The sequence below is a fragment of the Coccinella septempunctata genome, chromosome 2 (assembly GCF_907165205.1).
Source record: "Coccinella septempunctata chromosome 2, icCocSept1.1, whole genome shotgun sequence".
NCBI classification, from domain to species: Eukaryota; Metazoa; Arthropoda; class Insecta; order Coleoptera; family Coccinellidae; genus Coccinella; species Coccinella septempunctata.
The window spans coordinates 50,708,656-51,285,371 of NC_058190.1; the positions used below are offsets into that span (position 1 = coordinate 50,708,656).

The 576,716-nt window shown below is 38.1% G+C and overlaps 20 protein-coding genes and 2 long non-coding RNA genes across 47 annotated transcripts; 12 read left to right on the forward strand and 10 right to left on the reverse strand.

Moving 5' to 3' along the window:
- Positions 1-2,586: 2,586 nt before the first annotated feature.
- On the reverse strand, positions 2,587-91,938 carry LOC123306296 (probable nuclear hormone receptor HR3). Of its 12 annotated transcripts, none has more exons than XM_044888217.1 (11): positions 91,827-91,938; positions 86,982-87,279; positions 12,983-13,210; positions 12,311-12,479; positions 11,143-11,324; positions 10,040-10,342; positions 7,208-7,480; positions 6,908-7,132; positions 6,683-6,836; positions 5,124-5,290; positions 2,587-4,914 (listed from the first exon to the last, which is right to left on the reverse strand). In XM_044888217.1, exons 2-10 carry the CDS (start codon positions 86,998-87,000, stop codon positions 5,179-5,181), a joined length of 1,665 nt encoding a protein of 554 aa, XP_044744152.1. In that variant the 5' UTR covers positions 87,001-87,279; positions 91,827-91,938; the 3' UTR covers positions 2,587-4,914; positions 5,124-5,178. The 12 variants fall into 12 exon arrangements, with proteins under 12 accessions (XP_044744152.1, XP_044744151.1, XP_044744149.1 ...); XM_044888216.1 differs by having other exon boundaries at positions 91,767-91,898; XM_044888214.1 differs by lacking the exons at positions 86,982-87,279; positions 91,827-91,938 and adding exons at positions 43,066-43,479; positions 48,752-49,012.
- A 2,877-nt stretch (positions 91,939-94,815) lies between these two features.
- LOC123306293 (unconventional myosin-Va) lies at positions 94,816-111,696 on the forward strand. 4 transcript variants are annotated; one of them, XM_044888207.1, is made up of 20 exons: positions 94,816-95,027; positions 102,709-103,036; positions 103,831-104,084; positions 104,169-104,388; positions 104,465-104,703; positions 105,059-105,544; positions 105,660-105,883; positions 105,992-106,615; positions 106,672-107,133; positions 107,198-107,745; positions 107,807-108,232; positions 108,428-108,454; positions 108,755-108,998; positions 109,055-109,338; positions 109,453-109,657; positions 109,714-109,859; positions 109,922-110,115; positions 110,896-111,084; positions 111,139-111,375; positions 111,435-111,696. In XM_044888207.1, exons 1-20 carry the CDS (start codon positions 95,001-95,003, stop codon positions 111,555-111,557), a joined length of 5,487 nt encoding a protein of 1,828 aa, XP_044744142.1. In that variant the 5' UTR covers positions 94,816-95,000; the 3' UTR covers positions 111,558-111,696. The 4 variants fall into 4 exon arrangements, with proteins under 4 accessions (XP_044744142.1, XP_044744143.1, XP_044744140.1 ...); XM_044888205.1 differs by lacking the exon at positions 94,816-95,027 and adding an exon at positions 101,681-101,836; XM_044888208.1 differs by lacking the exon at positions 108,428-108,454.
- Positions 111,697-113,948: 2,252 nt separating this feature from the next.
- On the reverse strand, positions 113,949-118,239 carry LOC123307628 (cilia- and flagella-associated protein 45-like). The gene is made up of 10 exons (XM_044890013.1): positions 118,088-118,239; positions 117,813-118,008; positions 117,553-117,699; positions 117,343-117,495; positions 117,166-117,287; positions 116,862-117,111; positions 115,282-115,455; positions 115,038-115,190; positions 114,152-114,384; positions 113,949-114,088 (listed from the first exon to the last, which is right to left on the reverse strand). Exons 1-10 carry the CDS (start codon positions 118,159-118,161, stop codon positions 114,025-114,027), a joined length of 1,566 nt encoding a protein of 521 aa, XP_044745948.1. The 5' UTR covers positions 118,162-118,239; the 3' UTR covers positions 113,949-114,024.
- A 271-nt stretch (positions 118,240-118,510) lies between these two features.
- Positions 118,511-122,878, forward strand: LOC123307361 (ubiquitin carboxyl-terminal hydrolase 20). Its single transcript, XM_044889644.1, has 9 exons — positions 118,511-118,726; positions 119,013-119,102; positions 119,157-119,276; positions 119,536-119,746; positions 119,798-120,079; positions 120,129-120,488; positions 120,585-120,788; positions 120,877-121,100; positions 121,404-122,878. The coding sequence occupies exons 2-9, from the start codon at positions 119,022-119,024 to the stop codon at positions 122,709-122,711; spliced, it is 2,790 nt and encodes a 929-aa protein (XP_044745579.1). The 5' UTR covers positions 118,511-118,726; positions 119,013-119,021; the 3' UTR covers positions 122,712-122,878.
- Positions 122,879-125,991: 3,113 nt separating this feature from the next.
- Positions 125,992-131,150, forward strand: LOC123308664 (retinaldehyde-binding protein 1-like). 3 transcript variants are annotated; one of them, XM_044891428.1, is made up of 5 exons: positions 125,992-126,841; positions 128,739-128,915; positions 129,684-130,096; positions 130,246-130,362; positions 130,417-131,150. In XM_044891428.1, exons 1-5 carry the CDS (start codon positions 126,805-126,807, stop codon positions 130,669-130,671), a joined length of 999 nt encoding a protein of 332 aa, XP_044747363.1. In that variant the 5' UTR covers positions 125,992-126,804; the 3' UTR covers positions 130,672-131,150. The 3 variants fall into 3 exon arrangements, with proteins under 3 accessions (XP_044747363.1, XP_044747365.1, XP_044747364.1); XM_044891430.1 differs by having other exon boundaries at positions 125,995-126,457; XM_044891429.1 differs by lacking the exon at positions 125,992-126,841 and adding an exon at positions 128,518-128,667.
- A 671-nt stretch (positions 131,151-131,821) lies between these two features.
- LOC123308663 (far upstream element-binding protein 3) lies at positions 131,822-150,829 on the reverse strand. 5 transcript variants are annotated; one of them, XM_044891423.1, is made up of 13 exons: positions 150,641-150,829; positions 150,412-150,487; positions 150,095-150,286; positions 147,930-148,169; positions 143,925-144,337; positions 143,672-143,839; positions 141,903-142,149; positions 141,626-141,843; positions 141,322-141,570; positions 138,831-139,043; positions 137,431-137,536; positions 137,176-137,311; positions 131,822-133,495 (listed from the first exon to the last, which is right to left on the reverse strand). In XM_044891423.1, the coding sequence occupies exons 1-12, from the start codon at positions 150,725-150,727 to the stop codon at positions 137,187-137,189; spliced, it is 2,334 nt and encodes a 777-aa protein (XP_044747358.1). In that variant the 5' UTR covers positions 150,728-150,829; the 3' UTR covers positions 131,822-133,495; positions 137,176-137,186. The 5 variants fall into 5 exon arrangements, with proteins under 5 accessions (XP_044747358.1, XP_044747357.1, XP_044747360.1 ...); XM_044891422.1 differs by lacking the exon at positions 131,822-133,495 and adding an exon at positions 136,526-136,847; XM_044891425.1 differs by lacking the exon at positions 131,822-133,495 and adding an exon at positions 136,526-136,847 and having other exon boundaries at positions 150,563-150,705.
- Positions 150,830-151,494: 665 nt separating this feature from the next.
- On the forward strand, positions 151,495-223,680 carry LOC123307738 (E3 ubiquitin-protein ligase HACE1-like). Of its 3 annotated transcripts, XM_044890160.1 has the most exons (4): positions 151,495-151,904; positions 153,447-153,522; positions 220,221-220,582; positions 222,245-223,680. In XM_044890160.1, the coding sequence occupies exons 1-4, from the start codon at positions 151,898-151,900 to the stop codon at positions 223,429-223,431; spliced, it is 1,632 nt and encodes a 543-aa protein (XP_044746095.1). In that variant the 5' UTR covers positions 151,495-151,897; the 3' UTR covers positions 223,432-223,680. The 3 variants fall into 3 exon arrangements, with proteins under 3 accessions (XP_044746095.1, XP_044746094.1, XP_044746096.1); XM_044890159.1 differs by lacking the exon at positions 151,495-151,904 and having other exon boundaries at positions 153,348-153,522; XM_044890161.1 differs by lacking the exons at positions 151,495-151,904; positions 153,447-153,522 and adding an exon at positions 153,808-153,900.
- A 298-nt stretch (positions 223,681-223,978) lies between these two features.
- LOC123307741 (coatomer subunit zeta-1) lies at positions 223,979-225,116 on the forward strand. Its single transcript, XM_044890163.1, has 5 exons — positions 223,979-224,140; positions 224,194-224,439; positions 224,496-224,629; positions 224,689-224,779; positions 224,966-225,116. The coding sequence occupies exons 1-5, from the start codon at positions 224,123-224,125 to the stop codon at positions 225,011-225,013; spliced, it is 537 nt and encodes a 178-aa protein (XP_044746098.1). The 5' UTR covers positions 223,979-224,122; the 3' UTR covers positions 225,014-225,116.
- Positions 225,037-228,117, reverse strand: LOC123307740 (guanine nucleotide-binding protein G(f) subunit alpha). Its single transcript, XM_044890162.1, has 7 exons — positions 227,892-228,117; positions 226,590-226,761; positions 226,384-226,481; positions 226,102-226,303; positions 225,890-226,020; positions 225,585-225,771; positions 225,037-225,517 (listed from the first exon to the last, which is right to left on the reverse strand). The coding sequence occupies exons 1-7, from the start codon at positions 228,065-228,067 to the stop codon at positions 225,332-225,334; spliced, it is 1,152 nt and encodes a 383-aa protein (XP_044746097.1). The 5' UTR covers positions 228,068-228,117; the 3' UTR covers positions 225,037-225,331.
- Positions 228,118-228,606: 489 nt separating this feature from the next.
- On the reverse strand, positions 228,607-230,559 carry LOC123306486 (sulfide:quinone oxidoreductase, mitochondrial). Its single transcript, XM_044888516.1, has 6 exons — positions 230,370-230,559; positions 229,962-230,292; positions 229,689-229,886; positions 229,417-229,626; positions 229,149-229,335; positions 228,607-229,015 (listed from the first exon to the last, which is right to left on the reverse strand). The coding sequence occupies exons 1-6, from the start codon at positions 230,435-230,437 to the stop codon at positions 228,711-228,713; spliced, it is 1,299 nt and encodes a 432-aa protein (XP_044744451.1). The 5' UTR covers positions 230,438-230,559; the 3' UTR covers positions 228,607-228,710.
- A 59-nt stretch (positions 230,560-230,618) lies between these two features.
- On the forward strand, positions 230,619-241,267 carry LOC123306484 (zinc transporter foi-like). 2 transcript variants are annotated; one of them, XM_044888514.1, is made up of 8 exons: positions 230,619-230,629; positions 235,258-235,625; positions 238,060-238,384; positions 238,777-239,018; positions 239,074-239,206; positions 239,296-239,646; positions 239,741-239,944; positions 240,012-241,267. In XM_044888514.1, the coding sequence occupies exons 2-8, from the start codon at positions 235,488-235,490 to the stop codon at positions 240,236-240,238; spliced, it is 1,620 nt and encodes a 539-aa protein (XP_044744449.1). In that variant the 5' UTR covers positions 230,619-230,629; positions 235,258-235,487; the 3' UTR covers positions 240,239-241,267. The 2 variants fall into 2 exon arrangements, with proteins under 2 accessions (XP_044744449.1, XP_044744448.1); XM_044888513.1 differs by lacking the exon at positions 230,619-230,629 and adding an exon at positions 234,526-234,712 and having other exon boundaries at positions 235,121-235,625.
- On the reverse strand, positions 231,023-234,277 carry LOC123306485. The gene is made up of 6 exons (XM_044888515.1): positions 233,845-234,277; positions 233,604-233,779; positions 233,354-233,547; positions 233,066-233,299; positions 232,354-232,458; positions 231,023-232,150 (listed from the first exon to the last, which is right to left on the reverse strand). Exons 1-6 carry the CDS (start codon positions 234,078-234,080, stop codon positions 231,794-231,796), a joined length of 1,302 nt encoding a protein of 433 aa, XP_044744450.1. The 5' UTR covers positions 234,081-234,277; the 3' UTR covers positions 231,023-231,793.
- Positions 241,268-241,994: 727 nt separating the features above from the next.
- Positions 241,995-244,400, reverse strand: LOC123307449 (uncharacterized protein DDB_G0283697-like). Of its 2 annotated transcripts, none has more exons than XM_044889771.1 (4): positions 244,260-244,400; positions 243,672-244,198; positions 242,866-243,339; positions 241,995-242,438 (listed from the first exon to the last, which is right to left on the reverse strand). In XM_044889771.1, the coding sequence occupies exons 2-4, from the start codon at positions 244,179-244,181 to the stop codon at positions 242,229-242,231; spliced, it is 1,194 nt and encodes a 397-aa protein (XP_044745706.1). In that variant the 5' UTR covers positions 244,182-244,198; positions 244,260-244,400; the 3' UTR covers positions 241,995-242,228. The 2 variants fall into 2 exon arrangements, with proteins under 2 accessions (XP_044745706.1, XP_044745705.1); XM_044889770.1 differs by having other exon boundaries at positions 242,635-243,339.
- Positions 244,401-244,622: 222 nt separating this feature from the next.
- On the reverse strand, positions 244,623-246,270 carry LOC123307450. The gene is made up of 4 exons (XM_044889772.1): positions 246,027-246,270; positions 245,246-245,433; positions 244,915-245,099; positions 244,623-244,838 (listed from the first exon to the last, which is right to left on the reverse strand). Exons 1-4 carry the CDS (start codon positions 246,207-246,209, stop codon positions 244,741-244,743), a joined length of 654 nt encoding a protein of 217 aa, XP_044745707.1. The 5' UTR covers positions 246,210-246,270; the 3' UTR covers positions 244,623-244,740.
- Positions 246,271-247,444: 1,174 nt separating this feature from the next.
- Positions 247,445-248,868, forward strand: LOC123307183. Its single transcript, XM_044889400.1, has 2 exons — positions 247,445-248,782; positions 248,839-248,868. The coding sequence occupies exons 1-2, from the start codon at positions 247,445-247,447 to the stop codon at positions 248,866-248,868; spliced, it is 1,368 nt and encodes a 455-aa protein (XP_044745335.1).
- Positions 248,869-254,054: 5,186 nt separating this feature from the next.
- Positions 254,055-259,402, forward strand: LOC123307362 (NPC intracellular cholesterol transporter 2). The gene is made up of 4 exons (XM_044889645.1): positions 254,055-254,230; positions 257,123-257,230; positions 258,598-258,797; positions 259,209-259,402. Exons 1-4 carry the CDS (start codon positions 254,143-254,145, stop codon positions 259,293-259,295), a joined length of 483 nt encoding a protein of 160 aa, XP_044745580.1. The 5' UTR covers positions 254,055-254,142; the 3' UTR covers positions 259,296-259,402.
- Positions 259,403-260,090: 688 nt separating this feature from the next.
- LOC123307369 (mite group 2 allergen Lep d 2-like) lies at positions 260,091-261,872 on the forward strand. Its single transcript, XM_044889653.1, has 4 exons — positions 260,091-260,319; positions 260,463-260,570; positions 261,514-261,692; positions 261,771-261,872. Exons 1-4 carry the CDS (start codon positions 260,205-260,207, stop codon positions 261,858-261,860), a joined length of 492 nt encoding a protein of 163 aa, XP_044745588.1. The 5' UTR covers positions 260,091-260,204; the 3' UTR covers positions 261,861-261,872.
- Positions 261,873-262,013: 141 nt separating this feature from the next.
- LOC123307370 (neural cell adhesion molecule 2) lies at positions 262,014-408,285 on the reverse strand. The gene is made up of 12 exons (XM_044889654.1): positions 408,152-408,285; positions 337,021-337,229; positions 311,702-312,049; positions 308,170-308,315; positions 304,999-305,143; positions 297,286-297,416; positions 288,988-289,147; positions 278,243-278,542; positions 277,680-277,979; positions 266,692-266,949; positions 264,413-264,579; positions 262,014-264,263 (listed from the first exon to the last, which is right to left on the reverse strand). The coding sequence occupies exons 1-12, from the start codon at positions 408,274-408,276 to the stop codon at positions 264,081-264,083; spliced, it is 2,472 nt and encodes an 823-aa protein (XP_044745589.1). The 5' UTR covers positions 408,277-408,285; the 3' UTR covers positions 262,014-264,080.
- On the reverse strand, positions 376,454-376,886 carry LOC123307372. The gene is made up of 2 exons (XR_006536972.1): positions 376,639-376,886; positions 376,454-376,532 (listed from the first exon to the last, which is right to left on the reverse strand). It is a non-coding gene; the product is annotated as an uncharacterized LOC123307372 (long non-coding RNA).
- On the forward strand, positions 377,204-377,498 carry LOC123307371. The gene is made up of 2 exons (XR_006536971.1): positions 377,204-377,313; positions 377,420-377,498. It is a non-coding gene; the product is annotated as an uncharacterized LOC123307371 (long non-coding RNA).
- Positions 408,286-440,612: 32,327 nt separating the features above from the next.
- On the forward strand, positions 440,613-448,371 carry LOC123307999 (glucose dehydrogenase [FAD, quinone]-like). The gene is made up of 5 exons (XM_044890518.1): positions 440,613-441,020; positions 443,615-444,069; positions 446,492-446,928; positions 446,986-447,385; positions 447,523-448,371. The coding sequence occupies exons 1-5, from the start codon at positions 440,730-440,732 to the stop codon at positions 448,103-448,105; spliced, it is 2,166 nt and encodes a 721-aa protein (XP_044746453.1). The 5' UTR covers positions 440,613-440,729; the 3' UTR covers positions 448,106-448,371.
- A 28,585-nt stretch (positions 448,372-476,956) lies between these two features.
- LOC123308192 (ankyrin repeat and protein kinase domain-containing protein 1-like) lies at positions 476,957-480,260 on the forward strand. Of its 2 annotated transcripts, XM_044890764.1 has the most exons (3): positions 476,957-477,388; positions 478,802-479,297; positions 479,359-479,474. In XM_044890764.1, exons 1-3 carry the CDS (start codon positions 477,070-477,072, stop codon positions 479,435-479,437), a joined length of 894 nt encoding a protein of 297 aa, XP_044746699.1. In that variant the 5' UTR covers positions 476,957-477,069; the 3' UTR covers positions 479,438-479,474. The 2 variants fall into 2 exon arrangements, with proteins under 2 accessions (XP_044746699.1, XP_044746698.1); XM_044890763.1 differs by having other exon boundaries at positions 476,958-477,388; positions 478,802-480,260.
- Positions 480,261-576,716: the final 96,456 nt, after the last annotated feature.

A 576,716-nucleotide genomic window follows, 5' to 3' on the forward strand; every position in this document is an offset into this window, starting at 1 on the left:
AAACATTGATGAAAGATAGAAGAAACGTGTCAATTGTATGCTCATTTATTTGATAATTTTTTCTGATTTTTGTTTCAAGTAATTAATCAATTACCACCCAACAGAAAAGGTATGCTTTTGATAGCACTTTCAAAACATCAACCACTACCTTTATCATCATTGACCTAAGAATACATAAAAAAATCTAGGACCAAATTATTCTCAGCGACTAAAGGTCTATTCATTTATTCAAAAAACAACCACCCTCCACTCATAAAGGGAACATGATAAAGTCCTCAATTACGCATGAGGAGTAATTAAAAATTGACTTCTTCGAGCATTTTCCTACCACTAAAGGAAGTTGTATGCGTTACTTATTTCTCACTCTACATTCCGAATGTGAATCTCAAAAATTAGTAAATTTTCCAATAGGAAAACTTTTCTTTCGAAAATCAGTCCAAATACAATTTTTTTTTATAAAATGAGCAACTTTATTCTCTCTGTAAATGAAATTACACCTGTACGAAGAGAAAATTATAGTGTCCGGTGAAAAATTAACATCCTGAAACGCGCAGAAAATGAATATCCAGGTTTTTGACTTCTGAAAACAATGGTCCATACTTCCAAGAATGGAATTATGAACAAGTTCAACGTACACGAAAAAGAAACATTTTGATGCCTCCACACAAGGTTTTCTGTACGCTCCAGCAACTTCGCGGCAAGTTCACATGGATGCGATGTATGATACGTATTGCTGATACGATTTAATATTGGATAAAAGTAGGTCCTGTGGGAACCTTCAACCATTGTTCCGCGTTTTCAAATGAATACGAGAATAGAGTCGTATTGGTGCAGGATGGCGTTGACTCGCAATTCTTCGAAATTACACAGAAAAACTTGATTTGTTTACAGGTAGGCTCATTTGGAACCCCCACATGGGTCGTTTTACCTTGCAAAGGGGACCTTTTTTTTGGTTTATTGCATTTATGCCCCTGCTGGGTCAAGCGTGAAATAATTGTTGCCATAGAAGGAAAATTTACGGTATGCAGACATGAATTTCGTAAAAGTACACCTCCGGGTAGGACTCGAACCCGAGACCCTTTGATAACCGGTCAAGTGCTCTTACTCACCGAGCCACCAATTTTTATAATTACAGAAAAACTCCGTTGGTACTACCTACGAAATAAATTGAAAGCTTTTCTGCTTCAGAATACTGGGTTCAACAATTGATAGGGATCGCGTATACGTTTCTCTTTATTCGTGAGTGATTTTTATTGAGCCTTGATTTTTGTTGCATGGGATATTAAAGCAACAGACTCTTGGTTTTCGCGCCTTGACGGTTATCTCAGACAGATTTTTTTTTTCTGGTGAGATGAAATAATCATCTTTGAAAAATTTAAATTTCTCATTTAGATTAGATTTTCTGCTACAATTTGTATTTTTCTTCTTCATGAGTATCAGTATTTCAAATAGTACCTATACTTTTTCTCATAATCACTGGAAGAAGTGTTGTGATTTTTCACGTACTTACCTGCTACAATCTTTTTTTCGAAGTCTTCGAACTTGTATTCCCTATGTAATTGTCGACTCTCAATGATATCCTGTTTCTTCAACATCCTTTTCTTAATCATGATACTTACCCGTCATTACATACTGTACGTTGATAAAATAAACGTAATGATCTCTATCATCAAGAGTTTCATTCATAATATTTGACTTTGAGCATTACGAGATACCGAAAGAATAAAGTACAAATCGAGCTTTACCAGAGGCACTATTTCTAGAATTATCTGGAGGATTCAGGATGAAAATTTTCTCCTTTTCGTTACGAATTTTCAAGGTTTAGAAAATGAAATCACTGAAATCGTATTATTTTATAATTATTATTTTATTATTTCATTTTTCAAAGGATCTACCTGAATTAAATTATAATGATTTAGGATATCTTATGAATATCTATAAAATTCGGACAGAATAATATTTGGTCCTTCTTCTAATTTGGAAAATACACAGGTTGTGAAAGAAAAATTCAAGGATTGGTTCCTGGTAAAAAATTGTGGTTCACAGGAAAAGATCAACTTCCTTAGCAACGTTTCGACGGACCTCTGCCTCCTTCTTCAGGCTGTAAATATAATTTTTATTAAAATATCCTCTCACAAAAACATCGTCTTCTATACACACAATTGAAAGGATAAGACAGTTAATAATTTCTACAATTTTCTACATTTTTTTTTGTTGAGATGCATATCTCATTTTAAACTGTCTTCCTGTCATTTTGTGTATAAAAGACGATGTTTTTGTGAGGAAATATTTTAATAAAAATTATATTTACAGCCTGGAGAAGGACACAAAAGTGCCTCGAAACGTTTCTTTAGAATTTATACTCAATATTCTCTACTCAATATCATTAAAAAAGTTTTGGGATACTCACCGAAAAAAATTTAATAAAGCTCTCTGTTTTTTTTTTAAGGAAGTGGTTGAATCAAACTCTCATATTTCTAATATAGGTACTTTTTACTATTTTCGTGACCAACGAAGTTTCAAGTGAAAAATGATCATGACAATAAATCACATGATTTCGAAACAGAGATAACGAAAACATCGACATATCCGTAAAACTTTATAAAACCAACAGAAATAAAATATATAAACAAAATGTTAGTAACATCAAGCTTACACAATCTCCACCTGTAAAAAATCGTTCCTGAATTTTGCGAAACATTTTCCGAACGAAAAATTTGCATTTTGATGATCGAAACACTGAAACCATATACCATAAATCCCCAATTTTTACACATTCGCTATAATACACAATAAGGTGTTAACCCTTTGTTAACTTTTCGATAAATAAATAAAATTCAATGAAAAATAATTACTGACGATGAATAGAAATGCAATAAAAAACTGAGGAAATGGAACTAATTCTTTATTTAACAAAAAGTTAACAGTTTAAAGGCGTCTTCTGTAAGTTGTTATAATGTACATAACACAGCCATGTCGTTCAAACGAAATCCGTGTGTTCACCAACATGGTTTGCTAGATACGAAAATAACGTAATAGCCTCCTATCGTATAAGAAATCGACATCAACCAATGTTGAATTTTTTTCTGTTTATACAATAATTACTTCATAGAACTATAATCTAATAAATTATATAAAAATCTCTATACAAGCTATAACTCCATAATATCCATATTCATAATAATATATAAAAACACATGTGATGTTATTCTACAGCGGGGTACACACAACAAAAAGAAAATTATAAATAGTTTTACAACACTGGGGGGGAGTGGGGAGAGGGGGGGCAATATCATCAACATCTGTTCAACACTGGTCGAAGTCAACGAAAATATGCTGTGTTAAATCTAACTAAGATTAAAACTATCGTTTAATCTGGCATTTTCAAAAATTTGAAAATAAATATATCTACAGATAAATGTCTGTTCTCGGGAGATTATAGATGTGTTGATATTTGAACGCGAACTATTCAAGGATAAACTTCGGAAATGGACGTTCATTTGTTTTGAAGGGGGAGGGGGGTATGTATCATCGGGACGAACGTAAAAAAAATTTCGAAACGGTGAATCGTCTACCTTGCACGTACAGAACCATAATCGCGTAAAAATGTAAAAAAATCAGTTTAGTTCTATATCAATAATCATCTAGAATCTATTCATATACTTTATACATCTCTTTATATAATATAATCTTTATAAAACCATGTGTCACCAAGTAAAACTTAACTTAAATTAAGCACATCGAAAAACGGAGAAATACGAACTAGAAATTTTTATGCATACAATCTTATAACAAGCATTACAGTCTTTCAAGTATTTCAGGTATTATTCCTAAATTTTCTCACCCTTAAAAAATGGAAATGATACGGCGAGCCGATAAAAAGGGACACACTCATCACGACCTGCTCAACGAAATCTTCTTTTGTAAAAAACCCTATATGTCTATCAATCTTTCCGCTTGTCTCTTAAAATTACAGTCCTCGACATGACGCGGTGAACGTTCAAAATTGGAGTCGTCAATTTTGTCTCAATTTTGATATTGGCAGTCTTGGGAGATGAAAACATCTCGATTTATTCCCTTAATTATTCGCTCATATACTCATTCCATCGTTTTTCGACGTGGTTTCCTATATACAGGTGGTGACAAAGCGACCATAAATCAGTGCATTTTTTTTTTTCATGAAAGTTTTCGTTTTATTCCCAGGGAAGTGGTGAAAGTTGAGAGAACCCGTTTCGCATGATCGATTTTGTCAAGACCTGTATATCTATATGTCTAAACGTGTATATAATTTAAACTTACGTGTTTAGTGTTAAGTGTGGCAGATTACATAATTTATCATATTTGTTTAATCGTCGATCGTTCGAAAAACTGCAAATTTATACGTCGTAGTATCGAACGAGTCAGCACCTTGTAGGATTCAGAACTTTCATATTAACATGTTGTAGATATTGCACACCATTTCTGTTCCGATAAAACAATTTCGATACCGAAATACGTACTCATATTTCGGCAGACTCCTCAATTTTCAGCGGAAAAAGATATATCTCTCAAAAATTTCAACGAACTTTGAACAACAAACCACAAAAAATACAAAGTTGTACTTTTAAATCAGGGCCTGGATTATATACAGTAGTTCCCGATCGAATTATCAGACCTTCGGCCGTCTACCTCAGTGCGTTTTGAAAAGATCGAATTCGGTATATTTATTGGGGGGTGTTACTGCATATACTTATTTTTGTGAACACATCTTCACACGCGTTAATCAAAGCGATTGCAGTTGTTCGAACGATTTTCTTATAGAGATCTGCTTCTTTGAATTTCTATGTCACAACAATAAATTTTTATCTCATAATAACGAAATTAATCTTTATCATATTTATGTAGTTAAGGCCGATACATTCAGTTTCAAGGAATCTGCAAAAAAAATCTTGATGTGAGATGATTTCGGTGAAAATTTTCAAGGAAACATACACGAACGGTTTTTTCGGTCGTTAAATCCGTGGGTACCTTTACTTTATAGCAAGGAAGATTACTCGATTGCACGTCTGAAGAAACCCTTCGTGTATCGTTATCACTTTGAAATGTATAGGTGCTCTTTATTGAAGAGCGACGGATATACTTACAGTAGCTACACGATCCTGCTGCTACAGTTCAGAAGATGCTGCCGTCTACTCAAACTCAACTGTCGTTGTAGTCGCTGAAAAGTTCCCTGTGTAAAGCTGGGAATTCAGTTTGAGGATTTGCTCTCCTGAACTTCAACAGGGCGTCCATGTGGAGCGCGTTCAGTTCCCTGAAATTAACAGTCGATTTATTGTTTCAGAAATCATCTGAACTATCGATGACCAATTCAGTTGGATTGTTCTACCTTGATGGAAGGTAGATGGGATGCATTTAATCGTGATATCGAATACACGAATTCTGTTTCCTATAGATTTTCTAACATATATCATTAGGAGGGGTCTACACCGTTTCAGTTGTCAGTTCAAAAAGCGAAAAGGTATATTTTACGTCAGAAACCACCAATTTTTATGGAAAAAAAGGAAGTTATTTTCATCAAAGAAAATATGTTCATTCATGTTATTCACTTTCCGAGGTGAAATGATTTTTTCAATTAATTTCCACATAAAAAAATCGATCGAAAAGTCTTGCCATTGGCTACAATTCGAAACCTACTGAAATTGAAAAAATATAAGTGCTGCCATCTTTTCGACGAAAGTGGAAAATATTGTGATATTCGCAACTTCTACTGATCGTTCAAGTGTTCTGGTAACATTCCACATTCTGGTAGTCTTTACTCCCATACAGATGTCGAGAAAGACCCGTGGTATAAACCCCTCTTTATGTAAGAAATAGCAAGGAAGTTTCACTGTAACGATGGCCAGTATTTTGTAATTTCAGGTGAATAAAAATGAAAAATCTACAAATCTTACGACTCAAATCGAACTATCTAACCAGCACCACCGAGAGCATCAACTTTTTCGATGAAGAATTGATGGATTCTTCTTTCATGTAAATGATCGCTATATGTTTCAATAAACCCTAACGCCACCTGACAGGAGCTCGGGACGTTTCCACAGCTCCCTCAGGCGAAAGATGACAGAGAAAAGCGTTTCCTGCAAACGGAGAATTGTAGCACATTGATGAACGCTGCCATCTTCACTCTAGCGATTGAGAAGAAGAATAGGATCTCGTTTTCTGTCAGATGGCACTAGGAGTTATTCAAATACCATAGCGTCCGTTAACATCGAATAAACGTTCTCATTTTCGTCGTGGTGTGAGATGTGTTGCTTTGACGAATTCAAATAGGACAAAAATTGTGGTCAGTATCTACTGTTCTTTGATGGATAGAACTTTCTGTTGATGCTCCGAATGGTGTTGGTTAGTTAGGTCGATTAAGATCGTAACCTTTGTTGATTTTTATATCAATGGATGTTAAAAAATTCAAAAATAAATGGAGTTTGAACAAAATGTAACGTTCTTGTTCACATTTGTGAAAATCATTCTCTTGAAACTGCATTATCTTTTCATCCGAGCTTCAGCCAAATTAGGAAATGATAAATCAGGAATTGATAGAAAAAAAACCAAGTATAAATAAAACAACTCACTGTTCAATCGAGATTCACCAATTGATATCAAAAAATTCAATGCTGAATATCTTTGTAGAAAAGAGAGTTCAACTCACCTCAGTGCAGGTAGTTTCGTGCGCAGGTAGTCGAAAACGGTGATATCTCCCTTGATTGGCATGCAGTGGGAATTGTCCAACTCCGATTTTAAAGCTTTCATGATGGCGCAGTGCACTCTGGTGATCTCGGTGAGTCCCCGTAGACCGATCCGTTCTGGAAATACGGTAGGATTACAAACAATATGACGGCGAACCCATTCGAGAAGGGCCGGACATTTTCCTTACCTGGTGTTATGAGGACGCTCGCGGCGAAAAGTCCTAGCTCCTCGTCAGTCAGTTTCAGTTCGGCTATGCTCTTGGTCACCTCGAAGACCATGGTGACCAGCTTCAGTTCCGAGGTGTCTTGCGTGAAGAAGGCGTCTTGAGGAAGCATCGAGTCTCCTACTAAGACGGAGTTGGTAGAGAGGTCGATGTATCGCGACATCAGGCACAAGGCTACCTCAAAGGCTCCTGCAAGAAAATATACTTGATTAGTGTCTTCAAACTCTCTTATTTGCCTTGCTTGGGCTAGAGATGTCAACTTACCTGCTTTGAGGAGGACAATCTGGTCGTCCTGCGACAGTTTCATGAAACCGGGTAGCAGTTTAGCGAATTCGATTATCTGCTGAACGACTCCGGTAAGTCTCTGTGCGCACTCTACCCAAATCTCCTCGTGGGTCATGTTCTTGTAAAGGATGAGTCTGCAGTGGTCGACGGGTTTTCGGAACATCTCCTGGAGCTGTTCTTGCGTGTACTGACAGGATCGGGCGAAGGCGTCCCTTATGGACGATAGGATTAGTTCTCTCATTTGTGCCGGCTCTGGAAGAGGAGAAGAAATTGTTAGCTAGTATGTGGAGAATTGGATTAAGTATGTCGTGCATTTGGACGCTGGACCTTTCTGGGATCTTGAAATGATTCTAAAGGCAACGTAAAACGCCCTATTCAAGGCCGACCTCAAATAACTTCTTTCTGGGAAGCATTACGTTATTTCGACGTTGATTGGGCTTCTTTTCTCCTAGATTGTATGGATGGTTTCTCTGAATTCATGTTTAAGTATTTCCAAGTGCACATAGGGTCAAGAAAGGACCAGTTATTGATCAAGCGAAAGATTTTTTTCGTAATTATTTTTGTGACAGGGGTGACTCAAATGCCGTCTATACTCACATAGAGGTTTTAGATTTTTAGTTTGTTTACAGTGTTACAATGTTGAGTACATATGGTTAAAGTGAATGGACTTCATAAAAATGATAAGAGCATTGCGGTGAAAAAGGACCTCTTGTGAGCTTGTTCAAATTCATAACTGGGGTGGATGTCGTAACTCAGAAAACTGATTTTATCCATTAATTAAATATAGCTCAAAATTTTCAAATTCCTATCTCGGAAGAATTTTTCATCGAAGAACTGGACTGAGCAATACTAGCATGAAATTGGCTATTTTATAGAAAGAGAGAGAGGCCAATACCTGTCTCTTTTCTGTAGATCTGCAGCAAAGAAGCTGTGAACATGGAAGTGAGTCTACTTGAAGGTTGTGAAAGTGACTCTCTGTCACTTTTTCTGACCGTATTTCATGCACAGATGGAAAGGAAATGCTCAGTCCATTCCTCTGTGTCTATGTATTCGATAAAACTTCCATATCTAACATATCAAGTGTTGACACCGACTATAGTAGGAAATAGCTGAATTTTCAGCAAAAAATACTTCAAAACGATTTCTTCAGATACCATCAGAATTTTTTACAATTTTCCCCGATGATATTGATTCAACAAATTTAGGGTCTAAATCTAACTAACAAAGTGCCATCTCGCCGAAACGGAGTAGATGCTGACCATGGTTTCGATCTCATTCGACCTCGTTCAACACAACTCATACCCCAACAAAAATGGGATGACCGAAGATATTTTGAGTTTTGCACTTTATTCCAAAAGTAATTGCAATAATTTAAAATTCTGATTACCCTGAATTTGAGTTTTTCTTCAATTCAAAAACTTTACTGAGTTATATTTATAAATTTTATTTCTATTATCAAACTCCGATCATTTCTGACCATAAATCAAGCTGCACCACTTATTTCAAGGTCTTTTACGATGTCAGTAATTCTTGAAACGAGTACCTCTTCATATTTTCAACCCTAATACTCGCAATGCAGAAGATTTAGAGAAAGGATGCTGCGATTTTATACTTGATTCCTAAGAGCCCATACAGGAGTAGAGATATTCGCATTCACACAGTAACAGATACGCGGGAATAGAAGAGAAATCGCAAATATTTCTTGTTGCACCATGACGAATTCACCGAATTGCGAAATCGATCAAATATTTGCGCGACACTCGAGAGGCTGCGAAGAACAAAAATAAATAGTGCGCTGGCGCCAGCCAACTCCCTCCATATAACATTGCAAATATTGGTTTACAGTTGTCATAAAATATCGAACTGCACCATTTATCCGTACCAATGTCAAGGAATTCGAGCTGCGATAACGACAGAGCATTTCGCATATGCACATTCGCTGATGTATAATACTCTTTATCATTTTTAGTGTCAAGCATCATTTTCCAACGGATATTCCAATTCGAAAAGGAGACAAGTTGGAAAAGCATTCAGGAGAATTTTTATGGTGATGGGTTGAAGGTTAGAGAATTTAACTCATTGATTTACTCCTTTAAGCAGACACAGATTCTGCTGCCCATAAAACCAAACATTTCTGTTCAAAAGGATTTCTCCAGTAAGGATTCTGTTTCCGTCAAAAGAAAACTCAAAGAATAAGATTCAACATCTTCGCTTACTGCCCTCCAATATCGACAGGTTAATGTAAAATTCTCCTCTTGTAAGAGAATCTTTCCAAAAATATCTAAGTAATCCATTTCTGTGTCCTGATCAGAAAATGACAAATAAAAAATGACCAACAAAAAAACGTCGACAAAACGAATAGGGATTTAAAATCATCTAACAGATTGTTACGCTGTTCAGTACTCCTGAAATGAAAAAAAGGTGCACCGCCAAAAAGTCAACAATAAAGAACCAAACATGAATTAGCTCCTAATCCGTTGAAACATGTGACCTGCTCTACAGACTTTCAGAGGAATTCTAAAAACGATAAAAATCCAAAGAAGAAATAGAACTAATAACAGAGCTATGTATACAAAACAATAAAAAAAATGGGAGATTGAACGAGAACTAATACGTCGACTTACACTACCTTGCAAAAAAATAGGAATCAGATATGAATCGACCAAAAAAGGACATGCTTGAAAAATAAACTGATCATCTGCAAGACTAAGAACGAAAACTAAAGAATAATGCAAAACTGAGAAAACTATTTCTGTAGGACAAAAATGAAAAAAAAAAGAAGAAATATGAAAACACACATCGACCACTTACTAGGCAAGGATTCATCGATGGACTCGGACTCATCCTCCTCCATCATCTGCTGAATTCTAACAGACATCGGCAGCGCAGGCGCGGCAGAAGCACCTGCAGGAGAGTGCACGAACGTGGTGCTGTCCACATAAACGGACGGCACGAGGGCCTCCCCCTCCTGTTTGACATGATTCGACGCGTCCGATTGCGACGTCGCTCCTAGACGCTTGAAAGGACGGGACGACGACTCGGAGGGGGACAAGGACTCCGAGTGTTTCCCGTTGGAAGTGGCGCTACCACCGCTGGTGCTGGTATTAGTATTGCCTGGGAATTTTTAGAGGAGGTTAGTTGGTCCATTTAATCAACAACATTCATGAACATTTCACATTGCATTTTTCCAGAAAATGAGCATCTTTTAAACTTTCAGCATGAAAAAATTTGAAATATATTGAAAGATGAATAACAAAATAAAAAAATATTAGCAACAAAGGTTGTAGATAACTGGAATTAGGACTACCAAGTTGATGACAAATTTTAAACTATAGGTAAATTGAAAATATTTTCTATATACATAAAATAAAAGTCTCAGCCTAAACATGTAGATAATACAGAAGATATAAATGGAACTTTCAGTACCCTTCACTATAAATAAAAAATAGAATATTCCCCAATTGATTGCCTGAGTGAGGTGAGAGATTCAAACCATTAAACGAGCAATTATGCAGGTCAATGTTCAGCAAAATAACAACAAAATCAACAATGGAAATCTTGAAATAATACTCGAAGGAATCATTGGACCAAATAATTGAAAAAATAAAAAGAAGCTCATCAAGCAATATCAAAAAATCAAGAAAATGAACCACTCAAATAAAAGGAGTATAAATAAATACTGAATAACTGTAAAATGAAAACCTGAACACAGCAATCATTTCGTCATGATTTAAAGATAAGAAACTTGGGGTACAAAACACTGAAGGATTACCAAAACATTGTAAGATGAGTTCATTGACCGGCTTAAGAGAGAAGTAATAAAAATTTTTTTTTCAATGACAAACAACTAAAATGATGAAATTTCGAAAACACAACAAGATTATTTGGATAGAAGCATAACTCACTTAACTCACCTGTATTACCAAGAGCATGCATCAAACTGTTGGTATCTATCAGATCAAGGCGTGGACTAGGATCATAGGCTGTTGTGCTATCTACGTAATCAGCAGATATGTCATAGCCCATAGAAGTCTGGACTTGCGCAGCACCCGTATAGTACGATGTATAGTTGCTCACGTCATTACTGTAGCTATATCTGAAAAAAAATGAAAATCACCATATCACAGCAAAAACAACAACAAATATTACTCGGGTTCATCCGATTCATCCACCAGTCTGTAAGGAGGATCTAAATCGTCCCACACACGTCCAGAGGTGTAATCGTCTTTCATTTGATGACTAAACCGATGCAACAGTGACTACTTTCACCGGGCTGGCTAGTTTTAAGGACCAAATATGAGCGGCGCATGCCAGTTTCAAACGCAATCTACCAAAATTTATTTGTTCTGCGTGGCCAAGTGCGTAGGTCTTTGGCCGAAATGTCGACGAAACCGTTCATTGAACAGTTACGCATAAGCGCGTGTAGAAACAGTTATGCAACTCGAAAGAGTGACGACCTGTGTTGCAACAATTTCGTGAATGTTTAGAGAGTATTTTGGTGTTTGGCCCGGAGAGAGCTCCAACGCGATTAATTCAGTCTTTTCACCTCTCTGAGAAAGCGACCTGTATCATTGTCGAACAACAGGCTTTGGAAGTAACGTAGGAAAATTTCGAATCGAGCTTACACAAAGATTAATGCCCCTTGCTCTTTACTTCTTACGTGGGCATTTAATCTCCTACTCGCACTTCCGAATAACTGAAAATAAAACATTGTACAGATTTACAGATGTAGTTGAGGAAGAATGAAATGAAAGTTAAAGGTTCAAGCTGGGAAGGCGGAGAGAAAGGAGCTTAAATAACTTGAGTGCAGATATACAACTGTGAACCAAAAACATAGCGAGTAATTCTTTAAATTCTGAGAATACCGACGTGAAACAGAGTCACCATTCACGAAATTCACACTGTTTTCTCATTTCAGAATTGATATTGTGCCGCATGAACCTCAAAAGTGTTGCTAAGACCTTCAATGACCGAACTCAGTCGAAAAAATGTTTGCTAGTGGTATAAAGTCGCTGAAAACTCGAAGTGGTGGAGAACCCTTCTGAAGTTTTTTCAATTTTTTCAATATTTAAGTCAACTTACCCTCCATTGAAGCTATGGTGTAGCTGATCACTACTTGAAGGCGTTTGTTGTTCGAACACTGAACTGTCTGGCGCTGAGTCGCTCTGTGCTCGCATTTGGGCTCTGTGAAATCTGACCTCGTCTTCTACCTTCTCCCTCTGCTTTTTCGACATCCGACCAAATTTGACAGCTGCAAAGAATTAAAAAAATATGACAGATTCTCAAATTGAACCTATGTGCTTTCGTTCAGTTCATTCTCAATGAACGACGAAATTTTTTTTTCTAACGTGAATTCAAAAAATTCGACTTCAAGAAGCCTTAGGAATTCAAAAATCTGATCTTCTTCTATTACATTTTGTAATCATCTCAATACTTTTTCTGTATTGGGCCAACAAATCGAGTATGCTTTCTGAAAAGAGGTTGAACATTCTTGAATGTTCTTTGAGAATCCGTTCAGTAGGTCAGGAAGACTTACGGTAAAAATTACTTCACACAAAAGAATAACAGTTATTTGCAATTAATTCGCAGTGTATAGGCACTCTCGCAAAGTTAGGTGCATATTAATTGACGGCTTTCGTAGAAGATTGAATAACGATCTATATGCCAGTTTATAGGTTTAAAACAATAAAATTCTAGTTGCAGGTTTGAATATAAATTCGTACAGCCAAATTCATGATGATTTATTCCACTCACCATCTCTGCTCATACCAAGTCGGAGACATTTCTGTAACCTGCAGTACTGGCACCTATTCCTGTTCACCCTGTCGACAACACAGTTCTTATTTCTGGGACACTGATAATTCACCACTGAACTTTGAGATCTCCTGAAGAATCCCTTGCACCCCTCACACGTTATCACACCATAATGTACGCCACTGCTCTTGTCCCCGCAGACCTTGCAAGGTATTATCTCGATTTGTGCTGCAACAAAATAGATAAATCAGATTTCAGAATCGTACGAATAAACCTGTGCCTGTGCAGTAAATATCACGAGCATTTCACGAGTAATACGGCTAACATGAGTCGAATAAACGCTGACCAGTTCGAAAGAATTTTGAATCAATAGCTCAGGCGATAAATTATGTCAAAGTCAATTTTCAGGGGAAGCAGATGTTTGTGCCCATCAAAAGATGAACAGTCAAACCGCAAGAATATCTTTCTGAATATTAAATTGTCTTCAGATTCATGGAATCCCATTTCCAAAATCAAATAATCGATTGTAAGGTGATAATATAACTCTTTTTCATTCCGGATACGAATAGTTCAGGACAACAATACACAGATACATGAAAATTGTTTGCGAAACGTCCATCCATCTATCTCCATCATAATTCTTTGGTGTCCTGCACTCATTACGTTAATGCTGAACAAATCACTATCATAAAACCGAAAACGAACGAATTCTATGGAAAAGTGTGAAGACAAATTCTCAATTAGCAATCAGACTTCAATTTTAGTCCCTAATTCAGAATTTCCGAGCTGCTGGAACCGATTCAACGAAGAAATAGCGAGGAGACCCCAACAGTGGGTTAAGCGCGAAACCTGCAATTAGATCAGCGTGTAAACAATCGCGTGTATTGTTGGTTGTCTGATTCCGCCTACATTTAGGAACTCTTCTCGAGTGGTTCTACGTTTAATTAGTCATGATGAACCTACCTCGCCTCGAACTAACAGGTCCTTCGTCCTCGCTATCATCGATCTGCAAGCTCGCGAATTCTATCAACGTAGAATCCGTAAAATCGGTCGCCGCGACGCTCGACGACGAGGACCTTTCTCTCGGAAAATCGTCGATCTTTTTACCGCCAATTTCTCCGATCCGCAGAGCCGTCGCAACAAAATCCATGGACTCGAACGACAGACTGCAATTTACCGGAGTGAACCTACCTCGTATGGAATTGACAGATCTTCTTTCTTCCCTTTCTCCAATCCTCAAACCTTCGAAATCTCGCTCAGTCGATGTTATGGTCCCGGCGCCGGTTTGAACCGGCAAACTGTTATCGACGCTCGGCCACGTCGAGCCTGCGCCGCCACCCTGATGGTTGCCGGAAAACAGATATTTGTCCATCGCGGTCGGAACATACAGGATATAAAAAAGTTCTAAGTATTTTTTCACGGGGGAGGAGGTGCTCAGGAGTACCAAGGATCTTCCTGAATTTCGGGTGTCGCATTGCACGCCGCTGACTGGGCCGTTTCAACGAAGTCTTTTACACTGACACAGTAGGGAAAAACGACGTTTTTTCTAAATTGTCACAGTTATTGATTGGAGAGCTCTGTATGGCTGACATCTACCTCCATACCTCTCTAATCGAATTGTTAGTTAGATGACAGCGTTATCCAGAAAGGTTAGCTGTTCCTGAGAATTAGAGAACCCCTAAGAACACAAGATATTGCGTTCGATTTTCTGCACCAGAATGAAGGATTTAAGGTTTGATTGAACCCAATATCTTGTCTTAAAAGTTCTCTAGTAGGTATGGCATAGTTCTATAAATCTAACTTGTGTGGTTGAAATTTCAAAAAGACTCAATGATCCCTACAAGAGACCTCGTTGGTTTGTACTTATGTAGTTCGAATCAATGATAACAGAAGTCGACAATTTACGGGGAAATTCCTGATTTGATGAATTCATGAATGAATAATCTCTTTTAAGGCTGAATTCATAGTAAATCTTTTTATAGTTATTAACTCTCGATTCAGTGCTGATAAAATGAATGAACGAAAACGTCGCGAAACAATTATTCCTACTTCACTATCCAAAATTAACTCAATTAAAAAGAGTCCATAAATTATATTTCGTTTGGGCATTTTCTCCAATTTCTCGTTTCCAGGAACGGCCAAAACAAACGCCATCCGACAGGTCGCATTACCAAATAAAACCGGGCACTCAAAGCCACAAATAAAACTCCATCTGATCCCGCACTTGGACCAGATGTGAAAATATTCGCGCATTAAAAAGTGAATTAGCAGTAAAGAGCGAAATATTTCCGCCGAGCAAGATGTCGTAAATGTCAATTAGTCATGAAATGACATGTAATTTGTTCCTGCCTCGAAACATATGGCGTCGAGTATGGCGGAAAAAAAACTTTCAGCATCCATTAGACGAACGGCTGTATTTTTATTTCGACCAGACTTGAACTCGGATTTCTGAATAAATGAAAATATCCACTTCCAAAGAGGTAACCTTAGATGAGAGTCTCGTTTTCCCATCATTAAATATAAAAAACTGTGGGCGCATAAACAGAAAAGACAAAAAGTTGATGAATTGTACAAATTCAAAATCTTGTCCAATAAAAATCTAACCTCAAAATGAGATTCAATCTATAGACATAATCATGAAATTTGTAATTGCCCTGAGTGTTTTTCGAAACAGGAAAAATGGCAATACCTACAGTAACTTTATTTTAGACAGGTCGAAGAGTGAACTTTTATCTATCTGCGAATTGTTTCTAAGATTGCCCAAATGTAATTTACCATTCGAAATGAATGAACAACCTATGGAATTAAAAGAAGACGTTTATGTTATCGTATATCCAACATTGCCAAACTACAGCGACGATCTACGCATCAGTTGGTACAATAGGCAAATGAGAATTCTGATGGGGACCTCTTTCATTCTGAAAGAACGACGCAAATGGAGCCATGTCGAGATCGCGAATGTGAGACGAAAAGGATGAAAGGAAAGCATAAAAATTTAATCGTTTCCTCGACGAGCACAAACACCGAATAATTGCCAGTGTATTTTCTCCTTTTTCGAGCCATCGAAACGCCCAATTTGTCAATGACCCCACCGAAGTACAGTTCACTAGGCCGTTTATTGTAATCTAATTATCGTGGAATCCTCATAATTGAATTGCGGTTCTTTTCCTCTGACACCAAAACGACTCGAACGTGTCCGAATGAAGAGAATTCTCTTCGTATGGATATACTCAACGCCAAATTCCGAAAGGATGTTTTTTGCTTCATTTTTATGACCAACAAAGAATTCGGCAAGGGGCCACTCAGCTTTTTGCTCAGACAGCAGGTGGAAAAATTAGGGATGATTTTTTCTCTAAGGCTTATTGTTCTCAAGATCGAATTTGGAACATCCTGTACTAACGGCATTACTTGCAAGCCGAATGCATGTAAATTTGTGGAATCACAAACGATTCTGGCAGTGGCGTAGCTCGACAACGACAAGCATCGTCTACGGAGAGAAGTGAATCCGAGAATAAACGCTATCGTGAAGTCATTGTTTCGTAACAGTGTCGGGAAAACTTCGAACCCGCAATATCTAAATCTAAGTTCACGACATCATCGTCGTCGTATCGTAAGATCGCGGCTGAACACACTCGAAATCTCGCTGCCGATATTCGGCGGTTGTTAAACCCGCGAGAGTTCATTGCCTTCACCAATGGCCGCGCCTGCAAACAAACCGACACATCTCTCTGTGATGTGCGTGCGTTGGAAGGACGCGTATTGTCAAAATTCATCGGGCTCTCTACGTGAACTCGGAATTTTCCATCAGGTAGGTCGTGGAAGGCGATACCTTCGTCAAATAACGCTCTGCCTAGTCCGTATACAGCATTAACTTGGTTTATTCATCATTTCATCGCATCGAGAATTGTGTGGCTCTGACGAGTTCGCATAAGACCGAAACCATGATCCGCATCTACTCTTCCTCGGTGGAATATATTACAGAGTCAGATTGTCTATGATTACAGTTGACATTCCGAATGATGGAGCAATGGAGCCCACTGTGGAATGATTACATTAACTCTCGGTCCAACTGACTTTTCCGAAAACGACAGTTCGATAGTTTTTGGGACAAAATATGTTCAAATAAGGTCCTTCCTGTGAAATTCCGGGCGATTTCAAGCAAGTCTTGGCTTGTGTGTTTTCTACCCACTACCTCTTTCACAATATGCATCCCGACTTCATCCATTGCGTGCATTTGGAAGGCGGTAGTTGTGTAGCCGTGTCCAGTCAGTATACAGGTTTGGGATATGAGACGCCGGTCACGTTGAAGATTTCGGATATTGGACCGCATATTTTAGGAGCCTTCGGATGCGCGGAGTAGGAAAATTTTGTCTTCTAACGCACGTGTGTGCAGTGTCGTTGCACCTCTGGGAACCGATCAGGATTCCCAGGCAGGTTTGATTTGATTAGTCACTATTATGCAGTGGGCGCGTCCGAAAAGTCCTAGAATAAGTCTCGAAAATTCCTTTGCAGACGCCAAGAGAAATTGGGGGAACTTTTGTCGCACGAGACGAATGCTAATGTTTGAGAGCCGAAGAAACAAGGAAATATTCATATGAATTCTTCTCATCGAAGGTTTTGTTTTTACGCATCGTTTCATCGTTTGCCTTTTTTATTCGATTCAGACATGTCTCAGTCGAAAAGTGAAAAAATCAAAGGAATCAACGGCAGGATATTTTCCTCTCTGTTCTCTACCCAAAATAGAAAACATTCCATGATCTCTATAAAAAAGTGGATACATAATTTCCCAAAATAGTGAAATACTCTTGACTTTTATTTCACGGTTGTCATCTGTCGGTTTCATGAGCTTATCTCCAAATTTTATACTTGCGGTTTTAATTGACATTTACGACTTCGAATAACGTCGTCGTGACTCGCGAGATTTCCACAATAAAAAAATTATTTTCGTACGGATTGGAAATTAGATTATTTTTCGTCTTAAGTGCTAAAGGTTGGCGAACGCGAGAATAACTTGTAATCTTTAAGAAAGTAAGAATTAAATGGGCATTTATTATCGAAACTATCAGTTCAGCTTGTTCCTTCATTCTCAAGTAAGTCTACGTCAACTGACGTTCGAAAAAATAAGATGTAGTCATGGTCGTAAATATTTTATTCGTGTTGACTAGCAGGAGATGTTTTGGGTCCACCTTCCTACTCACGAACAGGAAAATCATTGTAAAGGAATAAAGAAGATTACATATATTACATCAAGCAATCTCCTTGTCTGGTCGTTCAATCCTCTCGACTCGTAAAAACATCTCAACGACTCACCAATCATAGGCGGCGATCCAAAATCCGAAATAAACAATCCGAAATGTGTAATCAATCTGACAGAATTGTCGTAATTGTCAACCGTAACGTCGTTTTAATGAATAATTGTATATAAGAGCGCCTGGTGACAATGCCCCGGGTATTTTTAAGCAGAGTGAACGACCGATTAGGTGTTGTCGACAACAAATAATACCTCGTTATCAGTTTGGCAACTTTTTAATTGTTTTATTGCTGGTCATACACTTGCTCTGGGCGGAGATCATCCGTGAAATTGGCGAATTTGCGATAACCCCTGCACAGAGATCATTTTCGATTCATTATTCTCATTTCGCTTCTCCCAACATATACAAGATTGTGCGGAAAAGAAGGAAGACGTACTTGGAGAGTCAATGTAAAGTAATACATAATAGGTCTGTTCGTTTGCATAAAAAGTGTAGCACTTTTCTACACTCGATTTGATTTACACCAGTGTAGAGGAAGTGTAGCTTATCTATACATAGTCAAAAGGACATGTAGTGTTGGACATGTGTAGATTCAAACAGCAAACGAATACTAAAATCGAGTGTAGAAAAGTACTACACTTTTTATGCAAACGAAAGGACCTAATACGTACATCAATTTTACCCAATAAACATAATTATGAATGAAGTTTGAAAAATCAGCAATATTCAAGAATATTCTTTCTATCTTTAGCTATTTTCTATATTTTCGATATATATTCACTTGTACATGGTGTTATACGAGCAGTGAACGGCGAATGAGGGTTTTCTAGGCCTTTCAGAAAAGTTGTTCGTTTTGTACTCGAAGGTCCTTAGTTTGAGAGATACAGGGTGAGTTATGGATTTCAGCTTGAATTTCCTATATCCATAACTTGAGAACGAGTGGTCCGATTTTGATGAGAATTTGTGGGCTCGTTTGCTTCCAATAGCCCTTCGAGATGACACTGCAATTCTCAGACTATCAGGACAGAACTGAAAATATCGAGATTTCAGTTGACAAATTTTTGTTTTCAGAATTTAACTACTGAAGACTGTCGTGATAATCTGGAAATAGCGTGTGTCATCTTGTAGAGTAATTGAAAGTCCTCATTGAAATAGGACCTCTTCTTCTCACGTTATAGATATCCAAAATTAAGGTCGAAATCCATAAATCACCCTGTATCTTTGAAACTAATGGCCTTTGGGTACAAAAGAAGCAATTTTTCTGAGAGGCCTAGATGAACTTCATTCAACACTAGCCTATGACCAACCACTCGTGAAACACCATGTAAAACTACTGAACGGCAATATGATTGACCATTTTTCGGGGTAAAATTTACAAAGGTTTGAGTAAAGATGTGTTTGCCAGAAATATTTCTTCCCGGCAACCAACCATGTCACATTCAAAGCAAATTTTCTGCAATATCTTGTAACACGAAATTCAAGAAATGTATTGTTATGACAACACCGATTGCGAGTGCAAAGGTCCAGCTTCAACACATATTTTTTGCTGCCCAGTTTTCAACCTCAAAAATAAGGAATTCGTAACAATTTAGGGCAGTTCTAGCAATGCCGGGATTCGAGAAATAGTGGAAAATGCCATTATTCATTTTTCTTGTCGATAATTTCCGGAAATCCTTTCTCTCCGGGATTGTCAGCCCAGCGTGGAATTTACGTAACATGTACAATGCGCCCGGCGATCATATCCTCTGATTTATGCATGTGGAGTCTCGTGGTTTGGAGTTTATGAACTCCAAACAATTCTTATCAGCGTAGCGTGAGTTCTACGTTCTCGTCAATCTGCCGTCAAACGGCGACATGGTAAATAAGGAAATCTAGACGATAATTTCAGCAGGTGCGAGAAGATCGATACATGTTTGTTTTAGATTTATCATAACAGAATTCTTCATTTTAATTAATGAACTTTCGTGATCGGGCAGAAAGATAAAAACCGAATTTTATTCACCTCGTCGATGATATTATCATGATGTTTTTCACACCTTTTATTTCTCAGAATTTCCTTGAGCTATTCAATGTGTAAACGTGACTCTTTGAACCTTTCATCGAGCGTCGATGTAAGGGGAAGAACTAAGTCTATCTCATCAAAAAAAAATCATAAATCGACCAAAGAAATACTCCATTCAGAATAAAGAAATTACGTGGATGCGTGAACGAAACATCCACTCGATAAACCCATTGAATTTTCGGTTATTATACGCCTTCAGCATGACGAAGAGAGGTGCTCTTCAGACTAGAACAAGCTCCAAAACCCACCATTAACTGTTTGACGTAATCGAAGATGATTGGTCCCAGCCAGAGGTGTTAATTGACGCTTTTTATGATTATATCCACTTTTGTTCGTGAAAGGTGTCAGTTACACTCTTCGGGTATCGTTAAAATAACGAATATTAGGTATGGAATGTTCGGAAAACTTGAAGGGGAATATCGATGCATCGAAAAATTGTTCCAAAACTTTTGGCTTTCATTTTTTTTTCCGTTAATTATGGATATTCCGTAAGAAATTGCTCAGTCTTTCGTTTTTGTAAAGGTGGTTGAACTCCGGTGCTTTGGAGTTGGTGTTAAACAAGATCAAAAATACAAGTCGAGTTAGTTCATCGACTTTATGAGTCAGAACTATCACCTTTGATAGAGGAAAGAATTTCTACGTACTGAAAAGGATGAATCAGTGAAGGATTTCACGGAATAGAAAATTATTTTCAAATAATGAATACCAAATCGTGGATGGTGGCTCTTTTACAATAGAAGGTGTTTTTTCAGAATACGCAGAGAAAGAATCATTTCATTTCAAGAGGGACATCTTCGAAGACTTCTTGAAGACATACAAAGACCTTCCTACGAATGGCCCCACAATAAAAAGTTCAGTGGTCTTAAATCTGCATATTTTTTGGGCCTTTCAATGGAATTCTTCGTACAAATAAAGAAGTAGCTTTGGTGTGCATTGAACGAATGGCGCCCAGACATCTTCTGGTTCGAAATCATTTTACCTACCTCTCAAAGAGATATTGTAACTGAATAATGTTAGCATGTGGTAAATAACACATTGATGGCCGTTTATTCATTGAATTTCTCTCGGAATTTCTATTAAATAAACGTGGTTCATTTTTTAATGAAATGATGTAAAAAGTTATTAGTGTAGTAGTTATGAAATATTGAACAACGCGAAATTTGAAATACCTCATCAATGTGGCAATTATTTCAGATTTTTTAGAAGGATTGAGGATATGACCTTGCATATTTGTATTCACGATCAATAGGTATCTCCCTTAAAATAAAATATGACTTGTCTCGACATATAAAGATTCCATGTGGATTTTTCCACCCTGTTCTATTTTTTATTCAAAGCTTATTCAAAACTTCACCAGCCCTAAAGCATCTTCATACATGTGAAGGTCTAACATTGGGTCTAATCCTCATATGTTATCAGATATTTTATTTCCTGTTAATAGGTTCATTCGTATGAATGTGACAGTTCAGTTCTCAAATGTCAAGAACATGAACTGTTGCAGAAATTAAACAAACAGCTCAGGGCAATTCAAAAATACGTCCTCTATCAAATTTGAGTCCGTAGGTTATGCAAAAGTTTCGATTTGCCTGTGATACTCAATATTTGGCTTACGTAAATCCACTGACAGCTGTGTCATTGTCAGAACTGGAGTGGGGCGAAATTCCTGATTCTCTCATAACATCACTACCTAAAGCACACATGAATTTTCCTTTCTGACTGATGTACAATTCAAAATTCGAGCATTTATCGATTGACTTTTGCCGAGGAAAATCATTGGAACAGCCTATGAATAAAATTAGAGAAATTCGAACCACACAAGCGGGAAAAAAGGGTGTCGGAAAGAAGAAAAAACGAGGAAGTGTAAACTTATCAATCGACAACCACCACAAGCGATTCATTGAACTCTCGTGTCATTCTCAGATTCATACGTGTGTGAGTGAGATTCCGCAGCTTGACGCACACAAATTCCTGTTGGGTTCCGTCGGTACTTCCGGATTCCACGAGTCACACTACCTACTCGAGCCGAACCGGGAACAGCACTGGATTGAAAACGGCGAAAAAATCGCGCGCGGCACTTTTCGGAAAAACAATTTTCCGGCGATCGCTCTATCGGCTATGAGCGCGTGACGTTTCAGAGACGCCGGCCCGAAAATCGTTCGGTATTTTGGACATTTTTAAGAAAGTGAACCCCCTGACGAATTGTCCGTATATCTGTGTAGTAATATGGGAATGTACTCGGGATAAAGACGGCCTCGACGTCTTCCTTTTCTGTCCAACGCGAGATCGAAGCTTTGAAGAAAACGGGCACGTAAGTCGAAGCTTCGGGGATGACGTAGGATCAAATCCCCACTTAAGGCGCGGGTTCGTTGACCCCCAACGTATACAACACGCTCGGTCGTTGTCTGCGACGTTGTCGGATCGTCTCGGTTTTCCCTCCCTCAATGACAGGAAAATTTTTTGGCTCCACCTCTTAGGATATGAATGGATATTGAGCCAGACAGTGCAACACGAATTCTCAGACTTCATGGAAGGTTTCACGAATTATTTGAATATGGAAAAAATTTGGATACCTAGATATTTTTTTGATTATTTAGATTTTTCCAGCTCTCATTACATATGTGCCTATAACATGGTGTAAATAAGAATAAAGAACTTAAGGACATGATTCCTCGATGAAAATTAGCAGGGGTAGTTCATATATTTTTTTTTCTAAATGGACCTCCCTTCCAAGGTACAGCCTTTGGAAGGCGTTGACGAGTTGACAGTTTTTTATTTTTTTACGGATTCCAAAAGACACTCAGTCGTGAAACTTCACCTGATATGAAGCCCTAAACATATATTGCTCACATAATTCTTTTCGATCCCATAACTTCATAATTAGGGGTTGAGAATAACAACCCCTTACGATTTTCCTTCAAAAATTGTCTTCGTGGGAAAGATTTTCGAAACTGGTTAGCAGCGCTTGTGAGTTTTGATTTATCCTGAGTAAAGCATCAACTGTATCGAAATTTTGCAAGACACTTTTTTGCCCAAAATAAAATGGGAATGGAAGAAGAATTTTTCTTCGAAAATCTTCCCCACGAAAACTATTATATAAAATCATGAGGGGCTGCTATTTTCAACCCCTAATTATTAATTTTTATGAGTTATTGTGTAGGCAATATCTACTTAGGGCTTCATATAATGTAGATTTTTATGACTCAGTGTTCTTCAGTACCCGTAGAAGAAATCATCATTTGACAATTTAGACTGTTCCATTTGCTGGATTTCATCCATCAACGAAAGTACGAAAGAAAGGAATCCATTGAAGTTTTTAATTGGGATCAATGCCTCTCGAACTGCTGTCGGCCAGTAAATCGCTCTCCACTCGAAAAAATTGATGTGATATCCATTCCTATCAGTAGAAGTATAATGGAATAAGCTAACTCATTAGATAACAATTTTGATTAATTAAACACTCCAGGAGTACTTTTTGAGTTCGTCATTCTCGAATGTATTTTTTGGCTGATGAAAACGAAGATTAAATTTTCACCACGCACAGAAGTTCCAAGAAATAAAGAATTTAATCTTGGTGTATACGTCCATTAGTTTTCGTTGAAAAAATAGTGTGATGCCCCTAAGTTAATGTATTGATTTCGAAACGCTGTAAAGTAACCCACCTGTAAGGGCCTAGATAGGGTGGATGTTATCATTCACCTCAACATCGATTTATTCGATAAGAAGGGATCATAGGGGCTCGATTTTCGTTCGTATCACGAATCCTACGGTCGTTTTGGCCATTATGCGGTCATAAATTGGGGCTCTAGCCGAAGAATTCCAATAAGATGACAATATAAAACACGTTTGCGTTATGTGGTATCTTGTAGGGGGGCCTAACCCCGCATATCGCAGAAAAGGAAATGGATAGATAACTTACTGGAAGGGTTAACTCCAGTCATGCATAAGGAACGCTTAGGCTTGTTACAATTTTTCTTTTCCTACAAAGCAAATGAAATGAAGTTTTATCTTGTATCATACAGAAATATGAAATAGATTTTTCGCACCAAACCTGTTATAAACTTCTGTATCTACTATAGTATCTAATTCGATGAAATTAGGAAAAGGTTTCAAAAACTTTTTCATTCTTGGTACCGAGCAATGTTGCCTAATATACACAAAATTCCGACACCCCATCTCGTCGAAGATATATCGACCGACTTAATCAAGCCATATTATGTAGTCGCAGTTAGTTCTTATCAATTTCAGGTCCCATCAACACTCTTTCCATGTGTGATCGTTCGGAGCGCCAAGAGGTATAATTTTCACCTTATCTCTTCGCATTCATTTTCCTCCCACGCCAGAATACTTCCGCAATCGCCGAGTCGCCGTGGAAATTCTTGCAAAAATGTGGCATCTAAACGCGTTTATTGACAAACATTACTAATTGAATTTGCGATAATCGAGGAGGCTATTGAATGTCAGGCGACGTTGCCGGACTTTCGGCGTCAGTCGGCCGAGGTATAATGTCAGGGTGTCAGGATGAAAATGGGGCGCCAACTTCCGCACTGGGGTGCCTGATGTTTCTCTGGCATTTTGGGGTTGTTCACGGTATGGGGCGTGAAAATTCTGAACGTGGATTTGAACGAAATGAAGCCATATGGGCTTCCTCTGCTGTGATCTGATTCTAATGGGAATTATTTAGAAAAAATTCTGGATTGCTCGTGTGCTTATTTTCATTGTCGAAGAAAAATATCCTTGTGGTGAATCATTCAGTTGAATGAGGGTTACTGAAGCTAGCAGGCGAAAAATTTCAACGAAACTAAGCAGAATGCATCAGAGTTTTTCATTCAAATTGTTATAATAAAATATGGATACCTATAAGCGAAAAACTTTTGGTTCAGAATTCGTAGGAAATTTTGCGCATTCGCCATTTTGTAATAAATATCTTGATAAAATTATGTTTTATATTTCATGTTTTGTTGAATCTTGACACCCAAATATTCGGATAGATATCTAATGTTTCATTTGGAAACATTGTAAGTAGCACCATGCTATATATGCGTTAAAAAAAAGGGGCATAAAGTACCTATTTCCAAGACAATATGAGATCTGTACTCAGAGCCGAAGAAGTTCATCTGAACTAATCGAAGATAAGGTAATTTGGAGAATCCGAAAAAGATTTGCTCTTTGATTCTATGGTCTCTACGGGACTTCTCTAGCATAATGCACAGAATGTATTCAGTTATCTTCCATCACATTCGACGCCATCGTTCACAATACAGCTTTGTGAAGCGATGAATTGAAGAACTATTTGTTTCCTTGAATACTCCTTCCTCTTCCAGGTACACCCAAAGCATTGTTCTCCCTCCTTACTCCTCCCACACAACGACAATGTCGCCATTTTGCCTGATAACGTACTCGTCAGCCTGAATAGGAGCTAACGAATATAGCGAATAACCACGCCTGTTTAGCAATATGAGCCAGAAGCCGACATTCTCCTAATTGAAATTTGAAATATTTCCCTCAGATCAGAGTGAAACTCATGATTTCATAGAAACGATATAACGGAAGTGGCCTTCTCATCAGCAGGTTTAGAGAAAAAAGTGACAGGACTAATATTTCGAAGGACCATGTAAATGAAATAATTTGGTGTTAATGATGAGGCTACGTAGATGCAGATGACGTAGTTTTATGAGAATTTCTACAGTGAAATATGTACACTGCGCAAAGAAATTAGCGCACATTATGGAAATCTCAAATTTATTCTACAACTGAAGGTGTTCTCAATGATAATTATTTTTATCAGAATTATGCATGCATATGTTATCCACTTTCAACGGTTTTCTTCAATACAGATGTTTTTTCCCAGCAGGAATAAAAAAAGATGATATTATCAGATTTTGAATGTATTGGCTCTATTCTAATTTATCAATTCGATCAATTCTAGTGATCAATAGTTTTTCTTTCGTTTGACTTTCTACACTCGATCGCTATGCAACGCGAAACACGCAATTTGACCCAAGAGGAATATGCCCAAGCGGTAGTTTTGACATACACAAGAATTGCAGAAAGGTTTGGAGTTTCCCATACAAGTGTGTCCAGAATGTTGCAGCGCCATTCAAGAACGTTACTTGAGAGTTTCTTCGTTGAGACAACGGTTTGCAACCGCTCGCCTCCTTCAAATTCAGCTTGAGCAAACTCATGAGGTGCAAATTAGCGCTCAGACAATAAGAAATCGCCTCAGAGAATATGATTTAAGGCCTCGTGTCGCGGCAAGAGGCCCAGCTCTTACCCCAGCCCATCGAAGGGCGCGTTTGGATTTTGCGAGAGACTATATCCATTGGGGAGAGGCCGATTGGGGAAGAGTTCTCTTCACAGATGAGTCTAGATTCTGCCTCTACCATTGTGATCGACATTCCCTTGTATACAGACGTCCACAGGAAAGATATGCTCTGTGCAATTTGAAATGAAGTATATTGGATTCAGTTCTATGCATAAATGTGTTTTTATCCATGAAAATGTGGTAAACCTTCACCCTCCTGAAATGCTTCTGTGATAGCAAAACACGTTTCGTGGTTTGAAAACTCATTTTGTGAAAATCGTATAATTCAATGTTCTGATTTCTTAGGATCATGTGGAATTATTTCGCACCGAATTTCGATCAAGTAATGATTGTCGTATCGAGATCGAAAATGCATAATTATGCGTGATTACGCAACCTATTATAGAATTGCATTCAATTTAACTGTAGAGCGTAACTTCGCATCGACACGACTAACAGATATATCGGCGGATAGTGATTTAAGCACTGTTAGAATCTCATCTACGATGAAGTGTGATTATTATCGGAGTTGATGAATAAATTCATGACTGTAAATGGTTTGGCGGCTGTCATTCAACGCTTGATTTATTTTCCCCCTATTTCGAGTGCCTGAGAGTCTGCTTCCATTATTGTTGTATACCGTATACCCCTCTCTCAGTTCACTTAGGACTTATAGCTCGCAAATTAACGCGACACGACTGTGGAAAACCAGTTTTCCAGAAGCCAGAATAGAGAATAGAAATTGTGAGCGATAATAGTCTCATTTTAGGGGTGATGATAACAACAGGTCCAGAAAAAATTGATATTTAATATAACGTTTGAAACGGAAGGAAAAAGTACAAATTGAGGGGTTCAGAGCTGAAGGGAACCAAGTCCATTCAGCCTAGTTTTGAGATGAATGGCTTAGAAGTTGTTTATCATCCAATTATTCAAAAGTGACTCCTTTAGATTTATAAAGGTTAGAATGTAAGCATATGCTTACATAAGAATAATATTAAATAAAGAAGTCACTTTTGCATTAATTAGTGATAAACAACATCTAAGCCATTCATCTCAAAACTAGGCTGAATGGACTTGGTTCACTCCAGCTCTGAACCCCTCAATTATCGAAAATTTTTCTTGAAGTGTCCATAGATAAGCAAGTTTTATGGTTAAGGAAAAAATCCTTACATAGCTTCCTCAATTGTAGTGGCTAAACGTTCAATGTCATTTAGCCAGAATGTAATTCAATCAATCGTTTTGGTGTACACAATTATTGCCAATTCCTCGCAAACAACAAAATGCTCGATGTATAACTAATTAATTGCAGTATGATGTCGTAATTACCAATTATTCCTCAAGGTAACACGTCGTAAAAACACAAAGTTTACTTTTCTGGAAAAATAAAAGCTTTGCAAGATCGAAAAGAAATTAGCACTAGACTGGTTCGTTTATTCAGGCACATATGGGTAAAAGGACTACCCTGGAGAAAAATTTTTCTAAATCAAAGCGTTTTGTGTAAATTCCAGGGATGAACAGTTTTTTCCATCGATTTCAAGGTTCATGTTTGGAAATGCCATCATCAAAAATCAACTACTTTTATAGTCAAATCCATCAATTCGTGTTATATCCGAACATGGAATCTTGCTAGACCAGCCAAAATAAATAGAGATCTCACCCCCTTCGTGATAGATAAACAGATGATAGAGCGGGAGATAACCTCATCAAGGGACGCCATTAATAGTGTTCGCAGGAGCAATAAAACGTCCTGCCAATATCCCAGCATTCGAACGCAACTTGCGTTTGGCCAGTGTTGATCACTACAAGTCCCATATGGTCGGTAAGTGGGTCACTGAGACCGCGAGTTCGGTCATTGCACCGACTAGGACGACGAACACGATGCCGACACAATCCCGCAGCGATGTCGGCTTTCGGCGTTTTTCATCGGAAGTCGGGAAAAGATTCCTGTTAAAGGAGAACTCTTCAACTTGGGAGTATTTCTTCTAGCTTTCGATCGAAAAATCGTCTCTCCATCATTTTCCAAGAACACTCTTACTCGCCAACTTCTTGAAAACATAAATTTTTTGAGCTCTATGTGAGAGTTATTATGAATCATTTTCAATTTCAACTGGCAGGGACACCATTCAAAAAAAGTACAATAAATAACACAAGTGTTCGAAATTCCGACAGAGAACTACTACTATCCGTGGGTCTCTTAGTGCGAAACTAAAAATTTAATTGTCAAGATATTGTCAATATACAGAGAGTTGGAAGTTTGGAGGTTGCTATTCTGGCTATTCTGTGCTACTCTCCTAGAACCTTCTTAGCTCCTCTAGTATAAAAATTATTTTATGGTTTTCTATCAGATAAGCTACGAATTGTCAATTTATCGTTTCGTATTTTGAGACAGTTCTCTAATCTAGATTTTTTTTCTCAAATAGCTAAACTAATTTTTACGTTAATGCCATCGACATATTCAGAATTTTTTCAATCATCGAATACTATGGTGGTTTGAGCTTACGGGCATAGAAGATAATCCTTATAACAATTATAATAACCTCCTTGACGATGAATATTCACGAAAGCACGAGTAAAATGAACGCTTTTGTGAATTTTGCAGTTTTATGGCACATTGCAATCTCCTTCTTGATATTACTGCAATAAAAAATTGCATTTTGCATATCAAGTATGGAGAAACAATCGTTCATCGATAGAAATCATTATTTATAACGCTGATTCCTAAAAACACTTTTCATTCATGCTAGTATTCTATTTTACCATCCATCAGTGAGATTAATCTCAGTTCATGAAATTGAAGAACGAAATCGGGAAAATCCAGTGAAAGAACCGGCAACGTCGCGGATCAATTAATAGAGCTACAACTTTGTTGGTCTCGAAGTCGCCAAAGAGCCGTGTTTGAAAACAACTATTGGTTTATTACAAAAGCGGGTGTTGCTTGGTGTGGACTGTGCAGATGCAGATGGAGATATTACTCGGTGTGATTACTTCGACAGCTTTGATTTACGTTCAGCTTCGGTTTTTTTTTGTTATTGAAGATATTCATTTGTTTTCCGAGGGATACCGTAAAGAGTGAAAGCTTTGGGACTTTTCTTATACCGATATGAAAATGTAAAAGGTTGAACTATTGCGCCTTCGCCATTTTGCAACGTTATTATAATTATGTAATAGATGTTAGTTCAACTTATCAATATATCTGTAGGATTAGGTATATTTAGGATACCTCACCAGTGTAATCTCCGGGTGGGAGGTCATCATTGATATGTATAATTACCTGAAAATAAATCAAAATTAGGAAAAGGCTCACTTGGAAGGTCTGAATTTTTACTAAAAAAGAATGATTGAGGACATTATTTATATAGCTATTCGAGTGTTGTATTTTCTAGGAATCTTCAACAAGCTATTCATAAAATTTGAAATTTATTCTCCAAGGGTTTGGATGAAGTGCATAGGTCCACAAACAATAAACAATTCAATACAGGGTGTTGAAATCAGACGGTGTTGAATACGAACTTCGGATCGAGATGCCAAACCAAAAGTTTCAGGAATTCTCTCTACCTCAAGAAGGATTCTGTACCTTTGGGAAAACGAAATTTCTTAGCGAATTTATCATGTTGACATTGTGTTATTTGATTATTTTTCTAAACCCCTCCGATGAAAGGGCATACCTTATTCAACCTTTTTTCTCCGGCCAATATCAGACATGATGATAAATATCTAGATTTTGACCCCAATATCCTGGTTCAAAGGGCCGATGTGCATTTGAATAAATTACGCGAACCTAAACATGATTAATTCGTCATGAAATTCTCGTTTTTGTCGGAAACATTGATCGAAGTCTCCAATGCAGATATACCTGATATTCGGGATCGAATACAGCGAAAAAAAAGCCGTTTCGCCCGAATGAACCGAACGTCATATCCAGCAAATAGCGGAACAATCCGAATTCACGAAACGTTTTCTAAATAACGGAGCGCCACCGTCTAATTTCTCCGAATTAACGAAAGTAGCGTTTCCGCTCACGGTTTTCTCATGTACATTCATAGGACGTGGTTTCGAAACACGCTCGTTATGTAATTTTTAATTGAAGGCGGTCGCTGAGCGCTATATGTGAAAATTCTGCTACCACGGCCGGGTCTACGCGCGACACTTTTTCGACAAATTTCGGCTATAATCGACGAGTTCATAAAATATAGATAGACATATATGGTCCATCCACTTTTATAAAAGCAGTCGGTTGGCCATGGTATTTTGTAGTTTAGTTGCTGAGTTGGAAATTATCTTTTTTGCCTAACATTGGTTTGCTGCCTGGGCTGCTGCCAAACTTATCGTAGCATCCCCTGTCAGGGCTAGATAGACAATGTAATTTCTCATGTGTTCGATTTAATGAAATAACTAAGATACAATGGTGGAAAAATTGAACCATTCAAATTCGTGTATGTACACTTAACCCACATACGACAGTTTCGCCTTGTTGCATCATTGCCTCAATCAATAATCAAAAAAGATAGTAATTGATACCTGCCATTTACAGTTATCCAACACTGAAGCGTTACGTCTAACGGTTCAAATCCGAAAAACCAGCCCGAGGCAAAATCCCAGCATGATGAGTTTCATAAAAAAGCCTTAAATCATATTTTATAATAACGAGTGATTGATTTTTTTCAGTATGCAAATCGATCGGTTCCCAAGTGTACTTCTGAGCCGATCGCTTAACAAAAATCGCTTGAACAAAATTGAAATTGTCGGTTTTGAATAGCGGGTATTGATGTATGTTTTCTTGTGTTTGTAACGTGGATATTCCTAAGAAGTGATCATATGGATTTATTACCCAGTTTCTGCCTGTTTTCATGTCACGGCGAACTGTTGCAGAAGGTTAATCTTAAATCTCATAACTAAGCGGAGAACGAAGGCATATTAATATTTGAGTTATTATTGTGGATGGAAATTTCTAAGGATCTGCTGTAACTTCGCTTCCCTCGATAATCATGGGAAACTAAATGATTCTTTATAGTAGAATTATTTTCAAATGTTGTGGATTTACTTTCCGTTTATTTGTATCACGTCTAATGATTCAATTGAAACCGTCATTGGAGTGAAATTTTTCTGAATGTTTTCAATGTGACAAAACGAGCTGCAACATACTTGACGTTGCTGTTCAAACAGTCCATTAAACTTTCGAATCCCGTACGAAGGTAGTTATTTCTGGAAATCGTCATCTAAATAATAACTAGCAACATTTAACACACTAACATTCGTTGTGTGGTATTTTAGTATTATGACCTGTTTGTAGGTCAGTCATCCAATCGTTATAGCTAGACGAACAAGACGGTGCTTAGGCAAGGTTCACATACGTTATACATACGTTACATACTGGTACTGGCCGACGTAGATGCTAGGAGAGTTATTTTGTGCATCTAAATTCTAATACGTCGCCTAGGGCTCTGTTGCGAAACGTTTTATGGCGGTATGATGATTGAGTCTGGCTGGATCGAGACCAATCGGTAATAATCAATCGATATAATGGCGGTTTATTATCTGCATTGAACTGTGTCGATCGTAAAAATTCGGTTGTGGGAGTGTAGCTCCTTGGTGTCTTCTACAAGAAAAGCCACGACTATATGCTAATGAATTGTGACGAGATTAATCGGTACAGATGACCCTGAGGTCTCATCATTTATATGGAGGCGCACATAAAAGAGTGTTAGTTCTTAAAGCTCCTCTACAATGCTTTCTGGATAGGGATATATATTTCAATCGTCAACTTATGGATGTAAGATTACTCTCACCAGGGAAGTAAAAAAAGGAAGCAAGTGGTACCTTCACTTGAAAAAATTTCATTTTGATTTTGTTCACATTGTCAAGCTCGTTTGCAACAGCCGAAAATTCTCTAGAGAATTCACTCGTGAATTAATGCACAATGAAATCTCTGCAGTTACATACGTACTTTCGGTAGAATTAACTGTTCAGTTGCATACAAAATAATTTCTGCTGTTTTTTGCCAAAATTCTGTAGAGAATTCTTCAGAGAATTTTCGGCTGCTACAAACAGGCTTTACAAATGAATCCAATTAGAGATTCATTTTTTTCATTGCTGTATCCCGTTACCGGAAATAAATCTACAAAAAGAAGAAGACAAAAAAAAAAAAATTCGAACAGACTTGTAACTTCTTAGTGCTAGTTGCGACTGTGTGCCCTCCCATGACTAAAGAGACCCAACCGTGACCTGCAGATCCTTCCACACTCAGGGCATGGATAGTCTCCAACCAGATCTGGCCGCCGCTGTATCCTTCTCGATTCTCCATTATAACTGTGGACCAAAGACCTCCACTGTGACCTGTCTAACGCTAGTTGTTCCCAGTTATGATTGGCATTAACTGATTTTAGGGATTGATGTAGTGTATCCTTAAACCGCTTATACTGGCCTCCTGGTTTCCGAGCTCCCTCAGTGAGTTCGCCGTATAGAGCTATTTTGGGGAGTCTTGTGTCTTGCATCCTCAGAATGTGGCCGCTCCATCTGAGTCGGGCCCTCGTTACTTGAGTCTCAATTGTAGTACAACTCGCGCGCTGCAAGACTTCTGCATTCGAAACTTTGTGGAACCATCTGATGTGCATTATCTGTCTTAGATGACGTTGCTGCGTCTGTTCAAGCTGTTTAATATGTCGCCTGTAGGGAGTCCAGCTTTCGCTTCCGTAAAGAAGCGTTGGGAGGACCACTGCTCTGTAAACAGCTGTCTTGGTCTTCAGATTGAGGTCGTGATTTTGGAACACTCTGTCCTTCAGCTTCCAGAATGCCCGTGATGCCGAATTGATACGGTTGTGTATTTCCGTGTCAAGGTTAGCCCTAGTATTTATGAAGCTTCCCAAGTATTTGAACTGCTCGACCTGTTCTAGAGTTTCATTGTCCAGGCTGATATCTGTTTGAAGGCTTTCTTGCGGACTTACCAGGATTTTGGTCTTGTCAATATTGAGTCTAAGGCCTAAAGCTTCGTATATATGTTTATAGGTGTCCATCATTATCTGTAGATCCTCTGAGCTGCTAGCGATGAGTGAACAGTCGTCTGCATATTGAAGTTCCGTGATAAACTTGGTACGGGTTTTTGCTCTGAGGCGCTTCAGGTTAAACAGGCCTCCATCAAATCTGAATCTTATCCCAACACCTCTTACGGGCATGCTCATGTCAGCAATTATCGATACAGCTATGGCGAAAATATTGAACAGTAAAGGCGCTAATACGCAGCCTTGTTTTATTCCAGAGTTGGTTGAGAAATGGTCGGTTGTAGAGCCATTATGCTGTATTCTAGCGGTGTTGTTGGTAAGAAGGCTTTCTTCATCTTTAGAGATGAATGAAAATTCAAAACCAAAAACTTTAAACATTCTACCTAATAGATTATAGGAAGGTGTAAAGTCCTGAAAGAAGGACACTTATTTGTCGTCATCAGATTCCAAAAGCACAACTTGAAATGTTTCCTTCCACGCCACTGGTCCGGCATTAAAAATAATTATGATCTTGCATAACGAGAAATTTGGAGGGAAACGCCCTCCCCATTTTTCCGTTTCGTATAGAACCGTTAACTTTCTTTTCGCATCCGAAAGAAAGCTGCCCGGCCAGTTCCAAATGATGGATGCTGCGGTTGAAAGATTACGAATTATTTTTATAAGACTATATTCGTGGCCCGTATCATGCGGAAATGAACGGTTGTTTGGGAATCGATGAATAATTATTCAGGCAAGATTGATGTCCGCGAATATATCAAAAGAGAATGTTATTCCTGAGCTCAATCAACACGCAGTATTTTTCGCTCAACGAGACATTTGGCTTTTTTCTTCATTCAGTCGGTTGTGCGACTAGTTTTGTGAGATTTGGTGTCTTAGTTGTGACAGGGACACCCTGTATTCAATAACCCCGCTGTGCAATCAACAATTTTTTCTCGTTTTAAACAGGGAAACCGCATCAGGTTCTGCGTTACTGTAATGGGTCCTTCAAGAATTATCAGGCTTCTCTTGCACGAGCTGTGCAAGAGTTATTGGCTTATAATCAAGATATCTATCTTATTTCATTTAACGAATGGGATTCCATTGTTCTTACTCGATCCAGTCACGCTAAGATATTATGAGATAATCGGCGAGACCTAATTGAAAACAGAGCCATTTGCATCCCATTATAATACGTTATGGACTGTTATCATAAGTAAGGGCATTGAAATTCGTGAGCAGTTTTCAAATATCTCCGGAACAATGAGACATTACGCCAGCACTATCGAGGTCTTACATATTTCATAAGAAGAAATATTTTTGTTTGGCGAATAAAATGGTATAAATAGGGGATCAAAAAATATGCAATCACGGTCCTAGGAGACACAAAAATCTGTAAATCCTGGGATCAAAAAATTTATAAGACAATTATTAAGAAATAGATTCATTTTTTGTGGAGGTATTGCATACTTCAGTTAAATTTAACACAAACAATCAAGATGTTTCGACAGTTGGAATAACACTGAGACGCCAGTTGTAATTCCTCTATATCAACCTGTCGACAAATCACCACAAGTGTATTACATTTGTCATTCCAACGTACTTGTACAATTCAGCATCGTTAATATACAATGAATTATTATCTAAACAAATAACGCGCTCCAAGAAAAAAAAAACCACTGTCGGTTTGGGAGAAAGTTAATTCGTTGGGCAACCGGTGTTGTGTCACTGAAACTGGCGGACCACGATAAATGTCTACAGTCGTAATCTGCTGGTTCTCGAACGCGCAAAAAAAAATACAGTTTTATAGGAAATATTTGACGGTGTAGAATTTTAATAAGTCTGAACTTCCGTAAATGGTGGTGTTTCGTAAACGCACCTCACTTTCCACATCGAAAAGATCTTATTGACGGAGATTGAGCTGAAAATTTTTATGGGCCACGCTACAGGGGCTACCCATTAAGTGCGTATGATGATAATCGAACATTTAAGGATGATTCGTATTCCTTACCGGTATATTTTTGTAGCGATTATACTTGATGACATCCTAGACAAGTTCAACCTGTATACCTATATTTGAAGGAGGTTTAATTTAGTTTCGCAACTGAGTTAATCACTTTATCAACAACTGGTTATATTATCAGATTAAAAGGCGGAAGTAACTCAAATCTCTCGTCGGAGAATGAGGACATTATTTTTTTCCTGAGCGCATAACGAGGCTGACATGTTTACACGTGATTGTGATGAATGTAGAACAAAAATGACTTCTGTCCTGAGGAGTTGAATGCAAAACGATCCCATGCATCTAAGAAAAATCTCGATTAGTATCATATATACAGTTGCAATAAACCTCGGAATGAACCAATAAAAGTTCAAAGAGCACGCTATCAAATGGGCCTAAACTAAATCACTAAAATGCCTTCCCTAAACATAAATTCGTGTCCCTCATAGACTCCACCTGGTTCAAAGTCAAAATTCCCGAGAATTTCTCCTTTTCGCGTCTCTTGCTTCGTCTCGTACATTGTTTCTCGAGTATCGAACTTACAATTGGGTTATCTCGATCTCATTGTATCCCTCCACGAACAACACACAATTCTGAATTAATTTTCTCAACGTTCCCCAGCTTCTTTCCGACCATTGCATCAACTTAATCTCCCAATTAACCGTTTTAACGAACGAAAGGAATATACTCTGATGAAGTGAAGATATTCCGCGTAATCAAGAAATTTCAATTTCAGCTTTTATCGAGGTATTATCGGGAAAAAATACGAATAAATTGTAGTGAGGTTTTATGGATTCAGCTGCTATTACTTTATTGTAGAAGATATTGAAATGAATGTTAGATTTTCCACTTCAGAGCATATTTCTTCCAACGAAAAAACTTCAATATTTTCAACGGCAATTATCCGCACATACAATCTCATACATTTTTTCATCCGTATTTCGTCAAACATAATAACACAATAATACCCAGCAAAGCGGGTTCACGGTAGGTCGTTTTCAATGATATTTATGCAATAGCATTTCACCTGATCGCTGCTACCAGTGGTACGCAACAATCGTTTCAATGAAATCATTTTAGACGATGTGATTCTTTCAGTTAACACCTACTTCAGAAAATCAACATTACAAGAACGTTCCGCTTTTCAATCTCATCGATTCTGAGTATTTTCATTCACTTTCGAATACTGTTTTACTGCTACAGTAAAAAAATTATAGTACATAACTGCGAGCATTACTGTTTGTGATTCGACAATGGATTTTTTTTTTCTGACTCCACCGTATCTGCTATTGAGTTTATATATCTGTCATGGAATAATGAAATTGCATACAAAGAGAACAAAACAAAATTGCGGCAGGATATCCATTTTATTCGACAATAGTTGTCATATTTAAGTTATGGTGAACAATAAGAATGCATACCTCAAACCCAGTTGTACACTTCAAGTTCAAGCTGAGTTAAAATTTGAAGCCAGCTCAACTTTGACAATTCCGAACACAAAGCCATAATGTATTTTTTGTGATTTTTGTAAAGAGTGAAAATGCAGAAATTTTCCCGAATTTTAAGATGGAGGAGGTACAGTTCACACTTCCAGAAATACACCTGCACCAGTCTACTCCCCAGACCTATTTCAATCCAAACTATTACGCAACCCAGATGAATTATTATGTTTACAAGATGTTGAACTCCGAAGGTTGGAATATTTCGGATACAAAGTATCGGAGTCGTTTGTGAAATTTTCTACTCGTTTCGCGTTGGTTACACAACCAACAATAATAACGTATGAAGGGGGAGCTGTATAGAAACCCGTATCAACTTTCACTTTTTTAGGTACGTATACTTCTCCTTTTTTTATCACTGATCCGCTAATAATCGGTATTGTTTATTGTTGCTACTCCTTATAAGAAAAAAAAGTGTGCATTGCTTGTCTGATCACTTTCAGGGAGTGCTTCCTTTCTGAAGAATTCGATACATTTTCATTTTAATAACTCAACACCTGTTATCACTTTCGTTTAAAGCTCAGTAAGTGGACTGAAACCAGTATTTATAGAGTTATCGATTCTTTAATATATTCTGCAGAAAAGGGGCAGATATATTAGGAATACAATCTTTTCTGTACACTAACCTCAGAAGTAAATGTGGGTATTGCGTAAAAATCAAGATGAACTTTCGTCATTCGTGAACCCAGCCTTATTTGGTTCAATGACGATGTTATAGTTCCAGAAAAATAAGCAAATTTTTATGCTTGATAGGTACTGCTCATGATGGGCAATTACTTTTTTTCCAAACCCGTTTTTATGAGTTCTGGGTCGATATATGGATATCAGAGTGCGTGCCATAATATAGCAACGTCTGAATTATTCATTTATGGACGAAACGTTAGCTTTATGGCTTCTTAGGTAATATGGGGGAAAACTATGTTTTAGTTTTCATGAATTTTGTTCGAGGTGAATGGACTCCTATGTAAATATATCCCCGAATTCACTAACAATTTCCAATAATAGAGAGCTCTTAAGCACTCGTGCTGAACAGGTGTAGAAGAAAACCTGGAAAATTGAATGAATTATACTGACATAGAAAACAGAATCATCTGTTGATGAATTTATCAGAAGTGCATTTAGCATCATGAAGGTTGAACAAATTCCTTTTTTCCCATAGTAGGATTTTATTCAAATTGTTTCACTTACCAAACCCCAAAACACATGTTAGTATGCGAAATTTTTCTCAATGAATTCCTCAATACTATATGCGAGACTAGGTGTTCTGTTTTCTATCGTTCAGTTGCAGGAAAGTTCATTGAAATTTAATACTGCATCAAAATGTTAATCTCCCATATTTTGCTTCAAAAATTACAGTTTTAAAATTTAATGGGACATCAAATCTTAAAGGACCCTTAATGGTCAGATTATAAGGAAAAAAATCGACCTTCATTTTCCAATGAAAAAATGCCTAAGGCATCACCAACTGGCGAAGTCGACGCGTGCTCTGAATGAAGCAGATGAATCAGTTAGCTACTAACAATCTCATCACCATCAATGAATATTTGAGTTATGCGAGTAATAATGCAGCAACTGTGCGTAGCTAATAACGTTCATTTATACATGAGCTTATTGAAGTGGATTCGTTTACAGCAAACGTTCCCGTTTGGAGTCACACGGGGGGAACACGAATCCGGGTGACAGGCGGCCATGCGGGGGAGGTGTATTCTGCGGTAACAGAAACCGCTACACAATGGCTTTGTCTTCTGTAAGCTGGCATCATTGAAACTCCAACGGAGGAGGCGAGTAGGTTCGCGTAAACACGTGTAGAAGAGGCATTAACAGTATATTCCATTCATCTATTGTATTAGACATGTGAACTTTCGGAGGAAATCCAACAATTGAGAGCGTTGCGAGATGGTTGAATATGAGGAGGAGCGGAGATTTAAACAGAATTGGTAACTACGGATTATCGTCTACATAACCATTGGGTACCTACTTTATAGCTCCTTCAGTTTTTTAGATCCTCTCCATTAATCCACAATGATATGGACAAATTCCTTGGGAGCCATGGCTTTTACCTGGTGATGATCCAGCACTGGGTTTCCCATATCTAGGGTTCGGGAGCCAGCCAGTTCTGGATACTTGCATACAGCTGTTCTATTTTCTGATATACAGAGCCTGCATTTTTCATCTTCTTTAGGCGATACAAAAGATATTTTTATCTACAGACCCGAAAGTTAGATCATGACAACTTCAGGAGCTTTTTGGTCTATGTCGATGAAGGCACCACGAATCTTATTGCCTGTGTAAGTCCAGGAGGGTTCCTCCAGAGGACTGTTTTCTTGTTAACCTCCTATTGTCGGACCGCAGCCTTAATATTTTTCTCAAATTCATCGGGTTTTCATAGGATAGTCATGTCATTTCCTCTGGCCAGTCGCTTGATAGTATTACTACATTTCAGTGCTAGCCAGAGAACCTTGGTTTTTCGCATCCAGGGCCCTAGCTAACCATTCTTATATTGATTTGCGTCTGTTTAAGGTTCTCTTTGAGATGGTCAAAGGTAGCTATCGCTGCTTGTGGTTGTCCAGTATCTCGTTGTGAAACAGAATGGAGGGAAGAACATGACGTAACAGCATATCCCGCTTATTACTTCGACCATAAGAATCTATTGTGACCCAAATTGGAGCTATTTTCGCCGCTATGTTGTCCACAGCTCGTCGTCCATTTACAGAGCTCTTACGAACTCCAGCATCTGGTTTGACTTCAAGGCTGTCACCTCCTAGCTCTTGTGAGTTGCTAGTCCAAAGCATTTTTGCGTTGGCTAGCAATGTCGAGGCATTCTGTGACCAGGTGATCTGGAGGGGAACACCTTTCCTGGCAAGTTTATTTACATATAACATCTATGTTATTGTCCTTTCCCTGCTACTAGACAATATTCTGGATTCGCCACTAAAGACATTTCTGGTTCTATTGTTCCATTCAGTTGTTGTCTGAACCACGACAGTCTTTGAAGTGAATATTCAGGAGGAATGAATAACGAAAAAGAGTCCAGTATGACAACTGTGCAAAGCTTTGTATCTGCAATGAAGGATACTCATAACAATGGTCCTGGCATATTCCAAGAACCAATGGTCGCTACTTGGTAAGAGTTTTGCCAAAGGACAATCCACATTGGCCTTTGATCATGTAGGTTATGGAGTCTTGACAGTAAACTTAACTGTTAACAGTAACTTCCCATCTCCAAGACAAGAGAGAGAGAATAAGAGTCTCTTTCACCTCATGAACTGATAAGGAAGATGTTTTTCGGAAAGTTTGGGTCGAATCAAACAACCTATCATCCTCGGAGGTGTCCCGTTACGTTACGTGTTACGCAGACAGCGTATGAGCGAATCCGCAAGTGAAAGGAACCGAAACGACCGACGGATAACCCCTCGCCCGAACCAAACGGCCTCCAAGGCCTCGGCTGGACATCGTCAGCTGACCAAATTGCAAAAATATTCCGCCGTAACCCATTAGAAATGCACCTCACTTACAGATTACGCATAATCGTTACCTCACGTTCAGAAACTCCAGTGTTTATATCGAGCGGTTTATAAATAAATCGTCATCGTTCCGCAGCCGTGGAATGGCGGTCCGAGGTTACCGGCGTACACAGACGAAAAGTAGGCCATAAGTTGAAAGACTTCCTACAAGGACACCGGCCTGCTACGCGCGCTCCACGCGACCAGCTGAATATTTCACAGAGATCCGCGCTACGGCCACTCTGTGGTTATATGGCCGCTACGTAGCGCGAATAGACGAGTACGTTTACTGGTTTTATTCGGCGAATAACTTGCCAATTGAGTAACACAGACACGACGATGAGAAAGTGGGAACTCCGTTATGCATTCTGGTCAATTTTTGGACGATGCCGCTCTAGGAGCGAAAAATAGCTCGATCTTCAGTGTTCGGGTATCTTCTTCTTCCTTTCTCCTTGATTACATCATCCCATAGCTGTAGCATCATCACTAGCCAAGGATGACTCATCTGGGCTCAGTGCCATAGGCTATGCAGCCAATTCCATGTGTGGTCTTGGTCGTTTGTCAAAGACTCCCTAGAAAGTGCAGGTATCTTGGACTAAACAATCCCTAAGCGTGTTATTATTAACTCTTAAACTTTTATTTTGAAGAATGTCGAACTCAAATTCACAGTACAAAGGTTAGAAGATGTCTATGGTCCGAGCTATGGTCCCTCCATAAGGGACCCGTTTCAAGGCCTATTGCTCTCCCATCAAGGCTGTTATCGAAGCTCCAATATCTGGGATGGCCTTGAGCAGGTTATATCCACTCTCCTCGACAAGCATTTTTGCAGTGGCAAGCCAGGTAGCCATATTATCTTCCTCCCCACAAAATCTCCTTCCAAATACTGATGTTAGACCTATTTATCACAAGTCCTTCCCGAGGAGATCTGGGCAAAATCCTTCCGAACTTTCATTCCATCGATTTGAAAACAATTACACCCTATTCCACTTCTATGTAAGTAAACCCACACACTTACATAACTCCCCGGAAAATAACAATACGCCTGTCGACCCAAAATCATGAAAAAATTCCACTGAACCCTCCGAACAAAAACCAACATTGTCTTACAACGCAACAACATGATAATGTTTGTACATACAATAATTAAAATGAAATAGTGTGTAAATATTGTCATTGTATTTCTTTTTTTTGTTTGGTGACTTCTTATCTTCGGTAGTTTATTGAACTCCCCAACATATAGGTCAGCTAGATAATGAGCGAGTAATGGAACCTCTCATTTTGCAATTGTTACATCCGAATAAGTGGAAAGTTGTTCGATTAGTCGACGTTTTAACGCTTTAAACTTGGTTTCCAGCAGCCGAGATTAGCAATCTTTCCACGTATCGATGGAAGACGAAGAAAACTACAGAATTTTATATGGGTGTTAGCTCTATCAAATTTGTTCCAGAAGGGTCCTATAATTGCCTACAATTGGCGTTTAATTCCTGGGAAAACTATCGTATCCTGACTGTAAACATGTCCGAAACACTGATTCTTGCTGCTTGAGTCTTCTATCCAAAATCAGCAAAACGTTTGTATTCGTTTCACGCCTTGTCCTGGTGAAATTTAGGAGGGAAATGTGACTGAAGACGGGATTACGAAGAGAATTAACCGAAGTATTACCATACATTTTCTCCGAAAACTAGCAGACGCCATGTAGCATTAAGAAGTTGCAAAACAGGGATTTGGCGAGAATTTCAATGAGAACATCTTCTGGCATCACCGATGGACCATATAAGGCGGTACGGTCTCATTTGTGCTGGAGGAAAGATAAACATCGAAACGACAAGACCAAGAAAAGAGTGCGATTATGCCACATCGAACCGACGTTTTAGATGGTTACAAATCAGATTTCCTTGTTGGGCAACTAAATTTGTTCGATAATCTCCGAAATCTAAAGAGGAATTTGAGCTTCATTAATCCAATACCAAATTCAATTGGTTTTTCCTGAACTACTTTCTCTCGTCTGAATCTCGGTCTGAATGCTATAGTTTGCACAAAAAGTCAAACGTATGTTCTCTTCTTTATTACGTTTGATCCGAGGTTTGATCACACATTTATTTGTTAAAATTTGCGCTTTTTTCGCGATATTTCTTACGGATTAGTGCATAATTCATCATTCCTATGTCTAAACACTATTCGCAGAGCAATAGTTCAAGTGCACTGTGAAAAATCAGCTTTTCAGGTAGCTATATGAGATTTCGCATATCATAGAACAAATGTGTACCAAATTCAGTGATTTCCGTATGACCGGATTCTGAGCTAAAAAGACACAATTTTCAGGGCGAAATTCAAGGGGCCTCTTGGTAAAATAAAACTAGGGGTCTCCTGATTTTCTCTCGAGAATCTGTGACCAAATTTTTCTACATTAATTTCGGGACACCCTGTATATTCGACCTAGTGAAGAAAAATAAGACCGAATCCGTCCCGAAAGAAATCTGAAAAAGAAAATACCTTTAATAGATCCACTGGAAGTATGAGGCTGCTGTAACTGCGTTTGCGTTTGCTGAATTTGCTCCAGTTTCGTACTAGCATTGTTCCAAATATCGAACATTTTGACGGGTAAAATTGCACAAAAGGGTTTGTTGCATGACACGCACAAATCACTTGAACCAAGTTTTCTTTACAGTTCACACACTTTCACTTCGATCACAAAAATTGTACGTAGATAACGTCGTCGAAAATAAAAAAATTAAAATAACGTGGAAATCAACCAAGACCTATGTGGCTGAAATGCCTTCGATCCATTATCGCCTTACTACGCCTGTGTTTCGTACGCTTTGTACAGTACATCCGCCATCTCTTCATGCTCTCAGCACTGATCCGGGAATTTTGCTGAGAAGCCCCATTTGATCGATCGCTGGTAACCTAGAATGGAGCACATTTTTTAAACGTGGGGATGCTCGAAAAGCTCCAGTTCGAACGCTTGGCTTGGCTTGGCTTGGCATTTGAATGACGAAATAACAAGAACTAAAAAAAAGCTTAAGCGAAATACTCGGCGAAATATTCATTATGGAAATTGAATGAGTTTCTTTATCAGATCCATCTGAATATTTCAAGATAAAATCCTTCGAAACTCAAGAGGATTAGTATTTTTCCAACACATCAAAAATTTCTAAAATATGATTTCTATTCTCCTCACTTTATTTTCATTACGAAAGCTTCGAACTTCATTCTAATCATTATCAAAGAAAATGAAAAAGGAGTAGTACTTCCCATTGGAAACGACGCCTCATCCACAGATTCCATCACGATAAATGACGAAATTATTCATCTTGAATTTCGCCCGCGTAGATTTCTCGATCACTTGCCGATGATGCGATTGTCGACCACAAATTCCGGCAACTAAAATCGAAACCCGAAGGGGAATTTCACTTATTATTTGTTTGCTTTCCGATAGAAATCATTTTTATTTCGCCGTCAACACATAATGCATTGTTTGCTCAAGTATAGTGCACATGTAAATACGAAATGAACGTTTCGCAACTTTCAGCGATGAGGGAGCCTTCGTGAATATTATAGAGGCGAAAATTCTGGGAAAATGTGAAATACGGGCGTGTCATCGTTGGATCCTTTCAAAAAAAGTTTCAGAAATCGAAATATTAGCGAAGTTACGTTACTTTATGTACACACGGTATACAAACTTACTGCAAATAGATGTAATAGTATCGAGGCTTCCATGAGTCTATTTAACAGTTGTAGTTGTCTGTATCCAAAGATCTAGATCTTCTGTGCATAGAACATTACCCCTACAAGGGTAGGTATTTGAAAAAAAGGCCGGTATATTTTTCCTGCTTTATCGAAATTTTGGTTCATTATTTTCTAGGGGTCTATTGAGAAAAAAATCATAGTTCCGGAATAAGATATTCGAGCAAGACTGATAGAATTGAAAATATGCAGTGCTATGATTCAAATGCATGGTTGGCTTCTGCTATATTAGTTTTCGAATAATCAAATATTGAATCTCCTATCTCGCTATTCATAATACATAGTTATTTACGCTGTACTTTCAAGTTAATCTAGCTCGTTGGTAGGTACATACCTCCATCACATGCACTGATGGAGTGTTGCTTGGTGTCCTGAATTTTGTTCGAGATTTTGTTTCAATTTACACAGCTTTTTCATCTTCTCAGAATTCCCGCCTCATTGAGTCTCTTTGGAATAAATATGTTATAGGACAAATATTTCACAGAATGTTTACGATAAGTACAGTAGTTACGATCATTTTGGGGTTAATATATGACAATATGACTAGTTCATTGTAAGGGACAAAAATTATATTGTATTTCGATGGTGGAGTGTAAATATTTTCCATAATTCCATACAGCTACCTTGGAATTTTCCGAATAAATCGTTGACAATAGGTCCCTTCGTTTGCATAAAAAGTGTAGCACTTTTCTACACTCGATTTGATTTACACCAGTGTAGAGGAGGTGTAGTCTACACTGGTGTAAATCAAATCGAGTGTAGAAAAGTGCTACACATTTTAAAAAACGAAAGGACCTAACATCATCTTCCTTATGTACATTATGAATGTAAAAAACTAGTATTTATTATAATTTCCAGTCACCCCTTCTCGAATCTCATTGTTTCTCGGTTGAAATCCAGATGTAAACGACTTCCCACCACTCTCAGCGAAGTATTGCGACAATACAGGTCTCCCTTTACCCCTTTCCTTTCTTTTTTTCCCGAGTATCCTTCTCTGCACCAGGTTATTGATTATCCAACATCTGATGACGACGTCCATCCGATCCAATGCACTCAGTGCAGCCGGTATTCGCTCGCAACTGAGATAACGCTTTCCACCCACTTTTCCACTGCAAGCAGATAAGGGGAAAATCTCGGCACAGAAATATGGGAAATCCTGGAAAATGAGGGCTCGAAACTCCTAACACTGGGCAGGTTTTATCAGGACTCATCTTCTCTTTTCTCTTCCATATTATGAAGCAATTCGTACAGAGAGGCCAAGAAAGATATTTCGAGGTTTTAACCTAGGTTCACATAATTTTTTACAGCCAATAATGAAGGAAAATGGTTTGAGCAAGTTTCGAAAAAAAAATAATAAATTTACTTTCGAATATTGAACCATTACGCAGCGAATTCTCTAGACTTATAAATTGATTCATAAATTACTGTATTTACTTTGTTCTCGAATTAATCTTTGGTTACACGTGTAGTGATGCATAATCTTCGTCGATTAACAAATTTCGGTGTTATCAACCTACGGTTGTTGAACTCGCGTTGCTCGCGCCAATGACAATCGACAATTGAGGTAAATACATATATGATTGTTTCTTTTAGTTTACCGAACAATTAGAAGACCGTCTTTTTCGATTCAATCGAGTATTCCCATTGAATAGAAATGGAAATTTGTATGACCTACTGAGAACTAATCACCACGTGAAGATATTCAAACTTAGATAGCGAACGAAAAAAAACCTCTCATACTGGGAAGTATTCCTAAGTTCTTACTCGTGCAAACTTTTAAACCACCCCTGAAAATTGCCCTCATAGCTTTTCGTCCGATTAGACCATTCTGAGTAGTGAAGAGTTAGGCGTGTTCAACTATTCGGAAGTGTTTAAGCTGGACTTTTATAGTCAACAAGGCTCGATACTTCTTAGAAATTTTCGAAGGTTTGCTTTTTAATTTTGGTCGATCAGATAAATGAAAGGCCACAACATGTAACGAACCACCATACGTCAAAACTGCTCATGGAAGGGGAGGAAAGAGTAGTAGGAAGGTTTGAGACTCGTCTGTATCAATTTTTTTTGCGATTTTAATGTCATTTTAAAAATAACGAATAACGAATTTCCATCGTTACTTATCCTGCAGATCAAATGTGTTTTAGAAGGTCCAGGTTCCGATTTCGCTTGACGATTATCGAAAGAAAATGACGTTGAAGGATAGAATCCGACGTCGTTCTGTTTCTTAACGAAATCAGATCCAATTAATCACAACAGAAAATCTCGGTAAGTCTCAATTCCCCACACGCAACGTACGCGGGCGGTTCATCCACCTCGATATAGAGCTGGCTGTGGAAATCATTATATTCATAACTCGTAATGGGGTCCTGAAACCGCTCCCCATATTCCCTATATTTCCAGTGCTCTAATGCCTTTCTTTCCCGGCCGCTAGTCAGTCGTTAGCCCGCGCATTAAGACATGATTTATCATGTTCGAGGAAATAATTCAAAGTTAAAACAAGATTTCATCTTGTTTTTTTTTTGCTGGGGGAGGGCTATAAAGACGGAGAGTGGAGTGGCTCGGTATTAATGCAGGAGACGTATATATGAGCTTGCGGAGTGCACTTTAATTTCCTCCACGTTCTGACCGACGTAACTGTGTTGTGGAAAACGAGATAATTGAATCGGACGGTTAGCGAGTTTTCCAAGAATCTCCGCCAAATTCACATACTTGCGTTGGTTGGTTCCCTTCGAGGGTCATTCAAATTCTCGGCCTCTTCGCCATGTTATTTCATGGGCGTCTACAGGGATGAGGGGTTTACTCCCCTTGGCCCCCTGGTACGCATCAAGAAAACTCCGGAAATTTACTTGATTCCCTTGGAAATATAACGAAATTATACTAATGACCAATATTTTATTGCCATTGGGTATTTCCAAATACTGGAGCTTTTGTTCTTGTCATAACTTATTATTTCTAGCGGTAAAATTATTCAATAACTGTAGTTATTTGTGGTCATCTCACATTTTCATCGAGAAAAATCAGCTGATTCAAATAAGCCCAACTCTAGGCACAGATTGAAAAGAACTTCGAAATCATCCTTGGATTCAACCCCCCTATTCATTAAGTCGATGACCGCGTTTGTTTGTTCTTCAATAACACCGTAATCAATACATTTTTCGATGCGATTTTTTGCATGGGGATGATGGAAGACACGGTTGAGTATTTTGAGGAACAATCAAACGTCTATGAGATGAAAAGAGAACTATGTCGGTAAGTTTCCAAAATTTCCAAACACTCAAATAATATTTCAATCTTCAAAAGGTCTAGTGCTTTCGACTCCGATTTTGACAACAAGAAAATGCTCCAATAGACGTTTTCGAATACTAAAGATAATTGCAAGGATCGGGAAAAAAATAATAGTCAAAAATTCAACTCAGTCAATGCACGAATTTCAATCCCTGGCTAACGCGATCGCGGGTTTAAACTGGATAAAACTCTGTGAGAAATATTTTGACGTTTCACACGAAAATATATTTGTGCCCCACACACAACGTCCAAGTACTAATTTATCCGTCCGGCTGTGAATGACCCACATCATAACCTTAACTCAATAAATTTCCCACTAAATCCGAATATTTTCGAAAATTATATATGAAAACCAGACGGTCGACAATAATATAACATTTCCGAAAATCTCATTTTCCACTTAACACTTCAACCAGCCGAATTAGAATCGTAATTGAACTGCTATCATCAGGTTGTGTTATTTCACTTCCTTTGATAAAAACGTTTTATCGGCCCTGGATGGTGAATAAGTCAAAAATTAGACGAAATAAATGATTACAAGGAAGTTTTGAGTCTCCGAGGTACTTTTGTAAGAAATTAGTGGGTAATCTTTCATAAGCGTCATCAATGAAATTTTTCGATTGCGGATAGAGAATTTCGTCGATCCATATTAAAATAGTGAGGGAATTGTTGACATACTGTTGGGAACGTGTGAGGAAGTAGGAAAGGTAACAATTGATAATTTTAATTTACGAATCTGATAAGGTTTGGATTCACCTTTTGAAATATTCAGTAAGATTGATAGCTACCAGCTGGAATAAGACGTTGAATCATCGCAAACAACAATTTTGTGGTTCTTGCCAAGTCTATTGGTTCTCGAAAATAAAACTCATTTCATTATGAAGTTATTCGGGAATGTAGTAAAAAAATCCCGGATAGTGCGATTATTTATCTGTAGTAGGGATATCTATCATTTTTTCCCTTATCAATATCAATACATATTTTGTGAAATATCTATTCCATAAGGAAAGTAGAAGGTGGTCGAATTATATCTCTTATTCAACCACGACTGTAAAATCATTCAAATCCATGCCAAGTAACCGAACATTCGAACTTTTACTTTCATTCGATGTAATAAACGGGGAATCGCCTTAGCGAAATTTTTACGCACCTTTTTCAAAATAAAATATAAAGTAATCCAAATTGGGGGTGTATACGTTATAATCCTACGAAGGCACAGTTCACAATTGTTCCTCACTTACGACAACGCATTTAATCGCGAATTTTCTCGGACAATCCATCGTGGAAAAAAGTCGGAAAAGTCCTTGGGGAAATTCGAAAATTCGCGCTGCTCTTCGAAAGTCGGTGGATGCGCGTGCGAACGCTCGAAAAGCTCGCTCGTGGAAACTAAGCTCAACCGTCCAACGACAAGACCGCAGTCGGTATACTAACAATAAGATAGAAAGTGGCTCCATTGCCCGTCATCATGCTGGCAGCGCGGGCGCATGCTTCGTTAACTGTACTTTTGTAGCTGGCTACAAGATGATGGCCCTCCAAAAATTTTTTACTTATATTTCATCTTCGACAAAAGGGGCTCTTCATCTCCATCCATCGATAACGGTACCCCGCGCCCTCGGTATCTTCGATTTTTTACCTCAGTCTCTTCTCCATTGTGGCGCTGATGGAATTTTTCGTTTGAATCCGATACCACCGGGGATCAGGTTACAGCTTCAGCTGGATTATTGCGAAATCTGAGATGATATCCCCGAAATGAAGGAATTATAATCTGGCAACTTCCTCCAATCAATGCTATCGGTCTCTGATTATTTCATAAGGGTGCGTGTGGGTGTAGAGTGAATTTTGCATGATTAATTTGGCCGTAGGCAAATTGATTTTTCAATTCTTATTGTCAGATACATACTTATGACTTCTGTACAGATTAAATCATTACGAAATATTTTCTGGCTTATACAGGGTGCTCCTCGAAGACATCCTAATATACAGGGTTCAAAAGAAGTGTTGCGAAAAAATTGGAAGGCTCAACATCCTGGTAAAAAAATATATGGTTTTTTTTTAACAACCCCTGCTTAGGTACATCCCCTAAGCTAGATTTCTGTACGAAAAAGTTCGAAATTTCTCTCGGTCTATCCAAGAGGATTCTTCTGAGAATTCATCGGCAAACCGTCTGCTTGTCGTATATCAGTAGAACTTGACCAACTTTATGGTAGCGGTTGACATCTCCGACCACCATTATTGGGTTATAAAACGAAGTCACCCTCAATATTCCAATAATAAGGGAACCGTAATACAGAAGTTGTAAAATATATTCAGGTAACCGAACCTGCCTTTTCAAAGTAAGGTTTAATTGTTCGAGAATATAATTTTTCAAATGATGCCCCTGTGGGATTAGCAGGTTGACCGGCATTATTGGGGCAAAATTGAGGGCTTAGTTATGATGGTAAGTTATTCATCAGATCAGCTCTACGCAGAATATGAATAGATCGAATTTTATGAATCGAAAATGGGTTTTAGTGCCTTCTGACAACTGTGTTTCCAGCTCCTGGCTCGATACACTTTAAAGTTTAATGTTCATACCGCAATGTTGCACAATATAAATGTTTTCAACTTATAACTTTTGCTCAATTTATTTTTGAGTACCTAATGGAAGTTGGAAATTGATAACCACTCAGGTCATAAACTTTTTGTATATATATTCCTTGAAGGAGAGATTTGGAACCGCCGAACCAATGTGTTGTTTTTATAGTACAAAAACATTTCGAGCATATAGCGTATTATTACAAAAATTCCTAGAAGGACTTTTAGTACGAATCCATATTATACCTATTATACTGTCATACGACATCATTTTATGATCCTAATGAATCATAAATGTACAGAGTGGGCAGAATACCCAATAAAAAACATTTATTATTCATTTTCTCACGGACGGGACGTTGCAGAATTTCGTTCGGAACGAAATATGAACAGTTATTCCTCCTCAATCTGAGTTTTATACGATTAACAGTATTTTTCTGAAATCATCTATGCGAATGTTCAACGGCGATGCTTTCCGCGCAACGGCAGGGTCAATACACTATCGAAACTGTTAAAATTGTTAAATTATTGATGAATGAGTAGGTTCGAACACATTGTTACCAGGCAATTAAGGAAGAATTCCCTGGCGGAATGATGGAAGGATCTAGGCATTAACTTGACGTTGCGGGATTTTCATCTCCCAATTTTCGCCAAGGGGTTCATGAAACTTATTCATTAATTTTTAATTACTTTGATTACACGAACAGATGTCATTGCTATCATGTTGCAAATACTAGTACAAAATTCTCAAGGGAAAACAACCGTTGGCCATACAATTACAAGACAACCTTTATAGTACCAAGAAAGTAGAGTCGTCTTTCATATAAAAAATTTTGCCCTACTTACATAGAACCAGAAAACTGACCAAATTTTCTTCTTGCCTTTTCGCTTTGATATAATTCAAATTTTTCTCAACCAATTTTCACCATCAACTAGTCAGTACCTACTTACTCGTATTATCACGTATATTTTTCTTTTTTGACCAAAATTAACTGCTTCAAATGGCTTTCTGCAAGGGCTCACCTGAAACAAATGAAAGTTAGGTCAGCAACTCTATAGTAACGTCTATTGAAATAAATGTACATCTAGGTTCGAGATGCTGTTTTGAATAATCTCATATATACATTTTTGGAGAACTATTATAAGATGAGGAATTCGAATGAAATGTAACTTTCAATTTCTAATCCCAACTGATTGAATAACAGCGGATTTCACAAACTCTAATTGCCCGATCAACGATTTGACAGTCACTCGATTTCCAGAATGCAATCACTGAAACCTTTTAATTCCTGAAGTAGCAATTTGGAATAATCAAATAGATGCATATTGGGTGAGTAAAAAGTAGAGCACAAAATTCATATCACAAGTCAATTTTCATTAAATTAGGCAAATTTTCATGTATAATTAAGGAGTTTTTTATACACCCTTTACGAAGGGTGGAGGGTTGTTAAATTTATTTATATGTGGACCTTAATTTTTGTGCCGAAAATGAATAGACTTCGATTTTATCATTTCAGTTTGAAAAGTGACAGTTTCATCGAGATGCCCCATATTTATAAATTAATCACAAACTTTCCTAGAAGGGAACACCGAAATCGAGTTCAGTAAATTAATGAACCGACAAATGGTCGGAATTTGACTTTGTAACATCTTCCATTGTCCAAAAACGATATCGCTGTTGAGGTTGACTCAAAGTGCCCACATACACACAACGTTCAAACTAGCAAGCTTATCAAATTCACTTTGTTGAAATAAGTTTACACGTGCGTATCCCCATCGAATGAATAACATGCTCGGAGTCGTCATTTTAATCAACTGTTATGTAAAAGTTTTCGCTCTTTGGTTTCCTGAAATAATAAACAGTAGAAAAGTTTAATTGTGGAAGGTTAATAAACTGCACACACTGAAACGTACAATAAACATCTCGTTTGGCTTCAGTAACGTGTGTATTGCTGTTTCATGGGCATGGCAGATGAGCGAGCGAAAGGTTAATTTCAAATTTCGAGGGTTTTCATACGAAAAATTTCATAGGGGGGCAATTTTTATTATAGTGAACATGAGAGCGACTAGCAAATAGCAAATCGACTCTGTTTTGTTGTTATATATTATTTTAACAGCGATAATCCTTGAATGCAGGGAGAAAAAGGATTGGCAAGTTTGGAATAACAACACAACGTTGTAATTTGCAATAAAAGGATATTAAAAAGGCAGATATTTCAAGCACAACTGAAGAAACTACTCGAAGATTACATGAGTATAGACATATCCATGAAGTTTTGTACAATTTAATAGTCAATAGTCCTAGCTTCAAAGAATATTGATGAGTGAAAATTAAGAAACGAAACATAAAAACGAGTAGAGTACGGGAAATAATGAACAGAAATGAAAAGGGGTAGTTGGAACATCGGAATTGAAAGACCAATGGGTGAAAATTGCAGCGTTTTTTCCTCACTAACAATCTGCACATATTCCCACGTTCGTAAACAATAGACGCCATCCGAAGAGATGACCAGATTGATCGGTCTAACAGGTGGTAGTCTACGGTATGAATAAAATTCAACCGGTCCCAAAGAGTTACCCTCGGGGGCGAAACAAAAAGTGGATGAAGCGCATATACAGGTAGCGGGCGTATGTGGTTGAGGAACCCGAACTTCCTTGTTTCCTTGTATACATTTCGGGAAATGTACAGTTATCCACGCCATATGGTCGTTGATCTGTTCCTTTGTAGGAATAGACGTGTGAAGATGCAGTTCAACCCCCGGTTCAAGGGGTATAAGTATACGGTGGGAACACCTTGAGAACGGAAGTTGCAATTTGATGAATTTAATGCAGGATTTGATTGAAATGGACAGTTGGGTGGAGGATGGTATAATGGGGATGCAAGGGTGTACGGTTGCAATTTCCTTCGAAGCTGCATTTTCGAGTTTTTATGCTGAGAATTTTAAAATTTGCTAGGATACCATTCTAAAGATTGTGAAGCTCATACTATACACACTGGAAAATAAGAGGAACCCTTTGGCTGATTTTAGCAATTTTTTTCAATTTTTCATTTATATTCAGAATTCAGAACTCCCCGTGGAGTGAATCGTTGGCAGACGAGAATGTTTACGAACACTCAGATGTTGCGTAATCTTTTCTGAACAATTCGTCTTTAATTCATTGCGATATCTCAATTTTGAGAGAAAAAACAGTAAAACCCAGAATCTTCGAAAACATCCCTCACCGAATGGAAAGGTTGGGACCGTTTGTATGAAGTCGTCAAGGTATCGGCAGTGGTCAATGTCAATAAAGCCATTCGTCATCTGTACACATAAATCAGTAAATATGCACTTCATCGCAGCTGCAAAGAAAAAACCCGCCTCGAAATTACCCCAGTCCCCCAAATCTGCACAACCACTTTCGCAGACATATTTCGACACCCTTTCAACAAAATATGCAGTCCTCGGTCTACCACAAAAATCTTCAGGCGGTATGCCGGAACGAAACGGAGGGAAGTAGCCTGACTGGCAGGGGGTTGTAAACATTTACCACTTATTGCCTTTGCGGCTTCGTGTCTGCCCAAGTCCCGTATTGTGTGGATAACAGGATTTGTATCAATGGGGCCGAAAAGTTGATAGGATGAGAATGGGACTTGTTGGGCATAAAACATCTCAATATGCCTGGTTTATTTACCCAGAACTGATGGGCCTTGGGAGGGGCGGGATGCATTTCGATCTGATCTCGGTGTTTCAATCCTTTATTTTATGGCCGTAGTAGAAGTATAAGGATTTGTGAATTAGGAATTTACTGAACTGATGCGTATTTTCCATTCACATTTATTTTAGCAGTCGGTTGGCCATGAAATAATTTTCTCAAGTTTTTGTAACTAGAACGGAGTGTGGTTGGCACTCATGAAATGTCGTTAATTTCATAACGCCGTTGCCACAACTTATATCAATTAATATTACGCAAATGCCGAAAGTGATTGAAAAAAGGGACAGGGTTTCAGGAAGTGCTATTTAGAATTCAGGTCCGCTCATTCAAATAGTCAATACCCTGATATTCTAAAATCCACAATACGTCAGACGGTAGCGAACATATTCAATGTAAGAGAATTTACCTAATGTTCCATTTGAATCTAAACGACTTATATTTCAGCTGAATATTTCCACAATCAGAAAGATTGTGAATGAAGAGGATAACAATGAATTTACTTCTATTGAGAGACCCAAAAAAGTGATGGCATGTGAGAATTTTATGTTTGAGTGATTTAATGCGAAAAGTTTACTGCAGGATTTTCGATGAATGTCATTGTAGAATAAGTTCCCGAAAATTGATTTTTCTATTTTTCATTTGACTTGTCCTATTCATTGTAAATGTCTTAAGGTACCAATAAATACCTAATTATTATTTTAATATCAATGTATTAAGATGGACAGCCACAAATACGCGCCAGTTGTCCTGTTAATTGTTTATTCATGTGAAATTTTTGTTCAAAGGTGAAGTTCATCTTAACTTGAAACTTTAATTCCTTCTACTTACATTGATGCAAGATGATTTTTGTTGAAGAATTTAACATTCTTGTAATTATTTAGTTAATTCCTTCGGGAGATACCCATTCCCAACCATTGCATCATATGCATTTCATCTTCAGGTTAATATTTTTGAAATATACAACTGATGTAACGTATTTAATCTTTAACCAAAGAAGATAACGAACAGTAACTCTCCTCAAGCTAGTGCATATTATGATATTATACTGATCTCTTGTATTTTCCATGCAAATAACTGGATTTGGTATGTCTTCAATCAGTTTGCATAAACTTCAATTATGTTCGTCACATATTTTGCGAAGAGATCCGACATTGTGATAAAATAAGTAATAACAGAAATTTTTACGTAGAACGGACAACATAGCGTTGGTTTAAAACCTAAAAATGTTTTGACAAGCGTCATAACCCCACATTTTCGTACTATAAAGAGTGAAATGTGTCAAATTTCAACCGAGTGCTAAAATAAAAGTGAATGGAGTATAAATAATTCTAAGTAAAAACGTCGACTTGATAGATTTTCGATTAATGAGTTCGATGCATTTGCCCAGGGCGGTGTTCTCGAATGAATCGCATTCAAAATGATCTTTCGAATAAGGAATGATATTTCGGTAAAATTTTCAATCCGAACATTTCCAAGAAAAAGAGTAGAAAACATCAAGACATTTCCAAACATTTTTAACAGAAATAATGAGAACTGTTGACTGACTTGGAGGAGTTGCTCAATATGGTTATTTTTCATGATTTAGCACCAGTGTCTGAATGATAAACAACAGATTTGACAGACATCACCGAAACAACATGACCCCCTCAGCCTGTCAGCATCGTCACGAACCTATATTGGAAAATACTAAATGTGCAAATCAAAGACGCACCTTGGAGCATAAACTCCAATATGTGTGCTTTCGTAAGGATACGAAGATACATTCCTTCGCATGCGGCATTTTCACCTCTAGAATCCATAAAGAACCACAAACACACCTTCGAATTTCTCGACTGCGGCGGTCTGGGTCCAACTGATTTATGAAAAATTATCGCCTCTCGACCATTTTCACCAGTCCCCAAGCTCGCAGAATATCCAAGATCCGCCGCCATAAACGTAAACATATAAAACGTTTCGGATAGCCGGCACGAAAATGGTCAGCGCGTAATAATTGCACAACCCAAGAACTTCTTATATGGCCATAATTTGATACCTACTTGAATTTATTTGATTAGAACGCGTTCCAATTCCGAGCGGTGTATTAAGCAGTCCTTAGCGGCTCTAATGATTATTTTTCAAGCGCGGCCGGTATAGATCATTATTCGATTTGCCATTTCGATTGTGTTCCGAGCTGGTTGCTAGATTGACTAGCGTCTAGAAATGGTAAGGATAGGTGAGATCGGGTTTTTTTCGCCGTTTTGTGCAATATTTGGGAAAGGTCTTCTTACGCTTCGGCTCTGTACCATCTCGTCCGTTCTTACCTAAGCATGAATGGAATTTTAGATCGCAAATCGAGCGTGAAAGCTTTTTTTGCTAGGTTAGTATAGTCTAGAAGACAATGAAAGAAAATAAAAACACGTTTTGTTCAAAATTAATCCACAAAATGCTTCATTACCATCATTTTTTGGAAATAGAACTTTTCAACAAACCAATTTGTAGCAGTTAGAAAAGTGTCGATGAAAAGTTCCTTTCTACGCTCTAAGAAACATGAACAGCAATGAAATCGATAAACGATCGATTCGAGGGAGCGGTTTGCTCAGTAAATTCGTGAGCAAATGCAACATTTTTTATGTGGGTCGCTAGAATTCCTACATGGTCCGCTGAACCGTTGTTGGGTTATTGAACTTGATGAATTTCGGTAGGTGTAGATAGATAAATTCGTCATGTACTAGAGAAAACATGGACATGCATCATTCGTAATAGTAATGAATGTGGGTTCTCATGGCGACTTTGATTGGTTGGCTAGTACTTGTAGCGGTAATTTTTATCGCCTGTGTTCTATGGAAACTTGTCGATTGACTGCGGGGCGATAAAGATTGGATAAAAATTTTCGTGATGCATTTTAGTTTAGGTAAATGCGGGTTTTTGTTTATTTTACAAGGCCAAAAACACTACTCGTCGAAACCCTTGACTTTTATCAAACTGACGTTAATTTGTATTTGTAAGAAGCCTTAGGCAGGATGAATTCTGTGATCATGGATTTGTTTACATTTGCTTATGGTTTACGTCAAAATAATTCAATTTTTTCGCTGCCTGCATCGTCAGTGTTTTCTATCGTTATATTTCCTATACCAACCCTCGTATCAACCAATGGTTGTTCCTACATGTAACAACGGTCCGGACAAAAAACTAACTGGTCCATCAAGTCAATAGATTGCTTTCCTAACGAACCCATTAATGCGAGATCAATTCCAATCTTCGGCCTTCTATTAACTGGCAATCCGCGTTGAGCTGCATTCACAATCAATTCGCGGGCCGAAGTGCACTTCGGCACGAAATTTACCATTCGCAATAATCTTGGTACCAAATACTCAAATGAATCAAAAATGTAACTGATCAAAACATAAGCATCAGCATCATCTATAGCCGGCACGAAATTGCTTGCCGAAGTGATAGTTTGCAACTTGCAAGAAATTTTGGCTTGAATTTCATTGTGAATGGAAACGGAGAACGCCATATGCTAAGCTTCCGTGCCGAAGTGCACTTCGGCCCGTGAATTGATTGTGAATGTAGCTTAACGCAACCGTCGAGTATTTCGGCGTCTTGGATTTTGTTAAAACGTCCATGTCACTTTCTCCCTCTGCAAATCGTATTCCGTCCGTAGATTTCTAGCTTTCTCCACGTGGAAATTTAACGGGCGCGAACAATAGAGATACGTACTTCGAAACTCCGGAGTGTGGATATCACATAAGAGACGTTTTGATTAGAAATTGAATTGACGGTTATTATAATTCTTAGATGCCGAATTACTAGCCACATAAGCTGAGATAATTAAAATGATACAGTCTGGACCTACTGCGACCTTGAGATCTTTTGTGCTTCTCCACTACAGGAGGTTTGATGAACAAATGAATTCCAGTATCTTGGATGGCTTCAAAGAGAGGACCTGGTTGCTCTTAAAAGTCTCTCGTCCAAAGTGTCTTCTGCGTAAGCTAGCTATATCTGTCACCAGGTGATCTAGAGTTTCATCCTCCTCCCCACAGAAACTGCACTAGTCAGTTTCTGCTAGACCCATTCTAATTAGGTGCTCCCTGAGCAGCAATGCCCTGTAATAAATCCATTGAGAAGGCGTAGCATATTCTTGCAAAAGTCCAGATATTTCTAAGATCTCGCAGTATTCAAGTTTCCGAGGAACTTCTTGAAGTGTGCCAGTCTCGAAAATACCTCCAGAGTGATTGTTTTTCGGTGTTTTCTTCTCCTGAAACTCTTTTTGTATGTACAGTCCCTGGCCATATTATTGCATTGATTCGATGCAAAATCTCAATATTGAATTATTAAATTGAATGTATATGTTACATATACTTCATCTGTAAATGGTTTTCACATATAATATATGATATTCAATAAAAAATATTGATTTATTGATGATTAAACATGAAATTCTAATATTTTGCTGAGCCACCCTGTGTAGCTATGAGAGCTGTGAGCATGAGAGCAGAATTGTTCGGTTTGCTGCGTTCGAAGATAATGATTTCATATGTGGATTATCGAAATAACGTCCGAACCTGCAGAATGCAAGACGTCCACTGGAATACATAGTACTGATTCATACTTAAGTACTAATACTACAACATCAAAAATAAATTCCAAATAGAGCAATTTAATGAGAGTCGTAGGTGAAACTAACATTCTGTGGAAATGAAATTCAAATATTCTGCTTTTTCCTCGAGCAATACCAGTAAATATAAAAAAAATCCTCAGTGCGTCTAATAAACTGGCCAGGGACTGTATATACATCTATCTGTACTACAGGAGAGTTCCTAGCCATAGGAAGGAGATTGTGCTCATATTCTTAGGATGCAATATGGACTAATCTGTCTTCACCACTCACCAGATGAAGAGGTGATTTGGAATGATCTCCAGTACCCTAATTAGGCACGTTCTTATAGTTCCAATGATGTTACCACAGGTTAGCTTTTGTATTCCATCGAGGGTTTGTTGTTCTAACATGCCTTGGCATGCCAAAATATTGCCTCATAGCTGATAACTGGTCACACGATCATGATGTAGGTACATCCATCCCAGTACTTTTGGGTAACATCCCAAATATCGATCAACAAACACTGTTGGAAAAATTCACGTTACCAGTATTAATAATATCAACAAATTCGGGTCATCTCGGTTACCCTAGCATCTAAAAACCATTCGCGAAACTGAAAAATGAAATATTTCTTAGTGTGTATCGATCTACAAGCGATTTTTCCATCTCCGTACCGCCCACAACCCCGGGACATCCGAATACATACATGGAGCCGGCAAGCCACATTCCAATTCCGAATTCCAGAAATTCCCAGTTGCCGGTAGTCGAGTCACGCAGCTAGCGCCCATCTACGTCATCCGTCAAAACATGGCGTTGCCAGTGACAACGACACTGGCGCCCAACCGGGGAGCTTCGACGCTTGGCGTCGGTCGTCTGCCGTACCGACCGACGCCGCTCGGATATCGAAAAGTGGAGGAGGATTATGCCGCAAGAGGCTCTCGTCCGCTGATGGAATTCCGACTGCAGGAACCGTTTTAATCTTGATTCGCAATGGCGGAACATCGCAATTAAGCACTTCTCCAGTTTTGAGTCAACTGGGGAAAAAAAGGGGAGATTAAACCGGTCCACCTCACATTTGATTGTGAGCGTGAAATTTTTCTGAATTATGGCAACGCAGCTTGGCAAATGAAGTTGGACTCTGCAAGACAAGATTGTGTGGCCTAATGTTCTCATTCTACCAACTTGGGCATACAGGATTTTCATAACGGGGTAATATTTGAAAGACCAAGTGACGAAGTGCTTGTGGGCAAAAACCTTGTACTTTAGATTTCTCAACGAAGTATTTTTGCAGGAACGTCGTGGACAATATATATCATCAAACAAGCTCGGTGGATATCTTCTCAAATAGGGAATTGTTCAGGCAAATCTAACCTAACCTTATGGTCAGCCAAACTGACTCCCAACTCCAATCTTCGCAGATACTGAAGCATCCTTTATGGCATAAACCAACAAAGGTTTACGTATGGGCAGAGAGCTTATACAGAAGTTGCTGGTCTTCCCTAAGTACTCGTAAAAGCTAAAATAGAGCCCATTTACGATTAATGTTATATAGAGAAGAAACAGAAGCACCTTATTGTGACGAGAATTCACGAAGGGAAGATATCTAAGAATTCAATTTAGAATCAGGGGAGTAGAAGGTTTTTTTTTTTGGTGTAGCAGGGGGAAAATCTGCAAGACAGACGAACCACCCTCATCTCCTGAGGGGGAACAGTGTGGGGTTTCTCACTCTCCTGAGCTCGAGACCCACTAAAAACCCTACTGCTTCTTGAATTTTGGTTCCGGGCATTTGTCTATAAACCGTTAATCTCTTGGTCGGTTTTCTTCTCGCACACTATCGTGCTAGGATTTGTGTGTTTATCCTCTATTGGATTAACACTTTATTGAATTTTTCAATAAGTTTCTGTTGTTATTTTAATCTCTTTTTAATTGATCTCTTGGTCTCCTTCGGTAAATTCGCATTCTCCTTTTGTCTTCCTCTGGGTCGTAGTCCACTAGTCTCCTGAGTTCTTGATTCGGATGATTTTTCGCTGCACATCGTAGCAGCTTGTTTTCAGTGGCCTGAATTCTTTTGATATGGCTCTTTGCCGCGAAACTCCAGGCAACTGATCCATAAGTCAGTTGAGGCCTAGCAACGGCTTTGATTAGCTTCAATTTTGTCTCTTTCGACATGTGGCCTATCAGAGGATAGAGTCTATTCATCGCTGCTTTCGTTTTGTCGATTGCTTGTTTGATATGACTTTTCCAGGTAAGTCCTTTGCTATGGTTTCTGTCTTATTTAGCCTCATCAGAGCAACGCCACTTCCACCAATAGGAATTGGTGAAGGCTTTATCCTTTCAACAATTCTGCACCTAGCTAGTTTTAATCTGCACGTTTCCCACCATAACCAGTTTAAATTTCGAGCAGTCAATTACTTTTGACCCTCGAACCTTGTCTTCGAAACATCCCGAATTTTGAACCGTGCCAATTGGAATTCGCAAAACAATAAGAATACGCATACGTGCCACCGGTGCACTGGCGAGAGGTCACCGTAAAACAATCGACAAACCCATTAACGCCCTACTGATAAAGACATTCAATATTGAAATCGCTCTCCTCCACTTGAATGGGCGCTGGGCGTAAAAACCGACTGATGTAATAATTGTAGTAACCACATTGTTAGAGTGGTCTTGGGATTGGAGGAGTGTACCACTTGCTTATGCAGAAATTTCAATGGCGTTCAAAATCGTGCTCGAGAATTGCATTGCAGTCATCCATCTCTCCAACCAACGACAAACGAGGGTCAAGAGCCGCCGTATAGCTGAAGGTGATTATATGAGGATTATTCAGTCGATTTCGTGGCTCCAGAACGGAGTAAGGATACGTGAAGGAACTAAGTTTAACTCCATTCCGTCAGGCAGGAGAGGGTTCTCTTGTCTTTCAACATATCGAGTGGAATCCACGATCATCTACAAAGGTTGTTGGTGAAACTCTCTGTCCGAGTCTTTCTTAGTGAAAAACTCAACTTTTATAATATATTCCATTTGCTTCCTCAATTTTGGACAACTGGACAACTTAGTATGAATGATGAAGTAAACATTGGTGGACATTTCCCTTCATCCAAAACATCTCATAGATGTAAATCCTTCCCTTACAATCCTTCCCTTACAGAAAGTATGACTGCTATATAGTTTATAGAGAGATAAATCAAAATTGGTAATAAACAAAGTGGAGACCGTCATCACTTACATACATAATGTGAAGTAGTGACATGAGATGACCTGAAATAATACAATAGTCTCTTAAGTATCAGCAGTTTTTGAAATTTATTCTCCTTCTCATTTATGGGAAATGAAGCCCAAGTATACAAGAATCTAGAGTAAAGAACCTCTTAGTTATCAGAAAGCAAAATTGTGAAAATCATTGACTTGGATGATGGAGGAATTTCCTAGAATAAACTGATTTTATATCGAAGGTACCTAAAGATTATTATACAGAGGATATTTTCAGTCGAAAAATTCATCCTGCAAAAGAACAACATCTCCGTCCAATACACTTTCAGTGGGTTACCTTTTGAGTGTTTATTTTCGTCTGAATTTTTATTTCGAGTATCTCCTCGTAATTAGTATCAGATTTGGATAACCTTTATGTGAAAATTGCAGCGTTTTTTCGCAGTAAACGACCTTATAGTTGAAGCGTATCGCCCGAGATCAGACAAGCAGCCGATAAGTGATCTACCTGAAATTGAATCGCACATATGAGCCTACAGAGACCATAGAGAAAGGAAACGACCGTATTGAAAAGAGTGGATGTCGTAACGTGCTGGTATATGCTCGCGGCTACTCGAAAAGAAAGTGATATGAGACTGCCTGTGTTATGTATTTGATGGTGGCGTTGCGAACTTTTCAGAAGCGGCGTTTTTGGGTGGAGACCGTTACTTGTTGGAAATCAAGTATCAATCCATGAGATACTTTCGATCGATTCAAACACGTGGCTGATCTTATGTTCCAAGTCTGTCAGAAAATGATTTCAGGGAAACTTTTTTGCATTTAGGTAGGGCCAAAAAATCAATGACTCAAAGACAAATATACTATGATTTTTTCCCAAATATTATTGAAAAAAAAGTTTTTTAAGAATGCCAGTGGATTCTACGTAAAACATAAAATACCTGTAGAAGGTACAAGTTTCAGACCACTTACATCAAAGACGAAAAAGTTATGTGATCTTTCCGAAATCCCAAATCAAAATCTAAATTTTTTCACAATTCTTTCTTTCTTTGTGGAAGAGCTCTGAAAAATGTCATATGTTTTGCTGTAGCTAATCTAGTTTTCAAAAGCACCTCATTGGACATCGAATTTGAGATACACTGGAGCCATTTTCTCCATATACAGGGTTGACCAAACTTTTCTTCCCTTAAAATAAGTCTCTTAGAGAAACCCTGTCACGACCACCGTCGAATACTACTCGATTTTGTACCAAATTTCATCGAGTCACCTCCTATAGTTTACGAGAAAAGTTCACGGAAAAGAAATTTTTTATAATTTTGTTATGCAACATACCTCGAAGTAAAACCTTCAAGGGGTTATAATTTTTTTCGTGAACGATCCAGATTCAAGATTCGATTCGACCAGTCTATTCTACAACTCTGATCATCGCCTAACGAAGAAAGAGAATTGTTCCGTCGTGTCGATTCTATATGGGTCAAAAGCTAAACTTATCGACACCACATCGGTTAACTACCTTTCGCTAATTATAACACAGATGATCCTATAAATACATCAGGTCGATCGTTATCTTATTTTAACTTGACGACTTACCAGGAACCACGGTGTTCTATATCCTTTCGAAACTGGGAATAGTTACGTTGTTTGCTCGGGAAAAATTCAGGAGAATGTGACGAACTTGAACTATTTGAGAGAGTCTTGAAGATGGTTTTGTTAGCGCTTGAATCAAGTACATTTCTGGAACGTTTTCAGATCCAGGAAGATTCGATGAGGTACATAGATTTTTACCAAGAACATATTTCTGCTTGATTTGCGTATTTAAAATGAATTCAGTCACATTCATTTGAGAGATTCGAGCCTTCAACATTTCTGGCAGTATCTCCAATTTTTCATAATTTGAGAGAACATCAAGACATATTGAAAAAATTCGAGATTTTCGACGTAATATTTCCTGATTTGTTTTAGCAGTCGTGATACGTTTATGGATATAACTTCACGGTATGAACTTTGTTGAGGTGACTCTTGGAAGTTTCTTCCTACTGGCAGTTTCACGTTTCACGCATCTACTTCACTTCAGTCACACAACAATTGTAAATGGTCGAATCTACTAGAGCAATTACCATACTCATTTAATTCCGTTCCATAAATTGGCTCGTCCGACGGTCCATCAACAACGCATCCCAAAGCGAACATCGTTTTGGTCCAGTTAAAAATAAGACTGTCATTTCTTCAAACTGACTCGATGCACTCTCTGTGTTCCGACTTCCTGAGAGTTTCAGCCCATTGCCAAATTGGAGTCTTTGATTGCCACCCGCGGTCTGTTTTGATTCATCTCAACTCACTCAATGGATTTGGATATTTCGGTATTTGACTCCCATTTTCAATCGTTTTTATGTGAAATGTCACCTTTCCAACGAGTATAGATTTAAAATTGTTCGATAGATACAACGAAATAATGAATATCTTGTCCCCCAACATACTCCTCTAGTGAGACCTTCCGAAAGTCCTCCAATCGCACCGCAAGGACGAACGAAGGACCTACGCAACATAATGTTGTAAGATACGCCGATTCCTCCGCTATGCCAAAGAATATCCTCACCTTGAACAGGCACTGTTGCAATGAGCCTTCCTTCGGTTTCTCAACGAAAACAAGGAGGCGTCAGAATCTCCGCGATATTGTGTTCGCTTACCTGCAAAAAAATACGTATTATTAGAGTTCGAGAGGATAGGTATCTTCTCCATTGTGTATAACGTTCCGATTTTTCATACGGACGGATGATGGAGCGATCGATGGTTTCGATAATGTTCGGTTAGAACGAGAACAAGACTCGTAATTATCGAATGAATCTTTTTTACCGTACGATTTCTTGTCGGTATCACCGTTGGCCATGTTACAAAACCGCGAAAGTGAGAATATGAAGCTGATAAACTGAGGTAGTTCGAGGAGATGGATACATTTCGTTCGATCAGGTTTTGTTCATCAGAAGGTTAACTGAAAGAACGTGCAAGCAGTCTCCACAGAAGCGGTATCTGTAATAAGCAGATCTGTATACTATACACAGAGTCGTAGAAAAAGTTATAAAAGAGAAAACTATAAAAATGTAATAAAAATATGATTTTTGTGCACAGAGGTTTTTGAGCCGTGTTTCTTTATGTGGATAGCATATTCATTTTTGAAACCATCTCCACAGACGTAGTGAAACACCCACTCTAGTGCAATGTCTCTCCCTGACTTATGTTCCCTCTAATCTACTGTCGTTTGCTCATCTACTATTTAGGGGTAGTTAACTGGACGGTGAATGAAATCCATCAGAAAAATGGAAATGGCAATAAGGATATTGAGAAGTGACACTCTTGAGAATGGTAGCTTATCATTGAATCAGGAGCCTTTTCATATAGGGAAAGCCTTGGAGAAGCTTAAAATATGCGACATATGTATGAACCGTAAAGGCCACTGTGAGGGCCTTTGATGGAGAACTGACCCAAGAATGTGTAAGTGGTTTTATAGTAAGTATATCTACCTATTTCTGGGGGTTTTCGAGAAGTTTTAACAATCCAGTCAAGACTTTTCCACGTAAAATTTGAGACTATTGAGTTAATATTCCAAGAACCTTGTGGTTGAGATACAGGGATGAAAATAAACCTTAGTTAAAATTTTATGGAGAATCTAAAAATGTAATTTGAAATAACAAAGCTTTGCTCAACCGAGAACAAAATTTCCTTTCGCTTCTCTAGATACTTATAGTTGACCCTTTGCTCGAAACACCCTGTATATACTGGGTTATATAATGAGTTTCGAGAATTGAGTGTGAGTATTTGTAACATACGAACCCTATTACATGATCAAAATCGAAGAAATCCAAACCGCCAATCATAGCCAAACCTTAAATCCAAACTGTAAAAAAAATGATATCAATCTATATGGACGGACTAATTAATTTTCGTCATCATTCACGACCCCATCGGGAGTTGCTTTCGACTGGATCGAAATCGAATAAAACCTGCATAATTCCAACAACCGAAGGCTTCGATAACTTTAATGATCCGTTCTCTCCTAGATCTCGGACTTATCTTTTATCTCTTTTGGATCGGTCAGAAATATCGATATATCACTCGAGACGAAAGAGCAATTAAATATTCGAAATTGCAAATTGCGTATATCGAAAAGAAAGTCACAATCGACATTTGAGCCGATTCTATTAACATATTGTTGTCCGGTTTTACTTTCGATATTTCATAATTTAGCCGAAGGCCTTATCAATTTAGCGAATTAATGAGGATCGGAGGGAACGAATTGAAAAGTATGAATGAAAGGTTTGGCATTATCACACGTAGGATCGAGATAACTGATCCTTCTCCTTCTTCCAGCTCGGAGATGATTATAGAAATCTGAACTTCTAGAAACATAGGCAACATAGCTATTCGGCTATTTCTTATAGTCCTTCTTAAAGTTCCTTCAAAACTAAGCATTGAAGGAGGACGAAATATTGCATCATAAAGGAGGGATCTGTAGCCTTCTATATACAGGGTGAGTCTTTGACCTCTACATGTATTTCAACAGAAGATTCCTGAGACCAAAACAAACACTTCTTCCTTTACCATTTTTCACAATTCGGCTCGGTTGAAAAGATACATGCAAAATCCACATTTATCTAGGAAAAAGTGTTCATTTTACATCAAGAATCTACACGTCAAAGATTCCCCTGTATACTCCAGAGAGGAGACGTAGACACACGAAAAGTGAGCCAAGAAACGACCGATGAATAAAATCTGAATGAACACCGCTAAATTTATGGCGACCATTGCCTCCAAATCTAATTATCGATTCATTGCGAGTTCACTGGCACTAGTTCAGTTCAATGGGTTACTCCGGTTCTCAAGACATCGATCGATATCGCACCATCTACATGACGTTCGGCGAACCAACAGACATCGATACGGCGCACAAGTCGCCACCACGCGGGCGGTAGAGGAACCGCGCGGGCAAAACACGCACGAGGCGCGTTGCGGCAACTCTCGACCTTTACAAGGCAGTTTATTGACCCGCGTGACGTATGCGGAAGACGGAGTGACGTCACACGGCATCGATTAGCGGACTGCCGGTTGGTGGCTTCCCAAGCGCTCCGCGGGTACATGGAAGTCGAGTCGATAGGATAGACGCGGAATTCCGATTCCGAGGAACCGAAGGGATTAGAGAATCGAGGTGTGGGTGTAATGGGAGAGAAACCATACGTAATGGAATGGAATACGGATTCGTGCGAGCGACTGGACTTGGTCACGAAGAGGTTGCGAGCAGAAATTGGTCGATATTTCAACGATTATATTTTCAGCTGGAAATCCGGCTCGGAGGACCAAAGATGTGTCGATAATGTCAAATGTGTTACTAGGGCACCAGGAGATTGTGAGACTGCTGAATTTCCAGATAATTAGTCAGGGCTTCCAGGACTGATTTTAGGGGGGCATCATGATTTCATATTTGAAATTCTGTAAGCTGTTGTTGATATGAAATAGATAAATCCTAATAAGTGTTATATAAGCTATTCGTTTGAAAGAAAACTACTTCGAAACTTATTCTTATTTGAAGGTGGAAATAAAATCAATTTTCAATGTTCGAAAAACTATTTCTCACGAGTTCCCAAGTGACAACTCTTCTAGTAATAAATATGAGAATTTCATCGATCTCGGCAGAACCGTTCGGTCTGGACGAATTTTTAACCGACTCCATTTTTCGGGAAATTTTCGAAGGTCAACTTTCAAGTCGTTTATCTTCTAGGAAAATCATCGCAGATCTTAATGTGACACATATTCTAAAACAACAACTCTTCTGCTTAATTAATCAAAAGAATTCTGAGAAGAATTGATAAGAGCAGATGAAAAAAGTACATGGAGAAGAATGTGGGAAATCTAATAGAATATGGGATTGTCTAGCTAGAAACAAAAAAGAATTAAACCGTCTCTCTACCCAAAAACCTATCTCGCGGATAATAATCGAAAAAGACATTTTCTCATCGTTCGAACGCCCAAAGACTTGAACCCTTCGCCTTAAATATTAAAGCCCATCAAATTCAGATGCTAATGATCCGAAAATTGGCTGGCACGTGCGAGTGACATTTACAACGTCACGAGCAAACCTTCAGTTACGTCACGCTCGGATGGGGACATTCACTTTTAAACAGAGTCGAATTCCGTGGACCGGATACTGTTCCGTTTTGAAGCGGAAAAAATGTGTATAAATATTTGGCCGGAAGTATCCGGAAATGCATAGAGAATATCTCTAGAAATGATAGAAAATGTGTCAAGTTCGTTTCGTAGCATAGAATCGTTATAGGAATACGAAGTACATAGTATAATTATATTAAATCATTAAAATTGAGGACCCAAATATAATTGTAATAGTGTATTGGATGTAATATGATACTATACTGTTTTCTTCTTCAAAACTCTAATAAAAAATTTGCCTTTTAATTTATCCATAGAAATTTCAAACTATATGCCTACTACGTATAGTTCAGTATAAAATGTTTCATTCAAAGGGAAATTTATTTCGAAATATGTTTCAAAACTTGAATAATGAGAATATATTGTTCACGTTTTTATGAGTTGGATTTTATGTATATTCGGGAATCGATTCAATAAAAAATAATTTATTTCATTTCGAAATATGCGTGATACCGTTGAAGATACGCCATGTAGCCACAGTCTGGAAATCCAAAAATAGCCTGAATTCCAATCCCAGTACGACTGATGTTAATTTCAAAATGAATAGAGTCACGTGTCTGGGATGAAAAAATATCAATATTGAACACGTTAACTGTCAACAAGCAGTTATGTATTAATATAATCTTTCAAGAGATAAATCTCCCGGTTATTGACTCCGGTTTTGCGGGTTCTTTCGTTACACACGTTTAAGATTGAACGGAAAGAACTCTATTTTGTGCTATGAATAATTATGGAAACAGAAATATTTCAATATTAGATTCTTGCCATTTTACGGTTTCATAATGAGCTATGCCACCCCTGGAAAAACAAAATTTCCTTCAGAATAACAAGCTAAATCTATGACACTTCACATCTGTGTTGCATTGAGCCAAAGTACCCAATTTTCCGAATTTCAGGGATATTTTTTATTTTTGAACATCAAATCGTTCGAAAACTGCGCAATATACGAGAGAATATGAAGAATACTTTTATTTTACAGAACGTTCAAATATTCATTAGTTAGCCTCCAACTTAGTTGAGGGTTCTTTAAATTTTTGATATTTTTATGGTACGTAAGGTCATAATGAAAAAACTGGAAGACGTGAGTGACATCTTGTGTTAGAATACGAGCCTATTCCCAACAAATGGTATGGGAAAAAAGTATTTCTTCCGATCACAAGAATCTACTGTTAGAGGTGTTGGTCTTCAATAGGTTTAAATATTGTCAATCTGAGGTCATGTGCTGGAACAAGCTAAGAACTACAGATTAGAGGCCATCAAAATTCCATAGTCTTTTAGGTTTTTTTTGATTATACATACATTATATGGGAGTGTCAATTCGTCAATTCCAAATTTATGTATCACTTGTATGAGTAAAAATTAGGAGTTTAACAATACCTCACAAAATATTCATTTCTTCGTATGATTCACATTTTTTCTCTCAAGAGATGATTACAATGAAAATTCCGTTTTTGTCCATTCAATAATATTCTACAAAAGGCATAGTGGAGATTTTTCCGAGAAATTTTCCAACGATAAATTTCCACTGTTTCCCGATGCTTCCATACGATATCGTTCGGAAATTTCCCCTATTACTATTCCCCTTTTTGAAGGGTTGTCTCCCGTCCGAACGGCATGAAAAATTAAGCGGACAGCACCACGTTGACAAATTGCCCATGCATGCCGTGAAATTTGTTCGTTTTCTGAAACTGATTGAGCATACATATACAATTCCGCGAATTGACGTACATCTCTCATCCCTCTTGTTAATTCGCCAGTTTTGAGCATGATTCAGTTGGCAAAGCGGAATCGTCGAACAAATCACGTTGTTTTATTCATTGGAAGTACTGTTTGAAATAGCGTTCACCGCGTTTACGCGCGAAGAAATGTATATTTGCTCGTGACATATCAGGCCGAAGAGTTATCACATGTCGCGTGGATATACATATCCGGATAAAGAAGATTTTAGGGGTAGTAGAACATTTTTTCTACTCCAATAATCTTCTAGTTGTTTATTGATATGAAGGGATCATAAAACCCTTTATCAATGAAAAAGTTGTAAAATTCTATTGTCCAAGAGTGGATTTGTGAATAAGGACCTCTTTTATATATCTAGAATAACGTATAGTACCTATGTGCAAATGAAATTTAGTCGAATGATTCACATTTTCAACGCAGGTTACCTATATGGATCCATCACGTATTTTTTAAGAAAAACAATAAAGGTTCGATATCGAAAATAATGCGTGACCTTCATTCGCCGAATTTCCTCCAGCATGTAACCAACGGGGTTAAATGTCTTTGTCGAACTCATTTCCGGGTTAATCGAACGTCCGATGGCTAATCAAACGAAAGATGCCATTAAGTTTACTGTCGACCGATTAGGCTGATAACAGCTTATGTGTGTCGTGATTCGGCACGATAAATCCCTCGTGCTTGGAACAACGGAAAATCGATCGATTTTCGCGTAGCGATGCGCACCGACGGCTATCGGCGTTTTTCGCCCGATTTTCCGAGTTTCCCTGATAGAGCGACGGCTGCGTTTCGATAATTCATGAGATAGGCGGGAAAGCTGAGATACGAGTGACGTCCAGTCTCATAGAGCAGGTCTAAACTATACCGTATAACGCACTTGAAAGACTTTTGAAAGTCCTCGTGGCAGCGAAACTCGTCAATTGCAATTACCACTGATTATGTAGTTTTAAATGTAATCGATGTTCTCGCTGAAATTAACGAAATTTATGAATTTCGATAACTCCACAGATATTAACTGTGGTGTTGTCCAAAGCCCGTTTACAACAGCCGAGAATTCACTCGAGAATTCACGCGCCGTGAATTCTTTACAGTTAAGCCCGTTTGTACCATCCGAGAATTCTTTGGAGAATTCTCTACCAAATTCTGGTAAGAAAACGGCAGAGATTATTTTGTATGCAACTGAACAGCGAATTCTACCGAAAGTGCGTACCTATGTAACGGTAAAGAATTCACGGCGCCTGAATTCTCGAGTAAATTTTCTAGAGAATTCTCGGCTTTTGCAAACGGGCTTTACATACGCACTTTCGGTAGAATTAACTGTTCAGTTGCATACAAAATAATCTCTGCCGCTTTCTCACCAATATTTGGTAGAGAATTCTCTAGAGAATTTACTCGAGAATTTATGCGCCGTGTATTCTTTACCGTTACATACGCACTTTCGGCAGAATTGTCTGTTCAGTTGCATACAAAAGAATCTTTGCCGTTTTCTTACCAAAATTTGGTAGAGAATTCTCCAGAGAGTATTGCAAACTTTGAAGACCGAACCATTCGCCATTTTGCAACATCCACTCAAAGCGAGCCACAGATGAACAACATCTGCGGTATATTATAATTTATAATCGTATTTTTTGTATTGAGATGTAGATAATAGGTAATAGGTACTTGTTCATACTCAAAAGTGCCAGATTTTCATACAGATGGTTAATCTCGGTGTTGCAGATATGCTGACCTATTAATCTGACACTAATCAGGGGGGTTTCTTAATATGATATTTTGAAAATGATAAAAATGCATTTTTTTAAAATATTTCCTTCCTGTACCTCTAATAGTTTTTGTAATAATTATGAAAGTTGTCGATAATAAAATTCAGTCTTCAGTCTTCGACCCAAAGGGCGATGAGCACGAGAGCTTAGCCATACATGCGAAAGGCCAAGGTCAAAGTAGAAACCCAGTCTAATGTACATTCATCGCTATATATCTAAAAAACGTTTGAACGTATTGGGTTGTTCGGAAAGTCATTTCGTTTTTTTTGGGGAACATGAAAGACAGTTTTCGTATAATGAATAAATATTTTATTAAATTATATATTGGCCATTCTGGTCCAACACCTTTTGCCATCTTTCTGGCAGTAACATAATTCCCCTCTCATAAAAGTTTTGGTCCTTGCTGGCAAAAAACTGGTTCAGGTGGTTTTTGACATCTTCATTTGAGGTAAAGGTTTTGCCATCCAAAAAATTTTGCAGGGACCGGAACAAATAGTAGTCGGAAGGCGCCAGATCTGGAGAATATGGTGGATGTTGCAGTACGTCCCATTCAAGCTGTAAAAGTTTTTGGCGAGTGACCAAACTTGTGTGAGGTCTCGCATTATCCTGGTGGAACACTACACCCTTCATGTTGATTAATTCGGGCCTCTTCTCTTTAAGTGAATCATTCAATTTGTCCAGCTGATGACAATAGACTTCTGAATTAATCGTTGTATTGTCCGGCAAAAGCTCAAAAAAAAAACGATTCCTTTGACATCCCACCAAACGGAGAGCATCACCTTTTTTTGGTGAATGTTGGCTTTTGACACGCTTTGAGCCGGTTCATCTTTTCTGCTCCATGACCTCTTGCGTTTAACATTGTGGTATACAACCCATTTTTCGTCCCCAGTAATAATCCGCTTCAAAAATGGATCATTTTCTTGACGTTTGAGGAGCGAATCACACGCGTCAACGCGACGACACAAATTTCGCTCCGTAAGGACATGGGGCACCCACACATCGAGCTTCGAGGTTAAGTTCATGCCTTTCAAATGGCCATAAACAGTTGAATTCGACAAATTTAATCTCTCACCGATCTCTCGTGTGGTTATTCGCCGATTTGCATCAACTAATGCCTTTATCGCATCTTTGTCAGCTTCGACCGGCCTTCCAGACCGTGGTGCATCTTCGACATCAAAATTGCCGGATCGAAATTTTGCAAACCAGTTCTGGCACTGGCGTACTGTTAACACGCCTTCTCCATACACATCCGTCAATTTTTTTCTCGCTTGGACAGCATTTTTACCTTTTCTGAAGTAAAAAAGTAAAATATGACGAAAATGCTGCTTATAGCTCTCCATATTTAAAAGGGCACCAACCAAAAACTACTGTGTAGAATTAATAGAACTTTTTCACACACAAGCCTTGCAATATCAGCTCTCAAGACATATAATGGTTATGCGGCTTAAGTGTGAAGTTAGTTTCGAAAAAACGTCATTAAGTCCTCTGACGGGAAAAAACGAAATGACTTTCCGAACAACCTAATAGAAAAAATTGCTTCGGACGAAATTTATAGAAAATATTACGCTCTACAACTTCAATAATGAATGCGAAAGCGATTTGAAGCCCAGGAGGGAAGATAATTCAAGAAAACTTATTTTTGTAACCCGAATTTCCCTCTTGGCTTCTCAACCATTTTTTCGATATTCTGGTGAACGTAAGTCACTGATCAACTATTGATCATTTAATCGAATGGATGTGGCCGTTATTTAACGATCATTTGTGGACGCTTGTGGAAAATGTCAAAAATATGACGAATTTTGCCCGTATGGTCCTTTTGCCTCACGCTTGTCGATCGGCTTAGATGATGTATCAATTCATGATTGAAAGGAATTTTCATAGATCTTGAATATACCCATTCACCCCACTGTGAATCTCACAGTTTCTTTCCAAGAGATGTGAGATACTAAATCCAGTCCTGTGCGAAGGGGGCTCGGTTCCAAACCGTGGCAAAAGTCAGGACAGGCGCTTTCTGAATACGGAACATCAACGGAAGAACCGACTAACGGATCGCAACCATGCAGATCCCGTTAGCGCTGGTAACCTAGTGCCAAGATTACGTACAAAACCCACTGCCGTTGCTTTCCGCTAAACATCACGCTATGTAGACGACGACGTGTTCGTCGTTGCCATCTGCAGTTTCCACCATGACTATGACTACGAGGTCTATGTCGGCTCGATAATAGAGGTATGATGTCAACTGTTGATGGCAACGTTATTACCGATACATGCCAATGTTAAATGGGCATTTGTCGTGGTATTTCTTTAACGCATCGCAGATATGGTAAAGGCAACAGTTACGCTTCTTTTTATTGATCGTCTTTGCCGGCTTTTTCTGGCCAACAAACGTACTTACAACCCTTCAGGATTAGATTTGCCGATGAAGAGGGTGAATCTCTGAGGGTATAAATGATGTTGCTCATTTCCAGTGGAACTCCAAACAATGATATAATAATAATCCGCATATTTCATCTATGGCTCAAAGAAGAGGTCATTTGGACAAGACAGGTTAATCTAGGTGCTGACAGTGAAAAAGAGTGAAGAATTTCGAAACTATTTGTCACTTGACGCACATACCGAAAAGATATACTATGAAGGATTCCAAGAGTAAGTTGGAAAGACAAGAAAAAGAATAAAATGGAAGTTTATTACACTACGACTTGAGGGAATCTTATAACGCAGTATAATAGGGTGGGACATTTTAAGAGCTGCATATTTATTTTAACTACTGCATCACCACAATTTCATCGAAGTTCAACCAATGAGTGAAAATCCACTGAGACAAAAACATTCCTTAGATTATGAAGTGAAAATAATCTGCGAAGGATATTATTCAATATCACTATAACACTACTCTCCTTTGGGGAGCATTTCACTATAATAATCCTTACAAATAGAAACCACAATCAAGATGAAGAAATCCCGTGAAAAAACTAGCGGATTAAAGTACCTGAAGACTACGCTTTTAATAAAATGAGGTAGTCTGAGCTTCCGTTCTATAAAAAAGGAGAATTTGCGTGTTTCAACATATTCAATTACTTATTTTCGAAATAATTTTCTCAGAACACGACATGCAATCCGAATTTAGATGCTGAGTAAGGGAGTAAAGTTTACCTGTCATCACAGTGTTGCTCGGCGGAGTGGAGGAAGCTGCTTGCTGAGTCTGCTGCGCTGGCTGCTGAGGCGGCTGAGGGGGCGGTTGACTCGTCTGTATAGCGTTCTGAACCGGCTGATTTTTTTCCGAATTACTGACTTCGACAACGGTGGCACCCGAGCTGTTCGCCTCCTCTGGGGGAGATCCTTGGACATCTTGCACTTCGTGAATTTCTAAAGTGATGATGTCCTGATCTGCCAGCTTAACGAGATACAGGGTGGTCTTCGTGGGGGTATACACTTTGACTTAGTTTATTTTCAACTCCTTCCCAAAAATACGGTTTAAAACGCGACGAACATCGATAAATCGATCGGAAAATCCAGTAGAAAACCTTATAAAATACGTACAAAATTGGGATTACAAAAACGTCAAAGAACACTTACGATTTTTCCAGAATAAAAGGATTACAATGAATTCAAAAGACGAAGATGACACCGAGTTAAATATTATAAAGAGAATTGCTCGATTGGTGTTAGATCAGTCGATTCAGATGGCTCAGTCGGGTAATCAGTCGGTAACAGTCTTTAAATTTCGAGATGATGTCAATGCGGATTTGGACAGGGACTTTTCATTTTGGAACTATTGCTTCAAAAATGCTGGATTCTCTCTGGAGAGAGGGTTTCAAACTGAGAATTCGATTGATAATATGGCTGGAATGGAGCATGAGAAAATATGCAGCATGTGGAAATTGGGTTATTGAAATGTTAAGAATAAAATACCAGATAATTCACTTTTTTCTGACACATCCTAGTAGCAAATGGGGGAACCTCAGTTCTCGTTCCATTTCCAATGCTCGGAATGTGTTACATGGAGAAATAGATCAATAATTTTTTCAATCGATACCGTCGAAAACAAGTCCCGAAAAGCTTCCTCGCACAAAAACGATATACGATCGTCTCCCGGTGGTCACGTTTGCGATTTTTCGAAGGGGTTGAAACCCCTGTACGAACCGATATGATGTGTTCACACACTGACGCAATTTCAGTTGACCCCGTTACCCGGAAATTTTCATGAGGAAACGCGTACAGAGTTTTCTCGGCCGATTGTATACATTCGGGGTGATAGTAGGGTAGTTTCGATACTACGCCGTGAGAGGGCTGGGGGTTGCGCAGGCAGTTTTACACTGGGGAAGATATCGACGATTTTTGGGACTGCGTATTATGACGATGATCTCCATCATCAGGAATTAGATCGAGAGCGCCTATTAAATTTTGAGTATTCCGCATCCCGAAGCTTTAATTGTTGACTACGTGAAAAGCTACAGGGTGTCCCGACATTACTGGTCACTAATTCTGTAAATTTAAATAATTTCTTTGGACGAAGCTACTTACAGCTCTCTACACTAAGATGGATTTCATTTATTTTCTCTGGAACAATAGCAATATTGTGTGTCAGCTAAGTCAGTTCGGCAGTTATAGCAAGCCTTTCAACATATTGCTTTTAACTTTTCGAAGTACACTGAGACAACTGAACCTTCTCCCAACAAAGATGGCAGCATGACGCCAATAGTGAACTCAAAAATTCTATGATCCAAAATATTTTTTTTTTGTCCAGCTGATGAAAACCATTCAAAACTCTTGGTGAAAAGAAACTTTTTTGGTTTGCTATTCCAATTGCTGAATTGTATGTCATGATTATCTAAGGTTTTCCATAACCAAAAACCGACTAATTAAATTCTACGAGCATAAAATATTGTCTGCCTTTCCCATATTGACGTGATACCAGCTACGCGATGTTATCAGAAGAAAAACATGAATGGTAATACCGTTAACATCTCGCATGAATATGCAAGTGTGGCTAATACCCCCCTTCAATGAAATTTCATCATTGCTCCCCTCAAAGTTACGTGAAGCGTTTTCAGCGGTGAATTTTCCTGTGTGAAACCGGCCGTCGGAGCACGCATGCCTGAGGAGGACCGAAAAGCAGCGCAAAACGTCGCCTTCGATCGGTAGCGCTTCTGTTCAAATTCGCGGATCAGGTGTGAGGAAGGAGGGGTGCTTACTTGGAAGGTCTGGGGTGCCGTCAAGATGCAATGCATCAAGAATGCTTTTAGGGTGCTCCGCAGAGTAATCGAAAGCTGGGAATTTTCAGTAGTAATGAAAAAAAAAAGCAATTCCCTCAAAACTTATAATGATCATTATAATTATGTATTGTATACCTAATATTATCTCTAGGTAGATACTGTATATTTGGCTCAAAAACTTTGGAAAAGTTGGATTCGTTTTTTTTTTTTCATTTTTAGAGCTTCTATGAATGGTCAGTTTTAGTATATGAATCTTTGGTTGTGGAATATTTGCACCAAGAGTCTTTAACAAGAAGTATACCCAAAAGACTCAAACAACCTGACCTGAATGCTATGGATTTCTCTTTTTCGGATATCTTAAATTTGAAGTTTATGCAAATGAACCAGATTTTCCAGTGCAGTTAAGAAAACTGACATGACTTACTCGAAAACATAATTACAAAATGTTAGATGGTCATCAAGTGCGCTCCAGAAATAATTGGCAATTTACAGCTACCATATTTAGAGTGTTGAGAACGAGAAAAAACAGAATACATTTACTAGTTATGATAGGATTTCTCTAAAACTTCCATTACTGACCAATTCAAAAAATACAGAGGTCGCAAAGAACCTGCGGTTCTTCGCTGAAATACGAGAGGTGCTGTCACAAGCCAATTGTTTGTTTTCTTATTTGCCTGTATTCGAAATTGACGACACGTCTCATTCGTTCACGATTTTTCAGCACCAACCCATAGAAAGGACAATCCTGTCCACTTATTATCCCGCCTTCACAGCAACAATAGCTCTTAATCTGAGCCATTGTTGAATACCTGGCTTATCCGATAATAACACAAGAAGGAAACAGTAGTGCAGGGTTCAAAGTACCGTGATTTGATCTTTCTCAAGGTGCCAATGAGCGGGTCAGTAGATCCTACTCATTTTTGTATGGTTTTAATAATTGTCTCCCACGCTCCTTCAGGTAGGGGAACTATATGCCGATGTATCGAATGACGCATGTGTTCGAACACCTTTGCATTCAAATTACATGCAACAGATGTGGGGGAGCTTACTTGGAGCGCATTTGGGCTTTACAGTTAGATCGATCGTTTGTGGAATTAACAGGTAGGTACAGGTAATTCAAGATGCAGTTTTCGACATCTGCCAGGTTCGATTTCCGAGTCCATTATTGTGGACTTTTCAGGCACAACGGCGTTTCATGATTGAAGTGTGTTCATCCATGAGGAATGAGATAAGAAACAAGGGACTACCTAATTTCTTATTGTCATTGTTGACAGGTTTCAAAGACAGCACACAACAAGAAAAAAAAAATGATTTCTGCTATGCGACAATTCTTATTTGATACCTATTTCTCGTTTTAATTTGCAGCGTTTTTCATCTCGAAAATTCTCTTAGCACAGAAGGATGAATGAAAAATTCTTGTTATCTTTTGTGATCGAAAAAAATTTCTCAGTTAATATTCTTTAAAGCAGACACTAAAGCCGTTAAAAGCCTGACTATTGTATTGGTATAAGCCACTTAATCGATCAAATTCTGAAACACTTAAGAAATAAAATATAAAACACTAAAACCAGAGAGGATACAAATTATACCATATGAGAAAAAGACGCCGATAATGCAGAGGTATGATTTGATTGACCAATTTCCTTTGTAACGAATGAACCGTTACCGAGACATAGCTGCGTATAAAATATCCAAAAAATAACGAGGTGGAACGATCACGATAATATTCAAGATATTAATTAATTCAACAGTTAGGTGTCAATCCGCGGGTTAGAAGCCATTTCGATTCCTTCCATACTGCCGGTTCTTCTGGTAATCTTTTATGAAGTAACGGTATCGCGTTCTGCGGCTTCTTGTGCGCCCTGTATCGATGTTTTCAATCGTGATCTGTTATGATGAAACAAATCGTCGATTATTGCCCATATTCGGCGTTGCGAGTCTTCTAGGAAGACTTTGGAACGGGAAACTTCAGATCTTATATGGCTGATTAGGCGGGGCCTGAAGAAACATGCAACGTTTTCTTCTTTATGGGTCATTTAATATTCATAATATTTAATCGTGTTTTTATAACTTTCCAATCTATTTCAGAAAAAATCTTAGTTCAGGTTTACCAGTGGTCTGTATATCTTTTAGAGGAGGTAGAATAGTACTTTTCATCGTACAAAAAAATCCAGAAAATGGCGAAAATGCATATTATCCCAAATGTGTCAAAAATATGCCTTGCCATATAACATAGAAGGTAGAAAATCTTACAGTTTCAACAAGCCGAAACAATAAAAATTGGCCATTGGTCGCGAAAATCAGTTTTTTTGAATTATCTCCTCTCCTGGGCTTCACATTGTTTTGGCATTCATTATAAAAGTTGTAGAGCATAAAATTTTCTACAAATTTTGTCTCAAGCATTTTTTTCTACGTTTGAACGTTCTTGAGATATATGGCGATTAATGTACATTAGACTGGGTTTCTACACTGACCTTGGTCTTTCGCATGTGTGACTAAGCTCCTCACCCTTATTACCCTCAAGCTCGAAAACGGTTAAGGATATGAAAAATTGCTTCAGACAAAAGTTGTATAGAATTTTATTATCTACAACTTTCATAATTAATACAGAAACGATTGGAGGTACAGAAAGGGAGATATTTTGAAAAAATGCATTTTTATCATCTTCAAACTGTCATATTAAGAAAGACCCCAATGATAAGTGTCAGATTAATGGGTTAACACGTCTGCAACACATATTTTCAAAGGACCGCTGTGATCTTGCTTCACGTCCGAATTTTTCTAGAAAAGTACCTTTCTTTGGGTCCAATTTACATATCTAAAGATCTGACAAGTTCTAATTTTTTTTTAATTCTCTAATAGAGATACGTAGGGCATATACAGTATCTTAATCTGACACGCTCGAGTATGTACACCTCACGATTTTTTTTACATCTTTGAAAACCTGCAGACGCCTCCCCCACCGCTGTAAGTGCCTACATCATAGAACCTTTTTTTCTTTGTACCAACTAATCTTCAAAATCCACTAGGTCTCCACGACGCTCGAGTAAATCCTGATTTAGCATCGTCTGCTCCCCAACTACATATAATGGAAATAAAAAAACCATTTGCTATAATGTTTGGTGTCAACATACAGTTAACATGCCTGATGAAATGGCAACAGTAGGCAAGACTGCATTAGATCGACAACATAGCAGAGAAATTAACAAAATTTGTGGAGTCTACAGGCTCAAAAAAGGTAATCGAGATATTCGGCATATTGTCAATGAGATTTTCGATGGAGCTTGACGAATGTTTGTCCATCAAAGCATCACATCGACATTTTTGGAAGAGGAGAGTTTAAAATTAGTCCAGCTAACGGTATTGTACAGAATTTGGCACGCCGAAAACGAGGAAACATCTCGAGGAATTAAAATTGCACTCCTCCTTTCAAGATCGCCCAACAAAAACACCTTGAACTCTCTCTCCGTTCTTCCCATTACGAAACACGGGGCGGGCGAGCTCGCGAGAACGATTCGTCGACTTTTTCCTTCGCGGTCAATCAGAAACACAATTTAGGCAGCGGCGTTAACCAGGAGGTCGTTCAACTCTATGGCAGGAATATTTTAGATAGAGAAACAGTTAGACCGTTTTTCGACAATGCGATATGCAAATAGAAATTCGGAGGTACAACGCCACGGGGCGTGTAATTTGGTGATGTCATATTGTGTTTTTATGCGATAAGCGTGTTGAATGTTGTATACCCGCTTTAATTTCTGGAACCACGACCGAATAGTTGCATTTCTCTGTTTTTAATTCGGTATGAAAAGTGGGGGAGCTGTCTAACTGAAGGATGTACGGAATTCACGATCAATTTATGAGAGGAAGTGTGACATATACACAGGGCGTCAGTCGCAATGGCGTGTAAGTGATATTGTAGGATATTCACAATCTTCTCAGGAGAGATTACCTGAATGATGGTGATGATTTTAGATTGTGCCTACTTGAGAGAACCACATGCAAGGCGCAATGTTTCTATAAACATAAATGGAATTTGCTCTATACGCACAAAGGGTGTCCTGGCACTACGCGACCCATTCTCAGGTGTGAATAAAGTATGAAAAAGACGATTCGAAAATGCTTTATTTTTTTTTCCTACGACAGATATGTGCCCACAAATGAAGAATGATACCTACCTCCCACAATTCAGTATTTTTGTAATAACTGTCGAATGACGCAACCGATTTTGGTAATTTTTCGAATTTGAGTCGATATATATGTAGTTTATTTCGAAAACCTTCCCCATAAGTCATCAGGACCACTAGCTACGGGCTGACCCTAGCTCTCAATGGTCCAATATGTTCTTTACTTGAAAATTTTTCAATTCTCCAATATTTTCAATTTGAGAGGCAAGCTCACATTCTGTCAACGTGACTTAACTAAACGAACTCATCCAAGAAGTCGCAAATTTGCGTCATATCATCTAACTATCATCGGCGTTAAGCAATGGAAACACTGGAAACAGAGTTTCTTGTCATAACTTTCCAATGTGGTCATGCTCTCGCCCTTACATAAAACTGATCGAGAGCGAAAACTGGGTTTTCGGAGCCCCATGCTGCACTTAACGCTCGATTTCACTCTTGCTTTTCGGTGTTAACCCAAATTTAACCCCAGCAATCGATATGCTCATCTTACTCATTCCAACTTGGGCGTTGATGCAGCATATGCATCAGGATCCGATCCGATAGATGTTACATCGATCCAAACAGGTTTTGTCATGCATGTGCATCTCATAATGTCGACAAAAAAAAAATGGGGGAGTTGATGCTTTATTCCCAAGGCGTCTCAACTCTAAAAAAGTCATAAAATCTATTCTCTATCCGGAATCCGATGAAGAAGAAATACAATCTCGTCCCATGTGAAAAATCCGGAGAAAATCGGAAAATTTCGAATCGCCATTACATCATCGCATTTTTCCGGCCACACGATCAACGTGGCGCCCTCTGTGCGATTTTCCCGAAACATTTTCGTCGGCGTGCTCGAAAAAGGAAACTTTCCGATAGGATTTTTGGCAGGGTCAGCGACCGGACGAGGCGAGAGCCAAAACTTCGGGCGCACGTTTCGAACCCACGAATATCCATCAACTGCTGGAGTCCAAACTCTACGCCTACGGCAGGAAGGAGATAAAAGGACGACCACTGCGTATGTGAAGGCATAAATTGAAGAGGAACAATTATGGGGGTCATAAAATTTCCCAATTGGGGGGCTTCGACTGCCATAAAGAATGACCATGGGAGTTTCGGATGATATTCAAAGGTATTGGTGATGGACCCACCTATAGACCCAGAGTATATATGCATGTTGGCTGCTAGTTGTACAGAAAAATCATTTTAATTTTGTTTGATTTCGATATTCTTTCCTCCTTCTCTGCTCATTACAGAACTGGTTTTGACAGAAATTTCCATTCATGATGGTCACATCACACAAGTCTAAAATGCAACTTCTTCACACTGGTGTGTGCATATTGAAATTAATATATTCACGTAATTATACTGTATCGATCCTTACGGAGAAGGTTTTGATCTAAATGTAATAGAAATTCAAAATTGACGATGTTACAATCATTTAAGGTTTATGTTTATACTGTATAATGTATAGAGCTTAATAATATTGTACCTACTCATTTTGATTCTAATTTCGATAGCCAAGGAAGAATGGAGCAATATTCTTGAAATCATTAAATGATAGTACTGATAGAAATATTCTCGAATACCTACACAAAAAAACGTTGAATGAGATTTTTCACGCAGCAACAATGTTAGAAAATCTCGAATTCAAACAAAAATAAATTGAATTTCCATAGCAAAGAAGAAGAAAGTTTTCACTTCATGAACTTTAGGCAAATTCTTTAGTTCATTCTTCGACATTTCAAAAGACTTGTTAGATGGAGTATTCTGTGAGGCATACGACATAGCCCATTCAAAAATTACCGTTAAAAATTAATCAAATTCCAATTATCGCTGCCTAAATCTATCTTTTTGGGCGTGTTCAGAAGAGAAATAATTATAGAAGATGACGTAATAACAACGTTTTTGGCGAAATTACTTGTGTGGTCTCACGAATAGGTTGGTCATGGAGATTGTTGAGGAAAATATGCGTTTTCGTTGGTTTATAGAGGAACGTATCACTTACATCAATACTATATTTTTGTATGTTCCTTGTAAATATAGGTTGTACCGAAATTCTATCATTTGTCTGCATAAAAAAACAAATTTGATTAATATATATGAATCTCTTAAAAAGTGTGTCAATATGGAAATAATCAACTTTAATATCTAGACCCCCATGCAAAATCAGAAGAAATATAAAAGGTGATAAACTTTGGTTTTTAGGGGAGCATTTTATACGGTTTGTTCCAATCAATTTCTATCAACCCTGTAAGCTAGATGACAGCAACCCCTAAAACCTAAAAGGGAAGAGAGTTTAAGTTATACCTTGTTTCAAACGTAATTGGATTGCCTCTTCAGGAATGCCGTAAAAATAAACGAGTAGAATAGTTACCATAGCAATGAAAAATTAAAATAATGATAAATTCCTCATTATAAAAAATTTTCAAAATGTTTTCCGCTATTTTGCAGACAAAATATAACCTATTTTCGACCCTTACGTTTTGGAAAACTTCAACAGATTATTTCCAAGAGAGACTGATAGGTAGAAGAGGGCCACTGCGCTCCCCAGACTTGAAACCTTCAGATTTTTTCCTCTGTTACATTCAGAAATTCCACATTTTCTGAAAAATTACTTCTTCACTCCTCTCCTCATCAGAAAGTGAAAAAAATGCAGCACATCTTCATCAGAAAAGAAGACACTTTCTTACGATGAACCATAGGAGGTTCCATATGCTAGAAACGACATCGAAAGAAGAAAAAGATAATTTAGTCGATCCGAGTGTAAATCAAGAAGGATTGATGTCCTGATTCATTGAAATCTACATCTTTCGAAATGGAAATCTAAGAAATTGCAGTTCTAGAAAATAACCATCAATATTGCATATGATGAAGCCAAAATAATACTCGAAAATACTAGAAACTATTTTCGTCCCATTTTCCACGTGAGCACATATATGATTTATGCCTTTGGTAGAACGCACAAGTCCCGAAACGTTGATACATTCCCCAACGGAATACTTCGAGATAGCAAAGACATACGTTCCTTATTTTAGGACCATGATTAAGCGCCTTCGACTTCTTCGTAAGACGCACAGGGGACCGAACGGCTGCCGAAAATATTTTTGTGGGAGTGTTACCAAACAGGTTGAATGTCCTCCGCCTCCTCGTTCCCTCCAAGAACTCGTTGTGGAAGATTCTCGGTATCTCTGTGATGATGGTGGAACAGCGGTGGTAGACACCACTGGTTTTATTGCCTTTTCGGTGGGATAGCATCTCGTCGTAAGTTGTTGCTTTCGATTGCCAGCCTCCTTGGAATGTAATTATCTTCTTGTGAAATTTCCGATGAATGAACAGTCATTTTCGATTCATTTATTCCAAGAATTGAATTTTGGGATCGAACTCGAAGAAAATTATCATGAATTTTTCACAATTTCTTATATGGAGAACGAACTAAGGCTGGTGCAGATACCCAAGTATTTTTCTACTTGTAACATATGTTTTAAGTGTTTCACAAGGTGAACTTTCTAGGGTCAAGTATGTCAAACCCAACTTCAGCCAAAATTTTTGAGACCACAAGTATGCACCATCACCTACGACCAATACTTTACACCAAAAATAAAAAAACTCACCCGTAATGAAGAGAATGATTTGATTTCCATGAAAGATTTCCTTTCCACAACATGAAAATTACGTTCAACTTTACTCTCACTTCACGAATCATCATGATTCTGGAGATTTCGATGTTGAACTACCTCTATGTTCATTTCGTTCTTTCATTAAACCACAGAATAGGCATCAATCATTTTTTATTGGAAGCATAGACTATGTCTATGATTGGAAGTGAATCGTTTGTCAGCATGCTTCTCCATAGAAGGATAAGAAAATTGGAATGCATCGAATACAAGCGAATTATTATCGATGTGTATATGTTTCAATCTGTGGCTCTTCAGGATATCTATGATCTACCGCTTGTCTTTTGACAAATAATATTATATTTTGCTTTCTATTGGGAGGGGTCATCCTTGCAAATTTTTTCGCAACCATTATTCCACTTCATGTAAGTATATGATTGTGTTCTTGGTTTCAATTTTTTCCTTCATCATTTTCAGTTGCGGTAAAGTTTCATACTATCAACTTATTGATTGTGTTCAACTTTAAAATGTCTGTTTCCTACGCACAACCTTCTGCCAATTGCGGTTAGTGCGAACAATGAACCCTTGTGAGGGTGATGTTGACCCCTGGTAAAATGACCCCATGCGAACTTTCTTACTTCCTGCGACTGCTATCTTCGATCGAAAATGCCCGAAATTTAAATCAGGATCCAAATGCCAGACCATTCCGAAACGCGATATTATAATGTGAAGAATAAGTGCGATGGACTTTTAATCTTGCAGAATATTAGTGGAGGGGGATGTTCGCATGAAAATAAGGAAGTCAGAACAATAACTCGCCCAAAATTATATAGCAGATACTTATTGCTCAAAATGTGTAGTATTTTCAGTGAGGTTTTTGTTCATTTTGGAAGGAAAAGACGTATCTTCCTTGAGATGCTATAACATGCGTCTCGAACATTATAGATGAAAATAGACAACACGTGTCTATCAACACATGTTACTATCTTTCTTCGAATTTTCATTATGATGAGTAGTCTTTATTCATGTTTTTAATCTTCATCTCATTGAGAGAAATGACCCGTAATCAGTTGCACCCCTGTCTCCTTGAGAAAAATTACACATATCTTCTTGCCTGATCACCAACATCTACACAAGATCCTCCCTACCAAAAACCACAGCATGGTCGTCAGCCTGCTGCCAATTTAAAACGCCATTCGCAAAGGCAAAACTCAATGGTAATGACAGGGGAAGGTCCGTAATCACAGACCAACAACAAAGATGGAATGACTCGATGGTTGTGGTTGCGGATACTCGATGGTTGAGTCTACGCTGCGCGATTTAACGGTACCAACTGAATAATAACAAATTATTGCGGGACTAGCGGCGTTGTTAGCGAAGATGTCACGCTTCAAGTTGTCATGTTGACCCAATTTCAGGTCTTGGCGGTAGATCATGACCTGTAATTTATTAGAGTTTATGGAATCATTCGCATAGATTATTCGCAACTCGAGTTTATGTTATTAAAACAGCTGGGATATGTTGGCTGCGTCTGTGGCGAAAATTTAGCCGTAGGTGCAGTAGGTGAGTAGGTGAGATGACCATATGATCGATAGGCTGAATACTGGAGGGACAGATCACCAATCAGTTTCGAGATTATTAGAGCCTTCATCACCTAAGGACAAGCAACTATAAGAAGTTGCAGGTATTAATAGACAACAAGCTTGATTTAGTTGTTTTTATTATGTAAGATATCGTTTATACCTCCATCAATAAAATAGAACCATCGGGGGTTCATTGCTCATTTGTTTGATTTTGCCTAACTCTATCAGGCCATTATGGTCATACCGCAACTACCACTGCTTGCCGTCTGGATAGTCTAGAAAACGACGAAGAGTGACTGCTATCCCAGAGAGATACCGAAAAATATTTCGAAGAAATAAAAATCAATGATGATGCAAATCCATATACATACCTACATATCACGTCATAACCGTCTTAGTGCATGACTAATTCACGTATTCAGGCATTATAATCACGAGATTCCTGAGTTATAAAAAATAACGGTTTCTATACTTCGGACAGTGGGAACCTTTAACTTTTTTTGGAGGCCCACGCTTATCAAAATTCTACTAGTGGCGGTTATTTAGAAGCTAGTGGTTGTAGACGATTGCACAATATTACGATATATTTTATACAGGCACAGTATTTCCATGTGAAGAAACTCTACAGGGTGAGTCTTTGACTCGTACAAATATTTTAACAGTAGGTTAGGTTAGGTTAGGTTAGGTTAGCTTAGCTTAACTCTACAGGGCGAGTCTTTGACTTGTGCAAATATTTTAACAGTAGGTTCTTGAGGTCAAAAGAAACACTCTTTTCCTCTACCATTTTTTCCGGATCGGCCCGTTTTGAAAGATACAGGCTCTTGAAAAACCATAAAAAAATGTTACATATTTTTAGTTCTATCTCACAAACGGTTTCATTGAAGGAAATGAATTTTGGAATACAACAAAATCTAGTGTTGAAATATTTGTACGAGTCAAAGACTCACCCTGTAAAGTAAAATAAAACATTCACATCGTTATGTTCCAACATCAATCAACGAATAAAATCAACGAATCGACTCTAAAGTAAAGACTCACCTCTTATAGTACTTGGCATCTTGAAATATCCTCATCTGCTGTTGTCCTTGAATGATGAAACGACTTTAGAAGACGGAAAACTACGAAAATTTTCACGCGCACTAAACGCTTGGTCCAAAATTAAAAAAATTAAAAATACCCCTATCGAAGCTTTTCTAACTACAATATCGGCGATGAAGGCCGAACTGATCACTCTGGGGTCAGAATTTTTTCTTCTTGAAAGTTCCAAACAACGCACGATTATTCATTGTTTTCGGGTTGTTTTCATTCAGGTGATGGTCATCGGTTTTTGCGTAACCTGAAAAGAAAAAGATGGTATGAGAACTTGTGAAGAGAAATCTTCGAATCCGATAAAGCGATAGGGAAGAAGACAGTTAACGATAAATGTTTTATGAGAGTTCGATTTGGATATTGGATGTTCATATCATCCGTGCATGTTGGGCATTGGATTGGAATTGTCCAAAATTCAAACGCCATATCTATCAGACATATTGTTAACGTTAAGACATCATGGCTGCTACTCGAATTTTATGAAACAGTTCACTTTCAAAAACCCATAAGTAATAATTGGAAAAGTATCTGATAGTTTAAGTAGTGGGAGTTTATCTTTTCCCTTCATAAAAAAATGCCGAACTGATAGAATTGTCCCACTGGAAAATGAAACGAAAATTTCACCAGATGAAACACAAATTCTACAAGAACCTTTGAAATGTTATTGTGACGCCACGTACCGGTTTTCAACTTCTAAGGAATGTCTGGTAGACAAGTAGGAAAAATCTCGACACCAACTGGCTATGCTTCACATCAACAGCAATACTGAGTGTTATAAAAAAAAGGTGTATTTGGTGGAATCAGCTTGGTATTGTGAATTATGAGCTCAATGAGCTGCCAGATGGCCAAACAGTGCGAAACCATTACTAAGGCTATCTAACGAATACAATTAATGAGTTTGAGCAGAGCTAACAGAAAAGCTTGCCTATAACTACTCCAGATATGACAAAATTATTCTCCCATACGGAAATACCCTATTCCAGTATTCCATACACCTAAAGACCCTCCATTCATAAACTGTTTTCGCCAGATATTGAGTTAATGACACTTGTATGTTTGCAACATATAAGTATAATACCAAAAAAGGGTTCTAGGACTAATTCTGAACTTGGTGAGTTTTAAAAATACGGCGAGAACTCTTTAGTTTGTGCTCAAAATATTATGCGTTCGATTTTTTTTAATCAAACGAAGATTTTTCAACCTTTAATCATTTAATAAGACTTTTTCGATCTGATTTCTTGTTATTTACCCAAATCTAATCAACAGGTTTTCCATTTTTATTCTATCTCTCTTTTCTGTGTGTCCGTTGTGTTTTCTAGATTGGCCAAACCAATTTTCCGGAGACTTTGATGTTGGAAATGGGATACTCCAAAGCTCCAAACCTTCCACCATAGAAAAAGTGTAAAATATAGTAGAGTAGGGTAGAGTAAAATACAGCAAAGTAGAATAGAATAGGGTAGAGTAGAATAGAGTGGAGTAGAGTTGGAGTAGAGTGGAGTAAAGCACACTAGAGTATAGAAGTGAAGTACTGTGAAATAGTAAGCCCGGGATTCATAAAGCTTGATCGGACAATCAACGCTTGATTGACGAATAGACGTCAATTTGTTTTTAATCGATAATTCAGTCATGATCATTCAGATTATCATTCTCGCATCAAATTAAGATGTTCCTACGTCCATTCAATTATTATCAATTGCAACTTCTTCGATATATTCAGAAATTAAAATGTTTCAGTGATTTCGTTTTAGAAATCGAGTAACTGTCCAATCGTTGATCGGACAATCAAAGTTTTATGAAAAAAATTTAAAGTAAATCAGTCCTGCGAAGCGACCATAGCTAGTACTCAAATAATCGACACTATCAGAAACATACCAGATTACGGAAAACTCAAGATTGCTATTCTTTTTGAACAAATCATTACCTCGATCAGCCAGAACACCATTACGGAGTTTTTCCCCACCTCGCGACAATCTCCGAAATTTGCTTGGGCCATTTCACACGTGCCTATAGGAAACCATCAGTGTCACGTCCTGTCTCCTTACGCGAAAGAAACTGAAAACGTGGAAAAGCCCACGGAAAACGGGGGTGGTGTATTATTGCGAACGCCAGCGTGATAGAGGAGACATTGAACTTGGAAAAGGCGTGCTGACCGGCGATTTTGCGCATAATAATTACGAGACAATGAGAACGAATTGGGAGTTTGGGGTAGAACTTTCCCTTTTTCGGGTTTCTGATACCACAGGATCAAGAGTCTTGCTTGACCTCCAGTCAGCTGATGTGAATGAGGAGAAAGAGGTGCAAATGCGATAGTGATCATTCTTAATCGAAGAAAAATATTTTCCCAAAATTTATTGAACCACAAAGTTTTTTCTGCATCTTGACTTATTATAAATTAAGAGACCTGGAATTTCCCATTATTAGCTGAACATATTGCGTATTTTTTGTCTATTGATTCAGCAAAATATGTATTATATCAACTTTTATTCTGTATTCTTCTTTTTTTCTGTTTAGAAACTTCTCCGTTTCACCCCATATACAGGTTGACCCAGAATAATTCACCAACGTATTCCCCTTGAGTATTGGGAAAAGTTCAAATGATATTTTTTCTAAAAATGTGTGTTCAATCAGTTGAGTGTCAGACTGAGTTCTTCAAGGATTAATTTCACAATAACTTTTTCGTACCCCAATCAACCTGGGGGCAACATCTTGAAAACCCAATGATTTGTACGTAAAATAATCGAAATTAACTGAGATGCATAACATCTTTCGGTAAAAATTAACTAAATCGAAGTGACCTACTGCCATTACTGGGACTATCAACAGAAGGACCATTCTGTCGAGGAAGAGTAGATGCTGACCATGATTTCGGTCTTATTTGACGTCATCAGAGCAACACAACTACCACCTCGGTAGAAATGGAACGAATTCTGGGACTGGTGATTGCCACAACTCGGATTATAGGACTATATAGACTCCAGATTTTTCATTACTTCGCACGGTTTTGTTTTTGGGATTATATTCTATATTCTACGTGAGCATTTGAAAATCTTTTCAGATTGCATGCCCATAAAACTGTGAGGAAGATAAATTCCAGTCTAAATTAGCAGAATCTAAAAGATGTATTGATTCCATTGCTATTCTTTGCGCTTTCTTATTATCAGTAAGCTTTCAACTGATCCCCTTGATCCCAAAGCTGACCCTCAACAGTTTGAATGGAAAATGGGGTGGGTTCGTCATTTGAAAGATCTTTTCTTTCTGATTATGGTTGCTCACTTTGATCTGTAGCAAAAACTGAAATGAAGAAATCATCGATCGGAATCTAATTGGAATTGGGAAATTATTCGTGGTAGTTTTCTGATCCGACTTCTTCCTTCTTCTTGAAATCTCGTCAGATTTAAAAAAAATGGACCAACTGATTTCGCCATTCCATGAACTGAACGCGAGCGAAGCTGAGGAAAAACGAGTTAAAGAGAAAGTAACAAAAATTAACATCTGACGACAATGCAGATAATCTTTTCGCAATTGGTCGAAGCTATAACCAGTCGAAATAATGTTTAATATATCGAATACACGAAGAACTTTGCACACGCCATTGTCAACCGAATGTTCGACCCAAAAATTTAGCAATACGTTTGCACTTTTCGCAATGGGCGAATTTAGACCGAGTTCATCATTGGCAAATCCAACCTATTTAGAAGACCCGTACTCATCCAGCAAATCAGCTATTTGCTGCCTCATATGTCTTTCATAATTAGTTTCCACGGATTACTGCCAAGGTCATTGACATCAAAACCTGCTTAGTTCGTTAACAGTTTGTTATTATTATGTATTTGTTGGCTCAATCACGCATAGGTTTTATTGTAGAATCACGAAATTTCGTTTGATTTGGCAAAGAAGTGAATAGCTCATTTTTCAGCATGGTAAACCGAGAGGTACACCCAAAAGAGGGTTTATTTTATCTGGAATTGGATTTGAGAAAATTGTTGAACTTTCATCCAAATTATCATCAATATTGTGTCCGATTTCTGGGTATCCCTCGTTCAATGGAGAAATTACATCTTTAATTTTTTAATTTTTTTTGCATAGAAAAATCTGAATTTTTTAATAATATTGTTCAGTTTGCGTACTGGGGACGTTTTGAATTAAACCCTCTTAGGTTCTTGGTTTCAATGGATCATTATCATTTCGTATAGTGCCAATGCCTCCACAAATATTTATAAAAGGAAATTCAAGGTGTTACATTTTAAACCAAGCCACAACATATCAAAGTTCTATATAGATGGTTCTCATTGATTGACGAAGGTTTGACAGAAAAGTCAGTTTTATGAACCTCGTGGAGAGTAGAATGAGATTTTTTCGCAACATACCCTGTATGATGAGAGTTCAAAAAAGTTAGCCAACTTTGACGACAAAGTTTTTTGGGGTACCAAATTGTTCTCGAAAAATACACACTTGGGTATAGACCAGCTCAAACTCAAAAGAAATAAACGAAAATGTATTTTGGAGGAGGTATTCATTGATCAATGAAGCTACAGGAATTCGATTTCACTCAAATGGAATATGAAATCATTATTTGTTTGCATAAATAATTTATTTCATCATACAAATAGAAAACGTTGTTGTTGATTCACCGAAATAGAATGAAAATGATGATGAATGATCGGGTTAGAACGCAGCGACAATCGAGGAAAGTTAGGTACTCACTATGAAAGAAAATATGTACAAAATAATTACTTTATCCCTTAACATACTATCCATGCACTGTCCACCAAACAAAAAACTCATCACACAAACCATAAACCAGCAGCAAGATGCGAAATCCTCACTGAAAATCACTGCGAGGTCCGACACGGAGGTGCGGGCGAAAAAACGCGGAATCGCGCGCGTGGTGTCAGCTCGGGTCGGCGTGACGGCACCGGCGAATTCGAATGGACCGCGCTACCAGTATAGGGGCCAATTGGAAAAGGGATGAGGATCGCAGCGTCCACCGAGTGGAGAAGAAGGCACCTGTTCTTGCGCGATGACGGCCAAGTGACTGAACGTAAACGACCAGGTGGAAGTCACGGGAGGTCAGTGACACAGTGTGAAGTTTACCGCTTGTGGATCCGTCGTTTGGCTAACGGTGCTCGAAGTGCACCGGCTCTATAGCGGTATCGAGGGCCGAGTCCCCGTGTACAGTTAGCTTACAACAGGATTGTGTGTGTGTGTGTTGGGGCCCAAGAGCTCATCTCTGGGTCTTTCTCACGAGAAGACCTGCCTGCTGATGATGCTGGGGAGGGTTCGGAGCCTGTACATACAGACTGTTCGGAGTCGAGGAGTGCCTTGAAGAATTGAAGATTTCGCTTTTAACCACATAGGAAATATATGCCTATATCTCATCATTTTTGGAGGAGTTTCAGAGAAAACAGTTTTCGATCACTAAATGCCTATTCAGCAATGGGAATATGCGCAGCTTTAAGATACATACAAGCTCAAACAACCAATTTCCTTTATATGAAACAACCAGTACTTCACAAAAAGAAAGTACATACATATTTCTGATAAAAATATCAAGCGACATAAAGCTTGAAATTCTCAGTTGATGAAGGGTTGAAAATACTGAGTAAAATATGGACCTCCTTCTAGTTTTGATGACATGTCATTGTATCTCGACCCAATGCCAATGCAAGCAAAAAATCTTCATTCCCATACGACTGTTGATTTTTCTCTGTGGGGGGTCTTGAATATCAGGATACCGAACATAAACTACTACCGATGTCCTGGCTTGAGTTAGTTGGATACTGGAAATGTAATAATTGAAGTTAACAAGATTAAACAATACAACCAATCCTCACTCCCTTGGGACAAATGTTACGCTCCAACTCCTTTGAATCTGGCTATTGAGCCAGTTTCTGCACGAACTTCTCATTCGCTCTAAAGATTGTTTTGAGTTTTGGATTGCAGGTGGCATTTCCACGTCTCTATGATCAGTAGGTCCTGATCGCGTTACGATGTTCAAAATCTATGATACTTAGTTTTTTTTCTGCTTCCCTATAATTGTTAACAATGAAAACAATCTTTGGATTTGCTGGTGGGACAATAGTTTGGCTTGGATTTGTCCACCTTTGGTAAAAAAATTTTACGTCAATATCACGAATTTAGTTCCCCAAATCTTGCATGATTGGTGATTTATGGATATCGATTTTGAACTTGACTTCAATGAAGATGTTCGTTGGGCTCTTTTCAGGTCAACAGAAGTCATGACTCCTTAGATGGGTAGATTTCAAAGGTAGATTTCTTCCACTGCGACCTTGAGATCTATTGAGCTCTCCATCAGAGCTTCTTTCGCCGCTATGTCTTCTAAAGGCTCTCCAGCAAATTTCTGATCCAAAGCATTTTTTGGGATGGCAATAGCTAGAGGTTTCCCGTCACCAGGTGATCGGGGGTTACATTCCTGAGGCGATAATGCTCAGGAAGGAGGTGTAGAGTATTACTTCTCAGATCTCCCCAAGGGAGATTTTGAAATGTTCCAATCCCGAAACTCTTTTCTTGCAGGCACATTTTCCAAAGTTCTCACCTTTATTCACATTGAAGTGGAAAGCAACGTCGATGGATGACCAAAGAGTAACAAAAAATAAAATAATCTGCACCGATACACATGAATTATACCTTATGTATCCTCAAATGGCTCATTTGAGATTCCTTGGCGCCACCACAGTCTCCTTAAGTACTCTAAAAGAGTTCTTTTAGAGTTCACTGTCTATAGATGATCTAGTCATAGCAGACGAGATGTCTTATATGAATGCGCCATCTAGGGGATTACTTTTAAAGTATTAAAGAAACAGAAACCCTTAAGAGGACAGCGCCATCTATTGATTTTTACCTCTATTTCATAATTTTAGTAGAGAGAATTCTGTAAGTGAGACACGAATTTCAAGTGCTTGATCATGGGTGGCGCATCCATTCTGCAGTTTTCTTTACAGATTCACACTTACTTCCTACTCTAATTCATAGAGGACGCATTTTCAAAGTGCATTTTCAAACTAGTTAGGCTAGTTCCGAAGAGATCTATATTTTGAAATTGGGACAAAATCTGGCAAACTCACAAAGACACCAATGCGAAACCTCCTCTGGAATGGAATAATTCTCAAACCTCCAAGACTGAGTTGATGAAACCTACAATCCATCGATTCGTTTCACGAATAGATGGCAGTTTCATATAATTATCGATCGGAATCCATAAAATTGGTCATGTCATTTACCAAGAACCAACGAGAATGCAATAAATGGGGCTACGTCTTACATCATCTGATGATAGTTGGTAGTTTTGCACGTCATAGCCAGTTGCAAGATATGTAATCCATGGATTTCACAGTCAAACTGAGATCGAAAAAAACTATCAAATGATTAGTTATGTTTGGATAAATATATGTACCGACTGAGGAGGTCCCTTTCTCACTAAATACGTTATCTGTATTTTTTCTTTACCCTCAATGAGATGAAGCTTAGCATTAAAAAATAACATTCAACTTAGTGAGTTTTTGAGTTCGGAATGTTTGAACTTCGTATTATGATTCTAGGTTCGAATTTCTCCAAGTCATAAAACTCTTTTACAGAACCTGATTTGCATGAGGTGAGGAATAAAAAATTTATTCCAAAATGAAAAAAAAAATAGTGGAATTTGCATCAGCATCAGGTAATAATAAACCAATTCGCATTACGATCTCGTTCAACTTATCGAGTCCCCCTTTTTCGATTGTGCTGGATCTAATCAATGGGTTCTTGCGCAAAGTACACTCCGTTGAAAGGACGGCTCCAGTCGCGATTCGAATGCGCCAGCTCGCGAGTGTCCACCGACGGAATTTGATTTTTTTCGCTGAAAAACGCGGACAGGCCGTGACAGCCTGACGAATGAACGATTTTCCGTATTTTCCGCGGTGAAAGTCACCGGAAAAACAAGTGCCATATAATCCGTGTCCATTGGAAATCATGTCAACTCTGGAATTATACACCAAGGTAACTGGATAAACTCACCCTTTCTGCGTGCGTAACTGACCTACGGAAAATTCATCAATTCCGGAAAGAAAACACCAAAATATTTTCGGTATATTTTGAACAGCACTCGTTTGTGTTTACTAACAATAAATATTCAATAAGCGTAGAAAAAATCCCAGAAATAAAATATGGAAACAGATTTTGACAGTATCGATGAACAGCTGATTATTGTAGTTTTTCAAATTCTTCGATTCTCGTTCTAGAAAATATTGAAAATTGAATGAAAAGAGATCCTGAACCCATTTTTAGTGCATAAGGGAACATTTTTTTCATGTATATTGACAGAACTAGCCAAAATATTCTGCATATCCCGAGAAGAATACATTATATTTCTTCAATCATAGCCTACGCTTCAAATTTTGCGTTCACATAAAAATGGAATGATCGAAAATCGTAAAAAAAAGAATAAAAATTCAATTTCGACAGAATGCATGTTTGTATTCATTTATCGGCTGCATTTCTAGCACAAAATTACAATTACATTGAAAATAGATCGAAATCCATTCGTCCACTTTACAAGAAATTTTTTTATTGATAATAATGAACGTTTAAAGTTGATTCCGATATATGTACACATTGTAAATAAATAGTTGCGAAAAAATTCGAGGGGTGATTCCTTGTTATGAAATAATGTGGGTCTGCTTACATCCTGGTTTCTTAGAAACCAGAAAACTGACAGAAGTGACACTGAGCAAACCTTCAAGGAGAGTGAGGAGACAAAAAAAAAAAAAATTGGTGCTGTTTCCCTATAATTGCAAGGGGTAGAAAAAGCCACCCCTAAAATTTGTTCCTTATTCATGTCATACCATATAAAAATTAGGTTTTGATAGCTTGATACATTTTGAACGAAAATAAGTTCTACTGTAACTTCCTAAATACATAAAAACAGTTTCAGATGAAAATTCATCAACTGAATTAATAAAATGCTCACTTTTATTTCTTCAACAATGGCAAAATATCGAATTCAATATCCCAGTGCTTAAGTTGTGATAAAAACAGGAAATGTTATTTTTTTAATAAACCATAACTGATCGTTTATTGATAATGGAAATCCAGAGATTACTTCAGTAATTTCAAGTAGGTCAGTAATGGATCTAACTGCAGCGCGTTGAAATTAACTCATTTTCCTGTGGCTTATTTTTTTTCGTTGAATGATAATTTTTTGTTGTCACCACCAATTTCAATCTCAATTCAGGTAAAACAATTAACGTATATTGCAAAAAAAATATTAGGTGAAATTTTTCACGTATTTTTCAAAGTCTAGTCAAGAAAATAACAAACGAAATGATCTTTTTTCACACGAGCTTCGATGAAACGAACACGACAACCTTCTCAAATGTAGGTATTCGATGTCCCCGTCAAAATTCCAGTCTATTTGGAAAACAATTTGTTTCGAACGTTTCGACCTTGCTAATATTTATCCATTCAAGAATATCACCAATATATTTAAATAGTTATGCAGTTCTGTTGTATATTAGTTCGTGCCACTAATGTCGCCAAGTCTAGGCACCTTTCTACACCGAGTTTTATGAGTCACATAATATGGCAGAAGATAACGATTTTGAAGGTGCTATAAAACTGTGGCAATATTTGCTCAATGGATGACGTATGAATTTCGATTCGAAAATCTGATGCGAGAACACTTAAAAGTGGAGGAGAGAGATAGGCAAATTCGTTTGTTATTGTGATGCAGAGTTCTGATGATCTTTGAAGAAAATGTTGATCCAAAAAATTGTCCAGAAGGAAAATAATTCAAATAGTTCTTTTTGTATTGTTTGATTTCCTCTACTGTTAAAATCGAAAAATTCTGTTCTCTTATGTTCCATCAAGAAACGATTCTGAATTGATGTGGACGATACTTGATGAATGATTTTCACAAACATGACTTGTTTAACTCAGACACATGTTTCGCTATCACAATGGCATCTTAAGTGAATGAAGGTAAACTGACTTTACCTACCAAAACATGACTTACAGACCGGATTTCCCCTAAATGGTTAAACAGAAAATAATTTCCTACCAATTCCACATTCTACACGAATACGAATCAAGAGAGCTAAAAAAATTATTAATCACATCTCAATCTTATCATATCAGGAATATCATAGTAAGCTCATAGTCAGAATGGATAATAAACTCATGATGATATATTTATTGCTATATTTGCTATAGTAGGGATGCTATAATTTTCTGAACGTCATTGTTAATTTCGAACTCATATTTTATTGAACTGAAACGTTGATTTGAAAGGTTATTGAACAATGAACAAGGAAATTTGAAAATTGAACCGATCTGAAATTGAGACATGTGTAGGGGAGACTAGGGAGCATTGATACATGGGGAGGCTTGATACAGGCTTATATCCGCGATCTGTAGCCGTTTTCAAAAGTATTATACTAGTGAACACTATTCTTTGGCAGAGGGCATTGCGTGACGTTAATATGTAAGGCTAACAGTAGTTTGTTTGTGAAATATTCAACGAAGAGTGTTTCGAGGTGAGAAATTGTAAGTTTTTACTCAAGTTACCTAAGGGTTTTATGATCATGCATTAATTCTTCGGCATAAACAAACATTTCACTGGGAAATATGCATAAAACTACTCAATTTACAGTTTTATTCGCTTTTCAAAATATATGGGTATAAGATGAAAACATAAATCACCTTAAAAATTGCTTTCAGGGAGGTTTGAGACATTTGTCGTGGGGAGGCCTGATACATGTATAATCTTCAAAAAATATTCCGTAGCTAGTTGGATAGGCCTACATGAAGGCGTCTTCACCATCCAACATATCAAAGGGATTTTCAAAAACCGTACAATCCCCATGTATTTAACGAGGCCGACTTTTCTTGTGTGGAAGTGACTAACTGACAATTTCCTGATTTTTCTACACCTATAGGACCAAAGCAAGCCAGTATCATTGCTGACCTACCTACTGAGCTGAATAATCCTCTCGATTACTCTCCCAGTACATCGTATCAATCCTCCCATATGTGGGGAGGCTTGAGACAGTTTGCATGTTTTTGTGTTTAACGTTCTGTACAGAATAAGATGTTTATGTTTTGCGACTTCTATATTTATTTTGTTGAACGATTAATTGAAGAATTATATAATATAAGAAAAGTCCTGCTTCTTCATATAATTCCGTTTCCAGAATAAAAATTCCAAAAAACGTATCAACCCTCCCCAGTCTCCCCTACAGTGTTTTATAACTCGTAATAATAATCAATATTCTTAACCGAATGTCCCATGTAATACAAAAAGTGTACTGAAGAAAAAAACGAAATAAAATAAAATAAATGTTAATTTTTTCCATTCAACTCTTCAGCAAGTGAATTTTAATCCTTGATATCCCCATTTCGCAAATCCTCTGATATATTTTCGGAACAATAAGTAGGTAGATTACCATTTGGAAGCTACAGTGTTCTACAAATTTTATCTGAATGCGATATCCTTATCAATAAACTGAGTGTACCAACGAACAAACCTTCTGACAAGGATATAAATGTATCTATTTACGTGTAGTGTAATTAGCACCTCCTGTACCTCCTGTACCTCTAGCATACCGCCTGAGTTCATTCGATACAAATTTGGGGTTTTCGTTTCTCTGCTTTACAAAAACGATTTATTACAGTCATTTAAGCTCAATACCGTTATCCTTTGAGTGTGGGAGGATTGTTGTTTATCGTACTTTCATTTTATTGGGGAATCACAACACGTACTCAGAGGTTGACATGTTAAATTGTGATATGATCAGCTACAGACAATTCGTTCACTGAATCTACAACAGCCAATAAAAGGATATTCGTTCCTAAACGAAACCAATCTAAACACGTGGATAAAATTGGAAAAAGAATTAAGACTTGACCTTGCAAGGGTGCACAATGTAAGTTTTTGAGGTAATTACCGATAAGAAATGTAGAAAGTTAATGCATTATCACACTAAAACTCATAAGCGTTTGAATGATCATTTCCCCTAATTATTTCATACCGTATGAGTTATTGTTTCGACAAAACAACAAACTTTTGGTTTCATTAACTTTCCAATTTGAATAATTGGAAATTATTTGGAATGGTGAACTAATAGAAATTAAATACGAGGTGTCCAAAAAAAATATGCGTTCGAACAAAACGCTGAAAATTTATTCATAAAAGCCCAGACAAAACATTTTGTCTAGAAAGCAATTCACAGATCTTAGGTATCTCCTGACTAAAATTGCGAGCTTTAAAGTTCACCTGATGCTTATCTCCCACATTCTAGATTCTCATTCCACCGAAATACGAAAGTGAATGCTTCCAGTGTTCCAGTGAAGCTGAAACTGGTTGTAAATATTGAAAGGCGCAGTATGAACCTTTAGATGGAGAAGGTTGGACAAAAACGTGTACTACGTTTGTGTCCTACTTCATCTCGCAAAGCATAACCTTTTAGATCGTCCAGCAGACTCAAGTAAGCGGTATGTGATGAATGGAAAAATGTTTGTTTTGATTTACGATGAACGACTTTCCTTTCAACAATGATACGTGTGGATTTTAACGATTCATTGTCCCAGAATTTCTCAGAATAAGACGCTCGAAATTTCATCATTATTTCCAAATTCATCGGAATAACCAACACTTTTCGAATCAATATTGAAAAAAAAGGCCCGAGCCTACTTTTTGTTGAACAAATGCAGTAAAAAATGTGTGCGTTCTCTTTATTGAGTAGATTTTGACAAGGAGCCTTGAAAACTGTGTGATTAAGTGGACACTGAAAATTCAATTTTTTGCTCGACTGCCAAGCTTCGTCATTGCAAACAATTCAACAATATCTGATTATTTTTGCATTCTACTTATATTTCAATCATTCCAAAGGATTCATTACCTCTGTTTGATCCAAATTTGTCCCCGCATCAAACAACTTCGTGAATCGTTTAAATGAATCTTCAATTTTCGTTTTAATGGCATAGTTAGACATTGATGGTTGGTAACCTCCATACGTAAATGAGGTAAAACTCATTTATAAAATCGATAATTAGGTTGAAATACATTTGCAACATCCATGCTGGTTCTACCATTCTATATATATGTAGATCAGGATGGTGACACAGTTTCAAGTTGAACAGGAAATTCGATGCCGTTGAGGTATATTTGAAAATCGATATTAAAGTATATGTGTTCTGGTTTGAGTACAAGGGAATAATCAATATCAGTTGGATGTAAAACGAAACATTGGCATTAGAAAGTGGGACAGAATAATTTGCTAATTTACGAGTATAATTGTAGATTGATTATTTCATTCTCGATTTATGTTCTAAGTGCGAAGATTACGGTTTTCTCTTAATATCAATATTATTCGGTTCTTCTGTGACTGACATGGAGGAAATAATGTCTGCATACTGTTACTCGATGAAATACAGACTAATTTTGTTTAATCATTTTTCCTGAGATTTTCAGTGCTTGCAATCGAATTTTAACAACAATGCTAATGCATGACCATCGTAGGGTTAAAAAGACGTTTGAAATGAGCTTTTCGTAACAATGGAAAGAGGGATATTACAAGAAGTAGAATAAGCCTTCCGCAAAGACACACAAGATGATTAACTTCAGACTGAAGACTGTAAAAAAACTATCAATCTCACGGCAATGAGCTACATATTATTCTTGGAACATCGGTGTCGGTCTGAAACCTGAGGCGAAATATAGCATGAAGAAACGATTCAGCATGCTCTTCGTGGTTTCGTATCTATCCCAAACCTGATTTAGGTACATATTGGCGGGAGTGTACTAACATCACGTGGGTTGATGAACTTGACTCGGAATTTGTCAATTAGTACCTTCAGATAATAATAAGAAATTCAAATTTACATACATTTCATTACATTTCTGTAGAAAATTAACTAATGAACCTTTTTTTTTTGGGAAGAATTACCTACAGGCTGTTCTACGAGCTCTATCTTTCAAACAAAATCGATAATATCTGGTAGTGATCATTTCAATTATTCGAATTACAACTCAACAGAATTCCCTTGCTCATGGAGAACAATAAGACGTTGAATTTCACACAACCGTTCATTCATAAAACAGAATATCCATACCAAACTTTCACTGAAAATTCATTTCATCACAATGTTGTGTAAAGAGACTTCCTAAATGCATGGGAAACAGATTCCGCCCGAAGCTATTGAGATAATAACTGAAAATTGGCTTTTTTGTTATGCCAGCCTATTGTTAGATTCGCATGGAATCTAGAGAGATTGATTGTATCTAGATCTGCGGACTGTTGAATAAGATCTCAAGGAAACGATCGAGAATGAGAGGAAACACAGAAAGAATCTGTAGATTGAAGAGGAACACATCAACATAACCTCTTAACAGTTCAATGAAAATATTACCTAATTATACTTTCCTATGAACACATTCAATGATACGCCATTGAGAATACATATGATTTTCAGCAGGAATTTCCTTCAGTCGGCAGGAAATATGCTCTGGATAAAATAAAAATTTTCCTATTGATTTGTGGTAGGGTTTTCTGATAACAGCAATTCGCGACATTTTGATCAGTTATATCGATTTAACTGTGCAACAAACGACCGAAAAGTGGTGATTTCATGAAATTTTCCGACGGAAAATGGAGGATGTTGGTTGAGAAATGGCCCTTTTAGACCTCGACCTAGAGTTTGAGATATATTTCGTTTATTTTCTTGTGTATTTAGTTTTCGTTCGTTTGGTGTGGTGGGAGGAAATCGACAGAAAAACAACGGAAATGACTAGAACTTTGCTACATAAATTGGTGAGCACCTCTAGTATGGTGGAAAAATCCTATTGAATTCCTGATTCTCAATGAATAATGTTCAGTTCAAAATATTACATTTCTTTTTTGTTCTGCCCTAATCATGTTCAAATTTGTGCGCCTTCTTATCAGAGACAAATATTCTTGGTTGTTCAAAATAGATACTTACCTTTATCACTGCGTTTTTATATCGGTACTGCGTCATTTCCATTGTTTTTTTACTCGTAATAGTTGGTAAGAAATTTCGAAATTGTAATTGTAATTAGTTAGCGGCCTGATCAAGCATATAGTGGATTTTAATTGGAGCATTTCTATCGAAGATTTAGTTTTGAAAACAACGAAGATCATTGAAGGATTGAATTATTGCTCATTACGGTTCACTGAATTTTTTTCTAGATTTTTCATCAATATTAACGAACCATATCTCTGAATTAAATGATAAATAATAGTTTAATACGCTTGCAAGTTAGATTTCTTTTGTAATTATTTTTGTTTTGATCAAATGGGATCATTTTTTTTTCGAAAAAATCTATTGGGCAACTAACTTCGACTCTTGTTCCTTTGAATACATTAATTGACATTTCCTGTAAGACGAGTGGTATTTTCTGAATTTTCAATTTACTATAACCGTCCAACGCACTGGTTAATTTTTTGTACACTGTCTGAATTTTTCTGAGAAAACGTAAGAAAGGTACAGAGCTCCCAAGGCAGCTGTTTGCCCATATCTAACACTCAATTAACAATGAAACAACAAATCTGTTTGCAATAAGAGCAATTTCCTCAGACTTTCATTCATGTTCTCGATGGTCTCATTACGCTCGATGTTTTCCACCCCAATTTTTCGAGACTTCCCAACCGGAATCAATTTGCAGGGCGCCCGAGTATGGATTCCCCATCCGGAAAACGTGTGGGAAACGGCCGAACTGAAGGAAAACTACTCATCGACCAAGAAGACCCTAGACGTAATCACATTGAACAACGAGACCAAGACGTTGAACGTAAAAGATGAAGAGGCACTACCGCACCTCCGCAACCCAGCTCTCTTGATAGGCGGAAACGATCTCACATCTCTGTCCTATCTGCACGAACCGGCGGTCCTCTACAATTTGCAAGTGAGATTCTGCGAGCAGAGAAACATCTACACGTACTGCGGCATCATTTTAGTGGCTATAAATCCCTACGATGATCTTCCCATTTACGGTGAGTAACAATTATGAACTCTGAAAGGCCAAATCGATCGAAACTTCAACAGAGAGATTATTCGTGGTTAAACCTTCAACTCTTGAAATGATCACCTGAATATTGTAGGTTTTAAGGGGGGTTGCGTTGCACTGGGACCTCAAGATCTATTGTATCCCCCATCACTACTGTTTTCACCGCTTTGTTGTCAAGTTTCTCGTCCAAAACATTTTATGCGTTGTCTTTTGGAATGGCGAGGCATTCTTTTACCAGGTGATTTGCAGTTTCCTCCTCCCACCCACAGAATCTGCTTTCTGAGATGTACTCCAAGGAACTCAGTAAGAAGGTGTAGCATATTCTTGCTGAAATCTAGATACTTCTCAGATCTCACACTGTTAAACTCCTCAGGGAACTTTTTGGAGTGACCTATCCTGGGAATATTCCGCCAAAATGTTTCTCAGATTCTTCCTTCTCCTGAGAGTCTTTCTTGTAGGTTCACCTTTTTATACCAGGCCTATGAAAGGCTCCATTCTTCTTTGCTACTTATAGCATCGTGTGAATGTTTTCTTTTTCATCTAAGTGAAAGAGGCCCAGTCTCTCTAATTCCTAGATATTCCTAGGGTGGCCTCATGGGCTGATCTATCAACCCCAGGATGAAGAGGTGTGCCCTATTCAGAGAGAGTTAAAAATCGTAGCAGGTTTCACTTTTGGAGTATCACTAACCAAAATATTTTCCAGCTAACAGGAAGTCAAAGTATTTCACCCTGATTTCCTTAAGAAAATCTGAAGAGATTTATTATTTCATAATTTTCCAGATATCGATACAGTTCAGGCCTACAGGGGTCACGCCATGGGCGACCTGGACCCACACATATTCGCCGTGGCCGAAGAGGCTTACACAAAGCTGGAACGAGAACAGAGAGACCAAAGCATCATCGTGTCCGGAGAGAGCGGTGCTGGAAAAACAGTATCAGCGAAATACATCATGAGGTATTTCGCCACAGTTGGAGGTAATGCGATAGAGACCCAGGTGGAAAAGAAGGTTTTGGCCAGCAGTCCCATCATGGAAGTGAGTATGTACTCCTCGGAATGTCACTTGACGGCTACGTAGTGAAGGTGAAGGCGATATATTTCACTTCACCACCTTTTCCAGGCAATGGGAAACGCAAAAACGACGAGGAATGACAACAGCTCCAGATTCGGCAAATTTATCGAGCTGCAATTCAACAATCAGCTGCTGATTTGCGGGGCTTCTATGAGGACGTATTTGCTGGAAAAATCCCGGGTAGTTTTCCAGTCCAGGGGTGAACGAAACTACCACATCTTCTACCAACTATGCGCTGCAAGAAATGAGTTACCAGATCTACGTTTAGGTAAGCTCACATTTCATGTGAAATAAATAAAACTAATTCCCTCATCTCGTAAACTCATTTATCTTGCTGATTTCAGATCATCAAGACAAATTCAACTACCTGAATCAGGGAGATAGTTCAATCATCGAGGGCGTAGATGATTACGAAACATTCCAGGAGATGGTTGGAGCTCTCAAAATTCTGGGATTTTCTGAGGAAGAAAAAATCGGGATGTTCAAGATCTTAGCAGCTTTATTACATCTGGGAAATCTCAAGTTCGAAGAGGCCATCGTAAAGATGGGGGACGAAGATGATATGGAGGGTTGTGCTATAGCGGTGAGTGAAAATAAATCATCAACAACTTCATGGGTGTGATTTGAAAACGCATAAAAAAGTACAAACGTTTCCAAAATGAAACTTATAGGGATGACCACATTATTTGATTTCTTCTGTGGATAAACAGCCATTGGAACTACTTGTTATTTGAACTATTCACCATTCCAACTACGGTTCATAAGAACTGTCATACACCAGAACTATCTCCCATAAGAACTACCAGAAATGCTAACCCAAGAGCTTTAGAAGTCTGCCAATCTACCGGCTGATTTTGAATATAGTTATAACATATTGAACTGCCCTAACAAATTAATACTTTCAGTATAGAAATGAATTAACAATGCCCTTTTCTCAGGAAGACCACCATTTCAAGGCATTAGCCGATCTTCTGGAGATCGACGCCGAGGAACTGAGGCAGTGGCTGTGCATCAGAAAGATAGTTTCGGTCCGCGAAGTCTTCCTCAAGCCAATGTCCGTCGAGAGCGCCAAGGCAGCCAGGGACGCCCTGGCCAAACACATCTACGCCGAACTCTTCAACTGGATCGTGCTGATCCTGAATTGCGGCCTGGAATCGAACATGCCAAGGCACAAGTTCATAGGCGTGCTAGACATCTACGGCTTCGAGACGTTCGAGCTGAATTCCTTCGAACAGTTCTGCATCAACTACGCGAACGAGAAGCTGCAGCAGCAGTTCAACCTGCACGTGTTCAAGTTGGAACAGGAAGAATACGTCAAGGAGGGGATCGAATGGAAGATGATCGACTTTTACGACAACCAGCCGTGTATTGACTTGATCGAAGTCAAGTTGGGGATCTTGGATTTACTCGACGAGGAATGTAGGGTAAGTTGAGTTCATTTTCATTTTCAGAGGTTGAAGGAAGCTTGGTTCGTTCTGCAATCGCAACTCAGCATTAGGAATTAGATATCTGCGAAATATTAACAGGATTCTTCCACAGATGCCCAGAGGGACAGATAGTTCATGGACGGAAAAATTGTACACGAAATGTGCAAAGTATTCTCACTTCGGAAAAGGAAAATTCGGTAGATCGGCCTTCACCATCAGTCATTTCGCCGGCAAGGTAGAATACGAAAGCAATGGATTCCTCGAAAAGAACAGAGACACAGTGATCGAGGAGCAAATCAACGTCATCAAGCAAAGCAAGAGTAAACTAGTCAGCAGGTGAGGATTATTAAAACTTTCATTAGTGAACCTTCTTATTTTTGATAGCATGATGATATTTTTTCTGCATCATCCTACCAATATCATTCATTGAAACTTACCCCTTAGGCTCTTCTGTTCAGACGCCCAAAAACAAGCCAATCCAGGCACTAAAGTCAAAATAATACCATCCAAGCCGAAACCCGGCGCGCAAAAGTCCCACAAGAAATCCGTCGGCTGCCAATTCAAAGATTCGTTGAGCAGACTCATGGATACTCTCAACTCCACGACACCTTACTACATAAGGTGCATCAAGCCCAATGACAACAAACATTCGTTCGAATTCAATCCGAAAAGAGCAGCGCAACAGCTGAGGGCCTGCGGAGTCTTGGAAACCATCAGACTGTCAGCGGCAGGGTTCCCAAGTAGATGGACCTACAACGAATTCTTCTGTCGCTACAGGGTACTGTGCAAATTTAAGGACGTCGATAAGAACAACATGGAAAAAACCTGCGAGAACATCATCCGACAGTACATCAAGAAATCCGACATGTATCAGTTCGGTAAAACCAAAATTTTCTTCAGAGCTTCACAAGTGGCTTACCTCGAAACTCTCAGAAGCGAAAAACTGAAGAGATGCTGTATTATTATGCAGAAAACGGTGAGAGCATTCATCGCTAAGAAGAAATACCTGAGGATCAAGCGATCCGTAATGTTATTGCAACGTTACGGAAGAGGATACCTTGCAAGAAGGTTTGCTAAAACGTTGTCGATAAAATTATAAATATAACTCATTCTAATTCTTTCAGGTTAGCGACAAGAATCCGAAGAGAACGAGCTGCAATTATGATACAAAAACACGTCAGAGGCTGGATACGAAGAATCCAGTATCAAAGGCTCAGAAAATCAGCTATTGGAATTCAAACATACTGTAGAGGTTACTTGGCAAGACTCAAATACTTGAAGCTCAAATATAACGCAAAGGCCACCATAATTCAGAAACACTGGAGGGGTTGGTTGGGAAGAAAGAGAGCAGATAGGATTAGGAATCATATCGTCATTTGCCAGGCCGCCATTAGAAGGTACTTGGCCAAGAAACAATACAAGAAACTCAAGATAGAAGCTAGGTCAATAGAACACGTCAAGGCTCTCAACAAAGGCTTGGAGAATAAGATCATAAGCCTACAGCAGAAGATTGACGAATTACATAAGCAGAATAACGCTTTAGAAAAGAATAACAACAACTTCACCAAAGAAATAAAAGATCTCAAGTAAGTTAAACCCCATATTATTATTAAGTTCGATTTTAATAAATTTTTCATATTTTTATTCCAGGAACAAAATGACAAGCTTCAAAGCCCTGGAGATAGAAGTTAAGAACCTAAACAACTTGGTCATAGATAAAAATAAAATTATAGATGAGCTGAAAAACAAGATAACGACGGAAACAGATGAAAAGATGGATCTTGTACTAGAACGTGAAAAATTGATAGAAGAAAAGAAACAGGAAGCCGAAGAAAGACTTAAACTTGTCAAAGAAATAGAAAGCTTGAAAGAACTAGCGAAAACCACCGAAAAGAATAGTGAATTACAGCTGGAGAATCGTTTGGAGGAAGAGAAAAATCTCATGATGGACGAAAGGGACAGCGACCGACAGGCTTACCAGAGGTTGCTACAGGATTATCATGAGCTTGAACAGCGTTATGAGGAGTTGGAGAGACAGCAGGAGAACAGGACAGTTTCGCACCAAAGGAATATAAGCGACGTCAGCAGCATCACTACTCTAGATATCCCTGAAGACCACGGTTATGGTTCAGTTAGATCGGCCAGTTCAGCGTCTACGAATAGGGAAAGGGTAGACAATATCGATTGGAAAATTGAAGGTAATTATTCTTTTTTAAGCATCCCTTCATGTCTATTGAGCGATTTCATTCTATTTTGCAGCATCGTCAGAGAGTAGAACTCCCAGCTCAAATGAGGAGACAAGGATCGACGTAGAGCAGAAACTCGACCTTGGCCTCGTGCTCAGACTCCAGCGTAAACTGGCTGAGGTAGAACGGGACAAGCTGAGAATGGAACAGCGTCTGGAAGAGCTCGATAATTCGCCCAAAGTAGCTGATGCTATGAACGCAGCCAGGGATTCTTTAAGGATATCGGAGCTGGAGATGCAAAACTCAACGCTCAAAACGCAGTTGCTCGAACTGCAAAACAGCATCAACGAAGGCACCGCCAAGGCTCAGCTTTTGGAGCAGCTGAAGCTGGCACAAAATGAGCTGGAAAGGAAGGCCGAGGAGATTATCCAGCTGAAATGTGTTCTTGCTAGTCAAACGAATAACATGAAGAGTATTGTCAATTCCAAATCTAGAATAGGTAAGGAATACTTTCATCGCCTTGGAACTACTATTCAAATCAATTATCTTCTTGAATCTCATTTAATTTTACCTTACATAAAAACACACAGAAGGTTGTGAAGATTTTTAGATCTAGGGTATCTGTTTGCAATAGTTGCTTTGAATAGTATTATCTTTTCGGCAATAAATCAACTAATTCGATCTCCCTTACCAGACACAGGTTTAATACATGACGAAGAGGGTGAGTTGCCTTCTGCATTGTCGTTATTGTTCTTAAAATTTTTATTTCTTCCCCGATTCTTCAGTTTCGTGCATCTGCATGTCATGGATATATTTTTTTAACCTCCCTCTTATAATATAGTGTCTAATTCGTTGTGTTTGTGTGAAGTCTCTTCAGACTATTTTGTGTGCCCTTTTTTTGTGAATACGAGAACTTTCAAGAGGGTTTTTCAGCTAATGGATTGCTGCATGAATGTTTATCTCGATTGGCAACTCAATCTTGTGAAATATCTGGTATCAATCATAATTTATCATTTCTCAGGTGAATATATTAATGAAGATGGTGAACTGGCTCTAGCCTATGAAACTCAAAAGACGATAAACAAACAACTAGAGTTAGAACTACAAGATGAAAAGGCCAAATACAAGGCTTACGAGAAAGAGTACAAATTAGAGATAGCTAGACTTCGGGAGGAAAACGAAGAACAACAAAAAATTCTGTCCGCAAACCTCGTCAATAATCAGCAAACCCAAAATGAGATATATTTGCAACATGAAATAACTAGGTGAGTACAATGGTAACATATCCATGAGCAAATGCTCTAGGAATATCATGTTCCAGGTTAACGAAGGAGAATTTGGACCTGCTCAACCAAAAAGATGCAATAAGCGAAAGCAACAAGAAGATGAAGAGACAACACAAGTACTTAACGAAGCGTTTCAAAGATGCTGGTATAGAGATAAACGATACACAGATAGATATCGAATCCACCGAAAAGAAAGATGCCGTTGTTAGTAAACCAATACGGAAGGTGTATGCCTTCAAAAGACAAGAGAGGGAATATCTTGGCATGTTTTCTTATCCAGCAGGCGAAGAGGCTAACATAATGAAAAATCTTGTCATACGTGAGTATCGCTCCAAATATCTGGTGTAAAAGCAAAGTGAGAACACCCAGTAATAGGTTGTGATGAAAGCCCATTTGTCATTCAAATCAATAAACACTTTTACTACATTTTCAGAGCTCAAACCAAGGACAGCTATCACGCTGCTGCCGTGCCTACCTGCTTATATAGTTTTCATGTGCATTCGCCATACAGATTTCATAAACGACGAAGAAAAAGTTAAGAGTTTCCTTTCGTGCTTTACCAACGCTGTCAAGAAGGTAGTGAAGAAAAGATACGAGGATTTCGAAACTACAGTGCTTTGGTTAGCGAACACCTTGAGGTAAAAAAAAAGGATTCGAACGATTTTCGTGATACTACACACATTTCTAATCGCAGATTGTTGCACAACATGAAGCAGTACAGCGGCGAAAAGGCGTTCCAGCATAAAAATACGCCGAAACAGAACGAAAAGTGCCTGAGGAACTTCGATCTTTCCGAATATAGACAGCTACTTTCGGATATTGCAGTTTGGATATGTCAAGGTTGAAAATATTGAATGAATCACTAGCAGGAAACTGGAGATAGTGACTGTTGTGGGTTTCAGGTTCGATAAAGAGTCTCAAGAAAACGGTGAAGGGCCTGATTGTGGGAGCCGTCCTTGAACACGAGGAAATACAAGGTATAAGTGGCAACATTCCGGGAGCGATGAGGGGCAGGATAGGAAGTGTCACAACTCCAGGATCTCCGACGCAAAAACCTATAACGCAACTGTTACAGGAACTAACAAACCATCATAAGGTGAGAAAACGAGCATGTGAATTTGAAATTATGTGATACTAATTCTGAGGGAGCAAATCTTCTAGTGACAATGGGGAATACTCCTCAATTTGGGTTATCACAGCATATGTTCTGTTTGAACTGAATAATTATGAGTTTCTTCCATGAATTTTTCAAATGCACCGCGGAAACTATTCAAAACCATTCTTCAAATATGAAGTTTTAAAATTTAGATCGCTTCGTTTCTAGTTTACTATTTGGCAACAGCGCCATAAAAAGATCAATGGCTTGTTTATAAAATAACAGCTGTTGATTTACAGCAGCATAAGGCACACTCTCTGGCAAGCTTCAACAGTCAGAGGCCATAAAAATCCCATAATATTTAACGACCTTCCTCCTTCGTCGCAGACTTCATAGACAGCCATCTTTGTCTATCTCATCAAGATAGTGTATTTGTTGTACTTTATTATTAACGCATACATCAGTCGATGTTGCCAACTTGTGCAATAGAAACGAATCACTTTAAATCTTTCATTTTTAAGTACTTAGGAGAATTTTTTTTGGAAAACGGTTGAAATAGTCATTTCAAAATGTGACGTTTCAAAGATATTTCATCGGGTTTGTTGTGACCGTTCGGTCTTGACGAATTTTTAACCGACCCCATTTTTTTGGGAATTTTTCGAAGGTCAACTTTCGAGTCGTTTATCGTCTTTGTCATGTATGTGCCTGTCAATGCTCCGCTACTTTGGTGGGCGCTCCCCCTAAGATACAATTTTATATAATACATGAACCTTTTTCCAGATTCTAACCTTTTATGGAGTAGACACCGAAGTCATCTCGCAGATCTTCAGACAGATATTCTATTTCTTGTGCGCCACCAGTCTGAACAACCTGCTTTTAAGGAAAGACTTGTGCCATTGGTCCAAAGGAATACAAATAAGACACAATCTGTCCCACTTCGAAATGTGGATCAGAGATAAGAACTTGGACGTGAGTTTATCGCGATTCTTCCCCGGCAAAAACTTAATCTCCAAATTTTTTCAGGAGACATGTGTGCATGCCCTCAAACCGATCATACAGGCTGCTCAACTTCTCCAGGCCAGGAAAGAGGAGGAGAAAGACGTACTCAGCATCTGCGACATGTGCAGCGACTTGACCGGTCACATGATATGTAAAATACTCAATCTCTACACGCCGGTCGACGAATACGAAAAGAGGATCTCCAAGAACTTCATTCAGAACGTCCAAGCGGAATTGAAGCGTAGGCACAAGCCGGAAGAGGTGAGACGAACGTGTTACACAAACCGATAGAAGGATCTAAAAATCTGCTTCTCTTACAGCCACGTCTGATGGAAGTCAATTTCCTCTATCCGCTGAAATTTCCGTTCAACCCATCCGACATTTGCTTCGAACGCATCGAAGTACCAGAAGTTCTGGATCTAGGTATTTTGGAGAAGGTTTAAATTCTTCCTCCAGCTGCGTATTAACCTATTATGCCATTTTTGCCTTTCGTTTCCGTTAAGATTGTTCGTTTTATCCGCGTATGGTTTTTATTATAGTTGTGAATGTATATTTTTAATATAAAAATCTGAATTTTCGAAATTCTTCCATTTATCTTCTTTGAATTAGCGATCATATCGAAGTATTTCCGCTGCTTGACTAGGTACAATCTTCATCCCTGATTGATGATTAGGAAAAGTTATTTTTCTAAGTAGCGAATACTTTTTAGATTAGATTGAGTACCTATACGAATATCCACTAGAAATTTCGGGTGAAATGGAAAGCAGTACAAGACGTTCGAAGTCATATAGAAATAATAGAAATATTATAAAATGAATAGGGCAAAGAAGTAAAAATATTTTCGAAGCTTTCATATCGAGTGAAAAGGCAATAAAATAATTACTCTTCCCTTATAATGTACAAAAGCGAGCAAAAACTCTGAAAGTTTTGAAATTTGTTTAATCTTTTAGAAGTATCCCAATGAAATCGGCGGTTTTCATGAAGATAATTCACGAATTCTAAAAAAATTCCATTCTCCTAATAATTTAGAGATCTTGCAGTTCACATATTGAGTTGAGAGGTTCTCTCCCTAACCTCTTAACTTAATTTTCTTATTTCAAAATGAGTATCGCAGCGAGAAAAATGATGAATATCATTTAGGCTATTCGGCTATGTACTTAATAGAGCTTTATCAAATGTAAATATAAAAGAGTTGATGGATTATTAGCGAATTAGGAAAATATCATTACTGAAAGGACGTTTTACAAAACGATCATTATTAAAGTTATTAAATTTGCCTGAAAAAATTCATCGACGGATGAATACTTACCAAATTGTATTTATAATCAAAGTATCCGTTGAAAATGTGGATAATATTGGTGAGATTGTAAAGAAGACTGGTTTATTTGCTGTGAAATGTGAAATGTATAGGAGTATTCTATTGACCTGTTGAGTCTGAAGAATTTTATTGTGTTAACCATTACCTGATGAAAATAAAGAATATTTATGAACCAATTTTGCAATTCTTATTACAGCTTAGTTCTTCTTGGCTTTTCATTTTACGTTCATTCGAAAAACCTGCTTTTACCCTCCTCACTCAGTCTCTTAATAGTATCGCTAGTGAAGAGGTTCTAGGATTCTCATACCCAACTCCCTGTGTGTGACTCATACACAGGGAATTGAAAACCTGAAGGCCATATACCACAATTTTTCCAAAAAATAATATGAGGAATCTGTGGTTTAGCTTGTTACCCTTAATTTTTTCAGAATTATAAATCGAAAAAAAAACTTTTCATTCAAAAAAAAATAAAAAAACTCACGTGAAGTCAGGATCTTTCGCGCTAGTTCAAGTTCATAAACAGAACGGTCTCCTATACAGCTACTGAGCACGCCCAACTCTGCTTGTCCCCAGAAAAAAATTATTTTATCAGAATGATGGATTTTTTAAATTTTTTGTAGTGACACGAATTCTACAAAATTCTTTGTAGCGACACTCCAAAACTAGTTACCGAGTTTCAACCCAATTAGAACGGTATTTTTTTAATTATCGAGGAACAAAATTGCAGATATCTACAGGGTGTTAGTGAATAAGTGCGACAAACTTCAGGAGGTGATACTGCATGAAAAAAAAATCATATGATGTGATATAACTCTTTTCCGCAAATGCTTCGTTTTCCGAGATACGTGGTGTTGAAGTATTTTTAAGAAAAAAATGGCACGCCACTGAATATTTCATTTTTGAATTCATTTTGAATTCTTAGTTCAGTTCGTGACAAAAAATCTCTCATGTCTTTATTTCGTATGGGGCGCCGTTTTTGTGCAAAAAAATAAAACATCTTAACGCGTATTTGTCGTTGCTTTAACACATTATGTAGTAGGGACGATGTTTTATTTTTTTGCATAAAAACGGCGCCCCATACGAAAAAAAAACATGAATGATTGTTAGTTTGAAATATCTAAGTGGCGTATACCACTTTCTTCTTGAAAAAAATCTGTAACACCCCGTATCTCTGAAAATAATAATAATTACATTATTTTTTCATGCAGAATCACCTCCTGAAGTTTGAGGCACTCATTCAGTATAACACCCTGTATAAAAACCAATTTGACGCACTCAAAAAAGAAACAAATAATATGATGAAAAAGGCCAAAGAATAATATTTCAGTACACAGCTAATAAAAACAGAAACAGACTAAAGGAAAATGTGTAAGGTACTGATGAATAATACAATAAACTTTAACAAACAAATCGTTTAAACATCAACAAATTGAACGGACAACAGATCATGAGATTGCAACCGCAACCCACCTGCACAAAAAGATACTGGCCCAACTGGACGATAAAGCATTTCTTCAAAAAAACCAATTTTATTAGCATAATAGGCAATAAAAAATATATATATGTACCTACAAAATTGTAGACCGCAGCGCTTATTCTCTCAATTTCAGCTGCCTCTCTATGTCTGTAATGTACCGTTCGGGTAGAGCTACTTGTCTGCAATAAATTTAAAAAATTATATATATATTCCACGAAGTGGAACAGAATCATCGGACTCACCTCAGCCTATTCACCTTCGTCTTGATGTATTCCGAAATTTGGGTATCGTGCACCTCCTGAGAAAGCCTGAACGCTTTGCCGTCTTCGAATTTCTCCTTTATCTGGTTTATCCTCTCCCGTTCCTTCTCGTTGATCTGTTTCAATATGTCCTTTCTGTGTTTGAAGTTCATGTCTTTCCGTTCGGCCCGCTTCTTCTGATCCTTCTCGAAAAGTTCCTGCTGAACCTTCGCCACCTGGGACGGAAAAATTCGGCGGTAGGGATAACTTATCGCTATTCGTGATTTTTTGTCAAAGAAAAATAGCGTTTAAGCCAATTACAAAATATTTTTCATCCTAGGAAAAGTATTTTTCGTCGACATCAACAGAAACCAACATTTTACGTACTAATTTCCGAAGGCAAGTATTTTTCGTCTGCAGATACTTTTCGTCCTCACACACTTTTCGTCCGCTGTTATCACTATGATACGGCACGTTAAGAAAACGGCGATTGAGTCATTTTCGAGAATCCACAATTTGATAAAAATATAAAAGTGTCGGTCTATAAGGATAGACCATTCTCAAATTAATTTTTTGGTTGAATATTAGGGTTCATAATAATCAACAATGTATTATAATGAATGCGATATGGATGACAGTAACACTTCTCCATAGCTGAGGAAATTGGCGTTTACGGCGACGTAGCCGAGGCTATCAAACAGGTGATTGCTTTCTTATGGTATGAAGAGTTGCATATGTGATATGCACCTCGGCGAAGAACTGTCTATCGTCTGACCTGATTTAATTCACAGGCTCGACTGTAACAGACAGTTTTCGTCTTTGGCACATAAATAACCTTAGTTCATTCGTTTTTCCATTGTATAATCTGAATGTGCTCTTGGACAATTACCTTGTGGAAAGCGGCCTCGTCTCGGGCTATCGCTATGGCTTGGGCTGTTCTGATATCCGATATCTGTCTACTCCTAGCCTCGTGCAGAGCCTGGATATCCTCGGCCTTCTTTATGGCTGCTTGTTTCTCCTTCTCTCTCCATGCCCTCTCCACCTATAGACGAAGATAATTTTGAATGAAAGGAGAGAATATCGAGAATATTCAAAATTCAAATGGAGGAGAACGATTGGATATTTCGAGTCACCTCCTCTTGTATCCGAATGGCCTGCATCTCGTCCATCAATGCTTGCTTATCCTGGGCCCTCTGCTGTTGCGCCCTCAACCTGGCTATTTCCTTCTCTTTGGCCGCCTTTATCATCGCCAGTTCGGCCTCTCTCGCCTCCTCCCTGGCGGCTTTTTGTCGCATGAATTCTTGTATCTTTAATTAAAAAAAAGATGCCAGGGTTTACATAAAATCAGGCGGTTTCGTATTTTCACTTTGGAAAATCTTCAAGTATCTCAAACATTCCAGTAATCTAGTGGAGTGCTTAGGTTTATACTTCTAGCTAACACATTAATGTATACAGTGTGACAATTTGAAAAGGTACCACCCTTAATATCTCGGCCTTCAATCAGAAAAAAATGCAAAATGGGGTACATTTTTGTTCGTTATGGGACTAAAGGAACATTTTCATACGGTTGGTTCCACTCAATTTGTATCAACCCTTGTGAGCGTGATGACATCAACCCCTAACACCTCAGAAGTTAAATGGGGTTGAGTGACACCTTGTTTCAAATGTAATTCGATAGCCTTTTCAGAAACGTCATACCCTTGACATTTTTTTCGTACATATACTTCGAAAAAAAGAGAGTAGAATAGTTAAAAACAAGAGTTGCAATGAAACAAGAAAATAATGAACATTTTTTTCACTATAAAAGCTGTTCAAAATGTTGTCCATTATTTTCTAGACAAAAATAGAGCCTTTTTTCAAATTCCGCCCTCACTCGACTCCAACTTGAATTTCTCTGCATGCTGTGATCTTACCTACAATTCTTCTAAGACTTTGAATGACCCCAGAGAAGAAAAACTAGTGTGAGTCTGGGAAGCGTGGTGGCCGTACAATCGGTCCTTTTCTATCAATCCGCCAATTCTCTTGGAAATGATCAGTGTATAGTGTATCCTTGCCTCACTCTGGAGTCAGTGGATGAAAGTAATGAGGTGAAGTTCTATTTGGAAGTGAATGATGTCTTGGGAAGCACAAAAACGGAAATTAATGATTTCAAATTTAAGCAATGGCTCAAAGATCATTTCCAAGAGGAATGGATTGGTAGAAGAGGACCGATTGAATGGCCACCAAGCTACTACAGATTTGACATCTTTAGATTTCTTTCTCTGGGGACCTTCAATGTCGTAGAAGAATTGAAAGTAAGAATACGCACAGCATGCCGAGAAATTGAAAGTTTCCAAAACGTAAGGGCTGAATTTGAATATAGGTTATGTTTTTTTCTACAAAATATCGGACAACATTTTGAAAATCTTTTTTAGTAAAAAATTCTTCAATATTTTTATGCCTTATTGCAACGCTTGCCATCGTACTATTCCACTCTTTTTTCTTCGGAAGTACTAATAAAAAAATGGTCAAGTGTATGGCATTTTTGAATAACCAATCGAAATACCTTTCAAACAAGGAGACAGTCAAAAAAAAGGGGCCCTTAGGCCCCTTTCACCCTGTATACCTAGGCTGTATATCGAAAATTAAAGCTACGATTTATTAAACCCGGAAACTTTTCAAGAACCTATAAGCACTCTACTCCCTCAAAAAAAATTTCCCTGATCGAACATACCCTGAGATCCGCGATTCTTTGCTCCTCCTTCTGGACCAGCTTGTATCTCTCCAGGTCCAAATTGGCCTGGTGCAACTCCTCCCTCACTCTCTTCTGGTTCTCTTTGTGTTCTCTCACTTTCTCTTCCTCTTCTTTCCTCATCGCTATCAGCGCCCTATTCAGCAATCTGCTCTCTTCCTCGATCTTCTCCGCTTCGAGCAGCTTCTCAACCTCGTTGTCCTTTATTTGCTGCTTGATTTCCTTCCCGTACCTAGATTCGTCAGTGATACAAGAACCCTCATTTCCTGCCACGTAAGAAATTTACCTTTTGTTCTTGTGTTCCTCAAGTTCAGCCTTTTTCTCGTCTTCCTTGAGCGCCTTTTGTCTGGCTTGCTCCATCATGTCGTCCAACCTCATTTCTTCCTGTTGCAGCTGCTTCTTGATTAGCTGGAAAAAAGTCTGAACTCGCAGAAAATTTGAATGTTTCCAATGGTATGCATACCTCTTTTTCTTTGATCTGTGCATTTCTAATTGCCCTACATTTTGTGGCGAGTATTATACAATTGGCAACCTTGACTCTATCGTCCTGCTCGTTGAGAAGTTCGTGTGATCTTTCAAGAAGGTACTCGCTCTTCTTTTGCGCCTCCATTTCAACCTGAGAAGAAGTCATCATAGATTTTATCTGGAGATTTCAAATAAAATCTGTGCTCACATTAGATAGTTTGCCACCCAAGTTCAAATCTTGATGCACTTGAGCCTTAGCCAAAGCCTCTTTTCTCATTTCGGAAGCTCGAAGTTCTTCTTGTTTCTTCTTTTCCATTTCCTCAATCATTGCCTTCTTTTCTTCAATCGTCATTACCTGCAAAAAATGAAACCGAACTTCGCGAGATGCTCGATAGAAATTTTAAGATGTATGACTTAATAATTAGAATCTTAGCTTTTTGTCGTATTCATTCAGAATGTGTCACTCACCCGGGACTGCTTCTGAAGTCTATTAAATTCACTCTTCGGCCATATTCCCGCCAAATCCGTAGGATTCCTTTCGGGAACAACCAGATCCCTCACTTGATCATTCTCATATACTTTCACCAACTCTTTGGATTCTTTAGGATTTTTATTTTTTTGGTGTATTAATCTGCTCTTTAGTCTGTGACCGCATTCTTTAGGACTGAAACAAAATTCCGAATCATCAAATATCCGAATATCTAAAAATAGATCTCGCTTTGTGCATTTTTTGAAAAACTCACTCGTGTTCGGCAGGATTTTTTGATTTCGGCTGTCGATTTCTAACCCTTGAAGGACACCTTCCCCAATTATTCATTTTTAAAGTAGAGTTTTAAAAAATCTTTTCCATCTATAGGTACATATAATGACATTCGCTGTTAAATTAGATCGATCAAACAGAATATTTGACTCTATAGCAACAAACTGCATTTTGAAATACCCGCCAGTCTATGCGCATATACGTTGTATAGGCTAATTAATATATGCCATATAAAAACATTTTCGAACGAAATCATGATTGTATAGCCATACTTATAAGTAGTTCAATCAATTGATTTTGTTTCTACAGATTATAACATTATTCAAACCATATATCGATTTTTTTCGATGGAAAAACTTGGCAACGTCGTCAGTTATCTGACGTTCGACGTTGACATTACAATTAAACTGTCGTTTTAATATTCTTTTAGGAAAAGATTGTCAGAAAACATGAAACGATGTTTTGAAAAACTGCTTTAAAATGAATAAAAAACTGACAAATATTTTTGATGTGATGTAGTAATCGTTTGTTATTTCTTCTGTAATGTTCTTGCTGTTTTAATACTGTCTCCAATTATAATCAATCCTAATTCATACTGAAATACCTATAGTTCACACAAATCGTAAGTTAAACAGTGTACTTTCCGGTTTCTATCTGATAAAATATCAATTTGCCGATTTTATCAGTTTCTTCAATAGTCTAAATACGCCATATCAAAGCAATCGTTCAATGTTAGCCTTCTGTGGACGTTTTCTCTAGACCTCCTTTGTGTAGTAATAGCTCTTTAATATTTAAAGTCGTTACTGGTTATGTTTGCACTTTGTTCCTTACCTTGCATTTTCAAGAATACATGCAAAAACTCAGTCACAGTGCAACCCTGTATCTAACCAATTCTATTACATTTTTAGTGAATCAAGATGAGTTACAAGAATTCTTGTAGTCATTTGGATCATGTCACCAACATTCCATTATTATTAAATTTTTTAAATTCCAAAAAGGTAATTACTACGATAAATGATTTATTTTTTGGCTCAAAAAATACGTTTTTCCAGAATTTGGTGTGCTCTGATTGTGACTATGCTGGGCAAAAGCTCTGGATATGCTTGAACGAAAATTGTTTGAAATTAGGATGCTCAGATCAACTCAGTGATCATAGCACCTTACATTTCACAGTGAGTATTCATAAAAACTTCATTGAAACATGCTGTTTCAAATTGATTAATTCATAGAGTTGTATTACAAAAAATTCATTTTTGAGTTTGAAGTAATAAAACCTTTAAATGTGGGTGATTCAGAGATAAATCCTAGTAAGTTAAAGTAAGTAAATCGCTCTCAAAAGCATTATGAAAATGATCAAGTTCAATTGACAACAATATTCAACCTGCATCATGTTTTGAAATAGATAGGCTAAAATTGGAATATTTTTTTCAGACTAACCCTTCACATTGTGTGCATATGAATTTGAAGTCCCAAAGGTTGTGGTGTTATGTCTGTAACAGAGAGGTTTTCATGGATACTTCATTAGATTCAAGCAAAGACGATGAATCTACAATTTGTTCTCCAGATACTACCTTGAAAAGTTGTGAGAGTTTAAATGCCAAAGGAGGAAACGTTCATCCTCCAGAAAAAAATGTTGGATCTGGTTAGTTTTTATAATGCTGAAATTCCAAAAACTAACAAATGTTTTTCACAGGGGGAGATTACACTGATTCTTCTGAAAGTGAAGACTCTGATAATCTAGGACTTGAGAAGCCTGCTGGGCTTGTTGGTTTACAAAACATTGGCAACACATGCTACATGAACGCAGCCTTACAGGCATTGAGCAATGCAACTCCCCTAACCAGGTTCTTTTTGGACTGTCCCCTAATTGTTCAAGCATTGTCTGAAGGCAAAAAGCCAGGACTTAGCAGAATTTATCAGTCTTTAATGCGCGATATATGGTTAAAGAAAAGTGGTGGTTTTGTTTCTGCTTCAGGTGAGTGAATTAAAATGCGATTAATCATTTCTAAATCTCATTTCCACAGGTATTCTTTATGGTATAAGAACGGTTCATCCAATGTTTAGAGGCTACCACCAACATGACACTCAGGAATTTCTAAGGAACTTCATGGACCAGTTACACGAAGAATTGAAGCAGCAGTGTGCAATAGAAAATACCCATCCCGACACCGAACACTACACTCTTGCTCTGGATGATCACGCTGTCAGTTCCAGCCATGATTCGAGCGAAGGTGAATATGAGACTTGCGACTCTGGAGTCAGCGAAAGATCCAGTCTGAGCGATGATAACGAGAGACCTAGCAGTACAAATAAAAGACGACTCAGCAATTCTACTAGTCCTGGTAGGAGGCTGAAGGCCAGGCATCTTAATTCTGGTGTGATAGGTGGGTGAACATTGAGTTGATGCTTTCACATACAGGGTGGTTCCATAGCCTACTTTAAAACGAATCTTGTTTATTGACATTCTCTTTTTATTTCAGATTGCCAACCAAGTACAAGTTCTTCATTACCTAATTCTGACAAACCACAAGTTAAATATCGATCTATAATATCAGATATTTTCGATGGCAAACTACTTTCAACGGTCCAATGCCTAACGTGTAATAGAATATCTAGTCGTGTAGAAACATTCCAAGATTTATCTTTGCCCATACCATCCAGAGACTACCTTGTTCTTTTACATGGTGAGAACCCAATTCATCAATACTCGATTTAATCTTCTTGGGTTCGGATAATCCTAATAATGTGGAAATATTTATTTTTGCCCTTTAGGAAGGAGTTTGCAACCTGGCTCTACTTGCTCAGAAGCTGTAATTCCAGTACAGGACGGTTGGATGGCCTGGATATTCAACTGGTTCAAATCATGGTTTTATGGACCCACAATCACTTTACACGATTGTCTGGCAGCATTCTTTAGCACTGATGAACTCAAAGGTGATAACATGTACAGCTGTGAAAAGTGTAATAAACTACGCAATGGTATTAAATTCAGCAAGGTGAGTGTACACAATTTCAACTTTGGGCACAACTCTTCCTGTCTTTAGGTTGAATAAAAGATCTGTGTAAAACTAATGCCACAAATTTCTTGATATATTTGCTTTGATATTCATCTCGAATATGTAATCATTTATTACGTTGTTTATTTCATTTTGTACAAGAGTTACCAGATTAAAACATAACGCATTCGACATTTTGTTTTTCATCTCATCCAGCACTTAAATATGTTGTATAAGTCAGATACTTCATTGAAAATTAGTGTTCCTAATGAGTTTTTCAAAGAAATCTTTTCGCCATTTCAGGTTCTCCTGCTACCCGAAGTACTTTGCATCCATTTAAAAAGGTTCAGACACGAGCTGATGTTCAGCAGTAAAATCTCCCTAGCTGTTAGTTTTCCACTCAGTGGCCTTGAAATGAAACCGTACCTGCATAGCGACTGTGTGTCAAAAGTTACATCCTACGAATTGTTTTCGGTGATATGTCATCATGGAACGGCCGGGGGAGGCCATTATATAAGTTACGCTCTCAACGACGGTCAGTGGTACGAATTCGACGATCAGTACGTTACCAGGGTATCGGCGGAAAAGGTAGAAAACTGCGAGGCCTACGTCTTGTTCTACAGGAAGTCCATGCATCAAGCTGACGAAATCAAGATGAGAGCTATAGAATTGTCCGACATGATCGATGATGTGGACAAGGAAGTGGCGTATGTGTCAAAACAGTGGATGAACCGATTCAACACTTGTGCCGAACCCGGGCCCATAGATAATTCTGATTTTTTGTGCCAACACGGATCGATGAATCCCGACAAAGTACTAATACTGAATCAAGTATCGCTCGTTCTTCCTCTAGGGGTGTACGAATATCTTCATAGGGTTTACGGCGGTTGTCCCCCTATTACATGTGTGCATGTTTGTCCGTGTTGTCAAGCCTTCAACAAAAGACTGCTCTTGGAAATGGAAACGTTTGTCCAATTGTCTACAGAAGCGCACTCCCAAGACTCCCCCCTCACGCATTTACTCTCAGTGTCGTGGTACAACCAATGGCATAATTTTGTGAACAAGAAAGTACAAGAATCCCCAGGTCCCATAGATAATTCCAAGATAAATTTAAACGATATTGATTTAAATGAATGTGTCAATGTGCCAGAAGAAATTTGGTTATTTTTCTACAACATTTATGGTGGCGGTCCGGAACTTCGAATAAAACCACCTACCCCTGAAATGTCAGATAGCGAAAATGTCGAGGAAGAAGTTAGTGAAGCTGATATCGAGTTCGTCATTCCCACTCTCAGGAGGAAACCAGAAGTGAGTCTGGATAGGAAAAATTATTGTCACGGAGAGCCAGTGGATTTGGGTGGTTGTAAAGAAAGTACTGTAGAGACAAATGTGGAAAACGAACAAGAGGGTGAAGAACCTTCCTTGGATCCCCATAAATGTTCTAATGGCGATGAAGATGTACCAAAAAGTAATAATAGTAATTTATTATCGTCTAGATCCACAAATTGTATGGACGACAGTGCAGGTTTCGATTGTAAGAGTAATAATTTTCAAGTTAGTCATGATTCAAGTCGGAAAAAATTCAACAAAGTGTGTTTAGATTCAAATTGAGTTGAGCTGTTGTATCGATAACACCAATAAAAGGGATTTGTATTGTTGTATTTTCTATTTTATTAATGTCAAATAGATGATAAATTTCCAAATGGTTTTGTTTGATTTGATAATGATGCTGATACATTTGAAACTGTTTTAAAATTATTAAAAATATTTGACGTGAATTTTATTTACTCAATCATGAATTACCTCCCTCCCCAAAAATTATAGATCTTATCTTTTTACTTCGATTCGTTCTTCAAGTTAGATTAAGAAAAAAATAAGATTTTTCGGTCGCTTGGCGATCAAAAAAAAATCATTGAACTAAAGTTTTTCTTGAATTCAGTGACTAAAATTAGGTATCGCGTAAACTGGATTTCCGATGGAAGATAAAAAAAAAATTAATATACCAGAAATCGGTATGGAAATCGTTAACCTCAGCTAAAACAGAAAGATTCCGAGTTTGAAAATAAACATAACATACCAAATTTTTCACCTGCGACTACATTATTTTCTGATAACTCTGTTTTTGCTCTAAGGTTGAAATTATTTCTCGTACCTGCATCTTAATTTGGAATGGACCTTTTACAAAGCAGCTTCTGTACCTTATATTTAAAAATTTCTTTATAACTCATATTTCAATAAACTCTCTCTCTCTCTCTCTCGCAAGAACTTTTCCTAAACTTGAAGAATTCTGCAGGCATCAGCGTATTTTATTCTACAATTTGTGAATTTTTCTGTGTCGGCTTTTTCTTTACGTAAAAAAAAAACATTTTTCTTCGAATTTGTTTCCAAACCACTGAAAATCAAGTTGCGGCAAACGAATACCGAATATGTAATTCATTCCGCATAAACATAACTGGATAAGAAATTAAAATGTTCAGAATTTTTTCATTTTTTTAAACCCATTCAGTTGCGAGCAAAAGATTAGTAAAAAACCGAAACGTAATCAACTCCCTTTTTGTAAATCGAGTTGATTCGTTCCTTTTTCACATCTTTCGCCAAAGAATTTATAAAAAATATATAAATAAGACAATACGAATTTAAAGTGTTGATTCATATGAACACATATTTCTAGATTTCTTCAGCAGTTTGGATAGGACCAATGACCATTCAAAAATTCGAAAATGAATACCAATATTTCAAATAGCATCATTATCGAATCCGAGAATATGATCAATCAGTCAGTCTTGTCTCAACATACGGCGCCTGTAGAATGCTTGAATAATACCAAATTATTGAACTCACCTTCGAAACTTGAATTTGAAGTTTTCCAATCCAAAGACACATATATATAAAACAATTTTGATCACCCTCACTTCTAACAAACAAGATCTTAAGTATCTTAAATTTATCGTGGTATGAAAAAAATTAAGACTTCGTTTATTCCATAGAGGAGACACTTACCTATATCTACTTTATGGTTTACTCCCACAGAATATGGAAATGGAATAGAATTGTTTCTCAAAAGTATTTTCACCTCTCCGCGAAATAAACATTCTGAACTCTGATGAAACTGAAAATAAATCATTTCTGAAATATCATAGAAGCCGCCTCAAAAACGTCTCTGACCTTTATCGAAGAGTAGCCGACCGACCAGCTTGATACAATACCTTTTCTCTCATTTCTTAACTGATTAACTGGGACTTTATGATAAAAAAAAACAAAGTGTAAATTCAATATATTTATTAAGCTGAAAACTGAACAAAAATCACAATAAGTTAAATACCATCAGTCATTACTCTTTATTCTTCTCAAAAATCAAGGAATCGTGATCTCCCAATGAACTCTGCCAACCTGAAATAAAGCCTTTCCAGACACCGTTATCTGTATGAAATATTAATATATTTGATCAAATCAGCAGCGAGTCGGTATAGTAAGTACCCGCAATAAAAATTCCCAATTCAAACTAACCGAAAATTTCCAAGTTGAGCTTGCGTGACCAATTAACTAGTTTCTTTTATCCATTTGTAGAAACTTATTTTCACCACGAATCTGTACACCCTGATAATTTCAAACTTTCATGGACACAAAACAAGCAGATAGAATATCTAATCGTTGGATTTGGCTTAATACCTAAAGAGTATACAGATATTTTTGGGTACTTTCCTGATTCCTTAAAACACATTTAATGACAAGGCAGGTTTATATGCTTTTTCGTATGTTTCTCACGAAGTCGGAAGGGTACATTACTGCATTTATAATTAAATCTTGATCCGTTAATTTCTACTTTAGATGATTCAAGATTTGTGTGTGATTGAAAACTATAAATACTGATGCTTTATTATTTTTTTTTACGTTTTAAAACACATCGATAACCTGATTCGGTTGAACACTTTCTCAGATCAATATTATCGATGTGAGTTAACTTCCAACTCCTGTTAATTGTCCCATGATTCCTTTCTTGAGAAACTCGATCCTTTGTTCGAAGTCAAAGAATAAAATAAAAAACCTCATTACAATGTGTATCAAACGTGATGGCTTTCAATGTTGAAATACATTTTCATATCGTAATTACCTTCATTACCTGTTGATTGTAATAATGAAAATTACTGGTATATTTTACTCTCATATTAGATGTATTATCTACTTAAAATGAAAACTTCATTTCTTCTCAGAAACACGTATAGGGTTTATCCACTTCTTCAATGTTCGTTTTGATGAACAGAAAACAATTTTCCTGTCAAGCATGCATACTCAACATTTTCAGCACGTTAACACACGTCCAAATTTTCATGTAAACGATAACATGTAATACTTTCCATTGATGAGATTACTTTCACTTCTAATCGATATTGATTTTTTAAGCGATATTTTTCTCCCTAAAATCTACAGTTCACGAATTACAAGGTGTAAATAAATAACTACGAAAGAATTCACGGGACGATGTTTTTGTCCAAAAAATTTCTTTTAAATCTGACCAGATACATTATTCAAATTGATATGTTCATGATAGCAGGTAAATTTAATTTGGAAGGTAACTCCAGTCTATATAGCTATCAAAAATTACATTATAATTGGTATAATATGAACAAAGGACTTTCCTTGAAAGACAGACGGACACAATTTTCCCGCAACTTTTCATTTATAACCACAGTATATTTTCTGGATAATTTTATTTACCTATATGGAAAGATTTTTTATTCGTTATTTCGAAGCACATATTTCTGAAGTCAAGTGTGAAAATTTTTTGCAAATTTGTACTGTGTCCGAGTTCAAAAGTCAGTATTCGAAAGACTAACTATGTAATTGACAAATAAAATGCGTTCATAGGATGTGGCGCTTGGATCTTTCGGAAGGTATACTCTTATGAAAATATCTGAGCGTTGTTTTTCTCTATGGACGATTCAAAATGTTCATTGAAACAATTCAATACGCCCCTGTAGAGCCAACCATTTCACTGATAAACATATTTTGATTAGTCATTTCCAAAATTCAGGGAGGCGTCGAAAAAACCAGGTTAAGCACCGAAAAATGAGCTGGTTGCGCTTCTTTGCCCAATTCCAACGTAAAAACAATAGAATTCGGCCGAAATTAAGGCGAAGAACTGCGGAGCACTTTCAATATAAAAGAGGAACAACGGTCTCACTAAAAACATTGCATGAGAGAACCGAGCCGGAGTAATTTCATTTGCAGAATCTCAATTACAATTTCTTTCCTCGCAGAAGTAGGTTAGAGAAAGTTTACGTTTCAACTTGAAACTGCCGCTGAATTCAGTTTAACATTGACTCCAGTGTTGTTCTGTGTACCATCAACAACATAAGGTGAGTCAATTCGTTCGCAAAACACTCTGAATCGCTCTTCGAAACTTTTCACCTGTTGCTATCTACTTCCGAACTCCCTTCGATTATCACCTTTTCATTCTCTCGATTCCTATTGCTTCAACCGACCCTCACGATCTCCAAGAAGGATTTGACTTATTTACTATAAGTTCAACTAGTTCAGGTTGCGTTTTTTAAAATAATCAAGGACTTATTTATATCATAAATATGACATAGATTCGATAGATTAGTCATTTCAAGTCAATATCGAGTTGTACTTATTGTTGTTAACAAATGTAGTAACCTCAAGCTTTCGGTGTAATTTAGTTTCAGTGGAAATTGCAAGAATAATGAAAGTAATGAGATTTATCCCAGTGAATTATCATGGTATCTATCCACAAATTTGGTTTTTGACCCACACTTATGATAAGTAACACTGTTTTTTTCAATCAGTTGTACTCACCCATGTGACTCCTTTCAAACATCAGTAAAAGTACCTCATTCATTCATTCAATATCCGTTCGTTTGAGAAATTGTTCATACCCAAACAGCATTCTCTTGAATTGAGTTTTAACAAGTATCTATCAATAGATCACGTATGGAAAAATTTCCAAAATCAGAAAATAATAAAGTGTGAAGGACTAGTTTATTTGAGGGGTGATTCCTTGCCAAAAAATTGTATGCTGTATGTTGTCTTTCAGAATTTTTTTTTGAGCAGCCCCTGCTTAGATTCAGCTCGAACTGAATCCCTAAAGATGGCAAATATATTTTTGATTTTAGTATTATTATTCTCAAATATATCAAATAATACTGGAAAAATTTCCCTCTTATTCATGACAAGAAAAATGGCTTCATTTTCAGTCAGATCTTAAGGATGTAAAAACACACTTTTTCTCAAAATTGTTAAGGGCAATGGTGAACATTTTGATAATTCAAAAATTTAACAACCAGGAAATTGAGCTTGGACAGCACGCTCTCGAATATAACATCCGGAACATTTGGGATCCTGTTCCAAACCTTTCAACTTTCATTTATGTCTCAATCAAAATAAAGAAACCGAAGAGAAAGTTTTCCATATCTCCATTTATGATTTCAATTTTGCTCGTCCATTCGACTCGAACATATTTTTTGGAACCGAATTCGGCAGGACACCTACGCTGACAAATTGCACGCAAGAATAAAATACAATAATGTATCAAATAATTGTTGGTTGAGTCTTTGCACGTAGATCCTCTTGATGCCAATTGCCCGAAGACTTTCTGCTATAAATACACCAGAAGTGGGCCACGGTGATTCCTCTTGTTTAGTCATGACGGATAAAAAACAGATTGGAGAAAGTGACCATGGCAATGGCCAAAGCCAAACACTAATTTGCATGAATCCGAAGAATACGTTTTGTAACAGCGCGTACACCAATTGGAATAATTACAGAGAGATTTGTGTGGATTAGAAAAACGCATTATCATTATTTTTTGTATCTCACGTTACAAGGCTGAAAGGATTAATGAAAGCAGTCGGATGAAAAAAAAATTGCAAATTAATCTGAGCGTGAAGCAGCGTTTCGAGTTAATCGATTTTGAAGATATAAAATTTATCATTTCACAATTCGGTAAAAAAATTCAAAACCAACCCCCCTAAAGCTTGATCGTACGATCCCAAGGGATAAAAACAAAATCATATCTCAAGAACTATAGCAATTAAAGTATTCGTACTAAATCAGTAGATACTGTAGATAGTGCAACCAAAATTCGAAATAGACATCAGACATAATCAACTCTCATGGAAAAAAACGTACAGAATTTCGTAAAACAAAATTAAGTTAAAATCACGGAAGTCTCTGAACGAGTGCGATAGACAAACCCCTATTTTATCTAAACATCGAAAATAACACCAAAAGCGAGAAGTTCCACTTGACCAATAATAATATGGTCTAGCAATATATCAAATGAATTTACACAAGTATCACGTATAGGGAACTCAATGAAACATCCATATAGAAACTTCTTAATTGCTTTCGATAGAAATTCAAACACCGTTTGCATGAGACACAGTTGTCGATATGGAGAATTCAAATCTGTTTGAATTAATAGACAAAATATCTTCTTTTATCGGGAAGAGAAGCATGATAATTGCGGCTCTGTTTTCAAGAATTTAGCATTCTGATTGAATAAAAACTGAATGCTTAATGTTAAACATGTTTTCTCCAAAATTTGGTGAGTCAAATAAGGGTAACAATAAGATTGATTTTTTGTTGATTATTATAAACGAATATTTTTTCTTCCAGGAAAAATGGGTTTGGGTGGTGACAGCTCAGTTGAAGAATACGTCTTCCAGCTACCCGAATCTGAGAAAAAGAAGGCGCAAGAGGAACTGCGTGAAGATGAAAGCATAAGGAAACAATCTTTAGACCAACTCAGAGAATGGATCCTCAAACACCCCAATATCAAAAAATGCCGTACTGGTGAGTGGTATTCGAATAAAAATTCAGTTGAAAAACATAAAATAGCGTGTTCGGTTTTTTTAGAGGCCGAGCGAATTAATAGTGCATGGTCGTTGTTTCTTTTTACATAATCGCTATGTGCTCTGTTGATAACAATCGAATCATATTGTTTCTGTCAGAAGTTTACTAGGCTGAAATGGATTATCTATTGTGGAAATCTAATGATGATCATTTATGCATTATGTATCATTACTGTAGCGGATTCAATTTTTACAACATACGAGAAGATAATGTGATGGGATCCAAGGATAGTAGACGATTTTATTCTGAAAATTTATGGATCTTAACGAATCGATAATGAATTCAACTGAAGTATTGTCGTCATTCCAAATGAGACACCCTATTATCACATTTTTTGATTCGCCACAAAATTTTAACTTTATTTGAACTTTGCCACACCCAAACCTCAAGGTTCTGGAGATATTAATTCATTTGCCTTAATTTGAGGTAATGATAGTATTGAACGGATTGTATAACTTCTGGAAAATCAACAGATTTCGATGAAGGGTGTAAAACATCAGTTATAGATTTTTATGGACCATCTAATCGTCTATTTAAATACAGGATGTGTATCTCGATTTCAGTGTCATTAGAAAATACAAACTTTGGCACAATTTCCGGAATAAACGGAAGTACCATATTTTAGTTGAATAGATTCTGGCCATCGACCATCCTTTATGTGATATACCTCGAAAGCCACACGCAATAGAAAAAAAACGATTGTTCCAGACGCCCCTTTCCTGCTTCGCTTTTTGAGGACAAAGAAGTTCAGCGTTCCCCAAGCATCAGAGATGTTGGAAAGATACCTCACCATCCGTCAACTCTACCCACAGTGGTTCACCAAACTGGACCCTGAAGATCCCGAACTGGCCGAAATCATCGACGCCGGTTACCTTGTTCCACTGCTGGAAAGGGACGAGGGAAAGTTGGTCCTGTTCAGCAACGCCGGAAAATTCGATCCTCACAAATTCACCTCTGCGCACATGGTGAGGGTGCACAGCATGGTCACAGAGGCTCTTATGGACGATGAGGTCAACCAGATCAACGGTTACACTTACATCAACGACGAAAGCGGATTTCAGATGTCGCATATATCGCTCTGGTCTTTAACCGATATTAGGAACATTTTGAGATGCATTCAGGTAGATTAAATATTTGGTAATAGCAATAATTGACTTCCTCCCTTAACTACACCTCAAGCATTGAGAAAGTGCCTTTCAAGCTTATCAATTAACGCAGTGCTGGTTAAAGAACCTGATGAATGCCCAACTAAAATCTCCAATTTTTTCAGAACACCACTCCGATGCGTCATAAGGCCAACCACTTCTTGAACATCAGCTCTAGCGCTATAAAATTAATAGAATTCGCAATTTCCCTGCTCAACGAGAAGCTGAAAAACAGAATATTCGTAAGTGTAAGCTCATTTCTGGCAGTAAGCGCAGACTAATCCGATATTTTTTAGATTTACAAATCTCTCGACGAACTACATGCGAAGATCGACAAAAAAATTCTTCCTAAGGAATATGGTGGCGAGGTTCCCTTAGCCGATATGCTGGAGGGATTCAAGAAGCAACTGAAATCCAAAAGGGACGATTTGTTAGCCTTAGACGACATGTATATAGAAATTGACGAGAAAACTTGTCCTTTAGTTTCCGAAATGAACGAAGAACTTGGAATCGGTTTGGACGGCAGTTTCAAGAAATTGACTGTGGACTGAACTGTTTTTGTTAAAGTTTTACTCTTTTGTTAGAATATGAAACAATCGTTCATAATGGTAGAGAGGTTCATTTTTATCTTCTTTTTGTGATAACTTGTCTTTGGATCTTTCTCACTCCTTTCTATTTTTCTTAAGAATCACTCGATCATCCATCATCTCTTCGAACATCATCATTTTCCTTGTTTTCCCCCATCAATTCTTTCATTCATCTTATAGTCTAGTCATCATGTGGTAGCTTATTTAGAATATTCGTTTGATTGATCTATTTTTTTCAATAATTAATGATTTATTTAAGTTATTATTTAGGTTGAAATATTGAGGACATTTGCCTCAGCCTTGGTGGAATAAAGTTACCCATCTTTATTATTCATTATTTTTTGTTACTGTAATTTTACTATTGTTCATGACAAAATCTCTATGTATGTTTTGGTCTCAAAACAATGAATTCATTATGAGACCGCAATAAAAAGTTTTCTCAACTTATGATTTAAATTTCTCCGGAAGTTGCGTTAATACAAGTCCAAAAGGGATTTACATCGCAAACATGGCCCACATTGTAAAAGAAAGATCGAGAGCGTACCAAAAACCTAGTGGGAAGCAAGCTTACTACTACTTTACCATCAATATCGTTTGATATGAACTATCACTAGATGTAATCTGTATGCAATACAAAAAATTTATACAAAATCGATGGATCTCATTTGAAAAATTATCGAAGGCTAGTTTACAACAAAAGATATAGAATAATTTCCGATAATTCAATTTTTGATAACACCAGAAAATCATGAGTATTTTCTAAGGAAATTCTCAGTTACTCACCTTCGAGTTGCCTTACTTAAGCGATGAAAGTAGTTGTATCACCAAGACTCCCTATGCTATCTATCCCATTAGTCGAAGCTTCCACAGATTTCAGCATCAAAAAAAGTGAATAATCTACAATCTACACAATGCACAGAGCCCATCCACTTCGCAAAATTTTTTAAATGCAACCCAGATGAACCTCAGTAAGATCAATAAGTTATAAAATCTTTATAAAAAAAATAATAGGTATTGTATTTCGAAGTAAATTTGGATCCATTCAAGCAGCAATTTAAATTTAAAGGCCGTCAGCGTTAGTATCTGCATCAAGCAGAAATCAATATACACCATCTTACTTATTATTCTTTATTATGAAGTGGATAAAAAAAATCAAATAAATAATAAAAATTTGCAATATGTTGAAAATGATTCTCGAGACAAATTTTTAAACGATTAGATCAATAATGCAAAAATCGAACAATTCAAATCATAAATATAATGCAGAAAATCTCAGTTCATAATTTATTCCTGCTTAATAAGAATTCTGAAAAAATAATCAACGAATCGATCAGTCAATAGAAGAGTTTTTATCGAAACGAGATGTGAATGAGATTTGCGATATCATGACAATAATAGAATTCATTTCAAGAAAATGTGATGGACACAGATGAACTATCCAACAATAAAGGAGCATGAAAATTATTAGGTGGAATGACTTTTCTCTCGTTTATCCTGACGATTTCTAATTTTTTACGATTCAAGGGCAAAAACTAAAACTACTTGGAAACTTGAGTTTGATGAATGAGAATTCTATACTTCACGATCCTACGCCAATCAATATGAGCCCAATAAGAGAAAAAAAAGTTATTCCATCTGATAACTTTTATGCGCCATGAAAAAAAAATATGATCCTCGAAATTCTGATAATGCGAAAAAAATTCCATTTTCACTTATTCATAAAATTAGAAAGAACGAATTTTTCCCCAAATGCACTCTCACCTATGAATGAAAATGACTCCTTAATTCCAAATATTAGTAAATTTTGTTTCCGAAGCTTTTATGCAACTATGTATGAGGCTAAAAACTAATTCTATTCATATCTTCAAAATAGAACATATCATCACTAAATGCATCAACTATAGGGGTTATTGTACATGGCTAAATACGAAAATAAAATCTGCGCGAAATATGAATCAATCAAATTCAAATCCAAACCCGATTTGCATCAGGCTATGTTATTTTTGCAGGTGTATGTTGAAAATAGGTTCAATAAGATTTCAAATGAATTTTAAAAGTAATAATAGTGCAGCAAAATATTCCAGAAACGAAAATGTTGCTTACTGATCTACCATTGATGTTTTCAGGCGAAGACACGGGCTTTGTTTAGTCGTTCTGCGCAGGGAAGGGTTCAAAAGTAATTTCTGAAAATTGAATTCCGAATTCGAAGTAATCTCCTCGAAAACATGGCCTCCTCGGCATCGGCAACGAACTCCTACATTATCATATGCAGTCCCCAAGCTTTTCTTGGTGACCTGAGTGGAAATGGGGACACACTAATGTGGCTATGAGAAATATGTACGTACAAGTGTTACCAAATAGACAGCACAGGGACAAAAACTACAGAATATCAAGAATGGGATAACAAGACGCATCATAAATTATGATGACCTAATCGACAAACCTCGAAAGGAATCATACTGGTCATAAAGGAATTTCAGAATCAAGGGAAATGAACAATGGCTTCTCATCCATAGGTATACATCGAGACAAATCAGAAGCTACATCAAACATTTCTTTAGGAATATTTTGATGCTCGATACGGTGAATCCCCATCAATTTCAAGTTATATATTAGAATAATCAGTGTTTTCCATAATATTTTACTTACTGTTGTTGCAGGCCTTTTTCAATAAGACATACCAGTAACGACCGGATTTTAGATTTGGTATACATCGGAGATCGATTCATTCTTGGAATCGTTTCTATTTTATCCTCCATTTCCTCTCCGTCACAAAGTTTTTAGTACTCTGCCACAGAGATAAAAATCAGAATAAAATAAATTTCAAAATAAAATCAATGAGACAGGGATATCTGAATCGATCACAGTATGAACAGGCATGGAGAATTCAGTAAGTCGATAAAAAATACGAATATCAAATGCATCAAGTCAAAAATAATCTGGATATCGATGAATATTCCTAAAACTATGTTCATGATATGAGGAATTTTTCAGAAATAAGAAACTTGGGCAACCAGCAATGGATAAAATATTGCAATCATCAAAAAATGATATCACGTATTAGGAGGAATGCATAATAAAATCATTAATTTGTCAGTAAAAATGAGCATCAAATCAAAATGTTATCAACAAGTTGGTTCTACCTACAAAAGTTCAAAGAATACTATTAGTCAAAACACTAAAGCATAATAAAATATCCAAAATACTATCATACTCGTACTTGAACATTCCTATGGAGTCGCATGATACAACAGCATGAAATAATAGACCATCTGAAAAACTAATTGAAAATAACTATATCCCCAAAATATCTGATAAAATAAAATCATATATGTATATATATTTTCGCTTCAAAAAAAAAAAAACTAAATATCTATGTTGAACAGCTTTCTAGTAAACTGCCCAAACCTGTGAAAAAATTAATATCATACTTGTGCTATATGCAATTAAATAGGATAATGAAAAACAGTACAAGAAAACAATGAAACTAATCGAGGATATCTACTCCAGTATAAACAATATACATTCTGATATAAGCACGACTAAAAATTTTGGACCGACTAACCAGCATTACTTCGAAAATAATAGGTTCTTCCGTTCAACGATTGAAATAAACTAATTGCGATAGACGTTAAGTTAAAAACCAATAAGTATACACTGGCAAATTTGAAGGGGGAAGTTTCAATGGCGGCAACTTGCGATTTAAGATAGTCATGAGAATATGAAGAAAACTTTATAAAGCAATAATAACAAGAAACTACTTGAACATTTAGAAATATGTATCTCCATTCTTTGAATATAAATGCTAATTTGATCAAGGGCGAATACAAAATAGATATTTTTGGGTTTACTATAAAATGGTGGCAGAATTCCTGAATAAAATTAAGCATTCTTATATTTGGTTCAGTATAGAAAATTCACATGATTAAAATTAATGTATAAGAACCGTTTGGAACCCGAAGAATTACTTTCTGAAGTTGAAGTGCCCACTAGAAGTATCTGTCCACACCCTATACCTAAATCTGAAGATGATGGCAATTCATTCAAGACTATTACAATAAATTTTAGAAATATCTCCAAAACCTTGATGCTAGGGCATGGAGAAGTTCGAATGAACCGTCATTAAAATTTTGTAGAGAATCTAAAAAATGTAATAAAACAGGGTGTTCTAGTGGACACTTTCCGACAAAGAATATCGAAAATATATGGAACACCCTATACACGGTGAATCTTTGACTTGTTCATATATTTTAACAGATCAACTTCACAAGAAACACTTTTTCAGTTGACCATTTTTTTTTTTCAATTCGGCTAAGTTGAAAAGATCCAGGCTGTTGAAAATCCATACAAAAATGTAAATTTCAGTTATATCTCAACGATTTTGTTAAATGGAATGATTTTCGCAATATAGTTCGGGAATGAAATAGAAATCAAACAAATATTAAACAACTATCGCCAACTAAATTGCGGTAACTCATTAATTGTATTATTAATTCCGAATGAAGTGGAAAAAGTGAGTTTATGATTGTTTTTCTAATAAGTAGCTTATTTCCAAGCTTAAAATGGTATATCCAATACTTGGAAAACTGCAATGTCAAGTCTCCAAGGGTGACAAAGCTCATTAGGGAGACTTATGGCTATATCTTTTTATCTAGGCCGAATTGGAAAAAATGGTAAAGGAAAAAAGTGTACTGTTAAAATATATGTAGTCAGAGACTCACCCTATATATTATAACCCCTAGGTGTGGTAATTTTAATTAACGATTTTGCGACGAAGAAAGGGACTGCAAATAATCCAGAGAAACTTAGTTGATGGAGCTGAAACCAACAAATTGAAAACACGATGGCATAAAAATGTTAACCGGCACATTTGAAAATTATCACAAAATAATATGCGAATAAGAAGACATCAGAACCTTCAAAGTAGAATGATGAAATGCTATAAACATATTTCAGAACAAAATCAATCCACAAATACTTTAAACTTCCCATTTAAGCAAGAAGCGAAGCGTAGACAATACCTATGGATAATGTCATATAACATACAAATACTTTACCTTTCAAACGTTTCCATCTGTCAAAACATCAGAATAATAACAGTTCAATATAGATTAAATTTTTAATCGCCACTTGATGAAGTAATACATAAAGCAGAGGAACTGCTGATACATGATGCTTTACAAAAAAATTCACTATTAAATTAACCCCCATTGTTGTCGAGAATACCAATAAGCTGAAACATCTACTCTCGAAGAGATTCCAAAATGAAAATCCGCATGATAGTGGAAAAAAAATTTTTTTTGGTTCGATAGTGAATTTCCACCACCTTCTCCTTAGGTACTGCCTTATATGCCTGAAAGTTATCCTATTTTCTGGATTCTCAACAAAAACTCAACTCTCACAGATCAATATCCGAGTTATATATATACATAGAACATTTACCAATGAAAAATTCATTTAAATCTGGGTTTCAGCATGTATGACCAAATCCGCAGGTAATTCTCTTCAAGGATAGATGGAGTTGTCCAGTGTCAAAGATGTTACTCTGGATTCAAAAAAAAATTCACTCAACCTTACCTAAACATTCAACCAATTATACCCATAATACTTTAAACAAAAGTCAATTACTCAAAAAATAGTTGATAACTCTATTTTCGTCTCCAATCACTGGAAGTAAATATAAATATTAAAACAGAAGAAATTTTACATGACACTTGATAACGATAAAACTAAGATTTTTCACAAGAAATCAATATTCAATGCTAGTGAGAAGAAATTGGGGAAATTACAACAAATATGTTCAAAAAAAAAATAAAACTGCCTTAATCTGATTTTTAATATATAAAAAACGTGAAATTATCAAACTTTGGAAGCATTTCCAAACTTTTCCACAATAATATTATATGAACAAAATACTTATACTATTTCATTAATTCTAAGATTTGTAGAGGAGTTTTCCTTAATTTTGTTTTAACCTTTCTTAGACTCGACAGGTTCACTAGTGGAGGGCGACACACACATGACAAATTGCATAGTTATCATTTAAAAGTTATGTGTTGCATTATGGTTCTTATCTTATTCAATAAGAAATCTCATACTTGTCAAAACTTCCGTCGGGTGACCATTTTCGAAATTAAAATCTGTAAATCATATAACAATACTGATAACGATGAATAACCTTGCTGCACCTGAAATGTTGAACGTGTTCCTGTTTTCCGGCAAGAAAAATTTGAATCTGATCTTGATATTCGAATTAAAGATTGATACATACATAAAACAGGACCACGTTCAATTGAGAGGACAAAAATCACATGTAAAAATAACGGGAAAATAAATCAAACAAAACAAACCCTGCAAATTTTCAAGTAACATTCACAATGCAATACAAAATAATCGAAAAAAAAAATTTTGAATATCGAAGAAGAAAAAAAATTACAAGAAATCGATGGGCGAAAGAAATCTACTCACCAAGGTTAAATTTAATTTTCCTGATTTCCTGGGGGGGCACCGGCGTTTGGTGTTCCATAGCCGTAAGAGGGGAAGCCGTATCCTGACTGGGGCATTGTAGCCGGAACGCCTTGAGTGGGTTGGGCGCCATAGTAACCTAAAAAGATACTCGAATCATGTAATTTGCATTAAAAAAATCGTTTTGAATTGTCGAATTAATGCGGCATTGGATTGGGTTTTAAGGGTGTTAATAAAAAATAATAAAACAAAACGCACCACCGGTTGGTTGATAAGCACCATAAGGTTGCTGTGTGTAACTACCTGCTGGAGCCTGTCCCGGCCCCGGAGCAGTTGGGTTCTGTCCAATAGGTCCAGCAGAAGTCTGAAATAAAAAAAAAAATATTGAAATTATTCCTCGCCACACATACTTTAAATGGTTAAAGCACTTGCAAACAAACATTTGACAAATTTATACATATTTCTGGACAATACAGCGAAGGATGATGCAAGAATGGAAAACTTAGTTTCTAGGATGTTTCGGTTGGACCGAGACAAGAAAAATGATATTTTTGAATGTTTATTTCTTTAAACACTTCGTTCACAGCTCAATATACTTCCATGAACAACCTTGATTGTGTCTTAGTTACAAGAACATGAATCAGTTAGTCTGTTGGGCGTGTCTATCGTGGCACACACAAACTCATAGAGCAAGACTTCCTCCTTTTCCTTTAGAAAAGAGATAAAGTCAGAGAGGAAGTGATTCATGAGTTCCTCTGGGTCCAGCTTGAGAGAACCAAAGATTTTAACTCCGTTTGCCGCCTGGCAGCCAGAAAGGGTTCAATGGTTTCTTCCTCATCTAGGCAAAACTTGCAGAGTGTTTCGTTAACGATGTTGAGTTTGTATTATTTAGCTACGAGTTTGCAGTGTTCCCATAAAGACGGCCACGATTGATCTCAGATTGGGAGAAGAGAATTCTAGTCAGTGGCTGTTGTGTTTTATGGTCCATAGGTGGCCCTATGCTATGAGAGTGGTACAGACCGGAACAGCTGCGCCAATGTTCCCTACAGCTGTCCTTTTGTTCCCTAACTAAGGAATCTCATGGCAGTTCGACCATCTGTTGGGATTTTTTTTTACCTTCCTTTCCAGTCCTGTTAAGAAGGGACTGGCGCAAAATTTCTGACTTGGTCGGCGGGATGTGAGTGTAGAATCCGGGTCCAGAGCCATGTTTGGTTCTGGATCCGTCAGTAAACGTCCTTGTGTAGATCCAGTCATCTCAGCTGGGTTATTGTCAAGACTAGATCAGTTCTCATGCCCAGCACCACATCAGCCTCTAATTCAGTCAAGTTTATCTGAATCGTTTATGGACAGGTTGTAGAGCCTCCGAGTCGCTTTCCTCATTCTCAAGGAAAGCTTGAAGCAGCTAATTTAGTTTTCTTCTTAGTTTGAGGCGTTTTTTTTTAAATGAATAACTTAAAGGCGTTCACTTCTGAGCTGGTTCTATCTTGTCGCGGCTTTAAATGAAACTGAGCTGACAGCTCGATCAACTACCGAAGCGGGGTTTTCTATGCGGGTCCACTGCGTGTTAGTAATAGGGGTTAAAGACACAATATGGTCGGCACAGCCCCAGGGTTGAATTAATAAAATTTAACGCGTTTCCGGCAACGCCACCGTCTCACCTTATTCTTCATTTGAGCTTCTATGGCCTCAGCCTCCTTAAGTTTCCCTATACTACGATAATATTCCGCCCATTGAGCGCTATAATCCGGTTGACCATTAGCGGCGGACGCTGCAGCCACTGGCGCCGCGGCGGGCACCGCTGGAGCCACCGCTGGAACAGCTGAAGCCTGGCCGACGCCTGTCGGTTGTCCCGTCGCTGCCTTATTTTTCGCCTGAAGAAGATTCAAGATGTCGTTATTCAACATGCACACTTCACAATTCAAATTCCACAACTACTAAGCCACACTAGGGGTCTTCCAATAGCAGCGTTCCTATATTTCTGCGGCCGACAACTATGAGGGGCGGCATTCCACTTCCATCGAGTGAGTGAGGGAGGAGCACAATGAGGTGTCGTAGAATTCCTAAATTCAAACCCTTGCCGTGTTATGTACACCGCTGATTGACAGTGGAAAAACTGATCAACCGGTCATTACTAAGCTATATAATACTATGCAGTGGCCCTTGAGCTTAAGCTTTACGATCCCTGATATTTTCAAATAGAAGGGGTTGGTTTCAATATGAAAAGGTGCATTAAACAATTACTTCTCTTGTGTTTTTTTTTTAAATCGATTATTGAAATTTCTGGTAAAATTACTAGTATTAGGAACTGAATCCAGCTATTTCATGTAGCTATTGAAGCATAAAAATATACATTTGCGAAAAATTCTTGATATGTTCGTTTGTAAATGTTTGTTATACATAATGCTTGAATATAACCATCATTCCCGGTAGATCATCATCAAATTGGACCAAATTTCATAAGATTACTACATATATTTGTTAGGCATCTCAAGTTACGATTAATTCCGTGGCAATAAAATATTTCTGCATACGGAGACTAGTTGACTGTTTGAAATTGTCGACGTTAATTAATTGATCGATTTTGGCATCACTTCGCCTTAATCTGACCAACGTTTCGAGTAGCATTCGATCTCAGTCTTCGGAGAATCACTCATTAACAAACGCCCTTTAAGCGTCCTTACATTTCGGAACAAAAATTATCACGAAATTCATTTCAGAGAAAGTAGACTAGGAATTTGTATGTGTAAAATTAGGTTACACAGACAATTTCGGCTTAGATAGGTAGATCCACGATGCTAGAAGGTTGATTTTGGTCGAAACGAAGGTTTTTAAGATATTTCTCGAAAAATTGTTGTGACATTACGCAATTTTGTGAAATTTTGCACGTTGGTGCTCATCCAAAACACGAGCAATCCTATGAATCGTTGATTTCCAAACCCCAGGAGGAGGTAACCTTACTTTTGTCAGTTTCTGAAGTGAATTTGTCCAAATTTGCGTTTGGTAAACGTCAAAAATGTCAAGAACCTTGGACGTTTTTGGTCTTTTTCTATCTGCCTTCAGGGTTTATGACCGTTTGCACCGTTTCAGTAAACGATGATCTCTTTTTCGATACTTTTCTTCCACGGCCGGCGAGACACAGCGGTTTGGATAAATCGAGCGATTTCCGAACCCGCTAGATCGGCTGATTTTACCCCCTCGTCTCTCTCACTCGGTGTTTATGAAATTAGTATACAGGGTGCGGCAATCAACTTGAGACCGAAAATCATTTCAAAAACCATGCACACACCAGACAAAAATGTCAAATAAAGGTTGAAAGGTATCAGGACGGACAGAAAATTAATATATTTTTTTTACCTTGACGTCAAGGTCAACTTGATTTTATTTTCAAACGGAAAGGTATAATTTTCAGTGCAGATTCTTATTCTTCATAAAAAGCAGTCACTTGCGTTTGGAATTTTTTCATCGTTTGAAGTTTAGTTGCTCCTTTTTTTTTATTAAGAATAAGAATCTACACTCAAAATATACCTTTCCAATGAAAAGAATCAAGTTGACCTTGAAATAACTTTGAAGTCAAGGTTAAAACATTTTCTTTCCCTCTTGATACCTAACAACTTTTATTTGAATCAATTTTTTACTGCAGTTTTTTGAGATAATTTACTCAAACTGAATGGCGCACCCTGTATACGCATAAGTTGCGAGAAACAGAGAAGATTTTTGTTGTTTTAATGAGAGTTTTCATGAATTTACGAAGCTCTGGGTCGAAGCCACTGTATTAAATCTACCGACCTTCTGATCCACTCGAAACATGGATCTACTTTAAATTTTTTCATCGATTTTGAATCTAAGGCCCCTGAAACGTACTTCAATTTCTTTTCAAAATGTAAGGGAGAGCATAATTGGCTCTAGTCGACAAGCTACCACTTTTCGTTCATGGCGCAAACTAGATGACGTAATTTTCCTTTTCCCGAAAACCAAACAGACAAAAAACAATCTGAAACAACAAAAAATTCCCAGCCAAATCGAGCTCGGTCATCGTCGTCATACCGAAGACTATGCGCCTTTATTGGAAGATTCTAATGCTGAACTACTGGGGGATGTTCACAATAATACGCCAAGCTACCGACACAGTCACTTTCAAAAAACACTCACTTGCTGTTCGATCATCTCGGCCTCCCTGTGCATACCGAGCGATCTGTAGTACTCGGCCCACTGCATGGAATAATCGGCCTGACCTGCGCCAGGGTTCATCTGCGGGTTCGCCACGCCCTGATCGGGAGTCTGCGCGGCGGGGTTGCCCCACTGTTGCGTGGGCGGCTGTTGCGGCGTCTGTTGTTGTTGGTAGGTGGGCATTCCCCAACCCTGTGGATTGTAACCTTGCGGCGCCATACCTGGATACGCCTGCGTGAAAAAAAAAATTGAAATTTGATCATCCGATCAAATCCCGACAACCTACCGTCGGCATGCTATTCGACATCGAAGGTGGACCTCCAGAATTTATGAATGTGATGGGCATCTGGATTTTCTCTTGGATTATCCTCTTGGCCATCTCGATGGCTTCTGGATCTCCACGAATGATGAAAGTCTTCTCGCTGGCGTTCGGATTCTGATTCCTCCTGTCCAGCTCGCAATGCGCGCCCGATTGGGCGTTCAGTTGCTTGATGGTTTCTCCGCCTGAAATATATGCGAAGCGTGAAAATTCCGTAAAGTCTAATTATTCCTGTCGAAATTACCTCTTCCGATGATGACGCCGCATTTGTTGGCTGGAACGTTGAAGCTGACCTCCGTTCCCTGCGATTGGTTGTTTCGTCTGTCTTCCCAACCGCCCCCGTATTCTCCGCCGCCGTTTCTACCGCCCCTATTGTCGAAGCCGTCGCGCCCGCCTCGGCCGCCCCCTCTTCTACCCGCTCCGGGTCCGCCGGGACCTTCTGTGTCTCGTCTCTGTACGCTTTCTATCAATTCTTCTATCCTCTGTCTTGCCTGAAAAATTCCAGCAATATTAGTTCATTTAATCCTCACTGATATAAAAAAATGTTAAAATCCCTGTGTTTGTTAGTTTGTATGTTTATCTTTCTATAACTCGGAAACCAGATATCCGATTTTGATGGGAATCTCACTATAGTGTAAAGAATTTACTCAAGTATACTTCATTCAAATTTATTTTAGCAGTCGGTTGGCCATGAAATAATTCTCTCAAGTTTTTGTAACTAGAACGAAGTTAGGTTGGCACTTATGAAATGTCGTTAATGTCATAACGTCGTTGCCACAACTAATATCAATTTTTATAACGAAAATGCCGAAAGTGATTGAAAAAGAAAGAAACAGGGTTTCAGGAAGTGCTATTTAGAAATCAGGTCCGCTCATTCAAATAGTTATACCCTGATATTCTAAAATCCACAATACGTCAGAAGGTAGCGAACATATTCAATGTAAGAGAATTTATATGTTTCATCTGAATCTAAACGACTTATATTTCAGCTGAATATTTCCACAATCAGAAAGATTGTGAATGAAGAGTATGACAAAGAATTTCCTTCTATTGGGAGACCCAATGGATTTTTCTATTTTTCATTTGACTTGTCCTATGTAATGTAAATGTCTTAAGGTACTAATAAATACCTAATTATTATTATTACATCAACGTATTAAGATGAATAGCCACAAATACGCGCAAATTGCCCTGTTACTTGTTTATTCATGTGAAATTTTTGTTCGAAGGTGAAGTTCATCTTAATTGAAACTTCTTTCAATTCCTTTTACTTATATCGATGCAAGATGATTTTTGTTGAAGAATTTAACATTCTTGTAATTATCTGTTAATTCCTTCGGGAGATACACATTCCCAACCACTGCATCATATGCATTTCATCTTCGGGTTAATATTTTTGAAATCTACAAATGATGTAAGCCAAAGAAGATAACGAACATTAACTCTCCTCAAGCTAGAGCATATTATGATATTATACTGATCTCTTGTATTTTCCATGCAAATAACTGGATTTGGTATGCCTTCAATCAGTTTGTATAAACTTCAATTATGTTCGTCACATATTTTCCGAAGAGATTCGATATTGTGATAAAATACGTAATAACAGAAACTTTTACGTAGAACGGGCAACATAGCGTTGATTTAAAACCCAAAAATGTTTTGACAAGCGTCATAACCCCACATTTTCGTACTATACAGAGTGAAATGTGTCAAATTTCCATGGTCAACCGACTGCTAAAATAAAAGTGAATGAAGTATAGGTTTTTGTGTGAAATTCAATCCTAAAGAGGGTAAGTATTTGAATCGTAAAAATATTTCAACGGTAGATTCTTGAGGTCAGAAGAAACACTTTTCTTTACCATACTAGCATTTTACTATGAAAATTGCGTGAGCGAAGTCGCAGGGTGAAGCTAATAAAACTTGTAATTGTAATAATTTCCTTCCATTCGTTGAAGCAACAACGAATTTAATGTTTAATTTCCGAACTATCAATCTGCAAGAAGTAATTTTTACCTGTTCAACTTGTTTGGGATTTCCTTGCAAAAAGCAACTCCTCTCGCCAGGTCCTTCTTCCCTAGCTTGCTGGAATTGTACTCTAGCGCCCGTTTCCGCTTGAATTTTCTTTATCATGTCACCACCTTTACCAATTACAACTCCCACAGCCGCCCTCGGCACTAAAACCTGGAACAACAGACGAATATTTGAAAAACCTGGGTTAATTTTCGTGAAAAACGCCACCAAACAGGCATTTTTCAATATTACTCACCTCGAAACCCTGGCCGCCGCCCCCTCTAGGTCCGCCATAGCCGCCATCATTGTAATTACCGTCGTCATTGTTCCTGCGACCGCCGCCCCTGAAGCTCTGCATCTCCTTCTCGGCGATCAGATCGTAGATCAGCTGCTTGGCGTACTCGACCTTGCCGGGATCGCCGCTGATCCTGAGGGGCTTCTCCTGCTCCTGGTTCGGGCCGTCCTGTATGACGACCATCTTGGCACCGCTCTTCTCCTGCAGTTGCTTTATGGTCTCGCCACCCTTGCCGATGATCAGGCCGACCTTGGGGCCGGGAATCATGATCTCGATGAAGTTGCGACCGCCCGGACCGCCCATGCCCATGCCGGGACCTCCCATGCCGCCACCGGGGGGACCGTGACCGCCGCCACCTCCCATGTTGTTCATCCCTGTAAAGAAAGCGAGGTCAGATTTTTACCGTGGTTCGGGGAAGCATGCAAGGGTCTTCCGAAGATGGGATAACACTCAAGTGAATATGTTTCTTTTTTTTGCAACTTTTCTTTGATTACTCAAGAGGGAAACGCTGTTAAAAGACCCGCGCTCCGATGCAACAGTTTTGTCAAGCGTGTTTAACACATTGGTTTACTGAAGTCCACCGAAGGTTCCTTCAGGTTTGATCCATAATCAAACTAGAGAGTTTGATCCATAATCAAACTAGAGAGTTTGATCCATAATCAAACTAGAGACTCAATTACATGATTTTTCAGTTATTTAACCCACTGAACTTATTACTCAGCTAATCCCAGTTAAAATCATTTGATTCAGTGTTTTTGGTGACGTTTCAGAGAACAAGACTATATAGGGCGAGTCTTTGACAAGTACATATATGTATTTCAACAGTAGATTCTTGAGGTCAGAATAAACACTTTTTTCCTTGCCATTCTTCCGGTTCAGCCTAGATAAAAAGATATAGCCATTTAGGCCCCGATGTACAGTTCAAATTCCAGCCGAATTCAATATTGAACCTAGTTCAAGCTGCCAAAATTGTGAGGAATTGTAGACATTGAGCTGGGTTCAAAAAATTTTGTGCTTGGGGAAGATTTATCACATCAATGAAAAACTATATTCCGAAAACCCTTCCATTCCATGAGATCGTTCACGAGATATAACTCAATATTCCATTTTTTCATGGTTTTGAATTGAAAAATGATAAAGGGAAAAATTGAATCTCTGGCCTCAGGAATCTTATGTCTTCATATGCACGAATAGCAAAAATGTGTTATCATTATGTATCTTACTGCCGTTGTTCCTCCATAAATCTCAAATAAAAAAAGTTTTCACGAAGATTCGAACTGCCGCGCTATGCGTTCTGTCGACAGGTAGCAGCCTTTACCAATACGTCAACACTACTTGTTTACAAACAAGTTCGCAATTTATATCAGCACCCTAATACGAAGTTCAAATTTTCAATGGTCGAAATATCATTTGATTAAGTTTTTTCAACCTTTAATTTCGTGAGCCCGATTTATCGTTAGTAGATTTTTTTCTGTATACGTCTCAAAACGTGGATTGAAAATTTCAGATAGGTTATATTTTGGCGTAATAGATCCTAGGTTTGTCATGCTAACGTTGTAATCTTAATGAGAATTATTAAATCGAAACTGATAATATAACCTCAATTCGAAGATTTCAATATTTCCTTTCGTGAAAAACATGCCTTCAATTCTAACCTCACTACCGAATTAACCCAAAATATTCAAACACCGGCGTAAAAATGCACTACTTACCCTCCAAAAAATAATTGAAAAACTCATTGGTTAGATAACTGAGAAAAATATCGGCGTCCATTGATTAATTGTGAATTTAAAAACTTCAGATCGTTAAAACAATAAACAATTCCCATTAAACGTGAATTACACTGTACGCTTTTTCTCGTTTCTTTTTTCACGCGAAATCGAACAGATTCACAAACGTCAGTAGGTCATTCAACTCCAATGTGTGCGCACCGAACACGTGAGTCTACAGGTTGTTTTCATCTAACTGCCAAATTTTCAAAAGGCCCTTATTGAGTTCTCGATTACGAACCACCGAAATCGTGGAAGAAATTTATTTTGTAATTTGAAAGATGCAGTAACATAAATAGAAGTGTAGGTGATAAGATTGTCACAAGTTCTATTAAGCAAGCGTTTATCAGGTGAATAATGGTAATAATATTGATAAGGACGTCCCAGAAAAATAGATTAAAAAGAGATAAAGATTACTCAGTAAACGGAATTTCTCGAATTTAGAATAGAATTAGCCTTAATTCTTTCAAGCAATAATAGCCTAAAAATGCTATTTTCTATGTAAAACTAAAACTGATGGTAAATTGCCATTTATTCACTAGTTCCAAAGATTAGTTGACTAGTTTATTGTTTGCATGTATTGAAAGGTGCTTGATTTTTAATAATATTATTAAAAAAGATATTGACCTCAAGACATGGTGAGTAATTGAAAAATATCAGCGGGAATTTATATTGAAAAAAAAAAAAAAAACTGACCATAACGTGCTAGGATCAAGATTTCATAAATATGGTCTCAAAAAAATTAATAAAAAAGTGAAGCATGTAAAAGAGGAACCATACTCGCTTCAAGAATTATAGACATCGATCACCGTAGTTTCATTCATAGAAATAATATAAATGCACACAACCTTGATAAGTGTTCGAACTGATGAAATAGTCTAATTTAGAGCAAATGAATCAGCATTCAGAATTGATACAATTAATTTCTTCGATTAAACCAGTAAAGAACAGTACCAAATTCAAAATATCCATCGATCAGTGCATAGACTCATACAGGACGTATCACAGAAATATTTAAAGAACTTGCTTGTTTTTCTGAAAATTGGTGGATCATTATGTATTGCCAGGATCTAATCAAATAAATTATGCTCCTCTTGATGATAGTTTTCCGTTCACTTCGGAATTGGAGCCAAACTTTGTTACTTCAAATGGGACAGTCTATGCTCAAACAAATATTCAGATGCCCCACAAAATTTAAACTACGGATTATCTGAACTTCCCCATACCCAGACTTCAAGTTTCTGGAGGTAAAGATAGTCTTGATTTTGTTAACTTCCTATTGACAAAAATTAGAGTGTTGGAAAATGCCACTATTCGCAGAGAATACTCTCTAGATTCTACTCGTTGTCCAAGTTAATCGCAGTGTTTCTGGGGGACTCCAACTAAGAGTGGTAGACAAAAAACCGTTCATTTTTTCAAATACAACACTCTGTATTTTAATGGGACGCAAGAATCCCTATCTAACAATACAGTCAAGACTATCTGTACATCAAACTTGAGAAAAACGAATTAATATCTCCAAAACCTTGAGTTTTGAGTATGGGTAGTTCAAATAAACCGAGGCATAAAATTCGTGAACAATCCAAAAATATTATAAAATATAGGTTGTTTACTTGAAATCTCAGGGAATCGGCTATTACCAACAGAACTTCGATTATCCAGAGCCACCTGAGATTCTTGAAGCGAATATACGCTACTTTCATTCATAAACTGAATGTCTCATTTTGAAAACTTACTAACCAGATGAGCAACTGGATAAAAAAAATTTGAAGTACTAAATTACCGTTTGTACCATTGAAAACAAAATTTAATAATGGTAGTTGCCCATATTTTAACAGATTCATAATTGAAGAAAATAACCCAGCACCAGAGGCAATGATGATGAACACATTCTCTATAACACCATGATGTTTGGTCTTTAAACTACATAATTCAAAATTGCAGATCTAAGCCACAACTTTCAAGAACCAAACACACCAAGACCTTACAACGAATATGTATATGGAATCCTCTACAACTACCACTTATCCATGTAAAAAAAAAACCCAAATACCTGTTCAGCCAAGTTAGTAAATCATAAAAATCTATGGCATGCACCAGACTACAGGACACTCATGCGGGATCGGTTAAGAAACGGGAATATTAAAATGGAAGAAGGGTTAAATGAACAACTGATGTTCGGAATAGAAATCGCCACCTGAAAAACTATTGTTCCCACCCATGGGGGGACCTCCTCCTCCCCCTTGGTCTAGACCTTCGTTTCTACCACGCTGATGAATTATATTGTTGATGAGCTCCTTCGCTCTATTGACTGCATCTTCGGGACCTGACAACGAGCAAATACGATCAGGCATGCCCTGAGAATCTGGGGCCATCTGAATTTTGCAACCCGTTTCCGCTTGTAGGCGACTGATCTGTTCGCCGCCCCTGCCTATTACTGCAACGAGAGGAATTTATTGAAGTGAGATGAATCAGAAATGATTAGAAGAACGGTTATCAAGATTCTAAAGGGCGATGTACTATCTAAGAAATTACTGTTCGACTCTACTTCCCCACTTGACCAGGATGATCATTGGATCTTCGTTTATTCATCTAAATGACACTATGAAATTGGCCTTTATTCTGTAGCCGATATAGTTCTTCAGTAGATTTTTCTGCCATGTTTGTTTGGTCGCTCGACTTATCGAAAATCTATGTTGTTTTTATTAATCTGATTACTGTCAAGTGGTGAAAGTTTTCGTTTCATCATTCGATAGTGTGAATTTCTTTTAGTGAAATGAATACTTTCTGAATTAATGAACTTGTTTCTTTGATACATAATGATTCAAAGCAAGAAAACTGTAGAACACGTTAAAATTGAGAGTGTATTAAAAATTTCCCGCGCTTTCATTTCCAATAAAAACTGAGAATACGCATTTCAAACTGAAAAACTTCAACCCACTTATTAGGATTCAATTTCAACTCCAGTTGCAGACAATATGCATCAGCGTTGAACAATTTGGTAGATTCGAAGGACCAGCATGGAGGTTTCAAGAAACAACAGGAAAAAGCTTCAAGCTACAACCATTTGTTTGCATTCATTCTTATGGATGGTGTGCTTGATAACTGAATGTCAAATTGGTCAGGTGGGGATAGTGAAGTACAGAAAACAGAGTGTAAAACTCATACAACACATCGAATGCAGTGATTTTGTTATTTCCAAGCAATCTGTTTTGAATGCGGACATCTCAAATGCTCCATATGCCATGGGTTTCTGGATTGAAAAATTTCACTTGAAAAACCATATGGATGTAGTTGAATAGGCAAATAAATTAGTTTTCTCCTATCTTTATTTCAAGAAGTGTGAGAGATTTGAGTTTATCTACGATAAATTTCAAAAGTACATATCATCGCCTTGGAAGCCATCAGATCTAAGCCACAGCATTGATGTTTTAAGAAATACTGATTTTAAGATTGAGGTGTGAAAAAAAAGTTAATCTTCGGATTCCTGGTACTTCATTTTTGACGCAATATAATAGAGGTACCACAAAATATTTGGCAAAATACTGTTCTTTAGAAATAGCTTTTCCAACAGTTCCATATTTTGGAAAAAAAGTAGAGTATGTCTAAGCAGCATATGAGGCTTGACCCAAAAGTAGCTAGACTTTTTTTTACTTCACCTTTTTATTTATGTTGTGGGTCGGATCTTTGCACCAATTCATTATTCGAACATTTTAGTGTATGAAACTCAATTTTGATTATTTGGCCGGTTACTTGTTCTGAGCTCCAAGTAGAGTACACTACATTTTCTCATGATGTAGCAAAATCAACAATATTTTTAGCAGTCTTGTGTTATTTTAGAAAATAAAAATTTGACTGGAAGATGTAGGAAAGACATATCTTTCAAGCAAAACATAAACATCCATGGCACATAGCAGTTTGAGGTTACAATATAAATAAATTTCACTTTTACTCAATTCTCCTAAACATCTGATTCTGCACAATGAATTCAATTATGTATAAAAAACTAGCCAATAGTTCCAAATTCTTATTGAAATAATTCATCAAGTAAATGAATGCGAATAAGATGATTAAACTGATTTTATATGAAAAGATTAGTGAAGCAACACGCAAAGTGTAAAGTAATGGATCATGTTCAATTATAAAATGAAAGACGTGTAAGCTGAACTCATCGATTTACAAGAAAACTCGAATCTACTGGTACATATAGCTCCAACTCATAACCAAAAAGTAAGATTTTGGGAAGCAAAGTCTGTTTACTCCTCAAAAGTTCGGAAGAAATTGAACATGATCGTGAATCAACAATTTCTTGATATTAAAATTTGAAACATGCAACACAAAACAATCAAATCAATTACTTACTTAAGCCAACCATTTTATCGGGTACTTTGATATCCTCATTATGAGTAGGTCCACCCATACCAGGACCACCCCCCATGTTTCCTTGATTCAAATTCGAGTTGGGTCTACCTCCCATCGGTGGCCCTCCAATTGGAGGTCCTTGTTGTTGTTGTGGTGGACCTATGTTACCTGGACCTTTCTTAGCATCCGGTTCTGTAAGAAATATGCATAATTGTATTGGGAATAAAATTCCATGAATATCATCGAAATGAGGTATTGAAGAGAACAGTGGATCGAAGAGTGATGGAATATTGCAAATGAAGGAGTTCTAAGCTTACCTTGTCCTTCTTCTAAAGGCCTCTTCGGTCTACTATCGCCGGTAGTTCCTGTTGCTGGATTGATTTTAGCGGCAATCTGAAAGTTTTTATTTAATGAAAATGTTCACAAAAACACGATTCACTATTAGAACTGAAAACAATTGTAAATTACCATCTCTACAGAGCACTGCATTTACAAATATGTTGATGTTCGGGTATGGCAGTTGAACGATTTGATGACTCTATTTACCTGTTTAGCACGTTGTAAGGCAGCAGCAAATGCTGATGACTGATTAAAATTCTGTGGTGGCGGAGCTACCGCGGAATAATCACTCATTTTTTAAATACCATCAACAAAATGCATTTAATATAACACAAAATGGTGCCTGCCCGCGATAATTCCAAAACGACAGCGTCGAATTTTGTTAGCTACGAAAACGGCGTCAAATTGTATTCGTAGCCGTAGTCACCACTGACCACAGAGTTTTCTTATTCTTAAATCCTAACCCTCAGCAACGGTTTTAACTTGATAATGGATTATTTGAAAACTGAAAATGTAATTTGAACATCGTTTTAATATTATGTCCTTCTGAAATTTCTACAAATTCTGAACATCATACGTGCGTTATTGAATATCTTAAGAATATCTATGAAAATACTGCAGGGACGGACTCAAATGTTCCAGTTCATCCAAATTTGAGTGGTTCAATGAGTTTTATTAGTATTAGTTGACTAAATATGGTACATATATTATTTTTAATATTACATATTTCATTTATTTACACACAATCATCAAAGTCTAAAAAAAAAAATTTATACATCTATTTTTAACCGAAATCGTCATTTGGGTACACAGATTTTCGAACCTACAAATGATTGCTATGAATAATGAGTAATGAATTCATACTCAAAAATTTCACACGAGGCGATAAAGACAACAAAACATTTTGAAAAATAAACTGGACTATATTACCCTGCGTCGTTGATTGTTAATTAGCTGATTTCATTAACAATCTACTTAATACTTTCAACGAGTTGATTAATCGAATTCATCAATATAAATTTTACACAAGGATTCTTTATTACTAAACCTTTCAAAATATTCCAACTTTTAGAATTCCTAATGCAAAGCCGAAATTGAGAAACTACCCGTTAAGCCCATAGACATAATAAGTAATAAGTCTATGGTTAAGCCATATGACATGATACAAAATAAAATTTATCTGAGAAAAAAAAACTGAAAAAATTCACTCATATGTTCGGTGCTTACCGTGTTTCAATGAGAAAGTTTGACAAACGAACGTTATATTCCAAACAGACACTTTATCCACCTTTACAAGCCAAGGGAACTTTCAAGATTACGTGCAGAAATGCCAACGAATGTTTAATAACTGAGAAGGGGTTGTGAAACACCTTAAACCTCCACAAATGTATAAAATTTTGCATGTCCTCCCGACTCTATATACCTAGAATGAACCTATCCAACTGCTCAAACGCAAACTAGCCAATGAAAGGTACGATGAGGTCATACTTCAACTTACCTGATTTTAAACGTAAAATATGAGACCTTTTCTGAAATATTTTCGTTAAATTTTCGAATTTCGTAGATTTGAGAATCCTTATAGAATTCTCCTATCCGTTAACCCGTTTTCGATATTCCTATCCATCCATTGTTTCAGTTACTGAAGATAGAAAATGCATGTGATTTCGTTTCTTTGATCTATCTGTAGATATATTTTAGAATTGTTACCAAGAGTTACTAATACTAATCGTCAGTAAGTGAAACGATGGATAGAGATAGGTTTATTGAAAACGGCCGTTAGTCATCATTTGAAAACCGTTAATTTCATGATAATTCGATGGAAATGCATGACTTATTCCCTTAGAACATAGATCTATGTTCTAAGCTTATTCCATGAGTGTAAGATGTCTAAAACTCTGGTGTATTCACTGATTCGATATTGTTTTTAATTTCGTGGGGATATCGGACCAGTTTCGTTTTTCCCACTGTAGGTAGCGCTGTTAAGAATTTGACAGAGCATCGTCAATTGATATTTGAAAATAATTTGAATACTTTCCTACGACTAACGAATATGTTGTATTTATAAGCGATTATTGGTGTGTGAAAATGTATTAGTTTCGAGAAAGGGGTGTAGAACATTCATTTATTTAACATGTCGTTCAGTAAGTTCAGGTTTCTGTATGGACAATCAAGTACTACAGCGAATAATTCGGTGTTGTTGGAATTTGAGGCAGAAAAAATCAGATGAAGGAACATTCGAGAAGGATATAGCTAAGTTTTATGGCAACTTCAGCAATATTTCAAAGAAACTGTATTGGAAATACGTGATGTGAATTGTGAGCATGTATTGAGAATCAGAAATTGATAAATCTATTCGAGTTTGTTCTTCAAATATTCTTCCTGAATAGATATAGTGAAAATTACCTTTCTATCAACTGAATATATTGGATATTTGACCAATCAATTGTGTTTTATTGAAATCATATTTAATTACCCCCCTCACGAATTCAAGTTGTCAAACGGAAATTATCTTGAAGAAGAACAGTAAATACTCATTTGAACCCTTATTCGGTAGTGTTGAAATGTTGACAAATTTGTTTTTACAACGAAAATTGAACTGTAAATCACAAATATTCCTTAACAGCTGACAAAATGGGCCAGTTCATATTTTGCACTAGTTGATCGACATTCGATATCAACGGAAAACAAAATAAAACGAGAGAGTATCTTGAACTTCCTTTGATAGAACAAGGATAAAACGAAGCAAATGACATGGTGGCGCCGCCACGAAACTGATCCCATATCCCCGATTTTCTGAAATGTTGATGCTTGCAAAAAGTGACAAGTGCACACACCAGTGTTTTAGACATCTTACATGAGTGTAATCGTTAGTCTTGACATTTAACTTTTGTTATTTGAAATAATTCTCTGAATATTCAGTTTTTCAGTAGTACCTATAATACATATCTACATTTTCAGCCTAAGATTAGTACAAATTTTCACTGATCTCTGATGAGCTATCTACTTATTCCAGATGTGGGTACCACTTCCGAAGAACAACAGAAGGTTTTATTGTGGCTATTTGAAAACCTTTTCTCCGGAAAGAGTAGGTAGGTACATAAATTGAATACAATTCAATACACTTCTTACTGACGAATTGGCGTTGCTTATCTGTCAAAATCTCATTCATCGTGTTCGTCGAAGCAAAGATTATAGAGTTAACTCTGTAATCTTTGCGTCGAAGAGATTCTGTCTAGGGTTTAAGGTCCCAGGGGGTCCCTTTCCCTTTTCGAAATTCATTGCAGTTTGTCTGCATCCCTATCCCTAGAAGTCATAATAACACACAGATGTATATTGATCTGTCCTCTGGTTCCGCATGAACTGAAATAAGCCATATTTATAACTTCTGTCGCCCACTATTGTTTGTCAAGTTCCACAGCTGTTTTGGGGTACTCTTCTCCATGAATTTTGATAAATTTAAAGTAAAGGTAGGTAAGTGCTCGAATAGTACCTGTACTCCATTCACTTTTATTTTAGCAGTCGGTTGGCTATGGAAGTTTGACATATTTCACTCTGTAAGTCTGTATAGTACGAAAATGTGGGGTTATGACGCTTGTCAAAACATTTTTGGGTTTTAAATCAACGCTATGTTGCCTGTTCTACGAAAAAGTTTCTGTTATTACGTATTTTATCACAATGTCGAATCTCTTCGGAAAATATGTGATGAACATAATTGAAGTTTATACAAACTGATTGAAGGCATACCAAATCCAGTTGTTTCCATGGAAAATACAAGAGATCAGTATGATATGATAATATGCACTAGCTTGAGGAGAGTTAATGTTCGTTATCTTCTTTGGCTAAAGTTTGAATGCGTTACATCAGTCGTAGATTTCAAAATTGTAATCCCGAAGATGAAAGGCATATGATGCAGTGATTGGGAATGGGTATCTCCTGAAGGAATCAACAGATAATTACAAGAATGTTAAATTCTTCAACAAAAAACATCTTGTATCAATATAAGTAAAAGGTGAATTGAAGGAAGTTCACCTTTGAACAGAGATTTCACATGAATAAACAATTAACAGGACAACTGGCGCGTATTTGTGGCTATTCATCTTAATACATCGATATAATAATAATAATTAAGTATTTATTAAAATTGATATTAGTTGTGGCAACGGCGTTATGGCATTTCATGAGTGCCAACCTTACTCCGTTCTAGTTACAAAAACTTGAGAAAATTATTTCATGGCCAACAGACTGCTAAAATAAATATGAATGAAGTATACCTACACTAAATTCCTTCTAAATTTGATGATTTGATTTGTTTACCACCTAAGATTTGGATTGTTGTGAATTTCTCGAAAATTAAATTCTCTCTATCATCCACACTTTGGAAATAGCATAAAAATTTGCCATTCCATAAAAGAAGACTTTTTCAGATTGAGCGAAATTCTAATATTCGAATAATTGTCAAACTGATATTGATTTGAGTAATAATTTCTGGATTATTTTTTGCAAACTTCAAATACACCGATCTAGACACAGTTCGTCAAGTTCTCTCCATAAGATCCGAATATTTGCCCCATAGAAAGCTTTTCGAAGAATATACAAGCAATAAAAGGTATAGCTCATTCATTTATCGTTATATAGTTTAATTTTCAGGCTTCCAGTAGTAAAACTTATGAACAAAGTGTTCAGGCCTTTTGTCTGCTACAATGAAAATTTGGCGTCTGATGTTATCATAATCGTTTCGACAAATCAGGGTCCATTACTTTCCAATTGTCCAAAAACATTTTGTTAATGGGTTATCTGTTATACCTACCGAGAATCATCGTCAAATATACAGGATGTCCCGGGAAGAATGCGGCAAATGGATACCATGAATTAATATCATAGATTGGACTCGTATCAAGAGGTTTTAACGGCCTGAGCAAAGACTAACCAACTGTTTGGTTACTCTTTGGCCTGAGTGCCTTTGTTTGGGATATACAGGGTGGTGTTCATCTTATGAGTAAAATTTCACAGTTCAATAACTCTCGAACAAATCGACCGAATGATTTCAAATTTTGAAGTTTTGTCACCCTTTACACATCGCCTTTCTTTGATATTTTTAAAATCGAATAAATCAGATCCGTACTGGGAAAATTTCGGACTTTTCCTATTTTCATGAATATTGTGTCACCCTGTAAGTGAATATTATGATTTTTTTTCGTTTTCGTAACCACGAAGAATTAATTCGAAATAAAAATTATGAATCTCCGCTTGGCACCGTCATAAAGGGTGATCAATAAACATTCCCTTATAGGAGTGAAGCGTCATAGTTCAATAAATTTTGAACTTATCGGTAGAATTATGGAATTTTACAGATTAGTCACCCTTCACGACTGCGTTCCCTTAAATTTTCCTCGAATTGAGAAAAAAATAATTGTAATTTCTCAGAATAATCCAAGATCAATAATTCAAAAAAATTCCCAAGTTAGATTCTCGATGAATGTTTGGTACGGTATCTACAACAATTGTTCGATTGCCCCTCATATTTTTGAAAATAAGTTCAACATCATCCTCTATATCACAAACGAAGGCACTCAGTAGATTAAAACCTCTTAATACGAATCCATCCTTAATTCATGATATCCGTTTGTCGCATTCTCTCTCAAATTTTCAATTTTTAAGAACAATTAGTCTGTATGAGGAGCTAATACTTATTTGATTTAAGCTTCAAAGATACGTACTTACCATTATGCTCTGAATGAATAAATGTTTGGTAATTTCCGAAATGTTCCAGTTCTACCGAATGAGTATGTTTGAAACAACCAATAATACAACAATTTTAAAAATTTTATATTTCATTGCTGCACCCTCCTCCTTTATCCGGGCTTGGGACCGGCACTGGAAATTAATGCTACTGGCAGCATTACCAGAGGCGGAGTTACGCGGCCCGAAATTTAACGACTGCTATTGTCTAACTTTTTTCCCGATTCGCGTGTTAACCGATTTATTTTTCCGAAACGAAGCCCACCCTTTGATATTTTACTATATTCTGTCTCGTTTCCCGAATTCGCGTATTAAACGATTTATTTTCCCGAACAGAATCGTTAACCGAGTTGGAGTACAAAACTCACAACTTCCCCCACATATCAGAATATTTATCGATCGATGGTGGAAAACTACACCAGACTTTTATTCGATCGATGATACAACAATGCATCAAGCCCACCCTTCGACATGTTTTTATTGTCTGTCTCGTTTCCCAAATTCGAGTATTTACCGATTAATTTTCTCGAACCGAATCGTTTCCCGAGTTGGAGTTCAAAACTCACAACTTCCCCAATTTTCGGAATATCGAACGATGGTGGAATACTACACCAGTTATTCGACCGATGATGCAACAATGCATCAAGCCCACCCTTTAACATGTTTCTATTGTTTGTCCCGTTTCCCGAATTCGCGTATTTACCGATTAATTTTCCCGAACCGAATAGTTAACCGAGTTGGAGTTCAAAACTCACAACTTACCTAATTTTCGGAATGATAATCGAACGATGGTGGAATACTACACCAGTTATTCGACCGATGATGCAACAATGCATCAAGCCCACCCTTTAACATGTTTCTATTGTTTGTCCCGTTTCCCGAATTCGCGTATTTACCGATTAATTTTCCCGAACCGAATCGTTTCCCGAGTTGGAGTTCAAAACTCACAACTCACCCAATTTTCGGAATGATTATCGAACGATGGTGGAATACTACACCAGTTATTCGACCGATGATGCAACAATGCATCAAGCCCACCCTTTAACATGTTTCTATTGTTTGTCCCGTTTCCCGAATTCGCGTATTTACCGATTAATTTTCCCGAACCGAATAGTTAACCGAGTTGGAGTTCAAAACTCACAACTTACCCAATTTTCGGAATGATTATCGAACGATGGTGGAATACTACACCAGTTATTCGACCGATGATGCAACAATGCATCAAGCCCACGCTTTAACATGTTTCTATTGTTTGTCCTGTTTCCCGAATTCGCGTATTTACCGATTAATTTTCCCGAACCGAATAGTTAACCGAGTTGGAGTTCAAAACTCACAACTTACCCAATTTTCGGAATGATTATCGAACGATGGTGGAATACTACACCAGTTATTCGACCGATGATGCAACAATGCATCAAGCCCACGCTTTAACATGTTTCTATTGTTTGTCCTGTTTCCCGAATTCGCGTATTTACCGATTAATTTTCCCGAACCGAATAGTTAACCGAGTTGGAGTTCAAAACTAACAACTTCCCCAAATTTCGGAATGTTTATCGATCGGTGGTGGAAAACTACACCAGTCTGTTATTCGAAAGCATAGCACGCAAAAAATTCCTTTTAATACATATATACCTAGCCCCGGATGACAGCCCACTGAGCCCACTTTCAATAGGTGTGGAATGACAAGCAATCCACTGAACCTAATATCAGTAGGTGGTGGGTCTAACCGACATCCTCATACTGGTACTCGTGACTCGTAAGAGTCATGATGGGCTTATGAGGAATTCTCTAGAACTGTGGCCGAAAATTTAGAACTAACGGGGATTCGCCATCTGTCGGTCGGGCGAATCTCTGTTTCTTCCATTACATTGGCCCGAGTTTCTAGGAATTCTGTATAAAACCACCATTTTCATGGTTCTTACGCTGCATCCACATCATGACTCTGTGAGCTGATTGGCAAGACCGCTCGGTACACAAAGGCAAAATATGGATGCAGCTTTAGGATTTACTGCTTGGAAAGAGGTGCATGAATGCCTCATTTTTGAGCGCTCATACAAGAGTTTCTAGAAGTTACCTCTCTATAAGAACCATGACATAAGGAATAAACTACTACTAAGGTACTTCTTGAAGCACCATTATCTTCTATGATATCGAATAACCGTCGAGATCGATACATCAAACCCACCCTTCAACATGTTTCTATTTTTTGTCTCGTTTCCCGAATTCGCGTATTAACCGATTAATTTTCCCCTTAACCGAGTTGGAGTTCAAAACTCTCAACTTAACCAAATTTCGGAATGATTATCGATCGATGGTGGAATACTACACCAGTTATTCGATCGATGATGCAATAATGCATCAAGCCCACCTTTTAACATGTTTCTATTGTTTGTCTCGTTTCCCGTATTCGCGTATTTACCGATTAATTTTCCCGAACCGAATCGTTTCCCGAGTTGGAGTTCAAAACTCACAACTTCCCCAAATTTCGGAATGATTATTATCGATCGATGGTGGAATACTACACCAGTTATTCGATCGATGATGCAACAATGCATCAAGCCCACCCTTTAACATGTTTCTATTTTCTGTCTCGTTACCCGAATTCGCGTATTAAATGATTGATTATCCCGAACCGAATCGTTTCCCGAGATAGAGTTCAGAACTCACAAATTACCCAAATTTAGGAATGATTATTTATCGATCGATGGTGGAATACTACACCAGTTATTCGATCGATGATGCAACAATGCATCAAGCCCACCCTTTAACATGTTCCTATTCTTTGTCTCGATTCCCGAATTCGCGTATTTACCGATTAATTTTCCCGAACCGAATTGCGTCCCGAGTTGGAGTTCAAAACTCACAACTTCCCCAAATTTCGGATTGATTATCTTTCGATGGTGGAATACTACACCAGTTATTCGACCGATGATGCAACAATGCATCAAGCCCACCCTTTAACATGTTTCTATTGTTTGTCTCGTTTCCCGAATTCAAAACTCACAACTTCCCCAAATTTCGGAATGATTATTATCGATCGATGGTGGAATACTACACCAGTTATTCGATCGATGATGCAACAATGCATCAAGCCCACCCTTTAATATGTTTCTATTGTTTGTCTCGTTTCCCGAATTCGCGTATTTACCGATTAATTTTCCCGAACCGAATCGTTTCCCGAGTTGGAGTTCAAAACTCACAACTTCCCCAAATTTCGGATTGATTATCTTTCGATGGTGGAATACTACACCAGTTATTCGATCGATGATGCAACAATGCATCAAGCCCACCCTTTAACATGTTTCTATTGTTTGTCTCGTTTCCCGAATGCTCGTAATTACCGATTAATTTTTCCGAACCGAATCGTTTCCCGAGATGGAGTTCAAAACTCACAATTTCCCCAAATTTCGGATTGAATAACTTTCGATGGTGGAATACTACACCAGTTATTCGATCGATGATGCAACAATGCATCAAGCCCACCCTTTAACATGTTTCTATTGTTTTGTCTCGTTTCCCGAATTCGCGTAATTACCGATTAATTTTCCCGAACCGAATCGTTTCCCGAGTTGGAGTTCAAAACTCACACCTTACCCAATTTTCGGAATGATTATCGAACGATGGTGGAATACTACACCAGTTATTCGATCGATGATGCTACAATGCATCAAGCCCACCCTTTAACATGTTTCTATTGTTTGTCCCGTTTCCCGAATTCGCGTATTTACCGATTAATTTTCCCGAACCGAATAGTTAACCGAGTTGGAGTTCAAAACTCACAACTTCCCCAAATTTCGAAATGATTATCGATCGATGGTGGAATACTACACCAGTTATTCGATCGATGATGCAACAATGCATCAAGCCCACCCTTTTACATGTTTCTATTGTTTGTCTCGTTTCCCGAATTCGCGTATTTACCGATTAATTTTTCCGAACCGAATCGTTTCCCGAGATGGAGTTCAAAACTCACACTTTCCCCAAATTTCGGATTGAATAACTTCCGATGGTGGAATACTACACCAGTTATTCGATCGATGATGCAACAATGCATCAAGCCCACCCTTTAACATGTTTCTATTGTTTGTCTCGTTTCCCGAATTCGCGTATTTACCGATTAATTTTCTCGAACCGAATCGTTTCCCGAGTTGGAGTTCAAAACTCACAACTTACCCAATTTTCGGAATGATTATCGAACGATGGTGGAATACTACACCAGTTATTCGATCGATGATGCTACAATGCATCAAGCCCACCCTTTAACATGTTTCTATTATTTGTCCCGTTTCCCGAATTCGCGTATTTACCGATTAATTTTCCCGAACCGAATCGTTTCCCGAGTTGGAGTTCAAAACTCACAACTTACCCAATTTTCGGAATGATTATCGAACGATGGTGGAATACTACACCAGTTATTCGACCGATGATGCAACAATGCATCAAGCCCACCCTTTAACATGTTTCTATTGTTTGTCCCGTTTCCCGAATTCGCGTATTTACCGATTAATTTTCCCGAACCGAATAGTTACCGAGTTGGAGTTCAAAACTCACAACTTACCCAATTTTCGGAATGATTATCGAACGATGGTGGAATACTACACCAGTTATTCGACCGATGATGCAACAATGCATCAAGCCCACCCTTTAACATGTTTCTATTGTTTGTCCCGTTTCCCGAATTCGCGTATTTACCGATTAATTTTCCCGAACCGAATAGTTTACCGAGTTGGAGTTCAAAACTCACAACTTACCCAATTTTCGGAATGATTATCGAACGATGGTGGAATACTACACCAGTTATTCGACCGATGATGCAACAATGCATCAAGCCCACCCTTCAACATGTTTCTATTGTTTGTCCCGTTTCCCGAATTCGCGTATTTACCGATTAATTTTCCCGAACCGAATCGTTTCCCGAGTTGGAGTTCAAAACTCACAACTTACCCAATTTTCGGAATTATTATCGAACGATGGTGGAATACTACACCAGTTATTCGATCGATGATGCTACAATGCATCAAGCCCACCCTCTAACATGTTTCTATTGTTTGTCCCGTTTCCCGAATTCGCGTATTTACCGATTAATTTTCCCGAACCGAATCGTTTCCCGAGTTTGAGTTCAAAACTCGAAACTTACCCAATTTTCGGAATGATTATCGAACGATGGTGGAATACTACACCAGTTATTCGACCGATGATGCAACAATGCATCAAGCCCACCCTTTAACATGTTTCTATTGTTTGTCCCGTTTCCCGAATTCGCGTATTTACCGATTAATTTTCCCGAACCGAATAGTTAACCGAGTTGGAGTTCAAAACTCACAACTTACCCAATTTTCGGAATGATTATCGAACGATGGTGGAATACTACACCAGTTATTCGACCGATGATGCAACAATGCATCAAGCCCACCCTTTAACATGTTTCTATTGTTTGTCCCGTTTCCCGAATTCGCGTATTTACCGATTAATTTTCCCGAACCGAATAGTTAACCGAGTTGGAGTTCAAAACTCACAACTTACCCAATTTTCGGAATGATTATCGAACGATGGTGGAATACTACACCAGTTATTCGACCGATGATGCAACAATGCATCAAGCCCACCCTTTAACATGTTTCTATTGTTTGTCCCGTTTCCCGAATTCGCGTATTTACCGATTAATTTTCCCGAACCGAATAGTTAACCGAGTTGGAGTTCAAAACTCACAACTTACCCAATTTTCGGAATGATTATCGAACGATGGTGGAATACTACACCAGTTATTCGACCGATGATGCAACAATGCATCAAGCCCACCCTTTAACATGTTTCTATTGTTTGTCCTGTTTCCCGAATTCGCGTATTTACCGATTAATATTCCCGAACCGAATAGTTAACCGAGTTGGAGTTCAAAACTAACAACTTCCCCAAATTTCGGAATGTTTATCGATCGGTGGTGGAAAACTACACCAGTCTGTTATTCGAAAGCATAGCACGCAAAAAATTCCTTTTAATACATATATACCTAGCCCCGGATGACAGCCCACTGAGCCCACTTTCAATAGGTGTGGAATGACAAGCAATCCACTGAACCTAATATCAGTAGGTGGTGGGTCTAACCGACATCCTCATACTGGTACTCGTGACTCGTAAGAGTCATGATGGGCTTATGAGGAATTCTCTAGAACTGTGGCCGAAAATTTAGAACTAACGGGGATTCGCCATCTGTCGGTCGGGCGAATCTCTGTTTCTTCCATTACATTGGCCCGAGTTTCTAGGAATTCTGTATAAAACCACCATTTTCATGGTTCTTACGCTGCATCCACATCATGACTCTGTGAGCTGATTGGCAAGACCGCTCGGTACACAAAGGCAAAATATGGATGCAGCTTTAGGATTTACTGCTTGGAAAGAGGTGCATGAATGCCTCATTTTTGAGCGCTCATACAAGAGTTTCTAGAAGTTACCTCTCTATAAGAACCATGACATAAGGAATAAACTACTACTAAGGTACTTCTTGAAGCACCATTATCTTCTATGATATCGAATAACCGTCGAGATCGATACATCAAACCCACCCTTCAACATGTTTCTATTTTTTGTCTCGTTTCCCGAATTCGCGTATTAACCGATTAATTTTCCCCTTAACCGAGTTGGAGTTCAAAACTCTCATCTTCCCCAAATTTCGGAATGATTATCGATCGATGGTGGAATACTACACCAGTTATTCGATCGATGATGCAATAATGCATCAAGCCCACCCTTTAACATGTTTCTATTGTTTGTCTCGTTTCCCGTATTCGCGTATTTACCGATTAATTTTCCCGAACCGATTCGTTTCCCGAGTTGGAGTTCAAAACTCACAACTTCCCCAAATTTCGGAATGATTATCGATCGATGGTGGAATACTACACCAGATATTCGAACGATGATGCAACAATGCATCAAGCCCACCCTTTAACATGTTTCTATTGTTTGTTTCGTTTCCCGTATTCGCATATTTACCGATTAATTTTCCCGAACCGAATCGTTTCCCGAGATAGAGTTCAGAACTCACAACTTCCCCAAATTTCGGAATGAATATTATCGATCGATGGTGGAATACTACACCAGTTATTCGATCGATGATGCAACAATGCATCAAGCCCACCCTTTAACATGTTTCTATTGTTTGTCTCGTTTCCCGAATTCGCGTATTTACCGATTAATTTTCCCGAACCGAATCGTTTCCCGAGTTGGAGTTCAAAACTCACAACTTCCCCAAATTTCGGATTGATTATCTTTCGATGGTGGAATACTACACCAGTTATTCGATCGATGATGCAACAATGCATCAAGCCCACCCTTTAACATGTTTCTATTGTTTGTCTCGTTTCCCGAATTCGCGTATTTACCGATTAATTTTCCCGAACCGAATAGTTAACGAGTTGGAGTTCAAAACTCACAACTTACCCAATTTTCGGAATGATTATCGAACGATGGTGGAATACTACACCAGTTATTCGACCGATGATGCAACAATGCATCAAGCCCACCCTTTAACATGTTTCTATTGTTTGTCCCGTTTCCCGAATTCGCGTATTTACCGATTAATTTTCCCGAACCGAATAGTTAACCGAGTTGGAGTTCAAAACTCACAACTTACCCAATTTTCGGAATGATTATCGAACGATGGTGGAATACTACACCAGTTATTCGACCGATGATGCAACAATGCATCAAGCCCACCCTTTAACATGTTTCTATTGTTTGTCCCGTTTCCCGAATTCGCGTATTTACCGATTAATTTTCCCGAACCGAATAGTTAACCGAGTTGGAGTTCAAAACTCACAACTTACCCAATTTTCGGAATGATTATCGAACGATGGTGGAATACTACACCAGTTATTCGACCGATGATGCAACAAGGCATCAAGACCACCCTTTAACATGTTTCTATTGTTTGTCCCGTTTCCCGAATTCGCGTATTTACCGATAAATTTTCCCGAACCGAATCGTTTCCCGAGTTGGAGTTCAAAACTCACAACATACCCAATTTTCGGAATGATTATCGAACGATGGTGGAATACTACACCAGTTATTCGACCGATGATGCAACAATGCATCAAGCCCACCCTTTAACATGTTTCTATTGTTTGTCCCGTTTCCCGAATTCGCGTATTTACCGATTAATTTTCCCGAACCGAATCGTTAACCGAGTTGGAGTTCAAAACTCACAACTTACCCAATTTTCGGAATGATTATCGAACGATGGTGGAATACTACACCAGTTATTCGACCGATGATGCAACAATGCATCAAGCCCACCCTTTAACATGTTTCTATTGTTTGTCCCGTTTCCCGAATTCGCGTATTTACCGATTAATTTTCCCGAACCGAATAGTTAACCGAGTTGGAGTTCAAAACTCACAACTTACCCAATTTTCGGAATGATTATCGATCGATGGTGGAATACTACACCAGTTATTCGACCGATGATGCAACAAGGCATCAAGACCACCCTTTAACATGTTTCTATTGTTTGTCCCGTTTCCCGAATTCGCGTATTTACCGATTAATTTTCCCGAACCGAATCGTTTCCCGAGTTGGAATTCAAAACTCACAACTTACCCAATTTTCGGAATGATTATCGAACGATGGTGGAATACTACACCAGTTATTCGACCGATGATGCAACAATGCATCAAGCCCACCCTTTAACATGTTTCTATTGTTTGTCCTGTTTCCCGAATTCGCGTATTTACCGATTAATTTTCCCGAACCGAATAGTTAACCGAGTTGGAGTTCAAAACTAACAACTTCCCCAAATTTCGGAATGTTTATCGATCGGTGGTGGAAAACTATACCAGTCTGTTATTCGAAAGCATAGCACGCAAAAAATTCCTTTTAATACATATATACCTAGCCCCGGATGACAGCCCACTGAGCCCACTTTCAATAGGTGTGGAATGGCAAGCAATCCACTGAACCTAATATCAGTAGGTGGTGGGTCTAACCGACATCCTCATACTGGTACTCGTGACTCGTAAGAGTCATGATGGGCTTATGAGGAATTCTCTAGAACTGTGGCCGAAAATTTAGAACTAACGGGGATTCGCCATCTGTCGGTCGGGCGAATCTCTGTTTCTTCCATTACATTGGCCCGAGTTTCTAGGAATTCTGTATAAAACCACCATTTTCATGGTTTTTACGCTGCATCCACATCATGACTCTGTGAGCTGATTGGCAAGACCGCTCGGTACACAAAGGAAAAATATGGATGCAGCTTTAGGATTTACTGCTTGGAAAGAGGTGTATGAATGCCTCATTTTTGAGCGCTCATACAAGAGTTTCTAGAAGTTACCTCTCTATAAGAACCATGACATAAGGAATAAACTACTACTAAGGTACTTCTTGAAGCACCATTATCTTCTATGATATCGAATAACCGTCGAGATCGATACATCAAACCCACCCTTCAACATGTTTCTATTTTTTGTCTCGTTTCCCGAATTCGCGTATTAACCGATTAATTTTCCCCTTAACCGAGTTGGAGTTCAAAACTCTCAACTTCCCCAAATTTCGGAATGATTGTCGATCGATGGTGGAATACTACACCAGTTATTCGATCGATGATGCAACAATGCATCAAGCCCACCCTTTAACATGTTTCTATTGTTTGTCTCGTTTCCCGTATTCGCGTATTTACCGATTAATTTTCCCGAACCGATTCGTTTCCCGAGTTGGAGTTCAAATTTCACAACTTCCCCAAATTTCGGAATGATTATCGATCGATGGTGGAATACTACACCAGATATTCGAACGATGATGCAACAATGCATCAAGCCCACCCTTTAACATGTTTCTATTGTTTGTCTCGTTTCCCGTATTCGCATATTTACCGATTAATTTTCCCGAACCGAATCGTTTCCCGAGTTGGAGTTCAAAACTCACAACTTCCCCAAATTTCGGATTGATTATCTTTCGATGGTGGAATACTACACCAGTTATTCGATCGATGATGCAACAATGCATCAAGCCCACCCTTTAACATGTTTCTATTGTTTGTCTCGTTTCCCGAATTCGCGTAATTACCGATTAATTTTCCCGAACCGAATCGTTTCCCGAGTTGGAGTTCAAAACTCACAACTTCCCCAAATTTCGGATTGATTATCTTTCGATGGTGGAATACTACACCAGTTATTCGATCGATGATGCAACAATGCATCAAGCCCACCCTTTAACATGTTTCTATTGTTTGTCTCGTTTCCCGAATTCGCGTAATTACCGATTAATTTTCCCGAACCGAATCGTTTCCCGAGTTGGAGTTCAAAGCTCACAACTTCCCCAAATTTCGGATTGATTATCTTTCGATGGTGGAATACTACACCAGTTATTCGACCGATGATGCAACAATGCATCAAGCCCACCCTTTAACATGTTTCTGTTGTTTGTCTCGTTTCCCGAATGCTCGTAATTACCGATTAATTTTCCCGAACCGAATCGTTTCCCGAGATGGAGTTCAAAACTCACAATTCCCCAAATTTCGGATTGAATAACTTTCCATGGTGGAATACTACACCAGTTATTCGACCGATGATGCAACAATGCATCAAGCCCACCCTTTAACATGTTTCTGTTGTTTGTCTCGTTTCCCGAATTCGCGTAATTACCGATTAATTTTCCCGAACCGAATCGTTTCCCGAGTTGAAGTTCAAAACTCACAACTTACCCAATTTTCGGAATGATTATCGAACGATGGTGGAATACTACACCAGTTATTCGATCGATGATGCTACAATGCATCAAGCCCACCCTTTAACATGTTTCTATTGTTTGTCCCGTTTCCCGAATTCGCGTATTTACCGATTAATTTTCCCGAACCGAATAGTTACCGAGTTGGAGTTCAAAACTCACAACTTACCCAATTTTCGGAATGATTATCGAACGATGGTGGAATACTACACCAGTCATTCGACCGATGATGCAACAATGCATCAAGCCCACCCTTTAACATGTTTCTATTGTTTGTTCCGTTTCCCGAATTCGCGTATTTACCGATTAATTTTCCCGAACCGAATAGTTTACCGAGTTGGAGTTCAAAACTCACAACTTACCCAATTTTCGGAATGATTATCGAACGATGGTGGAATACTACACCAGTTATTCGACCGATGATGCAACAATGCATCAAGCCCACCCTTTAACATGTTTAAATTGTTTGTCCCGTTTCCCGAATTCGCGTATTTACCGATTAATTTTCCCGAACCGAATCGTTTCCCGAGTTGGAGTTCAAAACTCACAACTTACCCAATTTTCGGAATGATTATCGAACGATGGTGGAATACTACACCAGTTATTCGATCGATGATGCTACAATGCATCAAGCCCACCCTCTAACATGTTTCTATTGTTTGTCCCGTTTCCCGAATTCGCGTATTTACCGATTAATTTTCCCGAACCGAATAGTTAACCGAGTTGGAGTTCAAAACTCACAACTTACCCAATTTTCGGAATGATTATCGAACGATGGTGGAATACTACACCAGTTATTCGACCGATGATGCAACAATGCATCAAGCCCACCCTTTAACATGTTTCTATTGTTTGTCCCGTTTCCCGAATTCGCGTATTTACCGATTAATTTTCCCGAACCGAATAGTTAACCGAGTTGGAGTTCAAAACTCACAACTTACCCAATTTTCGGAATGATTATCGAACGATGGTGGAATACTACACCAGTTATTCGACCGATGATGCAACAATGCATCAAGCCCACCCTTTAACATGTTTCTATTGTTTGTCCTGTTTCCCGAATTCGCGTATTTACCGATTAATTTTCCCGAACCGAATAGTTAACCGAGTTGGAGTTCAAAACTAACAACTTCCCCAAATTTCGGAATGTTTATCGATCGGTGGTGGAAAACTACACCAGTCTGTTATTCGAAAGCATAGCACGCAAAAAATTCCTTTTAATACATATATACCTAGCCCCGGATGACAGCCCACTGAGCCCACTTTCAATAGGTGTGGAATGACAAGCAATCCACTGAACCTAATATCAGTAGGTGGTGGGTCTAACCGACATCCTCATACTGGTACTCGTGACTCGTAAGAGTCATGATGGGCTTATGAGGAATTCTCTAGAACTGTGGCCGAAAATTTAGAACTAACGGGGATTCGCCATCTGTCGGTCGGGCGAATCTCTGTTTCTTCCATTACATTGGCCCGAGTTTCTAGGAATTCTGTATAAAACCACCATTTTCATGGTTCTTACGCTGCATCCACATCATGACTCTGTGAGCTGATTGGCAAGACCGCTCGGTACACAAAGGCAAAATATGGATGCAGCTTTAGGATTTACTGCTTGGAAAGAGGTGCATGAATGCCTCATTTTTGAGCGCTCATACAAGAGTTTCTAGAAGTTACCTCTCTATAAGAACCATGACATAAGGAATAAACTACTACTAAGGTACTTCTTGAAGCACCATTATCTTCTATGATATCGAATAACCGTCGAGATCGATACATCAAACCCACCCTTCAACATGTTTCTATTTTTTGTCTCGTTTCCCGAATTCGCGTATTAACCGATTAATTTTCCCCTTAACCGAGTTGGAGTTCAAAACTCTCATCTTCCCCAAATTTCGGAATGATTATCGATCGATGGTGGAATACTACACCAGTTATTCGATCGATGATGCAATAATGCATCAAGCCCACCCTTTAACATGTTTCTATTGTTTGTCTCGTTTCCCGTATTCGCGTATTTACCGATTAATTTTCCCGAACCGATTCGTTTCCCGAGTTGGAGTTCAAAACTCACAACTTCCCCAAATTTCGGAATGATTATCGATCGATGGTGGAATACTACACCAGATATTCGAACGATGATGCAACAATGCATCAAGCCCACCCTTTAACATGTTTCTATTGTTTGTCTCGTTTCCCGTATTCGCATATTTACCGATTAATTTTCCCGAACCGAATCGTTTCCCGAGATAGAGTTCAGAACTCACAACTTCCCCAAATTTCGGAATGAATATTATCGATCGATGGTGGAATACTACACCAGTTATTCGATCGATGATGCAACAATGCATCAAGCCCACCCTTTAACATGTTTCTATTGTTTGTCTCGTTTCCCGAATTCGCGTATTTACCGATTAATTTTCCCGAACCGAATCGTTTCCCGAGTTGGAGTTCAAAACTCACAACTTCCCCAAATTTCGGATTGATTATCTTTCGATGGTGGAATACTACACCAGTTATTCGATCGATGATGCAACAATGCATCAAGCCCACCCTTTAACATGTTTCTATTGTTTGTCTCGTTTCCCGAATTCGCGTATTTACCGATTAATTTTCCCGAACCGAATAGTTAACGAGTTGGAGTTCAAAACTCACAACTTACCCAATTTTCGGAATGATTATCGAACGATGGTGGAATACTACACCAGTTATTCGACCGATGATGCAACAATGCATCAAGCCCACCCTTTAACATGTTTCTATTGTTTGTCCCGTTTCCCGAATTCGCGTATTTACCGATTAATTTTCCCGAACCGAATAGTTAACCGAGTTGGAGTTCAAAACTCACAACTTACCCAATTTTCGGAATGATTATCGAACGATGGTGGAATACTACACCAGTTATTCGACCGATGATGCAACAATGCATCAAGCCCACCCTTTAACATGTTTCTATTGTTTGTCCCGTTTCCCGAATTCGCGTATTTACCGATTAATTTTCCCGAACCGAATAGTTAACCGAGTTGGAGTTCAAAACTCACAACTTACCCAATTTTCGGAATGATTATCGAACGATGGTGGAATACTACACCAGTTATTCGACCGATGATGCAACAAGGCATCAAGACCACCCTTTAACATGTTTCTATTGTTTGTCCCGTTTCCCGAATTCGCGTATTTACCGATAAATTTTCCCGAACCGAATCGTTTCCCGAGTTGGAGTTCAAAACTCACAACTTACCCAATTTTCGGAATGATTATCGAACGATGGTGGAATACTACACCAGTTATTCGACCGATGATGCAACAATGCATCAAGCCCACCCTTTAACATGTTTCTATTGTTTGTCCCGTTTCCCGAATTCGCGTATTTACCGATTAATTTTCCCGAACCGAATCGTTAACCGAGTTGGAGTTCAAAACTCACAACTTACCCAATTTTCGGAATGATTATCGAACGATGGTGGAATACTACACCAGTTATTCGACCGATGATGCAACAATGCATCAAGCCCACCCTTTAACATGTTTCTATTGTTTGTCCCGTTTCCCGAATTCGCGTATTTACCGATTAATTTTCCCGAACCGAATAGTTAACCGAGTTGGAGTTCAAAACTCACAACTTACCCAATTTTCGGAATGATTATCGATCGATGGTGGAATACTACACCAGTTATTCGACCGATGATGCAACAAGGCATCAAGACCACCCTTTAACATGTTTCTATTGTTTGTCCCGTTTCCCGAATTCGCGTATTTACCGATTAATTTTCCCGAACCGAATCGTTTCCCGAGTTGGAGTTCAAAACTCACAACTTACCCAATTTTCGGAATGATTATCGAACGATGGTGGAATACTACACCAGTTATTCGACCGATGATGCAACAATGCATCAAGCCCACCCTTTAACATGTTTCTATTGTTTGTCCTGTTTCCCGAATTCGCGTATTTACCGATTAATTTTCCCGAACCGAATAGTTAACCGAGTTGGAGTTCAAAACTAACAACTTCCCCAAATTTCGGAATGTTTATCGATCGGTGGTGGAAAACTACACCAGTCTGTTATTCGAAAGCATAGCACGCAAAAAATTCCTTTTAATACATATATACCTAGCCCCGGATGACAGCCCACTGAGCCCACTTTCAATAGGTGTGGAATGGCAAGCAATCCACTGAACCTAATATCAGTAGGTGGTGGGTCTAACCGACATCCTCATACTGGTACTCGTGACTCGTAAGAGTCATGATGGGCTTATGAGGAATTCTCTAGAACTGTGGCCGAAAATTTAGAACTAACGGGGATTCGCCATCTGTCGGTCGGGCGAATCTCTGTTTCTTCCATTACATTGGCCCGAGTTTCTAGGAATTCTGTATAAAACCACCATTTTCATGGTTTTTACGCTGCATCCACATCATGACTCTGTGAGCTGATTGGCAAGACCGCTCGGTACACAAAGGAAAAATATGGATGCAGCTTTAGGATTTACTGCTTGGAAAGAGGTGTATGAATGCCTCATTTTTGAGCGCTCATACAAGAGTTTCTAGAAGTTACCTCTCTATAAGAACCATGACATAAGGAATAAACTACTACTAAGGTACTTCTTGAAGCACCATTATCTTCTATGATATCGAATAACCGTCGAGATCGATACATCAAACCCACCCTTCAACATGTTTCTATTTTTTGTCTCGTTTCCCGAATTCGCGTATTAACCGATTAATTTTCCCCTTAACCGAGTTGGAGTTCAAAACTCTCAACTTCCCCAAATTTCGGAATGATTGTCGATCGATGGTGGAATACTACACCAGTTATTCGATCGATGATGCAATAATGCATCAAGCCCACCCTTTAACATGTTTCTATTGTTTGTCTCGTTTCCCGTATTCGCGTATTTACCGATTAATTTTCCCGAACCGATTCGTTTCCCGAGTTGGAGTTCAAATTTCACAACTTCCCCAAATTTCGGAATGATTATCGATCGATGGTGGAATACTACACCAGATATTCGAACGATGATGCAACAATGCATCAAGCCCACCCTTTAACATGTTTCTATTGTTTGTCTCGTTTCCCGTATTCGCATATTTACCGATTAATTTTCCCGAACCGAATCGTTTCCCGAGTTGGAGTTCAAAACTCACAACTTCCCCAAATTTCGGATTGATTATCTTTCGATGGTGGAATACTACACCAGTTATTCGATCGATGATGCAACAATGCATCAAGCCCACCCTTTAACATGTTTCTATTGTTTGTCTCGTTTCCCGAATTCGCGTAATTACCGATTAATTTTCCCGAACCGAATCGTTTCCCGAGTTGGAGTTCAAAACTCACAACTTCCTCAAATTTCGGATTGATTATCTTTCGATGGTGGAATACTACACCAGTTATTCGATCGATGATGCAACAATGCATCAAGCCCACCCTTTAACATGTTTCTATTGTTTGTCTCGTTTCCCGAATTCGCGTAATTACCGATTAATTTTCCCGAACCGAATCGTTTCCCGAGTTGGAGTTCAAAGCTCACAACTTCCCCAAATTTCGGATTGATTATCTTTCGATGGTGGAATACTACACCAGTTATTCGACCGATGATGCAACAATGCATCAAGCCCACCCTTTAACATGTTTCTGTTGTTTGTCTCGTTTCCCGAATGCTCGTAATTACCGATTAATTTTCCCGAACCGAATCGTTTCCCGAGATGGAGTTCAAAACTCACAATTTCCCCAAATTTCGGATTGAATAACTTTCCATGGTGGAATACTACACCAGTTATTCGACCGATGATGCAACAATGCATCAAGCCCACCCTTTAACATGTTTCTGTTGTTTGTCTCGTTTCCCGAATTCGCGTAATTACCGATTAATTTTCCCGAACCGAATCGTTTCCCGAGTTGAAGTTCAAAACTCACAACTTACCCAATTTTCGGAATGATTATCGAACGATGGTGGAATACTACACCAGTTATTCGATCGATGATGCTACAATGCATCAAGCCCACCCTTTAACATGTTTCTATTGTTTGTCCCGTTTCCCGAATTCGCGTATTTACCGATTAATTTTCCCGAACCGAATAGTTACCGAGTTGGAGTTCAAAACTCACAACTTACCCAATTTTCGGAATGATTATCGAACGATGGTGGAATACTACACCAGTCATTCGACCGATGATGCAACAATGCATCAAGCCCACCCTTTAACATGTTTCTATTGTTTGTCCCGTTTCCCGAATTCGCGTATTTACCGATTAATTTTCCCGAACCGAATAGTTTACCGAGTTGGAGTTCAAAACTCACAACTTACCCAATTTTCGGAATGATTATCGAACGATGGTGGAATACTACACCAGTTATTCGACCGATGATGCAACAATGCATCAAGCCCACCCTTTAACATGTTTAAATTGTTTGTCCCGTTTCCCGAATTCGCGTATTTACCGATTAATTTTCCCGAACCGAATCGTTTCCCGAGTTGGAGTTCAAAACTCACAACTTACCCAATTTTCGGAATGATTATCGAACGATGGTGGAATACTACACCAGTTATTCGATCGATGATGCTACAATGCATCAAGCCCACCCTCTAACATGTTTCTATTGTTTGTCCCGTTTCCCGAATTCGCGTATTTACCGATTAATTTTCCCGAACCGAATCGTTTCCCGAGTTGGAGTTCAAAACTCGAAACTTACCCAATTTTCGGGATGATTATCGAACGATGGTGGAATACTACACCAGTTATTCGACCGATGATGCAACAATGCATCAAGCCCACCCTTTAACATGTTTCTATTGTTTGTCCTGTTTCCCGAATTCGCGTATTTACCGATTAATTTTCCCGAACCGAATAGTTAACCGAGTTGGAGTTCAAAACTAACAACTTCCCCAAATTTCGGAATGTTTATCGATCGGTGGTGGAAAACTACACCAGTCTGTTATTCGAAAGCATAGCACGCAAAAAATTCCTTTTAATACATATATACCTAGCCCCGGATGACAGCCCACTGAGCCCACTTTCAATAGGTGTGGAATGACAAGCAATCCACTGAACCTAATATCAGTAGGTGGTGGGTCTAACCGACATCCTCATACTGGTACTCGTGACTCGTAAGAGTCATGATGGGCTTATGAGGAATTCTCTAGAACTGTGGCCGAAAATTTAGAACTAACGGGGATTCGCCATCTGTCGGTCGGGCGAATCTCTGTTTCTTCCATTACATTGGCCCGAGTTTCTAGGAATTCTGTATAAAACCACCATTTTCATGGTTCTTACGCTGCATCCACATCATGACTCTGTGAGCTGATTGGCAAGACCGCTCGGTACACAAAGGCAAAATATGGATGCAGCTTTAGGATTTACTGCTTGGAAAGAGGTGCATGAATGCCTCATTTTTGAGCGCTCATACAAGAGTTTCTAGAAGTTACCTCTCTATAAGAACCATGACATAAGGAATAAACTACTACTAAGGTACTTCTTGAAGCACCATTATCTTCTATGATATCGAATAACCGTCGAGATCGATACATCAAACCCACCCTTCAACATGTTTCTATATTTTGTCTCGTTTCCCGAATTCGCGTATTTACCGATTAATTTTTCCGAACCGAATCGTTTCCCGAGATGGAGTTCAAAACTCACAATTTCCCCAAATTTCGGATTGAATAACTTTCGATGGTGGAATACTACACCAGTTATTCGATCGATGATGCAACAATGCATCAAGCCCACCCTTTAACATGTTTCTATTGTTTGTCTCGTTTCCCGAATTCGCGTATTTACCGATTAATTTTCCCGAACCGAATCGTTTCCCGAGATAGATTTCAGAACTCACAAATTACCCAAATTTCGGATTGAATAACTTTCGATGGTGGAATACTACACCAGTTATTCGATCGATGATGCAACAATGCATCAATCCCACCCCTTAACATGTTTCTATTGTTTGTCTCGTTTCCCGAATTCGCGTATTTACCGATTAATTTCGATTTAATTTCGGAATGATTATCGATCGATAGTGGAATACTACACCAGTTATACGATCGATGATGCAACAATGCATCAAGCCCACCCTTTAACATGTTTCTATTGTTTGTCTCGTTTCCCGAATTCGCGTATTTACCGATTAATTTTTCCGAACCGAATCGTTTCCCGAGATGGAGTTCAAAACTCACAATTTCCCCAAATTTCGGATTGAATAACTTTCGATGGTGGAATACTACACCAGTTATTCGATCGATGATGCAACAATGCATCAAGCCCACCCTTTAACATGTTTCTATTGTTTGTCTCGTTTCCCGAATTCGCGTAATTACCGATTAATTTTTCCGAACCGAATCGTTTCCCGAGATGGAGTTCAAAACTCACAATTTCCCCAAATTTCGGATTGAATAACTTTCGATGGTGGAATACTACACCAGTTATTCGATCGATGATGCAACAATGCATCAAGCCCACCCTTTTACATGTTTCTATTGTTTGTCTCGTTTCCCGAATTCGCGTATTTACCGATTAATTTTCCCAAACCGAATTGCGTCCCGAGTTGGAGTTCAAAACCCACAACTTCCCCAAATTTCGAAATGATTATCGATCGATGGTGGAATACTACACCAGTTATTCGATCGATGATGCAACAATGCATCAAGCCCACCCTTTTACATGTTTCTATTGTTTGTCTCGTTTCCCGAATTCGCGTATTTACCGATTAATTTTCCCGAACCGAATTGCGTCCCGAGTTGGAGTTCAAAACTCACAACTTCCCCAAATTTCGAAATGATTATCGATCGATGGTGGAATACTACACCAGTTATTCGACCGATGATGCAACAATGCATCAAGCCCACCCTTTAACATGTTTCTATTGTTTGTCCCGTTTCCCGAATTCGCGTATTTACCGATTAATTTTCCCGAACCGAATAGTTAACCGAGTTAGAGTTCAAAACTCACAACTTACCCAATTTTCGGAATGATTATCGAACGATGGTGGAATACTACACCAGTTATTCGACCGATGATGCAACAATGCATCAAGCCCACCCTATAACATGTTTCTATTGTTTGTCCCGTTTCCCGAATTCGCGTATTTACCGATTAATTTTCCCGAACCGAATCGTTTCCCGAGTTGGAGTTCAAAACTCACAACTTACCCAATTTTCGGAATGATTATCGAACGATGGTGGAATACTACACCAGTTATTCGATCGATGATGCTACAATGCATCAAGCCCACCCTTTAACATGTTTCTATTGTTTGTCCCGTTTCCCGAATTCGCGTATTTACCGATTAATTTTCCCGAACCGAATCGTTTCCCGAGTTGGAGTTCAAAACTCACAACTTACCCAATTTTCGGAATGATTATCGAACGATGGTGGAATACTACACCAGTTATTCGACCGATGATGCAACAATGCATCAAGCCCACCCTTTAACATGTTTCTATTGTTTGTCCCGTTTCCCGAATTCGCGTATTTACCGATTAATTTTCCCGATCCGAATAGTTAACCGAGTTGGAGTTCAAAACTCACAACTTACCCAATTTTCGGAATGATTATCGAACGATGGTGGAATACTACACCAGTTATTCGACCGATGATGCAACAATGCATCAAGCCCACCCTTTAACATGTTTCTATTGTTTGTCCCGTTTCCCGAATTCGCCTATTTACCGATTAATTTTCCCGAACCGAATAGTTAACCGAGTTGGAGTTCAAAACTCACAACTTACCCAATTTTCGGAATGATTATCGAACGATGGTGGAATACTACACCAGTTATTCGACCGATGATGCAACAATGCATCAAGCCCACCCTTTAACATGTTTCTATTGTTTGTCCCGTTTCCCGAATTCGTGTATTTACCGATTAATTCTCCCGAACCGAATCGTTTCCCGAGTTGGAGTTCAAAACTCACAACTCACCCAAATTTCGGAATGATTATCGATCGATGGTGGAATACTACACCAGTTATACGATCGATGATTCAACAATGCATCAAGCCCACCCTTTAACATGTTTCTATTGTTTGTCTCGTTTCCCGAATTCGCGTATTTACCGATTAATTTTCCCGAACCGAATTGCGTCCCGAGTTGGAGTTCAAAACTCACAACTTCCCCAAATTTCGAAATGATTATCGATCGATGGTGGAATACTACACCAGTTATTCGATCGATGATGCAACAATGCATCAAGCCCACCCTTTAACATGTTTCTATTGTTTGTCTCGTTTCCCGAATTCGCGTATTTACCGATTAATTTTCCCGAACCGAATTGCGTCCCGAGTTGGAGTTCAAAACTCACAACTTCCCCAAATTTCGAAATGATTATCGATCGATGGTGGAATACTACACCAGTTATTCGATCGATGATGCAACAATGCATCAAGCCCACCCTTTAACATGTTTCTGTTGTTTGTCTCGTTTCCCGTATTCGCGTATTTACCGATTAATTTTCCCGAACCGAATCGTTTCCCGAGATAGAGTTCAGAACTCACAAATTACCCAAATTTAGGAATGATTATTTATCGATCGATGGTGGAATACTACACCAGTTATTCGATCGATGATGCAACAATGCATCAAGCCCACCCTTTAACATGTTTCTATTGTTTGTCTCGTTTCCCGAATTCACGTATTTACCGATTAATTATCTCGAACCGAATCGTTTCCCGAAATGGAGTTCAAAACTAACAACTTCCCCAAATTTCGGAATGATTATCGATCGATGGTGGAATACTACACCAGTTATTCGATCGATGATGCAACAATGCATCAAGCCCACCCTTAAACATGTTTCTATTGTTTGTCTCGTTTCCCGAATTCGCGTATTTACCGATTAATTTTCCCGAACCGAATCGTTTCCCGAGATAGATTTCAGAACTCACAAATTACCCAAATATCGGAATGATTATCGATCGATGGTGGAATACTACACCAGTTATTCGACCGATGATGCAACAATGCATCAAGCCCACCCTTTTACATGTTTCTATTGTTTGTCTCGTTTCCCGAATTCGCGTATTTACCGATTAATTATCCCGAACCGAATCGTTAACCGAGTTGGAAGTCAAAACTCACAACTTCCTCCTCACATTTCGGAATGTTTATCGATCGATGGTGGAAGACTATACCAGACTGTTATTCGAAATCATAGCATGCAAAAATTCCTTTGAAATACATATATACCTAGCGGCGGATGACAGCCCACTGCGCCCACTCTGAATAGGTATGGATGTCAGGCAGTCCAGAAATCACTATATCAGAAGTAGGTCGTGGGTCTATTCGACATCCTTATACTGGTACTCGTGACTCGTAAGAGTTATGATGGGTTGATAAGGAATTCTCTACAACTGTGGCCGAAAATTTGGAGGTAACGGGGATTCGTCATCTGTCAGATAGGCGAATCTCTGTTTCTTCCATTACATTGGCCCGAGTTTCTAGGAATGCTGTAAAAAACCACCATTTTCATGGTTCTTACGCTGCATCCACGTTATGCCTTTGTGAGCTGAGTGGCAAGACCGCTCGGTACACAAAGGCATAATATGGATGTAGCTTTAGGATTTACTGCTTGGAAAGAATTGCATGACTGCATTCTTGATCGCTCATACAAGAGTTTCCAGGAGTTTACCTCTCTATAAGAACCAAGAAATAAGGAATAAACTTAAAGGTACTTCTCAAGGCACCATTCTCTTCTATGATATCGAATAACCGTCGAGATCGATTCATCAAGCCCACCCTTTGACATGTTTCTATTGACTGCCTCGTTTCCCGAATTCGCGTATTACCAGATTAATTTTCCCGAACCGAATCATTACCCGAGTTGGAGTTCAAAACCCACAACTTCCCTAAATTACGAAATATTAATCGAACGATAGTGGAAGACTTCACCTCGTTCGATGATGCAACAATACATCGAGCCCACCCTTTGACATCCTTCTATTGTCTGACTCGTTTCCCGAATTCGCGTATAAACCGATTAATTTTCCTGAACGAATACGCTCCACAAGGCAGCAGGATTGCCGTACCCTGGCTAGGGACCCTTACAGGGAGATATCATCCGGGTCAGATGAACCCTGGTTTTTTTACGAGGTTACTACTCCTCCCCTTCACCTTTTTGCAACCTGGCTTAGGACAGGCTTTGGCAGGTTTATAAATGACTTATAAAATTATAATTGAGCTAAAAAGGAACCAGATATATTTTTCCGATTGTTTCGTTCATCAAAACAAATCGTTATACGAGTGCAAAATTTGAAAATACTTGTCGTTCTAGTTCAACAAAGGAGGTCACAGTTCATTGCGACCTAAAGGCCTATTTTTAGAAACCATAAGTTGAAATGCGACGCCCCTCTGAAGTTTCAATTTTCCGTCTAAGTATTCTGGTAAATGTTTGTCATGATAAAAAATAAAAAGGAAACTCTTGGATCAACTCTTAGTATTTTACAATATTCTATCATTGAATGATATTTATTCACGCCTACTAGTTCTGAAAAATTTTCGGCAAAATCGGGAGCACCTCATCTGATAAAGCTCCTTCAGAAAATAGCATTTTATGAATGACTGAATATGAACTGGATAAAAGATTGTTTACACTTTGAGTTTGACTTTCATAATTATTGTGAAGTGAGGAGCCCTACAAAATTAAGAACTGTAGATAAGAATATTATCGAGAGGTTTTTGTTGAATTGTTGTTTCTGGAGTAACATAGACTGAAAATTGTTATATTTCGTTGGTGAAGATCGATCATTTTATTGAAAAAATATAATTTCTACAGAGACTACTTTCTTATCGAGAATGTGAGTGGAAATGGTTGAAATGTAGAAGAAAAATTAGTCTTAATGGGGAGCGAATATTCAATTTTGGTTTAAGAGGTAAGTGAATAATCTGAATAAGGAAATATTTTGTGATTTTATAAAGGTTCCAGTTCAAGCGAATATGTTTGAAACAACCAATAATACCACACATTTTCGAAATTTCATATTTTATGGCTGCACCCTCCTCCTTTATCCGGGCTTGGGACCGGCACTGACATTTGATGCTACTCGCATCAACATTACCAGAGGCGGAGTTACGCGCCCCAAAATTAAACGATTGTAATTTTGCTTACGAGTTTCTTATTAACTTAGTTTATTATTGCTTTCCCTACCTTCCCGACTATTTTTCGTTCTATGATGCAACAATGCATCAAGCCCACCCTTTAACATGTTTCTATTGTTTGTCCCGTTTCCCGAATTCGCCTATTTACCGATTAATTTTCCCGAACCGAATAGTTAACCGAGTTGGAGTTCAAAACTCACAACTTACCCAATTTTCGGAATGATTATCGAACGATGGTGGAATACTACACCAGTTATTCGACCGATGATGCAACAATGCATCAAGCCCACCCTTTAACATGTTTCTATTGTTTGTCCCGTTTCCCGAATTCGTGTATTTACCGATTAATTCTCCCGAACCGAATCGTTTCCCGAGTTGGAGTTCAAAACTCACAACTCACCCAAATTTCGGAATGATTATCGATCGATGGTGGAATACTACACCAGTTATACGATCGATGATTCAACAATGCATCAAGCCCACCCTTTAACATGTTTCTATTGTTTGTCTCGTTTCCCGAATTCGCGTATTTACCGATTAATTTTCCCGAACCGAATTGCGTCCCGAGTTGGAGTTCAAAACTCACAACTTCCCCAAATTTCGAAATGATTATCGATCGATGGTGGAATACTACACCAGTTATTCGATCGATGATGCAACAATGCATCAAGCCCACCCTTTAACATGTTTCTATTGTTTGTCTCGTTTCCCGAATTCGCGTATTTACCGATTAATTTTCCCGAACCGAATTGCGTCCCGAGTTGGAGTTCAAAACTCACAACTTCCCCAAATTTCGAAATGATTATCGATCGATGGTGGAATACTACACCAGTTATTCGATCGATGATGCAACAATGCATCAAGCCCACCCTTTAACATGTTTCTGTTGTTTGTCTCGTTTCCCGTATTCGCGTATTTACCGATTAATTTTCCCGAACCGAATCGTTTCCCGAGATAGAGTTCAGAACTCACAAATTACCCAAATTTAGGAATGATTATTTATCGATCGATGGTGGAATACTACACCAGTTATTCGATCGATGATGCAACAATGCATCAAGCCCACCCTTTAACATGTTTCTATTGTTTGTCTCGTTTCCCGAATTCACGTATTTACCGATTAATTATCTCGAACCGAATCGTTTCCCGAAATGGAGTTCAAAACTAACAACTTCCCCAAATTTCGGAATGATTATCGATCGATGGTGGAATACTACACCAGTTATTCGATCGATGATGCAACAATGCATCAAGCCCACCCTTAAACATGTTTCTATTGTTTGTCTCGTTTCCCGAATTCGCGTATTTACCGATTAATTTTCCCGAACCGAATCGTTTCCCGAGATAGATTTCAGAACTCACAAATTACCCAAATATCGGAATGATTATCGATCGATGGTGGAATACTACACCAGTTATTCGACCGATGATGCAACAATGCATCAAGCCCACCCTTTTACATGTTTCTATTGTTTGTCTCGTTTCCCGAATTCGCGTATTTACCGATTAATTATCCCGAACCGAATCGTTAACCGAGTTGGAAGTCAAAACTCACAACTTCCTCCTCACATTTCGGAATGTTTATCGATCGATGGTGGAAGACTATACCAGACTGTTATTCGAAATCATAGCATGCAAAAATTCCTTTGAAATACATATATACCTAGCGGCGGATGACAGCCCACTGCGCCCACTCTGAATAGGTATGGATGTCAGGCAGTCCAGAAATCACTATATCAGAAGTAGGTCGTGGGTCTATTCGACATCCTTATACTGGTACTCGTGACTCGTAAGAGTTATGATGGGTTGATAAGGAATTCTCTACAACTGTGGCCGAAAATTTGGAGGTAACGGGGATTCGTCATCTGTCAGATAGGCGAATCTCTGTTTCTTCCATTACATTGGCCCGAGTTTCTAGGAATGCTGTAAAAAACCACCATTTTCATGGTTCTTACGCTGCATCCACGTTATGCCTTTGTGAGCTGAGTGGCAAGACCGCTCGGTACACAAAGGCATAATATGGATGTAGCTTTAGGATTTACTGCTTGGAAAGAATTGCATGACTGCATTCTTGATCGCTCATACAAGAGTTTCCAGGAGTTTACCTCTCTATAAGAACCAAGAAATAAGGAATAAACTTAAAGGTACTTCTCAAGGCACCATTCTCTTCTATGATATCGAATAACCGTCGAGATCGATTCATCAAGCCCACCCTTTGACATGTTTCTATTGACTGCCTCGTTTCCCGAATTCGCGTATTACCAGATTAATTTTCCCGAACCGAATCATTACCCGAGTTGGAGTTCAAAACCCACAACTTCCCTAAATTACGAAATATTAATCGAACGATAGTGGAAGACTTCACCTCGTTCGATGATGCAACAATACATCGAGCCCACCCTTTGACATCCTTCTATTGTCTGACTCGTTTCCCGAATTCGCGTATAAACCGATTAATTTTCCTGAACGAATACGCTCCACAAGGCAGCAGGATTGCCGTACCCTGGCTAGGGACCCTTACAGGGAGATATCATCCGGGTCAGATGAACCCTGGTTTTTTTACGAGGTTACTACTCCTCCCCTTCACCTTTTTGCAACCTGGCTTAGGACAGGCTTTGGCAGGTTTATAAATGACTTATAAAATTATAATTGAGCTAAAAAGGAACCAGATATATTTTTCCGATTGTTTCGTTCATCAAAACAAATCGTTATACGAGTGCAAAATTTGAAAATACTTGTCGTTCTAGTTCAACAAAGGAGGTCACAGTTCATTGCGACCTAAAGGCCTATTTTTAGAAACCATAAGTTGAAATGCGACGCCCCTCTGAAGTTTCAATTTTCCGTCTAAGTATTCTGGTAAATGTTTGTCATGATAAAAAATAAAAAGGAAACTCTTGGATCAACTCTTAGTATTTTACAATATTCTATCATTGAATGATATTTATTCACGCCTACTAGTTCTGAAAAATTTTCGGCAAAATCGGGAGCACCTCATCTGATAAAGCTCCTTCAGAAAATAGCATTTTATGAATGACTGAATATGAACTGGATAAAAGATTGTTTACACTTTGAGTTTGACTTTCATAATTATTGTGAAGTGAGGAGCCCTACAAAATTAAGAACTGTAGATAAGAATATTATCGAGAGGTTTTTGTTGAATTGTTGTTTCTGGAGTAACATAGACTGAAAATTGTTATATTTCGTTGGTGAAGATCGATCATTTTATTGAAAAAATATAATTTCTACAGAGACTACTTTCTTATCGAGAATGTGAGTGGAAATGGTTGAAATGTAGAAGAAAAATTAGTCTTAATGGGGAGCGAATATTCAATTTTGGTTTAAGAGGTAAGTGAATAATCTGAATAAGGAAATATTTTGTGATTTTATAAAGGTTCCAGTTCAAGCGAATATGTTTGAAACAACCAATAATACCACACATTTTCGAAATTTCATATTTTATGGCTGCACCCTCCTCCTTTATCCGGGCTTGGGACCGGCACTGACATTTGATGCTACTCGCATCAACATTACCAGAGGCGGAGTTACGCGCCCCAAAATTAAACGATTGTAATTTTGCTTACGAGTTTCTTATTAACTTAGTTTATTATTGCTTTCCCTACCTTCCCGACTATTTTTCGTTCTATGATGCAACAATGCATCGAGCCCACCCTTTAACATGTTTCTATTGTTTGTCTCGTTTCCCGTATTCGCGTATTTACCGATTAATTTTCCCGAACCGAATCGTTTTCCGAGTTGGAGTTCAAAACTCACAACTTCCCCAAATTTTGGAATGATTATCGATCGATGGTGGAATACTACACCAGTTATACGATCGATGATGCAACAATGCATCAAGCCCACCCTTTAAATGTTTCTATTGTTTGTCTCGTTTCCCGTATTCGCGTATTTAATTTAATTTTCCCCAACCGAATCGTTTTAACCGAGTTGGAGGTCAAAACTCACAACTTCCTCCTCACATTTCGGAATGTTTATCGATCGATGGTGGAAAACTAAACAAGACTGTTATTCGAAAGCATAGTAGGCAAAAATTCCTTTTGATACATATATACCTAGCCCCGGATGACAGCCCACTGAGCCCACTTTCAATAGGTGTGGAATGACAAGCAATCCACTGAACCTAATATCAGTAGGTGGTGGGTCTAACCGACATCCTCATACTGGTACTCGTGACTCGTAAGAGTATTGATGGGCTTATGAGGAATTCTCTAGAACTGTGGCCGAAAATTTAGAACTAACAGGGATTCGCCATCTGTCAGTCGGGCGAATCTCTGTTTCTTCCACTACATTAGCCCGAGTTTATAGAAATTCTGTATAAAACCACCATTTTCATGGTTCTTACGTTGCATCCACATCATGACTCTGTGAGCTGATTGGCAAGACCACTCGGTACACAAAGGCAGAATATGGATGCAGCTTTAGGATTTACTGCTTGGAAAGAGGTGCATGAATGCCTCATTCTTGAGCGCTCATACAAGAGTTTCTAGAAGTTACCTCTCTATAAGAACCATGACATAAGGAATAAACTACTACTAAGGTACTTATTGAAGCACCATTATCTTCTATGATATCGAATAACCGTCGAGATCGATACATCAAACCCACCCTTCAACATGTTTCTATATTTTGTCTCGTTTCCCGAATTCGCGTATTAAGCGATTAATTTTCCCCTTAACCCAGTTGGAGTTCAAAACTCTAAACTTCCCCAAATTTCGGATTGATTTTATCTTTCGATGGTGGAATACTACACCAGTTATTCGATCGATGATGCAACAATGCATCAAGCCCACCCTTTAACATGTTTCTATTGTTTGTCTCCTTTCCCGTATTCGCGTATTTACCGATTAATTTTCCCGAACCGAATCGTTTCCCGAGTTGGAGTTCAAAACTCACAACTTTCCCAAATTTCGGAATGATTATTATCGATCGATGGTGGAATACTACACCAGTTATTCGATCGATGATGCAACAATGCATCAAGCCCACCCTTTAACATGTTTCTATTTTCTGTCTCGTTACCCGAATTCGCGTATTAAATGATTGATTTTCCCGAACCGAATCGTTTCCCGAGTTGGAGTTCAAAACTCACAGCTCCCCCAAATTTCGGAATGATTATCGATCGATGGTGGAATACTACACCAGTTATTCGATCGATGATGCAACAATGCATCAAGCCCAACCTTTAACATGATTCTATTGTTTGTCCCCTTTCCCGTATTCGCGTATTTACCGATTAATTTTCCCGAACCGAATCGTTTCCCGAGTTGGAGTTCAAAACTCACAACTTCCCCAAATTTCGGAATGATTATCGATCGATGGTGGAATACTACACCAGTTATTCGATCGATGATGCAACAATGCATCGAGCCCACCCTTTAAGATGTTTCTATTGTTTGTTTCGTTTCTCGTATTCGCGTATTTACCGATTAATTTTCCCGAACCGAATCGTTTCCCGAGTTGGAGTTCAAAACTCACAACTTCCCCAAATTTTGGAATGATTATTATCGATCGATTGTGGAATACTACACCAGTTATTCGATCGATGATGCAACAATGCATCAAGCCCACCCTTTAACATGTTTCTATTGTTTGTCTCCTTTCCCGTATTCGCGTATTTACCGATTAATTTTCCCGAACCGAATCGTTTCCCGAGTTGGAGTTCAAAACTCACAACTTCCCCAAATTTTGGAATGATTATTATCGATCGATTGTGGAATACTACACCAGTTATTCGATCGATGATGCAACAATGCATCGAGCCCACCCTTTAACATGTTTCTATTGTTTGTCTCGTTTCATGAATTCGCGTAATTACCGATTAATTTTCCCGAACCGAATCGTTTCCCGAGTTGGAGTTCAAAACTCACAACTTCCCCAAATTTCGGATTGATTATCTTTCGATGGTGGAATACTACACCAGTAATTCGATCGATGATGCAACAATGCATCAAGCCCACCCTTTAAGATGTTTCTTGTGTTTGTCTCGTTTCCCGTATTCGCGTATTTACCGATTAATTTTCCCGAACCGAATCGTTTCCCGAGTTGGAGTTCAAAACTCACAACTTCCCCAAATTTTGGAATGATTATCGATCGATGGTGGAATACTACACCAGTTATTCGATCGATGATGCAACAATGCATCAAGCCCACCCTTTAACATGTTTCTATTGTTTGTCTCGTTTCCCGAATTCGCGTATTTACCGATTAATTTTCCCGAACCGAATCGTTTCCCGAGATGGAGTTCAAAACTCACAACTTCCCCAAATTTCGGATTGATTATATTATCTTTCGATGGTGGAATACTACACCAGTTATTCGATCGATGATACAACAATGCATCAAGCCCACCCTTTAACATGTTTCTATTGTTTGTCTCCTTTCCCGAATTCGCGTATTTACCGATTAATTTTCCCGAACCGAATTGCGTCCCGAGTTGGAGTTCAAAACACACAACTTCCCCAAATTTCGGAATGATTATAGATCGATGGTGGAATACTACACCAGTTATTCGATCGATGATGCAACAATGCATCAAGCCCACCCTTTAACATGTTTCTATTGTTTGTCTCGTTTCCCTAATTCGCGTATTTACCGATTAATTTTCCCGAATCGAATCGTTTCCCGAGATGGAGTTCAAAACTCACATCTTTCCCAATTTTCGGAATGATTATCGAACGATGGTGGAATACTACACCAGTTATTCGACCGATGATGCAACAATGCATCAAGCCCACCCTTTAACATGTTTCTATTGTTTGTCTCGTTTCCCTAATTCGCGTATTTACCGATTAATTTTCCCGAATCGAATCGTTTCCCGAGATGGAGTTCAAAACTCACAACCTCCCAAAATTTCGGATTGATTATAATCAATCCGAAAGATAATTATCTTTCGATGGTGGAATACTACACCAGTTATTCGACCGATGATGCAACAATGCATCAAGCCCACCCATCGCGTAATTACCGATTAATTTTCCCGAACCGAATTGCGTCCCGAGTTGGAGTTCAAAACACACAACTTTCCCAATTTTCGGAATGATTATCGAACGATGGTGGAATACTACACCAGTTATTCGACCGATGATGCAACAATGCATCAAGCCCACCCTTTAACATGTTTCTATTGTTTGTTTCGTTTCCCGAATTCGCGTATTTACCGATTAATTATCCCGAACCGAATGGTTTCCCGAGATGGAGTTCAAAACTAACAACTTCCCGAAATTTTGGAATGTTTATCGATCGGTGGTGGAAAACTACACCAGTATGTTATTCGAAAGCATAGTAGGCAAAAATTCCTTTTGATACATATATACCTAGCCCCGGATGACAGCCCACTGAGCCCACTTTCAATAGGTGTGGAATGACAAGCAATCCACTGAACCTAATATCAGTAGGTGGTGGGTCTAACCGACATCCTCATACTGGTACTCGTGACTCGTAAGAGTTACGATGGGTTGATAAGGAATTCTCTACAACTGTGACCGAAAATTTGGAAGTAACGGGGATTCGTCATCTGTCAGATAGGCGAATCTCTGTTTCTTCCATTACATTGGCCCGAGTTTCTAGGAATGCTGTATAAAACCACCATTTTCATGGTTCTTACGCTGCATCCACATTATGCCTTGGTGAGCTGATTGGCAAGACCACTCGGTACACAAATGCAAAATATGGATGCAGCTTTAGGATTTACTGCTTGGAAAGAGGTGCATGAATGCCTCATTCTTGAGCGCTCATACAAGAGTTTCTAGAAGCTACCTCTCTATAAGAACCATGACATAAGGAATAAACTACTACTGAGGTACTTCTTGAAGCACAATTATCTTCTATGATATCGAATAACCGTCGAGATCGATACATCAAACCCACCCTTCAACATGTTTCTATATTTTGTCTCGTTTCCCGAATTCGCGTATTAACCGGTTAATTTCCCCCTTAACCCAGGTGGAGTTCAAAACTCTGAACTTCCCCAAATTTCGAAATTATTATCGATCGATGGTGGAATACTACACCAGTTATTCGATCGATGATGCAACAATGCATCAAGCCCACCCTTTAACATGTTTCTATTGTTTGTTTCGTTTCCCGAATTCGCGTATTTACCGATTAATTTTCTCGAACCGAATCGTTTCCCGAGTTGAAGTTCAAAACTCACAACTTCCCCAAATTTCGGAATGATTATATCGAACGATGGTGGAATACTACACCAGTTATTCGATCGATGATGCAACAATGCATCAAGCCCACCCTTTAACATGTTTCTATTTTTTGTTTCGTTTCCCGAATTCGCGTATTTACCGATTAATTTTCTCGAACCGAATCGTTTCCCGAGTTGGAGTTCAAAACTCACAACTTCCCCAAATTTCGGAATGATTATATAGAACGATGGTGGAATACTACACCAGTTATTCGATCGATGATGCAACAATGCATCAAGCCCACCCTTTAACATGTTTCTATGTTTGTTTCGTTTCCCGAATTCGCGTATTTACCGATTAATTTTCTCGAACCGAATCGTTTCCCGAGTTGAAGTTCAAAACTCACAACTTCCCCAAATTTCGGAATGATTATATCGGACGATGGTGGAATACTACACCAGTTATTCGATCGATGATGCAACAATGCATCAAGCCCACCCTCTAACATATTTCTATTGTTTGTTTCGTTTCCCGAATTCACGTATTTACCGATTAATTTTCTCGAACCGAATCGTTTCCCGAGTTGGAGTTCAAAACTCGCAACTTCCCCAAATTTCGGAATGATTATATCGGACGATGGTGGAATAATACACCAGTTATTCGATCGATGATGCAACAATGCATCAAGCCCACCCTTTAACATGTTTCTATTGTTTGTTTCGTTTCCCGAATTCGCGTATTTACCGAATAATTTTCCCGAACCGAATCGTTTCCCGAGATGGAGTTCAAAACTCGCAACTTCCGCAAATTTCGGATTGATTATCTTTCGATGGTGAAATACTACACCAGTTATTCGACCGATTATGCAACAATGCATCAAGCCCAACCTTAAACATGTTTCTATTGTTTGTCTCGTTTTCCGAATTCACGTATTTACCGAATAATTTTCCCGAACCGAATCGTTTCCCGAGATGGAGTTCAAAACTCGCAACTTCCGCAAATTTCGGATTGATTATCTTTCGATGGTGGAATACTACACCAGTTATTCGACCGATAATGCAACAATGCATCAATCCCACCCTTCAACATGTTTCTATTGTTTGTCTCGTTTTCCGAATTCGCGTATTTACCGAATAATTTTCCCGAACCGAATCGTTTCCCGAAATAGAGTTCAAAACTCACAACTTCCCCAATTTTCGGAATGATTATCGAACGATGGTGGAATACTACACCAGTTATTCGACCGATGATGCAACAATGCATCAATCCCACCCTTCAACATGTTTCTATTGTTTGTCTCGTTTTCCGAATTCGCGTATTTACCGAATAATTTTACCGAACCGTATCGTTTCCCGAGATGGAGTTCAAAACTCACAACTTCCCCAATTTTCGGAATGATTATCGAACGATGGTGGAATACTACACCAGTTATTCGACCGATGATGCAACAATGCATCAATCCCACCCTTCAACATGTTTCTATTGTTTGTCTCGTTTTCCGAATTCGCGTATTTACCGAATAATTTTCCCGAACCGAATCGTTTCCCGAGATGGAGTTCAAAACTCACAACTTCCCCAATTTTCGGAATGATTATCGAACGATGGTGGAATACTACACCAGTTATTCGACCGATGATGCAACAATGCATCAATCCCACCCTTCAACATGTTTCTATTGTTTGTCTCGTTTTCCGAATTCGCGTATTTACCGAATAATTTTACCGAACCGAATCGTTTCCCGAGATGGAGTTCAAAACTCACAACTTCCCCAATTTTCGGAATGATTATCGAACGATGGTGGAATACTACACCAGTTATTCGATCGATGATGCAACAATGCATCAAGCCCACCCTCTAACATATTTCTATTGTTTGTTTCGTTTCCCGAATTCACGTATTTACCGATTAATTTTCTCGAACCGAATCGTTTCCCGAGTTGGAGTTCAAAACTCGCAACTTCCCCAAATTTCGGAATGATTATATCGGACGATGGTGGAATAATACACCAGTTATTCGATCGATGATGCAACAATGCATCAAGCCCACCCTTTAACATGTTTCTATTGTTTGTCTCGTTTTCCGAATTCGCGTATTTACCGAATAATTTTCCCGAACCGAATCGTTTCCCGAGATGGAGTTCAAAACTCGCAACTTCCGCAAATTTCGGATTGATTATCTTTCGATGGTGGAATACTACACCAGTTATTCGACCGATGATGCAACAATGCATCAATCCCACCCTTTAACATGTTTCTTTTGTTTGTCTCGTTTTCCGAATTCGCGTATTTACCGAATAATTTTCCCGAACCGAATCGTTTCCCGAGATGGAGTTCAAAACTCGCAACTTCCGCAAATTTCGGATTGATTATCTTTCGATGGTGGAATACTTCACCAGTTATTCGATCGATGATGCAACAATGCATCAAGCCCACCCTCTAACATATTTCTATTGTTTGTTTCGTTTCCCGAATTCACGTATTTACCGAATAATTTCCTGAACCGAATCGTTTCCGAGATGGAGTTCAAAACTCGCAACTTCCGCAAATTTCGGATTGATTATCTTTCGATGGTGGAATACTTCACCAGTTATTCGACCGATGATGCAACAATGCATCAAGCCCACCCTTTAACATGTTTCTATTGTTTGTCTCGTTTTCCGAATTCGCGTATTTACCGAATAATTTTCCCGAACCGAATCGTTTCCCGAGATGGAGTTCAAAACTCGCAACTTCCGCAAATTTCGGATTGATTATCTTTCGATGGTGGAATACTACACCAGTTATTCGACCGATGATGCAACAATGCATCAATCCCACCCTTCAACATGTTTCTATTGTTTGTCTCGTTTTCCGAATTCGCGTATTTACCGAATAATTTTCCCGAACCGAATCGTTTCCCGAGATAGAGTTCAAAACTCACAACTTCCCCAATTTTCGGAATGATTATCGAACGATGGTGGAATACTACACCAGTTATTCGACCGATGATGCAACAATGCATCAATCCCACCCTTCAACATGTTTCTATTGTTTGTCTCGTTTCCCGAATTCGCGTATTTACCGATTAATTTTACCGAACCGAATCGTTTCCCGAGATGGAGTTCAAAACTCACAACTTCCCCAATTTTCGGAATGATTATCGAACGATGGTGGAATACTACACCAGTTATTCGACCGATGATGCAACAATGCATCAAGCCCACCCTTTAACATGTTTTTATTGTTTGTCTCGTTTTCCGAATTCGCGTATTTACCGAATAATTTTCCCGAACCGAATCGTTTCCCGATATGGAGTTCAAAACTCGCAACTTCCGCAAATTTCGGATTGATTATCTTTCGATGGTGGAATACTACACAAGTTATTCGACCGATGATGCAACAATGCATCAATCCCACCCTTCAACATGTTTCTATTGTTTGTCTCGTGTCCCGAATTCGCGTAATTACCGATTAATTTTCCCGAACCGAATCGTTTCCCGAGATGGAGTTCAAAACTCGCAACTTCCGCAAATTTCGGAATGATTATCGATCGATGGTGGAATACTACACCAGTTATTCGACCGATGATGCAACAATGCATCAAGCCCACCCTTCAACATGTTTCTATTGTTTGTCTCGTGTCCCGAATTCGCGTAATTACCGATTAATTTTCCCGAACCGAATCGTTTCCCGAGATGGAGTTCAAAACTCGCAACTTCCGCAAATTTCGGAATGATTATAGATCGATGGTGGAATACTACACCAGTTATTCGACCGATGATGCAACAATGCATCAAGCCCACCCTTTAACATGTTTCTATTTTTTGTCTCGTTTTCCGAATTCGCGTATTTACCGAATAATTTTCCCGAACCGAATCGTTTCCCGAGATGGAGTTCAAAACTCGCAACTTCCGCAAATTTCGGATTGATTATCTTTCGATGGTGGAATACTACACCAGTTATTCGATCGATGATGCAACAATGCATCAAGCCCACCCTTTAACATGTTTCTATTGTTTGTCACATTTCCCGAATTCGCGTATTTACCGATTTATTTTCCCGAACCGAATTGCGTCCCGAGTTGGAGTTCAAAACTCACAACTTCCCCAAATTTCGGAATGATTATAGATCGATGGTGGAATACTACACCAGTTATTCGATCGATGATGCAACAATGCATCAAGTCCACCCTCTAACATGTTTCTATTGTTTGTCTCGTTTCCCGAATTCGCGTATTTACCGATTTATTTTCCCGAACCGAATTGCGTCCCGAGTTGGAGTTCAAAACTCACAACTTCTTCAAATTTCGGAAGGATCATTGAACGATGGTGGAATACTACAACAGTTATTCGATCGATGATGCAAAAATGCATCAAGCCCACCCTTTGACATGTTTTCATTGTTTGTCTCGTTTCCCGAATTTGCGTATTTACCTATCAATTATCCCGAACCGAACCGTTTCCCGAGATGCAGTTCAAAACTAACAACTTCCCCAAATTTCGGAATGATTATAGATCGATGGTGGAATAGTACACCAGTTATACGATCGATGATGCAACAATGCATCAAGCCCACCCTTTAACATGTTTCTATTTTCTATATTATGTAATTCGATGATGAATCAACGGTTGACGATTATAACGTTGATTTGTAGAAATTTCGGATTTGAATATTTTAACGATTACGGTGTTTTCAAACAATAGATTTTTTCATTAACTTAATCCGAAATTTCAACAAAATCTTACATTTTCCCGAATATATCGGAAAATTCTCGAAAAAATCGAATAATTTTCCACTTACAACGACCCGGGTGAACGAGGAAAATTTTCAATGTCCGTACTCCGTGAATTCTAAATCAAAACTGACCGGGCGACTTATACAACTCGATCGAATGAATAATGCATTATGTAATTCGATGACGAATCAACGGTTAACGATTATAACGTTGATTTGTAGAAATTTCGGATTTGGATATTTTAACGATTACGGTGTTTTCAAACAATAGATTTTTTCATTAACTTAATCCGAAATTTCAACAAAATCTTACATTTTCCCGAATATATCGGAAAATTCTCGAAAAAATCGAATAATTTTCCACTTACAACGACCCGGGTGAACGTGGAAAATTTTCAACGTCCGTACTCCGTGAATTCTAAATCAAAACTGACCGGTCGACTTATACAACTCGATCGAATGAATAATGCATTATGTAATTCGATGACGAATCAACGGTTAACGATTATAACGTTAATTTGTAGAAATTTCGGATTTGGATATTTTAACGATTACGGTGTTTTCAAACAATAGATTTTTTCATTAACTCAATCCGAAATTTCAACAAAATCTTACATTTTCCGGAATATATCGGAAAATTCTCGAAAAAATCGAATAATTTTCCACTTACAACGACCCGGGTGAACGTGGAAAATTTTCAACGTCCGTACTCCGTGAATTCTAAATCAAAACTGACCGGTCGACTTATACAACTCGATCGAATGAATAATGCATTATGTAATTCGATGACGAATCAACGGTTAACGATTATAACGTTGATTTGTAGAAATTTCGGATTTGGATATTTTAACGATTACGGTGTTTTCAAACAATAGATTTTTTCATTAACTTAATCCGAAATTTCAACAAAATCTTACATTTTCCCGAATATATCGGAAAATTCTCGAAAAAATCGAATAATTTTCCACTTACAACGACCCGGGTGAACGTGGAAAATTTTCAACGTCCGTACTCCGTGAATTCTAAATCAAAACTGACCGGTCGACTTATACAACTCGATCGAATGAATAATGCATTATGTAATTCGATGACGAATCAACGGTTAACGATTATAACGTTGATTTGTAGAAATTTCGGATTTGGATATTTTAACGATTACGGTGTTTTCAAACAATAGATTTTTCCATTAACTTAATCCGAAATTTCAACAAAATCTTACATTTTCCCGAATATATCGGAAAATTCTCGAAAAAATCGAATAATTTTCCACTTACAACGACCCGGGTGAACGTGGAAAATTTTCAACGTCCGTACTCCGTGAATTCTAAATCAAAACTGACCGGGCGACTTATTCAACTCGATCGAATGAATAATGCATTATGTAATTCGATGACGAATCAACGGTTAACGATTATAACGTTGATTTGTAGAAATTTCGGATTTGGATATTTTAACGATTACAGTGTTTTCAAACAATAGATTTTTTCATTAACTTAATCCGAAATTTCAACAAAATCTTACATTTTCCCGAATATATCGGAAAATTCTCGAAAAAATCGAATAATTTGTCACTTACAACGACCCGGGTGAACGTGGAAAATTTTCAACGTCCGTACTCCGTGAATTCTAAATCAAAACTGACCGGGCGACTTATACAACTCGATCGAATGAATAATGCATTATGTAATTCGATGACGAATCAACGGTTAACGATTATAACGTTGATTTGTAGAAATTTCGGATTTGGATATTTTAACGATTACGGTGTTTTCAAACAATAGATTTTTCCATTAATTTAATCCGAAATTTCAACAAAATCTTACATTTTCCCGAATATATCGGAAAATTCTCGAAAAAATCGAATAATTTTTCACTTACAACGACCCGGGTGAACGTGGAAAATTTTCAACGTCCGTACTCCGTGAATTCTAAATCAAAACTGACCGGGCGACTTATACAACTCGATCGAATGAATAATGCATTATGTAATTCGATGACGAATCAACGGTTAACGATTTTAACGTTGATTTGTAGAAATTTCGGATTTGGATATTTTAACGATTACGGTGTGTTCAAACAATAGATTTTTCCATTAACTTAATCCGAAATTTCAACAAAATCTTACATTTTCCCGAATATATCGGAAAATTCTCGAAAAAATCGAATAATTTTTCACTTACAACGACCCGGGTGAACGTGGAAAATTTTCAACGTCCGTACTCCGTGAATTCTAAATCAAAACTGACCGGTCGACTTATACAACTCGATCGAATGAATAATGCATTATGTAATTCGATGACGAATTAACGGTTAACGATTATAACGTTGATTTGTAGAAATTTCGGATTTGGATATTTTAACGATTACGGTGTGTTCAAACAATAGATTTTTTCATTAACTTAATCCGAAATTTCAACAAAATCTTACATTTTCCCGAATATATCGGAAAATTCTCGAAAAAATCGAATAATTTTTCACTTACAACGACCCGGGTGAACGTGGAAAATTTTCAACGTCCGTACTCCGTGAATTCTAAATCAAAACTGACCCGGCGACTTATACAACTCGATCGAATGAATAATGCATTATGTAATTCGATGACGAATCAACGGTTAACGATTATAACGTTGATTTGTAGAAATTTCGGATTTGGATATTTTAACGATTACGGTGTGTTCAAACAATAGATTTTTCCATTAACTTAATCCGAAATTTCAACAAAATCTTACATTTTCCCGAATATATCGGAAAATTCTCGAAAAAATCGAATAATTTTTCACTTACAACGACCCGGGTGAACGTGGAAAATTTTCAACGTCCGTACTCCGTGAATTCTAAATCAAAACTGACCCGGCGACTTATACAACTCGATCGAATGAATAATGCATTATGTAATTCGATGACGAATCAACGGTTAACGATTATAACGTTGATTTGTAGAAATTTCGGATTTGGATATTTTAACGATTACGGTGTTTTCAAACAATAGATTTTTTAATTAACTTAATCCGAAATTTCAACAAAATCTTACATTTTCCCGAATATATCGGAAAATTCTCGAAAAAATCGAATAATTTTTCACTTACAACGACCCGGGTGAACGTGGAAAATTTTCAACGTCCGTACTCCGTGAATTCTAAATCAAAACTGACCCGGCGACTTATACAACTCGATCGAATGAATAATGCATTATGTAATTCGATGACGAATCAACGGTTAACGATTATAACGTTGATTTGTAGAAATTTCGGATTTGGATATTTTAACGATTACGGTGTTTTCAAACAATAGATTTTTTCATTAACTTAATCCGAAATTTCAACAAAATCTTACATTTTCCCGAATATATCGGAAAATTCTCGAAAAAATCGAATAATTTTCCACTTACAACGACCCGGGTGAACGTGGAAAATTTTCAACGTCCGTACTCCGTGAATTCTAAATCAAAACTGACCGGTCGACTTATACAACTCGATCGAATGAATAATGCATTATGTAATTCGATGACGAATCAACGGTTAACGATTATAACGTTGATTTGTAGAAATTTCGGATTTGGATATTTTAACGATTACGGTGTGTTCAAACAATAGATTTTTCCATTAACTTAATCCGAAATTTCAACAAAATCTTACATTTTCCCGAATATATCGGAAAATTCTCGAAAAAATCGAATAATTTTTCACTTACAACGACCCGGGTGAACGTGGAAAATTTTCAACGTCCGTACTCCGTGAATTCTAAATCAAAACTGACCGGTCGACTAATACAACTCGATCGAATGAATAATGCATTATGTAATTCGATGACGAATCAACACTTAACGATTATAACGTTGATTTGTAGAAATTTCAGATTTGGATATTTTAACGATTACGGTGTTTTCAAACAATAGATTTTTTCATTAACTCAATCCGAAATTTCAACAAAATCTTACATTTTCTCGAATATATCGGAAAATTCTCGAAAAAATCGAATAATTTTTCACTTACAACGACCCGGGTGAACGTGGAAAATTTTCAACGTCCGTACTCCGTGAATTCTAAATCAAAACTGACCCGGCGACTTATACAACTCGATCGAATGAATAATGCATTATGTAATTCGATGACGAATCAACGGTTAACGATTATAACGTTGATTTGTAGAAATTTCGGATTTGGATATTTTAACGATTACGGTGTGTTCAAACAATAGATTTTTCCATTAACTTAATCCGAAATTTCAACAAAATCTTACATTTTCCCGAATATATCGGAAAATTCTCGAAAAAATCGAATAATTTTTCACTTACAACGACCCGGGTGAACGTGGAAAATTTTCAACGTCCGTACTCCGTGAATTCTAGATCAAAACTGACCGGTCGACTTATACAACTCGATCGAATGAATAATGCATTATGTAATTCGATGACGAATCAACGGTTAACGATTATAACGTTGATTTGTAGAAATTTCGGATTTGGATATTTTAACGATTACGGTGTTTTCAAACAATAGATTTTTTCATTAACTTAATCCGAAATTTCAACAAAATCTTACATTTTCCCGAATATATCGGAAAATTCTCGAAAAAATCGAATAATTTTTCACTTACAACGACCCGGGTGAACGTGGAAAATTTTCAACGTCCGTACTCCGTGAATTCTAAATCAAAACTGACCGGTCGACTTATACAACTCGATCGAATGAATAATGCATTATGTAATTCGATGACGAATCAACGGTTAACGATTATAACGTTGATTTGTAGAAATTTCGGATTTGGATATTTTAACGATTACGGTGTGTTCAAACAATAGATTTTTCCATTAACTTAATCCGAAATTTCAACAAAATCTTACATTTTCCCGAATATATCGGAAAATTCTCGAAAAAATCGAATAATTTTCCACTTACAACGACCCGGGTGAACGTGGAAAATTTTCAACGTCCGTACTCCGTGAATTCTAAATCAAAACTGACCGGGCGACTTATACAACTCGATCGAATGAATAATGCATCATGTAATTCGATGACGAATCAACGGTTAACGATTATAACGTTGATTTGTAGAAATTTCGGATTTGGATATTTTAACGATTACGGTGTTTTCAAACAATAGATTTTTCCATTAACTTAATCCGAAATTTCAACAAAATCTTACATTTTCCCGAATATATCGGAAAATTCTCGAAAAAATCGAATAATTTTTCACTTACAACGACCCGGGTGAACGTGGAAAATTTTCAACGTCCGTACTCCGTGAATTCTAAATCAAAACTGACCGGGCGACTTATACAACTCGATCGAATGAATAATGCATTATGTAATTCGATGACGAATCAACGGTTAACGATTATAACGTTGATTTGTAGAAATTTCGGATTTGGATATTTTAACGATTACGGTGTTTTCAAACAATAGATTTTTCCATTAATTTAATCCGAAATTTCAACAAAATCTTACATTTTCCCGAATATATCGGAAAATTCTCGAAAAAATCGAATAATTTTTCACTTACAACGACCCGGGTGAACGTGGAAAATTTTCAACGTCCGTACTCCGTGAATTCTAAATCAAAACTGACCCGGCGACTTATACAACTCGATCGAATGAATAATGCATTATGTAATTCGATGACGAATCAACGGTTAACGATTATAACGTTGATTTGTAGAAATTTCGGATTTGGATATTTTAACGATTACGGTGTTTTCAAACAATAGATTTTTTCATTAACTTAATCCGAAATTTCAACAAAATCTTACATTTTCCCGAATATATCGGAAAATTCTCGAAAAATTCGAATAATTTTTCACTTACAACGACCCGGGTGAACGTGGAAAATTTTCAACGTCCGTACTCCGTGAATTCTAAATCAAAACTGACCCGGCGACTTATACAACTCGATCGAATGAATAATGCATTATGTAATTCGATGACGAATCAACGGTTAACGATTATAACGTTGATTTGTAGAAATTTCGGATTTGGATATTTTAACGATTACGGTGTTTTCAAACAATAGATTTTTTCATTAACTTAATCCGAAATTTCAACAAAATCTTACATTTTCCCGAATATATCGGAAAATTCTCGAAAAATTCGAATAATTTTTCACTTACAACGACCCGGGTGAACGTGGAAAATTTTCAACGTCCGTACTCCGTGAATTCTAAATCAAAACTGACCCGGCGACTTATACAACTCGATCGAATGAATAATGCATTATGTAATTCGATGACGAATCAACGGTTAACGATTATAACGTTGATTTGTAGAAATTTCGGATTTGGATATTTTAACGATTACGGTGTGTTCAAACAATAGATTTTTTCATTAACTTAATCCGAAATTTCAACAAAATCTTACATTTTCCCGAATATATCGGAAAATTCTCGAAAAAATCGAATAATTTTTCACTTACAACGACCCGGGTGAACGTGGAAAATTTTCAACGTCCGTACTCCGTGAATTCTAAATCAAAACTGACCGGTCGACTTATACAACTCGATCGAATGAATAATGCATTATGTAATTCGATGACGAATCAACGGTTAACGATTATAACGTTGATTTGTAGAAATTTCGGATTTGGATATTTTAACGATTACGGTGTGTTCAAACAATAGATTTTTCCATTAACTTAATCCGAAATTTCAACAAAATCTTACATTTTCCCGAATATATCGGAAAATTCTCGAAAAAATCGAATAATTTTTCACTTACAACGACCCGGGTGAACGTGGAAAATTTTCAACGTCCGTACTCCGTGAATTCTAAATCAAAACTGACCGGGCGACTTATACAACTCGATCGAATGAATAATGCATTATGTAATTCGATGACGAATCAACGGTTAACGATTATAACGTTGATTTGTAGAAATTTCGGATTTGGATATTTTAACGATTACGGTGTTTTCAAACAATAGATTTTTCCATTAACTTAATCCGAAATTTCAACAAAATCTCACATTTTCCCGAATATATCGGAAAATTCTCGAAAAAATCGAATAATTTTTCACTTACAACGACCCGGGTGAACGTGGAAAATTTTCAACGTCCGTACTCCGTGAATTCTAAATCAAAACTGACCGGTCGACTTATACAACTCGATCGAATGAATAATGCATTATGTAATTCGATGACGAATCAACGGTTAACGATTATAACGTTGATTTGTAGAAATTTCGGATTTGGATATTTTAACGATTACGGTGTTTTCAAACAATAGATTTTTTCATTAACTTAATCCGAAATTTCAACAAAATCTTACATTTTCCCGAATATATCGGAAAATTCTCGAAAAATTCGAATAATTTTTCACTTACAACGACCCGGGTGAACGTGGAAAATTTTCAACGTCCGTACTCCGTGAATTCTAAATCAAAACTGACCCGGCGACTTATACAACTCGATCGAATGAATAATGCATTATGTAATTCGATGACGAATCAACGGTTAACGATTATAACGTTGATTTGTAGAAATTTCGGATTTGGATATTTTAACGATTACGGTGTGTTCAAACAATAGATTTTTTCATTAACTTAATCCGAAATTTCAACAAAATCTTACATTTTCCCGAATATATCGGAAAATTCTCGAAAAAATCGAATAATTTTTCACTTACAACGACCCGGGTGAACGTGGAAAATTTTCAACGTCCGTACTCCGTGAATTCTAAATCAAAACTGACCGGTCGACTTATACAACTCGATCGAATGAATAATGCATTATGTAATTCGATGACGAATCAACGGTTAACGATTATAACGTTGATTTGTAGAAATTTCAGATTTGGATATTTTAACGATTACGGTGTGTTCAAACAATAGATTTTTCCATTAACTTAATCCGAAATTTCAACAAAATCTTACATTTTCCCGAATATATCGGAAAATTCTCGAAAAAATCGAATAATTTTTCACTTACAACGACCCGGGTGAACGTGGAAAATTTTCAACGTCCGTACTCCGTGAATTCTAAATCAAAACTGACCGGGCGACTTATACAACTCGATCGAATGAATAATGCATTATGTAATTCGATGACGAATCAACGGTTAACGATTATAACGTTGATTTGAAGAAATTTCGGATTTGGATATTTTAACGATTACGGTGTTTTCAAACAATAGATTTTTCCATTAACTTAATCCGAAATTTCAACAAAATCTTACATTTTCCCGAATATATCGGAAAATTCTCGAAAAAATCGAATAATTTTCCACTTACAACGACCCGGGTGAACGTGGAAAATTTTCAACGTCCGTACTCCGTGAATTCTAAATCAAAACTGACCGGGCGACTTATACAACTCGATCGAATGAATAATGCATTATGTAATTCGATGACGAATCAACGGTTAACGATTATAACGTTGATTTGTAGAAATTTCGGATTTGGATATTTTAACGATTACGGTGTTTTCAAACAATAGATTTTTTCATTAACTTAATCCGAAATTTCAACAAAATCTTACATTTTCCCGAATATATCGGAAAATTCTCGAAAAAATCGAATAATTTTTCACTTACAACGACCCGGGTGAACGTGGAAAATTTTCAACGTCCGTACTCCGTGAATTCTAAATCAAAACTGACCCGGCGACTTATACAACTCGATCGAATGAATAATGCATTATGTAATTCGATGACGAATCAACGGTTAACGATTATAACGTTGATTTGTAGAAATTTCGGATTTGGATATTTTAACGATTACGGTGTGTTCAAACAATAGATTTTTCCATTAACTTAATCCGAAATTTCAACAAAATCTTACATTTTGCCGAATATATCGGAAAATTCTCGAAAAAATCGAATAATTTTTCACTTACAACGACCCGGGTGAACGTGGAAAATTTTCAACGTCCGTACTCCGTGAATTCTAAATCAAAACTGACCCGGCGACTTATACAACTCGATCGAATGAATAATGCATTATGTAATTCGATGACGAATCAACGGTTAACGATTATAACGTTGATTTGTAGAAATTTCGGATTTGGATATTTTAACGATTACGGTGTTTTCAAACAATAGATTTTTTCATTAACTTAATCCGAAATTTCAACAAAATCTTACATTTTCCCGAATATATCGGAAAATTCTCGAAAAAATCGAATAATTTTTCACTTACAACGACCCGGGTGAACGTGGAAAATTTTCAACGTCCGTACTCCGTGAATTCTAAATCAAAACTGACCCGGCGACTTATACAACTCGATCGAATGAATAATGCATTATGTAATTCGATGACGAATCAACGGTTAACGATTATAACGTTGATTTGTAGAAATTTCGGATTTGGATATTTTAACGATTACGGTGTTTTCAAACAATAGATTTTTCCATTAACTTAATCCGAAATTTCAACAAAATCTTACATTTTCCCGAATATATCGGAAAATTCTCGAAAAAATCGAATAATTTTTCACTTACAACGACCCGGGTGAACGTGGAAAATTTTCAACGTCCGTACTCCGTGAATTCTAAATCAAAACTGACCGGGCGACTTATACAACTCGATCGAATGAATAATGCATTATGTAATTCGATGACGAATCAACGGTTAACGATTATAACGTTGATTTGTAGAAATTTCGGATTTGGATATTTTAACGATTACAGTGTTTTCAAACAATAGATTTTTCCATTAATTTAATCCGAAATTTCAACAAAATCTTACATTTTCCCGAATATATCGGAAAATTCTCGAAAAAATCGAATAATTTTTCACTTACAACGACCCGGGTGAACGTGGAAAATTTTCAACGTCCGTACTCCGTGAATTCTAAATCAAAACTGACCCGGCGACTTATACAACTCGATCGAATGAATAATGCATTATGTAATTCGATGACGAATCAACGGTTAACGATTATAACGTTGATTTGTAGAAATTTCGGATTTGGATATTTTAACGATTACGGTGTTTTCAAACAATAGATTTTTTCATTAACTTAATCCGAAATTTCAACAAAATCTTACATTTTCCCGAATATATCGGAAAATTCTCGAAAAAATCGAATAATTTTTCACTTACAACGACCCGGGTGAACGTGGAAAATTTTCAACGTCCGTACTCCGTGAATTCTAAATCAAAACTGACCCGGCGACTTATACAACTCGATCGAATGAATAATGCATTATGTAATTCGATGACGAATCAACGGTTAACGATTATAACGTTGATTTGTAGAAATTTCGGATTTGGATATTTTAACGATTACGGTGTGTTCAAACAATAGATTTTTCCATTAACTTAATCCGAAATTTCAACAAAATCTTACATTTTGCCGAATATATCGGAAAATTCTCGAAAAAATCGAATAATTTTTCACTTACAACGACCCGGGTGAACGTGGAAAATTTTCAACGTCCGTACTCCGTGAATTCTAAATCAAAACTGACCCGGCGACTTATACAACTCGATCGAATGAATAATGCATTATGTAATTCGATGACGAATCAACGGTTAACGATTATAACGTTGATTTGTAGAAATTTCGGATTTGGATATTTTAACGATTACGGTGTTTTCAAACAATAGATTTTTTCATTAACTTAATCCGAAATTTCAACAAAATCTTACATTTTCCCGAATATATCGGAAAATTCTCGAAAAAATCGAATAATTTTTCACTTACAACGACCCGGGTGAACGTGGAAAATTTTCAACGTCCGTACTCCGTGAATTCTAAATCAAAACTGACCCGGCGACTTATACAACTCGATCGAATGAATAATGCATTATGTAATTCGATGACGAATCAACGGTTAACGATTATAACGTTGATTTGTAGAAATTTCGGATTTGGATATTTTAACGATTACGGTGTTTTCAAACAATAGATTTTTCCATTAACTTAATCCGAAATTTCAACAAAATCTTACATTTTCCCGAATATATCGGAAAATTCTCGAAAAAATCGAATAATTTTTCACTTACAACGACCCGGGTGAACGTGGAAAATTTTCAACGTCCGTACTCCGTGAATTCTAAATCAAAACTGACCGGGCGACTTATACAACTCGATCGAATGAATAATGCATTATGTAATTCGATGACGAATCAACGGTTAACGATTATAACGTTGATTTGTAGAAATTTCGGATTTGGATATTTTAACGATTACAGTGTTTTCAAACAATAGATTTTTCCATTAATTTAATCCGAAATTTCAACAAAATCTTACATTTTCCCGAATATATCGGAAAATTCTCGAAAAAATCGAATAATTTTTCACTTACAACGACCCGGGTGAACGTGGAAAATTTTCAACGTCCGTACTCCGTGAATTCTAAATCAAAACTGACCCGGCGACTTATACAACTCGATCGAATGAATAATGCATTATGTAATTCGATGACGAATCAACGGTTAACGATTATAACGTTGATTTGTAGAAATTTCGGATTTGGATATTTTAACGATTACGGTGTTTTCAAACAATAGATTTTTTCATTAACTTAATCCGAAATTTCAACAAAATCTTACATTTTCCCGAATATATCGGAAAATTCTCGAAAAAATCGAATAATTTTTCACTTACAACGACCCAGGTGAACGTGGAAAATTTTCAACGTCCGTACTCCGTGAATTCTAAATCAAAACTGACCGGTCGACTTATACAACTCGATCGAATGAATAATGCATTATGTAATTCGATGACGAATCAACGGTTAACGATTATAACGTTGATTTGTAGAAATTTCGGATTTGGATATTTTAACGATTACGGTGTGTTCAATCAATAGATTTTTCCATTAACTTAATCCGAAATTTCAACAAAATCTTACATTTTCCCGAATATATCGGAAAATTCTCGAAAAAATCGAATAATTTTCCACTTACAACGACCCGGGTGAACGTGGAAAATTTTCAACATCCGTACTCCGTGAATTCTAAATCAAAACTGACCGGTCGACTTATACAACTCGATCGAATGAATAATGCATTATGTAATTCGATGACGAATCAACGGTTAACGATTATAACGTTGATTTGTAGAAATTTCGGATTTGGATATTTTAACGATTACGGTGTGTTCAAACAATAGATTTTTCCATTAACTTAATCCGAAATTTCAACAAAATCTTACATTTTCCCGAATATATCGGAAAATTCTCGAAAAAATCGAATAATTTTCCACTTACAACGACCCGGGTGAACGTGGAAAATTTTCAACGTCCGTACTCCGTGAATTCTAAATCAAAACTGACCGGGCGACTTATACAACTCGATCGAATGAATAATGCATCATGTAATTCGATGACGAATCAACGGTTAACGATTATAACGTTGATTTGTAGAAATTTCGGATTTGGATATTTTAACGATTACGGTGTTTTCAAACAATAGATTTTTCCATTAACTTAATCCGAAATTTCAACAAAATCTTACATTTTCCCGAATATATCGGAAAATTCTCGAAAAAATCGAATAATTTTTCACTTACAACGACCCGGGTGAACGTGGAAAATTTTCAACGTCCGTACTCCGTGAATTCTAAATCAAAACTGACCGGGCGACTTATACAACTCGATCGAATGAATAATGCATTATGTAATTCGATGACGAATCAACGGTTAACGATTATAACGTTGATTTGTAGAAATATCGGATTTGGATATTTTAACGATTACGGTGTTTTCAAACAATAGATTTTTCCATTAATTTAATCCGAAATTTCAACAAAATCTTACATTTTCCCGAATATATCGGAAAATTCTCGAAAAAATCGAATAATTTTTCACTTACAACGACCCGGGTGAACGTGGAAAATTTTCAACGTCCGTACTCCGTGAATTCTAAATCAAAACTGACCGGGCGACTTATACAACTCGATCGAATGAATAATGCATTATGTAATTCGATGACGAATCAACGGTTAACGATTATAACGTTGATTTGTAGAAATATCGGATTTGGATATTTTAACGATTACGGTGTTTTCAAACAATAGATTTTTCCATTAATTTAATCCGAAATTTCAACAAAATCTTACATTTTCCCGAATATATCGGAAAATTCTCGAAAAAATCGAATAATTTTTCACTTACAACGACCCGGGTGAACGTGGAAAATTTTCAACGTCCGTACTCCGTGAATTCTAAATCAAAACTGACCCGGCGACTTATACAACTCGATCGAATGAATAATGCATTATGTAATTCGATGACGAATCAACGGTTAACGATTATAACGTTGATTTGTAGAAATTTCGGATTTGGATATTTTAACGATTACGGTGTTTTCAAACAATAGATTTTTTCATTAACTTAATCCGAAATTTCAACAAAATCTTACATTTTCCCGAATATATCGGAAAATTCTCGAAAAATTCGAATAATTTTTCACTTACAACGACCCGGGTGAACGTGGAAAATTTTCAACGTCCGTACTCCGTGAATTCTAAATCAAAACTGACCCGGCGACTTATACAACTCGATCGAATGAATAATGCATTATGTAATTCGATGACGAATCAACGGTTAACGATTATAACGTTGATTTGTAGAAATTTCGGATTTGGATATTTTAACGATTACGGTGTTTTCAAACAATAGATTTTTTCATTAACTTAATCCGAAATTTCAACAAAATCTTACATTTTCCCGAATATATCGGAAAATTCTCGAAAAATTCGAATAATTTTTCACTTACAACGACCCGGGTGAACGTGGAAAATTTTCAACGTCCGTACTCCGTGAATTCTAAATCAAAACTGACCCGGCGACTTATACAACTCGATCGAATGAATAATGCATTATGTAATTCGATGACGAATCAACGGTTAATGATTATAACGTTGATTTGTAGAAATTTCGGATTTGGATATTTTAACGATTACGGTGTGTTCAAACAATAGATTTTTTCATTAACTTAATCCGAAATTTCAACAAAATCTTACATTTTCCCGAATATATCGGAAAATTCTCGAAAAATTCGAATAATTTTTCACTTACAACGACCCGGGTGAACGTGGAAAATTTTCAACGTCCGTACTCCGTGAATTCTAAATCAAAACTGACCCGGCGACTTATACAACTCGATCGAATGAATAATGCATTATGTAATTCGATGACGAATCAACGGTTAACGATTATAACGTTGATTTGTAGAAATTTCGGATTTGGATATTTTAACGATTACGGTGTTTTCAAACAATAGATTTTTTCATTAACTTAATCCGAAATTTCAACAAAATCTTACATTTTCCCGAATATATCGGAAAATTCTCGAAAAATTCGAATAATTTTTCACTTACAACGACCCGGGTGAACGTGGAAAATTTTCAACGTCCGTACTCCGTGAATTCTAAATCAAAACTGACCCGGCGACTTATACAACTCGATCGAATGAATAATGCATTATGTAATTCGATGACGAATCAACGGTTAATGATTATAACGTTGATTTGTAGAAATTTCGGATTTGGATATTTTAACGATTACGGTGTGTTCAAACAATAGATTTTTTCATTAACTTAATCCGAAATTTCAACAAAATCTTACATTTTCCCGAATATATCGGAAAATTCTCGAAAAATTCGAATAATTTTTCACTTACAACGACCCGGGTGAACGTGGAAAATTTTCAACGTCCGTACTCCGTGAATTCTAAATCAAAACTGACCCGGCGACTTATACAACTCGATCGAATGAATAATGCATTATGTAATTCGATGACGAATCAACGGTTAACGATTATAACGTTGATTTGTAGAAATTTCGGATTTGGATATTTTAACGATTACGGTGTTTTCAAACAATAGATTTTTTCATTAACTTAATCCGAAATTTCAACAAAATCTTACATTTTCCCGAATATATCGGAAAATTCTCGAAAAATTCGAATAATTTTTCACTTACAACGACCCGGGTGAACGTGGAAAATTTTCAACGTCCGTACTCCGTGAATTCTAAATCAAAACTGACCCGGCGACTTATACAACTCGATCGAATGAATAATGCATTATGTAATTCGATGACGAATCAACGGTTAACGATTATAACGTTGATTTGTAGAAATTTCGGATTTGGATATTTTAACGATTACGGTGTTTTCAAACAATAGATTTTTTCATTAACTTAATCCGAAATTTCAACAAAATCTTACATTTTCCCGAATATATCGGAAAATTCTCGAAAAATTCGAATAATTTTTCACTTACAACGACCCGGGTGAACGTGGAAAATTTTCAACGTCCGTACTCCGTGAATTCTAAATCAAAACTGACCCGGCGACTTATACAACTCGATCGAATGAATAATGCATTATGTAATTCGATGACGAATCAACGGTTAATGATTATAACGTTGATTTGTAGAAATTTCGGATTTGGATATTTTAACGATTACGGTGTGTTCAAACAATAGATTTTTTCATTAACTTAATCCGAAATTTCAACAAAATCTTACATTTTCCCGAATATATCGGAAAATTCTCGAAAAATTCGAATAATTTTTCACTTACAACGACCCGGGTGAACGTGGAAAATTTTCAACGTCCGTACTCCGTGAATTCTAAATCAAAACTGACCGGGCGACTTATACAACTCGATCGAATGAATAATGCATTATGTAATTCGATGACGAATCAACGGTTAACGATTATAACGTTGATTTGTAGAAATTTCGGATTTGGATATTTTAACGATTACGGTGTTTTCAAACAATAGATTTTTTCATTAACTTAATCCGAAATTTCAACAAAATCTTACATTTTCCCGAATATATCGGAAAATTCTCGAAAAATTCGAATAATTTTTCACTTACAACGACCCGGGTGAACGTGGAAAATTTTCAACGTCCGTACTCCGTGAATTCTAAATCAAAACTGACCCGGCGACTTATACAACTCGATCGAATGAATAATGCATTATGTAATTCGATGACGAATCAACGGTTAATGATTATAACGTTGATTTGTAGAAATTTCGGATTTGGATATTTTAACGATTACGGTGTGTTCAAACAATAGATTTTTTCATTAACTTAATCCGAAATTTCAACAAAATCTTACATTTTCCCGAATATATCGGAAAATTCTCGAAAAATTCGAATAATTTTTCACTTACAACGACCCGGGTGAACGTGGAAAATTTTCAACGTCCGTACTCCGTGAATTCTAAATCAAAACTGACCGGGCGACTTATACAACTCGATCGAATGAATAATGCATTATGTAATTCGATGACGAATCAACGGTTAACGATTATAACGTTGATTTGTAGAAATTTCGGATTTGGATATTTTAACGATTACGGTGTTTTCAAACAATAGATTTTTTCATTAACTTAATCCGAAATTTCAACAAAATCTTACATTTTCCCGAATATATCGGAAAATTCTCGAAAAATTCGAATAATTTTTCACTTACAACGACCCGGGTGAACGTGGAAAATTTTCAACGTCCGTACTCCGTGAATTCTAAATCAAAACTGACCCGGCGACTTATACAACTCGATCGAATGAATAATGCATTATGTAATTCGATGACGAATCAACGGTTAACGATTATAACGTTGATTTGTAGAAATTTCGGATTTGGATATTTTAACGATTACGGTGTTTTCAAACAATAGATTTTTTCATTAACTTAATCCGAAATTTCAACAAAATCTTACATTTTCCCGAATATATCGGAAAATTCTCGAAAAATTCGAATAATTTTTCACTTACAACGACCCGGGTGAACGTGGAAAATTTTCAACGTCCGTACTCCGTGAATTCTGAATCAAAACTGACCGGGCGACTTATACAACTCGATCGAATGAATAATGCATTATGTAATTCGATGACGAATCAACGGTTAACGATTATAACGTTGATTTGTAGAAATTTCGGATTTGGATATTTTAACGATTACGGTGTTTTCAAACAATAGATTTTTTCATCAACTTAATCCGAAATTTCAACAAAATCTTACATTTTCCCGAATATATCGGAAAATTCTCGAAAAATTCGAATAATTTTTCACTTACAACGACCCGGGTGAACGTGGAAAATTTTCAACGTCCGTACTCCGTGAATTCTAAATCAAAACTGACCGGTCGACTTATACAACTCGATCGAATGAATAATGCATTATGTAATTCGATGACGAATCAACGGTTAACGATTATAACGTTGATTTGTAGAAATTTCGGATTTGGATATTTTAACGATTACGGTGTTTTCAAACAATAGATTTTTTCATTAACTTAATCCGAAATTTCAACAAAATCTTACATTTTCCCGAATATATCGGAAAATTCTCGAAAAAATCGAATAATTTTTCACTTACAACGACCCGGGTGAACGTGGAAAATTTTCAACGTCCGTACTCCGTGAATTCTAAATCAAAACTGACCGGGCGACTTATACAACTCGATCGAATGATAAATGCATTATGTAATTCGATGACGAATCAACGGTTAACGATTATAACGTTGATTTGTAGAAATTTCGGATTTGGATATTTTAACGATTACGGTGTTTTCAAACAATAGATTTTTCCATTAACTTAATCCGAAATTTCAACAAAATCTTACATTTTCCCGAATATATCGGAAAATTCTCGAAAAAATCGAATAATTTTCCACTTACAACGACCCGGATGAACGTGGAAAATTTTCAACGTCCGTACTCCGTGAATTCTAAATCAAAACTGACCGGGCGACTTATACAACTCGATCGAATGAATAATGCATTATGTAATTCGATGACGAATCAACGGTTAACGATTATAACGTTGATTTGTAGAAATTTCGGATTTGGATATTTTAACGATTACGGTGTTTTCAAACAATAGATTTTTCCATTAATTTAATCCGAAATTTCAACAAAATCTTACATTTTCCCGAATATATCGGAAAATTCTCGAAAAAATCGAATAATTTTTCACTTACAACGACCCGGGTGAACGTGGAAAATTTTCAACGTCCGTACTCCGTGAATTCTAAATCAAAACTGACCGGGCGACTTATACAACTCGATCGAATGATAAATGCATTATGTAATTCGATGACGAATCAACGGTTAACGATTATAACGTTGATTTGTAGAAATTTCGGATTTGGATATTTTAACGATTACAGTGTTTTCAAACAATAGATTTTTTCATTAACTTAATCCGAAATTTCAACAAAATCTTACATTTTCCCGAATATATCGGAAAATTCTCGAAAAAATCGAATAATTTGTCACTTACAACGACCCGGGTGAACGTGGAAAATTTTCAACGTCCGTACTCCGTGAATTCTAAATCAAAACTGACCGGGCGACTTATACAACTCGATCGAATGAATAATGCATCATGTAATTCGATGACGAATCAACGGTTAACGATTATAACGTTGATTTGTAGAAATTTCGGATTTGGATATTTTAACGATTACGGTGTTTTCAAACAATAGATTTTTCCATTAACTTAATCCGAAATTTCAACAAAATCTTACATTTTCCCGAATATATCGGAAAATTCTCGAAAAAATCGAATAATTTTTCACTTACAACGACCCGGGTGAACGTGGAAAATTTTCAACGTCCGTACTCCGTGAATTCTAAATCAAAACTGACCGGGCGACTTATACAACTCGATCGAATGAATAATGCATTATGTAATTCGATGACGAATCAACGGTTAACGATTATAACGTTGATTTGTAGAAATTTCGGATTTGGATATTTTAACGATTACGGTGTTTTCAAACAATAGATTTTTCCATTAATTTAATCCGAAATTCCAACAAAATCTTACATTTTCCCGAATATATCGGAAAATTCTCGAAAAAATCGAATAATTTTTCACTTACAACGACCCGGGTGAACGTGGAAAATTTTCAACGTCCGTACTCCGTGAATTCTAAATCAAAACTGACCGGGCGACTTATACAACTCGATCGAATGAATAATGCATTATGTAATTCGATGACGAATCAACGGTTAACGATTATAACGTTGATTTGTAGAAATTTCGGATTTGGATATTTTAACGATTACAGTGTTTTCAAACAATAGATTTTTTCATTAACTTAATCCGAAATTTCAACAAAATCTTACATTTTCCCGAATATATCGGAAAATTCTCGAAAAAATCGAATAATTTGTCACTTACAACGACCCGGGTGAACGTGGAAAATTTTCAACGTCCGTACTCCGTGAATTCTAAATCAAAACTGACCGGGCGACTTATACAACTCGATCGAATGAATAATGCATCATGTAATTCGATGACGAATCAACGGTTAACGATTATAACGTTGATTTGTAGAAATTTCGGATTTGGATATTTTAACGATTACGGTGTTTTCAAACAATAGATTTTTCCATTAACTTAATCCGAAATTTCAACAAAATCTTACATTTTCCCGAATATATCGGAAAATTCTCGAAAAAATCGAATAATTTTTCACTTACAACGACCCGGGTGAACGTGGAAAATTTTCAACGTCCGTACTCCGTGAATTCTAAATCAAAACTGACCCGGCGACTTATACAACTCGATCGAATGAATAATGCATTATGTAATTCGATGACGAATCAACGGTTAACGATTATAACGTTGATTTGTAGAAATTTCGGATTTGGATATTTTAACGATTACGGTGTTTTCAAACAATAGATTTTTTCATTAACTTAATCCGAAATTTCAACAAAATCTTACATTTTCCCGAATATATCGGAAAATTCTCGAAAAATTCGAATAATTTTTCACTTACAACGACCCGGGTGAACGTGGAAAATTTTCAACGTCCGTACTCCGTGAATTCTAAATCAAAACTGACCCGGCGACTTATACAACTCGATCGAATGAATAATGCATTATGTAATTCGATGACGAATCAACGGTTAACGATTATAACGTTGATTTGTAGAAATTTCGGATTTGGATATTTTAACGATTACGGTGTTTTCAAACAATAGATTTTTTCATTAACTTAATCCGAAATTTCAACAAAATCTTACATTTTCCCGAATATATCGGAAAATTCTCGAAAAATTCGAATAATTTTTCACTTACAACGACCCGGGTGAACGTGGAAAATTTTCAACGTCCGTACTCCGTGAATTCTAAATCAAAACTGACCCGGCGACTTATACAACTCGATCGAATGAATAATGCATTATGTAATTCGATGACGAATCAACGGTTAACGATTATAACGTTGATTTGTAGAAATTTCGGATTTGGATATTTTAACGATTACGGTGTTTTCAAACAATAGATTTTTTCATTAACTTAATCCGAAATTTCAACAAAATCTTACATTTTCCCGAATATATCGGAAAATTCTCGAAAAAATCGAATAATTTTTCACTTACAACGACCCGGGTGAACGTGGAAAATTTTCAACGTCCGTACTCCGTGAATTCTAAATCAAAACTGACCGGGCGACTTATACAACTCGATCGAATGAATAATGCATTATGTAATTCGATGACGAATCAACGGTTAACGATTATAACGTTGATTTGTAGAAATTTCGGATTTGGATATTTTAACGATTACGGTGTTTTCAAACAATAGATTTTTTCATTAACTTAATCCGAAATTTCAACAAAATCTTACATTTTCCCGAATATATCGGAAAATTCTCGAAAAATTCGAATAATTTTTCACTTACAACGACCCGGGTGAACGTGGAAAATTTTCAACGTCCGTACTCCGTGAATTCTGAATCAAAACTGACCGGGCGACTTATACAACTCGATCGAATGAATAATGCATTATGTAATTCGATGACGAATCAACGGTTAACGATTATAACGTTGATTTGTAGAAATTTCGGATTTGGATATTTTAACGATTACGGTGTTTTCAAACAATAGATTTTTCCATTAACTTAATCCGAAATTTCAACAAAATCTTACATTTTCCCGAATATATCGGAAAATTCTCGAAAAAATCGAATAATTTTCCACTTACAACGACCCGGGTGAACGTGGAAAATTTTCAACGTCCGTACTCCGTGAATTCTAAATCAAAACTGACCGGGCGACTTATACAACTCGATCGAATGAATAATGCATTATGTAATTCGATGACGAATCAACGGTTAACGATTATAACGTTGATTTGTAGAAATTTCGGATTTGGATATTTTAACGATTACGGTGTTTTCAAACAATAGATTTTTCCATTAATTTAATCCGAAATTTCAACAAAATCTTACATTTTCCCGAATATATCGGAAAATTCTCGAAAAAATCGAATAATTTTTCACTTACAACGACCCGGGTGAACGTGGAAAATTTTCAACGTCCGTACTCCGTGAATTCTAAATCAAAACTGACCGGGCGACTTATACAACTCGATCGAATGAATAATGCATTATGTAATTCGATGACGAATCAACGGTTAACGATTATAACGTTGATTTGTAGAAATTTCGGATTTGGATATTTTAACGATTACAGTGTTTTCAAACAATAGATTTTTTCATTAACTTAATCCGAAATTTCAACAAAATCTTACATTTTCCCGAATATATCGGAAAATTCTCGAAAAAATCGAATAATTTGTCACTTACAACGACCCGGGTGAACGTGGAAAATTTTCAACGTCCGTACTCCGTGAATTCTAAATCAAAACTGACCGGGCGACTTATACAACTCGATCGAATGAATAATGCATTATGTAATTCGATGATGAATCAACGGTTAACGATTATAACGTTGATTTGTAGAAATTTCGGATTTGGATATTTTAACGATTACAGTGTTTTCAAACAATAGATTTTTTCATTAACTTAATCCGAAATTTCAACAAAATCTTACATTTTCCCGAATATATCGGAAAATTCTCAAAAAAATCGAATAATTTTTCACTTACAACGACCCGGGTGAACGTGGAAAATTTTCAACGTCCGTACTCCGTGAATTCTAAATCAAAACTGACCGGGCGACTTATACAACTCGATCGAATGAATAATGCATTATGTAATTCGATGACGAATCAACGGTTAACGATTATAACGTTGATTTGTAGAAATTTCGGATTTGGATATTTTAACGATTACAGTGTTTTCAAACAATAGATTTTTTCATTAACTTAATCCGAAATTTCAACAAAATCTTACATTTTCCCGAATATATCGGAAAATTCTCGAAAAAATCGAATAATTTTTCACTTACAACGACCCGGGTGAACGTGGAAAATTTTCAACGTCCGTACTCCGTGAATTCTAAATCAAAACTGACCGGGCGACTTATACAACTCGATCGAATGAATAATGCATTATGTAATTCGATGACGAATCAACGGTTAACGATTATAACGTTGATTTGTAGAAATTTCGGATTTGGATATTTTAACGATTACGGTGTTTTCAAACAATAGATTTTTCCATTAATTTAATCCGAAATTTCAACAAAATCTTACATTTTCCCGAATATATCGGAAAATTCTCGAAAAAATCGAATAATTTTTCACTTACAACGACCCGGGTGAACGTGGAAAATTTTCAACGTCCGTACTCCGTGAATTCTAAATCAAAACTGACCGGGCGACTTATACAACTCGATCGAATGAATAATGCATCATGTAATTCGATGACGAATCAACGGTTAACGATTATAACGTTGATTTGTAGAAATTTCGGATTTGGATATTTTAACGATTACAGTGTTTTCAAACAATAGATTTTTTCATTAACTTAATCCGAAATTTCAACAAAATCTTACATTTTCCCGAATATATCGGAAAATTCTCGAAAAAATCGAATAATTTTTCACTTACAACGACCCGGGTGAACGTGGAAAATTTTCAACGTCCGTACTCCGTGAATTCTAAATCAAAACTGACCGGGCGACTTATACAACTCGATCGAATGAATAATGCATTATGTAATTCGATGACGAATCAACGGTTAACGATTATAACGTTGATTTGTAGAAATTTCGGATTTGGATATTTTAACGATTACGGTGTTTTCAAACAATAGATTTTTCCATTAATTTAATCCGAAATTTCAACAAAATCTTACATTTTCCCGAATATATCGGAAAATTCTCGAAAAAATCGAATAATTTTTCACTTACAACGACCCGGGTGAACGTGGAAAATTTTCAACGTCCGTACTCCGTGAATTCTAAATCAAAACTGACCGGGCGACTTATACAACTCGATCGAATGAATAATGCATTATGTAATTCGATGACGAATCAACGGTTAACGATTATAACGTTGATTTGTAGAAATTTCGGATTTGGATATTTTAACGATTACAGTGTTTTCAAACAATAGATTTTTTCATTAACTTAATCCGAAATTTCAACAAAATCTTACATTTTCCCGAATATATCGGAAAATTCTCGAAAAAATCGAATAATTTTTCACTTACAACGACCCGGGTGAACGTGGAAAATTTTCAACGTCCGTACTCCGTGAATTCTAAATCAAAACTGACCGGGCGACTTATACAACTCGATCGAATGAATAATGCATTATGTAATTCGATGACGAATCAACGGTTAACGATTATAACGTTGATTTGTAGAAATTTCGGATTTGGATATTTTAACGATTACGGTGTTTTCAAACAATAGATTTTTCCATTAATTTAATCCGAAATTTCAACAAAATCTTACATTTTCCCGAATATATCGGAAAATTCTCGAAAAAATCGAATAATTTTTCACTTACAACGACCCGGGTGAACGTGGAAAATTTTCAACGTCCGTACTCCGTGAATTCTAAATCAAAACTGACCGGGCGACTTATACAACTCGATCGAATGAATAATGCATTATGTAATTCGATGACGAATCAACGGTTAACGATTATAACGTTGATTTGTAGAAATTTCGGATTTGGATATTTTAACGATTACGGTGTTTTCAAACAATAGATTTTTCCATTAATTTAATCCGAAATTTCAACAAAATCTTACATTTTCCCGAATATATCGGAAAATTCTCGAAAAAATCGAATAATTTGTCACTTACAACGACCCGGGTGAACGTGGAAAATTTTCAACGTCCGTACTCCGTGAATTCTAAATCAAAACTGACCGGGCGACTTATACAACTCGATCGAATGAATAATGCATTATGTAATTCGATGATGAATCAACGGTTAACGATTATAACGTTGATTTGTAGAAATTTCGGATTTGGATATTTTAACGATTACAGTGTTTTCAAACAATAGATTTTTTCATTAACTTAATCCGAAATTTCAACAAAATCTTACATTTTCCCGAATATATCGGAAAATTCTCAAAAAAATCGAATAATTTTTCACTTACAACGACCCGGGTGAACGTGGAAAATTTTCAACGTCCGTACTCCGTGAATTCTAAATCAAAACTGACCGGGCGACTTATACAACTCGATCGAATGAATAATGCATTATGTAATTCGATGACGAATCAACGGTTAACGATTATAACGTTGATTTGTAGAAATTTCGGATTTGGATATTTTAACGATTACAGTGTTTTCAAACAATAGATTTTTTCATTAACTTAATCCGAAATTTCAACAAAATCTTACATTTTCCCGAATATATCGGAAAATTCTCGAAAAAATCGAATAATTTGTCACTTACAACGACCCGGGTGAACGTGGAAAATTTTCAACGTCCGTACTCCGTGAATTCTAAATCAAAACTGACCCGGCGACTTATACAACTCGATCGAATGAATAATGCATTATGTAATTCGATGATGAATCAACGGTTAACGATTATAACGTTGATTTGTAGAAATTTCGGATTTGGATATTTTAACGATTACAGTGTTTTCAAACAATAGATTTTTTCATTAACTTAATCCGAAATTTCAACAAAATCTTACATTTTCCCGAATATATCGGAAAATTCTCGAAAAAATCGAATAATTTGTCACTTACAACGCAACGACCCGGGTGAACGTGGAAAATTTTCAACGTCCGTACTCCGTGAATTCTAAATCAAAACTGACCGGGCGACTTATACAACTCGATCGAATGAATAATGCATTATGTAATTCGATGATGAATCAACGGTTAACGATTATAACGTTGATTTGTAGAAATTTCGGATTTGGATATTTTAACGATTACAGTGTTTTCAAACAATAGATTTTTTCATTAACTTAATCCGAAATTTCAACAAAATCTTACATTTTCCCGAATATATCGGAAAATTCTCGAAAAAATCGAATAATTTGTCACTTACAACGACCCGGGTGAACGTGGAAAATTTTCAACGTCCGTACTCCGTGAATTCTAAATCAAAACTGACCGGGCGACTTATACAACTCGATCGAATGAATAATGCATTATGTAATTCGATGATGAATCAACGGTTAACGATTATAACGTTGATTTGTAGAAATTTCGGATTTGGATATTTTAACGATTACAGTGTTTTCAAACAATAGATTTTTTCATTAACTGAATCCGAAATTTCAACAAAATCTTACATTTTCCCGAATATATCGGAAAATTCTCGAAAAAAATCGAATAATTTTCCACTTACAACGACCCGGGTGAACGTGGAAAATTTTCAACGTCCGTACTCCGTGAATTCTAAATCAAAACTGACCGGTCGACTTATACAACTCGATCGAATGAATAATGCATTATGTAATTCGATGACGAATCAACGGTTAACGATTATAACGTTGATTTGTACATATTTCGGCTGAATCGATTTCAACTCCTGAAAGCTCCAAATTGTTCATTTGATCGAATATGGTGTTTAGAGCTTGGTTTGATGTTATCTTCATATTCGTCATAAATGGCAAAACAGAAGAATTTATACTGGACTTCTTAAATGAAATAAATATAACGGTCCGATTCATTTCAATCTCTTCCTGATAACTACTGACCACAAATAGATCCTTAATTCTTGGAGTTATTACATTACTTATTCGACCTATTTGTTACTCTGTCTGAAAATCAGGATTTTCTATTACTGTCCTAGGATATGGAGTGCATAGAATTTGTTTTGAAGATTTTAGAAAACCAAACACTCGATGATTCGATAGAGAATTGCACTCCAGAGAGCTCTTCGAAATCAACTCGAAAATGAAAATAGGAAAAACAAAAAAAATATTTTCCCCTAAACTGTGCCAGATATTTGAAATTTTGTTATGAAAATATAGGTTTCCGGACACGCTGAATCTATTGCGAGCAATTTTGAAAGTATATCTCCCTTCGTTCAGATTTTCATCTTGGAAATGGCATTATTAAGAAATTGCAAATTCCACTTGAGAATTCGTCAAGACCGAACGGTTGCTCCGAGATGGATAAAATCTTGAAATTTATAACAGGAAGAGTTGCTCTTTCAGAATATTTGAGAATATGTATCATGTTTAGATCTACGGTTACTTTCCTGGAACATTAATTACTCTAAAGATGACCTTCGAAAAATCCTCAAAAAGTTGGGTTCAGTTAAAACTTCCTCAAGATGGAACGATTATTCCGAGATGGATGAAATTCTCAGATTTATTACAAGAAAAGTTGCTTTTTCAGAATATGTATCACGTTTAGATCTACGATAATTTTACTGGAAGAAAAACTACTCGCAAGTTGACCATCGAAAAATTCCCAAAAAGATGGGGTCAGTTGAAACTTCCTCAAGACCGAACGGTTATGCCGAGATGGATGAAATTCTCAGATTTATTACTAGAAGAGTTGCTCTTTCAGAATATGTGTCACGGTTAGATCTACGATAATTTTCCTGGAACAAAATCGACTCGAAAGATGACCTTCGAAAAATTCTCAAAAAGTTGGATTCAGTTAAAACTTCCTCAAGACGTCTATTCCGAGATGGATGAATTAGGCAAACTTTCGTTTAATTTGTTATTTTTGAATTGGAAAAAAATTTTTTGACAGTAGGTTCTACGTTCCAAATCTGTAACTTCAAAGGCAAAAAAGTTATGTCGGTTTTCACCATTCTTTGTTTCTCTGAAAAAGAGCTGAAATGTGTCATCCGTTTTTTTTAGCTTTTATAGATCTCTAGATTCCCACATTATTATTATTTTAACCGAGGTCGTTGTGGGTCTATTAGCCTTTTGGGAATTGCGACCATGTAGATCTTTTGTTCTCTACCCTACTCATTCATAGGAACCCAAGGAGGTCGTAAATTCTAGATCCCCTTAGTAGACAAGGAATTTCGACAACCTTTTCATACTTGAAGAAGTCAGGTTTCTCTTATCAACATCCTTTTCATCGCTAATGAACTTTGTCTAAGAATTCACATTAAAAATGAGTATAGGTATGAGTCAAATGAGCAATCCTAAGGTTCCGATATTTGGAAGTCGCAGAAATCGGAATTTAATTTGTTTGGTAATGTTATCTCATTACCCTCCCCCTCTCTGAAACATTTTAAGCTTCATATTTATTTCTGAAATGGTACAAAAAGGGCATAGTCAGTTCTCGAACCCAATAAGTTCAAATATTCTCGTGAATTACAGATATAGTGATAGAACAAAAATGTCTTTCTTCGATGGAAAATTATCTCTGAAAAGTGCATGGTCAGATTTGTGTGAAACCATTTTGGAATCGATCAAGAAAAAAGGACAACGGCGTGAGGATTTTTTCAAGGCGGTTAGTGAATATGACTATCGAAAATTATCGGAATTCATCAAATGCATGGGGACCCCTGACATCCCTAATGAAGCAGGAGAAACTCCTCTTCATTTGGCTTCCATTGATGGATGTTCATTCGAGAGGGACCAACACATGACGAGGTTTTTGATTGAAAATGGTGCAGATTTTTTGTTGTACTGCCGAAACTCTAGCAGTACACCGGCGGCATACATATTCCAGTATGAAGGTAAGTGGAATATACGTATTAATTTTTGAAAATATGAATTCGAAACTCCTCACAGTGAGGCAAGACACCAAAAAAAAAATTGCAAAAACTCAGAAAAAACCCTATTCAACCTTAGAAATGATGTTTAATTCTTTTTGAATAATGTAAAAAAAATCAAAAAAGGACCAATTCCTAGGCGAGAGTTGAAGTTATTTGACGATCACGGATCAGATCAATAATTACAGTTTTTCTGTTTTATTCATCCAATTTGTTTGATATGTTTTTTTAGATCCGGCCTAGGAAAACTGATGAATAAGATGAAAACAAAAAACATCCTCTATATTAAAATTCCTTATATTCAACATGATATTCGAAGAAAAGAGGAAAAACTCAAGGGTACAAGGTGTTACTCGTACTTCCGCGTGCAATTTTAATACTCAATAAATTGAAATCTTAATATTCAGACAACACATGTGTTGTCTGACCTAATACTTAAGGTAAATCTGCGATAATTTCAAGTAATTTTATCACTGAAAACTATACGATTTATTATTCATTAGATATCTAGATTTGGAATAAACATTGAAATTAGCTCATTAAGGTTCTGAAATGTAACATCATTTCGAAAACCTTAATGATGTACTTCTGAAAGCCTTCAATAAGTGGTATACCCACGTTGAGTGCCTAATTTTTTTACCAAATGAAATTGAATTATTTTGAAATTACTGTTAGTGTGTTGTGTGAATATTCATATTTGACTGGAGTTATTGATGAGTAATAAAACCGCATGCGAAGGTCCGAGAAACCTTTATTTCCCTTAGTGTTTCTTACTTTTTCGGATAACCTACCCAATTCAAGCAATATTCAGGTTGTTTTTTTGGCTTGAACATTATTTCTTTATTTTTCCTAGGCTGGGCCTGAAAAAAGACTCGGTTCCTATATGTCAGTATAAGCTAGTTGTTGCAGAGAATAAACGTACCAAATATCATCAGAATATAAATGGTGGTTCGAAAGTTATGGATAATCAAAGATTAATCGATTTTGTATACCTATGCGAGCATTCTCCATTGCAGAGCTTTCCTTTGTACCTATATTTCCCTTTTTCTTTTTCAATTTTTTTATTCCTTCCTACAACTGGGCCATTATTGATCCTGAATAAGTTGAAAATATCTTTATTACTTTTAGATTTCATTTTAAATCATGTTCTTGTTTATATTTTCTGAAATCCTCATTCCTAGTCTCCTGAGCTTCCTCATTTTATGGTTGGTTTACGCAGAGTTCCTAAGAACTTAGACCTATAAAAGCAAATATTGGCTGAGATTCTCAGGAACTTTGCATGGACTCACCATTATTGTCCACTATGTATAACAGCGCCAGCCAGATGACATATGTTATCGTACCAGTCATGTTTATTCTTTTTCAGTACAACAATCTACATCATTATTATTTACGCCTCACTATAGGGGTTATCTTATATTCATTATTACTCTTATTGAATATTTGGGTATCACGAGATATGGAGGAATGTTTACTAGGTGTTCTACAGAAAAAAATCTCTGAAACTGATTTTAATTTCTTCACTTTCTGCCTGATTTCTGAGTATCTTGCCCCACAGTGCGCCTGTTTAAATTTGAACTCAGCTTGTACCTATACGGCATAATAACACACAAATTATTGTTACAGATCAGACAATTATCGACATTTTACTTTCGAAAATGGAAAACGTCAACGAACCCTTAGATGTATATAAGAACACTGCCTTACATATTTCGGTCAAAATAGGAAATATAACAACAGTACTTAAGTTATTGAAAAAGGGGGCAGATCCAAACCAGAGGAATGTTTGGCGTAAGGCGCCAATGCACGAAGCAATCAGCTCCAGAGGTGGCGAAGATATTCTTGATATCCTGGTTCATTATGGTGGAGACGTAAACATCAGAGGGCAACTAGGAATGAGACCACTGCACCTGGTTGCTTTGTCCAAGGACGGAGCCATGTTGGACAACGTTTTGAGATTTAAGCCGGATGTGAATGCAAGAGACGAGAACAGGAACACACCCTTGGCTCTCTTCTTGATGGACAAGGAGAATCTCGAAACGGTGGAAATTTATAAATATATTCAGGCTGGTGCGGATTTAACCCTGTTGGATCAACGAGGAATGAACGTCCTACACCGCCTCGTACGATGTTCCTCTGTCCCAAATATGGAGGAACTCGTTACAGATTTAATAGATTGGGGACTGAATATAGATGCTAAAACTTCTGGAGATCAGAACACCGCTCTCCATTTGGCGGCGCAAACGAGTAAAAAAATAGTGGTACACATTCTATTATCGAATGGAGCGGATTTATACGTCCAGAATAGCAGAGGGCGGACTGCATTGGACAATGCGATTTTCGCAGAAAGGTTGGATGTTATTGAAGTAATTTTTTCATTCGCCGTCCAACGCCATATACCGATGGACAACCTGATGCTGGATTATCACAGGACGACCCACATCTTCGAAAGTGTATCTCTAATTTATAACAGATGTATGGCAGAATTTCAACGGTGCCAAACCATGGAGATACGTTGTACATATCCAAGAATACGATACAGCAACCTGCTTTCTCTCAGCGACAAAAAGTTTGCTGGACTTCTCAGAAACAAGGAGCTGCTAGAGGAATTGGAGAGAAACATCGATAATTTCTCATCCTTCAATTACAGCTTCAGGAGGGTTCTGCAAAAAGCTAAGGTTCGAAGAGATGCTGAAGATGCTGCAGTTATTTTTCTCCAGATGGTTTGGGATTACAGGCTGCCCGTTCTTTGCATAGAGGAAATTGTTAGTTTGCTGAGCACTAAGGAGTTGATGCCCTACACATTCTTGTAAATTATTGCCCAATCATTGCGTATATGTACCCAATGTTATATTTATTGTTACTTTTTATATTTATACATTTTATTAGGATTTATTTTCAATTTTAATATACTTATGGATGACATGATTTAAAGTGTGAATGGTAGATTAAATATTTATGATATTTATAACTGTACAGTGAATTTTTATATACCATAATCTAGGTAATTATCAATTATAAGTATATGTATATTTCATATGGAATAAAATGAGACTTTTTTATTATTTATATCTTTCAGTCCAAAAATATCTATTTCCTTTATCATTATCAACGGATTTCTGGATCCTTTATCCGGTTCTTGTTATTAAGAGAATGCAGTAGTAGTTCTTCGGAGAAAAAGTAGTACGAAAAAATAACTTTCCGCTTAATAATCCTAATTTAATAGGCTGTAGTTTTAATCAATCGACCCATATCAAGAAATCAAGAAACAGATTTTCGTCTTGGTTTAAAAACTCATTTTGTGAAAATCGTTTAATCTGTTTCAGATTTAATTACGGATTTTCATCAAGCATCGACCACATGTTTTCTTGAAATTTGGCGACAATGAATTTCTGACATTTGACAAAATTTGATGTTGGTAGGCATGTGAATGTGACATGTCATTCGTACAGCCACGCATGTACTGCAATTTTTTATTTTTTGAGTGTTTATCTTATACATACCATGGAGGGATTGCTTCTCGTACGTAATTTGGACCTATAAAATTCTCAAAAATCATGTAGAAAAATTTTCAGGAACCAACACTGTACACTCTCAAAGGAATTGCTATATTGGATAATGATGGCAACAGAATATTAGCTAAATATTATGATAAGAATATTTTCCCTACTGCCAAGGAGCAGAGGGCTTTTGAAAAGAATTTATACAATAAAACTCATCGAGCTAATGCAGAAGTAATCATGTTGGATGGCTTGACTTGTGTGTATAGGAGTAATGTTGATCTATTTTTTTATGTTATGGGGAGCTCACAAGAAAACGAGGTGTGGTATATTAATTTTGCTGCTTGAAGAAAGTCTTATTGACTTCTATGTTACAGTTGATTCTTATGAGCGTATTGAATGCGTTATATGATTCCATCAGCCTAATCTTGAGGAAGAATGTTGAGAAAAGGGCTGTTTTAGAGTCTTTAGATATCTGTATGTTAGCCATGGATGAAATTTGTGATGGAGGGTAGGTTTTTTGCACATTACAAGAGTAACATGAGCAAACTCTTAATTTTTTATTTACAGTATTATAATGGATGCTGATTCTAGTTCTATAGTATCTAGAGTTGCTTTAAGAACAGATGACATACCATTAGGAGAGCAAACTGTAGCTCAGGTAACTAATGCAATACATTCAATATTTTGGTGAATCAGTTTTGTGCGATTATGATTTGAAATTGTATTACACAATTGGAAACGCTTTTGTAGTTTGTATTATTTTTGTTTATACTAATAAGATTCTTATTGAGTATTCTTGTTATTTTATTTTTAGTTAGAAATTTACTGCATGTTTCCTTTATAGGTCCTACAATCAGCAAAAGAACAGCTAAAATGGTCATTGCTTAAGTAGGAAATAGTAAAAGATATAAATACATGTTCATATATTATTTTATTTATTGTAAGTATTCAATCATTTTAAAATTTCCTTGTAATAAAATATTATCACATTGAAATATTTTAATAGTATCACAACACCTCAATTTCAAATCAGAAAGCCAAAGTATGCACTCTAATGAATTGTCGAAATCATTTGTTTCTATTGGTAATACCTTAGGGCGGGCAAAACCCCCAACACCAAACCAATCTTTTAGTTAGAATGCCCTATTGTAGGTCACAAAATGTTATTATGTATAGTTTAGTAATTTGAGTAAACTTATTATAAACTACTTCAAAATAATTCGTGGATAGTCTGTCTCAAAACTATCTCTTGAACACAGTCAAATACAGTCTTTATATTTCTTGTGTCTGTTGCCACAGTGTAATGAATATAAACGTCTCTCTTAGGTATTATTTCGTGTATGAATTTTCCTGGGATGAAACCCACATGCTCCACAGAAAGAGGCTGCACCAGCTCCTGCAAAAAAATCATTCTGTGTTTGGATTGTTAATGGAAACAATTTATTTTGCTTTTCCTTACTTACCAGGATTTTATCTTTCATAAAACTTTTGGCTTTTTCATATTCGTCATTGAAATATGATTTTCTTTCTTTATTGTCGTACGTTTTGTACTCAGGAAAATAATCCTGTAGCTTTTTTCCCTCTTTAATTTTCTTCTTCAAAAGATCTTGCTTGTTCAGGAACACTATTAAACCAGCAGTTCTAAGAAACCTGAGAATATTACAAATTTAATCTAATGTTTTCTGCCAGATCTTGAATTTCTTCACATTTTAATGAATTGTTCATTTTCCACAATATAGAAATACAGTTGATCGGTAAAAAAACTCACCTGCTGCCATATATATCACCAAAAAGAGTCAAAGATTCCTGGAATCTATTTTTGGTCGGATCTTCTCTAAGATGTTGATCGAATTCACTAGCTGCTATAAGGAATAATATTGCATCTATTCCTTCGAAAACCTGGAATATTTCATTTTCTTTGAGAGTTCTCCGCTGAAGAGTACAGAGGCTATTTTTGAATATTAGAATCTTATTTCGAACCTGTATCCATTTTCTCCTCTCCCCCCTTTGTCCACCAACGTCATACATCCAAAATTTCGGATGACTGCTACCAAATTTTTTGTCATTGGTTATGGTAAACTCTATTTTGTTGATACTGGTCGTTTTAATTCTACAAAACAGAATATCCTGGGTATTTGGTAAATAGTCGTTTCTTCTGATTTCTTTAATTCTTCCCAAAAAACTAATAAAGTAAAAATTGAGGATAATCTGGATATCAAGCGCTTCGTGATGAGCGCCAAAATACCTCTTGTACATACTTACTATTCTGCACAATCCAATAACTGGAATTCGTTTGATCTCTTCAAGGCTTTCCATATTCCAGGGTCCGAGGCTAGTTGTTGTAGATGATCGAAATATTCCTAAAAAATAACGTACTCTAGACTTTTAGCTGATATCCTTACGTTGAAAAATGCTTCATGAAATTCCTCAATTTTTTTTATTACACTTTGATGGAAAAATGGTCTTACCGGATCGAATGTAGAATAATTTATACCCAGTTCCAGAATATACTCCACTGAATGTTTCGAATTTTCATATTCCACCTCTATGGGGGGTGAAATCTTATCCATACTGTCCAAAATTGCAAAAATCGACTCGTGTAGATTTGCTCTGATGTCAGGAATATGTCCTTTCAGTTCCCTGTGAAATTTTTTTAAATGGTAACTACTTAAAACGCGAATTGATGAAATGATGCGTCCCTCACAATTTTTTAAACTTACTGCTATTTATTTTGAGGAGAGAGGATAATAATGGGGATCAACCTTATTGGTCCACTTTATTTTATTATCATTAAATGGACCTAAAGTTTTGACTATAGAAATTGTGCTTCGCCTTAAGTTAGTTTTTTCGTTTTTTGCCCATATCCTTAGAACTACAAGACTGAGCTTTTGTACACAGATTTTTTTGCACTCAACCAGAGTTCATCGAGTGAGCTAGTGATGGAGATTCCAAGGGTAGAGGTTTTTCTGCGCTAATTTTGACGCCTCTGGAAAAATTGAACATGTTGACTGCAAATTCTCCAGTGCCAATTATTGTTACACAAGGAAGTTTTTTTGGTTTATTGAAGGAACAAAAGATTTCGAAAATCGTTCTCAATTCCAAAAATAAGTAGTGATTATTAACAATTTCAACAAAGCTCACTCTTTTAGTTCAAAGGTTTCCGAGATATTGGCAAAAAACTAGAAAATTTATTTTTCTGAGAATCTTCATCCCATAAACGAAAGATAGGAGAGAAAAACGGATTACGATTGTTCCGATTCTTATTTGGGAACAACCTGTATATCTCTGCTTATAAAATAATATGAGTTTCGTTGTTTTCTTGAAAAAACCATTTCAAATATGTATTTGTGCCAAGTCCATATCTGCTATACAGAGTGTGTAAAAACAGTTGGGTAATTTGTAGAAAACTTTGACCCTCCCCCTACCGTAGAGGGTGCAAGACAATTTCCTCAGTTATGCATGAAAATTTGCGTGTAATTTAAAATAAAACTTGACCTGTTCGAGCATTTTGATTGCCACAAAATAGTACCTGAATACCGAAGATACGAATTTGGTACGTTACTTTTTATCGCATGTATTTATCGATCGATTTCATATGGATTATCAGAGAGGAGACGTAAATATTTGAATCCTCTGGAAAATGACAAATTTCTGTTAAATGCTACACATACCTGTGGACAAATCTAGCTGCGTATGGAAATAAAAGAATGAACAAATTTTCGCAAAGACGATGAGGATATTAAATTGAAAGGATAAAACGAAACCCCTACCTTTCAGAAAAACCATTGATATGTAAAATCTTCATCTGTTTGATGATGGTGGTCTTTCCAGACTCACCGGTGCCCAATAAAAGTATCTTCTTAACTTCATTGAATTGTTTTTCCGCGGCTTTCGAGCTCTTCTTTCTGGATAATCTTTTGGATAAATTTTGTGAAAATCGGAACATTTCAGTTTGTTTTGTCGTATTTCGTTAGGTACATATTGAAGAAATTGATATTCCATCGGTTTTAATCTTGATAATGGGGAGTTAATCTTATCTAAATTCCGACGATTTCATTAAGATTCCAAAGCAAATATGAGTGATAGCTGCAGATACTGTGAACTCCCAGATTTGCAATAGGTAATTTGATTGGTTTGAATGGGGTATTTTGGAAAGTTCGCGACTGTAATAATAATAGAGATCTCTCTATCAATTTTCCATGCTACTCATTGTGAAGCACCATGTTAGAAATGCAGTCGAATTGTTTACTTTTTCATGGAAAGTTCACGCATTCAGGCTGTTCTTGAAAAAAGGCAGAGGAGGTTGCACCAACTAAAGCCATCCTTGCAACAAGTTTCACAAAAAATTTTCAATTACCCATTTTTTTTCAATATCAAATTACATAACTATCACAAATAATCCGTTGATGATAGTGATATTGAAATAAAATATTGGTGTAGATTAGGCAAAAAGGGTATAATGGCAGAATATTTAATAAAAATTGATTTCTGTGTTAAAATATATATTTGATCTTCAAACTTGTCATATAGATAACAATAAAATAAATATAATGATAAAATTTATTAAATGAAAAAACATCTGAAAATATCTATTTCATACTCAGATGCAATAGTTTTCTCATTGTAGCTGGTCCATTCCAGTAGCCACAGACCATCAAATTCCAGTAAAGAGAGGGCATCAAGTATTTCTTCATGAGATACATGGAAGTCAATTCTCTATCTTGACTTATAGGAAAGGTTTCAAGAGGTTCAAGATTATAATTGAATTCAGCCAAGATACACTTGCTATACCCAGTTACCAATGGACAAGATGCATAACCGTCATAAATTCTTTTAACTTCTTTACCGTCCATTACTGCCTTCAGATTATGAAAGACTACAGCACTTTGAGCAGCTGAAAATATGCAATCTCACAGTATTAATTACTGTTGAAATTGAGCTTTATATCAATCGAAATTTTGGTGAGGTTCAGAAGATTCAGGGGAATCAAGACATATTATAGCATTATTTGGATTATTTTTTCTTACCAGCTGCTGCGGCCGTTTTAGAATTAGGGGAAGAACTGCAATCTCCTATTGCAAAAACATTTGAGAATGTGGTGTGCCTCAATGTACCAGGATCCACATCTGCAAATCCTGCTTGATTACTCAATTCCTTGTTGTTTCTCAAAGCAGATGGTGTACTCATTGGAGGAGTTACATGAAGCATTGAATACTGTGTGAATGAAGTTGATTAGGTGTAAGTACATAGTGGTATTAAAATTCAAAATGAAAACTAAGTAACTAAAAATCATACTGTAAGTGTTTGCATTTCTCCTGGTTTATCCAGATTTTCAAAAATGGCCTCATTTCTATCTGGCTTTACTTCAACTAGATTTGTTCTGAGGTTCACCTCAATATCACGACCATTTACAACTTTCCATAAAGCATCAGCATATTTTTTCACTCCAAATATCACAGGCAGAGAAGTATTATAAATTAGTTTTGCCTTATGCCTTATTCCGTTCTACAATATTTCAAAAATTAACATTTTTGCATGCATGTGTCAGATAAACTACCAAGACATACTTTGCGTAGATAATCATCAACTAAATACAAGATTTTTTGAGGTGCCCCTGGACATTTGACGGGACTGTTTGGATATGTGAAAATCGCATTTCCATATTCGAAGTTTTTCAATACTTGAAACGTTTTTTCAACATACTTCTCAGAATAATTGGAACATATTCCATTCCAATTTTTGAGACCTTCTAAAAGACCAGGTATCTGCAAATTATTGCTGATGGGTTAAACAAATTTTCTTGTGAACAATTCAGGAGATGAAGTGTCAATGATTCTCACTTTTTCATAGTTAGTTTCAAGTCCAAGTGCTAACAGCATATAATCATACTCAATTTTATGACCCATAGCAGTCAGGACATGATTCTGTTTTGGATTGAACTCCACAGCCCTATCTTTGATCCATTTAGCGTTATCTGGTAATACATCTTTTTGAAGCTTGTAAGAGTCCTTCAGGGAGTAAACTCCACCTCCAATTAAGGTGAATAGTGGCTGATAATAATGTCTCTCACTAGGGTCAAGTATGTGAACCTCATCTTTTCCCAGGACTTTTGAAAGTTTTGCAGCAACTGCACATCCACCGGTACCTCCACCTACTACCAATACTTTACACCTGAAGTTTTGAGGCAGGTGTAATTTTGGAGTATTTCTTGAGGCAGTAAAACGTTTGAAGAATGATCAAAAACTTACCCATAATGAAGAGAACGACTAGATTTCCACGAGAGATTTCTCAGAGAATTGTTAATGGATAGCAACATTTTTTTTCGTAAAATGAAAATTCCGACTCACTCTCTATTACCCTATCAATGAATCATTTATTTGTATTTTGGATATTTTCGCTATGTTTATTTTGCTTAATTCAAATGAAACCACAGAATACTCATCTGTCACTTTTTTACGCGCTTGTTCTTCAGAACCTTTAGAACGACAGCATTTTTGTTCAAATAATTGTATTTTTCTATTTTAAATGTTCCATAAGGGATTGGACTGAATTCATTGATGAAGAATTCGTGGCCAACTTCTGCCGTACGACCGCAAACATTCTTGATGAGTTCGTTAATTGGAAGAATCTGCCTAATGGTTCCTATGCTTTTCTCACTTTCATCAGAATTTTATTTTAGTTTTTGGGCGGATGGTGGATATGGAAAATGAAAAACGGTCTTACCTATCGAATAATTCAGACAGGTACTACCCGCTGATATTAATTAGATGCCAGTAGGCGCTTTGAAGTTATAACAATAACCTAGCGCCATCTGGCAACTCAACCCAAACCAATGGCCTCTGAATAAGGAAAGCATTTCCTATTTTTTTGGGATAGTGGGGCGAATCAAGTAATACAAAACTTGTTTTTACTTATATATTTGTCAGTTTTTTCCACTCAATTCTATATGAGATTGCTATCATATTGCAGCTATATCAATACATTCCATATCAATTTACCTGCAATAACATGTTTTTTCCATAGAAAAAACATTGCACTCAAACACAATTTTATAAAAATCGTCAAGAACAGGCTTATATTAAAACTACATTCTTAATTACATATAGTACGACTTTAAGCAAATTTTGTCTCACATGTAAAACAATTCATTCATAATAATGACATTCAATTATTTTCCTAAAATATCAAATGTGCAGCAATGAAAAATCGTATAGTCAATTGAATACATTGTATAAAATATATACATCAGAATTTCTTCAGAAATAATAAAAGTAATAAAAATATTATTTTGATATTTCAATCATTAAAGTAAAAGCTGTTTCAGTACCTAAAATTGTGAAGTAAAATCATTACAATGAATCACAAAATATCACAAATAATTTTGAATTATTTTCTTTACAAATACATTTTCCACCATAAAATTCCATTTTGAACTGTGATAAAAAATAAATAACAAAGGCAGTGAATTCCAATTGAATGAAATTTGATTGAAACATTCCTTTTCTATCATAATTTCGAAATTATTGGAATATGCCTCATTGATATATGCCATGAGAGATCTCTGGAAAACCTTATAGTAAGCCCTAACTGAAGACAAAAAATCCAATGGATTCTTCAAAAATTATAAATAAAGTACATCCTACCTTTTCCACTCAAATCAAATTGAAATGAATTACATTTTTTTAAGTCTTGCACCTACACCTAAAATAGGCCTACCAACTCTTTCCTGGGTACTCAAACCATCACTGGGATGCTCCCTCAAAAGATCTTTTTTATTGGGAACAAAATTACTATCTTTCGATACAACTCTGAAGCCATTTGCGTTATAAGTTGGTTGTTCCTCTGAGATTCCAAGTCTACCAAGCTTAATTCTTTCAGATTGCTCAGATGTGGAACACGAGATATTTTCTTCAGATAACTTGAAGCTTTGTTCAGATGATAGTTGTGGGAATATTTTTTTGGTTCCATTTTCTTTGAAGGTATGACCAGTTTGTTCTTTTGCCTTCTTCCAGTTGTCACATTGTAACCACTGAAAAAATTCCAAGAATTCAAACACAAATTACAGAATGAATAGGCTCCATAGCATCTTGGATCTGCATGATCCTGGCAAAATTGAGCTTGAGAGCTTCAAAATTGCAACTTGTAGTGTGTCCACAACAATATATTACACACACAGTATGAAAAATATACATATTCTGAATCTACTTTTTCTGGATGCTTGGAAATACTTACTTGGTTGCTAGAATAATCTTGTTGACTACTGTCTTTTTGAGTCTGAGTACGTTTGTCACGCTTGTTGTAATTGGGAGCAGGCTGTGGTAGATAGCTCAATAAAACCTGAAAAAAATCGATAGTCAGGACAAGATGAAAGTTTGTGTCAACAAATTTTTGTGAAGGAAAAGAAATATGAAATAGGTTAATCAAATTTCAGGCAATTTTAATACTAACTGAAAAGTTTATCATTGAATAAATTATCATTTTCATTTCAAACGAGGGAAATCGTTTTGGAACAGTATCAATTTAGATGAATGAATGGAATATTCATCAACTTCAGAATAATGTTGTTTATTCTTAAGAACCACTATATTGCAATAAAAGATTTTTTTAAGGAATTTCTATCACCAAATTTGAAATTTCATTCTTTTTCTTCTCCTTTTTTGAGAAAAGCTGCTGTAAATCCCTTTTTACACATTTCAAACCAATTATGTTTGGAACTGGAAATGTGATTCTTGTATTTTGACTCTGGGAAGTGAGTCAATTCAAACGATACTCAAATAACTTTTCATCAAAGTCACATTAAATGCAATAAAAGGTCAACAAGATTGGTAGAAGCATTACACATGATATTTTTCAATAATCATGCAAAATAAAGAACAATAAATGGCAATAAAATAAAATTTATTTTTTTGAGCACATTTCATTAGTTTAAACACTCAATGCATACCAATATCTCAGAGAAATCAACATCACTCATATTGCTCCTATAAAACTCCAATTCATCTTCCTTTAAATTGTATCTATGTGTCAACACCTCATAAGTAAAGAATATGAGAAATCTTTGAGATTCAGGCAGTGATGAACTGGAAATTATCATTAGCTTGAGTTTATTCAGTAATTCCTTATATGGTTGGCACTCATCGTCAAGCAGGCTAAGTATCACTGAAGAGTGACAACATACCTAAACGAAAAATCAAATTAAATTGCTTAATAGAAGCGTACACATATTACTTACCAAATGGGTAATCATTGATATATCCTTAGGAGTATTATAATTCAGTAGAAGTTGTAAATAGCCTAGAATAGCTGCTTTTTCTACCGTAGGATAAACTTTAGATTGAAATTTTGAAATATTGTGAAAGAAACTACTACACAATTTCACACCATTAAAAAACTTTGTCGGACATTTTTCCCTGTTTCTTTCCCTCTCTGAAAGTAGAAATATGACATAGAAATCTTGTCGCAAATTCTTAAGAAAAAGTTACCTTCAAAATCATTCTGTAAACATGTGATAAATGTTTTTCGAACTGTATTTCTCCAAAGAATTTGATCTTCAGTATTTTGCTTGTTTTCAAAATGCGCTGAAGATATGAACAGAATGAATTTTTTTGAAAAGCTTTCATTGTTTAAACATTCCTCGTGTATAGCTTCAACTGCTTCACTGTAAATAAACATTGTGTCTAATGAATCGAGATCTATTCTTGTAGGTAGAGAACAGTTTCATACCTTATTAAATTAATGTTAGGGCACTTAACCATGAACTCTGCTCTTATATGATATATTTTGTTATTTATGGCAATGCCATCATCATCCATATTTAAAATTTGAAAATTTTCGATTAAATCAGAATAACTGTTTTTATCTTCGGGTAACGAATCATTTGAGATTGAATCTGGACCTGGTCTTACAGGAACAGAATTTGGCAATCTTAACCAAGCTCTACCTCTACCCGAGCCCGACATAATTTTTTCAGTCAGTTAGTAAAAGTATGACCTCAAATATAACAATACAGAGAAGAGAATTTTATAGCTGGGTGCCAGTAAAATTTCTTGTTAAAAGTAATACACAATATATATACAATACAATAGTTTCGTTATGGAAATATACACAAATATAAATAAATAAAACGATGTTTAGGCATTTAGGTTAACTTGTACCTGTCACATGAACCATAGATCGGTAGACCAATAATTGCTGTGCTTAAATAAAAATATAATTTATTATTCTCCGTTCATTGAAATGAATTTTTTATATTGCATAGCGCATTTTAAATCTGAAAAAATGTTCATTGAAATTGTTTAGATAATTCAATAATCAAATGAACAAACACAAAAAACAGAAAAGAGAAGAAAGAAATGAAGCTTAGCAATTTATCTCTCTGCTCCCTCTATCCTTGCCATTTTTCATTCAAAACCTATTTTAATGGAATGGAATTCAGGTGTTGATTTTTGATTACTTCATTAATCGGTTCGGTGACACAAGAAGCAGTGACGGCGGCAGCACTAGCGTGAACCCACTATCACTATTTCATACATCATCTTTCATATATTCATATGCCGAAAAATACAACATTAAAACTCAAATAAACATATAGGTAAGTTCATTTAATTTTTACTGCATTGAAAAATACTGGAAAAGGATCATATGTCCAAATCATATTACAGTGGTTGGTGAAGATCTAAATTTGGTAAATAACTTCAACAACCCGGAATTTCGAAAATATTTTCTCATTTTGTTTACGTGAGTTGATACCTCAGACTTTCTAACGATATTACTGTTATTTATGGTTACTTTACTAGATTCTTCAAACAAAACTCACGCTTTATTTACAAAGATTTGCTTTAATGTATTTTTTGTTTAGATATACAAATTGTGTTCAAATTGGAATCTTCTCCTACTCAAATTTGGCAATATGTAATTGTATTTTTCGAGTAGATCAAATTATTATCAATCAATTTGTTTTTGACCTGATTTTAAATCTGAACAATTTATTTAATTCCAGAATGCCTCATCCTGTATTGTCAGTATGCATATTTTGCCTAATATGTGCTACACATTCTCCTTGTGGTTCTCATGCTGCAGTGAATCATGAATCGCCCCATATCAGGAATGAATTTTCACTAAGTGAAAAAAAAAGAGAAACATTATTAACTAATGAAGAAACCCTCTCTAGGGTTAAATTAAAACAAGAGGATTTGCCAAAAGATATTTCTAGGAGTTCGAAGAATGAAACTCCTGTGTTAATTAGTAAGAAGCATAGTTTATTCAAAAGAAACAGTATTAATAATGAGAAGGGTGATAGTAGCTCAAATATATCGAAAGAAAATTATTTAAGTAAAATATTCGAAAGATTTGGAGATGGAAATACCATGACAATGGAAGGATTCGAGAAGTTTATAGAACGTTTAGATTTATTACAAATTTTATCTACAAAATTAGATAGTGAAAGAAGTAAAGAGAGTGGAAAAGGGAATTCAACTGTACAAAAGGGGATGAATGAAAATACTGTGAGTATTATATAAAGACTATTTTGAATTAATTACATGCTGTATTGGGTATTCAAGCACATGTGTTTCCCTGTTAAGATAGTAAGGAAGGAAAACTATAGTGATTAAATAACTCATCCTGGTGAAAAATAGGTGAAATTACAGTTTTTAGTTTAATTATGAATTTTCATCAGTATCGGCCACAAAAATTCAAAATGTTCAATAATAATCGAACTTTGAGGGCAAATAGTGTACTTGGCAGGTGAACGTTATTCTGAAACATATGGAGTATTTCAATGTTGAAAAGGTTAGTGTTGAATCCAAGTCAGATTACCTAATGAGATTTCTGATTAGAATACTTTATTTACAATGGGTTATGAGAGTAATTATTTTGATGGTGGCATTATTATTAACAATTTTATTGCAGCTTTGAGTGGTATAGTTTCGAATACGAAATAGCCATCATTTTTTGGTAACGAGGAAACTATTTGACATAAAATTTCCTTTGTGATAAATATATATAATTATCGTCATGCTGTATATATTTGTTAATTTTCCAATGAAATTGGATCTCAAAAAAACGAATCCAATGTAGGCGAGAAATTGATGCATTTTGGTACAAGAATTGAGTACTATTCGACAATGATCCTCATAGCTCTTGTCCCAAGAGTTCAAAATTTTAGAATAAAACATCATAGTTTCAAAAATGTGAGATTTTTCTTTCTGATGAGATATGAAACATATACTATCATAATATAACTTTATGACATGGGATATAGTTCAGCAGAAATAGGAGTTCAGCAGAAATAGATTTGTAAGAGGAAGGAATTTTGTATTTTTATTTATTTAAATCCGAAATTTTTCGTGTGCTATGGCAGATTGATTATTTTTACCTTCAGTATATTGCGAAGTAGTTATTCATGAGCGACTAGTCGATTTTAACGCTCTAGCGAAAACCAAATCGGTTATTTCCTGTTTTGAAGAATATAATTATCAGAATTGAATTACCATGGTATTTGGAAATTACAACAGATACATTGGTGCGATTTGGTGCAGAAATCTCCTGCTATCCGTTCAATTTTGTCGTCATAAAACGAATTATAAATTTATTATAAAATTGAAGATTAAAAAAAATTTAAAGTTGGAATAATTAAAATCGAAATATGTTCATATTGCAAAAATTTCACTGCTGGAGTTTATCACCAACAGTAATTGAGTAGTAAAAACTAGCATTTGTGTTACACAATCAAACCGTATTTTTGCTTATCTCTCGTAATGCACGATACTAGAATATCAATCTCTTATCGAATTTTTTTTTTCAATTTTAGTTGGGAGGGAAAATTTCGGAAATGATAAAACCTTGTGTAAAATTTACAGCGTTTTTTGAGGCCTGAAAATTGGGGAACAAAGTATAAATAAGTGTTGCTGGAAGCTTTACTAGAGTATTGATTTCGTTGGACTTTTTCCGTTAAAATCAATATGAAATCATATTTTTTGATCATTCTGCGTTCAATTTAATTGATAGGAATAATTGTCGGACGAGCAATTTCGAAAAAAAAATTATATACCTATGAGTGACAAAAACTCTTTCTGTATGAGATTTTCTCTCGTATCTAATTATGCCTAGTTTCAGTATTGCGGACCGGTTGCGTAATAGAAACTTTCAAATTTGTCATTGCGTCCGAATATGTCATCATTTTTTGAACAATGGTTTGTTAGGAACCTTCGCTGAATAGTAACTAGACGCCAGAATTCTTGATGCTATCTCTGCGAATTTTCCTCAATGGTCCCATTTATAAAATGGTTGAATGGTCGTCATTATGTAGGATGATTGGAGTATTCGTTTTATCAGCTCAGTTATCTTTGTTATGTCGCATCTACCTTAGATTTTCTTGTACTTCATTGCTCTAATCCATCGCTTGATACACCATAACGAAAATTTACCCGATTTTTGTAGTAACTCTCGTTCAGTTTCCTCCAGCAATTAAAAAAAAAAATTGGACGTCAGATTCATGCTTTTTCCATGTTAACTGTATCTATATTTTTAAAATCGCCCAAAAAACCTCCTGTGTATGCACAAAATCATTACTTATACCACTAAATCTAAACGTTATTCAATACGATGGTAATCATCAACTTTTTTGAGTCACATTAGGGTTCTGCACTGTCTACGAACACCCGCGCTGATCCTTGCTTCATCTCTTCGCCTAAAACCTCAATATACAGTGGTTTATGGGAAATTCAAGCTGCAATATTTGCAGCTCTTGAAAGCTCCGTTGAGGATTCGTTTAGCTTGTCACGTAGGTTGTTTGTTTAGAGTTTCGTTTATTATCTGATTCGGATGCAGGCGCATTGTGGCCTGATTTAATGTACAGGGTGACCATTTTCGAATGATCTTCCACCAGAAATTTTTTGGAACATGTGATCACACGAAAACTCGTCCATATTTTTCCAGTGTATAGACAGGAAGCAGATTTTCGCTGAATTGAGTGGGATGAACATCACAAAAACCGATGCCAAAATTAACGATACGATGTTGCGAAATGCATGCCCCGCCATCCTGTACACCCTCATGGTGGGTCAGTGCAACGAAGAGCCACATCTTCATTCCGAAGAGAATATGCACGAACACGCCAACAACACCGTGGCCGTCTGGGTTTACTCTACCATTGCTGTTATCCTGACCAGCGCCTGTGGGGTACTGGCCGTGGTAGTGATTCCCATCATGCAGATGAAGTTCTACAAGCCCCTTTTACAGTACCTTATAGCTTTGGCTGCAAGTAAGCAAGAGCATATTGATTATCTTGTCCGTATTCCATAAAAATATGTTCATATGTATAAGTACCTTATGCAAAGATGATAAAATCATACAGGGTGTTTCACACGAAGTGTCCACTGGATGTAAATACATATACGTCAAATTTGAGATGAATGGATTGAATTCTCCAGAAGATTTGAACTAAACCATTGAGGAGATCAAAGTTGAAATCTCATTGGTTCTCTAGATACTAGCGTGAAACATCCTGTATGATTGTTCATTTTGATGGAATGTTGTTAAAATTCAGTATCTCTTACAAACTGTTAGTACATAAATTTTCAAGAAACTAGTCAAAAATAGAGTAGAAACAACATATGCATAACAATTTGTCATACCCATCATGACCTTTTCAAGGCACGTTATCCGGTGATGCATTTCTACACTTGCTGCCTCACGCCATGACTAAATTTCATGTCCATGGTCCCCATGGTGGCCACGATCATCACGAAGAAATTTTCGTGGAAGGAAGCGCAATGGATCCCCATCAAGAAAACACTTGGAAGGGATTTGTTGCAATGACTGGATTGATGTTCCTCTTCTTCATGGAAAGGATAATTCTTATCATAGGGAAGTGGAGGAAAGGAAAACAGAAGAAGGTATGTTGGAATTCCGTTTTCTCTGAACATTCAACACAGTGTGATTTTTTTTTAGCCGGATGGACATTCTCATATGAAGATCCTTTCAAACGGATTGGATGATATCAATGAGAGCAATCCGACTCAATGTGTAGACAGATATAATGCCTATCCATATTGTTATCAAGACATCATAAATCATCAACTCCGTAAGTTGTTAATTCCATCATTTCGAACATTGAATACGGAAAGTTTTTAAGAAAACGGTGAAACAAAGGATTCCTTGACTTAATTTCAGACGGTTGCCCCCTGGAAAACGACAAAACTGCCTCGAGCATGCTGGATGACGTTGACGTGACCTCGGACATATCTTTCAAGAAGTCCAAACCACCAACGGCAGATAGCATCGAGGACAACCAGAACATGGGCGGATGTATGAACGAGAATAACCTCTCATCTTGTACGGAAGTCAATAAAATGTTGCCGGAAAAGGTTCCCAAAGATAACATCACCATTATACTTCGAGAGCACCAAAGCAGCCATCACGGCCACTCTCATTCACATGGACATGTTCATTCGGCGCCCCAGAATCTTTCCTCCGTGGCGTGGATGGTCATCATGGGCGATGGTCTCCACAACTTCACCGATGGTGAGTAGCTATCGAGCATTGTGAAAAAACCGTTTTGGAGTTTGGAGGTAGATCTTATTTTAATCCTGTTATTGAATGAGAAGTGTTTTTTCAGGAATAGCAATAGGAGCTGCATTTTCGGTAAGTCTGGCCGGAGGATTCTCTACAACGGTTGCTGTTTTCTGTCACGAATTACCACACGAACTGGGAGATTTCGCGATGTTGCTCAAGGCTGGAATGAGCACTAAACAGGCGCTCTTCTACAACTTGCTGTCCAGTGTTTTGAGTTTGTTCGGAAATTACGTTGGTATTTTAGTTGGTAGGTATTCATTTTGTCCTCGTTGATTGACTCATTTCTACATCTTCTGATTTCTTTTCATCCCCAGGTAACTCCGAGTATGCCAGTTCCTGGGTGTTTGCCGGAGCAGCTGGCATGTTCATCTACATAGCCCTGGTGGACATGCTGCCGGAACTGAGTTCTTCGCACGAAGACGAGAACAATTACACGCAATATCTACTCCACATGGGAGGTATGCTGAGTGGCTTCGGCATAATGGCGTTGATTGCTATTTACGAGAATGAACTCAAGTCAATCTTCAAAGAGCCAATGTAATAAAGGGTACAGACTGAATAGTTTTTACTTCATTTTTTACAAGCTGTGCAGATGGTCCAGTATCGGGGCAGATGATAATAATGGATGTTTTTAATATAGTCTTATTTTCTTCTCATATTTACGAACATTTACTTGCATTTTGCACGCAACATTTTATGTCTTGTTATATGGAGGATGTTCCTACCATTCGAAATTTGAGTAGATCTCGATCTTTCATCAAAAATTTTAAATATTTTGTGATAACCTCATCGACAATGGACCATTTTTACTCGAAGCCATTGAAACTTGAATATTCCTTCATTGAAAATTTGATTGTATTCTGGAATTGAATATGAGATATATTAACACATAACCTTAAAAAATATATTTTAACAAAGATTTGTTATGTGATTTGAGTTTGCATTTAAAATTGGATGGGACCCAAATTGAACCCATGGAAAATGACGGATTTTTTTTTTGTATCGAATTGATTAACCGCCCAAGATGATCTGAGATTGGGAATCTTGCTTGAGGTGAATCATTATATTCATAAAAATCAGATTGAACATTGCTGATAAATTAATGGAATGGACGAAGTTATGAAAGTCAAAATAAATTTATAATAAAGCAAATACAAATTTCAAATTTTTCTGGAATTCTGTCTGAGACGTCCAATCCTTGTATTATGAGAATAATTTTATTTGTTACTTCTGCAATTTTGACCAGTTGTCAAGATCAAGTGTTCCAATGTTTTAAATAACTAATGTGTTTTTAATATTCCTATTTAGTTAGGTATGTTGTTGTTGAACATGCTATAATGCTTGAATATAATCAATACTGCTCGGAAATTGGATCAATTGTGATTCCGATACTTTGTTGGCCATAAGAGGCTTTTTGGTTAACTTTTTGATTCTCAATACTTACTTAAGTTTCGAGTAATTTTATATATGGACACTTAATAAGGTATTAACGTTTTTCTTTGTTTTTATCAGAGCAGAATTTAGTTCCTGAGCAATTTTGTAGACTGAACATAAAAATTTATTGTTTGAAGTTGTTTTTTTATTTTTGATCTTTCTCCTACAAATATTTGAACAGTAGATTCTTGAGGTCAAAAGAAAGACTTTTTCCCGACTCGGCTCGGTTTAAAAGATACAGGCTGTGGAAAAACCGTAAAAAAAATTTCAAACGGTTTTATCGAATGAAATGAATATAGTTTTTCATTTATTTGATTAATCTTTTTCGAACACAAGATATCACCATCTTCCAGTTTTCTCATTATGATTATATTTGTATGTCTTCTAAAATGAAAGTATTCTTTATATTTTCTCGTATAAACCGTCGTTTTCCAGTAATTTGATGTTCAAAAATTGAAAAGTACCTGTGAAATTTGAAAAATTGGGTAGCTTGGCTGAATACAACTCTGTTTAAAAGATCCACAGATGCGTTATTCTGAACGTAATTCTGTTTTTCCAGGTATGAAAACTTAAAATGGCGATATTTTGAAAACTGTTGCCCCTCAGATATTTTGGCACATTTTGCCCCCTTGAGATAATATAGAGTATTATTCACTTGTATATTCTCATTTAAATTATTAAACACTAAATCTTGAATTTCACATTCGAGTTAAAGTACTCGTGAACAATGTCAAAGTTGAGTTCACATTGTTTATTGTGAAAAAACCATCACTTGTTGGGGTTGACTCTGATAAAAAGTTTTTCTCCCAACTAGTTTTCTGTAAAGTTAAGGAAGTTGAAGGAAACAAAATAAAATCCAATGATTCAATTAATAAACTTTATGTCACTGAATAAAAAATATTGGCATCTACTTACATCACTGAAGTGGTCAAACTAGAACAATACAAAATATATCACTGGTTCAGCTAACCAAATACAATTAAAACTTATTTCAAGAAAAATTCCATCGATATAAACTTTACCGAAAAACTACTTAACAATGTAGGTAAACACCAAAAGTATAAGATTTTTAACAGCTATATCTAGAAACTAAATATTTATTTCTTATTTTTTCCTTTGAAGGGGGAACCTTTATTTTGTCCCTTGTTCGGGCTACCCTTCTGCCCCTGTTTGCGCATCGCATGAAGCTTGAAGTTCTTGGCCTTTATTTGCTTCTTCTTATCTTCTCCGTTCTTGTTTCCTCCTTGAGTATACTCCACTTTGATTCTCCTATTTTTGAGTTGAGAGCCATTCAAATCTAAGGCTTTCTGTAAATAATTATGATGATTATTATCAAGACAATCAGTACAAGTATTTTGAGTGTCATGAAATAAGAAACAAAATAAAAAGCAATCTTCAATAACAGAGGTGAAGCTGCATATCTACAAATATGTTAGCAATATTCAGAAATGATATATTAAAGACTGAACACCAAACTTTAGTTGATGGTGCAAACAAACATACCTGATATGCAGCTTCATTGCTCAGTTCGACATATGCAAAACCTCTAGGCCTGTTGGATTCCTTATCACATGGAATCCTTACATCTACTACATCACCTACTCTCTTGAAGTGTTCTTTTAATTCATCTTTCGTCGTATCATAAGCGATATTTCCAATGAATAGAACGTATCTAGATTTTTTCTGCGACTGTTTTTGCTCATTCTCATTTTGTTTCTGTTTTTTATCATTTACCTTTTTAGACTCAACTTTCTTGACTGGCTTTTCTTCTTCGTCATCCTCCTCATCATCATCATCTTCCTCATCACTTGCTTCGTCTTCTTCCTCCTCACCACTCTCTTCTTCATCCTCCTCTCCACTCATTTCTTCGTCACTTGCTTCTTCATCATCGTCACTCTCTTCTTCTTCTGCATCCATTTCACTGTCATCTTCGAATTCGGCATTTTTAACATCCTTGAAGGAGGTCTCTACATCATCATCATCAGATTCTTCATCATCTTCTTCTTCAACCTTTTTAACAGGTTTTTTCTCTTTTTTGGGTTCGGCTGCTTTCTTTTCTTCTACCTTCTGTACAGGCTTCTGCTTCTTATTATCTTTAGCCTTTACTGCTTTAGCAGCAGTAGCTGTAGTATTTGCAACTTTCTTTTCTTCAGTCTGTTTTTTATTCTTATTTTGTTTTTGGGCAGGTTTTGGAAGAGTTACAGTGCGCTGAAAAATTTGAAGAGAAAATATTATTTCATTGTTAAAAACAACACTACCCACTAACATTAATCATATATATGTGGGCATCTGAAAAACTGTAACCTAAGAAAGGAAACTAACTTATTCACAGATAGCTACCTCCTTATCTTAGGTCTCAGTTTAAAGGAAGCTTGCATGAACACATTGAGAATAAACTGAACTGAATAAAAATTTCAGTTTTCAACAGGTTCATACAAATTGTATTGAAATTGCAATAATTGAAACACTATGGTTTCACAAAACAATATATAATAATAAAGCATGCAAAAAGTATGACTAAATATTGAATAGTAGCTTACCTCTTCTCCAGATATATCCTTGAGAATAAATTTGTAATTTTTCAGGGTCCTCTTAGCACTCTTTGTCATTTCAGATCTAGATATAATGGAATCAATTTTCTCATTAAGTAACTTGATGACTACTTCTTTACCCTCTGTTTTAGCGCGTTGCTGCATTTTTTCAAGTAAAAACACTTTTTTACCCATATTTGTGCTCTTTTTTTTCTTATTCTCTTTCTTCTTTTGCGCATTTTCTGTTTTCACGTCACTTTTCTCTTCTAGAGATTTAGTACCTTTGAATTTTTTCAATTTAGGACTGACTCCATTCTCAGATTTGGTAACCGTAATCTTGTTTTCTGGTTTTATTTGCTTCTTAGGAGATTTAGCACTGTTAACGTTGTTTGCTTCAACGACATCTTTTTCTTTGGACAATTTAACGCTTTCGTCGAGTTTCGCAGCTTTGGCCGGCGTTTTATTCTGACCGCCAAGAGATTTCCTCTTTTTGGATGATTTATCCACACTTGTATTCATTTTTGTTTGATAATATTCTAAACACAAATAAAAATAATATGAAATAAAGATACACTCAATATACTGAAGAGTACTCACCAAATAGAAGAAACACGTGTTCGTAAGATAAATGTGCTCACGGCTTGAAACGCTAGTTAAGACTTAACCTGCAAATTTCAGCCTTGGTCTTCAACATTGCCCATAGAGTTTCGGTTTTCTTCTTTTCTTGTCGAACAGGTTCTTTTTCTTTGTTTAGACGAGGGACTGCGCCCTCTTACGCCCGCTTTTGAAAATAAATCGTTGAATTCGAATTTGAATTCTTGATTTATTGTCTTGTATTTGACGGTTTAACTCCAATTATTGGTGGAAATTTATATTAGATTCCGTATAGAACGGGGTTTTCGGCAGTGTGAATTCTTATTTTGAGAATGTTTGATTAAGGTGAGATAATGAGCAACAATATCGAAAAATATAATTTATTAATATTCTAATTCAATTATATAATACTGTATATTGTCTAAGAACCTTTTTTAATTTCGTTTGGCATTGTCCATCCAACTTAACCTGTAGCATTTATATCTTATTTCTCGATTTTTATATCTGAGCAAGATCTGAAGGTTTCTTGTGGTCCACATCCAAGGGCACCGACAGTAGAGGTGCACCAGCCCCAGTTGTTTCCTGAAAAAATTAAATTGGTACAAAATTCACAAAACTAAGCATTTTGAATATTATTATATTAGTGTAAAAATCTCACCAGCTGTATAATGCCATCTCAAGACACATCTTTCACAGGTTAAATCTTCAGGTAGTTTCACCATGTTGTAAACGTATTGGTCGGTTGAGGAAACGCCGTATCTAGGACTTCCATTTTCCAATTTCAATGCCTGGAAACAATCTTCCCCGCTTTCTGGTTTGGTGGGATCGTCCAGTACACAAATGCTGCAATATTATAATATAATCATTATGCTGATACAATTAATCCAATGTCGAAATTGGCGGATGCGCTATTTTAATATCAGTTCAGATAATAAGAGCGCATCTGCCAGATACTTGTAATATTTGCAATAAGTCAACAAATTTTTTACCTGTATGTGAAATGACCTTTGTGGTTAGATGTGAGAAGAATAGTTACATTAACAACTTCTCCCATCTTGTAAGTTCTTACAGGACCAAACTTCCCATACAATCCGGTATTCTCATTGTCCTGGGGGTGGGCTGCATCGTAAGGGTCACCACACACGCCACATTTTCCGTCGAAAGTGTCCCATTGTGTCTAGAAAAATTTTCAAATAAATAAAGAGTACCAGAATGTGGGGTGTTGCCAGAACAGTTGAATGATCAGTAGAAGTTGCCAATAATACAATAGTTTCGACTTTCGTCGAAAAGATTACAGCACTTTAAGAGGTTCTATATTCAATTTCAGCAGGTTTCGGATTGTAGCCAATGGTGTGACTTTTCGATAAATTTTTTTATGTGGAAATTCATTGAAAAAATCATTCCACCTCGGAAAGTAAATAACATGTTCATTACATTCCTTCTTCAGTGAAAAACTTTTCCTATCTTTTTTCCGTTTGACGAATACAAATATTTCAGACTTTCTAAGATGACGAACTGATTGAATTTAATCAAAATGAAACGAAGAAGTACCTATTGATATGAAGAACATTTCAAATAAAATATAGTGCATGGACAATCAAATGAAAGGCTTCCTTTTCGTCTCTGAGAGGGTATTCATTCGTTGTGACTATTTTTTCATCAAAATTTACTGCGAAATATGAAATGTGTATTTCACATAATGTATGATTTTCGACTTACTATGCAAACTGAAAAACATAAGACAATGAGAAGAAACTAAATCTTACTTACCGAATATCCTCCACAGAAGTTCTGGTTATCGTTGTAGTTAGGTACAACTTTGTCGTTGTCAATTGTGTAATATTTCCATAAAGAACTCCTGTTTGGGGGTTCAAGCATCATCCCATGCCCCAAAACCTCCCTCAAGGATACTGCACAAATGAGTAAAATAATGTTTCTGAAGCCTTTCGACATTTCGAATTTCAAAAATATTCACAAATTTCTTGAACCAAATGCTGTTAATGATAATTTGCCTGTCGTGGTAGTTCACCTGGTTTATATACATTTTCCTAGCGAAATCTATAGATAATCGAACTATTTTATCAGGAATCTCGAAAAACCTACAAGTACGTTTTTGTTTATGTACCGATATCGATAAGACTCAACCCATCCACTAACTAATTTCTTCTTCCCCAATTTTTCATAACATGATGCGTGAGTTATGGCGGAATTTCCATAACAATCGTTTTTTGCGAAATCTATGCTGATTTATATTTGGGGATTATCTCCTGATTGTCGCAGATTTCGTTTAATCTCAGACGGATTATGTTTCTCTATGGGGTCAGTGCGCTTTATCGTATGAACACATAACTTTATCGAGACAGTTATCACACCTTCTTTTTTTCAACATTATCGATGACTCCAATATCCAAATGAAAGTACAATTCATTCCGACTGTATTGTTAACAAAAAACCAACATTGCATGAAAATTTATCGTTCATCATTATCTTGCCATATCGACTATCTGATGCTATATCAGATAACTACCTCCGCAAAAATACTTTTACTTGGTTTCTTCAATCAATTGCTCCTAGGTGGGGACCCACCACCTTGTATGAAAACTTCCTTCATTGTTCCAATTCTTAAGAAGAATTGTCCGGCAAATGTTGCGTCCAGCTATCGACCGATCACAATGACGCCATGCCTTACAAAGATCCTTGAAAGAATGGTTAAAGAACGGATAGAAAAGACCATCGAGGAGCGGTTGAGTGGAGCCCTCACTTTCGGTTTTCGGAGGGGTAGATCCATCACTGACTGTCACACTCTTCTAACAGGCCACATATATCGAGCATTTAATAAGAGGCAGATCACTGTGGTTGTATTTCTTGACATCTCAAACGCATATGACTGTGTTGACCTTGGCATCCTTTGGCGGGACTTGATAAATATCGGGATTCCCCGGAACTTTTGCAATTTGATATATCAGTTATATCGTCATAGATCGGTTGAGATCACGGGAGCTTCTGGTGTGGAGTACAGAAAAAGTGTTGCCAATGGACTTATTCAGGGTTCACCTTTGAGTCCCCTACTTTTTCTACTGTATTCATTGTGTCCTGCCAACTTGCTGACACGTTGTATTTTGCTCCTACAGTATGCAGATGATTTTGCCTTACTCTGCTCGGGGAGTGATATCGACCAGATTGTAGACATGATTAACGCATGTTTGTCCGGTTTGGATGACTGGCTGAGGTCCCGCAATCTCAGAATCAATACCCAGAAGTCTGCGGCTACCATCTTCACTAAAAGTGTTATTCCTCTTAATATGAGTACTATTACTCTTGACTCACAACCCATTGAATGGAAGTCTCAGGTTAAGTATCTGGGGGTGACATTTGACCAAAAGCTTAAGTGGGGTAAACACATAGATCACATGTGTGATAGGGCGATATCCCAAGCAAAAATAATTAAAAGCCTATGTCGACCCTCCTGGGGATCTCATCCCACGACGCTCCTGAACGTTTATAGGGCACTTGTAAGACCACACTTGGACTTCGGGGGGATTTTGTATGGTAGGTGTGCCAAGGCGCAGTTGATAAAGTTAGATAGAGTGCAGTTTTCGGTCATTCGAACTGCGCTTGGACTGATGAAATCCTCACCAACTAATATTATATTGGCCGAAAGTGGTGAACTTCCCCTCCAATCAAGGAGACTATGGCTGGCTATGAAATACATATCTAAGATTTTTAGATTTGCTAACCACCCGTTACTGCAAGTATTGGGTGATCCAAGTGAACTGGATAGTCTGTGGTTCAACGGCACAATTCCTAGCTACATAGAAGCTTGTAAGATTTTAGAAAATCAAAAAGATCTGATCTGGAATGCCCAAACTCTCCCTTACTTTCTGACGGAGATCAACGTAAGAGCTATGAAGGTGGAGATGTATAAAACTGATCTAAAAAAGGAATCTATCGATAATTTAGGTTTATTTAGGAAGATTCTAGCAGACAGATTCGGTGGATATGTGGACATTTACACTGATGCTTCCAAGTCACGGGACCCTGACTCGGTGGGATATGGGGTGTGGATCCCATCTCGCTCTGTCAAGATTTGTGGCAGACTGCCAGATCATTGGTCGGTTTATACAGCCGAAACTTATGCAATTTACAGAGCTGTTCAGTATATTATGGACCGGAGCCTCACCAGGACGGTGATAGTTTCGGATGCCCTAGGTGTGCTCAACAAATTGAAACATGGAAACATTAACGCCAACATCGACATAGTAACGGTGAATACTCTAATTTTGCTGGGGAGGGCAAGATCTTTGGGGCTGAGGATTGCTCTGATGTGGATACCTAGCCACTCATATATAGCACATAACGATATAGCGGATTTACTGGCAAATCGAGGAAGACTACTGCAGGGACAATCCCAACTGAGAGGGGATCCAAGAGAGCTATGGCCGGCTTTGAAAAGCCGACTCTGGGATGAATGGACAGAGAGGTTCAGAGAGATTGGAATGACCAAGGGCAGACAGTACTCTTCGGTGGTGAGACCTTCCTCATATCGTAGGGAAACCTGGTTTAAGGTTTTGAATACCCCTAGGGTGAATATCACAACATTTGTCCGGATTAGGTCGGGGCATTGTCTGACCCCAGCGCATTTGGCAAGGATTGGTGTCATCGACTCCCCTCTATGTAGCTGTGGCGAGTTGGGTGACTTGCCACACATTCTCTTTTCTTGTGGCGATAATTCCTCCAATTGTGACAACTTATATCAGAGTTTGCTTGCCCTGGGGATAACAGCTCCCCTTAATTTGTGTGAAGTGTTCTACTCGACTAGGCCCGAGGTGATGAGCTTGTTGTTGGAATTTTTACATTGTTCGCGTATTAGACTTTGATGACAGTGTTGATTTTGAGCTAGTTTAGTTGTAGTTTCAGCACTCTTTATATAATCCAGTTCCTTGTCCCGACATATCCACATTCCTCTAAGTGTGCTAACTTGTGTTACTCCAAGGGAATGAGCATAGATACAATGTTTGAAGCCTAACACTGAGTTTGTCACTGTTATATTATAGCAACGTCCTCGCAGCCTGAGATAGAGCCATTCTAGACTCCTGCACCCCTGGGAATCAGGCTGTTTGATCGTACCTACCACGTGGAGGTTGGAAGCATAGCCTACCGGCTGTTCCATGGTTTCTTGCCCGCTTAATATGGGGGAACGCATTTAGGAGGACAGGAACTAACAAGAAGAAGAAGAAGAAGAATTATCTTGCCATATGAAACTTGCATCTCAAAAGTAAAAAACATAATGAAACCATTCGAATAAAATAGTAGGTTTTCAGTGTTACCATTTTTTATTATTCAAACTTTATTATATTCCTTTTTCTTATCATCAGAGCAAGTATCACAAGCAGTCATTTAAATTCTTGAGTATGCTCCTGGCTAACCTGGCTTTTACCGTATATTATTTCTTATAATTTCACATTCAATATATGTGATTCGAGCTCCACAAGGGATGAGTGCATTTATTTAAATTTTTTTGGGAAAATACTTCTTCAATATTTCGATTCTGTAGCTTTCAATACGATTTCTATTGATATTCAAGATGAATAGGCTTTTTTCGAATTGTGAAATAGTTAACGAAAGGTCTCCGATATCAGAAAAAAAAATTGATTTAATCGAAAACGCAATCATTCGGAAATTCCTTTTTCTTTGTTTTCATTCCGATTTCGAGTGTTTTGGAATAAAATTCATCATGATTCCGACAAAATCTGGATGAGAACATGCAACTGTTATGGACCACTTCAAACGCTAATTGTTTTTTAATTGAGAATTCGATAAAAAGATTGCAACCGCTGTGATCTTGTATCGATAGTTCTATTTGAACGGCATTGATAAAATTTCCGAATAGAACAGACCTGAATATCATACAGGACATGGAAAACATCTACGATTGTTTTATTGAATACCCTCTAAAATGTGTGAAATTGTTCCTTCAGAATCAAAATCAAGGCTTTGAGTCGCATTTTACTGAGAGTGGTATTCGATAAAACGTATCGATGAACGACTATTCGATGAATTAATGAAATATCAGTTGCTTCTCGATCCTCTGTGCAATGAGTTTAAAAACACAAACTGGACTTTTCACACTGCCATTGCCGAGCCATATGATGTCCAATTACACATTGAGATGAACATTTTCAAGAGGCAACGATTTAACCTCTGTCTCTGTCAAATTCGCCAACATAGTGATCATTTGAACTTCAGGCATTTCGTTATATGCGTCTAAAAAACCAAAAGCTTCATAGAAAAGTAAGGGAAAATAATAGGTTCTTTCGTTTGCATAAAAAGTGTAGCACGATTTCAGTATTCGTTTGCTGATTGAATTTACACCAGTGTAGAGGAGGTGTAGTTTATCTACATCTCCTTTTGACTATGTGTAGATAAATTACATTTCCTCTACACTCGAATCGAGTGTAGAAAAGTGCTACACTTTTTATGCAAACGAAAGGACCTAATATTCACATATGAACTTGTTGTCATGGCATGCTTTGAGGGTAGCCAGAATGTAGCAAGAAAATCCCTTTTGGAAATTATTCCGTTTGCGCACAACTTTTAATGTCATTGAGTATGATTGTAACCCCGTAATATTTCCGTATCGGTTTTTCAATGCTATTATCGAAAACTATTCGTTTTTCTATCATCGAAAATCTCGGTCTATGTCACATTTATGTATATCTGATGATCTAAAACATTGAACGTCCAGATAAGTGATAGCATTTGTGTTATTGATCACAACAAATCAAGTCTCACGGCAGATTGAATGAAAGAGCTTAAGTTGAAGGATTATTGCGAATTTTTATCACAAGATCTACGAATATCACTTTTGCGAATTAGGTTACGTCATTATGATTTTCAGAAAAAGTCTACACTATTTATTGGGATTAGATCCTAAAGCTTCGTATCCAAACTTATGATATTGATTATCACATCTGGACAATCTCATTTAAACTTTTTGGTGGGGCCAAATTTTGAGATTGGGTAATAATTGAGTAACAGTGGTTTTTCTGATGAAACTTTGTTTCATCTTTCGGGATATCTCAATTGCCAAAATATAAGTGGAAAGAGCAGACAGAAATCAGATTTTTTTTTTATTGGGACACCATTTCGTTCTCAAAAATTTGGAATTTTATAACTGAACTGAATTTTCATCAATAGTTCAATAGTTATTTTTGAACAATATAGAGACAGAGCACACAGACATGCAGGAATCTTTGCTACTCTGAATGTTAAGAAGGCTGTGGCACTACCAAAAATTAACAACTCTTTCTCATTACATACTATTTGGCATTAGAATTGAGTATGGCATCAGTAACCTATATACATCGACGTTTTCAGTGTACGAAAAAACCTCAGATTTTCATAGGTGGGATCTTAGAATACATAGGTAATATAGAAAATTTTCCACTACAATATTTTACAACTCGAAGCAGAAAGTCCAAAGGTAATTAAGTTCGAATAAATTCGGATGGGATGATTAGTATCCTTCATAATTTCACGATACACGCTTTTCAGCGTTAATTAAATCGGTTGGTTACGATTGAACGGTTAACCATAATTGAAATTTTATACCTCATTGCTGTCATTGAGAATCAAAAAGAATTTTTAATGGGAATGAAGGAGAAAGCCGAACTGAATATTATTTTCAGTTGAAAAATGTTCAAACACCAAGAACTTCCTGACAGAAGAATGAATTATGTCAACATACAGAAAGCCGTTCAGGGTGAGTTCAAAAATGAAAGATGGATATTCAGATATTTGAATGTTTGGTATGGAAATATAGGTTTTCGAACACGCTGAATCCATTGCGAGCAATTTCGAAAGCCTATCTCCCTTCGTTCAGATTTTCATCTTGGAAATGGCATTTTTCAAAAATTGCAATTTTCAATCTGCGATATCTCTTGTTATATTCGTCTGATCCAATTGGGATTTCCGGTTATATAATCAGCGTTGCCTAGGCTTCCACCATAGCAAAAAAACTCGATTTCGAAAATCTCGATTTTTTGGGTAAAAAATGAGCAAGGGTTAGACCCCCTTAAAATGGCCTATTTGCTACTCTGTCTGAAAATCAGGATGTTCTATTACTCTCCTAGGATATGGAGTGCATAGAATTTGTTTTGAAGATTCTAGAACACTAAGCAGTTGATGATTCAATAGAGAATTGCTTTCCAGAGAGCTCTTCGGAGTCAACTCGAAAATGAAAAGTGGAAAAACAAAAAAAATTATTTTCTACTAAACACTGCCAGATATTCGGAATTTTGGTAGGGAAATATAGGTTTTAGGACACGCTGAATCCATTGCGGGCAATTTCGAAAGCCTATCTCCCTTCGTTTAGATTTTCATCCTGGAAATGGCATTTTCCAAAAATTGCAATTTTCAATCTGCGATATCTCCTCTCATATTCGTCTGATCCAATTGGGATTTACAGTTATATAATCAGCGTTGCCTAGGCTTCCACCGTAGCATAAAAACTCGATTTTGAAAATCTCGATTTTTTGGGTCAAAAATGAGCAAGGGGTTAGACTCCCCTAAAATGACCTAATTGCTACTCTGTCTGAAAATTAGGATGTTCCATAACTATCCTAGGATATGGAGTGCATAGAATTTGTTTTGAAGATTCTAGAAAACCAAACAGTTGATGATTCAATAGAGAATTGCACTCCAGACAGCTCTTCGAAGTCAACTCGAAAATGAAAAGTGGAAAAACAAAAAAAAATATTTTCTACTAAACAGTGCCAGATATTCGGAATTTTGGTAGGGAAATATAGGTTTTAGGACACGTTGAATCCATTGCGGGCAATTTCGAAAGCCTATCTCCCTTCGTTTAGATTTTCATCCTGGAAATGGCATTTTCCAAAAATTGCAATTTTCAATCTGCGATATCTCCTCTCATATTCGTCTGATCCAATTGGGATTTCCGGTTATATAATCAGCGTTGCCTAGGCTTCCACCACAGCACAAAAACTCGATTTCGAAAATCTTGATTTTTTTGGTCGAAAATGAGCAAGGGGTTAGACCCCCCTAAAATGACCTATTTGCTACTCTGTCTGAAAATCAGGATGTTCGGTTACTATCCTAGGATATGGAGTGCAAAGAATTTGTTTCGAAGATTCTAGAAAACCAAACAGTTGATGATTCAATAGAGAATTGCACTCCAGAGGGCTCTTCGAAGTCAACTCGAAAATGAAAAGTGAAAAAACAAAAAAAATTATTTTCTCCTTAACAGGGTCAGATATTGGAAAGTTTGATATGAAAATATAGGTTTTCGAACACGCTGAATCTATTGCAAGCAATTTCGAAAGCCTACCTCCGTTCGTTTAGATTTTCATCTTGGAAACGGCATTTTTCAAAAATTACAATTTTCGATCTGCGATATCTCCTGTTATATTCGTCTGATCTAATTGGGATTTAAAGTTATATAATCAGCTTTGCCTAGGATTCCACCCTAGCACAAAAATTCGATTTCGAAAATCTCGATTTTCGAATTAAAAAATGTTACACAAACTAGTAGGTACTAATGTCGATATGAAATAGTAAATAGTAAAGAATCTTTTGTCTAAGGTGGGGAGAACATTCATCTCACTTTGATTACTATAATGCAAATAGGTATCTTACAGGATAATGTACGAAAAAACATCATTCCTTGTTTATATGTTATATGCTAGGTTGTTTGAGCTCTGGGGACATCGCATTTCTTATGATACTGGATACTGGCTTGCCTTACTCGGTGTTATTCAATGGCATTAATTTCTTTATAATGAGAAGCGGGGAGAAATGAATTTTCTACCAGACACCAACCTACATCGGTGATCAGTCAGTTGAAGCTATTGTTCGAGTACCTTTAAGGATGTGGAAAATTGCGATCTTCACGTGTTTGGTTTGTTTCCTGCATCTTGGTGCTACAGTTGAAGTGAACACCTGCAACAACGGAGAAAGTGAGTTGGGTCGAAAAGCAATCCATCAATTTCAATGTGAATTATAGGCCCACTCCAATTTCTGATACGCGGAAAATAGTAATATTTTAACGACCATGTCGAAAGGTTTAGTCGTAAAATTTTTCCATTATTCCCACCGATAATAATCATTTTATAGGTATCATTCGTTCTTTGATCTCGTCAGAATGCATGCGGATAGCATTCTTCAGCGTAATTAGACAAGAGCATTCTATTGATGCAGATGTAAACACTTTTGATGTAACCACAAACTTGTTCAAATTTATTTGAATTTGGTGTAAAATTATATTGTTGTTATTTTAGTTTTTCAAGAATTTTTGAATGTTTATTATATGTTTTCAGGGAAAAAAATTTCAGGGCGTTTCATAAGAGCACAATTTAAAACTTTTCTGCTGGAATTTTCACCTGATCAATTAAAAGGAAACTCAATGAATGAATCTCGGAATGAATGAATTTTGATTTAAAATGACAGCGCAGTCCTTCAATCATAACAACTAGAATGAAAATATACTCAAGAAGAGTACAACACGATGACATTTAATCTACCTCCACAGACAACGAGAACTGGTTTGTACTTGACATTGATAAACGAACCATCAATTCATACATTTCCTCAATTATTTCGTTTATGTGTACTTGTATTAATTACCACAATTTTAAAAATCCACAACACCAAAAATAGATTAAGCTTAACTGAGAGTCGTGAAGATGTTCAGTGTTTATTTTCAGCTGTAAACATTGAAAAGGTTGCAAGTCACAACATTAGAGGTCGATTGCCTAACATATTCCAAATAATGCGTTTTTGCGTTTTCAATTTGAAATACACTATTAGTGATCAGGACGATGGACAAAATCCTAGTGTATCCTGAGAATCTGAAAGATAACGGAAATTTATGGTTCAAACTTTCAAACGATTCCTGCTGATAACGAATTTTGATGAACGGTCGTTATTGATGATAAAAATCGATTGTGATATGAGGTGTCCTCTATGTTTGAATGGGCGTATTTTGTGATTATTGAGTAGGGAAAACTGTAAAAGGAAACAATGAAGTTAGGCTACCATATTTACCAATGAATTACGTATAAGTATGGAAGATTGGAATGAAAAATATTTTCGCAACCGATTGGATTGGATTATGCCGGGAAGAATCTTTCCATCAGTATAGGAAAAATATAAATGTTATTTTTGTTCACATCTCTGTCAACACATCATTATATTAATTCCCCAGACACTTGAAGCATTGATAAATGGTCAAAACTATAAATAGTGCCCACACCTATAATTTGTACTCTTATTCATTAGATATGGTTTTTTGTGTGAAGAAATAGTTGGTATTCAATACAGACTAGTAGTTGGTCAATTTCACCATCGCCTAGTATATTATCGATTTTTCAAAAATCATTCAATGGTTCTTAGAATGATAATGAATTTCTCCATGTACTTTGATTTGTTTCATTTTAGGAAGCACTCTTCTTAGACGGTACAATGATAATTTGTTATTTTGCCAATATACATTTTACAGAATGTATATTGTATATTTAACTCGTGAATGTGTATTTCAGTCCATGAGATATACAAAATATTCAGAAAAATAACTACATTTCATATCCTTCTCGGTGCAAAGTAACACTCTTTTCTCTTTCACTTTTATTGTAATTTTTCTAATACACCGATTGTCGCTTATTCAATATCTCAACTCAAAGTAGAAAGTCATGTACATAATATTACTCAACAACATATCGTAAGAAGATTCAACAATTAGTTTGATTTGCAGTTATGAGAAATAATAGTGTCAATAAGATTCTAATAAATACAGGGCGAGTCTTTGACTCGTACAAATATATTTGCAGTAGATTCTTGATGTCAAAATAAACACTTTTTTTCTTTACCAGTTTTTTCGAATCGGCTCGGTTTGAAAGATAGAGGCTGTTGAAAAACCATAAAAATTGTTATTTTTAGTTCTATCTCACAAACGGTTCTATCGAATGAAATGAATTTCGGAATATAGTTTTGAATCTTTTTCGAATCCAAGATTATCACCCACGTCTTCCAGTTTTTTCATTATGAACATTAAGTACCATGGAAATACCAAAAATTCAGAGAACCAACTCTTGAAACGAATTTGGATGCAATCTAAATGAATATTTGAAAGTTTTGTAACTTTTGCAGAAAAAATGTTTCATCAATTTTTGGCTTGGCCATGATTAGTGGATCAAAACTAATGAAATGATGTGATTGATAATCCATAATTGCACCAAGGGACTGAATGAATGATTTCCACTAATTATAAGCTTTTTACTGGAATACTATCTACATGTGTTTAACTATCACAATAACTTCCTATGTCTAACTAAAGAATCTGGTAAAAAACTCATCATTAGTGAAAATTAAGAAATTTAGTTCTATAGCTTAAAAAATAATGTAATTTCAATCAAATGACCTGACTAGAAATTAACAAACAAAAAATGCCCATTCCGTATTGAGACTTCGAACTGGAGTCTACCAAAAAAAAGTCGTAAAAATTAATTTTGCTCTACACTTGATCTGATGGATCTTTCGGATCCCATGTTTCCTACCAGGATTGCCAATTGTAAACAGCAATGTGTTGAGAATTAACTACGTAAGAAAACTGTCGAATTTTAAAATTAATTATTGTAATTAAAATATGAGTGTCATAAGAGTACTTGTATAAATTGAGTTTTAATGGATTCATAAATATTCTTATGATTATTCTCGGATCAAGCTTACTGAATAATCGCAAAATAACAATGTATCAACAGGTTCGAATCAAATGACAGGAAATGAGTATATTAGAATTATTAGGCTTCTGATGATTTGTAAATTTGCAAGTTTTTAATAGTGTTTTTTTTCAGAGGGCTTAGATGCGATCCAGCAGGAAATAAAAATTGGTCGCTGCAAAAAAGCTCCATGCAGGCTCAGAAAGGGTACAGTAATTCCTGCTGAATTCAAATTCACTCCTTGTAAGTTGATACACTTGTTGGCTTTCTTTTGAATTTGATCAATTAAATTCAATGAAGTGAACCAAACACATACATTAGCAATCTTTTGCTTCAATTGCAACCAAACTTTTTTTTAAAACTTATACCTATAGAAGTCTCTTCACTACCTGTTCTGTCAAAACTTTGTTGGCTAAATCGTTAGCTGAAATATTTGTCGTTTATTTTTCCAGAATGCAATGTTTTCGAAGTCTCTTCACTACCTGTTCTGTCGAAACTTTGTTGGCTAAATCGTTAGCTGAAATATTTGTCGTTTATTTTTCCAGAATGCAATGTTTTCGATGGATATTATTAATTATATTTTGATGGAATCTTCATACTAATCAGGCCATGAAGGCAACAAACAATAGAAAATTATTTTTTTTTCATTTAAATTCTCGAAGCGTTTCCTAGTTTCAATCGAAAATTCATGCTCTACTGAATGTATGAGAATTTAATTGTGTTCGATTCTGTCCAGTATCGGCATGAGAAGCGATGAAGAATATCAATGAATATTTAATTTTTTTCCGGTAGGTATAATTCCATAGATACGACCTTCAGATAGCATTTCGATTGAAGAGATTGTAATTGTATAAGTGTTGAGACTCATTAGTTGACTCCGTTCAGAAAATATTCAAGAAAGTTAAATGAGTCCAATTCCCTACGATACCTGCTCTTTATTCTTCACTCAAGATTACCCTTAATTTGAAATTACAGATATACATTGTATAGTAAAATCACAGACAGAAACTCATCTTTATTAAGTTCGAAAGAAGTGTGTTTTTGTTCAATTTTTTTATTTTTCTGGTAATGGAAGCCACAGACATTCATGTGGAACATATATTCATCCAAATGAACTTTAAAAATGAATTACATCAAGAAGATTTTGAATAGCTGAAGTTGTATGCATATGAGCAGATTCAATATCCATATTTTTCCAATTTAATTTGGATAACTGCGGAAATATTAATGGTCTTTATCAAAAGTGGTCGACCTTAAAATTAACTAAGCCCGTATTGCATTCGAAACTACTCCGATACTTCTCAGAAGGTCTGAGACATCTATTGAATCATTTTTAACAAAAGTTGTTTTTTAAAAACGTTGGAAAAATTGCCCGAGTCGAATCCTCTTCCATACTCTGAATAAGAGAGAGAGAGAAATAGCTTTTCAAAATTTAAAAACATTGTGGTTATGACGAGTTGGTCAACAGGGCCGTCTTTAGCCTAATATAGGCCCTGAGTATTGAGAGGCCCTATGCATATGGTACTATATACCTTATCCTTACATGTTGTACGTTGTACGTATTACAGATTTGTAGCCATTGTTTATCGTTTACTGTTATTTCCTTTCAGCTTTCGACACTCCAACGCTAATCAATCGAGTAACTGCCAAAATAGTTGGTATACCGTTTCCCTTCATTGGTGTGGATGGCACTGATGCCTGTAAAACTATTTATAAGGAGGATGGAAAGACCCTAGCCGGATGTCCTCTGAAAAAAGGAGAAACATATATGTTCAAGAACCAGTTCGACGTTTTGAGTATCTACCCCACGGTAATTGTAGTTTTTTTTTCGTGAATTTTTTTCTCAAAGAGGACATTTGGAAAATAGTAAAAAAAATTAATAATAGCTCTGAAATACCCACAATTTAAATTCTTTTATTTTTTGAGTAGGTATAATGATCCTTACGAAATGTTATAAAAATATTGGAACGAGGAACTTATAGGAACTGTATAGCATGTAGAGAACCGCTACTATATAGAGTGAATCTATATTTCCTCTTCACTTTTCTCTTCCTCAATGGATATATTCCTCTCTGTATGTCATGACGTTTAAGTAGAACTCGGAACATCTTTCGTTTTCTTATATTTTTGTACTTTTGCAACCTTGTTTAGAGTTCACTGAGTGCTCAGTCTTTAGCTGTCAAAAAGTTTGTTTCAGTTGACGAATAATTCAATTTTTCAGATAAAACTGGAGGTACACTGGGGACTTGAGGGCAATTCTGGAGCACATGTCGTTTGTTTCGAAGTACCTGCCAGAATAACCAACTGATATCCGAGTTGATCAAATCATACATTAGATTAGATATAGTTATAAGAGCTTCTGAATGATTACTTGCAGTATATGTTGGAGATATAGTAAAAGCCTTTTTTATTGTTCCCACTTTTTTTGATACCTTAAGGTGGATATTTCAATTGTCTTATCCATCTGACCTCTTTATGAAAACAAAACTGGGATTATCCAGATTTTTATTATTTATTTTCGTGATCATGATCATAACTTTTGAAATGGAGCATGGAAAAATCACAATCTCTGATACTCCGGAAAATTAAAAAGAACCTATCTTACTATAAGTATATCCATTCACCGTAAATGATTTTTCTAACGAAATATTGTGAGATATTGTGTATGGAAAAATTATCAGTCATCCATTAATCGTAATTTTCAAATAAAAAATTTGACATTGAAGGGATTCTTCGAGTGTGGAGGGCTAATTATCAGTAATAAAAATATAATTAGTTCATTGAGGAAAATTTAAAGCATGTCAGTGTTTTGGATTGGATTATAATACTTCATACAAGACTTTTGAAAAACAGACGCAATTTTTTTCGCTTTGTAATCTTTGGACACGAGTATAGAAATTATTTAACAATAATATGTTTTTAATTGTGCATCCAATGATGTGTTTTCCTTCAAGATCGTTATATCTTGAATGGAGTGCAAAAAAGATAATGTACTTAGAGGTTCTTGAAAAGGATAATAAATAATTATTCGGAAAAAACACTGCAGTTCACCAATCCGCAATTAGATTTGAATGTTAGTACAATGGATTATTTTTAGCGCTATCGATCATTAAATAGATACTTTGTATTCGATAAAATCTGAGATGTGCTTCGATTTTCATTTCCTAGTGAGCTGACAGCGATTTAAGCTTATTTTGTGCAAGAATTCGATGAAAACATGCAGACGCGGAAAACAATCCTGTTTTTACATTCGGGCATAGTTTTGATCTTGTTACCTGTGCTCATTAGTGGACAGTACGACCCTGAAGATATTCCATACGATGATTGTGGAGGTGAGTGAAAAAAATTTCGAACCACAAATTATCTTTTGAACTTGTCGCATGCTTATTCGGAAGTTCTAGAATAGGAGCTTGAAAAATCACATAGAAAGACGAAGAGTGAGGTAGCTATGTAAAAATAAAAATTACTTTTACAGGGAGTGACGATCAGATGGCAAGTGTAAGACTTACTGGATGCGAGGAAGATGATATTTGCAAAATTAAGATGGGAGACGTTCTCACCTTGAAAGTGAAGTGGAAGACAAGTGAGTCAACATATAATTTATCGGAAAAATGGCTACCTATAGTTTAATTTTTGAGACATTCATTCGGGTGGCATTCATATAGGTATTAGGTAATATATTTTCGAGAATAAAATGCACCTTCAGATACATTTATGCATGTACTGCATATTGAAATTTTTCCTGAACTATTTTTGTTCATTTTGGTTTTCCTCCACTTAAATAGCCTATATTTCGTCTGTAAATCTGTCAACTACACAACTAAATAATGAGAGGAGGTTCTAAATGAATTATAAAGTGATATCTACGTGATTCTAGCAAAAAGAATTCCTCCCATTGAAAATGTCATTTCTTTTCTTTATCATTTTTCGTCTTCCTAAGATTAACTAGATAAGATTACTTGACAACTCATATCTCGAGGAAATGAGATGCAATCTATAATGCATAGCTCATTCGTCATCTGATGAGAGATGTTTTCTAGAAAAATGATTTCCAGAATATTCCAGATATTTGCGATTCATCTAGAGCCCCTTGAAATTAGGGCCTAAAAATAGTATTTTCTTTTCATCTTAGAATACGGTCATACGAAAATCACTGAATTTGGTACACCGCTATTTTAGAGAGAGAGAGAGAGAAAATTTATTGCTATAGCAAATGGCTAACGACTTGCGTCTTACTGCCAGTATTAGGTACACTTCATTGTATATTACAATTCATTCTGAATCTTAATACAATTATACACTGTTTAGTAAAAAAAAAAAAAAATTCATATATTATATGCATATAAACTACAGCTATTTTATTATACGCGGAATCTCATGGTGCAAGCTATTTTTGTGATAGAGCCCATAAAGACACTTTTTGCTACGCTACAATGTCTTTGGAACCACTGAACATTAACACTGAGTATTTGAATTCTAGAAATTTGATTGAAGATTGAATACATTTCGAGATCTCTTTTTTTCAGATCAGGCTGTAATAGTGAAATTACAGGGCAAACTTGAGGTGCAATTTTTCCTTGGATTCAAGAAAGAAGTTGAAGTGTCACCGATAGATGCTTGCCAATATTTGAAATGCCCGTTGTCGAAAAATACTCAAATTGAGTATGTAGCCAATTTCACTGTGCCCACAGAAGGTATTTTACCGGTAAGTTGTCAAAATGGAAAAAAATTACATAATGGTCAATCTCAAACTGAAGATTTTAATCGTATTTTTTTTTTCTAGGGCGAAGGAAGAATATGGTGGAAAGGATATGAAGAATCTGAAGATAATCCATTATTGTGCCTCAATTTCCTTGTTAAAATACAGAGCTAGATCGATTTTTAATTGTTCTTTCATTGAATATCAGTTCCTTCAATTGGTGTACTTGTTATAAAAAACGAGTTGACTCTGTAGAAGATCATAAACGATGGTTTATTCGAGGACGAAAGCTGAGTGAATGGGAGGTTCAAAAACAACGCCACTTACTAATTCATGATACATTTAATGATATCATTCTCTATCAATTTGCTAAACATACTTATTATTGAATTTTTTCTACATAAAATATCACATATTTCTTTCATCTAGCCCAACAGAGGTTATCATATCCATAATCGAGTTTCTGAGTATATAAAAAGAGGCCATCTCAAAAACAGAGTCATGAAAAACGTTTAGGTCATAACGATTATTTTTGAGTACCCATTTAGATTTCGAAAATGGAAGAGTCCAGAATATTACGATTACATATTTCAATAACCCCTGTATACTAGTTAAGTTAGTAGCAAACAAATTGTACTTCTCTTAAGATAAGTATGTACAGCACATGACAGTAATATTGAGATGTATTCGTCAATTTTCAAGCTTCTAGAGCCGATATGTATTTACAAATTATTATTATTAGTTTTAGGCAGAGGATGAGGTTACTGTCAATATCGATATGTTCCTATGCAAAATGGTATTTTTGATATTCGGAATCGGACATCGGATTATTACATGGTACAAAAATTATTTTTTTCACAAAGTTTTCAATATGATCTTCAAAAACATGAATACTTAGGTTAAAGGAAGCTAGAAATGGTACTGTTTTGTGATAAATATATGTGTCAAACATTCATGAATAGGTCAAACTTTATTTGTCGAATTATTAAGTATACTTGACCTGAGGCCTCCTTCACCAAAGTCATAGACACCAAATTATTCCTACCATCTTATGAATTTCATGAAAAATATTGTAAAAAATTGATCTGAGTTAAATAAACCCATATTTCCAACCCACAATCACGTTTTAACTTCTACTCTCAACAGTAACCTGCCTTCTCGAATGATTGGAAGACATTCCGTTGCTGCAGAAAGTGAAAGTAAAAAAAATTCATCATGAAATTATTCAATAGATTTATTATGTCATCGGTTTACACCGATAATATAATAATTGTTGATATGAAACGATATGTTTTATGAAAAATTCTGGGTCTGCTCATAAAGATTCCAATGTTTTGACCCATTAGATATGATGACTTTTCCACGAATTGATAATTTTAAGGAAATGCAATATTTCATCCTCTGATTTGTTTATCTCTGCCTCAAATTAGTACCATCAGAAAAATTCAACTGTGACAAGAATAACAATACGAATTTTATTATTGTTCACTTGGAAGAATCGCAATTACAACAATAAAACTTATGTTGTTTTTGTTCAGAATAAATTTTGAATATTTGTTTTTTACAATGTAACACCAGTATTGGATGACGTTAAAGACTTGCATTCAGGTAGATCGACAGAAACATCATTTCAATTAGTACCAAACATCACACATCAGAAACATGATTTTATAATATACATCAGTGTCGATAACAATTATCTACTTATCGTAAATTTACAATATACACATTCAGATTCAACTACAACGTCTCTATATTTATGAACAATAAATCCTGTGTTGATGACAAGAGAGTTCCTTGAAAAATTAAACGTACGCTTATATTCACATTACGTAAGAATTTGAATTCGATTATTTATCTACAGTCATTAAGCGAGCCTTTTTTTAAAAAGCGGTAGACTCACTACGTAGGTACCAAAGTGATGAATGGTGATATGTATTTACAAGGGAAAATATACAGTGGGGATCTCGTAATTTGGGAAGGGATCCATGATCCAGTTCATTATTATTTCAAAGTGTGGAATGGACATGAAATCTCCAAACCACTTGAATATATTCCACAAAGCACATAGCAGAGTTCATACCTACTGAATATGATTCAAAATCATGAGAAAAATTTCATTTATAAGATTATTTTGGAGAGGAACCCTGATGGAACTTTATGAAATATAATGGGAATTTTTTACACAATTGCAACAAGTCGCAAGGTCCAGATATTGTTACAAACATTTTCTGATGGACATATTCTTCTTCCTCAGTTTATGAGAACTTGTTTAACGTCAGTTTTTGATCATCACTATGCACTCACTCAAACTGGACGGTCCAGACAAATTTACAAAAGACACTCACTCTATATTTGGGGTTGATATAAAACGCCTATGTGTGAAACTTTGTTTTAAACACAACTTTCTGGAAGTCTATTGGCCATCAGTCTCTCTTTGATGGCGAATCCGTTGAACTCAACATCAGACGCTCTCTGTAAGGTCGAGGAGTTTCCGTTGCCAAGCCTTAGGTCCTTAGGTCGAGAGTCTCTAGGAAAAGTACCCAAACCTGTTACTGGGTTAGTGTATTGGTGAAACTGAAGAAAAATACAAGAATTAGGAAATATAGTGTGGTGTGAGATACGTGAAAAAGTTCTGTTCAACAGTTATTGTTTTCCTTATTGGTGAATTTCTGCTAGGTCATCAAATGAAGTTGGCTCTATAAGTTTAATTATGGTGTACTTACATTTTCATCCAAACCAGAGGCTTGTTGACTTATTGGGCTAACCCACTGAGCCGGAGGAACACCACTACCAATTTCGTAGCTATGCGAAGAAGGCATATGCCTTAATACCGAGGGAATACTGGCACCATTGGGTGGCAAACGTTTCAGACTGCCGCCATCAGGTGAACCTAGAAAATAAGACATACACTTATTACAATATAGAAGCATAAGGAATGCGTAAGGAATGTCTTGAACTAGAAAATTAAAGGAGGAATGAGGACATAGCCTCCTTGAAGCCCTTTCAAATTCTGAAGTTCATTGGAACTCTGGAACTGGAGGGCGCTGAGAACAGTTTTTATGGGGAGCACAAAAGACCATAAGGTCGCAGTGAAATTTAACCCCCTTACAAAACTATAAACAACCTACGTTAAGAATTTTGGTGCTCAGCTGTATGTCTCCTCTGACGAGCCGCTATTGATATACAGGGTGGTCCAGATCGTAACCAAGAAATTTTAAGCAAGTATTCTACATAAAAAATAAGCCCTAGTTTTTCATATAAACATATGTCGAGAAATGCTTCCTCTCCGAGATACGGGGTGTTAAAATTATAGAAAAAAAAATGTTTTTCATTAATAACTTTCACACTGCTTGAAATATTTTTATGAAATTTGAGACATAGGTTTTGAACGTCAAGGAGCACTTTTTGCATAATATCACTTCTTTTCTATTCTACAAGTGGCGTCCGTACTGCAGCGAGACTGAATATTTTCAGAAAAAAAAATGATACGCCACTGGTTTTTCCGACAATGAAAATTACTATTTATATCCGTATTTAATTTGGAGCAAATTCGTTCTCTTGAGTTTTTGCTGTACGAGGCACCGTTTCCGGTTAAAAAAATAAAACACATTCTCATGCATGAAGAAATCGCCAAAATTTGATATGGTAGGTACATATAATAATAATAAGACCGTGGTAAGCTTTTTATTGCTATATTAAATTTTGGCGATTTCTTCATGCATGAGAATGTGTTTTATTTTTTTAACCGGAAACGGTGCCTCGTACAGCAAAAAGTCAAGAGAACGAATTTGCTCAAAATTAAATACGGATTTAAATAGTAATTTTCATTGTCGGAAAAACCAGTGGCGTATCATTTTTTTTTCTGAAAATATTCAGTCTCGCTGCAGTACGGACGCCACTGGTAGAATAGAAAAGAAGTGATATTATGCAAAAAGTGCTCCTTGACGCTCAAAACCAATGTCTCAAATTTCATAAAAATATTTCAAGCAGTGTGAAAGTTATTAATGAAAAACATTTTTTTTTCTATAATTTTAACACCCCGTATCTCGGAGATAAAGCATTTCTCGACATATGTTTATATGACAAACTCGGGCTTATTTTTGATGTAGAATACGTGGTTAAAATTTCTTGGTTACGATCTGGACCACACTGTGAATGCCAATGGACATCTAAATACGTAATTTGCGAAGGTACAGTGCTTGCAGAGTGATTTCAGTCCATTTTCCGGTTGAGGTGGATGACAAAAAAGGACACAATTGGAAAATTCACTACATTCAATGGGATATGAATAGAATCAGAGGCACCAAATAATTCCCTATCGGAATCGCCACCTGCACCCCATTGGCCAAACTGGGACTGCACGCAGACAGATAACCAGCCGTTCACGATGGCCAACAACAACAACCACCAGAAACGTCCACTTTTTCACTACGGATTACAGCTCTAATTTCAACGTATCCGCCAACCGAAATATCCATTATTCCAGGACGTATATATTTCTTCCAGCGGGACTGAAACGATACGAGTTTGGATTCGATGAATTTTTGATGGCGCCCAACGATTATTCTACAGTCGTATTGTCCGCCTCCGGCTCTGATATGAACGCGGGGCCGGATTTGGAAACGGAATATCCGTCTTTTGTCTCGAACGACCCTTATCGAATGATGTCTGTTCGAACGGAGGAAGACCTGGGAATTCTATCGACGAATCGCGCGGAAGGAATTATCGAATTAGCGGATCTGCCGTTTATGACGGGAGCTGCCTACAGACCAGATCAGTTCTCATGCCCAGCACCTCATCCAATTCGGCTAAGAGGTGATTAGGCACGAGAACTAGTTCGTTTGGATCATTCAGGGTTAGGTTGTGGAGCCTGCGAGTTGCTTGTCTTGCCTCTAACCGCAGAATAAACGAATAAAAGAAGTCTATGCATTGAAAAACGTCACCAAATCAACATAGCATGACAACATCAAGGAAAAAACTTCTCCAGTGAATCTTCACTTACCAAATTTGGCAGGTATAACGTCAGGATCCTTCTCGTCCCCTTCCCTGGGAGAAGAACTCCTCAGCAATGGCTTCGTCGAAGACAGCGTGTTGTGCTGAGTCCCACCTCCGCCGATGACTTTGTGCTCTAACGTTGCGTTTCTGTGGCCCGAGGATCTTCTCACCCTTATGATGACGATCAGAACCACGATTATTATCGTTAAAACTGCTCCAATGATCACGCCAAGCGCAGGGGAGAACTGAATGTCACCATCATAAGCTGAAAAAAAAATAGACAGATCTAAATGGCATGATAGTTTTTAGAGCTAGTAGTAGAATTACTAGGGAACAGCGTGTTGCTTTGAATCGGAAAGAAAGAACAAATTGTCAATAAAGTGTCAGAAGTTTTTTTTTGATTTCTTCCCCGTTTTTTCAATTTTCTAGTGAATAATCACTGGTATATCTATGGGAGATGATTCCCCAATATAATGGTCCTGTAGCGTTCCTCGAACAACTGAAGAAAAGAAGAATCATCACTTGGAAGACTGGACCTGGTCGAAAGGCCCTCCCAGTCAAAAGCAAGATTTGGCTATTATTAATTTGAGTACTGAAGGCATTTCTAACGACGAGGGTGATCCTCCACCAAGATCAGCAGAAGATTTTTGACGCAGAGATGATATTCCTCCCAATGCAATTGAAAAACAAGTTATGTAGCTATGATTATTTATTTTGTTCTTCAGTCATCATCAAGTCTTGAAATAAGTTTGGATGAAGGCTTTATTATTCGCCCTTTTTCTCGTTTTCTGCTCTATTTCTTTGTTTCAGATATTATTTCGAAATGAAAAGAGGATACAGAAATTTTTTATGTCAATGGAAAGGAAGCCCTTCAGTATTTAAAACTTATTCTGTAAACAAATTTGTCATCACTACACTTCTCACGGGGAGACAGGGTTTTTTTACTGAGGGTTTTCCCTAAGCTCTTGTATCATACTTTAAATTGTATGGTACCCCGTTACACTAACCTTTGCTAAAACTCATACATATGCTATATTGTTTGATAACTAAAAATGTATTGCTGACATTCAAAAGAATATATATATATACATATATACTAAGAAATTTCACAACAATTGACCGAGTTTCACTTAAATTGCAATCAATAAGACATAAAGTTCCAACTAATTCAATTTCCTATTGATAATGCGTATGCTATGACAATTGACAAATCGCAAGGCCAATACTTGGGTGTTTGTGGCTGGAATCTTGAGAATCGCTCAAGAAAACTAATATGTCGTTTATCACATATGGTTCTTCATTGAGCGAACTGCAAACCATGTGAAAAGCAAATGTTATACAACAATAACCTTTTAAATGAAGCAAATGCCTTGCTGACTTCTAATGAATCTTCAAACTATCTGGAAAATTTAAAGTATCTAGCAGAATTGAACTGGAACATCAACCAAATCCAAGTCGGTCGTTTAACACCAAAATTAAAAAATTACGGACACTTAAGCGAAAGTGCTATCCGAGAAAACAGCCCAATTCTTACTCTCTCGTAAAAACAAGATTCTAATGCGGAAAATCCGGGCTACATGCAGCGGAAACTGCACCGCGGAGCTGGCCATTATTCCACAGAGGATCAGAATTCGCCTAATCTCTGGCTTCGGTTAACGATCAGCCGGAAAATTCCGATGATCGTAACTGGCGTTCTTGTTATAAAAGACCGGAAGAACAGAAGTTCGTTTTTAATGATACCGATAGCGGATAGCCGTGTGTAATTTTCGTGGATGCCGAGGGAACGATATTTTTATACGGCGTGTAGGTCGGGAGTGGCCCGGTTTGAAATTCACGTCAGGAGCTGCGCACCATTCCGGTGATTGTTATTAGATTTTGGGGTTTTTACGGGAATTTTTTCGTTTTTTGTTCGGAGGGGGAGATCGTCAATATGCGTCCGCTGCTCGAATGCTTAACGGGCTTGAGGTGCGGGGTAAGGGAATACAGAATTTGATTATTGAATCTGTACAGGATGATTCACCCTACAATGTCCACTCCCTGTAACGGTTCTCAACCGATACAATATGATTGGCATCATTTCACACATAGTTTTAAAGATTTGACAAAAAAATTGAGAATTTTAGAAATCAACAAATAAAACAACAAATGATCTCAATGATAGGAGACAAAGCAGGCTATATTTGGATTCTGTCTGGGGCTCATTCTTGTTCTTCTTTCTCGGAAACATGATTCATAAGCCCCTTCTACCATATTCTTTACAAGCTCCCTCAAACAACTACACAATCTCTATAAAATTCCAAGTTCCGAGTTCTTGGAATATATTCTGTTATAGACATAATGAGCAGCTCGAACAGCATTGCCTTCATCTTCTTCGAACGTAAACAGAGGTAGAAAACGCGTTTTCTTGTTATAATCTGTCCAAATCAATTTGCAATGCCACAGTCATGTGAAATCAAACAACCAAACCAGCACCCTATTCATAACTTACACCGTAATTGGAACACCTTTTATTGAAGCGACGTTAAAATATTACATACGAAGATTTTCAGAATAGGGTGCCTATTCATATTTCCTCATTCACTTCTCCCATTCAGTATAACGCTGAATGAATATGCATGCAAATTTTCTCGATGTAGCTTTAATTCATTAATATAGAATTTCAGGGGGAGATTAAAATTTTTGAGCCGGACTCTGAAAGCTTTTCTCACAACTAGGCATTCGATTTCACCCAGCAATTCACCCAGTTGATTCATTGGAATTTCACGGGTAGGAGGTACTGGATTGTTAAAAAGCAACACAAGGGACCTTGGTTGACAATTGGAGCAGTTTTCATACCCCAAGTTTTTCATTTCTACGGAAGTCCAATCTACTTATGTACTTAGATCTCATTTATTGTTGGATGTGTAAAAAGCAATAATATTCACTAGATATCCATTGGATGTTGATTGTGGATGTGATTCAAAACTTTATGCCATCGAAACAATTTGAATTACCCTCTGAAAGATACTTGGGAACAATGAATAATAATGAAACAGATAACTCCTTACCAGGGAGGCAATGAATTCAATATACTAGCCAATGTGTCAACATCAGGAAAACGAAAGGAAGAACGTCCCACCGAAGAAGAGCAGATGCTGACCACGGTCAGCATTCCAAGTTACACAGGTTTCTATAAAAATCTAGAGGCACACAGATTGTCCCATTAGATTATCTAGTGAGCCACCACAAGCCAGCCAGGAAAGTATCAAAAAAGAAGGCCAAACCTCAAAAAACCTTGATGGGATGAGACAAAATAAGGACACTACTAGTTGGAATTTTACAGGCCACTGAAGACTAAAAGGTCATATTCTGAAGACATTTGAACGGCTCAGGCTGTGTGAAAACGGGTGCCAGAAAGTTTTTTCTAGGAGAAAGTTTCTCGAGGAAAATCTGACTACCAAAGTTCCCGAAAAAAAACTTCTTGGAGCTCGAAGATGAAACAAGCATGTCTAATAGGCCTCAATTTCCACCCTACAAGTCCACCGGTCTAATCTAGACTAATAATACAAGGGGGCGATTTGTCAGTATGCCCCTGGGTATACCGTAATAAGAAAATTCCAGCGGAAAGAGAAACGACAAGGAATATTCCTGTCGCACCTAAGGGCTATGGAAACGGAATGAGTACTAGACGTCTGCTCCATTTTTACTATCGCTTTATCGCGATTATACCGGACCAGCAGTCTTCGGAATGTTAATGTCAGCTGTTTGCGCAAAGAATTCTTTTCTCATTTTCTCTTTTTCCAGCGGAATATTTCGTTAAGTACCCAATCGAGCGCGAACCTGATGGCCATTCTAGGGAATAAGCTTTTCTCGGTCGAGCAGTTGCGATGATATCTGTATGATGGTTGGGAAAATTCACGAATTGATAAACATGGACGTTCGCTTTTTTTTTCTCGTGAGTAGGATCACCAGGAGACAACTTATGTGACTAGGTTGATTCACCAGGGGATAAAATATTGAAAATTTTCTCGTATTCCTAATATATACTGCAAGTTATCTCTTATCTCTGATCTAATTTCACAGAGTGACTCTACAGCTAGTTTACAACAGAAAAGTTCCTATAGAGTAGGGTCCAATTATTTCCATTGCAGAGGTATCCAAAATACTGAAAATACTTTGAAAACTAACTTATTCAATATTCATTTTATATACCATGGGAAAAGTTACCGATTGAGATGAAAATTCTGAAAATACACTGCGCAAAAAAAATTAACGCACATTTTGGGAATCTCAAATTTATCCTAACTGAACGTGTTCTCAATGATAATTATTTTTATCAGAATTATGCATGGATATGTTATCCACTTTCAACAGTTTTCTTCAATAGAGATGTTTTTTCCCAGCAGGAATAAAAAAGGATTATATTATCAGATTTTGAATGTATTGGCTGATTGGCTCCATTCTAAAATCAGTTGTTTTCGATCAATTCAAGTGATCAATAGTTTTTCTTTCGTTTGATTTTCTACACTCGATCGCTATGCAACGCGAAACACGCAATTTGACCCAAGAGGAATGTGCCCAAGCGGTAGTTTTGCGAGAAGAAGGGTGGACATACACAAGAATTGCAGAAAGGTTTGTAGTTTCCCATACAAGTGTGTCCAGAATGTTGCAGCGATTCAGGGAGACAGGTATGAATGTCCGAAGACCAGGACAGGGTAGACACCACGGGTAACAACTGCCATTCAAGAACGTTACTTGAGAGTTTCTTCGTTGATACAACGGTTTGCAACCGCTCGCCTCCTTCAAATTCAGCTTGAGCAAACTCATGTGGTGCAAATTAGCACTCAGACAATAAGAAATCGCCTCAGAGAATATGATTTAAGACCTCGTGCAGCTCTTACCCCAGCCTATCGAAGGGCGCGTTTGGATTTTGCGAGAGAGCATATACATTGAGAAGAGGCCGATTGGGAAAGAGTTATCATCACAGATGAGTCTAGATTATGCCTCTACCATTGTGATCGACGTTCCCTTGTATACAGACGTCCACATGAAAGATATGCTCAGTGCATTTTCCTTAATACTACTGGTTTCGGGGGAGGATCGATTATGGTATGGGGTGGAATATCTTTGACTGCTCGCACAGACCTAGTGGTCGTTGATAGTGGAGCTATGAATGCTGATAAGTATATAAGGAACATTCTTGAAGAGCATGTAGTGCCATTTGCCCCATACATTGGTGAAAATTTCATTTATATGGACGATAATGCCAGACCCCATCGTGCGCGCATCGTTCAGGAGTAAATTGAAGAGGTTGAAGTCTCTCGAATGGAATGGCCAGCAAGAAGTCCAGATGTCAATCCGATTGAGCAGGTTTGGGACAACCTCAGTAGGCTGGGAAGTTCACAAAATCATCCAGCTACTCTTAATGACTTAGGAATCCAACTCGGAGAAATCTGGAAAGGATTAGATCAGAACATTTTAAGATCACTCATTTTGAGTATGAACCGTCGTTGCCGAGCTGTAATTAACGCAAGGGGTGGAAATACCAGGTATTAAATCACTTATCAGCATTTCAGTATTTTGAAAATTGTTCATTTCTCTTCTTTCACATAAGATTCGGTGAAATCCTGAATTTTTCTTCCATTTAATGTGTCTTGTTTCGTTCAAAACCTTCCCGAGAGAACATAAAAAATAAGTTATAAAGTCAATGTAGAGTTAACTTTCATTAAAATTGAGATTTTCAGAATGTGCGTTATTTTTTTGCGCAGTGTATATACCTTGTTCTGTGTGAATAACTTCTCAACGAATAGTAAATGGACTATACTCTATAAAAACTTTTGCCTGCAGAATCACTCTGTGAAATTTGGCCAGAGATCTAACTTCTACGCCCTGTATACACTGTGCTTTAGATACGCAACATACATTTAGACTCCTTCATATTTTGTCCTCCAGACCGGAAAAAAAAGATACGATCTTATCACCCCATATTCCTCCGTTTTAATAGGCTCTTCAATTTTGCCCCAGAACATCCATCACATACATAATAGCAATACGCAGTGCGGAAAAATCGCGAACGAAATCTCGCAACTTCTATTTAATGAGAGAATATCTCAGAGATCGGTGTAGCGTGAAACGGCATCGTCGCGTATATCTGAATTGAATTTTTTATTAGGTCGCAATTTTCATTTATTACGAGGAGGAGAGATTGGGGAGAGAGACGGCGCTTCAAGGTGGAAAACAGAAAAAAAAAACGGACGGTCTACTGCGAAAGGATATCCATCTAGTTACTTCAATTTGGGTGGATTAAGCTGGGACCAAGGGGAGGTTTTTTCTCAAGGAAGAAAGTTGGGGAGAATTCCTGACTCTCATACAGGAATATTGGTTTTGGATTCTCATTCAAGAGTTCTCAGATTATTAAAAGTATGTACTATGGTGTGAAAAATGCAAGGAATCGGCCTAGAAACAAAAAAAATATGTACAGGGATTTCTAATGGGAAGTTCCCTTTTGATTACCTTTTTTTGAGTTAAAAACTTTCTAATTTTTGTTTCATTCAATGGAGGAAAGTAGTAGTCCTACCTTTGTAGGACTATGATCCTTAATTGAATTGAATTGAAAACTGTAAAGTATGGGGAGTAGAGAGAAGGAGAACGATCGCAGTACTAAAAATGTGTCCCCGAAAACGTGAACGTAGGCTAGGAGTCGCTGCGATCGCTACGTTTATCGATAAGGGGTGGGGATTTTAGCGTCAATTTCAAATGAACAGTCTTCATTTTATTTTAGGTTATGTGTCATCGTGGTTTTTCCGATGATTTTTCAAACACCTTTCTTCAAATCTATATTAAATATGAGTTCTCTGAATTATATGCGATAAAATACAAGTCATATTATAAAGGCGACTATGTTATGAGCTTTATTCATTCATAATAAATGAGGAAATCAATGAAATTCAAAAGAAATGACTGGTCAAAAAAATTTTACCTACGTTTGTTCATCATTGTTTATTGAAAACAGGTATGTTAGTTGGTTTATTGTAATCATCAAAATTATATAAACTCGCAGTGAGGAGTATATAGTATACATCAAGAAAACAAAAGGTAGCAATCTCAGATTTAAAACTTAGGTATTAGAGTAGTTTCTGTTTCCAATAATCAGCTGAGAACCATTATAAACGATATATTATGTTATGCCAACAAGATTCTTCAAGAATATCTACTTCTGAACCATGTAGTTTTATTGGTAGATATTCTTATTCAGAAGAGTCCACTCATCACGAGGGATGGCAATTTCGATTTCGTTCATAATGAATCCATCATCTTTTTGATATCTTCATCGCAAAAGTGCTCTTGACACACAAATTGATTCCGAGTTCTCTCCGATGCCAAAACATTCTAGCACACTCTTCAACATTTCACCATGGTTGTTCTCTTATCAAATTTGAAAACAATAATATTCTCATCATCTGTCACCAGGAAGACTATTCACTCAGCCAACTACAATTAGTTTAATTCAAAATTTCGCCATCCCGTGATGGCCAGCGCGCCTGTTGGCAAAATCATGAACTACCCTATTGGTACATGTTTTAGGGGACAAAAAATCTATGGTTTCAAAGCAGCGATCGTTCTCCTTCTCTCTACTCTCCATACTGTAGAGTATAAACAGAATGAGTTCTATTCTTCATCATTTACTTGTCCTAAGAGCTCAAATTTTTGAACAGATTTCATTGTGACCTCTTTTCCACTTGAACTCAATGTTATAAACAAAAGATTCACTATTTTTGAAGTGATTTTCAACAATTTCGATGCGTTTTGAAGTGTATATTGTCTTATTACTAATGGCGGATTCGTCATTTGTCAAAAACTGACAGATATTCATATGGCAGCTGTCAAAATAGGGGGGATATTTTAAAATTGAGCCCCAAATAGGATAAACTGTAGGAGACTTTCAAAACAGCATACTTACGGTGGTAGGAAATGGGTTCAATATTATTGAATCTACTGTTACACTTTCGGAGCATAAAACCAGACAGCGTCCAAATCGAATATTGTCCTCTCAAGCAATTTTTGTAAGTAGCTGTGATATCTCTCCCCTTTAATCCAGTTTACTGTATGAAAACTTTCAAAACGATTGCTTTTTAGTCCGCTGTCTCTTGTTATATACTCCCGTTACAGAAATCCAATCTATCCAGTAGATGTCCTTGAAATTTTATTGCACAGAGCCCCTCCTCGACACTTCCAGTCTGTTGCAAAGATCTCCGCTGGATAAATACAATAAAACCCTCAAATCAAAATAGCCGATACGATAAGACGGGAAATAAAACGTCAATCCCGGGTAAAATAACAGATAGCGGGGCAATCCAATCACTGTAATCTCAAAATTGGTCCCGGATCGTCCGGAATTCAATAAGAGGAGGACAACACACCTTGCCTGCGCGACCTGCGAGGGGCCATTGTATTAATTTGCAGGAAATAAATCCGCCTTGGTGATCAATCTTACTTTGTCCGCGTTTTCCTGGATTCATACCTCCAGTTTTTCCGTTTCGACAGGGGGGTATCGCAGTATTGTAATCGATGATGTCCAGGTTTGGTTTATCAGATGAAGCTCAGTTTGTAGATTAGCGCAGCAAAGTTTTACTGAGGAATATACAAGTGTTGGTTTTTATGAATCCTTATCAATATTCTATCTTGGCTTGTTGGCTGCTGGAGTACTTTGATACTAGGACGCGCTAGCAATAGTCAGGATATTCCGTATCTGCTCTCATTGAGGTGAGAGTTGTGTTTCTCTGACGAGGTCAAAAAATATCGAAACCAACATTCATCGAGAAGTTCTTTCTTTCGGTGGTTGGCTAGTTTATGATTTAGATCGTAGCATTTGTGGATATCTTTATCTTTGTGTATTACTCTTGCGAATATTATTTCTTTATGGATAGAAGAATATTTATTCAACTCAATCAATGATTGAAATCAATGAATTTTCATAATATTTGAGCTAAGGATAACAGTTGAAGAAAAATTTTTTCTCGCTTCATTTCTGATTGTTTCGGTTTGTTTTTTTAATATCTGAGTTTACTTATTGTTTCTACCTGAACTGTTTCAATATCCCCATACCATGAAAACATTCTAAAACTGAATAGAATAGTATTTTTGGTTTCTTATCATACAAGTCGAGTACATTTGCCAGAAAAAGAGCACTAACTATGATCGCCTTCTATTGGCCCAAAACCTTCAATACTGCGAGATCTGAAAAGTATCTGGATCCCAGAAAAAAATTTCTTCACCACCTCCTGATTGGTTTTCCCACCGCCATCTCAGGAAGCATGAATGAGATGAGGTCTGGTAGAAATTAACGATTGCAAGTTTTATGGAAAGGAGAAAGAATTCAGGATCACTTGGTTACAGTTAAATACCTCGTCTAGTGAATGCTTTGATTTGGTCTGTAAAGAAATGAATGTAGAGTTCCCTCCATACTCTTGCACGGGAAAGGTGAACTTCGAATGCGAAATTAGTCCATGATTGTAACCAGATACCCATAGTGTTTTGAAGTTTTTTACATCCGAAACTTTCAACATAAGAATGGGAATTCATTCAGATGTATACCACCCGCCGATATGAAACGATCTGAATTGAACTAGCCATTTTGCCATCGTCGGGACAACTACATGGATACCGTCCCACCTAAGAAGAGCAGATGTTGAGCATGATTTTCGGTCTCATTTGACCTAGTCAGAGTAACACAACTCCTTCTCTGATGGAAAAACGTTTGGAATTGATGGAGCGTTCTCCATTTAGTTGTCCTGACGATGGCAAATTGGCTAGATCAATTCAGATCGTAACACTTTTGGTTATATTCATATTATTGTATTCTTCCTTAAGGCTTTTCGGTCTGCACGTGGTGAAAACTCGTTTATTCCTACCATAATTACCTGAACTGGGACCAGCTCATATCATTCGGTTCATTGTCAATTGCAAACCCGGAATCTGCATGGCATCCGTATATTTCCGGTTGTTCCGAGGGCCATTCTCCAGTCGCTAATCCGAAATCAATCGAGGCACGAACGCTCGATAATTGCCGAATTGCTACCGCTATCCGTCCGCTCGCAGGACCAGAAAGATCAAGATAAAACTGAGGCCAATATGCGGGTTCGTGGAGGAGAATTGTGGACACATTCGTTTGCACGTCCGTGCCGTAGCTTAGACTAATGGCCTTCTTGAGCTCATTTCTATTCTATTATCCCAGGTCTGCCTATTTTATCGGGGGAATTGTTCCCGTTCGAAACACCAGACCGGAGTCATTAGGCGCTTCTGCTCTGCCTCGGATTATTTAAGACTGGGGGGCGGTGATTTCGGGATTAAATCGCGGAAGAGATAAATAAAAACCGGGCGTATTGCCACGTACTATGAGGGGCTATCGGGTCGGGGTGAATACTTTTCGAACTGCCATTATGGCTTCATCTCGGCACAGCTTCGCGTCATTGATGTGCCAATTGCTGGACTATTTGGGGTCCCAGATTGAAAGATTGCCATCATTCAGAATTTAAGACATCTGCGAACAAGACGCAAGATGTTTGGGGGCTCCTTGGACTGTACCAGAGCCTTCGAATATAAAAATTCAATTTTTTATTTAACAAGATGAAATAATTAGTTCCCAAATATTAGTTTTCCACTTTTTGCTTCGTTTTATTCGACCTACAAAGACTTTCCATTCATTTGTATTCATGAACTTTATTAAGAGTGATCATATCCTCTTTCTTCTTGTGCTAGTTAAACCTGGGCATTATATAATAGTTGCCAAGTTGCCCTGTATATAATTCCACTCAGTTCTTCACTTTTGTCATAAAGCATCGAATGAAAACAATCTGCAATAAGTAAATCATAAGGAAAAGCATTCAAAATTTTATTGAAAATAATACAGAAGATACAAAACATAACAAAAATAACATAATGAAATAAACTACACCTAGTACTACGATAAACCAATATAGGCAACATTGATTATCATTTAAGAAACCCCTGCTTTACCTATATGTTTCTCGGCATCGCTGAAGGTAACCTCCTCCAAAATAACACCTTGACTCCTTCCCTTTGCGTTCATAGAGTACACAACTATCCTGAAGGTGATGTCAGGTTCCAAATTGTCCAGAAAGAAGTAAGGCTCCACGTACGATGTCATGTTGTATCTGGGCGTGATGCTGTTTCCAGAGTATAACTCGAGAACGAAGAATTGGGGAAGACCACCATCGAAACCAGGAAGGCAGTAGACTTCGACTGAACTGGTCGTCTGGTTCGTCAGGGTACAGTTCCTGACCCCGTAAGGCTTTCCTTCAAAATGAAAGAAAAATGTACACTCTTGTAGTGTAAGATTCAATATGCTTAAGACACAACAGAGATATAGCATGAGATAGGAGGGCAGACGTATGAAGAGGGAGATACATAGGCGGAAACACATGTAGATTGACAGACAGAGGGAGATGGAGAGAAGCTAATCAAACTCAGTATCCAGTGATGGAGCTGAGGTGAAGGCTGGGTAACTAGCCAGCTGACTTATATCGAATGCAACAAAATACGAGTATTCATTATCTCACCTGCTGCCACCACTTGAAATATACAAGGATTGACTTGATGCCCCACCACGTTGGAAGCCCAACACGACAGAGATCCGTAGTCGAGTTCCGACACAGGTGTATACCTCAGTATGCTGACTGTACCGTTACTTGTACCAGAGAATCTTTCAGCAGCAACGTCCAGGGTTTCTCCAGAATTGTTGAATTTCCACTTGTAGGTTTTTGCGGGTGGGTCCGCCTCCACCTCGCAAGTGATATCGACGCTCTCCCCTCTCGAGGCACCCACCACGACTACTTTGTCAGTTTTGCAAGTGGGTGCATCTAGAAAAAGAAATTAAATATTAAAAATGGTAGAAAACTTTTTTTTTATTTCCAAAACTCAAAAATGGGATGAAAAATACAATAATCGCCTACTTCTTTGAATTATTTTAAAAATGTTTATTACTCAGAAAACGTTTCAAACGTCCAAGGGTCTCCCCGTGTTTGAATACTGTAGTGTAGATAATATATTCGAGTATGATTTTATGTGTTGATTTCATGGCCTTCTTTTTCACATAGAACGCATGTGGAAAAGGCGGCGTTTCTGTTGAGTGTGTAGTCTTTGCTATGATTTCCTGAACAATTCATACATCTGAATGGAAAGGAGCACTTGTTTTGGTCGTGTCAGTACCTCTAAAGCAATGGCTCGGACTTTCTGCCCTCCTTTTAGTTTCAACCACGATACAGAGATTGCAGAGACGTCTGATTTCGAAAATCTCCCTCCTCATCTGCGTTTTCAAGAGATATAAAATTATCGGCTTTTTCGTTTCATCTGGACAACGCAGCATCATCGATTCCCTGGAATTTCGGGTCGTTTTTGATTTTTTTTTAGCGTCTATTGGCAGATGACATAAGACGGCGTATATATTCTTTGCCTTTATCTGGTACGTGAAGTACTGTTTTAAAAGTTGGTCGAAGAATTTCGTCATATCTAGGTTGTATGTTATCTTTTTTGGAAGGTATACTGCAAGGTTATCAGGTTGTACTGAAGTCAGGTCAGGGTTTATGTGCTCTTTATTTACAACTTGAGCTTTCGTCTCGTCCTTCGGCAACGAATTGACGTATGCCCTTTTAGAAAACGGATATAACCCAAAAATTCAATTAATAAATTACTCTTCATTAGCTCATCCAACAATATAAGCCCATCAAACAATAACATCAACACAAATAATGAAGCCAACACACCAGTATACTACGTTTCATCACTCACTGACAACTTAATTTCTATATTTTCCAAGAATAACAACGTTAAAATTTCAAAAAAAGTATAATAATACCTTGGACAAGATTCTATACACTAAAACTTAAGATAGATGCAAAACGTTGGACAGAATCAATGTTACATACAATATGAAATGTGACTTCTGTGAAGGTGAATATATTAGACAAACTGGTAGAAGACTAAACACAAAAATCAGTGAATACAAAAAGGACTATAATATGATGAAACCAACTTGGGGATTATCCAAGCACATGGTCGAAACAGGACATACATTCAACTTTGATGGATGTACCATGATCAGAACTAAGAACTCGGCCGAACCAAAAAAAACGACTCTTCTTGGAATTCGTAGAAATCCTATAAAACAGGCATAATGTAAACATCATGAGTTATACAAACCAAATCGTATACAGTAGATTCTTGAGGTCAAAAGAAACACTTGTTTAGTTTAAATTTTTTTCTTTTTCGGCCACAATCAAAAGATATAGCTATTTTAAGTTTTCATAATTAGCTGTGCCACCCCCGAAAAAACAAAATTACGTCTAGAATAACCAGCTAAATCTGTGACACTACACATCTGTGGATCTTTTAAACAGGGTGGTATTCAGCCAAAGTAACCAATTTTTTAAATTTCACAGATATTTTTCAATTTTTGAACATCAAAGTACTCGAAAACGGCGCATTGTACGAGAAAATACGAATTATACTTTTATTTTACAAAACGTTCAAATATTCATTAGATAGCGTCGAACTTTGTTTCAAGAGTTGGTTTCTTTGAAGTTTTGGTACTTTTATGGTTCGTAACGGTCATAAATAGAAAAGTGGAAGACGTGGGTGATATCTTGTGTTTGAAAAAAATTCATCAAGTAGATGAAAGACTTTACGCCAAAATTCATTTCTTCCGAAGAAACCGTTTGTGAGATGAAACTAAAAATAAATTTTTTTTGTGGTTTTTCAACAGTCTGTATCTTTTAAATCGAGCCGATTCGGAAAAAATGGTAAAGGAAAAAAGCGTTTCTTTTGAGCTCAAGAATCTACTGTTAAAATATTTGTACGAGTCAAAGACTCAACCTGTTTAATATCTATTTCAACAGAACGGAAACGCCGCATGCAATTATCATTCGGGGAAGATCCACATCATGATCCATAAAGGAAAGATCGCGATAACGCCCCTTCGTGCGTCTAGAACATCCCCCGCCATCTGGATCCCGAGTATCAGTCATGCAAAACGAGCCGGAGACCGTTCATTACACCCGCGGAATATCACTCGAAATTTCAAAGTCACTCCGGGAAATGATAAACGAGGAAAAATAATCAGGCCATTACTTCGGCATTCAATTTGGATATGCAGTAACTGGCGCAGTCCGGACGGATTTCACATACTATCATCAAGATAAATCACCCGGAGAACGTTCCGGGCCGACGTTTTCCAGCTTACCGACGAACACGGCGATAATGAATCTTCTCGGGCGCGATTCAACAGAGCATGATCAATTTAGGGCCGTGTTGTTAGCCCGGTTTTCATATAATCTTCCTAATATACATAGGAAAATTGCGTCATTCGGCTTCCACTCGGCATTACTTTACCTACGTCCTAAATCTTTGCCCGGCTCTCCAGCGCGAGGCTTTTTATTTCGAGATTAGAAGTACGGAATGCGGAAAAACGAGACGGCAGATCCGGATGCGGCTCGGGCTAAAGTCGCGGCCAGACTCGATCATATCCGCCATCCACGTTTGCTAGAGGGTTTCTAGTCTTTTTTTTTTTTGTATCAGATTGAACAAACGCAACAACGTCATCTAAGACAAATTATGCACATCAGATGGTTCCACGAAGTTTCGAGTGCAGAAGTCTTGCAACGCGCGAGTTGTACAACAATTGAGACTCAAGTAACGAGGGCCCGACTCAGATGGAGCGGTCACATTCTGAAGATGCAAGACACAAGACTCTCCAAAATAGCCCTGTATGGCGAATTCACAGAGGGAGCCAGTAGTCCAGGAAGCCAGTATAAGCGGTTTAAGGATATACTGCATCAATCCCCAAAATCAATTAATGCCAATCATAACTGGGAACAACTAGCGTTAGACAGGTCACAGTGGAGGTCTATGGTGCACAGTTATAATGGAGACTCGAGAAGAATGCAGCGGCGGCCAGATCTGGTTGGTGACAATCCATGCCCGGAGTGTGGAAGGATCTGTAGGTCACGGTTGGGTCTCTTCAGTCACAGGAGGGCGCACAGTCGCAAGTAGCCCTACCAACCAGATCTTGCCGCAGTATTCTTCTCCAGTCTCCATCATAACTGTGCACCATAGATCTCCACTGTGACCTGTCTAACGCTAATTGTTCCCAGTTATGATTGGCATTAATTGATTTTGGGTATTGATGTTGTGTATCCTTAAACCGCTTATACTGGCCTCCTGGTTTCCGGGCTCCCTCTGCCAATTCGCCATACAGAGCTATTTTGGGAAGTCTCGTGTCTTGCATCCTCAGAATGTGGCCGCTCCATCTGAGTCGGGCCCTCGTTACTTGGGTCTCAATTGTTGTACAACTCGCGCGTTGCAAGACTTCTGCATTCGAAACTTTGTGGAACCATCTGATGTGCATTATCTGTCTTAGATGACGTTGTTGCGTTTGTTCAAGGTTCCTCTGAAGCTAAAATCCCACCTTTCGTTCTTCTTCGTAGCGAGCAAGAAAGCTCACGGAACAGCCGAATGCAAACGCAAATGCAAATGAAAAACCATTAACCGTCAAACTCGAATATTTGGGGGGGCAATACTGCATAGCATACTCTACTGGAAAAAGCATATACAGATAAACTCTTTCCAAAGCTACAGCTGCTATGTGGGGATTCAAAATACTCTTTCGAAATACAGAGTGAGTCTTTGACTCATACAAATATTTTAACAGTAGGTTCTTAAGGTAACTAGAAACACTTTTTTCTCTTACTATATTTTCCGAATCTGCCCAGTTCAAAAGATACAGGCTATTGAAAATCCATTCTCATCTCACAAACGGTTCAATCAAATAAATGAAAAACTACAATATGAAAATATTAAATTCATTCACCGTTAATGAGATTAAGGAATATAATTTTTCAAGTTTTTTCAACAGTGTGTATCTTTTGAACCAAGCCGATTCAGAAAAAATGGTAAAGGAACAAAGTGTTTTTTTGACCTCAAGAATCTACTGCTAAAATATTTGTACGAGTCAGAAACGCCCTGTATAAAATGAGTAATATTTCAGAGGAAAGAGAAAACTCTGCATATGCAGTGCAAGAATCCTATAGATGTATCCGCATCCTCGAACTCAGGATTGACTCAAATTCAAACATCATATTCACCTGAGATATTGATAGCTGAAACAGAACTTCAACATTGAAAAAACGTCGTCGACTACTTATCTAGCTTCTGAATCGGACAAATTTGGGACATATCACAGAAGTGACTGAGTTGAACATCTCAAAGCCGACGTCTTCAGTTCCCAAAACTTACCGAGTTTCCTGTGTGCACAAATCTGTCAGGAGTACAGAAATATGAAGTTCGACACTGATCGATCCGACCGAAGTGAAACTTTTCGATTCATATTTGATGCAGCAATTTGTCGTCGCGCCGTAACATCTGGTTTTCTTTCAATTTATACATTGGCTTCCTGCAAATGGATTTCCTACACTCGCAATTTTCCCCTGCCATCGGATGGAGGAGCCGTGGCCGTTGAATATTTCGGTAGAGAGAGGCTGATACGAATTTTATATCTTTGCGGCTTGCCTATACCTTCTAAATCTATAGTCGATGTGGAATTGAAGTCATCTTTTCGGCTTTTTGTTATGAATAGGGACTATTGTATGCGATACTGACAGAAACAAGATCGAAATTTGGGAAAAATTGTGGATTTCGAAAGAAATACAATCGCCGGTCTTCTGCATAACGTTATTATACATCTAAGACGAATTTTCACTAGTCTGGCCCCATTCTTAGAGCTCATCGATCTTCAAGCATTTAAAATGATGTTGTAAAATAAATTGTTCCGTCTGAACTCTTCACTTGGCTATGTAACATTCAAAACAAGCATTTACCTCTTCAAGTCTGGAAAAATGTGAACTGTTCCATTTCAGTCATGAGAATATTCAACTGGCCACGCCAAATTCCCAGAATACTCCGCGAAATAAAAGAAAACTGTCCTCCCATACAACTCAATAATCCAGAGCAGTGCTGCCGGTCTTCTGAGGCACAATAGTCAGGGCCTGATCTTGTCATTTAATAAATTACTTTTCAGGGTATATAATCGGGAAGATGGAGAATATTGTCGTCTTGCTGCACGATTGCCCACCCGTGGCGATTGCATGCCGTAGACGACATATATAAAATTCTTCATCCTCAACTATTTTTATTCTTCCTATTTTTCCGCCGTCTAACTCCTACCTTATGCGACAGACGTACAGGATTTGGTCATTCGTTCCGTCTGATAAAAGGGGCTGGTCTTTGATAGAGCGATATTATTTTGTCGTTCAGACAAACACTCATAATAGTTGAAGAGCCCAAGAGGTGAATTCTGGATTTACTCGAGCGTGTCAGATGTAGGAGTACCTACCTCTAACCTATACCAAAAATTAGATCTGTATAGAGTCATTCGGGGTAACTGTGCGCAGTGCGTATATCTCGGCTATGCAATGTATGAAAGAGGGGTTCATTTGGATGAAGCAAGGGCGCAGAATCGCCATATTAGTTTTTCATAGGAGTGCGCCGTGCCACATTTCTTTAACTTTTTATTTGCAATCAATCAAATTCACTAGTTTTCTTGTTAATTTTTAGCATCTCTGCACATTCTGGCAGGTCCAAGTTCCGAGTCCCACAGTGTTAAACAATATTTTATTCGATCATGGGCATATTATTCTAAATATATAATGAAAAATTTTAGGTTCAAATTTTAGCTGCTCAACTCTATAAGAACGTCAATTCAAATTTTGGCTTACTGGGGAAAGTGTGTGCGGGTAAGTGTGCGCATAGATTCATTATATGGGCATTAGTTCAGTGAGGAATAAAGTATGATATTGTTGATTTTCTTGGTTAAGACTCGATCAATATTGTCCTATTTGTTCAGAAAAATATGAAGAGCCACCAACAGAGGAATGTATCAAGTGTTGTGTTCACCAAGAATTGTGCCACGAACAAAAATGCACTTCTTGTGAAAAGGCGCTTCTGTATTGACAATAAACAGCATTTCCCTAATATTGTAACATTTTGATGACATTATTTTGTAATTTATTTTGATTGTGTGGTTCACTAAGCACTGCGTTCACTTACCCCGTGAGGGTGCGCACACTTACCCGCAATACGGGGCATGTGAACGCACTCTGACTTTCTCTACTAAATTCTTTTTTGCGGAAAGAAAACGTTTTTGTTTGTTTGCTTTTTGATGTTTTTTCATAGATTAGAAAATTCTCTATCTTATGAATATGTTTTAATTTTCCTAGCTTCAACATTTGAAACAGGGTATGGCTTGAAAGGCAAAAGTAAGCACAGTTGCCCCGAATGACTCTATAGGGGGAAGTATCTCCTCTCCTGGGCTTCAAATCGTTTTTGCATTCATTATAAAAGTTGTTGAGCATAAAATTTTCTACAAATTTCGTGTGACGCAATTTTCTCTACGTCCAAACGTTTTTGAGGTATGTGACGATGAATGTACAACAGATTGAATTTGCTCTCATCACCCTATATAGGGTGACGATAAAATAACACTTTCAGTGTAGTTTGTTTGTACTCGAATTGATCCATCAAACTCGTATCATAAGTTCATAAGCAAGACCATATAAAAACTGAACGATTGAAAAGATCTTCCGAATTCTCGGATTAACATCCCCTTACCATAAAAAACCCCCCCGAATATCATAACCGAAAGCACGTTGTTCTCAAGTACGCCAGGACGTTATCTCATCTACGTGTTCAGCATACCGCGAGGTTCAATCATCAAAATGGAAACGACCGCATAAAATATATTTTCATTTTTGAGAAAAAGCGAATGCATAACAATTCCCTATAAGGGGGCCATGATAGAAAATTGAAACGGTAATTGACGGTTCTTATGGTGATCCGAGGGAAGATTTCGGGAATTATAAGGACCGTTGGTGTGGTATTACATCGCGGAACATTGTTATTAGGGTGTTCTGATCGTTATTATTCCGTTCACTTTGTAATATCCTTGCGATGTGATGTTCCATCCCTGAAAGGGAGAAGAAATTCTCCTTTAGAAGGAGCAGAAGGATAGGTGTGAGCACCTCACCATGGAGTTTGTTTATGATCATTCTGAATTATTGATGCCAATACTTTTTTGTGTATAATTTTGTTCATCCTTGCTTTGTCAGTATTTTCTTTCCTTTGACGCAATCGAGCATTTTTTCGATGGAGGTAGAAGCTATCTACGTACTAGCATTTTTCAACTAAGAGTGCTGCTCCCACTGTTACTTGCTTCGACATACTAGAAAGTTGTCCCATAAGTGATTATCAGTGAAAATTCTTTAGCAGGAATTTGGAGGTGAGAGTTTGATTCGTACAAATATTTTTACAGTGGATTATTGAGGTCAAAAGAAACACTTTATTCCTATATCTTTTTTTCCGATTCGGCCCTGAAAAAAAATATAGCCATTTTCAGTTTCCATAATGAGACTTACCACCCCTGGAAAGACAAAATTACCTTCAGAATAACTTGCTAAATCTGCGACCCCAAGAATCTACTGTTGAAATATTTGTACGAGTCAAAGACTCACTCTGTATACTGTATATGATTGAACGCATTTCGAGATTCGTATGGAATTGAACAAAAAAGTTTTTCAATGGAATGGGCTTCACCTAATTAGTTTAACCCTCTAATGCCCAAGTTTTTTTTCTTTTATAAAATCATTTCCGTATAGTTTCAAATTAGCTTATGTAAACTACTCCTTTTTTTCGCAAATAGTTAACTGATTTACATAACACCTGTATACTCACAAAATGAACCTATACTGAAGGCGGACATGGGCAGAATAATTTTGTATCCACTTATATGCAACCAGTCTCAAGGCGGACTTGGGTATTAGAGGGTTAAAATTTTTGAAAAATTTGAATGGACTTTTTATTGATGACCTTAGCCTGTGTATTTTCAATGGCCATAGTTTTTCGTCTCTCGTTCATACGATGTTGTTTGTTACTCCTCAAGTTCAATACGTATTGACATTTCCTCAAAAATCTTCTTTCGTTCACCTATCATCTCTTTATCCATTTTTTGCACCAGATATGATGCCTTTCCCAAATGTCATCCGCCAAACGCAAAACTCCGCAGTTTCCTGAACTAAACGCGAAACGAGCATCTATGCAGCTGCACAGCATAACATTGTAGAGCAGTTAATGGCCACCCTGGCCCGTCCTGCATTATTGATAGATTGCTGGAGAGGATGCCTGTTTTAGATGCAATTAAACCCGCCTGATTACCACTAGAGGCACTTTAGTAGCCCGTATTACACCCCAATTTTAGCCATCCGTTTTGGCCACTCCGCAAACTACACACTGTTATGGGCCTTTAAGCGCCGCTTAATTTCTGGTTGGCACGGAAAAATACACATGTTGCCTCCAGTCTTTCTTCGATTTATCGTCACGAGAAGGGGTAGGAAACCCCCAGCATGAATCGGGGTACAGCTAAGCAAAAAATTGCCCTTTTCCCTCTGAGCCTCTTTCAGTTGCAGAATTAGTTTTGTGCTTGCACCACGTCTTAGAGTGTTGAGGCAATTTATTGCATAAAGACCTATCAATTGGATTCGAAAGCTTCATTCTATCGATTACAGTACGAAGATGTATTGATATCTAGTTAGCCTAGACCAGTTCCATGGATAAAAAAATATTGTGTTACCATAGCAACGAACAATAACTCATTAGAAGTGTCAGTGTGAAGTTTGAGGTCAAAAAAGTAAACCAGAGTTACGCAATAAATTAAAAGAAAGATGTCCACCGAAATTGTGAAACTCGAAAAATTGGAGTATCGAGCCATCATCAACTACCTGTATCTAAAAGGGTTAAGAGGTAAGCAGATTTACGAAGATATGCTTAATACCCTTGGTGATCCAAGTCCTTCGTATGCGACCGTGAAAAATTGGACTGCAAGCTTCAAAAGAGGTAAATTTTCCATTGAAGATGATGATCGATCGGGATGGTCAGTTTCTGTGTCAGTTCCCGAAAATATCGATGCAGTTCATGACATGATTTTATCAGACCGTCGAATTGGGCTAAAACGGATATCTGAAGCACTGAATATTTCATATGAACGCGTTCATCATATAGTTCACGTCAATTTGGACATGAGAAAAATTGCTGCAAAATGGATCCCCAAATGTTTGAATGTTGAACAAAAGCGTGCAAGAGTAGAAGCGTCGCGTTCGATCTGTGCTCGATTTGAAAACGATGTAGACTTCTTAAACCGAATTGTTACTATGGATGAGACTTGGGTACATTTCTACGATCCAGAAACAAAGCAACATTCGATGGATGGGCGACACTCTGGTTCTGCAAGACCTAAGAAGTTTGGTGTCCAAAAATCTGCTGGAAAAGTTCAGAATTCTTCTTCCTTGAAATTCTCGGATATTTGGAGAACTCTTTCGAATTAGTAGCCAAGTAGGCTACAGGCTACTATAGTTTGATCCTCCAGGCTTTGTGCTTGAACGTAGTGCATGGCTTGTACTACATTTTTCACAAAGTCAAAATGATCCAGTTGAATCCGATTTTCTTTAGACACAGAACACCATCTGTCAAATTTCAAAGTATAATTGACTTCTGCTGAGAGCTCGTTACTCAATACTGCCCTTAAAAACGAACGTGATGAGGAAGAAAATGGAGAGACTTAAAAAAATTATGAGCGCTCGACAAAGAAAAAAAAGTTCGCCCAATGTCTCAGGTTCATCCTACGTTGGTGTTACGTTTAAACATCGGATTTTATACGACTGCGAAGGTGTTTATCCACTCCGTGAAATAAGCAGGGGGAATTGGAAGCCAACATTTCGACCGTGGTGATAAATCACCCATGCGAAGTGGAAAGATGTCGTTTTATGCTGCGACAGGTGCGGAGGGATTTGGCAGGTTCATATCGGTGATGGGTAATGGGGGACATTAACAAAAAGGAATTATTTCCGCATGATTTATCATCGAATTTAATCGGATGTTATGGAGAAGAACTCTCGGGAAAGGTACTGGGATTCAGGACGGGATGATGGAGTATATATCAGCTCATTTTCGAGGGAAGTTATTCAGATTTGGATGTAAACAATTTCACGGTTATATTTCGTTCCATTGTAGATTCGAAAGTGTTCAAGATTCTGAAAGAATTTCATCGACCTCGGTGCAAGTGACCTCATCTTTTTGGGTAATTTTTCGAAGGACAATTTTCAACACGCATTTATCCGAAAAAAAAACATCGTAGATCTAAATGTGGTACATATTCTGAAAGAACAACTCTTCCGACATCCCAATATTGATTCAAGATGGAACTTACATTGTACCCTGAAGAAAAGCTCATTACTCAGTGTCTCTCCCTCACTGTTGACAACGGAACAAATATAACGTCCAGCACTTTGCCTTGTAACTTTCTGCAGAACCAAGCTCTGGTTGCTGTGGATGATGCGTCCAGACATGTTGTGTGGTAAGACCTCACCCTGTAAAAAATAAGGTTTTTTATCACCGGTTTTCAAAAATAAGAAATTGTGGTCGAAAAGTCCAGTGGGATTCAGACTGATTAAACTGTGGATATCTGCAGTAAAAAAACATTCAGCTGAGAGATGGGTCATGTTGATAATTCTACATTTGTAACATCAGCTTAAGAGTCCTTCGGGGTAACTGAGCGCAGAGAGTAAGTGTGCGCAGTGCGTATATCTCTACTATGCAATGTATGAAAGAGGGGTTCATTTGGGTGAAGCAAGGGCGCAGAATCGTCAAATTAGTTTTTTATAGGAGTGCGCCGTTTCGTTGACTTTTTATTTGCAATCAATCAAATTCACTAGTTTTCTTGTTAATTTTTAGCATCTCTGCAAATTCTGCCAGGTTCAAGATCCGAGTCCGACAGTGTTAAACAATATTTTATTCAATCATGCGCATATTAATCTAAATATATATTAAAAAATTTTAGGTTCTTCTAGCTGCTCAACTCTATAACAACGTCAATTCAAATTTTGGCTTAGGTACTGGAGAAAGTGTGCTCGAGTAAGTGTGCGCATAGCTTCATTATATGGGCATTAGTTCAGTGAGGAATAAATTATGACATTGTTGATTTTCTTGGTTAAGACTCGATCAATATTGTCCTATTTGTTCAGAAAAATATGAAGAGCCACCAACAGGAGAATGTATCAAGAGTTGTGTTCACCAGGAATGGTGGCACGAACAATACTACTTGTAAGCGCTTCTGTATTGACAATAAACAGCATTTCTCTAATATTGTAACATTTTGATGACATTATTTTGTAATTTGTTTTGATTGTGTGGTTCACTAAGCACTGCGTTCACTTAACCCGTGAGGGTGCGCACACATACCCGCAATACGGGGCATGTGAACGCACTCCCACTTTCACTATTAAATTTTTTTTTGCGGAAAAAAAAAACGTTTTTATTTGTTTGCTGTTTGATTTTTTTATAGATTAGAAAATTCTCTATCTTATGAATAAGTTTTAATTTTCCTAGCTTCAACATTTGAAACAGGGAATGGCTTGAAAGGCAAAAGTGCGCACAGTTGCCCCGAATGACTTTATGCATAAAGTTGTATGAGGAGGCCACGAAATAAGAGCCAAAAGGGCTAATATAGATACGCTAAGAAGGTCAGTTTTGTGAGCCAAAATAAAACGCATTCGATCGAGACCACAACCAACCCCGACGCCATCGTAAATACTTCCTTCCCGATAAAAAGCCGCGCCGTGGATATCCGACACCAAGCGTCGGCATCGGGCAAGACGGATTATCTCTAATTATCTGAGACGTCCGATGAGGTTCCTTCCCGTGCCGCAAAAACGGGACGGAACAAGCAAAAAATTCCTTCAGCGGCAGAGACATCTGACGGCAGCTCGGGGCACTAATGCCTTTTTCACCCCGCATGGGAATAAATTCTTTACAACTCGGATATTGCGATAAGGGATGGACGGATGATGGATGTAATAAACGGGTACAAACCCCTCGCTCGGGGTATTCATCGAGTTTGATTGATAAGAAGAAGCGAAGGTTTTTTCAAGGGGCACCAAATTGCGATGGAGGCAGCGGAGATATTGGAGTGGGTCATTTTTGCGTTCATTGCCCGATGTAGACGAAGGGCTAAGTTCATTAACCGGAAAAGTAGAAAGAGTGCCAGTGAAATTCTATTCAGGATGTTTGTAATTGTGACAGAGAAATGCATAGATCAGATATGACTCCTGAGAAGATCATATGCTTTTTTCCTACTAACAAAACGATCAAGAAATTAAGCTTCAGCAAAGACAATTGTTTCTAAGCACAAAGGAAATAGTCTAGGGAAGAGAATCTACCACCAAAAATATCGGAACAAATACCAATATACAGTTGTCGTTCAGAAGCACAGCACAAACTGTAGCTGAGTCTTTGACTCGAACGCATATTTTAACGATACATTCTTGAGGTCAAAAGAAACACTTTTTTTATACCATGTTTTCTTCTCCACAGTAAAAAGGCTGTTACTCAGAAATACCTTCATATAGTCGATATAAGCCTCTAGGGTACATTCTCGCCCCCAGCAAGGATTAAAATTCGTCGAGCAAAATCCAATTAAAAGTTGTTTGACTTCTGTAAATATAAATATCAGAAAACGTTCCTTTTTCCAAACCTCTACGGACATCAGCGGGAGGTATTTTTAGATCGGAAATGCTTTTTCGACAGGCAAATAAGTTTTTTGTCGAAAAGTAAAAGAATAATAATTGCATTGGGGGTCTTCAATGAATGATTCGAGAAGTTTTGAATCAGGCATGACATTGACATGGGGCCTCTTCAGTCACTAGATCATTAATACAGGATTATAAAATAATGTGACATCGCAGTTGGCTGCTGTTTCTTACTAGGATTTCGAAATTTACAAAGTTTCCCACGGTGAGTGGCGAACGGATCTTAGGATTGTTCTGACCCACCCTGTACATCATAAGATTTCACAATGATCAAATCGGAGAAAATCGAAATTGGAAAACCCAGCAAGCAGCCGATGCCCAGACGAACAGCAGACTCAGTAAAATCCACATTTACGATCCTGTTTCGGATTGTTTGTTGAATGGAAATGAAATATCTGGGGTATTTCCTTTGATAAGCAACATTTTTACAACGAATATAACGAATATCGATTCCGCTTTTATTAAAAATCCGGATTTTACCAGATGCTCGCTCTTTATTAAATTTTCAACCTAAGGAAAATTCGTCAATAGAAAGTTCAGAAGTACGATGGCTTTTTAATAAAAAGTTAGTATGCCACTGCAGGTTTTGCAGATGAATGAGATCCTACATACCTCATAGCATTGTGCTGACTACTTCTTCCGCTGAGCGGCTGAAACTTTGGCAGGACTCTGAATTTCGAAATTTATTGTTTTCGAATACAAGCCCGGAAGTGACATGGAAGCGAGGGCTGTTGCCAAGCATACGGACTCTGACCTCTTGAATTCAATTCCTAAACGGTCTGTTGAATCGCTGGGGAATAGTGATGTAAACTTGTTTCGTTCATGCCCAACATGAACGACATTTTCGTATTGTCAGTTCTCTTCAACGTGGAGGACGCGGACAACATCTATACAAATGAAATTTTCCTGTGGCAGTATACAACAGAGGATGGTATGATTGTTTCAGTGTATGAATATTTGTTGAATGTTCAACGACTCTAAAGGAACTGCGCCTGTAGGTTCACAAAATTTGATTGCTTGACCAAAGACTAAGATCTAAGAAGTCTCAAATTATGCCCTACTAATCTCCATACACATCAAATACTGGGTGGGGCACAGAAAATCCCTGATTTGTGATTGGAGTCAACACAAACCTCTTGAACTTCATCAGAGGTAACTGCATTGTGCACGTGTCACTGTGTATTGTCTCATCGACGCAGGTCAACCCAGATATGCGTAGAATCTTAGATGAATGGATGGTAGAAACAAAAAAATCATTAGTAAGATAAGTGAATATCTGCAGGTCAAAGATATAGAGGAAAGAGTGCAGTGGCAGGGAATTCGCTGTCGTAATAAGTCGATATGAAGCTTGACCAGCTGTTCGGCGAGTCAATCTGACTGATTTCCAAGCCTCAAAGAATATTGACCATGGAAGTGACCTTAGAACACAGAAAGATCGGCTACAGCACATCAAAGGCCAGAGCAACCTTCCAATACATATTTTGTTGATCCAAAAGCTCAGTCAATAGATTCAACTTCGTATAAAAGCTGATTGTCATGGATGGCGGCATATACAGAGTGGCCATTGAAAACGAAACAGACGAGATTACAGACGAATTAAATTTTTTCGATAGAAATGCTCGGACAGGTCGATTTCTGTTTCGAGGGGGACAACTTAAGATGTAGGTTACGGACGCATAGCGCTTCAACCCTTTCTACTACAACCCTCACCCCCAATTTTTGAATAGGGCAGATGGGGTGAGTGATACCTCATTTGAAAGGTATTTTTATACTGATTTCAGCACAGTAATTGTTTTTTCATTTTATGCATTAGTTCTCGAAATATTCTCAACTAAGTATTTGAAAATGAAGTGGTGTTTTCATGGCACTTGTTGTGTTTTTTTGTGAAAAATCGACATTTTGACCTTCAAAACAACCACGACTGTGGCTTCCTCCCTCCAATCCACTGACATAGAAATCTTCAATCAAGATGTCGAACAAACAAAGCGTATTGTGAAGGAGCTCAATCTTGCTGAAACTTAATCTAAATTATCTTCGATATATAATTTGCAGTATTTCCAATAACATGCGGTAACACTTGATCGATAGAAATCTCCAAAAAGTCCAAATACGTACATATCTCTAATCAGATTACCAGGTAAGAAAATCAAATCATTATGATTTGAATAATTATGAAGTGTTTTCTCAGTTGGCTTCAATAATGTTTTCATTTTGTTGATTAACTGAGAAAACACTTCATAATTAAGTCGGAAATCGTTTCACGAATTGGGACTGGAATATTTCTGTGGCATCATTAATGATTTGATTTTCTTACCTGGTAATCTGATTAGAGATATGTACGTATTTGGACTTTTTGGAGATTTCTATCGATCAAGTGTTACCGAATGTTATTGGAAATACTGCAAATTATATCGAAGATAATTTAGATTGAGTTTCTGCAAGATTGAGCTCCTTCGGAATACGCTTTGTTTGTTCGACATCTTGATTAAATATTTCTATGTCAGTGGATTGGAGGAAGGAAACCACAGTCATGGTTGTTTTGAAGCTCAAAATGTCGATTTTTCACAAAAAAACACTACAAGTGCCATGAAAACACCACTTAATTTTCAAATACTTCGTTGAGAATATTTCGAGAACTAATGCATAAAATGAAAAAACAATTACTATGCTGAAATCAGTATAAAAATACCTTTCAAATGAGGTATCACTCACCCCATCTTCCCAATTCAAAAATTGGGGGTGAGGGTTGTAGTAGCAAGGGTTGAAGCGCTATGCGTCCGTAACCTACATCTTAAGTTGTCCCCCTCGAAACAGAAATCGACCTGTCCGAGCATTTCTATTGAAAAAATTTATTTCGTCTGTAATCTCGTCTGTTTCGTTTTCAATGGCCCACTCTGTATAACATTCCGGTAACTTAGCTATCGAACGATCTTCGTCATCAAGGTCTTCGGATGCTTCGGAACTTATCGAACAAATAGTCCGCCCTGACAACCTCCAGACAATAAACGCAGACGGCATATTAAAATCTCAAAAAGCTGGCGCCGAAGTCACGGAATAACTCCTTGTACAGGCAGCAGCGTGCAGAAAACTTTATCGTGTCCCCTTTGTTTTACCTAGTCGGAAATCTTCGCCAGGAAGTTCCAAACTATTGCGGAATATTTCATTCCCGGCATTGTCCCGGAAATGCATAGACCGAGTTTTGCTCAAGACATTCCAATCTATTCTGAAAGCCAACAATGCAAACGAACTAATTAAACGAGTTGGCTTTATCATATCAGCCTAATCCGTAGTCGGGAGGCATCTGACTCGTCTCTGGTTGCGGAGTCGTTCGATACGGCTACGATTGTGGGAGACGTTTGGGGGGGTAATGGAACGGCGGATTTTGAAGGACAAGGGGGAGGTTATGTTCTGCCGCATGTAGGTATGCGATTTCAACTCTATGAGATTTGACTTGAAGGTGCTCAAGATGGAATACAGGAAGAAATCTGCACCAAGAAGTTCCTAAAATGAGTTATTAACAGAAATGAAGCAAGAACAACTTGAAGAACGATAATATGTATAATAAGAACTGATTCAGATACATATACCACCCGCCGATATCAAAATCAACAAGTGTAACAACAAAATGGAGAACGGTCCAAGGAAGAAGATCAGATGCTGACCATGGTTTCGGTCTCATTTGACCTCGTCAGAGCAACACAGCTCCTCCTCCGATGGAGAAACGCTTGGAATTGATGGACCCTAAATAAATACTGAACACTAAATCAATTCCAAGCGTTTTTCCATCGGTCGAAGAGCTGTGTTGCTCTGACGAGGTTAAATAAGACCAAAACCATGTTCAGCATCTGATCTTCTTCGGTGGAACGTTCTCCATTTAGTTGTCCCGACGATGGCAAATTGTCCTTCATTACAGTATGTCTCCGACTTGTTTGTATCGTACAAAAGTTCTTCTACACCGAACATTTCCAACATTACGAACGATCGTCATAATGTGGCCCTGCGATTCTTCTTCGTATCGATAATTCTTTTCATCGTCCCGTCCGGCTTTGCCGCGATGAAAAGCAAAGAAAACCCGGCTTTCCACCACGCAGAAATCAAGATACCTTTGTCATGCCGAAATGTCTCTCAAGAATTGTACGCAGATCGTCTGCTACCCTCAGAATACCTCAAGTGAGGTCGTGGGAGGCGGATAATCTCGATCAGTTCACGGGGGAAGGAGATAGAGAAGGAGAGAGACGGCGAAGGACGTCAAGGGCCCGGGCAAATTCAATAGAGATTCGTTTTTGCCCCGCCACCGTCACTTTGCCGACGCGAAAAGTGTTTTTCTTTTCCAGCCGGAGATTATAATCTGCCGAGTTTGATTTCATTTGCTGGGGATTTTCCGTGGGAATCGTCTCCACGGCCGACTGAGACGTCATCGGAAATCTCGAACGGGTTGGGGATGATTTTACGCTATTGTCGTCGCGCGAAATGCCCGTACGCGTATTTTGAGCAGCAGACTGGGAAGATCAAAATGGAAGAACAAACAAAGAACCCATAGGACGATCGTTTCGTTACGGTGAAGCTCCTTCAGGTTCAGTTCTGATACTGGAATAAGAACATCTACGCGTTAATCTTTTTGGTTGTACCTGCTTCAGGCTTCAAGATACTTTTTCTGTGAAATAATGTCGATTCTGACAGAGTGCATTGTTGGAAAACCTGTAGGATCTGTTCATTATTCCTGCATCGAAGAGGAAAATAACCTAGCGAGTCAACTAGAGAAACGACAATTGCCGTCCCAACAATGCCATCTAGTCATAAACAAGCGTAGAAAATCCCAGAGAAGGGATAAACGCAACTGTAGACGGTTTCGGGATCATTGTCCCTCATGACTACAGTGCAGTGTTAGATACTTCAACCGGAGGATGGATCCTTAAGAGGAAACGGTGGCTCTCTGTGTGAAATATATTCAAATCTCACCACAATGCGCCATCTGCTTTCAGAGAAGTCTACCAAAGTAATTGATCCACACAAAGCTCTGAGAACAGGGATGGGCGCCTACTCTACCTAGATTCTAGGTCCTAGAATGATTCTAGACTGTGTTTTTATCACAAAACTTGCCCATCTAGGATACTGAAGATCATTACAGATCTCACATCTCGCATCTCACATCAGATCTTACATCTCACATCACAGAACTTGCCCATCTAGGATACTGGAGGTCATTACACATCTCACAGAGCTCTGAGAACAGGGATGTGCGCCTACTTTACCTAGATTCTAGGTCCTAGAATGATTCTAGCCTGTGTTTTCATCACAGAACTTGCCCATCTAGGACATTGGAGATCATTACAGATCTGACATCTCTTCATCTGGTGATGAATAGATTAGCTCATGAGGCCATCCTTATAATATCCAGTAGAGGACAGCTAATAGGAGAATTCAAAATCAGAGTGCTTGTGCCTCTCCAAGTACATCTCATCTTCGAGTGCTGAGAATAACAATCTTCGAGAGAACATTAACTGAACCACTAAAAGAGAAGGGTGAAATGCAGATAAAGCTTGGGAAATTTCACTACTTTCAGGTCTCAACTCATTCCTTTTCGTAATTCTCAAGGCTGCTTTGAATCATCAGTTCTTGAGTGAAACACAACCCACAATGATTATAGTCCAAGAAATTAAACTGATGCGTCAAGTGCTCCACGAATCCAAGCGTATCCAAGCTGCAAATACGCATCCCGGACAACGGGGTAAAAAATTTGAAGAGGGTGGACAGTTGCTATCGCCATCATCAGTTGCGGTTGACGTAATCCAAAACGTTTCGGGAAAACTGACATTTTTTACCCAGATGCGGTGGGGATATTGTTTGCTAGACAGTTATCGTTGTTATAGCAGGTGATGAATAAAAACAAAATTGGAATATATCAAAGTTTCAATACTCACATCGTGTAGCCACGTTAATTTCCTCCAGAAGGGGTTGGCTTTCACGTGACACTCGAAGTAGACGTCGTCGCCTTCCTTGATGTCGTCCGCGTTGAGGGTGCTTCCCAGCCTCAGGGAGACTATCGGAGGATCTGCGAAAATTATGACATGTTAATTCATTCGAGAGAAAATTCTCCATGTACCCTTAACATAAGAGATATAAACATTCAAAACATTGAAGATACTATGGAAGGAAAATGCTGAAATGGATTTGGAGACCTAATAACAGCCCTCTAGGAAATGGAGGGAGGGAGGCATACAGCCACTAGAATATCGAAGGACAGAAGCCAACTGTTTCGTGATTTGTCCATTGTTCGTAAAATTTTTTTTTGCTGAACTCGAAATCTGTTGAATGTATTATATCTTCTACTATCTAGTCGTCTGGATCAATTATGATATAAAGCTGCCCGTTTCCAGGTGGTTTTACTTAGGAAAAGTTCAGGTTGAAACAAGATATATAAGGGCAGATAATCACGAGTTTTATATCGGTGAAAAGAAAAGAATTAGTTGACGTCGAATCGTAAAAATAATCATTATTCGATTGGAACGAAGGGAAGATTTATTTCCCCAGGCTTTGTATCGTTGAATTCGAAAAAGGCACAATACTTCCCCGACAACATTATGAATTCGCGTCGAGACGCCTCAACGAAAACACCCACGACGCATTCCAGGACGCTCTCGCGCCCATTTCTAGGCAGAAATCGCAATGTCAGTGGGGTCCAATGGAGGCTCCGGCGTGGAAAGCAAGCAGCTTTCCCTGTCTGTAGCCCATTGTTCGATTCTAGAAGACAAACATCTCAGGGGCGTATTATTCTCTATCGATGATTTATATACTGCAACCTCCGCGACAGTTTTTATGCCTTCTAAGACGACAATTCCCGACTCAAGTCACAATGGGGCATTGTTTATCAGATCCCCCTGCTCTTCGGGACTCGTGTTTCGTCTGGATGAACAGTGGCGGCGACTGGTGCGGGTTCGATAGGCTCATTAATCTGCGAGATGCAGTTTGGGATTGGCTGGAGGGAGTCCACTCGTTTGTTTTGGCTGAAGCTGGGTGGAGAGAGTTAGTGCCACGAAGTATCGTTGAGATATTATGCCATTTATATTCTTCTTCCTTCTTCCACCTTGATTTTAAGATCATGTCTTGTTATCTTCTGTTCTCCAGCCTCTTGTGATGTGGACGTTCAACTCTCAAACCATCTCTTTGGTGGTCGGTCGAGAGGGCGCTTTGAATTTGGCTTTTCGTTCTTTGTCAATCATCGCTCTTGTCAATTTTCATCCACGTGATCTCTTCAGTTTCGGAGAACGGTTCAGCTGTTTCTGCTTAATCGGAAGCATGTGAATCATCACAAAGCCTACAAATCTCATCTGCAGACTTTCCCATACAGTACAAATGATATTTGTACCGATAGAGCCTTGTAAGCAGTCCCACCATCACCCGAAGCTCAGTTTGTGACAGCTTCAGCAGCTTTCTGGTGTAGGTTGGTGAATTCAGCACGAATTTCTTTGACTGAGTAAGTTCAGGAGTGTTTCTCCAGAGGGTTATTCTGTTCTTCAGCTCCCATTGTTGGACCACTGCCTTATATTGGTATTTTCCAAGCCTACACAACACCTCAGGTCCAGTAGGTGTCAACCTTGTATTCTTCTTGCAAATTCATCGGCTTTTTCATGTATCAGTGTGTAATATAGAGGGTTAACTTCCCAGATCTTTAGAGATCCTCAGTTTAGGTCCATATACGCCAATGCCAGTGCCTTTTTCTGATTTTGATTCATCAGTAAACCACGTAGATGACTTTTTTGTTCAGACGATTTGCGAAACACGCATAACATTCGATGGTTTCGCAAAGATGCTTGAGTCCAGTTGATACATTATACTCATATGTCCAACCCGGTCTTTGGGTAGGAGATTCCTGTTAAGGGATATTCTTATTGCTTCCAGCAGGCTGCATTTCCTCACATGTGAAATAGAAAACATAATAACCAGTATTAATGCATTTATTACAACAATTTAATGTGGGGTTACGTTTTTCTTGAGTAAAGGTGAGTAATCGATAAAAATTTTAGAGAAATCAAATAGTAGCGGAAAAAAAATTGATGATATGTTAGGGAAATGTTACTCTAATCATGTCACAGAATATGGGATATGGAACCCAGGCAACCAATGGACTTAAAAATGAGCCAACGTGATTCTAGCAACATTGAGTCTTGCATTATCTCTTTGGAAAAGTCCAAATACACTGCTCAACAATCAATAGGAATTAGTGAACTTCCACAGATAAGCACAAGTTCCCAACAAAAAAAAAACAGTTCTCAAAATGGTATAATCTACTAGAAGACGAATTTCTCTGGACGCTTGTTAGGCCCGGCGCAAATAGAAACGCAGGTTGGTGAGGTGACGCAGGGTGACGCAGCTTTTTCCTGCGATGCACGTACTACCTGACAAGTCAGTGTCACGCTTTATTTGCGCAGTATTGGTCTTTTCTGTGTTTTACAAAAACTCACTCTGCGTCACCTCACTAACCTGCGTTTTTATTTGCGCCGGGCCTTAGTAGCAACGATTTCTCCTGAATTCTCGGTACTTAGAGAAGCAGACCCATAAAATTCAATTCCAAGATCACCAGACAATCCCAACCCTTAAGAACCGCTCGCCATTTTCCCAAGACGTAATATCAAAATGGGATTCGACAAGATTTCGGCGCATCAAAGTGAATAAATCGTTTCGCGCAAAAAAAGGTGCCGCGAAATAAATAGTTCTTCGTTTGGATCCGAAGTTTCCGGAATCATTTGGAGTCTCTCCATAACATTTTTCATGCAAATTCGTTCACATTCGCAGCTGCGATAACGAAACGAATTGCTACGGTGCAGAGATATTTTTCTTGGATAATATACCCTGCTCTCGGAACACCTTTGAGGTTTTCGCTGCGGAATATTTGATCAGGTTTACGGTTGACTTTGAGGCGTTCCTCGGATATTGCGATTTATGAAACGTTCTATCTAGTTATGTCGTGGAGTTTTCGGTTGTTCCTTATTCGGAATGAGTCTTGGATACTCGGTGAGATGGAAGCAATTATTCCGATTCCTCTCGTTTTTTACGTGCTCTTTTCGATGCTGATTCGAGTTCAGAGGTGTTGGATAAATTCATTCATATAGCGAATGTGTGTCTTTGATTGTTGATATGATCATTATGCGCTATACGAAGATGTAATGAGATCTAGTTAGCCTAGACCAGTTCCATGCATAAAAAAATATTGCGTTACAATAGCAACGACCAATAACTCATTGAAAGTGTCAGTGTGAAATTTGAGGTCGAAAAAGTAAACCAGAGTTACGCCATAAATCAAAAGAAAGAAGATGTCCACCGAAATTGTGAAAATCGTAAAATTGGAGTATCGAGCCATCATCAAGTATCTGTATTTAAAAGGGTTAAGAGGTAAGCAGATTTACGAAGATATGCTTAATATCCTCGATGATCAATGTCCTTCGTATGCGACCGTGAAAAATTGGACTGCAAGCTCCAAAAGAGGTAAATTTTCCAATGAAGATGATGGCCGATCGGGTAGGCCAGTTTCTGTGTCAGTTCCCGAAAATATCGATGCAGTTCATGACATGATTTTATCAGACCGACGAATTGGGCTAAAACGGATATCTGAAGCACTGAATATTTCATACGAACGCGTTCATCATAAAGTTCACGTCAATTTGGACATGAGAAAAATTTCTGCAAAATGGATCTTCAAATGTTTGAATGTTGACCAAAAGCGTTCAAGGGTAGAAGCATCGCGTTTGATCTGTGCTCGATTTGAAAACGATGTAGACTTCTTAAACCGAATTGTTACTATGGATGAGACTTGGGTACATTTCTACGATCCAGAAACAAAGCAACAATCGATGGAATGGCGGCACCTTGGTTCTCCAAGACCTAAGAAGTTTCGTGTCCAAAAATGTACTGAAAAAGTTCTTGCTTCAGTTTTGTGGCATTGCCATGGAGTAATCATGATTGATATTTTGGATAAGGGATTCAAGAGAAATGACGCGGAAAGCTATCTAAAAGTGTTTTGTTTTTGCAGGACAACGCCCCTGCACACAAATCTCATGTGGCCATGCAAAAAATTCGTGATTTAGGGTTTGAATTACTAGAACACCCCCTTTATTCAGCAGATTTGGCACCATAAAGACTTACAAGATTTCAATCTGGCACTTCTAGAATGTGGTGTATATGATAAAATTGGGAATGAATTTGGGAAGAATAACAAGATATCGAGACTGCCACCTGTCGGCATACGCCGAGGTAGTACGATGTTTGAAAGAGCGGGTTACCAATGCAGAGGTGTAGATTTGATGGTTCCAGTAGCAATCCTCATAGAATCAGTCTCGGACCGTACAACTCCAGAACTTTATAGTTTATAGTTTGGTAAGAGGTTACATTTTACTGCGATCACAAGGTCTTTTCTGCCCCCTTGTTGACAATATATAGTTGTTACAGAAGACGGGAAGGTAGTGTCTTCAAGCCTTCCTTTGGTATAAGCTGTATACAGGACCTATTCCTGCTGAGGCTGCCAGTAGATGCACATATTCTTCACGAGTCTACTGTTATTTCAGCACTCTTTGAACAAGGTGAATGTGTCTCATTTTCGAAATCGATCAGCTAATTAAGTTTAGAGAATAATGTTTCAGGGTAGGAGATGCGCGAGCGACTGCTGCCTTCACCGCCAACGCAGGCCTGCGAGACTCTTAACACGGTTAGGGCGACAAATGGATTTCGCGGCAGGCACGCCAACGTTGACGAAAAATCAGATAAATCCGATCCGTGTTCGCAATAAATTATTAAGGCGCGACGTGTCGCGCCAGACAGCGCCCTTAAAATGCACCGGCAGCCGGTTGCCGTCAAACGGGACTCCCCTTCGAGGAAAAAAAAAAGGCGAATTTTCATTCCCGAATTCGAACAAGTTCGCGGGGCATACACTGGCTCTCCTTTTGTGTAACTTTGATAATCCGGCGAGACTTGTCTGAAGCCTGATTGGTCGGTACTTGGGACCGACTTGGCTGAACTGGGGGGGAAATTGCATTTTCGCGGGGACAAAAAGCGGACTTTTTAATTAGTCGAGATTAATCGTGGAGAGGGGCATTTTCCTAATTATTTCCATACGGCGGATATTGCCGAGACATGATTTTTCCACGGCCGCTCTCTGCTTACTCCTTATGCCACGTTTTAATTTAGATTCCGTTCTTTAACGAGCGAAAAAGGGAATTGAAAACTGAAATGTTTAACTGGGAGGAGGGGAGAGGTTAATTTCTGTTACACTGCGCCTGGAGCGGGAGAGTAATAATAGAGATACAACTTTTCTTGATAAAGTTGATGAATATCACACTAGGTACACTGCAAATTTTTTTATTATGAATGAAATCAATTTAGAACTTTGATGAGTGCTCTATCTCGGGACTGAGAAGTTTCTAAAAAAATACTATAACGTATAAAGTATAACGTTTATAGTTTATTCTCTCAAGGCTTCAAGTGTCATGAGGACCATATTTTGTGTGTGTTATACGCCTCTCCAGATCGTATGTACAGAAATACACCTACCTATGTCATCTTTGGGTCGATGACATAGGGGTTTAGTGCTTCGATACCGAGGGCAAGAATCTTTCCAGGTTTATGCCCTCGCATCTTTCGATTGCAAGTATTTCTGCATGAAAACACTCGAGCACGACCCCAACTATAGTGTACGATTGGTGCTTGGTGCCAGTTTACGATTTCATGGGTATTAACTTTGGAATTCTGGGTAGTCTATTCCTCCCCTTTACGAAGCATTGAGTTAAAGTTTTTCTCTATGTTTACTTTTTCAATTATAACATCTCGTCACAAAGGTTCGCTGATGAGATGTACGTATTCAAAAAGGACCAGGATCCTTCCTATCTTGCTCAGATATTCTGGGGATGGCCTCTTGGACTGCTCTATCTTTCACTAGATGTAGAGGAGCGAGATCTGTGATGACCTCAAGTGCTCTATTCGGTTGGCTTGGCTACAATTCTGTCGTCAGATTTTCAGAAAAAACCTTGAACTTTTCCTTCGAATGGTTCATTTCACAAAAATGATAAAAAGCGAGAAAACAAAAAAACAAATCTGAATGATATGGTGCAGGAACTGATGATGGTACATCTATCCTTCTTTATTGGATATGTGTGCCAATAATAATTGAAATATGCCAGATAGTACAGTAATAGACTGTTGTCTTCACGTCATAGAAGTAATTAGAACGTATACAGGGTGTTCCTATATTGAACGTACAAACGAAAAGGGGAGATTCCTTAAGTAAGTTTAAGAAAAAAAAGTCCCATAAACATGGGGTCGCAAACGTTTCGTTTTCGAGATACAGAGTGTTGAAGTTTGAATTTTTTTCAATTTTTTTTTCTCATAGTATCTACACTTCGCAAGATATTCAACTGAAATTTGGCATAGATATAACATTTTAGAGTTCTCACCCCGTGACATGGCAATTTCGATAGAAGATCTACAGGGTGATATTTTTTCTGGAACACTGCCACCTGTTCTTCTGCAGAACTTTTTTTTGGTGAGCAACTGTTAATTTGAAAAAATGTAAAAAGAAGCTTGTATAAGAGTTGGGGGAGGACAGTTTCAACATTTGCTGTAGTTCAGTCCTTTGCGGTTACTTAGTTTTCTTGTTATGATTTTTTGTTTGTTTTACGTTTCTTGTTGTAATACATTTTTTGTGTTGATTATACGAGTTTATCGAATCTTTATGAATCATCGCTACAGATCAGGAGAATTTCCATAAAAACTGACACTGAATTCATTCACCACAGCTTACAAAGTGGCCTTCCCATCATAATTTGGATTTTCACGAGGATTTCGAGAGAATCGTTCAAAATTTTTTTTCTCGAAATCGTTGGTAGATACGACAAAACTACAAGAGACCGAAAAGTTTAGTATAAGAACAAAATTGCCATGTCACGTGGTGAGAACTCTGAAATGTAATATTTATGCCACATTTCAGTTGAATATCTTGTGAAGTGTAGATACTATGAGAAAAAAACTTGAAAAAAATTCAAACTTCAACACTCTGTATCTCGAAAACGAAACGTTTGCGACCCCATGTTTATGGGACTTTTTTTTCTTAAACTCACTTAAGGAATCTCCCCTTTTTGTTTGTACGTTCAATTTAGGAACAGCCTGTATTATAGGTCGGTTGTGATCATTGGATCTTAACGTTTGAAAATTGTCTTAAAATGAACATTTCATCTATGGACATCAATTGTGCCAAGAAGACCGCATGAAACTTCCGAACAAACGTCTCCCCCACAAATCGCACGGCTGTATCGCGTCTCGGAAAAACCGCTGTCTCAACTTTTCCCCCATAAACGATCGTCTTCGGCGGAAAACCATCAAATGAAATCCGATTTGCCGACAGGTCGCAGAAAAAACCGAACGGGTCACAAATTTCCCACACCCCCCGCACGTCCCAACTTCCGGCTTGGAATCAACCGACTCATTCAGACGGAAAACATACTCGGAAGGGTGGACCATCATCCGAACCGCTTTCAATGGGCCCGAAAGAGACCAGAAATGACCAATTTCGATTCGTTACCGAGGCACAAACTCCGGGACTCATCCAGAATTGGAGACATTGTTGGAAATGCTTAAAAAGGCTTACTTACAAACGACATCGATTTTCCATGACGTTTCCAGGAAAAGTCCCGTGACGTTCGGGTTTTCCGCCCTGCAGGTTATGAATTTTCCGTCGTCGTCGGTCGTCGGGACGAAGCTGAGCTCGCTGATGGTCACGTTCTCCTGCGTCTCCTCCTGCGAAAATGCAAAGACACGAATCAGTTGATGAACTTACAGGTCATATTGAAGTGTTTCAAGAAAATGAGTTCTTAAACTTTCACAACCATGGCTCTAAACTGAATTCTGCATGAAAATCAATATTATGCAATTTATGCTACACCATATTTTCCTGGCAAGATTAAAACCAAAAACAGGAATTCTATTCGGAAGTACTCAAAGCTAGATCTTTGTTGGAAATGGTGCACCTATTCCATCCACACTCTCAAATGCCCTTCTTCCTTTTGTTCACATTAATTTAAAAGTTTACGCGACTCCAGTCTTGGAATCGTATTGTCTGGACTATGGAATGCAATTGGAAATGAATCGAAAAAGGAGTGAAATTTATACCAAGGAGTTATAACTTCACTCGGTCTCTGAATATAGGGGGATAGAATGTTTGAAAGAACTGATAATTATTGAAGAGCTGTAACTATAGATAGGTGAAGATCTGAAGTCTCCCTTTGGGAAGAAAAGTCTGAGAACTTCTCCAGTAACGCTGGTTCGAATAAGTCGAGTTGTTAGAAGTTGGGAGGAAAGAGCATTAAACGAGTATTTTTATTAACATACATATTGTCTATCATAAACACTAGGGCTAACCTGGACACGGAAAACCGTATCAATTTGGCATCACAGGCATTCTAGGAAAAGACAGAGCATTTCAAAATCACGATCTCAATCTGAAGACCAAGACAGCAAAGCAGTGGTCTTCCCAACACTTCTTTACGCAAGCGAAAGCTGGACACCCTACAGGAGACATATTAAACAGCTTGAACAAACGCAACACCGTCATCTAAGACAAATAGTGCACATCAGATGGTTTCACAAAGTTTCAAATGCAGAAGTCTTGCAGCGCGCGGGTTGTACAACAATTGAGACTCAATTTACGAGAGCCCGACTTAGATGGAGCGGCCACATTCCGAGGATGCAAGACACAAGACTCCCCTAAATAGCTCTGTATGGCGAATTCACAGAGGGAGCTCGGAAACCAGGAGGCCAGTATAAGTGGTTTCAAGATATACTTCATCAATCCCTAAAATCAGTTAATGCCAATCATAACTGGGAACAACTAGCGTTAGATAGATCACAGTGGAGATCTTTGGTCCACATTTATAATGGAGACTCGAGAAGAATACAGCGGCGGCCAGATCTGGTTGGTGACTATACATGCCCGGAGTGTGGAAGGATCTGTAGATCGTGGCTGGGTCTCTTTAGTCACAGGATGGCACACAGTCGCAAGTAACCCTAGAAAATTAGGGTTTGATAGCACCGATTTTTTTTTCAATCTTTTTGTAGGTTTATTCTCGGTAACGGGATACAGCAATGATGAATGAATATTGTCTAGTGTATAAGTAGGATATCGTGTATATTATAAAAACACGGTTTCATTTTCAAGGACTTATTCAAGTCAAAAATCTTCCAGCTTCACCCCCGTGCAAAACTCAAGTAGAGGGTTGTCTTAACCGCTTTCCAGTGTTGATACCTCCACCGCATATAAATGAGGATTTAGAGTAGTCATTTGACGAATATTCTCCCTCTCGATGTTGAATGGTGGCATTCGCGATGTGGAGTAATGGACGCTTTGGAACGAGATTGTTTACGACTACCGTAAAATAGATTAAAAATGATGAAAACAGCCTCTGACTTATCGCGTGGGGCGTGTCCATGTCTAGCGTAGTTTCCCTGCCGGAATCTCGGGGAAATTGAAGTTGTATTTTCTTCGAGAAAGGGTGTTAGCCGGGTAAAATCGATATCCGGTGGAGTGGGTTTAATGTGCGGACGTTTTCACTGCTTCGACGGGAAATTAATTCGCGAAATAAAACGTCGGAGGGACTTTATCGAATGTGAAGCATGACAAAACGTGTTCCGCCATCCTTTCAGGCGGTAATATCTCGCAATACTTCTTCTCTGTGTTGAAAGAAATCCATAAACGAGTTTGAACAAATTTCTCCACCACGAATATTCGAGACCTTATAACGTTTTCTGGTTGAAAAATCATATCCTGGGATTTTCTTCAGGTAGAGTCATTCGGGGTAACTGAGCGCAGTGGGTAAGTGTGCGCAGTGCGTATATCTCGACTATGCAATGTATGAAAGAGGGGTTCATTTGGGTGAAGCAAGGGCGCAGAATCGCCATATTAGTTTTTCATAGGAGTGCGCCGTGCCACGTTTCTTTAACTTTTTATTTGCAATCAATCAAATTCACTAGTTTTCTTGTTAATTTTTAGCATCTCTGCACATTCTGCCAGGTCCAAGTTCCGAGTCCCTCAGTGTTGAACAATATTTTATTCAATCATGGGCATATTAATCTAAATATATAATAAAAAATTTTAGGTTCTCTTAGCTGCTCAACTCTATAAGAACGTCAATTCAAATTTTGGCTGACTGAGGAAAGTGTGCGCGGGTAAGTGTGCGCATAGATTAATTATATGGGCATTAGTTCAGTGAGGAATAAATTATGACATTGTTGATTTTCTTGGTTAAGACTCGACCAATATTGTCCTATTTGTTCAGAAAAATATGAAGAGCCACCAAAAGGGGAATGTATCAAGTGTTGTGTTCACCAAGAATTGTGGCACGAACAATAATGCACTGCTTGTAAAAAGGCGCTTCTGTTTTGACAATAAACAGCATTTCTCTAATATTGTAACATTTTGATGACATTATTTTATAATTTGTTTTGATTGTGTGGTTCACTAAGCACTGCGTTCACTTACCCCGTGAGAGTGCGCACACTTATCCGCATTACGGGGCATGTGAACGCACTCCGATTTTCTCTATTAAATTCTTGTTTGCGGAAAGAAAACGTTTTTGTTTGTTTGCTTTTTGATGTTTTCTTATAGATTAGAATATTCTCTATCTTATGAATGTGTTTTAATTTTCCTAGCTTCAACATTTGAAACAGGGTATGGCTTGAAAGGCAAAAGTGCGCACAGTTGCCCCGAATGACTCTATAGGTGACGTACTTTAAGAATTAAGGTCTTCTTAACATTGCCTTCAACTTACTTTCGTTCTCCTCAGCTGTCTCTTGCCCTTATACCAAGTGATGATAGCTGGTGGCCTAGACCCAGCTGACTCACATGTTACCTCGTATCTCTTGTCAGCTACTAGAGGGTTGACTGAATTCACTATGTCTGCAGTCAGTGGTTTTACTGAAAAAAAAAATTCAATCGAAATTGGGAAACACATCGAGGAATATATGTTATCTTAGAATCATAAGAGAAAAAACGCAAAACGGTTCGTGAAATACAATCAATTTTACAGCAAAATATTTCTACTTTTGGTCATATTTGAAACACAGCTGACATTGCTATATTCGAGCTCCACCATGGTGGAAGAATACCATTAGTTGGGGAGCCACCACTATGAGATTATGGATAACTGTCTAATTTGTACTCTCCAAAATTGAAAATCTCCTGCATTTCTTGAAATTCGAAACAGAATCAGACCGCAATCAGTGATCTTCATCGCTGAAAAAGACACCGAGGATCGGTTTCATGTGGAACTGAACGAATAACGACCCGAAATGCATTTCGTGCACGATAATAATTAACGTCGAAAGGGAGATGTATGTTTTCGCGTTTACGAAGTATATATTTACCCATTTGATGTTTTCATTCTATTAATCAGAAGTATACGGCACTTTGAAAAAAAATCCGGCCCATAAATTACCTCCTGAGAGCTTCTGCAATTAGCCCTGATTTATAATTACGTTTTGCTCCAATTAAAGGGGGAATTGGCGCCTTGGGAGTGGGGTGCTCCAGTGGGGGCGGTTGGATTTACTTACATAGTTATGCACGAAAGTGAATTGATAATCTCGATAACGGTTTTGGGATTGGACACAAATTGCCGAATGTCACTAAAACAACTGAGATTTTTCTATGAAAAAACTATACTCTTTCTCGATGAGATACCCTGAGTATTGGTGATTTGGCCAGTTCGATACAGACTAACATTTGTGGATATTTTTATCGGAGAGTTTATTGCATCTTATCAACATTGAAGTCTCTTGAATTTCAATGCTTTTTCTAGTTATTAATTTCAGTAGAAGCTTTGAATTGAAGGGATTTCAAAATTGATTCCGAAGCTGGCGGTTGGTTGTTGGTTTACTCTTGACGCTGGATTAGAACACCTGAATCGAATAAATTTGATCCAGTTAGCTCTTATTAAATTTTCTTTCCGCAAAAGAAATATATTTCGTATTAGCCCGAGGTTCAATCTTCGAAGTGTTATTTTTTCAACTGGGTAAAATTCAGAAGAATAAGGGAAAAGTTTCCTTTCACTTCGGCAAACCAACGTAGAGTATGTGCAAGTCAAAGACCTTTTATAATCTTTTATACTCCGCAGTAATGGTATTTCTTTGTAAACGAACCGGTGTGGTTCGTTTTTATGTTCATCCCCAGAGCATTGGAATCTATATTTCCGAGGGAATAATTCCTCGACGGAAATCCAGGAGTATATTCGGAAGTTTTACGAGGGTCTATTGTTGACTCGTTTGTGAGGTTTCGCGGTCCGATTGACAGCATCAATTTTATATGGAGATTTTTATGGTGATTTTTATCATGCTGTTTTGATAGAATGTCCCCGTCGCAGGAGCCGAATAGATAGCTGCTTCTGCTTATAATTTTCAATAATGAAGATGGAGTGCATTATTGTACGCGACAAACATACGGGGATATGTTGAAAAATTCTTAGCCTAGAATAGAATAGAACCAAACAAAATTTCAATGTTAAAATATTTTATTACTCAACATATTCTCCTCATAATTGGATACATTTATTACCTGAAACGTCTCTAGACCTTTCAAAAAAATGTTTCTTCTTGCTCTGCAAAGCAGACCTCCACAGCTTTTATAACCTCCTGGTTGGAAGAAAATGTACGACCTCTTAAACCTTTTTTTAGGTGAGGAAAGCGATGATAGTCGGATGGAGCCAAATCTGGTGAATAAGGGGGGTGTTCTATAATTCAAACCCTAAATCACGAATTTTTTGCATGGCAACATGAGATTTGTGTGCAGGGGCGTTGTCCTGCAAAAACAAAACACCTTTGGATAGCTTTCCGCGTCTTTTTTCTTTAATTTTTTTCCCGTAGAGTGGTCAGTAATGTGATCAGTCATGTGAATGTTGATCTTTGGTTATTTTTCTACCCTTATCCAAAAATCAATCATGATTACTCCATGGCAATACCAAAAAACTGAACTTTTCCAGCAGATTTTTGGACACGAAAGTTCTTAGGTCTTGGAGAACAAGAGTGTCGCCATTCCATCGATTGTTGCTTTGTTTCTGGATCGTAGAAATGTACCCAAGTCTCATCCATAGTAACAATTCGGTTTAAGAAGTCTACATCGTTTTCAAATCGAGCACTGATCGAACCCGATGATTTCTACCCTTGCACGCTTTTGGTCAGCATTCAAACATTTGGGAATCCATTTTGCAGCAATTTTTCTCATGTCCAAATTGACGAGAACTATATGATGAACGCGTTCGTCTGAAATATACAGTGCTTCAGATATCCGTTTTAGACCAATTCGACGGTCTGATAAAATCATGTCATGAACTGCATCGATCTTTTCGGGGACTGACACAGATACTGGCCTTCCTGATGATCGGTCATCATCTTCAATGGGAAATTTACCTCTTTTGAAGCTTGCAGTCCAATTTTTCATGGTCGCATAAGGAGGACATTTATCACCAAGGGTATTAAGCATATCTTCGTAAATTTGCTTATCTCTTAATCCTTTAAAATGAAGGTACTTGATGATGGCTCGATACTCCAATTTTTCGATTTTCACAATTTCGGTGGACATCTTCTTTCTTTTAATTTATTGCGTGAATCTGGTTTACTTTTTGACCTCAAACTTCACAGTGACACTTCTAAAGAGTTATTGTTCGTTGCTATGGTAACGCAATAGTTTTTTATGCATGGAACTGGTCTAGGCTAACTAGATATCAATATATCCTCGTATTTCACGTCAGTTTTTCCTTTAATTAACACCTTTTGTAGTGTGGTCACAAAAGCAAATAGACATCGAGTTTTTCACCCCATGACTCAGAAGAAAGATATCTGCAGAATGATATTCATAGACCTGAGCCTCAACGTTCTCTAGGCCATGAAAGATATGGTCTAAAACCAAAGAGTATCAAGAGTTGATACTCTTTGCTAAAACCAGTGCAGAATAACTTTACCCTTCAGGTAAAAAAAGGACTAAAAACCTTGTCTCTCGCAGGTCTATGAACCTATTCGGCAGCTTTAACAAGCCAGAATCATCAGAGAGAGATTCAGTATCAATTTGGTAAGATACCATTTGTAACCAAAACAGGTCTCCGCAAAATGTTTTCATCATCGTCATGTGAACGTAATACCCCAAAGTGGTTTCAAATATTCTTGATTTCTAATATTTCAAATTGAGTCACTGGTTTCAGATTTTTCCCCGATTATACTCGATAGTGGAAGAACAATAAACCGGGGATATTTTACTCACAAAAAAACAGTCAATTCGTAATGTCGAACCTATCCAAAAACCGAAAGACTACTTACAATATAGCTCCAACGTGACCGCTGCGACTTTTGGTGAAGTCATGTTCGTATTGTTGGCCATGCAAACGAAGGTGGCCTTCAGGTCGTTCCTGCTGACTTTGGTCCACACCAGCCTGTTCTCTATGACATCGCCAGCGTTGTGCTCGTAGTTGGTGTCTATGGGAACGTATTTCGTGTCCGAAGATTGTTCCCCATTTTTCTCCTTCACCATCCACCAGACGTCGGGCTGTGGATGACCACCCACGGTTCGACATGTCAGTATAATGTCGTCACCTTCCTCATGCGGACCCACTGTGGTGTTCAGCTGTCTGCCCCATTTGTCGAAGATGGTCGGTTGCTCCGGAGGCACTGAAAGAAGAAGAATCGAAGAGGTTAATATGATAAAGCAGTTGTTAGGCAGATGGGGACAGAAAACATTTATGTATAGTTTATATTGTTTTCAAATCGTGAAAACTCAACTTATAACGTATTATTGAATTATAAGTCTCATTCTGCAGCATCTATGGACGTAAGAATTATAAACTGTATTGCTACTTTTATGGAAGGAGTATTTTATACTCTTGTACATCTAAATGTACTAGGTTTCATTGCAGAAATTCGCTGCATCGAGATAGATCTTTGAGACTGTTGATTTTCTGTGTGATGTCTTCGCATTATTCAAGAAATTCTGTTTCCGGGATACTTCTACTATTTTTACACCATAACGAGAGTTTCATGCGAAAGAAAGAACATAAAAACTTTCATCATCTTAAAACAATGCAAAAAATATGACACATGAATGATGAGAGTCCATTTCTGTTTTTCCCCTTCTTCATAGCATGCAGCACTACTTCTTTCTGTTATATTTGAAAATAGGTGAGACAACTTGAAGTTTGGTTTGTCCTCCTCATCCTCCGAAAATACTAATTCGTCAATCTGCAGATAATATTAGAGCACTTTCTATCTCGTACGAGAGTGAAACGTTTGGGCATTGTCTTATCTTGGTGTTTTGATGCTCTGAACGGTCGATTCCATTTAGATAGCTGTGGAACTCTTGCAACTGTCCCCTGCAACTGTTTCTGGCATAATTAGTTTCTACTGATCCTTTCGTTTCAACGAATTCTCTTTGGATTTCTGAGTAATATGTCTGATAACTTCTATTTGAAAGAGTGCTTCGTCTGTTTTCCAGATTTCCTAATTCTACGAATACTTCCACCATCATATCTTCTAGGTGTACCTAGAGTGAGGGTGAGTCTTCGACTCTTACAAATATTTTAACGTCTCGGTTCAAAAGATACAGGCTGTTGTATAACCATAAAAAATGTTTTTTTAGTTCTATCTCACAAACAGTTTCATTGAATGAAATGAATTCCGGAATATATTTTTTCATTTATTTGATGAATCTTTTTCGAACCCAAGATATCATCCACGTCTTCCAGTCTTCTCATTATGACCGTTACGTACCCTAAAAAACCCAACTCTTGAAACTAAAAGGACCTTATGAATATTTGAACAATGAGGATAAATTCAGATGCATACCACCCACTGATGTGAATAACAACAAGTGTAACGATCTGAATTGAACGAGCCAATTTTCCATCGTCAAGACCCCATGGAGTATGCCTAACGTGACCAGACGTCCCGTTTTGAACGGGACTGTCCCTTTTTTTGATTGTTTGTCCCGGTGTCCCCGAACTGAACTCCGGGACACAAAATTGTCCCGTTTTCGAAAACCGCGCTAAAATTAAAGAGCTGGCCGGTAAATATCTGGAGCACTGAACTTGATTCCTTACCAAAGAAATGGAGATATTTTATTGGGTAGATTTAATAAAATTACCCTCCTGGAAGATGTTCAAAAATCTCTGGATATATAAATTGAGAAGGAATTTATTGACTCTAATAAAGATTCAGAAGTTTTTGACGGATTTCCATTGATTTCAAACTATGTACATCACATAGCAAAAAATAAGCGAATGGAATAATTTAAATGCTTCCACAGAAACTCGTTGGGTTGAAGTATCCAAACATTTTCACACCAACAATCTTCGGCATGAAAACTTTAGTATATTAATTGAATATATTTTATGTTTGCCGGCTACAAATGCTCCAGTAAAAAGAGTATTTTCTATGATGAACAAATTGTGGACATCTGAAAATACCCAGTTACAAGTTACCTTAGATTAGGAAAGGGAGTCTAGTCTATAAGCAAATTCCAGTTCTAAAGACGAAGTTGATAATTAAGGTGAATATAGAAAAAACTTGCCAAGAGTTCCACTCTTACTTAAAATCATCACAAGCAGTATTGAAGGAAATTTGTTCCCCTGATAAATATAAATACAACTAAACATTTGGGAAATGTTTTTATTTGTAATACCTACCTGATAGTTTATTTTCTGTTAATAAATAAATTAATTTTTTTTTCATTGAAAACCCGTTATATATACATATGTATTAACCCAAAAAAAACAGTGTCCCGTTTTGAGTAAGAAAATAAATGGTCACGTTAAGTATGCCCCATCGAAGAAAAGCAGATGCTGACCATGGTTTCGGTCTCATTTGACCTCATCAGAGCAAAACAGCCTTTTTCTCCGATGGAGAACGTTTGGAATTGATGGACCCTTATTCAATACTGGCAAGCGCTACTGAGTAATATACAGTAACACAGCGACAACTGAGTACTATACAGTTACCAGAGCGCCACCCAGTATGAAACGGTGTCCGATTCAATCCCCTTCAGATAGAAACCCAGACGAAGACAATAGCATATGTCCCATAACTCCCATACTTTCTCTAATTCAGTACGCCGGTCGCCGATTCGCTTTGCGAACAACAGACGTGTGACGAATTGAGAAGTTTGGGAACACGTTCAGATCACGGCAGAAATGATGCCAGCGAGAGGTACAATAATGATAAGGAATGATGACGCCTAAACGGGGAGGCAATGAATACAATAATGAGGATAAATTCCTCATGTGTTTCGTCTGACCTCAAGAATCTACTGGAGAAATATTTGTACAAATCAAAGACTCACCCTTTATATTCCAAAGATATAGAGTATTCTTCATATAGAATGATAATATATACTCTTTTCTCTTATCATTTCAATAATGGGCATCACGAAATATCGTGGGCGAACAACACATCCTTTTCGTCTGCTAACGATTGGAATTTGCAGCATCCACGCCGCGGCCCTTTAAAATCGACCAATTGTCGATTCAGCGGGGAAGGAAAACACTTCCATCAACTCGAAAGTAGATAAAAGCGTTTGGCCGTGCAACCAAAGGGTATTGCAGCCCGAACCATTCTAATTATTTCATCACATACGCTCGGAAGATAGCCACTGCATCAAACAATCCGACGCTCTGGTGGAGGACCACGCAGATGGCTCGCTGCAGAGAGGATTCTGCGGCACAATCCGGGAGAATTAGTTCGGCAAATAATCTGTATATGGGTCAACTGGCGTCTCCGTTTGAAAGGCATCACCCCGTACGCGGAGTACGGAGCCGAGCGTGTTCCATTTGTTCTGCGAAATGGGGTTTCATGTATAATTAACATTGTGCCTAGGTGAGGACGCTCCGCAAACACTCTATGACGCTGGTGATCGATCTTTCTGTTTGACAGTCAATCTCGCATCGCGGAAAATTGAACTGACTTCGGTTCATCGGTCATAGAAGATGGGGTAATACCGGGCAAATAGTGAGGTTAAACACTCCGGGAGTCTAGCTTTCAACTTGGGCAGTGCATATGATTGTGTTTGAGGTAAACATCACAGGAGGAGTTTGGAGAAAGGGCAGTTTTTTCTTCGAGTTTCAGGATGATCATTGTCTGTCGAGGTTTAATGTAGATAAGAGTTGGTTCTTGCCAGAAATATACAGAACGAGTCTTTGACTATATAATACTTATTTTTATTCATGCATAAATATACAGTAAACTTTACATGTATGTGAATTTTTTAGATGGTTCCACAGAGTTTAAAATGCAGAAGTCTTGCAGCGCGCGAGTTGTAAACAATTGAGACTCAAGTAAAGAGGGCCCGACTCAGATGGAGCGGTCACATTCTGAGGATGTAAGACACAAGACTCCTCAAAATAGCTCTGTATGGCGAATTCACATAGGGAGGTCGGAAAACAGTATAAACGGTTTAAGGGTATACTGCATCATTCCTTGAAATCACGGCATCACGGGCATTCTGGAAACTAAAGGACAGAGAGTTTCAAAATCACGACTTCAATCTGAAGACCAAGAAAGCTACTTACAAAGTAGTGGTCCTCTCAACACTTTTTTACGGAAGCGAAAGCTGGACGCCCAACAGGCGACATGTTAAACAGCTTGAACAAACGCAATAACGTCATCTAAGACAAATAATGCACATCAGATGGTTCCAAAAAGTTTCAAATGCGGAAGTCTTACAGCGCACGAGTTGTAAACAATTGAGACTCAAGTAACGAGGGCCCGACTAAGATGGAGCGGCCATATTCTGAGGATTCAAGACACAAGACTCCCCAAAATAGCTCTGTATGGCGAAGTGACAGAGGGAACTCGGAAACCAGGAGGCCAGTATTAGCGGTTCAAGGATCTATCATCAATCCCTAAAATCAGTTAATGCCAATCATAACTGGGACCAACTAGCGTTAGACAGATCACAGTGAAGGTCTTTGGTCCAGAGCTCAAATGAAGAAAGCAAACTAAGAAGCTAAATCTATGACACTACACTTCTGTGTAGCCCAGAGGAGCGGCTCAAATGGTCAAAAAGAAAGCTGTAACTAGAGACAGTTTTTTGCCGAGGTACATATTACATTTTTTCATCGACCTCACATACTTTTTTGAAAGTGAGTAGTTGCCCATTTGATGGCCTCATATACGTCGCCGTAATCGCCAATTCCCTAAGCTCTGGAGAAGTGTTACTGATATCTATATCGCTATCACTACGCATTATCGATTATACTGAACCAACCACGTACCTAATTCACTCGTAAAATATAGAGTGTTCTTTTAATCCCGAGGAATCTTCTGTTGAAATATATGTACAAACATAGGACATGAACAGTGACACTTCTTGTCCTTATGAAATAGTGCACTACAGTATAATTAGTGAAATATTTTCATTATTGGGGCTTTCCATTTCAATGCCAAATCAAAAAATAAATACCGAAATGATTCTTCATTTCATTTTGCTTTCTTTTACGAGAGGAGAACTCCCAACTCATTGGCATTCCGAATTCTTCCGTTCAATATTCATCGAAGATGTCGCGACATTTTCATTAATCATTAAAAAGTAATATAATACTCCGTGTGAGAATCAATTTTCACGGATTACACTCCTACGGGTAAAACTGTCAGCAGACTGAGACAAATAATGAATTCCGCGACTAGCAAAAGTGAAAACCTGCGAAGAAGCGAGAACAGACTTCACGTTTCAAAGGGAAAGCGTCCTTTATCGTCCTAATGATGACAGAGTGGGGAGTAATTTGAATGAAAAAGATTTAACGATGGGGCTACAATGAGCGAGACAGACTTCAAGGGGCTCAACGCGGGAGGTATCAAAATGAAATAAAGAAAAGTTCCCACTTCACATAATTTCTAGCCGTTAAATATGGAAGAGATATGGCTTTGCATAAGTAATAAAAGGAAACCCTTTTGTGCTCCGACGGGTCGTTCTGGTGTGATGTGGCTTTCATACGATAATGCTCTGATAACGCAGATGAGGCTTGTTTTTCGGCTCGGATGATACAGATATTAAGGGTTCAAACAGCGGCTCCCAGTGCGAAATTTTAAAATGATTGAATATGCTCCTGTTGAAAAAGGGATTTCAGAAACGTTGAAGGATATGGTATTGGTTGAATGTTGGAATCAATAATTCGGGAAGTTCTGAGTATAAGAAAAGTGGATAGTTTTGTTTTTTAGTCTTTTTGTAGATATATTCGGGATACAGTAATGATGATGATGATTTAATGACAATTTCAACAGTATGCAATAGTTTAAATGAAAACTCAGGGGTTTAAGAGTTTTTGGAATTAATATGAAGTCATAAGAATCCCAATAACTCATAAACCGTTATGAAATACTGTTGATTTTGTGATCAGCTATCTAAAGTGCCATTTAAAATATGAAAGTAGTAGGCTGTTTCCCGTATAACCGGAAGTTACAGAGGTCTGAAAGTATTCGAGGTAGGAAGTTCGTTGTCGAAAACCCCAACATGCAAAATTTCAGCGAAAAATATAATGATATTGAAAAAATATAATTGATCGAATGGGAATACTACCTTTTGGTTCGAATTACCACGAGCAGCCACTGGGATATTCTTATTACCACCATACTGTCCCCTCAGTATGGCTTCGCACTGACGAACGCTTTCAATTCCAGGCGAAAGTGAAAATAATACGGAAGCCAATATAGCTAAATGTTCGAAACTCCGCCAGTCGCAACAAATAACATATTCGAAAGCAACCCTTCGAAGTAACTCGCAAATTTATCCACCCAATTGTCATACTTCTGAGCCAAGTTTCCGACCGAATGATCCAGCCCGTTCATATTCTCATAAAGGAACGACATACGCAAGGGCGGCTCGTCAGAGGAGGCAAGGGAGGCTAAGCCTCCTCATGAAGCTTAGGGCTAAAATACATTCACTTCGGGCATGTTCTCATTTGCAGAAACTAATTACTATATACATTTTCCGAACACCTGAACTAGATATTCAGATAAAAATTAGTTCATTTTTCGGTCCTCCGCTCATAAAAATCCAGCATAACAATCATACAATCCACCGGCTGCGTACGCGTCCGCCGCGTCGAATGTGAATATTTCCTAGTACTGCCTATTCGGACGGAGGCTGTTGGGCCTGCTGCCTCCGTTGATAGTGTAACTCACGCATACGTTCTCTGGACTCGCATACTAACCGAACAAGAATTCAGCTGACTTACTGTACCATATTCGCCCGTAAAATGTACCAGAGGAGGCTCAGCTCCCCTGTTCTCCATCGATTCTTTCGTGCCGTCTTCGACTATATTCGCTTGATCTCCGACGGTAGGGGCGTTGTCCGACGGTAGTTGTTATGATTTCAATTTTCAATTTGAATGTAACGACTTCGTGGAGAACTGGAACTTCGGGAAATTTGTGATATATTCTTGTTAAGATAGGTTGTTTTGTCAGGGCGTTAGGGGTAAGTACTGATACGGATCAAAAAATAAAATGGAATTGAATATTGAGAATTAACTGTACACGTTGTTAAAACCTTCACAAGACCTCCACCAAATTTAATTACACTAAAGTCTACCGAAAATCGTCAGAATAGAAGTTTCAGTGTTGTTTGGTACGATAAATGTGATTGCTTAACTGGATCGATCAAACAGGAAAAATTATTCTGCTGGCCATATTTACTATTTTCTCATCAAACAGAATATACTTCATGGTTCAAAACGGGGTTTTCAGATTTGAAAAATTTACCGCGATCTATCGAAAGGCATAACAAGTCAAAGGAGCATATAGCATCCTCTTGCATTCAAAATTAATCTTAGCACTGACAACTTTTCATTATGCTGAAGAAATATATTTTATTGACTGATAAGAGTTTGTTCCAATACTCCTCGAACTATTAGCCTCCTTAGCTCTCATGACCACGAGCCGCCACTGGACATACGGTTTCCTGGATATATTCAGCGCGTCACAGCCAGATACACACATACAGTACCTACTTTCCTGTGTGAACCCACCCGCCCCGTCTTGCATCTGAGATTATTGAATGGAAACGCCATGAATAGAAATGACGAATATTGGAATATTTTTCTTTGAACTTTCCATTTGTTATTTTCCGGACCCGAAAGCCGGGTTATTGTGAGGGGCTTCGACGGCGTAATGAAATCCAAGGAGGTGATTCTCGATTCTGAATAATGGTCGGATGCTGGGGGCAGGAGATGGGGCCAGGTGGGGCTTCTTGGTTGGCAGGAGAAAATGCGGAAATCATTTTCGAGACATTGCAATGTCTGTGTCAATGGGCGTTGCCCTGTCTTTGTACATCGCTGTGTAGGTATTTTCGACAGATTTAGATATTTCGAGGAATTACTTTTTCGATGTTTCGTGTTTCCATTTGAATAATCATCAAGAATATCTGTTATTATTTTTTAGAACATAACTCCCTTCTTGAATATCTAGGAGTTGAGCTCGATTCCTCGATCAATTTCAAAGCCCAGTTGGAAAATTTGCGTGTGTAGTTGAAAACCACCATCTTTCATAAACTAGCTGGTACTTCATGGAGTGCTGATGCGACCCACAACGAATCTAGAAGAAATCGACTGGAAAAATGAAGCCAAATATTTAGGAATAACGCTTGACAAAGGACTTACTTGGAAAAGTCATATCAAACAAGCAATCGACAAAACGAAAGCAGCGATGAATAGACTCTACCCTCTGATAGGAAGAAGAAGCCACATGTCGAAAGAGACAAAATTGAAGATAATCAAAGCCGTTGCTAGAAATCAACTGACCTATGGATCAGTTGCCTGTGGTTTCGCGACAAAGAGCCATATCAAAAGAATTCAGACCTAAAATGGGAAACCATAACGGAATTCATGAACAGAAAAGCAGAAAAATTATTCGAAACAGCGAAAAACCATCCGAATCAAGAACTCAGGAGACTAGTAGACTACGACCCAGAGGAAGACAAAAGGAGAATACGAATTTACCGAAGGAGACCAAGAGATCAATTGAAAAGATATTAAAATAAGAACAGAAACTTATTGAAAAATCCAATAAAGTGTTATCCAATAGAGAATAAACACATAAATACCAGCACAATAGTGTTCGAGAAAAAAACCGACTAAGAGATGAACGGTTTATAGGCAAATGCCCGGAACCGATATTCAAGAAGCAGTTAGGGGTTTTTAGTGGGTCTCGAGCTCAGGAGAGTGAGAATCCCTACACTTGTTCCCCCTCAGGAGAGGGTGGTTCGTCGGACTTGCAGATTTTCCCCCTGCTACACAAAAAACAAAAATTGCTCCGTCCATCCATACTATGTCTATGTTCTAGTCATACTAGTATAGGCAGAAAACGTAATTATCAATAAAATCCATGTAACTCAGTAAAAACCGAAACTTGTTTGTTTACCTAATATTCTACTTAATTTTTTTTCAATTTCTAATCAGCATCAGCTCCTCTTTCATCCACCTCTACACACATACATCGTTTGGCGGGATACAGACGCTCCGAAATCACCCTTCCGATTGAAAACGGAAAATTAATGAAAAATCACATAGATCAACGCTTGGAGCGTAAATCAGAACGAATCGTTCGGTCGTTTTTGAAAAGTGCAACACATGTACGTAGCTCCAGGAATTTATGAAGAATTATCCACAGCAATTAATCAGGGCGAGTGGAATACGTTTCCAAATGCTGTCAGAGAGAGAGAGAGAGAGGGAGGGGGCGAGGGAAATCGTAGGAAATCGCTTTTCCATTTTCCTACTACGGAGCGTTCATTTATTTCCTCTCATATCTGTATACCGCGGAGTTGGAGAGAGATGGCCGATTCTGACGAATAAGGTTATCAGATTGAAACGACGGATAGCTGCCTAGCGCGACAATATTATGAGCTACGACAAGAAAGTTGCATCTACTCCGTGAAATTGAAGAGAATTTCATTTGGCAGATGTAGCGGAGACGATGAAAGCCCCCCTGATGAATGTGGGCTTGCCGAAAGGATCTAAGGTGACAGATAAGTACAAAAACTTGTACTTGTACTATTTCATACCGAGGGATTTTTCTATCGTAAACAGACAAACATTTACCGTTTGGAAGATTGCTCAGCACCACATATGTCGTTGAATTTGAACAATGGAACATGAGAGGGTAAATATTAGTATCACATTCTAAGATTTTTAAGCGAAACTGTTCGACTGAGCTAAGTTATTGTGAGTTCGACTTAAAATATATAAAATATCAGAATGATACAAGCTGTTGATATTGTTGCTGTCATCATCATCATTGCTGTATCCTGTTACCGAGACTAAATCTATAGAACGACTCAAAAACAAAACTATCGGTGCTATCAAACTATAATTTCTAAGGGCTACTTGCGACTGTGTGCCTCCTGTGACTGAAGAGACTCAACCGTGACCTACGGATCCTTCCATAGTCCGGGCATAGATACTCACCAACCAGATCTGGCCGCCGCTGTTGTCTTCTCGAGTCTCCATTATAACTGTGCACCAAAGACCTCCACTAAGATCTGTCCAACGAGAGTTGTTCCCAGTTATGACTGGAATTAACTGATTTTAGGGATTGATGTAGTATATCCTTAAACCGCTTATACTGGCCTCCTGGCTTCCGGGCTCCCTCTGTGAATTCGCCATACAGAACTATTTTGGGGAGTCTTGTGTCTTGCATCCTCAGAATGTGGCCGCTCCATCTCAGTCGGGCCCTCGTTAGTTGAGTCTCAGTTGTTGCACAACTCGCGCGTTGCAAGACTTCTCCATTCGAAACTTTGTGGCACCATCTGATGTGCATTATCTGTCTTAGACGACGTTGTTGCGTTTGTTCAAGCAGTTTGATATGTCGCATGTGGGGCGTCCAGCTTTCGCTTCCTTAAAGAAGCGTTGGAAGGACGACTGCTTTGTAAACAGCTGTCTTGGTCTTCAGATTGAGGTCTTGACTTTGAAATACTCTATCCTTTAGCTTCCAGAATGCCAGTAATGCCGAATTGATTCGGTTGTGTATTTCATTGTCTAGGTTGGCCCTAGTATTTATGAAGCCTCCCAAGTATTTGAACTGCTCGATCTGTTCTAGAGTTTCATCCTCCAGGCTGTTGCTGTAGAGCAGATATGAGTACAGTTCGAGGTTATCACGTCCCCATGTTACATCGATGGCAGTATGCTTTTGTTGAGAGGTTTCGTTCGTCCGAGTATTTGTCTGGGTCTGGTTACCTCATGGCTCTAATCTTGGCCCACTTCTATTTCTGTTGTTTGTCGATGATTTAATTTGTTCGGTTGACTTGATGTGGCTACTGTTTGCGGATGATTTTGTGCTCTTTCTAAAGGTGCCTACAGATTACTCTGACATGACGACGTGGAACCACGTGATAATGCGCATGATTCAAAAATCTGACATAGCGTTTGGTGCGGAAGCGTTCAAATTGTTCTGACGTGACGTGTAACGTGCATTCTATATCGTGAACGAAATACGAGACGAATAAACTGATCTTGAAGCAAGCAAAAAGAATAAGAAGGTTATGCAGTTATAATTATAACTATTATTATCAGTTTGAGTAGATTACCTCACAGATTGTTGCCTTCACTCCGACCCAATTGAGTCCAGAAAAAATGACGAAATTAGCGAACAAATTGCCGGCAGAAGCTTACACGAACGGTAGGGTAGGTTGATACGAATTGCCTACCGAAAAAACACCGGCCTCCCTCAGACGCCGCAGAAGAGGCGAGATGGGCAATGAGATCGCATCCAAGATGGAGCATATCCATATCCGGATATTCGTTTAATCCGTTACAAGGGGGGCCTGAAGGAAATTAGGATGATAGGTCGAGAGGCTCTGATTCAGAACGGAAGGAAATATTATTTTCTGGAACCTGTACGGGGGATGGAACAAGGTCAATTATCATTTACGGCAGGGTGGATCACCCACGAGGCTTTAAATCTCGTTAAACGTCTGGGTTGTGAGTTGTGAGGAGCTTTTGGAAGTGGCGTGACTCTTGGTTGATTGAGTGGAATGGCGCGACGTCCTGTGGCTAGATGCTCAATTTTTGTGACTGACTTGACATCGTTGTTTCTGATATTTTCCTTCTTCAAGGCCAAAATTTGTGAATTATTAGAACGGATCCTGGAACATAGATACAAGGAATGGAAAATAAACATTTGTTGTTGTCCAAAGGCTGGAGTGAGATAGTTGCTTAGTGTCGCCAATCACAATTGAAATAGTTGAATCTGACATCATTGTCACGTCAATTTTTCGTACAAAAAGGTAGAACCTATATAAATTTATTTATTTTACGCCACTGCACTACACTGCACTACACACACGCGCGCACACACACGCACACACACACACACATACACACACACACACACACACACACACACACACACACACGCGCGCCACACACACACCTCACACACACACGTCACACACTCGTCACTCGACACTAGATACTCGACACTAGACACTCGACACTCGATACTCGATACTCGACTCACGTCACTCGACACACGACACTCTACACTAGACACTCGACACTAGACACTTGACACTCGACACTCGACACACGACACAGGACACCCGACACAAGACCCTCGACACAAGACACTCGACACTAGACACTCGACACTAGACACTCGACATTAGACACTCGACACTAGACACTCGACACTCGACACTCGACACATGACACTCTACACTCGACACACGACACTCGACACTCGACACACGACACTCTACACTCGACACACGACACTCGACACTCGACACTCGACACACGCACCCTGCAACCCCCACATACGCACACACACACACACACGCCACACACACACACACGCACACACACACACACACGCACACACACACGCACACACACACGTCACACACACGTCACACACTCGTCACTCGACACTAGATACTCGACACTAGACACTCGACACTCGATACTCGATACTCGACACTCGACACACGTCACTCGACACACGACACTCGACACTCGACACACGACTCACGGCACTCGACACTCGACTCTCGACACACGCACCTGCACCCCTCACATACATCTGTTGCGCTAGACAGAGAAGCATCGAATGTTTGTACCACAACAAATACATTCATAACACGTCAATGTCCATTTCATGTATTTATGTTCTAAGGAAAGGATAGATCATGAGAATCGATTTTGGGGTATCAATATGCAAAGTCGTATATTCCTATTTTCTATAGGGAACTTTATTGACGGCGCAACAAAGGATTAAGTAGAAATGACAAGTTGGATCGAGGAAAAAAAGTTATGAAGTTGTATTATAGTAAAATTTTGCAAAGATACTGAATGCTGAATATGAGGTCCACCTCAATCTCATGAGAGTGTACCAAAACACATACCCATCATGTGTAATGAGCTAGAATAAAGTCGTATGAGCTACGTGCATATTTCACAATAGTGAACTGTTACTGGCAAGCCCGTAGATCTACCATCGATCCATCGTCTCTGTTTTGGGTATCACGTCGGTATAGAAAATTACACTATACTGTGGTGTAACCCTGGTCATGAGAAAGAGTGCTGCTTCTCCTTCTTTAACCTGTTTGTTGCACATCCTTCCAGAGTATAGTTTTTCTACGCCATTCTGGGAAATCGGTTTCGTGTGGAAGAAGCATCATATAAATCTGCCTCTCATCTCATCATAAACATCCAAATTCTCCGATAGAATTTCACCCAGCTGGGATTTCATACCGATTCCATTCATTCGTTCGCGGCGTATCTCGCAAAGGCCACAGATTTCCATATTCACGAGTATGTTCTCTTTCATGTTCGCCGACATCATTTTCATCATCGACCGGAAAAAAGCGACGGTTTGGCAGCGCGGGGCAGAGGGGCCGGCCGCACTACGCGCAACTAAATCCCATTCAGGTCCAGCGGACGAGTCGGAATCGGAACCCCATGTAATCACCATAGTCTGAAGGCATAATGGCGCTATGTCAGTAATTAATCATTTTGTTTAATTACACTAAGTACAATTCGAACGGCTCCCATCAAAGGTAGACGATAACCCCTGGGATGGAAGAGGGATCGGACGAATTTAATCACTTAAGTGAGGCTCAGTGGACGCCTATACCCGATATCTTATCCGTTTGCGGGATGAAAATTTGAACATAATTTCGATTTTGTATGGAAAATTATGATCTGGGTACACGGATCCAAGGCAGGGATTTTGGAGGCTGTACGGGGATTTCCGGTACGATTGAATTGAAGGGACGTTTCAAAAGACTCATTCACGTTTCTCAATGATTTTTTTCCTTATCATATTTTCTACTACAGGATTCAGAAATATTCGAAAGCCTTTCGCCAACCAGCAGGAAGACGTACTCAAAGTGAAAACGTATAGCTCGGGAATATAAGATCTGGAAATGATTATGCTCTTAATTATTGGTTTTGGTATTGGTCAAAGACCACCCAATTACAATTAGGTATATGCAACAGAATAACCCTCTGGAGAAATACTCCTGTGGTGTCGAAGGAAATAAAAAAGCCGATGAACTTTCAAGAAGAGCATCAAGGTTAACACCTGCTGGATCTGAGCCTTTTGTGAGCTTGAAAAATACCAATATGGCACTGGACTGGATGCACTTAAGAACCACAAGATGTGCAACACGTACATTGATAACCCTCCCAGATACTGGTCAGGTGAGGGCTATGTATGGGCAATGCAGCTGCGGTCAAAATGTTTACCAACTGCTGGCCTGCCGTGGAACCAAGGACCAGAATCCGTGTGCCGGGCAGGATACGTGCAGGATTCGGGCAGGCAACGTGAGTCACTCTCACACATCCTGCAAACGTGCAGTCTCATGAACTGGGAAAGAATAACTAGGCACAACTACGTCGCTTATCGCCTTGAGGATATAGCGATAAAGAACTGCTGGCAGGTGACGAGAGAACCCAGGATTAGGATTAGGGACAGAGAAGGGAAACTTTTAAAACCCGACCTTCTGCTAATTAAAGATCAGCACGTCATTGTATGCGACGTCTCAGTGAGCTGGGAGTGCCCAGAGCCTTTAAGCATGGCTTATGCAGTTGAGAAAGCCATATACTCCACTCCCACCTTCCTAGAGAAGGTTGAGGAACTTCACCCGGATAAGATCATAGAGGTGCTGTCACTGACTGTGGGAGCTAGAGGAGGATAGTGCCCTGAAAACCGCAATATCATCAAGATGGTTGGCGCTACAGATGCGGGCATTGGTGACATTATCCATACCGCACTGAGGGGTGGCTGCATCATTCGTAAGCAGTTCAACCGCGTGGTTTGGCGCGTTGCCCGTAGGATTCGCGAAGTTCGCGTTTAGTTCGTCCCACTGCAAGACCTCAGTGGTAATGCTTTAACCAGTCTCGCGTGTGCGCGAATTGTTTGTGTATTCGGGCTACTGATGCGGGCTGTAAGTGCGGTTCGAGAGAGTTCGTTCGTGCGTTTTTGTTCGTGAGCTTCGTTCTATACTTGGACGTATTGATTTCTCTCTGTTTTTTGTCAAATATGTCATGTACTGAACTTTTATTTTCTGTTTTATCTATGGATCTGACAATGTCTACGTCATCTCTGAGGCCATGTCACCGAATAGCAAAAGAATATTTTTCCACTCTGTTTTTTGTATTTTCCTTTGCTGTGAACCGCCTTTGTATACTGCCTGTAGTCTGAATATTAAATAAAGCCTCATAACAGCGGACCAACAATGTGAACTGAAGAATAGAAAAACCCTCTGGAGAATCACCCCTGGACTTACTCAGTCAAAGAAATTCGTTATTCATGCTTTCACCAACCAACACCAGAAAGCTGCTGAAGCTATCACGCTATCAAGCTTCGTGTGATGGTTAGAATGCTGACAAGGCACTGTAGGTACAACTATCATTCGCACCGTATGAGTAAGTCAGCAGATGAGATTTGTAGGCTCTGTGGATCAGAAGCAGAAACAGCTGAACACATGGTATGCAAGTGTCCAGAGCTGGCTGGCCTAAGAACCAGTTGGATACTCACAAAGTAACGGCCAAGGTTCCCCATTGACGATTTCCTTGAGTTCCTATGAATGAGGAGGGTAGAGAACGATAGATCTACATAGTCGCAGTACCCGGAAGCCAGAACTACCCCAGTTCAAATAATAATAATGTCTCGCCATATTCACTCACAAATTTGGAGCTGACAATATTGCCAGAGAATTATTTCAAGATTTGGTCACCGAAAATGTGTTTGGTCTCTGCGGAAACTCTACATTATACAAATTACAACGACTGTAATAAAGTAGAGCAGTTTTTCCAACTGAAGGAATAGAATGATTCGTTAGAAAGACGCTATATTGATTGAAGGAAGGTTGTATAGTCTATAATTCGTGATTCTCAAAGAGATAACCCCACTTTTACGTTATTAAACGACCGGATTATTTATTCCAAAAATACCTCTACATTCAATATTTACGACGCTACTAGGACATTAAAATCAACAGGGGTAAGTGAAAAGTGATGATTTCAAGCCACGTCAATGATTCATTAACTCACAGCTCGTTCATGGAAGAAAATAGAAAAAAAAAGGCCGCGTCGTACAGAATGGTGTGTTTGGAATATTGAATATTCACGCATTTCCAACCATTTTCCTTTTGCGACCTTTAAATTGAATGTAATCATGCGTTTTAAAGCATAAAAAAAGCATATCTTAATTCATATATAATTGTTATTCCTTATGCCTAGTTTGTAATTACCACTGACGTGCATCCAGTTTGAAATATATGACGGAATGTCTTAATAAACTTTAAAGTCTGATAAACGATCCTAATAAGAGTTTTGCGTGAGTTTGTGTGTGTGTATATGGATACGTTTCACTTTCCCAATTAGTCCTTAGTTTCGTTCTGAAAATGGCTCACGAGGTGTTTCCAGGAGAAATATATCGGTTTAGGAGTCACCTGTAAAATTCTGACAAGTGTAATCAATCTTGTCATGAAGCGATCCGTCATCATCAGACTACAATTCAAACTGGCCCAATAATTCGAGTCAATAATTCCCCTCTACCATGCAATCCTTATTTATATAGGAAATTTGTTGGTAGACACCAGGAAATGATGCACAATACCTACGCTATTTTGTACATAAATAGAACTGAAACTCGAACTGAAATGATATAGATCTCAAGCAGCCTTTTCATCGATTCCCTCATTTCGGAAGTGAGTGGAATGGAACAAAATACGTAAACATTTATCATCGTTTACAACTTTGAGCATAACTGGATTGAATTGATTTTATTCGGAGGCATATTCGAGAGGAGTTGAAACATCTAAAGGCAACTGTAGACTGGCTTCGAGATCATTGTCCCCTCATCAGCGCAGTGTAGCGTTCAAACAAGTTTGGGCAGGAGTGTCAAGCTGCTGCATTAGGCAAACACGCCATTCTATGTAGGTGGCCTATTTTTGGCGAATTTTCAGCAACCGGTCCCTCAATTTTTCCCCGTCTACCGCAGGATAGAAGAAAGTTTGAACTGTTTAGGAAACAGGAAGTGTCCTTTGCGGAAATGGACCTACTCCAATCGATACATCCCAGGATGATCGCTCGTTTCCCGGAGTCTAGATCACTATCGACAACTTACCGAAATTGAACGGATAAAAAGTACCGGCATCCATTCATGTGAACTCGCAATGAGATATTTCCTTTCGATATCTCTCCATAACAGTTCCGCAAAGTTGGGGAACTCGACATTTATTACTCCCAATTTATCGTTCACTTACTGCTGCATTAAACTTTCTCGTCTGGTTCGGGCGAGGTATATCCAGTACCGAACTCGAGACGGGGGGGTTTTGGCTTTTCATTATGATGTTTTGCAATATAGGCAGACACCGGTGGGGGCGATATTTACAGGGTCGAGGCAGCTGACGCCTCGAATATTGCCGAAATTTCGTTCCGCATGAGGGCCCGATTGAACCGCGGAAGCGGCGGTCATTTGGAATTTGAATTTTGTTCGGGTAAACGTCCTAAGTGAAGTGGAGAGGTTGCTCGGCCTCGATATACCTTCAACAGCCTCGATTTTCCGTTGATTCTATCATAAAGAAAATCATATCAAAGTTCGAGAGACGAGAATCCGTCTCATCAATTTTCTCTAAGTATACAAACTGATATATTGAGTAAGATGTCTAGCAACTGTGCCATATACAGCTGGGCCCCCAGCCACAGAGTTCCAATGTAGTTCCAGTATTTGAGAGGGCTTCAAGGAGTCATCATTCCTCCTATACTTTTCTCGTCCATGACATTTCATGACAGGCTTGTGATAACCAGGCATTCTGTAGCTAGAAGAACAGGAGTTTCTTCTCTTCCTAACAGAATCTACACTCCTCGGTTACTTCTTGGATCTTGTACTTGTAGTTTCGAAATTCCGAAGGAACTTTCTGGAATGATCTACAGAAAGGCTCTGGGACAGTAAGTGGTGCTTATGCTCCCTTTCTAGAGGGAGCTGGATTCCTCGCTGAATTTCAAAGCGCATTTGGAAAATTTGCGTCTGAAGTTAAAAACTAGGTAATATCCTACATAAACTAGCTGGTACTTTATGGGATGCTGATGCAACTACTCTTCGAACGAAAGCCCTAGCATTGGTTTTTAGCCTATCATAGAACGAAACAAAATTTCATTACCAAAATATTTTATTACTCAACATATTCTCTTCTTAATTGGATACATTTATTACATCGAACCTGCGACGTCTCTCGACTTTTCAAACAAAACTTTTCTTCTTGCTCTGCAAACCAGACCTCCACAGCTTTTATTACCTCCTCGTTGGAAGAAAATTTAGGACTTTCAACACTTTTTATCAGTTGAGGAAAGACATGATAGACGGATGGAGCCAAATCTGGTGAATAAGGAGGGTGCTCTGGTAATTCAAACACTAAATCACGAATTTTTTGCATGGCAACATGAGATTTGTGTGCAGGGGCGTTGTCCTCCAAAAACAAAACGCCTTCGGATAGTTTTTCGCGTCTTTTCTCTTTAATTTTTTCCCGTAGTGTGGTCAGTAATGTCGAATAGTAATATCCGGTTATTATTCTACCTTTATCTAGAAAATCAATCATGATTAGTCCATAGCAATCCCAAAAAAACTGAACTTTTCTAGCAGATTTTTGGACACGAAACTACTTAGGTCTTGGAAAACCAGAGTGTCGCCATTCCATCGATTGTTGCTTTGTTTCTGGATCGTAGAAATGTACCCAAGTCTCATCCATAGTAACAATTCGGTTTGAGAACTCTACATCGTTTACAAATCGAGCACAGATCGAACGCGATGCTTCTACCCTTGCGCTCTCTTGGTCAACACTCAAACAATTGGGGATCTATTTTGCAGCAATTTTTCTCATGTCCAAACTGACGTGATCTATATGATGAACGCGTTCGTATGAAATATTCAGTGCTTCAGATATCCGTTTTAGCAAAATTTGGCGGTCTGTTAAAATCATTTCATGAACTGAATCGATATTTTGGGGGCTGACACAGAAACTGGCTTTCCCGATCGGTCATCATCTTCAATGGAAAATTTACCTCTTTTGAAGCTTGCAGTCCAATTTTTCACGGTCGCATACGAAAGACATTGATCACCAAGGGTAAAGCATATCTTCGTAAATCTGCTCACCTCTTAACCCTTTTAAATACAGGTACTTGATGATGGCTCGATACTCCAATTTTTCGATTTTCACAATTTCGGTGGACATCTTCTTTCTTTTAATTTATTGCGTAACTCTGGTTTACTTCTTTGACCTCAAACTTCACACTGTCACTTCTAATGAGTTGTTGTTCGTTGTTATGGTAAGGCAATATTGTTTGTATGCATGGAACTGGTCTAGGCTAACTAGATATCAATACATCCCCGTATAAGCGCTTGTAGCATCGCAAAATTGTATGGTACCCCGTTACGCTAACTTCTGCTAAAAGTGTTTCTTGTACACATGCTATAATTATTGCGTAACGTTAAAAATTGTAATGCTCTTTATCAAAAGGATATATGTATATGTACGATATATATCGTTTACATATATTCCAGAGTGACCTGAAACCCAGACTAAAGAGACCTAGTGGATCATGCCTATTTCATTGAGTTCAGTGCTCTGATAGCATCTTGACTATCAGAATGGATCACTGTGTCACGTTGCTTGTTGCAACAAAAGCTGTAAATTGATTTCGACTGTCGTAATCATCGACCATCTGTCGACATATTCACCTCCCCACATTTCATTCCGGAATATCACCCGATCGGGAAGAAGAAAAAAAAACACAAGAAGGAACGAAGAAGACGCGGATATCGGAAACGCTGCCACCCACAATTTCTTCCCGTTTCCACAGCCGCTCGAGCAGTAAATGGCGCGGCGTTCAAGCTACAGATCCATCAGAATATTGGATGCGATAGGGGGATTACTTACCCAGTTGACGAGAAGAATGAGGCTGCAACCAGGGCCGCAAATCCGTTAAAGCTGAAGCCTTCGAATCATATAATGAAGTTCTTATTGATTTCCGTGTACCGCCTTGGCTCTCTCGATATTTCATCCATTCTTTCGCGTGGATCCGGAGGTGGGAAAGGAGGATAATCCTTCCGGTTATTATTTTTTTTCCTTTGGGATGATGGGCGAGGTGCGCATTGAGCCGGGATGAATGGGAGATAATCAGGTCGACGCTAATTGATTCGGAATTGCTCCTGCCATCAATCTTTTATTGAGTCCGGCTGTGTCGGGGGTTTGAATTAGAAGCCTCGCGGTCCCGTTTGGCGATCTCCGATGTAATCGCTCTCTCGAGGGTATAGATGGGATCAGGGAAGAATGCTCCCCTGTTTCCTCCTGCATAAGGCCATTGAAAAACATCGGTCGAGACTCCTAGTGTTAATTTCAATACTACATCGCTCAATAAGTCCCGGTGTACTGCTCCACCAGAGTTAAGTTAAGAAATTTTGAGGCTGTTTCAAAGGTTTCCATTTTTTCACGCCAATTTCTTAAATATGATGAATCTAATACATACTACCTTACCTAACTCACCCACTCTTTCACCCTCCTTCATAAGTTTCACAGTTTCAGGTGGAAATTAATTCATCCAACACACGACAGTTATTACTGTCAACTGTCATGAAGAAGAGGCTTCAAGGAAGGAAATTTAGCTCGAATGCAGAAGCGACTGTAGAATCTGAGATCCATTTCGGGAGCTGAGACGACCGTTTTACGAGCCTACGTATCAGAGTGCGGGGGTACTAATTAAATCCAGAAAATCCATAACTCTGTTTGCACAATTGAATAAATGCCAAATTCCATTCGGTTAGAACACACTGAAGATAATAATCATATAGCACATTAGGGGAACGCAATGAACGTATTTGTGAAACAATTATTTGTTCATTAGGCGTGTTGTGTTTTCATTTGGGAAAAAGTCATACGACGAGCGCGTGTTGGCACAATATATGGTAAATATTATGTTTGTATCCGAAATATAGGGTGTGTTTTGGGCTCGTACAGATATTCAGATGAATAAAGAATTGGGGGTTGCTGAAAGAATAATATGAAAGCGGATTTTTCCTTTAAATATACACCGCTTCTCACACTGCTCTATATAAATTGTGCAAGGTGTTTTTTCTTTGATTCCTAGAATAGACAGACTATGATTTGGTGACATTCCCATGTAATGTTTAAGATGACCATTCCACAATAGTAGAAATGGCTCTATGAGACTAGCCTGCCCTTTCCTCCAATTTAATTTCCATTAGAAATCAACTAAGAAAAAAATCGTCTTGTGCGATGAAAGATATTGACTTCTCATATAATGCATATTATGTGTGGAAATGGTTGGAAGAAGTTACTTCATGTACTGGGTTGGGAAGAATTTCAATTATCAATTGTATACAGGGTGAGACTTTGACAAGTACAGATATTTCAACAGTAGCTTCTTGAGGTCAAAAAAAACACTTTTTTCTTGTACCATTTTTTCCGAATCTGCTCGGTTTGAAAGATACAGGCTGTTGGAAAACCATTAAAAATTGTTATTTCTAGTTTTATATCACGTCTTCCAGTATTGTGACCATTACGTACCATGAAAATACCAAAAATTCAAAGAACCCAACTTTTGAAACTAAATTGGACGCTATCTAATGAATATTCGAACGTTTTGTAAAATAAAAGTATTCTTCATATTTTATCGTATGATGCACCGTTTCTGAGTAATTTAATGTTCAAAAATTAAAAAGCATCTGTGAAATTTGAAAAATTGGGTACTTTGGCTGAATACAACTCTGGTTGAAAAATCCATAGATGTGTGGTGTCACAGATTCAGCTAGTTATTCTGAAGGTAATCTTCTTTTTTCAGGAGTAGCACAGCTCATTATGAAAACCTAAAATGGCTATATCTTTTTATCATGGCCGAATCAGAAAAATGGTATAAGAAAAAAGTGTTTCTTTTGACCTCGAAAATCTACTTTTGAAATATTTGTATGAGTCAAAGACTTACCCTCTATAATAAGAATACTTGAAGTATAGAAACCAACTGCTACAGATTATTCTTACCAATTGTTACTATTGCAAACTTCGGCCTAATTTCATGGAGCCATATTGACACATTTTTGACAAAATCATGGGGCAATAAGGAATAGAGGCCTACGATGTTTTGGCGAAAATGGCGTCATGTTATCATTCTAATTATAAAATTCGTTAATTGCCAGAAACCATCACAAGGAGGGAAAGAGAATCCAAAACCTTGCTCTTCATGCTTTGAAGGCATTTTCGCAATATGGAAAAATGGAATAGACTTTCATATCCATATTCCCTATTGGAAAGACTCCTTTTTCTGAATATAGTGGGTGTCGATCATCGAATAAGCTTTGCAGTACACAAAAAATTTCGAGGAGGAGGTCTCTCCCAAAAACAACGACTCCCGAGACGACCAATCTCGATAATGCAGAGTGCATAAGAACCCCAAGCAACAAAACCACCCACAACTCGAAACCAACTCCGAATTTCTTGCTCCTCATCAAGTCTAATGGACCCGAAAAACAAATTCCCAAGGAGGCATAACCGAACAAAAACAAGTTTCAGTTTTCGCTTACCCGATACACAAGGCGGGCTCTCGCGTAATTTGCCGAAGCGTTGGCTGTGCAAATTTAGGGTTTTATAACATTACGGAGTTAATTAACGGAATCGCAACATGTTTATCTCAGACAGTCTGCGGGCTACGCGCCACGTCGTGTGTGCTCCCTTATATTAAATCGACTCTATTCGAAATTTCCACGCTAGATCTCTCTCTCTATTAATACGATAATAATCGATGCAAAAACCGTGGAGGTGGGTCTTGGCAGGATTATGGTCTCTGGGGCGCCCTCGAAGTCGTTAAGTCGGGATGGTTACTGATGTCGAAAGGCAATCTTGATCGAGATTGGTTTTGATTAACTGGAGGAAACAGCAACTGGTGCAATCTGTTACTGAAGGGTGCCCGAGGAAATTTTTTTGTTACCCTTCGTGATATCGTGTGTAATTCGAGGTACGCTTTCATCGAATTTCAAATTTTGAACCGCAGTAAGCTTCTTGTGGCAAAGTTCCACTAGACAGAGGTGGGTAGATTTGGATGTAGATCCTATGATACGATTCTGAAGATCTGAAGATACTCTCTACTACTTATGAGCCTTCTTGAGAACTTAAAACTAAGGAAACTGTCGAATGGCTATCAGGTTTCACTAGACCGAGTAAGGTTGATTTGGTGATAAATCTCATGGTTCGACTTTGATGATCCACAGCACATTATGGTGGCTTATTCCATGAAAACTAAGCAATCTATCTATCTAGTTCAACCGTGACTTAGTTTACAGGATTTGGAAGAGACTTTAGTATTTTTGCGGAGCAATGGACATTAGCAGAGATGAGGTTGATTCCTTATGGTGGGTTTATGAAGCAATTTTGAGAATTAGAAACTTTGGAATCCAATTGACGAATGGCATTGAAATTCCGATGGACTCAGTTTGATTTTAACATATTTGTAAGATCTGAAATAAAGAAGATTTATCTATCTATCTATCTATCTATCTAGATAGAACACGCTGAATCTATTGCGAGAAATTTCGTGAACCTATCTCCTTTCTTTTAGATTTTCATCTTCGAAAAAGAATTTTTAAAAAAATTGCAAATTTCACTAGGGAATTCGTCAAGACTAAACAGTTGCGCCGAGATGGATTATTACTAGGAGAGTTGCTCTTTTAGGATATGTATCACATTCAGATCTGTGATAATTTTCCTGGGAGAAAAACTACTCTAAATCTAAAGTTGACTTTCGAAAAATTTCTAAAAAGATGGGGTCAGTTGAAACTTCCTCAAGAACGAACGGTTGTGCCGAAATGGATGAAATTCTCAGAAGTTTAGTAGAAGAGTTGCTCTTTCAGAATATGTATCACATTTAGATCTGCGATAATTTTCCTGGAAGAAAAACGACTCGAAAGTTGACTTTCGAAAAATTCTCAAAAAGATGGGATCCGTTGAAACTTCCTCAAGACCGAACGGTTGTGCCGAAATGGATGAAATTCTCAGAAGTTTAGTAGAAGAGTTGCTCTTTCAGACTATGTATCACATTTAGATCTGCGATAATTTTCCTGGAAGAAAAAGTATTCTAAATTTGACTTTAGAAAAATTCCCAAAAGGATCAGTTGAAACTTCCTCATGACCGAACGGTTGCGCCGTGGTGGATGAAATGTCGAGATTTATCATAAGGGGTTGCTCTTTCAGAGTATATATCACGTTTGAATCTGCTACGATTTTTCTGCTAGATACCTAACTCGAAAGTTGAAGAATGGAAAAATGAAAAATTTGATTTTCTGGTAAACAGTATTAGATATCCGAAAGTTCGGTAAGCAAATAAAGGTTTTCGAAAACGCTCACTCTACTGCGAGAAATTTCGGAAGCCTTTTTCTATCAGTTTAGATTTTCATCTCCGAAATAGAATTTTTCGAAAATTGCAAATTTCAATCTGCGATATCTCCTGTTATATTCGTCTGATCGAATTGGGGTTTCCGATTATATAATCAGCGTTTACTATGTTCTCACCTCAGCACAAATCTCGATTTCGAAAATCTCAATTTTTTGGGGCAAAAATTATTAAGGGGTTAGAACCCCCTAAAATGACGTATTTGCTACACTGTCTGAAAATCAGTATGTTCTGTTGCTGTCTTAGGATATGGAGTGCACAGAATTTGTTCTGAAGATTTTAGAAAACCAAACAGTTGATGATAAAATAGAGAATTGCACTCCAGAGAGCTCTTCGAAGTCAACTCGAAAATGAGAAGTGGAAAAACAAAAAAATTATTTTCTCCTAAACAGGACCAGATATTTGAAATTTTGGTATGAATGTATAAGTTTTCGAACACGCTGAATCTATTGCGAGCAATATTGAAAGCCTATCTCCCTTCGTTCAGATTTTCATGTTGAAAATAGTATTTTTCAAAAATTGCAAAGTTCACTTGAGCATTCACCAACTAGACGACCCATTCTCTAGGTGGTTTCACTTTACCAAGAATCTCCGTTTCACTCCGAAATACTGACAGTCAGGCCTATTGAGCCTCCGTCTAAAGTCCACCATACACGCAAATACTTTTTGCCGGAAGAAAGAAATCATATAATGTAAACTTACCGATGACTGTGAGGTTGTATCTGATGCTCCTGGTCTGCGCGTTCCTGAAGTCCACCCGGCACCTGTACACACCCTCGTCGTGCCGTCGGATGTCGTCGATGACCAGTTTCGCCGGGCTGGAGCCGGTCCGGAAGTAGGCCCTGCTTCCGAACACTTCCGGCGCCGACCAGTGTCTCGCCTGCGACAGCGGCTTGCCCCGCACGTCGAAGCTGGAACAATGGAGGCATTGTTAGCGCTATTGTCGCTCTCTGTGGTCCGGTACTTCATTCGCCGGACAAAGGAATTATATATGGCGGCCGACGGTCCTTTATGAACTGGCCGCTGGAAAATTTAATCTGGGAAATATAAATAAATTATTGCGCTCACGGCATAGACCCGGGCCTCGATATGATTAATATTAAGATAAATCGGCGTTTTCGACTGATGGACGGGGCCCTAATAGGTTCGCTTCGAATCCGTGGTGACACGACGCGTTACGGCCAGAAGTGCGTATTAAAAATGGATTGACCGTCCGTCGACCAGGATAATGGAGCGAAAATATTGAATTTCTATGGGAGGTGGAGGCATCAGAAATGAAACGAAGGAGAGCTTATACATGCAGGTTTCAGACTTATTGGCTCATCATCAGTTTAGCTTGAAGAAGATAATCATTGCATTTGCCAAAAAATATGGAAATGAACTGCTCGTCAAAAGTTAAGTATGATGACGGATTCTGTAATCCATCAAACTATAAAGATTATCTAAACAAAAGTGAAGCAAGTTTTCATCAAGTTCCATTATTTCCAAAGCAGGTGCCAGGAATGCACATTTCAAAGATTTTTGGCCAGTGTAGATTTCGTTCGCAATAAGATCAAATCATCCTACGTAATAAAATATTATTACTTGTTGTTGCCTTCTGGGAACTACGATCATGTAGATCTTTTGGTCTCTCTAACCTATTCATTCAAAGGAACCCAAGGAGGTCGTCAATGGTATTGATAAAACCGACAACAAACTTAGGAGCCTTGGCCGTTACCTAGTGTGTATCCAGGACCGGTTTTCCCATATGAATAGTTCTTAGGTCAGCCAGCTCTGGACACTTGCATACCATATATTCAGCTGTTTCTGCTTCTGATCCACAGAGCCTACAAATCTCATGTTGACTTTTCCATACGGTATAAATGTTATTGTACGGACAGTGTACCGTCAGCAGTTCCACCATAACCTAAACTCAGCTCGTAACAGCTTCAGCAGCTTTCTGGTGTAGATCGGTGAAATCATCAGGAATTTCTTTGACTGAGTATGGAGTAAGGAGTGTTTCTCCAGAGGGTTAGTCTGTTGTTCAACTCCCATTGTTGGACCACCGCCTTGTATTGGTACTTTCCAAGCCCACAGAAAGGCTCAGGTCCAGCAGGTATTAACCTTGATGCTCTTTTGGCAAGTTTATCGGCTTTCTCGTTTCCTTCAACACCACAGTGCCCTGGTACCCATAGTAAAGTAACTTTATTGCCTCTGTCCAGTTACTATATGGTATAACGGTACTCCCATGTCACCAGAGATCCCTGGCAATGTTAATGGCAGTGTAATATCACGTTTACATACGATAATTTGAAACGTCAAAGACTCATAAATTGAAGACTACGTGCTACAACGCAAGTAAAAGACAGTTTTTCAGTTATTTCGGTGAGAAGAAAGCCTCTCTTTTTTGTGGAATGCCAGTCGACATCTTCGAGAAGCCACTAGTACCTTCATTTCCTTAAGCACTGTCAGAAGACAAGTTTATTTAAAATAGAGACGCTCATTTACGGGAATTCCACTCACTCGCGAACACAAGCGTAAAAGATTAAGTGGGCAATATAGATATACTGCTCCACAAAAATAGACACAATTCGGACAATTGGATACATTTTTCTCACCAATTTCAGATATGTATAAGAAATCCTAATATTCTAATCGAAATCGCACGTGAATTATTGGAATCCTTCTCAAAAGTTATCGGCAATGTTTATTAGCCTCTCGAAGTCTTCGACGAACTGTTTCAATCGGTACCAAAACATCAGAAGCATTCAAAAGCCGCTAGTGCATAATACTCAAACGCTCTCTTCGGGTAGTCACAGTGAGAAACCGATCTTGTGCAGGAGTAGATCTTGGGCGTCCAAGATCGTCTCGGACGAGACTACGCGTTCAATACCTTGCGAGAAATTTGCAACATCCCTCTGATTCTCTGATTACATCCTGCAAGAACTTCTCTGAAACTGAAGAAGTTATCGAACGAGGAACAAAAAGACATTCAGATGTAAGAGAGTAAATATTAGAATTCTCATAAATCAGTAATTATTTGAAACGATCACAAAATTACTGAACTTCCTTAACTTTTGTGGAGTATCAATTTTCTTTTGACAGCATTTTCGCTTCCATAGAAAGCTGACGGTAACAGCAATCAAAACGTTGTTTTTCTCATAACTAAACCTTCAAAAATACCTTGGATTCGCCATTTCCTCATTGACATACCAAAGTTCATTCCTCCGAAAGTGGCCGGGTCGCATCAGCCAGTCGATCCATAATATCGAATCGCCAAATATGAATGGAAAAGATCAATCCCTCCTACGGAAACCCATTCGGCCGAGTCTGTACAAATATTTACTAGATATCCCATACCCCGAAGGGGAAATAATATCGATATCCAGCCGCTTATATGGGCCTCGTGGCACACAGACGAGAGAACAAGGGCAACGGCATCGTCAACGATTCGGAATCAATTGCGACCTTTCTGTTGCCATTACCTCAGCTGGAACTCTCAACATTTCAACTTTTAGACGTTTCCGCTGCTAGGACCACGAGTGTTACTCGAGTGCGGCGGAAGTCTCGCTTATTATTGTGTTTCCCGGTCTTTGAAATCGGAATGCGTCTGGGGCTCTTTCGTTATTTCTTTGTGCCCGAGAACGGGGCACGGATTGCCAGACCGCCCGGGCAACATTTACATCAATTGTCTACGTCGCAATTAATAGCGGAGCCATTAGTGTCATTTTTTTTGGAAGAGTGATCCGGAAAGTGGAGTTTTCCGTCTGGAATTACGCGTACAGGGTGGGCCAACTACGACAAGCAGATTTTTTTCTGACCCACGTCAGTGTCAGTGAATTCACAACTTACAAAACATTCAATGCCTTATTAATTAATAATTTGACAGTCATCCGTTTCCATCATCATCTTCATTGCTGCATCCCGTTACCGAGAATAAATCTAGAAAAAGAATCAAAAACAAAACTATCGGTGCGATAAAACTTATAATTTCTTAGGGCTATTTGCGACTGTGTGCCTTCCTGTGAATGAAGAGACCCAACAGTGACCTACAGATCCTTCCACACTCTGGGCATGGATAGTCACCAACCAGATCTGGCCGCCTCTGTATTCTTTTCGAGTCTCCATTATAACTGTGGACCAAAGACCTCCACTGAGATTTGTCCAACGCTAGTTGTTCCCTGTTATGATTGTAATCAACTGATTTTAGGGATTGATGCAGTGTATCCTTAAACCGCTTATACTGGCCTCCTGGTTTCCGAGCTCCCTCTGTTAATTCGCCATACAGAGCTATTGGGGAGTCTTGTGTCTTGCATCGTCAGAATGTGGCCGCTCCATCTAAGTCGGACCCTCGTTACCTGAGTCTCAATGGTTATACAACTCGCGTTCTGCAAGACTTCTGCATTTGAAACTTTGTGGAACCATCTGATGTGCATTATTTGTCTTAGATGACGTTGTTGCCTTTGTTAAAGCTGTTTAATATGTCGCCTGTAGGGCGTCCAGCTTTCGCTTCCGTAAAAAAGCGTTGGGAGGGCCACTGCTTTGTAAACAGCTGTCTTGGTCTTCAGATTGAGGTCGTTATTTTGAAACACTCTGTCCTTGCGTTTCCAGTGTTCAATCAGAGAAATTTTTTTAATCCCGAATGTATGGCATTTCAAAAAATAGATTTAAGCGAAGTAAAATGTTAATGCAGTTATTTCTGAAGGGGATTTGGAGATTTTCTTCAGATAAATCCATTTTTCTCAGTTTATAGTTGTTTTTTCTCAATTTTGAAGATTGGTTGTCGGAACTGGATTCAAGTTTGTTAATTATTATCAATTTCAGGTCAGTAAATGTCATGAAGTATTAGTATTTATGAAAAAAATCCGAATATGTTATCAGCTGATGAAAGAGAGCATTATTTTTTGAATCCGAACTTCTTGTCTCTAAAAACGATCATAACGGAAGGAAATTGATTATATGGTGAGCCACAATTATGATATCTTGCCTTCTCCATTACATACAATAGCTAAAATTGCAACTTTGATGCTAAGAAATCTTGTCCAAGTTGAACTGGAAATCAGAAATGATTTTTTAAATGAATTGTGTATGATGGTCTTAACACCTTCCAACTTATATTGTCTCCTGGTTGGTCCCTTGAAACTTCGAAATATTCTCAATCTGCCTATCTAGTAGCTTGTTGTTATTTGGAATCGCCAAGTCGATGAAATGTGCTGTGTTCTCATACTAATTCGATATGATTTGAGTGGTACTGCTAGATATAGCGAGAACAGTACACAAGTACATGGGAAATACGGAAAAATATGGGAAAGAACACTATCAACTTTTTCAAGAAGCACCTTGATATCAGGAATCCAACCTACACCAAGGAGTTTTAATGTGTAAGCTACAAATAATAATTAAACACAAACAACCATTGGATTCGTCTTATCCATTATTGAAGGAAGAACTAACAAGGAAAGAATAAACAGACATTTGAAAATAAGACCCCTGTGATCAAATGAATAAGCTAGAAACAGCTTGAGAACTCACTTGAATTTCTATGAATATTACTGAACGTTGATTGTAGTCGGTACATCCTGTATATAACCATTCGTTGATTTTCCAGCAGAAATCCCTCCAAGGCTTTTAATCACCTCGATCCAATCAGCGTCTGAATCTTCGTTCGTTATTCGAAAACATAAATATCCCATCGTTCCGAAATGATAAGCCGGATGGATAAGCTGTAAACTACCATTATTTACGATCCTCAAACGTGATGAGAATGCAATATGAGCCCTCCGCTAAATTAGAACATCGCAACGCCCCCGGCATTTTCCGGGCAAAGAAAGGATTGCGTGGTTGAAAATATTTATTTCGGTATGCGCATTTTCCGAGAACAGAACGCCGCTGCCGCACAGAGCATCCCCACGACCGGAAGGTTAACAGCACCACCATGCCAGAAATCGGCATTGTTTATGGATTTAATTTTCGAGTTCTGATATAGGCGTGAAATATAATTGTCGAAATGCTGTATGAGAACTTATAGATGTGGCGAGTAGCCACAATATGGTCTAATGTATTTCAACTACCACTTCAAATTGTTCAGTTAAGCCAAGGATCAGATTTGTAAAACCGTGGACTTGTGAAATTAGAAGTATTTTTGTAGGTAGTACCCCAAGAGAATAATGGATTGAATTTTATCTTGAAACTTTTGTACGATGAACACATTTTTCAAGATTCGATCTAAATGTAGGATTCGCATTGTGAATAAGTTATAGGTAGGATGAAATCTTAGAAGAAGATTCCTCTGAAGACGCCCACTGCAGTTGTGGGCGAAACGTCAATTGAAATACATGAAAGACCACGGATGAAAAGGCCAGAACTTCTCTGATATTTCGTGGAAGAAATAGCTATAATAACTTTTTCATCATATTTCCTCGCCTAACGTGATTGATTAGGAGTATTTGCCAAGAATCATAAACTTAATCACATGGGACAAAAACATCATATTTTACGTTGATTTGGCATATCTCGGATTGTACGATATAGGTCGAAGATGTTACATGGTTTGTTGTCATTTAGACAGTAGTTTTATAATGCTTCTTCTATCTGAGCCTTGGTTCCTATTGGTGAAAAACTCACGATTTTCGGAACCTTGGTGTCAGGTCCGGACTATATGGTGGATGTATCAAAATTTCTCATCTCAGCTTCTGGAGTTTTTGGGGAATCACACTATTGCCTGTGTGGTCTTGATGGAAAACAAACACCTCTGCTCTGGGTAATTTCTGGTCGTCTCTGTTCAATCTTTAGTTTAAATCGGTCAAATCTGGAAGCAAGTGATAATGGGTGATTGCTTTCCAGACCCATCACCGTTTGAGCTGCTTCACCGATGGTTTTTGCATAGTGATGTCGTAAGCCATCCATTTCTCAACCCTTAGTCACCACCCGTCACTAGGCTTCGCAGATTCGAATTCGATCCATTATGTTTTTTCAATGTCAATTGGTGTAACACCAAAACATCGAGTTGCCTTCCATATTCAGCTCAGTACAAATGGTTTAAATACGTTTCATGATCGATCTCTAGCTCCTTGACGATGCTACGATTGCTAAAATGCAGGTTAACTTTTCTTTTTGTTGCCTTCCATTTTCAATACCCTTAAACTTACAAGGAAATGGACCCTTGCAAAAAGTAGCAAGAGAAATGTTTAAGTTCGGAATGTCACCTTTCGTACGAGCATAGATTTGAAATGGTTCGATAGATACCTTACAAGATATAGCGTCCGTGGCTTAGTGGTTAAAGCGTCGGCTTAGTATATCGCAATCGCGAGGCACTGAGTTCGATCCCGGGCTAGAGGAGAAATTTTCTAGTCGATACAGGTTAAAATTGACATGAAACAGTTACAGAGCCTACATGGAACCCAAGTGGTTCTACGAAATCATACAAGCTCACAAAGCTTCTCCATCTCCATTCGATCAGACTCAAGACCATCAAAAATTTCAATAAACGGAACGAACGGTTTTTCTCATGATCTCCAATATAACCGGCATTCACAAGCTCCCAGCTGATCGAATCGCCCGCAAGATACCCCCGCGAATTTCCATAAAAATTCATTACCGGATATCAATTGCACCCCGCCCGACAGAAATTACCCCTTCCTTCCGCCACCGGAAATAACATGCATCTGAATCGCAATGAGCCCCTGCGTATTTCCACTTTCGTCCGGTTTTTAACGTAATAAAATCGAACGTTTATGGCGATCCGACACGAACGGCGTCAAACATAAAATTCAGCCACCGCCCCGTAGCGATCTTGACGTGATTCGACGTTTCCGTGTCGCAATAAGGGGCCGCATATCGGGCCGTCGCTATGCATATTGGGCCGCCGAGCCGGAGTATGGGGAATTGGCCGGCCTCGGACCTTCGAAATTTCATCGGGGTCCGGTAGTTTGGAATTCCGATATATCGGTCGGAGCGGAACGTGCCCTTCTTGAGCGGACGGACGTGTGTGGCTTGGGTTTCTGTAAATTGGCGTTGTTTGGTGCCGGCGTCGGGGATTTTGTTGGCGTCGATGTGTGGGCAGAGTTGGCATATCCGAAGCCAGACTGGTTGGGGTTCGACCAAAAAAGGCGGTATTGGAATCGGTCTGCCGGAAGGTACCAATTTTGTTTTCATATACCCAGGTGTACAGGCTGTTTGTTGATTGAAATTAAAACAGATTATACGATTTTCACGAAACTGATTTTTTTAACCACGACGCGTGTTTCGCTATCACAATATAATCTTCAAGAGGGTGAAGGTAAACTGAAATATTTGGTACTGAACGAAATATATGAGTGCGCATTCAAATATTCTCTTTAAAATCTAGAGCAATCATAACACAAGATGAATAATCTTGACTGTGAAGAAGAACGTTTAATACAGAACGCTAACTTAATAGTTTACTTAGAAAATAGTGGTAGAAATGGTTTAGAAATACGTTCATACACAGAATATCACCATCACCCTTCAAAATTCCGTAGTCTTCTTGACGAGGAATTTGGTTTGTGGGCGAAATATTGAAACTGAGTTATTTGTTACTTGACAGGGACATCCAGGCCACGCTGAGGTCCCTGGAATCACACTGCACGGGATATCTGCTGACATGGGAGTGCTCTAATGCCATAAACCAACTGGTCAGAGACAATAATGCGACCCTACTATGGGAACCCTGGCATTGTGGTGTTGAAGGAAACGAAAAAGCCGATGACCTTGCAGAAAGAGCATCGAGGTTAACACCTGCTGGACCTGAGCCTTTCTACGGGCTTGGAAAAGACCAATATGAGGCAGTGGTTCAACAATGGGAGTTGAACAACAGAATAACCCTCTGGAGAAACACTCGTGGACTTACTCAGTCAAAGAAATTCGTGATGATTTCACCGACTTACAATAGAAAGCTGCTGAAGCTCTTACGAGCTGAGTTTCAGGTGATGGTGGGGCTACTGACGGGACACTGTCGGTACAATATCGTTTGTACCGTATGCGAAAGTCAGCAGATGAGATTTGTGAGCTCTGTGGATCAAAAGCAGAAACAGCTGAACACATAGTTTGTAAGTGTCCAGGGCTGGTTGGCCTAAGATACATTCATATGGGGAAAGCGGTCCTGGATACGTGGTAACGGAAAAGGCTTCTAAGGATGTTGTGGGTTTCATTATTCATTCATTCATTCATTGCTGTATCCCGTTACCGGGAATAAATCTACAAAAAGAAGGAGAAAAAAAAAAAATAAAAAACAAAATTCGAACAGACTTGTAACTTCTTAGTGCTAGTTGCGACTGTGTGCCCTCCTGTGACTAAAGAGACCCAACCGTGACCTGCAGATCCTTCCACACTCAGGGCATGGATAGTCTCCAACCAGATCTGGCCGCCGCTGTATCCTACTCGATTCTCCATTATAACTGTGGACCAAATACCTCCACTGTGACCTGTCTAATGCTAGTTGTTCCCAGTTATGATTAGCATTAACTGATTTTAGGGATTGATGTAGTGTATCCTTAAACCGCTTATACTGGCCTCCTGGTTTCCGGGCTCCCTCAGTGAGTTCGCCGTATAGAGCTATTTTGGGGAGTCTTGTGTCTTGCATCCTAGGAATGTGGCCGCTCCATTGACGACCTCCTTGGGTTCCTATGAACGAGTAGTGTAGAGAGCAAAAGATCTACATGGATGCCTCAGTGGCAGACGATAGCTGTCGTTATGGCTGTGCGACACATTAAACTATCCAGCACATCACCGGAGATGTCAGAAGTTCGCGGGTACGGAGTACAAAAATAGACATCTTGTTGCCAAGATTCTTCACCAAGAATTGGGAATAAACTTCTAAGGTTAAGAAAAGTTACGCATTACAATTACTATCCGGATGCTGTATTGGAAAATGATCATCACAAGCTCTACTGGCTCGCACGATTCTCACAGAGCGAAACATAACTCACAATAGACCTGACCTTATATTGCTGAATAAGGATGAGAACAAACTATTCATCGACGTGGCGATTTCAAATAACAAAATTCTTCTAGATAGGAACACTGAAAAACTTTCAAAATACGGAGATCTCGAAGAACAAACCAGGATACAGTGGAAATTGAAAGATATCGAGACCATCCCTATTGTCATTTCATCTACAGGCCTGATACCGAAGAAACTACCAGAGAACTTGAGAAAACTTCAGTTAGACGAAGACCATCCCTATTGTCATTTCATCTACAGGCCTGATACCAAAGAAACTACCGGAGAACTTGAGGAAACTTCAGTTGGACGAAAATATTTATGCAGAAGGCGGTACTGCTGGGAACGGCGAGAACTGTACGCAAGTACATGTGGAAGGCAGAGGACACTGTTTGCTCCGACAGGAAGAGCAGGTGGATCAGGAATCCAACCAAGGGCCAACACGAGCCCGAAAACCTAGAAAGGGCTCCAACAGAGCTTAATCCTTTTGATATCTCAGATATCTGGGATAAGTGAATGTCCTCTGGAGAGTAGTGAGTGTGAGAGTCATAATACTCTACAGGGCATCAAGCAATGTGACTGTCTATTATTTAGGATAAATTCCCACCGAAAAACGTTCAAGCTGGATATTATATTACATGCATGTTAGAGTCCATCGATTTCCCCGTTCGTGATTAATCCTAGTTAACCGCTAATATCAATCCATACCGTTCATTCTAACCTCAAAATTACCGTACCGGATCGAATCGTCCGGCCTGCACTGCAATCCAACCGATATTTTAAGCCGAAACCCGAATTCGGAGATGGAAATGACCGGCACTCGAATTATGCAAATCGAATCAATAACCGACCCTCGCATAAAAATCCACTACACGTGTTCTAATAATATCGGCCGATTGCGAAATCACTTAACCCCCTGAATTTATTAAGGGCAAATTAAGCCCCCACTAACAATAATAATTCCGGCACTTATTCTTATCTTTACAATAAAATTATTACAAAGCGAACGGTGGGGGTGGTAAGAGAGGGAGGGGGGATGGAGTGGATGGCGGGACCGCCGATGGCGTGTTTACAACGTCATGCAAATATGATTGCTATTAGGTATACGGCGACTTGGGGGCCTGGTGTTTCGGTTTATTATGCAGGTTGGAGTGAATGGGTTTTTGGGATATTTATGGCCGATTCTCAGATGAGGGTCCTATATCTAACGTTGTAAAATCATTTAGTATCAGGTCAACTACTCTGATTTGCATTTATACGCGTTGTTCAGCAGTTTTTACCGATGTTTTCGCAACGGGAATGCGGTCGTGTGTTATCGTGGCTAATTAGTCAGCTAATAGTAGTTTTCAGAAAAAACTTTTGTTATCTGAATGTAATCTTTCGTTGCATTGAATATGCGTACGTGAGAATGCCCTCATTCGAGGTCAGCAATTGATTGTCTCTCATAATAATAAGCAAGAATTTTTCAAAACAATAGTTGGGGAGCCCAAGAGGGAAATTCGATTTACTCGAGAGTGCCAGATATAAGGGGAGATACCTTGAAACTTGTAGAGTATAAAAATTAGACCTGTACGTAGGGAGAATTGTCTAGGACAGCCTGTCAGAATAGTAAAGAAAAAAAAAAACGATAATTGTACATACTCTAGCGTGTCAGATTAGGATATATGTGGTTAGTTACATGTTGAATAGTATACATTCTCTTACTCTGACAATTTGAGTGTGACGAAAATGTGTCAGTTTCAGCAATCCGAAACAATATAACTAGGCCATAAAGGTCGAAAAAGTCAGTTTTTTTGAATTATTTCCTCACCTTGGCTTCAACTCGTTTTCGCATTCATTATAAAAGTTGTGGAGCATTACATTTTCTACAAATTTTGTTCGAAGCAGTTTTTTCTACGTCCAAACTTTTTAGAGATCTATGGCGATGAAGACATTCTAGACTGGGATTCTACATTGACCTTGCCCTTCCTCATGTATGGCTTAGTTCTCTCTCTTATCACACTCTAGCTCGAAAAAGAGAATGAAAAATTGCTTCAGAATTTTATTATCTAAAACTTTCATAATGAATACAACAACGATTAGAGGTAAAGGAAGGGAGATATCTGAAAAAATGCATTCCTATCATCTTCAAGCTGTCAAGATGATTTTATTGAATCTGTCGGAATTTTAACTGAAACTATTTGTAACTTTAGTATATATTGGTTTCTTGAAACGAAATGCAATTTTTTTCACTTTTTGATTGATTTTATCAACATATTCCCTCTCTAGAACTGAATTCTTTTCTGTGTCAGCATGAACTGAATAAGAGCAACGATTATAACCGATAAGGGACACACTTTTCATTTGGGAATGTCCCGAAATGTATTCCGCCATATCCGAGCAAGACATCTATGCGGCAGAGTAAATATTGAAGCAGCGTTTCAGCGGGGTCCATCCGTTTTACCTCATTCAACAAACATTCCTAAGCTCATGAATCATATTCCCATGACGTCGAAAAAATGGCATCACTTCATTCAGCCGCAACCCCCTTTCCTTTCTTCTCGGGCTCACTTTCTATCCTTCTGGACGACTATTTACCCCCAAATTCGGTTTAACCTGACAGCGATGCTCTGTTCTCCGAGATCACGCAAGTTGATTTATAGATATTGAGCTTTCTTCTCGGGCCATCTGCGTCCCTGGGTAAATACGAGATTGTTCTCGGTCTTAGCATTCGGTTTTCGTTTCGCAATCGATTTGTTTATTTATTTATTCAGAGGGGGAGTACGCGTTCATTACAGAAAACTGAGTTGCAAATTGGCGAATGCGAAATCAGTGATATAGGACACCCTGTTCGCAGGTTGTGCAAATTTTTATGTTACTTTTACATCGTTAGTGTATGGTTTAGGGGTGAATCATATTATCATCGATATTAGCAGGATTTTATGGATATCTACCCACATGCTATACCTGAGAGAGAAATTCTGCCAATTTTCCGTTATAAAACGCAATATGAATTGGTGGATTGAATGCGTCGAGAATCAATTAATCTTCACCCAAATTATTGTGTAGCCTCCCATTATACCATCAGCGTTCCTGAGTATTTACGAGTACTTGTTCCTTACAGAATTCGAAGTTGCAAATTGGCGAATGCGCAATCAGTGGTTTGTGCAATTTTTTTATGTTACTTTTACATCGTTGATGTAGAGTCATTCGGGGCAACTGTGCGCACTTTTGCCTTTCAAGCCATACCCTGTTTCAAATGTTGAAGCTAGGAAAATTAAAACATATTCATAAGATAGAGAATTTTCTAATCTATAAGAAAACATCAAAAAGTAAACAAACAAGAACGTTTTCTTTTCGCAAAAAAGAATTTAGTAGAGAAAGTCGGAGTGCGTTCACATGCCCCGTATTGCGGGTAAGTGTGCGCACCCTCACGGGGTAAGTGAACGCAGTGCTTAGTGAACCACACAATCGAAACAAATTACAAAATAATGCCATCGAAATGTTGCAATATCAAAGAAATGCTGTTTATTGTCAATACAGAAGCGCCTTTTTACAAGCAGTGCATTATTGTTCGTGCCACAATTCTTGGTGAACACAACACTTGATACATTCCCCTGTTGGTGGCTCTTCATATTTTTCTGAACAAATAGGACAATATTGATCGAGTCTTAACCAAGAAAATCAACATTGTCATAATTTATTCCTCACTGAACTAATGCTCATATAATGAATCTATGCGCACACTTACCCGCGCACACTTTCCCCAGTAAGCCAAAATTTGAATTGACGTTCTTATAGAGTTGAGCAGCTAAGAGAACCTAAAATATTTTATTATATATTTAGATTAATATGCCCATGATCGAATAAAATATTGTTTAACACTGAGGGACTCGGAACTTGGACCTGGGAGAATTTGCAGAGATGCTGAAAATTAACAAGAAAACTAGTGAATTTGATTGATTGCAAATAAAAATTTAAAGAAACGTGGCACGGTGCACTCCTATGAAAAACTATTATGGCGATTCTGCGCCCTTGCTTCACCCAAATGAACCCCTCTTTCATACATTGCATAGTCGAGATATAAGCACTGCGCACACTTACCCACTGCGCTCAGTTACCCCGAATGACTCTAATGCTTGGTTTAGGAGTGAATTATATTATCATCGTTATTAGCAAGGGTTTCAAGACTAATTTGTTCGCTAATTATATTTGATTGAAGGATTTTATAGATATCTACCAACATGCTTTGCCTGAGATAGTTTTTCGTGATGAAACGCAATATGAATTGCTGGATTTAATGCGTCGAGAATCAATTAATCTTAACCCAAATTATGGTGTAGCCTTCCATTATACCATCAGCGTTCCTGAGTATTTACGAGTACTTGTTCCTAACAGAGATTTCGAAGTTGCAAATTGGCGAATGCGAAATCAGTGATACAGGACGCAGATTGTGCAAATTTTTTGTTACCTTTACTTCGTTTATGGGGTGAGTGAGGTTATAATCGATATGAGAAGGGTTTCATGACTCATTTGTTTGCTTTGTGGTAGTTTTATTTCGTAGAGCATTTCGTTGACGATTGGAGTTGTCGTGAATTCTCAGCAGAAATCTTTGCTTCTCCTCTTCAGCACTCTGTATCTCGAACACTCGATTCACTTTTAACGAGGCAACATATCAAAATTTCTGTAAATGCAACGGCGTTTTTCCACGAGGATGGTGCGGTATCCTTTTCGCTGAGCAGAAGATTGAGCAACGTCCAATATATCCGTTTCGTGCCATCGAAAAGGTCCACAAATTCGGTTAATGAAGATGGTAGCCGGTCGTTCGAAAGAAATACCGACGACGCGATAGGTAGGACACAGTTCGCGATGAAATGGGAATGCCAGAAAGTATGGCGTCTTTAGTGTCCCCCGCGGCAAGATAAATGTGTACACACATAAATTTCCAGGCGGCGCAAATGAGAATCGTCGAGCCGTCTCATCGATTTTCCCGGTCTATACATAAGGGAGCGAAAGAAAATCTTGTAAGGAGGTAATTCGGAATCAGGAAGAGATTTTTCATCCTGCATCGGATATTCCCATTTCTCGTGGGTCACGCTCTGCGTTCATTCCCAATAAACCGAAATTTGTGTGTCTGAAACCACAAATTCTCATTTAGAACGTCTTCTTTTTGATTGAGATATACATTTTTGAAACGTACCATACGCCAGACATGACAACATTTGAAGAAAACAATATCTGGAACTGAAAATGAATACAACAATTAACACATAAAGGTCATGAGACGTGGAACATTTTACCATAGCCGCTGAAGTAGTAGAAGAGTTTAATTTCCTATCTCTGATATGATGTCACAATACCCAGCTTACACGAAGAATGGCAATGTTGGCCTTGACCACATGTTCCCTCAACAGAGCGAAGAGTTGACAGTGAGGCAAGAGATCCTTGGGTTTTCCAAGTCTTTGACGGATAGAATCGAACATATATATTTCTTTGGCAGCATTGGTTTATTCGCAAGTGATTGCATAAGTGTATCAAATTACCGATAATCTTGTATGACAGCGTGTTGTTATAAAGGCGTTTTCTTCGTATTTCGGGCATTATATTTATGATTTCATCCATAGACAAACAATTTATTCAATATTAGACTATGGTTTCGTCACAGAATACATTAGTAGTTGAGTCTTTCTGTGATCAAAGATCAAACCAAAGTCTTATAATAAATAAATTATTAGTCTATGGATGAAACCATAAATACAATGCATGAAACACGAAAAAAACGCCTGAGTAATGTCAAAACTCACCTTGAAAATTCAATATAAATTTTCTTTCATATCACTTGGATTTAAAAGCCAGGGACATTCCAAGGATTGTAAAATGATAGAAGCAACCGATAGGCACAAATATCATTGAAAAAAATACGTTTCCATTGAAAAAATTTTTCTATTATTCACAACGTTGGTAAACGTTTACATGAAATTTTTGACAGGAGGGAAATATTCTGTGAAACTGACGGTGATCTTGATTGAAGTCAAAAGATCATCCGTTTGTTTCGATAGGAGGGTGAGGAAAAAACTCAACTTTGGGTAATTCCGGCATTCATATCGAATTCAACCGAATTGAGACCGTTAACGACTACAAGAATACCCCTGTATTTTATCCCTACAATGTATGCCGTATGATTCACACTGGCTGGAGTCTCCTGAACTACGAACAGGAGTAGAACCCTAAGAACTATTCGAGATTGGGCATCAATTCTCGCCAAGGACCTCGTCACATCCAGCCGGTCACGAAACAGAACATCGTTTCTACGACAGGGGTGAAGGTCGAAGCTCCCGTTCGAATGAAAACATTACCGCAAAAAAAGGCCGACACACGTGAAAGCGAATTAGCTCACCTGAAATGGCTTAACAAGGCGAAAACGTATTTTAAACGCCACGTAAACCTGCCCACATTCGCCCTGCGAGCTTTACGAGTTTCCATAAGAATTAGTTCGAGTTTTTCGGGTAGGGATTTCCGTGTGAACGCGTCAGCGGGACGCGCTATTCGCTGTTGTTTTAATTTCGACGCCGCACTTAAGCTATCCAGTTACGGCACAGCGGATGCTGCGTCTGGCCGATATGACGATTCTTTGTTGTTCAGTCGAATGAACAGTATGTGACATTGAAACAACACCCCTCAGTGTTAGTTGGAATTCTTGTATTACTCACTATATACGGGGTGAGTCTTTGACTCGTACAAATATCTCAACAGTAGATTCTTGAGGTCAAAAGATTGACCTCGCCGATTGAAATTTGCAATTTTCAAAAAATGCATTTCCAAGATGAAAATCTGAACTAATAGAAGTAGGCTTTCGAAATTGCTCGCAATAGGTTTAATGTTTCCGAAAGCCTATATTTGTTTACCAAACTTTCGGATATCTAACTGAGGGGATCCGTGCTTGGACCAGTTCTATTTTTAATATACATAGACGACTTGGTTTGCAACGTTTCCGCAGACGAAGAAATACTGTTCGCGCTGATGATACAACCTTTTTGAACAGGGCTAAAAGTGGTCGACTACTACAGGAAAAAGCCGAAATATCAGGGCAGAATGCTGTTGAATGGTTCAACAGCAACGACATGAAAGTCAATCCAGAAAAAACACAAAATCTGATCATCACCACCAGAGAAAGAAATAATGATACCATCTGTTTACTGGGTGTAACAATCGGCGGAAATTTATCATGGACGCAGCATGTGGATAAGTTATGTAAGAAGCTCTCTACTGCGCTATTCGCAATAAGACAAATTAAAAAAATACTATCTGAAAAAGAAGCTTTACTTGTCTATCATGCTCAGTTTCACGGACGTATGGTCTATAGTATAATTCTGTGGGGATCGTCCCCAGATGCACATAGAGTTTTTCTGAAGCAGAAAAATGCCTTGAGGTTGATGGCGGGAATAGATCGGAGGACCAGCTGCAGACCATATTTTGTCAAGTATGGGATACTCACCTTACCGTGCTGCTACATCCTTGAGTGCCTCTTGTTCGTCCACAGCAACAGAGATAGATTCACCAGACATACACAGATTCACGATCACCAAACTAGATCTAGGGACAAATATGTAACACCACTTCATCGGTTGACAACGACCCAGAATACACACATTTTTAACTCGTTAAAGATGTTCAACAAGATTCCGGACCATATAGTTTCACTGAGTTTTGTGGCATTCAAGAGAACGATTAAAACTCTGCTCACTGAAAACTGCTTTTACTCTATAAAGGAATTCATGGGATTTAGATTCTAATCGACACTTCTGTCTGTTTGTTTTGTTATTTTGTGATATTTTGTGTTTTGTTTTGTTCTATTTGTATATAGCACATTTAGAATAATTAATTAATATTGTGGACACATCCTGAAATTTATTGAGGAAATAAAGAGAATATGAATATGAATATGAACCCAACTTTTTGCGAATGTTTCGAAGGTCATCTTTCAAGTAGATTATCTTCCAGGCAAATTATCGTAGATCTAAACGCGATACATATTCTGGAAGAGCCACTCTTTTAGTAATGAATCTGAAAATTTCATCCATTTCGGCTCACCCGTTCGGTACTGACGAATCCTCAAGTGAACTTCGCAATTTTTGAAAAATACCATTTCCAAGAAGAAAATCTAAACGAAGGGGGATACGCTTTCGAAATTTCTCGCAACAGATTCAGCGTGTTCGAAAACCTATATTTTCATACCAAACATTCGAATATCTGACACTGTTTAGGAGAAAATATTTTTTGTTTGTTTTTCCACTTTTCATTTTCATGTTGCCTCAAAGAGCTCTCTGGAGTGCAATTTTCTAATGAATCATCAACTGTTTGCTTCTCTAGAATATTCAAAACAACTTCAATCCACTCCATATCCTAGGACAGCAATAGAACATCCTGATTTTCAGACAGAGTAGCAAATAGGTCATTTTAGGGGAGGGGTCTAAACTCCTTGCTCATTTTTGAGCCAAAAATCGAGATTTTCGACAACGCTGGCTACCAGAAAATCAAATTTTTCCATTTTTCAACTTTCCAGTTAGGTGATATCTAGCAGAAAAATCATAGTCGTTTCAAACGTGATACATACTCTGAAGAAGCAACCTTTCTAGTGATAAATCTGGACATTTCATCCACCCCCGTCTTGAGGAAGTTCTAGCTGAACCCAACTTTTTGGAATTTTTCGAAGGTCAATATTTTCGAGTCGCGTCTCTTCCAGGAAAATTATCGGAAATCTAAGTGAGATACATATTTTGAAGGAGCAACTCTTCTTGTAATAAATCTGAGAATTTCATCCATTTCGGCAGAACCGTTCGGTCGTTAGCTGCAACTGGTCCTAATGAGAAAACTGGTTCCGAACTAAAAATATCATTTTTTATGGTTTTTTGTCAACCCGTATCTTCCAAACCGAGCTGGAAAAAAATGCTAAAGGAAAAAGTGTTTCTTTTGACCTCAAAAATCTACTATTGAAATATTTTTACGAGCCAAAGACTCACTCTGTAGAAGGAAAAACAGTAGTGATTGGAAAAAATGAAGTTGTCTCAATAAAAATTTGGGAACATATGAGTCCTATAGTATTCACAAAAATTGTACGAGAGACTCAGGAGTGGAGGGTGAAGGTAAAGTCACCTTTAGTCTGAAGATGTTTTTGTGATAGCGAAACTAGTTACAAAAACTTATTTTTCGAAAATCGTATAATTTGTGTTTTAAGCGCTAGCAAAATCACTAGGGATATCAATATAATGTTATTAGTACTTATTTGTCTGATCCCACATTCGTGTTTCTACACATCTACATCCTGATGTGAGGGATTCTCGTTTTACTATTTCCGAGAACAATTCAAAAAAACGTCGGGCATTTTACCTCCCATTGTGTAGGATCGAAATGGTAGCGTAAATCTGAAAAATCAAGCTCATCGGATCCAGAATGTCAAGAGAGGGATGAATTTTCAATCGAAACTCGCTCAGATGATCATTTTCACCGAACAAACATCGATGACAGGTTCTGAAATAATATCCCGACGAATTACTCCCCGCTCGCGTCAGAATCAACACGGATGTGTTAATGTAATAAACAAGAAATGATGAATTTGGGGCACGGGGGCCAAACCAGGGCTGTAATAATGGGAAAGTTCGTAAGCTGTGTTAGGGCTCTCGATGGAAAAAATTTGTCGGACTTGGACGGTTATGAATCACTACAGATTCTGTTCATCATTTATCTGTTTGATATTGGGATAGCGTGGGTGTTAATTGTGTTATTGATGATAATTGAAATCTCAGTTTCTGAATTCGGATTATGCTCTAAATTCTCGTACGGTACTGTTGAATAATAATCGAAAACTCATCCATCAAAGAAGTATTATCCATTTCGATGAAATTTTCCGCTTCAACTATAATTTCTTTGTGAATACTGTGCTCATAGTTGCTATTTCATAGCGACAAACAATTCATTTTTTGGGATATTTCAAGTTGAATACGAAACTCCAACAGTATATGTATAACAATGTGTATTAATTATGAGAGTAGACAGAATAGAAAATGGAATCCTCAAAGAGACTTCACAATAAATAATTGCGCATCTTCATGTTCAACTTGAAATAACTTGTGAAAAAATGGCAATTTCGCCAGTGGCGCACCATTTTGAGGGTCACCTGTCCCTAACCTGAGTATCATCAGCTCAGGGTTTTATGATTGATATATTTCGATAATGATTCCCCTGTATATTCATAATTCCTTCCTGAGAAAGTCGGGCTTACGAAACCTAGAAGAATGATACTTCCGCGATATTCACACCCACATAACAACGAAATTGTTAATTTCCTGAAACATGGCCTGTCTGAATCCCACCGTTGATACATATCTCTATGAAATAATTCACCCTGACAGCTCTAGGCGAACCAAGATATACTAGCGTAGGTTTATTCGGGACCGGAGGAGGGTCGAAGGGTTGGGGGAGAACCATAAATTAAAGTCGAGCTCACCATGAAAATAACAAATAACATCAATTCAACGAAATCGAAATTAATTTCCCGCAAATGATTCCTTTGATGTGGCTGTTGTCATTTATGCGAATATGTGATTTTGTCAATGTCGTCACCGCATTGTTATACGATTGGCGAAATGGCAATGCGTATTCAAACCAAGCTGATTTTCTGCTCATATTATAAAATAACAGATGGCTACCCGAGGCTACATCATTTATTGATTTCATCAATTATCCTGTCCACAGTGTATATGTTATATTTACGCATTGAAATTCGTTACCCTTTCTAAATTCACCTCACATATGGTTTTGAAATAAGAAGAGTCTGATACAGGGAGAAGCAATAAAAACACCAAAAGTAAAAACTGCCCTTAAAGACTTCTACCATTGATTGAAATAAATTGACGAATTAAATAACAACCCATACCTTTGCATTGTGGGCATGGGATAAATTCATTATTATTTCCCGATTTCTCTAAGATGAAATTTGTAAAAACTGAAACTGAATAACCGCCAGCAAACCTTGTGTTCATTCAACCATATATTTTATCAGAAAAGAGGTAAATAGCTGGAAATACGTACCTACTTTCAAGAGCAGATGAAAAGTAAGGTTCTGAGAAAGAAATCAAAACAAAAACGGAATGATTAATACCGAAAATGAGCAGCATACACCTGTTTTGCTTTCTCAATCAGATTCCTCTAACCTGAAAAGATTTTCGCTTGATTTTCATATTTCATGCAACCGGAATACTATCAAAAGCCGCTGACTAACTCCTACTCCTACTCCTTTCAATCTACGCCTAAAGCGTACCTACCATCGACATACCATTCTGCTTGTATGTGTGCTTTGGATACGTAAATATACTTTTCATGAATATTGAGGCCCATATGCCCGAAAGCTGCTCTCGATATTATTCTTCGTATTTCTCCACGATGAGGATCAGATTAGTTGGAATAAGCTCTTAATCTATTCGTTGTTCAGTACATCGTAATTTATACAAGGTACAACTAAATGCAGAAGGTATTATTTGTCTTTTGATGTGATATAACTCTTGATAGTATTCCCTTAATCGAATAAAATAATTTTTTTTTGATATGGAGCATTCTAGTATTGTAATTTTTAACATCAAACAATAATCAAAGCATGTGTATTAGATATTGTTGTAGCAGAGGTAAGTGTAAAGTAGTACCATACAATTTTGCGTATGATGCAAGAGCTCATCTAGGGAAAAATCCCAGTGAAAAAACCCTTTCTCCCCGTGAGTGTGGAGGATTGTAAGAGATGAAACTGTTTACGAAATGAGCTGAAATATTTCACATTGAAGGGCATCTCTGTTCTTTTAGTTCATCACGATCAGTACGTGAATAATTTCTGGTTTTATCAAAAGAAGCTATCGTAGTTGCAATAATTATGCCTGAAAATTTCAGCCTTCTAACTATAAAGGGCAAGTAGCTATGATCATCAGCTGAAATCTCAAATATCTAAGTTTCGGAACATCTCTGAGGTCATCATTGAAATCTCCGTATAATGCATTCTCTTCAATTGTTAGACATCTTTTCGAGAAGGAATTCCAGCGTAAGAAGCCGGACAATTCAGATAAATGTTTCCGATTCTGATATAGTTTTCCAAAACGCTACATTCGATAAATTTAATCAATTTCGATTCTTTCAATTATTCATCTGTCTAATCATTCCGCTTTTTAGATCAGCGCGAAGTGGAGGAAATCGAAAAATATTCAATTTAAAAGGGATAGGAGTTTCGAAGGTATCATTCCATTCGTCAATCAATAAACCTCAATTTCCAAGACCACGCCAAAACAAAATCTCATCATCTTGTCCCAGGTCTCGGTGTTCTCTCCGGTAATGCCGCCACAACAGAAACGGTCGGTAATAAAATTATATTTTCATTCTGAATATTGAAAACATGCAAATCATGAAGCCTAATAAATGTTCCGATGAGATTCGCAGAGAAACTGCCCTGGCAAATTGAAATTTATGCGGGGAAGAAACGCCACAAATTAACCACTTCCGATATTGAGGATATAAGAATTTGAGTGGTCTGAGGTATTGGACCTGCCGCGTAATGGGATTCTTTTTGAGGTGCCAGACAATCTTTTGGGCGCTCTGAGACGTGATGAGTTTTCGGAAAAAGTAATTTGATCGGAATTCCTGTCGGATATTGGCTCAGTGATTCATGTATGGGTTATTTCTCCTTCCTTCTGGAGGTTTTGTTTTGGCGGATTTATCTTCCAACTTTATTCTCTCTCTTTCGCTCTTGTTTTCTTATTCGTCCGCCAAGAATTTGCCTTTCATATTGTATAATGATGATTGAATCGGTACGAATTGTGAGATGCTGAAATCAAAGGTGAGTGATTCAATTTTTTGATAATCTATGTTTCTGGTAGAAAAGTTTTTGACTCAGTCACTCAGTTGAGAAATATGAGGTCGAAGTATTATAAACGTATGAATAAAATTGAAAAAGGAAGCGATAGAAGTGAATCAAGGATATCCGAATTACATTAAGGAGGCAAAATAACTGAATCATTACCAAATATCCCCTCTAACAAAGACTAACGAGCTAAAAAACCCAGCTAATTCTGGTAAAGCAATTATTTTTGATTCGATCCCGGCCAAGTCCACGCCTTTTCCAGTTATTAAAGTCGGATTAGCGCAAATCTATGTAAGCGACAGAGGAAAGCCACTATTTAAAATGCTGTTTAATCAATTTCGAATTAAGCCTTTGAAGTTTTCCGATGCATCCGGGCCGCTTTGTTTGACCTAAACGAATTAAATTCCTCTACTGTGGCGTTGCGGCTTTAATTTTCTATCGGGCCGAGTCCCATCCATCGATTTGTTTCACTTTCGCGAAATATTTCCAGCACATGACATATCTGCGCTAATTATAGGAAGCTCTGTGGTTTGGGCGTCATCGTTTCGATTTGCGGAATGTATTTAATTATGGCGGCCTATAAGCCAATGGAATCTGCAGATTTTACAATTGGTGGATCTCCCGAAATGCCGTTTTACCAAATTGTTGCATTTGGAGGGAATTCCTCATCACTTGCAACACACTATCAACTGATCACTGAATTGCATGATTTTCACTCACATGTTTTACTTAATCAAAGGTTATTGAGTAGAAAGAAGCAACTAAGGTGATGTGCTGAGCGCCATCTGTGTTTCAAATGTGTTTCTAAGACCCCAAGACCGGTTAAGTTGAAGTATTAGAGATATGAGGGCGTTTCCTACTTTTCTGCTCTATAATCTTTGCTACTTAATATCTTAGTGTCTTAGTTTTTACTTCAATTATGCATTTTCATAAAGTGACTGTAATTTTGAGCTTGAATTAATTTTTTTATGTGTGTACTCTGTAAATGAGTCCGAACAAATCCACGTGTAGATAATTCTCAAATTCCCTAAATCACGCGAAACCACAGAGAAATTCGACCACATAAACCAATTCGGCAATCGAATGAGCCCACTCTGCGCCCACAATGATAATTATTCTTCATAGGTGCTAAAATATCCTGAGCGAAAAATATGTCTGACCATAAAAGCCAGAGAGTAAGTCATAAATTCGAAATATTTCATTTATGGCTCGATTTGAATCTAATGCAGAGGACGTAGTTTTAAATTTTCATTACGGCTGTTTATACGTCGGCGAATGAAAAATTGAAATAGCATTAAAGGGAAATATGGAGTTCGATTCTCGTCGTTCAATTCAACACAAAGCAGATGAATAGGGGTCCAGGGCCGGCCTCAATCTCCGAACGCTCATGTTCTGCTTATAAGTGCGGTTTTTCTTTTCAGTTTCTGAGCATGACATAACTACCTTCATCATTGGGGTCCTGACATCAGTCTCTATGAGAATCTTTGAAACCGCTCAGAAACAAACAGGTATTAATTCAGATGTGGAGAGGGTTTTCAGCGCCTATTTATTTTTATTTGAAGTTGAGTGCTTTATCTACTAGTGGAGTCTGGGGTATGCCACTTCTCAACCTTCTCACGGCTTCTTAACTGTCGAGTGGATAAAGCTTTGACAGATCTCTGATATTTTGCTCTATTCCTAATTATATTTTTTCTGGAAAATGATGGTGCTAGTTTATATTCATTTCGAATGCTACTGGTGATTGTGTGAGGTCCTTCACAGATTCTATCTAAGCAATCGTGTATATGTTTTTCAATTCCTGTATCCTGTGTATAAGTTGTTCAAGGGATACTTAGCTGAAACAGGATGTAGGCTATAATACACGTGAACGTCGTGAACAGACTATTGCCAATTACTGTAACCACTTCATTACGTCGCTTTAATATGGAAGATGCAGCAGCCTGACAGACTATGCAGCATGAATTTCGTTGCCTCTCAAAGATTACCGATATATTAGTGCATCATTGTCTCAAAACGGTATTAACTGCGTCTTCGCCTAGTTCTCCGATTTAGCGATTCACAATATGGGCAAATACCATCGCTAGACAACCCGAGCAGATACCATGTCGTAATGAATTGGGTGAAACCGTCCTATGCGCCTTCTGTAGGCCTCGCACATCCAGGTCAATCCTGATTAAGTTGCTGGCGTTAAACGTGATGTATAATTCAATCGAACCTGTCAATATACGTGATCGTTATATTGCGATTTACCAATTCGCAGAATTAAATGGACCATTCAAACTTTGAGCATCTGCCTGTCCTCGCGTCGAGCAGACATAACCTCAAAATTGAGTGATTAATCTGTCGTAGGAGACTTGAAGCGGCGCGGAACACCGATGTGCCCTGAATTATGCTGTTGTAGAGGGTCCTTGGATCGGTGCAGGACCATTTGTCATTGTCGGTCGTGAAAGAAGCAATTCGGAATTTGGGTGAGTGCCCGGGGGGGGTGGGGGTGATTTTTGGTTGGCGATTGGCTCGAGGCCGATGGGAACAATTGGGTTTCTCATATTTTTGGGTTGAACCGAAGGATATTCAGTTGCGTCTTTAATTCATTTATTGGAATTTTTATCAAAGATACATTATTATTTGGTTTGGCCATGGTCCACTGTTGATTAGCGGAAAATCAATGAAGAAATGTGACAGGAATCTAAAATAACACCTCTCAGATATCATTCCAGTGGAACCTATTATTATTATTATTATTAGGAGCCTTAGCCGTTTACTCATAAGTGTCCAGGACCGGTTTTCCCATTTGAATGGTTCTTAGGCCAGCCAGCTCTGGACACTTGCATATCAAGTGTTCAGCTGTTTCTGCTTCTGATCCATAGAGCCCACAAATCTCATCTGCTGACTTTCCCATACGGTACAAATGATATTTGTACCGTCAGTGCCCTGTCAGCAGTCTCCCCATCTCCCGAAGCTCAGCTCGTGACAGCTTTAGCAGTTTTCTGGTGTAGGTCGGTGAAATCATCACGAATTTCTTTGACTGAGTAAGTCCAGCAGAGTTTCTTCAGAGGGTTATTCTGTTGTTCAACTCCCATTGTTGGACCACTGTTATAAGGCTTTATTTAATATTCAGTCTACAGGCAGTATACAAAGGCGGTTCACAGCAAAGGAAAATACAAAAAACAGAGTAGATATTCCTATGCTATTAGGTCACATAACCTCAGAGATGACGTAGACAATGTCAGGTCCATAGATAAAACAGAAAATATAAGTTCAGTACATGACATACTTGACAAAAAACAGAAAGAAATCAATACGTCCAAGTATATAACGAAGCTCATGAACAAACTCTCTCGAACCGCACTTACAGCCCGCATCAGTAGCCCGAATACACAACCAATTCGCGCACACGCGAGACTGGTTAAAGCATTACCAGTGAGGTCTTGCAGTGGGACGAACTAAACGCGAACTTCGCGAACCCTACGGGCACAGCGCCAAACCACGCGGTTGAACTGCTTATGTATGATGCAGCCACCCCTCAGTGCGGTATGGATAATGTCACCAATGTCCGCATCTGTAGCGCCAACCATCTTGATGATATTGCGGTTTTCAGGGCACCATCCTCCTCTAGCTCCCACAATCAGTGGAAGCACCTCTATGATTTTATCCGGGTGAAGTTCCCCAACCTTCTCTAGGAAGGTGGTAGTTGAGTATATGGCTTTCTTAACTGCATAAGCCATGCTTAAAGGCTCTGGTTATTTTCCAAGCCAACAGAAAGGCTCAGGTCCAGCAGGTGTTAACCTGTATGCCCTTTTCGCAAGTTCATCGGTTTTTTCATTTCCTTCAACACCACAATGCCCTGGTACCCATGGCAGAGTCTCTCTATTGCCTCTGACCAGTTGCTTTATGATATTACGGCACTTCCATGTCAGCAGAGATCCCTGACAGTGTGATTCCAGGGACCCCACCGTGGACTGGCTGTCCGTGGTGATATAGATCTGCGCCCCTTTGAGGTTTATTAAGACACTCCTGAGCGCATACGTGAACAGTCAGTGTCTCGGTCTGTAAAATGTAGGGTTCACTTGCCAGGCCTTTAGAGACACTCAGTTTAGCTCCATTTACGCCAATGCTGGTGCCTCTCTCTGATTTTGTTCCATCGGTGAATCACGTAGATGCCTTTTTGTCGATTTCGACGATTTACGAAACATATTGCACTAGGACGATCAGCTTTGACCATTTCAAAGGGCGTTACGAAATCGAAGTGGAACCTAAATCTGCCCCATCATGCAAAATTGTTCCAAGTGCGAAGACCAAGTCGCCGTTTCGAATTTCTGTCCGCTCCAATAATGTAATTCTGTCATGTGTAGGACGCATTAACATACATGTTTTTAATATTGCGGGTCCCCGGCTGAAATTGCGAAACAACCCTTGATAGAAGCTTCGCATGCCGGAATAATATTTGTCAGATTGCGTCAAATTACGTCGAATTAAATTAGAGGAAAGGAATGACACAAATGGCTATTTATTCGAGAATTATGTTTATGTATTCGGGAGTTCCACGGGAAATGCTGCATAATGACGTTTTTCATTGTATTGTCAGAAGTGGCATCCATATGTGCAATTACTGAAGAGAATGGCCATGATTTCATTATGTCGGCAATTTCTACGATTTATGCCAGGCACGCGTTTTACTTATGGCTGTCTACGGTCTGTAGTTCTTCAAGAATGATTTCGTACTTGATGAAGTACAAATTCATACACTTATAACTTGAAGCTATTTTCCATCTATTTTCGTATTTCTTCTATTTGATTATCTTGAAATGGATAAAAATATATACTGTGTGTGGCATGAGAACACTTCCAGATGGAGTGGTTGCATCAAGCTCAATCAGTCACAAGTGTTTCTGCTTTCTGATTAATAGAGGAAACACCTATAACTTAATGTCAGGGGTTTTCAGGTAATTTTAGATTTGATCTATATCGTAACATTTGTTGATTTAATGTCGGAGGGTCTTTTGCATCTGAATTAATTTGTTTATAAGGCGCACAATGAGAAAAGGAAAGGTAAAGCAAGATACAGAACACAAAAATATAACATAATTCATATATAAACAGTGGAGATATGTGATCTTCGATTACTGATCTAATCTATCAATTTTAATCGAATTTTTTCACCTATTAGAGGGGAAAATCATTATACTAGTGATAACAGACGTGGAAAGGCTTATCCTCATTCAAATCATTGATATTTTTCGATAAAAATATCTTAATATGACTATTTTTTGCAATATTTTTGAGGGAATCTGTACTACATACGTCTTTCTTGAACAACCGATAAATAAGAGCCGAAAAAATGTTTCAATTCCAAGCTGAGATAATAAATGCTCGCTGCCAACACTTCCATGAAAGAGTGGCCAGTGTAATGGATTAGCCCAGCTGTACCGCCCGTTCCCTAAGAAATTGCATATAAAATTTTCGAGATATAGCTGCCTGGAATACGTCGAAAGCTCCTCTTGGTGGTGACTGCGACATATATCAACCCGTTCTTTCTTATTGCGGGACACAGCGCCGTGGAAAACTGAGCACTTTTATGGTTTGCATAATTTCAAATGGAAATATTATACCACTTCTTTCTTGGGGCACTGTTCACCTCCGTATGATGGATATATTTCGGCGCAGACAGTTCTGCGAATCGACTGCCTTGGAAGGGACGCTGAACTTGATAAGGGTTTTTTTTTAACACTTGGGCTTATTAGCATATCATTGTTTTACTCTCTCGGTATATCATCTTCAACAATAAGCCTCTGGAATTGAGCTCGAGGAAAAAGTGACCCTTCTTGATATATACAGTTGACGTTTACGGAATAACAGCGAATATTTTCGTGGAGGAAACTGGCTTAGTTCCCGAACGATGTAAGGGTGAAATGACGGAATTTGTTGCGGAGTTGCGAAGAGTATTATCTCCCAGTAGTGTTGCTAGACCGGTTATGTTTTATTGACCCCATTCATACACCCTTCTGAGGGGTGGAAAAAGGTCTCACAGTTCTGTCGCTGTCTCCAAATTTGGGCAATGATTAACAATTGATTCAGAATTTGTTAAAATGAATCTAGATTGATCAACTATTAACAACTTCTATATATTCCTCCACACAGAAAAAACATAATATATTTCTTTCTATTTGACGTCATTGGGGAGGTATGTGATTTTTATTTGACGCCCCTATATGGATTTTCCCTGACAAAGCATTCTCAATATTTCCCGGTCCTTGCTTCAGGCACTTTTTATCGTTTTTACCCAGATGAACTCAACGTCTCTCAGAGAACTGCCACTTCTGCCCGAAATTTGTCAATGTTTACCTAAACCTGTCCCATTTTCAACACAGCAGATCATAAGAGGCTCTTTGTTGGGAGGGGGAAGAATTATAGTGAATTATTTTTGCTACAATCCTTTCATGAACTAGATTGTGCCTAGTATAACCTAAGAAATTGGGGATGACTGAATGGTAAAAAGAATTCATTCGAATGAAATAAAGCAAAACATTGTGCAATTTTTTATGGACAACAGTCGAAGTATTTGATTAAAATCGCTGGATGAAAACGGAAAAGCCTCTTCTGCCTCTAGTCCCGAGCATAAATTCATGAATAATCGATGTACGGAAGCCTATAAACCTGCGATAAATGAACGCCAGAACACCATTCGTCATAACTGGCAATATACCAGACTCATTGCGCACTTTAATTAGGAAATTAATCAGAAAATTTAATGAAACTTCTCGGATCTAATAATGGGGCATTCGACTCACCAAATCCGGCAGGAATTGCATTAATATCCACCGGAAGTACCTGGTGTGGAACACGAAAAAATGGCCCGATGAAACGGCCACGAACAAAGGGTAGAATTTCCAGAACGCCTGGTCCAAATTTCCTATTTTAATACCATGCTCCTGGCTTATCTCGAATTTTCCAATATATGTGGAGGTGTGTAGTAAATCTCGCTGGTAACAATTATCAAATATCGCCGACGCTGAAATCTAATATTTGATATCATTATCCAGGTCCCTCCCTTCCAATTTGGGGTTTCTAATATCCACACACTGTTCCACGCCACAATATCCTGGTATTCAGAGCACAAAAGACGACTAGAATGGCTGCAATGCTTCCTACTCGCAATTTGCAGGAGTGGACTGTGGGAGTTTTCGATGGAATGTGTTGATTGGTGGGTGGTTTCATACGATGGGAGATTCAGAAATACTGGCAATGAATTGACGCGTTTGCGAGAATACCGGAGAGCACAATGCAGGTTTTAATCTGTTATCTACCTGCCTTTTATGCAGTTCGTTTAGAGGATGGTATTTTCAGTTAACACCCCAATAACTTTGAACATTTTAACATCATTATCATGAATCGAATAGCTTCCTGAATTCATAGCAGAGCTGTGACGAGCACTCAATTAGAATGTTTCTGAAGCTATTTGAAGGATGTTAATTAGAAATTTTTTGAAGTAATTCGATGTACTTTTTTTCAAAAAGGTTTGAAGAGAGGTTGGCGTTATAAGGGAAGAAAGGGAAAAGGAATACACTTCCCGAAATTCAAAGTTGGTACCATTAAATGGTATTGGAGAGAAATGGTTCAAAAACCACTATAGGGACTTAGAATACACGAGGAAAATACCAAATGTATAGTATCGTTAGGCTCTTGCTCGAGTGTAGAAAATACTAGCAATGGAAAGATGTGTAGACATAAACCTGGAAAGAAATTATCACGGATGTGACCCATTCTGATAGTACTCAAAGCTGATATGGGGATGCCGAAGGAAACTTATTGAATTAGGCAAGACCAACAAGGTCTCTTCAGTCTAGGTTTCAGATCACTCTGGAATCGAAGAAAACGAAAAGACAAAACAACATGGCATTGAGCAACGTTTTAAGTAGGTACCAGCATAAGTTTATAAATGCCAATATTTTGGCATATTTTTGTTACATAGCTCGACCATCGTTCTCCTGAAACACCCCATGGATCTACACTGCGCAAAAAAATTAACGCACATTCTGAAAATCTCAATTATAATGAAAGTTAACTCTACATTGACTTTATAACTCATTTTTCATGTTCTCTCGGGAAGGTTTTGAACGAAACAAGACACATTAAATGGAAGAAAAATTCAGGATTTCACCGAAACTTATGTGAAAGAAGAGAAATGAACAATTTTCAAAATACTGAAATGCTGATAAGTGATTTAATACTTGGCATTTCCACCCCTTGCGTTAATTACAGCTCGGCAACGACGGTTCATACTCAAAATGAGGGATCTTAAAATGTCCTGATCTAATCCTTCCCAGATTTCTTCGAATTGGATTCCTAAGTCATTAAGAGTAGCTGGATGATTTTCTGAACTTCTCAGCCTTCTGTTGAGGTTGTCCCAAACCTGCTCAATCGGACTGAGATCTGGACTTCTTGCTGGCCATTCCATTCAAGAGACTTCAACCTCTTCAAGGTACTCCTGAATGATGCGCGCACGCTGGGGTCTGGCATTATCGTCCATATAAATGAAATGTTCACCATATATGGGGCAAATGGCACTACATGCTCTTCAAGAATGTTCCTTATATACTTATCAGCATTCATAGCTCCATTATCAACGACCACTAGGTCGATATTCCACCCCATACCATAATCGATCCTCCCCCGAAACAGTAGTATTCAGGAAATTGCACTGAGCATATCTTTCATGTGGACGTCTGTATACAAGAGAACGTAGAGAGGTAGAGGCAGAATCTAGACTCATCTGTGAAGAGAACTCTTTCCCAATCGGCCACTTCCCAATGGATATGCTCTCTCGCAAAATCCAAACGCGCCCTTCGATGGGCTGGGGTAAGAGCTGGGCCTCTTGCCGCGGCACGAGGCCTTTAATCATATTCTCTGAGGCGATTTCTTATTGTCTGAGTGCTAATTTACATCTCATGAGTTTGCTCAAGCTGAATTTGAAGGAGGCGAGCGGTTGCAAACCGTTGTCTCAACGAAGAAACTCTCAAGTAACGTTCTTGAATGGCAGTTGTTACCCCCCAGGAAACCACCTTTCGTTTATTAAACATATATAAGTCAACTTATTCCGACGTATAAATACGGTTTCATTAGACCAAAATAAGAAGGACAAATGTCCGCGTGGTAGACGTATAAAATCAATCCTGGATATACGTCTCCTATTCGTATTTTATATACGTCTGATATTCGTATTTCATGTACGTCTTTTAGACTACTTAAGTAATTCAGAAATTACGTCGAAAACCAGTCGTCTATAAACGTTCACAACTCATATATTATAGACTATATTTTAACGACTTCAATGTACCAAAAATAGACGTTTAATAATCGTATTTTGTACTACAATTAAGTATCAGTAATAGACGTCTCTGAACAACGTTAGACCTACTGTTCATGTATACGATATCCGACGATACGATGATCCGAAATTGCATTAATATGTGTTGATCGATTATTTCGAATATAATAAATTAAAAGAACAATAAATGCACTTTGGGATCATCGTTCATACTGTCGAATATCGTATGAATGAACATTAGGCTTATTTGTTGTTAGATATTACTGTTCTGAATATAGTCAATCTTCAACATTTATTATAACAATCTTACCCTCTCTCATACTTATCCTTTTCATAGTTTCGAATAAGACATAACATAGTGTCAATCGGATTTTAGGAAAACTAAATTTTAAACTATTTAGGTCTCAAACCAATTTATTCAGAAAATAATAAAATAGTAGTTTTCAAAATTTAGGTATATACATTGAGCACACCTCTTCAAATAAATATAATGGTCTATTCCTATATTTTCAGATTGCTTCAATCAGATGTACCCACATCAGCAATACGACCTCTGTAAAATGTTATTTCAGTTAGTTTTAGGAGAAAAAAATATGTCGAACAAAACATACCAAATATCTTTTTCATCATATTAGTAGACTTGAAAGTGGAGAGCTTTCTTCAAAATCGGTTATGTCATTTTGTTTTTTAGCAGATGTTTAAACATGTCCATCACTATGTTGAATCAGAATCCATTTTAATCACTCATGACAAAGTACAATTAATTTCCTCCAGACAAAACAAACACAGTATACACACACAGCTTACGAAACTATTTCAAGATGGACGACAAGGAGAACGAACTACGAACAGCGCATGCCGCATAGCATAGCATAGAAACACGGCCGTGACTGCCACATGCGTGTATTGTAACGATAACTAATTGCCTATTGGCCGGTCGGACCTGCGTAGATCCTCAATCCTCTGCCTACGTAAACATGGCACCAACGTTGCCAGGCTACTAAAAATGTAGTAGATCTTGAACATTCTCATAAATCTGCTAGGCTTGTTTGAATTAGAACTAGTAGACTACAATTATATCAAGTGAATAGTAATTGAAGAGGGCTCATTCAGTTTTCCAGATCACAAGATAGACATCAGAATCTTTGATGGTTGAAGCAATCAGTGTATGGACAGGACATTATTTCATTTCATGTGACAACGCTGTGAATTGTCGAATTGGGGGACTTTTAATCAAAGATATTATATGTGTAATATTTTTGCTTTTAATTGGTTGACGACCATCAATCCGAATGAATTAAACTCCATTTGGCGAGGAAACTATAGAAAAATATGCAAATATGCATTTTTTTCGTTCAATGTATATATTTTTTTTCATTTATTGCACCTATGGTTGTACCCTCTATTCAAGAATATCTAGTATGAATGTTATACATATAAATTATTCCTGCCACGGCTCAACCATTTATATACAGCTATCATTTAAATGGTGATTTTTATGGAAAAAGGTTAAGTTCGATGTGAGCCGATTAATTAGCTACCTGGTGAAATCAGTTCAAACAATTAAAGCACTTATATAAGCTGAATCGCTTTTTCAACTTCAAAAAACTTATTTGGAACTATATGTACTAGGTGTATAAAACTTAGAAACATAGATATGACAATAATGAATAAAGGACCAGTATTTTTTTTCTCCCTGGCATATGGCTTATAATAATAGTCATATTTGAAACCTTTCATATATTTGTCCAGTGTAGACCTCAATGATGAGTGTTAAAAAAATTCGCTAATAGACAGATTGAAAACCTACCATATATCCGTTTAATATACCTAAGTTCATGGAGTAGGAAGGTAGGTTGAAATATGTACGAATTATAGTCGTATAATTTGTGGAACTTTATAGACCTAGTTTATAAATTGTGAAAAATTATTAAAGCTGGGAAATAAGCGATATATATTGTAGGATGCATATTGTTCCAATCGTAAAAACACAACTGGAAGACAAAATAGATCTCATTATGTACATATGACTTCCACTTATAGACATTTCAAAAACCAATCACATATTCGTTTAATATAGGTGTAGGAAGTACGTCGAAAAGTACAATATATTCGACGTATAATTCGGAGATCTTGTAGACTTCGTTAATAACTGATGAATATGACGAAGAGTTTAAAATAATTGAAGTATATAAACAAAAAATAATCTTCAGTTCTTGAAAAAACTATTGATAAGCAAAAAACATATATTGTGGTATATATAGCTAACGCTAAAAGACGTTTTATAAACCTACTACAGAAAAATGGTATAATATAGACGTAAAATACTCGTACTGTGATAGACCAAAACGAAAAATATACCATCAGGATGAATATTAGACGTATACTAAACCAAGGTGTGTTTCCTGGGCCGTGGTCTACCCTGTCCTGGTCTTCGGACATTCATACTAGTCTCCCTGAATCGCTGCAACATTCTTGACACACTTGTATGGGAAACTCCAAACCTTTCTGCAATTCTTGTCTATGTCCACCCTTCTCGCAAAACTACCGCTTGGGCACATTCCTCTTGGGTCAAATTGCGTGTTTCGCGTTACATAGCGATCGAGTGTAGAAAATCAAACGAAAGAAAAACTATTGATCACTAGAATCACGAGAACAACTGATTTTAGAATGGAGCCAATACATTCAAAATCTGATAATATCATCTTTTTTTATTCCTGCTGGGAAAAAACATCTGTATTGAAGAAAACCGTTGAAAGTGGATAACATATGCATGCATAATTCTGATAAAAATAATTATTATTGAGAACACCTTCAGTTGTAGAATAAATTTGAGATTTCCATAATGTGCGTTAATTTTTTTGCTCAGTGTATATAGTTCACCCAGTTTTGCTGTTCATCTATTTAATACGACCTAGACTGTTTATGAGCTCTGTTTACTCAACTTTCACACCTTCCTGAGAAGAGATATCCCTAAATTACACGAATATGAGCACCCCAAACTCATTGCGACTGTGTGTGTGTGTATTTTCCGGCGACAACGACCAGCTTATCCGGTGAAATCATCGGAAAAACGACTCGAAGATCGGCCGATTGCTCCACTTATCAGCGGCAGTAAACCCCGGGAAGATACATTCGGAAAATACCAATTTTGCCCGGGAACCGGGGAGGGCGAATTATTATGGGTTCGGGTCTACAATAAGCTCCAATAAATCCGGCGATACTTGATAATAGGTTACAATTGTTGAAGTTTCAGCATATACATATATACAGCAGGAAATTGGGGCCTGCGAGGCCCCACGAGTCTCAGTCCCAGTAATTATAATAACGTAGCTCGGAGAAACCGCATTTTAACACGGCATATAGAATCGAATCGGGAGGACTAGATAGAAGACAGGGACGGACGATGTTTTCCGACCCCTTCGTATGTTCAACCCGATTCAGTATTTCCATTAATCTATTCTTGTCCACTCTATACATAAAAATCGTCGTGTGTGGCGAACTTTACAGATCCTTTCAAGAAAGGAAATTACACTTAATAGGTGTAACTACGCTATCGAAATAAAAAATGAGTTGTCTCTTTTTAATATTCGAAATCTTCATTCATTTTTCATATCAATACCTTCGCTCACTAACTATATTATACTATGTATACTGCATTCAGATTTATTTTAGCAGTCGGATGGCCATGAAATAATTTTCTCAAGTTTTTGTAACTAGAACGACATAAAATGTCGTTAATGTCATAACGCCGTTGCCACAAATAATATCAATTAATATTACGAAAACGCCGAAAGTGATTGAAAAAAGAGATAGGGTTTCAGAAAGTGCTATTTAGAATTCAGGTCCGCTCATTCAAATAGATATACCCTGATATTCTAAAATCCAAAATACGTCAGACGGTAGCGAACATATTCAATGTAAGTGAATTTATATGATGTTTCATCTGAATCTGAACGACTTATATTTTAGCTGAATATTTCCACAATCAGAAAGATTGTGAAGGAAGGAGGATGACAAAGAATTTCCTTCTATTGCGAGACCCAAAAAAGTGGTGCCATTTGAGAATTTTATGTTTGAGTGAATTAATGCGAAAAGTTTACTACAGGATTTTCGATGAATGTCATCGTAGAATAAGTTCCCGAAAATTGATTTTTCTATTTTCCATTTGACTTGTCCTATGTATTGTAAATGGCTTAAGGTACCAATAAATACCTAATTATTATTATTATATCAATGTATTGAGATGAACAGTCACAAATACGCACCAGTTGTCCTGCTAATTGTTTATTCATGTGAAATTTTTGTTCAAAGGTGAAGTTCATCTTGATTGAAACTTCCTTTAATTCCTTTTACTTATATTGATGCAAGATGATTTTTGTTGCAGAATTTAACATTCGTGTAATTATCTGTTAATTCCTTCGGGAGATACCCATTCCCAACCACTGCAACATATGCATTTCATCTTTGGGTTAATATTTTTGAAATCTACAACTAATGTAACGTATTCAAATTTTAGCTTTAGCCAAAGAAGATAACGAACATTAACTCTCCTCAAGCTAGTGCACATTATAATGATCTCTTGTATTTTCCATGCAAATAACTGGATTTGGTATGACTTCAATCAGTTTGTATAAACTTCAATTATGTTCGTCACATATTTTCCGAAGAGATTCGACATTGAGATAAAATACGTAATAACAGAAACTTTTATGGGCAACATAGCGTTGATTTAAAACCCAAAAATGTTTTGACAAGCTTCACAACCCCACATTTTCCTACTATACAGAGTGAAATGTGTCAAATATCCATGGCCAACCGACTGCTAAAATAAAAGTGAATGGAGTATAGTTTGTTCTATTTCTCACTCTTACGCACCGAAGTGATCGGCTTGGTGCAGAGCACTGCAGAATCTTATAATGTCGCCACCCTTCTTCAGAATCAAAAATCTAGAAAGCTGGTATGGTTATCAATGCAGAATAGAATCAAAATTGATTGAATTTTTTGGATAGGGTGTTGAATTAGGTGGATAAGGGGTTTCTCGGCACCTCCCTCCCCTTTTATACGCCCTAATCGCATGATTTATGTCACATTCAGCTTTCATTGCAAAATGAATGGATGCGAAAATCGATTTTATTCTTGAGAAAATCGGAACCCAACAATATTGCCAAAATAAACCATGAATACACCGACGTTTATGGAATGATCGATATAATCTTCCATTCCATCCATGTCCCCTCAAGACCAGACAAACAGACCGATGTTAGCGGGAGATTAAGGAATCATTCGAATTCTAATCCCCCAGTAAACCACAAATTAATATTCTCTCTACAAACCCCCGTCTGAGGAAAACCAGCAAAGCCAATCAGAACCTGGCTTATTCCAGTAGGTGCATTATATGAATAAAGTAGCGATTTACTTTTCTCCTGTAAACATAAAACTGCCTTCCAGGCACACACTACGGAATGAATAATGCCCGGCTCTCCCCTACATACGCCCGTTCCACTATTCTGGCTACATACTTAATCCCTGAACCTTATCCAGGTCCTGAAATATCATGCGAAGTGTTTACCCTACGTCCATCTTAAATATTTGAACGCATCAGGCAGCTCGTTTCCGTTTGATCATTACAAACAAGCCTTATGAGGCCAACTCGTTATCTTGGGGATGATTTGTTCCGTTAAACGGATGCCAGCTGAAGGAGTGAGTGGTTGGACATCGAGATAACATCTGCTAACGTTAGATGGCCTCTTTTTCGTCCTGGCAGGTGCCTTGATATTTCAAAAATGGCGGAAATTCGCGTTTTAGCTGAAAGAGAATCAAGTTTCTCAGGTTCTCTTCATAGTGAGAAACAGGTGGTATTTTGAGATTGAAGAATTTGTCTTTCAATTTGAGGTGTATAGCATCAGAAATAGAAAAGCTTGAAAAAGACGTTTTGAAGATGATAAGCCCTCAAATTTCGCTGAACAATTCGTATTCCTTGTGATATCTTCAGATACACGACTTCAACCACAACTGGGAATCTTAATCCAAGAAAATCATATAATTCTTGGATCTCTGTGAACGAGGTGCCCATAAAGAACCTCAGTGTGCCGCCACGCAGACTCAGACTCATCTTACGGTCCATCAACTTTTCATCACCCTTGGCTTGTCGAAGCAATAAATTCCCTATATTCCCCATTTTTTATGTGGTTTGATTCACAGAGATGGGGTATATTGGAAAATGAAGTATTATCACTGCTGGAGTTATGACGTATGTTGTAAAACTGACACAATGTGCTGACCCTTCAGTCATCTGCTGAGGATTCATTCAGTTGCTTATCGTAGGGTGTATAATTTCGACAATAAAAATTTACTGCGTGTATGTGGCCACCGTGCTAGGCATTCGATTACCCGTAAAGTCTAATGTGATTGGGTTATGGGTCATTCTGAAGAAATGGAAAAAGGGAAAAATCTCAGTCATATCTTTATTGATTTCGCTGATTCTTGCTCTAGTTGTTCGTTGAATATCCAAGAGAAAACACGAAAATATATTGAATATAATGGTTATTCGGAAATTTTAATGAAATAATAGAGAACCTATATTTACTAGTTCAGCCTCCCTGCTGGATCAACGTTTCGAATTGAAGTGACGGAAATTTTTATTCGAGTTCATCCCACTGAAAATAAAACTCTTTGCTTTTTTCGGAAAACAGACGGTTCTCAGTTCAAGCACCTCATTCAATTTGAATAATGCACGCTGACGTTTGAGGGATAAGGGGACAGATAAGCCGATTTGTTCGTTGTTTTCTGTTTTGTGTTTATACGCATCAAATTGTGGGCTACACGAATGATTGCTCTTCGTGCGATGCTTGCCTCGTTGGGATACGTATAATAATAAATACTAAACGAGACAAAAATTGAAAAGGTTTGGTGGCCAAAAACGAAAACATCATACTGAAATGTATTTATTTGCCTTCGATTGGCTGATGAAGCTGTCGTAAAATGAATACTATAACTACATGAAGAAAGAGCTTCAATGATTAACAGATGTTTCCTTGTTAGCTTCACAACACATTAACCACAAGGTGTTGTTGTTACTGTGGGTGAATCTGTATTCAGTATTAACTTCTTTTGGGCTCTCTTGATCGTGTTAGATACCAACGGCAACGAATATCCTTTGTTTCTAGAGAACCTTGGCCTTCATGATGTGAGAGCCTTGGTGGACAAGCAAATGTTACAAGAGTAATCTTCCCTTATCTTCAAGGGACGAAACATTTTCCTGGAAAGTACAGATTTGTTCTTGTCTGTGTTTAAAACATATTATATGCTCTTATGGTTGAACCTCTCATGATTTGGATAACTTAGTGAATGCCTGTTTTTAAAATTCACTATTTCAGCCCGAATCCAGAAAATGGAAGCATAAGGTTGGTGTACATAATCGCCTCTGAGTGTATCAATCAAGTTCTGATACAAACTATCAACGTTTTGACTAGGCAGCTGAAATTCCTTCTGCGATGAAAAGAAGTGAACTCAGAATATGCGGAAAACTGGATGAACGGCACGATTGGCACGTGGGCTATCATCAACAACTCAGGCAACAAATCATGCAGGCGTTTCCGTCAATCGAACGCCATTTCGGTCTGTAGCCGATAACAAATCAAGGTTTAATTCGAAACGGTAATTGGTTACGCATTAGATAGTCGTTTGTTCGGTTAATTTGACAATCGGTGATGAATAATGGCGATTTCGATTTTCGCGAGCTTGGTAGAGACCCCAGACGAAACAGCAGATTACTGGTAATCAGGCACTAAACTTTTATCTGAATAAAAGTCGGTTCTCTTTACATTCTGAAAGGCAGACTACATCCAACGTGAAATGACGCCATAAGAATGGAATTTATCCTTTTTTGGAGACGAATATTCGCTGCCGAATATTCAAAAAATTCTAGGGAATTTTCACGAAGAAATGTAAGAAAAAAGCTTAAACGCCGGAAGAGGAAAAAAGAAAGTCTATAAAGCACTTCAGTGGTGGAACCTTGTATTCAAATCATCCGGTTACATGTTTCGGCTTGCGCCATTATCAAACCAAGGATTCTGAAAATTGTTGCTTGTAAGTACAGAATATAAGGTTGAGCAAAAATTAAGAAAAGGTGAAAAACAATAATCTTACAATTTAGTTAAAATGCTCACTGAAACTTACGATTTAAAGGTTCCATTGTCATATGATAAACATCAATCAGAAAAGTCACAAAACAAAAATAAAAATAAAATATATACGGTCAAAAGGCATAATAATATGGGACCCCAAAACACAAGAAAGGACAAACAAAACAAAACACAAACAAACTGACGTTCGTGCTGACAAAATCTTCTTCTTCCAGCCAAGGTTAACTCAAGTGTTCAATTTTCTCGACGATACAGTGGCGTCCCCCGGGGGAATCAATATAAGATTTTTATATGTGTCTTTCACGTTGTTGGTCAACATCGCATTTAGTGTCCTGTATTCTGTGTTCTTAAGGTGTTTAAAGATTTCTACCTCCTCTAGAATTTCCTGTTTGTAGCCAAAATCGCAGTGATGAATAAGTTTGGTGTTCTCTTCAATATCGAACCTATGTCCTTCTTCCCTTATGTGACAACCGAAGATAGATTTATCGTTGTTTGGATTTTTAGCACTATTTAGATGTTCTCTTGTCCTCGTTCGAATGGATCTGCCACTCCTGCCCTGTCAGTTTGTTTGTGTTTTGTTTTGTTTGTCCTTTCTTGTGTTTTGGGGTCCCATATTATTATGCCTTTTGACCGTATATATTTTATTTTTATTTTTGTTTTGTGACTTTTCTGATTGATGTTTATCATATGACAATGGAACCTTTAAATCGTAAGTTTCAGTGAGCATTTTAACTAAATTGTAAGATTATTGTTTTTCACCTTTTCTTAATTTTTGCTCAACCTTATATTCTGTACTTACAAGCAACAATTTTCAGAATCCTTGGTTTGATAATGGCGCAAGCCGAAACATGTAACCGGATGATTTGAATACAAGGTTCCACCACTGAAGTGCTTTATAGACTTTCTTTTTTCCTCTTCATACCCAGCACTTCAAAATGGGATTTTATGAGATTAAACGCCGGAGTCTGTAGGCATCCAACCCGATGAATTGTTGTTGCAGTTGGGTTTTCCCACGAAAATGACTGTTACTCGCAGAGGGTTTCAACGTGGAAATTCGAATTATTTCAGGAAGGAGGGTTGAAAGTGAGAGTTCTCGCTCCACAGGAATGGAAAAATGCTGCTGAAAAGCTGTATAGTATACTTGGATAGCCCGTGATGAATACTATCAAATATAAAGTTCACTTATGATTTTTGTGCTGAGTCATTACAAAAAAAATCCAGCTACTTCCTCAGGAAATACACATCACAAAATATACGAGGATATATTGAAAAATTCTTAGCCTACTAGAGAACTGAACAAAATTTCAATGGATACATTCATTACAGCGAACCTGCAACGTCTCTAGACCTCAAAAAAAATGTGTCTTCTTGATCTGCAAACCAGACCTCCACAGCTCTTATTACCTCCTCGTTGGGAGAAAATTTAGGACCTTTTAACTTTTTTTTTCAGTTGAAGATAGATATGATAATCGGATTGAGCCAAATCTGGTGAATAAAGGGGGTGTTCTAGTAATTCAAACCCAAAGTCACGAATTTTTTGCATGCAACATGAGATTTCTGTGCAGGGGCGTTGTCCTGCAAAAACAAAACACCTTTGGATAGCTTTCCGCGTCTTTTTTCTTTGATTTTTTCCCGTAGAGTGATCAGTAATGTCGAATAGTAATCTCCGGTTATTGTTCTACCCTTATCCAAAAAATTAATCATGATACTCCATGGCAATCCCAAAAAACTGAAGTAAGAACTTCTCCAGTAGATTTTTGGACACGAAACTTCTTAGGTCTTGAATCAGAGTGTCGCCATTCCATCGATTGTTGCTTTGTTTCTGGATCGTAGAAATGTACTCAAGTCTCATCCATAGTAACAATTCGGTTCAAAAAGTCTTCATCGTTTTCAAATCGATCACAGATCGAACGCGATGCTTCTATCCTTTCACGCTTTTGGTCAACATTCAAACATTTGGGGACCCATTTTTGCAGCAATTTTTCTCATGTCCAAATTGACGTGAACTGTATGATGGACGCGTAAGAAATATTCACTGCTTCAGATATCCGTTTTAGCCCAATTCGACGGTCTGATAAAATCATGCCATGAACTGCATCTATATTTTCGGGGACTGACACAGAAACTGGCCTTCCCGATCGGTCATCACCTTCTATGGAAAATTTACCTCTCCAATTTTTCACGGTCGCATACGAAGAACGAAGGTATTAAGCATATCTTCGTAAATCTGCTTCCCTCTTAACCCTTTAAAATACATGTACTTGATGACGGCTCGATACTCCAAGACAACAAGAACAGTTTTCTACTTTATCTGTGACAAACCAGCGTATTTTCAATCCCGATATCGAAAGGGGGGATTCCAACCCTGAACAACGAAAATTGACAGACACCTCAAACTCACCCCTGTCGAATTTTCAACCGGAGAATTCTCTCCGCTAGAACCGCAATCCGAATCGTAACAGATATCCTGTGATCCGTCGATATACGAGTATTCTTGGCCCAATTTCTCCCATTCCGTATATTTGACTTGCCTTTATGGAAACACTGAACACCTATTTACCCGATTAAGGTCGGATTTAGATCTTCCACTGTCATTAACGAGTCTTGTTTATGTGGGGCGTGGTCGAATTGGAAGCCAATTATGTCGGTATCAGGACCGTAACCGGATTTTAGCCGGCAGGGATGAATGTTCCTGATTCGCGTATTGATGAATAGACGGAGAGATTGGAATTGTGATAAAACTTTTTCTCCCAAATAAATTAGGAGATTTTCATATACATAGTTGAGCAGTTAGAATGAAATTATTTTTTGTTGAAGATGAAGGAACAAATTGTCGAATGCGCTGGTCCCAAGACCATCAAAATTCATCAGCTTCCAGATTTGTGAACGTTTTATTGAAGTTGAAAGTGAAGTTGAATCTTTCGAAAACTAGTTCAAGAACCCCGTTTTAATCAATTTCTCGAAGAATATGTTTTAATGTTATATTGCAAAACATCTCTCTCTCTCTCTATTTGAAGTGTTACAGTGCAAATATTATCCCACAAAAAGGACACTCTCCTTCTTTCAATTCAGATTTGATTCAAACCATTATTCGAAATTCAGTTCGAAAAACAAAATAACCTTCTGAATAACTAGCTAAATCTGTGTCACTACACATCTGTGTATCTATTAAAAAGAGTTGTATTCAGCCAAAGTACCCAGTTTTTCAGATTTTTTATATCTGAACATCAAATTACTCGAAAACGGCGCATTATACGGGAAAATATGAAGAATACTTTTATTTCACAAAACGTTCAAATATTTATTAGATATCGTCCAACTCAATTTCAAGAGTTGGGTTCTTTGAATTGTTGGTATTATTGTGGTACGTAATGGTCATACTGAGAAAACTGGAAGACGTGGGTGATAAGATTCATCAAATAAATGAAGAACTATTATGCAATTTCATTTCATTGGATAAAATTCTTTGTTAGATAGAACTAAAAATAACATTTTTCATGTTTTATGAATAGAACAAAGTGTTTCTCTCGACCTCAACAATCTATTCTTGAAATATTTATAGAAGTCAAAGACTCACCCTGTATAGTAAGTTCGTATCTGATCAAAATCAAAAGCCTCTCCGCCGGAGGGCTGGATGCGGCCCTGTGGCCCGATTGCATCATTAAACCCTTTCCCCTAGTTCTTATTTCCAGAAAATTATCCGCATATTGGCCTGATCATGTGTAACTTAATTGCGTTTCCTAATTGTAGCAGTACGGGTTTCGATTGGAATTAGTGTCGCTGTATCGCATAATTTGTTGAAATTTGCTAATTTGAATTTACAGCACTATGCCGATATCGGAGAAATGAACTGGCTTCTGTTCGGTACGATCCTTTCATAAGTTAGATGGCGGTATTGATATTGATATGGACAAATGGACGCGAATTGTGGATTACGTCGAGTCCATTTCGATGCATACTCTAACTATAGTTGAATTAGTGACAGAAAACGAAACTCTCGGTGCTGATGATAATGAAAATAACCTGCCAACTTTACTGAAGTAGTTTTTGAGTTTTTTTTTAAAGAACAAATGGAGACACATTATACAGGTTGAATCTTTGATTAGTACAAATATTTCGACAGTAGATTCTTGAGGTCAAAAGAAACACATAGCCATCCCAAAAAACTGAAGCAAGAACTTTTCCAGAAGATTTCTGGACACGAAACTTCTTAGGTCTTGGAGAACCAGAGTGTAGCCATCCCATCGATTGTTGCTTTGTTTCTGGATCGTAGAAATGTACCCAAGTCTCATCCATAGTAACAGTTCGGTTTAAGAAGTCTACATCGTTTTCAAATCGAGCACAGATCGAACGCGATGCTTCTACCCTTGCACGCTTTTGGTCAACATTCAAACATTTGGGGATCCCTTTTGCAGGAATTTCTCAAATTGACGTGAATTATATGATGAACGCGTTCGTATGAAATATTCAGTGCTTCAGATAGCCGTCTTCGCCCAATTCGACGGTCTGATAAAATCATGTCATGAACTGCATCGATATTTTCGGGGACTGACATAGAAACTGGCCATCCCGATCGGTCAAGATCTTCAATGGAAAATTTACCTCTTTTGAAGCTGGCAGTCCAATTTTTCACAGTCGCATACGAAGGACATTGATCATCAAGGGTATTAAGCATACTTCGTAAATCTGCTTACCTTTCAACCCTTTTAAATACAGGTACTTGATGATGGCTCGATACTCCGATTTTTTGATTTTCACAATTTCGGTGGACATCTTCTTTCTTTTAATTTATTGCGTAACTCTGGTTTACTTTTTTGACCTTAAACTTCACACCGACACTTCTAACAAGTTATTGTTCGTTGCTATGGTAAAGCAATATTTCTTGTATGCATGGAACTGGTCTAGGCTACCTAGATATCAATACATCCTCGTGACTATGAACTCGAATCTGCCTGTTGATAATTAGCAAATCTGAAGGTCTGTTCTTTGTCCTGGAAACTTCTACGCAGTTATCCCTCAGAACAAGGAGCACCTCTCACGTTCAGAAATAATTTCGGGACTCCTGACTACACCACGTTCTTCATAATTTCAATACTCTTTTGTTGTTCTTCAGTTCATAAACGAATGTAGACCTTGTCGAAACTTGATACGAATCTTTGTTTATGTTTGCATCCCACCAAAAATTCATCTTGCGAAAGTGGTTCCTAAGACCAGGGAGCCACACACTTCAATCTCCCAGCATGAAAACCGATTCTGCCAAGTATGAAACGCTTCCCGGAAAGTAGAAAGTTCGGAAAGTTTCATGACTTCGCAGTTTCGAAATCCGAAACAGCACTTAAAACCGTGGCTCCACCAGAAACACGGACTATATTATTGGGAAAGCGTATTCTTCGGCAATTCCAAGGAGAAAAATCAGGCCCAAATTGATTTATAGCGTTATAAATCTCCGAACAACTATCAAAACTCGGAAAATATCTTTCGAAATCTCCGGGGCGGCGTTCGACTAGAACTCATCGTTATATCAACGTGCGGATAGATAAAACAGTCAGGAATTGTGTTAGGGTTATAAATTATCCCCGTTTAACTCAAAAACCCTCAAACTTCGCCAATTATCGAGAACTAACCGAAGTTTCGGAGTGCAGTAACGATTGCAATAGTTCCCAAGTCATCGGTTCGGGTCTTCATTGTTAATGGAATGCTTTTCAGATTCTGGGAAATTCACTCGGCTATCGGAAATTCGGAGACGGGCTATTCCCACTTGATGTCTATTACATTTCGACCATATCCGGTCAGTCGGAAATATTCCGTTCCACCTTTCTTGATCGACGATCGGACCGATGATTAGTTTCGGGCCTATTTGGATGTTCTCGTGTTGTATCGATAATAATTACACCCCAGTTTACACCGCAGACTCAAATGTCATACATATTGTGAAAAAGCAACTCTTGTAGTGATAAATCACATCTCGGCAAAACCGTTCGTTCTTGAGGAAGTTAAAACTTACCCTTTTTTGTAAGTTTTTAGAAGGTCTCTTCCAGGAAAACTATTGTAGATCCAAATGTGATGAATATTCTGAAAGAGCAGCTTTTCTTGTGATGAATTTCAAGATTTCATCCGTCTCGGCGCAATCGTTCGGTCTTGAGGTAGTTTTAACTGACCCAATGTTTTTGGGAAATTTTCTAAGGTCAACTTTCGAGTCGTTTATCTCTCAATAAAAGTAACCATAGATAGAAATGTTATAGATACTCCAAAAGAGCAACTTTTCTTGTCATAAATCTGAGAACTTCATCCATGAAGGTGCAACCGTTCTTTCTTGACGAATTTTTAACTAAACCCAGCGTTTTCAGGATTTTTCGAAGGTTAGCTTTCGAGTCGTTTATCCCTCAATAAAAGTAACCGTAGATGAAAATGTGAAACATATTCTGAAAGACCAATTCTTCTAGTAATAAATCTGAGAATTTCATCGGCGCAACTGTTCGGCCTTGACGAATTTTTTACTGGATTCATCTTTTTCAGGATTTTTCGAAGATCAGCTTTCGAGTAGTTTATCTCTCAATAAAAGTAACCGTAGATGTAAATGTGATACATATTCTGGAAGAGCAACTCTTCTAGTGATAAATCTGAGAATTTCATCCATATACAACCGAATATCACAAATATTCGAGCATGTATGTAAATGCCTGGGTTTCAGCTCAACGTTCAACCAACGTGGTTCGCCAATTTTTAAAGGAATTCGGTTCCGAACAACGGAATTATTGCCGAAATGTTTCAAATATTGGAGGTGTAATCCGAGCGGAGGGTCGGAATTCCTTAATTCGATATCCCTGGGGTCCGTTTATTACACCTTGAGCCAGGGTGTAGCTCTCAAGTTCATGTTCTGGTTTCAATTTTCAACAGTAGCGGATTTGGGGGTTGTGGTATTAGTGTTATCCCGGACTCCACGCTATGCCCTGATACCATCTTGAATATTTCATTGTTGATCCAAATCCAAGGCTCACCTGTTCTTATTGTTATCGGAAGGAATTGGTAATTCACGCAGGTATCGGATTTGGGGGACTTTTGTATAGCTGAGTATTGCCTATGTGGATACAATGAACACGAGAAATGATGAAGCCGTTTATTCTGTAATAGGTGGTGGTCCAAGATGAAAATTTGAGTCTGTCAGATTAATCTAAGGAGGGATACCTTGGACCAAGTCAAATAACTACGGAGTAGGCCATTGAAAATGAAACAGTGGCTCTATTCAAACAAAATTCAACACTGTATCGCTTAAAGCCTTGGTGTCACAACCCTAATTCAAAGAACCCAACTCTTGAAACTAAGTTAGACGCTATCTAATGAATATTAGAGTGTTTTGTAAAATAAAAGTATTCTTGCTACTATGCAACCATGCTTTTATGTCGAGAGACATAATCAGTGGTCCAAGTTTCCCGCACTGAGTTTAGATAATAGTTACCTTCAAAAAAATAAAATTGAATAATGAAAATAAATATAAAAAATATAGAAAGGTTCAAAAAAGAAAACTTCTCGGAAATAAGTGAGAATCTTTGAAATAAAAAATATGTATTTCATACGCTGATACATCTGATGATGAAAACCTAGAAATAGACAATTGTTGGTTATAGATAATTGTTTTCTTTCAATGTTTTTCCTGATGAACAAACTTATGGTCAAGTCAAAAAAAAAAATGAGTTGCTACCATTCACAGAAACAACTTGTGGAGTGAAAAGGTGTTCAACTCTCTCGAACTCCCCATACTCTGGCTGAATAGAACTCTGTTTAGAAGATCCACAGATGTATAGTGTCACAGATTTAGCTTCTTATTCTGAAGGTAATTTTGTTTTTCCAGGGGTGGAACAGCTCATTATGAAAACTCAAAGAGGCTATATCTTTTTATTAGGGACGAATCTGAAAGAATGGTGTGGGAATAAAGTGTTTCTTCTGACCTCAAGAGTCTACATTTAAAATATTTTTACGAGTCCCAGACTCGCCCTGTAAATTCGACATATTTCGATTCGTAGGTGCTCTGAAACCGCCTGAATGAGATAAATTGTAATTTTCATTGAAAGTCAACAGTTTCATTTACGCCATCGCGTCATAGAATTCGTGCTGCCGCAGAAATCACCGGAAACGACCGTGATGCTGTGACGTTACCAATTTCCCCGGTAAATGAGATGCTTTGAATTATGGGAAATTTTCAATTTGACGCTGCAAATGCATCTGTCGACAAATGTTTAACGGAAAGTGAGATATTGTAATGAAATGAGCATTCAGATCAATAATAATGGATGTGTGGAATGTGTTAAATTTCCAAGGCCAACCGACTGCCTTTATGAAAGTGAATGGACTATTATAATTGAGCCAAGAATTATCTTCGGCAGCGTGAAACATTTCTTATTGAAACCCAGTAATGGATAGTTTTGCTCTCCGGTCAGTTGTTCAAACCAAACGGAAATAATAACCTCACTCAGTATATATACCGGGTTGCCCACCCCAGATTATTTGTGGTTGATGTTTGAGAATCAATTATTATCACTCTGTAGATTCCAGAGTTGAAAGTTTTTTATACCTAGAAGTAGCCAATTGATCTATTCCAAAAAAATACTGTCTGTATCGCTGGCGTAATTAGTTTCTTAATTAATTGCTATTTAAAACTCCGTATTTCAAATTTTTCGCCTTTATCTCGTAAAAGGTGCTTCTAAGGCATAAAGTGATCTGAAGAAACTCATCATAATTCTAGCTTGCAATTCCATTTTTGAGGTCAAATACAGGCTTTGATATATATCTTTGTTTTCGAACACCTTGTATATATGACAATAATTTTAAATTGTGCTTCCGAACACCCTACACACACCACAAGAAAAGATTTTCAAAATATCTCCATTTACTCCCTCAAAATGGGTGCCGAGTCCGGGGTCGGCCACCCGGTATATCGTTATCCCAAACAACCCCATGATCCCCTATCGGCTACTCATAGGTACCTGCAACGTAATAAACGCAATCGTTACCATATTTCACCCGGATTTCCCGTCAGAATATAAACTCTGCATTTTTCTCAGATCTCGGCCTCCAATAAACAGAAGCACCCTCAAAACGGGGACATCTTCGTGGCCATTCATAACTCGAAAAACACATTAGGATTTTTCGCTGGATATCTCCGCTGCTTTCCGGTGTTTCCAGTGTCGATTTATTACGGCCCGTTTTCATTAGCAGAAGTGTATTCGCCGCATTTATAAAAAGGGTTTTAAGAAATTTAATGGTTTCGTTAAGGCCCTAATGGATTTCGGGGCTTTCTTCATAAAATAATATCCGCAATTTTTCTAATTAAACCCTTAATAAAGCCTATTTACCCTCGGAGAAAGGGAGATTTTCTCCGCCGGGGGCGATTTCCGAAATTAAGTCGAGTGGTAAGACTGTCCCTGTTATTCGACCGCAAAAAAGGTGGATTATGACGCGACTGTAATTAGCGTTTTTTTTTTCGGTTGAATATTTGAATAATACATAGTGTTTTCATACGGCCGGAGTTCGCTCAGGGTTGGAGTGGATTACCAGAAAACATTCATTAAGCCTTTGTCCACGTGGAATATTTCATAACAGGAAGTATTATAAGCCAGTTTTTATCACGTCTTCGATGTTGGGGAAAATTAATTAATCCTAGGCTTAAGAGTCTATTTTGGGATGACCAATTTCAGTAAATACACTGCCTGAATATCGAAAACATCTTCGTGAACATAAATGGCCGATTATGCTCAACTCTGTATACTCCATTCATATTTATTTCAGCAGTCGGTTGTCCATGAAATAATTTTCTCAAGTTTTTGTAACTAGAACGGAGTAAAGTTGGCACTTTGAAACGTCGTTAATGTCATAACGCTGTTGCCACAACTAATATCAATTTTTATTACGAAAATGCCGAAAGTGATTGAAAAAAGAGACAGGGTTTCAGGAAGTGCTATTTAGAATTCAGGTCCGCTCATTCAAATAGTTATACCCTCATAATCAAAAATCCACAATACGTCAGACGGTAGCGAACATATTAAATGTAAGTGAATTTATGAAATGTTTCATCTGAATTTAAACGACTTATATTTCAGCTGAATATTTCCACAATCAGAAAGATTGTGAATGAAGAGGATGACAAAGAATTTTCGTTCTATTGGGAGACCAAAAAAAAGTGTTGGCATTTGAGAATTTTATGTTTGAGTGAATTAATGCGAGAAGTTTACTACAGGATTTTCTATGAATATCATCGTAGAATAAGTTACCGAAAATTGATTTTTCTCTTTTTCATTTGACTTGTTCTGCACATTGTAAAGGTCTTAAGGTACCAATAAATACCTAATTATTATTAATATGTCAATGTATTAAGATGAACAGCCACAAATACGCACCAGTTGTCCTGTTAATTGTTTATTCATGTGAAATTTTTGTTCAAAGGTGAAGTTCCTCTTGACTTGGAACTTCCTTTCATTCCTTTCACTTATATTGATGCAAGATGATTTTTGTTGAAGAATTCAACATTCTTGTAATTATCTGTTAATTCCTTCGGGAGATACCCATTCCCAACAACAATATTTTTGAAATCTACATCTGATGTAACATATTCAAACTTTAGCCAAAGAAGATAACGAACATTAACTCTCCTCAAGCTAGTGCATATCATGATATTATACTGATCTCTTGTATTTTCCATGCTAATCACTGGATTTGGTATGCCTTCAATCAGTTTGTATGAACTTCAATTATGTTCTTCACATATTTTTCGAAGAGATTCGACATTGTGATAAAATACGTAATAACAGAAACTTTTATGTAGAACGGGCAACATATCGTTGATTTAAAAGCCAAAAATGTTTTGACAAGCTTCATAACCCTACATTTCCGTACTATACAGAGTGAAAAGTGTCAAATTTCCATGGCCAACCGACTGCTAAAATAAAAGTGAATGGAATATAGATTAGTGTAGATATATAAATATCCCTCGACATTCGGACAATTCAGATGCGGTCAGAGATAAAAAAAAAATAGTTATATCTATCTGTAACTATAATAGGAATCAGAGATATAAATAAGTCTGCTTTTTATGGTAATTCAGTTGTGCAGGCAAAAAATTTCAACATACATAATTATTGCATTTTCACTCTGCCGATGGACACGACAACTAGTTGTGGACTATGCAAAAGACATGTTTCCGAATAGTTTCGATAATTGCATCCTCGACTCGACTATTTTTCGCCCTTAGGCGATCGGAATTTGGAATGCGAGTTTCGGGCGGAAATTGCGAATGGAGTATTTCCTACCGCTCTATTTGAAATGTTTGTAGCTACACAATGAATGTCAAAGAAAAAGTTCGATGACCAATATTCCGGAAAGAATTTATTTACGTGTGTGAACCTGATATATTCTTTTGAACGTCTGTTCATGAGATGAAAAAGTTTTAGGGGTTGTTAATGTAACGGGGGACCATACAGGGTGAGCCTTTGACTCGTACAAATATTTCAACAGTAGATGGTTGAGCTCAAAAAAAAAAACACTTTTCTCCCTTACCATTTTTCCCGAATCGGCTCGGTTTAAAAGATACAGGCTGTTGAAAAACCATAGAAAAATGTTATTTTCACTTCTACCTCATAAACGGTTTTATAGAATGAACTGAATTTTGGAGTATAGTATGTCATTAATTTGATGAATCTTTTTCGAATACAAGATAGCATCCACATCTTCTAGTTTTTTCAGTATCACCATTACGTACCATAAAAATACCAAAAATTCAAAGAACCCAACTCTATAAACTGAGTTGGATGCTACCTGATGAATATTTGAGAGTTTCATGAAATAAAAGTATTCTTCATATTTTCTCGTATAATGCCCCGTTTTCGAGTAATTTGATGTTCAAAAATTAAAAACTATCTTTGAAGTTTGAAAAATTGGGTACTTTGGCTGAATACAACTCTGTTGAAATGATCCAAAGATGTGTAGTGTCATAGATTTAGCTTATTTTGAAGGAATTCTATTTTTCAAGGGCTGGCACAACTGCCAATTATGTTGATATTTTTATCAGGGCCGAATCAGAAAAAATGGCATGGGAAAAAAGTGTTTCTTTTGATCTCAAGAACCTACTGTTGAAATATCTGTACCAGTCAAAGACTATCTTTCCATGGGGAGTATAGTAATGTTGAATTCATTCAAAGAATCAGCTAAATAAGGAATTCCTTCAGATGAACGTTAATTATGTTCGTCACATATTTTCGGATTCATTCATTTTCCAAAGTAAATTCACGTTGTGAGAAATTTAGCACACATTTATGTAGCACAGACAATATAGAGCGGATTCAAAACCTAAAAATGTTTTGAAAAACTTCATAACTTGACATTTTCTTACTATACAGTGTGGAATGTGTCAAATTTCCGAGGCCAATCGACTACTTTTATCAAAGTGAATGGACTACAGTCCCATCATTCCGAATTCTGAATTCCGTGATAAATTCCCCACCATTATTCAGTCCTCTCATTACAACCGGAGAATTAACTGCAGCCCCTTTCTTCGAGAATATTTTCTGACCGCGAAGAAGAATTATGTTAATGAGAGTCATGATCATCACTCACCGGCCCGGAGATAAAAATAACAATGGCTGGCAAAAGTCTATTTTAATTAAAAACATTTCCTTCGGCCCGCTTCCTACTCCGCTCTCCTCCCGATTTCCTCATTTTCCGGCACCGGGAAAAAATCTATCGTTATCATAATAAAGATTAAAAGGCTCCTCAGAACGATGTCATTGTACCGTTCAACACAAAGAAAATTGCTCACTTAACGTAATGCAATGTAATTTCTGATGGAGCTCTGCGCGAGCTCTGGACGACTTCGATTATCTTATCTGGTGTTTCTAGTAATTGGAGTGGGGGTAATAGTTAATAGGGGGAATGGGGAGAACTTCGAATATTAAAGGGAGGATTTAGGATGATTCTGGTTGGAGCGGGAGTAAAACCTACTGCGGATTATATTTAATACGAGCGGAAGATGGGAAAAAAGATTCAGCAGCGAAAATGGATAACCCATTTACCAATAGTAATCTACGTTTCAGGAATCAGCCATAACTGGGTTCATTTTTTCTTCATAGATACTACAGGAAACCAAGAAGAGAAGGTGCTATAAGGGACCACTAAATTAACTTCGTTTTTGTAATTTTTTTGACGAAAGAGATGTGAAATTAGAATCTAATCATGGTGTCAGGCAGTGTTTAGGATTACCCAAGTAAAACTTTATAAACTATATCGAATTTTGCACAGAACTATTACCAGGGATAGCCAGGCTACGCTGGAGTACCTGGAATCACACTGCAAGGGTGCTCTGCTGACATGGGAGTGCTATAACTGGCCAGCGGCAATGAGTGACTCTACTATGGGTACCAGGGCATTGTGGTGTTGAAGGAGATGAAAAGGCGATGAACATCAAGGTTAACACCTGCTGAAACTGAACCTTTCTGTGGGCTTGGAAAAGACCAATGTAAGGGCTTTGCACCAGAGATCTAACAATGGGAGTTGAACACAGAATATCCCTCTAGACTCTAGAGAAACACTCCTGGACTTACTCAGTCAAAGAAATTCGTGATTAAGTCACCAACCATCACCAAAGCTGCTGACTGACTTCTGGTGATGGTAGGGCTGCTGACAGGGCACTGTCGGTACAAGTATCATTTGTACCGAATGGGAAAGTCAGCAGTTGAGTTTTGTACGCTCTATGGATCAGAAGCAGAAACAGCTGAACACATGGTATGCAAGTGTCCAGAGCTTGCTGGCCTAAGAACCATTCATACGAGGAAACCGGTCCTGGATAGTGACGAGGTAACGGCCAAGACTCCTGAGGATATTGCCGGTTTTATCAACACCATTGACGACCTCCTCGGGTTTCTATGAAGGAGTAGGGTAGAGAACAAAAGATCTACATGGTCGCAGTTCTTGGAAGTCACAACGACCCCGGTTCAAATGATAATAATAGTCCCAAGAACAATCTGGAGCAGCTTCCTAACGCTTTGTTCCAACTGTCCCAAAATTTCATAAATTGAGAGTAAGCCTCGAAGAGTAGGCGAGCTCGTGGGGGACAAACCAAGTATTGGCTTCATCAAGACTTTCAATTTTATTTTTATTTAATTTTTTTTCACTGGTATTCAAACCATTCTTTTCTAAAAGAGTCAAGAACACCAACTAATCATGCAGTGGTGTCTGATCCTAATAAATTTCTTGAAGCAAATATTCCTGAAATGAATTATTGATTGAAGATTGAAGATCAGTGATCCCTGTCCACTGTTGAGCAGTGTATGTTCATAGAATCTCAATAATATCCAAACTAAGCGGTCCAAAAAGTGATTTAAGATGTAAACAATCATTCGAAATTCATTAGAATGGATTAATCCACAACGAAATCGCAAACTGACCAGCACAGTTATAAAAACATCGAGATAACTCTATCGATTTTCGTGAAACATCGTCACCTCTCACCCCTGCACGCCGACGAGGGATTCAAATTCAACTTTTCACCCTCGCAGGTGATCAGTCTCCCTTTCGCAGAGTTGCACGTTCTCTCCGAACTATATTATAAAGAAATTAAACGCAAAAAGCCAATTTAAGTTCCGTAATAGTCTGTTTCGTTTTAATCTAATAAAATGGTGAAATTACAATACGGGATAAGCTTCGCAAATTGGATTAAAACAAGCCGTATTGGAATTAATGTTATTTTGACGGTTTGGCAACGTTCCTATAATCACTCTGAAATCGTATTGTTGGCGAGTTTTAATCGTTCCTTTTACAGAGTTTCAAAGGGAGAAATGTGAAATTAACACTGGGGGTTTGCTCCGGATAAAAATCGATAGAGGTCGGATGTCACGGATTTTCATGAATTCGTTTGGTATTGGTAGATGGGAATCGCCGATTCAGCATGGAGTTTAATTGAAATAGCGCATTCAAAGTTTACTTTGGCTACTTTGCCAAAGAAAAACACATAGTTAGTGCCCCTGGAGTTCATCCATTTTCGAACAGTGGTTGTACACACATCATACAGGAAGCTTTCTCTAAGTTCCAGGTTGCTTTGCACCACTTTTTACAGGACCAAAGTTGTCGCTTGTATCTAGAAGGAAAGCTTATCTTAACCTTTTTCGGTCTTGGTTAAAGATAGCTAGAGCACTTTCCATTGATTGAGATTCGATTCTAACTGAGCAATTTTCGATCGTTTGCATCTCAACTATGCTTTCCAAAAATCCCTAGAATTCATATACTTTGTGTTATCATCTTCGGAATCAAAACGTCCGTTTTATAACTGGTTCAGAGATTCATTACTAGTGGTATCCCTTGCACTATTCAGAAGTACTGGTAGGCAATTTTGATTCATCTTGTTGAAGTTCTGCTCTCAAAAGACGAGTATGTCTATCTTTAAACTTAAATTACCCGAAAACGGAAATTCCGAGAGTAATTCTTCACGAAGAAAAACCTGACAAAAAAAGTATGTGTTCAGTCCTTTTTGTGGCTTAACATAGAAGAAAGGTGAAGCTTGAAAACTTCTCTAAGTGTACCAGAAACAAAACAACAATCGATGGAATGGCGACACTCTGGTTCTGCAAGACCTAAGAAGTTTCGTGTCCACAAATCTGCTGGAAAAGTTCTTGCTTCAGGTTTTTGAGATTTCCTTGGATTAATAATGATTGATTTTTCTGATAAGGAAAGAACAATAACCGGCGATTACTATTCGACATTACTGACCACTCTACGGAAAAATATTGAAGAGAAAAGACGCGGGAAGCTACCCAAAGGTATTTTGTTTTTGCAGGACAACGCCCCTGCACACAAATCTCGTGTTTCCATGCGAAAAATTCGTGAATTAGGGTTTGAATTACTAGAACACCCCCCTTATTCACTAGATTTGGCTCCATCCGACTCTTTCCTCAACTGAAAAAAAGTTCAAAAGGTTGTAAATTTTCTTCCAATGAGAAGGTCATGAAAGCTGTGGAGGTCTGGTTTGCAGAGCAAGAAGAAACATTTTTTTTGGAAGGTTTAGAGACGTTGCAGGTTCGCTGTTATAAATGTATCCAATTAAGAGGAGACCATGTCGAGTAATATAATATTTTGACATTGAAATTTTGTTTGGTTCTTCAGCAGGCTAAGAATTTTTCAATACATCTTTGTATTTTTATCTCCTGCATAAAAAAAAATAATTTTCTTTTTTTGCCTGGACAGAGTGATGATTCTTCGACTTCTTTGAAAAAAAAAAAACAAAGAGGAGTATCAAATAATATTTTCTTTTTCTGTTATAACAGCTTCTTTCGCTGTGTGGAGCTGAAATAGAATTTTTTTCAGTTCCTATTGGTAATTTTCCTCAAATATCTTCACAACGTGAGCCTCTCAAAGATACCTCACGAATTGTATCCTTGTTTCGTAGAAAACATCAAAATGAACCGAAATAACGCGGAAGGCGAGCCAAACTTATTATTCCGAACCATCACACCATCCAATTTACTGAGCCACTCGAAAAAATTCGTTCCGAACGAATCCCACGCTGTTTACAAATTAACAAATTTTATTATTCTTGCGGTTCATCTCACGTCCGAGGCCCTCGTGCATCAAAAACCTAATGGTACATACAATCTGTACGAACGGGAAATTTTTCGCTTGATTAATTAATCACGGGTTTTTATCTAAATGAGTTTACCCAACAGGGGACGCCGGTTATAAATGTGGCAATTTCCCCCCAACAATGGAATTATATCAGGTCGAATACATTTTTATTTTCTCCGCTCCGTACAAAGAAAAAGATTTTCTGATGGGGGAGATGTCTTTGTGTTTACGAATTCCTGTGAGTGATAGTCGCGTCAGGTTTCGCAGGGCCGGATTGATATAAATTGGGGGGAGTTGAAGGAACATTTTTTCTCCTTATTAAAAGTGGGCCTCTCCACTTTGTTTTGGAGCATACATAAATGCCTATTTTTCTTGAGTTTGCTGCTCGAAATTTGATTCGTTTTCTGAAAGAGGACATGAATAACGTTGAATTAAGGTACAAAGATGAAAAACTATTACTAGAAATAGATCAATCAAGTGACAGGCATTTTCTGTATTTAAGGGGTCATTGTTGCACAACTTTTATGCTTATTGGTGATGTGATAAATATTTTTTGTTTTGTTATAAGATGCAAGAATGAAAAAAACCAACTAGTGAACTGAACACCCAACATAGAGCTGGCCATGAGAAAAAAAAAACTATTTTCGAGATTCCTGTCACAATAATTGAGGCAGATTCGAGATGATGAGAGAACAGCAATTTTCACCTACTTTCTTGGAGTTACTGCCAAATCAGTCATCTGTTGGTATCTCAACAATATTGCAGAGGTCCCTTAGAGAGATGTTTTCAAAGTCATTCTACTCCAGATGGGTGGACCAGTCTGTTCACCATTATAAGAACCACATCTCACATTCACGTCAACCGTCATTTTAAAAGCGAAGGTATTTCATTCGACATTCTAACATTCTTTCTTTTCGAATATACCTCTGAAATTTCGACTGTGTGCTTCGAGTGCCAGCTCAATGTATTCAAGTCTTCCGTTTTGACGTCATTGTATATGCTACAATAGCCTGTGTCTTCCCAACTTCGATCATTATTCTGCTAAAAAGAACCTGACGTTTATATTTCTTACAGATAAAACCCCTATTATGGGGTAGATATCAAGGTTCTTGTTTCGCTGGCGATAAATAAGATTTCGAAAGATCGAAGATTATTAAGAAAGATCATCGAAAAATTAAACTAGCTTTCCTAGTTTGAAAATAAATCGACTAAAACCGGAAAAATCCAAAAAAATTGGTCAAATTTGGAGAGCTGTAGCTAATAGGAATATGATTTTTGATACATGCTGTTTTTTTAGTTATAGACTGGTCCTTTTCGAATACAACGAGCCATTTTTTATGATCCTATCTCTAATACTTTGGATTTTATGATTTTTTTCGCGAAGGTCCAATTTCACGGAATTTCCGGAGGCGATAACTCGAAAAATGAATTTTTTAAAAATATTCTGTCAGCAGAATCGTAATCTACACCCTCGAATTATCCAAAAAACAATTTGTTATGTGAATCTGAAAAATTTCATATTTTTACAAAATTTCCATACATATGTAGGTATTAAAAAATTTCCATTTTTCGATTAAAATTTTTTTTCTTCGATTTTGATGAAACTTGGTTTTTTAATTGATTCAAGAGCGTAGATTACGATTCTGCTAACAGATATTTAAAAAAAAATTGTTTCTCCAAGATATCGGCCATGGAAAATCCGTAAAATTGGACCGAAAAAAATCATAAAATTCAAAGTTCTGAAGATAGGATCATAAAAGATAGCTCGATATATTCGTAAAGAACCAATCTATAAGCAAAAAAATCAGCATGTATCAAAAATCATTTTTCTATTAGCTACAGCCCTCCAAAGTTGACCTATTTTTCCGGATTTTTCCGGTTTCAGTCGATTTATTTCCAAACTAGGACAGCTAAGGGAAAACTAAGTACACCATCGTAATCTACGCCTTCGAATCAACATAAAAACAGAGTTTCATCGAAATCAAAGAAAAAAAAAATTTTTGTTGGGACTTGGGAAAAATTTTCATCATAGGGAACTAATTTAAATAGAAAACTATTTTCTACGCGGATAATATTTATAATATCTAATGAGTTTTATGAAGAATTGGATCTATAAGGTTAACGTTACTCACACCTCCTGAAATTGGAAGAAGTTTATATGTCATGCAGTATATCGGATTATGAATATGGGACATGGTTCTATGTTCAGGTTGGAAAAAATGATATTAGCTCATGGAAATCAAATGCAAATATGCCCATCGTTCGCATAGTGCCAGTCCCGTATCGTTTCAACTCAGAAAACCTGAAACCTGCTGAAAGAAGGAAGTAATCGTCTTGATATCCTCTTTGAAAAAACCCACATTGTTCAGCTCGGTCTGTACTCTCACAATTGAAAAGCGGGGCTGAAATTGGGGCATTTCCCTCAATCCCCCCATTTACCGACATCAAAAAAACCTGCAATATATCTCTCGCGTTCAAACAAAACTGGAATTCAAACAGTTTGTACCGAAGATAATAGGAAAGCTCTCTCTATCTGTATAACAAGGAACTGGAAGTAGTGGATCCATGGCTCCTCGATGCAACACTCTGGACAAAAGTAGAAAAAGCATATTCCTGAAAGGAAATAACTGGATACGACCGTGCATGTAATGCACTGTCCTGACGTGTGCAATCGCTAAGGAGGATTGGGACAGGGGCGGAGTGTTTCCATTTCTTCTTTCTCTTCGATACAGTCCAGGCTTAGTATCGATTTTGGAAAGTAAGCGGATGTCAGGTTTTTCCATGTTGTTTTTTTGGGTTGCAACTGTCAATTGTGGTCCTCATTTTAGTTTTACTTAATGTGAATTGTTTATAAGGTACTGAGAGAAACTAGCTGCTTCAAACAGTAAGAAAAAGAGAACACACAGAGTAAACAGGGTATAATTGAGTGAAACATAAGCCGGTGGCCTTTGAGAAACAGGGTGAGTCTTCCTTGTACGAATATTTTAACTGTAGATTCTTGAGATCAGAAGAAACTCTTTTATCCCTTACCATTGTTTCCGAATCGACTCGATTTGAAAGATACAGGCTGTTGAAAAACCATTTTCTCACAAACGATTTTATCGAATGAAATGAATATCGGCATATATTTTTCCATTTATTTGATGACTCTCTTTTTTACACAAACTATCACCCAAGTCTTCCAGTTTTTTCATTATGACCATTATGTACCATAAAAATACCAACAATTCAGACAACCCAACTCTTGAAACTAAGTTGGACCTTATCTGATGAATATTTGACGTAAAATAAAAGTATTCTTCATATTTTCTCGTATAATGCGCCGTTTTTGAGTAATTTGATTTTCCAAAATTAAAAAGAATCTGTGAAATTCGAAAATTGGGCACTTTGACAGAACACAACTATGTTTGAAAAATCCACAGATGTGTAGTGTCGCAGATTTAGCTAGTTATACTGAAGGTAATTCTGTGTTCACAGGTGTGGCACAGCTCATTATGAAAACTTAAAATGGCATAATGGTATGAGAAAAAAGTGTTTCTTTCGACCTCAAGAATCTACTGTTGAAATATTTGTACGTGTTAACTATTAACCCAATTTTCAGAAGTTTTTTTGAATTTCTTTCTCGTTTTTTCAAATTTCTACTGAATAACCCCTGCTAGTTATATCTATGGGAGATGATTTCCTAACATAAGGGTCCTGTAGCGTTACTCGAACAACTGAAGAACAGAAGAATCATCACTTGGAAGACTGGATCTGGTCGAAAGACCCTCCCAGTCAAAAGCAAGATTTAGCCTTTACTAATTTGAGTACTGAAGGCATTTCTAACAACGAGGGTGATCCTCCACCAAGACCAGCAGAAGATTTTTGACGATGATGAGATGATATTCCTCCCAGTGCAATTGAAGGACAAGTTATGCACCTATAATTATTTTTTTTCTTCAGTCATCATCAAGTCTTCGAAAAAGTTTAGATGAAAGCTTTATTATTCACTTTTTTTTCTCGTTTTCTGCTCTATTTCTTTGTTTTGGACATTATTTCGAAATGGTAAGAGAGGATAAGGAAATTTTTATATCAATGGAAAAAAAGCCCTTTAGTATTAAAAGCTTACTTTGTAAACAAAATTGTCATCACTACACTACTCACGGGGAGACAGGGTTTTTTACTGAGGTTTTTCCCTAAGGTCTTGTATCATACTCCAAATTAAATGGTACCCCGTTACACCAAAGATGCCAACAATGTAAGTGACGTGGACCCACGTCATAATGCGCATAAAAAATCTAACACGGGATTTTGCGCGGAAGTGTTCAAATTGATCTGACGTGTTGGACGTGCCTTCCCACGTCACGTCAGAGTCGTCAGAACAATTTGGACGCTTCCGCGCAAAGTCCTTCGTTAGATTTTTGAATCATGCGCATTATGACGTGGTCCCACGTCACGTCAGAGTAATCCGAGGCACCTTAACCTTTGCTTAAACTCATACATATGCTATATTGTTTGATAACCAAAAATGTATTGCTTACTTTCAAAAGAATATACATAAATCACCAATATTCTGAGAAAATGATTTTTATATCCTTCTAATCTGAATACTAGGGAGCTCCGTCAAAAATAGCCTACCTTAGAGCCCATAGAATGAGACTCGAGACGAGACCTTATGTGTTATCAGCGGACGAGACGAGATTTCGGTAAAAAGTCCCGAGGGCTTCAATACCCGCCCCTGGTTTCCGTGAAAATCTACGACAATCCCGCAGCGATTCCGGTAATATCAGCATTTCCGGGTATGTCTGTTCGGAACGTGTTACGAAATCAAGTATGATGTAATGAGAACGTGCAATGTTTACAGCGATAGCGGGGGGGCCTCGGAAGCACCGGCTCAATTGCTGCGGCTGAACGTAAACGGAGTGCGAGTCAAGTGTTTATTGGCCTCCAAGGTCCGTTCCGGGGAAGATTCTCGGGCTGGCTGCCTTATCTAACCTAATATTCCATTATCTGCTCGCCATTTCTATATTTTGCGCCTGACATGGCGACCTCCTGGGTATATTTAGCATTTTAACGATCCGGTCTAGTTTACAGTTCACACGTGAACCCGGCTTCTACCCGGTAATTTCGTAGTTAGTTTCGGATTTTGCAGTCGACGCTTAAGCCCCTACAGAACGGGGCTCACGTCCCGCAGGGAAAGTGTTGAGCGGTCCGGGGCACTCGCGATAACGCCGCTCTGGAATTTCGTGTCGGGATCGATTTATTCGAGCAGAAAACCGTTCTCAGAAAATTTCGATTCATCCAGTTCATTTTCCTGTTGTTCCGAAGGCTGCTGAACTGGAAATATCTGCGGAAAAACTTCGTTTGAAAATGAGTGGGAGAGAGAAGAGATACAGGGTGGTCCAACTTCACCACTTTTTTCATCCCCATGACTTCAAACCCCTAACCAGGGTGAGCACAATCCCTTAATTCTGAATGGGGATATACACTGCGCAAAAAAATTAACGCACATTCTGAAAATCCCAATTTTAATGAAAGTTAATTCTACATTGACTTTATAACTTATTTCTTATGTTCTCTTTGGGAGGTTTTGAACGAAACAAGACACATTAAATGGAAGAAAAATGCAGGATTTCACCGAATCTTATGTGAAAGAAGAGAAATGAACAATTTTCAAAATACTGAAATGCTGAGAAGTGATTTAATACTTGGTTTTTCCACCCCTTGCGTTAATTACAGCTCGGCAACGACGGTTCATACTCAAAATGAGTAATCTTAAAATGTTCTGATCTAATCCTTCCCAGATTTCTCCGAGTTGGATTCCTAAGTCATTAAGAGTAGCTGGATGATTTTCTGAACTTCTCAGCCTTCTATTGAGGTTGTCCCAAACCTGCTCAATAGTATTGAGATCTGGACTTCTTGCTGGCCATTCCATTCGAGAGACTTCAACCTCTTCAAGGTACTCCTGAACGATGCGCGCACGAAGGGGTCTGGCATTATCGTCCATAAAAATGAAATTCTCACCAATGTATGGGGCAAATGGCACTACATGCTCTTCAAGAATGTTCCTTATATATTTATAAGCATTCATAGCTTCATTATCAACGACCACTAGGTCTGTGCGAGCAGTCAAAGATTCCACCCCATACCATAATCGATCCTCCCCCGAAACCAGTAGTATTCAGGAAATTGCACTGAGCATATCTTTCATGTGGACGTCTGTATACAAGGGAACGTCCATCACAATGGTATAGGCAGAATCTAGACTCATCTGTGAAGAAAGCTCTTTTCCAATCGGCCTCTTCCCAATGGATATGCTCTCTCGCAAAATCCAAACGCGCCCTTCGATGGGCTGGGGTAAGAGCTGGGCCTCTTGCCGCGACACGAGGCCTTAAATCATATTCTCTGAGGCGATTTCTTATTGTCTGAGTGCTAATTTGCACCTCATGAGTTTGCTCAAGCTGAATTTGAAGGAGGCGAGCAGTTGCAAACCGTTGTCTCAACGAAGAAACTCTCAAGTAACGTTCTTGAATGGCAGTTGTTACCCGTGGTCTACCCTGTCCTGGTCTTCGGACATTCATACCTGTCTCCCTGAATCGCTGCAACATTCTGGACACACTTGTATGGGAAACTCCAAACCTTTCTGCAATTCTTGTGTATGTCCACCTTTCTTCTCGAAAAACTACCGCTTGGGCACATTCCTCTTGGGTCAAATTGCGTGTTTCGCGTTGCATAGCGATCTAGTGTAGAAAATCAAACGAAAGAAAAACTATTGATCACTAGAATTGATCGAGAACAACTGATTTTAGAATGGAGCCAATACATTCAAAATCTGATAATATCATCTTTTTTTATTCCTGCTGGGAAAAAACATCTGTATTGAAGAAAACCGTTGAAAGTGGATAACATATGCATGCATAATTCTGATAAAAATAATTATCATTGAGAACACCTTCAGTTGTAGAATACATTTGAGATTTCCATAACGTGCGTTAATTTTTTTTGCGCAGTGTATAATTTTGAAGATTGTATCGAGTACTTAGTATCTGAACCAAAAATTTCGCTTCAAAATATCCATCGATAATGAACTAACAGCAAAAATGGTCCAAAAGGCAATGTGGAATTTATCTCGAGTATTATTTGTATCCGACACATTTCAAAGGTACAAAAGAGGGTACATGAAGGAGATGTAGCGAGGGACGTGGTTGTTTTAGGTCATGTAGCAAGAATCCGACCATTAGTACTAGGAAATTGTCCTATGTTTCTGGTGTTTCACAATCAACAATCATGAGAATGCTCAAACAACATAAACTATATCCTTATAAGATACGATTGGTTCAAGAACTGAATGAGGATGATCCCAATTCCCGACTCCAGTTCTGTCGAGTGGTCAGTGAATTGATTAGCGGTAATCAAAACTGCATGTTCGATATCTGTTCTCCAGACAAGTGTTCATTTTACCTTAACGGCCTTGTACACCGGCATAACTGTCGGTATTGGTCAGATGAGAATCCAAGATTATTTCGTGAGGTGTATACATAAAGTCGGAAAATAGAGTTTTCGTTGTACCACCCTGTAGGTAGTGGTTGTATCGGTGGGTTCTAGAAGACCTTCTTCAGATCATGATTACCCCACCTTGTCGAGAATTTTGATCGTTGTTTGATAAACACATCTGTATTTTCGTTAGGTTGTTGGATATTCGTTGATTTTGAGGTGTCCTTGTGTTGTTTTGTATTTTTAGTGTCCTTAAGAGAGAGAGAGAGAGATTGGGATCTAAGCCCTAAGCCTTCGATCATTTTGGCCCACAACGCTTAAACCACAGTTGTTCATCACAAATTCACCCACCTCGAGAATCTATTGTGATAGTGAAACACGTGTAGGGGTAAGAACTTTTTACCCTTTCGAAAATAAATTTTCCTTCAATATCAACATCCACATCGGACTTGAAAATCGAAGTCAATGTAGATGCAAACAATATACTACAGATTCGATTCGCCCAGAATGGATATTTTGTCAGAAAGTTATCAGGATGATTTATTCCATTGTTTGAACCCGAATTTGGGTGAAATGGGGCGACTGACGCAGTAAAGACGTCGTAGGGCCAAAGACGCAAGGAAACGTAGAATTGTTCAACTTGTTGCAGCCGAATCCGACCAGATTCGGAGGAAGAAACGCTGTTTATTTTCGGCGTCATATGCGGGTAAAGCCTGGAAAACAAGTCGGAAATATATGTGCTCCCGATGTTAAGCGGATATTTGAACGAAGCATCGAAAGAGAAACAATTCGGAATGGTTATGTAAATAAGAGATTTCGGTATTTTGCATACCTATCCTCATTATTTTATTAGTACATTTTGCTCATTCTAATGGAAATATGGAAATCTGAGAGGAAGGTATGGACTAACATACAAAGTAATAAGACTTGACCTTTAGTGCCTTATTTTGCCATTCAATTCTTCGAAATAAGTAGCAACATTTGAAAATTCTCTTATTTGGATTCTTTGTGCGAATTTGTGGAAAACCACGTCAGCAGTTAGTCTCTCAGCTGACTCTCAGAAGTTCTTGAAGTATTGAAGATTGTACTCCTATAAGTATATCATAGAAAAAACTTGATGCCACACGTCATTGACAGTCTAATGTAGGGGAGAGTTCCTTTGAATTGGACAGCCCATGAACCGGACGCTACAGTTTTCTACTACACACTACACTCGATAGTAATTTAGTATCCTTTACGTAAATCCCATTCTCGCAATATCGATGGAGATCTCTTGGAAAATGGCTGATCCTGTGGCTCGCGCCTTGTTGGGAATATGGGATTTACCTAAAGGATGCTAAATTACTATCGAGTGTAGTAGAAAACTGTAGCGTCCGGTTCATGGGCTGTCCAATTCAAAGGAACTCTCCCCTACATTTGAGAGCTTATGCTCAATTAAAGATATGAATGGAAATACATAGTAGATACCTCTTTTGTCGTGAGAAAACTATAAATGGACAAACATGCAATCTAAAAGTTAGGCGAAGTTTATTTAAGTTAGGTAGGTTAAGGTAAAGTTAGATTAGGTAAGGTTAGATTAGATTGGGTGGGGTTGGCATCGGTTAGGTAAGGTTGGGATAGGTTAGGTTCGGTTAGGTTGGGTTTGGTCAGGTTAGGTACCATTAGGTTAAATATTCATTTTGTTGTGGAAAAACCATGGACGGACATTGAATGTAAATTTTAGTTTAAGTCTGATTGGGCAAAACTTCTAACCATAAAATTAAGCTTAAGAAAAAACGCTGGTAGTAGCTCAAGGAAATGATTCTAATTTTTCTCTGATTTTGAATGATCCGACAACTAATTGTTTTGAATTCTCAATACCGAAAACAGAAAGACTTTTCCGCTTCACAAAAAAAAACAAAAGAATCCTGGATGTCGATTTCATGCACGGAAATTGGTCTCCCATTTTCCAACGGTCCATAATCTTGCGAAGAGCGCTTTCCAGCCAGGAAATAGTGTCGCGTTTCCCGTTTGCCGATTTTCATTTCTCGAAAACAGATGAAAACACATCACACACCGAAGTTCAATTTAACAATTCATTAATTCCGAATGATCTGTTGTTTCTGGATTCATACATCGAAACAATGTTGAATGAGCATTTTTTTCGAATTGCGTCGTTTCACTGACGCGAACCTCCTGAGCGGGACAGAGATATGAGTTATGCGATGGTGGAGGAATATAACAGTTTATTACGCGGGCGTAACATTTATGCGTTTTGGGTAGACATCGCAGAGCAATATTTCCAATCGAAATACAATTTTCATTATGATATCTCCCCGTTAGATTGATGTATCAGGATCGGAAATATGGTTATGAAAAGGATCAGAGTTCTGGTTCTACGAATTTCAACTAATCAGTCATTACTGTCCTCCTGGAACACCGGCTTGGTTCTATCATTACATCATGATTCAATGATGAACTAGACCAATCAAACGACAATTTTCGTCGAGGTACAACGGAGCGGAAGATCCGATCTGTCACTTCCACGCTCCATCAGAGACACACGTGCAGAGGCGTATCATAATAAAATTGAGCATATGGCCTCTTTCCTTCCACGTTGTCCGGACAGGATACTCGGAACTCATCAATATTTCCACTTGATAAAAAGTTGGCTGCTAAAGTTTGCCCCCGATCACGAGCAGGGGGTGTGAGGGCTCAGATATTGCCGTTTTGATAGATGGCCGTTCAGGAAGGACCTTTCCTTAAAGGTCGATACATGCTACGTGAATAATTGTCGCTCTGTTAAGGTTATACCGTTCAGAAATAATTCGGGCATGGAATTTATGGGTTTCACCCCATGCGTGTTCATAGGAAATTGAATTCATGTCGCTGATAAGGAACTTTAGTTGAAAAAAGGGCCAAAATGTCGCTTTCTCTCCTGATATTATTTAACCAAATTCACCGACTATCTATTCTCCTGTCTATTCTAGGACATTACATCGGAAAGCCACCATGTAAAGAGGTAATTTTCAATTGTGGAATTCCAGAGATCGTAAATTGAGAAGCGTTCTTGTTTTCAACATTGAATAATGCAGTCGAAGACATTCCAATTCCCGACTGGAATAGAAATTAATTGTTCTCCCGGTTGTCCGGAACAAAAAAAATTAATTGACATACCATCTGTCGTTTTCATTACTAGTTTTCAAACTAGATCCGTCCGAACAAAGAAAATACGGATCGTCCTGTCGTGACGAGAGCGTGGAATTGAATTTCTGCAAGGGCCGCCCCCATTTTTATGCTGAAGGTGAATTGTCTCTTAATAATTAAACTTCCAGTGAAGTTCGACGCCTCTAATAACTTTCTCAACTTCAGCAGCAGTCGCGATAAACAAAAAACAGGTCGGAAGTCATTCCCGGAAAACTTTGGGCCGGTTCTCCACTAAGGAGGAATAATGGATATAAATAAAACGGTAATTTTCCGGGCTTCTCATGTTGTAGTCAGTGGCGTGAATATCTCTGGGCGGACGTTTTAATCACCGGCGCGATTGGATTAGGAATGCACGAGTTACTGAGTTATTACAGCGATAAAGTGTCTACGTTGATCATGCTCATCGGGTTCTTTATATTTTTCTTGGAGGGATACGAGGCTGAAAAATGTCATTCAGCATTATAAACAGCGGTTCTTGTGCGCAGTGGAAATGGAAATATGTACCTAATATGGGATTAGTCCAACATATTTATCCCATAACTTTTTCCGGTAACTACTCAGCAAACATTTCCGAAGAAAACGATCCTTTACGACATTTTCTTTATGTTTCATCTTCAAGCATTCTCCGAAGCGAATAAAAGTTTACCTCAGGAGTTTCTTCAATATATAACGAGAACGTAATGAAAGAGCTTTTATTGTATCAAGTGACTTAATAAATGCGGGGGAAATTTCCAACAAATCTCATTTTAATGAGAATGATGCCAATCAGAATGATCCATATATATTTGCGTATTCGTTAAATGAAAATTTCTATTCAGAATGACGTAGAAATATGTTTTTTACACTTAGGGCAATGAAAGGACACTCAATCCCTGTTTTGATGAACTAAAGGTATAAAAAAATAAGAGAATGTTGATTGCAGCTGTGAAATATGTCATTCAACCGAACCATTATGGTACTAATAATTTCAAATCAAAAGGAGAATGTATGCTTCTTATAGCGAGTCTTCATTATACATTATTGAAACGCTGTAGTGGGCGTCACTTGTGGAAATTCTATGATATTAGCTTCGAAACCCTTTAATGAGGAACAGCGCAGAATAATTTAAGGCCAACTGCTATGTAACGATTACTTACAAAAACCCTGTATAATTTGAAAACGATGTATGTTAAAATGTGCAAGTCTGAAAAGGCATAATATTATCTTCAATTCGATTCTACGCTAATTATTCTCAAAATGAGAGATTTACCGCATTGATAATGTAAATGGAATTAATATGGTATGAATTTGAATCATCCCACCATTTTATTTAATCTGGATTCGGTACAGTAAAATGGAAATTTCTACTAAAATACATAAAATGAATAAGCGCATTCGCCAATTTGCAATTCAATCAATAAGGTTACGCGATTTATCACAAATCATCCAATGGGGTATTTTCCTAAATTTCAAAATATATGTCATTGAAATCCTTATAACTCAAATATATCGAAATATATTTTTTTAGAATTTTAACATATTGCGTTTTGTCTGTATTCACTCACGAAAATTCGGATTTCAGAAGTGCTCTCTTATGAACATTCTACGTCATTTTCACAATCCGGCAACGCCCGTCGAATCAATAAAGGTCATGAATGTTTTATGATCATCATAGACTAATAAATATCAAGTTTGGTGATCACATTTGACAAGGAAAACAAACAGTGCATAGAAATATCAAACAATGACACAAAATATCATCGTTTTTAAGCATAGACATATAGACATATAGTCTCTATGTCTATGTTTTTAAGAATATATAGACACAGATAACAGAAACAATTTTTTGAAATGTGTGCATATAGGATTCTACATCTTCTTGATCTGTTCCACTGTTGTCTAATTAACAAAAATTACTTGACTTTAATAAAGGCATTCTACGTCACAAGCTTTTACATATTCGAAGTTTCGAATTGTATATTTCTGAAATTTCTGAATTTTGAAGCGAATCTTTTACGTGTTGGATAACTAATAGAAAAGGGTTTCCATAAATGATTTTAAATTCGATTTTGGAGTTTTAGGAAACTTACCCATTTTCTTCCACTGGCATTCATTTCCTAAATTTCGATAGAGTTGCACTTGAAGTCAAATCAGAGAAGCTTTCAAATAATAAATATCATCGATTTTCTCTCCGTCACTGAAAAATTAGGTTTTTTTCAACTTCCTTAGAATCATTAGGGTAAAATGTTCTGATTGAAATTATGTGAAAATCGTTAACTCTCACGAAAATTTGAATTCCAGTCCCTTCAAAAAGCGTGTCAGAGATGATACGAATTTTCTTAGTGCTATGAATATTCTGTTCTCGGGTTTATTCAATACAGGTATCTTCCAAATGGATTTCTGTTGAATTATCATGCTGCCTACGAATGGTATAAATTTCGACCAACCATCTGACCGCTAACCAATATGAAACGAAAAACACGAAATGAATTTTCGCTCTTTCAGGAAGAATTCCGGCTAGGCTCACTTCAACTTACCAAAAATATTCCTGATTAAATTCTCATCTCGAAATGAAAACCATTTCTTCATTCCAACATCCACGGTTCACCGAGCTGTAATGTGAACTGCGGCCCTCAATCAAGAAGGCGAACGATCTCGAAACCAAATTAAATGCAAATCACTACGCCACTGCTCTGCAGCAACGTTGCGGCGTGACGATGAAGCCTCCAACTTTCTTATTCCCCCAGATATATAATATTCCCGGGAATGTTAGGACCACATGCGCCAATCCTCGAAATTAATTAAGTCGTTTATACCACGAAAAAGTCCCAGTAAGTGTACTCCCTTATCGTTAATGATTGAAAATGCCGCGGAAGTTTTTCCCGACCGGCCGGGAAAACGACAAACCGTTAGATCTCGCCGCCAACTCGATGAATAAAAGAGGAATGAAGCTGTTGTTATACTAACTCCGCGCATAAAACTGATACTGTTGGGAAATTAACTTTGCTCTGGTTCCGGAGGATGAATCAAAAGTGGCGTTTTAATAATTCACGGATCTGGCTCGGGTTATTTCTATGGCTCTCATCGATATTTCCCCATTCCGGTGCTCATTTTTTGGAACATTATTTCCTTTCATGCTGCCTACATTGCTCCATTCAAAAAGGGATCCTACATCGTGAATATCAATGAGTTGTGTCTGGAGTCATATGAAGATATCATTGAAATTTTCCCCATCCCAAATCAAAATTCAAATCTACTTGCAACTACCCTGCTAACCTAAAGTGGCAACTCTACAATTGAAACAAGAATGACACACCTTGGAACGCATTCAAAGTTCCATTATTTAAAAAACTAGATGAGCTAGATACATTCGGTAAAAAGGGTTATGTGAAGCAACACAAATCAAATCCCATTGACCCATTTTGTGGTTTGATATTTCTGAGATCTACCACAGTTGGAATATGTCGAACGAAACTCTTGAAAAACAAAGGAAAATTCGAAACACAGAACGTTGAATAGTAATACAACTTGTACCTTGATTATTCAGAAACTTTTTACGCCGACAATTTGTCACAATAAACGACAGAGTCAGTCGGGAAGTAAGGGTTGGAAATTAATGTAATGCAACGCCACAGGTGTCCTTTTGACGGTAATTATCGAAGTCCCATATGTACAGTGAAAATAATCAGTGATTATGTAAATACAGAATGAAATATTGTGATAACGATAGTTACTAATTGAAGAACATCATTCATTGGTGTCAGTTCACTTTTACGTTGTTCAATATTGTCCATTGTAGCGTGAATTGCCATGTGGAATGGAGATGTGATATTTGAATGTAGTTCATTCGTTGACGCTGATTTCTAATTCAATAATTCACATAATTTAATCTTCAATTCGGTTAGATGCTACGTATGCCCAAAATGAGGGATTTACCTCATTGAAAATGTAAATGAAATTATTTCGGTTTGAATTTTTGAATCCTTTTTTCTGAACTCATCCAACCATTTTATTTAGTGGGGATTCAGAACAGTAAATTGGAAATTTCGACTACATATTACGAATCAGCGCATTCGGCAATTTGCAATTCAATCAAAAACGCTATTTATCACAAATCATCCAATTTTCTCTAACAAGCATTTCTTTCGTAAAGTTCGATACATGATTATGGATGCATACATTCATCATGTTTGGAGAGTTCGCACTCGATGTCAACCCAGGGAAGCTTTCAAATTGAAGCAAAAATAATTTGATTCGAAAAATGATCGATTGAAATACACCTTCAACATTTTATCAGTGAAAAGACGTACCTGTATATTGGAAAACCAGATCCTTGGACGAACCAAAATACCATATAGACCTTATCATGTCCTGGAGGGTTAACGTCACAGTCCAATTCAATACTCTTTCCCTCCACTGCCTGTTTATGTTCCATTACTCCAGCTGTAAAAAATTTAACGTTATTCCACAAATGTTGATAGTTTTCTGTGGGGTTAACGAGAGAGGATATAACTTGGAACAGTAAAAGTTTGGCATGTAAAGAAAGAATATGGGAGATATTCGCAAGTTATATAACAGAACTTGGAAAATGGCAAAATATCATTTTCATCATATTTTGTATAGATTATTCTTTGATTAAAAGGGTGATATGAACGGATTTAATTGTTACGTAAAACAATACAAGTCACTTGACATTAATTGTGGGAGATAGAAGTCACAATTTTTAACGTCAAGAGATGGAATGGATTATTTTACGCAAATACACTGAGAAAAAATTACTAATTCTTGTTCTTCTCATTATTATAACTTCAAACTACGTTCTTGGCCTATCACTTTAACCTTGTTCGAAAATTTTCGCAACTTTTCATCGCTGTATCTCTTACTGAAGCAGCTTTGGCAAAAATGGTACAAACTATACTTCATTCAAATTTATTTTAGCAGTCGGTTGGCCATGAAATAATTTTCTCAAGTTTTTATAACTAGAACGAAGTTAGGCTGGCACTCATGAAATGTCGTAAATGTCATAACGCCGTTGCCACAACTAATATCAATTTTTATTACGAAAATGCCGAAAGTGATTGAAAAAAGAGACAGGGTTTCAGGAAGTGCTATTTAGAATATTCAGGTCCGCTCATTCAAATAGTTATACCCTGATATTCTAAAATCCACAATACGTCAGACGGTAGCGTACATATTCAATGTAAGAGAATTTATATAATGTTTCATCTGAATCTAAACGACTTATTTCAGTTGGATATTTTCACAATCAGAAAGATTGTGAATGAAGAGGATGACAAAGAATTTACTTCTATTGGGAGACCAAAAAAAGTGGCGGCATTTGGGAATTTTATGTTTGAGTGAATTAATGCGAAAAGTTAACTACAGGATTTTCGATAAATGTCATCGGAGAATGAGTTCCCTAAAATGGATTTTTCTGTTTTTCATTTGACTTGTCCTATGCATTGTAAATGTCTTAAGGTACCAATAAATACCTCATTATTATTATTATATCAATGTATTAAGATGAATAGCCACAAATACGCGCAATGAATAAACAAGCAACAGGTTAAGCTTGTTTATTCATGTGAAATTTTTGTTCAACGGTGAAGTTGCATCTTAACTTGAAACTTCCTTCAATTCCTTTTACTTATATTCATGCGAGATGATTTTTGTTGAAAGAATTTAACATTCTTTAATTATCTGTTAATTCCTTCGGGAGATACCCATTCTCAACCACTGCATCATATGCATTTCATCTTCGGGTTAATATTTTTGAAATCTATTAACAAATGATGTAAGCCAAAGAGGATAACGAACATAAACTCTCCTCAAGCTAGTGCATATTATGATATACTGATCTCTTGCATTTTCCATGCAAATAACTGGATTTGGTATGCCTTCAATCATTTTGTATGACCTTCAATTATGTTCGTCACATATTTTCCGAAGAGATTCGACATTGTGATAAAATACGTAATAACAGAAACTTTCACGTAGAACGGGCAACATAGCGTTGATTTAAAACCCAAAAATGTTTTGACAAGCGTCATAACCCCACATTTTCGTACTATACAGAGTGAAATGTGTCAAATTTCCATGGCCAACCGACTGCTAAAATAAAATTGAATGAAGTATACAAGCAGTAAGAATCCTTTGAACATCTACCGATCATTATGGTTGATTGTTTATGCTTCCCAGAGCCACGAAAGATCCTAGAAGTGAACTGGAAATATCTAAAAAACACGAACGCATCATAAATTCCAACAAAAAAAAAAAACACGACAACGTGCAAGCGTCCTCTCCAAAAACAGGAGCGGTCGCTGAAAAATCTGTCGGACAAAAAAAAAAACGGTCGAATATTTCAGGGCGACATGATAGAATTTTAGCAAAACAATGAAACGTAATCTATCACCTTCCCCTCTTTCCGTCGCCTGTAAATCGAAGGGAAATGCGAGAATGCCAAATGTGATAAGCCATAAAAAGGGGCGACGGAATGCCGGAAAATGCACATAGAAAAAGGAACGCAAGCATAAAATGGTCACGGGAGTATCAGGGGCTGGGAGGCGGCCGATAAATGGCGCGTTTTCATGGGCGTCCTTCGGGGGTCAGAGGGGAAGAGCCTATTTCAGGCTGGTGGATCATTTGAAAGTTTTCAACGGCATTATTCGCCTTGTTGGAGTATAATATGGTTCTTATGCGATTGTGCTTCGGTCTTGGCGCTATCTTTTCATTCAACAAAGATTTTTTCTTGGCGGTTTTATATCAATCATCTCTCGGAGTACCCCGAGGTAGCATTCTGGGTTCTTTGTCTGATACTCTACATGCAGAATGGGCAGTTGGTAAGGAAACATCGACCCTGTAGTAGCCTACTAAGATCAAAAGACACCGAGAATTATCGCAGGTCTAAATGTGATACATATTCTGAAAGAGCAACTCTTTTAGTAATATATCTGAGAATTTCATTCATTTCGGCACAACCGTTCGGTCTTGAGGAAGTTTCAACTGACCCCATCTTTTTGGGAACTTTTCTGAAGTCAACTTTAGAGTAGTTTTTCTTCCAGGAAAATTATCGCGAATCTGAATGTGATACATATTCTGAAAGAGCAACTCTTCTAGTAGGAAATTTGAGAATTTCATCCATTTCGGCACAACCCTTCGGTCTTGAGGAAGTTTCAACTGACCCCATCTTTTTGGGAATTTTTTGATGGTCAACTTTAGAGTAGTTTTTCTTCCAGAAAAATTATTGCAGATTTGAATGTGATACATATTCTGAAAGAGCAACTCTTTTAGGAATATATCTGAGAATTTCATCGATTTCGGCACCACCATCCGGTCTTGAGGAAGTTTCAACTGACCCCATCTTTTTGGGGGTTCTTCTAAAGTCAACTTTAGAGTAGTTTTTCTTCCAGGAAAATTATCGCAAATCTAAATGTGATATATATTCTGAAAGAGCAACTCTTCTAGTAGAAAATCTGAGAATTTCATCCATTTCGGCACAACCGTTCGGTCTTGAGGAAGTTTCAACTGAACCTATCTTTTTGGGAAATTTTCGATGGTCAACTTTAGAGTAGTTTTTGTTCCAGGAAAATTATCGTAGATCTGAAGGTGCTACATATTTTGAAAGAGCAACTCCTTCAGTGAAAAATTTGAAAATTTCGTCCAATTCGGCACAACCGTTCGGTCTTGAGGAAGTTTCAACTGACCCCATCTTTTTTTTTTTTTTTTTTTTTTTTTTTTTTTTTTTTTTCACAAAGGAACACAAACAGGTAATCTAATACCCAAAAACAGTGTTCACAAATCAAAAATACAAAAAAGATTAACAAAAGTGCCCTTATCATATATTAATAATAATAAATTAACAAAAGTGCTCTATTCCTATAATAAAGATAACTGAACAGTAAGAAGAAAAAATAGCAAACAAAGAAACCAAAATAATTTAATAGAGTGATAAGAAATACCTTTTGAGAGAATTTTTTAAGGTTACCTCGCTTTGAAAAAATACATCTATACGATCTTTCAGACTGTTACAGTGATGCAGCATCCTGAAGATAGGGGAATTCATAGCGCTATTTGTGTGCGTTAGGGGTAAATAGAAGGTTTCCGGCCACCTAGATCTTCTGATAGGCGCATGCAAATTAACCATCCCAGTGATGTCCTGAGAGTTCACTCGATTGCCTAACAATTTGCAGATGAAAACAACATCACTTACAACTCTTCGATCTTTGAGGCTTATCATATTGAAGTACTTCAACCTAATGGAGTAGTTACTTGGATCTCCCCGCGTTAGTCTCAAGTTGAATCTGTACCCCAAAGTGCGGAGAAACTTCCGTTGAATTTTTTCGAGACGGTTTATATATATGTCATATTTGGGATTCCATATACAAGATGCAAAATTTAGTTTACTGAACACGTAACTATAGTAGAGGATGACTGCGGTTTTTCGATCGGAAAACCATCGACTCTGTCTCAGTATAAATCCTAATGTTGCATTACACGACGAGGTGACATGGTCGATATGTAAATCAAATTTTACTTTGGAATCAAATACAATTCCTAGATCTTTTACATGAGTTGAACGACAGAGTATTGTATCGTGCATTGCATAGGGATAGAGGATTTTATTTTTATTTCTTGTAAACGAAACCACATGACATTTAGTGAGGTTTAGGATGAGACCGCTCTTCTCACAAAATTCCTCAAACTGACGTAGTTCATTTTGAAGGGTTACACAATCATTGAGTTAATCTTTTTGGGAATTTTTCGATGGTCAACTTTAGAATAGTTTTTCTCCCAGAAAAATTATCGCAGATTTAAATGTGATACATATTCTGAAAGAGCAACTCTTTTAGTAATATATCTGAGAATTTCATCCATTTCGGCATAACCATTCGGTCTTGAGGAAGTTTCAACTGACCCCATCTTTTTTGGAGTTTTTCTAAAGTCAACTTTAGAGTAGTTTTTCTTCAAGGAAAATTATCGCAAATCTAAATGTGATACATGTTCTGAAAGAGCAACTCTTCTAGTAGAAAATCTGAGAATTTCATCCATTTCGGCATAACCGTTCGGTCTTGAGAAAGTTTCAACTGACCCCATCTTTTTGGGAACTTTTCGATGGTCAACTTTAGAGTCGTTTTTCTTCCCGGAAAATTATCGCAAATTTAAATGTGATAAATATTCTGAAAGAGCAACTATTTTAGTAAAAAATCTGAGAATTTCATCCATTTCAGCACAACCGTTCGGTCTTGAGGAAGTTTCAACTGACCCCATCTTTTTGAGAATCTTTTGATGGTCAACTTGCGAGTAGTTTTTCATCCAGGAAAATTATCGTAGATCTAAGAGCAATTCTTCTAGTAATGAATCTGAGAATTTCATTGCAACAACTCTTTTTCGGCCATAGAAATAACGATTTCGGGAATTTCAATAAATATTAAACTCAGATTCATACCTTCTCAAGTTTTTGCGCATATCGTTTTCATTTCAAACTGAGTAGAACCGAGTGACCGCCACGTGCTGAAAATTTTTTCCTCCCCCCTCCCCCATTTTCCGACGTCTGTAAATCGAAGCGAAATGCGAGAATGCCAAATGTGATAAGCCATAAAAAGAGGCCGAGGAACGCCGGAAAATGCGCATAGAAAAAGGAACGCAAACATAAAATGGCCACGGGAATATCAGGGACTAGGAGGCGACCGCAAAATTGCGTATTTTTACAACTGAGGTCTCGTTTGACGTTACGTTCCGGGATATCCCGACGTTTTTTATATGCAGGCCTCCCTTATTGAATTCTCGCGAAGACTGCCGGGTCAGGAGGGGAATTTGCATCACTACTCTCGGCATGTTTATTCCCTGGCTGCGTTCCCGGGAAGGACCGCGACGGCAGTGTTGATGCAACGGTTTGTTGGGTCTGATTGGAATTCGAGGATTGCTACTCCAGAAATAAACAAGGGGGTTGTTTTGCTGACTGCCTCTCGGGGCAAGAAAATCTCTTTGTTTTTAGGGGATGCCTTCGCTCGGTTCGGAAGAAAGGGGGTTAATGTCCTCTATGGCGATGGTGGCTTACGAATTCCAATTTAATTTAGTCAGAGTGTTAGGCGGAGATCCTTAACTTTGACCTAAGTGCTAGACATCTTCCGGAAAGGAATGGGCAATAAATTTTCTTTGGGCGAACATTTACTTTTTTCAAATGGGTAATCAGATTACAGCTGATTTCGTTTTTTTGAACACTCTGGTTTTGATGGCAACGAATTATCAAATGCTGTGGCCAACAAAGGAGCGATCAAAATGCCCATTGTTTTTTTCCATACACCAAATTAGCGACAGAATTTATAAAAACTAGTTTATGATTTCTGAGAGCTGCATTACTGGACGCTGCTGACTCCAAGCAAACCTTCACAATCTGAGTATTGTTGGTGAGCCTAGACTTTGCTCTAATAAAACATTTTATCACTCTATATTCTCCAGATATTGCCTCTGCTGGTTACTGGTTGTTCTGATGTATGCAGCAAGATTTGGTAGGTCACCAGCTTACTTCTAAAATTGGCTGCCAACTTGAATCTCTTCAAATGACGAGGCATTTTTTTGAGATGGAACTCGAAAATTGCGTGAGAGGTGAAGAAAACTTGTAATTAGCCATGGAGGATACTTTGAACTATTCTTTGTGACTGCTTCGCGACAGACAGTACAGAATTGATTCAAGATTACCCTAGTGGATTCAAGATTGTGTTCGCACTTCCGCATAATCTTTTGGGACCAGAGAATGAAATTTAACTTACTGAGTTTCTTCTTTGTAAGCTACCTGTTTGGACAGCAGTGCGGCTAGTAGGACCAGTACTTAAAATTTTGTCATATTCGTAAAAATACTGTATCTGTATCAACAAAATGATATTGTATGTTAACCAATTCATTAAGAGAAGAGAAATTTCAATGCCTCTATATAATACAACCTATCCTGAGGTAAGTATTGAACACCTTGATGAACATGTTACATAACGTCACTAAAAACAGTATCCTCACAAAAAATTATTAATTTCATAGCAACTGACCGAGCATACTTAATACAAACAATGTTTCACTTAGTGGGACATAGACGACCTATTATTCTTCCATATGGTTTAATGGCTCATGCCTACTCTATGTGTTTGACAAACTCTAAACATATAAAATGCAATTATTGTGGTAAAAGCCTGGGTTTTGTGAGTTTTTCGTAATTGCTACTAGCATTCGTATCACGTGAATCAATAACGATATTGTGAAATGAAACGTTATTCATATAAAATCATTCATACATATAGTAAGAAAACGGAACACCCAATATTCGAAAGAGTTTTCAAGGAATGTGTTTATTCAAGTCAGGATAACAAACACTTACTTTCTCCATCAAATCTACAGAGTGTTTATTGTGTTTTCTAGCCACAATCCTCACTTGATCGTTGTACAATAGTTTGGGAGTTGCTGTAATTTGTTAACCATGTAGAGAGTGAGAGACGAGAAAAAACACACGTCTAGGATATTATGGGAACCCTTCCTTAACACATTCTAGCTTTCTACCTAACCCTAAGACATGTGTGGATGTTCACATGTCATTTTATATGCATTAAATACTCATTAAACCGTGACCCACATTCTTGACGTCTTGGAATTCTTCAAACACTCATTGGCCAGTAACAAAGCGACGGTCTCAAGTGTGGAGACAAGATTCGTTTTGTCTTACAGTGAGAATATAACAAAAAGGGAGTTTTAACATCAGCCCACAAGAATCGGCGACCTCAACAAACAGTCCCAGCAATAATTGCTCCAACTCAGCGTGGTATCTAGAGTGGAATTAATTGACATCTGCAGACAAAAGATCGAAAACCACATCAATGTATAACATGCTACAACGACAAAGTTCGTGAAATTAAGGTTCATTTTCAATTACGACGGGGTCTCCTTGACAAGAACACTACTTTGAACTCTTCGGGGATATTATGAGAATGCTTTTCATGTTCCTCAGATTGGATGTTAAGTTTTAATTGAGGTGGGTTGGCTCTCTTCATTTCTCCACAAATGTCCGCTTCTCCTTCTCCCCTCAACTCCCTTAGAGATCGATGCCTGAGGTGTATAGAAGTGAATTTTCGATTCAAAATGGTTTTCTGTTTCGATAATGATTGTGAGTAAGTCGTTAATGTTTATGGTCATGAACTTGTTGGCTTTCAAAAATGAATTGACATAAGATTATAGGTCTTATAGTTACCCGAAAATACTACGATGGATCAACGTCATGATTATGAGACCAGCAATCACTTATGGGGCATGCCAAGGCAAGTCAAAACAGCAAGGGAAAAACCTTCGATAGAATACTAAGGCTTCTTTTCGTTACTTGATTTCCTACAGGGCATCATCGCTCAGGAAGCATTTAATGAGAATGTGTTAAAAAACTTCAATGCCTTCGAGCCTTTGAAGCAAAATAATATATCTATTTACTTCGGGTTGCATTTCCTGTCATTAAACAGCCTCCATCTCTCAGTATCTTTCAAGCACCAACCGTTTCACATCCTCATATCAATACCGCGAATTGTTCGGTCTCTCTGTGGACGGAAAAAAAAATAAAGGGACGCCAGACGGACGACAAACAAAAGCGCGTCCTCCCGACAACACGAATAAAACCGCGGGCGAACGTAGTCCGTCGCCACAGCGGCCTAATCATCGGAAACGCAGAACGGCCGAACAAAAGAAGGAAAAATGGCCGTTTGTGATTTATCGAGAGTGCATATTAATGGTTTCGATGACCGAAATTGATTCGAGCTCGAGCGGGAGCAACCGTTGACGTAAGCCATAGACTGGTCTGTAGGGGTGGCGAAAATATGACGATATATCTGCCATCAATTTTTTTCGTACTGTTCTTGTTACTTTCAGAGCTGAAGCTGTCACGAGCTGAGCTTCGGGTGATGATGGGTCTGCTGGCTGGGCACTATTGGTACAAATATCATTTGTACCGTGTGGGAGAGTCAGCAGATGAGATTTGTGGATCAGAAGCAGAAGCAGCTTAACACATGGTATGCAAGTGTCCAGAGCTGGCTGGCCTAAGAACCATTCATCTGTGGAAACCGGTCCTGCATACTCACGAGGTAACTGCCAGGGCTGGATGTTGCCGGTTTTATCAACACCATTGACAACTTTCTTTGGTTTCTATGAATGAGTAGGGTAGAGAACAGAAGATCTACATGGTCGCAGTTCCCGGAAGCCACAACGACCCCAGTTCAAATAACACTATTCAACAAGGGTTCTCCCACCTAAGAGATTTATATTTTTTTTGTTAGGTATTCCTCACCTTATTACAAAAATAATAGTACTTACGTTTGTTTAGCTCCCGTTATCAAAATAAAAGACATGCGTGAATTGTCCATGTTCGCACTTCTGTACCCTACGATACTTTATAAAATAAACAAACTATTGAAACAAGTTCAGTTTCTGGCAGCATTGAATGACTTTGAAAAAGAAGCCTGGTTTTCCTTTGTAGAAGTGACCAAAAATTTTCTTGGCAATCACAAATCTCCGCAATATGTAAATATCGTCAGAACGATGTTACAGGCTCATCAAAAAATGGGATGCAACATGTCCCACCTAAGAGATTTATATTTTTTTTGTTAGGTATTCCTCACCTTATTACAAAAATAATAGTACTTACGTTTGTTTAGCTCCCGTTATCAAAATAAAAGACATGCGTGAATTGTCCATGTTCGCACTTCTGTACTGTTCTATACTTTATAAAATAAACAAACTCTTGAAACAAGTTCGGTTTCTGGCAGCATTGAATGACTTTAAAAAAGAAGCCTGGTTGTCCTTTGTAGAAGTGACCAAAAATTTTCTTGGCAATCACAAATCTCCGCAATATGTAAATATCGTCAAAACGATGTTACAGGCTCATCAAAAAATGGGATGCAACATGTCCTTAAAGCCCGTTTGCAACAGCCGAGAATTCTCTGGAGAATTCTCTACAAAATTCTCGCAAGAAAACGGCAGAGATTATTTTGTATGCAACTGAACAGAGAATTCTACCGAAAGTGCGTATGCAACGGTATATAATTCACGGCGCATGAATTTTCGAGCAAATTCTCTAGAGAATTCTCGGCTGTTGCAAACGGGCTTAAAAATACACTTTTTGCAATCACATATTAATTTCTTTCCCCAAATTTGGGAGCCGTAAGTGACGAGCATGGAGAGCGATTCCATCAAGACATCACGTCATTCGAAAAACGCTACCAAGGCAAACGGAAACCCTCTATGCTTGCTGATTATTGTTGGTCCATCGTTAGAGAAATACTGGAGTCGTCCTACAGCAGAAAAGACAAAAGATCTAAGCGATCGGAATCTTTTACACCATTGCAAATATTATAATGCATTGTTTTTGTTAAAAATCATGAATATAATTATTAAAAAACAACAAGAGCTAACTTCCACTTTTTATTTATCGTGCGTTTATACCTTGGCTACGAAGATTCAAAATATATATAATTTCCTTAGGTGGGAGAACAAAGCTATAATTTTGTCGATCAGTGTAATCAATAATACTTGCAGTGGTTTTAAATCAAATAATTCCAAGCAAGGACTGAAAAAATTCCAGGTAATACCAGGATATATTGAAAAATTCTTAGAACGAAACAAAATTTCAATGTCAACATATTTTATTACTCAACATATTCTCCTCTCAATTGGCTACATTTATTACAGCGAACCTGCAACGTCTCTAGACCTTTCAAAAAAAATGTTTCTTCTTGCTCTGCAAACCAGACCTCCACAACTTTTATTTCCTCCTCATTGGAAGAAAATTGACGAGCTTTTAAACTTTTTTTCAGTTGAATAAAGAGATGATAGTCGGATGGAGCCAAATCTGGTAAATCAGGGGGATGTTATAGTAATTCAAACCCCAAATCACGGATTTTTTGCATGGCAACATAAGATTTGTGTGCAGGGGCGTTGTCCTGCAAAAACAAAACACTTTTGGATAGCTTTCCGCGTCTTTTCTCTTTAATTTTTTTACGTAGAGTGGTCAGTTATGACGAATAGTAATTTCCGGTTATTGTTGTACCCTTATCCAAAAAATTAATCATAATTACTCCATGGCAATACCAAAAAACTGAAGCAAGAACTTTTCCAGTAGATTTTTGGACACGAAACTTATTAGGTCTTGGAGAACCAGAGTGTCGATTGTTGCTTTGTTTCTGGATCGAAGAAATGTACCCAAGTCTCATCCATAGTGACAATTCGGTTTAAGAAGTCTATATCGTTTTAAAATCGAGCACAGATCGAAAGCGATGCTTCTACCCTTGCACGCTTTTGGTCAACATTCAAACATTTGGGGATCCATTTTCCAGAAATTTTACTCATGTCCAAATTGACGTGAACTATATGATGAACGCATTCGTATGAAATATTCAGTGCTTCAGATATCCGTATTAGCCCAATTCGACGGTCTGATAAAATCATGTCATGAACTGTACCGATATTTTCGGGGACTGACACAGAAACTGGCCTTCCCGATCGGTCATCATCTTCAATGGAAAATTTACCTCTTTTGAAGCTTGCAGTCCAATTTTCCACGGTCGCATACGAAGGACATTGATTACCAAGGGTATAAAGCATATCTTCGTAAATCTGCTTACCTCTCAACCCTTTTAAATACAGGTACTTGATGATGGCTCGATACTTCTTATGAGTTATTGTTCGTTGCTATGGTAACTGGTCTAGGCTAACTAGATATAAATACATCCTCGTATCTTATCTAACATTTTTACGTTCTTCGGAAGTGTTTGAAAGTATAAGCTGGATTGTAGGTAATAAGTAAGCGAAGTTATGCATCGACGAATTAGATATATCGAAAATCTATGACGTTCTCGAAACCACCCACCCCTACGCCTCTCGCCACCGTTGCCTACACGTCGGTTTCCCAGAAAAGTCCAATAAAGGAGAGAAAATGGTCGTTTACGATTTATCGATGCTGCATATTTATGGTTTCGATGGCCGAAATTGATTCCCAATATAGAGGACGCCACCGCCGACATAGGCCAGCCTCCCTGATATGTCATAAATGCATAATGGATTCGGATTATCTGCTCGACTACTGAAATTTAATAGAGGCAGTCGGTCGATTTTACCTTCCATTTGTCCGATCCGATGCCGTTTTCAATAGACGGCGGACGCAACTAGTTCGTCCGAGAAGTTATTGGATTCTGACCAGTTTATAGTTCTCAGTTTCTATGGCCAAAGGTTGAAACTGCAGTTCTCTGTTTTTAACATGAAATTCTCAATGCAAATAACAACTTGATTAAACTGAATACTGATTTATATGATATTCACAGTATACAGGGCGAGACTCGTACAAAAGTTTCAATAGTAGATTCTTGAGGTCAAAAGAAACACCTTTTTCCTATACCTTTTTTTCAAATTTGGCCCTGATAAAAATATGGAGCCATTTAAAGTTTTCATGATTAGCTGTGCCACCCCTGGACAAACAAAACCTTCAGAATAACTAGCTTAATCTATGACACTACACACTTGTGGATCTTTTCAACAGAGTTGTATTCAGCCAAAGTACCCAATTCTTCGAATTGCACAGATACGTTTTAATGTTTGAACGTCAAATTTCTCAAAAACGGCGCATTATACGAGAAAATATGAGGAATACTTTTATTTTACAAAACGTTCAAATATTCATTAGATAACGTCTAACTTAGTGTTAAGAGTTGAGTTCTCTGAAATTTTGATATTTTATGGTACGTAATGGTCATAATGAGAAAACTGAAAAACATGGGTGATATCTTGTGTTCGAAAAAGATTCTATATTCCGAAATTCATTTCATTCGAAGAAACCGTCTGTGAGGTAGAAGTGAAAATTATTTTTTTAATGGTTTTTCAGCAGCCTGTATCTTTTAAACCGAGCCGATTTGGGAAAAATGGTAAAGGAAAAAAGTGTTTCTTTTGACCTCAAGAATCTACTGTTATAATATTCGTACGAGTCAAAGACTCACCCTGTATGTACCTCCAACCACCTGGAGAGAAACACGTGTAGTGGTATGATAACTCATCTTAAGGAGCATCACGTAGATCAGTTTATAGTTCAATACCTGCTTCAATTATTAAATTTCATTTCATTTGGATGAAATGACCAAATTTTCCAAAATTCATTCCTTTCTTCCATTTTGGATAGATCGAATTTCTCAATTATTTTCCGCAGATGGTCCAGATCCAATAGGATTAGCCGAAGGAGCAACATTATGAAATCTTCTAGGGTCATTAATACAAATCAGATCCTCGAAAGGAGGCCCTAACTAACGACGTCAATTATCGAAACTTGAAATGAGTGAGATATAAAGTAAACAAAAGTGTTCATCCCTCTGTTTGACGAAAGGATTGCTATTGCCATCGTCTCCCGAAATTTATCGCCGCCTGAATAATTAAAATGCTGGCCCGAATTCATAACAATCCACGTTCAGACGCTATAGGGAGTTTTGGAGCGGCATCAAAATGACCAGATTTAATGCCGGGTCCCGAGTTATAAATCGGGAAAATTTCTCAGATGAGCGGGAAAATCTCTTTAATGACTGCGATTCTTAATTGGAATAAGGACTGCAATGGCCGGATCTGCAGGAATGATATGAACGGATTTCTGCGTGATTTATATTTTCCAGGAAACAATGGCGGTCCGGAAATGGCTGGCAAGTTCAGTGATAAAATCGGAATTGTGCTTTTAGCTACTTAATCGTTACGTATTGGATGATCATTCGAAAAAAAATTATCTGACCTTAAGACATACACACTAGGTGCAAATGATGCCAGTGATGAAGCCAAACTAGCTTTTTTAACACAACCTAGGGATGCTCGATCTTCAGGAATCCGAAAATCAGTATAGGGGGAGCCAGGGAGACTTGCTCAGGTAGGAGACTTGGACCGCCTCAAATATTTCAATTCAAATTTCGCGCTACCGGTATCGTAAAAAGCTTGCGACATACTCGTAGTGGCTGCTCCATTTTGACCGCCATCAGAACAGTTCGGGAGTGAGAGGGTTGAACGTGATTATGTTGTCAGGAAGTAATAAATCGAATAATTTTTGTTTGTTACGCTGTCTGAAAAGTTTAATAGGTGCGTAGTGTTTTTTAGTTTTATTGCTTTCATTGATCAAAACTGTTTCACAAACGCTGAGCCTTCTTCAGAATAGCTGTGAAAGTTTCAAGAAAACATCTGTTGAATAGACTAAAAGGGAGTGCGGGACACTTGACCCATGCTATGGTCGGGATACATAATCAGTGGTCCAAGTTTCCCGCACTGAGCTTAGATGATAGTTTGCTTGAAAAACAGAAAATTGAATAATAGAAATAAATATGAAAAAATATAAAAATGTTCAAAAAAGTAAAACACATCTCGGAATTAAGGGAGAGTGACTCTGGAATAGAAAATGTGTATTTCATAGGCTGATACATCTGATGATTAAAACCTTGACATAGACAATCGTTGGTTATTGGAAATTATTATCTTTCAATGGTTTTCCTGATGAACAAACTTATGACCAAGTCTCTCTCGCCCCCTTTTCAACACTCCTATGGGTTAGGGAGGTATGAGCCAATTTTCGTTTCCTACAAAAAGAATTGCTGTACTCAAATTTTCCATCTCACCATCACTTTACTATTTATCTATCGTAACCTATTTGGGCATGAAAAAAAAAATGAGTTGATACCATTTACAGATACAAGTTAAGTGGCATCAGAGTGAAATGGGGTTCAACTCTCCCGGACCCATATGAGCATTAAAAGAATCGACTGATGAAAAATGCAGATTAGCTTCGGCATTTTTTTTAACTCCTTGAACATTTTCCTATATCACAAAAAAGTTCCAGGTCTATGAATGCAGTTCTCGCTATAATAATAATAATAATAATTTATTCGCCAAGGATGCCTCAGTGGTGGATGATAGCTGTCGTTATGCCTGTGCGACACATGAAACTATCCAGCACATCACCGGGGGATGTCAGAAGTTCGCGGGCACGGAGTACAAAAATAGACATGATGCCGTTGCCAAGATTCTTCAGCAAGAATTGGTACTAAAACACCAACTTCTAAGTTCGAAAAAAGTTCCTTATTATAATTACCATCCGGATGCTGTATTGGAAAATGAACATCACAAGCTATACTGGGATCGCACGGTTCTCACAGACCGGAAAATAACCCACAATAGACCAGACCTCATATTGCTCAATAAGGATGAGGACCGAGCACTATTCATCGACGTGGCAATTCCAAATAATAACAATCTTTTAGATAGGCACACTGTAAAAATTTCAAAATACAGAGATCTCGAGGAACAAACCAGAAGACAGTGAAAGCTGAAAGATATCAAGACCATCCCTATTGTCATTTCATCTACAGGCCTGATACCGAAGAAACTACTAGAGAACTTGAGGAAACTTCAGCTGGACGAAAATATCTATAGAGTCATGCAGAAGGCGGTAGTGCTGGGAACGGCGAGAACTGTACGCAAGTACATGGGGAATGCAGAGGAACACCGTCTGCTCCGACAGGAAGTGCGGGTGGAGCAGGAATGCAACCTACAGCAGGGAGCCGAGGAGCGACCCGAACCCGACCACCACCATGAGCTCGAAAACCTGGAAAGGGCTCCAACAGAGCTTAACCCTTTTGATATCTGAGATATCTGGGATAAGTGAATTTTCCTCTGGAGAGGAGTGTGAAAGGCGCAAGGCTAAAGTCATTTATTCATCCTTTAGGACTTCTACATACATGTATAGGACAAGTCGAATTAGAAAAGTGAACAATAGTGCAGTTAATCAGCGATACAATCATCATAGTATTCTTTGACAGTGTAATAACATCTACTTAATAACAAGCCTTTAACTTCTTCTTGAATTTATCATAATTGAGAGATCTTATTCCTAAAGGTAGATGATTGAAAAGTTTGATACATTTATAAGTAGGGGACATATCGAAGTTAGCGGTTTTGTGCTGGGGGATATATAATTTTCTCTCATTTCTGGTATTGTAATTATGAAAGCTGGATAATTGAATGATATTTTTTCGTTCTCCTTCACATACAAAAGGGATTTCAGGATAAAAATACAACACAAAGTAAGAATGCCATTTCCAACAAACAAAGGTCTGCATGACATACGCGGGGATATATGGTATATCATGCGCAAAATGCACTTCTGTGGAATGAAAGCCCTTCCACTATCTGATGAGCTACCCCAAAGCAGAATGTTGTATGACAAATGACTATACACGAGGCTGTGATAGATACCCTTGAGAGAATTCGAGAGAATCATATTTTTCATTCTACTTATTGCATAATACGAACTGTTTAGTTTTCGACATACCGAATCAACATGGACAGACCATTTCAAATTTCTGTCATATAAGCTTCATTACTACGGTAAATGGGATCACTGTGTTCTTGGTTGGGTTAATGTTTAGCTCCACGAACAACCACCATGGCTGTATAATTCTTCTTAGGTCATTTCGCACTGAATCGCATAAGGTGATGTCAAATTTTCTCCTATCATAACTATGGCATCAACATAAACTGGAATCTGGTTCCTCAAACCTTTTGAGCAGCTCATCCATTCATTGGCTCCTTAGAAGGGGGGACTGATGTCTCCACCTTCTAGGAGAAAGAGGGTTGACCGAGGGGTTGACCCTTCTTCAAGTGACATTCCGAAAAAATCTCGACATTATTTGTGTCCTGTGCCACTACCACAGTTTTCCACCGTTAATGAAACTCCATAACGTAGTCGTGCCATCAGAAGGGCATAATCAACGAGCTCCAAACCACCCGGTTCATTTGGGCGGTAGGTTTTCGCCCCCCGTGGACAGACCGCGCGCGCGGCGGTTTACTAGCCTCGCACATCCCAACAAATCAGTGTTATTCAATGCCGGCGCAAGAGCAGCCTAATAGAAATAAATCTTGATTTTCCCGTCGGAATGAAATCAACTACAATTCCCCTGTAACCAATTCAGGGACGCGGACGGCTCCGGTGGAAACCGAAGCCGATAACGCGGCATGCTCCGGTGATCTAGAGCTGGGGCTGCGGCAGCCCACTCAGTATCGGCAAGACTAATTAGGTAATGTACGATCGCTTGATGCTCCGCTCGATTCATCGAAACGAACTGTAAGCTGCCTCGCGCCCAAAAGATAGACGCGTTGTTCCGAATGGCTCACGAGCAAGATGGCTCTGTTCGGCTGCAATCCTATCAGTTACGGTTGTTGGTAGCCATCCGATTCGAAAAACGATGCGAAATTCGGATCGATCGACTTTATTGTTGACTGCGCCTCAGATTGTCGCAGAGAATGAGGAAAATATTTTGCAATTCTGACTCTAATCAGCTTCTGTATACAATTTCATGAAGAAGTTCACAGTACAAAGATCCATCTCTATAAAAAATATGTAATATCTCCATCGGCTCGCCTATGTCCTGAAAAACCACGAAATTCCCATGCACTTGAGAGAAAAAGTATTCGACCAATGCATTCTACCGGTACTAACATACGGAGCTCAGACATGGACTTTCACCAAAGCAAACATCGATAAAATCCGCAAGACGCAGAGGGCTATGGAAAGAAGCATGTTAGGAGTATCACTCAGGGATAAAAAACGCAACGAATGGATAAGAGAAAAAACGAAAGTTGTAGACGCAATAGAATAAGCAGCGTCACTTAAGTGGAGATGGGCAGGCCATAATGAACGATTACAGGACAAACGCTGGAATGCAGAAATTGGGAAGTGGCGGCCTTATGATGGGAAAAGATCAAGAGGAAGACCGCAGATGAGGTGAAAAGATGACATAGTCAGACACGCAGGCTTGATGTGGCAGAGGAGAGCCCAAGACAGGAAGTGCAGGAGGCAGTTGGGGGAGGCCTATATCCAAACTTGGAAGGATAGAGAATAGGCTAATTGGAATTGGAATATCTCCATCGAAGTCACCATCACCTTAAGATTAGTTTGTATAGATGCAGATTGTATATTTTGAGAAGGGTCGCGCTGCACTGCAACCTATTGTGCCCACCTTTTTATTTATTTTTTTTTTAATGTAACAGGGGGAAAATCTGCAAAACAGACGAACACACCCTCTCCTGAGGGAGAACAGTGTGGGGATTTTCACTCTCTTGAGCTCGAGACCCACTAAAAACCCTTAACTGCTTCTTCATAGGTTCCGGGCATTTTGCCTATTAACCAGTTGACTCTTATGGTTTCTGGACTCTCACACGATCATAGTCGTGTTGATAGTTGTATGCTGCCTATATCTTTTATAGGTTAAGCTCTTCTTTGGTTACATTTAAATCCTTAACTGATCTCTCGGTCTTCGGTGGTAGGTTCTTGACCTTCTAGCATCTTCTGTTGGATCGTAGTCGACTAATCTTCGTAGTTCCTCATTTGGATGTTGTTTAGCTTTGTCGAATATCCTTTCCGCCTTTCTCTTCATAAATTCTGTAACTGGTTCCCATTCCAAGTCCTTGTAGATTTGTTTGTTCCTAACAAACCAGGGTACATCCATCGCCATTCTAAGGAGTTTATTCTCAGTATTCTCTTGATGTGGGTCTTGGCTGCGAAGCCCTATGCCGCCGATCCATATGTGAGTTGTGGTCGCGCGATAGTTTTAATCATCGGCAACTCGATGTTCTTATTCATATGACTTCTTCTGCCTATGAGTCTACTCATTGCGGCTTTTGTTTTATCAACTGCACATTTGATGTGGTTTTGCCATGTTAGTCCTCTGTCAAGCTTCACTCCTAGGTATGTTGCTTCATTTTTCCATTCAACCTCTTTTCCATCAACTTCAAGGTTTTCTTCCATCCTCAATATTCTCTTTTGCAGTAATGTTGCTTGAGTCTTTCTTCCATTGATTTGGATTTTCCATTTGATGCACCATTTGAGTAATTCATGTATGGTTTGCTGCAGTCTCTGGTGTATGATCTCTGGGCGTCGATGTCTGAGCGCTATTCCTGTGTCATCTGCATACAAGGTGAGCATATTTCTAGCATTCTTCGGGATATCATGAACGTATATTACGTAAAGCAGAGGCGATCCTTGAGGCACTCCCGCTTCCAATTGTCTGGTTTGAGAGGTGTGCCCACCATAAGAGTTGTTTTCGCACTTATGTCGTCCACAGTGCTCCAACTAGTCCCAGAGTTCTTATGGACTTCAGTATCTAGGATGTCTTCAAGGAGATCACTTCTTCGTTTCTAAGTATTTATGGTACTTAGCATATTTGCCGCGTCCTGCTATGGCATCTGGAATTTCTTTCCCCTCCTCACTGAAGAGGGAGAGTTCTCTTTCCTGCCTGCAAGGTGTCGCTAGCGACTGGGACAAAAACCGCCTGATAAACCCGAGTCAGGCAACCCTAACATTCACGATCGGACAGATTGTGCTTTATATACCTGAGGAGAAAACCAATATCAGTGGGGAAAGGAGAATTTACATAGCAATACCTCGGCAAAATGGCAAAAATATACCGAAGTAATGACCTGAAAAACCACATGACTGTCACCTTGCCTCACATGCCCTGTACAACAAGAAGAGACAGCGCAAAACAACAAAGACAATTTGTGATTAGCTGGTTGGTGTTTGTAAATCCAGAATCAACGACAAAGTAATATCGGACTAGTCAAAATTTGACAATCTCACTCCATTTGCTGCTCCGCTCTTAAGCTGGCGATTGCATAAAGCTCAAGTTATTTATCCCAGTGTCATTCCTCAAAAATAAAGAACGAAAAGTTTCATCCGATAAAAGCAATTTTTCCTCCAGTCTGCTCTATATTTGTTTGCCAAACAACGAGTGAAACTCCCCGCCCAGATATTTGTCCAACTTGATTGATTCCGACTAAATAATTCCAAAGATTACCTTGTACTTTCTTTTCCGGTAACTCCCCAACCTTAATGTTTTCCTTTTTCCTAGATTCCGCTCTTGTTTGTGTTCAGAAAGCGGGAGGATTTCTCCCCTCAAATTGGATTTCTTTTATTCTCTTCATCACCGTGAAAAGAAAGGCAAAAATTCGATTTGTTTTATTCCGTCGGGTTAAAAGTGTCCTTTGGAAGAGGCACTCTCAATATTTCTATCCGGTTCTCCTTTCTTCGAGGGAGATACATTTGATGCGGGGGATGAAATTAGGTGATCTAGATAAGATGGAATCGTGTCAATCGGTTGACTTGGAAACTTCGTCGCACGAATCGATTTATTTCACATTTTTGGCCGATGATGGCAAGAACTGAGTTTGGCAGAATTGAACATTAACTCTGCAAATATTACGCAGTTATCCTTTCTTCCCTCGGTGGCCTTTTCTTATACGATTTAGAATCTCTAATTAACAGAACAGGGTGGCTCTCTGACTCAAACAAAATCGGAAAAAATGGTATAGGAAAGAAGTGTTTCTTTTGACCTCAAGAATCTACTGCTTAAATATTTGTAGGAGTCAAAGGCTAACCCTATATGACTGCAGTCTGCGAATTTGGGGTGGTATAGTGAACCATCGAATAGGTGATGAAGATCCAGAAATTCTCTATGGAATCTAGTATCAGTACATAAACAACGAAAAAATCCTGAAACTTGAAACTTTCACTCCCCAACCCCTTTGTACCAGAGGTCGGATATTTGTACGTGACCTCCGCAAATTCTGGTAGAGGTCTGAAATTTGATCCAAGGACTCCTTGTTACGAATAATGAAATATTATACATATTTCAGGATTTCTGGAAAATCACCTTCCACCCTTTGAATTGAGGGATGAACTTGATGTGTGGGTTTGAATTACACCAGATGAACAGAACACTGGGTATATGATGTCAATAGAAGAGTCATTAAACATACGTTTCAATTTCATAGCTCTTATCACTTTGTTTTCTGAATGCACTCATTGCATGATGATCATCAAGATTTTTCTGGGTTCTTAGTTGAAACGAAAAGCCGGAACAGATCCCATGTATAGCCAAGCTTCCAACTGTCCAACTCTTTCGCTAGCGTCACATTGGAGTGAAGAGAAAAATTTGGTAGTCACTGTTCATTACTTCTAGGTTATACAATAGTTAGAAACAACTTAGTTGAGCAGTTAGGACTTGCTGAGTTAGAAACTTGGCTCTACATATGAGTTCTGGGCAGTTTTTGACAGTGTAAGCATTTTTACAATGACATGCAAATGTTTTTGGTGGATACCAATAATTGGTGGATAAATATAACTGATTGTACTTCTGTTAGTGAATCATTAACGGAAGAAAATGCCTTAGAATAATGATGCGAAAAGAATAGGTTAATTAAACTCGGAAGTAACAAACTCCTGAGCATCCACTGCTGATGATGCAAATCATGCTCCGAACGGCGTAAAACAGTGAACTAATTGATTCCTCTCAGCCATTCTCGAAGAATTCCCGTAAAAATTAGGCAAAACAACAGGTGAGAGCTTCTCTTGCATGAAATTAGAATTTCTATCTCAAATGACTACCTTATTCTTGATCCAATACCCGGAGTTTTCCGCAAACCATCCTTGTATTCATGAGGCAGAAGAAGGAGTAGTGGCAAAAACCAACAAGCCTACCCCGGTCTGCCGACTCGAATAATAAACTGACGAAGTTCCTCGGATAAAACAAACTTCGGATGGAACTTTTCTGCCGTCGTGTTCTTTCAGTTTTCCGGAAATAGTTCGCGGCTCGGATCCCACTTTGAATATTCCATTATCGAGTGAAAATGGGACAGATGTACGAATTATCCCCTCGTTAGGATTCTCGGGAACTGACAGCCAGAAGCTGGAGCTGAGGAATTTACTCTTTCCGAGCTGAACGGTTTTTCTGGCACTTCCGGCACCTCGACTGCATGTAATGGGATTGGAGGAACATTAAGATACACAAATTGGGTGATATTCATCATCTGATATCTCAACGAACAGAATATTAGTGCTGGGAAAGCTCTGATAGTTTTCTACATCTGTATCGGATCGGATTGATGATCACCATCATCATTGCTGTATCCTGTTACCGAGAATAAATCTACAAAAAGACTCAAAAACAAAACTATCGGTGCAATAAAACTTATAATTTCTTAGGGCTACTTGCGTGTGCCCTCCTGTGACTGTAGAGACTCAATCGTGACCTACAGATCCTTCCACATTCCGGGCATGGATAGTCACCAACCAGATCTGGCCGCCGCTGTATTCTTCTCGAGTTTCCATTATAACTGTGGACCAGAGACCTCCACTGTGATCTGTCTAACGCTAGTTGGTCTCAGTTATGATTGGCATTAACTGATTTCAGGTATTGATGCAGTAAATCCTTAAACCGCTTATACTGGCCTCCAGGTTTCCGAGCTTCCTCTGTGAATTTGCCATACAGAGCTATTTTGGGGAGTCTTGTGTCTTGCATCCTCAGAATGTGGCCGCTTAATACCTCGTTACTTGAGTTCCATTGTTATAAAACTCGCGCGCTGCAAGACTTCAGCATTTGAAACCTTGTGGAACCACCTGATGTGCATTATTCGTCTTAGATGACGTTTTTGCGATTGTTCGAGCTGTTCAATATGTCGCCTGTAGGGCGTCCAGCTTTCGCTTTCATAAAGAAGCGTTGGGAGGACCACTGTTTTGTAAACAGCTGTTTTGGTCTCCAGCTTGAGGTCGTAATTTTAAATAACTCCGTCCTTCAGCTTTTAGAATGCCCGTGATGCCGACTTGATACGGTTGTGTATTTCCGTAGCCAGCTTAGCCCTAGTATGAAGCTTGCCAAGTATTTGAACTGCTCGAGCTGTTCTAGTTTGTTTGTGAACATCACATCGGCTTATTTCTCCACCTCACAAAATCTGTATTGACCATATGGTCATGATAACATTATCGTTTCTTATCTTGGACATCCTTCATCTTCATAGCAAGCTTCATGGACAGTTTAGAAGTGTCTTTTTCGACCCCTTAGTGAGCTATATCTGAACAGGGGCTCAGTACCTCCTTCCCTACCTTTTTTTTCCTGTTTTCCTAATCGACGAATACACAAACAATAAATTTTAGACTTCCTTTCCTAAAACACTCAAACAGTCTCACACGAAACGGAAACTAGACATGTAATTTCTGCAATTCAATTCCGCTATCTCCCCGAACTCATCGTGAAAGAATAATATTCTGTTTTTACAATTCGGCATGCGAATCTGGCGAAATGTCTTCCATGCGATGTAAGCTGTAATTTCGTGAAATATCGTGTTGCAATATGCAAATTCCCAACCTAATAACGTCCCACTTCGATCCGTTCAAAAGATACACTTGCCATTCTAGACTTGACCCTTTTTTCCTCAATCTTGGAAACTGAATCCCCGGAATCTTTCCTTAAAGAAACCTTTTTTTCTTTGTTGCGAACTCTACGCATTCCAGTGAGCTCGGGTGCAGGTGGAAAATGAAAAACTTGGATATCTTGTGGGCTTTTAATTTCTATACCCTTTGGGATAAAGAATAGACTGGTGTGGATGGGAAGAATTATAAGGGTGCATTTTGATATACTGTCCAATTAGTTGGGAGAGCGTGTTAGTTTTTCACGGTTATCTTCTCTCAGTCATGAGGCGCTGAATGAGAAACAAAAGTTGAATTATTTAGTGTTCCGTGTGAGCACTACGTCACTGACAACTAGAGAATGTTAACATTTGTTTGCACGTTTTCTGGAAGTAAATTGACCGCAGGGGTTAGTTCTGTGGATGCATAAGAACGTAAATTCAATGGTATGTTATGTCAACACAAATATTATGTGATACAGGGTGTTATGGCCATTCGATTAAACAAAGATGTACTTCAAAAGTTACAGGTAGGTGGTGTGGCTTTAGGACAGGTAGAACCTACGCAAAACAAGCATAACTCGGGATAGGCAACTGTGATGAAAATGTAACGAATTGTATTATGCTTCCGGTTTTGACAGGGTGATTTGGCTGGTGTAGGTTAAGCCACTGAAAATAAACATGTCTCCAGCTCCATAATTTGAAACCATATCAGGAGTCCTTAATCCTTTGGTACAAAACTTCTTCTTGATGGTATGTATATTTCGGTACAAAACATTGACACTTGAAAAATTTGCTGAAGACCGCATTGTGTACCAAAATAACACAAGACTCTAAGGTCACAAGAGGTGGAAATTTCGTAAATTTACGAGTGGGTTTTCTGAAATTTCAGATTCGTGCATAAACCAAAAATAATGAGACGATTCTTCCTCAATGAATTAAGTATCCGAACCTCCCCAGAGATCACAAACGGAATCATCAAGACTTCCAGGTACGAACAATGAATCGCTTGGCTCCTATCGTTCGAAATTCGACGTTTTTTAGGCACAACCAACTGTATATAAAAGTCGAAATCAACTGCTCGTTATTGAGCACTCCAGATTCCTGGAGAATAATAAAAATCGAGCGGTGCTGTATTGGAATTCAATTATTATGGTACGCTCTTGTTTCTTCTCTCCCAATTAAAAGTGACGAAGTGGACTTCGATTTTCCACAGTTCAGTGGGGAAGGTATGAAACGGGCTTTTTCGATTTATTTCGCTTTAATACTATTATGAGAAACCGACTGGAAACATTGAAGACCAACTGGTTCATTATTTCAAGTGAAATTCGAACATATTCTTACCGCAGTTGTTCCCTGATTCCTCATTTAATTATTTTCAATCACAAAACATGAGAAGGAAGTTATTTCACTTTTGTGGGATGTTTTAGCCACTCATAGGAACTAAGGGTGAAAAACACATCACTATCTGACACAGAAATACACAAAATAGGTTGTTTGCGACATTTAGATCTTGCACTTTGATTAATATTTAATCTAGATTCTACTTGTTGTCTAAGTCCATCAGTAGGACACGAAAAAAATTTTTCAAATACAATACCCAGTAAATACTGGGTATTGTATTTGATATATGGTCTTTAAAAATTAAAGACCATTAGATAAAACACAAGAAATCACTTCAACTGCTTCTACTTCAATTAGTAATTTAGTAATCAAATGAAATTTCTCCGGTATCTCTTCCATCTCATCCTTGAATGAACCCATGTCAATATCAAAACAGCTTTCCTTTCATTTCCCGACTCAGTTATTTTTAACAGAGAAAATGCTATTTGTCCATCATCTAGCAGTGTCATGAATAAAACAGATAGTTACGGTCGAGAATTGATGTGATAATCCATTGTTTTATTAACTTGGGTAATGTGCCCATGAAAAATGGATCACTCAGTTAGATTGGATGTCTAATAATAAATATGGAGTATTGTCAGGTAACATTCCAGTTTCCCAGTCGCGTGTCACCCAAATCTGATCCAATATTATCAGTCGATTTTTTTAATCGTGTTAGCCTGGATTTGAATTATCTTTCATCATGAGTTACCTGGGAAAACAAGTCGACAATGACATCTACTTTGAACAAAATATTCTAGAGTTGAAAGAACATTCTCAGACTGCACTGGATTTGAAAAAATTATTTTCATATCGTGGCTTTACATTTTGAATTCAAATCGAATCTATATTTTTCCTGACAGTTTTTTTATTCCTTTTTGTCCTTGAATACCTGGATAACGAAAATATTTTATCGAAAACGAGTTGTGGTCAAAATTGGATCGCTTTTATTGAAAAATTATTAGACAAACATTCAATTTCACTGAAGAGTATTAAAATTATTGATTTCGTTCCGAAAATGTATAATTCATTAAATTTGCGCATGCAATATTCAATTAAATCAATTTTTTAATCCACAAATAATGTGGAAGGTCAATTAAAACAATAATAAAGATGAAACAAGCAGTTGATTGAATGTTTTCAGGAGTTGATTGCTATGATTTACATTCAGTATACGTAATTCCAACTAATCATAACAGATCGAAAACAATGTAATAAATAAAAAAGAAAAACACCCTTCTCAATTCCGACTCAGGTATCATATAGAATTATACTTGGGTATAGTGATTACTGGAAGAATTACTCCAAGATTCAGATGCGGAAGTTCTATTTGAAGAACAACCTAACCTCGGCGTTTTACTTCCTGATGGGAAAACTCAAATAATACACTCATAACTCGGTGATATTGATCTTTCTCGAAATTGTTCGTCAATTTCTCCTTTCATAGAAAAAGTTTGAAAATATTCAATAAATCGAGTTAAATTTCAGATAAACTGGTGGCTTGGTTATATTCAACTAATGTGATTGATATGGTATCGTCAACATCTAGGCTTCATGCCATCAAACTGCATAAATAACTCAAAATATTTCATTTATTCAGTAGGCAGATCAACAAGGGAAAAAAATTCAACCCAAGATAAACGTTGTTCTTAACTGGTAGATGTTTTTTATTGATTAATCATAAGGTTCGAATACTAATTTAAAATTCTAAAATAGACTTGCTGAATATCATTACAAACTATACGAACTTGGTCATTAGATGGAAATATTTTTCATTCCCCAAAGGAAAGGGTAATACATGTTGGAGCTCTCCTGTCTGCACCCTATATTGATAGAGCTTAATCATACAAATTTAGAAGAAGTATACCATCCAAAAATGAAATCTCCGTTTGGTTTGGCATTTTCTGGAAATATCTCTATGAAGAATCGATTATGCTCCTATAAAAGCGAGTCAATATTTCCTCTGAAATCACCATCACCATGACGAAGGCGAAAATTGAAATGCCTCCGGATTAAAAACAGAAGAAAAACAAAGGTTTCCTTGTATCGAAACTCTCTTTTGTGAAGGGGAAACCCAGAGATTATCGAATAATGAGAAAATCCATAATACTAAATGAGATGAGGAGAAGAAACGATTCTTTAGTTGATTATTATCCTAGAAATATAAAATACCGGTGAGTTGGATATTTCTTCATGAAATTATGAATAGAAAAGGCTTATAATCAATTATTTATTCATCATCACGTAATGTCATCCATAAAAATCGATAAAAATGGAGTTGAAACTCCTTGCAGACCTTGTGCATGTCCTCAATATATATCCTTTCCCTTATTTTCTCTTATTGCCAACAAAATACCTCGTTATTGAAATTATGAACCAAAAATCTAGAGACATAAAACAATTCAATGAAATTCTGAATTTTACCAAAGCAACAGCATGGGTACAATAAAAATCTCTATGTAGTTTCCGGTAAGGATTCGAACACACCTTTTCAATCGGCTGAAAAAACTTCATCAATCAAGAGCTGAAGGGTAGATTTGCTACCAATAAACCCCAAGGGTTTCAGAAATTTCCCAGCCCAATTCATTAAACCCCAGTATCGTTATTGTATTTCGTGAGCGAGTTGTGAATAGCCACTATAGCTGAATCCATTTTGATTGATGGACTTTTCTATTGTTGACTGGGCGTTGATAGTATTATTGAAAGTTGCACAGAGATCGATGTTAATGTTGTTTTTGGGAATATGATTATCAATTTGGAATGCATATATTCACCATATTCATATTTATAACCACGAAACTACACATAGATATATGATGAAGTGAAAATAATTTTTTTTTCATGTATCCCACACTTTTTTTAGAGATTCTTAATGTTTTATTGTAAGAAAAAATAGTATTCAGGAGTGTTGAATTTATACCTAATATGCTACACAAAAACAAATACAAACAAAAAGTTGATTCGAATAACAACAAAGTGTAAAATCAAATGAATGTGACACTGTTGTTGAAAATATCAAAATATCTCAGTTCTTCGAAGCCGCAATACATCAATAAATAATTCAGAAGGTGTTTTAGGTTCATTTCACCTCCACTGTTGAATAATACATCAACTATGAAATGTGAATGACATTGGAAGTGGATTATCCACTTCATCAGTTCTAGATGATCAATTTCAACATTTTTTTCATCACGTTGTGGTTAATGCTAATTTAAGGGCTACCTTTTAATGGATAATAATTGACTGAAAGATGAGGTTTGAAGTTTCAATTAGCATTGTTTATTCAAGAAGGGAAAATGAACACTTTGTAGCTTGATAGAGTTATAATGTGAAACCAGATATTATGGATTTGAACTGTGTCATTTCTGTACTTATTTTATTTAAGATATGTAAATTATTGAATCATACTTCTTGTAACACAGAGAATGAATTGGTTTTCACGTTTTTGGCCAAGGGTTCTCAGTGAAATCAGTTTGAATATTCATGCAAACAAATTTTTACTAGATTTTATATACTCTGTAGAACATCGTACTTTATACTAGCTCCTATTAATAGAAAAGCTTCTCAAATTGGCAAAAGCTATTTTCCAGTGATTTCTGATGAGAAGGATTTCGAAGATCTATGATTCATCTGATATTTTACAACATAAAATAGGAAATCATATAATTCCACTTTTGCTTATCTCATTCTTATACGACTTTAGATGAATTCTTCTTATTCATCGGAGTCAGCCATCTGTGTATCGTGAAATCTTCCTATTGTAAATTCAAATTCTCCCGTTCCATTCATACATTGTCGACACCTAATACCTGATCCCGAGCATATAAAAAAAAACAAAATCACTATCGGAATATTCATGAGACTTCCATCCGGCCTTGGAGGATTTATTTCGTCAAGAAACGAAGAATGATTCAGCTTTTTTTGATGCACAATTTATTCTCCTCGATGAAAAAAGTATTCGCTTCATTAATTATCTCAATCGTGCTATGTTCCATCGATTTCGTGTCAAGTTCCAGGGAAACGATGTCGTTAGAAGCAATTAAAAGTTGGAATTTACTGCGATCAGGTAATTTCAATCAAGCTGGCGATGCTCTTCTGACATTATCAATCCGCGTAGGCATGGGATTACCGATAACGGGGAAATTCTTGGACCGATCTGGCGAGATCTATTCTCTTTTGGAGTCGTAAATTTTTCATTCGGATGTGACACACTTTCTTGTGCGGTGACAAACTGGGTGAACGCATTTTTAGGACGGCAGAAAACCTTATCAACATGCATTCTATTCGGATTTATTTATTGTTGTAATCAATCGTACCATGTCCTGCTTAGAAGTCATTGATCTAAACTGGATGAACTTGAGATCGGGTGAAAAGTCACTTTGTATCACAGTTGAGTTCCTTATTGAATATCGCCAAGCTTTAAGCCATTCACTTGGCCATCTTCAGGGCACTAGAAATGTTTTTTTGATTGATATTAAGAGCTTGAGTATTTTCTTGAATGGACTTTCTTGGTTGCTTTCTGTTTGACTCTGCACTGTGAGGTTCAAATTCATTGTGAGTCCTGATTTGTGTTAACTGACTAGTTTCTAAAGTCGTTTTTCGAAAGCTTATGATGCATTATTCAAAATACCGACTAAATTCTCGAAAAATATTCTAACGCTTCAGTTTATTCTTGATGAATCAAAAATACATACAACAGGATTGGGTTGACAGATCCAAAATCCTGGTAAGTCCCCAGAAAACCTTCGAACAGATATCAGCCCGTGGATGAAACTATAGAACAGGTCGAGCAGTTCAAATACTTGGGAAGCTTCATAAATACTAGGGCTAACCTGGACACGGAAATACACAACCGTATCAATTCGGCATCACGGGCATTCTGGCAGCTAAAGGTCAGAGTGTTTCAAAATCGCGACCTCAATCTGAAGACCAAGACAGTGGTTTACAAAGCAGTGATCCTCCCAATGCTTCTTTACGGGAGCGAAAGCTGGACGCCCTACAGTCGGAAGTCTTGCAGCGCGCGAGTTGTATAACAATTGAGACTCAACTAACGAGGGTCCGACTCAGATGGAGCGGCCACATTCTGGGGATGCAAGACACAATAATCAAAATAGCTTTGTATGGCGAATTTACAGAGGAAGCTCGGAAACCAGTATAAGCGGTTTAAGGATATACTGCATCGTCTGCATCAACCCCTAAAATCAGTTAATGCCAATCATAACTGGGAACAACTAGCGTTGAACAGATCACAGTGGAGGTCTTTGGTCCACAGCTATAATGGAGACTCGAGAAATATTTGTTTACAGAATAAGCTTTTAATAGTGAAGGGCTTCCTTTCCATTGTCATAAAAATTTCTTTATCCTCTTCCCATTTCGAAATAATATCTGAAACAAAGAAACAGAGCAGAAAACGAGAAAATAAGGAGAATAATAAAGCATTCATCAAAAGTTGTTCGAAGAATTGATGATGACTAAAAAAAAAATAAATAATCATAGGTACATAACTTGTCCTTCAATTGCACTGGGAGGAATATCATCTCTACGTCAAAAATCTTCTGCTGATCTTGGTGGAGGATCACCCTCGTCGTTAGAAATGCCTTCAGTACTCAAATTATTAATAGTTAAATCTTGCTTTTGACTGGGAGGGTCTTTCGACCAGGTCCAGTATTCCAAGTGATGATTCTTTGTTCTTCAGTTGTTCGAGGAACGCTACAGTAATTGATATATTCATGAATTGAATAATATCAGTTAACTTTTTCGTATCATGAAAATATAATTGTTTTTTTTTAACACGAATAGGTACCTCAATTGGCGGAAGTAGGAACACCCCCACATAGAGTGTGGTGAATCATGTGTAAATGTGTACATTGCAAATCTCCAGATAAACAGTTTATAATCGTTAAATGCGGCATTTAATGCTGGTGGTGCGGAGCCACAAATTAGTATTCCAAACAGGCTCCCTGATAACGCTACACAGTTGAGAAAAGTCAAAATTCGCATACATAACGATGGTACTAATTTATTGCCGGTTTATCCAGCCTATGTTGAACAATACCACGGATGTTTCGGGTGAGGATGACGATGTATTTTACGATGCACGAAACATTCGCTTTTGTTCGGAAGGAATCTGGTTTTCAGCGACGAAAAGGCAGAGTCAAGGAACTCCCGTAACGGTTACATCTGAAGAACGGTATGGTTAGCATTCTTCCTAGATTCTCGATGGATCCTCGATGAATTGTCAGTTTTTGCACACGATCTGAAGAAAAAACAAGCTCTCGCATTGCCAAACATGTAACTGTGTTGGAATAGTTGCAGTTCTCATGGACACTCAACTGAGTGTATCCCAGAAAAATCATCGTAGATCTAAATGTGACACATCTTCTAAAAGAGCATCTTTTTTAGTGATAAATCTCTAAGTTTCATCAACCTCGGTGCAACTATTTGGTAATGACAAATTTTCGAGTGAAACCATCTTTTTCGGAATTTCGACACACGTATCTTTCAGCAAAATCATCGTAGATCCAAATGTGATGAATATTCTAAAAAAACAACTCTTCTTGTTATAAATCTCGAAATTTCACCGACCTCAGTGAAACCGTTTGGTCTTGACGAATTTTTTAGTGACCCCATCTTTTTCGGAATTTTTCGAAGGTCAAATTTCATTGAGCTCAGTGCGGTGGTGGTTCTAGGAGTGATTTTAGGGTGGCGACACAGTTTTATATCTTCTTGGTATAAAATAAATAGGTATATCTTTATGCCTGTAATATGAGCTATATGAGCATGGTACTCATGACCCGGGAACATCTGTCTCAACGCAGGTAATGAAATTCGAGCTGTGTGGGCTGTAGCCTCATCCTGCTGGAACCAGTTGTCACCCAAATTGAGTTCTTCAGGGAAGGATTCCAACATCGGCACGTTATCATGGTGTCAGCTGAAAACTGCATTCCCTAAGGAACACAAAGAGCCCTTCCGCACCTACCTACCCCCACCACAGTCTGAGCAATGAGCCTTCGAAAATGGTCAATCGGTTCTGCCTCATCTTGTAGTTTTATAACGCAGTCTTAAGCAGCATAGAGTCATTCGGGGCAACTGTGCGCACTTTTGCCTTTCAAGCCATACCCTGTTTCAAATGTTGAAGCTAGGAAAATTAAAACATATTCATAAGATAGAGAATTTTCTAATCTATAAGAAAACATCAAAGAGCAAACAAACAAAAACGTTTTCTTTCCGCAAAAAAGAATTTAATAGAGAAAGTCGGAGTGCGTTCACATGCCCCGTATTGCGGGTAAGTGTGCGCACCCTCACGGGGTAAGTGAACGCAGTGTGAACCACACAATCAAAACAAATTACAAAATAATGTCATCAAAATGTTACAGTATTAGAGAAATGCTGTTTATTGTCAATACAGAAGCGCCTTTTTATAAGCACTGCATTATTGTTCGAGCCACAATTCCTGGTGAACACAACACTTGATACATTCCCCTGTTGGTGCCTCTTCATATTTTTCTGAACAAATAGGACAATATTGATCGAGTTTTAACCAAGAAAATCAACAATGTCATAATTTATTCCTCACTGAACTAATGCCCATATAATGAATCTATGCGCACACTTACCCGCGCACACTTTCCCCAGTAAGCCAAAATTTGAATTTACGTTCTTATAGAGTTGAGCAGCTAAGAGAACCTAAAATTTTGTATTATATATTTAGATTAAATATGCCCATGATCGAATAAAATATTGTTGAACACTGTCGGACTCGGAACTTGGACCTGGCAGAATTTGCAGAGATGCTGAAAATTAACAAGAAAACTAGTGAATTTGATTGATTGCAAATAAAAAGTTAACGAAACGTCGCACGGCGCACTCCTATGAAAAACTAATCTGGGGATTCTGCGCCCTTGCTTCACCCAAATGAACTTACCCACTGCGCTCAGTTACCCCGAATGACTCTAATGTAGGCTGTAGGCTCTAACGAATTCGGTCGCAACCAAACCAAAATGCGTACGTCCTGACGTAACCCAGCGTTCGGAGAATCCGCAACGACAAAAACCCAAACTCCTTCCGAAACCCATTTACCGATTTCGAGGGAAACCTTCAAGAAGCGCGCAGCCATCGACCGTATCATCGCACACCAATTAAACCGTTATTTAAGATGAGAGCCGGAATACCAATTCTTGGCAGTTTGGCGCGAACGACGTTCGTCAAAACATCTGGGCTTCGAGAGGAAAAAGAGCTATCATGGAGTGCGGGTGCGACGCACCCTACGTCGGGCCCTCTTTGGAGACCACCTGCGGGGGCGGTACCCTCTTCCTGTTCATGACCCTGCTGGACAACTTCGTCAGGAACAAATGCGACATCTCGGAAATGTGCGGGAGGGTGAGGCCGATCGCCGCCCCGGACTCAGAGTACGATTTCGTGGTGATTGGGGGTGGAAGCGCTGGTGCTGCAGTGGCCGGAAGATTGTCGGAAGTGCCCGAATGGAAGGTGCTGCTCATCGAAGCTGGGGGCGACGAGCCTCCGGGATCTCAGGTGAGAAATCAAAAAGTAGAATATTCAATGAACTATTTTCTATGACGTTTGTAAAAATGAGTAGGGTAGTCGAGTTTTTCAAATGGCAACCCTAAAATTTGGGCCAAAAATGCATAAACCTTCTGTCGCTGAAGATGATTAGGTCATTGATCACTTTTTTTTAACTATCTTCTATTTATTGAAGGAATGAAACTTTCAAGCGTATTCCAATATTCCAATAGTTAGTTTTAAGGGGATAAATATATTTGAAAAAGAGTCATAATCACAAAAATAAATGCATTTGTAATTAATACACGATTCTTCAAAATAGAAATGTTTCTCAGTTAACCTCGAGAATAATATGAATATCTGAATGCTAATAAGAAAATGAACGTAAGACTTGTGATTATATTTCTCAGAAGAGAATGCAGATTATTCTTTAAAGTTCGCTTCAAAGTACACAAATAGGAGGAAGTCGTGTATTGATAAAAATACGGTTGGTACTTCACAATTTCATAACATCCTACAATATTCTTTATAAACATTTTCCACACCTGAACTCTCTCAGATAGACATTTTTTTAAAGTCTTATGAATCTCAATTTTGTTGTACAGATCTGAAGAGGCTATTATAGGACCAAATCTAGTCACACAATCGAAAACGCTAGGAGGTAGCAACCTTTTTCTTATTACATGTAGATTAGACATATAAATGCTGGGTGAAATACGAGTTAGTTGAATCTCAATGAAATACTCGGAGAAAAAACAATGAGAATTTTTTTTATCAACCTCACAATAATTGGAAGAAGTGAAAATTTAACTACAGTGAGTTAAACCATTTCATCCCCAAAATGGAAAAAGGCTGATACGACACACCATAAAATCATTCTCAGCCTTCTTGTGCCAGAAGTGTTTCCTTAAAAGAACTTAACTACAGCCCATTCTTCACAGTGTGCATGACAAACTCCTCAATTATGCATGGAGAGTTGCGTGATTCCAAATAAAAATTGACCTGTTCGAGGTTTTTTCTACAAAAAAGAAAATATCGAAGATATCCATTATGTGAGGTACTTTTTACAAGCTTTTTACTCACTATATATTTTATTCTTTCAGCTGTAATAAAAATACAATACCGAATTCATTATCATATTGCAAGTTTTGCATAACATACGATTCAGTAAATGGAATAAGGTTTTATTTTTAAACCTCAGAGAAAAAACGAAATTTGTATACAGTACTTCTGATCATAACTTTTTTGGAATCGATCATTTTTTCGAAATCGCCTTCAGAAGACTAGAGTGAATTGAAAATAAAGGTACTGTCTTGTCAGGTGGGACTGAAAGGATATTCAAATGACGTTGTGCAAAATCCAAAAGTACACTATAGAAACTGAATTAAACAATTTTTACTAGAATGCCTTTACCCACCTGAAGATGCTATCATAATGGCAAAACACGTATATTCGTGTAGTTGCTAAATAAATCATCCTAATTAAAATCATGTACAAATATAATTCTGTTTCTTGTGCAATAATAGGAAATAATAGAAAAATTACCTGATCTGCAAAACAAATATATGAAATGAACCTTTCCTTTCTTAGCTGGTACTAATACTAAAAAACGATATATCAAACAAAAAAAAAGACAGTCAAGAGTCAAGAATATTATTTTATCTAATTACGGATTCAGCTCGCCTTCGTTGAACCCAATTTTTTGTAACATCAGTTTTTTCATTCTTTGCATTCATACAAGGTTTCATTCATTTACTTCTTCCTATCGTTCGAAAAAAAAATCAGGAAGACAGAACAAGACATTGAACTGAATAATATTCATATTAAATATAATTAAGCTTTCAAGCGTGAAAAAAGACAAGAAAATTATGCAATTACAAATGCATTAAGCACTCCTTGCGATTTGCCATTACACATATTGGTTTCTCCGAATATGCAGATTTAAATTGGAGATAACGATTAAAAATAATTAGAATCAATTGAAGAGGGTATTAATTTTTTCTGCCTTTTTATAAATGTCATCAATTAATCACCTACCTAACAGAGAATAGAAATGACTATGATTTTAGAAATTTAGAGCGATATTCGTCAACTTTCAATTTCCTTGCTATTGACCCAGTAGATAACAGAAAATTAACTACTAAGTTCCCCTCACACATCCTTCCATTACGAAAAAATGACAAAATCAATCAAGGTCGAAATAATGCAGATCCTATTTCACACTCGGTGAATCGGTTGAAATAGTAGGCGTTTATCGGAACAATTAAATAGGACATCATCCATGAAGTACAACTATTATTTTGTTTCACTTCCAATTATAACAATCTGAATTTCTACAGTGAACATGACTTTCTACACTGTGGGGCAATTATACAGTGTATAAATGAATAGTTGCGAAAACATTTAAAGTGCGATTCCCCGTCAAAAAATAGGGTGGGTGTTTCATATAATTTCTTTTCGAGTAGAACCTGCTTAGATACAGCCTTCCCAAAAGAAGGCAACTGAGAAGCAATTTTTATTTTTTCTAGAAACTGACAGAAATTAATTTTTTTCCGCAAGTCTTCATTCACAGCCTGTATGTTAACGAGACCTACATGTTTTTGCAGATACCCTCGATGGTTATAAGTTACCATGGAGACCCCAAGATGGACTGGAACTACAAGACGGATCCCGAACCTGCGGCTTGCAAAGGCTTCCCTGAACAACGATGCGATTGGCCGAGAGGGAAAGTACTGGGGGGTTGCAGCGTGATCCACGGTATGATGTACATGAGAGGAACCCCTCGCGACTACGACAGGTGGGCAGAAGCAGGAAATACAGGATGGGGCTATAACGACGTCCTTCCCTTCTTCCTGAAATCCGAGGATAACACGGAGATCGGATCTCTGGTAGATCCCAAGTACCACACAACAGGAGGACCGATGACGGTCAACAGATTCCCAGACACTCCGCCGCTGGCTTACGACATCCTGAAGGCTGCTCAAGAGTTGAAACTGCCTGTTTCCGACGATCTCAATGGGGCCCAGTATAGCGGTTTTGCTGTGGCTCAGTCGAACACAAGGTGAGTACAATGTTGTAAAATTAGAAGCGTCTATTTATGCAGCTTGCATAAAAACGAAGTTATGGACCATGTACGTATCCCTAGGTCACCCTGTACATTCAGAACCGTATTCATAATACACTGCGCAAAAAAATTAACGCACATTATGGAAATCTCAAATTTATTCTAAAACTGAAGGTGTTCTCAATGATAATTATTTTTATCAGAATTATGCATGCATATGTTATCCACTTTCAACGGTTTTCTTCAATACAGATGTTTTTTCCCAGCAGGAATAAAAAAAGATGATATTATCAGATTTTGAATGTATTGGCTCCATTCTAAAATCAGTTGTTCTCGATCAATTCTAGTGATCAATAGTTTTTCTTTCGTTTGATTTTCTACACTCGATCGCTATGCAACACGACACACGCAATTTGACCCAAGAGGAATGTGCCCAAGCGGTAGTTTTGTTAGAAGAAAGGTGGACATACACAAGAATTGCAGAAAGGTTTGGAGTTTCTCATACAAGTGTGTCCACATTGTTGCAGCGATTCAGGGAGACAGGTATGAATGTCCGAAGACCAAGACAGGGTATACCACGGGTAACAACTGCCATTCAAGAACGTTACTTGAGAGTTTCTTCGTTGAGACAACGGTTTGCAACTGCTCGCCTCCTTCAAATTCAGCTTGAGCAAACTCATGAGGTGCAAATTAGCACTCAGACAATAAGAAATCGCCTCAGAGAATATGATTCAAGGCCTCGTGTCGCGGCAAGAGGCCCAGCTCTTACCCCAGCCCATCGAAGGGCGCGTTTGGATTTTGCGGGAGAGGCATATCCATTGGGAAGAGGCCGATTGGGAAAGAGTTCTCTTCACAGATGAGTCTAGATTCTGCCTCTACCATTGTGATCGACGTTCCCTTATATACAGACGTCCACATGAGAGATATGCTCAGTGCAATTTCCTGAATACTACTGGTTTCGGGGGAGGATCGATTATGGTATAGGGTGGAATATCTTTGAGTGCTCGCACAGACCTAGTGGTCGTTGATAATGGAGCTTTGAATGCTGATAAGTTTATAAGGAACATTCTTGAAGAGCATGTAGTGCCATTTGCCCCATACATTGTTGAAAATTTAATTTTTATGGACGACAATGCCAGACCCTATCGTGCGCGCATCGTTCAGGAGTACCTTGAAGAGGTTGAAGTCTCTCGAATGGAATGGCCAGCAAGAAGTGCAGATCTCAATCCGATTGAGCAGGTTTGGGACAATCTCAATAGAAGGCTGAGAAGTTCAGAAAATCATCCAGCTCCTCTTAATGACTTAGGAATCCAACTCGGAGAAATCTGGGAAGGATTAGATCAGAACATTTCAAGATCACTCATTTTGAGTATGAACCGTCGTTGCCGAGCTGTAATTAACGCAAGGGGTGGAAATACCAAGTATTAAATCACTTATCAGCATTTAAGTATTTTGAAAATTGGTCATTTCTCTTCTTTCACATAAGATTCGGTGAAATCCTGAATTTTTCTTCCATTTAATGTGTCTTGTTTCGTTCACAACCTTCCCGAGAGAACATAAAAAATAAGTTATAAAGTCAATGTAGAGTTAACTTTCATTAAAATTGAGATTTTCAGAATGTGCGTTAATTTTTTTGCGCAGTGTTTATAGGATGAAATAACCGTTAGAGATTCCGTGGCAAAAGAAGATTTCTCACTCGTTTTCTCAATTATTTATGAAAATGTAAATTGTGTCAATATCGTTGAAATAACAACTGCATTCCACTGCCACATATTGAGTTGTCCAACGGAGATATTCAAACTGTTTCATCAGCTGTGTCAAAATGGGTTTTATTGCGAAAATTCCCGAAGACGATCGATATTGGCGAACTAACACAGTTCTGCATTCGAACGATAATTTTATGCAAATTTCCATCAGTTGTATCGAAAAATGGGCGAGGAGAACAAATTTCATCGATAACATCCAAGTACTCCTTCGCGAGCAGATTACGGACGTTTCCGAATGAAATGCTAATTTCAATTTACGCTCCAAGAATATTTTACAAGTTTTTTATGAACGCTACAAACTTGAAAGGAATTCATAATGGAATGAAAATTAGCAATTAATTCTTTTTTCGTCGGATCGACTCGGAAATACCTCTGCTCTCGGGAATTCTTCATCCATTTAAAACCTGTTGCGTGATTTGAAAAAATGAACAATGAAGTCCCAATATCAAGATTGCCCAATTCGAGATTCAAGGCTATCCGACGTTAAAAATAATTGATTCCCTGAAGCTTTCAATAATAACACTCAACGTTCATTTTAGAATTCCCTTCACAGAATATTATATGAAAACCCTGGATATCTAAATTTTACTCTAGAAATCTCTATCACTACAGTGATAGTGAAACACGTGGTTTCAAAACTCATTTCGTTACAGAGACGGCGTCAGGTTGAGTAGCGCAAGAGCCTTCCTTCGTCCAGCTCGAGACCGTGCAAATCTCCACATAATGCTCAATTCAACAGCCACCAAGATCCTCGTTGACTCGAAAACAAACCAAAAACAGATAAGGGGTGTTGAGTTCTTGTACCAAAACAAAAAATATACAGTGAGAGCAAAAAGGGAAGTGATTGTATCGGGGGGAGCCGTCAATTCCCCTCAGTTACTCTTGCTTTCTGGTATCGGACCTAAGGACGAGATTCAGAAGGTTGGGCTTCCAGTGGTGCACGATTTGCCAGGTGTAGGGAAAAACCTGCACAACCACGTGACCTTCTACCTCGATTTCTTGCTGAAAACTGAGAAAGCTTACAACGATCTTGACTGGGCTTCTGCCATGCAGTATCTCTTATACAAGAAAGGACCATTGTCATCCACAGGTGACGTTCATTGAGATCATCTCATGAAGGTGTATCGAATAAAAAATTCTATTTCAGGAATGTCTCAACTAACTGCGAGAGTTAATACAAAATACGCTGATCCCAGTGGACGAGACCCAGATCTGCAAATTTTCTTTGCTGGCTACCTGGCTAAATGCTCCAAAACTGGAGAAGCTATGTCTTTGGAAGATCCGGAAAATCCCAACAAACCCAAGCACCTTACAATTTCACCAGTCACTCTACATCCCAAAAGTAGAGGTGCTATCAGTTTGAAATCCAACAATCCACTAGATCCTCCCTCCATCAAGGTCAATTACTTGAAGGAACCACAAGATATCGCCACTTTGATTGAAGGAATCAGGGTTATCCAGAGATTAGCAAATACGACAGTGCTCAAAAAGAAGTACGGAATTGAGATGGTGAGGGATGATTATGGAGATTGTGGAAAACAGCATAGGTATGTAGGATATAATTTTATGTTATATAGATAGGTATTTGGTGAGTGGATACTTATTTTTTACTTGAGGGATTGAATACTAAATTCAAGATTTAATTCGAGAAATTCTTCGACGGTATATGATTGGTTTTTTCCAGGTACGATTCTGACGCGTTTTGGGACTGCGCAATAAGACTATACACTGGTGCAGAAAATCACCAGGCAGGTTCCTGCAAGATGGGGCCATCTTCAGACGCAATGGCTGTCGTGGACCCCCAGTTGCAAGTTCATGGAATTTCCGGTTTGAGGGTGATGGACGCCTCAGTAATGCCTTCTCTTGTTTCCGGAAATACACATGCAACCTGCGTCATGATCGCGGAGAAAGGGGTTCAGTTTATCAAGGATAAGTACCGCCCCTCTCTGCCAACCCGGTTTGGCGCTGGGTTCCAGCCCTTAAATCAAGGTGGAGGGATGCTGAAGCCAAATTATACGACAGTGAGGGATCCTCACAGCCCCTTTCCAATCTTGAATAAGCGCCCCGGCGGTCCTTTTCAAGGACCTCCCCCCCATGGTAGACCAGGTGGTGCTTTCGGTCCTTCTAATGGACAGTACGACCCGTACCAGCATTATCAGCACCCTTGGCAGCAGAGGGCTAACCAGAATGGATCTCAGTTCAGTAACCAAGTGAAGAGACAGTACAAACAGTTTAATAATAACAACCAATATGGCTATCGACGCTAGTACAATGATTGTCCTTGATGCAGGGTTTCGAATTTCTGGACCTCCAATTTGAAGGAAGAAAGAAGTTCAGGGAAAAAACTTCAGTATGAAGTTTGACTGTACAGTTTAACTTTTAGGTAGTTGTAGTATATGTTTCTATGAATGCTCCATTGTTAGTCAGTGGGAGTATTCGAATTGTAATATAACGAAATTGTATTGTTGCATTTTGTGAATATTTTTCTATGAAATAAAATACTCAATGAGATATGATCGAATGTCCAATAAAACTCGTAAAATACGGATTCTGCCTTCAATATACCTAGTCATGAATGAAAGCTTGAAAATGCCAAAAGATCAAGAGCTAAAACCGTCGCACACGATCGGGTATCCCGAATTAATATCTTATTCGGGAAAGTTACTGGTAGGATAGTTTTGTGATCAAACAATCCGGGATTGCAGCATAGCTTCAATTTGAGTGCAGGAGATCTTTCAGGCATCGGCGACTGAGTTGAGAGCAGCGGCGTGTAAGATATGGTTGGGCTCTCAAACAGATGGCCTTGACTGTTCATGGGTGGGGATGAGTCCAGGTTTCCTCCGCGTGAGTCTGATGGGCTAAAGTTGGTGTGGCGAGAGTGGCAACGGTATGAATGAACATGCTGATCCGATATAAAACTTTTTGTATAATACAGAGTAGGTGAAGTCCGGCAGACTTGCTCAGGTATAGGAGACTTGAACCACCTCAAATATTTCAATTCAAATTTTGCGCTACCGGTATCGTAAATAGCTTGCGACATACTCGTAGCAAGGCACAACTAGTGGCGGTTCCATTTTGGTCGCCATCAGAACAGAATGAGAGGGTTGAACGTGATTTTGTTGTTAAGAAGTAAGAAATTGAATAATTTTTGTTTGTCACACTGTCTGAAAAGAGTGATAGGTGCGTGGCGTTATTTTGTTTTATTGCTTTCATTGATTAATATTGTTTTACAAACGATGAGCCAATTCAATAATAGTTGTAAAAGTTTCAAGAAACCTTCTGTTGAATAGACTAAAAGGGAATGCGGGATAATTGACCCATGCTATGGTCGGGAGACATAATCAGTGGTCCAAGTTTCTCGCAATGAGCTTAGATATTAGTTTGCTTCGAAAAAAGAAAATTGGACAATAGAAATGAACATAAAAAATATACAACGGTTCAAAAAAGTAAAAAATATATCGGATATAAGTTATAGTGACTCTGTCGTTCATTTCATACGCTGATACATCTGATGATGATAACCTTGATGTAGAATATCGTTGGTCATTAGAAATTGTTTTCTTTCAATGTTTCTCCTGATAAACAAACTTATGGTCGAGTCCCTGTCGCCCCCTGTTCAACTCTCGCATAGGTTAGGGAGAGATGAGCCAATTTTCGGTTCCTAAAGAAAGAATTGTCATAACCAAAATGTTCATCTCACCATCATCAAATTTTTTGTATGGTCCAGGGAACATATGAGGGGTTCGGAGCTGAAGTGAACCAAGTCCATTCAGCCTAATTTTGAGATGAATGGCTTGGAAGTTGTTTATAACCAATAAATTCAAAAGTGACTTCTTTATTTATTATGACTTTAGCCTTGCGGCTTTCACACTCCTCTCCAGAGGAAAATTCACTTATCCCAGATATCTCAGATATCAAAAATATTAAGCTCTGTTGGAGCCCTTTCCAGGTTTTCGGGCTCGTGGTGGTGGTCGGGTCCGGGTCGCTCCTCGCCTCCCTGCTGTAGGTTGGATTCCTGCTCCACCCGTACTTCCTGTCGGCGCAGACGGTGTTCCTCTGCATTCCCCATGTACTTGCGTACAGTTCTCGCCGTTCCGAGCTGTACCGCCTTATGATTCTATAGATATTTTCGTCCAACTGAAGTTTCCTCAAGTTCTCCAGTAGTTTTTTCGGTACCAGGCCTGTAGATGAAATTACAATAGGGATGTTCTTGATATCTTTCAGCTTCCACTGTCTTCTGGTTTGTTCCTCGAGATCTCGGTATTTTGAAATTTTTTCAGTGTGCCTATCTAGAAGATTGTTATTATTTGGAATCGCCACATCGATGAATAGTGCTCTGTCCTCATCCTTATTGAGCAATATGAGGTCTGGTCTTTTGTGGGTTATTTTCCGTTCTGTCAGAACCGTGCGATCCCAGTAGAGCTTGTGATGTTCGTTTTCCAACACAGCATCTGGATGGTAATTGTAATAAGGAATCTTTTTCGAACTTAGAAGTTGGTGTTTTAGTGCCAATTCTAGGTGAAGAATCTTGGCAACAGCTTCATGTCTATTTTTGTACTCCGTGCCCGCGAACTTCTGACATCCTCCGGTGATGTGCTGGATAGTTTCATCTGTCGCACAGCTATCGTCCGCCACTGAGGCGTCCTTGGCGATATATTTCATGTAATTTCTTGTTGGAATCACCTGATCCTGGATGGCAAGCATGAAGCCCTCTGTCTCAGGAAACAACCTTCCGGAAGTCAACCAGTAGTTCGACGCAGATATGTCGACGTAATCATGGTTGACCTCGTTCTGGTTATTATTCTTATGTAGGCATATGCTCACATTCCAACCTTTTAAAATCTGAAGAAGTCACTTTTGAATTATTGGGTGATAAACAACTTCTAAGCCATTCATCTCGAAACAAGGCTGAATAGACTTGGTTCACTTCAGCTCTGAACCCCTCATATGAGGAAAAATGAGGAATTTTCGACGACGAATAGGATAATAGGAGGATAAGCAGCGTTTTTTGAAAGATGTGCTGTTGCAATAATAATAAAATGCGACGAAACCCAACGGATAATGATAGGAGACATGGACATAGTCCATTCGTTCCCCCAGTCATATAGCATGCCAAGTACGGACTATAACATAGAATATCGTAGTTACCAGTGGCTCATACCCTTCGGTTATTGTTTTTACAATTGCCCCATGGATCATAATTATTGGCGGCAAAAACCAACTAAAACCCCATTCTGACAGCGTCGTTTTACGGCCGAACGCCATTTCACGAATTCGATCGTAAATATACTCGTTACATAATACACCAGAATGAACTGGCGGCGTTATTTTTTTGATAGAGCGTAAAACTCCCACTTCCCTTAATATATTCATGAGCTGCTTCGATTCCGGCCGGCGGAGGGAGGTGGGAAACGCGAACTTTTACGTTATGCCATATGAATAATTCGAGTGTGGAGTGCGATCGTAAACCGAGTCAGATTGACGTGTTAAAAGTTTAAATTTCATGAATTTATATCGGGTATTGAAAGTATATATCGCCGGGCGTTCGCCGGCCGTGTAACGGCGCCATTTTACGGTCCCGTCGTAGCTTCGCATGATGACGAAGTTACATAAATTCTTCGGTGTGACTGTGCTGAAAGTATTAATTATTGAGTATGTCAGAAGAAGTGATTCGTGACACGACTCGTCATGTTGTTTTTACGGTTTATGGCTTCATTTCTGCTTATCGGCGATCTCTGGCATCAGGTTTAACTAGGGATATGACCTCGTTCTCTGGACAAATAGTTGTTTCTTTATGGATGTCATTCTCGAAAGGGAAATACGTTTCAATAATGGTCTGTGATTTCGACACACGCTCCTGTTTCATTGTCGACAAACGACAGAAGGGAGTTAACAAAATTGAGTGATCTGAAGACCAAAAACGTCGAATGACATGCAGATGCACTTTCTTCATTCGATTTATCTGGCCACTGTCACTTGCCATGGATCCTTGTACAGGTTTAAACCTACTTTTGAAGTGATTGACAATTCGGACGTGAAGCGAGGTCACAGCGGTCTTTTGAAAATGGAAAAAAAAGTAGTTACTTGTACATTACCCATTATTGTAACAATAATCAATGGGGGTTGTCTTGATCTGACAGTTTGAAGATGATAACAGGGCATTTTTTTTAAATATCTCCCTTCCTGTACCTCTAATCGTTTTTGTATCCATCACGAGAGTTGTAGATAATAAAATTCTATACAACTTTTGTCTGAAGCAATTTTACATACTCTCAACCGTTTTCGAGTTAGAGGGCGATAAGGGCGAAGAGCTTAGGCCACATATGCTAAAGGCCAAGGTCAATGTAATGTACATTCATCGTCATATATCTCAAAAACGTTTGAACGTAGAAAAAATTGCTTCGGGCAAAATTTGTAGAAAATGTTATACTCTACAACTTTTATAATGAATGCGGAAACGATTTGAAGCCCAGGAGAGGAGATAATTCAAAAAAACTGATTTCTTTGTTTCGGCTTGCTGAAACTGTCAGATTATATTTTTCCATTATTCTTGAATAATTATATACAATGTATACTTTTCAACATGTACCACCTATATCTTAATCTGACACGCTCTCCTATATACAGTTTTAGTTTTTGGTAGAGGTACTGTACAGGGTGGGAAAAGTTCGTTGTCTCTACTGAGAGGATCTTGAGAACTACAGCAGCTAGAAGAAAACGAATGACATTTCCGAGCTCTTTTTCCGAGAAACAAAGAATGGTGGAAACCGAAGCCTTCTACGATACTTCTATTTTGAGTTTCACACTTTCGTGAAGTTCTCAAAATTTTTTTGTCTCTGAAGTTAGAGATCTGAAACTTGAGCCTTCGAAAGGCACTTTTTTACGTAGAATCCAGTGATAACCTCAAAATATTTTTTCATTTCGAATCATTAGGCGAACTTTCATTTTTTAAATGTAAACTTTCATTGAATTTGTTATTTTTGAATTGGAAAAAAAATCTTTTGTCAGTAGATTCTACGTATGGAAGTGCTTAAGAGAAAGAGCTCGAGAATGTGCCATCCGCTTTCTTCTAGCTGCTTTGGTTCTCGAGATCCTCTCAGTAGACAACGAATTTGGCCCACCCTGTACAGGCTCCAAGTTATCTACTCTTATATTAATCTGACACGCTCAAGTAAATCCCGAATTTACCTCTTGGGCTCCCCAACTATCACATCTTCTCACTGTCCAACTGATTAGAAGTTATAAATCTTCCTGTTTCTTGACTGATAGAGTGTATGATGTATTTTCGTCAAAGAACAAACTTCAAATCTTCAGAATTAGGACGAAACCAACCTCTCAAACCACCAGTTAGGTGAATAAAAGTAGTTCTTCAGTCAGTTCATTAAAAATGCACTCAACATTTGTATTTCCAGAAGTAGATCTGCTGATATTAGTCTAGAGTATTGAAAACAGCAATTTGCAAGTTTTGTATGCCAAACATTCGAGTGATCAATCTGTGTGTAAAACTAGCATTTAACTCTCAGTCTGTATCTTTCCCAAGAACTTCAAACTTCCCTCGAGCTGCAAGCGAATAGGCCGAGACCACGACAGACTGCACGAGATACAGTTCTCAATTACGCGAGAAAATGATGTCATACCTACATTTCGTATTTGTCTTCCATATAAACAGTTCCATTGCCTGCACATCATACAAAATGCAAATTATAAACCGGCAACATCGTACGTTTCACTCAATGTTATTGTCGGCATTGGGGCAACTTGCCACTCTGTCAGCGTAATTAACGTTGCGTGCGGAGTTATCAGTGTTGAATTCTGTTTATCTCCATGTTCCAAATGGATACATCGGAACTGAAACCGCCGTGCCAAAAATGAGGTCTTCCTCAAAGTGAATTGATTCGATTTCATGCGTGACGTCACTAAAATTGCCAAATTATCTTATTGGAATAGAGGACTGTTGGTTGGAAGACTTCTCATTACCTGCAGTTGGGAAACATGAACTCGAAAGACCATATATGGTTAAATTTTGATTCTCATGCATCCAATTTCGGATACTAGAATTGTGGAGTTTTCGAGATATTCAGTCAGCTGACATTTTATTCTTTTCATTCCCAGAAATAAAAGATGTCCTATATTCGTGATTTTCTGTTCATTCGAGAAAATGTATTCCTTCCACGTGTTCGTTTATGTATTGATACTATAGCAGCAGGAAAAATGAGATGGTTATCAGATAGAAGGTTTCGTGTTTTTGTTGATGATGTAGGAATAGTAATTTCAGAACTTCGAATGAAGGTCTTGAACAGGGATCAGTCTTCTTCTTTTCAATTTATATCTGTGTGATATCACTACTACTTCTTCTGAGAAATTTATATTTCTGATAACTTGAAAAAGCCTCCCTAGATTTTTTCTTCGGGGGAAGGATCAATTTTTGCAGTGCGAGATGCCCTTCATATATGAAATATCTCAGCTTATTTTGTGAACAGTTTCATCTCCTGCAATCCACTACACTCACAAGGAGGAAGGGTTATTTTACTGGGGTTTTTCCCTAAGCTTTGTATCATACGCAAAATTGTATGGTACCTCATTACGCCAACCTCTGGCTAAGACAGTATCTTATAATCATGCTATAATTATTGTTTGATGTTAAAAATTCTAATGCTCTTTATCAAAAGAAAAGCGTAATGTTCAAATGCGACTATTCATCTATACTCACAGCCGAAAATATCGATGTTAACTTTGAGAAATCATAAATTTCCATTTCGGGCATCAACCGACTACCAATACCCCGCGATATAAATCTCAATTCACCCTAACAGCCGCCCCACCTAAGAAAATAACCGGAGAAGAGCTATCAGCGGAGTTAATTATTATTTATGAGATCACAATAGTTGGTCGTTTCACCCGCGCTCAGGACAATTATGCCCCGAGAGGCCGTGGCTAATGAACTGATAAGGAAGTTGTAAGTATATCACATAAAATTGCGGGATTGAGATACGCAATGGCACGCGACTTAATAAATGAATATGGCCGTATGTAATCCGTCGGCTAATCATATTTTCATTTATTTTTAATGAACCCATTCTCTACGTGAGCACGTAAGTGGCTTTGGAGTCCTTATCTAGTACATCGGCCATTCGGTACAAAAGAAAAATTGTGCATTACGATGAAATAACACTGGCTTCTTTCTATGAAACTTTTCAGTACATCCTGGAAGTTAAAGAATGATTAGTATCGTGGAATTCGAAGTCAAATTCAGCACGAGAAAGTTGAACATTATGGAAGGAAAACCTCCAGATACAATTTCTGAGTAGAATGCAATTTCTGCAGTTTTTATTTGGGAAATTACAAAGATAGCTTTCAGAAACTAGAATATGCAGCCACCTGTAGTAGTAAATTTGATAATTTTATAGTTAATCGCTTCCACAGACATCAAAGTGAAACAAGATTATATGTAGGTATAAGAAAAATTCGGTATTCTCGAAAATAGTGCCAAGGGTACAGAAAGGTTTCCAATACACTGGATCTATTACGTGTAAAATTGAGGATCTAACTTTCTTTGTTCGATAGCATTTTTCTAAAATTGTAATTTTGTCTCCTGTTAGGATATGTAAAGCATGAAATCTTTCGAAGTTCCCTGAAAAAAAGTTGAGGATTCAATAGTCATTATCACTCCAGAAACTCTGAAACAAGGACTTCCATATTTGTTCGACAGGATTAAAACCCTTTGATCTGTAATCATGGGGCTAAATCTTTTCCAATAAAATATAAAATCGACCGACATTCCAAATTTTAGGGTCAGAAACAAGCATAGGGATTTTTCCCTCCTAAATCACTCAATTTGCTCCTGTCTAATAACCAGAGCATACTATTACTTTGAAACAAAGTGGATACAAGTTTTCTTGAAGTCTCCCAGATTAAAAAGTGCCTAATACCTAATCTTGAGCAAATTACAATTTTCTCAGATAGTGATAGCATTGCTCATCACTTGTCGAATCTTTTAGACACAAGTTTTTACATGGAATGTGTTTCGAAAGTTATTAATTGTTTTCATGAAGCATTTTCCAGCGTCAAGCTATTGCTCTGTTGAGGTTCTGCACAAAACGAATGGTTCATATACTTATACAGTCTCATTTCCCTCAAAACTTATCCAAAGTTTCCTCCACTATTCTTTTCATGATCTCCAGTGGAGTGGAGCCTTTTAACAATTCCATTCTTCCCGTTTCGACGTCGAAACGCTTGTTTTTTCCATTCAGAACGGTCCGTCCTTGTGGAAACTTTAATCAAAATTAGCAACGCTGAAACATGCGTCTACCAGGACATTCAGGATGTAATTTCCACCGCTTTGCTGACTACAACGCTATACATGGCCGCAATTTGTTATGATGTCACACATGTCACAATCCAGGGTTATTCGACCTTGCTATTGACGTGACATGCACGACAGTTGGCACGGGAATTGGCCGGCAGAAAAAAATAATTGCACATATTTCGTGCAAAAGTGAAAATTCGAATCAGTCACGTCCTAAATGTTTCGGGATATTTGAAATTTTTTTGGCGAGGAGGAATTTTCCGTCGCGTTGGAATTTGAAACGGCCTGATTTGGAATTGCAGTTATTCCCGGGATGATAAAAAAATCCACGTGGGACTCGATGAATGGCTGTGATGCTGGAGAGGTTTTTCTCATGATTTCGAAATATTTATCTCGGAATTTAAGTTATTTCTTGTTGATTCATAATTATTATTTCTCCGGATTGAAATTCGCTTACATACAGGGTGTGTCTTTGACTCGTTCAAATATTTTTTTCCTATACCATTTTTTCCGATACGGCCCTGATAAAAATATATGGTCATTTTATGTTCTCATAATGAGCTGTGCCACCTTCAGAATAACTAAAAAGCTAAATCTGTGACACTGCATATCTGCGGATCTTTTTAACAGAGTCGTATTCAGCCAAAGTACCTAATTTTTTCAAATTTCACAGATACCTTTCAATTCTTGAACATCAAATGACTCGAAACAGCGCATTTCACGAGAAAATACGAAGAATACTTTCATTTTACAATATTCTTGGTTTCAAGCGTTGGGTTCTTTGAATTTTTGGTATTTTTATGGTACGTAATGGACATAATGAGAAGACTGGAAGATGTGGGTGATATCTTGTGCTCGAAAAAGATTCATCAAACAAATGGAAAACTATATTCCGTAATTCATTTCATTCGATAAAACCGTTTGTGAGATAGAACTAAAAATATCATTTTTTTGAGGTTTTCAACAGCTTGTATCTTTCAAACCGAGCCGATTCTGAAAAAATGGTGAGGAAAAAAAGTGTTTCCTTAGAGCTCAAGAATCTACTGTTGAAGTATTTGTAGGAGTCAAAGACTTATCCTGTATAGAACATTGATGTTCGGCATCGAATTGAAAATTAGGAAATACTTCAAGAAATCACGACCACCTCCTTTGGTTTCTGTAAGGGTGCCAATATTATGGAGTGATTTAAAAAAAAATTTGATATTCACATTGATTTTAGATCATCCTTTAATTTCACGGCGAATTTAAAAAGGCGTACTTAAAATACTTCTAAAAATTCCCCTCATATCGTTTACAACCCTTTATTTCCACATACTTTCACATGTCAAAGCCTCCACCGGAAAACCATCCGTACGATTCAAACATCCCCCTTTACTCTCGCATCATACCGTTTGAGCGACCCCTGACCCTGCTCTCTAAACGAAAACGACCGTCAAAAATTACCAGAAGCGGTGCGGGCGTGCAAATAACAAGCGCAATATAAATCTTTCTGATCCTCGTTAAACATTCTTTTGAATTCACCTATTTGAACGCCCCGCCATACAGCCCAGAACTAGAGACCCTCATTAATTCAAGATATTGTCATCTTCTCATTTGCAAAGCCCTGCATCATATCCGACCGACCCCGAGTCGCTGGTGCGGAAAGACGGTTTATAACGGCTGAAGTGAGCATTTTGCGTGGCGGTCAGCGCACGGGTCAGAGAAGACCAGTTTGCAAAGCCCAGATACGGCCTCCTTGGACCGCGGGGGATCGCATCTTTCCTCGGAACAAGAAACGGCCGGCCTAATTCGACGCAATGCCGCGCTGCCGTTGACAGTTGTTCCCTAGGATGGAGAATTGTTTTGACAGAGGAGGGTTTTTTTTTACGTGGATGGTTGATGAGGTGGAAAATGCTGGTCGGGCCGAGAGGAGAAGGTTTTTGTTGGCGTTCTCGAGATGCTGTATAAAAAATTCCTCGATGACTCCCTAGCTGTCATACGATCGGAATAATAGGTGCGATGGGGAAGTTTCCTGGAATCAAATCACTTGGACTTGAAAGCCTTGGGCTTCTTAAGGATTTTATATGATTAAGACAACCTAAAAATAGAAAGAGAATTGGCAAGAATGCTTCCAGTAATCTTTTTTCGACTATTTATAGCATTAAGGAGAATTTCTCAACACTTCCATTGAGTTTTTGTTCAACATGTGAGGGATTCAGAGCTAAAGTGAAGTCCATGCAGCCTAGTTTTGAGATGAATGGCTTAGAAGTTGTTTATCACCAATTAATTCAGAAGTGACTTCTTTATTTATCATTATTCTTATGTAAACATATGCTTACATTCTAACCTTTTAAAATTTGAAGAAGTCACTTTTGAATTAATTGGTGATAAACAACTTCTAAGCCATTCATCTCAAAACTAGGCTGCATGGACTTGGTTCACTTCAGCTCTGAACCCCTCATGTATCATAGTGACGATCCCTTGTGAAGTACTCTATAAATTGTAACTCCACTCTGTCCAGATCAGGACAAATTTCTACGAAAAGTTCATTATTTATTTTGATGACTTCATCAGTGAACCAAGAAGGTTAACCTAGCACCTAGGCTTTTTCCTTCGGCAGTGCTGACCTCAACTTTCCCTAACCAAAACAGTGCACTCAAATGATTTGAGTTGGTTGTTTATCTGTTATGCCTGCTTGCGTTGAATGACATCAAGCAAGTATTTTTTGGAAAACCTGTTTCCATACTAGGAAGATGAAAAAATAGGGGTATCAACTATTCCCTTGCATTCATTTAAACATGGTCAATTTTATAAATTTCTCACCGTTATTATAGGCTCATTCAAAATATGTGTGTTTTCTCAACTTTCCATGGCACTTGTCACACTGACTCACCTGAAACTGAAGAAAATTTTATTAGATCTTTGGGATCAAGAATGGATTCAAAACTGCACTTCCAAAAACGTGTTCAAACACAATGGGTATCATATAGTTACATGTAAATAGGAACATTCACTTCAATAGTTCCTTAGAACCGTGAAATAATTGTTTTTCAGTCGAAACATGACTATGTTCAGTTTTTTCCTTCTAAAATTCTGGAGAATGTCTTTGTAACTTTCTTTTCAATTTCAAATCTACTTGAGCAAAACTTTGAAATGATGAAAAAGTTCAGTATTTCCCCATTTGGAGTGTCCAGAGTATTTGGGAGAACGTATAATAAAGTTACGATCACAGTGAATAAGGGAGAGAATCAGAATGGCGTCAATAGAAACGTCAGCAGCGAGTGGAGTCAAGGGAAAAAGCTAATTTGGGGTTATATGTAAGAGGATCGTGTGCATTGTGCTCGTGAATGATGGTTATATTGAAATGAACCGCGTATAAAAGATTAAAACTCCCGTTTTTATATTCATCGGCATTAACGTCGAATGAAAGCCTCGTTATAACGAAACAGAGAAGATTTTCCGGTTTTTCATCTCAATATGAGCCGGAGCGTGGAAAAAATACGAGGTATTTTCATCAAATAAGCTGCTTTGGTTGATCGTTCAGGAGGATTATGATGTTCACTCTCCCTAAGAGGAAGTTCCGTTGATTATTTAGTATCGGATTCTTTTTAGTTTCCTGAAACTTCTTCTGAAACATATTATACCAGCTTATTTGGCAAGCACCGAATGATAGAGATCGGAAAGAAAAACCACCCGATTTGCGAGATTCGGCAATCGATCTATTTATCCAAACCGCTTCGTCTCGCCGGTCGCGAAAGGAAATTTTATCTAATATCAGGATATTATTCCCAGTTTTCAACTCCAGACGCAAATTTTCCAAATGCGCATTGAGATTCAGCAAGGAATCCAGCTTAACTCCTATATATTTTGGATTGAGGTTATGTTCCAAAAAAGAATCACCGAAAACTACGCTCAATTTTGTATATTCTGATGATAATTCAAATGAAAACACGAAACCTCGGTTTTATTTGGGTTATGACGCAAACGCCACTCGAAAAAGTAATTCCTCAACATTTCTAAATCAGAAGATAGATTATTCTCCATACATCTAAAACCAGAATGACGGAATGCGAGGGCAATATCATCAGCGTATATAAATTTATCAGAAGTAGAAGAGATATCACACAGAAATAAATTGATGAGAAAGGGTGCTGAAACTGATCCTTGTGGAAGACCATTACTCGAAGTTTTGAAATTACTACTATTACCATCAACAATAACACGTTCTATCTGACAGCATAAGTAATTCCTAATAAGCGAACCATGTTTCCACACTTCAGATGTGTATGAACTTTGAAAATCAAACCATTCTTTCATACCGTGTCATATCCTGTAGATAAATCAGTTGAAAGACATTCAAAAAAGTCTTCACTCATAGCCGTTAATTCATTGCTGTATCCCGTTACCGTTAATAAATCTACAAAAAGCCATAAAAAAGAACAGATTTATAATTTCTTAGGGCTAATTGCGACTGTGTGCCCTCCTGTGACTGAAGAGACCCAACCGTGACCTACAGATCCTTCCACACTCCGAGCATGGATAGTCACCAACCAGATCTGGCCGCCGCTGTATTCTTCTCGAGTCTCCATTATAACTGGACCAAAGACCTCCACTGTCATCTGTCTAACGCTAGTTGTTCCCAGTTATGATTGGCATCAACTTATTTAAGGGATTGATGCAGTATATCCTTAAACCGCTTATACTGGCCTCTTGGTTTCCGAATTCCCTTTGAAAATTCGCCATAAAGAGCTATTTTGGGGAGTCTTGTGTCTTGCATCCTCAGAATGGTTGCTCTCGTTACTTGAGTCTCAATTGTTATACAACTCGCGCGTTGCAAGACTTCTGCATTCGAAACTTTGTGGAACCATCTGATGTGCGTTATCTGTCTAAGATGACGTTGTTGCGTTTGTTCAAGCTGTTTAATATGTCTCCTGTAGGGTTTCCAGCTTTCGCTTCCGTAAACAAGCGTTGGGAGGACCACTGATTTGTAAACAGCTATCTTGGTCTTCAGATTGAGGTCGCGATTTTGAAACACTCTGATCTTTAGATTCCAGAATACCCGTGATGTCGAATTGATACGGTTGTGTATTTCTGTGTCCAGGTTAGCCCTAGTATTTATGCAGCTTCCCAAGTATTTGAACTCACTCATAGCCAAACCTACACTTGTACGGAGAGTCACCGATTCAGACAATCAACCTAATGATAAAATATACAGGGTGACGTGTAGTAGATTCTACACATCTAATTGCCGAAAAAATAGTTTACAAAATCTAAAGGGGTGTCAACAAGCGCCCATAAGTTCCGCAGGGGAACTAGCTCCCAAGAATTGATTTCGATATTCTCCAGTCTATATAAAGTCAAATAAATAAAGGCTAAAGTCAAATAATAATTTATTCATGACTACAATCATTTTTGTTTGCACTCGTCAATATAAAATCAAGGTTACACATTAAAATAAGTCAAAACATACCGAAAACGCAAGAATAAAACTCCTCAATAGAGTAAACAGAAGTGGAAAGTAGTCTCTCCTTAACAACACGTTTGAATTTATCTCCTCCGTCAGTGATTTCAGGTGAGAAGGTAACTTATTGTACAAATCAATGGACAGAAAGTCGGAAGCCCTGCGCGACCTGTCCAGCCTCACAAATTTTTTCCTAACAAGGCCCTTGTTTCTAGTGTTATGGTCATGAATGTCTGACTGAAGAATATATTATAATAATATAATATATATATATATATATATATAATATAAATGCCTATTACTATGGCATAGGTCAAAGATTCGAGGATGAACAATGCTGGGAACGTTAGGACTCTCAATTCCACAAACTTGTCTCTACAACATTCCCTATACCCTAGGCCCGTAATGAACCGAAATGCTCTTCTCTGAATTCTGAAGATACTTTCTCTCAAAAAGCAATTACCCGACAAAATGACGCAGTATCTCAAGTGGGACTCGACCAAGGCAAAGTAAAGCATCCGCAAAGCTTCAACAGACAAAGTCGATGACAGAGCTCGAAGGGCAAAGGCATTTTTGCTGACCGCCCGAGCGACGGCAGTGGCCTGAGCAGTCCATGTTAGCCTATCATCCAACAGAACACCCAGAAATCTAACGCACCCCAGCTCCGGCACAGATCTCAAACTGCAAACCAAAGTCTGAGATTTGGACTCATTTATGGACAATCTGTTCGCAGGAAACCATTCAAAAGCCCTCAACTCTGCCTCCCCCGATGCCCGAATCAGACTTGCCAACTCCGAAGACTTAACGAGGACAGTGGTATCATCAGCAAAAAGAGTGGTCAGCGCACCCTTTACATACTCTGGGAAGTCATTTTTTTTTTGGTGTAGCAGGGGGAAAATCTGCAAACAGACGAACACACCCTTTCCTGAGGGGGAACAGTGTGGGGATTCTCACTCTCTGAGCTCGAGACCCACTAAAAACCCTTAACTGCTTCTTCATAGGTTCCGGGCATTTTGCCTATTAACCAGTTGATTCTTATGGTTTCTGGACTCTCACACGATCATAGTAGTGTTGATATTTGTATGCTGCCTATAGCTTTTATAGGTTAAGCTCTTCTTTGGTTACATTTAAATACTTAACTGATCTCTGGGTCTTCGGTGGTAGGTTCTTGACCTTCTAGCTTCTTCCGTTGGATCGTAGTCGACTAATCTTCGTAGTTCCTCATTTGTATGTTGTTTGGCTTTGTCGAATATCCTTTCCGCCTTTCTCTTCATAAATTCTGTAACTGGTTCCCATTCCATGTCCTTGTAGATTTGTTTGTTCCTAACAAACCAGGGTACGTCCATCGCCATTCTAAGGAGTTTATTCTCAGTGGCCTGTATTCTCTTGATGTGGGTCTTGGCTGCGAAGCCCCATGCCGCCGATCCATATGTGAGTTGTGGTCGCGCAATTGTTTTAATCATCGTCAACTTGATGTTCTTATTCATATGACTTCTTCTGCCTATGAGTGGATAAAGTTTACTCATTGCGGCTTTTGTTTTATCAACTGCACATTTGATGTGGTTTTTCCATGTAAGTCCTCTGTCAAGCGTCACTCCTAGGTATGTTGCTTCATTTTTCCATTCAACCTCTTCTCCATCAACTTCAAGGTTTTCTTCCATCCTCAATCTTCTCTTTTGCAGTAATATTGCTTGAGTCTTTCTTCCATTGATTTGTATTTTCCATTTGATGCACCATTTGAGTAATTCATCTATGGCTTCCTGCAGTCTCCGGTGTATGATCTCTGGGCGTCGATGTCTGAACGCTATTCCTGTGTCATCTGCGTACAAGGTGAGCATATTTCTAGCATTCTTCGGGATATCATAGACGTATATTACGTAAAGCAGAGGTCCAAGTACCGATCCTTGAGGCACTCCCGCTTCCAAGTGTCTGGTTTGAGAGGTTGCTCCATCTATTTTCACATAAAAGTTTCTATTCCTCAGATAGTTCCTTATAATCTTGCATAGCTTGTTCGAATATCCTGCTTTTTTCATCTTGTAGATTAGGCCTTCGTGCCATACTCTATCAAAAGCTCTCTCGATATCCATCAGAACCAATCCTGTGGCCTGTTTGGTCTGCATTCCTTCGGTGACGTATTCTATGAGCCGTAGTAATTGGAGTTCAGTCGAATGTTCTCGTCGAAATCCAAATTGTTCGGGTGGAATTATCTTCAACATTTCTGTTTCCTCATTCAGCCTTTTGGCGATAACTCTCTCGACGACTTTTCCTAGTGCTGATAATAGGCTGATTGGTCTATAATTTTGAGGAAATTTCCGTTCCTTTCCAGGCTTGTTGAAAACTATCATTTCTGCAGTTTTTCATCTCTTTGGTTAGTATTCGGTCCTCATCACTCCGTTTGTTATATTCGTCAAGGCTGCTATTCCTTTTCTAGGCAATTTCTTCAACATATAATTCGTTATCCTATCTTCTCCTGGTGCTTTCCGGTTTTTCAGTTTCATTATTATCTCTTTGATTTCTGTTGGTGAAGCCGGTTTTGGAATGATTTCGGTTTCCGGTGGTTCCATCATCAGTTCTTCGTTTGCCTCATTATTAGTTATTATTAGTCATAATTGTGAAGACACCCCTAACCATAAACATCCAATCCGAAAACCCCAGATTATTTCATTAGGGCGCAATTTTTCCCCTTCGACATCCCCCTCGTGGGCGAGATGTTACCTTCTCCTCGAGTGGAATGAAACACTGACATACAAAAATGTTACAGAAGGGGGAAAACCCCGGCGATTGCCGACTCGGATTCCGGGGCATTTTCTCGGTGGTGCAGGTCGTGCGCAATCATCGTCGGATCAAATTTCCGAGGGCCGTTTGAAGGCGCACACAATCAGTCGATCTCTTCATTAGCGAACCCCTGCCTCTCTGTCGAATTCCATGACGCATCAGAACTTTCATTAGGGAGTACAACACTTGTCGATTTGAGTGATCCCATTACGGCCGACGATATTAGTGATTTGAATCCGCGCGCGTGGGGGTCTCGCTGTTTTTATTTGGGGGGCTGTTCGAAACTTGGGGTTGGGAGTTTGGGGCAGATTCGTTGGAACGATGGAAGGTTCGTGATACGTCACGTTCTGGTTCATCGTTCGCAACAATGAGACTTTGGGATGGAGCGGCAAAAAAATATAACCACCCATGTAATTTTCATTGTTGGAAATGTACCCTCAGTATACCGATCTATACGAATTGAAACTCATTAACTATAGGTCCTTTTGTTTGTATAATTTTTTTTTGTAGCAGGGGGAAAATTTGCAAGTTAGACGAACCACCCTCTCCTGAGGGGGAACAAGTGTGGGGTTTCTCACTCTCCTGAGTTCGAGACCCACCAAAAACCCTTAACTGCTTCTTGAATATTGGTTCCGGTCATCTGCCTATAAACCGTTTATCTCTTGGTCGGTTTTCTTCTCGCACACTATAGTGCTGGGATTTATGTGTTTATCCTCTATTGGATAACACTTTATTGGATTGTTTAATAAGTTTCTGTTCTTATTCTAATCTCTTTTTAATTAATCTCTTGGTCTCCTTCTGTAAATTCGCATTCTTCTTTTGTCTTCCTCTAGGTCGTAGTCCACTAGTATACCGAGTTCTTGATTCGGATGGTTTTTCGCTGTTTCGAATAATTTCTCTGCTTTTCTGTTCATGAATTCCATTATGGTTTCCCATTTCAGGCCCCTATAAATCTGTCTATTCCTGACAAACCAATGTGCATCTATTGCACATCGTAGCAACCTGTTTTCAGTGGCCTGAATTCTTTTGATGTGGCTCTTTGCCGCGAAACCCCAGGCAACTGATCCATAAGTCAGTTGAGGCCTAGCAACGGCTTTGATTATCTTCAATTTTGTCTCTTTCGACATGTGGCTTCTTCTTCCTATCAGAGGGTAGAGTCTATTCATCGCTGCTTTCGTTTTGTCGATTGCTTGTTTGATATGACTTTTCCAAGTAAGTCCTTTGTCAAGCGTTATTCCTAAATATTTAGCTTCATTTTTCCAGTGGATTTCTTCGCCGTCAACTTCTAGATTCGTTGTGGGTCGCAGTCTTCTCTTCTGTAGTAATATTGCTTGGCTCTTTTATCCATTGAGTTTGATTTTCCACTTTATGCACCAGTCATTTGTTTCGTCAATCGTTTCTTGTAGAACTCGTTCTATTACTTCTGGTTTGCGATGTCGAGTTGCTATGCCTGTGTCGTCAGCATATAAGGTTAGCATGGTTCTTGGATTCTTCGGAATATCGTGAATGTATATGTTGTACAGAAGTGACCCAAGTACTGACCCTTGGGCTACTCCAGCCTCTATATCTCTCGTTGTGGAGCATTCTCCTTCCATTTTCAAGTAAAATCTTCTATTTTTGAGATAATTCCGGATCCTTGAATATTTGGATCGAATATCCAGCACATCTCATCTTATATATCAATCCTTCATGCCATACTCTGTCGAATGCTCTGGCGACGTCTAGTAAAACAAGACCTGTAGCTTGTTTATTTTGGAATCCCTCTGTAATGTATTCTGTGAGCCTTAATAATTGTGGCTCTGTTGAATGCTCTCTCCTGAATCCGAACTGGTGGTATTAGTTTCAGATTTTCGTTTTCCTTATTTAGCCTCGTGGCTATAATTCTTTCTACTACTTTTCCTAAGGCCGACAGTAGACTTATGGCTCTGTAGTTTTGTGGGAACTTCTTCTTTTCGAATGGTTTATTGAACACTATAATTCCGTTTGTATAAAAAGTGTAGTAGTTTTTTACACTCGATTTGATTTACACCAGTGTAGAATAAGTGTAGTTTATCTACACCTTCTTTTGACTAGGTGTAGATAAACTGTAGCGAACGAATACTAAAATTGAGTGTTGTTTTTCCATGGGTCGCAGAGCTCATTATGAAAATTATTTAATATAAATTGAAAAAAACTTCAGTGTACCAAATTCAGAGATTTTCGAATGACTGGATTCTAAGGTAAGAAAAAAAAACTTATTTTAGGGGACTGTATCACCGACAGAGGAATCCTCCTAGCAAAAACAATAAATAAGGTTTTCTCAATTTTGTCTCGAGAATCTGCGAGCAGATTTTGTTGCATTAATTTCGGGCCATCCTGTGTAATAAATAACAACACTAAAAAATTCCATCCAAGCTGCGATATTTCAACCATCTTTGAAGAATGGGTAGGTGTTAAATGAATATAATGCAAAAAAAATATCCGAAACCGATCTAATTATAATCCAGGATTTGCACACAAGATTACGCGCTGTAATGTTTGATTTTCATCCCCGCAGAAGAACTTCGTCCAGCCGTGCGGTCAAAGGATCGCCGTTCAAAGCTGATGAATTACGGAACGTTCATATAAAGTTCAAAAACACGCGCTGATATCTCCCTGCAAAGGTTTCTCTCCTCATTAGCCCGTCAGTCAATCTGGAATGGCCGTGGCGCAGAAAACAATCCCGACAAGCCCGAAGCTTCGCGTGGAAATAATCAACATTTACGGTTAACGCTGATAATGCACCGAGTCCATTTCAATCAACCATCAGCGGCAACCCAAGCCGCCACGTCACGTGATATTCGAACGTAATTAACATGAAAGGACTAAAAAATCACCGCCCCATTTTGGATTCTAGCGAAAATGAACAGCGGGGTGTGACAACGGAGATTGAAAATCGCGAGGTTTGATGCGCCGTTAATGGGATGCGGCGAGTCATGATGGGGTGTTAAATTCGTTATCGAAATCTACTATTTGAGAATAATGGTAATTCGCGAAATTCGGGAAAATAATGAATAATGACATGAATGACACGAACTATACTAAGTACGTCCCTGTCGCCTTCTGCAAATTCCAGGGAGTGGTCAGTCGCGGATTCGGAGCATTCAGCGCTACAGAGAGTGCTCTGATAGTGCAAGCGCTGAATTATGGAGAGTAGAGAGAAGGAGAACGATCGACGTACTAAAAATGTGTCCCCGAAAACGGGAAACGTAGGATAGGTGTCGCTGCGATTGCAGCGGGTATCGATAAGGGGTGGGGATTCAAGCGTCAATTTGAAATGAACAGCCTTCATTTTATTTTAGGTTATGTGTCATCGTGGTTTTTCTGATGATTTTTCAAATACCTTTCTTCAAATCTATATTAAATATGAGTTCTCTGAATTATATGCAATAAAATGCAAGTCGAAATCACTGATCAAAAAAATTGTACCTACTTTTGTTTATCATTGTTTATTGAAAGCAGCTATGTTAGTTGGTTTACGGTAATCTTCAAAATTATATAAATCCGTAGTGAGGAGTAGTACACATCAAGACAACAAAAGGTCTCAGATTTATCACTTATTAGAGTAGATTCTGTTGCCAATACTCAGCTGAGAACCGATATAAACCATATATTATGTTATGCCAACAAAATTCTTCAAGAATATTTACTTCTGAACCATGTAGTTTTATTGGTTAGATATTCTTATTCAGAAGAGTCAACTTCTCACTACGGATGACAATTTCAATTTCGTTTATAATGAATCCATCATCTTTTTGATATCTTCATCGCAAAAGTGCTCTTGACACACAAATTGATTCGGAGTCGATTCTTGAGATGAAGTTCTCTCCAATTTTCTCTCAAAAATGCTCTCGGAAATTTTATCTCTTCTCCTTTTCTTTCCGATGCCAAAACACTCTTATACTAGCGCACGCTTCAACATTTCACCATGGTCATATGTTGTTCTCTTATCAAAAATCGAAAATAATAATATTCCTATCATCAAAGAAGAACAATAAATAAAATTAGTCCAAGAATCCCAATATTCTTTCATTTCATCTAACTAAATGGACGATAACCTAAGAACAATTCCTATCATCTGTCACCAGGGAAACAGTTCACTCAGCCAACGAGCCAACTACAATTTGATTTGTGTAAATCAAAATTTCGCACTCTCGTGATGGCCAGCGCGCCTGTTGGCAAAAGCATGAACTACTCTATTGGTACATATTTTAGGGGACAAAAAATCTGTGGTCTCAAAGCAGCGATCGTTCTCCTTCTCTCTACTCTCCATACGCTGAATGCTCCGAATCCGTGACTGACCACTCCCTGGAATTTGCAGAAGGCGACAGGGACGTACTTAGTATAGTTCGTGTCATTCATGTCATTATTCATTATTTTCCCGAATTTCGCGAATTAGAGTGCTTTGATAGTGCAACAAGCATAATCATAAAGTGGATAAGTTACTCTTATTTTGATATCCAGGAGTGATTTTAGGGTGCAGGCGTTGAATAACAAGTAACAACGAGAGTAACAATGAACATACCCGAGCTTTTTATCAGTAAAGTATATCTTGAAAAAGAACAGATCAATATCCAGACAACCAACGTGTGCATTTCAAATTAGGGGTACATATATACATCCAACCCTCCCACGTATTCCTCCAAATTCTGACACCTGTCAACACGTGGCCCTCCTGACGCTCCGCTATTTCAATATGAAGTCACGGGGCGGCAGTTTTCATTCGAAATAAGCCGTTGCCATCAATCAAACCCCGCATCTTCGAACGTTTCACCGACACGTCCAATCTTCGGTAGAAATCTCGGTTTCTAGGAAGCTGAGAGAAAAGACTGCGATCTGCGATAGCTTTCTCGAATTCTGCGAATATTTCTTTGCGCTCCAACGGTTCCTCATTCTGCGTCGAACGTGGGAGTTTCATTTACTGGCGCAGAGATAAGGTATTTCGTTTTTTTCTCCTCCTGCATCCTGAAAAAGTCCCTCCTAACTTCTTCCATCACTTAAAAAGTTTATATACGTTTTGAGCATCCGAAGTAATAAAAAAGTGGAAATAGATTTTAGGGGCGCATCGTGAAGTTTGACGGCTGCTTTTATGCGTATTTTCCATTCCTGTTTTTCATTTATGCGCTGAGAGACTCTTCTGGGATGGCCGTCGAAAGAGGACAGATTGGTTTTATTATTAGCTGAGCCTTATTCTGACCAATCAGACAGCTTTCATCAAGCGTAGGCAATTTATACTACATCGAAATCATAAAAATACAAATATGGAACTTCATTGGAGACTCAATCATTCCAAATATCGAAATAAAAATAAAAAACAGGAACAGTATATCAAACAGAAATTCACTCAAATGAAAAAACCTAATTATTTCACGATCAAGTCCAAAAAATTTGAATCAAAGAAATTAACTGAATGGGTGGATTTAAATGGGATACAAAATGCAGGGTGGGTCTTTTTTTAATAGAAGGTAACTGGTCAAAAGTTGAGACTGAAGCCTCTGAAGATGAGAATTCAACATGTTTGTATAATCGATTCAAATAGAAGAATCGTTTTCCGAAAGATATGTGCCATAATCTCTTCAGAAACATTCGTTCAATCCACAAAGTCGTTTGATGATGACATTCACTGACTTCGCGACGAAATGCAACAGAAACTCTGGCATACTCGCATATCAAAGAAAATAGAGTGAAGTTTTATCCGAGCCCATCCTAGTAGATCATATTTAGCGAATGAAGAAAAACAGTCTCCTCCACAGACAAATCTGTGATAATCTGGTTGTTTGCTCTATCCCCGGCTTAACTTCTCCTTCTGTCTTTATTACGTATGGTAGCGTACAAGCAGGACTCGACTAAGCTCTTTTACGTGGGATACGATTTATGAGCGCAAGAGGACTTCGTTGGTTATTTACTGCCTACAGAAAGCTGTTGCATAAACTACATCAAGTAGAGTCAGGTTTGCTGGAAATATTTCCGTAGAAATATGATTGTACGTTCAAAATTTCGGACGAGATGTGCCTCCCTTATCAGTGGCGGCTCAGGGGTGGCAGAATATTCATTCATGCAGTTTCTTACTGGACCACCTTCAATTTGACCACAATGACAAATTTTTCGTCGAATCAATTCATTATGTTTAGAGTTCCAATAGAAAGAAATGAATTTGTTTACTCGGATTTGATACCCAGTCCTTTTTCAAATGAAAGAAATCAACAGAAAACTCACAATGGGTTGAAAACACATTGCAGAAGGGATGAGCAAGTGTCAGGCTGTCCCTGACAAGCCGGGGGTCTTATATAACTGGACGTTTTACGTAAAGTAGAAGTTAATGACATCAGAGACAGAGAGGTTATTTCTTGTTACATGCAATCTTATTTTTCCACGTAAATTTAGATGCACCCTGCATAATACTACCTGTGTATTTGACTTGCCGTCAAATGTGTGCGCAATTTTTCTGCAACGCCTACGTTTTCATCGAAATTTGTTGTTTTTCAACTACATTTTCATGTTTCAGTAACGAAAATGTGGAGCTTGCCTTAAAACTGGTCTTTTTATATAGCCGAATGAATGTGGCCGTACTATTTTTATTTACATGGAATGAATGAGGGAAAATTCTGAATATTCGGCAGAACACCTGAAATATTTCACCACTTCTACTATAGAAATTCAATTCGCTGAATGGAACAATAGATCGTGCCGCTTGGTATGCAATTCCTTTGATTTCTCATGGAACGTATTTTTTGATAGCCGACAGTCAGTGTATAGAATACCTAATGAAATGAAAAGAGTTTATTACTTCGAGCCTAGCCAAAATATTCTCACAATTCGAATTCATTTCAAACTTAAAGTGGTTTCACTGGAGCTTTCCATGAATGAAGAATATGAGGTACTTCTTCATGACGAATCTCTGACGAATTTCATTAAGTCGAGAATGATTGATGCTGGAGAAAATTGATGATAATTTTCTGGGAATTTCTAAACTGATTCATGACTAGCTCGCATTAATGGACCAATTCTTTGAATTGTCTTGTATCCAATAGAGTGACATAGACATTTTCTCAGACAAAAATTCTAAGTAGAATTATTCTGTTATCTGTAAGAATACGTTAGCTGTTTCAATAAATCATAATATCAACCACAAGAAGTCATAATTTATTGTAAAATTTCAGGTTTATATCCTCTTTTGAAATGTATGAAAATTCCATGCCTCGCCCTTTATAGAATTCATACCCCCCAGCAAGTGAACACGTGTCGCTTTATCTTTTTCGTATCAGCCGAGAGTTGGGCCGAATTCGTATTTTCCTATTTGCAGAGCGAATTGACATCGAGGAGCAGATAAAAGTTGTGAAATATTAAAACCCAATTTAAAACGTGTAGTTATGCTTTATATCATGTTCCTCGCCTATAAATTTTTCACCTATCAGCCTAGCAGTTATATTATCTGAGAATATATTACTTCCATGTCCAAACACGTTTTTGCATTTTAATGATGTATATTTTGTAACGGAGGTTGGAGTTGTTGGGAAAGGAGATATTGAGATAAAAAAAATTGTTTCTTTACCTTTCGTTGAATGAGTCGAATCAGAAGTAGGATTTTTCCGAAGGAAATTCCAAATTCCTTAATTTTGGCTGCTTCTGGTACTTCTAGACTAGATAGGGAAAAACGTTTCGCTCTTTGTAGAAAATTTTCATCATTTTTAGATATTTTCGAAAAGAATTCATGGCACATTTTCAAATCAATATCAAAATTTGGTTATATCTTCAAGATAAATGAAGACATCGTGAAATGGATTCTACTTTCAACGTTTTTCCCTATACATATAGTCTAGAAGTATCAGAATAAGCACCAAGATCAAGCAATTTGGGATACCTTGTACATCTGCAAAACTACCAACTCTGTGCAACGGTTTAAAGAAATGACAAGACAACCCACACACAACCTGGAACCTTTTGGAACCTGTTGAAACCTCTTCTCAAAGCAGTTGTGAGAACCACAAGCAGTAAATATGAAATTCCAAATGATATTCAAAATCTTTGCTGTGCAGCAGGCAAGCGAAAAATTTTCATACTAAGAACGATACCTCCAGGTTACCATATTCAAAATTCAATCAGCGACACCCGAATCAATCACCCCATTCACGAGGGTGAATTAATCGATCAGTGCAATCATTCATCATCGAATTATCGGGCACATAACTCATCAAAAATAATTTGATCCGAAATTTCATCAGCGCATATTTCACCACCCCATCAGAGTTCTTCTCTGCACCGGGAGGGATTATTTGACAATCACTCTGGAAAGAATATTATGGTGACACCTTTTCACGCACGCTAGCGTTATAGACGTCTACGAAAAGAATCATTCATCATGTACAGGTGAAGGAAGCGGATAATAATTGAGCATCTTCCATCGGGTGGAAAAAATCCGTTTGATCGATGTTGAGAAAACGGAGATGATGCTGCAGTTGCTCAGATTATTATTATTGTTCGAGACATTGAAGAGAAACTTCAATGTATGAAGGATGGGAAATCAGTCACGCAATATTTCTCGAATGATTTTATGGCCTATCGAAGAATGGGAGATTTTTCTTTATTGCATAGGATAATTCGCACAGTCACATTGAGTTTCGATTATTAGTCACATACGAGATGATTTTAGGAACAAAATTCACTATGCAAAAAGTGGAAATCAACTGTTCAATTTCTGTGTCGAATGAACTGAACCGTTGAAGCTGTTGACAGACATCCAACAAAAATTTCGCTGTTGAATGCTTTGAACTAGCAATGGGATCTTGACCCATTGTTAGTTATATTGCATCACTTAAGAAGTCCCTGGTCTAACACATATTTGGCAACATTGTTGACAGATTCATGTGAAATCTGGGTACCTTCCCAGAGATAGAACTAGAAATAATTTTTTCATGGATTTTCAACAGTCTGCATCTTTGAACCCGATGCGGAAAAAGTGGTAAAGAAAAAAAGTGTTTCTTTCGACCTCAAGAATCATCTGTTACAATATTTGTACGAGTCAAAGACTCACCTTGTATATTCTTTCGAATTAATTCAGCAGGGAAGATCTGGCGATACACAATCGTCAATTTACTCGCATAAATAGCTGCTGTACGATAAAAAAAAAGCAAGTTCAATCTGTGTTATATAACTGGAGCGAAGCGCGTCTACATGGAGAAAACTAATACGACCCCATCGCCAGCCTGTCGACACGTTGACGCGCCACTAAATGGAAGTGGTGTAGTGGTTCGTTCCGGCATAATGAAAATTTTATTAAAATATCCATTAATCTATCCCTCCGGAGAGTAGGGCGGCGTGTGTCTTTCGCAATATGAAAATTACAATCGCGAAACTGGTGGCATAAAACGGAAACCTCGTGTTCGGCGTACCTACACCCACTACCTGTTTCACTCACGTCACTTATCCCGATTGAAAATGCAATACCGCAGATGTTTTCGGTTTATGTCTGGGCGGTTGACATTGTTCCCGATACGAAGATTGAACCGGCTGGAACGGGTATCTTGGGGGAAATTTTCATTAGGCGATATATCTTCATGAACTTCGAGGTATGCGAGTGAATTCTCCATTTTCAGGTTTTGTGTTACTCGCGTATACGCGCTGATGGAAATTACACCGGCTGCTGGGGCAAATTATTGGACTTGATGGAAATGTGGTGGGACGTCAACGTTTCCTCGCAGGCAAACATTGTAAATATGTAGTAGGTAGTATAGGCTGACTGCAGCCTTGCAACAAAACCACTCAACGCAACATTGTCGCGCAACAAATATATGCGTGCGCCTTTCAGTTCGAGGGCGCGATTCTTTTATGATTTCCGTGTCCACAGCAAGGGTTACTACCATGATTACCACGTTATATGATTCCTGTAAACTGAGCGTTTGAGCAAAGAGGTACATGTTGCCATGTTCACTATGAGGTTGAAAGTTGAAATACTCCGAGAATTGTGGATTGGTTATGGGTGATTTTTGTAACTGGTGTCATATGAATGGTATGATGGTTAACGTTACTAAAACAGAATGCATATATTTCAAGTAATCATGTGGATAGTCTTAGTCATTCAAGCATTGCTGTATCCCATTGCTGTTACCGAGAATAAACCTATAAAAAGATAAAAAAAAAAACAATCGGTGCTATCAAACCCTAGGGCGACTTGCGACTGTGTGCCCTCCTATGACTGAAGAGACCCAGCCGCGATCTACAGATCCTTCTACACTCCGGGCATGGATAGTCACCAACCAGATCTGGCCGCCGCTGTATTCTTCTTGAGTCTCCATTATAACTGTGGACCGAAGACCTCCACTGTGATCTATCTAATGCTAGTTGTTCCCAGTTATGATTGGCATCAACTGATTTTAGGGATTGACGCAGAATATCCTTAAACCACTCATACTGGCCTCCTGGTTTCCGAGCTCCCTTTATGAATTCGCCATACAGACCTTTTTTTGGAAGTCTTGTGTCTTGCATCCTCAGAATGTGGCCGTTCCGTCTGAGTCGGGCTCTCAATTGTTGTACAACTTGCGCGTTGCAAGACTTCTGCATTTGAAACTTTATGAAACCATCTGATGTGCATTATTTGTCTTAGATGACGTTGTTGCGTTTGTTCAAGCTGTTTAATATGTCTCCTGTAGGGTGTCCAGCTTTCGCTTCAGTAAAGAAGCGTTGGGAGGACCACTGCTTTGTAGACAGCTGTCTTGGTCTTCAGATTGAGGTCGTGATTTTGAAATACCTGTGATGCCGAATTGATACGGTTGTGTATTTCCGTTTCCAGGTTAGTTTGGTTTTGTCAATATTGAGTCTAAGGCCCAAAGCTTCGTATATATGTTTATAGGTATCCAACATTATCTGTAGATCCTCTAAGCTGCTAGCGATAAGTGCGCAGTCGTCTGCATATTGAAGTTCCGTGATGAACTTAGTACGGGTTTTTGCTCAACACAGGCATAACACGCATCCTTGTTTTATTCCAGAGTTGGTTGAGAAATGGGGCCTGTTCCGATATTGCTGGTTTTACTGGCCAGCAATCGAATAACAATAGAACTCGAACGACTGGGCCAATAGGCATCGTCTTTGAAATACTGACAGTACTGTTCAGGAATATCGGAACAGACGGATAGTCGGTTGTAGAGCCATTATGCTGTATTCTAGCGGTGTTGTTGGTATGGAGGCTTTTACACAGGGCTAGGAATCTTTCGGGTACTCCAAGGCACAATACTCAATGATAGTTGATTTCTTTGCTGCAGATTCACCATAGAATTCAATTATGAGGCAAGGGATTCAGGGCTATGCAGAACCACAGAGGACTGAGCGAGTCTCCTTGGAAAATTCAACGTCAGTTATGGTGGGGCCATCTGCTGCTTTCATCTGTAGATTGGTGGGCCAGGTTGACCTGGCGTTTTTCACTAACCTCACAATATTGAGATCTATCTTGTGGATCTTCAAGATCATCAAGAGAGAATCGTTGGGTATAGAATTATGATTATGATTAATCTTCCACACTTATTGCAACATCCTCCAGAACAACGTTGAATATCGAACAGATTGATTCAATTTCCCATGGAAAAGTTTCCGCGCCCAACTACAAACATTATGTGCTGTAGTTTCGGAGGGCAGAGTCTGAAATTTAAATGTGCTCTGATAGTTCCCTCGAACTTCTGGGGCAGTAGTAATACTGGAGGTCCCCGAGAAACAGGCGCTAGCGGAATATCCGGAAAATGAGAGGGATCCCAAGGGAGGCAACTCATAATTTACATATCGAAGTGTGTTAGTCAAGTGCTTTTTCCCGTTCACTCTTCTGGGACAAATCGCTCGCGGTGTTGCCGATTTGTCTCTCGGGATTTGACCCTCCTAACATTTAGGCGGAAATCTTGAAGGATTTGAGCGGGGGATTTCCTTCGCAGCCTACGTCGTATATCTTTTCGCAGGGAACGCTTCCCGCAGGCTGATTGTAGGGAAGTCATTTTCACACCCAATTTTCACCGTGCCAACCCTACGTTACGCCACTGAGCACAATGGCACAATTATCTGATGTCTTGGAAAAACAATATGTACATTGAAAGAGACCAATGATGATGTTAAATTGTCACTAAATAAAAGTGTATCCCTTATCCTTATGAATGATTGTTATAGAAATAACATGTTTTTTATCTTGTGCGACAATCTGATAAATTCTGTTATTCATATCAATGTAAGACCTTGATAATATTTGAATATAATTCAATGATACATTTTATATTTATCAATAACCATTTTGCAGTTGATTTGGAAAATGAATTATCCCATATTCATGAAGTACGATCCAAAAAACGTCGATAGCATGTCTGTTTTAGTTCTTGTGTCCCATAGTTCGAATTCGACAGGACATAAATTGGAAGCAATGCCTGAATAAGAAACAAACTTCCAAAAATTGAGAAATTACATTCTTTCAGAATAGCTGAGAATGAAAAACGACATCGAGAAAGAACAACATTCACATCGAGAGATATTTGTATATACGTGTTAAATGAAGACGATAAAACAACTGAATACTTTCCTACACATGAAATGTAGTTCAAATGTATCGAAAACAACTTTTCCACGAGTTTCACGCAGGTGTAAGAAAAATCGAACGTTTTATCAATCAGCCTTCTTCATAACAATCAATTCCACATAACTGTACCTTACTGGTATCTTTCCTAAAAATGCCACCCGGACGAAGAAAATCAATTTCTTATTACCTCAAACGCCTGAAATCAGAGGGAATAAGTACGAAATTGAGGTTGAATATTTTTTCAGCAGCAGCGAAGAATAATCACCAAGTGCTGAGACAACAGCTGGAAACAATACACTTCGCTGACATTCTGGACTTGAAGAACGAAACCCCTTTGAATGTTGTCAGTAAAAAGACGGAATCTGCACAGAGCAGGGAGACTGCGAAAATCCTGTTGAGTTACGGGGCTGATATCCTCTGGCCAGATTATCATGGTTCGACGTCAGCTGCTTATTTTTTTATTCGAAAAGGTGAGTTTTTGAGAGAAAAAGTACTGGGGTTACTTCTCTTCAGGCCACACATAATATTTACTTGTCTATGTTAATGATTCTGAGTGGAAAATGGAGAATGTTTTGGAATTCATCATCAGTTGTTTCTCAAATTTTCTCAAATCACATATGGATTTTTATTATTAATTGATTAATTGTAAACCCCCTGACTACAAAGATTGTTGGCTGTATTCTGAAATCCATATGATTCTCCATCGTCGGGATATTCTAAAAATTTTTCTTAAAATTGTTTTGAAGTTCGATGGGGTCGAATATAAATTGAAGCTATTCAATGTAAAATCCAGTAAGCATGATATTTTTCATGGAAAATGTATCAGTTGTATCAACGTATTCGTTTAGGATGAAAATGTTGATATTTTATGAATGTTTCAAATTTGGGAAATCATTGTTGAACAAAAAATTTCGCACTACTGAAGATAAAGGTACAAGATTTCAACATAAACAAGCTTGAAATACAAGAATCTTGTCATCATTATAAGAATAATTGACCAATTAGTGTAGAGCAATTGTCTGTGAGATGCAGAGCTGATTTTGAGAAATTAATACACTGTGGAAATGTTGAGAGTGAATCAAATATTCATTTAGATTCTTTGAGATAATGTAATCATCAATATTTTTCCTATTAGTAGGGTAGAAGAAGTTAGAGGGAATCGAAATTCAAAAAACAACCTTGTACTTTGATTTTTTTATATTTCGAAGGAAACAATTCAAGAATAACGTTCAAACTATAATCTGAAACTTTTCAGAAGCAGAATTAGCAAAAAAGTCCACAAATGCTTGAAAAATTAGTTTTTTGAAGATTCATTCATTATAAGATTGTACATCATGAAATTTTCTATAAGTTTTGATGAAGGGAATTTTGTATACAGTCAACCATTTTTGAGATAGAAGGTGATGATTGCGCATTCCATCTTTTAGTGCCACCAGGTACATCAAAATACGCTTGATTATTTTCAATTGACTTTTTTTACCGGTAGATGTTTCCCCTATTAATAAAAGGGCCATTTTCTTCTTTGTACCACCCAGTCTCTTCAATTCACTAAGATTTCAGAAGTAAATCCACCCTTATACTGTGTTCATGCTGCTTGTAACATCGAAGTACCCCTCAGAAGCTCCGTAAAGCTTGTACGAGTTCGGAGAATCAGTTATGTTCTGTGTAAGCTTTGTTACTGTGTCCTTACGCCACCTTAGACAGCACTGTTAATTTGAACCCAACAGTGAATGGTGACCCGTACCAGTATGGACTACAAAATTCCTTCTCTAGCCCGGGATCGAACTCAGTACCTTGCGGTTGCGAAATACTGAGCCGACGCTTCTAACCACCAAGCTACGGACGCTATTCATCACTTAGCATAAAATTTCGTATTTTTCCAGATCCGGATTTCATCGACCTAGTCCTGAGAATGCTGCCAAATGTGAACGTACCCCTAGATTCGGAAGAGAACACCGCCTTGCACTTGGCCGTCGAAGCCAACGTAGAATCTACCGTCTTGAAGCTGTTGGAAAGGGGAGCAGATCCGAACAGAAAGAACAAACGCGGACTCACGCCAGTCCATAAATCGGTAACGAAATCGGGGTTTCAATTCCTAATACATCTGTACAGTCTTGGAGGCGACATCAACCTACCCGCCCCAGATTCCCAAACGCCCCTTCATATGGCGTCGAGAATGGGGAATAAGGATTGCTTGGAAGCCGTCTTATATTGTAACCCCGAGTTGAACGCGAAAGACAGGAATGGATTGACCCCATTGCTGATCTTAACCATTCGCCATAATCATCTGGTGCCCCAAATTTACGAGTTGCTACGAAAAGGAGCTGATCCTAGCGTGCGAACACCTAACGAAGATAACTGCCTTCACTCTTTGATCAGGTACGTCAACTTGGAAAATCATTATCTGAGACTGAGCTTTCTGATACGTCTCCTTCTTCAGTATGGCGTCGATATCGACGCTGCGGGTTACCAAAAAGATACAGTTTTACACATATCCACGTACAGGAACAAACCGCTAGCAGCCTTCACACTATTGAGATATGGGGCGGATTTGAAGAAAAAAAACCATCGGGATTTCCCTTTAGACATAGCGTTTATAACGAATAATGACCACATCGCCAAGATCTTCGTGAAATTCATAGCTATAAGGGGCGGGGATATTCAGGAGTATATTTCCAGACAACACCACGTACTCAAACTGTCAGCTGCTAGGATATGCTTAACAATGCACCAAGCTGAACTAGAACACCTCAAAACTGTACTAGTTTATTGCTCCAATTTAAGCTATTACAGTATAATAACCATGAGCTTGACAACCTTAACCGACCATATGGGCACAAGTCTGGCGCTCAGAGAACTCAGTGCTAGAAATTTGGACCCATCAGTCAAATTATATCGCAACTTGCTCATCTGGAATTTACAGGATGGAAAAAGATGTTGGATTGCACGAAAAGAAGTCGTCTCATTCATGCAACAGATTTTCACATTGATGCCAGGCAAGGTTTCTGTACCAAAAAAGGTTACAGCGCACATAGTTTCATTTCTTGGATTTCACGAAGTGCTCAAAATGAAGAGATATCTGAGGGACGAGCTTGAAAACGAATATTGACCGACTCCATGATGTATTGTGACAAACTGCTGTTATTTTTATGAACGGAAGCAAATTTCCATTCAAGCATTATGACTAGAATCAAATTGATTTTCTTGATTTTCTTGAAGTTACGTTGTACTTATACATAATTTATATTGTGATATTATCGTTGTGTTTTTTCATTTCTTTATACATATTTGTTATTTATTGTAAAAAATTGTGTTCAAGTTCGAATTTTTCACAACTTGAAATTGTATTCTTTTCGAATTAACACTGAATAATCCTTCCAGTCAGAGACATGTTGAAACAGACGAGAAAACCATTACAGGAAAAAAGCACATTTAAATTTGCCCGGAGAGCGATGTCATTTCTGGTGGTAATAATGCCTTTTTTCAGCCCGTCGCATTTTTCCACGGCTGTCGCAAGAGACGTAGCTGATGTTCGGAATATTTGTTTGACAATTTAAATAAAACCCATTGTTGGGTCACATTTTCGCTGTCAACTATGAGACGTAGGAATAACGGCTTTATATAACATGTAAGGCGTCTACGAATTTTCTTGACACTCGATCATTGGGTTCGTAAACATGTCAACTGCACTGCCTGATATTCACACACGTATAAACATGTTCGCGTTTCCCTGTTGTTGTGCATGTCGAGGGAGGTGTACCGGGAAGCATAGATTCGTTCACCTGCGAATAATCTTTATGGCTCCGGAACATTTTTTGCTCCGATATACGGAATCGGACGGAATAAAGTGAGTTCAAAATGTTTTTCGTCGAACAGGCTGTGGAATTTTGAACGTTGATCTTCTGTGCCTGAGCGGTATGCTAAGCTACTACTATAACATTTTGTGGTTTTCTTACAAATATGATAATTTTGGATTTTGCGAGAATCTGCTAAGAATTTAAATTGAAGATTATGCTGAAAGTGAGATGCCCACATATTTTTACTCAAATAATGTGGTGATAGGAGCTAAATAATTTAGTGATTAACAAAATCCAATTTTTGGCGGACAATTTTTTTTCAACTGTGTGTAGGTTTTTTAGGATAACAAATTAAAAAGCGAAAGAAGCTTGATGATTGAGGTGATATTTTATTCATTAAACTCAGGGAGAAGTATTGGTCGTACGCATAGAGATCCACAGCCGTTCCTAGGGTATAAGCCGCCTGCGTCAACAAGATTTTGCAGCCCCTATGTCTACACAGAAAAGTAGAAACTGTATAGTGATTTATTACCAAAAATACTGATCCTAGAAAAAATCTAATTGCATATTCATGATCTCCGACCTCGAATTAGTCAGTAAAATGGCCCGAGTCGATATAGCTAAATGAATAATTTTTCGTTAGGAATAATTTCGGTGGATTTTTCTAAATCCGAATTTTTTTTTTATTTTTCGAACTATATCGGCATGTGTCATTTTTTTGACTAATTCAAGGTCGAAGATTCCGAATATTCACTTAGATTTTTTCTAGGGTTAGTAATTTAGGAGATAAATTACTTCTACTGAAAAATTTCGAAAAAATTTATCAACTTTGAGGAGCCGCAGCAGCCAGAAAAGAGGCACTGTAGATATACTGATTTTTTTGATGATAGATTGATCCTTTTTGAATAGAAAATTCCAATTTTTATTGATCTACCTCGAATAATTTGGATTTTATGATTTTTTCCGCAAAGGTCCAAAATTTCGGATTTTCCATCGAACATAACTGGAAAACTGATCCTTTCAGCAAAATTCGGTTTGCATATTCGTGATCTACGCCCTCGATTTAGTAACTACTCAAGTTTTGGTGGAAATTGGGAAGATCAAAAATTTTTCGAATTTTCCATAATATTCGAAAAATATTTTTGGTCTCCGATCGAAACCAAATTTATACTGTCGACTAATTCGAAAGCGTAGATAACGAATATGCAAACAGATATTTTTTAAAAAATTTATTTTTCGAGTTACGGTCGATGAAAAATTGGAAATTTTGGACCTTCGCGGAAAAAATCATAGAATCAAAACTGTTAGCTGTAGATGAATGAAATTCAGAATTTTTCATACGCAAAGGACCAGTTCATCACAAAAAAAAATCAGCATATGTCCAACTCTCTTTTTCTGGCTGCTACAGCTTCTCAAAGTTGAACAATTTTTTCGAAATTTTACTAAAAGTGATTCATTTCCTAAAATACTTATCCTACAAAAAATCTAATAGCATATTCGTAATCTACGACCTCGAATTAGTCAGTAAAATGCTCCAGGTCGATATAGCTAAATGAATAATTTTTTGTTCGGTATAATTTCTATGGTGGAGCGCGGGTAAAAACAGTAGTAGGCGAAATTATTATAAATCCGAAAAATTTTTATTTTTCTGAATATATCGACCCGGGTACTTTTTTTCGACCAACTCGAGGTCGTAGATTACGAATATTCAACTAGATTATTCCTAGGATTAGTAATTTGGGAGATAAATAATTTTTACCGAAAAATTTCGAAAAAATTGATCAACTTTGAGGAGCCGTAGCAGCCAGAAAAGAGGCACTGGATATATGCTGATTTTTTGCTGATAGATTGATCTTTCGCGAATGAAGTAAACCAACTTTCATTCGCCTACCGCGAATAGTTTAGATTTTATGATTTTTTCCGCGAAGGTCCAAAATTCCGGATTTTTCATCGACCATAACTTGAAAACTAATCCTTTCAGCAGAATTAGGTTTGCATATTCGTGATCTACGCCCTCGATTTAGTGAATACTCAAGTTCTGGTTGAAATTGAGAAGTTGAAATTTTTTTCAAATTTTCCATACATATGTATGGAAAAATTGCGATTTTTTCGAAAAATATTTTTGGTCTCCGATCTAAACCAAATTTATACTGTCGACTAATTCGAAAGCGTAGATAACGAATATGCAAACAGATATTTTTTTAAAAATTTATTTTTCAAGTTACGGTCGATGAAAAATTGGAAATTTTGGACCTTCGCGGAAAAAATCATAAAATCGAAACTGTTGGCGGCAGATGAGTGGGAATAGAAATTTTCCATTGACAAAGGATGAGTATCAGTTTTCGACATCACCTCGTAACTAATCATTCACCTGTTTCCTTTATATTCTCAACTACGTCGTTCGTTCATGAATCCGGAAATGGATGAAAGGAAACGAAAAAGGCTGTTTATATATTTGGCTTACTTTGAGATGTCCTCATCTTCGACATCCTCAATGCCAAGTGGAAAATCACTTCCCCATATCGCTGGGGATTTATCGGAAATGTTTTTATATATTTTTTCTGGATGGAGTTTCCATGAAAACCTTATATATTCTTCCCCAACTGTTTATTTGCACGATATATTTTCCCATGAACCAAATCCCTCTCCAACATTCAAATGGATCCCCATCAAATAAGGATGAACCTGTGTGTCCCTGTAGATCCTTCAATAACAGCCATAAATTCCACTTCCCATGACTCATAACGCAAATAAGGGGAGTTTGAATCCTCGATTCAGTAAATGGAAATGTGTTGCAAGATATTATTGGAGACTGAAGATATACCGAAAAGTGGAAAGTTAGTTTCGTGCATGGAATTCATGCACGATCATGTATCATCAGCTTTAAAATGAGTCTTTTATACGAGAACACCCCAGCCATTATCGAAAAAATCGAATGGATTGGTAGTATACAGTCAGACTGACGTACAAAATTTATATCTTCGATATTTACAAGAATTCTGTAGAAAACAGGACAATTTTCACGTCTGTCATGTGCCCTTTTCAAGGGGTGGTCAGTTGTGCTTTTCTAAACAGCAAACTTAACCATTTGTTCCAGAAATTCGTAGACTTTTCGTTGCTAAGGTTTGGTAAGTACAATATCACCCCAAAATTGTGGAAATTTCCTGTTGAAAACCGACTGAGATCGCGAACGGTCAGCGTAGTTATCCCTGTATCAGACCGTCATCTTCCCCCGCCGACCGCCCACACGGGCGCACTCTTAACGCCCGATTACGCCCATTCATGCAGTTCCGGGTCGTTCAGTACGCAAGTTAGTGACAATTCATTGGTGCTATTCACACAAGCGATTATTTCCCGGGTTATCGGATGTATGTATGTTTGTTCACCAGGGGAGCAATGGGACCATCCTATTGTAAATGTAATGTCCTACGGTTAGCTCTAAAAATGCTTTTGTAGTCCGATAATGGAAACGCGCACAAGGCCCATATTTGTTTTGCGAACGCATAGATGTCTGCCCGCATTCCTTTGACGTGGTAACGATATTTTAGCATTTATTTATCAGTTCGAATTGTGGTGAAATGGAAAACACATTGTCGATGTCTTAATTCTGGTTATTATGCAAGGATAGACTCTCATAACGAAGCAGGAAAAAGTAGGGTTGAAAATCTAGGAAAACGCCTTTGATTCGTACAAATATTCTTACAGTAGGTTCTTGAAGTGAGGAGAAACACTTTTTTCTATACTGCCCTGATAAAAAGATATAGCCACTTCAAATTTACCCTTTTCAACCCAAAAACTTCCTAATAAACAATGACTCTGACGGCTCATATCGCCGGTTTCCCATATAATCATTTCCTTCCATACGTCATCTGCAACATATCAATTCTCGGTATGCATAATGCAAGGAAGTATGAAACTTCCAACTAACAAGCAGACGCAGTTTATGCATAAGAAGCAGGTGCGAGATTGATTTCAAGCCGGAGCAAATACTCGTGTTGGGGATTTGGATTAAGGATACACAATCTGCTTGTTAGTAGTTATGGATTGGAGCATGAGAAGTTTCGAACCTCGTTCGATGTAGTCTTAGATCCCTGGAACTGGAAGGAGTACCTCGTTATGCGAAGTTTAACCTTATTCATTACGAGGGCATGTAAGGATTAACCCCCTAACGTCGAAATTCGTGTTGTTCGGGTAGAAAACGTTTTTTCCTGATTGGAATCGTCCATTTTAAGGGACGACAAACCATTCAAGCAGATTAACAGTACCATTTCACAAAAACTGAATGATTTAGTCCACTGAAATTTTCGCGGCCTACCAATCGATGTCTATACTCCATTCACATTTATTTTAGCAGTCGGTTGGCCATGAAATAATTTTCTCAAGTTTTTGTAACTAGAACGGAGTAAGGTTGGCACTCATGAAATGTCGTTAATGCCATAACGCCGTTGCTACAACTATTATTAATTTTTATTACGAAAATGCCGAAAGTGATTGAAAAAAGAGACAGGGTTTCAGGAAGTGCTATTTAGAATTCAGGTCCACTCATTCAAATAGTTAATACTCTGATATTATAAAATCCACAATACGTCAAACGGTAGCGAACATATTCAATGTATAAGAGAATTTATATAATGTTTCATCTGAATCTAAAAGACTTATATTTCAGCTGAATATTTCCATAATCAGAAAGATTGTGAATGAAGAGGATGAACAAGAATTTCCTTCCATTGTGAGACCCAAAAAAGTGGTGGCATTTGAGAATTTTATGTTTGTGTGAATAAATGCGAACTACTACAGGATTTTCGATGAATGTAATCGTAGAATAAGTTCCCGAAAATAGATTTTTCTATTTTTCATTTGACTTGTCCTATACATTGTAAATGTCTTAAGGTACCAATAAACACCTAATTATTATTATTATACCAATGTATTAAGATGAACAGCCACAAATACGCGCCAGTTGTCCTGTTAACTGTTTATTCATGTGAAATTTTTGTTCAAAGGTGAAGTTCATCTTGACTTGAAACTTCCTTTAATACATTTTACTTATATTAGATGCAAGATGATTTTTGTTGAAGAATTTAACATTTTTGTAATTATCTATTAATTCCTTCGGGCGATACCCATCCCCAACCACTGCAACATATGCATTTCATCTTCAGGTTAATATTTTTGAAGTCTACAACTGATGTAGCGTTTTCAAACTTTAGCCAAGGAAGATAACGAACATTAACTCTCCTCAAGCCACTGCATATTATGATATTATACTGATCTCTTGTACTTTCCATGCAAATAACTGGATTTGGTATGCCTTCAATCAGTTTGCATAAACTCCAATTATGTTCGTCACATATTTTCCGAAGAGATTCGTCATTGTGATAAAATACGTAAGAACAGAAACTTTTACGTAGAACGGGCAACATAGCGTTGATTTAAAACCCAAAAATGTTTTGACAAGCGCCATAACCCCACATTTTCCTAATATACAGAGTGAAATATGTCGAATTTCCATGGCCAACCGACTGCTAAAATAAAAGTGAATGGAGTATAGGCAGATACTGAGGTATTTTGTTCGTCTACCTTTAAACAGATTCATTTCCTTTTCATCCAAAATGAAACTGTGTATTCATTATTGTTACGAATCCGAGGAATTCTCCAACATCGATAAAAAAGTAGATGTTCGTCTTGACGTCGAAGCATCTGCAACAAATCATCCGTAGCTCAATGGGAGAACATTGTTAGTTCGACAAAGGCCAAACAATAGGAAAATTCTCGGAAGATGATTTCCCCCACTTCTCCCCCCTTACATCAAGAATGAAACAGATAGCTCGGATGAAATTTCGGAAATATTATCGCCGAGACGCTGAATAGTATGATTCTAATTGGCTTTTTATCAGGAAATGTTGCGCTGCCTGGTAATGAAGATAGATGGAGACTGCAATGTTATCAAGTCGCCGGGTTGTAGGGATCCGGTGTGCTCTTCTTTAATTGCCATCAGCGGTACTAATTAAAAGACATTACGGAGGCATTATTATCCGGAGCAGAGGGTGAATCCGCGGCTTTATCCTTTTGGCGGAATTTTACCCACGAAAAGATGCGGAATAAGCAGAAACAATGATTTGGGGTCGTGGAGTTTTCTTGGAAACTTCAACGTTGCCAAAGATCATTTCGGCCTGGGCCGTTTGTCGTCTGTGAGTTCAAGACGTTCAATAAATTTCGTGCCTGAAATCTTTCGTTTAACTTCTTCTGGGAACCAGGAAGATGGAAAGTTTCCTTCAACCTTCTCGATGACGGTGGAATTCGGATCCAGTTTCATACAGTCATCCTGTACACAGGGTTGGGATAAAATGAAGCCTTAGTAAGAACACACAAGGTGTAAGATATTCATTGGAGGATATTCATTTTTGGTATTAGGACCTATGAGCATTTGATGATCCTGAAGAACATTCCTTAGGGAGCTCAGGTTCCAGAATTCAATTCCGCTCAAGAAAGTTATGCTAATTTCTTCTTTAACAAGTTCCATGATAGCACACAGAACTAGCAAACTCCAAAATTTATCGAACACATCCTCATGTGAATCGTAACTTTATTCAATCTTGAAAATGGTACAACAGAGGAAGAATTACATTTGGACAAAGAATATCGACCTTCAAAATACCATAGCCTACTTAATGACGAATATCGTAACAGAATAGACTGAAAGTAACACTGGGTAATACAATGATCATTTTCGAATTTAAAACCACATTCTTGTGTTGCGAATTTCATTATTGAAGGTACATTTCTGTAAAACACCCTTTATAAGTTTGTTTATGTTCGAAGCTGAATACTTGAGAGCTTTTGTGCCCAACATTCCAATCTCGTCGAAAAGACTGTCAGTGTATGGCGTGGGCTATTGTAGCGTGTGCCCGTAAAACTTTCGTTCGATCTACACAACTGACTCCGAACTGGTCCTGCTGTCCAACAAACACACCAGAACTTCCCCAAACTTCCTCACGAACATAAGCCCCTCAAAGGTTATGGGCATTTAAATTGAAAGGCCTTCGTTTCAACTACTGCCAAGTAAAAAGTAGAAAAATTTTCAGGATTGAGACTTTCTTACATTATTTGTTTTCGAATCGCTCAAAGAAACGTAAGGAATTTGTTCGGAAGTTCGGAAAACTCCCGGGCTGTTCCGGGTTTTATTAGATTCTCGATTCGCTTTCATGATTTACCGACTATACCTACGGTGGAAATTCTTTCTTGTCGAGTCGGACGAAAATGAACACTGATTTCGAATTAATTCGAACTTCGTCGAATTTTTTCTAGATGCAACGTAACTTTGCATTTGTGCAATTTTATCGGTGTGGAATTTCCAGACCATACTGCTGGAGCATCTGGGAAATTCCAGACGAAGAAGTTGCGCTCCATTCAAGAATGCACCTTCAGGATTGTATTCCGATGAGGAATTCTTCAGGAACTTATCGGAATTATTTTGTTGCATGATGCGATAAAAAAATACAGTTCGAAGAAAATTCTGTTACCCTAAATCGGAACCTACACTTATCAACTATATTATCCTGGAATTTTTTTTCAAATAACAACATATTTATGATCAAACGAGAAGAGTGTCCACTAGAAATAACTGGAGAACCGAGCTCATGCTCGTCCTTTTTCATTCAAATCTCCAAAAGAGTGCAGAAAATTGCGTGTCACTAGCTTCTATTAAAACTTTTTCTTGCTCGATTCTCAATCAGTAGAACATGAAATATTCATACCATAGAAACCGAAAATGATTTCGGTTATATTCTATCAACAATATGTCAGTGAGGAGGACTTCTCATCAGTCCTTCGTAATATTCCTGTAATTCCATGAATTTCAGCCTGCACTCTGTTCTATAGCGTATAAATGCATTTGGATAGCATAGAACATCGGTCCTTATTCGCAAACTCGGGAGATTAGGACCAAGTTCATAGGTTTTCGGTCTAATACAACTAATGAACTAGAACTACAGACAAAACCACGAACTATACACGCTATACGGATCTGTTCATCCCGCAGGAACATCCATTTTGCCTAGATCAATAAACCACTGGATTAGTATAAGCCATAAGGCATCTTATGCTGGAAGGGCCAATTGTTATATCCTCTATGTGATGATTCAACATCATTTCGTCGTTTTTCTTGACGATGCTAGATTATTCATGAAAGAACCGTGTGATTAACTGAAAGTATTTTATTTCCATTTGAATAATCGACGAAAATATAGATTATTTATAGTTACTTCTAATGATAATTAAATTATTACTCAATATAATCTCCTTTCAATTGGTTACATTCATTACAGCAAACCTGCAACGTCTCTAGTCCTCAAAAAAAATGTTTCTTCTTGCTCTGCAAACCAGACCTTCACAGCTTTTATTAACTCGTCGTTGAAAGACGACCTTGCTCTTAACCCTTTTAAAGACTGGTACTTGATGATGGCTCGATACTCCAATTTTTCGATTTTCACAATTTCGGTGGACATCTTCTTTCTTTCAATTCATTGCGTTACTCTGGTTTACTTTTTTGACCTCAAACTTCACACTGACACATCTAATGAGTTATTGTTTGTTGCTATGGTAACGCAATATTTTTTTTCATGGATGGAACTGGTCTAGGTAACTAGATATGAACACATCGTCGTAATTGAATCTAGTTATAGACTTCGTATTCCTTGTTCACTTTAGATGATATTCTTCGGGTGCAACGTCTTGCACGCCCATGCTTGACACCTTATTGTTGCAACGCCGCTGATTTTCGCGAACTACATCTTTACGTTGACACACATGAACTCTGTGTCTCGCGCCTCTGTAATCTTTCATTGGTCTGCGCATTGAAAATTTCTCGAAGGTTCTTCCTTTTCCGCTTTTTCCCTCAAGGAAGAAGGTTATCTGTCGAAATATCGTATCGGAATTCATCGATTGATTATTCTGAAATTAATGAATTTTAAGTTGGCGAGGTTAACAATATTGTCTCGGTAAGTTCATAATTCCTTTAATTTAAACAGGGATCTCACTAGGAATGTTTGATTAGGTAAATTTGCTGGTTCTAGATTTATTGCTTGCCTTCATTTTGTTTTACAGCACATGTTCTTGTACTGCTTTTCATTTCCCCAGAGCAGGATTCCTTCTCAGGTTTATTTAATAATTATATTATTTTGTTCATGAAAATCTTTGTTTTCTCATGAAGAGTTGGGAAGGAGTTCTGTTAAATTTTTCTGCACATTTTCATTCTTGTTTATTTCGCATAGCTTTTTGGTCCGGAGCTCAAATTTTTGGTACGGAGCTCAAATTTTTGGACTGGAACTCCAATTTCTGTACCGGAGCTGGCTGCTTATGTGTTTGACAAGAATTTGGAATGCAACTTTGGCTTGAGGCACAGCATTTGAGCGGAGCTTGAGGCTTAATAGAATTTGGACAGAAATGCAGGTGTCTGACTCTGAAAGTACGATTTTGGTAAAGCAGAATCATCAACCTTGGGCTGAAATTCAACTCTACGCTGCACATTATCGAATACTACAGGAAACCCACGTCCAAAGGGACAGATCTGTTGCTTGAACTCACTTAAGCTAAGTAGATCTAAGTTGTGAAATTTTGAGAGACTGTAAACTTTAAATTTCTGTCATTACGAGTGATTTTCAGATTGTACATTGTAATTATTTTAAATAATATATTGTGAAAAACCTGACTGGGAATTTTGTTGCTGGGGTAATCAAGCCCCCTTTGAGAAATTAGAAGTAGAGTTTCATGCTCGAACGCCCTTCAGGGCAATTGTCACGTTACACATTTGGCGCACACAACGTGGAGCCCGAGAAACCCAGCGACATTTTTCATCAGTTTAAAGAAACCTATCAGTCTCTCAAGCTTGCACACCTCACATTGCTTTCACTTTTTCTTTTTGCTTTGAATAATTCTGGAACCTTTGCTATTGTTGTATTTTTTTTTTATATCTTGCATTTGAATTCTTGGAATTATGAACCCCGACTCTTTGAAAGCTCATGAACTCGCGTATGAGGTTGCTATACGTTTAGGAAGGGATGACAAAAATACTGTTGAGCGAAATCGCAAAATTTTGAAAGGTCTCTTGGCGCAGGAAAGAGGAGATCGAAGTTTTTCTGAAATTCAGGACATTTTTACGATAAAGGAAAACTTTGAGGAACTTTCACAATCAATTTCAGACTTGTCCTTAAAAATATCTAAATTAACGTCTAAGTCTAATGTTTCTGAATTTAAAAGACTTGAAGATAGATTATGTCATTGTTCTGGGAGATTAAAGCGGATTTCTGTTGAAGAGATTACTGAGGAAGATCAAAAACGTGATATGATGTTTCAGATCATTGAATTAGAAGCAGAACTTGATGAGCGCAAGTCGTCAGTTAAACCTATTGCCTCCTCCTCATTCTCTACCGGTATTGTCTCAACACAGCCTCACTGTAGTAAAGTGCCGGTCTATAAATGGAACTTAAAGAAATTCTCTGGAAGAGAGCCTTTAATGCCTTTTCTTGAAATGTTAGATACGTTGAAAGTTTCTCGTGGCTGCTCTGATGCAGATTTATTTGATTCCGCCGCTGACTTATTTGAGTCAGATGCTTGGACTTGGTGGCATAACCACTTCGTCAGAAAATCTTTTAGTAAATGGTCAGAATTGGTGGATGCGCTTAAGGAATCTTTTTTGCATTCGAATCATGATCAGGTTATGCTTGACGAAATAAAATCGAGGAAACAACGTCCAGGAGAAAGCGCTAGCATTTTCATATCTTCACTAGAGGCACAATTCCATCGCTTGAATACAAAACCCCAAGACAAGGAAATAGTTAACATTATTCGGTCAAATTTGCAACCAGATTATCTGAAGGCTTTAGTTTTGAGAGACATTGACACAATATCTGATTTAATTTCCTTGTGTAAGAGAATAGAGGATACTTTGGGCTTAAACAAAATAAAGTCGCAAGCCGTTTCTGAACTCAATTTGATTTCCTGTTGGAATTGTAAAAAATCTGGTCACAAGTATTCCGCCTGTAGGCAAGCCAGGAGGAATAGATTTTGTTTCGGTTGTGGAGCAAGCGGAATTGTAAAATCGAAGTGCTCCAAATGTTCAAAAAACGTAGCTGCTGGTCACGTTATGGCAGACAGCGTGAATCGGCGTTCAAGTACTGCCACATCGACTCGAAACACCGAACAGTAAATAGATTCGATCGCGAGGTCTTTAACAACTGGTTAGAGACGATAAAAATCTCCTTTTCTGATAAAAGGCCTCATCATTCAGATAACAATCTCAAAGATCCTCCTCATTCTGTATGCCACTTACTGGAAAGACTTAACGATGACAATAGACCTTATCTTAGAGTCAAGATATCTACGGAAAGCGTTTTGGCATTGCTAGACAGCGGCAGTAATGTGTCAATTCTTGGTTCTCCTTCCTTGTTTATGTTGAAGAAACTCAATATCCCTTTAAATTATGATGTTTCCTTGCATCTTACCACGGCTGACGGAACATTACAGAGCACTCTGGGTTACGTGACTCTGAATATCGAATTAAATGGTCTCTCGAAAGCTCTCAGGTTTTTGGTAGTTCCTTCTATCTCGCAAGAAATGATTCTCGGAATGGATTTCGTTGAAGCTTTTAATATCAAGTTGGATTTCACTAACTCTTCCTATAATTCATCAGTTCTCAACACTGCTGCAGTTCATGCAATCAAGCCTGCTGATGATTTGTCACCCATGCAGAAGGATATTTTGGACGAAGTAATCAAATTATATGGGACCATAGGACCCAAAGATAGAATTGGTAGAACACACCTTCTCACATATTCTATCAAGACTGAAGGCTCTCCAATACGTCAACGGCAGTATCCCCTTTCACCGGCTATGCAATCTGTTCTCAATGAACAGATAGATGAAATGTTGGAACTTGGTATCATTGAACCTGTGACAACAGTTTCACCTTGGTTATCTCCTCTCTGGCTGGTTGCCAAGAAAGATGGTTCATATAGGGTTTGCTTTGATGGTAGGAGGTTAAACTCGGTTACTGTTCCTGATTCGTATCCTATGCCTTTAATCGATTCAATAATTGGTAAGGTTCGCAACGCCTCATTTTTGTCGTCCATAGATTTGAAGTCTGCATTTTTTCAAATTCCGCTTGATGAGGAATCCAAGTTGAAAACGACATTCGCCGTTCAGGGTCGTGGGTTATTTTGCTTCAATGTCCTTCCCTTTGGCTTAAATAACGCGTCTCAAGCTATGTGCCGTCTTATGGATATTGTAATAGGGTCATCTCTTGAGCCATATGTCTTTTATTATTTAGATGACGTCATTATAGCAACTCCCGATTTTGAGACTCATATTTGGGTTCTGAGAGAACTTTTTAAGCGCCTTCAAGAGGCAAACTTGACGGTTAACTTCGAAAAGTGTCATTTCTGTCGTCCCTCACTTAAATTTCTAGGATTTTTGGTGGATGAACAAGGTCTCAGAACAGATCCCGATAAAATTAAGTCAATCGTGGAGTATCCAATTCCTACCAATGCTACACAAATTAGAAGATTGATTGGTCTTGTTGGATATTATCGACGTTTCTTGAAAAACTTCTCGACAGTGTGTGCTCCTATTTCAGATTTGTTAAAAGGTCGCAAAAAGGGACAACCAGTACAGTGGACGGACGAGGCTGATGCTGCATTCAGAACGGTCAAGCAGATGCTGACCTCAACTCCAATTCTAGCTAGCCCAGATTTTACAAAGCCTTTCTTTTTAGCCTGTGATGCCTCTGATGTGGGTGTAGGCAGTGTTCTATTTCAGGAAAATGACGGTGTTGAACATCCCATAGCATATTTCAGCAGGACTTTAACCAAGTGTCAGCGAAATTACACAACGACTGAGAAGGAGCTTCTTTCTATTCTTCTCTCTATCGATCGATTTCGTCCCTACATTGAAGGAACTGAATTCACTGTAATAACGGATCATTCATCACTACAGTGGCTGCACTCTATGAAGAACCCTTCTCCTAGGATTGCAAGGTGGATTGTTCGTTTGTCCTGTCACCGTTTCAAAATACTTCATCGCAGTGGCTCCCTCAATACCGTGGCTGATTCCTTGTCTAGAATTCCTGAAACAGCTGTTCTGGATCTGAATAGGTTGAAACCGGATCTTTGGTACCGAACTATGTGTGATAGGGTTTCTAGGAATCCTGAGTCCTTCCCTGATTTCAAGGTTTCAGGAAATGTCTTATATAAACACATCATGAGTAGATCTAGACTCTCGGATGCGTCTGCAGATTGGAAAATTGTGGTTCCGACAGAAAATAGGCTGGAACTTCTGAATAAATATCATGACGACCCTTTAGCTGGACACTTTGGTGTATTTAAAACTCTCTCTAGACTCTCCCAATTATACTACTGGCCGAAAATGAGGAATTCCGTAAAATTATATATTCGTAGATGTAAGGTATGTGCTTCGTGCAAGTCGGACAATTTGCCACAAGCTGGTTTAACTGGTAATTATCGCAATATAAATTTTCCCTTCCAGTTAATATCTGCCGACTTGTTGGGTCCATATCCCAGGTCGAAGAATGGTAATCAGTACGTCCTTGTAGTTACAGATTGGTTCACCAAGTTTGTCTTAGTGCATCCTATGGCTAGAGCCACCTCAAAGGGTGTTGTCAAGTTCATTGAGAATCAGGTTTTCCTTATGTTTGGTGTTCCGCAGATCATAGTTGTAGATAATGGAGTTCAATTCACTTCCAATGAATTTAAGAATTTGGCTAAGAAATATAATGTACAAAAAATCTGGTACAATGCAAGGTATTTTCCACAAATTAATCCCACTGAACGAGTCAATAAAACGATAACAACCGCAATTAGATCTTTCATCGATGAAAAGCATAATACTTGGGATCAGAATCTCTATCAAATTGCACAAGCTATCAGATTGGCAAGGCATGAAGTCACGGGTTATTCTCCATCTTATTTGTGTTTTGGCAGAAACGTTCCCACTGACGGTGCTTTCTTTGGTTTGATTTCAGATAACGCTAGTAATTTGATTGAAGTGGAAAATAAGTTTTTGGACCCATCTCTACAACTCAAAAACCTTCCGGACCTTTATAAGACTGTTCAGCGTAGACTCTTTGATGCATATAAGAAGAATGCAAATCGCTATAATCTGAGGAAGCGTGACGTTCGTTATGCTGTAGGTGATAGGGTTTGGAGGAAGAACTTTGTCCTCTCGGATGCATCGAATAGGTTTTCTGCTAAGTTCGCTCCAAAGTATATTCCTTGTATTGTCGATGAAGTTATCTCCCCATTGGTCTATGCCTTGAAAGATCTAGACGGACACAAACTGGGTAACTTCCATGTTAAACATCTTAAACCTGATCTAACTCATGATGTACCTACCGACTCTGACGAACACGAACATGACCATTAAATTCACTCTTTCCGGTGCACAGGATTATTTACTTGATTGACAATTTCTTTATCGTACCTATTTTCGACCTTCCTCGTAATTTGCCTTAGCTTTGCATGAAATTGCCGTTAATTTGTCTGGAATATATTGCGGATATGCAGTTAAAAAAAATCTTGTTGTATCCAACTATGTATTTTGGAGTTTAATTTTAAATTTTGCGTCACTGATGCAGATACATTTTCTGAGCTCCGGATTGAAATGTTTTCCCCTATTTTTGACTTTGCAGGTTTACACCTGCTGGCGCCCAACAAACTTTTGCCGCGAGCTTTTCGTTCACTTCAATGGAGAGGATGGGTTGGGAAGTGATTTCGAAATATTTTGTTAGATCACCTTCACATTTCACGTTTAACATCTTAAGTGAGACAGACTGCAAACTTGCTGTCTTCATTTACACCGGATTTGACTGTTCTTCGTTGATGATGACTCTTTACCGAATTTGTGTAACAATTACATACCAATTATGTCTTTTCTTTAAAATCTTACCGACTATGTCTCTTCTTTAAAATCTTACCGACTATGTCTCTTCTTTAAAATCTTACCGACTATGTCTCTTCTAAAATCTTACCGACTATGTCTTTTCTTTGAAATCTTTTTACCGACTCTGACATTTTTATCGGGCTAGTGTGCGAGGGCACGCTGAGCTACCTTTTCTTCTTTTTCTTACGGATTTTGACTCTTTCTTCCTTGTAAAACTCCCGACGAGTTATCAGTTGGTCGTGCACTAAGCCGTAGCTTTTTGCCCACGCGGACCACTGAATGTTCCGATTATGATTTGTGACCATACCGACCTTTGACACGAAAAATTTTCTATTATACCGATTGTGACTCTCGATGCGGACATCACCACTCTAAGATGTGATGGGGGTCGCAGGGGAAGCGACCTTAGTTAAAAAATATCCCCCTTATCCAGCGCCTTCATCGAAATCTTCGATTCGGATTTCGATGAAGTTTCTCTTTTTAGTTTGCAAAAAAATTATTAAAAAAATTTCGGCCCATTATTTAATATCTTTAGTTGAATCGGTTTGTATTTTCATCTCATATCTAGCTGGACATGCCGGTATCTAGCCACCTTCAGTGACTAGATATCTTTCACCTTTTCCTAGTTTGTAAGTTTTAGCTTTAAGTCGCCTTCAGCGTTTTCATTGTCCTCGAAATTTCAAATAGCCTTCAGCATTTTACCTCTCGAATCGCCTTCAGCCTTCTTCATTTTCACATTGTTTTCAAGTACCCTTCACTGTGTTCAGCCTTCAGCATGTTTTATAAAAAAAAATTTTTGCAAATTTTTTTTTTTCCTGGTGAGAGGTGTGTGCAACGTCTTGCACGCCCATGCTTGACACCTTATTGTTGCAACGCCGCTGATTTTCGCGAACTACATCTTTACGTTGACACACATGAACTCTGTGTCTCGCGCCTCTGTAATCTTTCATTGGTCTGCGCATTGAAAATTTCTCGAAGGTTCTTCCTTTTCCGCTTTTTCCCTCAAGGAAGAAGGTTATCTGTCGAAATATCGTATCGGAATTCATCGATTGATTATTCTGAAATTAATGAATTTTAAGTTGGCGAGGTTAACAATATTGTCTCGGTAAGTTCATAATTCCTTTAATTTAAACAGGGATCTCACTAGGAATGTTTGATTAGGTAAATTTGCTGGTTCTAGATTTATTGCTTGCCTTCATTTTGTTTTACAGCACATGTTCTTGTACTGCTTTTCATTTCCCCAGAGCAGGATTCCTTCTCAGGTTTATTTAATAATTATATTATTTTGTTCATGAAAATCTTTGTTTTCTCATGAAGAGTTGGGAAGGAGTTCTGTTAAATTTTTCTGCACATTTTCATTCTTGTTTATTTCGCATAGCTTTTTGGTCCGGAGCTCAAATTTTTGGTACGGAGCTCAAATTTTTGGACTGGAACTCCAATTTCTGTACCGGAGCTGGCTGCTTATGTGTTTGACAAGAATTTGGAATGCAACTTTGGCTTGAGGCACAGCATTTGAGCGGAGCTTGAGGCTTAATAGAATTTGGACAGAAATGCAGGTGTCTGACTCTGAAAGTACGATTTTGGTAAAGCAGAATCATCAACCTTGGGCTGAAATTCAACTCTACGCTGCACATTATCGAATACTACAGGAAACCCACGTCCAAAGGGACAGATCTGTTGCTTGAACTCACTTAAGCTAAGTAGATCTAAGTTGTGAAATTTTGAGAGACTGTAAACTTTAAATTTCTGTCATTACGAGTGATTTTCAGATTGTACATTGTAATTATTTTAAATAATATATTGTGAAAAACCTGACTGGGAATTTTGTTGCTGGGGTAATCAAGCCCCCTTTGAGAAATTAGAAGTAGAGTTTCATGCTCGAACGCCCTTCAGGGCAATTGTCACGTTACACGGGTTTCATTGTAGTAAACCTTGAGTTTTAGTGGAATTCTTAGTAGTAATCAGGGTAATTCAGAGATGGTGCTCCAGAACCCTAAAAAAGGCCGAGTTCTAAGTCGAAAGCTCGGACCGGAGTCATCAAAAAGATACAATTTTCGCTAACCTTAAACTTGATAATATTCCTTCGATAGAGGACTTCCAGTAGTCGATATGCTGACCCACTAAAAAACCCTTTAGATGCTCTGGAATCTGTAACACCCAGGCATCTATACAATTGTAAGCCTAACCGAGGTTAATTCATTCAGATTCGATCTACATGTACCTCGAATCTGTGGCGCAGGCTAATTCTCATCATTGACAATCAACTGGAGCACAATCACGATAGACATAATTTCCCCGTGCACCCTTTGGGGGGCGTCCCCACCACCAGACGCTGATTCCTGAATTTCTCAACGAGAACATGATTCCATATCTTCCATTTATGCTAATTTATGCGTATATTCCTTGTTCCATATCGGGCCCTCATCCGCTGTTCGAAATCCCCTTGAAAAATACCGCAACCCTTAATGCGCTTAGAGACGGATGCCTCGGATAACATCAGAAGATCGGGCATTGTATACTGAGATCACTTACGTGCATGAGCCTTCGCAACCTTCATAACACTGCTCATTATTTCAGTTTCTCTAGTTAGGTTGCGAGCTGGCTTGATGGTCTCGGAGCGAAACGAGTTCGGTGTAGTTCAGCACGGGGAGAGTTTGCCTATCAGTGGGGCAATTGTTGGGGGATTTAGATCGAGACGATGAGGGAGAAGCTACTTGAATGTTGCTGCATCTTGTTATTTATTCTGTTTTCCGCGCGGATTTAACCGAGTGGGGGCATAACTCCTACTTATATCACTCCTGAATTACCTCAGTCGACACTTGAGACTTGAATTTGTTTATCGGTTAACGAATTTCATCGATGAAGATTCACGAATACGCAATACATTGAAAGAAAGAAGATGTCCACCGAAATTGGGAAAATCGAAAAATTGGAGAATCGAGTCATCATCAAGTACCTGTATTTAAAAGGGTTACGAGGTGAGCAGATTTAAGACATGCTTAATAACCTAGGTGATCAATGTCCTTGGTATGCGTCCGTGAAAAATTGGACTGCAAGCTTCAGAAGAGATAAATTTTCCATTGAATATGATGACCGATCGGGAAGGCCAGTTTCTGTATCAGTCCCAGAAAATATCGATGCAGTTCATGGCATGATTTCATCAGACCGTCGAATTCGGCTATAACGGATATCTGAAGCACTGAATATTTCATACGAACGCGTTCATCATATAGTTCACGTCAATTTGGACATGAGAAAATTTGCTGCAAAATGGATCCCTAAATGTTTGAATGTTGACCAAAAGCGTACAAGGGTAGAAGCATCGCGTTCGATCTGTGCTCGATTTGAAAACGATGTAGACTTCTCAAACCGAATTGAAACTTGGGTACATTTCTACGATCCAGAGACAAAGCAACAATCGATGGAATGGAGACACTCTGGTTCTCCAAGACCTAAGAAATTTCGTGTCCAAAAATCTGCTGGAAAAATTCTTGCTTCAGTTTTTTCAGGATAGAACAGTAACCGGAGATTACTATTCGACATTACTGACCACTCTACGGGAAAAAATTGAAGAGAAAAGACGTGGAAAGCTATCCAAAGGTGTTTTGTTTTGGCAGGACAACGCCCCTGCACACAAATCTCATGTTGCCATGCAGAAACTTCGTGATTTAGGGTTTGAATTACTAGAACATTCCCCTTGTTCACCTCTTTCCTCAACTGAAAAAAAAGTTTAAAAGGTCGTAAATTTTCTTCCAACGAGGAGGTAATAAAAGCTGTGGAGGTCTGGTTTGCAGAGCAAAAAAAAACATTTTTTTTTTGAAAGGTCTAGAGACGTTGTAGGTTCGCTGTAATAAATGTATCCAATAAAGAGGAGAATAAGTTGAGTAATGAAATACTCTGATATTGAAATTTTGTTTGGTTCTATAGTAGGCTAAGAATTTTTCAATATATCCTCGTATATACGAAAATAGTGTGTGTGGAAACGAATTCCTTATCCTCCTCATGAATCTGAAGATATTTCAACTCTATAATTAAGACGAAAAAAATTCGCCACAATTCGATCTGCATAAAACGGATCTGAGCAGTTTATAATTAACTTTTCAAGATAATCCGTTAGCGAGCCCACCGAAAAACGCTGGCCTAATTGAAAAAAGAATGTAAGAACAAGACCTTTCGCGTCAAAGAACAAAGATCGTTTGTACGAAATAAATTACTCCTGTTGGTAACAAAGAAAAGTAACAATTTAATGAAGCAATTAGCGATCACGTTGGCGAACGTCGGAATCGAACGTTAGAAAAGGATCGCCCTTGTTTGCCATCCTCTTCGGCCGGTTTGCGAACATAGCTGACGTTAACGAAATCTCTTCAAGTATTCGTAGAAGAACTGCAATTAGAGTCAACTCCAAGTACGTGATCGGAATGCTGGGGATCTGGAGGACCCCTGCTAATGGATTCCGGTGTAGTGACCGTTTTCGAATGAAAAATTACATTTAGATTCAGAGTCTCGCTCCTGGCAGGGCTCTAGACTCCAGACTAAATATGTCTCTCGAATTGGGTCATATCAATCGAGATATAAATCGATGAATTTTTGTTGAGACTTGAAAACGCCCCAAATAACACTCGAAAGTTCAAAATTGTGGCACGAATAACAGAAATTAAAGGTGAACTGAAAGTTTAATCAGGGAAACATATACAGGGTGTCTGTAAACAAATGCGAAGGACTTAGGGAGATGATTCCTCTATAAAAATAAGCACTGGCAGTTCATACAAATTTTTTTCGAAATCGACCTCCCTTCCAAGATGAAGCCTTTGGAAGGCGATGATGAGTCGACAGTTGTTAATTTTTTTACGGGTTCTGAAAAATACTGAGTCATAAAACTACCTATACATAATTTGAAGCACTAAATACTAAGTTACTCACACAATTTTTTCAATTCTCCCAAATTTATTATTAGGGGTTGAAAATAACAGCCCTTTATGATTTTCCTTCAGAAATTATTTTCGTGTGATAGATTTTCGAAAAATAAAATTCTCTTATGGTTTACCATTCAATTCTTGAGGAAAAAAGTCTGTTGTAAAATTTCGATACAGTCGATACTTTTCTCGGAATAAATAAAGAGTTACAAGCAGTATACCAAGGTCTATGAGGCAGAGAGTTGATGCATGTATTTTAGCGGGAGGTAGCCATTCTATGGAACACTTATACGATTAAATGGAATGAACAGTGATCAGAACTGCTTGTAACTTTTTACTTATTCCGAAAAAAGCATCGACTGTATCGAAATTTTGCAAGAGACTTTTTTTCCCCAGAACTGAATGGGAAACCATAAGAGAATTTTATTTTTCGAAATTCTATCCCACGAAAACAATTTTTGAAGGAAAATCATAAGAGGTTTCAACCCCTAATAACAAAGTTATGAGATCTAAAAAAATTGTGTGAGAAACATCTATACTTAGTGCTTCATTATGTATAGTTTTATGACTAAATGTTTTTTAGAACCCGTATAAAAAATTAAAAACTGTCAACTTTACTTTGAATATAGAAAAATGTAACCATATCAGCTTCACGAAAAATACGAATCCTATAGATCATCCACTTTCTATTGAAGGAAGAGCGATTGGCAAAGTGACCAGGGTCAGGGATCTCGGCGTAGTATTGGATTCTAAATTATCGTTTGATGCGCATGTGGAGCATATTGTCGCAAGGGCTTTCAGAATGCTTGGATTCATCTTAAGGGTGACAAAGCAGTTCCAAAATGTGACTGCTTTGAGGACCCTTTATTTCAGTTTAGTGCGGAGCACTCTAGAATATGCAACGCCGATCTGGTCACCTTTCTATTATAAATATGTTGATAGAGTGGAGAGTGTACAAAGAAAATTCATAAAGAATCTTAACTATAGGTGCCGTCATCCGTGTCAACTAGATTATGAAGCCAGCTTAGTGCTGCATAAGATGTCGACCCTGGAGCGGAGGAGAATGGTCTCTGATGGAATTTTTCTTTATCGAATTTTGAGTAACAATTTCAATTTTCCACTTATTAATTTTATAACATTCAATATTCCGAGCGTCAACACCCGACAGAGGGCGCTTTTCTCCGTTCCTAGGGCTCGCACCTCATTGTTTTACAACTCTGTTTTTTTGAGGATGATGCGCTTTTATAATACATATTTGGGTAAAATTGACATATTTGATGTATCGATGACTGGTTTTAGGAGGAGTATTAACTCTTGTTTATTCCGCATCCCGTAAGATGGGATTTCCTGTGCTTTTTTGACTGTTGAATTTCGTTTTTTTTTTTGTTCGGATCAGATGTTGGGGATCTTTAAAATTGGAGCTGCTTGTATACCTATATATTGTTTTCTCATTTTCTTCTTGTAAAATTCTTGTTCTTATTCTGTGAACCCTTGTAAGTGGGTTATTTTCCTGTAAGGGTTCCTATTTATAAATAAATAAATAAATAAATAAATAAATAAACTCGTCATCGCCTTCTAAAGGCTGTATCTTGGAAGGGAGGTCGATTTCGAAAAATATTTATCGGAACTACCTCTGCTTATTCATCGAGGAATCATTACCCTAAGTCCTTCGCATTTGTTCACAGACACCCTGTATTCCTTGGACCTTGGATAAAGAGCATTACAGTTTTTATAGCTTTTTTCAATGTGTTTTGTTGTTGAAAATTCTGTTTTATCGCTTTTTCTTTAATTTTATGTATTATTTTTTCGTATAAATAGCAGCGTCGCAACAATGGAGAAATTTTAGTCAGATATATCAGAAGCGTAAACCCTAGTACCCAAATTTTCACAACAATCCTATAATAAATTCTTCGTAAACGTCTAATAGGCCACCTAAAGTAGCACACTCTGTAGGTATATCATTATATTTACATGTAGAGGTATTCCAGAATTCAGTCAAGATTTGGATTTGCAGCCTCTACACTTTGACAGCTGACAGATCAATTTTATCGAAATGCAATAAACAAACAATTATTTTCTAAATAATTTCATTTTTGATGTAAGTCCGTTCGCGGAAAGGAAAAAAACCCACATCTCGCAATTCCGAACAAAGCCACTCCCCGAAAACCTTTTGTCGCCCACTAACACCATCTGAATTCTCCGTCACTTTTGCCGAAATCAAATTAATCAGCAGTGAAGGCGCGAGCGAGCAAGAGGGGACAGTATCGAAAGAAACAAAAAGGTGAAAGTGCCGAATTTCGGCGACAAAGGAAATCAGGACTCGGAGGTCCCAATGTTGGAGCTTTGTTTGCCTTTGAAGTTGAATTATGTCACTCCCTTAGTTTTGTAGAAAATAGGAGCGTGAAGTTGCCCTCTAACAGCTTGAGCTTTTACGGGAAACCCTCTAAAATAGCTTAGATGTCGGAGATTGCTGTTTCCCTATTGGGTTTTAGGTTGATTCATCGGATTCTTGAGAGCTCCATCCTGGAAAATTGGTAACAGATTGTCTATTGCATCCATCTCAGTGCAGGGGATGTTCCAAGTTAGACGGCATTGTGTTCTTCGGAATAATACACTATACCGCTCAAAAATTTGAATGGATTTTGCGTAGTTGAATCGAATTTTGAGTATTGTTGTACATACAATATACTACAACCATAAATATGGTGCTCAAGGCACTTGTTTTTGTGGAAAAATTACAGAAAACTCATTTTTTTATTTTTCTTTGTGGTCCTCAAGTGTGGCAAGAAGCTATTGAAATTCATCTGGTGTTGTGTAGTATCAAGCCTACATTGTATTGAAAATGTCTGGTCTGCAATGTCACAGCCATTACACCGCAGACAACCCAATAGCTTGATTTCGAGGTGCCTGTAACGGACTTATTTTTAATTTCTGTGCTATGTTGTCGCTCTAAGGAAGTCTTGGTTACTGTTGCCATTTAAGGTAGGTTATCCGTATGTAGACATCTAATTCAATACATCAGTACATAGAAAATTCTATGTAGAAAAGACTCACTGGATTTTTTCTCAACGAGAATCAATTTTTCAGAGCAATATGTCCTTCAATATCCAATATATATTATAACCTCGAAAGTATTCCAGTTAAATTACATTCCTCTCATTTTTTGGTTTATAATATTCCAATGGACTATAAATATTTCAGATCATTCGAAATCGGCGAGTAAACAACGCCAACTATTTTTATTAACCGAAGCTGTTTCAATATGGATATATCATTTCAACATTCCTGGTCAAATTGGCTATGTGCAAAACCGTTTTATATCGACACCCTGTGTGGGCACCGTTAGAAAAATAACTCAAAAATGAGAATTAAGCGCTATTCAACGTCAATTAGTGCCGAAATTACCTACCAATTAAACTATGTTAACGAGCACCTATCGAAAAATCCATTAGCGTATGCAGCTGCACGCAAAATTCACAATTTCAGCGAAATAATTAATTCGTTCGTATGATATATTTCCGGTTGAATGAATTTAAAACGGATTCCTATAGGGGTAAAACATAAAAAAGATAGTATTGATTTGTAGAATGAAATTGAAGTATTTACGCGGTGAAACAAATATTGCTATACAATGCGTTATTTATTTTTGATTGATTGGATAGTTATTGGTTTCGGAAATGTATATTCATAGCGGTTCAAAAAAAAAATGCTCGATTGGTTTTCGGGGTAAGGGAATTAATAATAAGTTATGAAATACTTATTTTTATCGATTTGGTGATACTGACCCGGTGCTCAATGCAAATTTCGCATAAAAATATTTCGTTGCAATTCAGTAATTCAGAAAGATGTTTGTTGGATGTTTTATAATCTGAACCTATCAGAATTCGTGAAACAGCATACTGGGCGTGTCTTTGATTCATAAAAATATTTTAACAGTCGATTCTTGAGGTCAAATGAAACATTCATGAATATTCACGATATTCCGAAGAATCCAAGAACCATGCTAACGTTATATGCTGACGACACCGACATAGCAACTCGACACCGCAACCCAGAAGTAATAGAACGAGTTCTACAAGAAACGATTGACGAACAAATGACTGGTGCATAAAGTGGAAAATCAAACTCAATGGACAAAAGAGCCAAGCAATATTACTACAGAAGAGAAGACTGCGACCCACAACGAATCTAGAAGTTGACGGCGAAGAAATCGACTGGAAAAATGAAACCAAATAATTAGGAATAACGCTTGACAAAGGACTTACTTGGAAAATTCACATCAAACAAGCAATCGACAAAACGAAAGCAGCGATGAATAGACTCTACCCTCTGATAGGAAGAAGAAGCCACATGTCGAAAGAGACAAAATTGAAGATAATCAAAGCCGTTGCTAGGCCTCAACTGACTTATGAATCAGTTGCCTGGGGTTTCGCGGCAAAGAGCCATATCGAAAGAATTCAGGCCACTGAAAACAAGCTGCTACGATGTGCAATAGATGCACCTTGGTTTGTCAGGAATAGACAGCTTTATAGGGACCTAAAATGGGAAACCATAACGGAATTTATGAACAGAAAAGCAGAGAAATTATTCGAAACAGCGAAAAACTGTCCGAATCAAGAACTCAGGAGACTAGTTGACTACGACCTAGAGGAAGACAAAAGGAGAATGCGAATTTACCGAAGGAGACCAAGAGATCAATTAAAAAGAGATTAAAATAAGAACAGAAACTTATTGAAAAATCCAATAAAGTGTTATCCAATAGAGGATAAACACATAAATCCCAGCACGATAGTGTGCGAGAAGAAAACCGACTAAGAGATGAACGGTTTATAGGCAAATGCCCGAAACCAATATTCAAGAAGCACTTAAGGGTTTTCAGTGGGTCTCGAGCTCAGGAGAATGCGAATACCCACATTTGTTCCCCCTCAGGAGAGGGTGGTTCGTCTGACTTGCAGATTTTCCCCCTACTACACCAAAAGAAAAGAGTCAAATGAAACACTTTTTTTGCATAACATTTTTTGCGATATAAAGATATAGCCATTTTGAGTTTTCACAATGAGCTGTGGCACCCCTGGAAATACAAAATCACCTTCAGAATAACTAGTTAAATCTGTGACACATCTGTGGATAGTTTTTCAATCTCCTGTATCTTTTAAATGCAGCCAATTCGAAAAAAATTGTAAAGGAAAAAAGTTCTTCTTTTGACCTCAAGAATCTACTGTTAAAATACCTATGTGTACGAGTCAAAAACTCACCCTGTTGAAGTTAATGATTGAACTGTTCTAAGCTGACCAGATATTGATTGAAATTGGTGTAATTCCAAATATTTCGTGGACGTTGACTTTTTATCATTAACTGCCTATGAAAAATTCTAAGAAAATAATTAAAAATTATCACCAAACAACATCCAGATTAAGAAAATCAGCATATTCCCGTTTTTTATAAAGCTAGTTATCTGGACTGATGGGAATCGAGCTCGGGAAACCGGAAAAATCGAGTGAGACGGAAAATGGGGGGTTCAGCAACCTCCCCCTCCTTCAGGACGATCTTTGGCCTCCACCTATTGCCGCAAAATCGCTGAACCGATCTTTCAGCGAGAGACGCTTCAGACACTATTATCATTAGAGTGATCGGGCTCCCGGAGACCGCTTTATATGTTGTTAGGACGGAATTAGAATTGGTTTAATTTATTTCGGGGAAACGTTGGTAGGGGATCCGACAAAAGACGACGGATAAGCGGTTCTCGCAGTTGACATGGAATTATTCCTGGAAGCAAATCACCAACGAGCGGAAAGCGTTTGACAAGACGGTCCCGCGACAACGCAAGATTTTAAGGTGATATAGAAGTAAATATCCCGATATGGCGAGGAGGGATATTTTGAGGATTCGTTATCTGCGATCTTTAAAAGGGGGATTATCTTCATGTGGGAGCATGAAAAATAAGGCGACGATGTTTTGGTGAAATTCCTGTTGGGAACAGTGGAGCAAGCAACCTCCCATAGTAATACTCCTCAATTTTCAACAAGCGCTAGCTTCCGCATAGCTTAGAGGCGCTTGTTATACGCCCCCTGAGACTTAGAAGCATCAAACTATCGATATTTAGGCAGGGTAATAAGAATTCACAGTGTGAAAAAGACTATTGATTTTGGTGGCAATCCAAAAAACGTTTCACTAGTTATATATCTGAAATTTACTGTAATTTTGGGTCCTCCATTTGGAGTTTTTGCTTATCAGTATGGAGATTTTTAAAACGAATTTCATTACAGGTTATAAATGAGGAAACGGTCATAGCTGACTGTCCTAGTGCAATAAGTTTCGTGAGTTGTTTGGACAGAAAGTCATCCACATTACTGATGGATCAAAGTTAGAAAGGAGCACCGGCTTGGCATATATGGACCTAAACTGAGTGTCTCCAAAGTCTTGGTAAATAAACCCTCTACTTTACAGGCCGAGACACAGGCTGTTTACCTATGCGCTCAGGAATGTCTTAAAATGAACCTCAATACCTCTACAGAATATCGCCATATCACCACGGACAGCCAGGCCACGCTGAGGTCCCTGGAATCACAACTGAGAGTTGAACAACAGAATAACCACCCGGAGAAACACTCCTGGACTTACAGAGTCGAAGAAATGCCTGATGATTTCACTGACCCACACTAGAAAACTGCTAAAGCTGTCACGAGCTGAGCTTCAGGTGATGGTGGGAATGCTGACGGGGCACTGTCAGTACAAACATCATTTGAACCGATTGGAAAAGTCAGCAGATGAGATTTGGAGGCTCTGTGGATCAGAAGCAGAAACAGCTGAACACATTGTATACAAGTGTCCAGAGCGGGCTGTCTTTAGAACCGCTCATAAAGGGGAAACCGGTCCTGGATACTCACGAGATAACGGCCAAGGCTTCTGAGGATGTTATCGGTTTTGTCAACACCATTGACCACCTCCTTTTGTTCCTATGAATGGGTTGGGTAGAGAACAAAAATCTACATGGTCGCAGTTCCTGAAAGGCTGACCTAGTCAGAACGACACCAGTTCAAAAAATAATAATAGTAATGATAAGCTTTTGAGCATTAAAGAAATCGCCTTTTCGCCTTTTTTATGTTCATCAGCCGAGAAAAGGGAAACCTACGCATCCTAATCGGAGCCCTAAGAGGAAAGCGACAGTGTTGCCAACGTCGAAATGATTCCCACCCTCGAAAGAAACAAACTAACGGAATTAGCTCCGAACTCCTCGTTTCGCCAATAGAATAGGAAACCGAAAAGGCAAGAAATCCTACCAATACTTGGACCGAGTTTGGATTGCCGTTAATCATTTCACTGACCACTTCACAGAACTAAAGTCGCCGATTCAGGAGTATCCTCATTCAGTCACTGATCCAATCGTGCCTTATATGGATGGAATTTATGTTGTTTAAGAATTATCATGATTGTTGAGCGGACAATTTCCTAGTACCAATGGTCGGATCCATTGCTACATGACCTATGACAACCACGTCCCTCGCTTCGTCTCTTACATATGCACCCTATTTTTGTTTCCGACTGAACCAGTAGCGTCAAATTTGACAACCAGTTGCACAACGTAAGCAGCGGATACATTCTTTCCAAGATGTCGTTCGTTAAATAAAACCGCTGTTGTTCGTGCAGAGTCGTTATTTCTAAAAAATAATTTTGTCATTTCCACCCTTTCTTCTACGGAATACACCAATTCGATTCTACAATCGCTTTGACACAATTCCAACGTTCAATTCACGATAGACTAAGTCTACTTTTTTGGACAAAAAATTATCAACATGAGTAGGAGTATATTTCTAAGGCAATTTTTGCAGAATTCTCTGATAAAACCTTGTGATTTGGGAATTTTTCCTAATAGAACTCTTCTATCTTCTATCAAACTTGCCTAAATGTTCTTGACTCTTGGTAGTCACGACCATTATCACCACCCTTTTGAGGTGAAACTATGCAGTAAGTGAAATAAACGATAGATTTGGAATTGGGGCCCTTGATGCCTGCCAATTAGCAAATACTCGGAAAGCCTCCCTCGGAAGTTTGCCGACTCGTTGTCCGCATTCACCGCACCCCACATCCAGCCCGCTCTGTCCGCCGTACACACTCCAAGAATATTACGGCCATCGAACTGTCAAACATTCCCCCCGTTTCGGTGGGCGTTATTCATCACTCCAACAAAGACAGTACCGGACCAGTCCATGCATGAGGTAATTCGCAGAACACGTCGTAGTCGTGAAAACGGCCGCAAACCGATTTCAAGTTTTCTCCGAAGTTTCGGCCTCTCCGAGATATAATCGGCTTACTGGTCGGGGTACGTCCAATTGAACGGCTGACTTGATTCGGCGAAATTTGATGAATTCGGCCCTTTCACCGACGGATTAAATCGGTCCAAGTATTGGTCGGATTTCTTGCCTTTTCGGTTTCCGAGGCTATTGGCGAAACGAGGCGTTCGGAGCTAATTCCATTAGTTTGTTTCTTTTGAGGGTGGGAATCATTTCGACGTTGGCAACACTGTCGCTTTCCGCTTAGGGCTCCGACTAGGATGCGTAGGTTTCCCTTTTCTCGGCTGATGAACATAAAAAAGGCGAAAAGGTGATTTCTTTAATGCTCAAAAGCTTATCATTACTATTATTATTTTTTGAACTGGTGTCGTTCTGACTAGGTCAGCCTTTCAGGAACTGCGACCATGTAGATCTTTTATTCCCTACCCAACCCATTCATAGGAACAAAAGGAGGTGGTCAATGGTGTTGACAAAACCGATAACATCCTCAGAAGCCTTGGCCGTTATCTCGTGAGTATCCAGGACCGGTTTCCCCTTTATGATCCGTTCTAAAGACAGCCAGCTCTGGACACTTGTATACCATGTGTTCAGCTGTTTCTGCTTCTGATCCACAGAGCCTCCAAATCTTATCTGCTGACTTTCCACACACTTTTCCCCTGACAGTGCCCTGTCAGCAGTCCCACCATCACCCGAAGCTCAGCTTGGGACAGCTTTAGCAGCTTTCTGGTGTAGGTCGGTGAAATCATCAAGAATTTCTTTGTCTGAGTAAGTTCAGGAGTGGGCTGCTGGATTATATTGGTCTTTTCGAAGCCCACAGAAAAGCTTAAGAGTCTGATCTAGCTCCACTGAACTTTTTTCTATGCGATCACCTGAAATCCAAGATTTACGCCCAGCCTGAGTCACTGGATGATTTGCGAACTCGGATCATAAATGAATGCCGTCAAATTACACCAGAAATCTTGAGTAATGTACGTGAACGTTTTCAGCAAAACTTATATCACTGCATGGAAGTGAATGGTGCCCATTTCCAACATTTATGGCCGTATGCACGGTTTGATTAAACGGAGCTTAAGATCTAAAACGACGTTTAAGCATAGAATCTCTATGGAAAAAATGAAGGAATCTCGTTTAATGAAACGGTGCATATGGCCATTAATGAACTAACCACAAAAGTAAGTACTCTTCCACCAATTTACCTGTCATTTCGTTATCAATGAAAATTTTGAAGCGAAATTTCAGGATCAAATAGTACTGGATAATATCTTCAGCATGAGGTATCGCAAGACCCCTCATCTCTATTCAAAATAGAGGGGTTGTACTCTGATAGTATTGACACCCCAAGTAATTTCTGATGGGATATTCAAATCATAAAATGTATCCTTCGATGGATAAGAAATAAATCCAACACGCCACTGATTGGGCGAAAATTTCGACAGAGAAAAATCCCTAAAGTAGGCACTATTATTCCCAGATATTTTCCCGTTTTTCAAATTGATCAACTCGAAATTCGCATCCTATCAAGAACACCTACAGTCAGGTCCTCTTCGAGAGCGACTTCCTAACAGTACGAGTTAAATAACTTTGTCCCACCTCGCACTTTCCACTTCCGTCTCCCGAATTATTTAGCTCAGGGAGATCTCACCTACAAATACAAAAGGACGGGCAAAGTTCAAAACTAGTTCTTCCTCCTTGAAACGGAAGTTTGGCGTCGCTTTCGGTGCCGTTTGGGCGAGTTAACATTTTCTGCCGTAAATTCAATTGTGATAGTCCGGGATATCTTTGTTTTTGCCGGCTTCCATGACGCCGGCAACGCCGAAATCTAGGCCCGAGGCAGTTTCGCGAAGTCAAAATATTTTTGTTTCGAAAGATCGCGAGTGTATTGTTCCCGGCGTAGTTAGAGTTGAGATAATCGCCCGTGAGGGCAGAGAATTTGGGACGGCACGTGTTTGACATGCAGGAAGTTTCCCCATCTTGGGCCTCGATCTGGCATGTTTTGGCCTCAATGGGTGTTATTGTTTGGGGAGACACTTTTCTGCACGATCTCGTACCTACTTTGTCGGATCGAACATGAAAATCTTTTCGATATGAAAAATATGCAGCATTTTGAAAATTTGGCTCGAATTACTTCAACAGTTGTATAAACAATGGTGTCATGTCCAAATGACCATGAAGATCTCTTTATGTGACTACTGGCTATACGGTGCCCCAGAAGTAACTGTACATACCTACTCTTATCAGATATACAGTGGAACTTATCGCTAGCAGCTCAGAAGATTTACAGATGATGTTGGACACCTATAAACATATATACGAAGCTTAAGGCCTTAGACTCACTATTGACAAAACCAAAATCCTCGTAAGTCCTCCAGAAAGCCTTCAAGCAGATATCAGCCTGGAGGATGAAACTCTAGAACAGGTCGAGCAGTTCAAATACTTGGGAAGCTTCATAAGGACTAGGGCTAACCTAGACACGGAAATACACAACCGTATCAATTCGGCATCACGGGCATTCTGGAAGTTATAGGGCAGAGTGTTTCCAAATCACGACCTCAATCTGAGGACCAAGACAACTGTTTACAAAGCAGTGGTCCTCCAAACGCTTCTTTACGATAGCGAAAGCTAGACGCCCCACAAGCAACACATTAAACAGCTTGAAGAATCACAACAACATCTAAGACAAATAATGCACTTCAGATGGTTCCACAAAGTTTCGAATGCGAAAGTCTTGCAACGCGCGAGTTGTATAAAAATTGAGACTCAAGTAACGAGGACCCGACTCAGATGGAGCGGCCACATTCTGAGGATGCAAGAAACAAGACTCCCCAAAATATCTCTGTATGGCGAATTCACAGAGGGAGCTCGGAAACCAGGAGGCCAGTATAAGCAGTTTAAGGATAAACTGCATCAATCCCTAAAATCAGTTAATGCCAATCATAACTGGGAACAACTAGCGTTAGACAGATCACAGTGGAGGTCTTTGGTTCACAGTTATAATGAAGACTCGATAAGAGTACAGCGGCGGCCAGATCTGATTGGTGACTATCCATGCCCGGAGTGTGGAAGGATCTGTAGGTCACGGTTGGGTCTCTTCAGTCACAATCTCAACTAGCCCTAAGAAATTATAAGTTTGATCGCACCGATAGTTTTGTTCTTGAGTCTTTTTGTAGATTTATTCTCGGTAACTGAATACAGCAATGATGAATTTCGAAAATCACCCTATAGCTTTCCAGGTACTCAGCTAGTCCTACTTTATCCCTGCTAAAAGTAGGTACAGTAACTTCTGTATAGAACTGGATTTGTTGGATCAAAATGAGCTTATCGAATAGGATTTTAGGATAGTTGAATGCTGAAAATGTGTTAACAAATCCTATGTAGAAATTTTTTTACTGTAGAGCACATCATTTCAGTTCGCGGACTGATGAAACCTTCAAAAATATATAGGAAACCCTTGAACAAAGTGATCTATAGAAATATCGAATATGAAAAATCCCGAAAAACGTAAAATTGAGGCGATAAAATTTTCCAATCGGCATAGATGACTCTTCGCGTAACGCATATTTTCAATTAGTTCACGGGCAAAAATGGACGAGAATTTATATCGCATTCGTGTTGCAATATGCCCGTTCGCATTATAATTTAAAAACGATACTTCGATAGTGAAATATCGACATATTGAGTAAGGGTAATTCATCGAAAATATGGTTATCGAAACGATATTTCTCGGTGATTATAACCCGCACATAATTTTGGTAATTTCCATCGTGGAAATCTGCGCTGGTCATCGATCTGAGGCGATGAATACATGAATTATAATTTAACAGAACGTGAACGTTCACTCTGAACACAATTCGGCATTATAGATGGAAGTTGTAGTTTCTATCCTAGTCTACATTGTTTTCCTTATTGTTTTCTTTAGGGAGAATTCGAAAATATAGTTAAATCGGGACAATCATCAAGTGTTGCTAACTGGAAGGACAAAGTTTACGAATGTTCTTTTTTCCAGGTTATGGAATCAAATAGGCACATCTACAACTTCTGAGGTTTCTCGTAAGCGACGTTTAGGTGGAAACAGTTTTAAGGCTTGGACAAGTCTGATATACTTTGGATATAGAGCATTAAAATTTTCAACATCGAATAATAATTATAGCAAGTGTATAAGATACAGTAGCAGCATAATGGGCGAAGTACCATAAAATTTTGCGTATGATACAAGAGCTTAGGGAAAAACCCCAGTAAAAAACCCTTTCTCCCCGTGAGTGTAGTGGATTGTTAGAGATATTTCATATTGAAGCGCATTTCGCACAGCAAAATTGATTCTTTCCTCGAAAGAAAAATCCAAAGAGTCTTCTCCAAGTTACCAGAAAATTCCTTCTGGAGAAGACTGAAGACTGACGAGACCTAACCGTGACTTAGGGATTCTTCTACACTCCGGGCGTGGATAGTCAACATCCAGATCTGGCAGCCGCTGTACTCTTCTCGAGTCTCCATTATAACTGTGGATCAAAGACCTCCACTGTGATCTGTCTAACGCTAGTTGTTCCCAGTTATGATTGGCATTAACTGATTTTAGGGATTGATGTAGTGTATCCTTAACACGTTGACTGTCCCCATTCTAATTTTTTCCACCCCCCACGTCCAACACATTTATCCAAAGAAAAGGGATACTTTTGAGTGATAAAATATATATTCTATGAAAAAATTAATTCTGCAGCCATTTAAGGAAGTGTTCTTGTTCAAAATCTTCAACTCCAATGGAAGGCTTGATGCTGACGTTTCTTGAATTACGTATGATTAATTATGATTGAGGTTATCAATACATATTTCCACAAGACGTTCAGCCCATATGAACGGACCACACTGCAGCGTTCATGAAAAGTAACCATATTTATCTTGAACGTCAAATGAATCAATGAATCACATACGACTCATGGACTCCTGGCGAAAATCTTTATGTATCATATGTGATTCATGGGACAGTCAACGTGTTAAACCGCTTCTACTGGCCATCTGGTTTCCGAGGTCCCTCTGTGAATTCGCCATACAGAGCTATTTTGGGAAGTCTTTTGTCTTGCATCCTCAGAATGTGGCCGCTCCATCTGAGTCGGGCCCTTGTGACTTGAGTCTCAATTGCTATACAACTCGCGCGCTGCAAGACTTCCGCATTTGAAACTTTGTGGAACCATCTCATGTGCATTATCTGTCTTAGATGACGTTGTTGCGTTCAAGCTGTTTAATATGTCTCCTGTAGGGTTTCGAGCTTTCGCTTCCGTAAAGAAGCGTTGAAAGGACCACTGCTTCGTAAACAGCTATCTTGGCTTTCAGATCGAGGTCGTGATTTTGAAACACTCTGTCCTTTAGCTTCCAGAATGCCCGTGATGTCGAATTGATACGGTTGTGTATTACCGTGTCTAGGTTAGCTCTAGTATTTATGAAGCTTCCCAAGTATTTGACCTGTTCGACCTGTTCAAGAGTTTCATCCTCCAGGCTGATATCTGTTTGAAGGCTTTAAGGATTTTGGTTTTGTCAATATCGAGTCTAAGGCCTAATCATGTATTCTATTCAGACTGCCAAATAACCTTGAGCCTTTTATTCGAATTGAGGAAAGAGTTTGACCATAAGGGTTTACGCGACTCCAGTCTGGGAATCGTATTTTCTGGAATATAGGACAGAATTGGAAATGAGTCAGGAATGGAGTGGAATTTATTCCAAGAATTTATAACTGCACTCTGTCTACGAATATGGGGCGGTACAAAGTTCGAAAGAACTGGTAACCATTGAATGGGGGAAGATCTAATACTTCCAGCCTAATTCTCATAGGTATAAACATGAATATTGCAGCATCTCATCAATCTGGAGAAGGAGACAGACAGCTGGGAAAGCCAAGAGCATTGGGGAGACCTCAATGAGGCTCATTAAAGAAAATGATAAACATAAAGGCGACACTTTCGGAAGGAGGACAAATTGCACAATCACTTTTGAAAGCGTAAACCTTTCATCGCCGAAACCGTGTCATATTTCATCCCGATTTTTGGCCCCCGCCACACCACTCCGAGCCATCTCACCTCGGGCGGGCGCCTCGCAACGCACTAAACCGATGATAACTTTTGAGTGGCGTGGCAAATAACCTGTGAATTATGTAAGGGCCGGCCCGGGAAGACGGCGCCAGGGCACGACGGGGTGAGTTATGGAGACAGAGCGTAGATGCGATAACACCTGATCCCAGCCGGTCCGAGGGTCACGCCAACCCCCTTTCGTTATGAGGAGGAATTCTTCATCCTCTAACAGACCGTGGACGTGGCCGAGTCCATTAATTAGTCGGCAGTTCCGAATTTCGAGACTTACGAGGATGGCGGTTTTAATTATGCCGAGGTCTCGTTAGCTGATTCGTGTTTGCACGGACGATGAAGAAAAATCGTCGCCGAGAAGGTTGTGGCAATTGAAAGATGAATATTCTGCGCTTCAAAGTAGAGCTCTACTTCTAACGTGCCTTCGAAAAATGCGTCGACAAGTAGACTATGGAATTTCGAAGGTTGAATAATGGTTTTCTAAATGTGACTCTGTGTTTGTGGTGAGGCATATTCTACTTACATTGAAAACAGGACACCCAGTACAGGGTGATTCTTTGACTGGTACAAATATTTCAACAGTAGATTCCTGGGGTTAAAAGAAACACTTTTCTCCCTTACCGTTTTTTCCAAATCGGCTCGGTTAAAAAGATACTGAAAACCAAGAAAAAAAAAATTTTTTTCTCTAAGTTTTATTGAATGAAATGAATTTCGGAATAAAGTTTTTCATTCATTTGATAAATCTTTTTCGAATACAAGATACAGCCACGTCTTCCAGTTTTCTCATTATGACCATTACGTAGGGGAGACCGGGGTTGGTTGTGACGGGGGCTGGTTGTGACAGAGGCTTTTGCGCTCAATTAATAGATATCAGATGCGTCGCGATTATTCCAATAGAGCCAGCTATAGCTATTACGTATTGCGCCTGACGGTGGATTTGATCACTAACGTACCGCGTGTGTTTGGATGATTTATGTATTTTCGAGGTGCCTTAGGGAATAAAAGTGACGTCAAATATTGTTGTGGGAAGTGACTAATGTAACAGCTGAAACTAGTATTGTGGCGTTAAAATACTAATTCAGGTATATGCTCTTTCTCACATATATAAAATTATTTGGCCATTCATTGAAATGTAGTTAGAAATAACAGAACAAAGCAGAAATGTGCTTTGGGGTTGGTTGTGACATTCCAGAAACACAGCCCAATAGTAAAACCAACCACATTGAGGCCCCAAGCACCCCCAAAAATTCACTATCTAAGACATATTCCCTTTCCTTTGCAGACTTAGAACTTGAAAATTCACCAGGACCTTCTGGCATCACAACATATTTTTCTCCAGAAGATTTGAGACCAACACCAAAGGCTGGAAAACGTCTAGCTAAAAGAAAAGGGCGAAAACCTGGTAGATCAGCCGTATGGACAGATACTCCAAATAAGAAGGAATTAGAAGAAAAACAAAAGATGAAAAATTTGAAACAACAAAAGAAAAAACAAAGGAAACCAGTGTCAAGAGAAATATATGCAAGGGTAAAGGTGAAGCTAAAGCTAAGACCATTAAAGCTAATAGCAGTTCGGAAGATGAAGAGGAAACTTACTGTTTAATTTGTCACGAACCACGAACCTTTTTCCATCTCTTGACCTAAAGAAAAATGGCTGAAGTGCACCAGTTGCTCTAGATGGGCTCATGAAGAATGCCCGGATAAAAGTCCATATTTTGTATGCATTCACTGCAATTCCGATGACGATATGTAGGGGCGTCACAACCAACCCCATAAGCGTCACAACCAACCCCATGTCGGGGCAGGTTGTGACATTTAGAGTTTTTTTTTTAATTCTCAGTAGCCATGTTTGTATTGCTTTCAATTAGTTCGTTTCTATTTTTTTTACAGATATATGTTTAAATTAAATAAATATGCGTTTGAGAGCCTTGAGTCTTATTATCGAGATGTACAAATAATTATACTTTAAAATTGGCACAACCAACCCCGGTCTCCCCTACCATAAAAATACCAAAAATACAAAGAATCCAATTCTTGAAACTGAGTTGGACGCTATCTATTGAATCTATGAACGTTTTGTAAGTATTCTTCATATTTTCTCGTATAATGCGCCATTTTCGAGTAATTTGATGTTCAAAAATAAAAAATGTCTGTGAAATTCGAAAAATTGGGTACTTTGACCGAATACAACTCAAGATCCACAGATGTGTAGTGTCACAGATTCAGCTAGTAATTCTGAAGGTAATTCTGTTTTTCCAGAGGTGGCACAGCTAATTATGAAAATTTAAACTAGCCTTTTATCAGAGCCGAATCGGATTTTTACGAGTCAAACACTCACCTTTTGTATGAATTTCCTAAAATAAATTTTTGTACCTTAGGTTTAGATGGTCGAACAGATCGATGTGGCTGTTTTCAGTGTTTTCCATTATTTCAAGTTTTTCATTGATGAATCTGAATGTTCACATTTCAGGTATAGAGTCTATTTAGGCAACTCCTCTTTTTTTATACGTAAAATCGATTGAAACAATAAAAATTTGGGTTGTAATTTGAAAATCCTGAGTTTTGATGGATTCGATTTGTCCAATCTGACGATTTCCTCATGAACACCCGGTACATTTCTGGTCCGAACAGCAAACTTGCCACAGAACCGCGGGATTGAAAATGAGAAAAAACCCCCCTACAGAAATTTACGAAAAGTGTGACCTTCGTTTCTCAACATTTTGCTCCCAATAACTCATAAACCATTGAGTGTTTGTCAAAGGTTTGGCATATTGTTTCCAGTATAACCGGAAGTTGCAGCGGTCTGAAAATATTTTAAGGAGGAAGTTCGTTGTCGGAAACCCCAACATGTTAATTGTCAACACAAAAAATAGTAGCGTTACTTGGAATATACAACGTTACAATATCTGTTTTTATTGGGTATGAAAACCAATCATACTTCCGTTTCAAGATGATTTCGAGAAAAATAATTATTGGTTCATTATACTGGCCATAATTGCTGTAACAACATCCGAATGAGCGGACACCCTGTACAGGATGTCCCAAATTCGATGTCAGTTTGGGTGTCTCGGAAACTGGAATAGCTAGAGCAAAACCAAAGACACATTTCCTAGTTTTTTTCAGAGAATCGAAGAATGGTGAAAACCTTGACCTCCTACGATCCTTCGTTTTTGAGTTATTGACAGAAAATTAGACTTTGACGATTTCGAAAAGACAGGCTCCCTTTTTTTACGTAGAATCTGCAAACGAACTCTAAAAATGCGAACATTTATTGAATTTGTTATTTTTGAATTGTGAAAAAATCGTTTGCCAATAGATTTTACGAATGAAAGTGCCTGAGAAGGTTCAAGTTTCAGATCTCTATTTTCAAAGACAAAAAAGTTATGAAAACTTTTCGAAATCGTCAAAATCTCGATTTTTGGCAATAACTCAAAAACGAAGGATCGTAGAAGGATATGGTCATCACCATTCTTCGTTTCTCTGAAAAAGAGCTAAGAAAAGTATCAGTGGTTTTGCTCTAGCTCTTCTAGTTTCTGAGATTCCCTCACTAGACATCTGGGACACCCTGTACAACTAGCTTCGAGGTGCAGGACCGGATAAATCACTGCGGAGCGCCCTCAAACCCCCAATTAGTCGGCTAACAAACCGAATCCGAGCCGGACCGCCAATCCGATTAAACGAATGCCAAAAATTTATTTCAACAGAAACTTCGTACCACTTCCACGTCCGCTAATTCCGTTTCATCACTGCCGACAGCCGGCCGCGATCCGAGCGATATTTTTTCTTCTCTCGGCCCACTAGATTACTTCTGATTCGTGAGCACAATTAACTGAACAAATATAACTTCCAATTCCGGCGGGCCAACTTCCATGAAATAAATACGGGACGTGACGCCTTTGTTTCCCGAAGCAATCACTGATAATGCTCATCGCTCCGGTAAAGTCCGGCTGAGTGGAAGGCCGTGGACTTTCCGGGGGGCAGTTTTGATTCGCCGACCAATCGGAGATTCCAGTTATCCACTTCTTGTGATCATCCCAAGATTTTGGAAGTGTTCAAGAAGTTGGTCTCAGGATGAAATCACTGACATTTTTTCATTCCTGACTTATCCGACCGTGAATATTAGCGTTGCCTGATTCGGGTTTGTCATGCGGTTTTGTCCCAGTTGCTAGCGATACCTCGCGGGCAGTAAACAAAACTCTTCGTCTGTCAGTCATCACGACAAAAACAATTTCATCGTCGAAAAGTTTATTGAAAACAAAGTAATCCTGTGTAATATCGCCAAATTTATAGCATCATTTGTCTAGTGAAATCATCTATGCATATTAATTAAACCTTGTGTCTTCTATATCAGCGAGGTAATAACCACGAAGCTTGTACGGAAGGAAGGTTAGTGCTTTGTTTTCCTTCCCTTTGCAACCCCCTTTCTGTAACCAGCCAGTGGAGATTTGCCTAGGTTTCTTCTTTCTTGTTGGGATCAGCAACTGCATTTCTACATGTTCAGTTGCTCAATATTCACGATAGTAATCATCTGAAATTGGTCGCAAACCGTTTGATTATATGTCTAAAAGTAAAAATTGCAAGTCTAGATTCTTCCAATTGGAATATCGATGAAAGTTTCAACATCCATGGGCGAAACTTCCTCAATATCGAAAATAAGCACTAATATCCGAAATTAATTGCTGTCAGATTCTACAGAAGCTGTCAGCATCTAGTTCGATTTGGAACTCAACAATTAACCCATTTATAGACGAAACAGGGTCCATACAACCGACCCAGTCCTATTTATATTAGGGAAGTAACTTCGATAAATTCAATTTTGATGTATTGAATAAAGTGGTTGGAACACTCTAGCTAGGTTTGCTCGTTTTGTTGATAGTTCACTTAGGTTCTAGATTCTGGATAAATTTTGTGGAAAATATTCAATGATGACCCCATTACTTTCAAAAGCAATCTTTTGCGATGAATTTTCTTGGATAACAAGCAGCAAATATGGATATCGATGAAGTTTGATAATGCTAATACCTAAAATACCATTCAGTTCCTTGTATAGGTCCAATAAACGACCAATCTGGAATATTTCGCTTAGAGAATTTATATTTCTTCGCATAGTAAAGGTACCTACAGTTGTCTCCGTTTTGCGAATAATAAAAATGTTCTTTAAATTATATAAGAATATTATAACGCACCTGCATTATCCTTATATTGAGTATTCCACATCTTATTCACACATGCATCTCACCTGGAAAAAAAAGGCTACATTAGAGAGGTTCATAATAACTTTCAAGGTTTGGACATTTAATTATGTTTTGTGGATGGATTAGATTAGATTGAGATTGAGGTCCATTCAGAGCAGCGACTATTTTTGATAGTTTGTTATTTATTATTCAGAGTATTCTTCAACGCTCGCTGCTACTTTTTTTCAGCTCTTAGGCAACATTTGTGTTCCAAGAAGAAATGCTTCATCCTTTGAGTCTCTCATTAGGGTGTGGTGAAATGTTTCAATTCCTTGCCTTCAAAGCTGAAATGGGCATTTTTGAAACGTCAAATGCATTCCCTACATGATTTAGCAGTTGTTCCATTGTCATCCTAATCTTCCATAAACCTATGACGCATTTCAGGAGCCTTTGTCTTTCAATTGAAGCAGAAAACTAACAACTTCTGCAAATGCTATCATTTACTCTTCTAACATATTGAACACAGGAAAAATCAAGGTGTTTGCCATTCAATCGATTGTTGCTTAGTTTCTGGATCGTTGAAGTATATTCAAGTAAAAATTCGGTTTAAGAAGTCTACATTGTTTTCAAATCGAGCAAAGATCGAACGCGATACTTCTACCCATGCACGCTTTTGGTCAACATTAAAACATTTGGGTATCCGTTTCGCAGCAATTCTTGTCATGTCCAAAGTGAAGTGAACTATTTGATGAACGCGTTCGTATGAAATATTCAGTGCTTCAGATATCCGTTTTAGCCCAATTCAACGGTCTGATAAAATCATGTCATGAACTGCATCGATATTTTCGGGGACTGACACAGAAACTGGCCTTCCCGATCAGTCATCGTTTTTAATGGAAAATGAACCTCTTTTGAAGCTTACAGTCCAATTTTTCACGGTCGCATACGAAGGACATTGATCACCAAGGGTATTAAGCATATCTTCGTAAATCTGCTCATCTCTTAACCCTTTTAAATACAGGTACTTGATGATGGCTCGATACTCCAATTTTTCGATTTTCACAATTTTCTTTCATTTAATTTATTGCGTAACTCTGGTTTACTTTTTCGACCTCAAACTTCACACTGACACTTCTAATGAGTTATTGTTCGTTGCTATGGTAACGCAATATATTTTTATGCATTGAACTGGTCTAGACCAACTAGACATCCTCGTATACTCTCTGAAGTCTCCAAAATCAACTGCCATTATAGGATATTATCAACAAACAAAGATCAAAGCCATTTTTTTAAAACGGATCGAACTATTTTGTACTCCCAATATATCAAGAATCATCGACATGATTTCAAACCGGAAAAAATTCACCTTAACAGATGTACAACCAAAAAAAGTCAGTCTTTCGTGTTCCTGGCTCTTTGGCCCGATCCAAAGGACCATCAATCCCTTTCCAAAACTCATAAAAGGAAATGAATACGCCCCGAACCGGCGTGGCGTCAAATCGTTGACAGTTTTGTTACAATTAAAAAGGGCCAATAATCTCTTTCGGCGGCGTGATTGAAACCGTGTTCTTTGATGCATGAATTTGATTATATCCGAAGCCGATTGATCCGACGCAAATGAAGGGGCCGCGCGCTGCGCCTTTATGATTTCGCCTTGTTGCAATATATATTAGACGAATAAGAATACGGCCCTAAAACGTCCCGAAAGGAAATTCTACTTTCAATTAATTTTCCGAGTCTTTCACCGGGTGCTGCAGGCTCAATCGCTACACGACTGTATATTCCTATCTAGGGCCCTTGCTTTGTGCCGTCGGTATGCGATAACGCTAGAGTTCTCTGTGATCGTTTCTTCCGGTCCCTTTAAACGTCTATTCTTGATGCGGCCTAGTCCAAAAACGGTGTTTCATATTCCGACATTCGAGACGCTTTGACACAGAAAAGGTAGAGGGCTCGTGAAGGTACTCGAGCTGGTGTGCATGGAATTACTGGGAATTTTTCACGGTGGCATCATAGATCCGCACTAATGGAGATGGCGTACTCGAGGTTTGCCAGAAGGAGTTTCAGATCTGTGCAGATTGATCTGCCTCAATGATTTCATGTTCATGGCCCCGTATTACACATCGTGAGTTACTCCTGAATTTTCTTATAGTATACCTAGTGAGCACCTTATGGGCACACATTTTTCTTTACTCAAAAGTCTAAACAACGCTCGAGAGGCAGCTCATTTTAAATATATTGAAATTTTTTTCAGAAATTTCCAACTCGTGTTTCTCAGGTGTGTGGTTCGGCAAGCAGGTCCGTTCCTAGGTATAGGCCGCCTGCGTCAGCTTAAGATTTTGCCGCCCCTATGCCTACACATATAATTAAAGAAAAGACAAAGAAAAGCAAAAACTGCATAGTGAGTTATTTCCCAAAATACTGATCCTAGAAAAAATCTAATTACATATTCCTGATCTACGACCTCAAATAAGTCAGTGAAATGACCCGGGTCGATATAGCTAAATGAATAATTTTTGTTCGGTTGTGGTGGTTCGCGGGTAAAAAAACAAGTAGCAGACGAAATTATTCTAAATCCGAAATTTTTTTAATTTTCGAACTATGTCTACCCAGGTCATGTTTCCGACTAACTCGAGTTCGTAGATTAAGACTATGCAATTAGATTTTTCCTAGGATTAATGTTTCAAGAAATAAATCATTTTGAGTGAAAATTTTTGAAAAAAATTGGCCAACTTTGAGGAGCAGTAACAGCCAGAAAAGATGCACTGGACATATGCTGATTTTTTTTCGGAATAGACTGATCCTTTGCGAATGTAAAAATCTAACATTCATTCCCCTACCGCGAGCAGTTCAGATTTTATGATTTTTTCTGTGAAGGTCCAAAATTTCAAATTTTCTATCGACCATAACTTAAAAACTAATCCTTTCAGCAAAATTCTGTTTGCATATTCGTGATCCACGCCCCTGGTTTAGTGAATACTCTAGTTTTGGTGAAAATTAGGAAGATCGAATTTTTTTTCAAATTTTCCATACATATGTATGGAAAAATTGCGATTTTTTCGAAAAATATTTTTGGTCTCCGATCGAAACCAAATTTATACTGTCGACTAATTCGAGGGCGAATATAACGAATATGCAAATAGATATTTTTTTTTTCAATTCATTTTTCAAGTTATGGTCGATGAAAAATTGTAAAATTTGGATAATCGCGGAAAAAATCATAAAATCCAAACTAATCGCGGTAGGTGAATGAAGGTTAGAATTTTCTATTTGCAAAGCTTCCATCTATCATAAAAAAAATCAGCATATGTCCAATTTTCTTTTTCCGGCTGCTACAGCTCCTCAAAGTTGACCAATTTTTTCGAAATTTTCCACTTAAAGTGATTTATTTCCTAAAATACCGATCCTACAAAAAATCCACGCGCTGCACCCCTGCTGAGAGAAGTCCTTCGGCAAGAAAACATACACAGGGTGTCCCGAAATGAATGTAACAATATTTGGCCACAAAATCTCTGAGGAGACTCCCAAATTGAAAGAAATAGAATGGGATTTCTAACGGTTTATTGGGACACCCTTTATGCCCTCAGTTTCAGAACCTCAATTCTTCACTGATTTCTTTCATATTATTCGGTTCAATTCAATTAATCCATTCATTAAACTGTCGACTTCTTACTGCTTTGAGGAATAAGGCGTGCATATAATTTCATGTTGGCACGGGCATCAGAATCTAACCTTTAAAATCTCCCACATTCAATGTGCTTCTTACCAACCGCCAACTTGTCAGAGACGAGGCAGGAGCAGAATGCATCTCATTCTAATCGAAGTTGAGGAAAACTTAGGAGTTTCTCTTCCGTCTACATGCAAATAACCGCCGTTAGACCAAGTTTCAAATAATGAGGAAAATCAGAACCATCAGACCAATTGACCTCGGTGTAGGTTCAGACTGCGGTAACATCAAAGGTACGCGTAGAGTTAGCAATAGGCTATAACTGACAGCGTTATATGATTCAAATAGAAGATTCCCTTGGTTTCAACCCATTCTTGATGAGGTGGATGACATACCCAACGCCAACCTGTTGTTTAACGAAGTTTCCTCCAATGATACGTTCACCTTCGTTGGCCCAGCGTTAAGATTATTATCAACCAGGTTATTCGTCTATGAAGTTTAGATCGAATTTACATTCCGCAAATCCTATTCGTTTGGAGGCATCATTAACGAGGGGAACCGCGTTTTGGGTTGAGCATATCTGCGAAACAAATTAATCAATTCGAATATTCACCCCGAGTTATTGCTCCCCTTCAGAGCCAATCCATTCAGATCCCAAGACCCGTCGATTTCAAAGAGACAGACCGTTTTAGCTTGAATTGGTGTTTTAATAATAAACTTTCCGAAATATCCTCAAAGTGAAGACGAATTTCGCAACCAACGTTCGTCAAGAAGTTAGGTGCTCGGAAAACTGGTGTAAATGAAAAGCGGTTTAATTAAAAATAATTATGAAATGAAAACAGCTCCGGGACAGCATGAATTCTTGTAAAATATGATACTTTCAACGATTAATCGGGTTTTGGAGGAGTCGTTAAGAGAAAACATAATACTTAAGATTAAATGAGTGCACCATTGAAATGCAGGGGAGATATTTTTAGTTTTTCGGAAGTACAAAAGAATGATTTGTTCATTTCCACAGCTGGAAGAGATGCTAATGATTAAAAATTCGTCAAGATCGAGCAGTCGTACCGAGGTCGATGAAATTTCGAGAGTAATCTCGAAATTTCAGTTAAAACTTCCTCAAGACCGAACGGTTGTGCCGAAATGAATGAAAATCTCAGATCTATTACAAAAACGGTTGCTCTTTCAGAATATGTATCGCGTTTAGATCTACGATAATTTTCCTGGAAGATAATCAACTCGAAAGATGACCTTCGAAAAATTCCCAAAAAGATAGGGTCAGTTGAAACTTCCTCAAGACCGAACGGTTGTGTCGAAATGGATGATATTCTCAGATTTACTACTAGAAGAGTTGCTTTTTCAGAATATGTATAACATACGGATCTACGATGATTTTTCTGGAAGATAGTCGACTCGAAAGTTGACGTTCGAAAAATTCCGAAAAAGATGGGATCAGTTAAAACTTCCTGAAGACCGAACGGTTATGCCGAAATGGATGAAATTCTCAGATTTTCTACTAGAAGAGTTGCTCCTTCAGAATATGTATCGCGTTTAGATCTACGATAATTTTCCTGGAAGATAATCAACTCGAAAGATGACCTTCGAAAAATTCCCAAAAAGATGGGGTCAGTTGAAACGTCCTCAAGACCGAACGGTTGTGCCAAAATGGAAGAAATTCTCAGATTTTCTACTAGAAGAGTTGCTATTTCAGAATATGTATCACATTTAGATCTGCGATAATTTTCCTGGAGGAAAAAATACTTGCAAGTTAACCATCGAAAAATTCCCAAAAAGATGGGGTCAGTTGAAACTTCCTCAAGACCGAACGGTTGTGCCAAAATGGAAGAAATTCTCAGATTTTCTACTAGAAGAGTTGCTCTTTCAGATTATCTATCACATTCAGATCTGCGATAATTTTCCTGGAGATTAAAATACTTGCAAGTTGACCATCGAAAAATTCCCAAAAAGATAGGGTCAGTTGAAACTTCCTCAAGACCGAACTGTTGTGCCGAAATGAATGAAATTGTCAGATTTTCTACTAGAAGAGTTGCTCTTTCAGAAAATGTATCGCGTTTAGATCTACGATAATTTTTCTGGAAGATAATCAACTCGAAAGATGACCTTCGGAAAATTCCCAAAAAGATGGGGTCAGTTGAAACTTCCTCGAGACCGAACGGTTATGCCGAAATGGATGAAATTCTCAGACTTTCTACTAGAAGAGTTGCTCTTTCTGAATATGTCTCATATTAAGATCTACAATAATTTTTTTTGGGAGAGCCAAGCTTATTGAATTTCTCTTTTGAAACATGCCGTCCATTTTTCCTAGCTCTCACGATTGCTGCGCTATACCACTGTACAGCAATAGTGAAAATTTGATTCAAGTTTTCCGAATTTCCTCTCGAATTAAGCCTCATTAATCCCCACCGTCGGGAACCCCTTTTTTCACCTTAAAACATCTCGACGAAACCCCTGTCGTGTCGGACAAACCTTAGGTCATGTTCGAACCGGTAAAGATGACAGAAACGGCGAAGTGAACCCCGGTTCGGGGCCGAGGGTCGTCAATAAACCGCCTTAATTACCGGCGTTGACGGCGAGGCTTGTTTAGTCACTTGGACTTGGACCGACTCCGGGAGATCGCGTGGTCCGGACCGGCTCCCGGACGCGAGGATCGCCGTCCGACCTGCCGCAATCAGGAACGCCGTTTGTCAGTTCGATCTCCGAAATCGCTGATAAGTGCGGAACGTTCGCCTGCAGGGGCCGATTTCCGGAACAATGTGTCTCCGCGTCAGTCCGAGGTATTCGGATGGAAAGTTTGGATTTATGTGGGATGCTGGAAAGGGGGAGGCTGAGAAAGTTTTTCGCGATTCCTTCGACCCACATCCCGCAGAAACTAAATTTGGTCGTGAGAAGACTAACGAAAGGAATCGTATGGGTATACCCCATTCAGTTTTATAAAAGCACTGGGTTGGCCATGGAAATTTGACACACAAGTACGAAAATGTGGGATTATGACGCTTGTCAAAACATTTTTTGGTTTTAAATCAGCGCTTTGTTGTCCGATCTACGCTAAAGTCTCAGTAATTACGTATTTCATCACAATATCAACTTACCTCGGAAAAAATTGAGTCGAAAATATGTGGTGAACATAATTAACGTTTATACAAATCGATTAAAGGCATTCCGAATCTAGTTATTTGCATGGAAAGGACAAGAGATCAGTTTTCAAATACTTTTCTTTTGTATGAAAGGAAATTATATAATTGACACACAATGTGAGATATTCAAGAAAAAAATGCCTTGTTATCATCTTCAAACTGTCAGATTAAGAAAACCTGCTCCTGATCAATGTCAGATTAAGCTGTATGAAAATCTGACACGCTCTATCACTCCTGAAGCAGAGTATGTCGATGAATATAAAGTCATTCGGGGCAACTGTGTGCACTTTCTCCTTTCAAGCCATACCCTGTTTCAAATGTTGAATCTAGGAAAATTAAAACATATTCATAAGATAGAGAATTTTCTAATCTATAAAAAAACATCAAAGAACCAACAAACAAAAACGTTTTCTTTCCGCAAAAAGATATTTATTGGTGAAAGTCGGAGTGCGTCCACAAGTGTGCGCACCCTCACGGGGTAAGTGAACGCAGTGCTTAGCGAACCACACAATCAAAACAAATTACAAAATAATGTCATTAAAATGTTACAATATTAGAGAAATGCTGCTCATTGTCAATACAGAAGCGCCTTTTTACAAGGACTGCATTGTTGTTCGTGCCACCATTCCTGGTGAACACAACACTTGATACATTCCCCTGTTGGTGGCTCTTCATATTTTTCTGAACAAATAGAACAATATTGATCGAGTCTTAACCAAGAAAATCAACAATGTCATAATTTATTCCTCACTGAACTAATGCCCACATAATGAATCTATGCGCACACTTACCCGCGCACACTTTCCCCAGTAAGCCAAAATTTGAATTTACGTTCTTATAGAGTTGAGCAGCTAAGGGAACCCAAAATTTTTTATTATATATTTAGATTAATATGCACATGATCGAATAAAATATTGTTTAACACTGGCGGACTCGGAACTTGGACCTGGCAGAATTTGCAGTGATGCTAAAAATTAACAAGAAAACTATTGAATTTGATTGATGCAAATAAAAAGTTAACGAAACGTCGCAGGGCGCACTCCTATGAAAAACTAATTTGGCGAGTCTGCGCCCATGCTTCACCCAAATGAACCCCTTTTTTATACATTGCGTAGTCAAGATATACGCACTGCGCACACTTACCCTCTGCGCTCAGTTACCCCGAATGACGCTAATAGAATTTCTCATAAAAATCGTTTTTCTTGGATAGTCCGGAGGTGTTCAGAGACACCAATCAGGTGACGTAGGTTTGCATTTCTACGTCAAACAAACAATAAAAATGCGGCCTTATTGGAAAAGTCGAATAACCTCCTTGAAAGTAAAGACAAAGCAGATCGTCGTTTTATGCCGAAATCTGGAAACGCCAGTCGCCAACCGGAGGCATCCAAGATAAATCAAAAGCAGCCTAAGCTGATATTAAAGAAGTAGAAACCAACTTTATACTGCAATAAAACAGAGCCCGGGCAAAATTACGGACATTCGTCCTGTCGTTCCGCATGCAAATGTCGTCCTTCAAGAATGCACATTACTGGGATCTCGGCGATTAATTTCATATTCCGTCGACGTCTCCGAAATTATGTTCGAAAATTAATTATAGAGCCCGACTCACGTTTAATTTTATCAATTGCGGACGTGTCGGCGAATTTATGGAAATGTCTATCTATCGGGGAGGAAATTTCTATCCCCCCGTCGAGGGTGACGCATTTCGGTAATAACTGTCGCGGCATTTCTCGACTTTCTCCCTTTTCCCATCTTTGCCGGCTGATGAATGGCTTCGACAGAAATTCGAATATGAATTACATCCGACGCAGTTATTACAGGTGAAGCGTCGTCGTAATGCCGTTATAAACAACGGCCTAGTCGTGTCGAAAACCCACCCGGGGGGTGAGGAATTGCTCTCGGGATTGAAACGTTTACCCGCCCATTCCTTGAACTAGATTTATTCACTTCGAAATTTCACAATGTGTACAACTCCGACTCGGTTCCAGCAGGGCGACCTGCCGGGTAAACGCTCGGATTCCTGATGCCAATATCCGTTTTCCTCCATGAGCGATTCAAATTTTATTCCGGAGTTCATACGCCGCAACTACCCTTTCGCAGATTTTATCCAGGCGAGGCCCGAATGAAACACTTTTTAACTTGTTCAATTGATTTTCCAATGATCCATCGCCATTTTCTTGCTGCGTAAGGATAACAGAGTGAATCTTTGACTCGTACACATACACTGCGCAAAAAAATTAACGCACATTATGGAAATCTCAAATTCATTCTACAACTGAAGGTGTTCTCAATGATAATTATTTTTATCAGAATTATGCATGCTTATGTTATCCACTTTCAACGGTTTTCTTCAATACAGATGTTTTTTCCCAGCAGGAATAAAAAAAGATGATATTGTATTGGTTCCATTCTAAAATCAGTTGTTCTCGATCAATTCTAGTGATCAATAGTTTTTCTTTCGTTTGGTTTTCTACACTCGATCGCTATGCAGTTTCTTCGTTGAGAAAACGGTTTGCAACCGCTCGCCTCCTTCAAATTCAGCTTGAGCAAACTCATGAGGTGCAAATTAGCACTCAGACAATAAGAAATCGCCTCAGAGAATATGATTTAAGGCTTCGTGTCGCGGCAAGAGGCTCAGCTCTTACCCCAGCCCATCGAAGGGCGCGTTTGGATTTTGCGAGAGAGCATATCCATTGGGAAGAGGCCGATTGGGAAAGAGTTCTCTTCACAGATGAGTCTAGATTCTGCCTCTACCATTGTGATCGACGTTCCCTTGTATACAGACGTCCACATGAAAGATATGCTCAGTGCAATTTCCTGAATACTACTGGTTTCGGGGGAGGATCGATTATGGTATGGGGTGGAATATCTTTGACTGCTCGCACAGACCTAGTGGTCGTTGATAATGGAGCTATGAATGCTGATTAGAATATAAGGAACATTCTTGAAGAGCATGTAGTGCCATTTGCCCCATACATTGGTGAAAATTTCATTTTTATGGACGATAATGCCAGACCCAATCGTGCGCGCATCGTTCAGGAGTACCTTGAAGAGGTTGAAGTCTCTCAAATGGAATGGCAAGCAAGAAGTCCAGATCTCAATCCGATTGAGCAGGTTTGGGACAACCTCAATAGAAGACTGAGAAATTCAGAAAATCATCCAGCTACTCTTAATGACTTAGGAATCCAACTCGGAGAAATCTGGGAAGGATTAGATCAGAACATTTTAAGATCACTCATTTTGATTATGAACCGTCGTTGCCGAGCTGTAATTAACGCAAGGGGTGGAAATACCAAGTATTAAATCACTTATCAGCATTTCAGTATTTTGAAAATTGTTCATTTCTCTTCTTTCACATAAGATTCGGTGAAATCCTGAATTTTTCTTCCCTTTAATGTGTCTTGTTTCGTTCAAAACCTTCCCGGGAGAACATAAAAAATAAGTTATAAAGTCAATGTAGAGTTAACTTTCATTAAAATTGAGATTTTCAGAATGTGCGTTAATTTTTTTGCGCAGTGTAGTTTAACAGTAGATTCACACACATATATCTTAATCTGACACGCCCGAGTATTTACAATGATGGTATTTTTTTTTAACTACTATGACAGGCTGTTCCAGACAATTCCCCCTACATACAGGTCTAATTTTTGGTAGAGGTACTCTACAGGCTACATCTCTAGGGGGGAGGATGAAACTTCAGAAAAAATGCTATGGACGTGAAACTTGAAGCCATCCCAAATACCGGAGTTTTAGTTTATCAGATCTCTGAAAACGGATAGCGTGCGTTCGATTCCATTATCGTAGCCGATGCGGTAATTGAATAAGAGGAGAAGGTAAAACCGAATCACAAACAGCCTCAGCTATATAATAAAGTATTGTTCGCTACCTGGATAATCCCGTTCAAGTATCACTTCCAACGAACATAATTAGCGCAATTCATTTAGCCCCGACTTCGTCTCGTTCCCAAATTGAGTCCATTCCTCGGATTCCGGACAAAAATTACAATAAATTGTCGTACCTCGAGGCCCTCTTTAAGCTTTCAACCGGAAGAAAAAACTGAGTTTCTAACGGACGGGTTGAAAATGGGAATTTTCGTCTGAACGCTCCGTTAGGGACTCAACAGGAGGAAATCTCATTCCTGACGGCCCTCAAAGAACGGATCCCGATGCAATAAATTTTTAGAACGGCTATTAATTGGGGCACGGGGAAGCTAATTTGAATTCGACAATTATTTCGACTTGAGACGGTCGTTAACGTGATACTGTATTGTATAATGGGAGTTATTCTGACAGACAATTTTCTTTCGAGGAAACGATCCTTTTCGTTTCGTTCGGTTGCGTGGGTTGTTAGTATTTCGTCGGATTCTCTATTATAGATTGTATGCTTATATACATATAATTATTTTAATTTTCGTTCCGATTTCGATGAAGATATGTGTGTTCAATCCTTCGGAAGTGAACAGGAATTTTCTAATATCGTTTCAGTTTTTTCTGATACGAGGATGTATTGATATCTAGTTAGCCTAGACCAGTTCCATGCATAAAAAAATATTGCGTTACCATAGCAACGAACAATTACCCGTTAGAAGTGTCAGTGTGAAGTTTGAGGTCAAAAAAGTAAACCAGAGTTACGCAATAAATTAAAAGAAAGAAGATGCCCACCGAATTTGTCAAAATCGAAAAATAGGTGTATCGAGCCATCATCAAGTACCTGTATTTAAAAGGGTTAAGAGGTAAGCAGATTAACGAAGATATGCTTAATACCCTTGGTGATCAATGTCCTTCGTATGCGACCGTGAAAAATTGAACTGCAAAAGAGGTAAATTTTCCATTGAAGATGATGACCGATCGGGAAGGCCAGTTTCTGTGCCAGTCCCCGAAAATATCGATGCAGTTCATGACATGATTTTATCAGACCGTCGAATTGGGCTAAAACGGATTTCTGAAGCCCTGAATATTTCATACGAACGCGTTCATCATATAGTTCACGTCAATTTGGACATGAGAAAAATTGCTGCAAAATGGATCCCCAAATGTTTGAATGTTGACCAAGAGCGAGCAAGGGTAGAAGCATCGCGTTCGATCTGTGCTCGATTTAAAAACGATGTAGACTTCTTGAACCGAATTGTTACTATGGATGAGACTTGGGTACATTTCTACGATCTAGAAACAAAGCAACAATCGATGGAATGAGACACTCTGGTTCTCAACAAAAAATATAATATTCACGCTCTAGAGGAGTTAAAAAGATTCTGAACAAATCATAAGATGTCACTTATCGCACATAATAGAGGATAAGTACAACATTTCCCTACATACTGGTACTAGCTATAATTTCAAATATCAACATTTTCGATGAAATCAAAGCGAAAGACACTATTTTTCTTTATCCGTTCAGAAAATATCGCATAAAAACATTCTAGACAAGTCTAACCTCAATTTCAAGCCCTTCTGAGTCATTTCCCGACCTGAATAACTGGGTACATTCGACATAATTCTTTGAGCTCATAGAAACGGCTTCATTAAATTCCACTTACATTCAGTGTACAACATAAATAGCGCGCTAAAGGCCCGGGCCATTGTGAACGATGCTTGCTCCGCAGCATCCTCTAGGGCGGCTGATAAAAAGCCCCCAAAGTGCATTTCCTTATCGTCGATCTGCTAACGAGGGACAGTCGACGGTGCCCTGGAATAACTCAGATAATGAGAGGCCATCCCGGGCTTCCTTTATACCCCGTTATGCCATTGTGCATATCGAGGTCCCTTGAGCTGGACAGGATCTTGCCACTCTGGCTGTTAACGCAATCAGTTATCAGATTGCGAAGTTGCTGAGCGATGCTCCATATGATGAAATTTGAGATTTTCTCTATTGTCCAAGAGAAACGATTCAGAATGTCACAGAGTTATTAGAATAAGTGGATTGACTAGTGAGATGTTTGGTAGAATATTTTGATTTCGATTAGGGGACAACATTATACACTGCGCAGAAACATTAACGCACATTCTGAAAATCTCAATTTGAATGAAAGTTAACTCTACATTGACTTTATAACTTATTTTTTATGTTTTCTCGGTAAGGTTTTGAATGAAACAAGACACATTAAATGGAAGAAAAATTCAGGATTTCACCGAATCTTGTGTGAAAGAAGAGAAGTGATTTAATACTTGGTATTTCCACCCCTTGCGTTAATTACAGCTGGGCAACGACGGTTAATACTCAAAATGGGTGATCTTAAAATGTTCTGATGTAATCCTTCCCAGATTTCTCCGAGTTGGATTTCTAAGTCATTAAGAGTAGCTGGATGATTTTCTGAACTTCTCAGCCTTCTATTGAGGTTGTCCCAAACCTGCTCAACCGGATTGAGATCTGGACTTCTTGCTGGCCATTCCATTCGAGAGACTTCAACCTCTTCAAGGTACTCCTGAACGATGCGCACGATGGGGTCTGGCATTATCGTGCATAAAAATAATATATACTTTTCTTATCAGCGAGCAGTCAAAGATATTCCACCACATAGGTGTACCAGTGAAATAACAGGTCTCGAGGCATTTCTGTATAATCAATCGAACAAAAGATGATTGAGACTGATTATATCCTTCTTTCCCCTCATAACGATCCTTCTTTTGTCTCTCCCAAGAAAGCTACAAAATATATCACAATCCAGCGCAATTTAACTCAACCAGCCGTTACATAGTAACTCCTCGGATCTAGCCTCTATTTCAACGTAACTATCCCACGTAATCAAGGAATGCTGCAGCTTAAATAACAATGAAAGACGTCTCCGTACTTCATGCCGATTCCGGGACGTTCAATAGACGTCAACCGGTTTTAATGGATGTGAAACGTAATTTGAAGAGAGTTGGCCCTCTGGAGGATCGCTGACTGGTAGCAATTTGATCTAATAGTTATAAGTGCGCTCCCGGAGTCGAATTTCTGCGCTGTCCCCGTGCGGTCCATTCCGTGGATATTCGAAATGTGTCAATTTAGAGCCCTCCCGTCCGCCCCCGCCGTTCGGACGCGGAATTAGGCAATGAAATCCAATTGACGTGGCACCGCTGTGTCGCTGAACTAGGCGGAATATTATGACCAAATCCCATTATACAAGTCTGTGGATGGCTGGCAAAAATCGTGGAGCGCAACGAAAATGGGATTTCCCCAACGAATTATGTTTGTCTCCGGATAATGAGATCGAATGGCTTTAGTTTGACGGCTGCATGTAGGGTTTTATCATGGCTCAGCTATTATCGATAGAAGCTATCGGAGTTTTTTATGTCGTTACCTTGATCATTGTCTCTTTTTGCGAATACAATTCTGCATAATGTGACCTTCTGAAGGCCACAAAAAAAAATATTCAAGAGAAGATGAAGAACTGAAGATGTCCTTCACACATCAAAGCTCGTGACAAGTATTTCAACTGTTCCGTACGGCAGCCCCACCACGCAAACTGTCAGATTAACATGAATTTATTATCAGAGACACGTAGGGCATATACAGTATCTTACGGCCGGTTTCATAATCAAACCTAAAGTCCCTTTAATTTTAAAGCTTCCTTTAACCCTACTAAAAATGACACTAAAGGAAGCTTCAAGCTTAAAGGGACTTTAAATTTGATTATGAAACCGGCCGTTAATCTGACACGCTCGAGTATGTACACTTGACGATTTTTTTACGTCTTTGAGACCCTGCAGACGCTTTCCACACCGCTGAAAAAGCATACATAGAACCTTTTTTTCTTTCTACCATCAAATCTTCAACATCCACTAGGTCTCCACGACGCTCGAGTAAATCCCGATATAGCATCGTCGCCTTCCCAACTATTTGTATGAATTGGGAAAACTATTCAAACAGGAGATATCAATGTATGAAAGATACAGACCCCCGGTTTCATAAAGTTCGATCGTGGAATCAATGCTTGATTGACAGATAAACGTCAATTTGTTTTCAATCAATAATTCAGTCATAAGAATTCGGAATTCAATTCTCGAATAAAATTATGATCTATATACATCTATTCAATGATTATAAATTGCTTCTTGTTCAATATATTGAGGAATGAAAAAGTTTTAGCGATTTCGTTTTTGAAATCCAGTGACTGTCAAATCGTTGATCGGGCAGTAAGAGTTTTATGAAACTCGCTGATAGTCTATTAAAATCTACAATTGCTGGAGGTCTAATTTCACGAATGGAAAAAAAAAGGTTTGCTTGTAAGATGAGGTTAGTTTCACCTGGAAACTTGGAAAATACTAACAGAATTTCTTTCTTCAAACACAACCTCGTTCGTTCAAATATAACAACGCTGATCAGATGCGTTTATAGAAATCCCGCAGAATTGTTACCGTCATTCACCTGATAACCCCGTTCTTACCAATCTTTCCACCCCACTTCATTTTTTAATTTTCCATACAAAGCGTCGAACATTGAAACGAACCTTTTAATAAGAGAAAGTCGATTTCAGGTCTTCCTGAAATGTTCCCGTTTTCACCACGTGAACCGTTATGATTTAATAAAAAACCTGTTTGTCTCGGAAAATGAGAGTTATTTTTAATCAACATTTTCCGTTTCGAGCACCGTGCGAAATATGAGTTTTCTCCTGCGAACGAACACGGCGGAAGCAATTATTTCAAATCGTCGGGAGTCCATTGAGTCAGAGGTACACGGTGCTTTGTTCATCGGAACACGATTCGTTCGCCGATTTTTCAATTTATGAATTTTCTTTTATGGCGGAGAACAAAGAAGAAATTCCGAAATGATCAAAGGCCTGCTGCAAACCTCTTGGCAAAACCATCTTGGCCAAAACCAGCCAATTATAGCTGACCGTCCTAGTGCAATAAGTTTGGACAAAAGTCATCCACGTGGTTAACTGATGGATCAAATCAGAATTGGCTTATATGGAACTGAACTGAGGATCTATAAAGCCCTGGGAAGTGAACCTTCTATTTTACAGACCTAGACACTGGCTGTTTACATATGCGCTCAGGAGTGTCTCAAAATGAACCTCAAAGGGGCGCATATCTATGTCATCACCGACAGCCATACGACGCTGAGGTCCCTGGAATTAAATTGCCAGAGATCTCTGCTGATACCAAATCATCATTACTGTATCCCGTTACCAAGAATAAATCTACAAAAAGACTCAAAAACAGTACTATCGGTGCGATCAAACTATAATTTCTAAGGGCTACTTGTGACTGTGTGCATTCCAGTGGTTGAAGAGACCCAACCGTGACCTACAGATTCTTCCACACTCCGGACATGGATAGTCACCAACCAGATCTGGTTGGATCATTTTGGGAATTCTCCAGGCTGGTATCTGTTTGAAGGCTTCCTGGCGGACTCACCAGAATTTCGGTTTTGTCAATATTGAGTGTAAGCTTTGTATATTATATGTTTATAGGTGTCCAACATTATCAGTAGATCCTCTGAGCAGCTAGCGATAAGTGGATGTCGCTTCAAAGTGCAATTTGGATATCAGTAACTACTAGGAGGAAAACTAGCAGCTGCAGAAATTTGTCCTCCATCTATAGATTTCCTACAAAGTCAGTAGGCATAGACAGAAAGTGTGGATCCCGATGATTCCTTGAAGAATCGAATACAAATGACGTATAAAGTGGAAACTTAATTTTTGCCTACAACCTGGAAAAAAGCTACATCATCGAGTAGTAAGTCAACGCGAATCTAGCTCAAACAACTTCAACAATCCCAATCGATGCCATCAGGCACCTGCACCTTTCCCATTTCAACTCGATGGACATTTGCATCGTTGGCGTGCGACAAACCGTTGCAACTTGCATAATTGGAAACATCGTCTTATACAGTTCCTGCTGAATAAATAATCTGAATCGATATTTTGAGTACCGCATCCCCGAGCGCAAAGTGTACATAAGAAGGTTGGATCATTATTTGAAGTCTATTCGTGGTCGACCTTACAGCGCTAACGAGTTAAAAAGCACTTAATAACTTGCACAACTAAGTTTCTAGAAACGACTGATATTCTCCAATTACCCCACGGGGTTTTTGCTGCAGTTTCTAATTTCGAGCTTCCACATTCGTTCACTCCGGTTTCTGTTTACTGTAAACTGGAAAATGGAACGGAGTTGAGAGCTGAAGGGTTTTTCAATAAGAGTTAAGAGATTCGACAAAACAGGGTTGTCTGCTAAGCTGAGCATTGATATTTATTGGCTTATAAACTGCTCCTTTGGGTGTTTTGTACGGAAATACACAACCGTATCGATTCGGCATCCATTCTGGAAGCTAAAGGACAGAGTGTTTCAAAATCATGACCTCAATCTGAAGACCAAGACAGATGTTTACGAAGCAGTGGTCCTCCTAACGCTTCTTTACGGAAGCGAAAGCCGGACTCCTACAGGCGACGCATTAAACAGCTTTAACAAAGGCAACAACGTCCTCTAAGACAAATAATGCACATCAGATGGTTCCACAAAGTTTCAAATGCAGAAGTCTTGCAGCGCGTGGGTTGTACAACAATTGAGACTCAAGTAACGGAGGCCCGACTCAGATGGAGCGCCACATTCTGGGGATGCAAGACACAAGACTCCCCAAAATAGCTCTGTATGGCGAATTCACAAAGAGAACACGGAAACCAGGAGGCTTGAGGATATACTGCATCAATCCCTAAAATCAGTTAATGCAAATCATAACTGGGAACAACTAGCGTTAGACAAATCTCAGTGGTGGTCTTTGGTCCACAGTTATAATGGAGACTCGAGAAGAATACAGCAGCGGCCAAATCTGGTTGGTGACTATCCATGCCAAGAGTGTGGAAGGATCTGTAGGTCTCTTCAGTCAGTGGAGGGCATACAGTCGCAAGTAGCCCTTATAAATTATAGTTTAATCGCACCGATAGTTTTGTTTTTGAGTCTTTTCATAGATTAATTCTCCGTAACGAGATTCAGCAATGAATGAATGGAAAAAATTCTTCTGAAATCTCCACACCTTTCCTGTCACTCCTAATAGCCTAAAAAATAAGTGTACAGGAGCATGGCGGCCAATTCTTTCAACTCAATGTTTTGCTAGCGGTAGTGTTAGTGGCAGCATGAAAAGATATAACAATTTATGAGACGCATTTCTCAATTTTTCGCTGATACCATAACCAAAACAAAATTCTTACATCAACAATTCAACACAATCAAAACATCCAAAGGGCCTTGAAGAACGGAGAACCAACATCATCTAATTCAATTCTGGTTCTGCCAACAACAATCAGCAAGAAACCGGGAGTTATCTTGGTTTTCATCATTAAACTCGGATCGGAACAACCGACAAAACGCCCACGCAGTTCAGAAGCGAAAGCGTTGATTGCAAATGAGGGGCTACGCTCCCCCTAATATATTCCCAAAATTGATGTCTCAATTTTTTCTCCCCTAATCGTACATGCAAGCCCGTTGTATACATGATAGATAATAAATTCCAACGACTTGATGGGCCTGTATAGATAACGGGGTTTGAACTACTCAATTTGTTCGGTTCGTCTGAAAGCTATACCAAGTGATTTCAGCAGCGATTCTGAATGATCTGATCGTTATTCATGTCGTTAAGGCTACAGGTTGAACTTTAGGGATTAACTATACACGGAATAAAAATACAGGACACATTTCTATTAAGTTTCGCCACTTTTTGTATACAATTCTGTAACGGCGTTTCCCGGTTGTCTCCAGCTCCAGCTATTTTTTAAAACAGTCTACTCTACACCACTTAGAGGGTTTTTCTCGAAATTCTATACCATCAGCAATGCAAAGGTGATGGATTCACGGATTCACAAAACTTACGCTTAATGGGCAATGATTTCGGAATTCAGCAGGGCTGGGGCTTGAGCAAGCCAATACAGAAACAAGGCGGTTCACCTCTGAGTGATTTCTGCTCCCCCCGGGTTTTCACACCAACAGAGAATCGTACTAACAGTAGAGGTAGGTAGTTGAAACAATACAGGGCGTGAATAACCTTACTTTTTGATTCGTTCTTTACACCCAGGCGGCCTGTTTTGGACTACTGAAATTCATTGGCGTTTGTCCAGAGACTCCACACACATTTTTTGAGAAATGCTGAAATTCCGTGGGTAATATATCGCAAAATTGTCTACTTCCTAAGATGGTTCATGATTAGTTCTTCGTCGATAGGTCATCTCACAGACAAAGCAAATCAATTCGGATTTTTCCAGCCCCGTCACAATGTAGATGGCCCCCTAAGATAGACGACGTGCTATCCGTTCCAAACATGACGACAACATGAAAAATTCAAACGATTCATTTCTCCCACAGGAAATGTTACTACGATATCACCCCGTCGTAAGGCCCTGCCTGACTGACCTTTCGTGTATTCTTTCATGTTTGACGTTGCATTTCATTTATGACGGAAATCGGTATCGGCCTCGCCTCCTGTTTTAATCAATTTCGTACAAAGGCCGCTGCTTTCTCTGTGTTAAGTTTTCGTTGCAGGGTCGGCTCTTCCTTCGTTGGATGGATGGCGATTGGTGATCGGGAAATATCAACGACTAGAGGCCTTGATACGTAACATCTTACATCTTCGAATAGGCCTGTTTTGCCTCTCCCTCTCCCTGGTTGAGATGGAAGGATCTATTCGAGAGATATTAGATGATGCTACCTCGTTTTGATCATACTGCCTACGCGAGAACATTTCGAAATCTCAATTTTTCTTGATAACTCAAAAACTCTATTCAAAAGATCCACATAGTAAAGTGTCACAGATTTAGCTAAGTATTTTGAAGGTTTTATTGTTTTTTCAGGCCTGGCACATCTCATTATGACAATTTAAAATGGCTAAATTTTTTTATCAAGGCGGAATCGACAAATATGGTATAGGAAAAAAGTTTTTTTTTTTACTTCAAGAATCTACTGTTAAAATATTCGTGCAAGTCAAAGACTCGCCTTATATAATGAAAGATAGACCTTTTAAATATAGCTTTATGTGGAGGGTCTACCTTTTTTTGAAATTAAAACAGGTTATTCCACAAAAATGAGCTTTTAATTCGAGATACGTGTTTCTCTATCACAATAGAATCTTCAGGTGGGTGAAGATGAACAGGGTTCTTTGTCAGTATAAACTAGATTCTGCTCATTCGGTTTGAAGTTATGAATAATCGAAGAAATCGACATAATCGCTCATCTCAGTGTCCCCTATTCACCCTTCGCTTCCACCCATTTACCAATGGATCACCACGTACAACGAAATGTGGAAATATCTCCATAGTTTCTCCACACTATATTCGATTCGCGTGAACCGTGCACGTTTTCAGGCAGAAGCCGAGACAGATAATCGATCAGTTCAACCTCAAATCCAATCAAATCCAACATATGATGAGTCGGTTACGTGTCGTGTAAGGTTACATGGCTGGAGGTTCTTCTCGACACGATTAACTGCCAGTCAATAAGTGCCCTCCTACGCCCATGTAAACGTGTAGTGTGAACGGCGGCGGTCGTAGAGCACGCGATACGTTGTGATTATGAATAAATTGTTGCGGATTTTTTTTTAAGATGGGAATTTCTGCTCGGGATTGACGCGGTGAAATGCGTCGATGGAACGCAGTTGGAGATTTAATTTTTGGGCTCGATTTGCGACAGGAGAAAAATTCATATATATTTTTGAGTGCTTGTGCCTCTATGACTTCAATTCAGTTTCATCACTTTCTAGGAACCGAATGATGGCAGCTGTAGATGGCGTAGCACTCACTGTAGCAGTGTCCCAAATTAGATGTCCAGTGAGGATATCTCACAGAATACATTACAGAGGGATTCCGCAATAAACAAGCTACAGTCTACTACTACTACTACTACTAGACGTCGCCAGAGCATTCGACAGAGTATGGCATGAAGGATTAATATATAAGATGAGATGTGCGATCAAAATATGCAAGTTGATCCGGAATTATCTCAAAAATAGAAGATTTCACGTGAAAGTGGAAGAAGAATGCTCCACAACAAGAGATATAGAGGCTGGAGTACCCCAAGGGTAAGTACTTGGGCCACTTCTGTACAACATATACATTCACGATATTCCAAAGAATCCAAGAACCATGCTAACGTTATATGCTGACACGACACAGGCATAGCAACTCGACACCGCAACCCAGAAGTAATAGAACGAGTTCTACAAGAAACGATTGACGCAACAAATGACTTGTGCATCATAAAGTGGAAAATCGAGCTCAATGCACAAAAGAGCCAAGCAAAATTGGTACAGAAGGGAAGACTGCGACCCACAACGAATCTAGAAGCTGACGGCGAAGAAATCGACTGAAAAAATGAAGCCAAATATTCAGGAATAACAAATCTGTCACTGATTAAACTTTGATTCTTCTGGAATTAGGACAAACCTCTCGAATACCTCGCTACAAAGCGATTAGTACCGTATTTTTACACTCCCTTGATCCACCCTACTCCCCGTAGATCGTCTCGATAAAAAAGAAAAACGCAGATGATGAAATTAATAATTTCAATTTTCCAATGGGGACGTAGGTATGATAAACGCATAATTCAACTCCCAAACCCTCACCGTTAAATATTCAGCCCGTTCTGTCCGACCCTTTTCCGAATTCACAAGGCACCTTCATCATCCACCCATAAACTGCCTAGAAAGCGGTCACCAATCCACGTTTCCGAAATAACTTGTTCAAGACTCACTTTCTGAAGGGGTAAAAAGCCGGCCGGGTGATTTACCGTCATTATAAATTAAATAATGCTTCAAAATTTTTACGGGAACTTATTATGGGTCGTAAAATGTCAGCCGAATCCGAAACCTATAAATTCAAGTTAGGAGCTACTTTATGGCTCAATTCATTGGGGAGTTGATTGCGCCCGTGGCTCCTGATTAATCGGACCGATATCGAAAGTTTCTTTCGGTTTTACGGCAGTATTAACTTGGAATATTACTTGATGGTTTTTCAGTTTCAACGTTGATTAATGCCGTAACTAATTTACCATGGTACTTTGTAAGGGTAGAGTGAGATGCAGAATTAAGGGTTCATAATAACATATCAGTTTAAGGACCGTATAGTTGGGGAGCCCAAGGGGGAAATTCAGGATTTACTCGAGCGTAAACTTGCAAAAAAAAATATCATGTGTACATTCTCGAGCATGGTGGCATTCATAACGGAATAACGGAAAAATATAGTTCGACAGTATCAGCAAGCCGAAACAAAATTGGCCATAAAGGTCACAAAAATCAGATTTTTCGAATTATCTCCTCTCCTGAGCTTCAAATTGTTTTCGCATTGATCATAAAAGTTGTAGAGCATAACATTTTCTACAAAGTTTGTCCGAAGCGATTTTTTCTACGTTTGAACGTTTTTGAGATATATGGCGATGAATGTACATTAGACTGGGTTTCTAGATTAACCTTGGCCTTTCGCATGTGTGGCTAAGCTCCTCGCTCTTATCGCCCTCTAACTTGAAAACGGTTAAGAGTATGGTAAATTGCTTCAGACAAAAGTTGTATAGAATTTTATTATCTACAACTTTAATAATGAATACAAAAACGGTTACAGGTACAGGAAATGAGATATTCAAAATCTCTTGAAGAGTAGCTTCTTTTGGGTCCAAATGAAATATTCTCTCAAAATCTGACACAAAAATTATTTTTAACCATTTTCAACTCTTCCGTACGGCCAGCCGCACCACGTAAACTGTTGGATTAACATGAATTTATTATCAGAAACCCGTAGGGCATCTCAATCTGACACGCTCGAGTATGTACATCTGACGATTTTTTTTTCACATCTTTGAGAACCTGCAGACGCCTTCCCCACCGCTGAAAGTGCATACATCATAGAACCTTTTTTCTTTCAACCACCTAATCTTCAAAATCGAAAACTTCTTCGGTCTTCAAACCGAAAACTATCGTTATTATTCGAAGATCTCTGTGCTGAACTTCAGTAAGCAAAATGAAATATTTCATGAACGAAAGCGGAATTTCCATGATACAAACTCGACAATAAAGACTTCACAAAAGATTTCATTATGCTTTGACGTGAATATACCTGAAGAATTGATAGGAACGCTCGATGGAATCCCGCTGTAGAATGTATCGAAAAGCTTGGAATTTCCGTCGGTAGGTATATGGATATAATGAAGAATCATTCGATTTGAAATATCTCTCATAGTTGGCTTGAATGGAATTCAAATTTTGTTTTTTCATCATGTCCCCACAGTACGCCTCTTGGGATTCAATATATCCCTTATGCCCAATTTCGGTATATTTTCTAGGCTGAAATTTGAAAAGCCGAGAGATATTCACTTGTTGGTAGTGCTCGAATAAATATTGCTAGTTACAGGTCTTCACTGAGCTTAAGACTCCATTCTCTTTAAACCCAGTTTCGAAATAAATGGAAACAGTTATTGATGTACAATATTGCTGTATCGAAAAACTTGGAATTTCCGTCGGTAGGTATATGGATATAATGAAGAATCATTCGATTTGAAATATCTCTCATAGTGGGCTTGAATGGAATTCAAATTTTGTTTTTTCATCATGTCCCCACCGTTGAGATTCAATATTTCCTTTATGCCCAATTTCGGTATATTTTTCAGGCTGAAATTTGAAAAGCCGGGAGATATTCACTTGTTTGGAAGTGCTTGAATAGATATTGCTAGTAACAGGTCTTCACTGAGCTTAAGACTCCATACTCTTTAAACCCAGTTTCGAGATAAAGAGAAACAGTTATTGATGTACAATATTGCTGAGCCTTTCTTATGGAAGTTTCGTGATTATCATCCACATTAAACACAAAACTCCAAATTCAAGGTTCGTATTTTGTAAGGGTTAATTCAAGTAAAGGTATTTGGAGGATGAAGAATAGAAGCTCCAGTAGAAGCTGTAGGATTTCTCCATATTGAAGTTCTACGTAATCATCAGGTAGACAGCTAATATGAACACTGCACTGCAACCTCTGTTGTTCCCCCATCAGAGATTTTTTCCCTTATGTCATATGCAGTTCGTCATCCAGTCCCTGTACCTAAGATGGCTTCAAGGCTCCTGCAAGATTCTCGTCCAGAGCATTTTTTGCGTTGGTTTGAAATGTCGAAGCCTCAAGCCATCAGGTGATCAGGAGTCTCCACCTCCTCCCTACAGTTACTGTTACAGCCATCCTCATTAGCTTCTTCCTGAGACGACAATGCCCGGTAAAGCATCCAGCAAGGCACCTTCAACCAGCAGAATCAAAGACAAATTTCCCAATACCAGAGGTGGCCCTATCAAACTCCCCGACTCATTACCAAACTTCGAACTGCGTGGAAAATATTTTCCGATGTTGCCTCCGACGAACGTTGTCGGAGTTGATGCCGCAAATTAAAATTTTCCCAGCTCCGTATCCTCTGCCTGTCTCTGGCGTAGGATTCACTGCGACCGCCGCTGGAATTCCATCGCCTAATGAAAATTCCAAATGAAATATCAATGTAGTTTTAATTTAATTACGGGAAATTTACACGGGAATTGTTGAAAGGGCACCGGCGATGCGCCGTAAACATGCAGGACTGTAACGGCACTTTTGTTCCAGTAATTGAAACGGAACGTGAGCAGACAGAATTTTCGGGAAATAAGTTCGGCCATTACGTCTGAGTTTGAGTCGTTATATAGTTTAGTCTGCCCAGTTCATTCGATAACATTGAGATTATGTGGGGTTTTCTTATTTCCTCTTTATTGTCTTTGGTGGAAAATATTTTGGCATTATTCTGGTTTATTATTTTCAATAATGACCTATTGAAAACGTTAAATCTGATAATAAAATGGAGAAAATTCATTCAACAATGATCCTTGACTATCAATTATTGTGGAAAATTGAGAAATAATAATAATAATGTTTATTAAGTAAAGAAAAAAACAACAATAGGCCATAATAGACAACAAAGAATTTACTAATTTAATGAACACTGAGTTGAACCCCTTTTCACTCTGAAGCCACTTAAGTTGTATCTGTTAATGGTAGCAACTCTTTTTTTGGCATCAAGATATCATGCCCAAAAAGGAAACGTTAGCTTATAGCAGAGTGATGGTGAGATGAACATTTTGAGTACAGCAATTCTTTTTTTACGAACCGAAAATTGGCTCATGTCTCCCTTACCCATGGAAGAGCTGAACAGGGGGCGAGAGAGACTTGACCATAAGTTTGTTTATCAGGAAAAACATTGAAAGAAAACAATTTGCCATGACCCACGATTGTCTATGTCTAGGTTTTCATCATCAGATGTATCAGCGTATCAAATACATATTTTCTCTTTCAGAGTCACCTTCCCTTATTCCCGATATATTTTTTACTTTTTTGAACCTTTGTATATTTTTTATATTTATTTCTATTACTCATTTTTTTTCTTGAAGCAAACTATTATCTAAGCTCAGTGCGGGAAACTTGGACCACTGATTATGTCTCCCGACCATAGCATGGGTCAAGTCTCCCGCACTCCCTTTAAATCTATTTAGCAGATGCTTTCTTGAAACTAGTACAACTATTATTAAAAAGGCTCAACGTGCGTAAAACAATATTAAACAATGAAAGCAATTAAACTAAATAACACCACCCCTATTAAACTTTTCAGACAGTGTAACAAACAAAAATTATTCTAATTTCTTACTTCCTAACAACAAAATCACGTTCAACCCTATCACTCCCGAACTGTTCTGATGGCGGCCAAAATGGAGCCGCCACTAGTTGTGCCTTGTTACGAGTATGTCACAAGCTATTTACGATACCGGTTGCGCGAAATTTGAATCGAAATATTTGAGGTGGTTCAAGTCTCCTACCTGAGCAAGTCTCCCGGACTCCCCCTACCTATTGAGGCTAGTCACCTCAACTTTCATTGCTGTGATAACCCTTCGTTTAATGCCTTGAGCAGCTTGAAATAATTATAAATATTTTTCCTCACGTCAATACCATGTTTTGAATTACACATTGAATAGTATCCACCCCTTCTTCGATTACAGATTCGTGTTCCATTAACCCAATTATCGGTGACTCCATTTATAGGTACTATCAGTCGGTTTTATATTCCATTTCACAGCGTCCCTCATCTGTCTGTCAACATATTACATAATGGTATCAAATGACAGTACCTTGGAGGGCGGAGGGTAATAAATAGTTTCATTTTTCATGATAGCAAACTGTTTATTGCAGTAATATAACTTACAAATCAATTTGACCGGTTTATATCTTTTGTAATACTAGAATATTGATAATTCGAGTGTCCTTCTTAAAACAAACATTGAAATTTCAAATAATAATGGTAAACTGTTAAAGAAGGTCGTTTACGATAAGAAAATGTCAAAATTTACTGAAAGACCAATGACAAATATGGCTGCCTCATTATGACTATTGTCAAGCACTGTATTATCGAACCTATTGTGAATCGTTTGTGAGTCGTAGTGCCTTTTGAGCCCAAAATAAAAGCAATATGTTGTTTCACTTCCTTCGGGCAGTTTAAAAGGTCTTGAGCAATGATTTTTATGTCAGCAATTCTTATGCCTACATACACTAAATGCGTTTGGCAATTCACATCATAATATCTTCAGATCTCTCTGATCGCAAATTTTTGATCAGCAATCAAAAAAAGAAAGAAGTTAACACAAGCCAATTTGGTAGCTTTACACTAGCAAAAGAGCTCGAACATGCTCATCCTCTTGTTTCCTGTACTATACCCGGGAAAGATCAACATTCAATTTGTATTAATTCGTATTAGAGAAGACGGGCGGTTATAAGACGCCAGAACTTTCTGGTGCTTGTTTAACAAGGGGCGTAATACGCCCCTGGTTTCCGATACAACCCGTTCGATCTTCCTGAAATTGTTTCGTAATCAAACAGGATTTACATCGGAATGGAACACAAATATATGCGAAGCTCCATCCCCCCAATAGATTAGCCTGCGGCGTGTAATGTTGGTACCACCCCCCCGATGGTATGCCGAACAAGCAGTTTTGAAAGAATGAACGAGCATTTCGACGTCATTGTTGGCTGGATGTGATCATTCGTTAAAAATTCCGGGCAAAGAGGAAGGCAATTCGAACATGTTCTTCCGTTATTTGAATGTATTATCAAGGCTCACAGAATACATTACAGAGGATTCCAAAATTAACAAGCTACAGGTCTTGTTTTACTAAACGTCGCCAGAGCATTCGACAGAGTATGGCATGCAGGATTAACATATAAGATGAGATGTGCTGGATATTCTATCAAAATATGCAAGTTGATCCGGAATTATCTCAAAAATAGAAGATTTTACGTGAAAGTGGAAGGAGAATGCTCCACAACAAGAGATATAGGGGCTGGAGTACCCCAAGGGTCAGTACTTGGGCCACTTCTGTACAACATATACATCCACGATATTCCGAAGAATCCAAGAACCATGCTAAAGTTATATGCTGACGACACAGGCATAGCAACTCGACACCGCAACCCAGAAGTAATAGAACGAGTTCTACAAGAAACGATTGACGAAACAAATGACTGGTGCATAAAGTGGAAAATCAAGCTCAATGGACAAAAGAGCCAAGCAATATTACTACAGAAGAGAAGACTGCGACCCACAACGAATCTAGAAGTTGACGGAGAAGAAATCGACTGGAAAAATGAAGCCAAATATTCAGGAATAACGCTTGACAAAGGACTTATTTGGGAAAGTCACATCAAACAAGCAATCGACAAAACGAAGGCAGCGATGAATAGGCTCTACCCTCTAATAGGAAGAAGAAGCCACATGTCGAAAGAGACAAAATTGAAGATAATCAAAGCCGTTGCTAGGCCTTAACTGACTTATGGATCAGTTGCCTGGGGTTTCGCGGCAAAGAGCCACATCAAAAGAATTCAGGCCACTTAAAACAAGCTGCTACGATGTGCAACAGATGCACCCTGGTTTGTCAGGAATAGACAGATTTATAGGGACCTAAAATGGGAAACCATAACGGAATTCATGAACAGAAAAGCAGAGAAATGATTCGAAACATCGAAAAACCATCAGAATCAAGAACTCAGGAGACTAGTGGACTACGACCCAGAGGAAGACAAAAAGAGAATGCGAATTTACCGAAGGAGACCAAGAGATCAATTAAGAGGAGATTAAAATAAGAACATAAACTTATTGAAAAATCCAATAAAGTGATATCCAATAGAGGATAAATACATCAATCCCAGCACGATAGTGTGCGAGAAGAAAACCGACTAAGAGATTAACGGAATATAGGCAAATGCCCGGAACCAATATTCAAGAAGCAGTTAAGGGTTTTTAGTGGGTCTCGAGCTCAGGAGAGTGAGAATCCTCACACTTGTTCCCCCTCAGGAGAGGGTGATTCGTCTGACTTGCAGATTTTCCCCCTGCTACAAAAAAAAATAAAAATATTTGAATGTTCAGCTTCGAAATTCGTTGGGAACGTTGAAAAAAAACTCATACAGAAAATATAAACTTCCTTTTAAGCATATTCTCCACTAGAGTAACTGTAGGTTAACCTTTGCTCTCATTAGATAATCTCTTTTCAAGCTTTCCGAACTTGGATGCTGAGGGTGGTTTTGTGGGGACAAACGTGGAATCCAAAAATACGTCGAGAACGTCGCAAAACACTCCAGAAACAGCCCATTATTCAAATTTCGGCTTCAATTAACCAAAGATAAGTTACGTAACAGTAGAGTCGACGATTTCCCGGGTAAGTATGGGGTGAGTTCAGGTTACGAGGGGTGAAATGATACTCGAACCCCTTCAAGTGTTTCGCTGCACTCGAAAAGTCCATGAAAGCGGTTTTTCGACAATGACTGGAGGATGATTCTCGAGCATGAAATCGAATTATTGCTTTGTTCACGTTGCTGATATCAAGCTCTGTTACGTGATGAAACGTCCATAAAAACAAATTGGGAATCTGACACTTCATTATTTCCAAAATCATCGAAATGTTCTCACTTCCCAACTCATGAAAAAAAAATTTAAGCCAAGTGCTAGAACGTAGAATACTTGAGTGAGACTCGTTCAGTAAATGCTGAGGGTTATGCTGCTATCATTAATTAACGTACACTTTTACGTGAAAATGCTATTTTCAGTTTCAAGTGAATTTATGGATTATCTGAAGCATCGGTCACGATAATTTCGTCAAAACAAAAAGTATAAAACAGCATCAATACTCTGATCACGTCACTTCTGAGTTTTCGATGAAGTTTGGTTATTGGCATCAACAGTACCTACGAGGGTCATTCCAATTAACGGCAATCCATCAGTTTTTCAGCACACATATGACACTTCCGATCACATTTATCATTTGATTGATATATCCGTACTAATTATAACGGTAGCGAAGTCGAAAAAGGTCAGTCTGAGTAACGAATAACTGAACAACGGATTCATAATGATACTGGTAAATTTGACGATATCAAAATAATGTGCTAATCTGCAAAATTCGATGATTACAACTTTCACAGCCCCTATAACTCTTGAACCATCCACTAAACAATGAAGCGGTTAAAGAAATGGCACAAGAGACAGATCCTATAGCCTGTTCTTCGTTCCAGATCTCAGTGTAAGCAGAGTAAAAATGTCAACGGGGTACCAAACATATCAGTGTTCTGATTATGAATTTGTGCAAAAAATAAGCTGAAATTATTATTGAAGGACATCTTCTTCATGGGACAAAATCCAAAAACTCCTTCCCCCTTTTTCCAACACGGTGGTTGACGAAGTAAGAATAATCCAAAAACAAAAAAGAACGAAAAAAACGAGAGATTATTGAATTTTTTATATCTCATATCTCAAGAAAGAATCAGTCACCGAAACCATCCTGAAATTTATATTTTGTGTACTGTCTATCAAGTAGTCTATAGTCTCTTTTTCTGTGCCATACTCACATCTCGGACTATCATGAGCATTTCATCCAACGAGCATGCAATTACACCAACAATGGCCTGTCCTAAGTCGATTTAGCTTACACAAAATTTTTCTAGGAAGATCAAATCCAGGTACTTTGAAGGATCAATAATAATCAAACCTTCATTGAAGAGATTACACGAAATCTAATCTGACTGCTAAAATTCCTTGTGACTATTATTTGAATATAGATAATCATCAGTCCATAAAGGCTAACGAGATTTCAATCTGGCACATCTAGAATCTGTTATATATGTAAAAATTGAGAATAAATTTGGGAAGGAATGGAATTTATTCCAAGACTTCGAGACTGCCACCTATCGGCGGATATGAGGTGGTACTATGTTTGAAAGAACGGGTAACCAATGCAGAGGTGTAGATTTGATGGTTTCACTAACAATCCTCATAGAACCATTGAGCAGAGTATCGATTTTATTGACGTGAACGAGCACTGTTACACCAGACAGAGGAGCAGTACTTGGCAGCAGAAAAAACTAAGGCCAAAGCTGCCGTACGAAGTGTGATGGCATCAGCGCCCCAGGAGATTAATTCTTCACCAATTCCCCAACTCCCCCTGCTGAGACTTTTAACCCACTAATGTATAGACTGTGTAGAAGGATTTGAAGGTGGTGGGAAACGTCCACTTGTTGGGTTTTTTGCATCGTAATGCTCGGGACAACCATCAAACGGTTAACGATCCTACCGAAAGAACGTGTTAGATGGGACACCCTGTCCTACGAGCCGAAATACCCCAAAACCTCCAAAATATCCCGTCCGCCCCATTCCCATTCCCTCATCAAATTATTGCGAGTAATTTCGCAGAACAGGGCCCGATAACACGTACTCGGTAACGCCGCTAAACGGGCCCACAAATCTCCGCAAATGTTTCTGAAATATAATAATAAGGGCGGGATTCGCCGTTTTAACGGTTGAAACTTATGCAATTTCTTGAGATGTGCATTTCGAGCCCTGTTTTGGGCGACCGTAATGGTGAGTACTATAAGTTCGAACGCTGATGTCGGGAACAATCCCGAGGAGTGGCTTGTTGGGGATTAATTAGAAATGCGTTCACGTAGGAAAGCAATTTTGTTGACAGGAAAATGAGATTGAAAATTACGTCTCCTGGGGATTTTCGCGCAAGGGGCTCCAGCAGAAAAAAAAGGGGAGAAGTGTAGACTCGAGTTGGGTCGAGGTGCATGAATTTCATCGCTTTTAAGGGGGAAAAATTAGTATTTTCAGGGTGTTTTAATCTGGAATGTATATTTTTGAGGAGTTGGGATTGTATTAGATAAGCGTGTTTCATCTCGTGGATTTCTGGCAGAATCACCATCTGTAGTATTGCGATCACTACTGGTCGACAAGTAGGGGTCGACAAGACAATAATTCTTGTTTTGATGACAAACATATTGTTTTGTCTTGAGAAAAAGTCAAGAAATTGGAAAAATCTACTTCTTGACCTACCAAATATTGTCTCATGACACCTTAAATGGTGATTCCCTAGCGAACTCTTTATTGCAATCTTGTGGTTCCCAGATATTCATTTCTTTTCTAATGAACTCGAAAAGACTTCGCGCAGTTTAGTTCAGTGAGCTTATTTTTACCAAAGAAAATATAGAAAGAATTTTTTTTTTTTTTTTGGTGTAGCAGGGGGAAAATCTGCAAAACAGACGAACACACCCTCTGCTGAGGGGGAACAGTGTGGGGATTCTCACTCTCTGAGCTCGAGACCCACTAAAAACCCTTAACTGCTTCTTCATAGGTTCCGGGCATTATGCCTATTAACCAGTTGACTCTTATGGTTTCTGGACTCTCACACGATCATAGTCGTGTTGATAGTTGTATGCTGCCTATAGCTTTTATAGGTTAAGCTCTTCTTTGGTTACATTTAAATCCTTAACTGATCTCTCGGTCTTCGGTGGTAGGTTCTTGACCTTCTAGCTTCTTCCGTTGGATCGTAGTCGACTTATCTTCGTAGTTCCTCATTTGGATGTTGTTTGGCTTTGTCGAATATCCTTTCCGCCTTTCTCTTCATAAATTCTGTAACTGGTTCCCATTCCAAGTCCTTGTAGATTTGTTTGTTCCTAACAAACCAGGGTACGTCCATCGCCATTCTAAGGAGTTTATTCTCAGTGGCCTGTATTCTCTTGATGTGGGTCTTGACTGCGAAGCCCCATGCCGCCGATCCATATGTGAGTTGTGGTCGCACAATAGTTTTAATCATCGTCAACTTGATGTTCCTATTCATATGACTTCTTCTGCCTATGAGTGGAAAGAAGCCTCAATAGGATATCGAATATACTATACTCAACTCTCTTTGGTATCTCCACACACCACGTCACACAAACACGCATTGGCGTCACTATCACATCACGTTTTGGCACACAAGTTAAAGTTATTTGGAATTATCTTCTTTTTAACTTCACCTATTACTATTATCTATCGATACGCCACTGATAACGGACCCAGTTCTGGCAATTGAACTTGACTTTGCCACCTTCTACGTCATCACCCTTCAAATGGGCTTCGAACTGAATTGCAACTTCTTTCTATACCTACTCTTGATTATCATATCAACATAGCTACTAAACTTGTCTTTCAATTGCACTGGGAGGAATATCATCTCTGCGTCAAAAATCTTCTGCTGATCTTGGTGGAGGATCACCCTCGTCGTTAGAAATGCCTTCAGTACTCAAATTAATAATAGTCAAATCTTGCTTTTGACTGGGAGGGTCTTTCGACCAGGTCCAGTCTTCCAAGTGATGATTCTTCTGTTCTTCAGTTTTTCGAGGAACGCTACAGGACTCTTATGTTGGGGAATCATCTCCCATAGATATCCCAGTAGAAAATTGAAAAAACGAGAAAGAAATTCAAAAAACTTCTGACACATCATTGACAATTACAAATATATTAAAGCGTATTCATGGTTAGACAAGCTATACAAGATTTCTTGTATTCTTGAAAAAAAAATCTTGGTATTGATATAAAATTTCTTGTCTTGTCTTGAAGTCCTGAAATAACTTGATGTCTTTATAAACGTATACGTTCTCAATGATCCCGAGAATTGACACCCTGAACCTATGCAGTTAGCCTGAGTCTAATTTGTTAACCTTCAGTGATCTGGGAGCAGCTTGGCAGCAAACTTGTCCACACAAACTTGGATTGGGGGATCAAAACCATCCTACTTTTGGAGTCATAACAATCAGGCGCAGGGTATCCATAGGTAGAGATCCTGAATCCTGACCACTTCAATATAAAAAGGAGTCTATCTCTGGAATCTTCTCCGCCGTCGACATTATAATGATGTAAAAATGAACGAATCTGTATTTGGAATGAGCAAATCGATCTTTCCAAGCTCCTTGCTCGCTCATCCTCCCTAACCCCAAAGCGCCACCTGAGAAACTATCTGTTTAAAGTTAGAAGTTACAGCGGAATGATGGAAATAACTCCACCACTATCTCAGCTCATTTTTGCCGATTCCCATCACGTACGCAGGGCTACCAACTTTACACATTTCGGAGGCAAACGGGGCTCTGCAGGTGTTTTCGTAAAGGGGACGTGCCACAGTGCCGCTAGGGGGCGCTGAATGCCAGTCGTTTTGCGTAATTCTCTTTTAATGTTTGTCGAACGTGGGCGGTAAAACGGTTTAAATTTTTAATTACGCCGAAAAATATAATGCCGGCGAACGTGGGCACATGCTGGTTGTTCTTTGAAAGGGATGGGGCGCATTGGGTGTACATGTGCCTATTTGTGTGGATTTATAAGCCGCATTAATCGGCTGGCCATGTTCACATACTCTGTGGATTATAAAATTCGATTTTGTTACAAAAATTTTAATTCGGAGAGAATCCAAGAGATTTCATGGTCCTGGCATGGTAGCTGTGAAGAGGGACCTCAACAGATAGAGACTAGATACCTGAAATCCTCTCAGAAATGAGGTAAGGATGAAACTAATGGTAGGTTTATGCAGAGTCAACAAGAAATAATCTAATTGGCACCTGTTTGCCATTGGACCAAAGGATGGATCCCTTTCTAAGGCATTAGTTCTTAGTAACTCTGCATTAACTCACCATAAGATAAAGCTGTATTTATTCTATGCTAATAGTCTTCTTGATCATAGAGCAGCAGTTCAACGAAAATGGCTGTTAATAATTCTTTATAGTTTTGGTTAAGAGATTTTCCTAACTTTCGAGATAAAAGTGAGCAGAACAGAGAATATCTCTATCTTATTCTTGAATGTTTCTATGATGCTTATATCACCGTTGAATATAATTTGATTATGTCATTAACAAACCTCCCTTGTTGAAAATAACGACAGATCTAGGTATTTGTGCAGATCTGAAAGGGTTTCACCTAAAAAACCTAATTAAACTTTTACGCAAAGTTCAAAGATCGCAAACATGTAAACATAAGCCAGGCCAAAAAGGAAATGCCTGAAAATTGATGAGATAACACACCACCACTTCTGAATTCATCAGGTTCAGAGGGATATTTAATTCAGCTGCTGTCTTGGCAACTTGATTCAATCTTTCGCTTGTGAAGGTCGACTCAAGAAAGAGTTCTGATTGGAAAATGTTGGTGACCTGGAAGTATTCTTCATTTCGAAGTCAACACACTCCTTCCGGAGTCATTTCGAGCGAATTAGTTGGCCAACTCAATCATTCTCCTAATTGAAAGGACGATTACTTGGCGACGAGATGAAAAATTGGACGAGAAAACTCAACAGACATTTTTGAAGGAAAACGAATAGGAATTGATTTCAGAATTTGTCCGCACTTTTATATCATGTTACTCAGATTTTAGTTTAATTATCAACTTTCATCAAATATCTGTCATATCAATTCAATGTTGAACAAGTAGCAATATAGTATATGTAATAACTGCCTTCAGCCCAGCGAATCGCTCATCTCAGGCTGAAACATTTTTTGATTAGATGAAATTCATTCGAATATGCTCCATGAGGAAATTCAACGAAGGAATGTGACATGATATAAAATATTTCCCATTCAATAAACGGAAAAATCCACATCTATATCAAAAGAATTCAATAACAAGGGTTTCCACGTTCAACCTTGTCATTATTGAGATTTCATTAGGCGAGTGAATGCCTAAAAAGTTATTCCTGGAAAAAATCTGATATCCCGCTTCCCGATCAAAGCGTTCCCCTAATATCGCCCTTATCTAATGAATCGGCAATCAACTATTACCATAATTCACTAAAATATAACCTTAACCGACCGTATTCCTCGCCCTCTGAAATTAGTACACACCACATCGAAAGAACAAAATCAATTTTTATTGTAATATGACGTGAGGCCCCCCAATATATCACCGTCAGGTGTCGCTGCCGGCGCATTTCTTGAACTCGTTCATTCCCGCATACCACAATTAAAATAATTGTGTTATTGATATTTAGGAGCATTAATGACCGGCTTGATTTACCGGCAGAGATTTGTAAAGTGTACTTCGAGTGGGGTTATCTCGGGGGAAGGATCTAGGAAGTCATAATGCTGTAAACAAATGGCCCTCAGCATTAGCCCTGTCATTAGGTGTTCCATCTAGAAGCCCGGAATGACATTGGTTGTATTCGGTCATTGTTGATATGAATAAAACAAGAGCATCATTTTCATTGGGAGACGAATTAAACAAATAAATAATCAAACCAAAAACTGAATCTATGATTTGCACTATAATAATTAGTTATCTAACGACGATACGTGTTTCGATATCACAGAAGCATCTTCAGGTAGGTGAAGACTTTCCTATTTCGCTTGTTAGTCCTCTCGAAGACATTGAATTACATAACTTTTTCAATTTCATTAGTTTCCCTAATAATTTCCTCGGTGTTTTATGTTTCGACCGACATTCTTCAATATCGCCGTATACGCGAGCAGAGAATGCAACATAAAATTTCCATTTGGATCGTTCGCCTCAACATTTTCCCCATTTCGTGTTCAGTTATACCCTATTTTCCGTTTTATGGAGTCATTCTGATCAGGAAATGCACTCCGGGAATGAAGAAAATATCCAGAGGTGGTGTTGCTTGACACCACTTGCCATATTGCGGAAGAACATGGAATACGTTGGGTTTGCATATTTTACGGTGGGCGGTTTTCTAATGGGGAATGTCGACGAGGCGGGTTGAACATTATGCGGATTATTTTCTCGGAATTATTATTTTTGCGAATCTCGATGATATCAGGAAATTTTATGATTATGGTATGAAGGAAGGCTCGTTGATTCGACGAAATGCGGTATGTAAATCAGTGTTCATTGCAACTAGATTAAATGAAATAAAAGGTTTTTTGAACGCCTCTAGTGAAGGTCTCTTCAGGCTGAGTGTTGGAATCGTACAAATATTTCAACTGTAGATTCTTGATGTCGAACGAAACACTCTTTTCCTTTCTATTTTTTCTAAACATTCTTCAGACACTCGAATAATTGTCATAATTATTCTTTGCTAGGGACGGAGATTATGAAGGGAATTCAGATTTTGGATAAAATTATGAGAAACATTACTTATATTTAACAAGAGGATGTATTAATATCTAGTTGACCTAGACCAGTTCCATGCATAAAAAAATATTGTGTTATCATAGCAACGAACAATATCTCATTAGAAGTATCAGTGTGAAGTTTGAGGTCAAAAAAGTAAACCAGAGTTACGCAATAAATTAAAAGAAAGAAGATGTCAACCGAAATTGTTAAAATCGAAAAATTGCAGTTTCGAGCCATCATCAAGTACCTGTATTTAGAAGGGTTAAGAGGTAAGCAGGTTAACGAGGATATGCTTAGTACCCTTGGTGATTAATGTCCTTCGTATGCGACAGCGTGAAAAATTGGACTGCAAGCTTCAAAGGAGGTAAATTTTTCATTGAAGATGATGACCGATCGAGAAGGCCAGTTTCTGTGTCAGTCCCCGAAAATATCGATGCAATTCATGACATGATTTTATCCGACCGTCGAATTGGGCTGATACGGATATCTGAAGCACTGAATATTTTACACGAACGCTTTCATCATATAGTTCACGTCAATTTGGACATGAGAAAAATTGCTGCAAAATGGATCCCCAAATTTTGAATATTGACCAAGAGCGTACAAGGATATAAGCATCGCGTTCGATTTGTGCTCGATTTGAAAACGCTGTAGACTTCTTGAACCGAATTGTTACAATGGATGAGACCTGGCTACATTTATACGATCCAGAGGCAAAGCAACAATCGATGGAATGGCGACACTCTGGTTCTCCAAGACCTAAGAAGTTTCATGTCCAAAAATCTGCTGGAAAAGTTCTTGCTTCAGTTTTTTGCCATGGAGTAATCATGATTGATTTTTTGGATAAGGGTGGAACAATTACCGGAGATAACTATTCGACATCACTGTCCAATCTACGGAAAAAAATTAAAAAAGAGAAAAAAAGCGGAAAGCTATCAAAAGGTGTTTTGTTTTCGCAGGACAACGCCCCTGCACACAAATCTCATGTGCCTTGCAAAAATTCGTGATTAAGAGTTTGAATTACTAGAACACTCCCCCTTATTTTTTTGGCTCCATCCGACTATCATCTTCTTCCTCAACAGAAAAAAAGTGTAAAAGGTCGTAAATTTTCTTCCAACGAGAGGGTTATGAAAGCTGTGGAGGTCTGGTTTGCTGAGCAAGGAGAAATTTTTTTTGAAGGTCTACAGACGTTGCAGGTTCGCTGTAATAAATGTATCCAATAAGGAGGAGAATATGTAGTAATAAAATATTTTGAAATTGAATTTTTGCTTGTGTCTATAGAAGGCTAAGAATTTTTCAATATATCCTCGTATATTATCTGAGAAGATTTTGGGATAGGTTTTTTTGCTTTGGTTAAAGTTGAAGTATAGTGTAACACTATAGGAAACCGGACAGATGCCGGACAAAAAACACTCTTTATCCTTCAAAGACGTGTCGTTAAGATTATAGGCGAACTTCTCAAAAAATCAGCCCAAAATATGAATAAACTGTAACTCATTTCAGAAGTGAAGAATTAAATGCAGTATACAGAAGGAAGAGCGATAAACAACCGTGTAAGATTTGATGATTCTCTCTGATAAGGAGAATAAATTTTCCCCATCATTTAGACAGAACCGATCTGAGCCTTACGATTTCCCCGAATCTCCGAAAAAACAGAACGTCAAATAAATGATATCAAACTGCGGAGCGCGCGTATAGGTACATACGACGTGAAAAACGAAAATCAATGGTAATTTCATACTCGAACCGAAAGCTCACAGAGGCATAAATATATGGAGCTCTTTTTCCTCGGAATTTCCGTAATAGTTGTGAATTCGTGAGACTCGACAATAACAGCTGCCCGTGGAGTGGAAACAACTTGTTTGAAGCTTTTTTCACAGGTGTCTGCCTTTTATACAGCTATAACTCAACTATGTAGCGCCGAAGTCCACTGAATTCAGTATATTAGATTTCAATTTATTTTCTTTATCTCCGGGTTCCAGCAGGACGGTATTGTTTCTTTTCGTTCGTGTTTGAACGTCCGCTTTCGCCGGAATAAACTTGTTTGGACGATCGACCTCTCTGCTGGAAGTCGGCGACAGGAATTCTTGGAAATTTATGACGTGATTGGATGTGTTGATTCGGAATGGAAGGTGGCTTGTTCTCTTTCAAATACTGGATTTATATGGCCGATACCCCAGTTGAAGCCATCATTGAACTAGAAACTCAATAACATGATCTTCACTAGAATGAGTTTTTAAAAATCACACGTGTTTCGCTATAACCACTATAGCTTTTTTCCTATACCATTTTTTCCGATTCGACCCTGATAAAAAGATATAGATATAGAAAAACAAAATTCCCTTTAGAATAATTAGCTAAATCTGTGGATCTTTGATCTTTTAAACAGTTTTGTTCAGCGGAAGTACCCAATTTTTCAAATCTCACAGAAAATTTTTGAACATCAAATTCTCGAAAACGTCGCATTACACGAAAAATAATGAAGAGTACCTTCAAACGTTCAAATATTCATTAGAAAGCATCCAACTTAGTTTCAAGAGTTATTTTCTTTGAAGTTTTGGTATTTTTATGGTACGTAATGGTCATAATGAGAAAACTGGAAGATGTGGGTGATATATTGTGTTCGAAAAAAATTCATCGCATACATGAAAAACTATCTGAATTGAACTAGCCAATTTGCCATTGTCAAGGCCCCAAATGGAGTACGCTCCATCGAAGAAAAGCAGATGCTGACCATGGTTTCGTTCTCATTTGACCTCATCAGAGCACTATAGCATTTTTCTCCGATTGGAATTGATGGAACCTCATTCAATATTGGCACGTGCTACTGAGTACTATACATCTACCCAGAGCGCCACCCAATATGAAACGGTGTCGACTTGTGACGAACTGAGAATTCCGGGAACTCATTCAGATCACGCTGGCATCATTTCTGCCGTGATCTGAACGTGTTCCCGGGCTTCTCAATTCGTCACACGTCTGTTGTTCGCAAAGCGAATCGGCGTACTGAATTAGAGAAAATATGGGACATATGCTATTTTCTTCGTCTTGGTTTCTATCTGGAGGGAATTGAATCTGACACCGTTGCATATTGGGTGGCGTTCTGTGTAAATGTATAGTACTCAGTAGCGCGTGCCAATATTGAATAAGGTTCCATCAATTCCAAACGTTCTCAATCGTCGGTTAACACAGTGTTCTTAAATTAGAGGTACCATCGAAGGGAGATAGGATGAAATGGACATTCCAATCAATCCTTCATAAAATGAACAGGCTTTTCATTTATCCCCCTGTTCCCTTTGGCAAGAAAAAAATCCGACTGAACATTCCGATAAACCGGCATACAAATATGCGATCTAATATCGGAGCTAGTCAAATAGAGAACACCCCACCCAGTGCACACCCAAACTCTCGTTCACTTAAGCCTCTTTGCAGCCGAAACGCCATCGTGAAACAACCCCTATTCACATCCCTATTCCGGGATCCGAACCAGCTGGTCTTTCTCGTATTCCACTCGCTCGAACCTTTTAATAGTCACTATTTACATCCGGAAAGAGAGCCAATTTAACCCAAGCAAAACATTCAATCCGCCGCCGAGCGGCACCCAACGTTTGAGAGTCCTGATCCTGAATAATAGATGGCGGGACGAACGATCGGAACAAGACATAAACAACGGGAGAACGAACGAAGATTTACGCCGCCAGCCTCACCTAAAACTGCCATAATTGAAAGGTTGATCCCCCCCAGGAGTTCATGCCTGATTCAGTAGTTTCGATGCAGTCCCCATGTCCCAGCCTGTCGAATCCTTTCTTCGGCGGGTCGCCTGGGGGCAGGATACCTGCTGGCCAATTAAACGTCAAAGATCCTGATGTAATGGTGTGATTCCTGTCGAAGTGCCTGAGAAGTTCGTGCAATATTGAGTGAAATCTAGTACGTAGACAGTTATTGTATGTTTATTGTAGAAGGTACGGATTTGTTGCATTTTTGTCCATCTCTTTCCTTACTCTTCTGAAGTATTGAAGGACATACGTGGAATATATTTCGCAAACAGATTAGCTGAGCTATAGATAGTCACTATAGACGTATGTGGTTTATCGTTGTCCTGACAGAAGCACCTCTCCTGTGGGCAAATTCTGGTCGTTTCTGGTCAATTGAATAAGATGTAGAAAATATTTCGTCAATTTTGAAAACAAAACTGTTCAATAACCCTTCAGTTCATACTCCAAATATGAAACGTGTCCTTATCATATATCTCCTCAACGTGAGTCCACCAGAAAGCCTTCACACAGATATCAGCCTGGAGGATGAAACTCTAGAACAGATCGAGTAGTTCCAATACTTGGGGAGCTTCATAAATACTAGGGCTAACCTAGACACCAAATACAACACGTATCAATTTGGCATCACGGGCATTCTGGAAGCTAAAGGGAGTGTTTCAAAATCACGACATCAATCTGAAGACCAAGACAGCTGTCTACAAAGCAGTGGTCCTCCCAACGCTTCTTTACGTAAGCGAAAGCTGGAAACCCTACAGGCGACATATTAAACAGCTTGAACAAACGCAACAACGTCATCTAAGATAAATAATATACATCAGATGGTTCCAAAAAGTTTCAAATGCAGAATTCTTGCAGCGCGCGAGTTGTAGAACAGTTGAGACTCAGGTAACAAGGGCCCGACTCAGATGAAACGGCCACATTCTGAGGATGCAAGACACAAGACTCACCAAAATAGCTCTGTTTGGCGAATTCACAGAGGAAGCTCGGAAAGCAGGCTGCTAAATCCCTAAAATCAGTTAATGCCAATCATAACTGGGAACAACTAGCGTTAGACAGATCACAGTGGAGGTCTTTGGTCCACAGCTTTAATGGACACTCGAGAAGAATACAGCGGCGGCCAGATCTGGTTGGTGACTATCCATGCCCGGACAGTGGAAGGATCTGTAGGTCACTGTTGGGTCTCTTCAGTCACAGGAAGGCACAGAGTCGCAAGTAGCCTTAAGAAATTATGAGTTTGATAGCACCGAGTGTTGTTTTTGAGTCTTTTTGTAGATTTATTCTCGGTAACGGGATAAAGCAATGAGTGAATGAAGAGGAAACATTACATTCACGTTCAGTAAGAAAAGTATAATTGTGGTGATATTTTAGTATCAACTTCATCGTTTGGACTGTGTATCTCTGCAGCAACGTTATATATGCATAAAATTGGAACGTTATATTTGCATGAAATTTAAACATTATATTTGCGTTGAATTTTTGTTAGGGAAGAGACCTAAAATAAACGTGAGGAAGTAACATTACCACGAAATTTGCCGTTTTTCATCGATAAATAACAGTGGCGTTCCTCGTTCCTTTTTTCCACGTATTCCTGTGTATCGATCTTACTTATCTCGAGTAATTTCTCGAAGCAAAACAAACCGAGCGTCATTGTACACCGGCCCTTAGTCCATCAAATCCCCGTCTCCGTACAATCTCAAGGAGCTCATTCCCCAACTTCATCACTCAAATTCCCGAACGCAATCGTCATTCCCTCCCATTTTTCCGAAGGGACAGCCATCACAGTGACGTACCGTAAAAGTATGAAGAACACCGAATAATTATGCCGGCAAACGTTGCGCCGGCATTCATAAGATATTAAGGGCTTTGGCGAGATTCCGAATTAATCCTCCATTGTCCGAAACCTTTTTCTCCGAGAGTGGGATTGCGAAAACGGGCATATTACGGTTGTTTTATACGCTTGACAGGGAGCTTGGCGGGTTTTTGCCCGTTTTCTCTCTCTCCCGGCCTGAACGCTCCTGAAAGCTTTGTGATTGTTATATTATTTAGCGGAACGGGAGGAGGGTCCGTATCTTGAGGGATAGGAACGATTTAAGACGTGTCGTACTATATGTTATATGGCTTATATGCGTCGTATTATATGTTATATTGCTTTGCCATAGATGAATTACTCAAATGGTGCATCAAATAGAAAATCCAAATCAATGGAAGAAAGACTCAAGCAATATTACTGCAAAAGAGAAGATTGAGGATGGAAGAAAACCTTGAAGTTGATGGAGAAGAGGTTGAATGGGAAAATGAAGCAACATACCTAGGAGTGAAGCTTGACAGAGGACTAACATGAAAAACCACATCAAATGTGCAGTTGATAAAACAAAAGCCGCAATGAGTAGACTTTATCCACTCATAGGCAGAAGAAGTCATATGAATAAGAACATCAAGTTGACGATGATTAAAACTATCGCTCGACCACAACTCACATATGGATCGGCGGCATGGGGCTTCGCAGCCAAGACCCAAAGACTGAGAATAAACTCCCTAGAATGGCGATGGATATACCCTATTTTGATAGGAACAAACAAATCTACAAAGACTTGGAATAGGAACCAGTTACAGAATTTATGAAGAGAAAGGCGGAAAGGATATTCGACAAAGCCAAACAACATCCAAATGAGGAACTACGAAGATTAGTCGACTACGATCCAATGAAAGAAGCTAAAAGGTCAAGAACCTACCACCGAAGACCGAGAGATCAGTTAAGGATTTAAAAAGTAACCAAAGAAGAGCTTAACCTATAAAAGATATAGGCAGCATACAACTATCAACACGACTTTGATCGTGTGAGAGTCCAGAAATCATAAGAGTCAACTGGTTAATAGGCAAAATGCCCGGAACCTATGAAAAAGCAGTTTATGGTTTTTAGTGGGTCTCGAGCTCAGGAGAGTGAGAATCATCTGGTTAATCATTATCGCATTTATAAATTTTAGGATTCAAGCAGTTTCCGAGTCTTTTTTTAATCGAGTTGTGAATTTTTGGTCAATCTAACATATAGAACTTAATTTTATTATCTTACATTTTTCTTTTTTAATTTCAAATAAAATTTTCTTGTAACTTGGAGAAGACTGCCTGGATTTTTTTTTTCATCGAGAAAAGGATCAATTTTTGCAGTGCTAGATGTCCTGCAATATGAAATACTTCAGCTTGTTTTGTAAACAGTTTCATCTCTCACAATTGACTACAGTCACGGGAAGAGAGGGTTTTTCACTGGGGTTTTTAACTAAGCTGGTACCTCGTTATGCTGAACTGTATGTTATACACATGCTTTAATTGTTGTTCAATGTTGAAAATTGTGAAGCTCCTCATCAAAAGAATATATACATTTAACGCAGTTCAATCAAATAACCTTAATCCATCAATTCTCAACCATCGAACCTTTTTTAATCCCTTCCGCCCAAACCAATCATTTCCTACAGACAGCGTGCAGGTCGATTTATCAATTGAAAACCACATCAACCGCTAATGTTGTTAGAACCCACACGTGGCTTGCTTTATCGCAAATGAGGCGCGCTGGCGGGCTGCTTCCCTACCGTAATATTGTCTGCTTTAGGGGTGTTAATTCGTTTGCTCTGGGGATAATATCGGATATCATTCGACTCTCTCTCTCCCTTTTTCGGTTTTTCGTCCGGCCCATAGTTTTTCGCTATGATTGAGGGTCCTTTCGGAGCTGTTCGGGGCAATCGGCTGCAGGGAAGTCTTGTCGGGGAGTTTTTTTCAGAGATTTTTGCCAGCCAGGGGAAAAAGTCGGTCTCGTCTCTTGATTTCTCCGCCGATGATCCCTTGTGGGTTTCGCGGGATTAGCGAGTCGTACTTTCGAAGGAAGAAGAGCAGGGGTGGCTTGTGAAAGTATCAAGTGAGGGTGCACAGTCTATTAGGTATATTCTAACCCTCAATTCCGTCTAAGAGAGGGAGGTCAGTCGAGGCTTCTCTTTAAGGAACCATGCTATGATCCTGAGGTCAAAAACCTCTAAGTCTAGTGACTGGCCAGCTGCTCAATAAACATTTAAAGAAAATGCGACTTACTGGTTGTTCCTTGTGCTAGTGATGCAGGGAGCACACTGACGAAATGGTTGAACATATCCTGTTCACATAGTTACATAGTTTAGGTAGGAGTCTCTCCAACTGAGACCAGCATTTTTGAATACAACTGCCTGGTTCATTCACCAATTTGGAACACCAACAACGTTCCTCGTTAAACTAACAAAAACCGCTAATAGTTCTGGAAATTGTAAGGTAAGTCGCCCAACGAAAAGAATCCTGTGGAATCTAAGAGTTTTCTCCGCTAATCTAAGCCTACATCGATTCTTCTGTGTAGCTCTATATCCCCTTCCAGTTTGAGTGTTGAAAAATCTATTGTTATCTATAGCACATCATAGTTTCTCTATCTTATATGAGATTGAAACGTTTTTTTCGGTATTTTTTGTATTTTCAATGAAATTCTCAATACCAAATGAGAATAAATGCGGTTTTTCTCAAGTTGGGGAGCCCACGATACTATGTGAGGATTCACTCGAGCTTCCTGGAGACCTAACTGATTTTGAAGATTAGATGGTAGGAAGAAAAAAGGTTCTAGGGGGTCAGATTTCCATACAGATAGTTTATCTCGATGTAGTTGATGTTTACTCATTAATCTGACACTAATCAGAGAGGGTTTCTTCAATCTGATAGTTGAAACTATTAAGCATGCGTTTTTTCAAAATATCTCTCTTCCTGTGCCTCTAAGCGTTTTTGTATTAATCATGAAAGTTGTAGGCAATAGAATTCTATACAACTTTTGTTCGAATCAATTTTACATAATCTCAACGGTTTTCGAACTAGAGGGTGATGAACTATTTTGCAACGAGAGAGTTTTCGCGTCAACATGTATCTCTAAGCACCTTGCACTCATCGCCAGAACCTCAAAAAGGTTTGAATGTAGAAAAAAAACGCTTCGGATTGAATTTGTAGAAAACAAATGCGAAAACAATTTGAAGCCCAGGAAAGAAGATAATTCAGAAAAACTGATCTTTGAGACCTTTATTGCCAATTTTTATTGTTTCTGTTTGCTGGAACTGTCGGTTTGTACAATGATCATTTTTTTTACTATTCTGACAGGCTGTCTTAGACAATTCCTTCTATACAGGGTGAATCTCTGACTCGTACATATATTTTAATGGTAGATTCTTGAGGTAAAGAGAAACGCTTTTTTTATGACCATTTTTTCCGAATCGGCTCGGTTTAAAAGATAGAGGCTGCTGAAAAACCATGGAAAGATTTTTAATTTTTGTTTTTCATTCATTTGATGAATCTTATTCGAACAACACAAGATATCACCCACGTCTTCCAGTTTTCTCGTTATAACCATCACGTACCATAAAAATATAAAAAATTCAAAGAACCCAACATTCGAATCTAGGTTGGATGCTAATGAATATTTGGACGTTTTGTAAAATAAAAGCATTCTTCATATTTTCTCGTATAATGCGCCGTTTTCGAGTGATTTGATGTTCAAAAGTTCAAAAATATCTGTGAAATTTGAAAAATTGGGTACTTTGGCTGAATACAACTCTATTTAAACAATGCAGATGTCTAGTGTCACGGATTTAGCTAGTTATTCTGAAGGTAATTCTGTTTTTCCAGGGGTGACAATGTTCTATTCCCGTTCATTGTATATATGTGTATATATTTTTCAACTCATATTGTTTAATATCATGTCATATAAGTGACAATACAATTGTATGCGCGAAATGGTCTACCTCGATTTTTGCTCATATTCTGACTCCATCTTGCTGACTCTGCGCAATGAGGTCAATATTGCCAGACTTAAGCCAGTCAAGGAAGAAGAAGAGTGCAGAGGACACGCCCCTCTTTTGGACCACGGAGTAAAAGCGATGCCGGCGAGAACACACTTCGACCAGCTCAGTTCGTTTCTGATCACTCTAACGAAATCAGCCATACCTAAGTTGCCAGCACGCTCTACGCTGCTCTACGAAGCTTACACACAATACACGTGCTTCCTACACTAGTCTACTGGTAAGTCTACTTGCATTATTGATACTTAAAGTGTTTTGTCAGTGATTTGACCATTACTAAAGGTTTGTATTTCTCAGTGCATATATCTCAATTGTTGTGATAATTGGCCATACTGTAAAACTGAATTAGCGATCCGATTAATTATACTTCCATTCATCAATTGAATTTATTTCAGACACATTATGAAAACTTGAAATCGCTATATCTTTTTATCAGGGCCGAATCGGAAAAAATGGTATAGGAAAAAAGTGTTTCCTTTGAGCTCAATAATCGACTGTTGAAATATTTGTAGGAGTCAAAGACTCTCCTGGTTGTTTGGTAAAGATACTCTACATAGTCCAAGTTATCTCGGTTCACATTAATCTGAAACGCTCGAGTAAATCTCGCATTTCTCTCTTGAGCTCCCCAACTATTTCTCTCCATCGAACACTACTGAAAAGCAGTACACAGAATGATATCGCACACAACTGGCACTCGACGAAATTAAGCAATAAAAACCGCCATCTCTCCTAATGAATGTCTCATTCCTTCGCTTCATCCTTATTCATGAGAAAACGATCCGCAGCCGCGAGAATTAACGCCCGGGCGGGGAAAAATGCGAGAAACCACCTTCGCAGTGGCCGCTCCGCCGCTCGTAAATTCCCCTTTTCGAAATTGACAACATTTTATGACTTGTTCATTTAAATTTCAAAGTTGCGCGCCGCAAACTAACACGTATGGGATATACGCGCTGCGCGGCCGGCAAATTAATTTTACTAGCGCATAAAACCGGCCAGAAGGGCGCTTTTTTCTGTACGTACTGCAAGTGCGGGGACTTGTAATTCCTGGGACGGTAAATCATCGGAATAACTACCTGGGTAGTTCGTTTGCACCGGAGGATTTTTATTTTTTTTTTTTGCCAACCGCGGCCGGCGCAGTCACGTAGGTTGGAAACTAAGTTGATAATAATACTGGAGACTGGAAGCTTTCAGCGGAATCGTTTGATGGCGGACGTGAATTCATTGCTGATTCGACCGGCTTGCACTGGGCCAAAAATGCGACGGGAATATTCGATTTTGGAGGTATGAGCTCGCCAAAAAGACGGACGAAGTGTCGTCACTTCTTTTCGTTGTTTTGTATCGTATCTATGTGGCTTCATCTTCGGAAAATGGGGACCTGAGATGATCGCATTTTGTCGATTATTTCCCAAGTTCCATTCGACTCGTCGCGTCGCTGTGGCTCGGTTAGCAACTATGTATATTTTTTGTTCTCTACCCTAATCGTTCAGGAACCCAGGGAGGTCAACATCCTTAGGAGCCTTGGTCGTTACCTCGTGAGTATCCAGGACCAAGACAGCTGTTTACAAAGCAGTCGTCCTCCCAACGCTTCTTTACGGAAGCGAAAGCTGGAAACCCTACAGGCGACATATTAAACAGCTTGGACAAACGCAACAACGTCATCTAAGACGAATAATGCACATCAGATGGTTCCACAAAGTTTGGAATGCAGAAGTCTTGCAACGCGCGAGTTGTACTACAATTGAGACTCGAGTAACGCGGGCCCGACTCAGATGGAGCGGCCACATTCTGAGGATGCAAGACACAAGACTCCCCAAAATTGCTCTGTATGGCGAATTCACAGAGGAAGCCCGGAAACCAGGAGGCCAGTATAAGCGGTTTAAGGATACACTAAATCAATCCGTAAAATCAGTTAATGCCAATCATAACTGGTAACAACTAGCGTTAGACAGGTCACAGTGGAGGTTTTTGGTACACAGTTATAATGGAGACTCGAGAAGAATACAGCGGCGGCCAGATCTGGTTCGTGACCATCCATGCCCGGAGTGTGGAAAGATCTGTAGGTCAGGGTTGGGTCTCTTTAGTCACAGGAGGGCACACAGTCGCCCAATTAGTCCTAAGAAATTATAAGTCTGTTCCTTTTTTTATGTCTTTTTGTAGATTTATTCCCGGTAACGTGATACATCAATGAATGAATGAATGAATCCAGGACCGGTTTCCCCATACATAGGCGTAGCCAGGGTTGAGTTTCGGGGGGGGTTTTGAAATGAAGTTTTTCTGATTTTGACATATAAATTGAGACTTTTTGAAACTAATATTATGTAACTATATTATTTCGGGGGGGGGTTGAACCCCCAAAACCCCCCCCCCTGGCTACGCTCGTGTCCCCATATGAATGGTTCTTAGGCCAGCCAGCTCTGGACCCTTGCATACCATGTGTTCAGCTGTTTCTGCTTCTGATCCACACAGCCTACAAATCTCATCTGCTGACTCTGCCATGAGGTACAAATGATATTTGTACCGACAGTGCCCTGTCAGCATTCCCACCATCACCCGAAGCTCAGCTCGTGATAGCTTCAGCAGCTTTCTGGTGTAGATCGGTGAAATCATCACGAATTTCTTTGACTGATTAAGTCCATGAGTGTTTATCCAGAGGGTTATTTTTTTGTTCAACTTCCATTCTTGGACTATATTGGTAATTTCTAAGCCCACAAAAGGCTAAGCCCAGCAGGTGTTAACCTTGATGCTCTTTTTGCAAGTTTATTATCTTTTTCATTTCCTTCAACACCACAATTCTCTGGTAGGCATAGTACCCATTCGAACTCATAAAAATCAGATATGGTAGGTATAAAAAATATGTAAGGACGCACAGACAAACGTGCTTTCAACAAAACAACAATTTTTTCGCCTTCCCATCTGATGAGGCCTTTAGGAAAATGTGTTTTATTCTTCATTCGTAACGGAAGGTGAAAAACTCGCCCGACATGGAAGAAGTTAGTTATACCTTCATAAAAATGATTTCATCCTCATTTCATCCCATCATTGTGGGAGTAACTGTATCTATTTCCCATAATCAACTTGGAGAGGCAGATTTGCTCAGTTGTTGTCAAAAATCTCATTGAAAAATGTATAATTACTCAAAACGCGGAAGATATTCGAAAACAGGTTTCATGCAATGGCCACTATTCAGAAGAAAAATGGATATAGACACTTAGATTTTCATAGATAGTCAAACTTGTCCATCCTAGATTCCTGGCAAGGCCTTAGGGCAACAAATAAATCAACCTTATAATAAATGTAATTTGCTCAACAATTGTTCGGTACATTTCGAACTGGAGTCTGCAATTTTCTTCTCGGTATCTTATGCAATATTGAGGAGCTCTCTGGTTCACGATCAACTATCGAATTCGTCTCGAAACTCATCCAGAACATCGAACTATTTCAGTTTTCATGATAGAATAGTTAAATATAGTTCTCATTAAATTCTCATTTTCTCTTCGGTGAATTGTATCATACAACCAAACCACCGCTAACACAGTTTAAGTACGTCATCGATATTGAATAATGATAGTGATATAGTTCAGAAATATTACCAGCATGAAAATCAGGAATGTAATAATCTCCATTATGATACTCTCATAATAATTGATGTTTAACATCAACAGGAAATCAATAATCAGTATCGCACCATTTTGTATTGAGTATTCCACATTATATTGGCTATAATTGTGGTTCCACTGTGATGTTTTTAGTTTTATAGACCTTTACTACCTAAGGATCATATTCTCTGATGGTTAGGAAACATTTTATCTATAGAGTCTATCAGGTTTTCTATAGTTATTTGCACACCAGGAACAGCAACACCTATAGAATTTCTTAATTTCTAATCCAACAAAAAACACTATCACTGATTTCCAATCCTTCAACGAGGGAATCGTGGAGAAAGGTATGAAATATGATTTACAGAGACAATTTAATGAAGTCGCAGGATATCTCCCCGAAAGGCAACTTTGGAAAAGGGCCAAAATCTGCTTCGTAATGAAGCAACAATGTATTTCGTTCGAAGGCGCACTGGATAGTATCCCTTAATTTAGCTGCCATGCAGACAAGAGCCAGGACTAAAGGGATAGCTCTCCTCATACCGAACGTGCTCTGAATATGTTTTACATCTGTACAAATGCATTCTCGATTCGTTGCCGTCTGAGGCACCCACAGAAACAGTTCGAACGGCTTCAGATGCGGATAGTAAAACCGAAAACACCTTCTTCCTACGGTGGCAATGCTTATTACAATCGTTGGTTGGCGGTTTTGAGTGGAATATCAATGTGATTTATTCAAAATTATCGACTGAAAATTTGAGTTACCAAGATAATCCCCTTTTTTTTACTATATTGGGGAGGTATTCAATAGCACATGCGGCAAATGACATTCAGTTGTTTTATTGTATGGATGTGGTGCCATCTTCCGAAAACCAAAAATACGAGGATATATTGAAATCCTCGTATATCCTACTATAGAACCAAACAGAATTTAAAGGTCAGAGTATTTTATTACTCCACTTATTCTCCTCTCTACTGAATACATTTATTACAGCGAACCTGCAACGTCTCCAGACCTTTAAAAAAAAATGTTTCTTCTTGCACTGCAAACCAGACCTCCACAGCTTTTATTACCTCCTCGTTGGAAGAAAATTTACGACCTCCTAAACTTTCTTCAGTTGAGGAAAGAGACGATAGTCGGATGGAGCCAAATCTGGTGAATTAGGGGGGTGTTCTAGTAATTCAAACCCTAAATCACGAATTTTTGCATGGCAACATGAGATTTGTGTGCAGGGGCGTTGTCCTTCAAGAACAAAACACCTTTGGATAGCTCTCCGCGTCTTTTCTCTTCAATTTTTTCCCGTAGAGTGGTCAGTAATGTCGAATAATAATCCCCGGTTATTGTTCTACCTTTATCCAAGATATCAATCATGATTACTCCATGGCAATCCCAAAAAACTGGAGCAAGAACTTTTCCAGCAGAATTTTGGACACGAAACTTCTTAGGTCTTGGAGAACCAGAGTGTCGCCATTCCATCGATTGTTGCTTTGCTTCTGGATCTTAGAAATGTACCCAAGTCTGATCCATAGTAACAATTCGGTTGAAGAAGTCTACATCGTTTTCAAATCGAGCACAGATCGAACGCGATGCTTCTACCCCTGCACGCTTTTGGTCAACATTCAAACATTTGAGTCCCATGCAATTGACATGAATATTCAGATACTAATTTGTACGAAATTAGCAAACTGTTACTTCAAATTATTCTTATGCTGCATTTTGAGTAACCTCAAGCTGTTAGCTATGTCAAACACTCCACCGCAAAGATGAGAGACACCCTTCAGTTCCTCCAACGAACCATTCCGAGCGCTGTACGTCCTCGTTGACCATCGCAAAATGCAAATCAATCCCATTATCGTCGTTCTCCACATTATATTTCGCGGTAAGACAAAACTAATAATTCGAAGCCAAATTGATGATCGGAACTCGCCGGCGGACGTTTCATATTGATGATCGGTCCTGTAGCCGCTACACTGCCGTTGCGTTTCAAATAGCGAATGTATAACATGTGGTTTTGGAGTGGAATGCACTTAATTCACAAAACATGTACCGAATCCCTTTATGTCAATCATGAATTAATTACGCGTAGTAATTGTCGTCAGAATGGCAATAACTTCCCCACCATGCATTATTCAATGAATAGGAGGGGTTTGTTCGACGTATCGATGCCATGGCGTGAGTTTTACAATGGTTTCGAGCTCTATCTCCCATTTTACATACCGAGTGTCTAAACTCTTTAGAAACCATCATGTCGTTTGGGGGAATAAGTTTAGATTTGTCTTCCTCTAATGTCAAACCTCCTGGAATTCACATTAGGCAATGAGGGTCGAAGGATACATCATTCCAAGGTCTCGTATGATCTGGCATGTGATTTCACACTTTGGATTGTAGGCAGGACCATTCTTAGCGAGTTTCGTTAAATAGTACGTAAAATATCGACCCGGGTCATTTCATTGACTAATTCGAGATCGTAGATTACGAATATGCAATTAGATTTTTTGTGGGATCAGTATTTTAAGAAATGAGTCACTTTCAGTTGAAAATGTCGAAAAAATTGGTCAACTTTGAGGAGCTGTAGCAGCCAGAAAAAGAGAATTAGACATGCTGATTTTTTTTGTGATAGATTGATCCTTTGCGAATAGAAAGTTCCAATTTTTATTCACCTACCGCGATCAGTTTGGGTTTTATGATTTTTTCCGCGAAGATTCAAATTTTTCAATTTTTCATCGACCATAACTTGAAAAATAAATTTTCAAAAAAGTATCTGTTTGCATATTCGTTACCTTCGCCCTCGAATTAGTCGACAGTATTAATTTGGTTTCAATCGGAGACCAAAAATATTTTTCGAAAAAACCGCAATTTTTCCATGCATATGTATGGGAAATTAGAAAAATTTTCGATCTTTCCAATTTCCGCCAAAACTTGAGTATTTACTAAAGCTAGGGCGTAGATCACGAATATGCAAACAGAATTTCGCTGAAAGGATTAGTTTTAGAGTTATGGTCGATGGAAAATGCGAAATTTTGGACCTTCGCAGAAGAAATCATCAAATCTAAACTGCTCGGGGTAGGTGAATGAAAATTGGCCTTTTACTTCCGCAAAAGATAAGTCTATCCCAAGAAGAATCAGCATGTGTCCAGTGCATCTTTTCTGGGTGTTACTGCTCCTCAAAGTTGACCAATTTTTTCAAAAATTTTCACTCAAAGTGATTTATTTCTTGAAACATAAATTCTAGAGAAAATCTAATTGCATAGTCTTAACCTACGACCTCGAGTTAGTCGGAAACATGACCTGGGTCGATATAGTTCGAAAATTTAAAAAATTTCGGATTTAGAATAATATAAAGTCTGCTACTTGTGTTTACCCGCGCTCGACCACTGAACAAAAAATTATTCATTTAGCTACATCGACCCGGGTCATTTCACTGACTGATTCAAGGTCGTAGATCAGGAATATGCAATTAGATTTGTTCTAGGATCAGTATTTTAGGAAATAAATCACTATACACTTTCTACTTTTCAGTGTCTTTTCTCTAATTATATGGTTAGGCACAGGGGTGGCAAAATCTTAAACTGACGAGGGCGGCCCATACCCTAGGAACGGCCCTGATTGTAGGCTACAAAATTATTCGAAGAAGTTGTTGACCATTGTTTCACTGGTATATGTCGACAATCCAACAAACAAAACAAAGAGATTTTTTGTCCGAGAGGCAAAATTGAAGAATCATATTATATGAGTTCTAATTTTTATTACCCCCATGACGTGCCTGGTGCCTGTTATAGCATACATCATTAGTGTCATTATTATCCCCCAATAGTTCGATCATAACTCCCAGAAACTCTATTAAATCCAGATGGGACGAGTTTGCAGATCGCAATCGCAGCATTCCGAAGCCCTCGAACTTCAGGTTAGTTCCCTGGGGCATAGCGGGATCTAGGTTATGTCATCCGATCATAGATTATGTCTCGAACCGACCCTGGTGCCTTTTCCCCTGTCCGAGGGACATTCTGACGTTCAGTCGGCGTTATGTTTGCCTTGATTGATTGCTCGCCCTCGTTCTGCTGGTCTTCGACAGATCCCTCATTTAGCGAGATTTCACTGGTTTGCATATTTCTGCTATTTGCTCGGTATCGTTAAGTTGACGACGACCTTTCATCTGTATCCCAAATTGGATATGGGGAAATTCGTGTCTTCTCGTGTGTTTTTCAAATTTTAAGTTTTTATTTCAGAGAATCAATATGAAAAATTGATTTCGCTTGTCCACATAAAACAGTGGACCGTCGTAGAAACTCTAAAAATGTTTTCGTGGGACTTAGATCAAGTTGATGATGTATTGATCTTCAAAGCTCATTGGAGTTGAGAATTTACAGAGACATCCATCGAAGAGAAAAAATTTAAGGGGTAATTTGTTGACAAAAGAAGTGTGGCTAATATGATTGATTCTTTTACCATCCCCTGTCTATAGATACAGCAGCTCCTGCAAGGAGTAGAAAAACCATCCCTAAATCCTACACTACTTTTGAGAAGATATCAATCCTTGAATTTTTCCCAATTATTTATATACACCCTACATAATTCTTGTTGAGAATTAACTCATTAAAAAATGGAGATCAATTTCCTCCATGAAAACATCATCTCTGTATGTATTTTAGTAAGTTAAGTGTAAAATAAAATGCGTCACAAAAGTTTCACGATATATTCAACTACTGTTTGAAGAAGTGTGGTATTCAAGTATTGTCCAAAAAAATCAATTATGATTGCAAGGTTTGGGCTCCACTCGGGGCTCCAGCTTTTCTTGATTTGAGAGTAAACATCGACTTGTTTTTGATTCAGTTTTAAAAATCAAAAATTTCATTGATGTTTTGTGTCGTGCTTCATTAGAATCCTGAGATGGCAAAAACAATGCCATGTCTTCTCCACGATTTCTTGATCAAATAATCAAAATTTTGGAAAACAAGTCTTCTAGCTCTCCTGCTCAATTTGGCATGGTCTTTTATTGACCATTATTTGATCCTTTACTTTTGTGATCTCAGGCCTCATCTCGTGAAAACTGACTTCCAATATATTTATTGGTAACATTGAGGGAAAAAAAATATCAGGACTAAATATTTCACCTTCTCTCTCAGTTGTCCCTATCCCAATTGCAGACAGGCAGACGAATTCCATCAAGAGTTCAAGGAAAAGTAGTATCCGCATTTTACAAAAACGATAATCAATCACTCCCCTGGTTCACTACAAGTAATTTTGACCAGTTTTTTTCAAAACTCACACAAGTTCTCCAGGCACTCAACCCTCAACTCTGACGAAAATGAGCACAGACATAAATGAGTTAAAATTCTCGAACTGGATAAACTCTCGATCAGTTCATCTGTGGCAGATTTTATTTCTCGTTTATCGCACGCATCCTGACAGTCTTCCAGACGCCTCCAACGCTCTAAACCACGACGACGCCAAGTGACCCTCCAAAAAAAAAAATTCGGCGAAAACTTGTCGTCAAACTTCCGCGGACACCTCGGGGGTTTTCCCAGCCGTAGGACCGAAGTTCGACAGTAGAAGCGCGAAAAGCGACTGCAGATTGGATAGGTTCGGAAAACTGAGGACGGCTGAGCATGCGCCCGTCCCGTTCGACGGGGCGAATATGTGAATTTGCGGCACCGCATTTTGTTTATTCGCCGGCTGTTTTTGTTTCATCAACGTCTCTTTGATCTGAACGAATGCCGATGTTTTTTCGACTGTATCGGGCCAAATGTCGATCGTGGTCAATCCATTTTATCGGGCATTTTTATCGCTAAATTCCGTTTGGTGGGCTCCAGTTTGAATAATTCAAGCTGGCAACCGAAATGTACGTCCGACATGTCCAGAGCTCGTGTCATTCAGGGCTACCATGGCAAAATATGTGGCTCACAAAAATACTACCCTTTAGCATGGACTGAAGCATAAAAATACTACAACCAAGTCTATAATTCCTTCAAGAATTATAAGGGTATCAAAACCTCATACAACCAGATCGTTTTTACGTGTGAATATGCCTTTAGGGAGCCATTCAGACAACGACTGGCATCAGTTATTTAACCACCACACGTGATTAGCTAAAACTGTAGCATCTTCAGGAGGATTAAGGTGAACATAAAATTATGTGACACCGAAAGAAAAAATACATAGACAAGCGATAAACTCTACCTACATTTAATTATCCAGAGGTCAATCTAATTTCCAGAACATAGAGAGCAAATATAGAGCAGGTATAAATTGCAGGGTCGCAAATATAGAACAGCAAACTGGCTATTTATTATGCATAATGCAAATAATATTCTTCAATACAGCCATCGAAAACTTACATCCTCCCTCAGGTTTAACGATGGTATACTCACCGAAATATTCAGATGAACTCTTTTATGTGGGCTACCCGGTATAAAACCTTAGTATCGACGTTGCTGACATGTTCATATTGTATCTAGGCAATATAGGTCTAGGAATGCACTACACAGATTTCAGATTTCAAAATTCTATAGTCTATTTGACGAGTTTCTGAAAGCTCATTAGTATCTTGTTAGCAATTCGAATAAACTTTGGCTGTATGGTGAATAAGTGTCTGTCAAATTCACAATTTGTACGATAACTCGCATTTCAGTACTTTGACGTTTGAATATGGGATAACAGGAGGGAATATAAGACCTGAACTTGAAAATCGGAAAGAAACTTGCGTATGGCGCAGACTCCTGTTTCCGTATTATAATAATATTATTATTATGGAGCATGTGAAACACTCACCTGTGATTCCTGTGAAATATTATACCAACATCCATTAGTTTTCGTGTTTAGTAAAGCCACAAGAAGAACAACTGAACATTTTGAAATATCACATATTTGTTTCCAATTTGACAGCACTGAAAACCAATGTTCATAGAGAACATAGATCTAATATCGAATTGATCTTAGAACATAGATATCTAGGTTCGAAGGAATTGATTGAAGTTAGGTCTATGATGAAAAAAAACCATAGACATAACCTTTTATGATATGTTTTTTATGAAAATAAATAAATCAATCAACACATGACTGATGAGTCACCCAAGGTACTCTAATATGGCCGTTTCGCAAGATTTTTCAAAGTATAGGTCCAGGAACGCACAACACAGATATCGCATATTTCAAAATTCTACAGTCTATTTGACCACGAAAGCTCATTAGTATCTTGTTAGCAATTCGAATAAACTTTGA

What these genes read in the sequence shown, in the direction of transcription:
- LOC123306296 (XM_044888210.1), bottom strand. Translation starts at nt 14,132, where the DNA reads ATGGATTTTGTTGCGACGGCTCTGCGGATCGGAGAAATTGGCGGTAAA. An exon ending in GCATGCTCTTGGTAATACAG is followed by an intron (nt 10,343 to 11,142) that starts GTGAGTTAAGTG and finishes AAAAATTCCCAG; the next exon opens with GCAATACTAATACCAGCACC. An exon ending in GAGCGTCCTCATAACACCAG is followed by an intron (nt 6,837 to 6,907) that starts GTAAGGAAAATG and finishes CCGTATTTCCAG; the next exon opens with AACGGATCGGTCTACGGGGA.
- LOC123306293 (XM_044888205.1), top strand. Translation starts at nt 101,696, where the DNA reads ATGGCCCTTTTAGACCTCGACCTAGAGTTTGAGATATATTTCGTTTAT. An exon ending in GAACTTTGCTACATAAATTG is followed by an intron (nt 101,837 to 102,708) that starts GTGAGCACCTCT and finishes ATCAATTTGCAG; the next exon opens with GGCGCCCGAGTATGGATTCC. An exon ending in TGGTTAGCGAACACCTTGAG is followed by an intron (nt 109,658 to 109,713) that starts GTAAAAAAAAAG and finishes TTCTAATCGCAG; the next exon opens with ATTGTTGCACAACATGAAGC.
- LOC123307628 (XM_044890013.1), bottom strand. Translation starts at nt 118,161, where the DNA reads ATGAATAATTGGGGAAGGTGTCCTTCAAGGGTTAGAAATCGACAGCCG. An exon ending in GACTTCAGAAGCAGTCCCGG is followed by an intron (nt 117,700 to 117,812) that starts GTGAGTGACACA and finishes CATTTTTTGCAG; the next exon opens with GTAATGACGATTGAAGAAAA. An exon ending in ACGAAGGTGAATAGGCTGAG is followed by an intron (nt 114,089 to 114,151) that starts GTGAGTCCGATG and finishes AATTTATTGCAG; the next exon opens with ACAAGTAGCTCTACCCGAAC.
- LOC123307361 (XM_044889644.1), top strand. Translation starts at nt 119,022, where the DNA reads ATGAGTTACAAGAATTCTTGTAGTCATTTGGATCATGTCACCAACATT. An exon ending in ATTTTTTAAATTCCAAAAAG is followed by an intron (nt 119,103 to 119,156) that starts GTAATTACTACG and finishes ACGTTTTTCCAG; the next exon opens with AATTTGGTGTGCTCTGATTG. An exon ending in ATGGTATTAAATTCAGCAAG is followed by an intron (nt 121,101 to 121,403) that starts GTGAGTGTACAC and finishes TCGCCATTTCAG; the next exon opens with GTTCTCCTGCTACCCGAAGT.
- LOC123308664 (XM_044891428.1), top strand. Translation starts at nt 126,805, where the DNA reads ATGAAAGTAATGAGATTTATCCCAGTGAATTATCATG. An exon ending in TATCAAAAAATGCCGTACTG is followed by an intron (nt 128,916 to 129,683) that starts GTGAGTGGTATT and finishes CGATTGTTCCAG; the next exon opens with ACGCCCCTTTCCTGCTTCGC. An exon ending in ACATTTTGAGATGCATTCAG is followed by an intron (nt 130,097 to 130,245) that starts GTAGATTAAATA and finishes CAATTTTTTCAG; the next exon opens with AACACCACTCCGATGCGTCA.
- LOC123308663 (XM_044891423.1), bottom strand. Translation starts at nt 150,727, where the DNA reads ATGAGTGATTATTCCGCGGTAGCTCCGCCACCACAGAATTTTAATCAG. An exon ending in CCTTACAACGTGCTAAACAG is followed by an intron (nt 150,488 to 150,640) that starts GTAAATAGAGTC and finishes AAAAACTTTCAG; the next exon opens with ATTGCCGCTAAAATCAATCC. An exon ending in TGCTTATCAACCAACCGGTG is followed by an intron (nt 137,312 to 137,430) that starts GTGCGTTTTGTT and finishes GTATCTTTTTAG; the next exon opens with GTTACTATGGCGCCCAACCC.
- LOC123307738 (XM_044890159.1), top strand. Translation starts at nt 153,425, where the DNA reads ATGAGCTATCTACTTATTCCAGATGTGGGTACCACTTCCGAAGAACAA. An exon ending in CTTTTCTCCGGAAAGAGTAG is followed by an intron (nt 153,523 to 220,220) that starts GTAGGTACATAA and finishes CGTGAATTACAG; the next exon opens with ATATAGTGATAGAACAAAAA. An exon ending in ATACATATTCCAGTATGAAG is followed by an intron (nt 220,583 to 222,244) that starts GTAAGTGGAATA and finishes TTATTGTTACAG; the next exon opens with ATCAGACAATTATCGACATT.
- LOC123307741 (XM_044890163.1), top strand. An exon ending in GGAGCTCACAAGAAAACGAG is followed by an intron (nt 224,440 to 224,495) that starts GTGTGGTATATT and finishes TCTATGTTACAG; the next exon opens with TTGATTCTTATGAGCGTATT. An exon ending in GATGAAATTTGTGATGGAGG is followed by an intron (nt 224,630 to 224,688) that starts GTAGGTTTTTTG and finishes TTTTATTTACAG; the next exon opens with TATTATAATGGATGCTGATT.
- LOC123307740 (XM_044890162.1), bottom strand. Translation starts at nt 228,067, where the DNA reads ATGTTCCGATTTTCACAAAATTTATCCAAAAGATTATCCAGAAAGAAG. An exon ending in TTATTGGATTGTGCAGAATA is followed by an intron (nt 226,304 to 226,383) that starts GTAAGTATGTAC and finishes TTACTTTATTAG; the next exon opens with TTTTTTGGGAAGAATTAAAG. An exon ending in GGTGATATATATGGCAGCAG is followed by an intron (nt 225,772 to 225,889) that starts GTGAGTTTTTTT and finishes TAATATTCTCAG; the next exon opens with GTTTCTTAGAACTGCTGGTT.
- LOC123306486 (XM_044888516.1), bottom strand. Translation starts at nt 230,437, where the DNA reads ATGTTGCTATCCATTAACAATTCTCTGAGAAATCTCTCGTGGAAATCT. An exon ending in AGTCGTTCTCTTCATTATGG is followed by an intron (nt 230,293 to 230,369) that starts GTAAGTTTTTGA and finishes TCAAAACTTCAG; the next exon opens with GTGTAAAGTATTGGTAGTAG. An exon ending in TTGATGATTATCTACGCAAA is followed by an intron (nt 229,627 to 229,688) that starts GTATGTCTTGGT and finishes GAAATATTGTAG; the next exon opens with AACGGAATAAGGCATAAGGC.
- LOC123306485 (XM_044888515.1), bottom strand. Translation starts at nt 234,080, where the DNA reads ATGTCGGGCTCGGGTAGAGGTAGAGCTTGGTTAAGATTGCCAAATTCT. An exon ending in TATCAATGATTACCCATTTG is followed by an intron (nt 233,300 to 233,353) that starts GTAAGTAATATG and finishes TTTTTCGTTTAG; the next exon opens with GTATGTTGTCACTCTTCAGT. An exon ending in TTGATTTCTCTGAGATATTG is followed by an intron (nt 232,459 to 233,065) that starts GTATGCATTGAG and finishes GATTTTTTTCAG; the next exon opens with GTTTTATTGAGCTATCTACC.
- LOC123306484 (XM_044888513.1), top strand. Translation starts at nt 235,122, where the DNA reads ATGCCTCATCCTGTATTGTCAGTATGCATATTTTGCCTAATATGTGCT. An exon ending in AGGGGATGAATGAAAATACT is followed by an intron (nt 235,626 to 238,059) that starts GTGAGTATTATA and finishes ATATTTTTCCAG; the next exon opens with TGTATAGACAGGAAGCAGAT. An exon ending in TTACGTTGGTATTTTAGTTG is followed by an intron (nt 239,945 to 240,011) that starts GTAGGTATTCAT and finishes TTTCATCCCCAG; the next exon opens with GTAACTCCGAGTATGCCAGT.
- LOC123307449 (XM_044889770.1), bottom strand. Translation starts at nt 244,181, where the DNA reads ATGAATACAAGTGTGGATAAATCATCCAAAAAGAGGAAATCTCTTGGC. An exon ending in AGGATATATCTGGAGAAGAG is followed by an intron (nt 243,340 to 243,671) that starts GTAAGCTACTAT and finishes CAAATTTTTCAG; the next exon opens with CGCACTGTAACTCTTCCAAA. An exon ending in GCAATGAAGCTGCATATCAG is followed by an intron (nt 242,439 to 242,634) that starts GTATGTTTGTTT and finishes AATTATTTACAG; the next exon opens with AAAGCCTTAGATTTGAATGG.
- LOC123307450 (XM_044889772.1), bottom strand. Translation starts at nt 246,209, where the DNA reads ATGTCGAAAGGCTTCAGAAACATTATTTTACTCATTTGTGCAGTATCC. An exon ending in AAAGGTCATTTCACATACAG is followed by an intron (nt 245,100 to 245,245) that starts GTAAAAAATTTG and finishes ATAATATTGCAG; the next exon opens with CATTTGTGTACTGGACGATC. An exon ending in GAGATGGCATTATACAGCTG is followed by an intron (nt 244,839 to 244,914) that starts GTGAGATTTTTA and finishes TAATTTTTTCAG; the next exon opens with GAAACAACTGGGGCTGGTGC.
- LOC123307183 (XM_044889400.1), top strand. Translation starts at nt 247,445, where the DNA reads ATGATTAACGCATGTTTGTCCGGTTTGGATGACTGGCTGAGGTCCCGC. An exon ending in GCAGACAGTACTCTTCGGTG is followed by an intron (nt 248,783 to 248,838) that starts GTGAGACCTTCC and finishes GAATACCCCTAG; the next exon opens with GGTGAATATCACAACATTTG.
- LOC123307362 (XM_044889645.1), top strand. Translation starts at nt 254,143, where the DNA reads ATGTGGAAAATTGCGATCTTCACGTGTTTGGTTTGTTTCCTGCATCTT. An exon ending in CACCTGCAACAACGGAGAAA is followed by an intron (nt 254,231 to 257,122) that starts GTGAGTTGGGTC and finishes GTTTTTTTTCAG; the next exon opens with AGGGCTTAGATGCGATCCAG. An exon ending in TTTTGAGTATCTACCCCACG is followed by an intron (nt 258,798 to 259,208) that starts GTAATTGTAGTT and finishes TCAATTTTTCAG; the next exon opens with ATAAAACTGGAGGTACACTG.
- LOC123307369 (XM_044889653.1), top strand. Translation starts at nt 260,205, where the DNA reads ATGCAGACGCGGAAAACAATCCTGTTTTTACATTCGGGCATAGTTTTG. An exon ending in TCCATACGATGATTGTGGAG is followed by an intron (nt 260,320 to 260,462) that starts GTGAGTGAAAAA and finishes TTACTTTTACAG; the next exon opens with GGAGTGACGATCAGATGGCA. An exon ending in CCACAGAAGGTATTTTACCG is followed by an intron (nt 261,693 to 261,770) that starts GTAAGTTGTCAA and finishes TTTTTTTTCTAG; the next exon opens with GGCGAAGGAAGAATATGGTG.
- LOC123307370 (XM_044889654.1), bottom strand. Translation starts at nt 408,276, where the DNA reads ATGGAACATAAACAGGCAGTGGAGGGAAAGAGTATTGAATTGGACTGT. An exon ending in GGTCACGTTGGAGCTATATT is followed by an intron (nt 308,316 to 311,701) that starts GTAAGTAGTCTT and finishes TTTTTTTTTCAG; the next exon opens with TAAAACCACTGACTGCAGAC. An exon ending in AATTAACGTGGCTACACGAT is followed by an intron (nt 289,148 to 297,285) that starts GTGAGTATTGAA and finishes TATTTTTTACAG; the next exon opens with GGTGAGGTCTTACCACACAA.
- LOC123307999 (XM_044890518.1), top strand. Translation starts at nt 440,730, where the DNA reads ATGGAGTGCGGGTGCGACGCACCCTACGTCGGGCCCTCTTTGGAGACC. An exon ending in ACGAGCCTCCGGGATCTCAG is followed by an intron (nt 441,021 to 443,614) that starts GTGAGAAATCAA and finishes ATGTTTTTGCAG; the next exon opens with ATACCCTCGATGGTTATAAG. An exon ending in GATTGTGGAAAACAGCATAG is followed by an intron (nt 447,386 to 447,522) that starts GTATGTAGGATA and finishes GGTTTTTTCCAG; the next exon opens with GTACGATTCTGACGCGTTTT.
- LOC123308192 (XM_044890763.1), top strand. Translation starts at nt 477,070, where the DNA reads ATGCCACCCGGACGAAGAAAATCAATTTCTTATTACCTCAAACGCCTG. An exon ending in TTATTTTTTTATTCGAAAAG is followed by an intron (nt 477,389 to 478,801) that starts GTGAGTTTTTGA and finishes GTATTTTTCCAG; the next exon opens with ATCCGGATTTCATCGACCTA.